The sequence below is a fragment of the Anser anser genome (genome assembly GCF_964211835.1).
Source record: "Anser anser genome assembly, chromosome: 4".
Classification (NCBI taxonomy): Eukaryota; Metazoa; Chordata; class Aves; order Anseriformes; family Anatidae; genus Anser; species Anser anser.
The window spans coordinates 3685526-4235065 of NC_139724.1; the positions used below are offsets into that span (position 1 = coordinate 3685526).

The following is a 549540-nucleotide window of genomic DNA, read 5'->3' on the forward strand; positions in this document are numbered from 1 at the left end:
GCTAGGGACTGTCCATCTGTCATTAAAGTGTTAATTTTGTTCATTAACACAGAAAATATTCACCATTTCCCACTTCAGAGGAGATGGGCTGTACCATCCTTTTAATAGAACTCTGCTGGAAATCAAACACAATTTTTATTCAGGGGAATGATTACTGTGTCTTGTTTAATTCTTGCCTAACAAATGTCAGCACTAATGTATTACAGATTATTCAGTCAATTTGATGGTTCCAGGTGAAAGAAAGAAACACAAATCTCTTCTTTTAGTGTAAAAAGGGTCAGCTGGATGACTTCCACTGCAGGAGCCGAGATGAGGCTTGACATGAATCAATCAAGCAGGCTCAATTTTACAGTTATAGTGCCTAATGCCTAAACATGAGCGTATGGGTGGAAATTAGCACCCGATTATGAGCATACATGATCTTCCCTTGGAAGACAATAATATTGGCATTAAGCTTCTCAAGAGGGAAGATGCTGCTGGTTTTTAATATGTCTTAAATTATGTCAGGAAAAACACTGGAACATCACACAAAAGCCACAGTCAGTGTATATTGCTATCTCATAGAGCTGGAGATCTTTACAACAATATTGACACAGGAGCAGGCAAGCAAATGTCAGCCAATATAACATATGAAATACTTAACGTAACCAATTTTCAGCTGTCAATCAGCAGGGAATAATGACTGATGCAAGGAATCAATACACCACAATTGAATTCCAGCTCACAAACTTGTTTCGTTCTGTGCTATAAAAGACTGTCAAATGTCACACCCCAAGAGATGCAACAGGATTCCAAAGATTTATTTATTTCAAGCTCTGAAGTCTATTAGCAATAGTGCTCCTTGTGCTATTGGAAAAAGAGCTCTGATGACATTAAATTTTCAGAAATGACAACTCATTGCATCTGGAGCCAATTAATTATACCACTCTATATCATATTTCAGCAGTCCTCTATCGTTTTACTAATAAGTAATTGCACATAATTATATTTAAACAAATTATTGTGACTTTAAAGCTGTAAATATTTGATTGTAATCTATACAGTATTAGCTGAGTATTTTTAAACAAGTTGTTTTGTACTTTTGATAAAAATAATAATAAAAAAATCACTCCATCCTTAGCTCCATTTCATTCAGGTAGCTTAAATATATAAATTATTAAAGCTGAATGATTAAGATTTACTAGAGAAGTGTACAGAGTTGTGTATTACCCTGTATACTGCACTGGTTTTTGTTTTTTTGTATTTAATAAAGGCAATAGAAGAAAAAACATTCATTTTTGTACTCCACAGTGCTGTAGTCTGATGAAAGGCAAAGGAGATACCAGAGGGAAAGAATGAGAAGATGCAAAGGTGAAGACTGCAGAGTCATAATCTCCAAAGAGTATGTATTGTCTACATGGAAATGCATGTAATATACCCACCATTGGAACAGAAAAACAAAATCTAACCACAGGAGGCTGATCATAAAGTATTTAAAACACAACAGTGTACTTGTTTCCATAACGAAATCTAGTTTTGGTAATAGATAATTCATTCACTGATTCATTCTTGATTTCTGCCTATTGCGCCTTTCCATGTTTTCCTTCCTGCAATGCTGTCTTATGAAAGGAAAATCTGATGGCAGTAGCCTCATCCTCCCTGGTTAGTCCCATTGAAGCTAGTGAGGCTCTGTGCACGACTGGGCACCAGGCAGCAGCTGGGTGGTGGAATCTGGCCCACAGTAATTATAAGACTATTAAAATTAGCATATTTTCTTTACCTGAGGCTGAGAGTTAATTAAAATCTGACAGTAGAATGTATACAGAAGATAAACACTACTGCATTTTCTTTCCAGTACATGGATATATAGTAATTCATTTAAGACAGAGAAGCTCATGCTGTTGAATGTGCTTATTAAAAACAGCAAGGAAGGTCAGGGGCAGTGCTTGCTGTACCCTTCATTTGTTCTTCACTGAAAATGATATAACTGAACTGCAAAAGTTGAGATTGAAAAGCCGCTAGCGTGTTGTCTAATTTCAGCCACAGAAGCTGCTGTGCACTCCGTGACTTTATGAGGGAATAAGATTACAGGTCACAAGAGCTTCTTTATTTCCCACCTGTAGCTTCTAACAACATTTTATTAAGGATTTTCCCATCTTCTCTCTCTGACCTACAGGGGACAAAATTCTAACAGCTGTTGCAGGACCCGTACCGAAGCGGCATTAACACAGATTAGCAGTTCTGAAAAGTAGTATTGTTTTATCAGGACTATATTTATGACTGCTAACTAATATTTTTACAGCGCTTGTAAGATAAACACAGCATATCGTTATGTAAACATGAAAAAAAGCATTTAACACAGTTAAACACAATGCATCATGCTTGTTTTGTCTAAAATCACACTAAGCTGCTCTTTGAAGCTTTAGTACACATTTACAAACCAAACACTTATGTAGCCCATGTGTTTATATACATATTGCTGTTGTCTGTATTGCATATGGAGATTATCAATCCCTTATTAATCAAGTAGAGTCTATGTGCATTATTAATATACCCAAGTAGAGGTAGAGCTCTGCCAAATATTAAGTCAAATTAAGACATGCCCAGTGTTCAGCCTTTCCCTTAGCACACCCGTGGAGTTTTGTTTCCACAAGGACTACAAGTTTAGGACCTTGTTAATTTATTACAGAAACAACAGTAATCATCTTTAAACAATCTTTATAACCTAGATTTCTTTTTATGTAAGATCTCATTTATTCACATAGATGTACTGGAGAAAGAGAGAAAGAAAAGGAAGGAAAGAAGATAGAGAAGGAGAAAAAAAAATTCTGTACTATAATGTTACAAATTTTTAAAGTGATTGTCCACTAACTATCCAACAGGAGCCTATCTTCCTATCTTCTACAGACAAAGTAGATGTCAAGTGTATCTACAGTTAAGCTTTGTAGTGAGCTCTCTATGTGCATTCATGGTGGAAAATCCACACAACTTTCTAAAAGTTTGAATTAGTTGTCATGAAGGCTGGGATAGATTCTCTTCTGTCATCATCCTAAGCACAGCTGCTAGGTTAATCAAGTTGTATTATAATTGCACTAGAGAATAGGAAACTCAAAACAATGACAAACAGAATATTATAAGGAATAAGACCAAGATGCCACATATGCCTTGCAATGTTCAACTGGCCTATTTGCCCTCCCCAGAGAGCCATGTTAGCTGACAGGAAAATTAAATGTTAGTTGTCGCATTACTGAGCCTGATAAAGCGCTGGGAGGGGAAGGTTGGTGTGTAGTGCATGGGCAAACAGGATTGCAGGTCTGCTGCATGCTGTGGTGAGAGTTTTTAGGATGCCACAATAATCACAGCTGAGTTCAGATTTTCAGGTCTTATTTGGGTTCCTGAGTAGACCAGACAGGTTTCAAAAAGTTTGACACCTAGCGTAGCGTGGCATTTCAAATATCCACCCATAAATAAATGCCATATGATAGGAGCTGCTCAGTACTTCTGGCAATCTGGCGGTGCGTGTCATTGTGCTGGGTCTTTCTGTAGCCTGAGGGATACAGACAGATGTGACCAATAACCAAACCACAATAAAATAAAGCAATTACACATTACTTTAAAATGTGTGATGAGAAACGATTCGTCCTTAGACACCAATTCAGCTCATTACTCTCTATGCTGCCCCAGAACAGACACCAAGCTTTTGAAAGGCATTTCTTAACAAGAGCATTTGGATGCTGGCAGGCATCACAGCCAGTTGTGCTCGCTCCTTTGGATGGGCTCCCCACATCTGTCAGTCGTCAGACTGCCACTGATAGACTGTCTGGGCTGGACACGCCTTTTACTTACAGTTGCTCGGTCCATCACCTGTAGTTTTGATCTTTAATCCCCCTGAAAATAAATTCAGGACCGAATTCTTCATTACAGGACATTGGCAAAAGCAGAAAAAGCTGTGTTTTGTGGTCCTAATACTCGTCCTGGCTTTCCTCCCAAATTCCCATCATTATTTTGAACCTTTTATCTGTTTAAATAAAGGCCCCTAATTTCTGCTGTAGAGTGGAAATAGGATTCCTTTGACATGACTACTGGGAACTTTTTCAGCATTTTCCCCTAGATCGTTCTGGAAGCACCATGGAAGTGATTACAGCCTTTTTCCATCTGTCAGCTCAAGGGGCTGGCATCATCAGAAAAACTGCAATAACCTCCTTCCCCCAGCCACAGGTGGGAAGAGGGCCATAACACGAGCATAACTAGGGAGGAATGGGAGGTGGGAGGGAGCTCTTCATCTGCCTTTAAGCAGAACAAGCAAAAGGTGGACCAGAACGGTTTCTCCCCAAATATTTATAAAACTCAGGCTTGGGCTATGACTGTTGGTGAAAGCTCAGGCTGGCCCTGGAACAGCTCCTGGAGCTGGAGGTACCTGTGGGAGCCTGGAGCAGTCTCTGGCCTGGTGCATGAACCTGCTGGGCAAACACCAGCATGGGTCTCCCAGGCTATTCAGGCTAGCTCTCAGCACTTGCCTTTTGGGGTTTTGTCATCATCAGTGTTGCTGCTTTCGTAATATTTTGATGGGACACAAAGTATTCCCTTTGCCACTAAAGCTGGTCCTGCTGCTTTAAGTATGATTTATGGGTACCGTAGAAATGCACATTAATATATTATTATCCTGAAAATTCAGATCCGTTTTCAAAGAGATGAAAATATACCACTTCTACAAGAAATCCTTGTTGCCACACCTCTCTTCACTCTGAAGTCCTTAAATCACTTGAAATACGTTGAAGAGTTAGAAAAGTCTCTTGCAAAACATGGGCAAACTGCTTGTGCTGCTGTATAATAATCTGTAGTGCCTGCTTTTGCATTAAGATGTTTTGACTACGTAAAGTAACATAACACCAGTCGAGGTGTCAGTCCAGATTTTTAGACTAATAAACATCATTGATTTTGTGGGATGCGTCAAATTCTTATTGCTATTCATTTCATATAGCAATAAGTATTGCTGGCTGTACATATGGAATGGAGAGGATGGAAGAAATGCAAGAAATATGAACAGGATTTTGGCTTCTTAAGTGCATTTAGTTAAAAAGACACTTGGTTTATATTTTTTCTAATGAAAAATTATGCATCTATGGCTAGAAATTAAGGCTGCTGTACTATGTTCTCATGCTAAAAAATTCCCAACACAACAGCAACAAGTTATGTGAGGTCAGCACGCTAGCACAGATACTTATATTTGTAAAATAGTAATTATTTTTGTGGCTTTGGGTCCAAGTTTGAAGATTACCTTGGGCCTAATTTCATGTTCTTTACACAAAGATACCTCTCAATGAAGTCATTGTATAAACAGTGTGACATTAAGCCAGTAGGCTATCATGCAACTAGTTAGCAATTCTTCTACGTGTTTCCAGTACAGACAGATGTTTTTAAAGTACATCTGAATAAAAACAACAACCAGGGATTCACAGGCAAGAGCATGCAAATAAAGAGCATTTTCCTCAGAACTGCTGAAGGGCTTGCTTCTGTGGTCTTCACTATTTCTTTTTTCTTTGTGTCAGAGGTTTCTCTAGCAGTATACTTTAGTGGAAAGAAAACTGTAACAGTAGTTAAAAATAAAAATTACCTGCAAGAAGTTGCATGTTTGTAGCTTTTAGTAGCAGAAGCCACACAATAATAGTTCCAGAGGTATTACCAAAGAACTGCACCATCAATGACAAACAAAGGTCACTTAGTGACAAAATATAATCACATTAAAAAAATCAATTAGTGCAACCAATCCTTCACCGGAGCTTTAGATGTTATAGTCATAAACAATTTGTAAGCCAAGTCATTTATTTTAAACATTCTGAAGATAATCCCAATGGTCTTCCTGTTGTATATTTTGCTTTAGCGGTTTTTGTATAGGTTTTACATCCTTAAAGGATCACGAGCTTGTTAAAAAGGCAAATCTATTCTATAATGTGTAATACCCAGTAAAACATCTTAATCTATAACACTGCATGGAAACCATTTCATTCTTCTGGATGACTACAGCTCCCAATATAGGTGGACAGCAAATAATCACCTCCTTTACAGGAACTGAATTAACCAATGAGGAATTCTCTGAGCTACAGTCCCTTTGTGGAACATTTTCTTTTTGCATAATATGAGAAAACACGCAGTATTCCAAACATGCTCATCCTTTAATTACATAAATAGAAAACAAGTACTTTAACTCCCATAGAGAAAGAATCATCCAAATAATTACACAATGTACTGTGTGCAAACCCACCATGTTATATTTTGGCACCCATGCCAAAAAGGTGACGTAACAATGTCACTCATTTTCCTACCCTGGTTTAGCAATTTACAGGCTTATGTTGTCAGTTAATTCCTGGCTTCATTCATGGTCTTAAACTACCTGTGAAAATCACTTGAGGAGCTCAGGTGAAACATTAGCGTTTTCCATTGGGCTTAGAAGATGCAGCTTTAAAAAACATAGTTTATGCTCTTTCCACCTCACTTTTCTTAATAACATGTTCCAAAAATGTATATACTGATAACTGTATTTTGTAATGGTGGTGGTACAATAATATGTCCAGATTTATTCCATGGGATCTAAACACTGATGCTGGGGAAAGAGCAATGATTGACCATCTTCAGCTAGGCAGTGCTGGGAGATGGGACCCCAGGACTAAAGGAACGAAAAACAGAGGAAATTTTCCTTGCCAGACCTGCCTATTCCCAATGATCCCTCCCAGCTCTCTTTCATCCAGACCATGCCAGTAGAGGCCATTTGTCTTTCACTGCCGTTCTTAGTGGCTGAGGAAACAAAGCCAAGACAAAGGCAGTAGTAGCTTATTGCTGGCTTATTCCATCTTATGGTGGGAATAATTCATTTTTTGGCTGAGCGGAAAGATTCTGCAAACAGTAAAGCTCCACATACATGAATCCTGACCTGTGGCATAAACCCCTTACATTCCTCAAGCCATCCTCCAGCGTTAAAGAGTAAGTAAATAAGGCATTTACTGTTCTGTCCACCAGCATAATTTTTTACAACAGCACATGCCCTTTTTCATGAAGCCAAAGACACATGCACTTACTCCATTTTACAGACACAATAAACAGTAAAGTAGATTCCATTAAACAGTATCAAGAGCTGAAGATCACTTTCCATTTTATTAGTGTCAAATACTAAACTTACCTAAGCAGAAAATATCTAACTCTACAGAGAATCAGAACTTACTTGACACAATGAAGTAAGTACCTTTGCACGCTGCTTGGTTTGAGATATGAGGCTGTGTTCAGGACAGCATTGAGATCATGGCATGGAGTTTTTCCGGGCAAACATTTCTCTTGCTAAAGCCTTTGAAAGAAAACCTAAGAAAAAATATTAAATGATATTAAACAGTGGGCTTATTTCACTGTGAATAAATACTACTGTCATGATCCTCCCTAAGTCTTATCTTGTTATTGATAGGGAAAAAAACAAACAAACAAAATAACAAAAAAAAAAATAATGATTGAATGGTCATTATTATGAGAGTGATGAAGTTCCTTTTTTTTTTTTTTTCCTTTTCTTTTCTTCCAGTAGACAGGAAAAAGTCATTGGAAACTTGTGAAATTACACTGTATGTGACTCAGATAAAGAGAAGGACTTTTCAAGGTTTGGTTAACCCAGCACCTTGAAAAACTATCTCTGATGATCCTATTGCACATCGAGCAAAAAAAAGCAAAGCTACTCTCCAGCTGCTATCATCATCCCCTACTCTCACTCTTCCCATACCAGCTTCACTCTCCACTGGCAGAGATTGGGTGAAACTAGTTGAAAGAGAGTATCAGAGAAGGCTGACAAATTCTCATACATATAACAAGCTTCTTTTCTTCTGTCTCATTCTCATCTATAAAATGGTTGTTTTTATATGTTGTCCCTGGCACTGTGTAAAGGACCTCCACGCTAGTAATGAGGTCATGAAGTCTATGATATTAGGCTTTTAATTAAATAAAGAATTCCAGCTTTTTCCCTTCTTAAAATAAATCCATTAGATTGAAAAACAAATAAACAAACAACTCTGTCTTCTTTAGTTGCTTTCAGAAACATCTGACATGTAACCTGTGACCTTCATCTAAGCTTTCAAGGCTCTGTCTAAAGTTTTCACCTCTGATTCACTTACAGGTGTATTCTGTTCACTGAGACAGTTAATTGTATTTTTTTCTTACTGCTCGGACTGCTTTTAGATACGTTTATATTAAATATAAAGTATTCTTTAATACATGTTAAAAGCAGTCTCCATCTATCAAAAAAGGAATCACAATTTTCATGGCATTCCATAATACAGATCAGTCAAGCAAAGATAATAAAATACCAAATAGTTTTCTGATAATTGGCATTGATTGGGTATTTAATTATCTAACTTAAGAACAGAAGGTTCTTAGGTTTTTGTTTCTTAATTTTAAAACAATTCACTTCAAAGATATGAAAAATATTTTTCTTGGATCAGATATTGTATTTATTTGCTTTCAGCTTATTATTTAGAGTCTAAGCCTCAGAACCCTGTCAGATTTCTCTTATCTAATATAGGTATTTTACATATTTGTTCATACACCATGCGTTGACTCATAGCCACTAAATAAACATTTTTTGTTTCCTTTTTGGATCAAGACTTCTGGGCAATTTTACCTTTCCATTTTTATCCCATTTTCATTACATGCTAAACATTCAAAAGCAAGGTTTCTGCACCTAATCATTGTCTAAAGACTATCTACTCAGATCTTTAAAAACCAGTATGGACCTAACACCAACTGTGGTACATCATCTCTCTGATAACCTGCTTCGAGGTTACCACAAAATCTACAGCTCTCTCTGCAAGTTACCCATATAATATATTATTGTACAAGAATATCTACTTTTCCCCCCACCCCATTTAAACAGTAGAAACAGTAGGAAAGCTCTCTGAAAATCATCGTTTTAAAGGCTTATTTATTAATATTATTATTTTTTTTTTCAGGTGTAGAAGCAGCATATCTGGGCAGTGACTTGTGCTTTTTGAGCATCTTGCTGCTGCATTGTGGTGGGACTGCGCCTGCAGGCACCCAGCGGCACGGACCACTGAAAGCCACGTGGTTGTTATTATGGGGGAGACAAAATGCCAAGACCTGGCTTGGCAAAGCTCCTTGAAAGGCATGATGATTTGATTTTAAAGCACTTTACCGAGATTTAAACTTTGATAGCGTTCAAAGTTGAATACAACGTATCAGTGTTTTATAGGTATGTTAATGTTTTTATATGTGCAAACATTTATACTGAGAGACAGAGAAAAGCACGGGATACTGTAGTAACGTAAGAGAGAACAGACACAGGTATGTGTGGTAGCCTGGCTTTGCTCCTATGAGTTTTGCAATTTATTCATATAGTAGGAAATGAAGCTTTTCTACATCAGTTCTTACTATTACAAAAAGAGAAAAAATAAAAGGAAAAGGAAAAAGCAAATATAGAAATATTCAGCTGGAAAGCACAGTACGTAAGAAAAACATAGCTTCATAGGAGTTTTAGTCCATGTACCAAAAATTTACCTTAGCTGTATAGAGCAAAAACTTGGCAATTTGTACTAATTACATAAGAGGACTCATAATAAAGAGTATGCAAAAATACCTAAAGAGCAAGTTTTCTGTCTTCCTCAACATAATTAGTGGCTTTCCCCGAAATATACATTGGTAGCTGTCTGGCATTAAAAGAATATTCGCGGGTAACAAGGTGCAAGAGAACAGTGCGTTCCCTGTGGAAAAGGATGTACAGTGTAACACTAATGGCAGTTGCTGTTACCTGAAACAGTCATTTCACAGTTTTTTTCTTCATCTCTGTTGGAATCATGTGGCATTTACCTACACCAGGAGCTCCCCCCTGCCCCACTGTTTCCAGAAATAGCTATCGTAATAACAAGACATTTCTGTTTTAACCGGTTTTCCTTCCCCAGCTGTTTCCCCAAGGCTGAGGAGATAATATTATCAACCAGTATGTCATGACTGGTTTTTAATTTGCACAAACGTACAGGCAGGTAACAGGCAGGCTGCCAGGAGGACTGTACATCCAATCCCATCAGCAGTGTGAAAACACTCGGATTTAAACAGGGAAAAGCAAAAGGGTCTTGAACACCAGCACATTGCCAGAAGAACCTCCAAATTGGGAGCAGCTCAAAGCCATGTCCGTGTCTGAGAAGGCAGGTATAGCGGTGACTATGTTTTTATGTATATTTATTTACTTGTTCACATGGCACCGTGGCAGAATTTTGGATATTTTTTTTTTTAATTCAAGAATTGCAGCATGTGGAGGATGTCTGACAGAGCCGTGCCTATATATTCCGCTCACACCAGGGAGGAAGTACATGCAGACGAATTTAGTTTAGAACATTGCTGTGCCAAATCAATTTGTTTGAATAGCGAATCATGTTAAGATACTATTAGAAGGCATATATTTCAATATAGATACTTATAAAGTATTTTGTAAGGCTTTTTGTTTTAAGCCTCAAGCCTGGAAGCTTTCTACCTCTAAAAGTGCTTTCTCTTTCTTTTCCTTGATGGTCTTCAATAGTGTATTCTTAATAAAAATGTGAATGCTTCAAAAATAACTTAATAAAATCAAATTGCAAGGTTAAAATAATACTTTAAAACATTAAATAAGTTCTAGGCTTTTGACCCTCCCAAGCAAATAAACCTGTGTTATAATTGCAGATTAAAAATGAGGAAATGATTAGCTGAAGATGAGAAACATCCAAACTGTTAGCTTACTTGAGAAACATTTTTTACAAGGCTTATTCCCTTCACTTGACCGTATATCTTACTGTTATTTTTGAAGTTTACTGTGAAGGAAGTTTATTTACTCTGTTGTCTTTGAAGCAAATAATTTTCACAGGGGCTGCAGACTTTTAACAACAACAAAAAAACATTTTCATTTTACTTGTTCTGGAATATGCTTTTACAGGAATATGCTACGAGTCTTTATGCAGCAACGCAATGTCTCTGAGCAGCTGACGTCTGATTTAGTGCTTAGAAGCACAGAAGATAGGAAGGACAAACATCCACTGATTTCTAGAAATCCAACGAAGTCAGAGGATATTGATCATATGGGATGGACAATTCTCTTTTCTCTGAAGCTGAGCATCACGTACCTGTGTTCATTCTCCAGCTCTGGGCTACTTCCTACTGGACGTTTTGTTTGTTTGTTTGTTTATTTATTAATCTGAATCCCCAGAATAACAACTGTATTAATTAATTGGCCTTTATGCAGATGGAGCTCAGGGAGGAAACTGCCCCAGCCTGTGCCTTTCCCGAGGTTTGTACTTCCACATCATGCTGGCAGTGGAAAGGGGTGCCCGATGCTGCTCTTTTGCCTTTACATTAGGTGATGAATAAGATCCCTAAAATGAACTTAGCCAGTTATTTCCTAGCAAGTAGATTATGGCTTGAGTAAATTAGAAGTTGTGTGCCAAAATTTCTAAACAGGAGAAAAATGAAAAAAAAAAAAAAAAAGAAGGTGGTTGAACATTCAAAAGAGTACTTGGTACAACAAATAAATGTCCATTTTCAGACCCGTTTTAGAGACTTGGCACTGAATACCTGGCCTCTAGCACAAACTCTGCGGTGAATATTCCCAACAAGAGGCTGAGAAGGGTGAAAAATTTCAGCTTGTGAAATTCATATAATTAATTAATTTTTGCCTTCATAGTATTTTTTAGTTTTCCTCTTTGAAATCATTTCACATCAGCATTTCACAGGACCTGGAACACTTCTTTTCTACTCTGCCTCACTTTTTGGAAAGCATTCCTCTCCTTCCTTTTGCCTTCATATTGTGTTATTTCTGACCTCTTGCTCATCTTTTATTACTCTCCCGTTCCTAGCTCTATTATTCAAGCTGATATTGCAGCTGTGATTTCTATTTTTTCTTTGCCCTTTTTGGCTTTGCCAGGCATTTCATTAGCAGACTCATGGGGAACATTTATACTGTCTCTCTGCCATGACAGAGTTCAGTGGGATTTACTAAAACTGATTCCTTGGCTATATCTGCTTCCAGTTACTATTAGAAATCTCTTTCCACTGAAGCGCATCGAGCAGATCAGATTCAGACCCACTGAAGGCACGCACAAGCACAGCGAGGCACAAGAAGCCGTCACTGGAGGTCCAGCTTCTCAGACCACATCTCAGCTTGGCCCACAGCATGGCTGTAAAATTCTCCTAAAAAAAAAGTGCATTTTCAGTCTAAACTCAGTTCCTGAAAGCCAAAATTACGGGAGCAAATTCATGTCTTCTACAGAATAATGGGGGATATCAGAGCTCAGATGTTATGATCAAGCAGTGGAGGGCTACAATCAGTTGAAATAACTCATGGACCTGATTTTATTTAGAGCTTCTTGGGCCAATGTATTTTTCCACAAGAAAACTAACTTGCTGGTAGAAAGACATGGCAACTACAGCACTGGTGCATTCATCTCTTTTTTGCCCTGTGCCACAGAAGTTCCTACTTCAGCCCTCCCCTCCCGCAGTTCCCTGGCTCCCATGTACCTTCATAACTTTCCTTTTGCTTTTTTTTCCTCTTCCTTCTTCCCCACCCCCTCTGTTGCCTTTTAAGCTTACTGAAAATAATGAACTCCTGTGGCCTTCAACCTCTCTAATGTCTCTGCTTATTTCTGTAAGTTAGTTTTGGCTGTTAGGCTATGTTATAATGTTCCAGCACAGATATTCTTTCTGTGATGACAGTAAATAAGATACACACAGACTTTTCTGTTTATTTTTTCAGCTGTTCATTTATAGTAAATTTTAATAAAAACTGTGAAACAATTTTGTTCTGTGGGGGAGGCTTGACACAAAAGGAGAACAATAATGTGCCAAAAATGCATTGTTATGATCTTTCAGATGGGTACTGTCACTAGGAGGGGTCTGCACTTCAGTCAGTATGAACATGATAAAGTATGAACAGTACAGCTGCAAACTCCCTTTGGATAATGCTGCAAAACATATGGAAAACGTTTCCTGACTTATGAAAAATAATATTGGGGCAGAATATAGTAAAGGGACTGGGTCAAAAGGGTGCATAAAGCGTTAGCACAAACCTTAAGTGCAATCTTGTAGCCATAAATTCCCTACTAATGAAATGTATATGTAATTCTTACAGCCCCTCCGTGTTTGAAAAATCTATAGTGTTAATAAAGTGACATGGTTAGAAATCTATACGGGACCTTATTTATTCATTATTTATTTCAGGAGATGGCCCTGAATCTAAACATTCCCGTTGGGAAAGTTTGGATTGTGATTTAGGTTCAAATCCTTACTTTTTCTCGCTGGGACCCATTCCTGATCCTGTTTGGTTTGCACGCTAGCATGCCACCTCGTTTCATCTGCCTTGCACAAGGCTGGGCCAGCAGACAGCCCCAAACCCCACAGCCAAAGCAGTCCAGGAGGGGTCCCAGGCGTCCCCACCAGCTCCTCCAAAGGACTAACCCCTTTTAACAACTATGATTGAGTGTCTCTTACGTGGGGTAGCATCCATGAGCAGCAGGATGTAAGTGCTACTCTGTACTCTAAATTGACTCTGTCACCTTTCTGTGGTTTTTACTTGTTTTATAATCGCTCACTTGATCCTACCAAAAATAAACTAGCACGATCAATGGAAAAGGTAGACCATGGGAGCAATGAATATCCACATGATTAAGGGTTTTCAGGCTTAGGTCCTAAATAACCATAATTGCCACTCTATTATCTACAGTTAGAGAACAGAGAAAGGTGAGGAAAGAAGTTGTTACTGGGAATTTATGATAAAAAGACTTTCCTCACACAGAAGCAACTATACCCACCTTTTCAGATCGCAATTACTAAATTCCAATAATTGAATTAAAGCAAGAAAATGTTGCAGGGTAAACTGCAGAAACAAAGAATACTTTTCATCTTAAATTTCCACATAATAAAAATTCATCAGAAAGGTCAATTTTTGCCCAAAGTCCTCAGTTTCCAATATGAATGTTGGACCTGGAGGGGATTCTCCAAAGAGACATTGAAATGTCCAGACTTCTACTTGGAATTACCCTCTTCTAGCAGCAAAGAGACAGAAGAATATATGTCAGCAAGGCTAAATTTTTGTCTTAGACCTGTGGCAGGATGCTGTTAGGCTCCTGATCTGCAGGTAAGAGATGATGTGGGACGGTGTGTTAAGTAGCTGACGTGCAGCAGAAATGTAATTGAGGCTGGAGTGGCCATTTTCAGGTGCTTACATCTCTGTTACTGATGGTCACCTTCTTCTTAGTCACGCTCCCGTTTCTCAAATTTGTCATAACTGCCCTGTAGCAGTGTGAAAAACAGCTATAGCAAAGTAAGATATGGAGTTTGGGTATTACCCTCTCGGTCTTTTCTTTGGAGGTGGTGAGTGGCAAAAGTAAACAAAATGTGTTTTCCCTTAAAAGAAAACAAAAATGTTTGCAATTTTCATAATTCAGTTTTCCCTCTTTACAGCCTTATTAACATAAATATAGCCCCTAAAAAAGAGTATTTGCTGAAGGTGAAAAAGTAAAGCCACTGTTGATTTTAAGATAAATGATTAGCAAAGTCAACTGAACCTCCAGCAAGGCTCACAATAAGAGGATGATGAACTGAAGTCAAGTGAGAAAATTCACCTGAAGCAGAGTAAGGAACATGACTCTGCTTATTTAGTTGCCTATTAGGCTGATTGGTACCTTGTCTTTTTATTAGGTGAGCCTCACATGAATTTCTGATTTCACACACCCTGAGGCAGTAACCAGAAGCACCTACCCAGCTGTGCCTTCTGAGCAGAGAGCTCAGCTGACACAGCTACGAAACAGAAAGTGTCACCCAGCCCAAGGGTGCCAGGGCCCTGCAGCTTCCTCTAATGTGCTCACTACTCGATAGCAACTGAGTGACCAGCTAGCTGAATGCTTCACAAGCTCTTGACAGGAAGAAAAAAAAAAAAAAAAAAGAAGAAAAATGTTTGGTAAAAGAGGCAGTAATCCAAAATTTTGTAATCAAATTGATATAATGTGCCAAGGCCATTCAAAATAATTCCTTACTGCTAGAAGAAAGGGAGAAAAAAAGGTAAATTAGGTAATATTTTCATTAATATTTATGCATGATCCTCAAAGAGAAGAATATAGTAGCAAAACCCATCAGAAAATCATGTAGTTTTTGCAAGTGACTAGTGACATAAACACACCCTGTGACACACTAAGGACTATCGACCATCACAACAGGAAAGGGTCCCTTGAGTACCAACTGGTGAAGAAATGAAGCAGTGTGTTTGCAGGGAATATGGTCACTCTTATCCACCCAACAGCTGTTTGCCTGTTTTCAACACTGACGGCACACGTGCTGGATGTAATGACAGCCTGCTCTGTGATACCTGTGCTCCAGAATATTTGGAGAAGGACCAGCTGCTCACTACGGCACCCAAGTCCTTTGGAGTCAGCTCACTTCTGTTACAAATCTGACTCTCTCTGGAAGTTATTTGATCTGATTAGCACGCAGGTGCAGGGAGGCCACGACAACAATTGTTTAGCCATTACTCGGAAACTTTAGGAATCCTGGAAAATTTTCCAGAAGAAAACAGGTATGTAAAGATACTAGTAGGAAAAAGAAAGTGCCTTTGTTTCAGCAGAGAAACAAGTGGAGAAGATAATCTTTGTCATTTAAGTGTGGGTTTATAAACATTTTACAGTTAAAATACATATATTTAACAAAGAAAGATGCTCAAATTCTGTGCAATATTGACACGATAACTAAATATGGATTCATATCTCTACAGGTAGCCAACACCATAGACCTGCGTGAATATGAGGTAAGGGAGAAGAGAGATGTTGCACGGATGCAGCCTTTGCCATCTCCATCAGCCAACATTAAAATCTGAACACAACTAGAAAGCCAACGTAAGAGCAGTATCTATTCACTAATGGTTTTCTATATACTACTGTCCAGACTTGCAGAAACAAGGAATAGTGGGCATGCTGTGATGTTGGCATGCTCTCTGCAAGACCTGTTGAGCCCATTCTGGGGAAAAAGAGAGGGACAATCTGTTGGCCTGTAACACATCGCCTCACTCTTCTTTTTTTTTTTTCCTTCTCTGAGTTCGTTCCAGTCATGTATTTCCCCAGATGGTGATTTCATGAGTAGCATGGAATATATTAATTAGCTCCTTGTGGTCTGGATTTCAATTAAGGGGATGCAGAAAACCAGGGGCAGCAGCTGCTAGAAGTCAAGCTCCTTTTCCTTAATACGAAAAGAGCAGCCTGGCTCTTACTGGACCACTAGAGCTGTCTCCTACAGTTACAGCACACTCAGAGAGCACCGGAGTTCAAAAGCATTCTGGAGGGTCCTGGTGTTAGGGTGAGGATATTTGAGTCCTTGACTCCAGTCCTTATCCTTTTACAGGACCAAGGATTTCAAATGTAAGCTTCAAATAGCAAGTAAAAATAGCAACTAAAAGCATTCTTTAGGTATTTCATGTTGTCCTTGTTCTTTGTCTGTTACACACCTGCCATGGAAAATGTTGGATATGAAAAGTGCAGCAAGTTTTGACAAATGATTTCTTGTTTAATTAGAGGGATGTATGGTTGACATACAATACAAGACAGAAGTCAACAGATTGCTCGTGGGACATCCTCAGAGTGCCTAGAATGGGGACGAGCTCGTAACCCTGTTTTCCTTGTTCTTGTCTGACAGTTCTCAAACTAATGATCTCAGAAAAATAGTTAAATTTCAAATACAGATGCATGTTTCTCTTTCACAAAGGCATGCCTATCCTCACTGTGCTGAATCCCAACGTATTTCTTTTCTATTTCAAAAAAAAAAATACCAACAAACCAAGGCTTAGGACAAATGTCAGTATTAAAGCTTTATAGTAGAGGCTGGATGAATTTCCTTTCCACAGCAAAATGTTATTATAATTGACATGTAACTTATACCTGCATTTGCAGAGCAGAGTCCAGTCCCACTCTTTTTGTACATATATACATTATACATATATACACATTATATCTATATATATAACATGATTTTCTGGTCCATACACTGTTCAAAAAGCAATATGGGGAGGGATGCTGGTCTCTTAGCGCTTCTGCATTATGATCTACTGACCCTGAAAATAGGGTCAGAAGGAGGTCTCACTGCTAACTGGAAAACTAATCAATATAATTCTACCAAAGGGCTGGTACACACCAAGTAATATAGTCCCCTCCCCCTCCCCAAAAGTCTGTGCCTCATTGCAGGGACTATAATCATCACATTTTGATACTCAGGAAAAGAAAAAAAATATCAACCAAATAAAAAGCTTTGTGCTTTGTGAGGCTCAGGATTTCACCAAGCCATATCACGGTTCTCAGATGTTAATTTTGAGCAGTCTGATTGGTTATGTTTTACAGCTTGGGCTTTCATTCCTTAGTAAGAAATTTAGAATTTTGCCTTTGTTTTCTTCTACAGTTAAAACCAATGATGAAAAAGTGTTTTTCTTCCTCTTCCCCCCCTACCCCCAACCCCAATATTACAGTTACACAATGAGAAAAATAAGCTAGTCTGATGCTATGCTAAGAGTCTTACTCACAGTGATTGTGCGTAGCCCCATGCAGCCTGGAGGAATGCCATCATGGACCAGGGCTGCATTTGATTCTGATCAGGTACTTTTACTGAGAAAGAGAGCAAGACAAAGGGTAAAAGGTCACTGGTGACTAATTTTCTGAAAACCAGCAGCTTGTGTAAGTAATAGAACATTTATTGTATTTCTCTGTCATCCCAGCAATGAGCTAGAAAATCCATAAGAATTCCCAGCACTGGCCTTTATTAAAGTATAGCCCTGGATTAGTTTAATGTCCAATTTAAAGTCACTGCTTGCACCTACTTTGCTTACTTTTCTTAAAGAGAGCCATTTTCCCCCAGTTACTTCCCAATTTAGGTTGCCAAGAATATCTTTTCCCTTAATACAAACTAGGGTTTCATTTATTTTACACACACATATATATATATAAATGTTGAGAAAAGAGCACTTGAGTGCTGCATTCTTACATTAGAGAGTTATTTTCTCCATGCTGAAATATTAAAGCATAATCAGAGCTGGGCAAATACAGCAAAATCCAAGAACAGCTTTTCAGAAAGCAACAGCGCAGGAGTCACAAACTCCCTTTACAATGTTTGCACCCCTTCCTCTTGCTCTGGGTAAACATTCATGTGGTTTCAAAATATTATTTCTCTGAAAGGATGTTCATAGCGCTTAACTCTGTTGTGGACAAGGCAGAAACCATCAAACAAAGGAGTTCCTGAGGCCCATACCCAAGCCACAGGTCTAAGGCTAATTAGTTTGAAAAGAAGCTAAAAATGTCCCTTCTCCAACAGGAAGCCCACAAGAGCTTGTGACTATTATGTTCGTTGTCCATAATGGTTTGAGTGGAGACCCTGAGTGGCTTGGTAGCGCTGGAGATGGCAATCAGTGCTTTCAGTCAATACAGCTGACAGCTGTAAACACTGTTATTGGACCTTCGGTGAGATCCTTGATACACGTTAACCCCACAAAATGTAATTACCCTCTAGACTAGACTAGAACAGCAGAATATAAGCACTGTTTTGTGTTGAGTCAGATCTCCCTTCCAGAGGATTTCATTAAGGAAATTGTCTTTTGCTGGCTCGCATTTCACTACACCCACACCTAGATTAGCTTTCTGGTGGCAATAGTGCAGCTTTGCATCACGTGAATCAAACGTACCCTTCCAGCATGCCTCCATATGAATTATGTCTGAGCAGAAGTTGCTTTATCTGTACCGGCCACCTTCAGGAAGTCCTTCAGAAACAAGCCCACAGTTCTCTTCTGTCTGCAACACTGGCTGCTCTTTGAGCAATTCTGAGCTTCTTGGCAAAAGCCATAGCACTGGGGAAAGCTTCCACCAGCCAAAATGCACTCACTGCAAGTTTGGAAATGCCTTTCCTCTCACTAGCATGTCTGCAAGGCCAGCTTTGAGAGCACAGTCTTTGCGTAGTACTCAGAGTGGCAGTCTCCTCCACATGTGTCGGCTTGCTCTTTTCTCTGCAGATGGCTGGAGGACCTTCTCTTCATGAGAACAGTGTAGATGGTAAGAGCTCTTGGGAGAGAGGCTCTGCCATGGCTCTTGGTCTTCCACATGAGACATTTCCAGCCTCTCCCCTTCAGTCACATCCCTCACGTTTTTCATCCTGACAGGTGTTATCAGAATGGTCAGCACTGGAGAAGACACATTATTCTTCACTATGCCTGCCGTCAATTTTGATTTGTCCTTGTGCTCAGGAATCTTGCAAGGAAGGGGAAGACAAGAGTCTAAGTGGGTACCACTGGCTCTACAGGAGATGTGTTCTGTTTTAGGTGTCAACAGCTTTCTTCCTTCATTGGCAAGTATTGCTTTTTGGTCTTTGGTGCTGTAGACCTTCATTGCAGGGTTCTTGCACCTGATTTCACTTCTTACTTGTACCTGAATTGCCAGGGACCATGGGGAATATTCTAATGGAAATAAAACAAACAAACAAACAAAACAAGCAAACAAACAAACGAATAGAGAGAGAGAGGGAGGGAGGCAGGGAGAGAGGAAGAAATAGAACAAAATTATCTTCAGAGAATTTAAATTTGAGGTCTAAATTCCCTGTTATGTCCAACTCATGCTTATGACATCACAACCAGGAATCGTGGCAGGAAAATACAAGTGTTTAATACAGAAGTTTTCATGCATGGCCAAAGTTAACGAGACAGGATTTGTATTTTATACTTACTACCTACAGCTAATGTAAACTTTCGAACACGTCTGAAAGCGTATGTTGTAATTCACAGATTCTGGATTTAAAGAATTATATATATATATATTTATTTTTTTCAGGCAGCACAACTGTGAAATAGTATTTAAAGAAATTGTTCATGCTTGCATACAAGCCAGTTACTTGATGGATGTATCACACACTTTAAATCAACATGGATGATACTATTAAAATTTAAGTCACAACTCTTTAGCTCCTGCTTTTCCAGTTTAGTTATTTATAGGAGAAGAAAAAATATATCTGGTTGAATCTTGTAGTTAGAGCTAAAAAAAGCACAAGAAGAGGTATAATACACAGATAGGCAGATGACTGTTTCAGTGTAGTCTATATATCAGTGACAACGATTCTGTGCCTGAGAGTGGATTTCAGGTGGAAAAAAGATGCAGAAATAGTGGAGGTTTGTAAGGTAAAGTAAGCCATACTTTTTCAGAAGTGCTGAACATCAATAGTTCTAATTCACATCAAAATATAAGATCAACACCTTTATAAGAAAAAATAAAATAAAATAAAACCTGTTCACCAGTTTTTGAATGTTGAGACTTTTAATGTTAAATCATATTAGCTATCTAAAATTAGGTCTTAATTAACTTTGGAAAATTGTGGCCAAGTTCTCTGTAGGTAGGACTGAATAGTGTTTTTCATATCCCTGCATGAAAATCTTTTTGATTTTCAGCAGAGAAAATCCTATCAGAGAACACACTGTAAAAGAGACAACTTGCTCTCCAAACACCGACAGAAGCCAATCATTTGTTTGGGACAAAACTCAGGGAAACTGAACTTGCCAATGCAGTGATTTCAGAAGAGAGGAAATTCCTAACAAAACAAAACAAAAGAAAACAAAACTAAGCTTTCAGGTCTGTGTTTGATACTGTATATGAATAACAAAATGCAATTGCTTTGCGTTTAATTATGATTATGATATCTCCCAGGCCAAGAGACAGCAAAGTGCAGTAGTTACTTCCCTATCCTGCTCCTTCAAATCTCCCTTGTGCACAGCACTACTATCCAAGGAGTGGGCAAGGCTGAGAATGTGTCCAGGTACTAAATGGAAGTAAAATTTACTGAGACAGGAACCCCAGGAGACTTTGCCAGTTGGTTGCAATTATCAAGGTTCAAAACCCAAGCTAAAGGAAGTAAGATGGTACGGAACTGACCAGGAGGCAGCGATAAAGTAATATGGGTTTGAAAGGAGACAGAAACCTAAGTAGAAATGGGAGTATTCAAGTACTGGATATAATCTGGGGCATATTAAGTGGAAGAAATAAATCAAGCAATAGCTTTGAGCACATGGTATAGAGCTGTGTTTTCTTTTATAATTTGTGAAATGATAGCAATTTTTGACAGAGTTTTTAAGAATCAGTTGGACACAGGCTGGAGACAAAGAGGTAAATCTGCAAACCCACACCACTGACAATCTGGAAAACCTGACAGAATTACTCTTACAACAGCATAAGGCCTGGGTTTAAGCAGCTTCAGGCCAATACAGTGCGTCCAGAGATTACAAAAGCATTAAGTATGACTGTTCCAGTAAAATGTTAGCTACAAGAAAACAGTACTTTTTCATGGAAAATGCATTGGTGAAAAATGACAAGCAATGTTAAAAATAATAATGATGAAAATAATGTAAACAACACGATCATGTTTTAAACGTGACAGAGTTTGAAAGGTGTATGGAATAGCAGTTAAGTATATATGAAATCATAGGGAAAAGAAAAAAAAGGAAAAATGTAATTAGAGCTAACATGAGAACACATCCTTTAAGTGTAATAAATGAAAAGCCTATTGCTCCAGTCATGGAGCCTATTCTTTGTGTTTATGCCTCCAGCCATGCAAAGCAGCTTGGAGTAGAGAGATCTTAAACAATAAAACTGAAATCCTAAACTCACTGAACAAAATTTCCAGTGATGTCTTGGGGCAGGGGGAGAGAGGAAAAAAAGGTACATTTTTTTTTTTTTCCTGAGGGAAGGGGAAAGTGTCAAAATCTTTATTATCATGTAAAAACAATTCTGAATTAAATTATTGGTCAAAGCCGGTAGAAAGAACAGTCAATAACCCAACTATTGGGTCATATGTACAGATGGTTTTAGCCCCAACTTCCCTCTATAGTGGTGATCATCTTTGTATACATATTTATTTGACCAGAAAAAAAATAGGCTGACTATATAATCTAGAGACTTTTGCCATTTATTTGGAATGGAACAAAGGCAGAAACTTGGTCCCAGATCCCATAAAACCCACAGATCTCCAGCTAGCACTCTAGCCACTAAATTATTGATTTTACTGAATTAACCTGCACATATTGAATTAACCTTACACACATATTCATTCTCTCTCTGAAACCTCTGACATCATACTCATAAACAGGATATTTTTTAAAGTTCTCAGTTTTCTTCTAAGAAAAAAAAATCTAGTCATTTTGCTTCTCAACACCATAAAAAGTTGTAAATAAAAGTACAAACACTACAAGAATAGACACGAGTTAATAAGCATGGATTTTTTCCCAGGTATTTTAGAAGCAAGAGGTCACCAAGAAGATCATGAGGCCCCTTATGGCTGATGACAAGACTAATTTGTTGACAGAAGATTTAGCATTACTTAAGAATTATATGAATTCTTTTTATCAAAGGGAAGAATGGCTGATAGATACCAGAAACAGATTTATTTCCCTAAGGAGGAAGAAGAAATACTGAAGGAAATCAATATCAGGTCAGAACAGGTGATTGAGAAATTTGAATGTTCTATTTGCAGGGGGGAAAAAAGTTTCATATGGCTTTTTGGTTGTTTTTTTTTTTTCCTCAAAAAGACTACCGTTGTGCTCTTAGCACTCTTACAATTTGAAAAATGGAAAATCAAAGGTAGAGAAATTCTGAAAGATTCAAATGAATTATTTTACATCAGAAACATCTCCAAATAAGTGATATTTCAAAATGTTTTGTTAAGGCATAATGAAGAGGAGATTATATTTTTCATTTCTATTTTTTTTTTTTATTCACTTCTTCCTGATCTAAAGAAAACAAACCAGGATTTGAAGGTGGGAAAACTTCACAGCAAGGAAGTTCTTGGGCTTCTTCTGGATCTACCAAGAACCAGACTTTATCAGCTCAGGGAGAAGCAGACACAGTCCTTGCTAACAAGCAAGCTGGAGGCAGTGGGAGTCTTGTCCTCAGAGCTGATTAGTATATCTTGATGTTCATTTGGAAATCAAGCTCCTACATCATTCTCATAAGCATTTTCTTGCTCGAGTTCCTTCCCCTTCCCTCCAACAATCTCCCTCAAAGTAATCACAGGATTTGTGTACGCAGAGCCGAGAGGAGGCTGACATTATTGCAGAAAACAGAAAAGGAGAAAAATAAGCTCCTTCTTATATAAACTTCTGAAGCAACCAGAAAGGTTAGGAGTACTAGTCTTCAGCAAAAGTAGAGCATGATTGATAGTGTCTGGTTACAGCTTGACTGTTCTGCTCGAAACAGAGCCATACTTTCCAAAACCACCACTGTTTTACATGCCCCTTTGCATGAGTATTCAGAACAAGGTAACTTCTTCACAAGTTTTGAGCGCTCCCCATCTGACTTCTCAGAGCTCACTGCTGCTGAAACCTAAGACATGGCCATCGGGAACTGAGACCTTTAAAAACAAATACCTGGTTTTGGCATAGCTTTCACACAGAAGCTGTCCTTAGAGCATACTTTAGGAAACATCCACAGACTTCAGTAAAGAGGCAGCATTTAGGCTGTCCCTGGGCAGCAGACGAGCCTCTTGTGACAGTGTTACTCCAGTTACCTGGTCTGAGGGCTCAGCTGGAGCATGACGTGGCTCTCTTCCTTCCAGCCTATTCGCCTGGTTTTCTTCCCATGGAAAGGGGGGAGGGAAACGCCACACTTTCCGTCAGAGCCTTGTCCAAACAGGGAGCTGGAGGCTGGTCAAGGGGCACATCTGGAACAGGGTGGCCCTTGGAGGTCCCAGGGTACAGCCAGACTGTGTCAAAGAGGAAATGTCAAAGCACATCAATCAGACAAAGTGCAGTTTTGTTTCCCCCCCACATGCTGCTTTGTAGATTTATAACTTCACAAACAATCCTAATAAAAACAGGAATTATTTCCACAGTAAATTGCTCCTCAGCATGAATAAGACAACTGGAATCAGGCTAAGTTACCTAATACCAGATGATGTTTCTTCCAGCATTTGGGAAAAACTTAAGATGAAATACATAAGCTTCAAGTATGACTATAATAATCTATAATTATAATGAGCTGTTGGAGAAAGATGGAGAGTATCAAAGTGAATTTCTTCAAGTGTTTCAAATAAATTTGGTTATATTGAGCAACAAGACCTACTCTGCGATCAAGAAAATGAGTTAAGGAGTAAAAATTGTAGTACATTATAGAAATAACAGTTCACTGAGAAATTAATGCATAGTCTTTAAACGCACATTTTGCCATTTGAAATTTTTTCAGACACCAGAAGATATGATGCAGACTTCAATAAATCTACACTGAGGTTACAAAATACTACTGACATTTTCACTTCAAGTTCCAAAGAGCTTAAATGCAGAGAGGTGCATCAAGCCTACTGCATCAGAAATACTCCCGAGCCAAAGCCTGGGGTGTTAAAAGGCATCTGTGCTTCTTAGGCTGCAGGGGAACAAGTCTCAGGGCAGCCACTCTCTCACTGCAACACAAATGTTTTTTCCAAGCTGGGAAGATTATTCAAGGCCCCAGACAAGGCCTCACAGCCATTTCACCAGGCCTACTTATCTCATAAAAATATATATATCGAGTACCTATATCAAATATTGCTCTTTAAAAGGAAACCTTCCTCTGACTCCAACTGTTCCTATTGATTTGAAATTACGTTTCTCTATATTTTTCATGTAGTAACTAAATGACAGTCACACAAATCCTAAGTACTGCCTTTCACGTCACACGACTTCTTAGTTAAACAACAATCACTGCTGTGAGATTCTCCTTAGTTCATGATTCGTCTGTTCTCCATGGCAAGTTGACATCTTACTGAATAAGAATATAAATAATTTTAGTCCTCAGCTGTTTTGACCAAAGAGTTTTATGAAGAAGGTTATGAGAAAATGATCAGCACTCACTCATTCTTATCTGGTTTGGGCATTCTTATCTGGTTCAGGGTCTCTTCAAATTCAGTAGTGGTCAAAATGCAATTTCTCTAGCTTTCCTTAAAAATTAAAAGAAAAAAATAAAAAAGGAAAAATTAAAAAAAAAAATCTTAACTGAGGAAATTCTGTCTGTGAAATAAAATGTCAAACATATAAGAGCACCTGAAGATTTAAGGGTAGCCTAAATGAGAGTGTCAGAGTAGAGCAGGTGCTGCAATCCCTGCTGGGTCTGCTGTAATTCCCTATTTTGCATTAAGTTACCTCTGCACAAGGGGACACCTTACCCCAGGAGTGCTTTCTGCTATACCCAAAGAAAGTCTGCAAGCCCAAGGAATGAAAAAGAAGGCCTCTCTTCTCATCTTTTGGAAGCCTCTAGTACTTTGTTAGGTTCCTTCCCATAAAGTCTCACACTGACTGAAAGTACCTAGTCATTGCAGATGATCCCAGGATGAAAGGGGAAGGATGCTTCTCCTTTTCTAATCCATGCAAGACTACAAATAACCTGGCTCTTGGATGTGGTAATGAACATAGATGATCTTGCTGATTTGTACTGGGAGGACGCATCGCCTATGCTAGTAAACACCAAAATGAGGCAAGAGTGCCAAGATTTGAAAATGGTTTAAAGTCTATTCTCTGTCTGCTTTATTTAAGAACAACGTAGCTTAAGGCTTGTGTTAATGTTACTCCATTATAACCCCATCTTGTATTTTTGCTCCCCTCCAATTTCCTTGAACAGTATTAATGGCTAAGAGGCACTTCACATCATTTAGTCCCAATTTTGATGCTAACAAAGAAGATCATGTTGGCTGAAACTGGAATTTCATGAATCATTAGCAATGTCAATTTTTCTAACTAGGAAGCCATTAACAACACTAGAATCTGTATTTTTTTTTCTCACTGTCAACAATGCTTGTAGGTTGTATCCTTTTAGGTCTCAGCTCTAAGTTTCAGCCAGCACTAAAGTGTTACTAAGCATCTAGGACGTTATGACTGGGTCATGCCTCACTCTTAGTCATCCCTTAGACGGTTTGCTAAGGGCTGTTCTGTCCTTAATATAACAAACATTTCAATGTTGCAGTAATTCCTATCACATAATGGCCTTAATGCTATAACCCCAACATCTCATCTCGCGTGACACCTCCACATTTGGCTTTCACAGGCAGTAGCAGTAGCTCCCTGAAGATAAGGTCCCTGAAGATAATTAGGAACCAGTGCTGATATACCATCATGAAATGAACGTGAGGAGGGCTCTGAGAGGGCTGCCAACAACAGGAGGGTACCTGTGTCCCTTTCTCTTTAAGATGCGTGACTGTCACTGCATTTACTGTTTCTCACTACTAATATTCAGCCTATAGCTAGGTGTGTGCATATATATATATACACACCACAGATGCTTAAGCACAAGAACGGTATCTATTTAGTTAACTTACCAGGACTATAACTCATTTCTGGTTTTGCTTCTGGAGTTTTGTTTCAAACCTGATTTTTAGTCTGGATGAATAAAAAACTTTGTTTTCCCTTACAGCTAGGCTGAGCTGGCCCCGTACCTCCATGGGAGTCCACAAGCAAGGAGTGCAGACACCCCTGACAACACTTTCCAGCAGGACAACTTTAGAGAGTCCAGATGCTGGAGAGTGTTTCCCAAAGACCTGTAAGGGCCCAGCTGGAGGTTTAAAGGACTGCCAACTGCTGAGCCCTGTGGAGGAGTTCCCCTCAACAGGAATGAAATTTCCCCTCAAGGAACAGAGGGCTGAAAGAAGTTTCACACAAACACAGCAGTTCCTTGTAAGCTGCTCCAATCTAATAATGTCATCTTTCACCTTCAATATGTTGCCCACTCAGTTGTCCGAAGTGATAAGTAGATGAGTGGGGCTGTGGATAAAATATTCACACACAGTTTTCTCCACTTTCTGACACCACCAGAAAACACACGGGATCGCTTTTGTTGGCTAATTCCTTTTGGCGACACTCACTCCTTCAAAGCGCCCCTCAGCCACTAAAGTCATATACAGTTACGTTCTGCGGTAGGAGAGCTTTCTGGTTTTTAATGTCCCATACTATCCTTTGGGAAATCACGGTAAAGTAGGTGCTTAACCAGGTACGTGTCTCATAACAGCCTGCAGAAAATATAGCTCTAAATTCACACCTTAGCACGCACTGCCATGCTTGGACTACCCCCCAAAAGAGGCTCCGTTACAATAGGGAAGCTGGCAGGCTTTTAGGATGATCGTGGGTCTTTTTTGTTCCACTGCCTCAGATTCCTTTTCTATAGGATAAAGATAACACTGCTATCCCACTCTGTATGACCTTTTGAGAGTCATAGTGGGCGAGGGGGGAAGCAGATTTTCATAGAGAAGTGAGTCTCTATGAAATAAGTGCACTGCTGGAGAACGAGGGGGAAGGAGTGGGGATTGTTACGCCTCCTTCCACTTCTTCCTGCTGCCAACTGAAACAGAAACAGCGGGAGGGGGAAAGTTAATGCTGAGAAAGAGTTTGCACACACTCTGTTTTGGAAAGCATCCATCCCTTTCCTCTTCAGCTTCAAGCCCCCTGGGCCAACCTTTCCCTGGCTAGGTTTAAACAAAGCGACCCTTGAAAACCCAGGGTGAAGTCCTGGCATGGGTTATGCTGCCTTCACCCAGGAGGCACCAGCAGTCAAGTGTTTTCTGTGAAGTTTTGTCGTACGAGGCTAGCTCCTGTGAAATGAAAGCAAACACCTGCTCTTCATATGCCTCACATCAAACATTGACTCCTCAGCCCCTCTGTCACCTAAGAACAGATGAATCCAAACACTCTGTTTCTTACACACAAATAAAGTGATGGTGTAAAATGGGAGATGCAAAAAGTCCTGTAAAGACTCCAGACCTGCCTTGCCCTTACTACATTGTTTAGGAGATGGAGCTCAGATTGCCTGCTAATTTCCTTTTTGACTGGAGGTATTTTTCACAGCATAGAAAACTGTGAAGCACTCTGAAGGGCTGTTTTATTTAATCTTTCTTAATGTTAATGCTCTGTTTACATTTTGTTGGTGGTGGGGATTTTTTGTTGTATGTGCTCAGGCTAGAACATCTCTGCTGAACACATACTTCCCTCTAGGCTAACAGATATCAGTAAGAGCACTTCTGCTATCTATTCCTGGGAGTTGGCAGGAGAAATTTATTAATGGGAGCACCTTATTCTATGAAAGATAGGAGTGCTGGAGAAACTGCCAGTCCTGAATCCCACCAGCACATTCAGTGGAGAGAGGGGAGCATGCAAACAGCAGCTGACTCATTTTGCTGGCTGGCACAAGTGGCATGCCCTGCAACTCGCCTTCTGCTTGTTCTTGCCATGGTTGTGCATGTCACACCCACCTCTGCTCCCCAGCAGCTCCCTCTGCAGTGTTTTGACTGCTCTTAGTAACCCATAAGATAGGGATGGGGGAAAAAATTAAAGGCAGTGCAAGTGGCAGGCAACTGGGATGGAGAGTCCAATCACCTTCTGGAGGTAAGAAGGTCACCATGAAATATATCATAACCCTGGATATCTTATGAATTTGGTTCAGTCCCTGAGGTACGGGAGGATTCATGGGGTTCTCTTTTGAAGGAAATGTTTATCCCTGATTATAATGCATGAATTACTTTATGGGTCCAAAACCCTCAAGGGTGCCTCTTACAGTCATATAATGTTCCCATTGGCTTCTCAGATTCACAATAGCTGATGGATGTGTAAAATCCCAAGCAGGAAGAAACTCCCTGGTGAATCCAAATGTGATAATGCTGCAAAGCAAAAATTATCTCTGCTAATGTTGCCATTAACTTATACTCAAAATATTCCCCTGAAGACATATCTTTTTTTTTTTTTTCCTTACTGGCTCCCATATGTTTGTGGAGGTTACGCCTACTTTTAACTAATTCAGGCCTGCTTTGATAACTCTCCTCACATGAACACGGACGAAGTGAGGTGCCATGCTTTCTGGAAAACTGAAACACATCAATGGGTTCTTAATCCAAAGGCCCTGAAAAAGAAAAAAAAAAACAAAACCACAAATGGTCTGTGGGTTGCATACAAGGGAATTGCCTAGTGTAAATTTTGGTGTTTGTTTCAACAAAAATATTTGACATCTAAATGGGTATTTATGCAGAATTACACTTTGAATAAATTAGTCTGAAATAATGAAAACACTATTCCACTACTTCGGTCAGCAAAGCATAAGTGGCATAGCTGAACTTCTGCTATTAGAATAGAGACAGCTGTTTCTTGTTGGTCACTTCGTGGCTGGTCAGGTTCAGTGAGAAAAATAAATGCTAATGTGTGAGCTGCTAAAGACATAAGCCTATAAAGCTCTTTCCTCGATTATCAAAGGAAGAAATTCTTGACTCAGAGAGTGGTGAGGCACTGGAACAGGTTGCCCAGAGAAGCTGTGGATGCCCCATCCCTGGAGGTGTTCAAGACCAGGTTGGATGGGGCTTTGGGCAACCAGCTCTAGTGGGAGGTGTCCCTGCACATGGCAGGGGCTTGGGACTAGCTAATAATCAAATTCCCTTCCAACCCAAAGCGTTCTATGATTCTATGGTTATTACAAAAACCAAGAATGCACACAGAAATCTCAGAAGAAAAACATGAAACTCAAACCACTTTGAAATGCATCACTTTAGTGGGGTAGTCCTTGATAAAGAGGGGTCTTTCAAAAGGATGTTTTGAAAGCAGCTCTTGGATAGCTGTTGCTCGAGCCTGTCAGTCGCGTAGCCCAGTCCTCCCCATCACACATCCTTCTGGTCCGGTGCACTGGTGACGCAGACAGTGGCAGCGCTGTGAACTCCTGACCACAGGAACAAAGCCGATCACTTGGGGACTCTTCATGCTCTGTTTGCACAGCATGGAACCTATTTCACACCACCTCTCTTATTCAGGTTTGCAGGGAGGTTTCCCTCCCCAGGGCCTGAGTAGCACTACTGTGACACTGGCTTCAATAAGTAACTTTTTATTGTGTCTAATCATGTGCAAATGTGTTAAAATTGGTAGTTTTTAGCAAACAGTTATGGAACATATTACCGTGAGGCATTTGTTCATGGCGTGACAATGATTGGCCCCATGCCACTTAAATGTTTTATTTAATAATGTGGGAATTTCAGTATGTTTTCCTTTCATTATTTTTAACTTGAAAACAGAAACAGAAAGCCCCTTCTTTAAAGTTAGAACTTTACCGCCTAGAGTCTGTCAAAAGCAATATAAGCATCTGGATTTTAAAAAGGGAGCTTTTGCAGGATGTTAATTTAATATACTGGCATATTTCATGCATACTTTTTATATTTTGTATGCTTGAAGCTATCTCTGTAGTGACCACCCAGGAACAACAGACTTTTCAAAATTCAAAACTTACGAATAAAAGATGATGTTCGTGTAACGTTGGGAATTTCAGGTAGTGTGTGTCAAACTTGGAAACCAAATGCTTCACATAACATTTCAGCTGTTCTCTGCGATCCTTTTATATTAGCTACCAGGTGAAATAAAAGGGTTTACGTTACAAACAATCTAAACTTTAGCTCCCAGAGGATTACACATCCAAAACAATTCCAGTTTTAATAAGGTATACTATGAATAGAAATATTCTCAGTCTTATATTAGTATGAATTTTGGAAGGTAATACATCTCAAGCTCACACTTTTTTGGTTAAGATGCAACATTAAGACATTGCAATGTACATCATGTGAGAGGAATTAAGGACCAAGTGGGTCCATGGGTCACTGTTCTAAATTGGGAGTTCCATTAGAATAAGTTAAAAAAAAAATAAAAATATTTCTGCAGTTTCATGAAAAACTTCTGCTGAGATCTTTTCCAGCAGCGTCTCTACTGGGTCTGTTTATGGTTTTGAAGAAAGAGCTCATCACTTATTGTAAATGCTGTGTGTACCAATTGCTGGTTTGCTTAAGCATTTCAGGAAAAAACTCATTTCTTTAGAAACATAGTCTAAAAATACAATGCATCCTACATGAAACAGTTTTGTTTGTGCAAGTGGTTTGCTCATACATTTCTGTAAATCAAGTTTGGAAGCAGAAAGGAATAAGTGAAGAAAAAAAAAAAAGAAAATTGACATGTTTGTTTTTCAGTTGGACCATTTAATTTCAGAACTCAAACAATTTTTCACATTTTGCCTGTCTACAGCTATTCTGTGGGCTTCCTTTGGGTTACTCTGTTGAAGTTCCAATTTTATATAATCGGGATGACAAATGCATCCCATCATTCTCCTACTGATCTCTACAAGAGACAGTTAGAGAGAAAAATGTGAACATATTGACAAACAAATACTTTTAAGTACAACTGCCCTGAGTTTTAAAGTGAATTTGAGTGATGAATACCATACACTAGACAACCCCAAAATCCAAATTACAAGATTAAATGAGGAGAAGAAGAAATAGATATTTAGTAAGTATGGAGCTAGAGTGAGCTCCAGAGTTACATTTCCTACTTCAGCATTGGCAATGACTTTTTGTAAATCGTCTTTTGGATGCTACTGTAATGGCCTTACTATTGCCTATAGTTGTCTAAGCATTTAGCATCTCTTGTTTATTAAATTGCATTTTTTTTTTTAATCCCACCATCATCCTATCCATTCTCCTCAAAAAAAAAAAAAAAAAAAAGACAGCTGAAATGCAAATACTGAAAAAACTCTTTGAAGAGTGAAGGGAAATACACAATTTATGAGGAAACAATTGAACAATTGGACCTGCTGCCTATGCTACAGGTTTACAAGCCCTTTTACCTGACAACTAGAAAATATGCCAGCTCCACCACAATGGTTTCTGAATTGAAATAAAATCTTCTTTAAGGATCTTTTACTTTCAGCCATGGAAGCTTTAGCTGGAGTATTTGGAGTATTTAACTAGAAGTATTTGGGAAGTTGGAGAATCAGGAAATGGAAGGGTTACTTGATTTTTACTTTTTTTTTTTGTTTCATGTTTTAAACCCAATTTGAACTCAGGCAGCGAGATTCATCCCACTTGAAATAACACAGTTGAAATAATTGTGCTTACTCAGAGCCGCTACGGGTGCTGACGGCCACAATTCAAACTACCTAATGACTGCGGTGGGCAGATTACCAGAGGGAGGACCACTCACTGTTTGTGCCAGAGTGACTCCTTGACCCTTTGTGGAGCACCTGAACGGCCCTGGATATTTTCTGCTCAATCAGCCAGTAAAGAGGACAAACGGAATTGTCTTAAATTAATTATAATCACCATCAGTACGTTAAAGGACCTGATCAAATTAGAGAAAGAAAAAATCTGCACTTATTTCACCTTTCTAAAGACTTGATTGTGGGACCCTAGAGAAAATTATGTAACGTGTAGATTGTTTTAAAGAAAAAACACAATTATGTTATAAAATAAATATTGGCAGCAGACCACTAAACTAGATGCATCCAAACTCCCTCTCAGCAAAGGCTACATTAACAAGCTGCCAGGAGCCTGACAGCTGCATCTGATTTTCATAAAATGGAGCAGACTGCTTCAGCTGCACCCAGTAGCAAGGTGAGGCCTGCGGTGCACCCTTGCGAGAGGGTAACCATGCCATGCAGGACAAGGTGGAGCAACTCACACTGTGTCCTGCAGTCAGCCAGGCCCCTCTTGCACAGGGCAGCACGCAGGCATTTTCCTCTTCCCATCCCACTAATATTTGGGAGTGAGGCTGTGACAAAAATTGGAGTACTTAGATGTTTTCCTAACCCATCCGTACTCAATGGATAAAATAGAACAGGATGGAAAGCAGTTATTGACCATTGCCAGCACTTTTTATGCTCTCAGAATAGGAACAGCTTCCCTAGACGCTAATAGGTCTGGCAGGTATCAGTTTCAAAAGTCCACACAACTCAGGCGTGTAAGAGGGCAAAAGTTTAGGCAAGCGGAACCACAGTGCACATCTTTCAGGGGATTTATTTTTCATCCAAGTCTACAAAATATTATTTATGATTCCACAACCGCCACCAGTTGCTGATGATGTCACACTTGGCGTTTTGCATCTTTTCTGCCACCTCAATTTCAACTCCAAGGAATCCTACACTGCAGCGAAAGGCAGGAAAATGTCAAAAAGCATGTGCTATAACTTATCACGCCCCAAACACGCTGAGAACACAGACACTATGTAATGCCTGATAGAGTGCTTTCACATCAGGATATCAACAGCTTTTCCTTTGTCAGTAGTGCTAAATGAATTGGAAGATTGCTGCGCCACAGCTTCTCAGTCAGAAGAGCTGTCAGCAGCTTTGCAATGGCCATCTGGGGAAAACAAACGTTTGGCCCAAAGCAAGATGACGTAACAGGCAAGGAGCACTGGCAGGGACATGGTGGATTATATTAAAACCTCTCTTATTTGTTAGCTAGCTGCAGATGACAACATTGGAGTGCACAATAAAATGCTTTTATGATGCTCTCTAAATCCCTTGGGTTCACCACACTTGTGTACATCTTGAGCTCATCTATTGGCCAGGAATGAAACAGAAGTCAGTTATATTTCAGTCAAGATTATAATTGTTATTTATGGATAACTCAAATAATAGCTGCTGCATAGTGCAGAAGTCTGTGAACTATGTGGCTTTGTTGGTTTTTGTTGTTGATTTAAATTTTTTTTTTTTTTTGGCATGCACCTTTTCAAGTCATTTTCCTTGTATATTTGTTTGGTGAGAGATCATAAAGGCTTTCCTTACTGCACTGTGGAAAACAAATGCTGTAAGTTGATATGCAATATGTATTACTTTTGTTCTACATAAAACAGAGAAAATCCCAGAGAAAAATCTCAAGAAATTAAATTATTGACAAATGGCAAAGTTCAAATTTCTACTAACCCAGTTTTATGAAGAACAGAAATTCTCATACTTGACAAGATCAGTCACATTAATAGGAAATTAGTCTTACAGTATTTGATATTCAATAATTTCTACAAAGTGATAATCAGTTCATGACTATTCAACAGACATACAAAGGTGATTCAGTTGCACATCTTTTGCTTACGCTATTGTGTCTTAGCCGACCCACAGTTACAGACTGGGTGAGATTTGGATCCCAAGTGGTACCTAAAGCAGAATGACTGTGTTTACTTCTGTGAAGTTTCTCCTGATTTACATCAAGGTTAATGGAGACCAGAAGCTGGGAGAAAAAAAGAAAAAAAAAAAAAAAAGAAAAAAAAAGAAAAAAAAAAGAGGGGGAATTTCTTTCTGGCCAAATCTACGGCACAATGACAAAAATTATTAATCAGAATGCATTCAACCAACAGAACAAAGTGACCTGCATCCGTGTCTGAAAGGACACTAACATAACACTGAGAAGGTTGGGTAGCTGTAGCCCAGCCAGAGCCCTTACAAATTCAAAAACCACTCCATCGAGGTGCAAAAGGGAAAGGATGCAAAACCATGATCCTACTTGTATCTTCACTGTTTAGAGAACTCAAGAATAAACAAGCAATACAGAGTATTTACCACATTCGATGTTAGCTCACTCTCTGGGATGCAACAGTCTGTGCAGAAGAACCTCAGCTAATAGACTTTCATCCTAGCAGTTTACAATACATGTGCCACTTTAGTAATAAAATTGTGGAAGTTGAAATGTAGCCAGAGAGGAGAGGTGCAGAAATCCAACGTGGGATTTATTTAGAAAAGGATGTTTGCCATTGGAGTCTGCATTAGCAATCAAGCTTATATTCACTCAGAAAAAGAGGAAAGTATCTTGAATGGATTTCAGAGGATCACCTCTGTCAACCATGACTTCAGTAGAGACCCAGATTTAATTTACAGTTTTCTCAATGGAAAGGTGACGGTATGACGGTCTGGAAATTAAATTTCAATGATTAAAGGCATTATTTATTACACATGAGCTTGCTCCTGAGCAATTACTAAATATATTTTTTTCTCTGTAAATTCAGCACGACTTGCTGAAAAATCATCTGGAAAAAAAAAATCACAAACCAAATTTGCATGGCTTTATTTGCGTGTTTGTTTGCTTCCAGTTACCATAGTTTTCAAACATAGCCTTTGCACGGCACACTGTAAGGAACAGAAAAATCCAACTAGTAAATAGGAGTAGTAAATTCACCAAATATGTCTATGCACACACTACCTAAAAATAAAATACAAATCAAAGCAAGTTGCCAAAAAGGCAATTCTGAACACAGGCTTCCAATGGAAACCCTAATTCTAAGAGATTATGTATCAGGACTATCAGGAGAAGATCATGCACTTCTGTGTAAATTCCTGAAATCAAAAATGTGTTGTTTTTTGTTTTGCTTTGCTTTTGCTGTCCATAAGGGTAATGGAAAATAAAGGTTAGTTGCGACACCACAGGACAGAGATACCACATGTAGTTGAAACAGCCAAGGTCTCAGAGACAAACTGAAATATAAATTGTCTTCTGCTTGCAGAGTAGGCAAACAGCAATAGGCAGAAATCTGTTCCTACCCCAATCTCAGATTAGCTTGCATAAAATAAGAAAGAACCAAACAAAATCAAACACAAACACTATGTGCTGTTTCTCAAACAAGAAAAAGATTTCATTGCGAAAATGACACTGTTCTTTATAGAATTTGTTAAATACTGAAAAGATCATCTAAAGCTACGCAGAAATATAATTTCAGCTGTTTTCTATTCAAAGATTAATCAGAAAAAAACAGAAACTTTGCCTCTTACATGAAAACTTTAGGCAGTACTTGATAAATGGACTTACAGGTTCCCATTTGAATGTTCAAATTGTAAGTAATAGCTATAAAAAGAGAGGGTATCTCCGTGTTTATAGGAGTTGCTGAATAAAGGGGAGAAGAAGTGGGAGCTTCTTGGCATACTGTTTCACAACTTTCTTAAAACTGCATATGGTAAATGAAAGAAAAGATTAAAAAGATGGTTGAAAACTCAAAGATTTTTTTAAATTAGTATTTTGTGATTGCTCATATGTCACTTAAAATGCAGCATTTTCCCTTCAATTTCAGAGAAGGCAGAAGAGTTTAATGCTCTGGTGTGGGACCCGGGTGAGAAGGGATCTGCTACAGATTCAAAACTGTGACCTTAAACTCCTCATTCCTTTCTCTCCCTTTATGTGCCCATTCTTCTCCCTTTGCTTGCAATGTCCTGACCATTTATGGTACTTTGTTCATTCATTTAACAGCTGTCAGTTTGCCTGCATTCCTTCTCTCCCGTCATCGGAATGGTTTGAGGTTCTCTTCCTAATCACACCTAATTGGCTGTTTAAAATGCATAATCCTCTTTAGAAGATTACTGTAGCAGAGGCTTTCAGAAAACGCCTGCTCTTGTGTTATCTCAGGTCTTTGGGGTAAACAGTTGTGGCTTTCCACATGATCCCTCTGCCGCATCATTAGAGACATTTGGAGGAATGCACAAACAGCTTCCAGAAGCGTTCTATAGCGTTGAGTTTCCTCACACAAACAAACAAAAAAGACTGAAGGGAGGCATATAGGTTTGGGCTGATGCTTTGGAGTGGGTGATGTAGTATAACAACAGCCTAGGTTAATTAACAGGCGTTTTTACTTAATGAACTATATTCTAGGCAGCTCACTAAATGAGCAGGTTAAAAAAATTAAGAAATTATTTAAAAATAATAAAATCTATATTTACAAGAAACTACTCATCTACAATCAGCAGCTTTTTCATATGTAAAGGCTGAGAGAGATGATACTACAATCTGTTGAAGTCCTTAATCAATCATAAGGAACAGAAAAGGTGAGAAGAAAAGAGAGAAAGAGAATTACAGAAGCATTAAGATTCCTAACCTGCTAAAGATCCAACAGCCACTGTTGGAAAAGGCGTATTTTCAATAATAACCACATTTATTATGCATTGCTAGTAAAACCCTGACAGGTTTATCAAGTCATTATACAGAAACCTTACCACCAGTGCGTGCTCACATACCAAAAGCCCACAATCTAAAATTACATGTTTGGGCATTCATTGGATAAGGATATTTCAGAGGAGAAGATAGGTGGGAAAAAAAAAAAAGAGAGAGAGAGAGTTGAGATAAAAAGAAAGAATCTCCTAATAACATGAGAGGAGTCAGGCATATCTGCAATTCTTGCCAATTACATTTTTTCAACCGTCATTATCTCAATGTTACCCTGTAAGCCCCCTGAAAATACCTTGGAAAAAAGGATACCTCAGAATCCACTGGTCTTATGAAGCTATGAGTTTTAATTGTCTAAACCAACACCCTCTGTGCTTTCTCTCTTTACAAAAAGACTTGAAATATTCAGGGCAGAAACAGGACGGTAGAATGGAACACAGCATCTTTAAGCACAGATAAGTTAAAAAAATACACAAAAATACTGAAAGTTTTTGAACAGACTTCCAAGGAGCTGGATGCTCCAATAGACCAGAAACAATCTGGGTGAAAAGTGAGGCTGTTTTTTGGAGGAAAGGTTATGATGGTACTTAAGAGTGAAATTTGGTTTACCCAAGAATAAGTGCCAATAAATACCTTAAGATGGAGAATTGACCATAGGCCTCAGCAATCACAGTGGAGATGTGTGAAATTTATCGTAGGCCTCCCTGTTATTTACCTCACCAGAAGAAGTACAGTGCTAAAAAGCAAGAACAAACAAACAAACAAACAGAACCCACCAATTCTTCAGGCTGTCAAACAAACTGAAGTGGGATATGAGGGCACCGAGATCTCGTTTGGCATTACAACGGAGTCCACACTGTAGATACAGCAGTCCTGATTCACAACTTACACACCCCATTTTACGTCACCAAGTCAGCAGAGTCTTGGGAAGACTAGCTTTCACCTTTCAATGCTCATTTATTTTATTTACCCCAGAAGAACAGAGGACAAAGGCAAAGCAAATTAGGGCTCATGCAGAGTTATTAATAAGGTGTGGATGAACGCCATTTCCAGGTCTCAAAATTCAACCTAGATAGGTCTGTAATTAATTTCCTTGATGAATTTGCCCAAAGCCTTCCTTAGCATTGTGCTCACTGTCAGCAACCTCCCCTGCAGCTACAAGTTAGAAATCACACAGGTACATTCTAAAAATGAAATCCTAATGGAGAACTTGAAGAAACAGGACCAAAGCAGTGCCAATCATGGATCTCCTGGGGAGTTTCTAAGCAATATTAAGAGCAGGGAACTTTCTTTTTTAATGCTGGTTCTGTTACAAGTTAAGAAAGTTGTAGCACAGTCCAAAATGGACATGGCATCATCTTTAATCTTTACATTACCAAAGATTAGAACATCTAAAAAATATCAAATGGCCAGACTTGTTCAGAGACCTCAGAAGTAAAGCGAGGATATCTGAAACTTTAATATTTACGCAGAGGCATTTGAGCAGTAAAAGCAACAGAGCTGGATGTGATCAGAGCAGATTGAAGACAAAATAAGGCTGAACACACAGCACAATCTCAGGGCATTGGGTAAGGTCTTTCTCTCAAATGCCAGGCTTTTTCAAATAAGCAGCAGTTGAAAACCTGAGATAACAGGCTTGTCATTCAAAAACTTCTAACTGTTTTACATTTCAAGAAAAGTTGGAATTTTCAGTAAAGCATGTTTGTTTTTTCTAGCATTAGAATTAATCGATAGATTAATAAAATGCCCTTAAAGTATTCTCCTGAAGAAATCTGGAAGCTTGGAAAAAAGTGGAAAAAAATTAAATAGTTCAGTGGGTTTTTTTGTTTGTTTGTTTTGTTTTGTTTTAATACAAAACACTTACTGCATTGCTGCATGCTAGGACAGAGGTTTTCAACTGCATTGACCAGGGAAAAATGATCCACAAAAAGGGATAAGACATTGAGCATTGATAGATGGTCACAATAACTCTAATAAACCAGCTGTTAGCATTACCAAAGTTTACATGTCAATTTATGATGCTGTGAGGTTTCAGTATAATATTGCTTAGTAATTATTAGTTAGAGTAATTATGTATTCAGTTACTTACAGAGGTCCATGGTGTTTAGGAGCCATTCAGAGTTCATTTGCAAGTTCCTATTTTGAAAACTCTTTGAATATTGCACATACTTCTCGCAACCTAAAATCTAGAGAACAAAAAAGATGTAAGCAATATTTACAGTACAAAACATTGTCAGGTATTCTAGAACAAATAAGATAAAGCCAAACTATCTAAAACCAAATTATCTAAATGTCAGAGCTGCCACCCACTTACTGAAGAGGAATCAGTTTCAGTCAGAGCCATGACCCTGGCACAGCTCTATTTCAGGAGCGTTTCTGTGGCATCTGGAGGGAGCAGTGCAGTACTGGGTAGACCGTGCCAGTCATCCTTTTCTTGGACTTTCCATGGACTCTCTCCATCCTGACATCCCAATATGTGGGGAAAAAAAATCATATGCTCTTATTGATGAAGCTGTGTTTATGCAAACAGATCAAAGCTCTGTGCTTGCAGGGTCTGCACGGATGCAGTGGGGTCAACACTACTGCAGTGGATCTTAACCATTGCTCATGATTGGATCCTAACCATAAACCCCTCAGCACAACAGTAACACCATTACAGTAACGTTGTCTGTTGTGTGTTTTCCTTCTGAGTACTCTAGATCTTACATACAACCTGGTCACCCAGGACACAGGATATTTTAATTTTGCCATTAATAAAACCTTAAACCTCAATTGCTCAGATGCCAGTGTTGTTAAAAGAAATGTAAATATGAACTGTGAAAGTTTTAACATCCCGAAAACCACAAGATACTCACACTCCCAGAAACCACAAGATACACACATGAATTTTGATGGAACTGCATCTGGTTCCAGAGTGGAGGCCCTTCCCTTAGTTAAACAAGGCATGAATTAATAAGATTAACATGGTGCTACAGTAGTATACCCTTGTATAGCACTTGTGGATACTATAGAGCACATGTTGCTCTCCAGTCCTCTGCACGTTAATTCCAGATCACAGCTTAATTAGCCTGTGTGTAATGTATTTGAGGTATCTCTATTTGTGATTTGATTGCTTTTGTGTTGGAGCTTTAATACAAGAACCTTTTCCTGCATCTTTGATCTGGGCAGGGGAAGACCATGGAGATGTTAACAAAGGTACTGCAGCCTTTGGAAATTCTTGTCCAGTGATGGGATTAAATGAGAGGCAGCAAGTATATTTTATATTAAACTACCATCACTCCAAAACACTCTCTGAGGAGTCTCTGACAATTTGGTTTGCGTTGCCTATGAATAGATACTGATCTATAATGATTTAGCTACTTCTTTTCCAACATGTAAGCCCATATTGTTTCCAAAACAAATGTACATTTTTGGACCACAGCTCAAAAGTGGCTTATTACTCTCCCATGAAAATTAGACCTTGGATATTACACATAGAGATGAAGCTTTAAAATGTTTTACAGAGAATATTTTCAGGAAGCAGTCCTGTGAGGTCCTCTGAAGCAGTTATGAAAGACTCACAAACGTTAAAATAGTGTTTGATTGGTGTCCCTTCCTTAATTTCTATCTTTTACCTTGAATAGAAACATGTTCTCCTGACTTTGCAGTAATTAGGAATAAAATATTAAATTATTCAAATTACTATTAATTAGATTTAAAAATCAAAGTTGCTTATAGTCACAAAATATGAATTTATCACTCAAACATATATGGAATACTGAAGCTTGTGCCAATTTTTTCTAATATTCTGAGTAATTGCTTACTAATTTAAAGTCATCTCTAAATCGTACGTATTAAGCGGAGTCAAAAATACATGGTAGCATGAAAACAAAAATCTAAAGAGTTTGAGGGCATGAGATCAAAAAGAGAAGTATATCCAAATAATTATCCAACACCAAAAACGGATCCAATGAATAAAAGTACTAAGGGTTTGAAGCAATTTGGCTAACACACGCAAATCACTTTCTACATTAATTACACACTCAGAACTAATTGCACACCTGATTCTAAAATAAACCTTGCAGCTTAAAACATTAAGCAGAGGGTTAAGACACTGATGTTCAGGGCAATCAGATACAATTAATGTGTTCATTGTATTTTAGCAACGGTTGTTTCAAACATCAACATCGGCTTGGTCTAGAGCAATCCAAGAGGCAGACTCAGCCTACTCATCATGGAGACACACTCTGATAATCCTACAATTTGCATAGACAGCATACTGACAGGGTAGCAGGGGTAAAAAGAAACAGAACAGTTAATCAATGTGATTTGTGCATACCTCGGTTTCATTTCAATTTTTTAACACAAATTTTTCGTGTAGTCCCCACTACTTTTCTGAATTTCCATGGCCTCTAGTGGGAATTCTTTCTCAGGCTACATTGCTCTTTACACAGCCTGCGTCTTGAAAATGTCTGAAAAAAAAAAAAAACCACAAACCACAACACAATAACAAAACAAAACAAAAAAGCCACCTAGAATTCTGAAGATGCCTTGTCCCTTCTTATGATAACAAATTGCATCTGAGCATACACTCTAAATCACATATCTTCAAATATAAACCTTATCTTTGCTTCACTGTTTTCAGATTCTTATGCACCATTTTTGTTCAAAGTTGTGCCACCTGTTTCCAATAGTGAAATACCTTCTTAGTCAATTGCTATCAATTAACCTTCAGCAGCCACACACTGCAATACAAAAGGACTATGAATGTAGATCAGATTGCAGTCCATCACAGGAAGGGAATTAGATGCATACATAATCAAAGTCCATTACAACATATACTGTGTGTAAATTACTGCAGCAGGTCAGCATCAGTGTTTTCACTATATCTGAAAACCCTGGGTGCATACTAATATTTGTTGGAGCTTCCCACATGAGGAAGGGATCTGGCAGTAATTAGTAGTCTGATTAAGACCTATGTTACTATAATTTCAGTGCATTTTTTTCTCCTGTCTTTCTTCCACATGTCATGTCAGACACATACATTTCTTGTCTGAAAGAGAAATATTCTCCCCCCCGCCCTCAAACATAGAAAACAAAAACAAACCACAAAAGGCAACCTATTGGCTTCTTGTCCACGTTAATGAAAATTATTTACATTAACATAAAGAATTGCAAATTTGAGATTACAGGAGTTATTTCTCTATAGAAACTTTACATTTGCAGTAATTTTATACAATTTTATATTGTGCTGTAATAATTCCTAGGTTTTTCACTAATTCCCATTCTTTTGGTATTCAGAGGTCACATTTTCTTTCTGTTACTCGGTCTGGCAGATCAACAAATATTACTAAATTTGTGGTCCTAATTCCAGTTCTGTGATGAACCTCCAGCAGCAGTGGTGTCACAGCTGACAATTAAAAACATAACAACTTACTGTTGAGAACTGGCAAGTGACACTCGCAGCACTACAACATTCCTTCATTTCTAAAATGTTACCTTGGCTCTTAAGCTGTGTGATCCCTGCTAACACCAGTGCACATTGGGAAGCTGAACTCAGATATAGGGACTGCAAGCTCTTAGAGATCATAGCCCTTTTAATAGACAACAGCTTGAATGGAGTGCAGGAATAAGCGACAGCAAAAATGTCATTAACTGTTCCCAGTAGTCACTTTTTTTGAGATACAGCTTCACCCCAATATTCTGTTTCTCTTTGGTACTTTGTGATAAAATAACATGGAGGAGAAAAATCAGCTTTTCTCTCCAGCTGCAGATTTTTATGCGTACTATCACTTTTTCTTAGAGCACAAATGTTCTGTTTTGTTCTGAACACTCCCTGTGTTTCCCCATCTATTTGTAGTGTTAGCTAGTCTAAAGAAAACTGGAAATCAAACGTGGTCGTCTAAGGAGTCACTTGAAAGTAATATAGGCTTCCTGCTTTAAGTCACTTGCTTTTTAAAGGCTATCATGGAAGCCAGGCAAAAATAATAATAATAATAATAAAAAAAAAAACAACACTGAAACGAATGTAGGATTGGGAAGACAGACTGGCAGGAAACAGTCAGTCTAACTTTCATCCTAGCTAAGCAAAAGAACTCCCTACTTCTTGAGAAAATGCTATCTCTTAAGGATCAGTTTCATTTTTATCAAGACACTTGTATTTCTGAAGACAAGCAAAACCGCAATTAGAGGAAGAGGCCTGACACATGAATATCATTTGTATGGTTAAGCGTAGGTAATATAGCCCTCTGTATTTAACCCTAGTCCTGTCTGCCTTTCTGGTATAAAGGAAATGAAACTCTGAATCTTTGGTAAAATATCCACAAACTTCATTAAGCTGTAGCACTGTTTAATTGATAGTGGAGTTCTACATTGCGTGATTCTCTGCTCTCTCTTCCAATGTATTGGAAGCAATCCAATGAATGCTGAAGAAATGCAATGATGACGGAAGACTGAATTTTGGCTTGTAATTTCTAAACCACACAATATATAACAAAAATGTATTTTCTACACTTTCTATTGGTTTGTGGCTTTCTTCTTTCCCCCAGTGCAAACATATGAAAACCCCAGATCTGACATCCTCTGCTTCTTGATCCCATTCTTTATTCTGGGCAGTTCCTCTTCCCTCCCATTTTTCCACACCACCACCAACCCAGCCTCTCACAGTCTCTCCTCCCAAACCCATTTCACTCTGACAACCCTTCCCTGGCTCTGGAGCTTTCCATTAGTGGCTGAATGGAGGCTGGCACCTGAAAACTTCCTGCTGATTGATCCCTGAGTGGGTGGTTCGAGCCCATTTACAAGTTCTGCTGTCTTGGGGCACTATCCTGTTCAAGAGGTGCCCCTGTCCCCAGATGAATCCCTTCAAAACTGCTGCACAGTTGCGTAACTGGAAGCAGAAATGTGGGTTTGGTGTACCTCAAGCCTGTTACTGGCACTGTTCAATGGGGGCAGTTCCCATTCCCCAGACAATGTCTGTGTGATACATCACAGTGCACACCAATAACCAGAACAGCAATGTCCTTGTTGCTGCCACTGCTAAAGTCAAAGAAAAAATTCTCATCTGTTTTGGGGGTGCAGGTTCAAGGCTGGCAATCCGGTGTCTACTCCACTTTGCCAGCTGCCTGAACTGCCAGACTTGTGTTCCCAATTTATGTCATTTTAAATGTAATAATAGCTAGGTACTCACTTTGCCACTTTGTTGAAAAATATCCATGGTAGGCCTACATATATCAGTGACTACTACAGAAGAATTTGACATTTGAGGAAAAAAAACAATTCAGATATCAGGAAGTATTATATATGCAAGGTACACTCAACTAGGCTTCAGCCTGAAAAAAAAAAAAAAAAAAGGCAGAAAATAACATTTCTTCCCAACTCCCAGCATCATCTTCACACACGAGTACTTTGGTGTTTACTTCTCAAAGGCACAGATGCCAACAGAACTTATACAGGAGCCTGAACAATAATCCTGCTAAGAGCTCTGAAGAGAAATCTCACAGATCATGCAACACTCTAGCTTTATGCTCAGCTGGACAGAAATATATAATAACTTTATTCCAACATTAAAACCTCTAACTTTGGACATAACCCTTTTTGTAACCTGTCCCCAAGAAATTATCTCACTACTACCTGGCTCAAAACATTCATTTCTCTACTACCCATAATTATTTCAATGTGCTCCCTTTTTGCCCTTTTATTTCCACTAAGACAGCTATAATTATGAAGCCGTTTTTTGTCTTAGACATCCTTGCATCACTAAGAGCAGTAGACCTCCACCAGGCTATGTTGTTAATCTTCCCCATAATGACAGAACTTGTAATATTCTGGAATCAAATCCATTTTACAGCTTGTTTTACAGCTCCAGGGTTAGTTGTAACAGTGACAGCTCCTGTGAGATGAGATTAATACATCTTTTACAAAACATGTACAGCATTTGTGCTGATAAGGTTTCCTGGTAGTTTTAATATCCTCCTCTACTATTTTTTTGATAGCTACAGTATTCTACATAGTGACACAAAAAATATCAATTTTCATACCGGTGCCTAAAAAGACTTCTTTCCTGCACTCTTTTTTTCTTGTCGTTGTCATCTTTTTTTAAACAACTCAGAGACTTAAAAAGTCATTATGAAGGTTTCAATTTTAATTCTTCTTAAATCTGATCTACAAGAAGAGATGCCTCTTATAGATTTCCTGACAGCTTAATGACCTGGACTTTTAAAAATGTTTTTTCTTTATTAGCTATGCTGGAAAGGAAACCAACATCAGCACTCTTTCTAAGGGAGGAATGAAAAAAAAAAAACCAACCAAAAAAAACCACCACACACAAATGGGGATTGGACATAAGGAATTTTGTAAGTCTGAATTTAATATGCTTGTTTTCAGTGGCAGGCAGCTTTAGGAACCAATTATACATTACTTAAGTACATTGAAATTGCCGCTGTGACTTACATTTATGGGGTGTGAGATGAATAAAAGACCAGCCTGGATTTTGAGCAGACGGGTTCTAGGCAGTGGCTCTGAATCTCTTTGAACTTTGGGGAAATTAGATCTGGGCTGACACTTGTGGCTTTAGTTCATCTCCATAGGGTTTCACAAAAACCAGAATATCAAACCCAGTTTCCTTGGAAATTGGAATTGTTCCGATCTACCTCTGAATTTCACGGAGGCAATGAGTAAGATTCAACACATGGTTTGATAAAGCCCATTGAAGGATTTGAAAATTAAGAAACACCATCCCAAATGTAAATAAATAAATAAACAAAAATTATGGTTATAAGGGCAAGAAAGTCTGTGATTTTTACAGGGCAGAGTTTATGCAAACTTTACACACAGGTGTGAGAAAGTTCGTTTTAGATATGATGTACTTTCTTTTAACTTAAATCCTTCTCTAAGATTTGTGTGTGTGTATCCTAACAAGAATTAATGAGACCCAGACACTATTAGCTTCACTGAAACTTTCCATAGCTGTTGTATTTGAAAACATCAGTGTTAATGCACTGATGCAAACAATCTTTTTCACTCTGTTTCTAGTATTCCCTTAATCAGCATAATATCATCGGACTGGCTATTATTCATCCAGACGAAATCCTATTGATTTCACTGGGGTAGGATTAGACTTTGAACATTTACAGATGCTGGATTATACTCCTGGCAGCTTCTTATGGATCTCTCCCATCCTCCTCTGGTTTCCACCCTCCACAGAGCTTTCCTTAGTAGACCCATGTCCTCTGTAAGGGCTTCACCCAGAAGTCTTTACCTTAACCATTAGAGCCCAGAGGTCCTTTGAGATGAGTCAGGCCAAAAGACAGTCAAAGGTTGTTCTAACATCTATTACTGGAAAGTGTGCCCTGTTTTGCTGAAGAGTCAGTTATCTGTCAGTTACGTAATTAAATCAACCTATGTTGCATCTCATTAAATCAGATATGAAGCAAAGATATGTTTGTTGTTGCTATTGTTTAAAAGATGAAGATTGTCCTGGTCTTGAAAACACCTGAGTAGCTTCCATGCATGACATTTATCCTAGAGCTACTTGAGATAAGACTTCCAAAACGTTACACATATTTTGACTCATTGTCTTTAACAAGAGCTGAGTGGCTGAATCCTTATGAACTGATTATAAATTTGAGATCATGGGAAATGCAAGTCTAAAATCCATGAAAACTTAGTATTGCATGATTGTTTAATTATTTTCAATTAATGTAATTGTTAATGAAAATGTTTAATTGTTCTATTAGCACTTACTTACCAAGGCACTTACTTACCAAAGCAGAAGCAGAAAAGGTAATCCCTCAAAGGAGTCATAGACAATTGTACAGATTGCACAGATTGTACACATGCAGCAAAAGCAGTTCACAGCAGCAGTCAAAACTGTTCAACCATCAGCAAATTTGACAGATGACTGCCAAGATGGAAACTGATATGGAGATGGAACTCTTACAAAATTCAGAATTTTCATGAACTTCACAGGATCCAACTCAGAGGACCCTCAAGATTTCACTTTAACAAAATATCTGAAGCTTCACTGAACATAATTAGTATTTTAAATTTCCTGGGTATCCTTTATTTAAAATGTTTTGGGTTTCCTGTGAATTCAGGCTCCACCAGATGTAAAACATAGTAAAGAAACAAATATCAAGAAACTGGGAATACCTTTGGAGGAATGTATAAGAAGCAGTGTGGCCAGCAGGTCTAGGGAAGTGATTGTCCCCCTGTACTCGGCTCTGGTGAGGCCGCACCTCGAGTACTGTGTTCAGTTTCGGGCCCCTTGCTACAAGAAGGACGTCGAGGTGCTCGAGAAAGTCCAGAGAAGGGCGACGAGGCTGGTGAGGGGTCTGGAGAACAAGTCTTACGAGGAGCGGCTGAGGGAGCTGGGCTTGTTCAGCCTGGAGAAGAGGAGGCTCAGGGGAGACCTTATCGCTCTCTACAGTTACCTTAAAGGAGGCTGTAAAGAGGTGGGGGTTGGTCTGTTCTCCCATGTGCCTGGTGACAGGACGAGGGGGAATGGGCTAAAGTTGTGCCAGGGGAGGTTTAGGTTGGATATTAGGAAGAACTTCTTTACTGAAAGGGTTGTTAGGCATTGGAATGGGCTGCCCAGGGAAGTGGTTGAGTCACCATCCCTGGAGGTCTTTAAGAGACGTTTAGATGTTGAACTTAGTGATATGGTTTAGCGGAGGACTTGTCAGTATTAGGTAAGAGGTTGGACTGGGTGATCTTGGAGGTCTCTTCCAACCTAGACGATTCTGTGATTCTGCAGAAGGAAGGCAATACTCTATAGTTTTTCATGCAAAAATATGAGGAGAAAGAGTATTGAAAGACAGATCTACACTATTCTTTCCTCTTCATTAAAAAAAAAAAATAAAAAATGGGGGGGCTGGGGGGGCATCCAGAAGTCTCTCCTGCATGACAGTTACTTCTGGCAGTTTCTGATTATAGGCTAAAAAGCCCCAGGTGACCGATAAGGACTGAAAATGGAAAACACAGATACAGCAGGTAATTAAAAATGGCAACCTGGGCTTGTTTGCTCACTCGCTTGTTGTGGGTATCTGTTTTTAAACTTTTTCACTACTTTGGTTGTAAAAATGCGTATTATAAAGCTAGGAAATCTGCCTGAGTGGCTGACAGGGTCCAACTAGTCAAAGAGGTCTCCACTTTCTCCTAGGCTCCTCGAATGAATTACTAATGAAAACCTGCTACAAGAGGAAACGTTTCAGGAAGCAAACATAAACCAAAACAGGGATGTGGTAGACACCACATCTCCAGTACCAGCAGGGAAGAGAAGCCCCTGGTTCTAAGCCCCTAAGCCCCCCATCTCCCTTCCACGCTGCTTCAGGGGCCCTGCAAAAATTCCCCCACACTCAGCAGATTGTAACGTTGTTATCTAGCCTTCAAGGATTAATTCAGACTAATTTAGCTCCCACTGTTCTCAGAGGGGCTCACGGTTATTCCTGACATGCTGTCCTAATTCCATGAAACAATATTTACCTCACCCGTGCCTTGGAGCTCCTCTGTGGTTCCGGAGACGTCACAGCAGTGGGTTGGAATTCCCTGGTGCTGTGCCAGATTGTTGGCTTTCCACAAGAGAATATCAGACAGACACTCAGCACTGCCTCATCCAACAGAAGAGGCAGAAATGGCACTTTTGGAGGCTTTTCTCTTCTCTTACAGGAATCCTCAATCTACAGGCATATTAAGAGAGTTGTAAATACATGGAATAATAATCTGGCATTTCTGTGGGTTATTCAAGTCTTGCTAGTATTACAATAGACTGGAGCAATTTCCTTTGTTATCTGATGGTGATTACTGCAAATGCCATATAAAACAGTGCTCAGGCAGGTCACTCGGATCATCACTTGTTTCCACGATGGACTTCAGCCATCTGTAGCCCTATCCAGTATAATGTTTTGCAATAGGCTCCACAGCAAGTAAAATCTACCAGTCCATGGCAAATCTGTGGAGACTTGCATCTAGGAGAAACACAGCACTTTGGTGAACTTTTAACAGGAATGTCTAGGACAAATACAAGGCCACCTGCAGCAGGTTACCAAGCACAAAGCTTTCCATTTGAAACGGGCAGTCTTCAAGCATGCCCAATGCATGAGGTCAAGGGATTTTCCTGGGATCTGTGTTTTGAGGAGCAAGGCACGAGGATCTTGGACTAAATGCAGAAAAGTAATGGGATGTATTGTATGGAACCATTGGGGGCAGGTGTTGTGCTGAGAGTCTCCTGCAGTGGATGTGGTGCCTCTCCAAGCCTGGCAGAGGCATGGACTAGGATGCCATTCGAGGGCAGGGTATCAACTGCAGGGACTGGAAAAACACTGTGCTGTATAAATGCCCCCTAATCTCTGGTACAACTCAGACTGATTTTTTTTTGTTAGTTTTAATAATAAAAATAGATAACTTTTGAAATTGGAGGGCTCTGGATCCCACTGGTGTTGGGGGTAGACACCAGAATTTGGAGTCTCCTGAAAGATGATTACAAAAATCACAGGCCAAATCTCTCTCTCCCAGAATGAATCAGACTGATATGAGTAAAACATTTTAATCTTGCCTTTCCCGTTTTGCTTGTAAGCAGTGGACCCTGCTTTTAACCTTGTTGACCAAATAAGCAGCTGCCCATTTACAGTGTTGTTCACTGAGCCTCAGAGAAGGGTTAAATCTGTACAAAATCCATCAGCAACTCCTCTCAGCTCCTTTCCAAAATGTGTTTCACTTCTGTATATTTCTAGCCATACTTAAATCAAACAGCTCTTTACCTCTATTAAAAGACAAATTCAGTGAGAATCCCAGCTCAGTTTTAAGACCAGAGTTTTAGACAGATTCACATCAGACATTTAAATGAGTTTAATTCAACTTAAAATACATGTAATTTGGCCATCATATTTCTTCCCTGTTTACCTCATGCTTATATGATGCCAAGAAAAAATTACAAGACATAGGCAAACTCTAATGATGACCTCAGCCTGTGGTCTCTGCTAGTACAAAATCTCTTGCAAGCTATTACTTACTCTGTTTAGCATGCACAAGAGTTTCTTGTGTACCACTGGTAAGTCATTACATTATTTCCAACCTTATATGACTTGGGTTTCTAAACGCAAGTGCCTTAGCTAACTTTGCAGCTATCTCCGTCTATCCTCAGAGTAATCTGCAGATTAAGAGTGAAATGAAAAATCAGAAAACAAACTGTCCCTCATTTGCTAAAAAGGAAGCTAAGATTGTAACTGCTAAGATTGTAACTTTTAATTAGGCAAGAAATAAATACATGAGAGTTGAGCAGACTATAAAACTGTAATTACCTTTTAAAATTACTGCTAACAAGCAAATTAGCCACAGCGCAGAATAGCAGCAGATCAATAACAACAGTAAAACTAGAAGGATTTTGCTGATCGCATATTGTCTGTGGATGCAAACTGTAAAAGAGGTCCCCGCAGGCCACACAACAATAACCTACAGAAGAATGAGACACAAAGGGTATCGAGCTCAAAGATGCTTCAATTTCCCTAGGTGGTGAGCACTCGTCCCATCAAACCACCTATTAGTCACAAACTCATACAACTAAGAACTCTCAGGCCTCTTGAGGTCTCCTGTCATCTTGAAAGAGTTAATACCGATGAGAGGCACTAGTTCCTCTTGAAGCAAGTTCAGTTTATTGTTTTTCAATGGCTCCAGCAATTTATGATGGTGATGCTGCCAACACATATAAATAAGTTTGTACATCTGCTCTTCAGCAAAGGTCTGGAGGCTCACGGCAAGTTAACTCAGAGAATTAAAACAATAAAAGGGCAGAAACATTTAAAAATCATGATGTTTTGCTATAGAAAAACAACAACAAAATAATCTTTTCTTTATCTACTTCAAGTGTTTTTGGCTAACTTATTGCAAAGGTGCGTCTAAGAATGATTTGTATGGTTGTATTTTTAATAAAAAATAATTATAACTCAGCTGCATCAACTTTGCTTCAGCACCCTGTTTTAGTTCTTTCTGAAAACTCTGGAAATCACGGCTCTGTTTTGTGAAAATGTTCATTTTTCATTACTAGTAAGGTTTGTATTAGAGAAGTGAACGAGATGATTTTTAGATACTTGGCAATAGGATTTCCTTCTTTTTCTTTTACTCACTATAAGCTTTACCCTAAATAATGCAAATAGGGAAATAATCTCACTGAAAATACCTGCTTAGACACCCAACGCAGTTGATCAACTTTCAAGAACGGTATTTGTATGTGTATGAATGTGTATATTTAGGCATTATACAAATCATAAAGTTTATTTTAAAATAAGTAGATATAACACAAAATACCCTCTGTCTACAGATTTACTTATCAGCAAAGTAATAAATAGAATTAGGAAATCTTTCAGGTAGGATATTAGCAGCAATTAACAGTGCATTAGTCATATGGTTTACCGTCAGAAATGGCACGTACAACACCATCACTTCAGGGGTGAAAGTGTGGTACATGGCAATGCTTTACAGTCTGACTACATACAGCCAATGTGTCTGTGAGGTTGAAAGGAAGAAATAAGGTAGTTCACAGTGACAAATAAATGCCAGTTTTACTATTCTAATTATTCCTTTACAGTCATCCTGCTTATTATTATGATATTAATTAGTCAGAGCACGTTTTAAATGGCTGTTCTATTAGCTGTCTTTCCTTGTACAATTCACCACAACAGAAATCAAACAGCCCAATCAGCATTGAAAAAAATACTACCTCCTTTTAATTACCTTAATTGAGTTTTATGCTATATTCCTGAACAACAGAAACACCAAATGCTTTCAGGTTCTCCAGATACATTAAAAGAAAGATGATTCACTGTAAATATCTTATAGGCAACTCAGCACTGCCATATTCAAACCTACATATTAAATGAGAAGCCTGTAAAGAAAACAACAGTGCATGGTTATATATTTAAAGATACTATTTTTCTAAAGACACACAAGAGAACCCTAATTCTGGCATTTGTTGTATTTAAAGCACTCGTCTTTTTAAGCTAAACAGAGCATACATATATTTGCATGCTTTCTGTGCTTGATAACCACCGAGGAAGCACAGTATGGTATGGTATCTGCAGTCAGGAAAGAGTATGTGATTTTTAGAAGAGAGATACCCTGTAGAAAGCTGCTCACCCTGGCATGGCAAGAAATGGCTTCAGGCAACTGATCTCCTCCTTCTCTCTGAATCAGGCCAATGCCCTGAGCAGAGCTGATGTGGACAAGAGAGAGCTGTTTCTGATGGGACTAGCGCTGACCCCCCGCTGCCAGTCAGGCTGGTGGTGGAGCAGCATCCCCAGCATCTCCCCATGGGCTGCAGGACAGCCCATAAAGCATGGTCAGGCATCCCAAAGCTTATTTAAGTCAACCACGAGGGGAGGGGTGGGTGAACTAGAAAAGCACAAATGTCCTGTGGGTACAAAATAAATACTGACTAGGTCTCAGTCAGTGGGGCAAATAATAATTGTGAATCAAAGGCTGGTATTGCCTCCACTGTACTATTCAAGGTATGCTTCATTTCATTTTTAATATAAATATCTGTGTTACACTGTGTGCCTGTGGTTTCATATTCCCAAGAGTGAGAGTGGGGAAAAAATACCTGTAAAGGTGACTACAGGGCTTAAATTTTAAGTCCCTAAAGCCTGGGAGCTTTAGGTATGGGCTTGAGCCATATGTTTTATTTATTTTAGGAAGGGTCCCCCAGACATATTATTGAACCAGCCTTGGTTACTGTTATTGATATCTGACATAAGGTTATACTTAATCACTAACATTTAGTACCATTGCTAGGAGGAATCTGAAAAATCCAGTCTGACCAGCCAATCTACCATTACGGGAAATCCTTTCCAGACCCCAACAGGCAACTGCATAAATAAAGCATACAGCAAAATATCAAACCAATGAATAAGCTGTCATATAAACAAGATAGTAAAAACCACACTAGCATGTAAAGCAGGAGAAGAGAGACCTATGCCATCAGAATGACACATACGAACCAGGACAGCAAAGGCACTTTCTTGCAAGGGATCAGGCAGCAGTGGGGAAGGCAGAACAGCTGAACTGGAGGCTCTGCCTCGTGCTGGAAGCAGCAAACTGTACCTCACAGCAAAGGAGCAAATAAGTCTGTAGTGTCTGACTTAGAAGTATGCTGGAAGAACAGTCAACCCCACTTTATTTCCTATAAAAGTTTGGTGGAGGGAGGTTTTGCCTGTTTCTGTGCTGGATTCCTGGATGACCCATTCAGCAAGCAGGGTTTTGTCTTTATAAAATTAACCTGAGTACAGGTTACAAAAGCTGGCAGACAGGCAGACATTTCCATGGATTTGAACTACTGAAACTACCCCTACCGGTGCAGTGAGGGAGATTCTAGAGAAAACCCTCATCCTTCCTAGTCAGCTGAAGATTACATTTTAATATTTAAATTCAGGAGAGACAACTGAATGTAAAGAGGAACAGAACTATAAAGAGGAACAGAAGTGTTCAGGGAAGGGGCAAGTTCAGCAAGTACTGCAACTCTCCTCTACCTGTGAAAATTAAGCTCTGCTTTTGATATACTGGCCTCACACTCTTGATTTCTAAGAAGTTAAGGAATTTTTTATTGGTGGACTACAACTGATCCTCATCTTAGGTCAGAAATTAAAAGAGAATGACCTGACATAATTAAGTCACTAAGAGTCAAGAAGCAGAGTTTGCACCAGTGAAAGACTCAGCTCAGTAAACTGAGCTCAGCCCTGTATGTTCTCACTCCCACCACGCTGGTTCCAGATTAGCCATTTTCCAATATCTGCATTAAATACCATTTATTCCTCTTCCAGCTTCAGTGTTGCTGAATCTGCATTCCACGCTGAGGCTCAAAAGACATTATATCTATTTTAGCCTGAGAATCTGACAGAAGTAGAAATCATGCAGACAATGTACACCACAATTACATTAAAAAAAATAAAAATTAAGAGACTAGCAACAGATGTTTTAATCACAGTGTTGTATATACTAACTTCCCCTTCTCCCACAAGCTAACTCTGTAATTACTATGTATTTGCATGGTGGACTCATATCTTGGATATATGGCTGTAATGTCAGTTTTGTGTTTTTTTTTTTTTCATTAGTTTTGCTCTGTTTTTATTTTTAAAGTTTTCACAGAATCCACAGTGTCTAAAAAAAAAAAAAAAAGCCACCACTGAAATATTTTCTTAGAAATTAGTGAGCTAATCTGTCAATAGAAAGTTATTGTGTGTCACTGAGTGTGGTAGAAATAAGACCATCTACAACATTTGTGATATTGCTCATGTGTACTCTACTCTTGCTCAAAAAGGCATCTGGCTAATTCTTTTTAAGAATAAATTTTGCAGGAAGGGTATTTTATTTTTCTTCTCACACAGAAACAAATTTGGTACGGGAATCAAAATAACTTGCTTGACCTGTTGTGACTGAACAGTGATTAGTAACTGAAACCCTACACTTCACTTGTTTCAGCTGAAAACTGAATGCAAAAAGGGAAGAAATCTGCTATCCCATTTGATTGCACATCTCCTGGCTGATTATCTCCTACTATATGCCCAGGAGGAGACAGTGGCAAGAGAGGCGTGGCATTGTATGTGGCCAGCGAAAGAAGGTTGTCTCTTTGTAGTTCAGTCATCAAGTGTTATATCCTTCTTTCACTAATCATCTCTAATCCAAACTCCCAAATGCCCATCTGATTAGCAACTGATTGTTAGGAGCCAAAATGAGCTCCAAAATTACCTTCAGAGCATTTCATTTTCATCCTTATATCCTGTAAAATTTCTAGACTCAGTTCAAGACTAGGATGTGGATAGACCGTGAAAATTGTTTGATGAACTGAGATGTTGATGAGTCAGTTACAGAGAAGTTCACTGAGGAACAGAGAGGGTGTACAGAAAGGAAATGGAAAGGGAAAGGTGTGGAGAGAATGCCAAATAGTATGAAAATAATAACCCCTTGTGGCATTTAATTATTTTGTTTTGGTATTATTTTTTTCTACTCCAACACTGGGAGAAAATAAGGACGACAGTACTTTATCTACCCTTGTCAGGATCAGTTCCTATATCTTATGGTAGACTAAAATTACTTACCTCTATTTTACAATCCCAGCTGTTATCCATAAAATATTACAATCTCAGAAGTAAGTTGAAAACACCGTAGATATGACTATGTGTTTGATTTAAACCTGTTAGCACAGGATACCGCAGTAGGGACCTCAGACAGCCATAGAGTAGACAGCCTATGATTCTCTCATATTCCTGTTAGATGTAGAAATACTTATCTTCATACTTTCTGCCATGCTGCCCATACAGCTGTCCATAAATATCTGTGAAATTACTTCTTCAGCCTCCTTCCAACCCATCTTTAAAACTCTCCTTGGAGGTGTGTTCTACCACTGCACAGAGCACTGTTACTTCTTCCCTGTGCTCCCCGCTACATCTGCACCCACCTGCTCTTTCTTTTCAGGTACTTGGCTATTGAAAATGGTTGACTGCAGGTTCTTGTCTTTTGTTCACAACTGGTAGAGCAAGCAATCAAGGCCAGGATCCTGGCCCATGCCTAGTCTCTGATTCATGATGTTAGTAAAAATAATCAATGATAACAAAAAGAAACAATAATAACAACAATGACAATAAGAGAACTTAAGGATGCCTTAGACATTTAATACTAAACACACTTCATTGCAGTTGTCAGCATAAAAAAGTACTAAAAATGGCAAGGAAGTGTGTGTGTGTGGGGGGAATAGGAGGAAACAAAAAAAACAAGTGAAATAAAAATCATGTCTTAAGGTGATATTTTATATTTTCTTTCTACACTAATCCAGGTCACAAAACAAAACCACAAGCCAAACAAACAAGCAAGAGCTAAAAGCAAGGAAGAAAATAAACAGTCATAGGAAATGAGTGAGAAACATGCTGATGACACAGAGCTTGTCAGACAGAAATAATAATACAAAGCCAGGAAATTGTTGTCCGCTAGCGACGACTTTGGCCCACAGTCATGCGTAGCACTGCTTAACCCACCTACCAATTTAGTTTGGATAGCTAACTGTAATTTATGCTATAGTAATAGCTTTTATATTTATATTTACTCATTTTTTTTTAAATATGAATTCCACTTGCAAAGCTTAAGGAAAACATCTTTCTGAAATCACTTATCTATGGGGATGCTGACTTGGTGCAGAACTAGCTCACTTTTATTGCTTTTCACCTCTTCATCTCTGACATCAGTGGGAAATAACCATCTGTGTAACTACCCAAATATATCTGTGAGAAAAAGTCTATGCCAGAAAATAATATTACAATACTGCCCAACATCCCCTTAAGCAAGGAAGTTGAGTGACGCAAATGTCTCTCTTTCCCTCCTCTGTGCACACACAAGAGGGTTGGAGACAGATGAGCACCTGGCTTTGAATGTCTGTCTTGCACCAAGCTACCTCGGCTTTATTGGGACCTTTGTCTCTGGTGTTTACCTTGGAGTTTGCAGGGTCTCTTGTACCTGCCTCTTGGAGCAGATGTTAAGAGATTTCTCTTAGTATCTCTTTAAGTCCTGTGGAACTTGTATTCCATTCTGAATGTGTGAATTTTGGAGCTCTGGGGAGTGTTCTTCCGTTGAGTTTTATGCATTCTTGGCTATTATGAAAAGAAAAAAGAAAAAAAAAAAAAAACAAAAGAGGAAAAGATGAAAATTAAAAAGAAAATCAGACTCAACAGCAGATTTTGGGAATAACATATTGCCTTTAGATTTAAAACTGGAATGTTTCACAGTACTGTTAATATGACAAACAAAATCAAACCCAAACAATTCAAAGGACATTAATAGTTGATGTACAAACACATTTAAGAAACAGCAGGAATTTGGGACTAAATAAAAACAGAAATAAGGAGAGACAGCTGGGAGAGAACAAGAAGGCTTGAAAGTTTGTGCCAACAAATGATAAAATATAGTTTTAACAAGTCTACTTTCTTTATTCTCTATTCAAATAAAGTATTTTGCTACTGTCAGTAACATCCATGCACTAACGCTAAAAATACACTGGCTGTGTGATCTTTAGCTTTTTATTCAGCACTGCTTGTGTGAAATATATATAAAAATAATCCAGTGTGTTGTGCTTAAACTTAAGTTTCTTTTTATAAAGTGTAAGACTCTGACCCGTATCTTTTCCGCTAATGAGTAGATACTTTGGTCGATACCACAAAGGTATTTCAAAGCACACATTCATTTATCAATGGGAAAATTTAGGCAAATAAAAGCATGCCCAGTAAATAAGGATTAACAGGATCACGTCCTAATTTTTATCTATCATATTTAAACTGTTTTAGAACTAAAGCCTGAGGAAAATGGGGTACATGTACATAAGAATTCAACAGGCTCTGGAAAGCACAAAACAGAAACGTAAGAAGGTCAGAACAGTAAATTCAGAGCCTGTTTATAAGCCCTGTGTTCAGTATTCATGTGTTTTACAACTGCCAACCCTTTTTCAGCCTTCTCTTACTACATAATACACTTTAAAAGAAAAGACATAACAACAGATTGACACAACTGTACGCGTACAGGTACACATGTATGCATTTATATACAAATAGTGGAATATTTCCATACAGCATGAAGAAATTGATATAATTTCATTGAAATCACCAGCCATAGATGGAACTTTAATATATCTTTGGTAGGTAAAACTGAAAAGGTTCAGAAAGAACGTTTCACATTTTAAACATCATCTTTTTTTCTGGCCATAGACAATGATGACAGTCTTACTTTACTTAGAGGACCTCTCTGTTGAGGAAAGTGTATTTCTTTCTTTAGATCTCTGCATGACTACATTTTTGGAGCTGAAGTTGAAATCAATGAGTTGCTCTGCCTAAAAATGATGGCTTTTGCATTACATACTACAGAGGGGTCCAAGATACACACATGAAGCTGCACCTAAAGGACCCACCACCACCACTAGTCCAGAACAAACCCATGGTTTTATCTCCATGAATTATATCCCTCTTCTGTTGCACTTACCGATAGTTCAGATCTCTGTAGAAAACCATTCCTCTTTTGCAGTCACAGAATCACAGAGAGAAATCTTTTCCTGGTCCAGATATGCACATTTGTAAGTTTTTAGTGCAAGTACTGTGAATCTTGGGAGCTTTGGCTGGAACACTAGAAAAGGTAACATTGTACTAGTGAAAAAAACATCTCTCCATGAGCCAAAGGCTGAAGCAGAATGCTTTATGAAGCCCAGCTGGCAAACGAACAAGTGGAGATGTATCTTACACTGGGCTGTCAAGGCAGTAATGAGGAGAACATTCCAATGGTTAATTATATCATATCGAAGCTGTATTACAAATGGCATTTTAGAAGCATGGAAGGAAGGAAAAACAATCAGTATTGGTGCAAGACAGTAAACAGCACCAGAAATCACATGTATTTCATGAAAAATTGGGTCTATTATTAGCACAGGATTTTTTTTATATATACTTGAGCTCTAAATCAGCACTGGCAGCTGAAAACGAGCAATATCAACCTAAGTTTTGTCCCAGCTAGTAAACAAGACCAGTACAGATCAAAACAACTTTCTTATGTTGGGAATGCATGCTGCTCATCAAAAAGCACAGTGATGAGCAGCTACAGGGAGACAGCCCTACGTTAATCAATCATCAATCAGTCTTAGAAAGTGCTTATTCTGCTGTTATACAAGGATCTTCATTACTCCATGTGCACTGTTCTCAAGAGAGAAGAGATAAAGCTTTTTTCCAATGAATAAAGCAATAGTTTCCATGCAGTAAAACACATTTAATTCTAGGAAAAAAAAAAAAAAAGGAGAGAAAAAAAAGGAGAAAAATAACAAACAACTTAGATTGAGGCAGTGGTATTCATGAAGAATCTCTATATTTCTCTTTCCTGCTTCTTTAAAAAAATGCAAAATTATAGCTTCACCAGATTAGGAAAGGGGAAAGGGTATTTTAATCAGCAGAGAAATTCTGTTGAAGAGTTTAGAACTTAATATTCTCTTTCAAAATGAGAGGGAGTATTACATTTGTCCAAATTTTGACAGTGGAAAGAGATACAATGAAATGTGTGCCCTTTCAGAGTAAGCAGAGGGCTATTTTAAGCTCCATGAGGAAAATATTTAAGTATATTAAAAAGCTGATAATAATATTAGTTTAAGCTAAAGGTTAAGTATAGAAACAAAATGTGTATAACTCCTCAGTATAAATGCAAAATCGGAGTGCAAAAAATGGCTTAAATCTGCCGATGAGTTTTTTGTATTACAATTCATAACTTTTGAGATCTTCAGATCGTAATATTAAATCCCCTGGAAAAGAGGGGTGGAGAGAGAAAAATCATTTCTGCTGTTTATTTTTGAAGCATAGGCATTTTCTTCCCCCTAACTGAGCCTACAACCACCCTGGCACCTATTCTGCACCACTAAATAACAACTGGATGCTCATGCTTGGAAAGATGGGTGAGGGAAGCAATTTAAAATTTATTTTCATAGTGGAAAATAGGTTTTGCCAAAATAGTTTCAGTTTATGAAAGGACAGAACAGCTGTATTTGGTTTATAATAAATCTTTCACAAATCAGTAAAAGCAAATAGACAGCACAACTGTAACCCATAAAAGTGGAAAATATTAAACAACAGACAGTGAAGTTGTTAAACTTTCCCACAGATGCTGTTGGTAAAAAGCCTCTGCAGAATACATACATGAAATGTGCATGAAAAGCAAACCTGAAGGCAGGGGGCATTGGAATGAGACAGAAATACTTATTAGAGCAATATCCTATTAAGGTGGCTATTCTGGGTACGGAGGAAGGTGTCTCCAGCAGTTTCCTACTCCCATTACTGAATGTTAGTGCAGAATAATTACTTGCTTGCCAAAAATATCAGGACATTGACCCTGCAGACTTATTGAATTCATACTGCTTGCCTCCAGGCCATGTCGGGGGTTATTCAATTTTGCCTGAGGAGGACAATCTATTATGAGAGATGAGTCAAGAAGGCATCTTCCCTGATTGCCCACCAAAACCATTATCGCGGCGTAGAGGGGCCATGAGCAGCAAGTGGGCAAACGAGGCAGGGCTGATCCCATTTACCAGGGGACCAGACACAATTTGCATCACGAGCAGCAGCATGGCTCGGGGCAATCAGCCGGGGACAGGGCCGCTGGCTGCGCACGCCCCGGCGTTCACAGCACGAGAGCCGCGCTGCTAATTGCTTCTGCTTGGCCTGGCACGGAGGAGGCTGATTGGCTTGATCTGCAGCTGGATGCATGTTCTTACACCGACAAAACCCCTCAAGTTATCCCCAAAGAGGAAAGGAAATGTTTAAGGTGCAACACATTCCTACACTCTGACACTGCCTCTTGTTATGGCGTAATTGTTTGATGTCGACACTGTTCAGCCACTTAATGAGACAGAGTCAACCCACAGCTCCATCTAAAGAAAACAGACTAACAAAACCAGCAAAAATGTTTCCATGGAGTTAGACATGCAAGCAAACAAACAATAACATAACCCCACAGGATTCATCATTTTAAAAATATATATAAATATATTTTAATATTATATATATAATATTAATATATATATATATATATATATATATATATATATATATATATGCGCCACAAACTTGCCCCAGAACCTGCCAATATCAATGGGAACCTTTCCAGTGGCCTTCAACCACTTTAAACTAGGCCCCCTAGAATTAAGGTCCTATTCTCACAAGCTGTAAACAGGTTCTTCACCTTTGAAAAGAGCAGTGCTGTAGTACGTACCTGAATACAGTTGCTTAATTTACGGAACTAATTGGACATGTAAAATAAATCAATGTTTTCCAGTTCTCAGAGGATATGCCATTCCCAACATTGCTCAATGCTAGTGAAATTGATCTAAGACCTGACTCAAAGCAAAATGAAGCCACTGGAAAGGCTATGTGTCTCATTTAAATGTGTTGGGTATTTTTATTTCAAACACTTTAAAAACTGCTTGTTAGAAAACAGAAACTTAGTGTAGGAATTTATGTGAAAACATAGGTATGAACACAGAAAAATGCAACTGTTTACTCAATTCTGTTACTAGAAAAATGGAGAATCCACCTCCTGGCATTTTATTTTTTTTATTTTTTTTTTCCCCCAACATTTTGGGTAGTCTGGAAATTTGAAATTGTGACTGAAAGCTGTTATCTTAATAAAATCACTTTACAATTCCAATCCTAACATCCAAGAAATATTTTTACCTAGATTTGAAATTTAGTTGAAGCCTACATCCACTAAACTAACAATATGAGAATTAGATAATAACTTGAACACAACAACAACACCCCACCACACTTTACATTCTTTTGTTGCCTATGTTAAAATAAATTGTCTTGTTTAAAAAGAGAATTTGAGAAAACAGGAAATTGTATTATTCATGGATCACCAAAAACAAGAGTGAGGCAAGCCGTACATAAACTTAGTCCAATGTATTCTGCCATGATTACTGTCGCTAGTCTCTGAGGACTGTTTGATGGGCAAAGTGAAACCACCTCTTGAAACCACAGCCAGGATTACTGTGAGGGCAAACAAAGGAAGATGAAGACATTGTGCCAGTCTTGTTTGCAGTGAGTAATAGAAGCCCATGTTTAAGGGTTTGACTTAATATCCCTGGGCATATTAAGCTTGACAAAGTCAGTACTTTCCTCACAAAAACTCAATCACATAATTGACTGCTGTCCTTAAAACAAAAATCAAACTGCTCATCATACCAACTTTTTCCATTCACTTACTCCCTTCGTGAAGCAGAACAGCAACCATCAGGTTGTTGCAGAAGGATTCAGATCTTCCCTCCATTCAGGGTCATCTGCACCAGCCCCACTTTGGTATCTCCATTTGGGATATCTAAGATATCTAGAATGATGCCAGGTGGTTCAGTTCAGGCACTTGATCACATCATACAAGACTATTATATGGAACTGTTACAGAACTATTATAAAACACTAAGCAATCACTGAAAATCATTCAAACCTTTCTCTGAAGAAACATTCTTATTTTTCTCCTTGGCTTTTCTGGAGTGAGTATTGTAACATCAGATGGATGACTTCAAATCACTGGGACAACTTTTGCCTGAAGTGAACCAAGGGGCCTCTGGCCAAGATCCTCCATGATGCATTTTTTCCTGTGTTCCAGAGCACAACGTATCCCATACACTGAATGAGTAAAAGTTCTTAAGAAAAATATTACAATAACGAGATAACAAAAATAATAACATTTTGCATTCTCAGTTGGTGTTTATTCAGTTGAAAGTTAAATCCCAATTACATGCATGAAAGAACTATATTAAGGAAGACTCCATTTTAATATTTACTAACTTCTTAGTGCCTGACTTGGCAGCCATCACAGCATTTTTTCAGCCATAGGGGTTTTTGAAGGCTTTGCTGTCTTTGAGCAGGATCGGCTAAAGATCTGGATGGATTTCCTTTGTTTTACTTTCAAGACAACTAATGAAGGAAATTGCTCTGTGGAACCTCATTCAAAGGCTTTCTCAGCCACACTGAGCGTCAGGATACCTTGCCCACACCAAGAAGAAATATCCAGGTAAGGGAAGGCATAGGCTGCATCTTTTTCCCTAAGTCATGTGGAGAAAGAGAAGCAAACAGCTAGCCAATGCATTTTGTAAATGAATATTTCTTGTAGGTAGGAGAAAGCAGCACAGAAAAACTAACTTTCCTGACTCCCTGCTCTTCTTTGTTCAGCTTCTTTTGGTCTGCTGGGAGGGCAGGATGTCACACTTCAAGAGAGTTATGGTGCCAAATGGTTCTGCATTTGCCAACATAAAGATTACCTTCCTAGTACATTTAGCACAATCTGCTAGCGTTAAATACTAAACCCCAAGTATTTTGTGTAGTCTCTACACAAATACTGTATATCACCCTGTCCAGAGAGACCACACCAATTCATATCTCAAGATCATATTGGCATCCCTGTGATCTTTACAGATACCTGAAGGTTATTGTCCAGATGTAATACATTTTTAATGATACATTTTCCATTGCAAGGCTGCCCCACCCTAGACAGAAATCAAAATGCTTTAGAAAAATCTGGTTTTAGCTCCAGTAGAAAATATGACTACCAGCCTTACAAAGCTCTTCTAAAGAAAGACATTTAATGCAGTCTTTCTTGAAAAGGTGGTAACAGATAGGTAACACAGGGGAAGCACAACATTTCTGTGACCACTGTGGCTTCACCGTAGATGTAAGTATTTCTCAGGTGATATCCACAGTCCAGCACAGTGATATCCACAGATCTGCACAAACTGCAGAAAAGAAAAATTACAGGATAATCACATATGTTCCAGAAGGCTGTGTACCAGCAATATATAGCTGCTTATGGCCAGAAATGCAAAGCTTTAATGAATCAAGAAAAAGCGTTCAATCTTGTTCAAAGCTTGTTCAATCACTGACATGGGTATTTTAGAATGCACCTGACAGATTTCTTTTCCATTCCTGGCATTTTTTGCTACTTCTTTCCTACCAGGTTAATAGCCTTATTAATATCCCCAACACTGAATGTCCCAAAACTAGTATTTTGAAGTATTTCCATTTTGAGAGAGTCAGATTAATCAGAAATGCCAGGACAGAGAATAGAGCCATATTGCTTAACTCTACCCTTTACTCACACAATTCTCTTACAGAGTCATCATCAGTTTAGCATGACAAAAGGCAGGAAGATTTGGCAGAGGTGATGAAGCTGAGCTTCTGCTTGAACCACAGACACCCAGTCCTCTACATTCTGCCATGACAGAAAAGTGCTTTTTTAGCATTTTACATAAGATAAAGTTACTCCTTTGAGGAGACTGGCCCTTCATTTTCAAAAGCAACCTTACTCCTACCTCTGGAAGTGCCTGGGAGTCAATCAGCACCTCATCTGGAAGGATTGACTTGAAACATTGATTCTTGAGGTGCTGGATTAAGTTAGCAGGAGTTAGGCAGATTGATCCCATTTGTAGATTTGCACTCAACTTTTATGCTATAGAAACCATTTTCACATTTTTCAACTCCTTTACTGGCTAGCTTTTTAGAGAGAAAATGATTTTACCTGTGGTCACTTTAGGCTTGGAGACAGAAGAGTGTATCTGTGACCATTTTGAGGAGCTCATCAACTGAAAAAAGTAAAATTCAACAATTCAATTAACTCATTAATTGTGTCTAACACTTTGTTTTTATTTTTGGCTTAATGATAAATAAGGATTTTGTTTAAACATATTTTGGAAACAGTTTCAAGCTCTTGAAACCATTAACATAATTTACCATGTAAATTGTTATTTAGACACTTTGGTGCAAGAAAGTTGCTTATCTAACACAGTGCAACAAGTCCAAAAGGGCTATTAATTTATGTGATATAAATAATTAGCATTACTTACTCTTTAAAGAATGGTAAACCTGTATAAAGAAAGCTTTTCTCCCAAACTCCAAGTTATATAGAGATCTTTACATACCAATCCATAATAGCAAGTTACCAGGTAACTTAAATGGGTCCAGTAAGTAAAAAGTGCCTGGGAGAAATGATAGGCCAACAAAACATCCTTCTTCAATATTTTTCTGCTATAAAGAATTTGACTAAAATAGAAGAGAGGTTTGCTTCCCAGGAATCCCTGAATGGCAGTGCAATGCTTGAAAGCTACCATCAGACATACATTCAAACAAAGCATAAACATTTTAAACCTGCCTGTGTAGCGAAAATGGTCCTCTGGCGCCATGAAAGTTACTTCTGGTCATGGACCATAATTCTGAGCTCAGCAGTGTTTGCATATATATCTCCATCTGGGACAGCAGCAGTAAAAGCATGAAGGTCTCTGGTTTCCGTATGACATTTTCTGGCATGGATGGATTTTGCTCTGCATTGGAGGATTAGGATTAGAGTGCAGACGTAATAAAGTTTCATGGCTTCTTTCCCAACCTGGGCTCTTCTTATTAGAATCACATGGGGACATAAACTGATTGTAAAAATAGTAAGTCTATTATTATTTATGTTATATTTATTATTCGTACACGGGATATGTTGTGAGAACAATAAATTCTAAGCATGTATCAACAAAGTGATATTAATAAATCAATCACCCATACTAAGTTTACCGTACATGAGAATTGCTTAAGCAAACAACAGACTTAAAAAAATAGCTTTAGATTGGCTTCCTCTATTCATACAGTACATCAAAACCTGGCATATAAGATGAAGACATTTCTACAATAGTGCTGTCAAGGTAGGTATGCATAAAAGGCAGAGGCACACACAGCAAGAAAAGATGGCCATCAAACCGACAGTTGATGAGAATCCTGATGAGAATTAAATCTGGGGAGGTGAAAGAGTGAAGCAAAGACCACGGCTTAAAACATCAGGAAGAATATTACCTTCTGGGTTAAGACACAGCTTGAGTGAGAGGACCTTGAGGTAAGCTGGATGGAGTGAGTAAACCTGACTGATAGATGGGAGTGTGTCTTGCCTGTAGCAACTGAAATAGGAGGTAGTGGCAAGAGAAAACATAAACTGTTGTGATTTTGGAACCAGAGCTGATGACAAAATATTTAAGAGGAAACGGCAAGAGGAAACTGCCCAAGATCTTAGCCTGAGAAGAAGAAAACAGATCTGGTGCAATGATGCAGAGGTGTTAGCTTGTTTAAATCAAGTTGTCACTCAAAAGACAGAAATAAAGACAAGAATAAGGTCTTCTGGGATCTGGGAGGTGCAAATATGCACTGACTGCAACCACAAGTACTAAAACAGAAAAATTGACTCAGCAGCCCTGATTCAAAACAGGATAACTGACATCAGTACCACAAGGAGCAAGCCTTTGGAGCACTTTTCCTCACTTTAACTGGCTTCTGTGATGGTGATTTCCCTCTGCTCTTCTGCAATGTTGTTTTCTCCCAGAACTTTTCTCTGTGTTCTTGCAGCACCACCGAAACACATAAAATAAGACTATCTAGCCAAATCATATCACATAACTAGATGTCCAGCCTCTGTTCCCTAAGGAGGTATTAATTTCAGGCACATGGCACAACAGGTTAACACAGGTTCACCTCTGTGTTTTCTGATCAGCAGGTCTCAGGGGTCCATCCTATGCCACAGGTCCTGCATCGTCCCCAGCCCAGCCCCGGGAGCCCAGAGCAGAGCAAAGCTCCTCCCAGCACTACCTTTGATGGAGCAGCTGCAACAGCCAGACTTGGCTCCTAATTCACCCTCTTCTCTTTCAAGCTCAGGATCGGTGCATCCCTAAGAGTAGGAAATCGGGGAAGGGAGTAGGAAACCTGCGTAGATGAGCAAGGAGCTCATCGACAAGATCAAAAGGAAGAGGAAGGTCTATGTAATGTGGAAAAAAGGCCTGTCCTTTTGGGAGGAGTATAGAAGTGTTGCCAGGGCCTGCAGGGACGCGACGAGGAAGGCTAAAGCCCACCTAGAGATGAGGCTTGCAAAAGAGATAAAGGATAATAAGAAGGGTTTTTTTAAAGTATGTAAACAGTAAAAGGAAGAGTAGGGATAATGTGGGTCCCTTGCTGAACAAGGCGGGTGTCCTGGTAACGGGAGACGCCGAGAAGGCGGAGATACTGAATGCTTTCTTTGCTTCAGTCTTTGCTTCAAGGACTCCCCCCCGGGAATCCTCGACCCTGGAGGGGGGGAGAAAGGGTCTTTGAAATGGAGGACTCCCCCCTGTTTGATGAGAGAGTGGTTTGGGAGTGTCTGAGTGGGCTCAACGCACACAAATCCATGGGCCCCAACAAGATGCATCCATGTGTGCTAAGGGAGTTGGCAGAGGTGATCGCCGAACCGCTCTCTATCATCTTTGAAAGGTCCTGGAGAACAGGAGAGGTGCCTGAAGACTGAAGGATAGCCAGTGTCACTCCGGTCTTCAAGAAGGGCAAGAAGGAAGATCCGGGAAACTACAGGCCAGTCAGTCTCACTTCTGTCCCTGGAAAAGTGTTGAAACAGCTTGTTCTGGATGCCATCTCCAAGCAACTTGAAAAAAGGAATGTTATGAGGAGTAGTCAGCATGGATTCACCAAGGGGAAGTCATGCTCGACCAACCTCATTGCCTTCTATGATGGCATCACCAGCTGGGTAGATGGGGGGGAGAGCAGTGGATGTCATCTACCTTTACTTTAGCAAGGCTTTCGATACTGTCTCCCATGACATCCTGCTAGCAAAGCTGAGAAAGTGTGGGATAGAGGAGTGGACAGTAAGATGGGTTGAGAACTGGCTGACTGGCCGAGCTCAGAGGGTGGTGATCGGCAGCGCAGAGTCCGGCTGGAGACCTGTGACTAGTGGTGTTCCCCAGGGGTCGGGGCTGGGTCCGGTCTTGTTCAACATCTTCATCGATGACCTTGATGAGGGAATAGTATCTGCCATCAGCAAGTACACCGATGATGCAAAGCTGGGAGGAGTGGCTGACATGCCAGAAGGCTGTGCTGCCATTCAGTGAGACCTGGACCGGCAGGAGAGATGGGCAGGAGGAAACCAAATGAGGTTTAATAAGAGCAAGTGTAGAGTCCTGCACCTGGGAAGGAACAACCGCATGTATCAGTACAGGCTGGGGGACGACCTGCTGGAGAGGAGCTTTGAGGAGAAGGACCTGGGGGTCCTGGTGAATGACAGGTTGACCATGAGCCAGCAGTGTGCCCTGGTGGCCAAGATGGCCAAAGGAATCCTGGCGTACATAAAAAGGAGTGTGGCCAGCAGGTCAAGGGAGGTGATCCTCCCCCTCTACTCTGCCCTGGTCAGGCCTCACCTGGAGTACTGTGTCCAGTTCTGGGCTCCCCAGTACAAAAAAGACAGGGAGCTCCTGGAAAGAGTCCAGCAGAGGGCCACAAAGATGTTACGGGGCCTGGAGCATCTTCCCTATGAAGAAAGGCTGAGAGACCTGGGTCTGTTCAGCCTGGAGAAAAGAAGACTGAGAGGGGATCTTATCAATGTGTATAAATACCTGAGGTGTGGGAGACAGAGGGATTTGGCCAACCTCCTTTCAGTGGTTTGTGGGGAAAGGACAAGGGGTAATGGCCACAAAATTGAGCACAGGAAGTTCCACACCAACATGCGAAAGAACTTCTTCACGCTGAGGGTGACGGAGCACTGGAACAGGCTGCCCAGGGAGGTTGTGGAGTCTCCTTCTCTGGAGATATTCAAGGCCCGTCTGAACGCCTACCTGGGTAGGCCTAAGGAACCTGCTTTGGCAGGGGGGTTGGACCCGATGATCTTTTGAGGTCCCTTCCAACCCTTACAATTCTGTGATTCTGTGATTCTTCCAGGGCCTAAAACTCTTTCCAGTCCATAATTTCAAGCTTTCAAACTTTTGCTACCATACAGATACTTCTGGACACTTGTCAAGTCTTTCTATGAGTTTGCATGGAGTCGAATTACTCTAAAGCATCACTTGATGTGCTGTTTCTCTCACTTTTGTCAAAAAGCTGTACAAATCCTCACCTCACCTTTGGAATCATCCTTCCATTCAGGATGACCACTCCTCAAAGGACCTAGAAAGAACAAAAAAAAAAAAAATAATTCCATATTGTGATTTGGCAGCTATTTTATGCTTTAATACGGGAACACTGGCACCACTTCTTCCGTAGTGCTTGCATAATGTTCATGTAAGCATATGTGTGAGAAAGCTGGTGTATAAAACATTAGGTTAACATTTGGCATCTGAAACAGTGTTGCAGAAATTAATAGCTCTAGCTAGCAGATAACACTCATATTGACCACTGACCTATTGAACTGTTGTATTTAGAAAGATCATTTAAAGGAAAATCTCACAGGCTATTGAATTTGAAGCTGTTCCAGCTACTCTTCAAGTTTTTTTTTTTCTCTCTTTCTCTCCCCTGCAGTGGAATTCTCCAAGGCAAATGGAGTAAAATATTTTGCTGGAGGGGATACTTTACTTTCAAGATTTATTCCTTTGCACCACAAATATATCAAGGAAAAAAAAAATCAAAGAATACAAAAAAAATGTTGAAAGAATTGGAAAGTTTATTTTCAATCTCGGTATGAGAGTTTGACAGTCAAGCAGGGATTGTTTGTTTTATTGTGTGAGGGGGGTTAATTTTTATGTTAGGCAGCTACGATCAAACTGAAATAACTCACATCTTATTTTCACATTAGTTGTTTCTCCTTTGATGCCATGTCAAGGGAAGAGACTGTCTTTCCTACTTATCTCAGACATCTGCTACAGAGGAATTGTCTGTTAATTATCTTGACAGATACAACCTGCGAGCTTGTTTTGATGAATTGTGATCTATACGATGTAAAATATATCAAAGCATTATGTACACAAGCCTATTTAGCATGCTAGCAGCATGTATTTAGACATGCCAGGTCTCTGCGTTTCTCCTACCAATAGCTTGTATGTTGATCTAATGCTTCCCTTCTGATATGGAATATGATGGACAGACCACTACACGCACACCCTATTACCACCTGCCTTTCACCGAGGGTAGAAATATGTATTAGACTATTTAATAATAGCTGTACTATCCAAACCTGAGGGAATATTTTGCTGGTCATTTCCCCTCATGCATTCTCCCTCCTTTATTCTTTTCTTACAGCATTGCACGTGACTTTTCTTGCCCTTATCAAATGTTGATACTGAAAACAAACAAACATGCGTTATCATTAAAGAGTTTCTCACCAGGAAGTAAAAGAAAGATGTGCTCCTACAAGATTTGCTTACATATTCTGCAGATTGTAGATAGTATAGCTTTACATTTATTGAAATTGTCTTTTCCCCTGGGTTCTAAGAAAATGTGCCTAAAGCTATTATCGCATCTATCGACTCTGTGGGATTTAACGGACGTGGCTTCTGCTCCCAAGTGGTTGGAAAATGACCTCTATGAAGCAAAGTTCAAGCAGAGTGAAAGCTCTGAGACTGAGATTAGAGACCTGTCAGTTGCCTGGTAGGATAAAAGTGTAAAATTATATGTGACGCTCAGTTCAGTCACATCAAACAGCTCAGAAATGTTTACTGAATGAACTACACAGTCGCTAATTACACTTTCCCCTTAAGTATTCACATTATCATGGGCAACAAATACCCAGAGAATATGGAAAGGGAAAGCTTCTAATAAGTATGCAACAATTACAGCAGGCATGGTTTTGCACCTTAATTTTCTTACCGTGATTATTTATAGCAAAGAGGCAAATTTGGCCTGTCATCGCATACAGTATCTCCTTATCTCTGTTTCAGGCCTTCTGAGAAAAACATTTGATAAATTTCAAATCAAAACAGCAACAGGAGCATATCTGCTTACACAAAAATAAACACAGCCTTCCTCACAACATGGTACAAAACATTTCCTTAACCTAGTGACCTTTAGTGACCAAGCTGGTCAGTCTGGCCAGGTATATTATATTTAATGATTACAGCAGCAGTTAAAAACCTGGTGAATCAAAGTGTGTTGAAATTGCTCTTCGACTGTTTTTCTAGAGGAAGGAACTAAACCTGGTATACCTTGGATATGTTACAAATCTCCTTTCTCTTTATACGCAGTAATTCCAAATTTTGTAATGTAATACAGACGACTGACAATGAAAAGTCCATAGGCATGGACCATACTTTATAACTACTGCTCACAAAAACCTCTGGCCATCGACATGATCCTGAGAGCAAAAGCAAGATGCAGGGCCCCAGGGCCTCATCTTCTGAGCTGACCTTTGTGGGCCATTGGGTGCAAAGAGATATTTCAAGCAAGAAGGGAAGAAAAGGCCAGGGGAGGCTCTGCTGCTGGTGCCCATGCACTAGAAAATGTTCTCCACTCCATCTGCTTCCAAGCTCACTTACCCTAGGCTGAAGGACCAAGATCATTAATAAACCCACAGAGAGAGAAAGCTGGGATGATCCACTTCTGCAGGCATATTGGCAACAAGGCACTGAAGCATGCAGTGATATGAAGAAACTGCTCAGCCTGCTGCACACTGCAGGTGGAAAATTTCTGGCTCCATTTTTTTTTTTTCAGTTTGTCTTCTTGGTTTGTTTGTTTTTTTCTTTATTTCTTTGAAAATTCATTTTACATGATGGGAATCTTATTTTTTTCCCCCTCAGCGTTTTCTTGGGGTTGTGCTATGGTTATGAAATGAAGAATCAATTTGTTTGATGGGATAACTAGAACAGGTAAAAGCTGGTACGTTATAAAACGCACAGTGACACTAAACTGTTGACCCACTCTGGAAGAAACCATTGCTTTGTCATTTAAATATTTCTACTGTCAACTCAAGTACAGTTTAGATAAACTATTTTACATTATCAAGTGTAGTTAATGAATTATTTCAGTTATCATTGAACAAACATAGCTTTATCCGTCTCTTTTAAGTGTACCTTTGAATCCTTTATTCTTGCAATTTTTATTCTTGCAATTTTTCTCGGATAAAAATTAGCTTTTTCTTGATCTTTGTTAATTCCAAATTCTGTAACATCATAAAAAGCCTAATCAACAAAGACAGAATCTTAATCTTCTACAATATATTCAATAAACTGCTAGTAAAAAAAAAAAATATTTTTTTTGTCTCCACTTTTACATGATCTCTAAAACATGCGCTTAATTAAAATTGATCTCTCTTACTTGAAATCTTTACAGAGTGACTTAGAGAAACATGGCCTCAAACACAGTTATTTTAATTTACATTAGCAGAAGATCTAAACAATAACATGTAATTACTGTTACATGGTGTCATTTACACTTAATGATACTGTCTCAAGAATTTTAATCATGACAAAGCACACAGTGTTTCCAGTTGAGTTTTATAGACTAATTGATTAAAACCTCAAAAATATATAAACAATTGTACCTGGCACTGTGATCAGTAAACAGAGCAGATTAGTTGAAATTTTAACTTTTTTTTTTTTTTCCTCTCATTACAAATATTCTGGAGCTAGGGGAGTCTGGTGCCTGAGGTCTGGGGTCTGATTCACAGTTATAGGTCACAAAGGGCAAATCCCACAGTATTTTTTCTTGCTAGCTGAATTAGCCAGACTGGGAAATCTGGAGAATTAATCCAAGATGGCAGTGGTGGGGGCATCTGTGTGAAATTCTGCTGTTTATGGCTGCACATTTTAAGGCTCCATAACCATCCTTGAGAAACCTAGTTAACACATGAAAAAAAGAAAAAAGAATCTTTCCTTTTTATTTCCACCTGTGTTTGACTAAACAGGCAGTAGCCTCATGGATTTGCTACCTTTCCTAATCTCTTCTGAAATGCCCAATTATGTTTGGCCAATTACCAAACTACTTTATTTATTTGTCTGTTTCATTGTTACAGGTGTTCATTCTGCCAGGAAAACCCAGAAATGGGTGCCAGAGAAACTAAAGCTGTACTGCAGCCAAAGCAGGTTAAGATTGCAAGGCCATGTTCCAAGCCATCCAAGTAGCTCAGAGAAGTTTGCTTCTGTGGAAAAATAATTGTAAATACACAGAAATAAAAGGAGTACCTGTTCCACAGTGCTTTGCCAGGAGAGAAAATCCAACAGTTCTATGTTTATCTAAATTTTTACCTCTGTTGTTTCAGGTAGTTTGAAAGCAGACACCTCAAAGACAGACTGAAAGCAGAATTGCAGCTCAGGTGACTTCACAGAAATCCCCAGGAGCAGAGACAAATCCATGCTCTTGAGTGGTTGATGTATCAAAAATACCTCGTCTCCCTCACGTGTGATCTGTTAATGGTGGAATTTTAATACTAAACCTGATCAAATTTTAGATGACGAGTGGGAACAGGATAGGAAGGAAAACTGGTTTACTAAAACAGCTTGGAAATAATGATGAAATAAAACACGTGTTTAAAATGATGCATATATTCCATGGCCAAAAACCAATGTGGAAAGAAGCCTTTTTAGAGGAGAAGTAGATTGTCTTCAGACTTTGCCATTCATGGATAATTTGCAGACTTACCTCTGCTCAGAGTTTATTTACGCAGTCCCAAATCTCTTCACAACTCTCCTATTATTGGCTGCAAAGGAAAAAGAAAAAAAAAAGCACAACATACTCTGTAATTTGGAAATTAATAGCCAGATCTTCCCCTCTCACATTCCTTTTTTTCTTTCTTCCCAGTATTCAGAGGCAACAAAGAGCAATAGCTCTTCAGAGCAATAGCAACAAAGCACAGCTTGTCACACTCCTGCAAAATCACAGAGTGATGGCAAGTGCCAGAGATACTGAAGGAGCTCAGCAGTAGAGGATGCCTGAGTGGGTGTTGACAGAAATACTTGTTAAGTGCAAATTTTCTGTGCTAGGGGTGTTAATGTATCAGATAACATGACCTAAGGTAGATAGTCTTGAACTGGGTCCCAAAAAATGAGGCTGAGCTTTTCTTTCTGGAAAACTCTTCCTATTGGACTTTCATAACTCCTGTCCCTTGCAACAACAGTTGCAAGAAAGACATTTTCAATAAAAAAAAAAAAAGGAAAAGAAAAAGAAAAAAAAAGTGGAAGGTCAATTTAAAAGGCAGAAAGTGCTTTCAGATGTTTTAAACTTTTGTTTCATTTTTTTTTCCATAGAAATGATTTTCAAAAAATAAAGACTTGAAGGATATGCCCTGCGCTTGACTTCCTGTGGGCTAGGAATGGGATAAATCATGTCTTTGCCTTGTAAAAGGTGATCTTTCCTCCCTCGCAGTGGTATCGGCATCTGCAGGTCTATATCCATAGGGAACAATTAATTTTTTCCCAAACAAGTTTGTTCATTAGAGTATCTGACTACCACTTTATTTATTTCCAATAGATGCTGCCCTCTTTTTGCAGCAGATGTTGAAACCGAAAATAAGTTCTTGAAAATATGCTGTTACGGTTTGGGAATGTCAGGCTGGAACCAGTAAGAAACCCAGGCTCTCCCTCTGGTACTAAGGGGCAAGTTTTAACTAGCTAATTGACAGCCTGGAGAAGGATGTATAACAAATATTTCCTTTGTATAAAACGTGAATTACACACTGACAACAAAAACAAGTAAAAGCCCATTCCCTCCACAGATGCTCAACTCTTAACTCTCCCCTTCTGCTAGCACCATGTCCCCTCACCTGTATTGCTCTTCTGGCCCAGCCAGGGACTCAACACCCAAAGAAAATATCAATTGGCAATGCCTTCTACTCTCTCTCTCTCTCACTTTTCTCTTCAAGAAATCACTTCTGACATTATTTCTCCACTATAAAAATCCTTTACGAAATATTTTCCTTCAAAATTCAGCTTTAGTAATTCCTGCCCTTTCACTGCTCCCACACCTGATACCTCTGGATGGCCAGGTGGATTGCCTGTACCATTAGGAGAGCAGGCACAGCAACCTCGCAGCTTCCCTCATCACGATGATGTTGAGCCAGTCCTCCAGGCAATTTAACAGCTTTCCCCGCGACAATAAACCACTTTATAGCACTCTTGCTCGATTCAAATTGACCTGCAGGGCACATTTCAGTAGCGGCTTAATTCACTTTCTCCCTTCCCTTGAGCTGAAAACAGTAGGGCATTAGCTGCTGTATAATGTGACGTCTATGTCTTTTCTCTCCTATTATCTAGAGTAAGTAAATCATAAAAACAGCAGTATAGTTGTGTGTTGATTTAAATGAAGAAATATGGTTCAATGTTAAAATAATTCCTTTAATTTATATATAGCAAAGCTTCATGCAACGTATTATTTCAATGACATCCCAAATCTAGATGTGCAAGCTTGAGAAATTATTTGATTAACTTCTGTATTGTAAAACATCTTTTCATGGCAAGTACTTAAGCCTGTAAGAGCTGCCAAGTTCAAGCCACTGTGGCTCATGCTATAAGTCTTTCTGCAGCCCTTTGGGCCACTCTGTAACAAAAGCTACCATTTTGCTGTCACTGTCACTTCACACATTCAGTCTCTAAAGCTCTGTTTGTTGTTTCATTCTGTTCTATGTCTCCCCTAGGAACTTCTTCATTTTAATATAAATAGAGAGCTTCATCATGCAGTGCCAAAGACTGTGGAAGGTACAACTCTCAATATTACCAAAGATGATGCATACAGATGGATTTGGCAGCAGGTTGCAAACAAAAGGTCTTCCTGAAAAGGGACAAACTTCCGAACCCAAACATATGGAAAGGAAGAGCATGGAATTATTAAAGGAAAGGGGAAATGAACACCTCCCTCTGCTAACCATTGGTTCAATCATTATTCACAAACTTCTCAGACAGCAAATAATTATGGCCTTTTACCATACATCACAAATATATCATAAAGTATGCATTTATTTTAAGTTTATTTTTAATAGGATTTTTCTTTTAACATTTTGAAACTAATTGTCTTTCTAATGATTTTTTTTTTTTTTTTAATCCGGTAATATTTCTAAGTAAAAAGTTTGTATTTGTTTTAGAAAAATGTGTTTCAGAAAAATGTTCTTTTTGGTTATTTTAATTGTTTCTAATGTTGTTTAAAACTTTGTATACTTTTAAATTTCCCCTTTTTATTCCTGACTATTTATACGATAATAGGATACATGATATAATAATATTAAATCAGGAGGAATAGGATAGGTCAGTATAATGGGATCAAGGATGCCCAGGCAGAAACATGAACCCTGATGTATTAGCTGTTAAGGAAACACAAGAGATAAAAATGTTTTCTAACATGTTTATAGCAAATAACAAGTAAGTAGTAGTTGTAGCTGTAGTAATAATAATAATGTGTCACAACCACTGCTTATAACTCCATAACACAGTAGCTGTGGTATCTTACATTCTGGTTACCTAATACTTAGTACCAGGATAACTTTTTTATATTTTTAGAAGAAAGTGACTCCTGTTTTTATGGTAATCAACAAAAGTGACACTTGACATGTTTCAGAAGAGATGAATAAAACCAGGGGTTATTTTAATTCTGCAGTTTTACGTCTCACATGCTGGTGTCTAATCCCAGGACCACTCACAGGCTGGATCTTATTCCATTTAGCAAGTGGTAACACAAAGGGATCAAATAAAATTCCGGTCTTGTACTTCCAGTAGTTTCTAATGGTGTATTCACATTTAAATCATCTTCTTGTCCATAACCCTTTGGCTTTCACCTCTTACTTGGACAATATAACTGCATCTATCAGATCCATATGGAAATGTTTGGAGGACCGTAACAGCTAATGCTTGCATATTTAATGTGGTCGTGCCACTTTGAAAGCTTACTGCATGACAGTTCTTAACATTTCTCTTTCCTTGTGTGCCCTCTGCAGTGAATAAACAGGTTGCTACATATGTTTACCACACTTTTCAAGTACTACGTGTGCACAAACATCCCAAGCCATTTGGAAATTGCTAATATCCAGTTACAAATTCACAAGTGGCAAATATGCAACCATGAAATTCAGTAGTTATAAAGCAGAACATTTGTACATTGTAAATTCCTGTACATTTCTTAGGTTGCATGATGGGGAGCAGCAGGTGACTTTATCCAGTTTTATGTGCACTTTTACCTTTCTCAAAAACCCCTCCTGCTCCCTTCCCTCCTACCAATGCTGCTGAAGTATGCTGCTTTACTCATTCACTTTAATGCTAAAACCCATCAAGCTGAAAAAATCATTTCAGAAAATTCAATAGGACCAAAGCCGATGCAGACTTTCATCTGGGTAGGTATATTTGTATGGTTATGTATGTGTTCACGTACGCAGATGAGAGTGAGCACAGACAGAAGATGGGAGTCACGTTACAGCTTTTAATGGGCGTATGGCTCTTACCCTTTCTGCCATCCAAGAAAATCACACACAAAGATCAGACCAGAGGCAGGCCTCCTGAACCTCAAAGCAGTACACCATCAGCCACAAAGACTTCTTACCCAGGGACCTTCCACCTGACGGACATGTCTGCAACATGGGCATTTCTGCTGCCACACTGTGTGGCTGGTGGTAAACATTGTGTGGAAATCTGTGGAATAAAACAAGCAAAAAATAAATGTATTTATTTTTGAAAGTCATGGAAGTGCCCCTAAATGCGTATAAGGGCTTTTACTATAGAAGTAACTTAATTGGTATATTAACCCTAAGTTCTCTTTCAAGTTCTCTTTGCTGTAGCTGCAAATTCCAGCTTTTTTTTTTTTTTTTTTTAACAAATAAGTAAATTAAATGTTAGAGGAGAGTTATTATAGGAGTGCATATTGGGTGAATGTATAGTCTTGCAAAATACACAAGCACAAAAAGGAAGAATGAGGCTACTCTCTAATGCATTTTTATACATTTCTAACATAGTGATCTGCTCCCAAATTACATTTAAAAGCTGTGTAATTTATATGCTAATTGCCTCTCAAATACATATCTTAGAAAATACTTGTTTGATACCTGTAAGACACCCTTTCCCAGGGCCTATAAGACATACAACTATTTGATGATTATTCTCAAATACATAGTATGCTACTTCATAAGTAGCCCAGTGCATGTTCAGCCACTCCACTCATGCAGTAAGGTACTATTGGTGAATAGAGGGATAGAGTCTACCTCATAATTATAAAAGACAGCCGTACAGTAAGACATAACTGAGGGTTGGTATTTAATCATCTTATACTATAATTGATTCCTCCTGATGAGGCAGAGCAGTGGAAACAAGCGTATTTACTCATAAGGCAAAGAATAGTGGAAAACTCTAGATAATGGTGGTCAAATTCTGCCTTCACACAAAGCATTGCAAATTAATTGGTGGCAGAACTTACTTCAGGAGTCTGTGAAAAGTCCTTTCTTATGAGGTTTTTGGCATATAAATAATATGCGGTACTTCAGTGCAAGAATAGTCGTGCAACTCATATCTTCACTCTATGTTTGGAGGTTTTCACCTCACCTGTGTCAAAACATCATAATCTTACAGCTGCTAATTGCAGCAGAGTGGCGCCCTGAGTTATTTTTGTGGTCAGCAAGAGATGGCATGTGACATTACATGTTATAGTAACTCTCAATGAGGCCTTTCTGTCATAAAGATTTTAATGCAGAAAGAAGAGGGGGTGGAATCTCCCAGCACCACTTTAATCTGTAAGCACAATTTTCTTAATCATTATGGTAAATTAAGATGATTTGATTATTTATCAGATTTATTACTTTAACACTAATGCACAGTGCTGTGAACACATTAACTTGCTAATCTTTTTTATGGCAGTTTGTCAAGATAAAGATTACGTTAGCTCAGATCCAAATATACTTGGGTTTTGCCCAAGCAGAAACTGCACGATCGATTGCACGAATTTAACGCGATGAGTCATTACCATCATATTAAAACCTACCTTTTTGTTTACATATTAGGTGATATCCTGAAACATATATTTAGTAACTGTCTTATTGCCATTGGCAAGAATTTTGCTGAGTAAGAACCTTGTAGGGACTCCAGATTTTGGCTTGCTCCACCTTTAAAACTTCTACAAACCAGATGTGTTCTGAGAATACAAACAACTGAATTTTTTAGAAGAGCATTTTCTAATCTCTATCAGTTTTTAACAGCCTACGAATAGGCACATGCTCTTTCAGCCGAGAATGTGTATCAGGTTTCCTGGAAATCACCCCACTAGGGCACGACTATAGCTCCAATATAAGCAGTGAAGCACTTAAAAAGGGGCTAATTAGCTATTTGCTGTACTTGACAGATAAAAGATGTATGCAAGCACAGAGAAAAGACTGCAAATATAGATATCCCTGATTATGTTATTGTCCAACATTTTAATTAATTTCTTAGGCCACCCTTGTGTAATGTAAAAAGGTTTTAAAAGTTATGATAGTAACAAGGCTGTGGTGTTTAACTAATCACCATCACTGCAGGGTGCTGGAAATTTTAGAGCACGTTTTATATGCTCAGTTCATTGGAGAATTACTTTTACTTCTACTGGCCTTAATTTTTCCTTTATTTGCAGAATGGCAATGAGAAAGGTGTGATTTGATTCAGCTAGAGTACTGCCCAGAAGCCACGGCGGATGTCATTTTGGCATGTAACTCATCCTCAGAGGAGACAGACTGGCTGGTAACTACAAATAGGGGCAGATAATAAAACCCTTAGGCTCCGTCTGCAACTCATTCGCTGGGTGAGGAAGTAATGCAGCTTCTCCAAGACTCATTTTAGCTACCTATAAAATTGGGGAATCGTACCTATCTGTGGCCTGTGAGTGCTGTGTGACTTTACTCCTTGCTACCCTCCCAGTTCTCTGAAAGCCTCAGATGAAATTTCCTAACATATTTTGCCCCTAATTTTAGCCATAGCAAAGTTGCGTATAACACAAGGCCAACCAAATAAATAAGTTAACCAAACCTTATGAAACAAAACCATTTTGGACGAGGATTGTGATTCCAGCAGAAAATGAAGGGTTCTTGCTAGCTTACTCATATGGTTTCACAGATTCACAATGACGTGCAGTCACCTCAGCTATAAATCATGTTGGCTTGTTTCTATCCATGTTTTGGAAAGGAAGGATTTGGCCCACATCACCTCAAAATAATGAGGTATTTAGTTAAGCAGACAGCTACCAACACAGTAAATAGCAGGACAAAAACCAGCAGTGTTTTAAGCTTTGTTAACAGCGAGGGGCCAGGTACATTAAAGTAGCAGACAATTTGTTTGATAAGCAATTGATATCTGACAGGCCAGTGACAGCCTTGCTGTCAGGAGATCACTGTTCCAGTCTCAGTATGTGACTTTAAAAACTTCACTAGGGGAAAAATTACAGTCAGGCAAGCGGCAGCAAGGCATAGCCTAAGGCGCTATCTGCCAATAACTAAGTCCTAGGGAAAACTGATTTGTGGCTTCTGATCACATGAACCTATAGCCTTCACTATTGACTAATTGTGGTTCATCTGGATGTAGATCTATCTTGGCTAACAAGAAAGCACTAGAGGTCTTCATTTAGCCATCGAGCTAAGTCTCTGGAGACATGTGTGCAGCTGTCTTTACCTTCTTACCAATCAACACATCAAAAGCTGCAGAATATATTTCCACTTTCAGAAATGCAAACTGCAAGTGAGATAAAGTTGCCAAAGTAGACTTGAAAAAGAGTGAATGATTATACTCTACTCCAAATACGAAAGATAAATCATTTATGACCGTGCAGAACTTTGCTATATATATAAATTTAGAACAGATACAAAGGAGTCAATTTATCTGCCGGACAGCCATATCATTTTAATGTAACTATAAAAGATTAAAACAATTTTAAGTGGTTGTTTTTTTTTTTTTTTTTTCCCCCTGCAAAAATCAAACAGGAGAGAGCAACAGCAGACCAGGTGAACGCATATTCTCTTGCACAAAATAACTATTGAATGATGTCAGTTTGATTTATTTCTGTGAGGATGGTATAGTTAAAAATAATATACTTGGTGCCCTGGAAATCAGCTGTCAATTACTATGTAAAGCATCACACCTAGTCCAAACAACAAGCTAAAATTGAGTAAACAAACAAAACAAATAAATAAATAAAATTTAAACACTATTAAAAAGTTATTTGAAGCTAAAGCTACAGAAGAGATGGAGTCAGCAAATTTGACTTAAATCGCTTTCTTGTCTTCTGCTCAGTTTAGCAATTCATTCAAAGAAAGGTAGTACTGGCAAGATACAGAACATCCCCAGTGAAGGAGTGGAGCTCCCTCATACTCCATCAATTCTATCAGAGTTTAAAAGTCCACAGCAATTTTAGGACTCAATTGTACTTCGACTTAAAGTCCAGATTTAGGTCACATTGGAACTAATAAGCAAACAATTTGCTTCAGTCCCAAATGAATAAGAATTTTGCGATGTCCATCAATCAAGGCAGGATCAGCCAGAGCTGGATCTGACTCACAACCTCATAGTATGAGGCATACCAAAACCACCACTGCCTTTTCTTGTTTGTACTGTTTCAGTAAGTCAGGAGAAAAGTTTTTCTTGCAAGACTTCTGTTTTCATCCAGTCCAGATGAACGTACAGGGAGACTCACAGCCCTTGCAGGATTTCAGTATCTCTGCACATCAGCTTGGATGCAGAGGGGAAATGGCAAGTGTTTTTGCCATTTAACATTTTGCTTTGTTAAAACGGGTTTGCAGCCTGGCACAGAAGAGCAAATTGAGCATGTAAAATGAAAAGCAATGTAAAGATTCCCTTAGAATGTCAATTCTGAAGCTAACTTTGTGCATTTTTACTTACATTAATGGACACCTGTTTCTGGATTGCCTATCTTGACCAAGATCAAAGAAACTAGAACTAGCTGAGCAGTCTGGGACTAAAAATATTAGCAGCAGAGAGAGAGAGAGAGAATTTAGATTTAAAGCCTGTTCTTCAGGGCAGACTGTTCTGTGCAAGTAAAGCAGAACAAGCTTGCAGGAGTGTTTTCAAAGTTTTTAGGGTTTAACAGAATAAATTTCTGCATCTGTCAAAGAGTACCTATTACTGCTTATTATTACTACTGATTTTGATCTATCACGAGATGCTTTTTTTTTTTTTAAAGTAATATAAATATCTCACGTATATCTCACATTTCTTTTTGTTGGACTTCCAGTGTGAAACTTTTGCCCAACAGACTTATGATAAATGACAAAAGGTTCTTACAGGCAGGACAAGTAGTTCAGCCTGTTCCCAAAGCTGCCACATCCTTCTGGTTACAAGACCCTCTTTTCACGTCGCTTATAGTGTTGCAAAATTAACTCCCAAAGATAACATTTTCCACACTGACATAGTTACTCTGGAAAGTATCTCAAGATCTTTCCTTTTGCCTTTGAAATACAGGAATGGCTCTGTACTCAAAGCAGGGATTGCTTGTTATTACTTTTTCAGAAAATGCTTTCGGTTGGCCAAATTGTAAAACATAGAGAGGGGAAAAAAATAACAAAAATCACACCTCAGTACAGGCTCGGTAAAAATAGCTTCCACTTCTAAGAGTTTTTACTAAGTGAAATCTCTGAAGATTTCACCTTACTGAACTCACCCCGACCTCCACAAAGGACAGGATGGATGCAAATCCAGCACAAGGGTGACTTGGAAGCATTTCTCTTGTTTTCTCTCCCATGTCTACTCCTCTCCAGGGCAGCTGCCAGGTCCAGTAGCTAAGAGCAGGGCATGGCCAGCACTTCCTATGCAGGTGGGGAGAAGCCACTCGAGCTGAAAGCCGATGTGATGGAAAGCTATGAGGAGGGAAACGTGGGGGTGGTGAAAATACATCCAGTGGGCATGCAAGTGGAGAGAAGAGAGGAAAGCTGATGAAGATTTCATAAAGAATGGGTTAGAGGAAGGGATGGATGAGTGCTAATAAGAAATTTGGAGCAAAATGTTTCATATTAGGAAACACTAGTTTATCAAGGCAGTCATTTTTTTTTTCTGCAGAAATGACATTTTTCCTATTATGTTTTATTCAGGAAAATGTTCTCACCTCCTGAATGGAAATTTTGGAAGAAGAAAAAGGCCAGAGGGAGAGCAGGGAAGGAGAAGAGAAAATTTATCCCAGAATAGCTCAGTGCTTCAGATGTTTGTCTAAGCTCCCTGAGACTCCACTCAAGAGCCTAATTCAGACTTGGACCTGAACCTCAGCCTTCCACTTTCCACAGAAATATCCTGACAGCCAGTGCACTGGTTACTTCAAGGAGACACTTTTTTCAAATGCTTCTACACAACAAGCTTCATTATAGGTAAATTACTAAAGCTTTAAAATTCATCGTTCTTTAATTAGAAAATGCCAATATACAAAATCCCTTCCTTAGCCCAATTCCTGCACCCCACATCCCGCACTGCCTTATCGTTCAGCTTTTAATACCGCATACATGCCTTGTTTTCTCAGGTCTCCCTCTCCCCATTCAGTGTGCAGGACAGAGCTGCTCTTGGGGATGGATCCAAGCTGCAAAGGCGAGAGCTGTAGTACCCTTACTTCACCCATCACCGAAGTTTTCAAGTATGCAGAAAAGGAAGCTGGCAATCACAGATGATAAGATGTGATCTTGTCTAGTCATCAGAGTGGTTCAGCACCTCACTAAAGAATTAAGATTCTTCTGAAATACACATCTCTGACAGAAAATGTTTCACAGGAGGTCACTACCTGAGCACCTGACCGCAGACCGAAGGTGCCGATCAGCAGAATGCACCGCACCTAGGTATGCTTTGGATGTTTTCAGTACGTACCACATTCTGAAGAAAAACAGTAAAAACAAGTTCTGGATGAGGAGGTATAGGACTCCTTTGACCCCAAACTGTCAAGCCTTAAGAAGAGGTTGTTTCCGTAAGCAGCAGCAGCAGCTGATGAGGGAACTGTTTGCTTACAAAGAAGAACACACAAAACAAGGAGACAAGTTATTGTGCTTTCTGATCTTTAGCCTTCTCAAGTTTCTTGGTACATGTATTGCAGACTGCATAGCTGCTCTGCGAACAAATTGCCTTTCTTCACATTTGGAATTTGAACTCACTTCTGAAACTACCTAAGCATAGAAACCAGGCTTTTGAAACAGAGTCTGTGGAAAGTGTTTTTCCTCCTACCTTTGCAGCAGTTTAAGAATTAGTTGGGTAATATGACACCTTTTCTACTCCCAAGAGTTGTAAATTTTTAAATTTCTAGGATAGTAATTTTCATAACAATGACAAATACATGCATATAATATGAACCAAAATAATTATTTTTAGATCTATTTACAGAACTTCAAAACTCAGAACGTAAAACCTATATAAGGAACATATAGAAATATATTAAGTACACTAAAATGTAAAGCCCAGCTAATTTCACCTTTTTAGAAGGAGATGCCACAATCTTGGTAAAGCTTTAGATTTCATCAAGGGAGTCTTAAGAAACAGAAAATGCAGCTGCAGGCTGACATATACAGATGTCAGCCCTTGGGAGAATACATGTGGCAAGGACTGGTGAGCTTCTAAAAATGGGATGCGGCTCTCTAGCTCCAGTGGGTCAGATCTCCTCCACCTTTTCCCAAAGAGTCTTTCAGATGCTGAAATGACCTGAAAATCACCTCAACCAAGGATACAGCAGCCACACACCTCATCAGTGGACACAAGTTACGAGGGACAGATGAGTACAGACGTTGCTAGAAATGGGAGCTTGGCATTCTGTCCCATTTCTCCTGAGCGTGTGTAGGAAGCCACATCAGCAAGACCTTCAGGACTTTCCCTTTTTACATTTTGAAGATGATTCAGGATCAGGCTTTGGTATCAGGCCCCACTGTTGCAACAACTAGGGCACACAAGGGGTTTTGAATTCAGCTGTATGCTCCCAATAACTCCTCCCCTCTCTTTTCTTTTGCTAACCCAAGAGCACAGCTGAACAACTCCTCCCAGAGGTATTACCTTATCTTTTTTTCCATTAATAAGGTGACTCCAACACTTTCAACACAGCAGACTAACCAAAACACAAGAATGATTACTCTAATATGTGCCATGATAGGTAAAACCTGGAGGTGTTACCTCATGTATTGTTCTAGAAAATGAGTGATCCCTACCAACAGTAACCCCAAACCGAAGCCCATTAGCAGGGATTGCCCTGAAGCTCTGTGGTAGGTCACTTCCCTCGCACCTGTGTGATCAGAGGAGCCAGAGGCCACTGGATCACCTTTCTCCATCTGCATCACACACTGCCACTGTTTCTCAGTCAGACGCAAGAAATCCAGAGCCTCGAGAAGAAAAAAAAAAAAAAAGTCCAATGCACAAATACTGCGTATTCGACCACTACTAATAACACTGTTCAGAATGCTCTACTGATTTAATGAGAACCACTGCTAAACGCTGCAATCAAAGAGATTAATTCACAGATCGGTACAAGTGTCCTCAAAATCAAACTCAGTATGTGTATGTCACCTACCTCATTCTTATGTGCTTTGCTCCTTTTTCCTTAACTGTGTTTACCAAGAAACATTTCGTTCCCCTGCAGGAACAGCTTTCCAATTATTTTCTGCCTCACAGATTAAGTACTATATAATAACAAAAAAGACACCACCTTGTTTGGTGAAGGAGACCTGTCTTACACTTTGCTAACATTATAGCCAGATTTCACGGTCATGGGAAAACAAAACACCCCAAATGGAGCGGTTATTAATTCAATAAATCCAGCTGCTCTCAGTGCTCTGGGCAAAAGGCAAAGTTAAAAGCAGCTGCTCATTGACGACATGTGCGACCTGACCAGGGGAAGGTAGCTGTTTTAGCACATCATCCACCACTTTGAAGGCTGACTGCACTCAATTTCTTAGACAATCTACACACCATTTTCAGTTCTGTACCTCCATAATTTATCACAACAATACCTCAAGCATACAGATGGGGGGGAGGGAAATGAAAGCAATTTACAGTATCAAGATGAAAGAAGCTGGTCGGCTCGAGAAGACCTACTATGTAAATCATATCCACAACTTGAAGGAATGTCGCCATAATATTCTGGAATTAATTTTTCCAGCATTCCTATATAGGTCACACAAAGGTAAATGTAGTTTCTTCCTCCCCCTACCACCATATCTGGAGTTGTTTATCAATATGTTAAAGAGGAAATTGATTCTACCTCCCCTTTTCTACATGGACAATAAGAACCTTATGTACAAAATCTTCTTATAAAATAACAACAATCAGGAAAGAATTAATGTTAAATCTATCTATGCATCTTCTCTTCCGATTTTGTAGGCACATTCTTAAAAACTTACTCTTCATAATACTCAAGATTAAGAAAGGAAAATAATCTTTTCTCACCGGTGGGCAAGATCAGACAGTATATCCCACTCAGACATATCTCACCAATCACAGCTAACTTTAAAAACAATAAAAAATGCAAGCAAAAATTATGTGTGGTCTTCATAAACATTTCTAATAAATTTAATATGGGATTTTTAAATTATTATTGTTAAGTTGACTTTAAACACAGACCTTTATTTTCAGGCAGCTTCCTAAATCATAATTGGTGAACACATCTGATTAATCAAAAGTGCATTCTCCAAAATGAAAATGCTAGTTTCACTTGAGGGGACTTTTTGCAGACAACTTTGTACCGATGGTTACCTGATTTCTTTTGCACACAAATGTATTTGTCCTGGGTGCAGCAGGTGCACCTTTTATCCCAAGGAGAACCAAAAGCCCATGTGCAAATCTGTTTACACAGTTTCCCCTCTTTTCTCAATTATCAGTATTATATTTATCTAAGAAATCTCTGAATTTAACTACATTTATTGTGCTCTTCTCAGCACTTCAACTACAATATGCTTCTCAGTTTCTCTTTCTCCCAGGATTTACTTTTAAAGGTACAAGCATGTTAACAGATTCAAACAGCTGCTGTGGAAAAAAATCATCACAAATGTGTTTCCTTCTTCCTCCTCAATTGTGGATTTAAATCTCAAAATACACTGGGCTGAGTTGCAAGAAGCAGTTGCAGTTACAGGATTAACTCCAGACACCTCCTGCTCTAACAGGCTCGATGTTGGGGCTTATACCAGTGGAAAGGTGATACAAGAGATATTCATCTCTTGCATTGCACATTGGTGGGTCCTGACATTTTGGGTCAAGCAAATTTTAATGAATTGGAAAACTATTTGAAGTTATATTTAGCTATTTCCAAATATATTCCATGTTTTTCTCTCCTTCCAAGGAATACATTTTTAGATTCAAGGCAGCCAGTTTAAAAGACAGGAGCCTTCTAAAAAAAGCCCACAAACTAAGACTGTGTTTCAGCAGAATATGTAGTACATTCCTAATATGTGGTTTCACACAGGAAAGGTAACCTATTCCCATAAAAAGGGAACAGGGATTTACATATTAATTCTTGAACACATAATCTCCATACCTCCAACCGTGCTTCAACTCAAATTGTTAGATAACCTTCCGCTTGCACAACAGTCATATGCCCACTGCATAGCTAAACGGTGTTTCTACTGCCATCTTTCATTTAGGCACATGTGTGGACCCCAACACTCCCTATCAAGCGTGTTTCAGACACAGGCTATTCAAGTTAACATTACCATTACCTCATCATTCATTTGGCAAAGACATATTTCTTAAAACTGTACTTGTAATATGATGACTCCTTGCTGAAATCACCTACTCCCTGTCTGACCCCACCCTAACACAAAAACTGACTTACGGTTACAATTTTATTTTTCTCTTCTAGTTTTGCCATGACACTTGGAGTCTTCAGCTCGTTTTCCCAGGGCAGATCCCCTCTGCGGGACCCCGAGAATCCTGCCAACACTTAACTTCTAGTCATCAGGCTACAAGTAATAATGCCGTTGTATTTTGGGGACTGATCATCGTATCCAGTTTCACGGAGGCTCCACTGAGATTCGCAGTGAGTGAACAGCCGGATTTAAGGTTCACAAAGTCACAAACAAACATTTGCCACCTTGTCTGGCTAAAGGATGGTGGCCAGAGTGTTCAGGTTGAACAGGGAGTGTTTTACAGTTCTTGTCTGAACACTAAGCTGTGCTCAGAAAACATTTCTGGCCTTCTGAAAATCCCAGCCGTTCTAGTGTGGTCCTTTGGTCATTCAAACCATGTAAATTTAAAGGGTTTTAATAGAACTTATGTTAAAAAGCAATTAATAACAACTTACAATACTGAAACATAATATGGTATCTACCATGTGTATTTAGCTCCCAATGCTAAGTAATAAATGTCTGCTTGTAGAGTAAGTAGTCCTGCACTAACAAGTGTCTGAAGTCAACAGCTTTGTTCACAGAAAATTGGACTAATTGATATGAATAAGGATGAAATAAGTTTTTGTTTTCTCTCACTATCCTGTATATTTTGATATTCTCTGTCTTGATATGGAAAGAACAGCAGAAAAAGTCTTTGTTGCTAGGAAACTTCTCCAGTTCTCAATGAAATTCACAGCAGAGATGTATGTGCATAACTTGTATTACAATTATAGTTTTATAGTTAAATGATCGTGCTGTGAATGTTGTATTCCTGGTGTCTTAGAATAGTTGTCAAACCTTAATGGAGGGAGAACAACAAGGAACAGAAGAATAAAAAAAAAAAGAAAAATCATTTGAGCACCCTATGTACTTGCTATAAGAGGAAAAACTCCATTTGCAGTAGATTTTGTAATCAAAAAAGTTTTCCATGTATGTTCAGAGCAGAGAGCTTCTGCTCAGACAATTTTATAAAATTTGAAATCAGTGCTCCACCTCTATCATCTGGAATCCAGTTGTAGGACAATTGCAGCTCATTATCGCAGGAACTTTTTTTTTTTTTTTAATTTCCCTAATTACTGTACTTCTTACAAGTATATTCAAAGGGCTGAAAGTCAGCATTGCTTTTATTCCTCTGTTTTATCATCTACTGGGTTACAAGGGGAAGGAAGCCCTGACACTCATGCACTCTTTCGCTTTTAAGGGATATATCCTTCTAGGGATGAGCAAAGAAAAATAAACATGGCCACATTCAATAGCATACGTGGCACTAACATAAAAAAAAAATATCTGCTTTTTCTACAGGGGACTGAATGTTGTGTGGGATCCTGAGCAGATACATATTGGTGTATATATTTGTACTATATAATTACTGATAAACAGCTTCCACTAGCTCAAAACAGCTGATGTGGGCAGTATCATAGCAAATGACAGGGTTTGAATCCTTTATTACCATCGGTTTAAACTTGGTGTCTGTGTGAGTGTTAAAAATAATTTCCAAGTGGTTAAATTATGTTTAATCTGATATATTGAATGTCCCTGAAGACTTATTCTATAATAGCTTGCTTTAGACTGATACACTAACTCCTTCCCCCCCACACCATTTTTCCTTTTCTTTTAAATAACAAATTTCTTTAAAAAAATAAAATAGAGCGTGCGTGAGATGGAAAGCTTATATTTCAGGGAAGAGTGGAGCAAGGGGCCAAGGGAGGCCACATAATTGGGTGCGATGTGTCAGCTTCTCTCACGACTGTAGGGACCATTCTGTCATCACTTCCGCAGCGCGAAAGCGAGAGGACTGCACAAATCCCCACGTCTCCTGCGACTTAACCAAACACTGTGGTCGCCTCTTAGAGAAAAGTCAGTCAAGAGGTGCGCAGGTGGTTTATACATTAACAAAGGAAGCAAGAAAGGGGGGGATGCTAGAGCAAGGCAGAGAATGAGATAGTGTGACATGAAAAGAAGAGGGGCTTGCCAAAACCAGCATATTCATATCACTTTTGCCAAGCAAATTGCAATAAAAAAAATGAAAAGAAAAAAAAAAATGAAAAGAAAAAAAAAAAGAAAAAAGAAAACACCACAATCTAAAGCTACGCTAGCCAAAACTAGATAGCTTACTTTTCAGCTTTGTGCTACTCTGTAAACACAGCTCTTCCATTGTTTCTCTAGTCATTTTCTCTCCCCTAAAGGGAAAACAGAAAAAACTAACAATGCATCACACTTCACCTATGTTCTGAGCAATTTCTGAGCAGGCAGATAAACACAGCCAGTAGTTAAGAGACATTGCAGCTGTACTCCTTTCTCCCTAAACCTTCCTAACAGCGGTCTTGTTAGTCCCAATAGACAGGATTCATCCCCCCACCTTAGGGAGTAGAAACACAGACCTTCAGGTTGGAGATGGTCATCTCTTTATATTCAAGGGAATGAAATAGGCAGATCTACAGGATGGCTCATTTGACAAATTTTAGGTATGTCTTAAAAGAAAAAATGCACCCTATAAATGCCATTTTCTTTCCATTGATTACAAAAGAGTATAGACTCATAATTCAGATGCTGACATGCATACAGGGTGTATATAGGCTAGCTTTATGACTGGGGCATCTTGCATGAGAGAATGAAGCATCAACATTCAAAGAAACAAATAAAGAGACCCCTAAATTCCTTCATTTCTGTTTGAACAAATTCACATTTAAACCATGCCCAGTTTTAGAAAAGGAAAGGATCATATACTGTACTTTTGTCTTGCCATACTCCTCCATTGCACTTCAGCCACATTTAGTTCAATTGGAGTCCTCTGTAAGTCATAGTCATGATCCTTCTTTCTGGCTCTGCAGCCCTACAGATCTGAGAAATGAAATATCATAAAATTAAATTAAATTTCACTACATCCTCCTGGAACTCAAATATATATGTATTCTCATTATATCCCACTATACATGTTGTTTATTCATCTTTGGAAACTGTCCCACATCAGAAGGAATGCTATTAATCAATACAATCCAAACATTCTCTATTTCAGGCAAACAAGATGCATTTCAACCTGTATCAAATTGTGGACCAGAAATCTTTGTCTTCCAGTTTCCCATGTACCTAGACAACTTCTGAATTTACATCCCAGATTTTGAAAGTGAACTGGACCCATGATAAATGTAAGAGTTTATTCTTGGGTGTGAACAGGTCAGTAAAACAAATCTCTCCCAGGTTACACTTCACTGCTTTGTTTTACCAGTGAACTTGGTCCTGCACAAGTTCACCCATGCAGTACAAACCGTTCCAGAGCCCGCGAACCTGAAGCAAGAATGCTGCTTCTAGCGCCTAATACTGCCATAATTTACATACACACATACTGAAAATCCCCGAGGTTTCCAGAAAAGAGAAAAATTGTGATGTATTATCATCTTTGTGCTGACTAACTTGTGATACAAATTTATAATCTGTGGACTGACACTATTTATCACAGGGATCTAGGAACAGGATTTCAGGGCACCATCTGCTTCTCTGAGTCCTGTCCCTTGCACACAGAGGAAACTGCACAATAAAAGAGCCCAGAAGGATTTACAGATTATGAGGTCTATGCATAAGTAACCTGTAATGAACCAAGACTTACAGTTTAAACAAACAAACAAGCAAACAAAAAAAAAACACCAATAACTATAACGAGCCATAGAAACAAAATAGAAATACATCATTAGTATTTCAGGTCTTTGAAATAACAGGAAATGTGTTGAAAGGAACAGCAGAGCATGTGTACAGAGTGGATCATATCTCAGACCTGCTTCAATGCAGAGTAGTCTCCATTGTTTGAGAACCTTTCATGTTAGGGCTGGAAAAAAGCGTACCCAAGAGGTTACCTGAAAAGCAGATTCCTAATAAATTTACCATGTGTAAATAATTTCAGATGCTATTAGAAAAGACATGAAATGGCACTTCAAGCTCAGGATTAAAGCTACACTGAATGCCCCAAGTTGAAGCAAGAAGATTAATTTGGTTTACAATCCTTAATTTGTGTGTGTGTGTGTTTTTATTATTAGGATGGGAATCAGGGATGCAAAACACTACACTTGCAGCAATAATCCTTTGATCAGAACCAAGAAATATGAGAAAACTTACAAGAAAGCTTGTTCTCATGAGAGGAACTCCATCTTTGCTCGAGCAAACAGCATCCAGATACCAAAGCTAAATAGCAGGTACATTAGAAATACCATAATGAGCACAGCCTTTGTATCTTGCAGTATTTGAAAGGCTTGCATTTGAAGAGCATGCAAAAACAGAAACAGATTTTCTTTCTACTCTCTCTGTATTATATATTAGATTATTATTGCCATACGTGAGACCTGTGGAATTTGGGAAAGAGCTTTCTTTATGGGCATGACAACGCATAGGATGAGCTCCAGAAATACTATGCCGTAGGGTACATGTTCTGGGACAGGTGTCCCAACCAAAGAAAATTTTGTATTTGACTTTGCTAGCCTGAAATGTACATTAATCACCTGACGGGGTCACTGCCAAGATCATACGATTTATTAGTTCAAACATCTAACATTTATTAGTTCAAACATTTCACATACAACTGAGCAGAAAATTATTAGCTTGATATTATATACATGACTATAAGTGTCCTATTTGGTTTGTAAGTCTGCAGTCACAATGGGATCAAGTATAAAAAAAAAAATCACAGCAATAATACCTTAAAACACTCTACGTATGGGAGAATTTCTATTTTGTGGGAAACAGTCTCAGATGTAAAGAACGCAATCAAATCCTTTGTTTTAAATGGTATAATTACTGATTTCACTGCAAATTTATTCTAAGTGAAATTCTCTTAGAACCAGAAGCATGTATCTGCTTAGCAATTTTCTACAACAACAACAAAAATTGTACAAAATAGTGATTTCTTTTTATTTGTATATTTATCAGGACAGAAGTCTGCTTGGCTCCCCTTCATTCATGGTCCTCTTATGCTTAAAAACAAAGCCCACTATGTGAAGGCACTTTGAGGTTATGCAAAACAAGTAATTCAGAAACAACAACAAAAAGGAGAACTAGGCAATGTTTTCAATCAAAAGTACAGAACATGGCTGTTTGCATTTCTTTTGATTAAGTTTCTATTTTCTATTTTATATACATAAATATATATATATATATAATAGTTTCTGTGCCACTACTATTTAGAACAGAAATTTTGTCTTAAGTACCAGTACTTTTAAATGCTTATATGCCATTTAAAAAATATATTTACGTACTTATCTACCAATGTTTATGTTGTTACTCCTCTTGTTTAGACTAGGGATTTCCAGATTCCACAGAGCTAATGCGGGAAGTATTAAAAAAAATAAAAAAAATGCTGGAATAACTACTTTTTTGATAGACATACCACTTGAAAAACTTGAGTAATGAGAATTTACTGATTGCTGTTGTGAGGTTGAGGGCAGGTAACATAGGAGTGACAAAACAGAGAGTTATATAAATATCGCTTCTAGTTTCCTAACCAAAACTATTAAATAACAAATAAAAGAAGTACTGATGATGGAAAGCTTCAGGAAAAACCCATCCCTACTCAATATCCTTAAAGAGACAAGAATTTCCAATTCTGAGGAACCAAATTCCAATTTATTTTATTATTCTCACTGAAGCAGTGGCCAAATAAAATGACAGCCAAGCTGGCTTACTGCCCTCAACTCAAACCAAATGTAAGGTCTGATCTCCCAGCTTAGAAGCCGGCCATAGCTGCACAAAGACCTGGGGCAGTAAAGCTCTGTCTGAGCAAGATGAGCACAAAGTGCAAATGCAAAGCTGAATGCAGGTTGACTAACCTTTTTAATTAAATGTGTTTGTGTGCTCAGAGCAGAAATAGAAATCTCTGGGCAAGGTAAACTCGATGGAAATACTGCAATTAAAATACATTTGTATGTGTGTGTGGTCCTGGCCAACACATTTAAGGTAATCTCTTGCAGAATAAGATGTAAGGCCATGTGACTGAATTTTTTTTTTTTTTTTTTGAAATAGGAAAACAAACCCATCTTTCACAATGGAGGGGACTAGCCAGATTCCCATGGAAATCTGCAGTTCAACTGCCTCATAAATGATACTGAAAAGGAATAAATTTTCAGATAATAAAGAGGGTTGACACCATAAAATTCAGTCAGGAAAATCAAAAATAAATCTAATTTGATTGCAGAATGATCTCATGACGATGTGAATGGGGGAGGAAGGGGGAAGAAAAATGAATTTTAATGTTAATAAATATGGAGCAAAATACAGAAAGAAAAGGTAATTATATAATGATGGACACTAAAGTGCTCTCAGGAAAGCACTTGTGAACACTGCGGACACGAATCTCAATGTGTAGGAAAAGGGAAAATAACAAATGAAACGTTCAGAATTGTTATGTACAAAAAAAGAGGACAAACAAAAAAATAATATTATGCCAGTGTAAGTCATTGGTGTAGCAGCCATTACTTGAATACTCGATGCTGTTTTGACTTCCACAAGAATACAACAAAGCTTCGAAAGACACAAATTTTGCTCAGGATAACCAGTGATGAACAGAGATGCACAAGCCTTCTGTAGGTAGAGAAGTTAATTAGACTGGGACCCTTCAACCTAGAAAAAGAGGCAGGTGAGAGAGAATTTGTTTCCTGCATATGTTCTCAAGTCAAAGTTTCCACTATGTCTCACAACAGAAGAACTAGGTAATATCAAATTAAATCGTTAGGCAGCCAATTTAAAATAAGCACTTTACCAGGAATTCCATTTTTTTCCTCCCAGATGATTCATAATTAAATTCATTGATTAAAGTAACTCATTGCTACATATGCAATTAGGCAAATTTACGGAAAAGAGGTCTACTAAGGTCAGTGAAACACAACAGTACAGTAAAACCTATAAAAAGAGAACCCTAAACTGAGGTAATTTAACGATGGAAAATATTTTCTACTGGACATTTCCTCATACACTTTCTCTAATCTAGCAGACTTCATCAGAAATAGCCTAATGGACAAATGGACTGACCTCTGGTGTCATTCAACAGTCATTCTTAAGTTTCTACCCTAAAGATTATTCTTGGAAGAAGAACCAGATACTAGAAAACATTTACTGAAAAAAATATTTATCTTTGCTAGAAAAAAATGCACTTTTTGAACTTCTACCTCTCAGCCTTGACTAGAGCAGAGAGAGCGGGAAGAGAAAATCCACTGCAAATTGTACCATACTTCTACTTGTGCTCTGTGACTCAACACACTTTTGAGCTTTCAAGGGCATGAATAGTAGCTCTTACTTTATAAAAATCATTTGAAATCCCTTTGAAGTATCATTTTGTTTACAATATTTCAGTTGTTTAATGCTAGTAAGAAAACTTGCGTTAAGTTCAATGCAAGTTGTGTGAATGTTCAATTCACTCTGAACTAGTCTTAAAAACAAATAAAATTCCTTTTTCTCTGAAACTGAAAATCTTTGTTGGGTTACAAGAATAGATTAGCTGTGACTAATCTATACTGGTTTCATGGTTGTCCTTAGGTACCTAGATCTTTCTTAATTGTCCATGGTCAGTGAATTACTATGCTGTCTGAGAACAAGACAAATTCTAGCATTTATTTATGTATTATTTAAAAATACTCCATAAAAATCTGAAACACTAACATAGCTGGTTGTTGAGTGTTGAGCAAGCAAGTAGGTAAGATTTAAACTCATTACCACAATTGTTTTATTCTTGAGCTACCTTTAAAGTACACTAATGGAAGTTACAGAAGATCATAATTTTAGCTTAAGAACCCACTAATCCTGGAAAATTAGAGAAATCAGCCAAAGCTTTTTCCATTGACGTATGGCTTCCAGACCTCAGAGAGGCTGAACATGGAAGCAATCTGTTCGCCCCATAGCAATAGTTAGCCTGATTCATCAGAAACTCTTTTCCTATTCCCTGAGCTTCCTGGGAACTTTGCCACTCAAAGAGACTGACAGGGTTTGGTCATCATTCAACACTGAAGCTACTTTAAAGTGATAAATGTCACATTTTTACCAGTTACTTTAGTTCCACTTTGAATAAAATCCCCTCTGTCCTGTGACTATTTGCAATTTGATGTTTAAATTATTTCATTACCTCTCTTTTCAGAGTTATAGTTACTGTATCTCTTTTTCTAAAAACAAACGAGACCAGCCAAACAAACAAACAAAAATTTATTTATAAGCAATTACATGCTAATTAAAGAACTCGAAGCTATTGATAGTGGCATAAAGTTGACTGTGGTCTTTGACAGCACAAATAGTCTCATAAGATTTTTTCTTTTTTGACAACACTTAATACTCTACTATTTCTTTATTTCATTGACCTTTTGATTTTCTAAAGCTTTTACAGTTTTTACTACTCTCACTGTTTTCTCTTTTACAGGGGGCACCACTGTGGTTTAATTTCCTCATATATTAGCTAACGTCATCTTACATTCAAGGGCTGAGACAGTCAACTGTCTACCAGTCTACCCCTGTAAAAGGCAGAAGGGGCCAAGAGAATACAACTCCAAGCTCTGTAGCTTCATTTTCATCCTAACTCTTCCTTCTCTGTAAGGAAAGCTGCACCCCCACTTCTCTCCAAAGGATGCCTCTGCAGTTTCAAGACTGAAAAGACATTTTGTTTTATTATCTTTCCATGTTAATATTTTCAGACTCAGGATGTGCATGAGCAATTCTACTCTTTTATTCTTGTAGTCTTCTTATTCTAAGGAATCCTTTTTGTTTTCTGTAATGGAATATAAGAGTCACTACTTCACATCAGAGCAGTGGTCCCTTCAGTATTCATCACAGAAAGCCTTTGATGAAAGGTGTGGGAAACTCTGTGCTACGCCCTTATAATGAACTATCAAGCAGGGGAGTTTCTTCCTCACCTACATTAATTACAGGCTGACATATTCTGAGGCTTGAAGACTTAAATCCCTGCCCTAAAATCTTCTCTTACGTAAGTCTGGAAATTTTTACTAGTGCTATACATTTCCATAAAACATTATTTTAAAGGCAGAGACTCTAGAACGCAGGAGAACATAGCACACCAATCTACAGTATATAATGTGGCATTAGAAATAACGTAACACTTCTGTGATGCCCTAAATGATTACTTCTTACATTAGGAACAAGATTTGTTAATGTTATTCCTCTTGCAGAATTTACTTCTAACACATCAACAAACGTAAACATTACCTAAAGCCCCTTTCAAGTGTAAGTAATGCAATTCTGACAGTAGTTAAAAAAGAAGGTACTGAGTTAAGCGTAAAAAGCTTTAAAAACCAGGAATAAGTCTTACTGAGATATACTTTATTAAAAACACAGAAATGAACTTTAAAGAATTTTAATTATTCACAGAGAAGATTCTAGCTCAAGTGTGTATTAACGCACTTCTCCGTTATTAGCTTTTGCATTCCATTAATTACTTTCTTAACTATTTCCTCACCTTAGCTATGCATCAAGGAAGGCTGTTTCCAGTCTTCTAGTGAGGATGAAGTAATTCTGCACAAATATATCTCTGCAGAATAAATGCATGTAATTTATTACAAAAAAAAAAAGAATAGGAGGGAAAAAATGCCTTTACCTTATTTTCCATTTGGCCTGAAACAACGATACAGAATGGACCACACAATTAAATTATCTGCTGAGACCAAACATTTCCTGTACAATTTTTCAAGAAATGACCTGTCTTTCACCCTCTTCTCTTCCTCTTTCAGCAGTGTTATTCCTAATAAGTAGCCATTGGCATTCAAGAGTCTATATTTATGAAGTTCCTATGCATACTGTCATCTGAGCTGTCACTACAATGTCCATACCTATTAACAGGGAAAAGCCTGAAGTGTCCAGTACCTCCTGCATGTATCTGCTTGTAGTACGTGCAAATACATGCATATGCTTTTTTTTTTTTAATGCTGCTTTTCCTGCATTCTAGGTGAATTTGTTTTGATTTGGTCTCGGTTGCTTACAATGGTTTTCTGAAAACTGTGTCACCTCACCAAAAACCTCAGCTGCAATCATTGTGCTTATACAGATATTTATTTTTATATATTCTTAAGTGTAAGACATGTAAATATATACATGCAAACATAGGTAAAAATAATTACATAATGTATTATATATATTTTATAACTAATACCTATATAAAATAATGGTATAAACTAAAACAGAGAACATAAATATTCTCTTTTATATTTTCAATTGGCTTTTTTTTCTTCATTGTGTACCCATACAATTGTATAGTAAAACTGTCTGTAGACACGCTGAACATTTCTGAGGGGGAACACAACGAAATATGTTTAGCAGCACAGAGAAGTAATCATCGAGCAAATCACTCCATGTAGCAGTTACCATCTATTTTCCATGAAGCACACGGCAAAGCATGTTAATGTAAAGCACAGATACTGCATGGCAGTGTAGTATTACAGCGTGCAGCAAGAGCCCAGCAGCCTGCCCTTGAGCCGCAGCAGCCTGAAATCGTGCACAAGTGCTTACAGCTGCAGTGACATGGTGCTAAGCATGTTTTAAGACTAGTCCCAGTCGAGCGGCATCTTATCCAACCAGAAACAATCCCACAATCCAGCTCTTTTTAAGTGATCATCTTTGTATCATAACAGATTAAGGTTGCAGCTACTTTGGATTATGGTTAATCTAACCTTTATCCATTCACATCTTCACCTGAAACTTGCAAGGACCAAGAGTCAATTGCCAGGGCATAATTCACAATGACACTGATCTTTCCTTCCTCACTCTAATTATGTGGATTAAGAATAACACTTTTGAGTAATTATTTTCACATTGGATAAACATTAAGCTTTCCTGGATTTATCTGAGCTTTTTCTTAACATGAAATAGATCCAAGCAGGCTTATAAGAACATAACTGACAGCGGTGACAGCTTAATCAAAGAAACCCTAAACAACTAAAACAATAGGAAATGTTTGTTTCGCACTATTTTGAATAATCGAGAACCAGAAACTTGATAACCCAGTGAAAAATTATTTACTCAAAGACTGCAGAAAAAGCCATAGCCAGGCAGATAAATTACAGTGACTTGTACTGTCTTAATAAAGATGCCAAATTTCCTCTGACGCAATATCAGATCAGAAGTGAATGGGAGTTTACCAGTTGTAGAAAACGTACAAACACATGAAGCTGCTGATTCACAGGATTGGTATAACAGAGAAGAGAAAAACAAACTGTATTACCAGCTTGCTAAAATTGTAGTTAAAATGAATCAGACACCATCTGTATCACTTCTGATGACTATTTCTGAAGAAACTGCACTGTCCATCACAGGCTACACAGGCTCCCCAAAATTGCTATCACAAGCAGGCTAGAAAAATCTTCCAACCTTGTCTTTGAAAATACCTAGATCATATACAATTACACACTAAAATCACATCACAGAACCCAATTACACTTTGGCTTTGCAGATCCACAGATAACCTCTTAAAGAGCAAACTCCCTTACTGTGTCGACCCCTGACCTTGAGCTCTTTTTCCAATCTTCAGCAGCACCACATGTTTCTTTCCCAGAGTGAGCCAGGACTTGGAGCCACACGGTTTTGAAGGGGTAGCAAGTGCTCCAGCTATCATAACTTTAAGGTTAAGGGAGCACGCTGCTAATATCTCATTTGCAAACTTTAATGCATTCCTTATACTACTATTTAATTTAGTTTGAACATTATTTATGAAGGAGTTTTCAGTAAGTATTTTTTCATTTGTTGGAGGCTTTTAATAATTTATAAGTAATAATTTTATTTGGCTCCTAAAAGGATTTAAAATGTTATGCATCAATTGAATACTTTAACTGGCACTGGAAGTCAAATCACAAACAAAGAAGTGTATTTACATCTTAATTTTAGGAATTATTTTAGAAATTGATCAAATAAGGAGCACAGAAGATTTTGTTTAATAACTTTACTTCCCCAAGGCTCCACAATAGCAATCACACCACTGGGACTTTCTCTTACACTTAGCAATAATAAATAGTAAAACCAGGCTTTCATACTGGTTTATGGTTTCTGTGATTTCTTCATCATGTCAGGAGGAGAACAGGAGCTACAGCAGAATATTATTAGCTGGGTCCCAAAAAACAGACAACAAAATACCACAGTTCTGGGCACTTCTGTAGCTGGGGCAAAGTAATAAAGATGATAGCAGGAATAACATAATTAATTCCCTGCGCATGTGTACAAATATGCAAACCCTTCTTTACTTGGAACTATTTTCTGTGTGTATACACGGTTACCTCAATGAGATGTGAGCAGAACTCATGCACTGGTGAGTACTGACACGTAATCACCTGCAAGTTACTGACAACTTACCTTGATGACAGGCAAAGAGTTGTGCACTTCACATAACTTACTGCTCCCAGCTACACATATATATTGTGACCATCTATGTTTCTCTGATATTCTAAGCCCTCGTAATCAAAAACATTGACATGCTTCTCAGGTGTTCAATACGCCTTCTGCTCGCTGAGCATAACTCACCTGAAAAACTGTTCTTCCTTACTATCGTGACTTCTCATGAAATGATTTCCCCAGGCAACATTTCCTACTACACTAACTTAAGAAAATGATGGAGGAATTGTGTAAGTTGGCCAACTTCTTTTCTTTCCAAAAAGACACAGTCTATTGCTTACTGACTGACAGATAATCATGAAAGGCCATTTGGCACTCGAGAGCTGTACTGCCTTAAATTTTTATTTTATTTTATTATTTTTTTTGTGCTTGAAATCAGGGCCTCTCTAAAGGGTTCACTCAGCTACTTTTACTGGATACCAAAAACCGTCTCCTTGTGTTTAAAGGGTACATCTTAAGGGAGCAGAAGGGACCCTAAGACTTGTAAATGATCCAAGAACTAAGAAATTCAACTACCTCCTGGTGCAATTGTGGTACTACTTTCTAAACTACTGTGTGCAAAATCTTTGCAACTGAAAACACTAATGTTAAACTACAAACCCGTCACAGAATGGCTGAGGTTGGAAGGGACCCTCTGGGGGTGGTCTTATCCAAATAAGCAGACATGCTATACATAATTTGTGGGTGGATTGACCAATGTTTTTACCTGGAAAACATCCTGATTAAGACTATTTTTATTTTATTTTATTTTATTATTTAAGACCTATTTCAAAGTAGTCCAAATCCTAGGAATCTAAGGCATCTAGCAACTGGGATTAACTTTTATCCAGCTCCTAGATCTTTACTTTAAGCAACACCTCAACCATCTTGTATGAACGCTGTTTTTTGGAAAAAAACAAAAACAAAAAACAAAAAACAGTCAACTTTGCAAAGTTTTGCTTTCATAACTTTTTTCTTCTAACCAGCCTTGCTACATTATTAGGTAGATATGCTCCTCATCCTTTTCCTGATATTACAATAAAATCATCCAGAAGAATTCCCTCACTAAAAGGAAGACAAAAAGGAAAACTAGGCAAGTACTCTAAAAATGAGATAGGGATAATGCAAAGTAGATACAATTGACTGCACAGATGGAGGATACTTGTTTAAACTGGTGACTTTTGGTTGTTGACCAATTGCAGAAAATCCAAAGAGAAGAGAAAGAGAAAGGAATTATTGTCAGCATTAAAATAAATAAATAAATAAATAAATAAATCCAGGGGAAACTAAAAGAGAGGTGGATTATCAGTTTTCAAAATTTTGAAGAGAATATTATACTTTGAGACTTTGTACCTAGCTCTTCACATATCCAACTATAATAGATTAGATACTGGATGCAAGGATAAGGAAAGAATGTAGAAGACCACACTGAAAAGTCTCCCTCACTTTTTTTTCCTTATTTATTTATTTTTTTGACTAGGTATATCCCCATAAATTGTGTCTGCCTTTTGCACAGAACATTTTAAATTATATTTTTTACTGGTTTGCTAATATTTTGACTGAGGCAGCTGCTAATCAAAACACCTTTCCTGCTTTTGTTTCCATGCCATATTCCCTACTCTGCTTTCTATCTCGAAATGTTTCCATTGTAGACCAATGTCTTTTGCTTCATACAGAGAAAAGAATTTCTAATGAAGATAAGGTGCTTCATATAAATTTTGTTACAGACACCTGTGTGCAAGTTTGGCCAAACAATACCACGTGTCTAATTCAAATTTATTCATTCAGACATCTTGCAGCGGAAAACTGAGTCAAGACTGAGTTTTTACTAAACAAAAGAAGCTGTGGAATTGTTTGCTTTTCTTGATGATTTGTCCACAATTTATCCAAAAAAATAAACCATTCAGTTTCATGAACAGTAAAACTGTTCACGATCAATAGCACATTTATTGAGGGAACATTGCTAGTTTTTTGTTGCGCTTATAGAAATGTCTGTACTTTATGTAGGAAAAATTATTTTCTCTTGCCCCTTCTTTCACATAGATTTTCCACAGGAAAAAATAAAGAATTCTCTGATCCATTCCTACTAACACAGATATTACAAAATTCAATCACGGGAGTTACGTTGGCATACACCAACATCTCATTTCTTTCATGTAAGTAGAAAGTAATATATCATGTCTCTAAAAAAACACATAACCTTGGATGAAAAGAAATAAAAGAAAGCCTTCAAAGAACATTGCTGGAGACTGTTTCTTGAAGATAGACACAATGTGGCAGCTTAAAGTCTCAGGTACTAGAAATAATACTTTCAGCTACAGAAAATGATGTAGCACTATTCTCAGAGAGGTAAGAAAACATTTGATTATAAGCAGCAGCAATCAGTGCTGTTTATGAAAGAACAATGCAAATCCTAGTCCCAATCTGCAGACAAATTCTGGAAAAGTTTCACTATATTTCCAACATTTTCATAAAAGCTATCCAATTCTTTTTTTTATTTAGGCAAAACTAAACCATTCTTGACACTCAGGGAGGACAAATAACAAGACACAAGAAAGTTTGCTGTATTTTTTTTTTTTTGGTTTGAAGAATGGTATCATTGTGACACATCCCACCCTGATACAATATTGGCTTTGTAAATATAAATAAATAATCATCCCTATAAGGTATCATCATTATTTTTATAACACTTACATTTAGTAGAAATATGTGCCCTTTGGGGCTGGGCATAGTCAAGACATACATTCCGTGTAGCTCATAATTTCCAAATAGATGCAAGCAATGGGAAGTGGATTAGGAGGAACCAGGATGGAAGAAAGCTTCACATCAGAGTGGCAGCAAAAGCAATAAAGGGAACCAAAACCAAACCTGTACAGACCGTGGTTACATTTGAGTCTTTGGTATGGGCTCTGTCGTATTTCCGAAAAGCACTGAACTTCCTTATCCCTGATCAGAACTGACACCAGAAATACTTTTGATCAAAGCTACTGGCTTTACTACATTAACATATATGGGCAAGCAGGATAACATTCTTTTTCAATTAAAATACCATACACAGCAACTATATGAGGGATAAATTCAACTTGTATTTAGAACTGACAGTTGCTTATTCTTTCACATCATCAGCAAGTCACCCACAGGTGCAGAGAGCTCTGACTTTCCAGCCAAGAAGATTTCAGATGCTAGATTTAAAATGACATATGATAATCCAGAAATGAAAATTAAGTGTCATTTATTCCTTCATATAAAAAGAAACACCTATTGCTAAAGGGAAGACAGCTTCGCTGGAGGGATTTTTTTTGTTTCATTTTGTTTCAAACCTGCTATTCAACTGCTATTTCACTTAGTAACATGAGTGACACTCAGCAAGTCTGTAAATGTAAGGTTCCCTTTCAAATCTAACCCAACATCCCTGAAGTTTAATATATGCTATAAAACAGGCTGACTTCAGAAACATTTTGTTTCTTATACTCATTTTATCTTCCAAAAGCATTTTGCAAAACATTTCATGCTGATCTTTCCAACCTTTCTGCTTTAGGTTTATTATACCAACATGACCCAGTCTCTCTCAGACTTTACCTCAGGAAGTTGTAAAACCATGATCTTGTTTCAGTTATTAGGAATTCCAAATTGAAAATTAATCATCTCAGACTTTTAAGAAGTTGCAGCTATCATGAAAATAAATTTGAAATCAACCTTTTTTCATGTCCACCTGCCATCTTTATAAAAGTCAAAACCATATGTGCTTCCTCTTTGAAGTCCAGTTTTGCCCCCTAACGATAGCCCTCACATTCCACAATATTGTTCTGTTAGCTCAAACTTTCCTTCAGCCAACAAGTGAAAAAAAAGAAAAAAGTCAACAGCAGCATGACGAATGCTTGTGCAGATGTCTGATGCTGATGTAACAAATGGTTATATTATATGAAGTTACAAGTACAGAACAATGTCAACAAGTTGCAATGATAAAACAGCCCATGAAATATTCCAATATATGTTCAACATTCAGGGCAATTTCTGGTTTGAATTACTGATCAATTTTTTAGTGGGTTGAAATGCTTCTTATTACAGAGGAGCCATTGTTTATGCTTTTTTTTTTTCAAAAAAAAAAACTTATATCACAGCCTTCACATTGGCAATTCTGATTAATAGGCTCTCATTCCCCTATTTTTTTTACAAGGCTTTGCATTTTATTAGGAAAATGAAATGTACCACTTTAAGAACTGAAGCTTTGAGTTGTGCAGTATGAAGTTGTCACTGCTACAACCTTTGAGGTAAGCCACCTTGCAGGTTTTTGAAAAGCATCAGAAACGCACAGGTACACTGCTCTGCTATCCACTATTTGTGAAATACAAAACATGCAGAGCTGGGTCACATATAATAAGGCGATTTTGGTCTCAGCAAAATCTTTAAACCAATTATAGTTTTCCTATTTTCCTGTAATAAAAATTGAAGTTTCTTGATTTTTATGTTTAATGTATAAAGCAGATGGGCAAGAAAATCAAATCACTAGTTGCTTTCATTTGTCATTCACAGCCTGCCAAACTGAGCACAGAAACCTAGCATTCCTGTATTCTTCATTACAATCTAGTCATTCAAACCTGCAAATGAGGGAGGAGAGGAAAAGTAAAATAAATAAATAAATAAATAAATAAATAAATAAAAATAAAAAGAGTTGAATGAAATAGAAGCACAATGGGTTGACCCTGTAGGTGGAGCCTGTTCCTTTTATGTTTTACTCTAATGGTAGGGTAGACAGGCTGGATGAATTTGAAGGGCAGATGACCAGAATGGCAGAACAAGAAAACAGTGGAGAGATTCATTTCAAGCAAATGAAAGCAGTGTTCAGATGTTCTAGAATAATGTATGGCTTTTTTTTTTTTTTTTAAAACAGTTCATCCAGCTTTTCTATTAAATCAAAATAAAAAGAATTTTAAAAAATGTATTGGATAAGAGGAAAGTGCCTAATGGCTTTTCAATGTTAATTCTGATTTCCTTGGAATTCCAAACAATCATTTTATAGATAAAAGAAGGCTCCACTCTCTTCTAAGGAAAGTTAAGAAGAGAATTATTACATCTTCACAGACAGTACTTATTGTAGTCAGTCTGAAAATCACCAAGGATGGAGGTGCAATTTTGACAATATTCTCCTTCAGAGCAGCCTTTTCACCTGCATGTACAGGTCTCTGTGTCCACTGTACTCATACAAAGGTCTATTTGCTCTCTCACTGACATTTATTTTAAAAAAACAATAATTTAAAAAAAAAAAAATCTCTATTTTGCACCTCTTTGATTCTGCACTTGTTTTCCAAAAGGGAACAAGCAGATGGCTGGTGTGTGTCAGAGGCTGGCTCTGTCCAGTGTTTAGTCACATCACAAGCATCAGGGCCAGTAAACAAGATGAATACATGTGCCACATGGACTTTCAAGAAGGACGATTTGATAAGCCCAATTGCACACTTAAGGCAGGTAGATCAATCTTCCGTTTAGTAAATGCTGCAGAAGGGCAAGCCCACCATGTGTGTATGCCTGGTCAGAGAGTCTGGGTTGCCCCACAACAGGACTGAGTTGGATTTTAGCTTGGGAAAATGAAATCTACACTCTGAGGGAAGAAATCAAGCTACAGGTTGAATCGGATCTTCAAAGATACTAAGCCACCAGCTGAGCATCTAAATTAGGGCCCTACTTTCTAGGGTGTCCAAAGCTCTTCAGTCCTATTTCTGAGACACCGATGGTCGGCTTTGAAAGGAGACCAGCACACATCTTCAAAAGCAAAATGAGCTCTGATGTACATCTGATTTCCCAAATTACTGAGTCCTGCTTGGCCCAGGCTGGAGACATCATCTCCAGAAACCATATCCAAAGCATCTCTCTATCAGTGGGGCATTACCAGCAACACTTTTGGAAATACTTTTCTCTGATCTTGTGTTACCCTCCAGACAGCCTGCAGACCAATCCTGCAAGATTTTCCAATGCGATTTCACTCTCTTCCAGGTTAAATTTTAGCCAGAAAGGTCTTACTGAGAAGATGATCGCATCCAACCCTCAGAAAAAATGTAAAGAAGTAAAAGGGATAATATCTGCAAGAGTGGGTGGTTTCTGGGCCTAGAGTATGCCTACCATGAGAGAGGAAGTGACAATGTAAGAGATCTGTATGTCTCTTATGGAGAAAATTGTTAAGCCCCGTAAGCTAAGGCAAATATTCTGCAGTCACAGTGGTATATTAACTTTACATAGAGACCTATTATATGACAAGAAAACATCTTCTTGAATAACTTCACTTGCTGCCAACTCCTCCCTACCAGTCAGACTCAAGGCTACCTTGCCATGTATCACACAGGGCAAGTTTTAAAAAATAAGAGGGATGAAAAAAAGTTTAGGTATCATCAGTGACTGTGAACAATGATGTTATGTATTTAAAAAATAAAAAAGACACTATTTTTAAGATTTAAATATCTCCTGTGACCCTTAATAGAGATATTTTTTTTTTGGAATTTATTGTTTGAGTATCAATTTTATCTCATAATAGGGGGCAGGAGGAAAGCAGACAAAAAAATTCATCTCCAAAGCTCAAAAAAAAATGTAGGCAAAGCAAACACCTGGTTTGTCCAAGTAGAACAGAAATGGAAATAGCTGTTGACCACCTGCACTCACCTCAGAGAGTGATTTATCCTGTTCTTCAGGTAGGGACTCTAAAAATTCTCATTGAGGGTACAAACCTGCTCCCAAGCTTCACATGTGAAGATTAGTCTACTTAGCTCAATTCATAATAACATGCTTTTCTCAGTCACCTTTTATTTGTCCATTACAACTAGCCCAAACCAGTATCTACTGCTTTAGATTAAAATACAAGGTATTAGTCAAACAAAATTCCAACTAGAATTAAGCGATTATTGACCAATCTGTGACAACTTTTACATAATCCCTTTCATTACTATGTTTTGTGGAAAACATGCAAAACGTGAAACAAACATGCAAAAAACATGACAAACATTAAACAAACATGGAAAAAAAAAGAAAAAAAGGACCCAAACAGGTAAACAAACATGTCTCTATTATGCCAACTCTCCAGGCCAACACATTGCAATAAAAATAGATACAGCCTGCATGGGAGATGGTTGGGGTGTGAGGTAATTCACGTGTATGTTTGACTTTGATGTGGGACAACAGTCTCATGATAGCACCAGTAATGTCACACACAAGGGCTTCGGCTCGTTTATTTAAGGGTTTCATTAGGCCTCAAAATGGCAGTCTTACTTATGGGGAGATCACTTACTTATGCAATGTAGCTGGTGGGGGAGGGAAGACAAAGTGACGTCTTGTGGAGGGAAACTAGTATGGGAAACACCAATTTTAACAAGGGGCATTACCTGCTGGAGCATTCCACCAAAGATGCAGGGCATTCATCATCATGTAGCGCCTTTAACCCGAGATGAGTCCTCTCGCTACAACTTAAACAGAGGAAGGAAACAAAACCATGAACAACAAAAACAACTAAATAAAACCCCACTAGACCCCGAGCAATATTCAAGGCTGTTCTCCAGTTTGTGTAATATGGGTCAGGATAGATGATCATAATGGTCTTCTATGACACTAAAAATAAGTGAGGTATACGTGAGCTATAGGTCCAATGATGACAAAACACTAAAACCACCATATTAGTATCTCGCCATTTGTCACCATCCAGTAAGAATCTGAGAGTTAAATATTTCTAAAAATTACTGCACAGCAGGTTTGCAAATAAGATATGCAGAGATACATTTATAACTTCTCTTTCTCCCACTAGTACCAATTTTCCCTCTTACTTAGAACCTCCTGTCCTTTTTTTCCTTCCTGAGACCTAGACCCAAACATTCAGCAATTTTATTCTCAGGGGGCACTTTGCAAAAACTACCCAGGGGAGAAAAAATAAAAAGTAAAACAAAACACCTTCTCCACAAATTATTTTCTTGAGATCCCTTTTCTTGCATAGGAGCTGGAAGGCGGAATTTTAGGGGAATGAGGCAAGATCTACATGCAAGAAAGACATCAGAATCTCATATTAAAAGCATGCTTTAAGAAATGAAGATCTATTTTAAAACCAAAACACAAAAGGAATTGTTTACTTTTCCAAGGGAGCTTGTTAATTTCAATTACACATTCATTAATATTAATAAATGTCTGTACACCATGATAAGTAAATGCAGTGTTTTATAGACGGTACTATAAAATATTCTACATCCGCAAAAGCTTATTATTCCAGGATCAAAACCCGCATCAAGATCCAAGTAATCGAGTACTTACATAATCATGTATTAGACAAAACAATTAAACCCCAATAGAAACAGGAAGATAAGAAATATGACAACAATCTTTAACATGAAAAGGATCCTTGGGAGACAGGAAAGTTCGCTGAAAAAGGTGTGCTGAAAACTCTGTTTCTTAGGAATCATTCAAAATAGCTTTCAACATGACATTCACCCCAATGAAAAATCAATAATCCAACATAATGTGCTCTTTACATGAGGGGAAAAAAAGGCATGCTACAAAAGTTTGCAAGTGCTCAGAAGAAAAAAAAAATAAGGAAAGAAAAAAAAAAATCAGTGGTAACTTCAGACACTGTGAAAGGCAGTTCTGGAAGAGACAGATGAGTCGTCAAAGATGCTGAAGAAACACACGCTAATTACATGGCTCTCACCACCACATGTGATATCACTCACCCAGACCAGCACAAGTTCTCCAAAACAAAAAATCAGCACATTTTCCAAGGGGCTTCAAGAAAAGTTAGTAAATCCAGCTTCTGCCTTTTTTGATGATTTATGTTAATACACTGCAGTCATTTTTTACCGTCTACAGTCCATGGAACAATTGAAATCTAAATGAACATTTCCCATAGAATATCCAGCATATCAGAATGGCAACAAATTAATTTCACAAGATGTTTCAGATTTAATGGAGACCTTTGCTTTCATTAGAAAGCCCAGTTTTCATATCCTGAGCTGGAACCCTTATTCACGGTCATATGCAGAACATGCTGACAGTAAGGCACTTTGATATGATGACATGGGTACACTCCTTAGGAATAGTTTGCTGACATCCAAAATTTTGTGCAAGAGCTCAGTTCTTTGTTTGACTTTATATTATTTCCTTTGTGTTAAGGTGAGAGCCAACTTTAAATTTTAAATTGCCCTGCTTTAAATGCCTGATGAATTACATGAGTTTTATATATACATTACATATGTTTATTGCCTAACTACTGTAAAATCATTTTACCTTATAATCTAATACAATTACAGGCTGGAAATCTGCCACATATGGCTCGTTGTGCATTTCTCAAGCCTAGTCCCAGACAGCATTTTTCCCCAAAGGCGCACAAATGGTATGTGAGCCTCCGTGAGGACAATCCTGGAAGAGAAGTGTGCAAGAACCCTTTCCAGGAGCTAAAAGAAACAGGAAGAGTGATGCATTTCAGATGCATGCATTGCACATGTAATAGAGGAAAAAAAGATGCTTTGCCACTGCCACCTTTGTCTAGTGAGAAACATAAAGTAAATTAAATGCAGCTGGATCCACTCATTGCTGTCAATTGACTTGGTTCCCTGCCCAGCTCCCTTAATACGTTGCCAATGCAAGGGTTTGTTTGGGAGCTGCAACTGTAAATCACACAGCAAAGCTGCTTCCTCTCTTCTCGCAGGCACCTGTGTAGGAAATGTGCCAAGGGGCAGAATTAGGCATGCTATCAGGACTGTAGGCAATACAGCAACCCCAGGAGCAGCCTGGGATGGGCTGCCGTAATTTAAAGCAGCCAGGGGCTTTTTTGACCTGTGCAGCAGCTGAGAATCCAGAGGATGCAAAGATGGCACAAGTTTTCTAGAGGCAGACCCAGGAGACCCCAGCACAGGCAGCTGCTGGAGGCCCCAACTGCGCACGGCAGGAGCCTTTGAACAGCAGCAGCAGGGCTGGGGTCAAGGTACAGACGTGCCGGTGAACAGCCCAGAACAGACTGAGCTGCCCTTCTGAAAGTCATGGGGAGATCTGTGGAGTCACCACACCTGCCTTCAGGGTCCAGCCTGGGTGCATCACTCCCTCACAAGCACCCGGGGCTTGTTTCTAGCCTGGTCCTTCTGGCCACACATGATAGATGACTCCAGTCCTTCTGATGCCCCAGTGAGGATTAAATGCAACAGAGACCAACATTTCTTTTTCCTTTTTTTTTTTTTTTTTTTTTTAAACTGAGCTCTGGTAGTTTTGCCTGATCCTTCCCCAGGGAATCCCATTTTAAGAAACACTGCTCTAGATAACAATTTAGCTGGTTTAAATAATGCCATTTATAATGCAGGCGGATGGCCTGTTCATCATACGTAGTAATGCATCACATCCATTACACTAAATCCACAGTGATTTCAGCCTCAGGATGAACGTGCAACGTTCATTTGTCTCCTACCTCATTGGCAGTATAATAAATGCAGAATATCTGTCACACTATCTCAAAACGTCTGTTTTATCTGTGAAGTTTGACAAAGCACATGTTACAAATGACTACTCATAATGAGTTATATACACATCTATTGTATATACTGTTATAGAAATATAGTGTGTAGCTGGGAACTGACAGACAGTATTCAGCCATCACAATATTACAAGAGAGAAAGAGAGTGCTGGAGTCAAGACCCCTCTTATTCCTCCTCCTCCCCAACAGCTACTATCATCCTTGCTACTTACAGACTGTGACGAATAGGTTTGGACACTTTGTTCAAGAAAAAAAAAAAAAAAAAGCCAAACCTATATCAGGAAAGGCACAGCGATACACAGGAATTAGGAGGAAGCTGGAAATGAGAATCCACCAAATTCAACCAACAAAGAAGAGTAAATCACAGATTTGTATTAGCAGGCACCTTCTGCCTCCCTGTATCCATCCATGAAATGGAGATGCTCTCAAAGGGCATGATGGGGGGTTATTAATGTCTGCCTGTGATGTCCCACCATCAGGGTGCTTTTCTAGCATGAAGATGGTCATTGAAGCTGTTAGACTAACCACGCCTGGCAGTCCACCATGTCCTAGTAAATTCTGCTTCCACTTATTTACATTTGACCGTAAGTACCCTTTCTGGAAAAAGTACCAGTTACTGAGAGGAGACCAGTCTGATTTAAGACATCTGTACCTTACCTTAGTTCCACCTCCCCAACGTCAATGTTCAGTTAAAACACAGCAAATATGAAATGTGACTTTAAAGACTAGACAAGATGAACCAGATGATTATTTGTTTTTAAGGTTCACAGCTTGGTATCCAGCACAATGAAATGAACAGGGATAACTCCCTGCGTTAGTGACACATACCTGGAAAAATAAACAAGCGCCCATTTACTGTACAGATTCCTGCCTCCTAAAGATTTCCAAGGGGTGCTAGCAAACCAAAATCAAAATTCTCCAGATTGGATCTTTGGATATGGCAGATGAATGTCTGTGTCTTTGGCTCCAGGTGCAATATCAGAACCAATTGCATACATAAATGTTGAATAATAAAATAATTCTCAATTCAGATTTCTATGGAATCATCATTAATAGATCTGTGCAAATGAAAAGGTAGTGAATATTTACATAATTTCTTCCAAATAACTTGTAACGTGGGAAAAAAACACACACAGAGAAAAAAAAAAAAAAAGGTACTCTGGTACATTCTAATCATTTATGGACTTAATAACCATAGTATATTTTTCATCTTAATCTTACTTTTCCTCTCTGACTGTTCAGCACCAGTTTACAATCAACTTCAGAGACCAATATTACTGCTGTCCGCGTGAATACCTGCCTACAAATCTTGCATTTTATCTCAGGTTAGTCCATTGAAGGAGTTGACCTTTCTTTGCTTCTTAAGTCTAACAAAAATCACTGCTCAAGGTGATGTGGTTGTACAAACATATTTAGCTGAGATTTGAGCTGTCACTGGGACAGCATAAAGCCTCATCCTGTATAACACACAGAACTTATGACATAAATGTGGCCTCAGGGATTTTGTTCATGATTCAACAAATTGCTTTTCAGTATAGAAGAAAACGTAAACAGGTATTATAGTTTTGGAGGGGCTGTTTTGGCATTTCCTTTCTGCTTCTTTCCATGCGGTCACACCTAAATATGTTGAACACAAGCCTGAGTCCAACAAAACCGACTTGTAAACCTGCTGGAGAAACTATAAACAATACTGTTGTCTTTAGAAAGCCTTTGGAGAAAAACAGAGAAAGGAGTTTACATCTGACACACGGAATAAGACCAACAAGGTATTCTGGAGATTCTTCTTTCCCTCTTTTATAGTCCACTAATATCTTGGTTTTAGTTTTTAATCCAGTATCACGCCTAAACTGTTTCTTCAATACCTCCGAAAGGCTTTGAGAAAAGTAAAAAACTTATCTTCACACATTTGTACACCTTTCAGCAAACTTGTAAGCTGAATGGTATTGCACGTTGTGCTTTCTCTTTGGAGTGTGGACTTTTTGTGTCCTTTGGGTAAGTCACTACTCCTACAGAAAGTAAACATGAAATGTAGGTTACAGAGGGTTAATTTATCAGACAGACTAGAGCAACTGTCTTCTTCCAAAACATGTGAAATAAGAACTCTAAACTGCTCCTAGCAATTTCTTTAAAGAATTTAGTATGGATACATACTAAGTATTACTTGCATAGTACTGACAATTGTCATTATACAAACCAGTCTATAAAATGGTAACAAAGAGAGACTAAAGGATGTAAATGAATCTGTTACTGAGCCCCACATTCTGGTTATGTAAAAATGTTAGCAAGTAAAAACCAAACCAAAATGACAACAAAACACAACCAAACAACAACAACCAACAACCCCAAGTATGTAGCTTCTTGATATTTTATTGATCAAACATACCTTGGAAATAAAAAGTTAGGTCAAAACAGCTAAAGAGCATTGCCTAGTCCACTTGTTTCATTATCTCCCTAAAGATGTTCTGCTCTGCCTCAGCCAAGGAAATCATTTTAGCATATGTGTCTGCCTGTCCCCAGTGAGGGAAGCACTTAGGTATGTGCTGAAATTAAGCATTTCATGAACTACCACGTCAGTGAGGTTTAACTGTGTGATTATAGTTTGACAAATGTTTCAGTGCTCTCCTGAGCTAGGACTTGACTGTTAGAAACATATAACATGAAAACGGATTATTGGTACTTATATTAAAAGAACCGTGGCATCTACGCTTCAAAAGTGATAGTTAAAAAAAAAAAAAAAAAAAAAAGGAGAGAAGAAAACAGTAAGTAGTGTTTGCAAAATGGAGCACATGGCCCTGTTGTGAAAGGCTCTCTGCTGCTCAATTTATTGAAAATGCTGGCAAAGTGACTTGACAGAAAACTCTAAGAACATAGAAGAAAACACCTGAATGTATAGGTCTCTCCAGCTGATAATACACAATGGAAAAGTTAAAGCCTGAAAGCAGTTGCTAATCAGAGCCTGAAAATAATAAGACCCATCATTTAAGTAAGAGTATTTGCCCAATGGAGCAACATAGCTAGAACTGTGGCAACATACCGTCTAAATCTTTGGCAAAAGCACAACAAGACAACTAGCTGATCACGTCCTCTTTTGGTTTAAATATGTAACAACAACAACAAATCTTTTTGATTCCTAGCAACTGCAGGAACAAGTTTAAGATTTTGCTGCAAGCACTGAACAGTTACCAGAAAAAGTGATAACTATTTGGATATCAATTGGTATAATTCCAGCAACTGAGTTATGTTGAAATAATTCAATACAATCAACGTGTTCAAAATCAGCATAGTTCTCCTTTTGAAAAGAGGAATCAAACTTTTTTCCTTTTATTGGCTAAACAGAAATACAACTACTAGTTTAGTTGTATCCCTGAAGATATGCTGGAATTTAAAATATTGAAAGAATATCATTCTTATTATTTTTACAGCAGCACAGCATCACACATACAAGTTCTGATTTCCACTTTGGGATGGAGCTATATGAGAAGTGAAGCTTTATTCAACACAGGGATGTCAAAAATCAGGCATGGTATAAATCAAACATGATTTCTGCAGCTCCTTTTGAAAAAAATAAGCTTTAATATGAAATGTGAAAAAGATTTTCTTTTGAGCTGTCACTCTTGTCTTTATTTAACCATTTGTGGTCTTGTCTTGTGTTTTTCAATGTATTCATATTGCACAGAGAGACTTGGTGAGAGAGCCCTAATGCAAATGCTAATGCAAACCCTGCAAATTCCTCTGGTAGCAGCCAATCATGGAGTAGCTTAATAGATAAAACACCCACTCCACATTTCAAGACAGGGCTAAACTGTATACTTATGATGCAACTCATTCTGTAGACCCAAGAACAGGCATGGAAGTGAGCACAACTTGGGCTATGGTGAATGAAGGTATGTCCACAAATAACTCCCAGCAACAACAAACATCTGCAGGGCTTTTTGCATTCCTGATTTTTATGAATGCTGCACATTCTAACAGAGACCCATTCAGACCTGTTTTCAGCATACCTGACAAAGCAGTTTAGAATCTGAAAGGGTATGTTAAAGTTACAATCATATAAACGTATTCATTCCTGCTGTTAAGCAAATGCAAAATGTGTGCCAAATCCACCATCTGATGTGCAAACAAAATAGAAAAAGAACAAAGAAGAAATATAATTATTTAAAGGTCGCTGCCTCTAGGCTATATTTCATGTTTTAAAGTCAGCTTATGAAATTATTGCATATGTTGCTGACCTCATGAAATAGATTTGAAGACTTCATAGGCCCTACTTAAAGGAGAGCTCACAAACAGATTGTGAAGGAAAGATGAGATGACTCTATTATGTTCTTATTCATAAATCCCCTGTAGTTCATATGCTCGCAGGATGGGTGTGTGAGGTAGCCTGTGCTAGTAAGATTTGGCATCCTTCTTTCAAACATCCCACAGACCATCGATTCAGGATTGCATAGGATGTCCTACAGATTTTCTGTCATACTGCCTTTCTGTAGGGGAGAGAGAAAGGCTTAGGGTTTTGCTCAGCTAGAACTAAGCTGTTATTTTGTTCAGTTACTCTAGATGATTTTTTTTCCTCCCCAGCAACAGGAAAGACTGGTTGGCAACTATTCAGCCTGTTAGCTGAAGCCAAAACATTAGCAGCAATTCAACTGTTTTTATTCCATAGTTCTCCTCACTGGCTGACATGGGAAAGAAGCACCAGCAGATGAAAACCAACGGATGACGGCCGTATGACATCACTGTTGGATCAATCTCAAGAGCAAGGTTTTACAGCGTGACGAAGCAAACATCGCCAGATAAACATCTGACCACTAGGAATTCTTAATAGTCATTGTTAAGCCAGCAGGGAAGGATCAGAAATTAAATAATAAAATGAAGAAGCGGCTGCAAACAAAAACAAGAAAACAAAACGAGAAAAGTACCAACGTTGATAGATATCAGCGATCCATATTTACTGGGAAGTCTAATGAAATGAAAAACTTACAGAATGGGATACTGACTAATACCAATTCTCACACAGATCTAGGGACTTGCAGTTGATAAATCAGAGGAGTGCTTCTTTTCTGGAAGGAAAGCATGTCGCCGAGCTGCATTCATATCAGCATCCAGTTTTGAATATAGAGGCATATGTATCGAAAACCCCAATCCCCAGTACCATCCCATCTTTGATTAAGCTACAAACAGAGATCTAGATTCAAAGACCTGTATTTTTAGAAGAGAGAAAGGGAAATAAAGCAGTTTGTTTTGGTGAAGAAGTGAGGGATTTAAAAAGAGACCCTGGTCTAAGTATCTGAAGAGTAAAGCAGTAACAGTTTCATAACAGCATGGAAAATTCTGATGGAATACTTGACAATTGTAAGAACAAACTATCCAAAGGTAGAGTTTTGAGGAATTATGTGCTTTTGGTGATTTTTCAGGCCGGGCTAAACACCCATCTGTTACGGAGTGCTTAGGGATAATGGAGTTAATTCTGCCATAATCCCAGGAAATGGACTACAAAATCTGTCAGGCACCTTTCACACTGATTGCTTCTATGAAATACTTCACACATTATTTACATGACAGGAAAAAAAATATCATGGGAGCCCTCAGTATTCCAAATGGGAAGTAACAAGTGCAGCCCACAGATAATATTGGTTCTTGCTCATCAAGACTGAGCAGCCTGTTTTATTGTCCCCATGTGACATTTCTTTGGGTGGAAAAAGGGACAATTACAAGTGGATTAGGAAAGCAAGCGAATTGAATGAAGTACTATAAGTAGCACTCAGAAGGCAGGCCAATAATTTTGGCATCAATATAGAGCATGTAACATTAAGCAGCAAATGACCAAGCATTCTCTGCAGTCAGACTTTGATGTTGGAAGGTGGGTGGGCCCCCAAGCCATCTCATGTTGCCTCATTGCATTTCCTTTAGAGCATTCCTCATCCATAGCACATCCTATTCCCTGAACCAAGGGCTACTTCCACAGCCAGCCTTCACTGGGTTCTGCTCAGTGAGCTTTTGACATCCTCTCTCCTAATTTTAGCTCTCCCCCTCCCCCCACCAAAATGTTTTTGGTCATTTTATGTTATTTGAAGGATGGGCCCATGCTGCCAGGTGGATATTCCCCAAGTCTCACCACTCTACTCAAATGGTCTCTTATCAGGGTGTCTCTGAGCAGTGAGAGCTCATAACTCATTTGAATGGGAAACAGTTGGGGGCTCGCCACACTTCATCCTACGAGACTGTTGACACTGTTAGCAGCTGCTAGTGTCGCTCTCGTTTTTACCAACTGGGAGCATATCAAAATGTTACACGCACATTCAGTGGTGTAGTCTCTCCTCTTTCAGTTTAATGGGAATTAATGACACACATCAAGGGGAAAAGACACGCCACAGTTGCTAAGTATTTCATACGTTCATTTTCTAAACTTCCTTTCTATGGGAAAAAAAATATTCAAGTTAAGGCTTTCCAGGAAAAATAATGTTCTCTCAAAGACAGTTAATACCAGCAATAGCATCATTTAACTATGCAAAACTTTATTCCACAGAGGGGCAATTAAAATCACCACACCACACTTTTAATTCAGAAGAAACTCAAAACCTTCAAGCAATTTCGTGGTGATCTAGACAAAATGAGATCGGCAAGCTCCATCTAATTCCCAACAGACAATTGTCTGCATTGCAAAACTATGAAAACTTTGTTGGCAGACTCATCTGGGAGGCCAAGAGTGGAGTAGCCCTGGACTCTAGATGCATGATTTTACACAAAGGGAGAAAGATGGAAATGCCAGTGCATTATTTTCTGTAAGACACAGCTTCTTGTCCTGAAAAGGAAGTGAGAGCTTATGTGTTAGTTTAAACACACATTTTTATGATCCACTCACATAAGCACATGTCATTTGACAGTAAAAGTACATGGGACATCACCTACTGAAGATGTACTTCGCTTCATATTAAGTGCTATCAGCCACAATTTATGTCTTGATTGCAGTTTTTGTTCCAAATTTTGAAAGTAAAAATACAACTTTTCCCTTCTCAAATCTTGAGTACTAATGAGAAGTCAGGACAAGCAAGTTATACCAGTTTTCATTATTCCAGTGTTTACACTTAGCTACATGCTAGTGTCTGTGAAAATGGTTTCATCAATGGATCACCCAGGCTCTGAGGTGACTCTCAGGTCTGGAGTACTTAGATACTGTGATTTCAGATGCCACCACTGGCAGCTGTCATCCACCTCTAAGCTTAGCAGCAGCAGGAATATCTTGTGCAAGAACTTCAGCTAGTATAACTCACAGCCCAACATATTTCCTTAAACCACCTTCATCGCTCAGTCAATGCATCTGTGCCCCAGACTTGCCCACCTGCCTGTGAGTCTCAGCAGCTGAAGAGCTGGAGTGCATTTACTTTTGCTGCTCCTGTGGAGGAGGCAATAGCCTTCAGCTCAGAAGTGGACAGGCAACTGCTGTGACAGCAGCCCAATATGCTATAGTGTAGCTACCTCTACTGCATCATCCTGGCCACGTGCTGTAACCAGTCAGACAGGTAGTGTCCCAAAAACAACTCTTCCCAAAATCTAGCACAACTAACAAATTCTCTATGGGGACAGAACCAATAGCGAATGTAACTCTAAACCATGAGCACTCTCTAAAAATTTGACCTAAATAAAATAACTTACCATGCGGAAGAAAGGAAGAAAGGAAGAAAGGAAGAAAGGAAGAAAGGAAGAAAGGAAGAAAGGAAGAAAGGAAGAAAGGAAGAAAGGAAGAAAGGAAGAAAGGAAGAAAGGAAGAAAGGAAGAAAGGAAGAAAGGAAGAAAGAGGTTATTTGGGAAAGATCTTCCACTCCTCAGACTACAGTTGGTCAGAAGTCAGAATGTATTTCCATGAAAATTTTAATTTGGGGAGAAATTGGTTCAAATGCTTATATAGGAATAAGAAATGCTTTTAAAAATATATAGTTACGATTAAAAATGTTTCACTGTTTTCCCATTCTTCTGCATTTTGTTTTTCAATGAGCCACCATTATTCATAACGGAAGAAAGAGGTGTCACCACTGTGGGACATTACAGAGGCACTAACAGGCAGTCCAGATGGTGGTGTTAACAGGTACGAGGAATATGAATTGTAGCTCATACAGCATACTATAGCCATGTATCCTGATTTGAGATATTTCTCATTTTATTCTTTAGTCTGAATCAATCTCATCAACACACACACAAACAAAACCACTGGCTTCAGTAGAAACCCGAAACTTGAATAAAGCTCCAAAATGTTCAAGCATGTCACGTCATGGAAGACATGACAAGGGGGATGACAGTCTACCAGTCCTGCCCCTGATTGAATGCTGAAGCTGTCTGTTTTCTTGGATATTCATTTTAAAGAGAAGAAAAAAAGCACAAAAATGACACTGCAAGCAAAGTGTTTTCTTTAAAAGGCTGAGATGCCTAGAATTCACAGAATCTACAGGAAAACTGGAAATACTCAGGCTGAAGGACAATTCGGGGAAACTACTCTGTTTAAAATGTTCCAAATGACTTATTTAAACAATCTTGACTGTTTTTCCCTCATGTGCCTCAACAGATTATGCAAATTCTCAGCAACTCTAAAAAAAAAGAGCTGTATTCACCAAGAAAACATCCCAACCAAGTTAAAACAAGAGCTTTGCAGTATTTCAGCCACATCTCAACCAAGTTAAAACAAGAGCTTTGCAGTATTTCAGCCTTATCATAATTGAAGTGTAGGCTTTGCAACAAATGCCGAGAAGGAGCTGCAGTGCCCTGCCTGGAAGTTCTTTTAGAGGAGAGATGAACAAATTAGAGGGAATACCTTAGCTTAAGGGAATCAGAATCACAGAATAACAGAATCATCTAGGTTGGAAGAGACCTCCAAGATCACCTAGTCCAACCTCTGACCTAACACTAACAAGTCCTTCACTAAACCATATCACTAAGCTCAACATCTTAACGTCTCTTAAAGACCTCCAGGGATGGTGACTCAACCACTTCCCTGGGCAGCCCACTCCAATGCCTAACAACCCTTTCAGGAAAGAAGTTCTTCCTAACATCCAACCTAAACCTCCCCGGCACAACTTTAGCCCATTCCCCCTTGTCCTGTCACCAGGCACATGGGAGAACAGACCAACCCCCACCTCGCTACAGCCTCCTTTAAGGTACCTGTAGAGAGCGATAAGGTCGCCCCTGAGCCTCCTCTTCTCCAGGCTGAACAACCCCAGCTCCCTCAGCCGCTCCTCATAAGACTTGTTCTCCAGACCCCTCACCAGCCTCGTCACCCTTCTCGGGACTCTCTTGAGCACCTCGACGTCCTTCTTGTAGCAAGGGGCCCAAAACTGAACACGGTACTTGAGGTGCGGCCTCACCAGAGCCGAGTACAGGGGGACAATCACTTCCCTAGCCCTGCTGGCCACACTGCTTCTTATACAAGCCAGGATGCTGTTGGCCTTCTTGGCCACCTGAGCACACTGCTGGCTCATATTCAGCCGACTATCAACCAATACTGCCAGGTACTTCTCTGCCAGGCAGATTTCCAGCCACTCATCTCCCAGCCTGTGGCTCTGCTTAGGGTTGTTGCGCCCCAGGTGCAGGACCCGGCACTTGGCCTTGTTGAACTTCATACAGTTGACCTCAGCCCATCGCTCCAGCCTATCCAGATCCTCCTGCAGAGCCTTCCTACCCTCAAGCAGATCAACACACGCACCTAACTTGGTGTCATCTGCAAACTTACTGAGGGTGCACTCAATCCCCTCATCCAGATCACCAATAAAGATATTAAAGAGGACTGGCCCCAGTACTGAGCCCTGGGGAACTCCACTACTGACCGGCCTCCAACTGGATTTGACTCCATTCACCACGACCCTTTGGGCCCGGCTATCCAGCCAGTTTCTAACCCAATGAAGCATATGCCAGTCCAAGCCACGAGCAGCCAGTTTCTTGAGGAGAATGCTGTGGGGAACTGTGTCAAAAGCCTTACTGAAATCAAGGTAGACCACATCCACAGCCTTTCCCTCATCCACCAAGCGTGTCACTTTGTCATAGAAGGAGATCAGGTTCATCAAGCAGGACCTGCCTTTCATAAACCCATGCTGACTGGGCCTGATCGCCTGCTTGCCCTGCAAGTGCCGCGTGATAACACTCAAGATAATCTGCTCCATGAGCTTCCCTGGCACTGATGTCAAACTAACAGGCCTATAGTTCCCCAGGTCTACCCTCCGGCCCTTCTTGTAGATGGGCATCACGTTTGCTAGCCGCCAGTCGACTGGGACCTCCCCTGATAGCCAGGACTGCCGATAAATGATGGAAAGCGGCTCGGCCAGCTCCTCCTCCAGTTCTCTCAGTACCCTTGGGTGGATCCCATCCGGCCCCATCGACTTGCGCACATCCAAGTGCTGTAGCAGGTCACCAACCATTTCCTCGTGGATAGTGAGGGCCACATCCTGCTCCCCATCCCCTTCCACCAGCTCAGGGTACTGGGTATCCAGAGAACAACTGGTTTTGCTGCTAAAGACTGAGGCAAAGAAGGCATTAAGCACCTCAGCCTTTTCCTCACCTCTTGCAACAGAGTTTCCCCCCGCATCCAGTAAAGGATGGAGATTCTCCTTAGTCCTCCTTTTTGTGTTGATGTATTTGTAAAAACATTTTTTGTTATCTTTAACAACAGTAGCCAGATTGAGCTCCAGATGAGCTTTGGCCTTTCTAATTTTGTCCCTGCACAGCCTTGCAACATCCTTGTAGTCCTCCTCAGTAGCCCCCCCTCTTTTCCAAAGATTATAAACCCTCCTTTTTCTCCTAAGCTCTAGCCACAACTCTCTGTTCAGCCAGGCCAGTCTTCTTCCGTGCCAGCTTGTCTTTGGGCACATGGGGACAGACCGCTCCTGAGCCATTAAGATCTCCTTCTTGAAGAGTGCCCAGCCTTCCTGGACTCCTTTGCCCTTCAGAACCACCTCCCAAGGGACTCTGCCAACCAGTGTCCTGAACAGCTCAAAGTCAGCCCTCCGGAAGTCCAAGACAGCGGTTTTACTGGTCCCCCTCCTGACTTCGCCAAGAATAGGGAACTCTGCCATTTCATGGTCACTCTGCCGAAGACAGCTCCCGACCACCACATCTCCCACCAGTCTGTCACTGTTTGTGAACAGAAGGTCTAGCGGGGCACCTCCCCTGGTAGGCTCACTAACCAGCTGCGTCAGGAAGCTATCTTCCACGCTCTCCAGAAACCTCCTAGACTGCTTTCTCTGGGCTGTGTTGTGCTTCCAGGATATGTCTGGGAAGTTGAAGCCCCCCACGAGGACAAGCGCTGACGATTTCGCAACTTCTGCCAGCTGCCTGTAGAATTCCTCATCCGTCTCCTCATCCTGATTTGGCAGTCTATAACAGACCCCCACCTGGATGCTTGCCTTGTTGGCCTTCCCACTGATCCTAACCCACAGGGACTCAACCTTATCATTCCCAGCCTCAAGTTCCACAACATCAAAACACTCTCTAATATAGGGAGCCACACCACCACCCCTTCTGTGCTGCCTGTCCCTTCTGAAGAGCCTATAGCCAGACATTGCAGCACTCCAGTCATGAGAGTGGTCCCACCACGTTTCCGTGATGGCAACCAAGTCATAGCCTGCCTGCTGCACGATGGCTTCCAGCTCCTCTTGTTTGTTACCCATGCTGAGTGCATTAGTGTAGATGCACTTCTGTTGGGCCATTGCCTTCTCCCACTGCCTTGCCATTGTTCCCCCTGGCACACCTACTACACTTATTTCAGTCCCGTCCCCCTTCTTACCCAGTTTAAAGCCCTCTCAATAAGCCCTGCCAGCTCCTGGGCTAGGATCCGTTTTCCCCTTAGAGATAGGTGGGACCCATCTGCAGCCATCAGGCCGGGTGCTGAGTAAAGTACCCCATGGTCAAAATTAGATTTACCAGTTGCTGTCCTAGTAAAGACAACCTAATCCACCCCAAAATAAGCACGCAACTGCATGAATATCGTTCACAAAGGCTCAAGCCACACTTAACAGGAAACATCCATTTCTTCACTACTTTTCATGGACACACAACTTACTGCTGTCATTTGGCTCCATAGCAGTTGCAAGAGGAAGATGAAGCATACCTTGACGAATACCTACACTAGCCCAACAGACCTTGGTTCAATCACAAAGTAGCATCTCTCAAATACTTTTCTTTTTACTCACTACAATATACTGCAACTCAGTTTCTGCACTGCGTCTGTGTGTCTTCATACTGCTCTAACAAAAACCATTTTAAACCAAAGAGAACATCTTTCTGCCATGCTCAGTCCAGAAAAAGAGGAGTTAGCAATTGCTCTACTTTTGGTTAGCTACACCCCTAGTACACTATTTTTTCTAGAGAACAGAGTGCTACAGCATGGCAAGAAATACAAGCCAGGAGCTCTCCCCTCCTATCGTGACCTTAAGCTTGTTTCCACAGCACCCCTTGCTGCATGTCCCCACCACTCGCTGTGAATGCTGTGGTTTCCCATCAGGTCTGGCTAAGTGGAGTGCTTCCCAGGAAGAAGGCACAAAATCAATAAGGCAATTAGTGACCACCTAAATTAATTAGCACGGTTTACTTACAGGAGAAAGGCAAGCCTTAAACAATTAGCAGCAAGTTTATTTTTAATAATAAAAAAAAACTTCTGAAAACACCTTCTGAGTGACAGTGTTTGTTTACTGACAGCCGTCCAGGTATTACATTTTTCCACCCTCTCCTAACTCATTTCAGATGTTGGGAAATGCAACTGGTCACTCAAAACAGAACGCCCTTGGTTCAAACAAGGGAACCAATTCTCACAGTAGCAATGGTTTAGTTCTGGGATCTTTTGCACTGCTTGTGAACTTCAGGTAATTGTGAATTTTAGGTAATGATTACACCTGAAGTGCTGCTGAGAGTTGTGAATTCTCAGCTCCTGAACAACTGCAGACTATTAACCCTTCTGTTCAGCTCCCTGACTAGAATATGAGAAAAGTATTGCCCAGCCCGTAGCAAGTGCCTTGTCAGTGCATGACAAGACTGCAAGCATTTTGTTAAGTTCTGTTGTTAGCTTGGTACTATTGGAAAAAACTCTTCTTCACGGAATAGGAAGCAGAGACAAATACAAACTGCATCTACCTTACAGATGTGACTGTATATGCACATGTACACAGTCCTGATCACCTGTCCTTGTACTCAGGGTGGGTGAGGACAGGAGAACTGATCAGGTATCATTAAAACCATTCTGTCTCATCTCTGCCTTACCATATAAGTGCATAAAATCTATCAGGTGGTCATGTTAAAGGAAATAAAATAATAATAATAATAATAATAATAATAAAGACCTAAAGATACTTAGACTTCAGTTTTAAAGCACTTTCTAAAAGTGACAGAACTAATATACAAATTTCTCAACCCAGAAATAAAGAAATAAACACCTTATTGCTAGTATGCTTTTATGGGAAATTTAAAGCCTTAATTTTCCTATCCCTAACATGACTGTTTTGACTAATTTTGATGAGATGGAACTTTTTTCCTTTCTTGGCTTTTCATCATGGGAGATATTTTGAAGCATATTTATTTTTGCTTTCAGATAAATTAATAACTATACTGTTGGATAAATAGGAATTTTCATAAATTATTTTGAATTTACAACTTTGAAATTATAAATCAAGTATTTCATAAGGAAGGATTAATAGCCATTTATTTCATAACATTCATTGGAATTTAAGGTTATTAAATTAGTTAAAAGAGGTTTCCCTATCTTACTTTAAGAAAATTTAGTTATAACCAAAAGTTTAATTTTTAAAAGTTTTAAATATCAAATATATGGTACCTGCAATACAACATTTCATATTCAGTCTATTTTTTCATAGATCTTCCTAGAAGATCCACATGCTAAATGAGCATACAAAAAGACATGGAAAATTAGTTTTTAAATATTTTAAATGAAGAAGTATTTTATACAAAAGAACTATAAAGCATTGACCACAGGTCTTAGTATACATTAACTTTGTATTGTAAGGAATGATTTGAAAATGACTTGATTTTCCCTGTTGAGATCAAAATGAGCTACAGACTGAAGCTCTTAAACGTTTGTGAAATCCAGCATAGCACAGAAACTCCTACTTTCTTTCTGAATCGGAGTTGTAAAAAAAAAAAGGGTATAACAGGATCTAAAATTTGGGTATGTGTATGGGTACTGCCAGACCTCCAGCAAATCCTTCTAACCTGAAATTCCTAATTGGAAGAAAGATTTCTACCCTTCCTCCCCCCCGCCATGACATGTCAAATCCTCTTTATAGGACAAATACAGCATCATCATTGTCAACATAAACTGACTTGGAGCTTGGAAACATGCACAGATAGTATAAACATTCAACTGGATTCCTGGGGGCTGAGGCCCAAGCCTTATTCATCACTCTTTCACAGGCCCTATCCACCATGCTTGAAGAACTACAGCCTCAGTTTCTCCAGCTACCCAATGGAAAGAATTACACTTCCCTTTAGAGATGAATGCCATGGTGATAAATATAATAAAAATGCTTATCTAAAATAGAAATGGCTCCATAAGGATTAAAAATAAAATAAAATAAAATAAAATAAAATAAAATAAAATAAAGTTTTTTGGCTTCCTTAGACTTGAACTAGGATGGGAATTTCTCATGGTCTGACCTTACAGCTGACACTGGAGCATCCTGTATCCTATTAGACCCTGTAGGCTCTGAGGTGCATCAGGGAGAAAACAGTCCTCTTCTCTTCTGGGGGAAAAGCATCAAAGGCTGACATGGCAAGGGTCAAGCTCTGCCAGAGACAGGGTAGGCTCTACCACACTATTCCAGCCAGGGATAACTAGGAAATCCAGGCTTCTTTCCATAAAACTGGTGGTATTAAAGGCCAACAAAGGGCTGGGGTACAAGTGGTAGAAAAATAATTTAAAAAATTATGTCTGATAATGTTCTCCTCCATTAGTTGTCCTGATTGTCCTTCAGAGGTCTGGCTGCAAGAATTTTTCTAGTTGATCAATGAACTTGATCAAGAAGGGCCAAAATTAAGGTTTGTTTTTGACCCACTGACTTTAAGTTGTGATTCTTTACACTAGATTTATTTTTGGCCAAGCAGCTTCACAGGATTCCAGTTCTTATCTATTGTTCTCATTCAGTCTTACATTGAGCTCAGTATATCAGTGATCACCAGTGTTTCCTGTAGATTTCTATCGCCAACATTTATTTCACTAATGCTCTTGGTCTAATATCCTGACTTTCTTTTGTAAAAGGGAACAAAAGACAAGAAGATCTTAGAAGAAGGCCACGTATATCCCAGGATTATAATTACTCCATTTGCAATATTAAACAGATTCCAGACCCAAGAGATCATGGATATTTGCCACATCTGCGTGGATACATCAGAACTAGCATTACACCAATCCTAGTCTGTAGTCATGCAAAAACAGAGCTCAGCATCGGTTCACTGCGTGACGTCTCATGCAGTTTTGTGGACATACTGGAAAATTACCTTACTTATACACAGGAATTCACTGTCATCACCTCAAAATGGAAGTATAAGAACAACAGTAGTGTTTTCTAACCTCAAACATTTAAAACCATTTAAAAGGACCACCACCACCCATACCAGCAAGTTTGTCTTTGAAATCTAAGGGATTTTAAAGGAATGTATGTTCTTATTGAGTTACTTGATTTAATTTGCAAGTTTGGAGCTGGCCTCAGTGAAATTGATAGGCAAAACACTTTTTGAAGAAGCTGTTCTAAAAGAGGGAGAAAACCATAATATTAGGAGAGTTCAGGTTTGGCCTGCTGTTTCTGAAGTCCATATGAGTTTTACCACTAAATGACAACAATATTAGACAAGCAGAGCCTTTTCTAAAATCCCATTGGCAAAGGAGGAATTCAGTAGCTTGTGCACATAAAGTCAGTGTGCACAAGTTTCAGAATTCATATATTAATAGTAATAATTGATAATGGTATTTTTCAGTGTTTTTTTTCTGCATGATAACTATAAATATAACAATATCTATAAATATTTCACTAGAGAGTATAGGAGCTATTAACATTTTTTTCAGTGTGGTATTTGAGTAAGCCTTAGAAAGCCCCCAAAAGAGCATAATTCCAGTGCTTAGCACTGCCAGAGCAATGCAGCAGAACCCTTAATCAGGGCTCTTAGTCAGATTGAAATATATCCCGATTAAGCGACCATCCCATTTAAGCAAAGTTTTCCCGAACCGTCACTTAATGTAAACCAAATGTCCTCTGCAACTCCTTCCTTCTACTGAAGCATTTTGACCCTTAGCCACCATATTAACACCTCTAATTGTAACTGACAGGGCAATTTCCTGGTTGCCATTGTGTGAGACAAGCAGCGAACACTAGCCACAAGAAATTTATGACCTTTGACTGTCATATTAACACTTTTAATTGTAACTGACAGGGCAGTTAGGCCAAAAAGTGTCCTGGTAAAGCAGTTCAGGCAGTTCTGAATGCCCCGCTAAAGCAAAGGAAGGAGCATCCAGTCATTAAGGTTTGGGACTGATACAGAGAACAAAGGGGCTGTACCTGAGTTTGGACAGTCATCAAAGTCCTTGTAACCATCATAATATTTTGCCTCAGTTTGCCATCACATTCTCTGGCTAAAAACTGAACAATTTTTACTGAATGTGTGGAATTTAGTTTTAACCTTTGAAAAAATTTCCCAAAACATTTGACAGGAAAATATTTTCAGAATTCTCCCCCCATTACATGATTTTTTTATTTTTTTTTTTATTTTTTTTGCTTTGCTTAAACAAAGAAAATGATCTAGTCTTAGGAAATATGCAAAGTTAATGTACCTCCAGACAATGGCAGCTGAAGCATTCTATAACATGAGACTAAATAAGCAAAAGGTTATCTCAACTGGAAGAGAGGGAAGTGCTGTGGGTGACTCATATGGTTGCTTTTGGTAAGCTGGCCTGTGGAGAGTGAAACATCGTACTCACCAGCAGTTGAGCAGGTCTGATATTCAGCAGCATGTAAAGGCACAAATTAGGTGGTAGAATGATTCCCCCTTACTTATATTTTACTCCTATATGGAGTAATCACTCATCATTAAATTTGAGAATTTGGTCATATTTGTTTAATTCAGCCTATGGATGGGTCATATTCAGCTACGGCAAAGCTATTAGATAGCTTCCTTATTACAATCTGTCCATCTTTTTTGCAGTACTGCAAAAGCACTACAGCACTACTGTTAACCTGAAATCCAAACAAAACCTGTAAACATATTCTAGAGGATATTTTCACTTTTATATATTTCAGTTAACGTATGTTCATCAAATTACCTAATTTACTTAATTTCCAAGCATTTTTTTCTTTTTCCCAATAAAGCAACTCAACTCAAGCAAAGTCGAATAGTCAGGGTGTTATCAAATGCAGAAAGTCAGCAAAGCAAGCAGTTGAAGGAGATTCCAGACCAAGACTGCACCTCTGTGAATACTTTTGGCAGGAAAGCTAGTCCACCCTCTACCTGCATATTCTTGTCCACAGGGCAGCCCTATAAAAGCACCTGTCAGCTCAGCTAAGAAGGAAATTACACATTATAGACAATATAATACTTTGCAGACACCAGAATAGGAAGATCCTTCTATTCTTACTTTCCACTACTGTTCCTCCTCCAGATTTGGCCTGACCCTTTCCATGTGCCAGCAGGAGAATTTCGCTGCTGACCTAATTCAGGTCGATACCCCCTGCATTAAAACACACGTTTTTTGGTGCGGTTACTTTTCCGCCAGTTTAGTGAGCTGAATCAGCTCAAGTTCCCCTGGGGGGGGGGGGCGGGGGCTGCATGGCCATGAAAGGCTAGACAGGAGAAGAAGGAATACAAGCTCTCCTTTTTGGAGAGACTGCATCAGATTTAGAGGTAGCCAAGCTCAAAGAATAATGGGCGACTTCACCCTGAAAGGCCGTTACAGAGAGAGTACTGCCAAGATCAAACATATTTAAAACTGTGTCACACCAGTTAGGGTGCATTTAACTGTTATTGTAACAAAAAGATTTTATATATTATCTTAACATTGACCTGAACGTCATTAAATATTTTTATTATCGTTTTTAAAGTAACAAAGGGGCTTGTGTCTTATTTTTAGAAATGCTAGAATCTTTAGAATCTTATTTTTAGATTATCATAAATAATCTTCACGGCAGTTTGCAATCCTTCAGTGACTTTCTAATGGACCTTCAGTGCCCTTGAACATTTTTACATGCCTAGGAGTGATCATAAACAACAAGAGGACTTGTGTTCTTCTTTCAAAATCTCTCGACATAAACAGAGACACAGACTGTCCCCTGCAGACACTCAACTCAGTGCTGCTTGCTAAGCATCAGTTCATAGTTTAAGATACACTTTATATTTAAAAACAATTTAGACTATATAACTTCAGGTAACACAACTGAATGAGGGAAATGAACTTGTAATAACATAACACCTCAACAGGGAAAAAGATACTTTGTAAGGCTTCTTCTTGAGACTGTAGTAGTTTTCACTGTGCAATGAACTCTCTTCATTTAAGGAGAATGTTGGCTCAAAAGCCATGAGCTCAGCCTAGCTATAAGCAGCAGCAGTCTGCATTGATGCAGCTTCTAAACAGTGGCTAAAATTGAGGAAAACAAGAAATGTTTGCCTCCTCCAACTTATACACCAATAAAGCCAGAGATCTCAGCCATGTAGCATGAAAATCAGTGACAAACTATGCAGAGAAGGCCAAAACTTATTATCATTATTAAAATAAAAATCAGAAAAGAATTTGAGGGAGAGTAACTGCAAATATTCACCTGCTACTGAAGCTCCTATTGTTGATAATAGTTGCTAAAAAATATTTATCGCTAAGTGTAGTTTGCCTCTACCTACCTTGCCTTGGATGGTTTCATCTGACTTCTTGATCTAGATACCAGTTTCTAAATAGTTATATAAGGAAAATAAATAAATAGAAATCTCCCACTCTGTGTTTCCATCAGTTTTACATCAGACTACTAAATTAGAAAAAGTCAGAAAGAGTCATAAAGCAAGTTAAGATGAAAATACTATAAGCAAATTAAAATGGAAAGTACTGTTCCTCACCTTCCCCTATCCTCATTTAATGGCCAAACCCTTCTGCTTTGCTGCTTGTATTTAGAGAGTTATATCTGTAATCAGACTCCTAATTTGCTGATTATGAGTGTGCGATAGTAATTTAATTAAGAATAGTGCCTTTGAAAAAAATGGCCTTCTTAGGAACCTAAACCTGGTTTAAGTCTCTAACATTGGGCAAATCTTCTTTCTGTCTATGCATTATTGCTTGAGAGAACATAAACAAACTATTTTAAACAACTGTTTGACAAGGACACACTCTATATTGCTACCTGCTTAATCAGCCTCTATGAAGATCCTAAGCTGTTTCAGATGAGAATAGACATTTGATCAGATGCATGAAGGTTATTTTAAGTAAGCACGCAGCTATCTTGTCTGGTCTTTCAACAGCTAGATACTTCTACAAAGATCCATGGGAATAGGGGGAATTCTACTTTAGTAGACTTTGCAAGGGTCCTGGAGGACTTGCTAAGAATGCTAAATAAACAAGGTCTCTCATTCCACCCAGCCACAAAGAGCTAACAAGCCCCCACGCCCCCCTTCCCCATCCTCCGGCAGGCTATACCTCCCACCAGCAGCCCACACTCATCAATACACAGGAGCCCCAGATATCACACACCAGACCCTGCTGTGATGAGCAAACACCAATCAACAGCCCCATTAGCCTCCAGAGGATGGTATAGTTTGTTTACAGTAAATACTAGAGCACTGCCAGCTGAGGGCTGCACAGGAAATGCTGAGAAGTCTTTTTGCCCTTCTGTTGCAGGCCTATTTGGAAGTTCGGGGTTTGCTTGGAGGGGAGCCCTGGCTGTTGTCTTCTTAAAAAAAAAAAAAAAAGCCTAAGAAAATTGTGTTTTTTATTTAAAAAAGTACTACTATTTGGAATTTCATGTTAGCCTTCAATCAAAATTCCTACATTTTCAAAAACAAATAATTTACAGTGCATGATATATAGTATTTTACATGGGATTATCAGGGTAGAGTCCAAGCTTTCATTAACTCGCCGTTACCCAGTTTTAGTCAGGTGCTCAGTATTGCTCTCCAGCTGACCAACAGTTTGATACAACATGTACTAAATGTGCTGGAACCAGCAAGTTCTGTTTCCAGAACTGAAAGACAAAGGAAGGAATATTGGAGAATGCTACAGCTTATAGAAAAGGGCAAGATGTTGGGTGAGGTTTAGTGAGAAGAAGGTTTGGAATCCACCCTGTGTTTTGTTATCAGCTTACTCACACAACAGAGGGACTGCTCCTCTCCAAGACACCAAGGGGGAAAGACTCCTTCCTCTACAGACACTTTGCATAAAGCCTACTGACTCTGCTCTGTTTGGAGACTGGATTCGCTTCTGACCCTTTGTTAACAAAGACAATATAATTTATTATTCATACATATCTGTAGTCGAAAGACGTGCACAGCAAGTAGCTGATCTCATTCTTTGCTCAAGCAACACATGACTCAGACATTGCTCTGAATGTTGCTCTTTCCTTTGGAAGCCAGGATTGAATCGACGAGAAAGTCTTGGTAGCCTGGCAGAAATTAACTTGAGCTTGAACTTGTTGGGAGAATTCAGTTTCTTATCATGAGGCGCTGAGGTGAGCTGTAAAATGGTAGTTGAAGGTTGACCACTAAAGCCATCACAAGAGTGACTAACAACATGGGAAAAGGCAAAGCAAAACAATTATTTAGAGAAATGGAACCAAAACTGGATGTTTTGGTAGTCGAAGGAAGGAAGGAAGGAAGGAAGGAAGGATACTCTGTGCAAAATATCCATCACGTCATATTTGTCTTACTAATCTTTATAACATGCCTCAATGAAGTTCCTATGCAGGACATGCATCATTTTCTTCTGAAACCCTTAAAAGCTCTGAATCAGCTGCCAGGCATGATTGTAACATTTCAGATAAGCCCCTCTCATCGTCTCAAAAGAATGCCTCATTTCCAAAAGAGAGGAGAAAAGGTCTGTTATTATAGCTAACCAAACAACAAATTGTATGTCAGCAACTACGTGACCACAGCATTCAAATGTCAGAAAATAACTGAGCAGGAGCACACGGATTTCAAAACTAATTTTCAAGATGTTTCCACACTGTGGTATATATTTATATCGATAGCCCCCAGCCACTGAACTCTTTTCCAAGTAACTTTTATAATGCATTCAAAATCCTGTGGGGGGGTGGGTGGGTGGGGGCGGTGGTTACACCAGCAGAAGTGTTTTGAAGACACAGTGATTCAATGATAAATGGACAAATGTTACATGGCAAAATGTTTATAGAAACTGGATTGAAAGAGCTTCTCAGTGGTTACACCTCTTCATCCACCCTTCCATTAACTTAATTAAGCTAACCCATAGGCTTACAAGCCTGGGGGACTTAGAGAACTTGATCTGAAAGGAAAAATAAAGGGTTTAATCACCAGGCCAGGTTTTCCAAGTTGTCATGGCTCTAGTGTTTATACGTTGCACACTTACATAAACCCAAACTTCCATTACTTGCCTGAGAGTCTCAGATCAATATTATAGATAAAGGTAAAGCTTAAGGTAAACGATTACCCTATAAGATGATGGGAATTGTAATTTTAGTGAACATCAAACACATTAGGATACAGTAAGCTTGCACAGACATAATAAATTCATCAGCTATTTCTGTTGATTGATTTGTATTCCAGTTTAATTAGCCATGAAAGAGTCAATTTTTTTCCGAAACCTCCCTCCCCCCTTTTTTGTTACAGATCACTGCCACAAAGGATAATCCCCAGCTGTCAAGTTAAGGAAATTTAAAAGGTAGGTTCTAAAAAAATCGTTACCAGTCATGAATTAATTTTCATATAGACCAGTTATACTTATTTTCCAATGACTTTGGTTGGAAAATCACTTCTGAAAAAAAAATCTGATGTCCTAAACTACCATTCTAAAATTGGCTTTCAAATACATTGCAGAGTCACTCGAAACAGTGGAGAAAATGACCTGTAGAAAGGCAGAGGTGCTGTGGAGAGGCACAAAACCTATAATCTTGCTGTTGCTTAACTTTCAGCAAACAACTTACAGTAATATAAACGAGCGCTGTAGATCCATACAGAATAAGAAAGGACAAAAAAAAAATGTCATAAAGAGGGTACTTTGTTCCCAAATAAAGGTAAATAAATTAACCAGCACCACTTGGAAAAATCACAGAGAGTATCCCTGCTTGTGTTAACTCATCACTACAAAAGAAGAAGCAGGGAACAATAGTGAGGTCCAGCTGTTGTTTTTCTTGAAGACATCCCAGCTCCCCATGCAGAGAAGCTACACTTGAGATGAGCTGGCTGAGACAAATGTTCTGTCTACACTTTAAATGGCAGCTGGTTATTAAATGACTCCCAATAGGATGAACACTTGCTATTGACAATAAGGTAATATAAGGACCATGCAGAGCAATCAGGATGGGAATGTGAATGAAAAATCTTTAATCTGAAATTACAGCTGTCAGGGTTATATTATAAAACATGAAAGTTGCATCTGCACTTAGAATTAATGTGTCCCAAAAGCCAAGTTTCTCATAAAGTGCATCTAGCAGATACATCTTTTATAAATAGACTACTGGTCTTCCATAAATCAAACCGAACTGTAGCCTATACTAAGGAATTAAAACGGTCATCTCTACTGGGGTTGGTATTTGTTGAACAGTATTTGGGAAAAATGAACATTGATTTACAAAGTCCAACAGATGCGGGTGGTAGTATTACTTTCTAACGATATTCACTGACTTCAGTGTGTCACACAAATGACTTCACTTCTTTTACTAGAAGCCTCAATGTGTAAAAGTGTCTTTTTTTTCAAGATAAGAAAGCATTTTCCAAAGAGCCACTATTTCACAATCTGAGTTAACAGACTGTTGAACCAACAAATATATTTGTTGAAATAACCTTTATTTCCATGTAGTTCAGATATGAGGGCTAAGCCTCTTTAGGCCTAGTAAGATGGAACCAGTTGAAGATCAGACATCTGGCAAAATTAGTTACCTACTCTATTTCATGGCCCCATGGCTCGTGCAGATCATTTCAGTTCATTTCCCATGAAAGGGCAGAGCTGCTTCTGTAAGCTGAATCTTTGCATACATTTTGTGACAGCTCATGTTTGGAGATACTTACGTGTTGATAACTTAAATAAGCCAATATTAGAATGCCAAATTGCCACTTAGAAATTCTTTAATGATTTGTGAGGGAAAAAAAAAAAGAAAAAGGAAAAAAAACTCCTCTCATAATAGTCCAGTGTGTACAGTAACAGGTGATGGAAATTAGCAGGGATGATTATCAGCTCGCAAAAGCCTTAAAACCAATAAACATAATGATGCACTGCATGAAAAAGATGCATGCCCACAGCTACAGCCTTCATACAAAGACAAATCAGATGAAATCTGAAGTGAAACTGGATAAAAAATATGGGCCACAAAGCAGAATCACAGTACCTCTATTCTCTCACTCCAAATTTGGTTTGGGGCAAGTTTGGTGGAGAATGAGAGATCAGAAGTTTCCTAGTCCTTCGGTTCTCACTAACTCTGTTCTCTGCATTCTTAAAGAAGCTCAGGGGATCAAATCTAAACATTTGACTCAATTTACACCTAAAAGCCAATTTTTCACCATCTAAGTTCCTCTTGCCTTCTTCTGTCCTACTCAAAGTGTTGTCAGGATGCAAGAACTAAATAGCCTACAATGAATCCATGTCTTCCCCTGGAATTGCTAATGCCGGCGAGTATGTATTAGCACATCGTTGTTAAACAGACTTTTGGGTAATTCAACTAAAATAATAGAATGTATTTCAGTGATATTAAATTACAGATCAAAGATCGAAATGAAGGTCAGCTGTATGAAGCTGTATGATCAAAATATGAGCAGCTCCATGAAGGGATTAGATCAAAGAAATGAATTAAGTCTGCATATACAATTCTTTGTACTAAGGGTATACTAAAGTACATAGTTAGTACTTTAGTACTTATACTAAAGTATACATTATTTCTCCTCGGTAAGAATTCACCGGATATTTTCAGATTCACTGATGGACATTTAGAACATAATTACAGAAATCAGTTACCTGAGTGCCAACCAAGATATTCACTATTTCTATGAAACTATTATTATTATTAATAATAATAATAATAATAATAATAGTTCTGTAAGCCTGAAGTTGATTAAATGATTCCTGGTTCCTGGAGATTGGGGGGCATGGGAAGAAAGCATCGCTAATTAAAAGTTACTCAACCCTCTCCTGCAACGTGGTTAGTGACAGTAGGCATATAATTCAACATATCAGTCTGACATTAACTCTGATTCCAAAAAAGAGCTTCCCTCCCCATCTTACTGCATTCAGAAAGTTATTTTTTGTTTTCTGATATTACCCAGATATCCCAAACCTTTGGGAAATGGTTAACAAAATTCTGAAAAATAACTTTGAAGAAACAGGCAACAAAATGCTCCAGAAATACATATTTGGAAGTTAATTTTGTTCTTACACTTTCAATAGCTACAGTTTTTCTCTTAACATTCCAAATTATTTTATAGTGTCTCTCAGCTTTGTTAAACTTATCACATTTCACCCTTGAAGTGTCTCAGGCCAGGGTGTTGAGTTCTCTCTAGGTACCAGCTGAAAAGGATATTAGCATCTGTGCTGCAGGCACATATAATCATTTTCATTTGTCAAACATTTCTCTGATAACTCTCCCTGAGAGTTATCAAATACAAGAGTAACTCAGCCTAGAATAATGTGCAACAACATCTGTGAATCTATCTTTTAAGGAAGAAATTATACGCGATAAAGAAGTTAAGTTGCCTTAAAAACATGAGGAAAGTATTTCAGGCTTACGGAAGAGACCAATGAAGAAAGAGCAATAACAATATTTTTCAAGGGTTCCAACTAAACAAAAGGAGGTAGTAAGTTATCAGAATCAGCAAATTAACACTCTCCTCCTAAAAAAAAAAAAAATCCATTTACTTTCATTGTTTAGTCAGTCTGCTATGAAAATTGGTTGAGGAAACCAACAAAGATACTAATTCATTATCAAATATATGGGTATGAATTTACTCAAGGACAGGCAGCCCTGAGCATCCTTCTTATTTACAGAATTAAAACAAAACAAAACAAAAGTCCACAAAATTGAAGATAAAAAGCAGAGAAGGCACACATGCATTCAGTTTTGCTACCTGGCCCATTTATTTGTCTTATCTATCTGGGAGGTCTTGTCTTTTAAAGATTTAAAGCTCTTCAGAGAGGAGGCCATCATTAGCTTATGTGTTTGCTCAGTGTCTAGCATAGGAGAGTAACACTAGCTGACAGCTCTAGGCCACAAATACAATTAGGATTTAAATAAAGAGTCAGTTCGTGTTTGTAACAAGCCTCGTGTGAAAGGGCATTGCCGTTGTGATGCCCCTGTAACACAGGAGAGCAAAGACAGAGTCTTTCATACTCTTGGAATAGCTTTAGGAATGATTTACAATAGCAAAGAAAAAGAATTGCAACAGAAAAAGCCCTAAGACAGGTAAAACAGCTTTTTTCACCCAGCTAGTTTCCCTGGTTCACAAATACTGCTGTATTGTCAGCATTGTCAGAAGTCCATGAATAAGTATTCAAATAAAAAAAAAAAATGGTAGCAACGCTTTCTTGCATGGAGCATCAGCTCTGCCTGAAAATTAAAAAACTTATACATATATTTAATAAAATAGATAAATAAAAATAATAACAAAAGAAATGATCAAAACCTCTAGGGTATAGCCTTATGTAGCTCCATTAAAGCAGAATGAGTATCTCAGATTATGGCATCCAGGCTTGCATCGCATACAGCCTTTCTGATATACATTGCAAATGCCTCTTTGGACCATTAGGTCATGTTTTCTAGGCTTCATGTTGTCATTCCTTTTAGATGATGATAAATCTTTGTTCTACCAACATTTTAAGCACTGGATTTGTCTTCCAAGACCTTTGAAGCACAAAAAGAAAGGCATGTATCTGTAATTTGTAAATCTCTCGACAGTAGGATATGTAATGGAGCACTTCCCACCAGGAGAAGTGGTCCCACACGTATTTAAGATGTCAGACAAACCTTACTAAGTACCAGCGATACTTGAATATTCTCTATTCCACTTGAAGCAAAACTGCAGACAATTTGTTTGCTCTCTGTAACAAATGCCACTGCACAGTTGAAATATCAAAGTGCTCTTTGTATCTGAGGCATAGCTTCTTTGGACACCATGTTTCCCACTCAAACAAGTGGCCACATTTTTTTCTTATTAGGAAAATGAGGGCCAGAAGTCCCACAGTGGGAAATGTGCCAGACAAATAAATTACACAGCAAGCGCAAACAAGCTCAACCTAAAGGCTGGGTGTTATCTATTAGTAGTTTCAGCCATTCTCTGACTTGCGGAAGGGAAAAGCAGCAGGAAATGCCCCAGAGATGAGCATGGCATCATACCCCTCATTGAATGAGAAATCCAAATGGTTTCTAAAAAGGAATTAGTTTGGTGAAATAAAAATCCATGTTAACTGAGAGGCATGTCCTCAAAACGAGATGTGGCTCTGAAACAGATTGCATGGATATGACAGAATAGACTTTGCCATGATAAGTTTGGACTTTGAAGATGAGCCTGCAGCCAGAGAAAACATTATTCCCTGCCTTATTCACGTTTCACCCAGAAAAATAAGTCTGCCTTTAAGTAATATTGCACAATTCTGGCAAGAAGAACTTCCTAAAATAACAGATTTTCAGCTTTAGAGCTTTTATTATTCTTCAAGGCGAACTTATCTGAAACAACGTTTGCAACATTTCCTTAGTCTTAGACTAAGTCAAAAGCTAAAACTTTCAGCACACCTGGCACATCTGCAGCTCTTGAGTCCAACCACTTGCTCCCAGCACTTTCTGTTTCTTCCTTGACCGCAGTGCAACCAGAAATATAGGCTGCAGCTGGCTCCGGTTCTTAAGCCACGCGAAGGCATTACCCCATGTCTGCCAGCTCCGTGGCTCCTCAGCCTCTCTGGAGAACCCCAGCCAGATGTTTTTTTGTTGTTGTTGTTGTTGTTTTCTTCTTTGTTTAAAATCCAATTCCTAGGGTGTTTGGTAAGGGGCTCCCTGGCTCTAAGTACTGTTGTGAAAAAAAAAGCAAAGCAGTTGTTGCTCTCGCAGGCAACGAGGCTATGAGTAGTGGCAGCCCAGCAGATAGGCTTTAGGGGGGAAGCGGGGCTCCATCTTCCCCCTTTCTTCTCTCCTGCTATTCAAGAATCATGTATATGGAAGTACAGGGAGGGCTGCCAGGGCAGGGTGGGAGAGGGAAGATGCTACCAAACTTTTACTTCAAATATTTCAAAAATGACCTGTCTGAGAAAAGGGTTCCCTCTTGGGTAGATGTTTATAAATAGAGTTGTGCAGCTCTGGCACACTAACCGTATTTTCCACACTGGCATATATTTCATTTGAAAAGTAATTGTTCTAGATATCTTTTTCCAAGCAAAGTATGCCAAAAATCTTAAATACATTCAATGTCATCCCACTGTGAACCAAGTTAATCCTGTGAAGTTATTGTTATTGTTTCAATTATATGAAACAAACTACTGTATGAGACTGAATTACCAAGAAAATCAATTACAATCTAATCAATACAATCAAGTTTGTATTACAATTCATACTTTAAATCACAAAACGTTCTTGCATAAGCTTATTTTCTAAAAAGGGTTGACATGGCATTTTGTCTTGTATTCAAAAGCTATCTTTTCCTATTAATTTGCTTTGAACAAACAACCAAAAGATGAAGAAAATCAAAAGGAAGTTCTTCTTCATGCTTCTCCCACACATCTTCAGCTGTGTGCGCAAGCAGTTAAAACATGCAAATGCAGTTTGGAGGAGATTCGACATCTCTATTATAGATGAAAGGTAAACAAAAGCAGATGAAGGATTAGTGCAATTCCAAATTTAAGATATTGCTCTCAGTGACTTATAATAAAGTGGTGTTGCATACGGTGGCATGTTTTAGATGACATTTCAATTGTACAAGCAATTTGCATTCTATCTGACATTAAATAACGTTCTCATTATTATGAATTCTGGCAGCATCCCCGTCTCCACAGCATAAAGATATGAACTACGAGGCACATCTTAATGAAGGGAGTAAGTTTTCCTGTCAATCTGAAATGCGAGACAAGGCTGTACCTGGGCTAAACCTCCGGTAACATTATTGTGAGTTGCCCACTTCTGACATAGTACAAATCTTCAGCTAAAGCATTCTCCTTATTAAATAAAGATCTATAACTGAACACATGTATCTGTAATATCACTACAATCCAAAGAAAATTAAAAGACAGATTATGTCCAGGATATTACATGCACCACCACAGAGCACTGCGAGAATCTGGTATGATCCTGTTGCTAAGATACCTGGCTAATGCCACGGAAACAAGCCCTCCGTACTAATCTAGCACAATCCATGCATGCTTCCACATATTTTGGCAGGGGAAAGTAGGAGTCCACTGACAATGGCTTGGGATATTGCTAGCCACCGCTCCTGAATTCATACATTTTTTATCTCTGGCTGGTAAGCTTCAGCAATCTTAGCGAAATAAGAAATGTAACACTCCGTTAATGGCATTTGGGTGCTTTATGCCATTTAAAACAAGTAAGATTACTTTTTATCCTCCTGCATAGTCAATAAAAGTTGCTTAAAAAGGTAATTATTTAAGTGCTTTTGGTTGCAAAATTGTGGTGCTCCCAAAAATGACTGCCCTTAATCTTTGTGATTTATACTGTAATATGCACGTAAATGACTAACTGCATTTGCTGTCTCCATCACTGTCTTCAAGGAGAATGTAATGTAGCAGTTTTCTTGGGTGCATACTGAACAAGCAATCGGAAGAATAAAGCGGAATTATTTTAACACAAATAACTCACAAGCCTGCACTATTTAAAACTGCTTTGTGGCTCTAAGCCTGCCAGTAGCTCTTTGCCCAATAGACTAAAAAGACTGAGGCAACAGAAAAAAATTACAGAAAAAAAAAAAGTGAGAAAAAGGAAAAGCTAAGAACAGTTAGACTGCAAACTTATGGCCAGACAATGTAAATGTTACACCTATCATTTTTAAATATAAAAGACTTCTGTCTTCACCGATGAAAAATCATGCTAATAAAATGTTCCTACTGTAAATCCACCAAGAATAAAAAAAGAGAATGTAAATGCACTCCCCATCTTTTTTGCAATGCGATCTCTCCTAAGCATCAGTGACAGTAGCTCTGTTGAGCTCAAGTTATGATAACAATAACTTTTGCAGATGCTCGTAGCTGTCAAATATTATTCACTAAAATGTCAGAAGATGTGATAAAAAGTAAAAACAGAAGAATTTCTCTGCAGTAATCAGCTGAAGTCAGGAAGGCAGAGGTCACGCATTAATCTCCAACTATAAAACAGTGAGTTGTAGAGGAATAATGGAAATATTATATTAAAGCAGGCAAGCAATTGTGCATGTGTGCGCATGCCTACATGTACATGAATAAGTGAAAGAAAGACACATGTATTTCCACACTACATTTGCTTCCAATTCATTCACGTCGCAGATCCAATGTATTTTTTTGTAAAAGGAATATATGCATCACAGATAAGAGCACCTAGAATCTGTGTTATTTTTATTCTTTTAATTGTTTTCCACTCCATGAACTCCCAAGGTCATTTTCTGAGACTTCTCTGGCAAGGGGCCTCACGAACACCCAGCACCATTTGGGGTTATGAAGACTGCTTGCTATGCTGTACTCTTTATTGTTGTTGGATCAAACATTACTGCCACTGACATAGGCCATATAAGATGCAAAAATCAACATATGGACAAGCTTCTGTTCCTTGATTCAGAATGTTTTATATCTTTTGAAGTCCTCTGGGACTTTGCTGTAGTAAAACTATTTCTGAATAACTACCTTAGGGCAGCATACAAGGGTAACTGTATTATAAAACAGGAGATTGTTCATGACAAAGAAGAAATAAATCAATAACAGGTGCAAGTATCTCACAAACTGTTACTTCAACATAAATTGTCCCTGTAAGAAGGACAGAAAAATGTTTTTACAAACCTTTTACTTTTTTTCAATTCTCACTGGAATCCAAGTCAGAAGAGAAAATGGCTGTTTGCTTAGAATAAAGTGTCTGAGCTATCTATGCGAACCTGACTGTAATGGCAAAGGATGGTGCAGATCAATATCCATCTTCTTCATTCCTGAAGTAATAACTTTCAATAGGAAAATCTATTTACTTTTACTTACCTTTATTTTATTTCATTTTGCGTTAAAGAAGTCCATTCCAGAGGGAGGGTTTAGATTGCAAACAGCAGTTAACAAACTGATGATTTAACTAAGGACTATAGGCCAGTCGGCATGTTACCATTCCCTGTAGCCACCGGGTAGGGTTAAGAAGAAACACATCTACTTGGAAAATGTATTTATTATATAAACAATGAGTACTACAAGCCATTTAGCGCATACAACCTCCCTACGTATAGCGCATATTGGAAAGGTCAATCAGAACCAAAGGGTAATTAGTCTAATCCTTACGTACCAAGTGCCCAGAGCCAGCCTGGGCTTCCCCAGCAGCCGCCAGCGCTCCCAGAGCCGCTGTGCCCCCAGCCGTGGGCACCCACACGGCCATGTCCTGGGGGCTGCTGGCCGCCAACACCGGCTTGTGGCATTGCATGAGGGCATCCATGGCCAGTGTGAGGCTGTTTTTTTCCCCTCAAAATATGGAGGTGGATCCCAGAAACTTCTCAGGCCTGCATACTTTCGAAAAAGACAAGTAACGCGAGTGAAACAGGAGGAGAGGGGGAGAAAAACAAAGCAAACTTGAATATTTTCCACTGGCATGTACCCACTTTCAACAACTGTGCACTCGCAAGATAAATCATGTGTTTGATAGGACCATTAAGGTTATATTGTTCGTATCAATAAAAACAGTGTATGCATTTACTTTTCTCCGTGCCTTCCAACTGACTTTCAGAAGTAAAATGAAACTTTATGGCAGCACTCAAGCATCGCCTGATATTTTCTATTAGGGTTTTTTTATTTTAATTATGCACTAAAACCGCGTATCAGACAGCATAATATCTTTGCAATAAGTACTATTTTCAAGTTGTATTATGTAGAGCACAGTGAAAGGCTTCCTCATTTTGAATTCAGGGGAGAAGCTGAAGCTCATTAGAAATTAAAAATATTAAAAGTACGTTTGTGCTTTCTGCAGTTGCTGATTTTTCCTCCCTGCTGCTACAGTCACCTAAAACAAAATTAAAGCAAGACTTCAATTTACCCCGTTCTTAATATTTACAAGCAACCATCTGGCTTTCCATAATACACATTTTTGCGACTGTGCTAGCAACACCATCCCTCACTATTCACAGCGATGTCAATATTGAAGTCCAAATAAAAGAGACTACAAGAGAGAATAGAAAGACAACACTTTATTCGCACTGCGAATTTTATTAATAATAATTGCTAATTAATCTTAACTGAAGCAGCAGTGCAAAACCCCATGTCTGATTTCCAGGTTCTTACATAAATCTCAAAGCACTCAGAGTGTGTATTTGTAACTAAGAAAGAGATCACCAGCATTAAAGCCCTGCTTATATCAACTGCAAGATGGGAAATAAATTAGATACTCTACTCTTTTTAGAATCTGAGGGGAAACATATACTAATATAGATGTAACCTGATAAGACAATTAATTGCAAAGTAAAATTTGGAGAATACTAAGGATAAGCAAGATTTCATTGTCTTTAATGTCTGCATATTTATTGGAAAGCAGATTGTGTGAGCGTGTGTGATAAATAAATGAAGTCTTAACTGTACAATTTTCTATGTGGGTTATACACACAGGGTCTTCATTTCCACATTTTTATTTTCCCTGTTATCAGGATAACAGGAAAAAAAAAAATACAACCACATGCTGAAGTATTACTGCATATATCGCTGGAACACAAAAGACAACTATTGAAGCTAAACAGAAGCTCCAATAAATCTGAAGAAAAGCCATTGACAATTTTATAAAAAATAAAAAATAGTTTCAGTTGTTAAAAGGCACCCAGGGATTAGAAAAAATGTTCAGGGTCTTAAAGGTTTTAGAAGGTTGGTGTTTTTGGGTTTTGAAGACAGTAATTTTTATTCATTGCTTTTTACCCGCAACAAATTTTGTTATGAAATTTCATCCACCATTTTATTTCTCTTAATATTGAGCTGAAACTCAAAGTAATTGAAACAAGGGAACGGCATCAAGAATTAATTAGGTTATTGCAGGAAAATCACAATATGTAATCAATGTTTCTGAGCTTAAGTAGACCAGGTAAAGGATTAATGCTACTGCACAGAAGGAACTGCGTTACTGTAAGACACAGATGAAATACCTACTAGGGTAAGTAGTAAGTTAGAGGCTTTAGACATAATTATGCTATATATAATTTAAAGCTCAACTTCAAAGCAAGTAAGTGCTATTAATTATCCCCTACCCAACACAGCTCTTAAAACGTCAAATTAAAAAAGACTATTGGTAATTGTATAAGTTATGGCAAACTAGCTCCCTCCAGCAGTGACAGGAGACAGCAGGAAAAAAGCAAGCAAGATCTACCTTTCCTCCCTGATATTTACAGCTACTTGTTCTTCATGCAGATCAAGAAAGCAATAACATTTGCACTGAATTTCCTCAGCTCTCTTTCTGGGACTGATCCTGCACGTAATCCCTTGTGCGAACGGCAGCTGCCAGACCAGGCTTTTATTTGGGAGCTCACCGAACGCCGCTGACCTGGTTCCTCGCTGCCGCGGCACGTGCGCGGGCGGCAGGGCACACGGGAAGGAGGGGCACCCACCTCCACCACCAGCACCCACGGAAGGGATTTATCGCACTCTTGTGCCTCAGTTTCTTAACCTCCCAGCTCGGTTTCTCCTTCTGCAGGTGGGTGAGCAAGAGAGACAGCAGGAAAGGCACCCTTCGGGCTCACTGCACCTCCCTGGTATTGCCGTTGGAAAATGACACTGTGGGTTTTTTGCTCAACCCTCCCAGTGCCCTGTGTAAAGGGTCAAGTATTATAGGCAAATATAAAAACATGGATTAAAGTGCACGTGAAAATTTACTTCTGTGAATATTTGCCTAAATTGGAAATACTTGCGTATAGTTATCTTTCAAATGATAGAGGAAAGGAAAGTAAAAAGCCTGAAATTGTGCTTTTAACTTGTGTGCTGCTTTCTCTGAGGCCTGCACTCATATTTGAATGGCATACAATGTGAAGAGGTTTAGAGGGTCTCTCAAGCCTTGACTGTACATGTGTTTATACATCTAAAACCAGCGTGGAGTTTGTAACCTCAAGTTGTGGGGAAAAACATTGTCATGACAGAGGAAATTATGGGCTGGGCGGGGAAGATGGGGCGTATTTCAGGCAGGTATTGCACAATCTTCATCCTGGCTCTTAGCCATTGCTCACTCATAACCTCCATAATTCACCAAAATTATATATCAAACGCACGTAATGAACATTGGGTTATTTTGAGTTGAGTTGCAGACTTAATAGATGGTTGTCATCGTGCCAGATTACTGGTATGGAGTAATTACATTAAAGAGCTAGCAGATCCTTATCCGAGAATGAATCTTTTAAGACAAGGTTTCTGAGCAAAGCTGGGATGTACACAGTAACTTACAGATATCCTCCCAGTTCAGATCAATTGGGCCTTTCATGCATTACTATTCCAGGAGGTACTTCTTCAAGAATACTGTCCTGGGAAATAAGATGATTTGATGTAACTTTTGTTTGATTTCAGGGGGAGCCCCATACCTAAATATCTTCAAGAATCTGGCCCTTAGGCACTTCTGAAATTGAGAATTATACGTTTCAGTGTTGGATTAATGCCTAAATACCTTTAAAAGTGTGGGCTTTGGAAAATCCCTTTGGGTGCCTATCAGCACCTGTAGGCATCTGGATACCTTTAAAAATGGCCCCAAATGCTGCTTTAATAGCTCATCCACTGCGAGAGGAGCTGACACCCCTTTTCTTTCTTCCACATTCCCACAGGTGACTTCTTTCCACCTCAATGGCTGCTGCAGGTGTTTGGACCGAGCACAGGGATAAACCCTCTCGCATACGCAGTTGGATGGGAGGCTGCTTCCAAGGCATGTGGAAATGGCAAAGCAGCAATTCTCAGACATCACAGGCTGCACAGCCAAATGGGCACGGGGCAGCACACAGGTTATTAATCCCTGGCTTTTAATAACAGCAGGCACGGAAAAGTGGAGGAGAAAAAAAGCTCGGAAAATCAGAGCTCTTCCCTAGGGTTCCCTTTGCCATGGCACAGCTCCGGGTGCTGACCTTACAAGGAAAGGTGCCTATATGGCATGGCTCCACCAAAAGGCAGTGTTCAAGCATTACCCACACCAACCCTTAAAGCATCTTACTGCAGCACTCATGAATCCTTGCTTACAGTTCCCAGCACTTCAATTCAACACCCCTCCAAAAGGAAAACCAGGGGTACGAAGTCACAGAGGCAGTCCACACAAACAGGGCAGGCCACTGCCTTTCTTGTATCATCTCCATTTATGATGTGCTTCCCAATAATGCAGAGTCAAACCACCCATGACTGAAGCTTCAACCACTGCTAAACATGAATATTCATGACCAGTTTCTAGCCCACCGCTTCAGCTTTGATAAATGTTTCCGATGCAGATGTTGACAGCTAGCAAAGAAAAGTATTTTCCCCACATGTGGGGATTTTAATTACCCTGCCAGGTCATAGAAACTGCCAAACAACCACAACTATCCCCTGATCTCAGACCTAGCACACCTGAGGTCAGAGGCTGGACATATTTGCACATTAGTTCAGTTTAGGTACATTTTCAAAATCCCCAATCGTTGTTCCAATGCAAAACCCTTTGACTTCCTAATGCTGCTTTCTGCATATGTTACATGCTTCAACGTTACATCTGCTAAAAATTTTGGGAGAACAAGTTCAGCAAGTGATGAAGAGAAAGTGAACAGTACAGGAGCTGTTACTTTACCCTTGCCTTCTCACATAAAGGAGCCCAGAACATGTTGTCAGACACAGCACTTCATTCGAAGGGGTTTCACACATGCATTTTTAATCAGGATTATATTTCACGCACATCTATCATTGCTCACAAGTGCAGAGGGCTAGTCCCCCTTGAAAACATATCAGCTCTCTGTGTTTGCTGTCAACTATTTTTTTTCTTTGTACAAATCCACTGTTTGGTGACCCACAAGACTATGTTTGATGTATTAAAAAAAAAAAAAAGCTTAGGATCAACATTGAAAATGGCTGTGCAACTACCTTAATAAAGCACCTTTTCTGAGATTATTGCCACGCAAATAGTCTTAGGAACTGACCTTAAATTATCCACTAAAATAAAAATATGAGGGGTTATTCCACCTGCAATCGTGTCAGAACTAACATTCTTACATTGTCTGGAAGCTACAAGATTTTACTGAGCCTGCCAATTTTGTACTGTACATCTTTTATTCACTCCCATGATTATTCCCTACGTGGAACAGACAGGATGCAAAAGGCTTGCTCTCTGGTACTAGGAAACACAGAAGGAATCCCCAGGTCCCTAATGACCGTGAACCCAAATCCAGACGGGAGCAAATACATAAACATATGCAAATGCATAAACCCTTCCTGCTCTGTTTACGATAGTGAAAATTTACCTGAATCTTTCAAGCAAAGATGCTTCTCCACAACAGAGTTCCCTAAATTTCAAGTAGTTCAACCAGGACCTGAAGAATAGCAAATTATTGTAATAATTGCATTTGGGGTTTTCCAGAGCTGGTTCATTGTATGGAAACAAAACAAAACAAAACAAACAAAAACAAAAAGGAAACACAACCTCTGCCATTCTCTGTTAATAGCCCAAAACAATAAATGTCCACTACTGAAAACTGAAGCACATTCAAACTTCTTTTGCGGATTAGTGTATTTATTCCTACTTCTAAATCTTCACAGATAATCTCTGCTTTGAAAGTGTAAAAAAAAAAAAAAAAATTACAGGCAAAGCTGACAATGCAAAATTAAAATAAAAGCTACTGCACTTGCTGTTGCTTACTGTCCCTTCTGCAGGGGGAAAAGGTTAAAACAATAATCTCAAATTTCTTATGAAAAAGGAATACAGTAAGCATAAAATTGATGGAGTTCTACAGAAATTAAGTGGGATTTTGTAGAAATTAGTCCCCAAAAAGTAGCATTTACTGTGTAATCATATACTTTCTATAGACTCCCCACCTCACACTATCATATGGCACACAGCAAGGAGATATATATATATATATATATTTCAAATATATATATATATACACATATTATTTTTTTTCCTAAAAGATGATCCCCAAATCCCATAGAATATAGTAACTTTTCTAAGAAATCTCGTCCGGGAAGTTACCATTATTTTACCATCTGAAATTAAACTATTGAGATTTTCAACATTTCGGTTGACACTTTTCCTTTTTGTTTTTTCCTTCTTTATTCTAGTGTTTCTCCTTTCACCAAGATAGCCTTTTAAGCAAGAGAGCCTCTTTAATTTCTTGAATAGCTTCCTTTGTTCATTTGCTTTCATTCTTACTGAAGAATCACAACAACTTCCTGTAAAAGATGCTTTAAGCATTAAAATACTGCACTACTAGGGCCTAGCATATTTTGGATTAATAAAACATCTATCTTAAAATAGATGCAACCTAGAGAGGATGTCATGAAAGCGTTTCAACAAAAACATCACTTCACCATATAAAAATGCGCTGCAGCAAAGCCCTTTTAAGAAACTCCCTCGGCTGGGAACTACTGTATATCGACATATGCCCTGAAAAATACATACCAGCACCAATTGCACAGGGGCATTGTTCACACGAAGTAACTATATCTATATGTTGTCAAGCAACTGGTCATAAAAGCACTGAATAAAAAGGCATTTGAAATATGAGATGACTGAAAATACCACAGCTGATTTTTTTATATTCTCTGACGGTTAAGAACAAAAAGACTTTCAGACAAAGAATTTAGACTCTCTACCATGGTGTTTGACTTCCAAAATGTAATGTAAAATATTGCCAAATGTCTGACAGAACAAAAAATGTACTGTAAAATGAATGCCTTTTAACAGTGTAAAGACAGTGCTTCTGGAGTGAACCTCTTGTTCTGGGGGAGTACAGGATTTTTAATTACACTGTACCTTATCATCAACTTAATCACAACATCCTTATGAAACTCTCTGGAATGGTATACTGCTGGCAGGAGGAAGCAGTAATAATATTTTTCCAGCATTATCTCAGTGCTTCTAATAGAGAAATAAGTACCTTCAAAACGGGAGCGTTTTATGTGTATTGAACGCTACAGAAAGGCAGGTCTGTCTGAGTACTTGCACTTGTAACACCTAGATTAAAATCTCTTCAAGGCTTCTTTAAATTCTACTGTTATATTTCACATCATTACTCCTAAGTGCCTCTCCAAACTTTCCTTTTCAACGATTTTAAAACTGTGTTTAGAAAACTCTGGCCTGGACTGCTCTCCCAGGAGGACGAAGCCCAGGAAGGTAAGGTTCTCACCCTCTCATTGAGCAGTAGCAACTTAAGTTATTAAGGCAGACACGCAAATCCTCTGCCATGGATAATGGTCAGGTGGAACCCTTGAAGCTCCAGGGGCATGGGAAGCCCCCAGAAGAGGGCTGTTGCCTGTGCCTCAAGCACCTTGGCCAGGACAAGTCCCATGGTTGCAAGCAAAAGCTCAAGCAAGGACAGAGTGGGATGGGAGAAAAGAGCCTGTGCTTCTGTTTCAGAAAGGGTGGTGGGAAGAAGATTGAAAATTCACAACATTTACCCAGGTACTCTAGCCCTGGGAGGAGGAAATTGCCTCCGTTGATCTTCAGTGCTCAGCGACACAGTTGCTAATGGGTTTCAAATTTAAGGCAAAGGGCATAAATTTGGCTGGCAGTTCTGCCCAGGAAAGTTATGGCCAAAAGGTAACGCAAAGCAGAATATTTTTTCATCAGAAATATAACTTCTCTCCAAACCCTAACAGTCTTTTCCACTGGCCTGTTCAAACAGGAACTCAAAATATATTAGGGGCAGGGGAGGGAGGAAGAATAGTTTTACTCTCACTGAACCACACTCTCCAGAGACTGAGCAAAGGGCGTCACAGCATTTGGCACAGGTTGTATGTAGGACTTCAACCTGCCACAGGTCAACTGCCACACAAAAGCCTGGCTCGGGTGTTTAGATTTAGGTATTTGCTGTTTCAAGCTCTCATTATCACTTTCCTTACTCCTCAAGTCATTGTACTAACAGCTAGTCTGTTGACCAGCAAGCAGCACTGGATTGGATAATAAACATTTAAAGATTTTTTTTAATTGGAAAAAAAAAAAAAAGGCAGGTTACCTAATTTCTCAAATCTGCTCAAAGACTTGTTGAGGGGTATGAAGTCAAGAGAAGAATGGAAGATCTATCAACAAGATAGACAACAACAGATCAAAGACATATTGCTACCAGAAGTGACAGACGTGCAAAATACAAAAGGAGCTTATTCCAACCTAGTGTTTAAAAATGAATATTGTTAAATAATAGTAACAATTTTTCATATTTCACATGTAGTTGCTGTGTCCTGAATAGTAAGAAAAAAACAGATTCTGGAAATAATAAGCAGGAAGGAAACTTTTCAGCACTGTAATGAAATAATCAGGAAATACAACAGAAACTCACTGAGGAGCAAAGAACTTCCTCCAGCAAGAACTTGGTGAAGTTCAAGGTGTGCAGGGAAAAGGGGCGCTCAGCAGGAACAGGAAGAGCCACCGTGGATCAAGGAGAATGGAGAATACGGTAAATGAAGAGGATAACGTGACACTGAAAGGACACTGCAGCAGCAGTTAACCTGAATGAGTGGCTTGTGAGGTGAACAACGTGAGGTAGGGGCGCCATCAACATAAATGGTGGTCACTTCAGGTTGCATGCAATAGCCTGGGGCAAACATCAACTCATTTAGATTTCTTCAGTCACCACTAGGCGAACTGGATATGGGTTTGGAAAGGCTTCCTTACAAGACGGTCTGATTTGATTTGATCGTGATCAGAAATACCAAGAAAGTGTGAGCAACACATTAGGTTGTCTAATGACGATCAATGGACAAGAGATAGGGATATAGGGGTTAGCATCTTTCTTATTCCCCTCCCCTAGATTCCTTTTGACCCCATTTCTCACAACTCTGAGTTTAAAGTAATGATGGAGTGGTTTGTCAGTGTAGAAAACACTGAATCCAAATGTCTGTTGAGACTGGAAGAAAGCTTTATCCTGATGAGGAAAATGAAAATTCTGATATGGATAAAATGTGGAGCCAGGTTTTCCTAGAAAGCATATGAATCTTGTTTCCTTGGTCCTCTAAGCTTCAGCTCAAGTCCTCTCCTTCTATACAATGCTGTCTCTTGTATTTGAGCAGGGATGTTCTCTAAGAAGAAAAGAGGTGAAAATATCCAGCAGTCCTGGGTGAACTGATAAAAGCAAAGAAATGACTGGCAAAATTTCTGCAGCATTTTTGTTGTTGTTGTTGTTGCATGATCAGTCCAGAACCATATCTCCTCACCCGCACAAAAGAACAAGAGTGTTTCAGAAAAAAAAATAAAAAAATAAAAAAAATAAAAAATCAACAGCCTCTATGTCAGCCACTTTCATTTCTCAGTCTGACTAGTCTCTTGAGAAGAACGGCACAACTTGTTAAAAATGCTGCATTTTTTCATCACAGTTGTACTGATGCTCTTGAGAGACCATGAGATCTGTGCCTGGAGTTTGTAGATCTCCAGGGGTGAAATGCTAATCTCCACTGATAATAATACATGGGAACTGACAGGATAGGAAGACAAAGGGAAACAAGAAGAATCACATATCATATATATTATTAAAAATAATATGTTCTTAGGCCAAGAAAAATCAAAAGGCAGGGCTAAATATAAAACTCTATCTACAATCCTGAACAAGAGACATTAAGATTTTAAAAACTCAGCACTTACCACAATTCTTACTGAGGAAACAGAAGCTCGAGCTGTGTAGTAGTTTAGAAAATAAGGATGTGATGATGTGATTAAAAACTATTATACATATGAATAAGCAATTTAAAGTTCCTGCACAGAGTCATTAGCTCAGTTCTGAAGTGATTCAGTCTGTCAGCCTACTCTACCTTTTGCTATAGAATTTCTTACAGCATTTTTTGAGAGGGAAAAGGAAGAGATAAATAGAACTCCTCTATACTCAACTAGTTGTCATACACAAGTTTAACACTGCACGTCGTCTAGCGTCAACGAGATATTACTCTGCTCTACTCATATCTCTATTATGTGAATTTCCACCTCCTCTACTGGGAGCACAGTACCACCTTTGAGCTCTTCTTGCTCTCGCAGATGGATGAACACAGACACACCCCTAGTACAACCACCTCAGTACATTCCCACCTCGCCTAAATTTCTACTAGCCCAGTGCTACTTTAAAAATCAATCGTTCTTTCTTACTGGTAAATATAATAACTTAAAAAAAATCATATTGAGGAAATATGTACAGATATCAAACAGAAATTTTATAGGAAGGATAAATATGCAGTTGAATTCATCTTTACAATGGAAATGACTGTACTATTGTTTGAGATGAAATCCTGACCCTGTTGAAGCTTACATGTGGGTTGCCATTGGTTTCATGATTATATGGAATTCCTCCCGTGTACAGCTTTTTTCTGCACTTATAGAAGAATGAAATACGATCCTGTAATATGAAGAACTAATTACAGTTAAGACAGCGTACCACGATGCTCAGCCATAAACATATTACTCATGGACACATCTCAACAGGTTTGGTGGATGAGTTTTGAGAAGAAATGCCAACACAGCAAGTGATTACCAGAACACTTCTGAATTTTCACTGTAAAAACAGGGGTAGCTTCTTTCATTAGAGCAGATAATGAGCAGATTTCATGATATCCATTTAATCAGGAATAGCAGAAGAATATTTGTAACACTGCTTGTCATAACTGTACCATACTGTTTTCACAGAAATATATATATATATATATAGTATTCTAGCTGGCATTCAGTGTACTAGTTGCACCTAGAAGTAGGCATCATTCATGCTTAAGTTTACTTCTAGACACTCACAAGTTTCTTTGCTTTGACTTTGAATCTCCTGATAACTCATAGTAAATAGTTGTCAGGTAGAGAACAGGGAGTATGGATCATGTGTGAAAGGGAAATCCATTGGGGAGTGTTGAATAGACAATCCATAACAAGCTCTGGATACCTCCTAAAATGATCAGAGACCAAGAGGATGATAGAGCAAAGTGTTATTGTATACAAGTTCTGTTCTTGCTCTTTGCTCGATACATGCATAGGGCTATCACCAGAGATGGACCATAGGTACATATTCTCATTTTTGAGGCACTATGGTCTTTCTTGTAACCTACTGCTACTGGACAGAGGACTCCTCTTGGTCTGACTCCTTTGGTGAGGAGTTAGACCCTCACCATCACCATGTTCATTATAGTCTCAAATTGAGGTTGCTTATTACCATCTCTGTCTCTTCACTGGTCTGAAAAATCATTTATATCAGCACTTAAATTGTTTTTTTTTTTTTTCCCTCCCAATTCTCTCAAGACTCCCAAAACAATTAAATGACTGATTACACCAGCGATTACCAATTTTAAGAAGAAAAGCCACCGATATGAAACACATTAGTTTCAAACTTCATGTTTAATATGTACAATTATATATATATGGATGGATTTCCGCATTTGGATCTTAACATTGAGGAAGCAGAGAAATAAAAAGGAGCAAAGATCTGAAAGTACTATGAGGTGTCCCATTACAACAAACATTCGCAAAACCTACAAAATTCAAGAAAATAATAACTAGATGCCTTTTGTTATTCTGAAGCTTTCTCTCTCAGCATTGTAATGCAAAAAGGATTAAAAAAATCCAATATTTGAAGACACTTTGAGCTGCAAGGAGCATAATGATTTAATAGTTGTAAATTTTTAAAATCCTTCCAGAAGATAAATGGAGGTAAGAAGCAACTTTCAATGGCCATGTAAGAAGGTCTGAACTCACAAAGTAAGACCATGGAGACACCCCTCGTGTCAGTACACTGCTACACTGCAGCTTCTGATGTTCAGATAACTCCTTTCAGTGCATCTTGGTTTGCTCATACCATTGCACCTACTGGTAAGTTCTGTAAGATGCAATATACCACATTCAGTGCCAAGATAACAACGGTAATAAAACTAGCCTTGTCTCAAAATATATCAGTAAATCAACCATTGCTGCATAAAGAAATGTGGATCAAGCTGATTTGTATCAAATCATTAACACATGGCTAACAGAATTTTTTCTGTCATAACCCTCCTTACACCAAAAAGGTACTTTCATAATTTCCATAATTTTAATAAGGGAAAAATATTAAACAGCTAGCCCCTGGGATCATCTATTAGCTTTCCTTCAATTTCTTTGCTTCCTTCTACCTATACAGCAAATCCCTATTTTTGGCATGCTTTTTATTTAAAAGTACCACATTTCTAATCCAGATGCTACGACTTGCATGGTTTACTCAGAGATTTAAGAAACAAATTTCAAAGTCTGAGCCAAAAAAAGAAACAAAAGAGGAGTAAGATCTCTTCACTACAAGAATGGAAACATGCAGCCTGTCAACACTATTAAGTGCCACAGCTAGAAACATACACCTTGCTGAGTCCCTCTCTCCCACTTCATAGAGCAGTAACGACTGACCTCAAAGAAACCGCATCAGAGATTTGGGGTTTAAAGACTTGGTTTTTGTAGCTGTACAAAGATGATCTACAAACTGACATTCAATTCATTTTGCAGAGTGTTACTATTTGTTAATTGCCAAATTAATCTTTTAATAAATTCAGCGCTCTTCAGATTTCTGGTCAGAAAAAAAGAAAACAAAAAAACATTTCCCAGTTCCCAGTATTGTACCTCAGATATTTGTCTTGGATAAATACCAAATTCCCTGATACTTAATAGAGAGAAGAAAAGACGTGGGAAACCAGAATTTCATATTTCTGAGCCAACATAACCCAAATTTACAAAAGAAATATCTGAGTGCCCTACAGACCCTTGCACCAAATGATGGGGAGTCAACAAGGCTGCCATTTGCAACTCTGAAATATTTTGATCATCTTTACATTTGAGGTTCCCATGCTTTCATTTTCTACTGATACACATGTGAGTTTCTCAACGCAAGCTATGAAGAATTTGTTCCACATCATAGGACTTGAGAAGACCATCCTATGATGCCTCTGACACTGACCACCATAAGAATAAGAAAGGGAAGAGGGAAAATAGAAGCAATACTGAGTCATTCTTTCTCTGTTTTACTCTTCCACATTCAGGCAATCCATAGCTTGTTGCTCTTTGAGTCCAAGAATAAATTGTGGCTCTTTCACTTCATCCAAGTCTCTCTCCCATCAGAATTCATAACATAGGTAGCAACAGCCACCTAACGTTACTGTGTGCTTAGTACGTAGAAAACCTCTCCCTCTAGATGCATTTCTTCACCACAATGCACAAATGAATAAGCATTCCAGTAAGAAGCCCACGTAGTTTCTCTACCAGTTGCACTGTGGTACCCTCCGCACTGAAGGCCAAGTTCTGTCTGCTTGCACACAGACAGATGTGTTTCTGTTACCATCCTGACTTGACAAAAAATGCACAGGGGTTTTTTGTTATTGTTTTTTTTTCATATATATTTATTTTTATTACACTAAGCCTCAAAAAGTTTTCACTTTGTTGCTAACAAACGCCTATTTTAATCAAGCTCCAGATAAGGCAGCCCACAAATGCATTTATTATTAAAACAAACTTCTTTAAAAATTCAAATCTTAGCTTATTAAAAAATATAATAAAGACTTTTATGTAGTTTAGTATGCAAGAGTTAGATTGCTTGACCTCTCTTTTAATGACTTAATTAGCTGTACTAAAGCCCAGCTGGGCCTCTGCTGACAACATAGCTAGATATTTCAATCAGGCAGTGTTATGGAGAATAAGTAATAAATGCTACCTTGTCGCCATACAGTCCCAAACCAGAGTGCATGCTGGTAATGCTAAATTTGATCAGTATGCCTCATATTTCAATTAGTCGTGGTCTGAATCACTAAAACTGTGTAATGTGTATGAATTCCTGATATCAGATACAGAGCTACAGGCTCCCACAGTTAGAACCCATTGAGTTTACTTTTATTAGCAGCCAATTAATGGCCAAAATCTGCATTGCTTTTAAAATTTATAACCTCTCTTCCAGCTGCATCCATGGCTCCTAGTATACTGTATACAATCAGATCCATATCACTGTCGCAAGTCAAACAGCTGCAAACTGTATTCTGTCTGCAGAGCTGAAAAATCCTTCTATACAGAAGCTTTTTTTTTAACCTCTTAGAAGTCCTTTTCAAAGCCCAGCAGCACTAGTCACTTTGCGACAATGAGCAATTTAATACAGAAAGAAAGAAATCTACACCAAGGTAACCTCTTGGGATGTGCTAGGTTTTCAAACGAATGAAACCCTATCACTTTGGCACAGCACAAGGGGAAGCAAAGCCACTTCTCCTGACCAAGGCTAAGAAAATATAAACATATAAAACCTGACCCTCATTGAAAATTAACCCATTGAAGTCTAGAGAGTCATTAAAAGATCCCGCCACTATGAAGACTAATATTTTAAACCAACTTTCACAAATTAGTAACACTGGAAATTGTAATCTGGAGTCCTGCGATCCTCACGAGATTACTGCGGAGAACAGGGCTCACGCCAGTTTCCCTCCCAAATGGTTTAATGAATACTTCAAGATTTCTAGACATTATTTTTAGGAACAAGTCTCTATTTCTGTTACATGATATGGCAGGAAATTTTGATGCGATCACATTCAGACATAAAGCATAGTAGCTTTATGTACTGGTAATGTCATGTCATAAAGCTGTATGATAAAGGCATATTTGACATCTGAAATTATGCTATTATTTTTTAAAAGTAATTTACCATATGTAAAAATGTGCAGGCCTAGAACAGTTTTGGACATCTGATCTTCCAGTGTTATCTGAGACAAACAGTGAGCGTTTCTGTTCTTTCCCCTCTCTCTAAGTCACTAACTTAAAAAAAGAGGGAAGAGGAGGAGGAAAATAATAAATTAAAAAAAAGGGGGGGGGGGGAGAAAAAGACTGCATTTAAAATTCAGTGATATGGAACAACAGACAAAAGTATTCACCTGGTTAAATGCCTTGGTTTTATACACGTGAGTGTGAAAAAGCACTTCTCCAACAGTAACACATGGCAATAAAAATGTTGTGCTTGGATAATACAAACTGCTGTCATGGCTATTTAAAAGACAATAAAATCCTATTTTACAAAATTCAACCACTAATAACCAGCATTCTTTCTAACTGCTTAAATACTGCAGTAAGACTCCTAATGCCACTGTGAAATCATAAGCTAGTACTTCAAAGGTGTTCTGTCTGTTACAAATTTAATCTTCACTGGTATGTCACAACTCATTTCATCCCAGAAGCTTTGAGATGCAGCATAGCGGCATTTTTGTTGTCCTAGGCAACCTGAACCAAACTGTTAAATACCTGTCTGATGCCCCCAAAATGATCGCAACAGTATTGCTTACAGGATTTACAATAATGGCTATCTTGAAAAAATGAATTTTTTTCTGTTCCACTTAGTTAAGGAAAAAAAAATCTTTCATTTTTCTCAGTGAAGATGAAATATGTTGGAAGTGTTTTATGCTTTTAATAAGATTTAAAAAAATGAAAACATTTCTTATGGAATACAGTAATCAAGCAGTAGGATATTTGTTCTGCAGCTCACTGGGCTCCTGCTGAGGCTATGAGAGAGGGGCAGAATGCATACCACAATCAAATGCATGATATAGGAGTAAGAAGGGGCAAGACTACACCTGGACATAATGTGGGATTGTTCTCCCTACGTTATATATATTATTGCACACAAGCACACGTGTGATAAACCCCCAGACAGACAACTTCTTTTTTTCCCCTAAGAATTTGTAACTCATATTTTAGGATTATTCCTTTGAAATTATCGTAACAAAAGAGAGTAACAAAAACACAGCAATAATTTCAAACAGAATTTTATGTGATTTGCTTAATTGTCTCCCCCGTATGCTCATGTTAACCTATTTTTGTCCAGACCTTCAGAAATCTGTGGAAAGACATGAAATAAGCTGTTTTACTTAAAATACGACATACCTACATCTCCCAAAATACACGGATCCCCTTATCACGTTGTCCATTCACATAAGGAGGGATCTCCCTAGGAGAGACGGGTTTTACTTTGAAATGAACTGTTTACTTCAAGCCTTAAAGATAGGTGCTGCCAGCTAAACTAGAAATGGATGATTCTCAAAAGGGGATAAAAAAAAAAAAAGGCACAAAAAAATGCATGGAAGCACAGGACTCTACCAAGTTTAGGTAAGATAAATATGTGTTTGAGACTACTTATCTGTAACCAACAGGGATCCCTTTGACTTTTGAATTTTTACACACATTTCAGATAACATCAGGGAGGAAAAAAAGAAATCCAGCACTCAAGAACATCAAGTGGATTTGTGACTCTCTCTGGAGGACTCTGGGCCCTTACAAACATATGAATGGATTATGCTGATTTTATACATATTTAATCATTGTAATCTGCATGTTTTGATATATAATCTGCAACCCATATTACAAATTGAAGAATTTTACCCACTTTCTAACAGCCGTATGTTATACACAACAAAATATTTCATTTAGTAAATAAGTTAATTCAATAAAATGGAAGTGAAAAAAATGACTTAATATTTTACAATTACTTTCAAGATTCAGAATTCTGTATACAAAATAAATAAATAAATAAATAAAAAGAAAGAAAATAAAAGAAAATTGATTTTATGGATACATACTTATAAATGTAAAATGGCAGTGTTGATTTGCTTGCACTTTTACTGTCGTTGCTTGAAGTATTATATACGTATTTTTAATTTAAAAATACATTGATCTGTTTCTGTATCTAGACCTTTGAAATACATTTCATTACACAGTTGATAAGACTTAGTTTGTTTAAAGGTTTGGACTCCACTAATTCTCCAGAAGACTGCTACATGTATAAGGAATAAGTAATTGTTGTTTTTCTACTCATGTAGCTTCTGAAAAGCCCATTACAGGTTGCACAATTAGAACAATACATACAGCAGCTACCAAAAAAACAAAACAAACAAACAAACAAAAAAAAACTGAAGAGATTGAAATAAAGGACCATGCATAAGTATAAATACAGGTAAAAAGGAGCAGCGTGAGCCAAAAGACACAAACGTGAAATCAAAACACAGATGTGCATAAAGATATTTTTGAAAACCTAAAAGCAGAGTGTCAGATACGCTCTGCTGCCTTACAGTACAAAGTGATTTGAGTGGGTGTGAGGAATCCCCACACGCTTTCTTCTAGGCAAGGCCAGAAACTTTTATAACCATTGTATCAGAAGATGGTTTCGACAACTAAAAATGAAGGAGAAAGGAATGCCCACAAAATTATTATTATTAATATAATATATATATATATAATTATTATTAAGTTTAGTTAAGAGTTAAGTATAACCTGAAGGCCAGTATGTGGCATACACATTCATTAGGGATGTCCATGTGCGACTCACTCCTGGCTTGACTTTGCTGTGCCATTCATGAATTATGCAGTCCTCTCTAACTCAGAAATGAGAGTGAATTATGCTGCCCACTATCACATATTATCTCTCTGGATACACACACTTTAACACTCACATTTAAGTATGTTTGTATTCTGTTGTGACCACCCTGAACATAAACCCACTCCAGGATTTTTGTTCTTATGTGTATCATACGTATACACACAAGTGAGCTTACATGTATGTAAGCGAATAAATCACATGCGCAGATGCTTGTAAATAAAATACCAAGACAAAAATAATGGAATAGGGAATTTCCCTGAAGATTTCTAAATCTGGAAAAACAGTCCAGTTCAACCGCTATCCATAAAAAGGTAACAGCAAATTTCTTAATACACTTCTCGGTCAGCTTTGCGACCATTAAACCTTTTTTCCTTACCAGCAAAATTAAAACTGTACTGGCACTTTTTCTGGGTCCTTCTGCATTTTTAACAGCACCTAGTCTTTCCCAGTGCAGCCCTAGCACCAGCACTGAGCATTTTATTATGGATGTTGTTATATCTGCTCTTACTGGGCTGATTCTATTATCATTTTACAAGTGACTTTTTAATTACTGTTACATCTAAGATGAGATTTGGAATTTAAAAACATGCCCACATGGGGTTAGGTCAGTCTTTGATTATTAAAACCTTAAGGTTCCTAGTCTACAAGGGTCAGATGGGACCACGGTGATCCTCTGAGGACGGCAAGGCTGCAACCCGCAGTTGTCGCTCAGACCGAGATCCCACGGAGTCAGGATACAACCCTCCCCGGGCTGTCGGGCGAGGCCCCAAATTCAGGGAAGAAACTTGAAAGAGGAAATTTCTCCATCTGCATATTTTCTGATGTGCCTTGTCCATTAAAATGCAATTCTAGTATGCATTGTGGATAATTACTTTTTATTTGCCATACAATAGGGATTGCTGGTGTTTAAATTATCCCTAGAATGTACAGAATTGTGCTTTTTGAAGTAATCCTCTGTAATAAAACAGAACGCATTTTGTCAGATAGCTGGATTCTTAGCTGTGCTGTAATAAAGGTGCTTAAAAATGTAGCCTCAGGCAACTGAAGCAGGGTTTCACTTCTTGAGGAAAACCAAAGTAAAATAAAAATTTTCCCACACTGCACAATCTAGTCATTAATTTTACTGGAGGCAGCCAGACATGCATGCCAATGTTTTCACTGAGTAAATGTGTGTTTTACCCATTATGTTCTCTGCAACTGAAGATAACTCCTACCAAATATTTGATTTTTTTTTAATTTCAGGTTTCTATATCTGAATGAAATATAGTATCGTTTCATACCTCTTCAGTGAATTATGATGAAGGTAGCATACAGTGGTAAATATTTCCTTCATTTTGACAGACATGCAGAGAGATAAATTCACATTATACTTTTTACCATTTATACTTAAGAAAACAGAAAAAGCTTCTTACAGTAGTAAGAAATACAGATTTTTATTATTTTTATTTTTTTAAATAAAAGATGTGCTTTATATTCTAGAAAGTAAAATACAAACCATGTTCCAAATCCTGCCTCTTCCCTCTAAGGAGTAATTATCATAATATATGTGTGTGTTTTAAATGACCAACTGACAAATAATAAAGCACCAACAAAAAAAGCACAGTTTATGCAAACACTTTCTAAAATGTATACATAAACACACAGATCTAAAAGTCTTCTAGCCTCCGTTACACTTAGACATTTGTTATTAAACAGGAATTTCTCTGCAGACGTCTTGCTTGGTATATGCTCTCTGACACACAAAGCCCTCGGATAGAAAAAAACCAGAAACAAGCAGAAAATCTAACTCCACAGAAACAGCCAAAGTAGGAATTAATTTAGCAACAAAGTGAAAAGATTTGATTACTCTCCGGAATGCTATACATGAAACTCTCTCAGCTGAGGTCAAGAAAAATATCAGTTTAACAGCTGTAAACATACAGCATAGATGCAATATGTGTATCCCTGATGTATACATATTTTATACATGTAGGAAATATTTTTATGGAAATAGCACAAGCACCAAATATCTAATATTTGAGAATACTTTCAAACGCAACATCCCATTATTACGCAGCACTTTCACTTACATCATAAATGAGGTGTGACCAGCAGAAGGCAGTGTTACAATAAATATATATGCTACTGCTCATTTACAAGCCAGTTTGATATTGAGATTTAGAGTTTTCCTAACTTTTCACAATACAACTACTGTTTTCCCTAGGCACTTCACACCAAAAACATCTTCTCAAAGTAAATAAGCTTACAGAAGTACTTAAAATACTCCAGAAACCCTTTCTTTTGTACTACATCGCTTTTACTTCAAAAGTTATCCTCTTTAACTTCCAATACATTGCATTTTCAGCTTTTTAAGTTCATCAGAGAATTGTGTTCACACTTACCATTTCGACACAGCATTTTGCTGAGCTGTGTCCTTGCACACTGTTGAGAAGATGGGCATTGCCTCCACAGCAGTTTAGCTTACATAATTCAGTCAAAAAAAAAAAAAAAAAAGAAAACTTCTAACATCATTTCTTATTAACCTTTAGTGGTTTGCTCATCATTTGGTTGAACAGTGTCTGGTATACTCTTAGTGGAACCACTGTAGGTATAACGGAACATACCTTTAATTAAATCTCCATCAAACGTTTAAGTAACAATGTCATTTAGCACGTTAGTATACAAAATCTGTTAGATACCTCTCCAAGTTTACAAAATCCATATTAAAGGAACTAGAATTGCAAAAAAAAAAAAAAAAAAATGTTACAGCATATGTTTGGATTTTTGTATTTCAAAGTCCTGACTACTTTATCTGAATTACAGATTTAGAGCTTTGTTATGTGTGATAGTTATGATAATATGATCACTAAAGGCACAGAGACAGGGAGACTCAAATCCCTTTGAAAATCCCTTTCTCCATTTCCTACAGCTGCTGCTGGAGTTTAATATCTGATAGAATGATGAAAAAGAACAGGCCGAACTCCAGTTTTAATAAAAATTTTAACAGGTCTACATATAGTTATGAAAAATGTTATTTGCAATGCCAATCTTTAATAAAATTTTCTTAAACCAAAGAAAATTCCCTGTGGGGAATCTGTTATGAATGTGTTTTTTCATATGTACTATTTAAGGCTGTTTAAAGGTTATGAAAGTGGCTGGTAAAATAAGTTCTATCACAGCACAACAAAATCGTATGTGCGGTCTCACTTTTGCATTTAATCACATAGGTAAGCAAGTCCTTCGATTTTTCATGTTTCTTCCAAAACAAATATTTTCAGTCTGCATTAAAACTTTTCTCTAAGTTAACGGTAGTAACTCTTAGCACGTGGATTAGCAGCGAAAAGAGGTCAGCTTGCCTCGAATTTACTGTACTGCTGAGTACACGTTGATTTTGAATCCTGTTTGCAGCCAGAATTGTCACAACTCACATGCTTCATAAGGTAATGCTCTCCGCCACAGTCAGCCGGTGGCATGCTTTAACAGTATTTAAATATTTAAATAAGTACATTTAGAGAAAGCCAGAGTTAAAATAGCTGCAGATCATCACTTCCAAGCTTTGTGACCTGGGTGATTGCTATGTGTCTTAAGTGCAAGCATTCTAGCTCTGCTAAACCCTTGTTTCTCACCATAATTCTACAGAATAGGAGTTCTAATTTGGCATTTATGCCTCTGCTTCAAAGGACAATTTTTGCAGACAACGTGTACTGGATACAAAATTAAAAAGAGACATTCACTCTTCCAAATATATTAAACACTATCAACTAATTATATTGCAATCCCTTTAAATCTGAGTCCTACCGCCATCACTGATGCACATCTTTAAGACCACTGTGTAACTGCCTATATTTACTCTACCAACTTCCTTTCCCTAACTCTTTTATCTCCCACCCATACCATGGGTCTCATTTGCATCTCCGTGATCATCTTAGAATATAATATTAAAGCATGATGTGTGTACAGCAGTGACTCTTTAAACAGATGGCAATTTCTGCAGAATTATGTCTTTTACAAACACATCACAAACGACTACAGAAATGTCCATCCTCCGTAAAGTGAAGATCACTTATTTTTAGCTCTGAATTAATTGATGGAAGAAGATGAGGGGCGGTGGGGGTGGAAATCACCAAAACATGCCGAAGTTCAGTCTCCCCCACCTCAAAAACCTCTAACTACAGAAATTCATTCACAGAAGCTGCTCTATGTCCATCTGTCTACAGGAGCACGTGTTTCTGTATAGATTGATGTAAAATGACCAGAACCAACTTTGAACTTTTTGGAATATTTTAAAGCTTTATCTGCTTCATGTAATCAACAAAAACCCAGAACGTCCAAGTTACGGGGATAGTCACAAATTCCACCATTATGACTAGCAAATTCAAAGAATAAACATTATTTAATTATAGCAATGAAAGTTATTTAAAATAATCATCATTTTTCTTTTACATACTATTAAACTCTTTATTTTAAGGTTCTGGTGAGGTTCATATTTCCTGTGACCTTAAGCAGGGGATTTGGAAAATTTTGGAGGAATCAAGGTAACAAGAATGTATAAAAGAATAATTTATTGCTGTGACCATTTTGTCCTCTGACTTCTGTTTTGGGATTATAGTGGATTATCTCTGTCTAAAACCTATTTTTCATAACCCTCTGGAAATTAATTGACAAGTTCACAAACAGGAAAGCAAAATTAAGAGATCTAATCAATATTTAAATTCAAATCTTTATGCTATTATACCTTTGAACACAAATTTTGTAAAGAATTAGTCACCTCCTCAAACAGAAAGCCTCCAGATGAACTTTAAACTAGCATTAGAAAAGATTTCAAAAGAACATCTGAAATAACCATTTTGAAACAAAAATATTTTATTAAAATCAAGCAATGTAAGACAGCGCTCAGTACCTACATGAGTTACATTTGGCAATGCTTTATATTTGATTTCACTTGTATTAAAAAAATAATAATAATCTGATTTTTTTTTTTTAAGAAAACTGTACTTTTCAAAGAGAAAAAAAGATCTAAAAGTATTTACGCATTTTATGCCCAAACTACTTTACTAGGAAGAAATCAGACAAATTTATATCAAATTAGATAAGCTCTAAACCACCAAGTTTATAAAAAAAAATTCTTATTGGAAATAATTTTTCAGATTAAAATAAAAAGAATACCTGATCAAGCCTTTCAATCAAATCCTGTTTATTCATATTTCATTTGTAGGAATTCACATTAAAGACTTTCATATATAAGAATCAATTAAACACTGTTGGAAATAAAGCCTTTTGTTCTGGAAAACATACGGGATGTTCCCTTTTTAAAATCACTTAGCAAGAAAAAGAAAAAAAAAAGCTGTTATTATTAGTAATTTATTTCACCTTTTAGTCTTCAAAAAAAATACTAGCCAGCCCAAGTGGTTTTGTTCTCAAAATTGTTTTGGTCTATTTTTGAATTTTAGTCAGTATTTCACTGCATTAAAATCCACCAACAAAAAAAAGTGGAATCTTGTGATCAAGCTTCTAAATGCGCACATAATCTCCATCATATTAAAATGTGTTTTCTGGATCTTATATTGAGATTATTTCAAAGGAATAAAGATGATGTATTGGATAATTTAAAGAGACGTTTCACATAAGATTTAGTGTCCAATTTTTTAGTCAATTATCTCAGTTTTTGCCCTCTCCCCCCCCCCCCTTTTTAAAAAAAAAAAAAGCTTGGATTTATTTTGGGTTTGTACAAGACCCACTTTTTGATCAGCCATTTATTTTCCTGATGATGTATTAAAATACTGTTTTCTGAATTGATTCGTCTACACATGACAAAAAAAAAAAAGCCATTTATTCCTATTTCTTTGTAGGAGTTTATTAGCATAATTTTTCCTCACCCTTTTTCTGGGGATTAATAACTTTAGGATCTTATGGAGAGCTTTGGTAACAACCTGGTAATCCACAATTGTCCCTCTTATTACTAGGAAAATGGAATTACAAATGCAAAAATTACTTCCTAATTCTTGTTCCCAAATTGCATGTATTAAAAAGTTTCCATAGCAACTACAAAGCATAATACTAGTCCCCAACTTACTCTCCAGTGATAGCCCCCCAAAACCTCTGTGACATTGAAACTTTCATTTTTATTTACTTTAGCACAATTTTCTTAAATAATAGGATTCACTTCTCAGACGCTGATATTTCAAAAGTTCAGGTTTCGCTGTGAACAAAAGCCTAACTTGCATCCACAGACACCACGTTGTCCACTTTGTGGACTACAAATAAACGACAAACTAAGCAGAACATCTTTCAAAAGGTGATGAAAAAATAAAAATTAGGATGCTCCTATGGAATTGTCCTTTTTGCTTCTAAAGGGGACTAAGAATCCTGGTCATTACCTCTACCCAGCTATGAAGATGACTTTTCATGACATCAGGCTATCTATAACTAAAATCAACTACACTGCTCAGTTTTAAAAAATTATTTTTTTTCCATTCGTAACTCAAAAAAGATCACCTGCTTTTATTGCCGCCTTTGTTATCCATCTTACATACTAAAGAACATAGAGAGAAATATTGCCTTTTCTTGCTTTTGCTTATCTTTAAGATCTCTGAAACATAAAATGTTGATTACATCTAATGAAAAGATCAACACTACCCAGCATATGACCACTTAGAAATAAAATGTGAGGGGATTTCACCCAAATGTAGCAAAAGACAGGGAACAAAAAGAGGTGGGGTATAACAATGCCATTGTGTCACTTTTGATCCAGTGACATGTTTTTTAACATTTACAGATTTCAATTGCATACATTTCTGAAAATCTAAACCAAAATTAAGACATCCATTTTTTCTAGACGGGTCTGATCCACCTTTCACTGCAGTCACTGGAAATATTTTCAGCAACTTTGGAGATTTTTGATCACGTCTGTGTTACTCATTCAGTCTGCAAACTCGTTAGCTTATTTTTTGTATGGTGTAACAACTCTGTTACTGCATTTGTGATTCAATACGTGGAACAAAACCATAAGTTTAAACAGTCAAATATCTGTAGCAACAGCTCTGCAAACTTATAAATGAAACACTAACTTTACCCACATAAGCAATCCCATAACGTTTTGTTCGTTTTCTTGGGTTTGCTTGCATGAGTAAAGTGACTTGTTCATTTAAACAGTTGCAGGACTGGGCGCTAGAAATGTGTAGTTTACTTCATGTAGCTACATATATATGTGGCAATTTCACAGGTCATTGCAGTATATATAATTTTGCAATGGGCTATAGAATTTACGGTCCCTTTGAAAACTAAACCCGTGATCTTGTGAGCACTTACTCGTGCCCGTAACTGCGCTCATGTGAGTACTACTGGTCTGTTCTCAAGAATAAAGTTACCGAAACACATAAGTGTTTGCAGGTTCAGGACCTGAAGCTGTTAACACCGCGCAAGCCCTGTACAAGTGCTGTGTTAAGGCACCGTCCTGAAAACACTTACTCCTGAGCGTATAACAACTGTACTCATTTCTGGGACTAACCCATTTGAAATCAAGAGGGGTAAGTGTGAAACTCACTACTGAATATTTAAACGACTGTACTGAAGTGCTTCTCCTCATCTGTTCAGACAGCGAGAGTAGAAGAAAGCTAGCATACGAAAAACTTGGTCTCTTGCGTTTCCTCAGATGACGGAAACCAGTCTGAAAGCACAGATCACCCCGAACAAGTGATCTAGCTTTGTTCTAGCTCTACCAAACAAACAAAAAAAAAAGTGGACAAACTATTGCATAAGCAACCTCGTCCTGACGTTGCTGGAAAAAAATAATCCTGCAACCGACGCCGTCCTGCCAAGGACACTACCTTCCAAGCCCCTCGTAAAATTTCTAAGCGCGACCAATTTCTTGGGGATTATTGATCAACAGAAACATTTCTACAGAAAACTTTTACAGAAGTATCATGTGAAAACCCAAGATTCGGATGGGCAAGCCACATTCAAACTGTATTTAGAAGAGGGTAATGAAAACCCATGACTTCTATGCTTTTCCGCTCCCACCACTGTAACTCCCCAAGGAGCCCACAGGGCTCCTTGCTGCGTGCGCAGCACCCTGGGCAGCCAGACCCCTCCCTATCACTGGGCTCAGCGCCTCTCCCCAATTCCCCCGGGGCTCAGCACCTACGGCTCCTCCGCTCCCACAAGTGGCAAACTCCATCTGACGACGCCATCTAGGACCGTCCAGTCATACGCGCCGCTGGACTCGGAGGAATACCTCTTCTGTTTTACACCCTTTACCGAGGCAGACATTTTTGTTTATTTGCACTGTTTGGTTCTCATTGTGGGTTTTATCTTGGCTCAGAGATCAAATGCAAGCCTGCAGAGCTAGTAAGTGCAGACTAGAATTGAAACAAGATGCCTGCGCAACGCTCACCCATGACACAATCCACCTTACTAAATATTTCAGTTGAGATATGTATTAATAAACTGAAAACAAAAGTACTTCTATGTTGTTTTATAGTATCTAATTTTGCAACTTTTCATTTCATTACATTTCTGAGCATATAGAAGGTTTAAACACGTCCATAGTAGCAGCACTGCATCCACAATGATAGGTGCCAGATACCCGCAACACTCAAACCCTGAAGTCAACATTACTGCCCACTCAAAGTCCTTAAACTCAGACTTGTGCAGTCTTTCGGTTTTGAAAACTGAACTTCAAAATATTTTAAAAACATCTATCCACATACACACACATACACACACATACTCTTAATGCACCCTAATTTTTTTTTTATTTTCTTTTTCCAATTCCAAAATAAGTATTCTGCCTTTAAAGAAAAGTATAGCAACAATGATATTGGCATGTCATAAGTAAGGAAATTACTGCTCCAGTCCTAAGGAGATTTTCCTCTATAAGCAGCAGCAGAGCCTGAAGTTCATCAAAAGTGCATCAGTGTAAATCTAAACAGAACAATCCTGACGACATTTTTGCACTTCATGTAGATGCATTTCATATTCTCCATCAAGTTATTTTATCCTCTGTGGTAGTTTGGACTGCTAAATAGCACAACACTGGTTCTCTTTTTCAAGTAGCTTATGGATCCTATGCATGTTACCAGCATTTAAACAAAAATTACTATGTTAAAACAGGACCTAAAAAAAGCTCTGAATCTTCAAAGAACTAAGATATGAAAGAGGATTTGGGTGCTTATGCAGTCTCATGATTGTGTCATCATTTTTTTTTTTTTTGATTATAGATATACTTTATTTGTATAAACTACATTTAACTGGTATGGGTGCTATGGATGATACTTTGGAAAGATGCATATAACTTGTGCTTTATCTGTCAAAAGATTTCTTTCCTTCATTTGTCACTGAGTAAAACAGAAACATGTTCAGTAACACAGGAGGTTATTAAAGAATAATTCCTTTTAAAGGTGCCGAAGTATTCTCAGCAGTACACCACGTACACAAAAATATGGCACTCGGCCCTGGTCTTTCTTCCAAGTACTGAACACTAGAAGACCATCTCTTGCAGGTTTAAGTTAAGAGGTTTAATTAATATGGTCTACTGTACCTTGAAAAAGAAAATTTCTAAAAGCTGTCTTTATTAAAAAGGTATGTTTTGATGTGTTTAATCTCACACACTGAACACTGACAATTTTGGTATACACTTCAGCTTCTTCACACACAAAGTACCTTAGCACCAGGATGTGGAGTAGTTCTTTGTTTGCTTTAAAGTACCAAGTACCACTATCCTCTTTTTTTTTTTTTTTTTCCCCTCTGAAGCTGCTACAATATATTAAGAGTTCAGACCATTAAAATAACAACATCTATATGACAGTTCTGAAAGCTTGGAGGAGAAGCTTGGTCCTCTGAAGCTGCCCCAGGGCCCACCACTGCACTGGTGACATCCCAGGCTCCAAGCTGTGCTGCCCGGAGTTCCCTCTGGCTGCCACGCTAAGTTGCTTGAGTGGCAAGCAGCTGAGAATGATACATCGGTATTATTAACCAACTGCTATGCTGTAAAGTATAAGCTACTGTAAAGTAGCAAGGACCGAAATCACTAACAAAAGGTGATTTGCATGTGAAGAAGGATTTGCATGTGGAGCAGCAGATTTTTCCTTAACTGTAACAGTCAAAAACCCACATGCTTCCCCTCCATAAACTTTGCATTCTAGGACCTTCAAAATAACACCATCACTGCTGGAGGTGGTGTTAGAATAGAAACCATAATTGAAACTACTTTTTTCCCCTCAAGTGCTAAAATCTTAAATCAAAACGTCTACCTGTGCGGCACATGTTGAACTCTAATGTCTATTTGAGACACCTTTAGCTGAGAACAGAATATACTATCTTTTCCATAGTGTTTGTGTATGCAGCTGAAGAAGAAAGTTTCCCATGAACAACACCCTGAGGGAGAGCTTCATTAAGATACATAAAAGTGATTTGTTTTCTTATTTTGTTTTAGTTTTTAATAGGGTGGGGTGGGAGGGAGGAAATCAAATCACTAAAACAGGAATCTCAATTCCTTAAAGCATTTTCTCCCCTCAAATATTTCTTTTCACATCAAACTTTTTTTTTTTTTTTAATCCTGCTTCTTTCTTCTTTTCTGAAATCAGCTGTTTTTTTGTTGCCAGGTCAAAACATTTCTGTTCAAAGCTCAGTTGTGGGTCTTCAGGAAGATTGTGTCTGAACAGCAGCTTATTCCACTTCATTCCATAGAGGGAGGATCCCACACTTCGCAGACTATGAGTCACTGCCATTGCAGCTGTGACACTCAGACCAGATTTCTTTTACTGTATAGACAAAAACATTGCTTCTTCGGACCATGCGCGAGTCTTTACTTATTGGTATGATCTAAGTATTTCCAGTACATCCCATCTGCTGCTCACTCAGGAACTGGAAGAGAGGGCCCTCTCTCAGACACAGTCCCCCTTCCCTCTCTTCCTGTACTTCCCTTCCCACTATTTACACTGACATAGGGGGAATTTCTGCCAGATAAAATGGTCCTGACGTGGTGGTTGCTTTCAAGATGCATCTTCCTTCCTCTGAGATCAGCAACCACATTGAACATTTTGGGTCCATCTTTAAACTCTTCAGCCTTTACTAGCATCAATCCCTGAACAAAAACAAAGTTAAAAAAAAAAACACACACACAAAAAACCACAGTTTATTTATCATCAAAATCACAACACAAACAAAAGGGAAAACAGGAGGACATAAGTATCTTCATAGTACTGACCACATCTTCCTGACCAAGACTGCCCTGCATGCTGTTTAGAGCCACAACTCATAAAACACCAAAACTTCATTCAACTTTCTGAGGACGGACCAATTAATTCTCAAAAAGCATGACACATAAATTGGCTGATGGATGCACAAACATACAAATTCTTGAAATCAGTGGGACACCTCAGCCTGTCCCCAAATAACTGCCCATTAGGCCTTAATATTGGATGTTTTTTGTTGCTGTTGTTTTGTTTCTGTGTTTTCCAGACAAGGTTTCAGATGATCGTGGAGGCTGCGAAGGGCCACTTACTGCCGTAGCCATGGCTGACATAGCTACTATTCCTAGCTCCACAAAGAGGAACCTAGGTGTCTTTTTTTTTTTTTTAATATAATTTGCCATTTTCCAAAATACTTTTTCAACTAGCTAGACTCTTGCTTTAGACTAGAGATAGTCTTTGAAAGAGAGACCGACAATTCACATAATAACATAGACGCCTCTAAAAGAAAAAAGAGAAGATAATACTAATACGTGGTAACATGAAATCAGATTAGCTATATTGGTGCCTCATCTCTCAGATGAAAGAAAAACCCTGAAGCCATAAACAACACAATAGATAAAAATCATCCCACCCCTTATTCCTATTTTGTTCCATAAAATCTTTTGGACTTTTTCAGGGAAACATGCGTCAAAAATCAATTCAATACATAAGCAATCAGAAAAGTTACAGTACAATTTAATGCTTATTCTAAAAGACAACTAAATTGCAATGTAAATTAATATAAATCAAATTGTAAAATGAATTAAAATATACTAACTAGAATTAAAAGACTAAGGTACAGCCAAGTAATTTAACAGTTTCTTCTGGTGCAAACCTATTCCCTGAATTTCTAAAATATTATTTAAATTAATCATAAAAAATAATTGTAATAACAGTCCTACTATTCCATTCATCTATTTCACTTTCTATAAACTTCAAGTTCTTTTTTTTAGTGCAGAATGAACAAGAAAAATATCCTTAACTACATTCCATTATGTATCACATCACAGTAACGTTAGGTCTTGAAATTCTCATTTCAGAAGACTAAGACTGAGCTGAGAGAGACTCATGAGCTATAGAAATTGCTCGCTATACGACAGAGTCAGATTTCTTGCACTGACGTTGGAATCAGCCTCTGCTCAAAGCCTATGCACCAATGTAAATCACACCAAAATCCTACTCTGGACTTCACAAGATGTACAGCCCTTTTCTAGACCTCGCAAATCACAGGAATAACCCACAGGTCTGAAGGGTCAGCACAAGATTACCCATGTTCTTTAAATCCTGCATTATGGCAGCTGGAGCTGAAGGGCACAGGCAAAGTTGCCATGCAGGGGACTTGCCGAGAGCACAAAAAAGAGCCTGGCCGCAGCCCCGCTGTTGATGCTGCAAGAAGGAAAGGCAAGACAAGGGGACACGTGTACGCAGATCCCCTGCCCTGCTACTGCAGAGAGAAGAGGCAGCCAGCAGACAAAAAAAATGTGTCTGCGTTTGGCTGGGAGGGAGAGGAAGATGGAGGAAGGCGCACGGAAGACATTTAACTTTCTCAGTAGTTAATTCCAGTTATTCTATAACTCTGCATGCTCCGACTTATTTAATTTGATGGCTCCCTATGAAACCCAGTTATATCAACAAGAACCTAACTAGTTTCAGTGTCCTTTAGTCACACAGGTTCTGATACAGTGTTATTTTTAACTTTGGGAATCCCAAAAACAAATTGCATATTTCTTTTCAATGAAGTTTCCTACAAAATTGAACATTTTCTATACATTTGCTGTGATAATGCAACCACTTTTTCTGTGTAATACTAAATGACCTTATTTTAATATTTTGAAATAAAAATAGCTGAAATGCTACAGAGACTACATGTACCAAAGGTGGAGCTGATATTGTGAGAGAGCAGCTTAGATTTTTATCACTCAAAACTGAAAGGAATCAGCATCTTACCACGACCCCAGCCATAACTAGTTGGCCATTTGGCTTAGCTTAGCCCCATAAATGGCCTGGTAAAGTTATAAAAGCACCCCATATATAAATTAAAGAGACTGTCAAAAGGTATGTTTTCAAACGAAAAGGCTTAACATGAGCCTTCTGAATCGGTATTTAACTGCATAAAATAAAAGTGTGTAGAGTTCCATGTATTTGCAGAAGTGCTGAGCATTACTGATCCCTTTCAGTGGGAGTCAAAGGAGTTCAGCACCTTTGGAAAAAACAGGATGCTCTTTATTAGGTCTGGGAAGTGAATTTAAGACCCCAAGATTTAAAATCATGCAAAAGCACTTTTCATAATACATGCTTACAAACAGCACTGGCAGGGAGACCAAGGAAGACCCTAGTAGAATCATAGATCATTTTAGATAAACGAAATGCAATACAGTTTTCAACATGTAAGCTGGAATCTTTGTTTATCTACAGCCACAACAAAATCTCATTTAACAATTACATATTCTTATATTGCATGCTTATTCATGTTTTTACATTGCCTTTTTTTTTTTTTTAACGTGGACAAAAAAAGCCTAAAACTTTGACCATAATTACAAATAGCCTGAAAATCACGTTCCTGTATTCTAATCTTTTTTCTTTAAGTCACACAATGTATCTTTGCAGAGCTAAGCGACGTATAAAGCTAGAGATTAATGCCGTTACATTTGGAAATGCATGCTGTTGTAATAAAACAAAGGCACGGATTCTTCCCTCCAAGCTAACTTGAATAGTTTTCGCTCTATTTAGAGGAGCATGTTGCTTTTAATTGCACAGAGAGCATGCCTGACTTGTAGTTTATATCCAAGCAGCACAATTTCACTTGACCTTCAAAAGATAATATCAGAATTAATTTCTAATAATGTTGGGTATTCATCTCTAAGCTAGAGTGAGGTGAAAATATTTCTTCTCTGAGTTAGAATTTTATTCATTTTTAGATTACTCATCATGAAAAGAAAACTGATAAGCTTGACTGTTTTCTTTTTCTTCCTTAATCTCTCCTTCTCCAGTCTCCTTTTTTCTTTGTTCTTTGTCTATCTTTTTCATATTCTCCCTTCCAACTGCAGGGAAAGGCTGTCTCTAGTCAAATATTTTCAGCATTATTACATATCATGTACATACCACTTTATTTACAACATTTTTATGAACTCTTCTTTTCCAAATTGAAGAAAAGAAGAAAAGAAGAAGAAAAATAAGAAGAAAATTTTCTAGCTTCTAAGAAAAAGTATGGAATAATCATCTGCATGACAGAATAAGTACGCGGGTTCCGAAACAACAGACTAACCATATTAAAACTACATCCTTTGAATTGTTGCTCTTTTGCCTTTGTTCTCTACTTCGATGCCAGTATTTTTTCTCCGGCATACATACTGTAAAAACAGACCATTTTGAAAAGGTCTGACCTTAATAAAAACACTTCCATGCTCTTTGTCATGTTTTTCTTAGTGGAATCTTAAGTAAATAAAAAGTTATATATATATATATATATTTTTTTTTTATAAGTAGTGCAATCAACTTTGCCTGGGTATGCAGAGACGTTTGTCACCGTGATTTGTTTTTTTCTTTTTTTTCCCCCCCAATTACTTTGTGATATTCTAGTAAGATTTTTTTTTTTTTTTTAAGGAATAAATTAACCAATTCACGTAAAATAAAAATGGCAACTGCAATTCTCTCTAATAAAATTATTTTTAAATCAAATCCTCAATGAATAAAAAGCCAGTTATTTGTGCAAGCATTAAAATTGAACGTATTTACAAGTACACAGCATTTCTTAATCAACGAAAAGAAAATATTAATTGCAATCTCCTCTAACGCCAAAATCAGCCTCTCTTTTACCTTCACTTACCTACTTATTATAAATGCCCAAGACGTGCCGGCGGTAGAAAGAATAGCCCAACAAATAAAATATATGAATAAAAAGCTGCTTCTAATTTTAAAAGACGCTAAATAATATTGAAGAGTAGCACAGAGGTGCCAAGCAATTAGTAATTGCAGTCATAGGAAAGACTATTCTCAAAGTCAAAATACAATCTTGGAAGAGCAAAAAGACAACAACAGCTTGCGTTCACAATCAAACTCATTAAGTTTCTTCCTTTGTAATTTCTAGGAGATAGACACAAAAATGTCTTAAGCATTGAACAAAGTAAATACCATATGATTTAAATAAGGAGCATATCTCAAATCATATCTTTTAATAAACATTTATTATGTGCTCAGAACGAGTGTTTATATATAAACTTTGATGTATATTTTCTCTATATCTCTGCATCGGCACATGAAAATTAACTGTTGACTTTGAGAACAACACAAGAATTTTATTGACATGAATTACATTATTCTGTACACTGCAAAAGCTTAAGTTACAACTAGCTTTCATAACAAAAACGGGTCTTTTAAAGCTGCAACTGAAAAAAAAAAGTATATTTTTTCTGAGTAATTATAGCCAAACATTTTGTAAAACAAAACAAGAAACCCTATGTTTATAAGGTCATTAGATGTGTGTGGTGGCACGTTCGCCATAAATTCACTAGATTTCCTAAACAAGACACAGTATTTCAGTCCTTCCATAAGCATATAGCACCTAGCTCCTTAGGAGCTAACTTGCTTCACATCTTTTCTTTATCATTGATTTGGACTACTGGAGGCCCAAACACACCTAATAAACTAATTTGTACGTGACCAATTTTTATGATGTTATAGTCAGAACAATTGTTTTATAATCACTCTACAAGAAATAGAATTGTAAAGTGAAGCGTGCCATTTTCAGAACCAGTATAGGAGTCTGAATTATTTTTTAATGCTCCAGTTATGCTCAATAAACATTTTGGAAGTTCTTTGAATTTCTATTCAGAATTCTTGCTGAGGATTTTAAAGGGTTGTACTTTGTCTTTTTTAATGTAAATGTCATCAAAAGCGAGTAGGAAAGGAAATTGAGGTTCCACTGCCAAGCTTCGATGGACTTCACAACTTCGAAATCACATCCAATAGATTAAAATTCTGAGCCTCCAACTGCTACAAGGCTCACCCACTCTGTGGGCTCCACAAATCTTGTTCTATCTTCTTATCCTTGACCTCCAGCCTCACTAGTAACATATTACTGCTCCTTAGCTTGCAAAACCATTCCTTATTCTATGTTTTTGACTTGACTCATCTGTAGCTGCTACCTCCAAGCATTTCTTCCTGCACGTTACTGGACCAGGCAATACTCACAATGCGCATAATTCTAGGGAAAGCTTATGCATCTGTTCTGCCATAGGTGCTTTGGTATAACTCTTTAGACATTAATGGAACCACTGAAATTCCAGAAAAATTGTTTTGCAGCATTTTGACCTTTTTGGACACATTTTGATTTTCAGAAAAAAAAAAAATAAATAGCTTTTATTTCTCTGCTTTGTCTGGTGTACGACACACGAGCTATACTTCTCACTTTAAGGATAGAAGTCCTTAAACACTCTGCTTCATTCACTGCAGGTCAAAGTCACCCATTGAAATTTTAGTATTCAGTTAAAAATAGGCACTTATTTCAAGTGAGCATTTTCCATTCAGTTTGATAGAATTCCCAAGGCCTCCAAAGCTTTACTTGCTTTGTTTTCTTCTTATTACAAGCGAATCTGCTACTGAGTAAATGTACAGTATGCTATACGGACTCAACATACCAGGTGGTCAGCTTTTCGGATTCTTCACACCACATCTCCAGCATGTAGTTCTGCATCACAAGAGATATGATTGGTCTTTCTCACATTTTGAGAGATCAGAGAAGACAGTAAAAAAAAAAAAAAAAAAAACACTATTTTGAGAGTATCTGTAGCCTTCTTTTTCAGGCAACTAATGATTTATCCTCCGTATAAATGCATTATTATTATTATTATTATGTACATGTTATACCATACAAAATAAAAACACTAATAAAATTCGAGAAGAGAATATTTCAACGAATGTTTACTTAAGTCAGCCACATTGTATTTTGTGCAAAAGAAAGTTCAAGGCAGATTTCCATAAAATTTCATGCAAACAGTTCCATAATTTAATTCAAACCTATTTCATGCCAGAGATATTTTACTTCTCCATGAAAATTGGTGGCATGGCTGTTTACTGTGAGGGAATGTACAATAACAGATTTTTTTTTTGCATCTTTATCATTATAGAAAGAAGTACCAGCATAGAAGTAACAAGATATCTAACTTTCAGCTGTCTTTCCCCTTTATTCAGTGAAAATAAATGCTGAAACAAGTAATCTGCGTGTACACATACAGGCACACTTTACCAGCTAGACTAAGTAGTAGGAAGCAGTGCAAGAAGAGGGAAAGAGCTGCAGCGTTGCAGTTTCATGCACAGCTGAGCTGAGATACTGACATGTTGCCCCTTGTTTTCATCTTTTCTCCCAAACCCTCGGTTTCACACCCTTCTTTGCAGTGAGCGTGGTGCTGAAGCCAGGAACCAGTTCAACTCAGCAGTCAAGCAGAAAACACTCTGACTAGTTTTGGGCGGGTTCTTTTTCTACAAGGTTGGTGATTTCAAGTCACTTGAGCAAGGTGTGAGGTTAAACAAAAAGGAAAACAAACAAAAAAAAGAGCACATGGCGTCAGGGAGAGATGGGAAGAAACTGACAGGGAACCAAGACCTTTCAAAAATAAGCAAGAAGTTCAGCTCTTTCACCCTGCGATACTGAGCTGAGCCTTGAAGCTACCTGATACCATAATAAAAGAAGGTATTAGAGGAAAGAGTAGCAGACTGTGGCTGGAGACTTCAGACGCCAAACTTCTCCCACAATAGCTATGGCCATTTGTGTTGGTGGATGAGGACCAGCTGTGATGTTCACAAGGTTGGGAGCAATGAAGGTTCCTCTCCATCAGTCTCCAAAACCAAAATCTTTCCCAAGATGCTCAACTCCCTGTAGGCTTGCAGGGTTGTCAACATGCAACCAAACACACAGAGACACCCCTAGCTCTGGTCTGACAACCTGAATGTCAGAACTGCTGGAGGACCTAAGAATTGCAGGAAAAAGTAGACGGAAACTGCCAGCTCAACTGAGATAAGGCCCTGGCTCAGCAGAAATGGTGATGCAGCTGTGTCTTGGGGCACAGAGTACCCAAGGGACACACAGATGCTCCTGGGAGAATGAAGAAGGGACCGGAGCATCCCCGTAGACCACAGTGCCTCCTTTGAGGGATCCCCACTGTCACGGCCCGCTGTCATTAGTGAGCAATTATATCCTAAGGCTGGCTGCTTCTCAGAATTGAGCCCTCTGTCGGAAGAGATTTTGTTACACGAGACTCATGACTTTTTGGCTCATTGCCACGACCAAGTCCCTCCTCAGGCTGTCTTTGGTACTAGTCAGTTGCTACAGCTCAGAGAAAGACACTGCATGTTTTAAACGTCTTTCAGAAATATCGCTATTGAATTTTCCTGAGTTCAAGCTACTAAACGAATAGAGATTACATACCTTTATATTAATAAAATATAAGGTTTTTGCTTGCTATAATTACTTTTTACTACAAAGGGGAGGAAGAGTTCTACAACAGTTTTTCCTGCATATAAATAGTACAAAAAATAATTATCATATAATAATAAGTACAAGAAATAACGACTGCCTTCCCAAATCTGTCAATTCCTACAAATATGAGAATTTCTGAGATTGGATTATTTAAAGGCAAGCATAACTAGATCCAAAATTAATTAATACTTCTTTGCTAAAAGATGTCAGATATTATTCCAGAGTCCTGAGGGGAAACTCCTAGATTTTCATTCATTTTTACAAGTATACTTAATAACTGTTACTGTAATAACTGTTATTGTGTTAGTATACTTGTTTATGTTGTACAAGGGCAAACAGGACTAAATTACAGCAGCCTATTTCTGAGCTACTGAGTGCCATCAATATAAATGAGAGATGATTACGCACAACTAATCAATGATTAACTCCAGCTATCCTCATGTATTCTCAAAGGCAGGATGAAAAATCTCTGTAAGAAATAGCTGTGGTAGCGCATCAGCCTGTGCCACGTTTTCTATGCCACGCTAGGGATGCGAGCACGGACTTTGGCAGGCAGACCTGAATTGCTCAGTGTGCACACTCTATCTATTTTTGCCTGGTGAGGGCAGGGTGCCCAGCCTGCAGGACGCGGGTCGTGTCGTCTCTGGAGTGCTTCCTGAGGCAGGACTTGTCCCAGCGGACGAGCCTGCCGTTCTTATTAAAAATAACTGCCAACACCAGACTCCCAGTCTTCTTACAGTGATTCAGAGTCTTATTTCCTCAGTGCTTCCCTTCTCAAAACTCCTACAGCACTGTATCATGCATAACATCTGTACGAGTGAGGCCAGATCCTCCAAGTCTTACCAATCCTGAACAGGGTGGCCACAAGGTTTCTAAGACGCACAAGAGAGATGCTCTCTTTCTGACTGTACGTCCCTAAAGATTACGCAGAATCAATAAAATCTACTTAAGCAAAGCTGTGTGACTCTTAAAAGTACTGGTTCAGGACAGAATAGCAGAAGGGTGCATAATTTGTCGCCTAACCTCAGCAACAGGCAGCAGCTGCTGAGGTCCTCTTGGAAGGCTCTGAGCAACTGACATTGCAAGGCATGCTCTTTTACAAGACATTACCTGATTTATATTAGACAGCTTCTGTAAAGACTGCTTTATATTAGATGACTTCAAAACAACTGCCTTAACTGTAATAAAGACAGTGCAAAGAGAATGAGCATTTTCCCTTTAACTCCGGTTAAGTGCTCACCCAACTTCTCCCTCCTTTAAGGGAAAGTAAAGAGAATGCAGCTCTGGATGGCATGGGAGCTTCGCCCCAGCCTCTTGTCTCCCTCAACGGGTATGCGATAGTCACAGGACTCATGATATCTCCAGAGTAAACGGGAACTTCCAGAAACTGGGCACAGCTATAAATACATCCAGCACACCTGAGGACAAGGAAATCAGTCTCCAGAAAGCTAATAAGAATTGGCATGCTACAGTAGCGTGAGGCTAATGACTATTATCAAAATTGATATACATGATCATTTGGGATTTAAACAGGATTCTGAAGTGAAGAAAATATCTCACTAAGTCAATGATCTGTGTAAACAGATAAAGTAAAATTAAAAAAAAAAAAGTAAAATTTAACATTGCTGAAAGCATTTTTCAAAAGCAAGAACGTCAGTTTGTCCAGTTAAGGAAAAGCATGTGAACTCCTATAAATACAGGCACCGACAATGAAATGCAACAGCTAGAGCAAGCCTCACAACTCTCGTTGCTGGATGTCCTTTTTTAATTCAAATTAAAGCAACAAAATCTTAAAGGTAAAAATATTTTGTTTGTCCAGTTCATCTGCATGTATGATGGACACTTTATTAAAATATTTCTTGGTAAGTTGCTACTTTGCTTCAAATTTTAAGCTTTTGTTCAGATCATGTGCTTAATTTGGAAAGAAATGCAAAGTGTCAGCGATGCTTCATAATAAGAACTGAGCGCAAAAATAACAAGTCAAGCTCATTATTAAATTACTACTCAATAACCATTATCAAGCATTTTCATCCTTGTGCACAAAAACCCCAGACACTGGCTGGGCACTGCTGCACTAGGAGGTGGGACTGTGTAGGAATACCAAAGCTGTAAACACACACATTTGCAGTTTTACAACAAGAATACAGCAGTTTCACACCCTAAGCATAAGCACTAATGACAACTGCATTTGACAGTCCTCCTTCCAAACTGCTGATGCCATAACTTCCTTAGCTGAAAACACATCTCTAAAGATGAATCACTAATGTAATTATTTGTGCCTTGCTAGCCTTTTTTGAACCTGATAGATAGGTTGGTTGCCATTTACAATTCCATATAATTGTTTGACAAAAGGAATCCCAGATGAAAGCCAGGAAAGAATTATGCCCATTAGTACAAAGTAGCAGCAAAGCCTAAATTTAAGTATAGCTCCTCGTTCAAAATCTACCATTACCCTGACTCCTCCTTTATCTTGAGTGCCTCCTTGACACTCCAGTCTCACCCAGAGTATATATCCTTGCAGCAGATAACTTTTATTATAAGACTCAAAGCAGTATTACTCTGTTGCCAAATCATATCAATTTCAGAACTGATCAATTTTCCCTGGAAAACAATTACTCAAAGAATAGGCTACCACTTCCACTGCCAGCTTGGTATCAAAACACTCAGTTCAACGGGAGCTATTATCTTCAGCAGTAGCACAAAGTAAATTTTATGCCAAAGTACTCATTAAAAGTAGGTTGTATTGAATTGGCAGGAAAAACATTCACAGAGAGCATTTTATTCAATAAAGAATATCACTGACATTCTTTCCCTCAGTGTGACAACATGCAAGAATTTATTTGGAATCAGCTGTAATTAACATATATTTATTCTTCGTTTTTCACTCTCATTTTAGTCTGTCACCTGTTGAGAAACATTTGCTGTTTGCCCTTCACATATGGTACTATTTCTGCTTTCTGTCTAGACGAACAGTTCTATAGTTGTGAAAGCTGCTTGTAGTCATTAAAAACCCTCAAAACTATACATATCCAAAATTATCAACTTATCATAGGAAAACATTCTACAAAAGAGCCATGTGACATCCATTGCTGTTCATGAATATCCTTGTGAATATGCCTGTTTTTATTTTAGAGTCTTTACAGTAAACAAATTTTAAAAGTTTAACAGTGTGATGTTTATAACTAAAAAAAAAGAAAAAAATAGGGGAGCAGAAAAATGACTGGGAATGGTGTATTTTTGGTGCATTTAACCACTTCTGATATGCTGTTGTTTCATGTATTCCTCCCCCAGTATGATTTGATTTTATTTATATATTTATATATATATATATATATATTTAACCTTAGGGCTTTTTACCTTAGATATCTGTCACATTCAATGCAGCTACAATTCAACTAAAAGGCATTGCAAAAAAAAAAAAAAAAGGAAAAAAGGTTATTAGCTAATAAAAAGTAAATAGTAGAAATCAAACTTTTAAATGAATAATTCATACTAAACTAACATCATCTAGGAAAAATGGTTTGTTTAGTAAACTAAGCCAAGGAAGCAACTGAAAAAAAAAAAACTAAAGGCCAAAATTTTTGGCAAATATCTGCTGAGAGCGGCTTCTTAAAACAGCCACACAGGTTACGTAAAAGTTGTGAATATTGCCAAAAGGAGCAAATTAGGTTTGAGTAAGAAGGGGTACAGTTGTTATTCCCCACCCACTCCCCTGCCTTTTTAATCTGCCAGAAGAGTTCTTAACACTCTAAATTGTCTACAATTAAACATAACATAAAAACGGATTTTGTTACTGTTTTGTGGAAAGAAGCTGAAATTCCCAGAGAGGCTGTAAGTTTTCAGCAGCCTCGTTTGAGAGCAGAGAAACAGTCATAACCATTTCTCTGACAGGTTGGCCGAGAGCTGCCAAGCACCCGAAAGGAAAAGCATTTTGTTTATGTCAGACCCTATCCAGCACATGGAAATACAGCTGTGGAGCTGGTTCTTCTGGTCCTCAAGTTTCACGTGCTTGCAGACAAAAATAGCCAATTTAAACTCGCGGAGCTGCTACCGTGACACACGGCAGCTTAATGAAGCAGTTACAGCAAATTTCATGACGTGTGGAGGAGGAGGGAGAAAAAAATAATAACAAAAAAATGCACTAAAACGAAACAAGAGAAAGACAGCAAGCCTCGCCATGAGCCAGAGGAGAAAAGACAAGCCAGGTGCTCGCAAGCCTCCTGAAAACCTTTTTCCCTTTACTTGATAAAAATGCAGACTTGGATCTGCAGTCCAAAATCAATCCAGCTTTTCAGTACAACACTAAGAATATATAATAAATATATATATTTGGTTAAGTATGCTCTTTGGAGAAAGGGCCGGCTGTACCCCTGCCCATCCCCTTCATGTGAGGGCTGCTCCACCTTGGTGATTTAATATTTACCACAGAAACAATGTAATCACACATCCCACGTTTGAAGGGTGGTGGATAGCTTATGGGGACACAATTTTGACAGTGGTGACAGTGACAAAAGTGGAGGTGGAAAAGCCCAAGGAGAGGGCCTGCACGGCCTGACCTGGCTGGGCAGCTGCAATGCCACTACCACCACCCCTGTGGCCCAGAGAATCAAACACCCCCCAAAAGGGGGGGCAGTAACCCCATTGTGTTTCTTTGACCCGTTTGACGCAGAAACATAACAAGACAGGCAGTGAGGAGCATTTCACCACCCTGAAAGCCTAATTGTAGCCTGCAGGGCAGCCATCTTGTCTCAGCCTGCCATTACTTCAGGCCTAGCATGGCATCAGGGGACAGGAGCCACCTGAGAGCTGGGCGCCTCACTGCCAAGCACTACAAGGGCCTGCAAGCCCAAATAGAGCAAATCAGGCATAAAGAGCTCATAAATAGAGCAATAATTAATAAACATAACGTAAAACCTTAGGACAGGGGAATAATAATAACCACTAAAGCAGGATAGCCCTATCACAGCCTGTCAGGGCACTGCCAGTAGCAAATATGAGAATTCGTAGGCATAATTCATGGATAAGCATAGTTGCATGCAAACAGTTTGGAGAACTATTTTTAAAGAAGATCCAACAAACCCTTTATCCAGTGTTCCAGCCCACAGGCCATCACTTCCAGTATTTATTTTTTTAAACTAAGAATAGCTTTTTTGATCTACCAGGGCCATTTGTTCCATATCCTTGGTTTTTCACTCCCACCAACCCAGCCTGGGACAGCGGCAAGAAAACCACTGTAATGCTGCTGCCTTCTCTAGCAGTGCCTGGAAGCTGTTTTACTCCTGCTTACCACTGCTCCAATAACTCACCAAGACCTGAGCGTCCACAATAACGGAACAAGACAGATCAAGGCTGACCCTCGCTCCGTCCCCTCACACTGTGAGGCTGCTAGATCAAGTGCAAAGCTCCTCCACATACTGCAAAGGGCAGGCAACTTCCAGAGCAATTGTTACTATTGCTGGTGTAATTTCTTATAGTCAGATTTGGACAAGGGATTAAGATAAAAACACCTTATAAAAGTGTTTGTTACCCTCCTATTTTCCAAGGGAGTCAGCTGAATGATGAACTGGGAAGCACAGTGTATGTGGTCCTCGGCCTTCTGGCCCTCAGGATGAAGCATGTCGTATTGAGGGACTGACTTCCAGCACGCATCCCTGCCCAGCAGTTGCCACAGGAATTCACACACATCTGAGACCCATCAGAAAAAAAAATTCTCTCCGAGTTTATAAACCCTAATAATCTCTGAACCAATTTAATATCTTTAGTAGTAGGCTTTCCTGTATTGCTTTTACCTTTCGGAGGTCAGATTTTAGTTCTTAGGAGGTCAGAACTGTTCCACACATGAAGCTGCCGTCAGTCACAATTTCATCATTTTATTTCAATTCTAGATTTACTCCCCTGGCTTTTACTAGCAGACAGATGAGGCTGTGAGTATGATGTGCCACAGCTTCCATCGTACGGGCTCAGTACCTATACATCAGGATGTCATCGCCCTCGGCACTGCTACATACGTCTCCTATTTGCAGGCCTCGTGGGTGGCAAGAGGATCTTTTTGCTGAAGGTTTCATCCCACATAGAATATTCATCTCTCTGCCGGTGTCCAGAGCGCGATCTAGTAACTACTTTCTTTATCCAGTAACATTTGGCACAGAGTACAGAGATTTTTTTTCTTTAACTAAGCTGGATAATATTTAGTCAAGCATAGGTATTTAGTTGCGGCTCTCTCTAGCACTTCATTTTAATTGCTCAGACCTACGCGAATGTAAGATGTCTTCCCCATGGCTAGGAGGACAGGCACAGAACTTTGTAGCACTGCCACTCAAGCAATGCTACTGTCTCGTTGTATCCTCCACAGCCGCAGTTATTTTGGAGTTACTTTCCATGAGAGATGCTTTATAGACTGAATCATTTTTCTCTATTTCCAAGCACAGGATATCTGGAAGCATCCCAGGCTTTCAAAAAAAACATCTCTGTTTTCTTTCAGAAGTTTCAGTAGCAAAGCTATAATGCATTGTATACTTTGAATATGGTTTCATTTAATTTATGAGGCTACTGTACAAAGCAGTTGCTGCAGATTTAATGACTTTTCTGTGTTATTACCTAAAATCTCCAGCTATGTAAACCTTTCTTTAGCATTCTGGATGCCATTTACTTATCTTCAAGGCATTATTTTGTTCATGCCACTGTATCATGTCAACTGAGTTGTTGTCTTGCCATCTTCTTCTCTTACATAAAGCTAAGAAAGTCCTACTTGGGGATTCCCTGCCAACAAGGTTAGTTTTTGATTATGATTTTTTTTTTTTTTTTTTGCTGTTATAGCTCAAGCGGTAAAGAACAACTTACTTTTGCTTTTCCACATTGCCTTAATGCTTTACGGCTGCAAAATCTTTCTCTCTGGGCAACTTGATTTCTTATGTCCTGGTACATCTTCCCCCTTTATTTTTGGTATAATTTTCTTTCTAAGCTTTTCAGGAGTCACATGAAAAGTTTTCCACTGAGGCTGATCTCATTCCATTCTTCATTTATACAAGGCGGTTCATTAACTTTGCACATTTTAACAGCACTTAGTAAAGTTAACATATGCTTTCTTAGCACTTAGTAAAGTTAACATACACTTTCTCCTTACAAAGCCTTCTCCTTTGAGATCTTGAATCTTTTATTACTTTTTTTTTTTCCCACCCCTGAAGTTCCTCAAATTAATTCCTCATTTAAAGATTATCATGCAGGTCTGCTAAAACTGCACAAGAACAATCTTCTGAACTGTTCCTGCCATTTCTTGATGAGACTTGTCTTTCCACAGCCAGTCTCCTTGATCTCTGACTTTATACATCCTCAAAAGTTGACTAACATTCACCTCATATTCGGGAAAAAGGGATAAAACTGACCCTCAGTTCATCTTCACCCTTGCAAACACTCCTCAAGAAGAGAATTCAATGCATGCTATCCCTCCCATTTGTAGCCCCTCTACCCCCTACAGCCCCAGGACATACGAAAAACTTGGATGGAAAAGCCATCAGTCTCCTCTCAGGACCAGAGATTGAGGGGCATAGAAGAGACTGATTCACAATGGAACTAAAAATTCCTGTGACCACTCTGTCCCTTGTAAGGTCATTTACAGGCTTAGTTTCTTAGTGTGAAACTAACTGTAAGTTTTCTCAAATTTCATCACACTTGTCACAAGTGGCAGCTGATCCCTGGCCACCTCTGGCACCCAAAGTTTACCGTTAATCAACTTTTTGCCTTCACAATTCACTCAACTTTGAAACCCGCTGAGAGACTACGGTACCAATACGGCAATCCAAAATCCTGTATCATAACACCCAGACGTGTGGAGTGCAGCTCCTAATGGGCAAGCTGCTCAGTTTGATGTTCACTGAGGGTGGGTGTCTCTTTTCATTATTTAACTCCAAGTTAGAGCCACTCACAGCTGTCCATTAGCAACTGATACCACGTATGCACCAGACAGAAGATGTCTATTGTTAGTCACTTTTCAACAGAAAGCAAGAACAGCACACTGCCTTAGAGGGCTGGGGGAGTTTTATGAGCTTTGCATTTCTGCATGTGCTCCCTTGATTTCACTCTCTGATCTTTTGAACGAGCACAATGTGTAGAAAACTTGAATGGCCAAAACAGACACTGTGTGTAATTTTTGTGGTCTCTCCAGCTGTCCCTCCATCCTTCACAGCAGTGAAACTAGGGAAAGTGGCAAAACACCACAGCGCAGAAAGAAGTCCGTACAGTTGGTGGTACACATCATACATGTATAACAGAACGACAACTTATAAATGAAAAAACTTTAGTGCTTTGTAAAGCTCTAGGAACATATTGACAGCCACATGGGGGAAGTGAACACACACACAGTGAGCAATTACTGAGTTGCGCTCTGTCTGGGAAAGCAAGGATATTTTATACTAAATCCTAAGATGTGAAATAAACAATTTTTTTTTTTTTGCAGTTGCTATTGCTGGGTTTGGGAAAGAGTGCCACTAGGTTTCTTCCTTTTTTTTATCGCATTTGAAGCACAACACCTCTTAGCTTGAGGAGGCAGATCCTCAGGGAATAAGAGTAGGTGATTAGATTTACGAAACTCTTCAGTTTACAAAAAAAAATAAATCCCATGGCAGAACTGCATTCCAAATCTCTTATACCACAAGTACATTGCAAGTGAAGAAACCACCATTCTTCACTAACTGTGAGTCTCCAAAACAACTGATTTCCTAAGCAAACAAAGGTAAAATTAAGTCTCTACATTCCCAAATGATAAAAAATAAAATAAAAAATAAAAAAAAAAATCAGAATCTTTTATGGGATGCCTGGTTTGATGTGACCATTCAATATTGCTGTGAGTTTCTTACTGTTAGACCCGAAGAGCTCTATTTCACCTGACCAAGTTCTTGGAGGCTAAGCTGAGCATTCTTGGGACGGAATGAATGTGACAGTGACCCCGGTCCATTTGCACAACGTGCAGCGTTTTTGCGTTGGTTGAAAATATTTTTTCAAGATTTCTTTCCAACAAAAGTTACGTGTTCCACACCTTCCTCCCCCCAAGAAAGAATAGTCTCTCTAAACTGTAGTAATTTACTAGACTTGGCAATGCAAGTAGGAAAGCATCTTGAACCACAATGAGACTAGGTGTTATAAATATTTTCTGCTCATCTCTGCTTCATACATTAGCTTTTCTCTGAAAAGCTCTTCACTCAACACGAAAGCATGTGCACCATCAGCAAGTTCAATGCCTCAGAGAAAAAAATGCATTAAAGTAGTTTGAAATAATTGATTTTATATTCCACTACTATGTGTTTCCAGAATGTGATAGATCTTAAAGTACTTAAGGCAAGTTTGCCATTGGCACGGTAGCCCATGAGACTGCTTGTTGGTTCCCCCACGCAAGAAAGAGCTACATGTCCTGCTCCAGAACCCAGAAAGCTCCAGAGATGCTCCTCCAAGCTCTTTTCAAGGTTACATCAAACAAATCCACAGGACGGCTGGCTACAGGGCCCTGCATTCCCCACCCCGATCCCTGCATGCTTCTCCACCCATCACTACATCATCTCCCCACCCCAGGCAGCAGCAAGTCCTCCCAGCCTTGTCTGCTCACACACCCGCTTTTGAAGAGACCAACTCTGAGCACAGATTTTGTTGTCACTGGATTCTCTGGCTATCAAAGAGAAATAGCTTGCACTCATCAAAATAATTAAACAGGCCATAAGGACTGAGCATTTTAAATATCTGTGTCATCTGGTCAAGGCAAGCCTTTCATTTTTTTGTTTGTTTTTTTTTTCTTCAAAGCAGAGAAAATAGTTCTCCCCTTAGCTTCATATTTTAAAATTTCACTATTTCTTTCTACACTTAGAGCAAATCAACAGTGTACACAAGTGTCCCATTGCACTCTTTTATTCTGTTTCTAAAGTCTGGCAAACTTTACACAGACACAGCAGCCTGCTAACCGCTGCAGGATTGGGCCAAGGCCTGCAAATTTCTGTCACAGCAAGCCTGCAGACGATGCTGTAAATCTAGAATTAAGCCTTCAGGATCACAGCAGAACAGATATTCCAAAAGAAAAAAAGAAAACTAAAATAATCTGCAATGAACTCAGGCTAGTATCTTGTTGACATTTACAGGCTACAGTACAGTATTTCTTGAGCCTCCTACACGGGATTTTAACTCAGGAGAGCATTTTTGCTCTACCTGCCATGGTCACAAGCATCTCAGCAAATGCATCGCCATTGGTTTTATCAGATGCAGCATTAACACAGTCACCATTATGACTGAAAGGGATAAAGAGAAGTGATATTTGAGAGGAAATTAAACCAATGCGTTTTACTACAGTAAGACCAAGTGGTGCCACATCAGATTCCCCTGGTTGACAGCTGACTTCAGAGGAGCATTCCCTTGACCATCCTTGGAAACAAAGAACGTGGACCCCTAGGAAAAGTTGGATTTTTGTACACTTTTCCCCATGCCTACTCATGTTCTACCCCTGCCCAAGGGGTACCTCACTTTGCACCAGCCAAGTGCACAGCGTGAAGACCCTGAAAGCACCGGCAAGGGATGATGAAGGCATGCAGCCCGTGGCTTCCCCTCAGCAGAAACAAGCACAGGCACAGCTCCACAGCCCCCAGCCCATACTTAGGGTTCCTCAATCCAGGTCACGGTGCTTGCTGTCGGGCTCACCTTTAACACCCCTCTAGGGCAACTTATCTCAACATCAAGTTTTTCCACACTGAGGCTGTGTCCCTGGAAAGCAAGTCAGCACAGAGAAGCACACCTTCATAGTCCCGTGCAGGTGACACAATCCTTTTTGAGAGCTTTGGGGCAAGGTTCAAGTCCTCCCCCAGAGCTCTCAAACAGGCAGAACACTTCCCTGGCCTATTTCGTTTTATGGTCAGTGGTTTTCTGAAGGAAATGAAAGGCTCTTGCATTGGCTGCAAAGCCGTGCTGTGTGTGCATGCACAGATACATAAACACCTGTGGTAGCTGGAGGATTTTAAAGGTGATTTTCTCATGCTTTTACATGATATACACTTAAATCTGAGTGCTGAGCTTAGATTCACACTAACACATATATATGTCACTTGTAGACCTTTTTTTTTTTTCCTAAATAAATTATGAGTAAAAGAGTAAAGACTTTCCAGTAAGTAATAAAGAGAACACTTTTTCACTTATGCAGGTGCAACTTGCTTCTGTGTAGCACGATACCACGGAGCTGAAGTAAATGCATGAAGTTTCACTTCAACAAAGTCTTCAAACGGTTTTTGGTCATTACTTAAAATTACTACTGAAAGGTAACTTGGCATCTCCACTAAGTTAAAGAACAAAAATGGGGGGAAAAAATGCTTTTGAAAAATCTTTTATTTCCTCAACACAAAGGAAAAGTACATTTGTTTTTTAAACAAGTAACACTTCAATATTTAAATGGATGCCATTTTCAATAATATAGCAACTTGCAGAAGCTTCCAGGCCTGGCAGTTATTTGGACAGCTGTCAATCAAAACATCTCACAGCTACCCTACCGTTTCAGCCATCAGCTAACCCACACTTTCCCAGGGACGTCTTAGCATGGCATCTTTGTTCTGTTTTCAGATAAACAGATCCAATTTCTCAACAAACAGACTGCTACAGTCCTTTTGATAACAATGTAATAATTCAAAACAAATGATTCTAGGCTTTGATGATAGCACTTTTATGGGTCATGAAGAAATCCTCCCACCAACATCTGTTTGATTTTATCTACTTGAACTTTATCCTCCAGTTGAAGATTTATAAGCTGAAATCATCCCAGCCTATTAAAGTCAGACTAATGTTAAAGCACTAACACAGAGAATGAAAGTGCATTTCACAGTCATCTACCTTTTGAAATCCTGCCGTGAGGAAAAGATATCAAAAGTTTGGGAGATGTATGTTTAAATATGCTGGAAGTCTGCATTCTGCACAAAGCTCTGGATGACTGAGAGATTAAGGCATCTAACTGTTGCCTTACAGTGGGGGCAAGTTATTTACAGAACCAGTATTTAGAAAGACAACATGAAAAATACAGATGTTGTTTACATTTAAAGACTGTTTTCTTAGCAAAAACCACTATGGGTGATGGAAATTCACTCCAGATTTGTCTCCCCCTCCTCTCTCTTAATTTCTGCATACACTGTAAATAAAAAGCATGACAGCGGAGTTATTAGAGTCACTTGTTACTTATTAACTAGATGGCAAAAATTTAGTCAGGATGCTTGAAAATAAAGTAAAAAAAAAAAAAAAAAGGAAGGTCTGATCAAACACGCCCAGGGAAAGAATATCACATACTTGCTACCTGAAAACACTTTTCTATGAAAGGCAGCACAAAGAGAAAGCATTCGGCAGTGGCGCAGTTGCAGAACATTTGAAAGAAAAACAAATGACTGACTCTGCAAGTGCTGACACTTCTATGAACTGCTGCAATTTAGCAGTTGTTTGCTGGAATATTCCTCTGGAATAAACCGGCTTAGTGTACTCCAGAGGAGACTTTTTTTCTCTAAACCTAAAAATACAGAGGCAATTAAAATATGTATTATATCATCATAAACGCACACTAAAACTTTGCACTGTTAACAAGAATATTTATCTCAGATATTTGCAAAAGGAAAAAGCTATACTACCTCGTGTAACAGCACTTGGAAGAGAAATATGAACAAGTTAGTGTGCAGAGGTGTATGCCTCAAGAAGATGAATATTTAAGGTCTTTACATATTTACACACCCCTACACAACTGTCAGACGCTCTTTGTATGAAACAACTCAAGCTACTTTACGCACGCTAAAACTATTTTACTACAGTAGGGAGAGATGACCCTGGAGATTAGGCGATGCCCTTATCACTGCTAATGTATACAGTACAACTGGAAATCGCGCTAGCGCAATCTGCATAAACTGCTTGGGAAGATCCCTTCTCCACTGGTCAGAAGCAGCAAAGCGCATTGAAATGGCATTTCTTGCAAAGTCCAGAAAAATCTGGTTACGTGACCTGGAGAAGCTGCAACACCAGGTTTAGAGAGCCGGTGGCATGGTTAGAAGAGGAAAGACGAAGGTGGGGTAGCACTGAACGGCTTCCTCGGAAGAAGCCCTGCACTGCTGGTGTGGCCCAGGTGGAGGAGACTTTCACCTGGCGCTCACTGAGCTCTCTGCAATGGGATTTGTTTTCTCAAACACCTCCTGGCCCGGCCCCTTTCTCTTCCCCCAGTACCAAGAGGGGCAGGAAAGCTGCTATGTGCAGCAGGAAAACACACACCGCATCTTCCCCCCCACAACACCTCTGCAGTAAGCAGTGGAAAGGCGAGGGTCTGACCGCTGCAGGGATTTCTCCAGGCAGTTTGTTCGCAAACCGGGCGAGATTTCCTCTCTGAACGGGCAGCAATCAGAGTTTTGCTTTGGGGATTTTTTTGGGGGTGGGGGGATGAGGGAGGTGGAGGAGTTGTTCTTTTTCCAGCAGAAGAAACAGCTCAGACAGGCACGCCTAAAGCTCAGTGGCAACATAAAGAGCGTAACATGAAGGAGAGGGAGTCCGAAAATCCTGCATACCTTCCCTTTGACTGTCTGTTGTATGACATTTACCAGATGAGTATATGTAAAGTACTCTGTAATTAAGTTCATCTGATCATAATAACTTTAAGAAAACTTCAAAAACCTATGTCAAAACTCAGAAGCCAGAATAATTTGTATTTATTCTAAGTAGATGAGCATGTTGTTCCAGCATAAAGTACACTTTTGTTCAGTACAAATCAAACCAAATGATTTGGTGGGGTCATGCAACTGCATTCAGAGGGGACCCACGCTCTGCTGTGCTGGCTGTGCCCATGCACCAGGGTGCCCGCCTTCAGGCACAGCCCGCCTGCACCCGCTCCTGCAGCATCAGCCCAACAAGAGGGAAACTCGTAGAAGTTTAAACCCCTCCAATACGTAATTACAGGTGAAAACGCCAAATAGAAGACTTGAGCTTGGGCTTTTTGTAGCTCGCGTCTGACACAGGAACCAAATTCTGCAAATATGTCAATCCCACAACTATACTGGGTCATATGCATACACAAGGCTGCTAAATAGAAAGCCGTTCCCTCCTCGTATTCAGCGTGGAAGAAAAATAAGTTTATCAGAGGGAATAAATTTAGACACCAGTGTCTCTCAGCAGCGCATCCAAAAATAACAAACTGTAAAAGCTGTACACTAATCTCAGCAGAGAGAGAACTAAAATTAAAAAAAAAAAAGAAAAGCATCCATCAACACATGTGCAGGGTATAAATACCTCCTTTTGAAATCCCTAAATTAAATTGTGCATGTGTGCATTTCCCTCTTTTTTGTTTGTTTGTTTTAAGCCTTTATAATCAGGGATTTAATATTAAATACCAAAGTTTCAAAAAAGCCCTGAGATGAAGTCCAATAGAGAACAGCTAAACCCTGCACAGAAAGCAAGATTCATTGTGTTTAGCCATGGAGCCCAAACAAAACACTCAAGGAAAAAGCAGTTCTAAACATCTCCATTTTCTCCCTTTGCTCAAAAGATTTTTCTGGACAAATACATAGTGCTGCCTACAAAGCATCTTAGCTGCCTTATGCTGTGAGTTTTCAGTGAACAGGAGAGTGAAGGACAGGCAGGCACACGGCTTGCAGCCAGGACAGCGGGCACACATGTGCTGCAGCACAGCCAAGCCAGCGCTGCTCTCCAGAGATGCTGCCTCTCCCCAGGCTGCTCGACACGCCACCACCACCTCGTGCCTCAGCATCCCAGATCCCCAAAACAGGAACAGTCCTGCTTTCCCACCTCAGAGCACCCCAAGACACGCAGATGAGTTTTTCTTTATGAAAGGGAAGATGCTGTTTGCATATAGTGTGGAAGATGCATAAACGCATTATTTAGGTATTATTGGAAATACGGCATGACCCAAGAAGCACGGTTTGCCAGTAAGCATAAAAATACCATTAAGATGTTCGGATTGTCATATCCCAAACCTGAAACTGAATCTATCATCAGCTGTGCTAGCAATATGTTTTCTGCCAAGTTGCTATGGGTAACAGAAATGCATGATGACAGCAATAAATAACTTTAATGACTGCTGATAATATCATGAAAAGAGCTCTGTAATACACTGACATCATTTAAAGGTTTACTAGCCATTATTAAGTGTTGTATCATGCCTCAGCTTGTCAGATAATCATAGCAAATCGCTTGTGCATACATATATTTTTATCCATTACTGTGTATATGTAAAACTAAACATTACAAACTACATGCTACACAGTTTATTCAAGTTATTTTTACCTAAGCAAATTTGAAATAGTATTCCCAATTACTTACACACCAGTAGAAGTACGTTTGGTACCTGCACAAACCAAATACCTTTTTGAACAAAAGCGGTCCCTCTGCTGCGCCTAGCGATGGTGGGATCTAGCACCACGCACACAGCCTGTTCCTCTCACGTACGCATTATTTTGGAGGTTTTGTTTCTTTCTACTTGGCCTTCCTGGAAGTCTGCGGCATCACCACCCCTACAAATAAGCCTTGCTGGGAGCTGTTCAGCTATCAGCACAGGTGCCACAGTTATCTCAGCGATATTAATCTCTCCAGTTTTGCCTCTTGCTTGAAGAAGCCCAACCCCTGAAGCATGCCTTCATGCTCTGCAACACGCCAAGAATGGGATGACACATTTTCACAAATACCTGCAGTTAGAAAAGTTTCATAATGAAGTTTCCTTCAAATGAAATCATTCAGAGGTTGGCTGACCTTGCTATTACCTTTTACGTTAAAAAATACCAAATGCTTTACATTGTACCTTGACATGTTATCATAAAGGGTTTGGGGGATGAGAAGACAAGTACTACCACAGAAGCAAAGACTAAGATTGCATGGCTAAGGCAACATAGCCCTTAAATACAAACATTACATTGTTTTCATTGATGTTTTCTTTTTCTTAAGGAGTAAAATACCTTTGCATTTTTTGCATCAATTGTGTTAGAGCATCTGTTACATAGGAGAAAGATCACTATTTGTATACATGACATTTTCATGATCCCCTTCAAGTCAAACATATTCTTAAGAGGTAAAAATAAGAGTTCGCAATTTAAAACAGAATCTGAAAGTCACCAGCACTACAAATACGACAAAATACCTTTAAATAAGTGTCATTTAGCAATACATTATCAACACACAAGGACTTTGGAAGATGACATTAAGACTTGTGGACACACAACATCGGCATTTACATCTTCCTTGAAAGTTCCTCAGAAATGTTGATGTGCACATCAACATGGTCACGCCAAGGTGGGTTATGCAGCATCAAATATGGCTGCCTATCAAAGAGTTACAGATATTTTTCTTTCTTCCCCTTAAGCAACTGTTCCATGTGGGTTACATATCGTACAGCATTTAGATACAAGTAAGGGGGTTATTTTTTTTTGGCAACTTCCAGTTCTGAAGTGACACTATGATCAAGATTTATGTCACAAGCATGCTTCAAGCTCTGATTATTAATTGCATTTAGTCAGAGACAAGATTTTTCACCTGCACAAACTCAGGAAGAAAATATAATGCAGGTAATAACCATTCATAAGCATAACCAGAATGTTATGCTGCATTCACTTACACTCTTATTTTTTAAAGCCTTTTCAGTGTCCCACAGAAACACCATACAGAAGTTTTAACAAAGGCATGGGAATAGACTTTTTTTTCTACATTATACTGCATGCAAGTGGCTATTAAAAATAAAATACACCAGAAAGACCAAAATGTCTCCCTAACAAATCCCAAAGACAGCATAGTGTACAGCAGGATGGTCAGTGGTCCTAAGGAAAATTAAAAGCAAAAAGGAAAAAAAGATAAAAGTAAAAAAATCATTATGGCTAATTATATCACCTCAATAACTATAAAAAGGACCTAAGCCTCCACACTCTTTCTGATAAAGCTTCTAGTACATAACGACAGGATTTACAGCTACCAAGGTTATGAGGTGGCGGGAGTCAGATCCATTTCTGCACCTCCTCTCAAGGGCCATGTAATGTGGAAGAAGTAAAGCCTGTGGGCCCTCGTTTGGCACTTCTCAGTCTAAGGAACTCCAACTGAACCAAATGAAAACCGAGTTCATTGACAAGCAGCATCCCTGCTAGGAAGTCTGAGTGAGGCTGGCCTCGTAAGGCTTATTTTGCAGCAGTGAGATTTTCTGTTCCCTCAGAATAAAGTGTTTGTGGAGTCATAAGATGCCTCCAATTCTCAAACCAGAGCCCGTAAGCTCCTAAGTGCCACCTCTGCCCCCCCCAGTTTCAAAGGACTTTGCATCTGTGTGAGCAGCAGCGTGCAGAAATTGGTTAGCGTTGGCAAACAGCATGACAACTGCAACACAAACCCAAGAGGGGAAAATAAACAACCCTTCAGTCATCCCAATTATTGGAGCCATGTGGGCATTTAACATGCTGTGGGTTCCTTGGGCCTGGGAGAACATAAATTAGTGCAATAAGTGATACAATTAATGAATTTCAGCAGTCAGATATAAACACAAATAACATATCCAGGAATAAATCAGGCCGTCGTTAACAAAAAAACCCTGTTGCTTCGGACTACCCTGGGTTCCCAGACTCTCCTTAAATCCACTCACAAGACAAAATTACTTTCCAGACAGAAATTGTAAACACAGAGGGATGAAGTTTCCTCTCAGACTCCTCTTTTTTTTTTCAATGCACCTGTTTCCCAGGCCTACCTTGCACCTCTCCCCATGGATCTCATGTTCCCAGGACCATAGGGAATCATTTTCTCCCCAACTGGCTTCACTCAAAGTCTTCCAAGTCTAGATTCAGCAAGGAAAGGATTTGGCTATCTGAACATCTGACCCTGGTCATCTGCAATTTAAGACATCTCACCTCCCTTCAAAAGACTGAATATAGTTTTTCCAAAATCTATCGCAATAGTTTAGGATGAGTGCATGCAGCAGTCTGTGCTGTACAACCCATGCCAAGCAATTCCATCGGGAGTGCAAGAAGTTCCATGTTTAACAACACAAAGAAAAAAAAAATCCCCTAAATAATGCATAAATCATATCATTTTGAAAACCATCATCTACAGCTTCATTATCTAAAACAATGCATTTTAAGACCAGTTACCTCCCATACAAATATCTGTCCTGCAGATAGAAAAAAAACTTGCTCAGTTTAACAGTAAACTGTTCAGCACAGTTTATGAAAAGTGAAAAAAAATACCAAAGTAACAAAATCAGATTATTATTGCTATTTTAAAATCATTGTGAGCATGAACAGACAAATGTAAGGCAGAAATCCATTTTGAAAAAGTGAATGAATTCAAGACACCACTTTGGAAATGGATTACTCTCCTGCCAATTTTATGTCAAAGTCATAATATTTTGGGTAAGAGCCCAAAATATTAGGAAAGCGACTTATCAAAGCATGGACTTTAACCATCTGGTTTCCTTTGTTTGAAAACTTAGAGCATTGGTAAAAACAGGATTGTGAATGATCAGCATGGATTTCACACTGTTTTAAGACAACCGGACATAGTTAGAAGAATCAGAGTCCATTTGTGCTCAGCTTTGAAACAATTTCCCTAATATTACAGCACTTTCCTTTCCAGTGTTTTAGGAAATAAGAGAACTGGGTAAACCCAAGCAAAAAGGTGACTGTAAAAAAAGCCTCAGATGCTGCAGTGGAGAAAACATGCATGTTTTTCAAATACTCACATCAGCCCATTGCAGAAAATCCTGCTCCCTAGCCTTCCTGGAAAGTCAATCAATAAGGAGACCAGAAAGCGATACACCCGTAAAACATCAAAACACTAAAATCTATCACAAAGCAATCCAAATAAAACGGTCTGAAGTTTTGCATCTGCTCAAATCACAATCCCCATGAGGCGCCTCTGTGGATGCAAGGGCAGAAAATGGCAGCTCTTTGCCATTTCCTTCCATGCCCTCACTCCTGTGGGACCTATGAGCCAGTGGCCACCACCTTCTGGACCAAACATGGGCTGGGGACGCCAAGTGGCCATGGGAGCCACTTGGTTTCTCACTCAGAGCTGGAAAGGGTGAGGTGTGGGAGGGCCCCACACAAGCACTTTTCTCCCCCATTTTGGGTAGCTTTGTGCAGAAGGAGCCATTTCAGAGCACGAGGAGGTGAACCACCACCGTGCGGGCTCCCCACCACGCGGGAGGGAAGCTGCTGGATCCTAAGAAGCACTCAGGAGGCTTTCTCAGGGCAATGGCCAGCAAGGTTACCTGAGGATGGCACGTACACAAGCTTTCTAATGCACTGGTACAGATTCCAGGCCTAAATATAGGTGCGGGCCGTTGCCAGCCCAGTTCGGTAACCTGAACCCCGAAGGGCAGCTCTGAAGGCCGGCACCCTTCCCGCTGCTCACTGGCACGAGCGCAGCAGCTGCTGGTACAGGCCCTGTTGCTGGGGTCTGCCAGCCCGGCACCCTCCTGACAGCTGGTGACGCTCTGACAACACCTTCTGACAGCCCCCAGGCAGGGCAGGTGGAGCAGGAGCGGCCTTGCCTGGTGGCTTGTCCCCTTGGGGACACCTCTGAGCTGGCACATGGCAGAGCGACCTTCAGGCTGCTTAAACCCCTCAACCCACTCCTCCACCAGGCTGAGGCACAATCAGAAGCCCCTCATCCACGTCACCCTGGACACAACAGTCTTACTCAGGTCTCCATACCTCAAAAACTGCTCCGAAACTTGCTATAGAAACAGAAAATTTTGGGAGAGTCTCAGTGATATCTGGCTTCTTTTACTGTGAGTCAGGGGACCGAAATCTGATGAAGAATTAAAGCTGTGGAGGACCAACAAAATAATGCACAGCAAAGTTTTCTCTGTCAGGTTCAGGGAGATATTTCCCAAAGCATGAATATGTCCCACTTATTCTGGAAATGTTTTGCTAGGTGGGGGTGAAGTGTTGGCCATCACTAGGCCTTCTCTCCCCACCTTCTCTGCAGAGAGCCTGCATTTTTCATAGCAAAAGCTCATACTTGTGACGTAGATAAAATAATCAAGCTAGGAGTAAAAAATAGGAAATTATCCTGGGGGTAGGAGGGGTGGGGACACAGATGATTAAATGTAATGAGTATACAAGAGGAATAAAAAAAAAAAGGAGAGAGAGGGGAACCCAAAGGGTGAGAGCACTGTGGAAGGGAACCAAGCAGCTTCCAGATACTCACATGCAGAGACTCGCAAAGAGTACTGAAGGCAACTCTGATCTTTATTAAGTTGACAGGACTTCAAGTTGGCCAAGCTTTTGAACCCCCACATAAGACTGTGTAAGAGGCTGATGAAAACCAAGCCAAGTTCTTCCAGATTCATCACATGCAACTCCACATACTTGATTTTCCCGATTCTTGACGTTTTGGGTGATGGCTGTCGGGTCCACTCCCAGCAGTTCTCCCAGTTCTGTTGGGGAACATCCCCCCCTTATCCCATGGTTTCCTCTGATACTCCCCGCCATCAGCTGGCTTCCCCCACTATCAAAGGCTTCTCCCACGCACCAAAGCAAAATATAAAACCTACCATCCTCCAAAATACAGCCGAGGGACTCTTGGGCGTTACCGATCTTTAGAGCTTCACTGAAGTACTACACAAAACTGAGGTAAAGATGTATCATCTTTCCTCTGTCTTCAACAGTTCTCTTTCCCAGCCACTCACATGGCTTTGTTACCTCAGTCCTAGGGAACAACAGCTATGGCTGTCTTAAATTGTATTGGGTTTGATAAGAAACAGAGGGAACAACAAAACTGCTGGCCAATAGTAACATTCAAGTATTTCAGCACCACAGACTTGGTTATCAGTATCAAAGTTACATATTTACAACTATAAAAATGTGTTAAAACGCTTCACCAAATTAATAAGTCTATATTTGTTCATTTTCTATAGCCATAAAAAACGCAGCTAAAAGAGATAAGAAAGGTAAGAAAAATAACATGGGGGACTGAATGTACCTATGCATTTCATCATTTAACAAGAGAAAGAAGCCTTTATACCACAGGTCTCAATATTTTTGATGAATCAATTCCAGTAGCATCTTAGGAAGGATACCAGACAAACACATTATTCTGCATAGGTGAATTGCTTCTCTGCACATTTTCCTTAAGATTCTGGAGCTCTTGGATTAGGTTTTGTAAATCAGTTAGCTTCCTAGCCAGAGATTAAGGTAAATTCTGCTAAGGACTAAAAGTTGACTTAGAGCATTAAGAAGGATTAATGTTTAGCTGTGGTGAAGCTGAAGTACTAGGTTAGCATGTTTACGCAGTGCTGAAGATCACAATTAATCCAAAATTAGTATAAAAGATCAACAGCAACAGCTCTTGCATGCCAGTTTGGCTTAGTCCTGAAATCAAGACTTACTTTGGGGGCAATCTGTGTGCAAAGTTGCTGTGCATCTGCCCTAATAGGTTTAAAGCTTTCAGGGGAATCCATGCATTTTAAATGTTTAGCTTCTTTGCCCTCTGCTTTGAGAAAATAAATGTAGAAGTCAGTACTCGAGACACTTCTGCTTCTTATCTGTGTCACAGATCTGTCGGAATAGATTGGTGCTAGCAATGAACAAAAGCAAATACAATTTCCTGTCTTACAAAGAAAAGGTGCTTAAAATATGTACTTTCCTTCATCATCAGGGATTAATAAAAATAACAGGGATCTTCAGGCAGAAAATATTCATGCTGTATAACAATAAAGATAGCAAAAGCATACATTTATGTCCAGGTATATTCATATGTCTATAGGCACAGGCATATACAGTAGTAAAAAATTATATCCTTAGCTCTATAATTCTACAGCTATAGAAAGTGTTTCTGTAGTGATATATTTAAAGAGACAGGCAGTTGATTTTACACGGCATAACTGAGTTGTTCTTGACAAAAACATTTAACAGCGTAGGTCAGGAGAGCTAGGTGGGTTTTTTTCTCCTGCTTCCGTACTTCAAAGACAGTTTAAATGATGATTCCTAGCTCCATGCCCTTACAGGCCTGCCCCACATACCACCACCACTTCAGGGCCGTCCAGTGATGAATGCCATGGAACATCACCAAAGGCAATGTGCCTCAAGAGGTGGACTGGGTTTTGAGGTACCATTCACGGACCTGGTGGTCCTACAGTTGCAGAGCTAGCCTGGCCAGCTGCAGGGCATTCATGGCCCTTAAATGAGAACGCAGGTGCCAAATTAAGACGCTTAACTAATCTGCAAGCTGTGAAATTAAATAGATGAAAGTTAAACAAGCCCTTCTCTATGAGCTGGATTATAAGAGCCTTGAGTTTTTCTTGGGAAGGGTGGCTGCAGGGGGTTGGCATATTTTTGTAGAGGTTTTTGTTTATTTATAATTTTGGGGCAGAGCCTTTTCACCTTTACATGTCTTCCCTTAAAGCGCTGTATTACTTTAGTTACATTACTACAGACAATACTAATTCCAGTGCTCATTGCTGAACTTGGTTACTAATGACCAATCTTTTCAGCTGTACTTCCATGATAAAGGAAGGACAGAAAAACCTAATTCTGAGCGTGTTTCAAAACTTTAAAATACACCGAAGCCAAAAGAAAGGTCAGAGCGGTGCAGTGTTTTATTGGGAAAGACACCCCACACACATCCCAGCAACACAGAAGCTGCTGATGTCAAGCCGAGTTGAGAAATTTAAGTCTAGTTGCTGCACATTTCACAGCTGCAACAAACATTCTTGATGGGGTGTGCCCAGCACTGAAGGCTATTTGCAGAACTGTTTGGTAAGCAATTTTTTAATTTTTTTTTTTTAAATAAAGTCACAAGGTCCTAGACTTACAACACAATTCATTGCTCCCAGTGGCAAGAGCATACTGAGAGATGATAACATCTGTGCCTATGCTTAGCTAACCGCATTCAAGCTGTGAAGGTGATGACATTTGTGAAACCAGATTAATTTTTTTTTCTTTAATCCCATTCTTTATTTTAGAAACACACACACGAACAATTTCAGCTCCAAGTCTTAAAGGAAATTCTAAGCTGATGCTATTGGGCTCTTGCAAGAAACTTAAAAATGCCCTTCCTGGGGCCTGCCTCCAAGAGACACACAGGGCTTCCTGTTTATGCAACTATTCATGCCCACAAGCTAAGTTTAAAAATAAAATAAATAAAATAAAATGGTATGTGAGCATAACCCAGGCGGCTTGCTCACTAAAAATCAAATCAGAGCAGCTCACTATGGGGTTGTGTTGGATTCTTCTCTTTGATTCTGAGATTTTCATTACTAAAGAGAGGTACTCATCCTCTACATTTGGGAAGTTGCTGACCAGCACTCTAACTCAGGCCTTCTCTAGCTTTCCTCTTTTGTACCCATGGAGAGGTTCTTCCTGCTGATTTTCATTCAGTGACCCTGTTCTTTTGCCTTGCATGGAGGAGAAAAACTTCCGAAATAACAGACGCACAAGCTAAGCCTCAACGTTGTTCAGTTAGTTCTGCAAGTGTTGCGGAAGAGCTTCAGAATTTGTTTTTTGTACCAGGAAAGCTCAGCTAAGGTACAACATCGGGTCCTCAAAGAGGCCTTGCTTTACTGCACGGTGACCGAGGCAAGCAGAGGTCAGGATGCTTGCCTAAGGTGGCACAGAGCTTAACAGGGTTTAGAGCACATGGCATCCACCTGGATCATAAGCCTTTATGCTACCTTCAACCCTACATGATGACCTTTGTTTATGGTATCCTCTGTTTCAGTAGCTTTGTATTTCCTGAGCAAAGGTAAGTCACTCTGACAGGCCTGCAAAGCCTTGCAAAGCTCTTATAAACAGACACCACAAGCAAAATAAGTCTGGTGTACTAGTAAAGCAATGCTCTCTTCGCCAAAGCTGCTTTGTTAGACAAAAGGAGGCACATGTGTGCACGTTCATCAGCTCTGCAGGGTGCTGAGGCCTCCAAGCAATTAGCTCAGACCTTTGGCACCTGCTGGACCAACACACCTGATATGAGGTGGCCCCACGTACATGTTAACTAGCTTATGTCTTGGAAGAGCACATTTTCCTTGTTAATAAAAGACAGCCTCATGTGGCAGCACGGGGTCTTTATTTCAATATTTTTTTCACTTGTTTAGCTGTAGCAGAGTTACATATCCCGATTAAAGGAGAACTACTGTTTTGTGGTTGATCAAGTAAGCACGCTTTCCTCCAGTTCAAAGCCACAAGGGCAGAACGCACAGTGGAACACGCCAGCTCAAAAGGAAAGGGTTACTAACCCCTGCTTTCAAGTATGAATGATTGATATGCAAATATAGTTTATGGTAATGCTCATGAATGCCTGCTCTTCTGGCAGCTTGGTGCTCCCGCATACATTATGCTCACAGATCAGGGCTCTGTAAGTATGTTTCGGGGGCACATGTGCACATTCAGAGGCACAGTTTGCTATGGAAGCCTTCCAGAAAGCCAATCGCTGCTTTGCCCCATTAAATTAAACATATATTTAAAACTCCTCGGAATCAACAGAAGCAAATAGTATATCAAATGTCTTCGGTCCTATGCAGCAAGGGTACTGCCAAACCCCAAACATTCAGGGTAAATCATGGGCAGAAACCTCAGATCATGAAAGAAACCTTTAAAGGAAGCACAAGGTAGGAGCAAAACTCTTTTACAGCACCTTTTGTAAGCCTAGTTTTGAGAAGTTTCATTAAGTCACATGTTAAAACTTTTTTTTTCTAAACAGCTAAGCTCTCGCACATGCCTTTTTACACAATGAAAACTGTGAGTCAGCTCTTGTCACTTGCCTCCAAGAGCTAGGCTTTTGCTGAGAAAACACACAAAGCGGCTCAAGTTTTTGATAAGATCGTGAACTAGCAGCAGAGAAGTCATACGAGACACCACCAACACAACACCCCTCTGAAGACTGCAATAAACCCTTCTCTCCAACTAGTCAAAACATGTTAAGAAACTCCAGCTCTCCCAACAAGCAAGCATAAAACCCTATCCTTAATTTCCCCCGCATTTACCTCCTCCGGTAAGTGCCCCGCAACCCAGCAGAGCCAACGGGGCTGTTTCCCATTAGGCAACCATGTGCCGCAGCTTTCCCACACATGCATCCATGGGTATGGCTTTTCACTGGCATTTCTGTGCACCCAATTGCAGCAACAACAGCAGGAAAAATAAATAAATCAAGCTACGAAAGCTTAAAACCAGTACCTGCAAGCTCGAAGACAGCACTAGCAATAGAGCGGTCCCTGGAGGAAGAGCTCAGCACCCTGATCTCCATGGCACAGCTGCAGACCTGGCCCAAATGCCCAGATTTAAAGAGACAGAGGAATGAAACTACAACCCTTTTATCGAGGTTGAGGTAGAAGAAACCACTCTTTTTCTTTCCTTTTTTTCCTTTTTTTTTTTTTCTTTTTAATGGACTATCTTTAAATAGAACACGGCCATAAAGTATCACTTTTGTGTACTTTGGTCTCTCCAGAGCCAACTGCAAGACAACAAGAAGTAGCAAATCACAAGTATATATCACAAGTCCTAATGACTTGAACATGTGTTTGGAGCAAATGTAAATATTCCAGTCTGAATGAGCAAAGCTCTTAAGCATGGGCTTAATTTTATCTCTCCTCAATAAATCATTTTTAAGCATATACCTAAATATAAGCCCTCGTTTTACTCCCATTAATACTAATAGGACTTAAACATGTGCTTAAAATTAAACATATACTTATGTGCTTTGCTGAACCTGGCCAGGAGACACCGTGATTATGTGAGTGGTAAAGTCCTGAAGACAGATTACTTGCTGGACCCTGTACACGTTGTGCATGGCTCACGGCGAGTCAAGCAAAATCAGAGGACCTGAGCCACTGGGGTGAATGGGCCCATGGCAGAAGGTGACTATATTTTGTACTTTTTCCACCACAACAAAGATGTTTACAGATGCCATGCAGTGAGATTACACAAAACCACACTGGATTTACCAAAGCCAGGCTAGCAGGTGTTTCTGCAACCACCTCTAGCTGAGGCCGATGCACGTGGGGAAGCTTGCTGCTTAGCTGCAGCAGCTGAACGGGCGGCTCCCATCCAGAGGGGAGGTGGGGGAAAGATCTTGCTTCAGCTTTGTTTCTCACTGCCCAACTCTATTTTAATGGGCAACAAATTAAAACGATTTTCCCCAGGCTGAGTCTGTTTTGCCCACGATGCTAACTGGTGACCTCCCTGTCTTTATTTTGATCCACGGTCTTTATTTTGATCCACGAGCTTTTCCACCTCATTTTCTGCCCCTGCCCTGTTGAGGAGACAGAATGAGAGCGGCTGGGTGGGCATCTGGCAGCCAGCCAAGCTCAGCCCACCACGGATCCCAAAGTTTCCAGCCCATTTTGGTCAGAATCATCTTTTCTTTCTTTAGGCGAGATGAAAGAGGTAATTCATGCATATACATATATACATACACCTAGATATATACAGACATAGCCTATACAGAGTCCATATTGCATAGGTCAACGAGTATGATAAGATGCCTTCTACTCTGCCCATTGTTACAGCTTTCAGGATTATAAAATGATTTTTGTAAAAGAAAATGCTCCCTCATTTTACCAACTGTTTATTTTATTTGCAAAACGTAGATTGTTAAAGACCTCCAAAGACAAAACTGGGAAACAAAAACACATAAAAAAAAAAAAGTACAATTACTATTTATATGTTAACCTCAGACCCTCTAACCCACAAGGGTTATTATTTTTCAGCTAATTTTAGAAGATGCTTATGTCGCAGATGGGCACAGGTATTTCTGACACCATGTTATGCTGTGCTGAAAGGGGTAACTGTGACTACAGGGGGTACACGTGCACATCCAGCACAATCCTCCTGCAGTGCATCTATGTTAACACAGAGATATAGGATTATGAAATTACCCAAATGAAGTGCTTTTTCAGAAGACCAATTTGGCAACCCTAGCTGTAGGACTGGGGATGTGAAATCAAAGGATTTAGTATTTTCTGAATGCAAATTTTGAGTCCTATGGACTCACTTGTGCAAGTTGTTCCATGTCTGTTGGTCCCAGCACCCCATTCAGCCTCACAGTTGGAAGCAGTGAAAGATATCTTAGAAAATATCCGCTTGTAGGTATAAATCTCTACATCTCTTACTAATTTTTCTCTGACCATCAGGGAGCACGAGAACAGGAATAAGAGCTACCAAGCCATTCTCCTGTGCTCTGCAGCACAAAGCTCATGCACTGCTGCAGTGGCTGGTGGGTTCCCTGAGCACAGCACAGTGGGCACATGTGACCACTCATCCCACACCTGTTATTTAACAGTTTCATCTCAAATTTATATGACTATTCCATGGTGAACATTCTGCATGTACATTTTTGCAGAGCACATTCCATATTTCTGTATTCATGTGTTTACATGCACACCATAATAAGATTAGGCAGTCAGTGTTTTTTTTTAAAAAAAAAGTCTTGAAAATCCTGCAGCAAAAATAAAAGTAGGACAGTATGAATTTTTGTTACCAACCTCTTGCTGGCAGACAAATTACACACAATTACATCACTGCTTCTTTATGTGGTTGATTTAATTACAACATTGGGCTCTTCAGAAGGCCCATTCTTTCCTACTGAAGTACAATATAAAATATTTTTACAGAATCATCCAGGTTGGAAGAGACATCCAAGATCACCTAGCCCAACCTCTGACCTAACACTACCAAGTCCTCCACTAAACCATATCACTAAGCTCTAAATCTAAATGTCCTTTAAAGACCTCCAGGGATGGTGACTCAACCACTTCCCTGGGCAGCCTATTCCAATGCCTAACAACCCTTTCAGTAAAGAATTTCTCCCTAATATCCAACCTAAACCTCCCCTGGCACAACTTTAGCCCATTCCCCCTTGTCCTGTCACCAGGCACGTGGGAGAATAGACCAATACCTAGAAACCACCCATGCCTAGAAACAGGTAATACAATTCCTTCGCTGCCTTGCTATAAACCATAGACAACTCAGACCAAGGGCAGAAGGAGGTGGGCACTGGATGCTGTTCAGTGTGGGGGATCTCGGATTGAAGAAACCGCATGTCCAGATGAAGGGCCCACAAAATCCCCAAACTGGCCTCACTGCCACGGTCATCCTTGCCTGCAGGCCACAGGTCCGTCGCACTTTCCCAGCTGCCCCAGAGTGGAAGAGTATCTAAATGGAAGTGCTAACAAAAAAATAACCTTCAGCTTCCCTGGGGCTAGCTTACTTCCCATTGCAGTGTTGGTCAATCCTTTTTGCAAATGCAGATCCTCAAAACCATCAAGAGGCCGAGCAACAGAGGCTGCGTGTGGCAAAAATAAATAAATAAATAATCCTGCCTATGCTGACCTGAAAGGTATTTGGCACCTGTGAGCAGGGGAAATGTTTTCAACCTTGTCCCTTCCCCAAACCTGTACTTCTAAGTTCCCTTCACAGGATAAGCACCTCTGTTGAATCCATGGGTCCCAGACTCCAGCCTGCCTTCAAAGTTCTGCAGAACAAACAGCATGCCAACAAAAGACCTAGCACTTCTCAAAACAATCTAGAAAAATTGTTTCTCCAGCCTAAAAAGTGCTTCTGCATTTTTTTTTTTGAGTACATGGTTTGTCTCAATATATTTCCTGCTGAATAACCTGCGTTTTTGCCAGCAATTTAAAATGTGTAAAATGCTTGGCTTTCCTGTTGACATAACTCACAGGCTGACTAACGCAGGGGAAAACGGCCTAATTCCACAAGTTATTTGGCATTGGAAACTTGCATTGATTTTTGACACACGCAAAGTTTTTCCTAGTGCGGGCAAAGATTCAATCTGCTATTGTGCGATCAATCTCTTCTTATATGTTTACCTCAGCACGTCGGCATTCTCATTTCAGTTGCCAAAATGCAAATTTGCTAAAAATCTTCCCCACGTTATTGACTATTTAACTATGTTTACCAGTGAGAGTCTTCCAGGATAGGGGAAGCCAACAGGTCTCAAGTTAGGACTGTAAAAATGAGATCATACCACACATTAATTTACTGCATACGGCTGCTTTGCAAAGTCTGCCATGAAGCATTTTGGGGGATTTCAGTGCCAAATAATCTCTGTAAGGTTGTATTGCTCTTTTTATCAAGTCTGCTTTCACCATATATTTGCTCAAGTTTACAAATAAAATAACTTTAAGAAGAGGTTCTTTCTAAAGCTGCTTCAGCCCTGGATTGTAAGAATTGTCCTTCTTCATCATGGTGAAAACAGGTTGTGCAATGAGGAGAAATAGGTCAGAGGGGGCTGCCAGAGAAAAGCCGTCATCAGTAATGGCACATATCTGAAAAAAAAGGCTGTGCATAAATCAAAGGTGCCCTAGGGTAGCTTGAAGTCTTCTGGAATGAATCACTTGCGTCTTCTCTCATACCACAATTAGCAATGCAGAGAGAAAAGCTTCCCCTGGAACTCTGAAGTGTGTAGTATTGTATAAAGTACTGGTTACAGAAAATAAAGGATTCTCTGGAGAAATCCGTACAGTTACGTACTCTCCGGAGTAGTATGTGACCATAGTAACCTAATGAAACAGAAAAATTATATTAACTCAAAGCTTGTATTAAATGCCAAACTGAGGTGAATGTATGGATGTGAGGAGATGCATAAAAACACCTGTGCACGCTTTGGCTATGAGGTGGTTTAGTGCTTAAATCTGAAGGCAACAAGAGTGATGAGAAAAAAGCCTTGTCCAGAATTGTGAGTCCGAATTTTTGGGGTTCTTTGCAGATCAGAAACGAAATCTCTTACCCAATAACTCAACATTTCAGGAAAGACCAGTTAAGTGAAAGCTTCTCTGTGCTAGTCTTTCTCTCTCTTCTAAGAAAAGAATGGTTTAATTCTGAAAGACAGACATCAGTGAGAATTGTATATAAATCTGCGTCATGTTCATTTCTTTCATATATAAGGACAAATTGTGTGAAGAAAGGAAAAGAAAATGAAAAGAAAGGAGGAAGCAGGAAGGAAGAAGGGGGGGAGGTGAGGGGAGGGGAGGGGAAAAGCAAAGAAGAAAAAAGAAAAAGAAAAGAAAAAAGGAAGGGAAGGGAAAGGGAAAGGGAAAGGGAAAGGGAAAGGGAAAGGGAAAGGGAAAGGGAAAGGGAAAGGAAGAAAAAAGAAAAGAAGGGAAAAGAAGGGAAAGGAAAGGGAAAGGGAAAGGGAAGGGAAGGGAAGGGGGAAAGGAAAAGGCTTATCCTCATATCTCCTCACTTCAGGGAAAATTTTTAAAAACTTCTTGTTAAAAAACACTTCTCAAAAACAAAAGGGGAGGGGAGTGAAGAGCTTTTTTTTCCATTCTTAAAATATTTCTATTTGAAAACAATAAAAATATTGTTTTAATACAAGTAGATTATATTAAAGTAGTTGTTCTGGTAAATAGAAAAATCTTTTCAGCAGGATAATTAAATATTGGTTGGGTTGCGTTTTAGTAGGTGATTTGATTATTAGTAGGTCTTGAAATTCTTACAGGGAAACAAACCTGCAAGTGGGTACACAGAAACTTACCCTTTCATTACGTATTTAATATAGGAAATTTCAGGAAGATTTTTCTCAGTAGCATTTCAATAAACCTATGTTTTCTTACAGCAGATTGTCACATGTGCATCCTGTTCATCTGTCAGTGCATTCATTTGAAAACAATTTTTTAAGGAAACAGTTTTTAGACAGTAGAATTGAAAAATTGGTTGCAGTCTTTAGCAAATAATGCATTAAAATTCCTTCAATTATGTCCTTATCAGCTTAAAAAGAATGAAAGAGAAGTGGTACTAAAACAAGGAGACATTGTGTTGTGAATGAAGGCTGGTAAACTGATTCCCTTTCAGACAAAGCTGAAAAACATCGCTTTAGTTGTGGCGAGCAGCACAACAGAACCTGCTCTAATCACATACAGATGATGGGAATTTGTCTAATGTTTTATGGTGAATCGTTGATGAGGCCTGCAGAAGGAAAATTTGTAGAAATAAAATCACCTTGACAGTAAAGCACCAGGGTCAAAAAGCAAAGTAAAGCCAGTGTTCTTAGCTTTAATAAAAACAGTATGATCTGTCATCAACACAGCATTTTTACACTCTTGGACAATGCACTCTGGGAGCTCCTGCTGGGTTTCATTTGATTTTCACCAAAACCAACAAAGGACAGCTTATGCCTGGTAATTCATTATGACAGCAGAGAAGTTATAAAAATACACATGTTTAGATCCATGTAAATAAACAGCCCACACTGCAATTTTCAACACAAAAACTGTTAGCCAGGCTACGTAAAACACACTAATAAACTAAAAAGTAGTTCTGGACACCCCCCCCCCCCCTTTTTTTTTTCCAACTGTGAATCTGAAAGCACAGATTTTTTTAATTTATTATTGTAGTTTCTTGTAGTTAATCTGCCTTCTGTACTACAAGGGTGTTCAAGGCACATTTTGGGGAAGAAGCTTGGCAAAGTGTAAAGAGGTATTGTTAAATACCTGAAGGGACCGTACATACATTGCATCACTGTCTAAATACTGACTGTGCAAGATTATAAGGCAAAGCAAACAGCAGAATAATTGAAAACATCTATGAACTAGGTAATCACCAAAGTAGGGTGATAGCCAAAAGGATAGACAATTCACTCTTCAGTGCCTGATTTTAAACTGGGGTTAGTCCAGTAAGAAAGAAAAACATATAGGAAAAAAAGAGGGAGGACAAAGTAAAAAGGAGAATAGAAAAATAAAGAGAACATTTGAATTGTGAGCTTCAGGAGCAACAGGGAAGTTTCAGAGAAATTAACCCTAATGTCCAACAGCCATTCTGGGATATCTTAAAATATGTAATTTAACTGTTTATATTTTGACAGCTGCAGTCATTGACAACATTATGAAAAGATATGATGTAAAGCTCATTCTACAAGGATATTGCACAGAAAAAACATGTAAGTACCTGCATGCATTCCTGTACTACTCATGTTGTTTCCAAATCAGTACTGATATATACATCCTACTACACACATAAACCATGGAGGGGGAGACTGGCATAAAGCACTTGCAGAAGTACGACCTGTGACCAGCTGATCTCTGCCAGCAGAAATCCTTGTAGACACAACACTACTGACAGCGTGCGATGCTATCAGAGCATCTGGTTCAGCTGGTGGTTGGGATACAGAGCAATACAGAGCATCTCTTTGCCTCGGTGAAATGTAGGTTGTGTGGGTGGTAGAGCACGTGTACACACGCGTACATTGAGACTTGACAATGGTTGGATTTCAGAAGCAACGAATGATTCCTTCTGTCCTGATTTTCGTGTTGCCATCCATTCACGCATTCCCCTAAGTCAGATAACTTTGGAAGATTCCTGTGCTCAGCTATCCGTAGGCTGAGGCACCTGGATGTTGGTCACCACTGAAATGCTGTATGACTGCTGTAATAACTCCCCAGTGTATAATTTCCATAATTTCTGCTTTATTTCTCTATATAACCTTACTGAGAGATTGAGAAGAATCACTGCTACATTTTCACAAATGGAGAAAAGGGCTCCGAGCAGCCAGCCACTGTGCAAGGAGACGCCATGCACAGGGAGGGAGGGATGGGGTTGCCCCTGCAGTTTGGGCAGAGACTACTGAGTGCACTGAGCATCCCTGCTCGGCTGAAGCTCTGGAGATTTTCCTAATCCCACCCAGGCACAGCCCACACTGCTCACCTTGTTCACAAGCAAGTTCCTGTTCAGATAGGTGCAAAGGCTTGGGAAATTTAAGGTCGCCATCCGTGTTGCCAGAGGGTTATCTCAGCAGGCAGGGGCTGCAGAGGTGTGATGCTTGACTCAATTTCTCAGACTCCCAGTCCCACTTGAGACATTGCAGTCCTTTTCTCGTAAGTCATTTCAGTGCCTACATCACTTAGGTTCATCACTTAAAAGTCTGTGATGGTGCAAAGAGCTGAAACAATTTCCTGCATCCCAGCTGGCACCTTACCTGCCCTTCCCGTCATGAAGGGCCATGTGCAGCAGCTACATATTGGCACAGATTCTTACTCATATTTTTCAAATTCATTCTCTATTATGAAAAAAAAAAATAAAAGTAATACAGACAGGATAAATAAGATTTAGTTTTACTGGGGAAAAAATAAATAACAAATCTCTAAAGAGGGGATAGGGTGAATAGTGAAAAGATGCAAAACCATTATACAAATTGTACTTGTCTCCCAAGAAATTCCTCCTCGTCAGGTTTTGGGTGCACTACTTCCATGGGAAATTCCTCTCTCCTCTCATGCATTTGGAAAAACACAACTGACGGTGTGTTTTGTTTTGTTTTTCCTCCAAAATGCACTGATGACAGACGAGTGTGATTTCCACTAGAAGCACCCAGTGCAACAGTCCTGATTCAGCCACTTGTCACTTGCTCTGTCTTTTTGTTCTCTGCCTTCTGCCCACTGAGCAAAGCTTTTTTACCTGGCCCATATTTCTGTCTGAGCTTCCCTGGTTTCTGGAAATTCAATTTACGTCTGCATACATGCTTATTTCTAAACACCTGAGTGGTGTCTGAAGCATCACAGCTTTCAAAAATGGCAACAAGTGGAAGTCAAAACTCTACATTTTCTGGCACGCTACCCACTTCTGTAAGTATCCATCCCCCACCAACAAGGAAACACACAGTTTTTACCAAACACCAGGGGCACAGGAGGTAGAGAAGGCAGGAACCTCGAATGCAGGCTGGAGCAGCCCAATCCCTTACAATTTCACATTTTCTTAGCCGATCTCAGTCATATGCTTACCACAAAGCTGTACCAAACTCAAAGACAACTGCACAAAAGACAGAGTAGATGCTGTTTTTCCTCCTCTTAGACCTCATCCTTGAAAGGCTGGCTTTAACGGGCCTTCTGCCTACATAACAGCAGCAGAAATGGGCCCTTGTGGAACAAGAAAACAACAGCTCGGCTCATTTCAGACCTGAGATGTTTTATGGAACTGGCAAAAATTTCATGTGCAAGGGTAGCCCTAGGAACTAAAATAACACTTAGTAATAGCCAGGCCCAATGGAAATCAATGGGAGCTTTGCCATTGACTTAAACAGAGCCAGGATCTCACTCACTACATATATATGTAGGAGCAAAAGATGAGGGAAAAGATCTTAAATAAATCATCTCCCAAATAGGAATGATTGCTTTTCTTTCAGTCCTTCTGGAAGGAAAAATGATTATGCTTTTTAGCTGTCAGAACAAAACGCCAGGGTAATTCATAAGGTATTACATTAACACATATAAAACAAAATGAAAAACAGCTCTGGAGAATGACCTTTCACTCCAGCAAAAGCTGCAGCAAGTGTATTGCAGGCCAAATTAATACCCATTCTACTAGGCAAATAAATTCAAAACAGCAAATTCATTCGGGCAGACTCTCCTCAGTGAGTTGGGACACAACACTTTCAGCTCAAGGAAGACTCAAAGCAGAAACTCAAAATACCAATATACTACACATTGACAATTTTAAATCATCTTTAAAAAAAAAAAAAAAAAGGATTTTACAAATGTATCCTGTATCACTGCATGATGGCCTGTAATTCTGGAATCAAGTCCAGGATTTTACTGTCAGCACCCTGGGCCTTGGCCTTGTATTATCTTCAGGCAGCAGCCCTAGAAATCCAACTTGCACACATGCACTTGTACACATGTAGCTCAAAAAAGAGGTCTTTAACTCAGAGAAGAGGTATGATAAATGGAAAGAAAATTATAATAAATATGCTTCATTAAAAGGAAAAAAAAAAACCAGTCAAATCCAGTGAGAATTAAAACAGAATTCCCCAAAATCTTAAGAGTAAAATAAACCGGGCTTATGTAAAAATGCAATGAGGGAGATTTTTCGTTCCTAACTGAGCAAATGGTGCAGAAAATATCATGAGTTTAAGTACAGTATACTGCATAATGCCATATAAACAGAGGAAGTATATTTACTATAGAGGAGACAGTCTGCTATAGCTCTTCAAAAGCAGATATTTAAAGTTTACTTTCACATGGGTTTTCACTTTTTGACCTGCTCTTGACCTGGGTAATACTTGCAGACCAGTGAGTCTAAGAAGGCCTGGGATCTATTAAAAGAGTAGTAGCTTGACTTTTACTGACTATCACGCTGATGCTTTAAAGTAAATGTTATGGTTTGTCACAGGAACCAATTTGGTTACCGTTTGTTCTTCCTGCCCCTGCCTGCTGATATTTTTTCAAGTGTTTTTCATTCTTTAAATTCTATAAAGAAATCTGCATGCTGTTATTTTAAACTTCTGTATCTTTCTTTCGAGTAGTTCATATTTAAACACCGGGCTGCACACCCAAAGTTTGACCCAAGAGCCACTTGGTAGGACTCAAACCCAAAGTACACTACCATTATCACCTTCTTTTCTGGCCATTCGGTTATTATAGTGAGGGATCCCATTTACCTGATTTCTAAAGGCTGTGCTTTTTCTATCCCAAAATTAATCAAAAGGGAAGCAGTACCCCACATGCAAGTACTTTGGAGAGGGTAAATAGCTTCATCACCTGTTTAAATTTACACTTCAAATATTATTGGCTTGTTTTTGTTAACACGATTATTCCCTATCAATACTTTGCAAGATTTATATAATATTTAGTCAGAAACTTTGACAGGGGCCAGATCCATCCCCTAATTTTACAGGGGAGAATTTTTATGCCTACCTTTAATTTGTTGTCTTACTAATAGTTCTGTTTCATGCAACATGACAAAAAATATAATAATTTCCCCTTAAAATCACAAGATCTTAAAATCTCAGGTCCCTAGTTAGCAACATGCATGAGAGGTCCTGCATTTTGGGGGTGGGATAGGCATATGGGAAAACAGAGGAATGAATCGTCTCTCCCCAGACATCAGCAGATACTTGACATAAATGCAGGAGGGGCTGAAGCTCTCATGGGGCTGAGCCCTATCCTTTCCTGCAAAGCATTAGTTTCAAAGGCGTAGGAGTTGTGTAAATCCTCTGACTTGTTTTTTTTTTTTCCAATGTCTCATTTTTATTTGCCTCAAAACAAAAGGGTTGTGTACCAGCCATGACTTATGTCCCAAAATGATATCAACTGTGTAAGTTTATGTTCACAAAACTAATCACCTGCGTTCTCCCAGCTCGATGCAGAAGGGGATGGAGCGCAGCTGGGAAGCTGTCTCTCCTGCTACAGCAGCTTTATTGGCTTGAATCTTCCATGAATTATGTCTGATATTATATAAAGGGGATTTTCTGTGGACTGTTCTCCAATATTGCGGAGTCTGTCAAACAAAAGAAATCTCTAGGTTTTTGAAGTTTTCTATATTGCACCTTTAAACAGCAAGAAATCCCAACTTGAGAGAGTTTGTCTGAGGCAGAGCCACTGAATAACTAGCAGGGTTGAAAAATTCAGTTAAAGAAACATGAGCAACTCCGATGGTGATGAAAATATCCAGTTACAGCCTCAAGACGCTTCAAGAATGAGATGGGGCAAAAACAAACACAAAGGAGTTACTCTGCTAAGCAAAAAGATGCAAACATTTCTCATTTCTCCTAACCATTTTTTCTTGCTTATACAGCTTCTGAAACAATCATCCTCATGGCCAAAATTGTTAAGACCTTGCCTGCATTTCTAAGGTATAAGCTGAAGACTATTCCTTTGCCTTTTTTTTTTTTTTCAATTTGTTCTTAATAGATTAGAGCTACAGAAAACAAATAAACAAACAAAACAAAACAAAAAACACACACAAAAAAAAGAATATGGGCAAATTTCAAATCTGCAAAGTCTTTTGACATTAAATGTTTTTGGAGGTACTACCAGTTTTAAAGGCTTTATTTTGAGTAATGACAGTCACAAGGCTACGAGACCTAAATGCAATTTGGGTGAGTAATTTAAGCAGACTTTTCCCATGTCAGTTCTCTCATCATTATTAACAGTGAGAAGTACCTTCACCATCACAAAGCAACACCATGTAGATCCATACTTACAAAGCATCTGTAAAAGTTACTGCCACTGTACAGTGTCATGAAAAACTTACTGAACTTGCAGATGGGCTAAGATGCATCCTGCTACATAAATCAGCTCGATTTGGTTTTGTTAAAGTAAAACACATAATTGGATTGTGGCTAACTGAGGTAAGGACTGTGATTCTTCAAAGAAATCCATCCAGTCCCACTGTGTCTCTTCTGCAACATAAGAAGATGTCACTGCCTTTGGTAACTGATTTAAGTATGATTAAGGAGGCTACACTTCTGCAAAGAACTTCCTATTGCACAAAATGAGTCTATTACCTGTGCAAGTGGAAGGGGTCAGGTACTGTAGACAATATAAAACCACACTAGATTTGGTAGTAAAATGTAAAAGTAAATTATTATTATTAGTAGTAGTAGTAATAATAATAACAACTCAGTGCTTCCCATTAAAGAATAAATAACATCTGTAATATCTACATCTTCTATTTAACTTAATAGCTTACCATTGCAAATGGTTGATTCAAGTTGTTGGTTTAAAAAAAAAAAAAGTGTTCAAAGAACAAACATTTCCTTAGATTTAAAATATATATATATCCATTGTTTACCTTTTAATTTTTTTAAAGAAAAAAAAATAAATTAAAAGAAAAATCATTTGCCAGAATTTTCATTTTCCAGACTAAAGAATCATTGCTATTCCACTGTTAAATGTATAGCTAGAAAACAAACCAAAAGCTGCTGCCATTCATAGCTCTTACAGGCTGCTGTAATCACCAAAGTAAAGCTACCTTGAACCTGATGAAAAACCATTTACATGAACAATGGCCTCCAAGATTTTAGAAACTTAATTGGCAAGTAGAGGTTAAAAAGATCTACATAAGGGATTAAAGGGATAAGAGAGTAAAAAAGTATAGGTATCATTCATAAATAAAATAGGTATAAAATTGTTTTACTGATGTTTACTCCATTCCCATATATTTCCCATTGTAATGGTGATTGCGCATGTAAAAAGATCAATGAGAAATAAATGGAGTCTCAGTGAACTACCAGCACGTCCATTGGTTTCTGGGATTTACTCAGACACCAAGATTCAAATTCAAGGCTTAAAAACATTAAAAGTGTGATCAGTTTGTTAACAAGAGCTCAGATGGGATTTTGTAGTAGTGAAGACAGAATACCAGAAAGACAGAATTTCATTTCCAATAAATCAACATGCTAACTGGAAAAGGGGGTGCATTTGTACAGCTGGAGCAGAGAAGATGGGGGGAAAAAGCTACAACATTTAATTCATTTAAATTATTTTGTCAACAAGAGCAAATGGGTCTTTTTCCTAATGAAATGAGAGAGTGCTGGAGAGGGCAGGATGGGCTAATGCCATCTCAGCCAGTATATTTAAAACTGGAAATTAACACAGTCACAGCATTTGGTTTTGAATCCAAATGTATATTCCAGTTTTTGAGATTTCAGAGGTGTTAACCTCTGGGGTTTTGAGTTCAGGCTACTGTAATGTTAGAGATCATACAGACCCAGTAATGACTTGCTCTTGTACTACAACAAAGTCAGCCAGTGCAGAAAAATAATCCCAAACTAAAGGCAGGTTGGAAACCTGAAGACTCTGACTACATTTCACTGCTGCTTTCCATCTTGTTCTGGAATTAGAAGTAGAAAAAAAAAAAAAAAAAAAAAGCCAGATCCCCAAAATATTTGCAGCTGGGACTTAAAGCAGAGTTCTTTTCTTTTTAGATTCTTGTGATCTAACAAGAAACCTTTTATCGCAGAATGGGCAGGTCGTCTCCGTGGATCAGAATCCTCCTTCCCTGGCTCTTTGAAAAGCAATGAGAAGTTTGCCACTTACTTCAGCACAGACAAACTTCAGTCCAAAGCTCTGATGTGGGAAACGCACGTAGGCTCTTTGGTATCAGGTTATAGACTGCATGGCACGACTGAGAAATGCCGAAGTATCAACAACAAAAACCTTTCATTCACAAGAGCATAGGGAAACTTTTAGAACGGCAAAAATGCTTAGCTCACATTTCCTTGTCTGCTCCTCAAGTCAGAGCAGCCCCCAGTTCTCCTAATTTCTGGCTACACATTTTTACCAGATTTCAAACTCCAGAAAAAAAAAAATAAAAGAAGAAAAAAAAGAAAAGTCCCAAGGTATGAGGTTCACTGAAATGTTTCTCAGCATACAAAACTGCATTATCTGAGACCTCTGTATGAAGACCTTCAGAGAAGGTGAAGCGTCACAGGGGGCACTACAGCAAAGCTGCCTGGTAGCCAGCTGGGAAACTACAAGTCACCTCACTTGGTGTGGATGCATGGGGAAGAATGACGAGCAGGAAATTAAAGCAAAAGAACCACACACCACCATTTAAAATGAACCCAGAAAAGGGGAAATTTAAAGGATTTGAAAATACAATGGGTTTCCTGGATCAAAGCGTTGCAAAGGGGATAGAGAATCTTTAACCTTTAGGTAGCCAGTTCAAAACCCAGCTGAGGTCAGGAGGGATGAAAGGTTATCATCCTCTAATGGCTTTCACAAACTTAATTAAAGTCTCCATCAAACTCCTTATGTCCAAGTGCATAACCCTAACTTCCACTGGAGACAATAGCAAAACTCACACTGACTCAGAACGCAGCCAGCCTTACACACCAGTATCCATAAATAGGCATCACGTCAATGGCCGGAGATAAGGTTATTTAGAAAAAAAGTGCTGAACACACTCCAGATGTAAAGTGATTTTGGATCTAGACATGCATTTCACAATCTTAGCAGCAACAAAATGAGCAGTCTTGCTAAGAGGATGAAGAAAAAAACAAGCAAGAAGCCAGTAAGACCCAAACTACTTTAACGCACAGTCAGGCTGTCCACAGGAGAATGAGCACCACTGGGAGGACAAGAGGAAAAAAACTGGGATTGCTGGGAATAAGGCTGTACTGAATCTCTGGGGGGTGAGCACTTTTTCCTCTTTCACAAACAACCCAGGTCTTGATCTATGGTGTCACAGGCGCAAGCAAAAACACTTGTCATATCAACATAGTTTTCTGTTTTAAATCGTGTTACAGTCTGCAAATGCAAATCTAAGGAGGAAATGCCATGTCTGTGTGTTGATTCAGCAAGAAATGGAGGCAGAACATTGAGCCTTGGGTTAAGCCATAACTCTGAGAAAGAGATTTGCGTTCACTTATACATTCTTGATGCAAACACACAAAATTTGTAATATATATTACAAGTCCACATCTCATTTGGCTGACAAAGTCTTTGCATCTAAACTTACGAGGCAGTACAGGCTGCATTATGCCAAAGGGTTTTGACGAACAGATTTCTGTACCTTCCCATGACCCCACAATTACTGTTCAGGTTTTCTCTGACCGTAATGAAATTCATGAGCTAAACTTGGAGCAGGTGAAAACTAAGAGGAAGAACCAACGCATATGAGATGTACTCAAGAGAAAGCTGAGGAAGCTGGGTACCACCAAGACCTCTTGGACCCTTCTTGAAAAATTGCATCTTTCAGTCTTTCACCCTATTTGCATTTGCTGCTGGAGCTGCTTGAAACCCTTCTCAAGGCAGTGCCACATCAAACAGGAGTGGGTAGAACAAGAACCAGGTTAAGAATCAAAAACCCACCTCTTTAAAAGTGTGAGTTTTCAGCCTTTCACCTAGCTAAAGGTTCTCCTGAGATTTGTAGGAAACTACATCTCTTTTCACCTCTTGTTGCCCAGTGTTGTTAAATGACAAGTGACTTCAAAACTTCTGTAACTGACACAAATTGAAGCAAAGAGGTTCCCAGAGAATCACATGAGTTAGGACAAGCACACAGATCTGTTACATTTCCTCAATAATTTTGGGTAGTGTGAGCATCTTCCTGAATAAACACTTAAGTGTTCAAGATAAAACTGAGTCCTTTACTGGCTTACGATCAGGATTTATGCCTTACAAGAAGTCTGAATGCTTTGGGATTTGCCCCAGGCTGGAAAGAAAACACATCTAAAATTGGTTTCCAGCAACTGAAAATTTCAAAAACAAAACAGACAAAAAAAAAAAAACCAATGCTGATTGAGTGCCTCTTTCAATAAAATCAAATCCATTTTTTTCCCTCCATTTTCATTTTAAAATCTGAGGTTATAGCACCAAAATGATGAAATTAAAAAGCTGAGCTTTCCATTATAATAACCATGGTTACGTATTTGCCTGGTTGATGGTTTTTCCCAGAAAAATTCTAGGAGGATGAGAGAATGAGCACATATTTTTTGTTGGAAAATAACTCTTCATTAAACAGCATGCATTGATGGAAAAACATTCCACCAAACAACTGCACCAATCTACCCTTAACCAGCTGTTCTTTCACAAACAGAAAAAAAAAAAAGACTGAGACCATTTTTTTTGCTAGAAACCTTGAAAATATGAAAATGTAAACTAAAATAACTGTTCAAATATTTATTGATGTTAGAAACCAAAGTATGTGTTGTCATTTATATGCTGAACTGTTTACAGTACTTGTCTTTCCTGAGCATCTGAAGACCTCTTGAGAAACCAATGGGGAAAAACCAGAAAACAGGACTTCATTCCCAGCATTCCTTTAAGTTTGCTGGAGGAGATAACCCAGACTTATTTGTGCAAAATCTCACTAATTTTCAATAGTTTCCTATGGAAACAACAGCTCACAGTGACATGAGACATCTGATGTGAGATCTGCATCGTACTACGGGCTTTGGAAATGGCCACGGTAGCTGGAGCCCTTTTGGGTTGAATTCTCTCAAGATTTACGGCATCTGCAGAACCTCTATGTAGCTTGGGATGCCCATGCAGCCCGGTGACGAATACTGCAGCAGTCAATGGATGGAACAAGAACCAGAAATTCCTCAGATAAGACCCTAACATTTCTCTATCTGGAGAACTGCTGAAGCTTCCTGCCGCCGTCTCCCCACCCGTTAAATGCAGAGGATAATACCAATTGCTCCAAAGGCACCAAACACTTAAATCAATGGCAGAAAGAAAAACAAAAAAAAAAAGGAAAAAAAAAAGGAAAAGGAAGTGCTGTAGAGACAGAGAGGTCTACACCTTTTCCCACGTGAAGGAAACCTGAATGGGCACTGCAGTACCTCTTCCCAGATAAGTCTCTCTTCTGCTGTCTTTCTGACCAGTCTCAGTCAGATCATTTATCAAACTAATTTCTTTAAAGACAAGCATTCTTAGGCAATCTGTTCCCTCTCCGTATTTCCCATTACAGTCATTGAAAGTAATGTGTGCAGATGAAAATGATAACAGGCTCGAGCGCCTCCAGAATAGTCCTTTTTAAACAAACACTAAAAACTCCAACAGCAAACGTGGCTGAGCCTGGTCCAATCTGACAATACTCGGAGTAATGACATGTAATAGAAATATTAGCATCAAGCAAATGATCCCAGGCCATTGTTTACGCAGAAAGTTTCAGGGATGATTAAACACTCAGCTTGAGGTCCAGAAACCCACTCAACAATTGCACCCATGGAGCCGACTGACGACACATATCGCCACCATCGCCAAGTCCTGCGAATAGTCCTCATGTTCTCTCTTTCTGCTCTGGACAGACAAAAATTAATTTGACACCAGCAAGTGTGAATAACTGCTGAACTTACCCAAGATGCAGTTTATGTCAATCTGCCTGCAGATAAATAGAGACATTCTTATGCAGAACTTCAGAAGATGTACGTAATTTATTCAGGAAAAAAAATAGCCAGCTTTCAGCAAGAAACTACCCTAGCTCACAGCCTGTGAGCATCGTTGTGGAAGGGAGTGGACACAATGCTTGCCAGCACGCCCAGCAGCCAGCTGGCTTGTCCTCAGGTGCTGCAGACCATCACTTCATCATTGTGGACACCCCACTCCTCAACAGGACTGCCAGAGCCGCCTGTCCCCTGGAGACTGACATCACCCTGCCTCACGGAGGGACCATGTCTCCATCACACAGCAAATCCAGCAACCCCCCTGGTCCCACCGCTCCCCGAGTACAGGATGGAGCAATCAAGGGCTTGTAGAGTTCGAGGCAGATTATAAAAGTACAGGAAGACACAAAGTTTCCCTCTGCTTTGCCTGTGATAAAAGATGCTTTTTTTTGTGGCTTTTTACTCCTCACAAACAAGGAAACAGTCAAGTGCTGAAGTCTTTGAAGAAGATAATAACCAGGCATGTTGACCGACCTTCTCTGCTGTAGGGCTTGCTTACAGACATGGTTAAGACAAGACAGACCTAAAACTACCTTAATGTGCTCCTCCATTACAACCCTGCTGTGCTCAGAAATACAATATGCAGAGGGACAGTAAGCGTCATGGCACTCTGAAGAGGAAAATATTCAAGTACTATATTAATCACTACAAGCAGATAAAAGATTACATTCCCTCAAAATATAAAGCACTTAACAAGATATATAAATTTAAACCAAAAATTTATCTGAAGGGACAAAAGAACATATGTTTTTTTACTTCATTCCAAAACTATCCAAATATTTTTTCAAAATGAAATAATTTAACACAGTTTTAAAAAGTATGTTCCATTAATTTATTGATTTTTACTCATGAATTTGGGAAATTGTTACCTCTCATCCCAATTCTGCACTAGCCTACATTATGTTACGTTCCTGTATACTTTGTAATGCACTGCAATGACAGGATCAGGCCTTCCATAGTATTTTAAGCTTCCACTCAATATCCAGTGGTATCAGTGAAAGAACTTCCACTGACTTCAATGACCAGTGAGATAGTATGGGGTATCAACATGTACGAATATATAGGTAAGATAAGCATTTTAAAATCTTGCACATTGCTAGAAAGACTTACTTGTCCTCAGAGGAAATAAATAATGTGCTGTAGAGTTATCAGTACTGTTCTATAATGATGGTAATTAAATAGCTTGATTAAAGTTTAACTGGGCAAAAAAAATCAGTGGTCATTCTTCAAAGAGGAATTGCAGAGGTTTCTAGAAGTTCATACTTAAGCTAAAATATTAACCTGATTATAAAATAATAATAATAATAATAAAAAACAATTTTCTGATGTGTTCTAGGTGTTATTCCCTATGTTGCATACATTTGAGTGCACTTCTGTTTCTATGTGAATGCCATTTTTCTTGGCTATTCCCCTTTTCAATTATGAATTTTATGCCCCCATTCAGAAGGACATAGAATCACAGAATCATTTAGGTTGGAAAAGACCTCTCAGATCATCACGTCCAACCGTTAACCGCCCAACTGCTGTGGGTACTCTCTTCTATCCCCGTGACTGGTAAATCCCCTTTCGTGATACTTTTCAGACGCCAAACGACTCAGTCATCGTGGTATATTTATATCAGCTTTGATGATGTGATCAAGTTGCTGACAGCTTGCTTGTGTTAAATAGACCTCGGTTGCAGACCTGGCTCAGCTCAGAGTCCACTGATGTTGATTCTGTTCTCCTCCAAACCTCCAAGAAAACTGCAGGTCCCTTTGAAATATCAGCAAACCCTCAGTGAGAAGGACGTGTCGATGTCACCTAATTTATATTCACTTTCTTCATCACACACACGTTTCAGTGCCTTTTTCCTGCTGTGCTAGTAAGTTCTACCTGGAAAGTTCAATCCGCAAGGCAGCTGCCAGTCTTTTTCATGTCCATCATTTTATTCCACCTATTTCACCCTCTGTGATGTGCAGATCCGTTCATAGACCCAGAGCAGGATTTTCCTTCTTTGTTAGTTGCCTATAAAGCAACTAGCACAATTAAATCCTACTGCTTTTTTGGGTGTTTGCAACCTCACAATAGTCATTATAAACACTCGAGACACAATTCTGAAATACATTCCCTTAGATTTTTTCACACAGGACTAGATGTGTCACAGGGGCATTCTGAAATATTTATAAGTTATTACAAAGAGATAAAAAAAGAAAAAAGCTGAAACCATCCTGAATGTTCCCATGCATGTTTGAATCTACTCAAAATTCTTAAGATTCTCCCAGAAAACAGTGTTCTACCAATGCAGGGTCATGGTCTTTGGCCTCTACATTGCCCCAAGCACATTTACCATTATTATAAGACCTGTCATTCATCTCTTTAGATCTCTGGCAGAGAAAAAAAAAAATGTTTAGCTATTTTATCTATTTAGACAATATCTTGATGCAGAAACAAGCACTCCCAAGCCCCTGTGTGTCAGCCACAGAACATCTGTGCTTTTGTGCTGGTGATTTTGTGACACTTAATACATAAAGAAAAACTTCTTCCAACTTTTGCAGTAAAGATGTTTTAAAGGCATTGTAACAAATGCAGTAAATGCAACATCTTAAATGTCCCTGGTGCAAGAGGAAATCTGTGTACAGTATGTAATGAGATGATATATCCATCCTACAAATGATTTCTCAGTATTCCCAGTTTTCAACAGAAGCTGAAGTTGCACCATAAAATTATTGTGGGTAGGAATGAGGTAGGAACTGTTTCAGTTTTATGTGTATGGTATTTAGTACTCTAAGGCAATTCTCTCTCTTTTTTTTTTTTTTTTTTGATCTTTTAAGCACTCATGTAATACAAATAACTGATAAGTTGACAAAGAGTACAAATAAATTACAAGTCATGTCCAAGGCCAGACTCTCATTCTCTGGATGTACAGGAATTAGTTTGGCCACTCAGCTGGATGCTCCATTTCCTTAGTGAAGACAAAGTATTGCAGGGGAGTCCAGTGCTCCAACTTTAAGGCTATGCTGCATGTGTTGAAAGTACTGTACGTGTGAGAGAGACAGAATGAAGGATAATTATACTGTACAGGAAACGTAGCTATGTTCTCAAAGTAAATTGAATTACTTTAGACTCAAAGTCCATGCATAAGTCTTAGTATTCACATAGATTGTTTTAAGTATAACAAACTGTGCGTGAAAGTCTGTAAGGGAGCCTCTGAATTCAAAGGCATTAGCCTCTTATTTCTCTTAGACTTTTAGTCCTGAGACCATAAGCCTGCCACGAGCTTTAACAACTGAATCACGAACCCGTGAATTGTTCCATGGATCAGTGAAAGCCAAAGGAGTAACTCATTTCCTGAAGGATGGGGTGAAGGAGACACAGAAAGTATGGACAGCCCCTTTGTGTCCTCCACTTTATCAACACCAAGACAGCTCTGCTCATACTTCAAGATCACAAGGTAGGAAAACAACCAACACCTTCAACCTTCCCTTTCTGAACCCGCTTGTTCCTGGCTCCAGCTTACACAGAGCAGCAAAGAAAGAGGCAGTTATACAATGGCTAGGAGAGATTGCCTTCATTTGTGCTCTTACTCTCTCAGGTAGGAGAGGCTGAACCAGTCTCTGGGATTTAGTCATGGGTTGACAGGAGATTGCACGTAGTGGCTCGGGGAGCATCTCAATACCCCAAATCCACCTGTAGACCTTCCACCAGCTTCTCCCCACAACCACCCTCAGAGCAGCAGAAACCACGCTTGATGGTTCTGCAGCTGGTTGACCAAACGAAACCACGTCTGCCAAGCAAGTCCACATGCTCACACTCTTCAGCTCAGTAAGCTGGTGTTTCTGCAACAGAAATATGAAGAGGGAGAGCACATCTATGTTATTGTTTGAAGGCTTGAGAGGACAAGGAGCCAGCAACTACAGAACTACTGGACCTTATGAAATGATGGGAAAGAAAAGTATGTTGTTGTAGCTCTATCAGGGAAAATAGGATTCAGGTGCAATTTAAAAAGACAATGCAAGATGGATCACCCAAAGAAAATTTTAGAGTACTAAAGGATTAAACCAGATGATGCAATCTTTATCAGAAGTTGAAATGTGAGGTGGAAATCAGACAAGCTTGGGAACAGCAACAAATCTACAACAGAAAATTAACACATCACAGGATCAGTGAAAAAATGTGAGAAATAAAAAGAAGCAAAACCTGAAATTTAAAAGCAAAGGAGTTTTAAAAGAAAAGAAGATACAGCTAAAACACTTTTCCAACCTATTACTCTGCCATTTTCTCAGTAATTGTAAATTATGTGAGTTAGACTGTGACACTTCAGGGCATACGCACGACTAATTTTCATCCCACACATTCTTCCTAAGCAAATTACTCATTTCATCTGAAAAGACTTTATAAGGGCATCTCTTTTGTTGACCTGATCTACCAGTGTAATTTTTAAAGGATGTGTGCGTATCACCATCTGTGCACTGATCCGGAATAACGGGAAGGAGGGACTGGCTCAGCTCACCTCCCGTGAGCGAGCAGAGCCACATTAACGCGGCCAGGAGCAGGAGCACATGCCACTGCATCTCAGCTAAACTCTTATGCAATAGCTGGGGTGATGCAAGATCAGGCTCAAAGCGGGAGCTGGGCTTCCTATTCCCCGTCCTGAGAGACGCAGAGCATTGCAGAGGTATCTGGTGAATCTCCGGGGATAAGGTTCAAGCCTTGTCACTACAAATCACCCTCCGCCAAGCAATTTGTGCGGCAGCTTATAACAGCAGTTAAACAAAGGAGTCATGGGGCCATCCTCCGGACTGAGGGCAAGGCAGTTGCTACTGGGGAGAGGAGACTGGGAGATAAAAGCAAAGCAAACATGCCAAAGTTAATAGGGCAGAAAAGCCTCAACCTCCCTCCGATGCCGGCTGCGTGGCAGGAAAGGACGGCGCACGGGCTATGAGCGGGTGCATACGTGAGGGCATCGGCACGAAGCAGTCACGCTGACATCCGTCAGCTTTTTTCAGCGCTCGCCCCAACAGGTGGGCTTTTCAGCCACCCTCTGCAGGCAGGATGCTTGCAGCGGTGCCCTCGGACTCGGTGCAGGAGCGGCTTTTTACAGACTCACTGGAGCAACTGCAAATTGATTTACACGGGGAAAGCTATATTTATAGCAGAAATGGAAAGTATTTCTCGCAGGTCGGATTGCTGTCTGCTATCGTGATGTAGCAGATGCCGCATTATGCAAGAAGAGATTTTTGTCTTAAGGGCTCTAAAACGAAATTGTAGAAGCTACTAAAAATCATGGAAAGAATTAAAAATGTGATGTTTTGGAGAGCATTAGCCTGTTGCTCCTGAGATATTCCCTAATTGCTCTGGGCATTTTCCAGAGCACTGAATACCGTTTCGGAGCACTTGAGACAGGTTTTCCAAAACTCACTAACTCAGAACCAAGTGATGATTCCAAAAAAAAAAAAAAAAAAAAGAGAGAGAGAGAGAGAGAGGATGTGCCTGAAGGGCTTTTGCTGCATAAGTAAAAGCACTCAAACTTTATCTGCCACTCCAGCACTCCAGGTGCACTGCCTGGTTGCTCTCTTCATCCTCTAAAAAGATGTGTCTCATTCCTGGCAAACAGGGCTCTTCCAGAAAGTTTCATAGTACACCCCATGATTCACCAGAATACTTGAATAGAGCCAAATGTCCACATACTTCGAATAGCGTTTTGTAAAATATACGAAGATTAGGTCAACTTAATCGGACCCACATTAATAAAGACTATGACCTACAACAAACCAACCCAAATGAATCCTGGAAAGTACCCAGCATCTAGGGGGACTGTACCGTGCAGGCTGTGTCAGGTACCTGACAGGATTGAAAACTCTCTCAGTGATGCCCCTGCTGCTTTGACAATATGTGTCAATATGCACAACCATATAACACTCCCTATACCACTCATATAGATCTATACGGACACACAGGAACCCAGCAAGTACTGAATGAGCCTCCAGGCACTGCAGAGCTCTTGGCTTCCCCCCACCCTCATTTTTGTGAGGGTACTGCAGGTGGCACAGCAAGTAGACCAAGCAGAGGAGAGAGACATCGATGTGGTGGACTGACCCATACGAACTCCTGAAGACACTCCATAAATATGCATTTTCTGCCTCTGGGTAGGTGTTGCTCCTCTATGCTCCCCCCAAAAGCAGGGATATATGCTTTCTGTGATCACTGGGTATGGGGTTAGAGGAGAAGCAGCTCAAAGCCTGGGAGGGAGCAGGGATTTCCCACACGCACGCTTGATCTCATGGGATTTTCTTCTGTGTGGAAAGCAGAGATCGCTTAGAGCCTGATGGAGCAAAATAAGCTTGGGGCTTAAAGGTTTCACATTGTGGACAGGTTCTGAATGAAATCTGGAGGTTGTCTACCTGAGCAACAGATATATGCTATTAAGGATATTTTAAACTAAATAGGGGACTGACAGAGTGAGGGGGATAACAGTGGAGTAGCTGAGCATCTCTCCCACCTTTCAGCTGAATACAAACAGCTGAAACTGGGGGAGCTGCCAAAAAAAAAAAAAGAAAAGAAAAGGTGAAGTAGCCTTCTGTCCTTGCCAGGAGAGCTTAGCATGTTCAAGTACAGCAACCTCTGTCATCGTGGTGCAGTTAAGGTTGCTCATTTTTTCCAGGAAAAGGGAAATTTCTGGGTACGTTTCCTACAGCTTTGCAAGAAGCTGAGTCAGGGATATAATTCCAAAGTCATTAATAAGAAACATCAGGAATTTTGACATTCCTGCAGATACCTTGAGCCAATAAATTGAACAATTGCAACAAGAATTCCTCTTTTCCATTGTTCTTTAAATAATGGTTTAAAAATGAAATGTCAGTACAAAAAATCTACACTTTTTTCCAGATTTTGCCTTAAATTTTTCACTCCCTTAATATCATAATGTGTTTCCTATTATCATTTTGATTACTTTCTACTTATATGTAAAAATTATAAGGCGCATAAATATTGCACATTACCTTGGATGAACTGTAATATAGGCGAGATCCTGAAACACAGGAGAAAATATTTCAAAACCATCAAAAAAAAATTTCTATTGAATTTTGCCACAAGTTCTGATATTTACATTTCAGCATCTGCTTTCAAACAGACAATATACTCCCAAGTATTTATTGCAGTACCATAGTGATGCAAAAACTGATTTTTCAAAAGTCAAGCCAAAAAGATCACAAACTTAGCAAGAAAATGCGTTTTTACACATTGTGCATTTGCTGTTATGTTTTGCCACAAACCTTGCATGTTCTGATAAAAATAGTCAATGAAATAGTAAAGCCAGTTGTTTAAATCATGCAGTAAAATTAGAATAGATATTTAAAATGAGCAAAACCTGAATACATTAAGTTCTAAGCTAAAGTAACCCTTTCCCTCAGCAAATACTGTCTACAAATGTGTTATATTACACAGATATTTTTGAGACTCTTTTTAGTTACAAACTGTTCTAGTGTTTTTGGTTTTTTGGGTTTTGGTTTTCTTTTGGTGTGTGTGCATCCTTTTTTGTTTGTTTTGTTCCTTTGATTTTGGATTAATTTGTTTGGTTTTGAGTACAGAAATTCTTTTGATCAATACTTACAATTTCATACCCGACTTGCAGGAGCAAAACCATCACTCAGCGCTGCTCCAAACTCCAGCCTGAATTATGTCAAAACCAGAAGCATTACCCAAAAACCATAATTGAACTTCATTGTTCCAGGGACAGGTTCTGTACCACTCTAGGAAACCCAGGGGACCACCAAAGCTATGACAACTCCCTTCTCAACAAGCAGTGTTCTTGTCAATTATTTATGTTCGTACCCCTGTGACACAGAGATAAAATCTATAATATTCGTCAACAGGATTCCACTTGTGATATTCAGCATTTGGAAAATTTTACATTGATCCTGTAAACACATGGCAAAAGCAATCAAACATGAGCACATCTAGTTATTTTCAAATGCAGCTCCACCTTTGACTAATTTTCTTGGCGATAAAGTGTTGCTGGGGCCTTTTTGGTAGCAGCACAGAGCTGCAAAAGGCTGCTACGTGTCACATGGAAAAAGAAAAATTCAGAAACAGAAAATAATTGAGTATATGCATAAAATCCTAAGGGCCAATCTGAGTATGTGGATACACGGTTAACAGGGATTGTTCCTGATGTTTCAAGCAAGGCAGGAAGGTACACTTTAACCCCCCAGTACTGGGTCTTCTCTTCAGGTAAACAGCTCTACGAGAGACTTTGAGGCAAACTCCAGCTTCCGTCCTCTACAGCTGAAGATATTAATTTTAACAGAACTAAAAAATCAGCCCCCCATGTATGAAGCGTTGCTTGCAATGTTGCACTTCAGAAGGGTCTTGCAGGATTAAAAAAAAAAAAAAATCCTTCATAGAACAAACAAACATGCCCAATTCTTTTTCTGCACTGAAACATAAAGTTTTCATCCTAATTTAATTAACGTGTTACCTTGGGGCAACACAGCAGTTCAGAAAAAGGTAGAAGGAAATTAAAAGGGCAACAGAGCAATCTTACCAAATATTTCTCCAAAGGAAAAACATTAAGAGACTCTGACAAAAGTTTATCCTCTAAGGAGAGATAAAAGAATTCACTCAAGCTGGCTAAATATTTTTTTATTTCATATGATAACCAAAAATGAGGCAAAAGCTAAAGACACTCAGACGTTTTACCACATGGAGAATGGTTTATGGCAAAGCTAAAACAGAAATCTATGGCTGCATTTTTTATTTATTTTTTCTCTGTGGAGGCTCGCTGTGGAAGAGAGGAGATCTACTTGCATCGGGGTGCACATGAGCTGTATTTAATGTCAGGCCTAACTTCAGAGCTTTGCTTTGCATTTCATGGCACAGCACTACCTGCACCCTGGTTTCTGGGCAGCCTCACACGCGTAGTCCCGGACTTTGAGTCCCCAGGCGTGGAAGTGCCCTGACCTAGGGGTGAGCCTGAGGCCATCACAAGGAGATGAAATATAGATGTGGGCAGCTTCTCGCAGCCCATCAGTAGCATTAATCTGTTTGTCTGCCTGTTTATCCTCGCTTGGGTTGAACAACATCAAGACCAAGCAAACGTGGACATGCTGTCGTTATTCAGTCTAGCCTCAATTGCTGCTGCCCCGCTCCCGCTGCACCTAAATCTCAGCTATCTGGTGTTAACTATATACAGCAGCATGGGCTGTATGGAAAAGCAGATGTACACGCTGCCACCTTTTGGTGATAACCAACTGGGTGGTTACACGTTCCCCAGGCTCAGAGATGTCGCACCTGTCTCCCAAAGTGGGTCTGGCACATGGAGAAATACCCTTCAGCTCTTGGCAAGCCCTGGAGGTAGGCAGAGCTTGCCCTCTAGAAAAGGCTTTAAAGATACATATATATTTAAATTAGGGTTCTTCTAAAGCCATCTGGCTGTGGAAGGAGCTGCTGCAGTGCTTTAGACTTTTTCCGAAGAACGACTGCAGCACAAGTCCACCCCAACAGCTTGTTTCGAGGTCTTGGCATGGACAGCAAGTAGGCCCTTTACTCACCAGCCCTCTGCTCATTAGTAGTGGCTTTTACAAATAGCCTCCTTGTGTCATCTTCCACAAGGTATCACAAGAGGAAAGAGCAGAGATGCCCCGTAGGTAGCAGAAAGCTGTTGGGAGGAGCGCTCTCCCTGCTGGGAAGTAGAAGGATGCCTGCCATCCTCACCCACCTCCACCACACGTGCCCTCGTGGCCTCACAGATTAATTTGACCCCAGCTGAGCGGGTCCCTTGAGCAGGGATCACACATTTCCCTCTGTTCCCTGATCGCTAATGCTTGGTCTCTCTTTCCAAGCTCACCTGGCTGAAGGCTTTGAACCGAATTACATTGGTAAGCTGTGATGGACTTTGTCACTGCTACCTGGACTATCCAGCGACCACCTCATTGAACAAGAAGCTGCGTTACTGCCAGCCTTCAAAAAGTTCAGGAACTGGGGAACAGGTAGGGATTTGCATTTCGATCTCTCCACCCTGTAAGGATGATGTACGGGTGACAACAGATTTGTACTTCAAGGAGTAACCATATGGAGGACCAAGATCCTGATTACTTCTGGAAGCACACAGTCATACTTTTTGTGCGACTGAATAAGAAACATGAATGTTCCCATAGATCAAACTAAATATGGCCCATGGGCAACCAAAACTAATGTCATACAGGGAGAATTAACACTTATTAGACTCATCTCTCTCACAATGCAACTTCTCCTCTCTCGAGAGCTTTACATTTGGTCTACAGCTAAAAGTTTCAATTATTTTTAAGTGAAAAAAGATACATTAGCACAACAGATTTTTAACTCCACTTTAAAAAATAGATTTTCACAGGTTTAACTACAATTTCTCAATCATCTGTAATTTTACGTTTTTGAGACATCACATTTCTTTATGATACTGGTGAATGAATTATACTGAAAGCGTATTTAGCACTAATGCTTCAAATAAAGCTGAGGTTATTTGTAAGCAGGTACATCTAGGAGTTAACATTCTTAGTTATACTGGGCAGGTTTTATTTCACTCAAATGACGAAATAGGTTTAAATGTGTATTTTGTTAAAATATTAGAGATACACAGTGACATTCTGAATGTGGAGTCTTAAAACAAACGCCACACACGCAACCTTGTCCAGATTATTTGTTATATTTTACAGGTATTGCATGTGAAAATCCATGAAGTGTTGCCACAAAGTACATACACCTTTCAAAACCAATCCGTGCTTCTCTGGCACTCAGTTGGTGTCTGCTGAAGGAAACTAGATGGTAGTAGTTTTAAGCAGTAAAAGCCTCCATCACTCCTCAGCCCCTATATCCATGCTTTTTTCATCCTTTACACTCCTAGACTACGTGTGGGATAGTTTACGGTTATCTAAGAACAAGAACCAGCATACCTAAAAACTGGTATCTGTATTGCATCTGAAAGTATGCTGGGGCAAAAACGAGCATTGGCTCCCTGAAAACTGCCTTAGCCCATGGATTACAAGCATCATTTAACTCATAAAAAGGCATTTTCAATGCTCTCTAACAAGAAAAATAATGACAATAACAACAAAACAGCCCATTTCGGAACTCTCAGGAGCAGGTGGAGCCAGGGCAGTGAAAGGAGAGCAAAGCTTCCTCCACTGCATACTGCCACCAGCAGGGAAGACGCAAGGGACTGGACGCCTGCACCAGGCAGCTTTACCACCCACTGGGCTGGGAACAGAGCGGGCTCCCCTCTGGCAGCAGCAGGCACCAGCCCAACCTGCAACACCAGCCCAGTTATACTTGGACAGAGGTTCCTGACGTTCACCTGGTACAAAGAGGGGTGAACTTTGCTCCCACTCCGATCGTTTTTCCCCCCTTGGTGCATCTTACCTGCCTGTCCGCATTAGCGCGTTAGGTCACAGAGACCACCAAGCCACCTCTCGCCCTGCATCCATCTTGTCAAATATTGGTCCAAATCCCACCGGTTATAAAGGTTACCTCATGAGGCTGTGACCACAGCATGATAAACTGATTCCTGAAAGGCAGGGCCTCTGGAAGAGAGAAGCCAGGACTCTTTCCCAGGCAGCGAGCTGGGCAGCAGGTTTACCATGCCAGGCGGATCGTTTTCATACATATTTAACAGGTATGACCCCTGCTGCAATAAGCTGATACAGATATTGTCCAATATCCTCTCAAAAACAGGGCGGCTACTGTAACATCCCATTAACTTAGCTGTTTTTGTAACTTCTTCCCTTGGAAAACACTGACCTGAATGTAAACATACTGTGCTTTAGCATGAAAGAGTTGCATCTCATAAAAGAGTAGCTGACTTTATAAACCTACTCAAAGCCTTTTACTGAAGAGGGAATTCTTGGTTTCTGTGAAATTGATAGGTTTAATGAATATATTCCTGTCATAATATGACATCTCATTCTTTTCCATCATAAATACTTGTCAGGTTTATGATTTTTCACTCATTGGCCGGGAATTGTGTTGCACAAGCTCAGATTGTGGGTGCTCATACCAAGTTTAATTTCACTCACAAGTAGAGTTGACAAAAGATCACAGCCACTAAGCCCTGGAATTACCCTAGATATTGCCCTCTGTGCTCTGCAAATGAAATCCTACAGAAGACCCTTTGGAAGAGGAGAACACGATGGTTAACACTCAGAAATCCATTTTGCACAGGGCAGCGTCGGTACACAGAGCCTCGCTGAATGACAGGCAGCTCTGCCGGCTCCTGGGTGACCAAAGTCAGATGCTCAGTGCCGCGCTCTCGCTGTCCGCCTGTCTCAGGCTGTTCCTCTCCCGCTCTCTCTCGCTCCTCTCTCATGCCCTTGATTGACTACCAGGTCAGATAAGAAATTAAGACCAGTGAAATCAGAACCAGACCGCACCTGTCCCCGGCGCAGCCAGGAGAGAACTGAAATTAAGCGCTTACGAAACTGCTGTGATTGTAACCTTCAAAACACCCGGCTCCCCCAGCTGTCTGCTTTCTCACACCAGGGCACTACAATGGGGAGCCAGGGAGGAGGGCTCAGCAAGCTATTTCTAACGAAATGCTGTCACTTTGGGAAAGGCTAAAGCAGTCCACAGCGCAATGATCTGTTTTTAGCAACAAAGCTTCTGAAAATAGACATGACTCTACTATTCAGTTCATCAGATTACGACGCGGTAATAGAGGGATCGCTTTACTTCTATTTAATTGGATGCTGTAAAGGGACAGGATACTGCTATTATGAACAGGGGACTACTTAGCTATGCCAACAATTGTCATGGCAAGCGTTTATTCTAGCAGAACATGTTTTTCTCGTAGCTGAATCCTTAGCTTGAAGTATTCTTTATGAATTACATGAGTTGCGCTGCAGGTCCTGATCCTAAAGGCACGCATGTGTAGACTGAAATATAATCACTATATAAGCACGCATTTTCCATACCCTCAACGCTGCACTCCTCCTTTTATTAGCAGTGCATTTCAGGAGCAGCCTGATTTAACTGATGCAGACGTAGCACTAACAAGACAACTGCCCTGGCTGAGGAGCAGGTAACCCCCAACCCTACCAATTACTGGCCAAAGAGACCCCAGCATCAGAAAAAGCAGCAGGGCTGCTCCAAGGAAAACACAACCCGGCAATGACAATGGTTTAGCCCAGAGACACACAGGAGATCACCATCTCACTGCACCCTGCGACAGGAAGCCGGGCTCCCAGCCCCATGGCAGAGGTGGGAGAGCTGGGGCACGCCAGGCTGGGCAAGCGAGGAGGCAAACCTCCTGCTCACAGCCCTGCTTGTGTACACCAGCCCAGGACCCCAGCCTCCACCCACCGGCCCTCCAGAGCAGACCATGTAAATCACTCTGCAAAGCCAACAGAAATATGCATTTATCAATGAAAGAAAGCAAATTGTGGATTAAGGGGTTAAAAACAGGAGCACCTGGAAGAAGCTTAGTGTCCCCCAGAATCCAAATACCTGGAAATACAAATGCAATTCAAGAAAGTGGAAGAGGTACTTGCAGAAGTTAACTTCATGTGAGCAGATGCAGCTGAAAACAGCACTTTTGTGTTTCAAAGAAGTATGAAAGCACCAGGTGTTTGCAGGGCAGAGAGAAGCGTTCAGTGTCACGGAAGACAAATTATCCCAGCACAATGATGCCACATAATGACACACAGCAAATAGATGTTGCAGGGATTTTCCTTACGGTGGACAAAATAAATGGGTTGTTTAAAATACAAGGAAAATAAAAAGAAAATCTCAGAAAGATAGGCATTGCTGATGCAGAAGTGCATCTTTGAAATTGTTTACAAATAGCCTTCCCTGCTGAAAAATACATCTCCCTGCAGATGCCTCTCCTGTGAGCACCATAAATTAATATTCTCTTTGTGAGTGATATTCACACATAAAGAGATATTCTCTTTCTCTCTTTATAATTACTGACTGTTGCCTTCTTATAGTTGCCACAGGCTTCACTCAAAGTCCACCTCATATTGAAAATCTGAGATCAAGACAGTTTGATCCTTCGCTGGTCACAATTTGCTTCTCCTTGATAAAGTTTAAGAGCCTGACTTGAATCCTACTGATCTACCGTTTGTAGGGGCGGGCTCTCTGTAAGCGTGTAAATTCAGAGAGTGCTTGAGCAAATCTCCCTTTAATTATTAATTAGTTCACAAAGGAAGAAGAACCAACATATTCACAGGGCACAGAGTTGCACCATGCAAGTATTTTGCATTACGTAGCATGCTCAGGAAAGACGGCTGAGACGTCTTCAGGTTGGGACCCCTCAGTTTTAGCTGCAGGTTCACAGCTCTTGCAGTGAGCTCAAGGCTGATAAGTTAGATCCCTGGGCTCCACTCAGTGCTAGCAGAATCTCAAAAGCAAACATACGTGTGTGTATATATATATATATACACATATATATATAATTTGAGTTCTACCTGTTTAGCATCAGGTAGCCATGGATGGAGTGGCAAACACAACAGGGAATACCCTGGGCTGAGGTGTCTTATTAAGGTAGCTCAGGATGTAAAAAACAAATTTTTTAATTTTTTTTTTTGCAGTATAAGTACACTCATTCTTTTGAAAAACAGGCAGGGATCACTCCTTTCTTTGAAAGGACCTTGTACAAGCCAAGGTAGTAGCAATCCCTTTTGTAAAACCTTCATAATACAAGCACTAGCATAGAAGAAAAAAAAAAAGTACTTAAAAAAAGGGAAATAAAATTTGTCTTCCACACTGTACTCTGAATTGCTCAAATTCAAATTTCCTTCATAAATCCAAATATTTGCAGCTTCAAAATGAAATGAAGTTATGAAACACTCTTGCCAGTTGGAGAGAAATACTGTCAGATGTGCAACAAATGCTACACTTCAAAGCAAGAAAGAGATGCGCGCTAGTTTGGTCTGAAAGACAGCAAAATGAATAGAAGTGGAATTTCATTAGGTAGTGGTCTGTTTATGGTTTGTCTGGTTTACAACCACAGCATAACCCCTTTGCTTATTAAGTTGTCAAAGGAACACAGATTAGCACTTAGATTAACAAGGAAAACATATACTACCTTTCTAAAAGAATTACCCATTTCAATTAATCACTGAAGTGTGAATGAAGTCACAGGGCATCTGCAAGGAGTTTTCACATACTCTTTTTTGGCTGCACACACAGTTACACGCATTAAGATACACGTTTCAAGATCACCACTGATCTGAGTAAAACAAAACAAACAAACAAACAAAAAACCCTAACATTATGTCGGCATGCAAATAAAATACAAAGTAATTCCTGAGTTTCAACAGAGAACAACAGGGAGTCAGCAACAGAGCAGCAAGTGAAAACCTCCATGGATCTGGCTCATGTGTTTAGTGCTGCTGGCAAAGCTTTTTAGTGGAAATTAAGAGAGGTGTATATATAGGTAATTTCACATCAAATTTGTTTGTGCTTATTGCAATGGTTATGATGCTCTCTATCGATCCTTCATTAGCCTAGCCTCTCTGTTATACCGCTGTATCGATATAGATTACATAGCTGAACACTTCTGTTACAAAGCTGTAGTCAAGGAGAAAGGACAAGACACTGATGCCTCAACCCCAGCCCCAACACAAAAACTTCCTCTTAGGTTGGGATTGAGCAAGTTCTTGCATCTCAGAGCCAAATCAGGACAACACCTCAGTAAACCACAGAGGTTAGCTAGTCTCAAGGGTTGTAAGGCACTCTGTAAATACAAGCTAATTTTAAACAAATTTGTGGCTACTTAGGACTTCACTAATACGTTCTGGGAGCCTCCTGTCACAGCATATGTCCCTGGCACCTAAACTAGAGGCAGCACCCAGTTGTTAACTGCATGCACCCCTGCCACAAGACCGAGCGCTTCATATCCCAACCAACAGAGAACATGGTGCATGCAAGCACTGATGCAGCGGCCTGGTCACCATCCCTGGGAAAAGACCTGAAGGAAGAACCTACAGAACAAAGGATCTTAGTTGTATTTTATGTTTATTTTTAGTTCAGAGTAATAATGAGAAGGAGAGTGTGTTAGGTACAATTTTCATCTTAGTAGGAGCTCCAGACCATACACTCCATGTTGGACTCTGTCCCCATCCAAGTGCAAGGAGACTTTAGGGAAAACTAGGCAGTGTCAGTGATTTATTTTGCACCAAGATTTCAGACAAAACAGCAGCAGCAGAGAAAGGTTAATGAACACATGCAAGACTGTATAAAAGTTTTGTCCGTGGACAACAGAAATCAAATGCACATAAGTTATAATTACATGCACTACGAGATCGGTTGTTATTTCAACGTTCATCAACAATGGAATAACGCTTAGCCACGAAGGAAAATACAAGCATACAGACAATCTAATACTCTGAGACTTGTCCACAGTTTTGGAATACATTGCAGATTCTCTGCTATTTTAAAACACATGGATTTTCAAACAGAAGACTACATAGTTGTTTATGGGTAATACATGACTACATCCAGAAAAGTAGTTTCCATTTTACGAGGCAATGGCATACAGCAATATCTGCAAAGGAGCTCAGTTTGAATAAGGTAATTTAATGTAGTCATTTGTAATAACCCGAGTAAAATACAAGCCAAAATTAAAATACAGACCAAAAAGTTTTAACAGGCGACCAGCTGTGTGTGCCTTGCTCTTTATCCCCCTGGCTACTTCTAGTGGACAAGACCAAAGATGCTCTCACATCTTTGTGGGACCTGCAGCTGAAACCAGCTCCGTACTAGTTTATTCTCTAGCTTCACCAAGCATAAGCCATAATCCTAAAATTCATGTGGAAAAATATTCCTTATTACTCTGGTTGTGTACAGAACTGCATGTTTCTTTGAATCTGTCAAGCAATTTTTAAACATCTCCATAACCTGAGTGTCATACTTTTAACCATGAGATCTGGTTTGAATTTGAAATAAGGAAAGGTGGGGGGAGGGAACAGGACAGGAGGGATAGATAAATCCTGTGTTTTTCTTTATATTTTACAAATTTTATTACTTCAGTCAAAAAATGTGACTGAAGCAATAAAATGTTACTGTTGCTCAGTGTAATGGTATGTGTTTGAAATACAACCCATTTGCTCTTCATTCACTTCATCAGAGTTTTTGGCAACCGCTAACGGCTTTGAGTATGTGTGTAGAATATTCTTTATGCTATCATATTCGTATTATTTCTCCACTTGCCATTTCTTAATGAGCTATTTTTAACGGTTGCCCACTTATCAATTTTCTATTTACGGCTATGTGCCTTCCTCTGTCTAAAAACATTTAATGAGATTTGTTTATGAAACCTGTTTGCAATGCTTTGAATGCTGGCAGCCACTACAAGAGGGAGATCAGGGACCATAGGTACAGCTCTTCTTCCAAACCCCCACCTGACTACAGGCTAGGAGTCACTGCCAACTCGCATGAAATATGGTCAACGATGCAATCCCAGCAATTATGCAGATGACAGGACACAGCTTGAGTTTATATCATGACATTGCTTCATTGACCCTCTCTCCAACCTTAGGGACACCACCTCCAGGAATCATGGAAAGCAATGGCAACCCTGAAGAGTAAATATACTCTAAGTTCAGTTGGATATTTGGGGAGCTCCAAAAGGCAATGTGGCAAGCTGATACTCAGCTGCCTTGTTTATCCCTTGTTCTGGCTCCCAGTGTTTATCTAGCTGTTTATGGACACCTAAAAGCTCCAAAAGCTGTTTTCTTTGGCTGTGAACTCCAGTCTATAAAATACTGCTCAGTAAGGGGATCGTATTTGTGTCCTTTAATACCTAGCCAGGTGCTCTTCACAGTTGGCAGCGGAGACTTCACTGATATCTTTGACTGCATTTTATGTCTTTTCCTTTACCATTACAATGTGGACTGCTGTTCAGCTATTGCTTTCTCTAAATTGTGCATGATTTTGGATTGTGGTAAAAGTAATTCAAAGACGATTTCCCCCGAGCAGTATGCCATACTTGCTACAGGAAAAGAAATAAAAAAGGGGGGAGTACAGCAATTCCCACGTAATTAAAATGAGCTGGGGATTTTTTTTTCCCTAATTTCCTAGTTACCTAAAGGCTGAGAATTATGTTTTGTCATAGCTTGAAAAACTCCATTTCTGAAACCAGAAGAACAAGATCAGTACAGAAAACACTGCAGAATGGTCCTACAAAAATACATTTGGTCAGAACACTCTGTATTGCATTGCAATCTTTCTGGCACATTTTGATTCCAAGTGCATTATTACAGTAGAAGACCAGCTGCTGATTTTACTATATCTTCAGTAGAAGAATGGCAATAAGACCAAGACACAACAATTTCCAGAGAGGGACAGAGAGGGATACATCTCAGCCATAAAGTTTAGTGAAGAATAGGGATTTTCATTCTGACCAGTTTCAGTCATTTTTAGCATTAATTTTCCTGCCCAGTTCTGTGCTGATTAGTTTGTTTTTTGGGAAGTTTTTCCTCCGTCTTATGAAACGGCACATTTTATTAGATCACATTAAAGTGAATGAGTTATGGATATTTTATTGTGTGCTTCTTGCTGCTTCATAGGAACAGCTCGGTGGATATCTGTGATATGTGACAGCTGTCAAGACCGGCCACATTCCTGGAATGCAGCACAGAATGCCATCCACAGCACAAGGATCATCTCTTCACACAGCCAGGAAGGGTACACAGACCTTGGCTCTGTTCAGACACGAGAGCTTACCGAGGACCTGACACAACAGGTTATCTATTCGCCAGAGTCACCTAGGAAAACTCGCATACTGTGACAAGGTCTCAGGAGGTCACTCATCCTGTTTTAGAGAAGCATAACACGACACTGGTGCCTTGGAACCACTGTAAAGGAATTTTAAATAATTTCTAACAGCATTGGAAGTAAGCATTGAATAGGCTTTTCCAAGAATTACCTGTTTGCCTGCAAAGTTTGACATAAAACAAACGTAGAGGTGGTAAACAATTATTGACCAAAAAAATTATTATTGACCAAATTAATTATTATTTAATTAATGACCACTGATTATTGACCAAAAAAAAAGTAAAATCACCAGAGCAGTGTCTCAGGCCAAACACTGAGATGATATAAGCTCTCTGTTGTCTACATGAGGCACATCGGAAAAGTATAAATTTCTATTTACCTTCCAGTACCTCAGCAACATGCAATTTTTATTCCCCTGAAGCAAAATATCTCATCTTTCTTAACTAGCACAGGGTTCACAAGGCACATCTTGTAGCACTAACATCTCTGATGTGGCCCATTTACGTAAATGACAACTTACATTCAAGCCACTATTCACCCCTTGCAGAAAATGTGGGATTAACAGACTTCCCCAAGTTCTTCACAATAGTACTCTTTCACATAAAAGTACCTGTTCCACAAGCAGGTCAGAACTGATGAAAATACTATTTTATAAGGAATATTATAATTTTCTGATCATCTCATTAAAATTAAATGTTTTTCTGTATTCCACGAGCACCGAGCTGAACATGGATCACTAAAAACAGTGCTCTGAGGGAAGTTCACGTTATGTAAGAGAAGACAAGAAAATTCTGCTTGTTTGCAGCTACATGGGGGTAGATAAAAGTGTCAAAATAGGTAATTTCCCTGACACGTATATATGCGCACTATCCCTGATTGACCTTGGCAACATTTCAAAGGGAAGCTTTCAAGGATTAACTGTTCAATCAATCAGATTTCATGACATACACCAACTGGTTCCACAAATGAACTTGCAATCCAATTGCAGAAATAACAATTAAAAAGTTTTAATCTGTTGTTAGCTCTTGCACCAAAATGCACACGGAGAAGTTGCAGGCTTTGGCAGAGACAATCCCCGGGTTTTAGAAACTCCTTACCAGATGCTGTCTGCAGCAACAGTAGACTGTGAACAGCTCACATAGGTGTTTGGAGATACGTTCGTATGTGAGGGCACCCTTCTGTGCCCTTCTCTGAGAGTGCTGAACCGCAGCAAAAGGCAGTTCACCCCTTTTGCGGCCAGAGGACAGGATCCTTCCCCAGGTCCCCTTGGCAGGCACAGTTCTTCCCAGCACTCCCATCGAGACCCAGAAGGCTGCATACATGCAAAACATGGAGGTAAGAAGGAAGAGGCAGCCTGAATAGATATCTTGCGCATGGAACGGGGTCTGCCTCATTCCTAGAAGAGCAGAATTGTACCTACGAGCCCACATCAAGGCTGGAGGTTGCAGCTGTAGGCACAGTCATACTGAAAAGACAGTCTTTCCCCCAAAGGGCTTGAAACCAAAAGATAGAAGCAGACAGGTACAGAGAAGCCAAGAAACAATGCCCCCAAACCAGCTCCCAAATGACAACAGCTATCAGACAGATGGAAATACAAGATAAAGAACATGATCTTTTATCAACCCTTCTTTTAGCAAGTAACAATTTTAACAAGAGGAGGGGAAAAATCAACTATCAATTCAGCTCTGCATTACTGCCTCGGTAAGAACAGAGCCTGTCATGACTCAACAAGGTGTGCTTTATTTTACACATTATAGTGATGCAACAGATTTCAGGCATGTTAGCTGACATCAGGGTAATCAAATACGTAAGTGCTTTGTTGAGTGAAGGCCAAAACCCACATACTTCATTGCAAAACATTTGAGTGAGATCAGGACAAGCAATGACAGTCTTCTCATGCTCAGAGAATCCACACAGAGTCTCACTGAACCCAGTTACCCACCAGTAACATCCATTTGGTATCTCACATCTTCAGCTATTTCTAAGGCTCTTCCTATAAAACTAACTAACAAAGAGTATAGCGTATTGCAGGGATGGAGAGAGAGGTTTGGAGCTAAAAACTGGTAAGAGTAAGACTGAGATGCTCTGGCCCCAGACTGTTCTTCCTGTAAAATCTGGCCTTCCAGGTCATGGCCAAACTCAAAGTATGAGCCTGGAAAAATCTTCCTACATTTCTACATTCCTGCTTTAGTCATACCAGAATATGGAATATCTACTTCATATATATATATATACATACACGCACACATCAAATATACGTTTTACATATATATAATGCATCAAATACCTTTGTAATAAGTAATATGTAATTTATCTGATTTATTTTTCTTTAAAATATCAATAATCTTCATTTTAACACTTTGTATCGAATATCCTGATGAAAACAGATTAGCCAAAACTTGATACCTCTGTTTGGTTTGATTTCCATTCTACTAGGGCTGCAGCCGTAGCCAGCAAGTTCTGGGTAGAAAACTATTTGACCTGAGCAGCAAGCAATCATTCACAGTCCTTAACTCGGCCTGGATGACAGGTGTGAAGTCACCTTGGCCTACAAAATGACAAGTTTAGTTTAACAGCTTTGCCCCCCTACTTGTAAGAAAAGTCCTAAGGACCCTCCTACAACCTCTACAGCTACAACTTCCCCCAGTTTTCTGTGGAGCTCTCTGAGCAGAAAAAATCTGAACAACAAAACATCCTCTCCTCTGTAGCACTGACAATGAAATTAGAAGCAAATTCAAAGCTCAGGAATGAAAAGAAACCTTTCACACTACATTACCCGTATATTTTTATGTCTGTGGTTGATACATTAATATCAATTAAAGGCACTGCAAACCCAAAAGGAAGAGACACTGAGCTACACCATTTTACTAAATAAGGAGTACTTAAGCTAAAGGTTTGAAGCGTGAGTTTGTGTTTTTAACAGATAGAATTGAAGAATCATGGAAGAGATTAAGCTGGAAGGTGTCTCTGGAGGTCATTTGGTCAAGCCCCTGCTCCAACCATGCCCAACTAAGAGAGGAACCGTGAAAAGGAAATTCAAATATGCATTGATTCTTGAACCCTTTGATATCCACAATTAAACGAGAAGTTTACCTCTTTCTCACAGCGTATATCTACTAACACTTTCTTATCTGAGCAATTGTTTCGTTCATGCTTTACCATCTCTTTGAAGGTGTTAAACAGTCAAACAGCAACGATGCAGCCTTTGCCCCGCACTGCTTACAGTCTGGACTTAGCTAAAACTTAGGTGAAGTAGTTGAAAAGCTCTGAAGCAGACTTCACGTCTTTTTAGAAGGAGAGCAAATAAGACAGCCAGAATCAGGGTTCAAATATACATATACACACAAGGAATAAAGCATTTTTCCTCACCTCAATATATTTTCCAGCTAAATGTCTTCCAATAAAAACAGTGACCTATTTTTGAGTGATTTGCTCAAAAACTGTTCGACTTAACTGTATTTAAAAAATTAATGGGATAAGTTTATTCCTCTTGTAATTTTCCTTAGTTTCCAGTCTCTACAGCCCAGACACTCAGGGAGAGGGAGAAAAGGAAAAAAGATGGGGAAGAAATCAAGAATATTTGAAGTATACTCTTTGGCAAAAGCTCTAGATCAAACTGATAAGCCTGCAGACTGCTGTGCATTCTCCATCAGTCTTTAAAAAGCGAAACAACCATATCATACTTCCAAAAATAATATTCAGAAAATAAGACTCAAGATAACAACCCGATTTTATAAGAGTCCCAATAGTATAGTCAGAACAGAAAACCACTGCCTTGTATTCCTGCTGTGCTTTTCGTGTCACCTTACCAGGCCTAAAGCCTCCGTTACTGGAGACTAAAGATTTTGAAATTCTCGTTATTACACAAGACAAAATAGCATTTCTTGACATGGCAGAGTAGCTACCCTTAGCTCTCCACTAGTGCAAAGAGCACCACAGTGGTACAAGCTGTAGTTCAGCTGAGAAATCCCCCGACTAGGATAAGCAATCTTTTTCTCTAGGAACACAGATGCTTTTTCCTGCGGCCCTCCTTTGCCTTCCCTCGTACACCCTCTAATGTATACAGCTAACCTGATTCACCTCGTCAACACTCAAACGCTGCAAAAGCAATCATTTTGCTCAGTTGTTACTAGTTTTTTTCTTTACATGCATGAAGAAAATGAGACACAAAAAAGTGAAGATTAGTCAAATACATGTGCTATGGGTAAGGAAGGAATACGCTTACCTTCTGACCCCCGTCTCACCTGAAACTTCCTTCTAAGAGGTTTTCACTCTGAACTTCTTTTGGAAAGAGGATAACTAGAGAATGTTAAAGTGTAGTAGTTCCAAATAGAAAGGAAAAGAGGAAAAGGACATGTGCCTAAGACACCAGCCCAGCCAGAGCTTGAGGGAAAGCCTAAAAGGTCTGTGCCTCAGCAGTCCTGTGGTTTCGAGCAAGAGCTACCCTTGCAAGGCGTATCTGCTCTGGTTCTGCCAAGGCCCGTGCACACTGCTCCATTGCTCCACTTACTCTGGTGGAAGAGTAGGGCATCTGGAGATTTTAGCAGAGCAGGTGGAAAACATAGGTGTCAAAATTATACCCATTGATGCTGGAGCTTTCCTTAGTTCGCTTTATTAACAAAAATCTTACATTTTAAACAAAAAAATATCATTAAATTTGCAAAGTCAAGGATTCAAAGATGCATGAAAAGACCATAGTTTAGGCTTTCAGTGCAAATTAAATTAGTCTCATAAGACACAGGCTCATCTCTTTCCTAAGCTGCGGTCTTTCATTACTTTATTATCTACTTCACCTCTCTTCTCCCCCCCAAGTAAGACCAAATGCTGCTCACCAGTTCTCAAATGGAAAAGCATAGAAACTCTAAAGGTTTTCTTTTCCAGAAAAGCAAGATACAAGACATTTTCCCTTTGTAACGTGGACAAAACAATGTCATTTTCTGTCAGCTCGTTCAGAGAAGTGACTGATTTAAGTTTGGCTGAAATTCTCCCCTGCCACCAGCTCTCCCAGACAAAGATACCTGTCTGGAAAATCTCAGCCTAAACTATTTAAGCTTTGGCAGAGTTAACAGACAGTTAAAAACATGACCTTCTGGCTGAAAGCGTCAAGCAACCTTAAGCATAGGTAGCATTAGCAGCCCTGTCCGTCACACAAACAGAAGAATGAGATCCTAATAATCTGAACTTTCCACAAAGCAGGAAGGGGATCCATTAACAGAGTGAGGAATACATTTAATGCCTCTTCCAGCCAATGCAATGGCATCCTTCAGTAACAGAATTAATATTTGCACATTTCCCTGCAATAGTTCTGCCAAAGGAACTTGGCCCTGGCCTTCCAAAACTTGTCATACCTTCAATTACGCTAGCCCAGCTCTGGGAAACATAAAATATTCCCTTCCTTGATGAATGCTCAAGGAATTCCCTTCTATCCTCCAGAACTACAAATCTCAATCCTAGCAACAAAGAATTATCCAGAAGCTTGTCCTTACTTTAGTGCTATTCAATTAAGACAGCTATAACATTATCAACCTTAACAGTTTAATTTTTAAGAGAGAGCACTGCTACTTTGAAAGGATTACAGCAACACAAATGGTAGGAAGTATGAATCTAGCGTTCACTGATCATCAAGCAGCATACGAACATAAGTTTATGTCAAGTAATGCCACGGAGATAAACCATGCCTTTCGTCTCCCACTCTCTGGTTGCAAAAGAGGTCCAAACCAGCTGCAATAGGCTGCCAGGTATTTGCTCCCCTGGCCAGGGCACCCTGAGAGCTGCTCCACGCTGCTACAGCAGGGGGGAATGACCACAAAGCTGGTGGGCTGGCGACAGGAACAGCTCATTTAGTGCTGTTCTCCCACGTCCTCAGACTGGAAAGTGGCTAAGTTAATTCAGCAGTGAACAGAGGTGAGTATTTTTTAACATAAAGCTCATCAGTGTGCCCTGCTGGTATTTCCCAGGCTGTGAGGCACACCTCCCCATCCTGCTCAGAAATTTGCATCTTTTATAGTCATCCCCCAATTCAACGTTGTGACAATAAAAATAAAGAAGCAGGCTGAACTGGCTTGGGGACGGGTTTACAGCCAAAACTTCCTTTCAAACCACCTCTCACCTTCTTGTGCTCCCTCCCCTCCCACCAGGATGGTTCAAGTTCACAGCCCGGGCGATCTCCTCAGCTGCCTCATTGCCTGCCTTGGGATGCCAGCCGTGAAATCGCCCCCTGCCAGCATCAACACAGCCCAGCAGCCTCCGAGCTGCTTCATGTAACCACTCCCAGGCGGCCACAAGGTCATTTGGTTGAAGAGGGAAATGTTTGGTTTGCGTTAGCTAAAATTAGTCGGCGGGTGTAAGGTATTCTTATACTTTACTGTTAGAAGCTTGAGAGTAGCTGGATGTTCTACATGGAAAATTATTAATGACAAGGAAATATCTTCCTTTGAAAAACACCGTGTCCTCCACGTGGTCCAGTGCTCACAGTCATCCTACACAGAGTAGGGTTATAAACACAGCAGGAAGAAAGGTTCTGCTTTTTTATTACATGTGTGTGCATATATATGTGTGTGTGTGTGTATATATACATATACACACACTTTTTAATGCAGGTTTTGTAATGATGGCCCAAATAAATGCTAAGCAGGAACAGAGCTCTGTTTACAATCATTGATGATCAACAGCTAATATATTATGCATTTAACTTTTTCTGTCACAGAAAAAGAACATTCGACTTTTTTCTTTCCTAAAGCTTACTCTATTATTTCTGCTTCCTTTAAGAATGCAGTTATATAAGAAACTGTATGTGGAAGTGAGGGAAGTACATGCACTGACCATAATAAGAGAAATAAGTAGCCAGCACTTATTTTTCTTTGTGGTGTAGTGTCACATTTTACCATCTGCAGCCAGCTTATGATGAGGGTTTGCATAGCATAATGTGCTGCCTCCCAGCCCACGCAGAGCGTTTGGGCTCTGCATGGGGGCAGTTGCATGGGAGAGCTGCTCTCTAGGCATGCACGCTCACAAATCCCAGAGCTGGTTCAGGCAGCAGCAGATTTTCTCCCATTGGCCCCTGGATGGAAAGCCTTTGCCTGCAACACATGCCAGTGGGGCTCACAAAAAATCAGGGCTGCTGTCCCTACATTGAGATAATTGCATGTTGATATAAGCACACTTTTCACAGAGCTACAACCTTCTTGTCTTAAAAATATATTATTACAACAATGAAGTAATTCTGCACAGGACAATCTGGTATTTGGGACTAGCTGTACTAAACCTTTGAGAGCTGAAGAGCCACTTCATTATGAGTACAAGTGATGAAAAAAGCAGCTTGACAGACTGGTACTGGCACTCTGGTACAGTAGTACACTATTTTTTGACACAAATTAAAGTGTTATCTAATAATACAAAAACAGAAATTAATGGTTTGCTATTTCTATCCATTCCCCCCTTTGCTTCAGAGACTGATTCATTAAATGCAGCTTCAAAAACAAGCAGATATATGCCTGACTTTTCTCCAATTCACCAAAAAACACAGAGCTGGAAAAAAAAGTCAAATCAATGTTTCCCATTTTCCAATCCATTTCAAGACTCTACATGGTCTAAACCATGTCATAAATATCTCAATTAGCAAAAACTGTGGGGGTAAAGCTGCATCCCTCAGTCTTTTGGCATGAACAGACTATACTGTAACTCTAAGTAGCGGTTACTGCACCGTTAGCGTGATGCTAGAATTACATCAATAGCGCCACTGCAAGAAAAATCAAGCCCTGACACACCAGTTTGCCCTCATCAGCCAAGTTGCCTGCCTGGGCTCTCTATTAGCTGCACTCTCAGCCCCAAAAAATACAGACACTTGCAGTGCAGTCTTCCTTACAGAGTCTACCCAGAATTTGGCAAGATTTGGAGAGTCTTAAATGGTTAACTCCACATCTGCTTCCATATGTTGGCATTTATTTAATTCTAATTGAAAAAATGAAAAGCTGTAAACTGGATGACAAACATGGACATCAACTATTAATGTTCCTCTTCATTTGCCACGCAAAGGAAGAATTCCAGATTACTACTTTATTTTTAGATATTGCTTGCTCATAAGCAGCCTTGTATCTTCCTTTTGGGTTTTGGACTTGAAAAAGTCACACTAGGTATAACATTTTAATGTCATTTTAAAGGTACCGATCTTTACATTCTGCCAGCAGATGTGCAAAAATAGTATTTATTATTATTTTTAGAAAGAAGAAATATGTTAAGATCTTTCTCTTTGTCACAGATAAGTTACTCCTTAGGAAAAAAAAAATAAAACAGATGATAACTACAAAAGGGGAATGGAGCAATGATAGAGAAGAAGTGCTGATGTGCAGCTGCTGCTCTCATCGTCTTTGAGGCTTCTGGAGGGAGCTATAATGGACAGGCAACTTGACATATGCTCTTAAATGCCACCCGGCAGAAACATGAACCAGTGGGTTCTTGTTTTACACATGTGGGGAGGTGAACTTGCCTTTGGAAGTTTGGCAAGACTGATGTTAAAAATATTGCATGTGCTGGGGAAAATGAACGGCAACAGCACAGATTTCTCAAGAATAAACAACAGGATGAGTGATCACTAACCTTCCTTTTCCACTCTGAAGGTGTCCATTAAGGGTCCAAAATTAACCAAATCACTGGGAAGTATAGCGGAAATCCACATCTGGGTGCTGAAGTCAAACCAAAGAGAGCAAAGTCACATTTTTTTTCAGTAGAACTAGTAATCAACCAGTGGCACAGTTATCTCCTGGCATCTCTCCACACAGACTAGATACCTTTTCAGGTTGCCTGCTCTAGTTTAAAAATAAAAGTTATGGAGTTCAACATATACACAGTGAAAGGGTAAAATATAATGGCCTATAGCAGCCTATAATTCAAGGAACCTTATTTAAATCATCTCTTAGCCTCAGTCTGTGAATGCTCTCATCAAGTTCAAAGAGTAGAATAAGAAAAAAAATTAAGGACAGCTGCTCCTCTACAAAACTATAACAGTGCAATTTATTTCTCTTTTTACTTAAGCAACTTCACCTACAGAACATAAATAGTCTGGTCCATAGCACCTAGCCATAAACCTAACTCCTTGGGGCATAGCAGCAAGAAACTCTACTAAAACTGAGAAGTAGCATCCACCCCAGAGGGAACCCAGGTTATCAGTCTTCTCTTTTAGAAATTTATTATTTATGGCCTAGTCTTATTATAGCAACATTCTGCAGATTTTTTTCTGTGTCAGAGCATTTAATAAATGCTGTATATTCTCAAGCTATAGGTGCATGGTATCAATAAACTATGCAGTGAATGTAACCTTTGTCTTCTAACCCATGTTTGCAAATGACTTTCTAACATTTCACTGAACAGGTGAGAAACACAAACTGACACGCAAATAATGCGGCAATTGGACACTCCAGTCTAGATTTTAAGACTTCAACAGGGGCTCAAACATATGAAAGAAGCTATTGTAGCCAGTTAAAGTAATCCATTGAAGATAACTAACATTTTAAAACACATCATCTGAGAATACTTCTCATTTCAGCTGTGGGCAGGTTTTGGTCCAGAAGCAGGATTTTACACTTTCAAAGCAAATACAATGAGCTAACAGAACAAATAATAAAATGCATCTAATTGAATCCCTCCCTGCTGAAACCAAATAAAGTCTTCTTAATCATGCCAATATCTGTGATCCTATCCCACTTTGGTGACTATTGAGTCTAGCCTCCTTTTGTTAAAAAACAGAAGCTAGCCACACACGGCTCATCACAATATAAAAAAAATATAGAATATAATCTCAAAGCAAACACTCTGCTACAGTATCTGTGCAAAGCAAAATAACACCGAGGTGCCACGGCCTCCTCTCAAAATATGCATGAAATTGCCACTGACATCTGCTGGGACTCAGCACGCAGCAAAATAGCAGGATGTGGCCTCATGAAGCAAACTGCTTCGGAGTGCTTCATAAACAACGTACCAGACCAGGGCAGAGCCCTACACCTCTTGCTCATACAGAACACACACAGGTCAGCGGGAGAGCTTCATCTGGAAAAGCAGTCAGAGTTTTATGCTATTAAAAGTTAGATTAAAACAAAGACAGATGTAGACTTTCATTTATTTTGATTCATTTTAATCATTTAGGTTTTAATTCGTTAATATGAAAAGTGCTTTCCTTAAACAAAATATGTTAAATGTTACAGCATTGGGCTATGGCCCCTTTTCCTTGTATTTTGCACTTATTACAGGCTGAGTAATATGAACCTAACCATATCCTTTCCTTTAAAGCTAAAAAAAAAAAAAAATCTGGATATTCTCTCTATCAGCAAATAAAGATAAGAGCAGCATGCTGAAAATGCCAATTTTACTGCATATTTCAGGATGCGATAATACACTTTTCATAGTAAATTCTCTTTTCTGTATCCAGAAATCAATAATTTAACTTTGTTTTGCTCTTTTCTTGCAAAATGCTGGAATTTATAGAAAACATTAATTACAAAGCTATCTCTGACTATTACTGCAAATTTAGCATGTCTCATGGAGCATAGAAGTTGTAATTACGGCTTAGTGGAAAATGAGTAAGTAGCTAACTATTTGTGGTGGGAGAGCTTTCAGGAAAAATAAACTTATGCAAGTCCACATGAAAATGCTGAAAACAAATTGAAGAATGTGAAACAAGAGCATTTCTACCTAAGCAAAGGTTCATAATCAGCCAAGAATTCCACTTGAAGGGCTGGAGCCTACAGTGATTGAATACATGACATTTACAAATAAAAGCAGCTGGCTGTGAGGAGTCTCTTAAAACTAATCAATTTTCCAATACGTTTTATTATGGTTGTCAAAAATCCAATGCCGCAGGTTAGTAGCATGCAGCTATCAAAAACCCACCATGGTGGCTGCATAATCTTTGCTTATTTGAAAGTCTGACAGTTTGCCTTGATTAAAATAAGAATACTTCATTAAGAGTATTAAGCATTGCTTTATGAGTTATGTAAAGTTTATGATTTTTCATTTATGCTTCAGAATCTTAACCACATTGTCTCACTTATGCATAATCCATCAACCCAGGTGACAAATAGTCTTCTATATTTGCACACTAGGAATATACAAGGAGCATACTGTATTAGCAGCTGAAACTACAAACGTCACTGTCAATCAAACCAGCTGGCATAGGACCATATTTCTTGTCACCAAGAGGCTTAAAGCAAAGAATCTGTGCCTAATTCTCTTAAACCTTACAGGTCAAAAGGTTTTAAAATTATTTTTGACACCATTTCTTTGCTTTGTCAACAGGCCTGAGTACTTTTTAACATGTAAAGGATATCAAAAAGCTGCTCATCAGAACAGTCTGGCATTAACAATTTATGGGTTTAAAGTCCAGAGTGTGCAGCAATTCCACTGGCATAACAGCACGCCTTTCTGTAATGAAAGGATGGAGATGCGGCTGGAGGGCCATAACTTTTATTAACGCAAAACCTCCGAACCTCCAGGCAGCCAGCCCTCGCTTCGCCAAAGCCTCCTCACAGCGCAGAGCAGCAGTGCAGTGCTGACACCCTGCAGGTTCTGCCACGCAGCCACCTCCCTCCCTGCTTTTTTCCTCTTTCAGTGCCCCACTTCACTTCCCCACAAACCCCAAGCACGCACAGCACATCCCTGAGCTTGCAGCAGTCTCACCCATTTCATTTCTTGAACTACTCTGCACACAGATGACACCCACCGTTGAAAAACTGGGGCTTTTTCAGGCTTTGGGGAGCCCAGCTGTTTTAACCTCTCTCGGTGAAGGTGCTGCTTCGCAGCAGAACCCCAGCTGAAACTTTGGCCCTGTCCTGATGGGCCAGCAGGAGGAAACGCAGTTCCTTCCCAGCAGAGTTCACAGCCCAGAAATTCTGAAAATACTGAATGACTGAAAAGCAATCCCCCTGTGCATACTGCTGGCCGCAGCTCTCAGGGACCGTCGCCAGCATCTCCCGCTCTCCGCATTCAGGATACAGTCCCTGTGCCCTGGCAAGGAGCGCAGGAGCCACTCCACGTGATGGGCAGTACAGCACTTCTCACAGAGCCAGGAGCTCGGGCTGGCATGACTGGGATCCACCACCTCGAAATCCCTACACAAATCCCATCCCCATTTGCCCGGTAGAGTGAGCCTGGTGAAGACACCCAGGAGAGCAGAAAGCTTTCTGGCTAGAGAAAAGCAAGAGAACAGACTGGGGTGACAGACTCCACAAGCAATGAGAAGCTTACAGGGTGAAGAGGAGTAAGGTGAGATTTGAACGACAATAGGGATGAGCTTGAACGTGGTGAGGGGAATATAGTTTTGAAGAAGAAGGAAAAGAGATGGTGGAATAATGACGCGGGTAGAAAGGACAAGATACAAAACAGTGGAAGGGAAGGACTGAGGGCACAGAATAAGACAAAAAGAAGCAGACCATGTTTACACTGAAGCGATCATCAGGAGGAGAGCCCAGTACCTGGACACTGCCTTCAGATGCCAGAATAAAGAGGAGCACTGCAGGAAACCCGCAAAGTTTGGTGTAGGGATGTCCATTTGCCTTGCACCCAGGTACGTCCCAGGACTTGTTATCAAGGTTCCCCCTTTCTGTTTCAGGGTACAGGGATTTGACGTCCTGTAGCGAATGGTGTTACAAAACTAAGAACACTAAATGCAAGTTTGCTTCTTGCGCAGGAACAGAGCTGATGGCCTGGTGCCACTGAAATCAGTGGCTCCAAATGCTCTAAGAGAGGTGGTGGTGGGAGTGGTGCTCTTGTCTCCACACCTCTGCGCTGCTGCAGAGCTACCCTTACCAAAGATGACTTTCTTCCCCCACCTCTAAAAGAACAGGCACCATTTACACAGATTTGACCCCAGACTTTCCCCGATGTTAAACCTCAAAACAATAAATGATAGAAGTAGTAATAATAATCAGCCTGGAAGACCCCAGACTTGCTGGAGCAGGTACCTCCACGTCCTTCTCCACCCTTAAAAGAGTTAATTCTCTTGTCTGCCAAACTACTTAGCTCAGACACTGGAGCAGAGGGAAGAGGAGGAGGGAGGAGGAGAAAAAAACAGGGAGGGTAGCCAAGATGACAACTTCGTGCAACCCCCGGAAGTGCTCTGGGGCTGAATTTTGGCCTGCGGCCCAACGCTAGCAAGTACCACTAGCTTCAACTCTATTAGATGAAATATTATCATAAGGTTATATCCATTTTCCTCCCTGCTCTGTATGTGTGCACTGAGTCTGGTTTTTATTTTGGTTAAGGGCAAGGACACTGCATTCAACAACCCAAACCGAACCTCCTGATTAAAACTGTATTTCATTACAACATATGCGCAGGGACATAAATATCTAAATAAACATGGGTTTGATAAAAATTGTCATGAACCAAATCAAAAGGGAGACAATAAGCTGCAGAGAACTGCACACAAAGATCATGGCTCAGTCTTCCTTAACTTTACCCTTCCCTAGCTTTAACAAGAAGCTCAAGCCTTGGGTCCGCAGAAAAATTACTCGCCACTGTTAGACCTCCCTTCCTTTGCCCTGCCATTTTGCTATGTCAGCTTGCTGCATTGAAATTCGAAAAGCAGCACAGCCACGAGCTTCTCGCATCTCCCTGTAAACTAAGAGATGGACACGAATCTCACCCCTGGTTCTGACTTTTGTAAAGGTTGCAACCAGTCTGTCAGGATGGGGTAAGTGATAGATAACAGCCCATCTTAAGGAATGGGGAGAGGGAATAAAGCACATCTTCCATAGTGGGACGCAGGAGAGATGAAAGGCAGAGATACAGGATTCCCATCAAAAAGAGAGGTGAAAAAGTTATAAGTGTCTTTGGAACAGAGACTGCAAAATTCATGAAAAGCAGCAGAAACAGAGACTCCTAGTGAGAACAGAAACAGTCCAGGAGAAGAAAGACAGCAGTCCTATGATGAACCCATTCCAACTTCAACAAAAGGAAGTACAGGAATTTCTATTATTACTGGATGAAAAAAAAAAATCTGATGTTTACAAGGTAACAAAAACACCACTCTTGGTGGTGGATTATGAAGTGCAACTCATACTTTCTGAACACTGTCAAGTTTTTCTTCTTCTCCCCTCTAACATTTTTTTTTTTTACCATCTTTCTATTCCTATCCCTGGTTTAATTAAATCCTTTTTTACTACAACATTAAAATTCAAGTTGGTAAAAACACCTCTCCCTTTCACTGAAATTGCAAAGGTCTTTTCAGCCCTTACTTCTCTCTTTTCCACCTTTAACAACTCCACTGAGTTCTAGTGTGCTCCTTTCATCCTTATTAGGTGACATTTCAGATTGTTCTGCTTTAATGTAATGCAAGTGTACACTTTTCTGCTGATTTATAGCTGAACATATATATATTGCTTACAATAGTACAGTTTTATATGCAACATAGAGCTGCTTATGGTCCCTCTGATCTCTCTAGAGATCTAGGGTACTTTTTCCACGTTGAAGGAAAGGATAACACATCAGTAAAAGGACAGTTAAGAAACAACTGAGAATTACTTTCCTGTATGCACGTACAAAAGAGCTGTCAGGGTTTAAAGTTAACAGAAAATCCAAGGAATTCTCTAGAAACTGGGAAACATTACTGGTCATGTGGTGCCTACTTTGGGTTTAGAGATTTATGAGGGTCTCCCCCCACCCCCTGTTGTGAATGCAACCAAATACATGTCACTCCTAGATGCTGACTGTACCTGGTGCCTTCCAGGTTTTCCCTACAAAGGTTTCTCTTGGTAGGGAGCTCTGACTGCTTTCAACTCTCTTTCAGCTAGAACAGTTGTAGTGTAAGGTACAGAATTCTTTGGAAATATTTCCCTTTCTTACAAAAGGTACCGAGAAGTCTCACGTACAAGAAAAACAAGTTACAAATAGGCAACATCAGGTTTCAGTAATAATCCCTTTTCCATTGTCTAACTAAATCTGTCTAAATCTCAGGCCTTTTGCTTGTCTGTGTTTTAGATGCTTCAAATACAGAGCACACAGAAGAAACTCCCAAACACGGAAGATCTGAAGGTGGTAGGCAATGCAGCAAGGCTGTCGGACTTGTTAAAACAGATTCAACATTGATTCAGTGTATACTTTGAGGGGGGCCCAGGAACAGGCTTTTATCCAAACCTACTGAATTCTGGTTCGATCTGACGTTTAGGCTGAGGTTTGGACATGTTCTTATTTTTTTGGGAGTGATTCATCCAAAACTTTAAGTTATTCAGGAAAAAATGTGGGATTAAATTAATCCTGGATGTTAGTATTTAAAAAGGAAAAACCATGTTTAATATGATCTGAACAGCAGTAGAAACCTGAAGCCACAGAAAAGCGATACATATATGGGAACAATAGCACAAGTTATTAAGATCAGTGCGTCTTGAATACCAAAACGCATCCAGAAACAGCATTCAGGAGAGGCATCCTGCATTGGACAGAACTGGCTAGGAAAGTAAATCTGATAAACCTTGCCAGCACTAGGACAGAGTCGGAGCGAGAGGTGCTTCGCCAGGCGTGTACCAAATTACCCCCACAAACCCAGCTGGGTACTCCAGAACAGCTGCTTCTGGTTGCACACGCAGTGCAGGCAGGCGAGGAGGCCCTGGTCCCATTTACTCCTCTACTCACATCCCCCAGCAACCCACACAGCAAAAATAAAAAGCTGCTGCACTTTCTTGCCAAGATCCTAAACTGCGGGATTTGAATCTAGGAGGAAGGGAAGGATGAGAGGCAAAGCAAAGCCTGCAGCTGGTTTGGGTCTCGAGTGGGAAAAAACGGAGAACCTGTAAACTATTCTATTCTTCAAGAGAAGATGGGCTCAGAAGCTTGAAAAGAGATTTCTGATTGCACTGGAAAGATTAAAATGATGATAACAAAATAAGTTTCAGAAATGGAAAATGGTCTGGAAAAGGAGTCTCCATATCTGCATATCTAATCTGCTTTTCTTCAGCTGTCTAACCAAATGGCAATTCTGCACTGTAGGTTCCTATTAGCAAAATCACAAGGAAGGATTGGGTGCCAAAACATTTATTTCCACAGCAAAAGGCACATTAAGTGTTGAAAAAATCATCAGTTTTGTTGATGTTTACATTGTGAATAGTTAAGCTGTGGTAAAGTCTTAAGCGATCATTTTTGTTATGAAAAGCAATGACAGAACATTTGTATTTTGAAAGCATCTGAGTTTATCAGATTATGATTTTTAGCATACTTGTGGTCTTTCCCTAGAGCATATTGTTTGTGTGTGCATGTGCAGCTCAAGTGTTCCTATCCAGTTAGCCAAAGCATGCGTGGAAGGAGTTACTTTTATTTTCTAACAGGGGCTATCCCTCTGTACGCCCTATGCCTGGTGCTCCTCTCCCCAGCTGAGCCCCACGAGCCACAGTCCCCACAGGATCCCTGCTCTTGCCCCAGACCAACAACAGGTAGGGCAGCCTTGAAACCCAACTCAGAAGTTCAAAACCATTCAGAACTACTCAGGTTTACCTTCCCTTCCTGCCAAGCCCTCCCTGGCAGTTTGCACCCGCATCGATTCGCTCCAGCTTCTGTTGCTTCAGTGATGTGTAGTCTTAGGGAAAAATAAGAGAAACCTTATCTGACTATACTAGTGCTTACAGAAAGTTTTTAAGGATCCAACAAGTCAACACAGCATAACAAGCCATGCGCTGAAGATCTTGAAGCAGTCCCGAGGACAAAGGGGCCATCATCTTTTCCTCCATACATCACCACCTTATCTGTCCCTTCAACAAGCTGCCTGAAATGAGGGATTGACACGGCCAGGCTGAAAATCCTGGTCCCATATGAGACGAAGGAGGTCACCGTCCTATTGCCTCTAAGTGTGTGCTGAGGGGGGACGGAGGCCGCAGTCTGCCACCCGACAGGATGCACCAGCATCTCAGGGCAGGCTGAGAAGTGCACGTGCCCCAGTGCAACTTTCCCCCATTCCTCTTTCCTCTCAAAGAAATATACACCACTGCACTGTAGGACTTTTACCCAGAAAGACTCCAAAGCTCTGCAGGCTGACAACGTACAGGGACAAAGCCCAGCTGCTGCACAGACATCTTGCAAAGGAATGCACTTCCATGAACATTTCTGCACACACCTAGGGTGTCTTAAACACAGAGGGGTATAACCAAAACAGACCCCTTCCTCCAACCTGTCAAGCTGCACACATTCAATGTGCAACTCTCAGATCCGATTCCTTCTCCAGGCTTCCCTCCTCCTGGCCCCAAATCCTACATGTTTCCAGCTGAGTGCCTTAACTGCTTTCTTCCTCACTGCACAAACCTGTGTGTCAGCAGGAACTGCCTGGCATATAGAGCACCCGGTACTTTGGGTGACCAAGTGGGAGAGAGGCGGCACCACCTTCTAGCAGGAACCCACAGTCACAAGGGCCTGGTAGAAGGCAAGTCACCCAGTTACGGTTAAGGTCCAGTGTACCTCCCTGTGCACTGCCCCTTGCCAACCACACATCCCCATCACCATGCATCCATCCAACTAGGAGCTCACAAGGAGCGAGGAGGCATCCACATCTCTGGAGGAACGCAGCTCCATAGTCGTGGCACTCCAGGAAGGAGAGGACTGTGCTCCCAACCCTGCTCCAACACCCATTTATGCCCTCCCATGAAATGAAAGTGACACACCGCACAGGTTTTGTACTGGTTTAGATGGTGATTTTACAGACTTATACCCAAATGAAACAGATAAGAAGACAACTTATGCATTTCCCTTCTTGTATAGGAATAAATAATTGTAATAACAGGTCCATTTCTATAGCCCAGCTAGACAAAAGCTGCATCACTTTATGGATATGGTTAAAAAAAATGAACTTCTTTACTTGGACAAGCATGGCTGTAGATGAAATTCCTCTGAAGTGAATTTACCGTCAGCATAAAATGCAGGTCAGCCAGTGGAGGAACCAGCCCCAAAGATCTGAATAGTTACCCTACATGATCAAGAAAAGGAATCCATGTTCCCATCTTTGCAATGCACATTCAAACACACCATTAGCCAAATGCTGCCCAGAGGCCATTTCTCTGCCGTGCATTTTCAATGGGCGCGGTGGGAGCACGCAGGTCTCCCCACCTGTCCCCTTGTCCCAGGAGTAAGGCAGAGCTGGCACATTCCTGCTTTCAGGCCTTTGTGCTCTAAGGCGGCTCTGCAAAACGGTCCCTGACTATTTACTTGTGAAATTTAGCTCCATTCTCTTTAGACACTTATGTTAGGACTGCTACCAAGAGTTCTCCAGGTGAGTAGTTTTAAGTACTACAAAACAACAAGCAGCAGCTACTTCAAAACTCTAATTCTGCCACCCTTAGACATTTAGGCAGCTGATAACCTGCATCACCTCTTGTGCGGCATACCATCATCCCAACACTCAGAGCCAGACGAACAGAACCAAGTCAAACAGGGATGCATCCCAAAGCCTGTGCATTGGGCGCATCTTCTCTTCTCTGAGATAATCTTAGTGGATAATAATTTTAAAATACACATACAAATAACAGTCTTAAGGGCTAGAGCATGAAAAATGAATTTGCAGGTGTTTACACATGTAAAGCTGTGCACACACAAAGGAGACTGTGACGAGACCCCTTTGCAAATCAGATCTTTATGGAATTTCAGTAGAGAAGTAGGAAGGGGCAGGTTTACTTCCCCTGACCTCGTGCAAAGAGACGGGGTGAGGGAGTGGTTTTTTTTCTTTTTTTTTTTTCCTCTCTTTTGTGTGTGCATACAGATACTTAGTGCTGGCATCCAGAGACTGAATTGAAGTTAAATTTATATAATTTCCAAAATCCTTCAATATGTCAGTAGCAGCGCGGACCACATGAAGTGCCAAAACACAGCTGTCCCACTACGGATTACTTTCCTCTCTTTGGTTGAGAAATCAAAAGGTTACTTTTCCCCTTTGTAACTCAGCCAATGTTGGGTTGTGTTCACCCCCAAAAATCAAACAACTGCTTTCTTCCAACTTAACTGATTTTGACTTTTCCCCCCCTTGATTTAAAATATTGGAATGAAAATATAATTTCCAAATGTACTCTGGTTTGACCTAAGTTTCATTTGGCCTGTTGTATCCCTCACATGCAGACATCTGATATTCTGAATTTGCAGTGAATTTACAAATTACCTGCTCATAGAGAACCACTCAATTTTTAATAGAGAGATTTATAAAAATTCCATATTTCTTAAAATTCCCCCTATTTGTAAAATCAAAGGGTACAAAGACAAAGCTGCTGAGTAAGAGATTACAGTAGGGAAAGCACCTTCCACAGGGTTGGAATTTGAAGCATTTGAGTATGTTTCATACCAGAAGCAGCTAGAAGCACCACAGAAAAAAAGTTACAGAGTGGTGTACACAGCAGATTGTTACAACAGCTATTTTTCCTTATATAAATTCAAAACCGAGAGGTTTATACAAATTTGTTGGCACCTGGCAAATTCAAAATTATCCAATAAACATTACCATGCACTATATCATTACATCAAGAAATTATACTCTGCAGGAAATAAGAGAGAAACCTGGGCAATACTAAACTGGAATAGAATAGCAAAATATATATAGGTGGATATGTGGATATACAGCTAAAACTGGCAACTAATTTCGGAAAGTTACTAAATCACATCCTACAAGGTTCAAGCCAAATTCTGGCTTAACAATAAAAAAAAAAAAAGGAGAACTTGATGAAACAATATTCCACAGACTGTTTCTTGGTTCTTACCAAAAGAGGCAGTCGACTATCCTAAACTGGAACAAAAACCAAATTATTAACAAGTGATTGAGAGAGGGGAAAAAAAAAGAAAAAACAGGGATGACAGAAGAAAATTTTGACTTTTTGCAAAACACAAGTCATAATCCTGTCAAGTCTTTGTTTACCTTGCATCTCTCTACTAATGTCATTCTTTCATTTCGTCTCATCACCTGGAAAAGACTCCATTATGGAATGACACCATAAAGAAAACTTAAGGACTATGAAGCAGCTGAAGAGGAAAAAACAAGCCCTAATCCTTACAAAGAAACCCTTACCACTCACCTGCAATGGTGTGAACAACACGGCTGGTGAAGCTTAAGATTTGGTAACAGGTCTTCACATCATAATCCTGTTGAAAAAGATTATATGAATGGAGAATTCCACTTCTTATGGATCATCTCAGTTGGACACTAGCTGAACACTGAGCTTGGAAGGCACATAAGCAAGGAAATTGCATTAGCAATCCGTGGAGAAAGAAAAGGGCGGAGGAAGAATTAGGCAAAGCACAGCCCTAAATCACTGAGGTTTACATAATCAGATCTTCAAAATGGCCAACCTTGAAAATGAGAAGACTGTAAGATAACCTAATGGAAAGGAAAGAAACAGAAATTGTAACAGAAAATTAGCAGTTCCAAAGATATAATTAGTTAAGCGGGTTTAATTGATTAGGAGAAAAATGGACAACTACTTCGCCAGTTCAGAAAGGGTTGACCGATTTAGAGAGGAAGAATGGGAAAAAAGGTAGGTTTCTTCTGGCTTAAACCAAAAGTTTAAAGACTGAGTACTGAAAAAAGATCTGGGATCCAGACTATTTTTAAAATATGTTGCAAATTTGAAATGGTGCAGGGAGGAGCCTCAAAAACCTTCTGAAGGCTGGAGAAAATGCTCAGTAGACTTTAAAAGCTCAATCTGTTTGGTTTACTAAAGCAGAATATACTAGTATCCTCACTGAAATAAAATATACTAGATCCTAGAGGACTTGTTTTTGAATGAACAGCAAAAGTTATAAGTAGTATCTTGCAAGTAAAGACCGGCAAATGCATTTTTTTTTCCACAGAGAAGTTGATTAACCATTGTAGCAACTACAAGAAATGGAAAATTTTTCATTTCAAATTAATGTTTTGTGTTCAAAACAGTCCCAACTGTTTTGGGAAGCTATGTTTTGACTAAAAATAAGGAATGGGGATTGATACCTCTGTATTGAGAGTGATACTACACAAAGTTTTCTCTCTTAGCACAACACAGGCCATTCAACCCAGTCATATCATAATCTCTCCTGACTATTAATTCTGTGCATTTTGTGCCTGCAGCTCTGGTTGCATGTCCTGTAAGACCCCAAAACTGAGCTTCAAAGCAGTGCTACTTACGCCTGAAACTAAGCCATATTTACTAACCTTTTGTTCCCCTTTCTCACTATTGGCAGATTAAATATTACCACTTTGCACTGTCCACTCAAATATTACTTCACTTTTTGTATACAGCTCCCTATTACATGATTGGTGCTACCACATGTTTCACACCATCTCTCTCCGGTAATAATGATGATGTTAGCAGAGTTGTACCGTCCTCCACCTACTCTCTGCTTCTATGTAGTTCAAACAAAAATTTGGAACGTTTCTAGGAACCTAACATTGCTCCAGCTTTTGAAGTTACAGCACACAGAAGCATAAGACCCAGACTTCACTAGGTCTTCTTAAACACAATGCTGAATCGTGATCAAGTATACCTGAACTGCCCTGTTTAAACCACTTTTAAGACCTACTAATAGATGGGTCCCACAGTCTGCAAGGCAGCCTGGTAAAGACCAGAATTAATCTGTATCTTGGGGGCTAGATCACCAGCTGGTGAGAACAAGCACTATTCAGTGGGCTGAAGGAGTCACCAAGCTACAGGACAAGGTCTGGCACGCAGGTGATTAAGATGCCTGCCATCCAAGTAGCTCCAGTCCCAGAAGACAATAGCTGTAACTCTTGGTAGCAATTCTGTCACACATGCATTCCCCCACCAAGGAAACAATCAGAACCATACAGAATAAAAATCTCAAGCGCAACTCTACCTGCGTCTTTCAAGGCTGATTTTTGCATGGGTTAGCACCGAATACCAGGCACTGTATAGTAAAACATGTTGTTCGCTGAATGACCTCAGCATTTCCAGTTTCACACTGTCATTTTTCTCTCTAAAATAGACAAGTTCTACTATTGTATTTCATGGGATGCATCATTTCTGTTCCCCTGACAGATGCTCCATAGCACCTGGGAGAAGGCCAGCTATTGTCACCTAAGTTCATTCATTAGACTTCAGTGGAAAGGTCACACCATTCAATGGAAAGCTATCCCTCATGAGTTAGTTTTGCAGCTCACAGAAAGGGTTATCCCAAGACCCATGCCACTGTGTTGCATACTGTTTGTGTTTTCCTTGCATCTCCTAACCCTGTCATCGTTCACACAAGATGTTTTCAGCTGGTTTAATTTGTGCCCCCACGATGAATTAGAATCTGAATGCTCTTGCTCCTAATTACACTGTCAGCACCAGGAGCCAAGGAAATATGGATTTAGGTGCTCAGATTTATGCCACAGCTGAAAGAAGCAAAACCAAGCGAATTGAATGAAACACCTTTGGAAAACGAGTAGCAAGCTATGGAAAGCACAACCAGAGCCCCTAATCTACAGAACTGCAGCAGAACACCAAAGTCTATGACATATGTCAATAAGGATATACAAGCGTCCTTCACAGGATTTACAATGTATATATTAAAAAGCTAGAAGGATTTAGCAAAATTGCTGTACTGACAACCTTAAAGCTAACTGCATATGTTTTGACATCATATATGGTGTGGCAGGATACCACCACAAAGAGGTGCATTCCAGAAGACTCATGCCAGTGTTTTGAATAAGATATGATTTATATTTAGTTTTGTTGTGTATTTTTACTAGGGGATAAATAACAAAATAAAACATGTCACATTTTGTTTATTCTTTTTTGGCCTTCCCAGCCAAGCATGCTCTCAGTCTGCAAACATTTAACATTTTCAGCATCAGTGCTTTACCGCAGAAGACATCTGAATGTTATCCTCTTCCCTTTACTCTAATAAATTATATAACTCAAAGGTTGATCAAAGCACTCTCTCAACTTGAGCAAAGTAATGAAAGAAAACTTTAAATTAAAATCACTTAAATTTCCTCAGTATTGAAAATGTGGGTATGCATGGGGTTTGGGTTTTTCTTGCTGATTTTTATTTATTCTTATTTTATTTTTAAACAGGCATGATCAAGTTTTCTTTAAAGTTACAATTAACTCCTAGCTGGGAAAGGGCGCAAGCCATATGGAATTAAATTTCTCTTTGGAAATCATATGTTTGCATTCCTCCTATATAATGATTTTTACCACACCAGAAACTTCCTAATTAATTGCAACCTACTTCACTATACTGAAACAGATGCATATAAGTATTTCTCTAGTCATTATAATCATTCCTCACTAGGCGTGTGGGTACAAATTAAAGGAGGGCACTAGAAGCCTCGAGCACCTACAGACTAAACTGCATTCACCATCTCCTGCAGAATAACTGCAGTTTTCCCAGCTAAATGAAGGACAGAAGCAAGATTAAAAAATAAAAAATCTGCTCAGAGGGAAGTCAATGCTTAGACAGGCCTCTTTGAACATCCCACCTAAAGCAATCGACGTATTACAGAAAACGGTTCAAAGGGATGAAATGTAAAATATGACCATGGAAGAAAGACTTGAAAAAAGTCACCCTTACTATGTTGTGCTTCAGAAACAAGGGGATTTTATCAGAACCTGAGCATTTGGGAAAATCTGCCAAGTGATCGAGCTTGGTTTTAAGTAGAAAAAGGCTGGCAGGATCACAGGAGAGCTTATATTATTGGAGAACTTAAAAGTGAGAAAAAGTTAAAGCAGAAAAACCCAATGAAAACAAAATACTAGAGAATGAAACATGCCCAGGAGAGGCACATGTGGCCTAATGCCAATCATCAGCAGCTTGAAAGATGGTACTTATTAAGGAGAGAATTTCATACTCAAGAGACTGTTTTGGAGTAAGCTGTGGAATCAGGTAAAGGGGAGCTCAGATGATCGGTATCGCCACTGGAAGACACAATAGGTTTGCTAACAAAGCCCCCTGAAAATATTAAAAAATAAAGAACTAGGAAATAACAATACTCTCCTTGTCTAACTCTACCTTAGCATCTATTTTCCTATCTAGAATTCATCAGCTGTAAAGCAGTCTGCAGCCCCAGTAGGACTTTCTCAGGCATTGGAGGTTGAAGGTCTGCAGAATAAATATCTGGAATTCTGAAGCCAAACGACCACGACTTTCACTACATAAAGGTAGCAACCTTAATGGTATTGCATAAACTAAAAGTGAAGCATGACTTGCAAGATCAGAGCTTTTAATGCAGTGCAACCCCAAAAGGAAAGAAACCTCCTGTTACACAGCCTACGGCACTTTTGAAAGGAGCATTATTAGGTTAGGAAAATTCAGTCAGTGTGATTGGTATGAATATCTGATTTTTAGATCTCTTAAGGCACTGGATCAGGATTTGGGAAACCTGCATTCAATTTCTGTCTCTGCCAGAGACTTCCTGTGTGACCTTGGGAACATCACTCCATTTTTTGGGTCTCATATGCATAACGCAGATGATATTTCCCTGCTCTGCCATATATACGCCAGCTGTAAATTCATACCACAGCTGCTGCAGCACCTTGCACCAGGTTGTCTCAGGCTCAGTGGAAGACGAACACAAATACTAACTCTTGCCAAGTCTTTTGCTTCAGTGAGTGCGTACAATAACGGTCACTTCCACGGGCATGCTTAAAGAAAGAGTGCCTATCCTGCTTTAACAGGCAATCGTTTCAGAACAACTCTAACCTTTCTAAACCTCTTCATTGCTTCAGAAAGGCAATGTCTCTCCTACAGTGATTTAATAACTTCCAGGGAAATGTATCTCCAATGATTTTGTGCATTTTAAAGGGGCAAAGCTGCAGACAACCAAGAGAGAGGCCTCCTTTTCTGACACCAAAACAGCTTCACCACACAACTTTTTTTTAATTCCCTCCCCAAAACTATTTCTGTTTCAATATATGCAGTGGTTGGCTGGGAGCAGAAGTCATCCTTGCTTTAAATGGACACAATATCTGCTCTCTAGAACTAAAACTTAAATTGATAGTAAATTCGTATAAAGGCGAACAGCCATTTTTTCAGTTGAGTATCTTGCCTCAGCTAGTCTTCTGTTCAGCTCCCTCTTCACAGAGTACGTTCAGAACTCAAGGGCTACTCCAGTGCTTTGGGATTCACAGTTGACACAACTCCTCCTCACGCTGCAACAGACTCTCACTTTCAACCACTGACACATCCCATTCCCCACCATCCGTGTCAGGGGCTGCATGAGCTTAACAGCAGTGTCTTTAAAAAAAAAAAAATACAACCACACCATGTTTAAGAACATCCAACTGTTCCACATCTGCACTATGCTCAGCCAGACCGAAAATGTGTTCTGAGTAAGTGATGGAAACAGGTCAGTGTAAATACTTGGCAACAACAACAGACATGGCAGTGTCCCGCTTCTTATTTCAAAAGCTAGTACACAGCCTCTGTAATGGAAAGAAATCTCCGAGGACAAGGTGATTTGCTCCAGATCGCCATTCAGGCTGCCTGTTTTGATGTTCAACCCTAGAAATCTATTATGTAAACACACCTCCCCAGAGCTAGGATTTATATTTCTTCATTTGATGATCAGAAAGGTCAAATATATTTAATTTCTTCAAGTGACATTAGATCTAATGGCCTATCATTAGTATTTTGAGCTGCTGTCACTGAAGCCAGGCATTTTAACAGCACAGTCACTTCTCTCCTCCCCATCCCTTTCCTTCCTTTAGGATGCTCCCAAAAAATTACAGCAAGCAAAATTATCAGTGTAATCATCTTTGACTTGTACTTGGAGGGAACCTAGCTTATTTTTCACACATAAAAGCTACTCAGCTTGTTTGAACACTAAGGACAAAGAGAGCAAAACCAGATAGAGGTATTTTGCTCTTGGAAGCAGCCCTTAAAAATGTATAACTTCATGGTAGTAGGGGGATATGGTTTCAATTCTAACCTGGATCAGACTCTAAATATTCTGACACAGATCAAGCAGAATTGCCAAAACATATTCTTCCCTTTCAAAACATTCCATCGGCTCTGGCCTCATTAAACAGTTTAAACGCTATTTCATTTTAAAAAATTAAAAATACAATGTTAAAAGTAGGTTACATTGAAACAGCAAAAAGATATGAAACAGTATTACAGCTCCACCTTAATTATTCTTCTATCGTATCTCAAAGTGCACAAAAGTGTTAGCTGTCAGTTTAAATTAAAATTAGGTGTTAATGCAAATGATTGACTGTTAAATTTACCAGGTTAATTTCTAACGGTTATTCTGGAATTACTAGAATTGTTTTCTCCTCAAACTTTCAGCCCCTTTCGTGGCAGGCTAAGACAGCTTGCTGTACACACCACTAGGAGAAACCCTTCAAAGAGGGCCCACAGCTGGTCCTCCTTTAGAGTGGGATTGGACCAGTTGACTGTTAGAGATCTCTTTCAGCTTAAATTATCCTATGACATGCTTAAACACCTTTTTCCACATTTTTTTTCAAATTAATTTCCCAAGCATTTTCTTGCTTGCATCAACAAATACATTAGATTATATCAGCCACATCTTCTACTGTCCACGCTAGCTGCTCAGTCACATTTTCATTAACACTACGGTACCAATCAGAATCACCAAATTTCTTCCACTGTGAAAACTTCTGTATCTGGTCACTAAAGCAAGCAATCCAAATGTTCTAGTTTAAATACAAATATATATATACACCACACATTCATGTTTTCTTTTCTGTCCACATCTTTATACATTTTTCAGACTTACTGGTTTCTCGTTTGCCTTTCTGCAGTGCAAAGAAAGAAAAGCACTTCAGTGAGATCAACAATACTATGAACCCATAATATTTCTTATCACCTGCTTTCTTCTCTTGTATGACAGGATATTCAGCACGGTCGTGACCTGAGTATCTTTGTATTCCTTAGTTCTCAGGAAAAAATCCTGATATCACTGGTGTTTGCCATTAGCCCCAATGGGAATTGCAATGATTTAGACCAAAGGATGTAGTTAAAGAGGCACAGACAAACAGAAACCAAAAGAATCTACTTCCTGGTGGCAGATTTGCCTATTCACACATCTGTGGTTAAGTTGTTCCTGTAACTCTACTGACTCATAGCTCTGTTTGGTGACATCCATTACACAATGCTCTGAAGAAACCATGCTACTATAGAATTAGAGAGAAGGTCCTTTTACAGACTATGACTATTTTTCAGAAGATCAGGGTGGAACAATTAATCAGCAAGTAATCACCTTTTCACCATGGAGTCCTACAAGATATTATGCACATTATGTTGGTAAACAGTCTAAACACAATAAATAGCAAAATTCCTATGCATACCTACTTCAATACAAGGTTTATGTTCATTATTATAATTCAGAAAGACCCTGGAGCACTTGCAGAACAGCCCCCCAAAATACCATCTGAACAGCGATAGCATGAGCTAAATTAAGAAATTATTAGGAATTTACTAGTAAACAAATAGAAGACCATGGTATAAACTCAAGGTACACTTGTGGAGAAAGCAGGAAGGGTACACCACAGGAAAAATTATTTCATATTTACACTGTTTCTTAAAATTCTACTTATTTACGGCTCAACAAACTCAGAAACATTGTAAGGTCCCAAGTGTATCTTTCGTCTGGATCACAAAGCCCATTCTTAGGCTTACCTTAATGACTGAAGAATTTAACTGCCACAGAAATGAAATGTTTCTCTGACTTATTTTAGCCAGATCTCTTCATGCCACTTTTTGCAAATTGCAGCGACAACCTTGACAAGCAGCAGAGAATTTATTGTGTTTCCTTGAAGTGCTTCTAGTCCAACACATCAGCTGGACCATAGGTACTTCATACTAGGCCAGTCACATATTGAGAGAGCTCAGAAATGTGCACGTAGAAAATAAACAGAATAAAAGTAGTCACAGGAGAAAAAAAAAAAAGAGGAAAAAAAAACAAGAAGAAGCCTATTATACCAACTTAAAAGTCACTAGAGTAGCCTAGGCCAGCAGTACCAATTCATCTAGTTAAATGACACCAAGATATGCCGTTCATACCCCTAATGAGGATTAGTTTGCTGATGGCATTCTAAAGATAGCATTGTTAAATAAGCCAAATATACCCCAGGAATCAAGCTCAATATATAATGCCAATCTATGCCCATCAATTAGGATGACACATAGGCAGCTAAAAATATACAAATCCATAACAACCACTGGTCCTCTGAATCCAGTCCAGCTCTCTAAACCTACAAGCTACAGATACAAGCTGACACCAGCGGGCTGCGAAGTCCAACAGTATTTGTGGTCAGCCGTTCTCAGTCAGCAGTCTGCCTGGAGCACAATACTCTTACGTTATCTACACCTCGGTAGGTGAGATATTTATCTGCTGTATAGCTGTAGATGGCAGATGTATTATTTGGTTTTTAAGAGGATGCTTTCACGTAGTTTAAAATTCATAGCTCTCAAGCAATTAGAAATATCAACTTTCTAAAGCAGCCTTTACAAGAGAAGAAAGCTCTGGGAAAGTACCTTGGTAAGCCAGTCCTGTGGGGCTAAATCTCCAGGTTCTGGAAACAAGTATGTGATTAAATGCCCTTTCGCCCTCAGAAAGAGAGGTTTCTTCTTGCTAGCAAAGAGACAGAAGAGACTGAATACGTTTTCATTCCACACAAGTTAACTTACATTCTACTCTACTTTTTATTGAATAAAACATAATTGGTAAGGCTGCTTATTAACCGAGGTTTGCTCAATAGCGATCACTGGAAAGAACTTCTATGGAGAAGAGCTTAGTGTGCCTACACCAGCTTGCACAAGGGACGTGAACCGACATGGACCACTTTGGAGCTGAGATTCTTTCATTTGGAAAGCTAAAATTTCAGTTGCCTCAAGCCAGCTGGAAAATGCAGCTGCAGAATAGTTTCATCAGTAGAATTTATTTTTAAGAGAAGTTATTTTGAAGGCTAACAATAAGTTACAGAGCTGGTTTTAAATGCCTGCAAATTGACTGGACTGCAATGGAGAGAAATTTCAGGTTGGAAGAATTCAGGAATTTTCCTCAGTGTGGTGACCTGAGGCATCATGCATAGCAAAATAACTGTTTTTAAGGACTTCTAGAGTTGCTGTGAGAAACCCAGAAAGCAACAAAAACCTTGACTTCAGTAGGAGCTGACCTAGTGCCCAGTAAATGAGCTGAGATGACTCTTAACAGGGGTTGCAAAGGTAGGATGCCATTTTGCACTTGTTATAAGGCAGAGTGTGTTTGAGCAGGGTGGTAGGACCAGGTGACCTCCAGAGGTCCCTTCCAGGCTTAACCATTCAATACAATTCTGCAGGTAGTTATGCAGTTTGTAGGACTGTGTAATATTATTGAGCCTGAAAAAAGTTGAGATTCAAGTTCATACCATAAGGCTCATGAAACTGCACATTAAAGAAGATATGGTCGAAAACCAGAAATTAAATGCTTTCCCAGTGTTTGCTGCAAATGTGTATCGGATTTAAAGCCAGCAATCCACTCCTGGTTCTTAGTGGTATATAACATTGCCGTGAACTGCGGAGTAGCTATCATGCTATGCAGCCTGGCTGCTTTCCAGTCCTGGGTGAAGCAATCCCCACAGCATTTGCATGGAAGAAATGATGGGTTCCTTTGATGTGAAGGACTGTGAGCAAGTAAAAGGTGGGTTTGGGTTTTTCTGGCATTGATATGAATTCTTGGGTGATGCCTCTCTCTCACAACTGTGGAAGGAGAAAAAAAAAAAAGAGATATGCCAGGTGTCCCAGAAACTCTATCAAAATGTTTAAGTATTCTCTCTGAAGTCCCATGCAGAAAACCTCCAGTCTTCACATCATATGTTATGCTGTCCCAGAATTTTTTTCCCCCCTGTATACTCAGGCATTGTCAGCTGCAAGTATGCTGTGAAAAAGACAGTGCCTTTGATACAACGCAAGTGTTTTTTATTGAAATGCATTTGTTGGTTTAACTTTACAGCTTTAGACAGTTTCTGCAAATCATTTTTGATAATTACTTAAATGTTATTTCATATGAAAGTCATTACTACTAAAATCTGCAGTATCCCACCAGCAAGAAAAAAAAAAAGGAACAGGCAAGTTGCAAGCACAGCTCATCTATTGTTTCTGACTCAAGCCAGGCTGAGAATGCCAGAGACTGTTGGCATTTTGAAACGTCTGGAGACTCCTGCAGTTTTCTAGAATTACATGGTACGGCTCTCGGCGTTCCACATGCATTGCAGCTGATTTACTGAAAAAATTAAAGATGCATTTCTAAAAATTTGTGTAGTATGCTCCATGCCTGATTGAAAACAGGAAATCCATACACTGATGGCTGCTCAGGCAGGCAGTGAGCCACATGGTCGCAGTAGATGTAGAACAGGTATAAATTTTGCACCATAAACAACATAGCAGAGAGGTGATGCCTGAGGTGCTCAAACGTTTTTGGCCTCACAAGGTCCACCACTACTCTGAATTTTGCTCTTTTGTAAGAAAGGCTGCTAGTGCTAGAGATTTACTGGAGGAGAGAAATGGCACATCTGCTTTATGAGCAAGTCTACCTTGAAACAGGATTCCGAAAAATAATCCAGTAAATCCTTACCCTGACTGGGAGGCATTCCTGTCCTACCAGTACCTCCAGTTACCCTGTGTACCTGGCTGCGAACTACACTGGAAAACCCACTGAGACAGTTCTGAAGAGGCATCTCTGCAGTGTTACATATGGAGTTAAGTTGGGGGGAAAACACCCAGGTTTATAGCATCTGCACAAGTCCCTCTATATTTATTGAAGGGGTGCCAGGCAAGCCAGCAGCAGGGACCTCCACACTCTTCTGTGCTGAAGTCAGCCATGCCTGGACCCTGGCACCAGTAGAACTGTATGACAGCTTGAAAACTCAGGCAAGAGCAAGTTAAGCATGCTTTCAGCCTCCTCACCCTGCAGCTTCAACTTCACAACTTGAGGTTTTCTGTCCTCCCAGGCTTTTGTGGTTTTTATTTTTGCCCTACTTCCATTTGTTTCCAAGCTCTGTCACAAAGTAGTTGCACTTCACCTGCACAAACAGGAGGGAGAAGAACAAGCATGAGTTTGGTGGGAGCTTGCTCCATTAAGTGTTGTGGTCCTCCATTTTCCCTTAGAAACCCAACAGTCCCAGATTAATGTAGTCTTTAAAGGAAGATGTAGGATTTCATCATCTTTAAGGGACTTTTCTAATCTGTATAGATAGATCCTCAATCAGATTGAAAAAAAAAAACAACCAGACTGTCACTAGAAAGTGAACTAGAATTAACCCAAAATAGTAGAAAAACCTTCCAAGGAAAGATGTTTCTCCCAGTTTTGAGACAGTTATTTTATAAACAGAAAAAAATATTTTAGATCCTAAGACTTCCCCAGAAGTTCAATGTGAATCCAGAGAAAAAAAATATTGTCTGAGAATGAACCACTGCTTCAGTAAAAAGAAGTCTTCAGGTAAAGCAGAAGATTCTTGAGGTATAAAAATAAAACCTTTAAAAGCAGATCAGGTTTTGTCTTTCAATGACAACTAAGCAAGAATGAATTTTCACTTCTGGTAGAGTTTTTTTTTTTTCCCATTGTTTGTGTGTGTTTTTTTTTCTTCTGTAATTGTAAATGTTACAAATACTAAAGCCTTATATGAACACATAGGTTTCAAAGATAATAGGCAAGAACCAAAACTTGAGAAAAATACGCTGTGACCAAAAAAAACACCTATCTCTTCATAAGATCTGCACAGAAACACTGGTTATTCAGATGCCATAACGACTTGAATTGTCACCAAAGTTAGTGCCAAGACACTGTTCTGGCTTTAAAAAGGTAATTGACTTAACCTGTGCTGAAACTAAGTTTTGCTACTGACAAATTATGAATGGGATGTCCAAACATGGCTTGTCTCAGCTAATCTGGTTCTAAACCAACTTTAAACTTAAGCAGGGCAGGTTTCATGTTTAGACAGAACATACACATTTCTGGGATAGCTTAAACATTCTCCAGTAAGTAGTATTTTAGTATTTATGTTTCCATATTCTATAATATTGAAAGTCTCCTGAAAAACATTAGGGCTGTTAAGATCCTGTCAAGTGTTAGGATTATCTTTGCACTTCCTTGTTCATGTAAGAAAAGACAAAAAAAGCATTGGTATTCTTTTTCCTCCATATTTACTATACACTTACACTAGCCTTATACCAGTTCTCCAAAAGTTTTCCAGCACATTTGTTAATATTCAACCACAAAGGAAATTCCAGTGCAGAAAAAAATGACTATATATAAATGCATTTCTGAAGCAAGCAAACAGAAAAGTCACAATAAAACTAGGTGCTCAGAATTCAAAATTCTTCCACAGTTTTGACACCTGATCTGAGTATAAGGAATTTAATCTAGTTTTTCTTTTTTGATTTGTTTCTATAATACAGTTTGAAGACAAAAAATAAAAAGAAACACTCAGAGCTGAAAACATGTATTTTTCCTTGATGCTGCTAGCACCAAGGAAGTGTTTTATTAAATAAAAGTTATTCTTAACCATCCACAAAGTTCCATGATCTTCTCCTTCAAATCCATTTGTAAAGCTCTCTTCTGTCACAATGGTCATGAAAGAAAAATAATCTTTGAGGCCAATGGATGTGCAACGTCTACATCTGCATCTACTGTTGTCATTTGTCAGAGATTTTAATTGCAACCATTAAGACCTGTAGCACCTTTCCCCCACCCCAAGTCCATGGAGAACCTTGTGGAACAGTGACTTAGGCTTCATACGCATCATCATTCAGATGAAGAGTACATTTAACCAATGACACCGAAACCAACAGGAAAGGATGTTAAAGTGGGGAAAATACAATGGGGTAGGGACAGAAATTGACCAGATGCTTTCATAAGAGGCTGCAAATGTTCCATGAATTTGTGCATGAGTGCTGTAAGTGCCATTTCAGTGCTGTCTTTGGAGAGATTTGTCCTAGTAAGCCTGCATTTTTATGGTACCAAGACATACCCTGGTCTTGAAATTAATAAATTCAGGACAGTTTAATACTTAATGCAGTGTATTCCATTTAATTAGTGGATAAAGAATGTGCTTTTTAATTATGTACAGAGACAGACTTGATTTAACAAAAAATAAAGTGTAATCCAGAAACTGGAAGTAGTAGGTGACTAATAACATTTACCCTTTCAATAATCATGGTCAAGTTCTCTTTGTGTAGAGCTCTAGGATAAACTCAAGAGATGATTACTCTAATTAAGGAATTTATAGATATTTCTTTAGAGACAAGCTATTTGGCAGAGAATTGTAGTCTCTTGAATAAACTCCCTCCCATCTCTGAACTTGCTCTCTTATGCTCATTAGATTCCCAACCAGCATACTCACGTTGTCGATGCTGATGCCAGTCAAGGACCTATCTGAGCCAAATGGCTCTTGCAAACAGACATTTTTCCGGCTATCTGACTTCCCCCATCACAAAGGGACGCTTCCAGTCTCAGGGGAGGAGGCAGGCTCCAACAAGCTCCAACCCACCAAATACTTGCTTAACCATTACACAGCCAGCCACTCCATGAGACAGTTATAGGCCCAACTATACCTACGTCCACCCAAATTGCATTGAGAACACCAGAGAAATCCCCCATTTAGACACATGTAACTGAACTCAGACTGTGGTGTCCTCAGGGGAGGTTCCACCCACACCACCCAAGTTATTAGGGGTTTATATGACACCAATGGGTATCTTAGACACAAAAGCAGATTATCCCCTACTAGGAAAGATGGGTTAAAGGCAGCACACAAGCCTGAAGTTTGGAAGATCTTCCTTCTGATATATTACATCTCAGATTTCAGCTGGGAATAAGAGCATCTCTTATAAGACTGAAGGAGTTGGATATATCTCCAGATATAGTGCATTTATCAATGCCTTAACCAAAGCGGTAGCAAAATATCTTTTAGCTTTAACGTAGTGTTCAAGTCCAAAATAACTCAGGCTCACAATTAAACCAAAAATATCTACAGAAGTCAACCAAATCAGTGGTGAGTTTTTCCTGAGTCAATTATTTGGGCTGCCCAACAAGTACCTCAAGAAGTATGATTTTTTTACAAGATAGGCATGGGAGAGGTACTGATTGTTTGGTACACACAAAATTACCAGTGGCCAAAGTTGTTAGACAATCCTCAGTCACAAAAGGTGGAGATATGCCATTGGTCCCCGCATTTAATTTTTTTTATTTTTTTTGGACTGTGAAGCCATCTCATTTGTAATACACTTGAGGACTTGAACAGGAGGAAAGGGGACATTCAATTAAATTAGAAAAAGAATTTACACTGAGTTTATCACACTTCATGCAGTAGGCTCTGAAATTCATTGCTATAAGTAAAGAAAATCGCTAGTATCCAAAGGCAGATCAAATCTAGACACAGATAAGAATATTTAGAGTTATAGTCACTAACCTAAGAAGACTGCTGGAAAGGATAAAACCTCCTGCTTCAGTTTTAGCTCAATTTCTCATTAGAAGGGATTAGAATGAAATTTTCATAGAAGCCTCTAATTCCTATGGGGTCTACCATCCTCATCTCAAGCATCTGGTATGGTCATCAGAGAAACGGAAGTACATTAGACAGACCACAAGCACAATCCAATATGGCAATTACTACACGGGCTTTTCTGCTTGATAAAAAGTTAAACAGCCCATCTGATGCTGCTGTCCAAACGGAATACTGGAACAAAGCACCAAATAAACATTTGTGTATGTACAAAAGAAGGACTGGATATGCTCACTAACAGCAAAAATTAATATCCGATTCAGAAAGAGATGCAAGATTACCTACCCAGACCACAGTCTATCCCACTGATCCCTTTGGGAGGGTTTTTTTTTTTATTATTTTGTTTTGAGGATTTCCTATTTGAAATATTTCTTTAGGTTGTGGTGAAAGCAAGCATCATCACTGGACTATACAGTCAAGTTAGGAAAAGGCAGAGTTCACAGTTTATTTTTTTAGATTAATGTGAGCATTTCAGTATGATTTTGCTGCTTGGTGAAAGAAGGTAAAGGAACAAGCAAATTATTTTATTTTTTTTTAAATACAATTTATTTTCTTCACAAAGCAGGCAATACGGAAAGTGTCTCAGAACCAAATGAAAGGGATAACAAGGAATATTTTAATATTAAAGTTACAGAAAATATACTTGAAGTTCTCCTTTAGCAAAGGTTGGGGAGGAGAGGGGAAATACTGTTATTGTTAACTCCTTCCTCCAGAAGGAATCTCTTTCTAGTAATACATTAAAGAAGTGACAAATGATAGTCCAATGACCTCTAACAACTTCCTCCTCTACCTAGCAGCACAACTGTGTAGGGATTACTTAAACATGACAATAGATTATAATTTAGCAAAAATATTATAGAGGCCAAATACATCATTCTTGGAATTGAGGTTTAAACTTATGCTCAGGTGAAGAAAAAAAATTTCTTAGGGTTGGTCCAGGATATTTAGCTTTCTTAAAAGCTGAGCACTAAATACCCCAGTCATGGTAGACCTACAATGTAAGTGATGGAGCTGTTCTCAAGCACTTTGATAGGTGAAATTCACACCATATATTAACCAGTGCTTAGCACAGCAGTGGTGATAAACCGGTTTTACAAACCAAATCTAAAAGAACAGCTTCTAATGGTGTATCCATGGCATTTTATTCTTGCCACTGTATTTAGTGGAGATTGAAAGGAAATTACACCAGAAAAAAAGTGATGTAAAATCTTACACCTTTCCACGAGGCAACTCATAAGAAAAACTTTCTAGCTCCTTTTTGCTTAGAATGTGCTAAATCATGAAAAAGTAGTGGTAGAAGGAATGATAAGATGACTGTTCTTCAAGCAGAAGAAATGCACACTTGTGTAAACTGTACAGCTCGGCATCAACAACATGAAGCCTCACTTGCTTTTGGTGCATGTGGAACAGGGGGAGTCACGCAAGAAAACACATTTGTAAAGATGCTTAGTAATTCAACCAAGAAGCAGCAAACAGAGAAAAGAGTGACAGTCTTTCACAATGTCTTCTGTCCTATAATCAGAGCCTAGAGTATGGGCACACTTCCCCACGTATGGAAATTCAGAAATTAGCGTGTGATGTTAACTTCTTTCATTTCAGTGGTTGTTAACTCTGATGTTAACAAAAACACTAACAAATTACATTTATAGTTTCACCGCTAAGCGAAATAAATACAAAGTTGAGGACAATCTAGGGCTATGGAAAACTACTTGACTTTTATTTCAGCCACAGGAACCTCTCAGCTAAACTATGCTTTCTGGCTAACTGTTGTGTTGTTGGGGAAAGCCTGTAGCATATTTAGCTCTATATAAAACTGAAAACATGCACAGAGACACTGGATATTTGCTTATTCTTCCCCACAACACATTCGTTTATGCATCTGTCTGAAGCACCCTTGGAAAAAAGAAATGTCTGGACAAGTTAGAAAGAAATTCCTACACTTCAGAAAGTATTCAGCACTGGGAAGCAAAGAAGAGGAGCCAGGAGAAACTAAAGATGGATAGGCTTTAGGAAGATACAGTGGAGCTGGAAGGGATATGATTAGTTCCATTTCTTGAAGAAAGGATTCAGCTTTCTAACACATGGGGAGAAGTAGTTTATGCGGTGGGGAGGGGTAGGAGTCGAAATCAGAGCTTTTGTCAGTCAGTAGACTGATTCTTGCTCTAAGGCTACCTTTTATGTGCATATTCTATGGTATTCACCTAAAAGTTTAATGTAACATCATCTTTACAAACCTAAAATGTAATTTAGTTTTTTTATCTAGGATGATCCATGAGAAAGAAATTGATAGCTAACACCATTATTTTTGATACCCATGAAATACTTCAACTGAGCAAAGTGAAAAGGGAGATTTCCTACCTACTAAGCTGACAGAGCTCTCACTGAGAAATGTGAAATTATGCAAATGTAGACTTTAAGAGCAACAGAGGAACTTTCTTCTATTATGCACACACAAGTAGGAACAGAAGGTCACACAGTGGTTAGCTAAGCTTCACTGCAAATACAGCCTATTTAGGAACCACACAATGGTGTATAAAGACTTGACATAAGTTAGCAGCAGCTACAGCAATGATGTAAATTTGACTCTTCTGAGATGACTGCGAATTCTTAGCTGATTTAAACAGAAATAAGTTGCTCTTCTCCCTGGACGCAGATGAGATAGGAAATACCAGTGCACCTTGGACAAATAGTGTTCTCTTCTAAAAGGAGATTGACTATTTATTTCCTCAGGTCGAAAAGAATGAATAAATATGGAACACCTCAATTAAGGTAACTTTCTCCATACTTAGTTATACCCATGGCTTTTAACTTTTTGTTTTTTTAAATAAAGTCACATGTCTTTCTGTGATGAGCAGCACATGCGTAAGAAAAACACTTCAGTGTGCATGAGCCTGAAGCTGCATTTACTCACAAGCCAAGTTAGAAGACAGTGAAATTCCACTAATTCTAGTTACTAATCTGAGAAACTGGAACAAAAAAAAAAGTTTACATTGCTTTGAGATTAGGACCCGTAGTTCAAAGCTCGTGAGAAATAGGATCGCCATTTCTGTGCTTTCAGATTTCAGAAGCATAGGTTTACATTTTAATATTTATTAATAAGACAGGCCACAAAAGGATTTGCATCAGAAGAGAACCATTAGGCAACTAAAAATGTATCAATAGGTGTTAATTTCTAGATGAATTATCTAATAAATTCAAAGTTAACATTAACATGGTATGCCAGTTTGACGTCCGGCCTAGATGTATTTTAGATAGCTTGGGCTAGTTCCCGCATTTTGCGAAACATTTTTTACATCGTTTTTTCCACTGTTAGTTACAAGGCTTTACTCCTCACAGGGTAGATGTCTGGAATCACAGCATTTTTAAAGGATTCACAGAACTTTGTATTCTTATAATTGCAGATTTCATTGCATCTAATGATGCAAACAGATCATCTCTTTAAATACTCAGAGATCACTGGTTTTCATTACTTTCAAACACAGTCAAGTGCTGGTAGCACACTGACCTTTACAAGTGACTTGAAATCACATAGTAGTAATTTAAATACAGTAAAACTAAGACACTTCATTTGCAAAAAATCCTGGTCTTCATACTGAAGAGTAAAAATAACATGACATCTAACGGAAAGAGGCTGCCCTTAAAGCAGCACTATACCTCACACTACAGCACATTGCAGGACTTGTTCATTCAAGTGATCAGGTATGAACATAAAAGTGTTGAAGTCAAATGCGCAAAATAAGAAGCTGATCAGCTCAAAGCTTTTGAAAATCTAGTCAGAGTTTTAGCTCCGTTTAAAAAAAAGCTAAAACCATCTCTGCTAAGCAGATAACTCTGGTTACCAATCTGAAGACAAAACAGTTGCTTATGTTCTCATTTTAACCATAAGCTTTAAAACTTTTTCAGAAAACAACGAAAAAATTAAAAAGTCTCCAAATCACATGATATAGTAACTTTTCATACTTCCACAAAAGATAGTGGCTTCTAAGGCACGGCTCTCTCTCTTCTTTGCACCACAGCAATAACAGATAGCTTTTAGTATACAGTATTAGCACATGCTAGATGGACAGGAGAACCAATGGGAAATTCATTTGCATCACTGGGTCATCATACCCCTCATCTTAATCATTTTGCAACAGAACATATGCATTAGCTATTTTTGGGTAAAATGTTATTAAATCTGTGATTGAGCTTTGAGAGAATTTAATTTCTGTCCTAGTTCAAAGGGGATTAAGCACTTCAAATATCTTACATTCTTCCACTAAAAACATATAATGCTACGTTATAAATAACAATTTTAAGCAACCAGAGTATTTCTCAGCCTTGTGACTTCACTCTGGTAATTCCATTGCCCATCACAAATATTTCCAAAAGCTTCCCATTTAGACTGAGTGTAAGCATTATAATTACAATAAACCTATTATTCTAAAATTAACAGCAGGTAAATAGGATGCAGAAATAGTAAGGAGATCAGAAGCCTTTAAGTCTTACTGCTACAATAACCCTGTAACCTGCCCATAGGTATGGTGATTTTCTTGCCTCTGAGTAATCTCCTCACCTACACCAGCATTTTGCAACATCACGTGTCCTATGGGCTTTGCCTGTTAACCTGAAGTAATCTATGGTTAGCTAACACATAGCAGTCTTCCCTTATCCCCTTAGAAGGGCTGGATTTTATTAAAACACTATTTTCTAATAAAAGGTAAAATTACTTGAGCTAGTTTCCCACTGGGCAGTACATTACCTATAAAGAAAGTGATTTAGCACAGGAAATACACAGGCAGCTCCCCCCCACCATCCACACATACAATGAGCAGCTTACTGCCAAAATGACACTTCTGTGCATTCACCAAACAGGTTACGTTTGTTTTGATTTTGCCCAACTGCAATTACGTCTCCTGTCTTCAGTGAAACTTTATCTGTTCTATCCAAATCTGGATTTCCCTTGTGGTTACACCAGCACCTGAGCTTTAATGAAAGCTTTTACTAAAGCTAGGACTAACTTTTACGTTGACCACCGCACTCAAAAGTTACAAGACCAAATCCCTGAAAATCCACCCAAGCAGCCTATCTTCTATTTCATTGTCTGAAGAACTGACTTTTCAACTGTCATACACAAAGGGGACTCTGGAATAGGTTGAAAAATGGGTGCCCTTGCCACTTGAAAACCAACACCCCAGTTCCAGCTTTACTGACAACATTACATGTCTACAGCTTTTTATTATAGAGGATGGACTGCAGCTTCTGACTTCCAGCACAGAAACAAACATGCTTTAATCATTCTTCACAGATGCTTCCTTAACCTCTTCTCTATGTTCTCCAAGGAAAGAGACTGTATGGGCTCCCAACAGGATATTCCAGTTTCATAACTTTTCCATCAAAATAAGTCACACAAAATGTACTCCATATCCATCCTCCTAGCGTTCAAGCCCATTGCTACTAGCCCTACTCACCAGGAAGGCCATTATTTTGCTTTTAAAATAAGTTTGAATATTATTTTTTCACCCTTATTACTCTCTTCCTCAGGTTCAAGAACCCAGTCCACTCAGTCATTTCTCATGGATCATCTTCCTAAGCATCTAATGACTCCCAGTGCTTTCCTTTGGTCTCCCTTCGACTAGTCTAATTCTTTCTTGAGAGGCAATGCTTGAAACTATGGCATTCCAGATGAAGTCTTACAGTGACGAGAAAAATCTAAAGTCCGCCCTGTAACAGCCATGTTCAAATTTTGGCAATATCACAATGCAGTCGTATCGTGTTTCTCTTGTGACTCACTTTAAACATTGGATCTTTCTCTGCAGAACCTCTGCTTACCCTGCTGTTTCTCATCCATACTTGTATAGGCAATTACCACCAAATAAGCACTCGACTCCCTTGAATTCATCCTATACTTTTTAGTTTATTCCTCATTTACAAGGACGCTTAGAATTCTAATCCCACCCTCAAACAAAATTGCAGCTCTTCCCATCTTCGGTTCATTGTAGATTTTAAAAATAAAGAGTCAAGTCATCAAGGAAATCTTCAAACAGAAGCAAGCTCCAAACAGACCCCTGAGAAAGTCTGTTTGATACAGCTTCCCACTGAGGCCACAAATCACTGGTAACTATTCTGTGGTACCATTGCCCAACTGATTTTGTACCTACCTTACAATAGCTTCACCTAGCTCACATGTCTTGAATTCATTACAAAAGTGTTGTGCAAGACTTTTAAAAGCCTTTCTGAAGCCAGGATACAGGAGGATTTATTGCTTTGCCTCCATCCACAGATACATTGCCCCGCCATGGAAGGGGGTTGCATTAAACGTGATTTGTTCCTGAGATATTTCTGGCTGCTATTCATCCATTATTTCCTAGATACTTCCAAACTGCACATTAATTTGTTCCAAAATTTTGCAAGAGACTACAGTCAGTCTGACTAGTCCACAAGGTCCCTTGCTTCTCTCCTTTTGCCAATCTTCTCTATTTCAAGTGAGAAGTGAGCATTGCCCCTTTTCAGTGTCTCAAACCACCCTCAACAAATTTGAGAGATACTTACTAAGAATTGAATAAATCACTTCATGGTCAAAGACAAGGCCAGATTACATGAAAAAAATCCAAATCTTACTTTCCTATTCACACATAAGCATTGCCCCTTTTCACAGTGATTTTAAATCACTGTTAAATGCAGATGCAGTTAACTGCATTATAAAATATTAACTGCACTGGGTAGCAGCATGCAATTGACCCATTCAGTGATGATGGATACAAAACGGTTAAAAACTTTTGCCTTCTCAGCATCCATCCTCAGAGGCACAGACCAACATGGTGTATTACACCGCAGAATTTTACCCTCCTGAACCACAGGCAGAACAGTACATCTCAACCAGTAAAATGGAGGAAGAAATCCTTCAAGCTTTCAGACCAGATTGATCACTCGTGAGACACAGCTAACTCGGATAAATGTCCAAACTCAAGGTTGCTTTCTGAATTGATGCTCCTGAGGTTTGTTCATACCAATCATTAGTCACTACCATTTATTAGCTTGCAGATAAACTGAAATAGATCCTGGGAAAGAGAGAAAAACATTCTCCCAGGACCTTGGTTATTAATTTTATTTATTAACAAAACTCGAGCTAAGGCAAAATTAATAACTTTCCGCATCTGTAGCAGAAACTTGGAGGAAAGAAAGGAGACTATAATGCTGTGTGAAAGCAGGTCTCTCCCATTTGTACACCTCTGAAGAGGTCACCTATCACAGGCCTCACAAATTCGGGACCATAAAGATCAGTGAGCATTAAACACCGGTACGCAGGAACAAGGCACGCACCGGGTTATTTGGGAGGCATACCAAAGGACTGCGCCAGCACAGCCCTTCGAAGTGACCCCTGCCACACTGATTCTCGGACCCTAAGCAAACAGGCATGCACGAACAGACACTGAATTTCTCATGTCTGACAGATGGGAAATTTGGAGCTGACTAAACACATGCCCAACCCCATATTCTTAACACAGATAGCACTTTATTGACCCCTGGCTGATGGAAATGCCAGAAGAGTATCATCTGAATGTGACCCCTTAATGTAGTCCATGTGTGAAAACCTTAAGAAACAGTTCCCTTTCCAGTGGAGACCAGGAAATGAATGAAAAACATCCACTGAAGTCAAGGGATTTACATTGGCATAAATCTGACACACAGAAAAATTAGGGATCCAAACTCTGTCCTCCAAACTGAGGCCAAAGGCATCCCAGGCAAAGAGCTTCTCCATTAGTTTCCATACACAGCCACATCGATCCATTTGGAAATGGAATATGGCACTGGCTATTTTTTTGCAACATTAAGAAATAAAATATTGCCCTGAAATAGGAAAAAATCCTTAAAATACACTTTTTTTTTGCATGCCTAAACACCTTTCCAAGTTAATTAAATTTTCCAAAAGAGCCTAGGGGCATAAGGTACTGAAATTGTATTGAAATTCAATGAGAGACTGGCCACTGTGTCTTATTCCAAAAATCCTACTGTAAACTAATTAACTGTAAAGAATAGATCTTCAGAAACATGTAATTTACTAAAGAGATATCCCCAATACGTATGATCTTTGCCAAAAGGAGTTCGTATTTGCTTCAGCGCAAGTACATCTATACACCGATATTTATAGATTACAGAGCTGTGATTCGTTATCAAATAAAGTCCATTTTCCGCACACCCAGTTGAGTTAAAGAATATTAAAATGAATTCTAACTTCCTCATTGGTTATGGAAGAGCATCCTCTTATTGACATCTTTATTTAAGAAAAATGCTTTGAGAAATGTGTTTGGCAAATAAAATTGCTCTTACAGATCTCGTTGCTTCAGAAACATGACTTCTCTGAGGAAACACTAGATCTTGTAACAGAAATATCTTTAAATCTTTTAGATAGCCAGTCCACAGGGAAAGGTTTAAGAAAGGATCAAAGCTTGTCCTTTCAGCTTGAATTATTCCATTACAGCTGAATGTGACATAATTACAAAAGATGTTGGATGTGGAATCTCATCAGGATTATCTGACACTCATCTTTGTTGAAAAAGTCTCCCCAGCTGTTGCTCTGATAGCACAAATGTGACAGGAGTGCAGAGCACAAAAGTAGCTGCGAGTGACCGCTGCTTTGGGGCTGGTTTAGCTTCCCGGGGCCACATTGCAACATTTCAGCCACCACAAACATCGGGACTGTTTAGGACTGACTTGCAGGTGAGAGGGAAGACCAAGCATGCTACTGAATTTGAGTAAGAAATTATTTCAGAACAAACAGTAAACGAGTAACTATGTTATTTAGCTGATGCACACAAACAATTCATCCATTCTTATACGAAAGTCAACGTAATTCAGTGCCTACATTTTTTCTTTACCCACAAACAACACAAAAATCCTGCTATGTTGACTAAGTTTGTTTTCATTGACGCAAGAATACAGCATAGCCTATAACATTTAAGATAAAGCACTCTCTTTACATTTCTGTAGACCTACTTGATGCCTTCTAAACCAGTATATGCAAGCTCAAATGTCAAAGAGCAGTTTTTTGTATAGTGCCACTATATTTGTGTGTGTGTATTTTTCTTTCCTTTTTTTCTAATTCTGTGAAGGGAGCTCAATTGTAAACTATAACATCAAACATAAAATCTTGAATAATTACCCATTCCAGAGGATTTGGTAGCTGTAAAAATACTTTTCTTTCCTTCCTTGTCATGGATTACATTTCCTTCATACATTATTAATGAAGTTAAACTACTAGTAACATGCCAAATGTGCTGCATAGGAGATTTGTGCCTAATCCAGCACAAAACAGGCCCAGTCACATAATGATAGAAAAAAAGAACAAATGTCAACAGTTTCACACTGGGACTAGATTAAGCAGACCATACTTACTGATTTCTTACACAGGGATTATCTCACTTTTAGTGCTACGAGAAGACAGGCCACACTTCTGTGTTATTAACACAGAACTGCACCTTAAAAAAAAAAGTCCCAGGATCTGCTCCCAGACAGACACACACACAGGCTGCTGTTTATTAAACATAGCAGTCAAACTCTCCTTTAGATGACAGACAAAAAAAGGATACCAACAGTAACATATATCAAAAAAAAATGCCCTCTTACTGCTTTAGATCTCAATCCAACTTTGAAAGGAATTTGTGGATAACCCTTAAGAGGATATTACTTACAGCTAGACTCCAGCTGAATCCCAATTAAATTAAAATAACTGGTGTCTATAAGGCTTACCCCACTACCATGGAAAACTTCTTCTTTGGCTTAGGACCCAAATCACAACAGCTAACAAGTGTTAGCCTGATAACTTAAGTGCTCACTGAAGCCAACAAGACTATACGCACTCCTCAGCACTCACAGGACCAGGCATTTGGCACAAAACTACCCGTCAACTAAGGAGTAGAAGTTTCCAAACAGACTAGAATTTGCCTTTTTATGTTTGTTTTAATCTCCCATCAGCCATATTCTCTAAACACCCCCTCGGCACATACAGATGTTTGAGAGAGGGTGCTTAAAGGCATGGTTTTGTGAGCTGGATAATACAGCTTTAAGATGCTTACTAATGCATCAGGAACACTGAAGCCATGACACAGCCAGTAAAAACTCACTTTGTCATCTCAGATTTGTTAAAAATGTTCAAGGAGTAGCTGTCCCAGCAGACGAGGCGAGATCAGGTGTCATCTGTCTACACCACCCTTCGCTTCGTGCCGGATCAGGTATCATCCCGCTCCCGCAGCTGGCACCAGGCTGGTAGCAGCAGCACACCATGTGCTGCGCCTGGCTCCCAGCAGCACAGCCGAGCGCTCGCGCTGATCCAAACCTAATTAGCATTAGCAGAGATCTGGTGGCACACAGATCTGGCAGGACACACCGTAGGATCACAGAGTAAATTCGCAGACCCAAGTTGCTTTTTCCACAGGTAAACAGGCTGTGAGCGGTCCTGCCTCTCAGCTTCAGCCCTGTGCAGTCACAGCTACCTGGCCTCTGCAAGTTACCATCACCTTCCTGGTGTCAATTCACCTGCTTGCGAGGCTGGACTCCACACCAGACCTTTGAAGGGACTCTGGTTTTAAAGGACAAAATGGTAAAAGCATGCACGGACTTATATTTGTCAACTTGGATCTCTTCAGAGATCTGTCCAGGAACCTACAAATGGCACAATGACCATGCAAGGGCAAATCATTTGTAATGAAGGGATGTCCTGAGCCAGTTCTTCTTTCACCAGCAGAGATCCATCCCACAATCAACCTGCCATCCACTGAACGGATGTCCCACAAGACATGGGGACACAAGATGCTTTAGAATAGATGGAGCAAATAATTAAAGTCAAATGAAAACTTAATTCAGCATACTGTACGTTCATTCCTAGTGCTCTTTCCCTCTAGCGGAGGAAAGTGAACAAGAAGGAACTGTAAGGTTAACTTGTGGCAAGGCTCTGAAACGTTAATAAATCCAAATAACGATATAGTCACTTGCACATAAAAATTAATTTGCTTACTAAGAGCCTGTGCTTATACTCCCTTACCGAGAGCATGAATCATTGTGGTCAGGGAAAACAGGCCTTTTAGCTTCTTAGGGTCTTGTACAAAACCCACGTATAAAACACACTGCATCCACCAGGCAACCTTCCTGCCATTTCTTTTGCACACTCTGCCCATGGCAGGAACTGAATGGGGAACAGCTGAAGGGAGAAGAGGAAGAAAATAACCCGAGCATGCACTTGGGAGAGGTGAGTGGGGTGCACCAAGCTCTCCACGAGGAAATAATCCACAGGCTGCTAGAAGGTGCAGCAGACACCACCTCCAGGGAGCCCCTCCACTCCACGCCAGGCATAACGTTTCTTGTTCATATTGCATGCTCCAGACTGCCTCACTCTGTGGAGCAGCTCTGTTGGAGCTTTCTGCAAATACCCCGTGAAATGCAGTTTCTCACTGCAGAAGGGGGCCCATGAAGAAAGTGCTAGTCAGCATCAAATTCTTTCCACAGCCTATGGACATTTATTAATCCAGCCCTTTTCCTCCCTGTGTCTAGGGCCTCAGATTTCTCTAAGCAACATTTGGACCCCACAGGCAGCAAGAAATGGTGTTTTTGAAGAGGCTGAACAGGAAGGTTAGGAAACATCACGGTATAAATATTCTGTTTTGCAAATCTCACTGAGCTACGTGACTCCATTGCATTGTCTGAAGATGGCACTGAAAAAAATAAAATTTAAGTTCAAGTTCATGCAACTTTTCTGTTACGCTTGCAGTTACAGAAATATTGATTTTTGATTTCACGAAATGTGTTAAGTATGAAGTGTCTGGCTTCAAAGCAACATAAAGCCATGAAGTGCATGCTCAGCTTCGGTAAAGTCTAGTTTATAATTGCAGCCTATGCTTTACCCAGTTTCAAAGTAGTTACCATGTCAGAAAAGTCGTTACATTTCATTCAGTAAAAAGAGCACATCCCAAATGAGGTGTCTTTAAAGAAAAGAAACAGGACAACTTGCACTGACATTTACCCTTTGTACTATGCAAAGCTCTCCTGATTCATCACCTGTTCATCTTCTGCAGCCACGTCACTGGCCAACATCTGTTTGCATCTTAAATCATAGCCTTACTGTGAACTCACTCCAGGTTTTTGTTCCCCTGGTAAAAGTCCCATTACTATGTTGTCTACTGGGAGGAGCACTAGGAACTATTGGAGAAATAGTATAAAAATACAGTAACTTTTTTTTAATTACTATATTTCTAGTTACAGTTAACTTTTAACAAATAAAGAGATATACTATGTTGGTTTTTTGTTGTTGTTTTTCTTTTAAAGTACTTCAGGTCAGAAAGATCTGAGAGCAGTAAAGGATTTTAACTCAGAAAAAGACAGTTTCCAGTATTAGTTGATTCTGGAGGGAACTAGCTGAAGTTCAGGACAGTGGCCCTTTTCATACCTTATTTTTCTGATCCCTTGCTTTCCTCCCTCCACATACCTGGTCCTGGTCCAGGCATTGCACAGCCACCTTGTAAGCAAACATCCATCAGTCATCAATAGAGTGCCAATTATCAGCCATAGCAAAGTTAGAAAACTGTAAGTGAAACAAGTTTCAGCAGCTAACGTGGAAAACAAACCAGATGGCCAGTGACTGGAAAATACTGGCCAAGTGAGCTAATAGATGTAGTGAACAAGAATATTTTCTGAGCTTTGTAGGCTTATAGAGTTTCACCATCATTCAGGATCTGAGCCTTTAATCAGCAATATTGGCATGTGCAAATCACACATGAGGTTTTTGACAACTTTTTAAATGTATATATTGATGCAAAAAGATTTCCCTGAGAAGTATAATCGGGAATGCATGCTGCTGAACCAGGGTACTTTTCAGCCTGTATGGGGTCTCAGAGGATACAGCTTGGACATTCACGTTCCAAAGCTACAATGCCTTGACACAAGTTTTCCTGAAGAATTCCCTTACTGTGCCACATACTCATACCATTCTCCATTTAGCTAGTTCCAGGAGAAAGTGAAGGCACTGTCTTGTTTTTCCTAGTTCCCTCTTTTCTCCCCAAGAGGAGAACAGAGCCAATCCCCACACTTTCCCATATGCAACAAGCAAGACTGCCTATACCCGCTTCTGCGGGAAGACCCCCCAAAAAAGGGAAAAATGTATTTCCCTGGAGGAAGGCTAACACCCCTAAGCGATAGGCAGAAAGTCCCACGAGTCTTTCAGGAGAACACAGCTTTCACTTGTGCTCCAGGTAACATTTCCATACGGCAAAAGCCATCAGATTGCAGGCTTACAATAAAAGGAAGTCTATTTGTTGAGCGCTGTTTTATGTTATACATGGTTCAATAAATTAAGCCCGTGAACATTTTACAAGTGAGATGTTAGTATTCTGTAAGAGATATTTCTCCATTAGAAAATCCTGATACTTAAAATGGATTCAGAGGGACTAATAAGTTGGTCCAGTAGGTGTTAATCAATAATATAAATGAATAACCAATGAAAGACTGTCACTAGTATGCCAAAGGGGAAATCATCCAAGGATGAAATCAGTGCAATAATACAAGTGCATTGTATCCTTCAACAAATACATGTAAAGCATGCTGGATAGACATCAATTCCCAGTACAAAAGCCTGTGCTCTTTACACAGCTCATAACAACTAATTTCATAAGGTATTTTTCAAGGGGGTAGTTTCATTTTCCTAATTGTAAGCACTGAAACTGAATTCAGAGATGCACATACACTTGTATGTGCACACCAGAATTTTGCTTAAATGTTGTAGGGTATTTTTTTTCCTTCTTATTCTCACAGACAGGTTTTTGCCAGAGCTCAGAACCCTAGAGGAAAATCCCTGGAGATTTACATGAAAAAAAGCTGGCATTCCCTCTTATTTGCCTATTGAACAGACGCACAATGACAGATTGTCAGGATGGGCAAAGCCTATCCTGTTTTAACATCTGAAACATCTGTTCAAGATCCTCAGACAGTCTCCACGCATTTACAAAGCCCTGACTTCAGTCAGGTTAATAATATTCATTTTAACTCTCCACAGCTTGCTGATTTTTGCCACTCAAAATTCCGGCTCTGGCATAAGCTACTGGTCTCCCAAGTTCACAGCCCTCTGGCTGCCCACATTAGGGCTCATAGAAAAAAAAACAAACAGAACACCCAGGACAAATTTCTTTTATCTTTGAAATTAAACCAGGCCCCAAGCTATATATGAAATGCATGAAGCTTTTGGAATTACTCTCTTTGATGAAGGAGGGGACAAATAAACCAACACACTAGAGGATTACTTGTTTCCTTTGTATTAGTGCTTCTTTCCCCCATCACCAAAAACCCTTTGGCTCATTTCACCAGCCATGTCTCCACATTCTCCCATCTGATGGTGCTGAAGGAGTTGCTGCTACAGCACTGGAGGGAGGGAATTTCTCTCAAGATTTGAAGATAATGTGGCAGTATTGCCAAAGACAGGTCAACAATGCTTAAGATGGCCAGAAGAATCGTTGTTCATATCAGTGTAAATTCAGATCTCAGATGAGGCTCCCAGGGAAGCTTTGCCTCTCTGGTTCTTCACTCAGTAACTGTTACCAAGTCTCTGCATTAGGGATCTGATGGCTTCTCTGTCTTATGACGACACATTCCTTTTTACAGCTTATAGTCTATCCTACCTATCTCAATACAAAGAGTATCTACAATCAGGAACCAAAACATAACATACAAAATGAAAGAAAACAGCCAATTCTGTATGTGCCTGAACTAGGTGTATGAGGTAGTGGATATGAACTCTCCCCACCTCCATTTACCCTTATTCCCACTCATCCCCATCATATCTCAAGCTATATAGCAAGAGCCCTGCTGTAGAGAAGTTGGCCCCTAAGTCTAAGCTGTATATGTTTTTTGTGCCTCCTCACAGGAGGAAGGCTCAAGCAGCAGGAGGAGTTTTCCATTGTATTCACATTTGCTTTCCTTTATCATTGGGCTGACCCCAGGCACAATGGCTCACACCTTGCTTCGAATGGACTCAGAGCTGTTCTGGCAGCCAGGAGTTCCCAGCACATTGAAACATCGCAGCCTGCTCACTTTTGCTCAGGAAGGGGTGCTCATCACACTGAACAGGAAGGCAGAAGCCTTATCAGGCAGCAGAAGTGCCATTCTGGTGACCTTCTGTCAACAGAGGAGTCTTCCAGTCATGGGTTAAGCCAATATTACAGCTACTTCGCACTGCAAGGTAACTAAGCTGCAGACCTGTCAGCCCATCTTTCCTGCAGTCTTGCAAAAGGCTCCATCCACAAAAAAAAAAAATAGGAGGCCTTTGATGAGCAGTACAAACAGAGTATGTTTTGTCAGTAACGCCATGTAAATCTAGCAACAGATATGATATGTTGACACAGATGTAATAATGTGCAGCAGGAGCACAAGTGTGCCTATCCCTCCCACAGGTATCCAGCGAGCTTTTCATAGCCAGATCTACAGCCACTGGACACATATGGCAGGTGCAGGAGGTTTAAAGATCGCTCCTGCATCCCTGCTGCTGCACAGAGATTTGCTGGCTTTATTTCAGGCATTTGCCAGACTCTGCAAGCCTTTCTAGACTTGGAATTGATAGCAGTTGAATTGCAAGCAGGAAGATGCTCAGTAGAGTTGATGTTAAGGGAACTATCAGCACTTTATGTTTTTAAAATTCTGTTCTTTCCTACCTCTGGATTCAAGAAAAAAATTAGGGCTTGCATTTTTGCCAACAGTGACTACTGTGCCCTCTAAACAAAGCATACTATAGCAATAGCCATGTACTTGTGGGACGCAAAGTGGCAGATAATTCTTCAAGCCAATAAAAGACATTCAAATAATATAAAATACATCTTTCAGCATGCATATTCTCCTCCAATGCAACTGAAGTTAAATTTATTATTAGCAATCTACAGAGAACTTCCCCTACCCCCATTTAAATGTGATAGTTATAGTTCCATATCAACTGCTATGTTAATTTTACAAAGTTTGTGACAATACAATAATGAATGCTCCGTGCATTAAAGAGAAAAGAAATGTATTAAAAGACATAAATGACTTATTTCCCTTGGATTAATACCTAAATAAACAGGTAAATATCTGTTCACGCACCTTGTATTTACTGGAGGTTTCTTAATTTGTAAAAAAGAAAAAAAACTTCTACATTGAATACCTCAAAAATATAGTTTCAACCTATTCTTGAACAAAGATGTAAAACACATACAAGGTTTATTTTCTTTAGACATTAGATTAAGATTTTAGGTCATGTTAACATTAGAGGTACAAATTCATATTTGAATTAGACTGATATTCTTAGCTACTCATCCATCATCATAAAACAAAACCCATTAGTAACTTTTTTAACATCAATTATACAAGTTCAGCTCAAAATTCCTATTTCAACTGGAAAAAGCATGCACAGCCTTACTTCAACTTCGTTTTTGCAAATCTTTCCATCTAGCTCCCCTTCAATCCAAATTATTTTCCTCAACCACATACAGTATCTTGAAAAATCTGCGGTAGTAAATTTGATTAGTGTCAATTCTGGCATTCCTCAAAACCTCTAGGACTTCAGAGACTTGTGCTTACCCAGAAATGTTTTCAGCTGTTGATAGAAAATGTATCATAACATTACGGTTTGCAGAATGATTTCCTGCACTTATTTAGACATGCCTAAAAAAGTGACAAGAAATCATCAGTTTGTATCATTCAGGAAATGAAACAATTCGCAGTTAGAATAAAGCAGTCTCCTGAGCACCTCCAAGACAGCTGGTCTCTAGCATCCCTATTACTCATTATTTGAAACTACAGGAGATAAATAACAGACTGTGAACTGAAGTGTCTGCACGATTCAACCCAAATCTTCTTTTGGATCCCCTTCTAAATAGGATTTACAGCATATTTTTTTTTATGGAAAGTTAGTTAGGTATAGCATTACCACCACCTCCTGCTTACTTTTTCACTAATTAACATGCTTCCATAAAGTTGATAAATGAATCACATACCTACACTATCCAAGATTTGCTCCATACTTCCTGTACTTAAATCTATATACCTCTCTGAACAGACTATTTGTCTGAAGTGACCGTCTGTACACAGGTTCTTCAAAATACACATATCTAATTGCATCTTGATGTCACCACTATCATGTTTACAAGCCCGTAATTTTTTGCACACTTTTTCAGATTTCAGCTTCACCTGATCTAGAGTTTCCTGCAGATAATTCTAATCTCACGAGGAGGAAAAAAAAGCAGGTGTGAAAAGAAAAGCATCTGTGAAACCAGCAAAAGAGTCACATGAGGTATCTGCATCCAAAGCCTATTAGGCTGGGAAAGTCATCACGGATAAGAAACTCTACAGATTTGAACACCAAGATATCCATCTCAACCTTGTTTACTTAAACCACTTTCCATGGGAATGGGTTGAAACTGTCCTTTGCCAGGAGAACCTGGACATCTTCTGAACCACCAAGATTTTACCCAAGGGCTTCATAAAAGGCAGTTTTCTGATCAGGGTGAGAATGTGGAGATGTCAGTGGCATTTGACAAAAAGGGATAGAAGAGGGGAAGAGCTTAAAGAAAAGACATTTTCTTACCTGGCCCAAGCAAGTGATTTTAGGTTGAAATGGTAATTATTTATGGAAGAGTTGGAAGGTTTACAAGATAAACACTTTTTAAGTGTGTATGTAAAAAATGCAAACAACATGTATAACACTTAGCCTTCAAGTAAGGATGTTTAGTTTTCTGCATGAACAACTTGATCCAGTAAGTCTTACAAGACCTGTAACATTTTTATTGATAAGGCAGACTAGTGAGGGAGCCCTTAGATGCTGTTTTGTTTATACCCAATGTAAAGAAACAGCTATACAACCTATTAAGGATCACTGATTTCCTCCCTTCCTCCTACTCCTCAGCTTGCCTCCCACAGACAGGTAGATAACTCCTTCAGCCACTGCACACTTGTTTTGCTGGTAGAAGCGGTGATCTACATTTGCTCCCTAATTTGGTAAATGATTAATCACCAACAAGAACGATGGTAATGCCTGACTCTTCAGTGGATTATGTTATCGCTACGATACTTTACACTGGTGAATTCATGTGTGGTTCAGCTCACGCTTCACTTAAATATTTGACTAATGAGAGCTTTCCTTTGGATATTTCGTTGCTATAACAGCAGCCTGTCCAAATAACGGGAGATCTGTGACCAATATTCAACAGCACAATGATCTGAATAACTTAATCTTAGCAACTAATTATTATTGTTTGTTGTGTTTTGTTTTTTTTTTAAAAAAACGACCTAGAACACCCTAACTACTAGCAGTTACTTCCAGAGCAGCAACTAGATGAAAATAAGGCGAATTAAAGTGAAAGGTTAACTTGCACTGAGACCCTTACAGGATCACCCATATTACCTCTCCTCCACCACATGAACACACATACTCTTGAACTTTTCAAAGAAAACTAAGGTACACATAATGGCACTTGGTAATTAAGTCCATATAGTAAAGACATCCATCCAAAAATAAATTCCAAACATCCCAGGACAGCCAGCAATCTTTGGGCCTATATTTGGCATATCATCCTTGGCAATTACACTCCCTGAGGATGCAGTCCAGTGAGATGCTACTCAACTGAGTCAATCACAATATTCAACTCGTGCTCAGGGTCCTGTGTCAGAATATGTGATCTCCATTCACCATCACTTACAGACTGGAAGAGAGCATTTCACCATCTTCTCTGCCAAATATGTTGTTCCCATTACTGAGGAAACAGATTTTTACTCAGGAATTGCAGACATAGCACTCCTTGAAGACAAGTTGGGAGTAAAACTTCTTTTAAAAAAAACTGCCCTATACAGGAGAACTTTGGTCACTGGAAGACATCCATACAATATAAAACCAATGCCTAAAAGCCAGCATGACATTCTGACAGTGATGTCTTGCTGTTCCTTATGTCAAGGGAGTGCACATCTCAACAGCTGGCTGGTGCAGGAATTGGACACACATCCTTTCACTGGAACACAACCTCCTTACGGACCCTGCCTTCATTCCAGCTTGTCAGGAGAATTTCTTCCACTGCACCCAAACATGCTGCAAGTATTTTCCTGTTTTGTGGGAGCAGGACTCTCCATTTATTTCCTCTCAATGTACAAGATGTAGCCCCAGTGAATCTTCCTCACACACATACAGTATTTGTAGATAGAAATGCTATTTAAGGTAATTGATTAAATAATAAGCAAGGTAAGTTATGAGAGCCTCAGCTACTAGAAGCAGTGTTTGTTTGTTGTTGTTGTTTTAAATTACCTGTGGGACACTTTCCACCTAAATACATAGAATCAAGATTCCACATAGATTTTTTCCATAAATTTAACTTGAGTTATAGTTTATGACAACTCTATTATGAGAGTGAAAAAGCACTTAGTAATAGCATCGTTGAATATTGGAATGTAAATCTCTGAGCTCCTTATCTTATGAAATAAGTCTTTTTGTGTGCATAAAATACAGTTCAATGTTAAGTATTTTCTAGAAAATGGGGGACAAATCCCAGCATAATCTTTAGACAAAGTTATTTCAGATGCCTAATGCCTGTAAAATTATAGCTGTGCCTGGTCCTAAACTTGAGGGTCTTTCAACGTCCCTATTTTAAAACCAGTTTTTCCAGGGGCTTACAACTCAACCATAGAAATTAGATTCAGGGTGAATCTTGGTGTATGAATGCTCAGCCTGGAACATACTTCTGAGATGTGCCCACAGACACGGAGTTTATTTTTGTCTGGGAATAGGACCAGCATCTCTTTAAAAGATGCTATTTGCATTCAAAAGAATTCACACTGGCACCATTCACATATATGGGATGGATTTCGAGAGCACAGCAGACAAGCTACATTTCCAGCTACCTGCCCTAGAAGTCTGCACTGGGCAACTGAAGAACAAAAACCCTCGCTTTGTACAGTAATGGTCATGTGAATTCAAATAATACTGCACCATATTTCAAAAAAATAAAAGTGAGAACTTTCAGGAGAAAAACTAAAGCCTCTTCCCAAAAGAGATTTTTCCTAATCAACAATATAATTTTAAGGTTCAAATAAGAACCATTTAGACACCGTACTAAGTTCTCTGAATTACTATTTTTAAACCCAATAAGGAGACAAATAAGAAGGCAGGCCACCCTGACAAGGCCTTCCTGCTGGCCTTGGGCAAAGGAATAAGGTAAATTGAGAAGCCAAATCTGATCCTAAGAGCTCTCTTCATCAACATGAGACTCTGGCAAGAGCAAAGGGACAGGCTGGCTGGTTATTTTAGCCAAGTGCACGTGTGCTACTGCCTGCAGCTCACAGCTGCTGAATTAGGCAGTGGGAGCAAACAGACACACGGGCAGGCATCTTTAAGTAGAAAAGGATACAAGCAGCAACGTTTGGATTCAGATTTCAAATGTACCACCATCCAGTGGCACTCTGATCCAGCACCAAGGCGGTAGGCACGGCTCTGCTTTCCGGGCATTCAGCCTCAGCTACAAATTCAAACAAACAAGGGAGGAATGGCGTACCCGCTCCACAGTATGGCACCCTAAGGGACTGCCAGTGAGACTGGGGTTAGGGCTGCTCACTCCGTGAGTCTGAGGGAGAAGAGGGGCAGTTGTAGTTGAAGAGCACCCGAGTGCCCAAACCCAGCCACCCTCATTTCTGCGCTTTCACTGAGTCTTTTAAGTACAATGACAAGCTACCTGCCAGGCATTAGCTCCATAGCATAACCAAGAAACATCTAACCCTGTTTTCCCCACTCCTGTGCAGAGTTTGCAACATAACTAGAGGAAAAAGTGCAAGCAAATGTGGGGAGGGGTGGAAAAAAAAAGAAATATCAGGGATAATAATTATAAATACCCACATGTAATCTGACTATAGGAACTACTCAAGTAACTCAATCCTATTAAAATCAGCAGGAGACAGAGGGAGGGCTCAGCTCAACTGGTTGGTGCTGTTTAGGTTTTGCCAGTTTTGAATGCCCTTTGCAAACATCCATTTTTCCTTTCCTGGCAGCAGCCCACTTCTATTACATTTGTGGGTTCTACTGAAGAGGAGAAAGGGTCTGCCAAGAAGACCCTGACCTCTGCTGCATGCTAAACAACTCCAGCCAAGTTATCTCCTTCCATTGTTTTTGGAGCTGTCCTCTAGGCAACAGCTTCCCCCAGGACTGCCCACACGCTTCTGCACCAGGCAGTCTGTTACGATGCCAGCCTTCCTCCCCTCTGTCTCCGCTGGGAGGCTTCAGTGCCCTGGGATGTGCTGGGGACATCGCCAGGTGGCTCCTGTCCTACCCTTCAGTTGTGGCTAGCAAAGGTATGTTCATAAAAAATATGGACTCTTTACTATTCACACGTGGCACTAGATCTCTATCTTGTTGAGCTATGTATCAGTGGGCAGACATCCACCCACTAAGGAGCTCCCAGGAACTGGAACGCTTTCACAGCAGGAGAAACAAGAACCGCTATTTCAAATGGCATTTCCAAACGCTGCTGTTTAGGGCAGGATGCAAATCCAAGTCAAAAGAGCTGCTGAACTGCCTAAAACCAAACCACAAAAATTGGATTTTATTTTAATTTTTAAGGATAAAAATCAAAATGTTTCTCTTATACTTAAGAACCACTTAAAACCTAATGAGTAGCCCAAACTCCGTTTCTTTCAGTAGGTAGCTGTGTAAGTTCTCCTTTCCCTCCACATCTCCCCAGTACATTTCAAACTCTTATGCTCTATCAGTTAACATAAATAATGCCACGGTGGCTAGGTCTCTAGTAACACATCTTAATTTTCTCATTAGTGAGATAACTTGACATACGTCTTACTAATGACAAGTTTAAGATACCATCTGATATTTTATACACTTGAATTCATTAATTTACACGAAAAAGCCTATACTACTGCAGAATAAAAGTATCCTGTAGCAAACCTGTGTGCCTAAAGGATCTGTTGTGCATTGGTCAAGCATGAAGAAAGGCTTACATGCCTAAAAGCTTGTCTATTTTCTACCCCTCCCCAAGTCAGCTGTCTGACCGCTGGGAAAGTTACATTTCCTTGGGAGAGACAACATGCTCCTGCTTCTGTATTTTGGAAGCTACAGTGAGTTTGCATCCATTACATGTCAAACTGATAACACAAAGATTTCACAAGTGTCTTTCGGTCTAATAAATTTAAAAAATACAGCACTACAGAATATTCAGTATGATAGGTAACAATATTCAATCCAATCCAGCCCTTGTCTGGAGCAGGGACCTACATGAGGCTCCACACTCATCCTGCACCACAGTGCCTAACAGCACCCTCCCCAGAGGGTTAGAGAAGAATTGTGACCTTGATCTTTCATGAGAAGAGGACAGAGTTATGTTTTAGAAGTGCGGACAGGAGAGCCAAGAAACAGAAGATGAGTGGGGATTGTCTCTCCGGTAGGGCCTCACGTAATGCTTCCCCTTGCACAGTCTGTGACGAGGGGTCCCACTGGCACACATGCAAAATAAAAGCGGCTTGGTGAAAGCCTTCCCGAATCAGACCTACCAAATTCCAAACAAAGTCAAGAACGCGAGCAAACATTAACAATTAACTCCAGGGCACAGTCACCTGGAAAGCCGATAGTCTTTATATAGCTTTTCTCCACATGACTCCTACAGGAGTTTCACCCACAGAACCAGGGTTTATGCCCTGGATGTGTTGCTGTGCTGAACTGCTGGCTAGGGCAAGGATATAAACAAGTCTAACAGGCAGCTCCTTGCTGCTTTATATTTCCCTTCAACAGTTGATTTTTTGAAAGTGTAAGACATTTTTCTATTCAAGGAAGAACCTTTCTATTGCAAAAGCAAACTATCTGTAGATCTCTACATCTCTACATTTCTTAGAACATCCTCTACACCTTCCTTACTGACATCAACTAACCAATACTCAATTTACAGGTTTTTTAGGCAAACATGAATACTGTGCTTCCCAGGCTTTGCACAGGAGCAGTCGAATGAAGCTCAGGAACACACTGAATCTATTGAGCCTTTACCTCTTCTCATCCTCACTGACGGAGGTAGCGTTGTGATGGGCCACGCTCAAAGAGCATAGAACCTGCCCAGAGATGTACCTTCTGCGTGATCAAATATAGATGTACTTATAAGAGCAGCATCCTGAAAATACAAGGGAATGAGATCAAAGAAAACTGAGGAAGAACTGAAAGAACAGGGTTGGCAGAACGCAGACAGAAGAGCGCAGGGTCAAAAAAGAATTACGTTAGCAACAAACTGAGGACATCTGGTGCCTTGGATCCCTCAGAAAAATCAGCACATCACCTTTGTGTTGAAGAACAGACTTATACCTATATACCAAGGTCAGTCTATGAGGGGCCTACTAAAGAGACTGACAGGAAACAGAGGATAGGGAATACAAAAAGTCAGGTATTGAGGGCTTACCCCACTTTGAGCAGCAAAATGACTTTTAATAAGTGTGAATGGTTTCAAAGCAACAACAAGGTAAAGAGGACATCCATCTGTGGTAGGGGGCTCCAAACCACTTGTCTTTAGGTGCCAAATCATGCAAGTCCAAAGGAAGAAGCAGCCTTAAAAATCATCATGGACAATGATACTTCAACACAGAGCATATCTGCTGGCCTTACTGATGGCTAAGAATGTCATGGTGTTCTCTGTGACAAGAAGCACAGAGAAGTACACATCTCAAGATTCTCTAGTCTTCAATTCTGTATTTTGCAAATTACAGAACAGAAAGCATGTACTGGCCTTATTTTAAATATTTATTTATTGTCTCCATGAAAGCTAGGTTTACCATTACAATTTAGGCGGGTTTTCTTTGTGTTCTCCCCTCCAAGGGTGCCAGTTATTTTCTGGTCAAAACTGCTCTATCCAAAGCGTTGAGAATCCTAACAAGTTGTTTGCCTTTGTAAATACACCCTGTGAACACGTGCATATTTCTGTTTTGTACCTGCTGCCAAACCTGATAATCATACAGCTTACATCCCAGGACATGCTCAAACCAGAAGCGGATAGTGGGACTTTATATAATATTCAGATAGTATACAATAAAGCCAAGTTCTCAGTTTCACATGCAAGTCCACAGGAGATTTTCAGATCAAATGTGTTTTAAAGTATCTGTTTATACTCTAAAGAAATCTTAAATAATGTTTACTTAACACTTACCATAGGGAAAATTAGATAAAGATGCATGCTTACTGGGATACTATAAGAGCAACTATTCAGTAGAGAGATTTTTAATACAGTTAAGTATTGTACACACTGCTGTGAAATGTTAAGGTGCATGCATACAGCTCTATAAAACAATGCCAAAAAAACATTCAGAAGGAAATGCACAGGTAACAAGAGGTTAAACTGCACAGTTTGGACAAGTTCCATTTTAAATTGCAGTAAATTCTGATGAGAACAAATCAAAATTCAAAATCAAAACTATTTTTTCAAATAAAGCCCCAGTAATTTGCTTTTATTTTTTCCTCCCCTCTTAATTCCCCTAGTATTCTTGGCTGCAAAAACACTCTCACGGCCAAAAGACAGACTGCAAACCAGAAAAGCAAATTATAAATATGCCTGTGTGGATACCAAATTAAAGGAACTGCACTCTTTTGATGTGAATTACCTAGAGTAGCATGCATCCTCATTTTATGTTCGGCCTGAATGCCTCCAATAGCCTACATTGGAACTCTTTTTTTTTTTTCTTCTTTCAGGGATCTTAACACGTTTTAAGCAGATGTATCATCAAATGTATTACATGCCAATCTGTTTATCATTAAAATGAAAAATCAATATGCCTGATTCGAGCGTAAACAGGAGTTGAATGTTCAAGCTGTCATTGAAGATGACATATAATTATAGAATATGATTTGTACTTGGCAAATCATTATTTCCTGAAAAGGGCAACAGACAGTAGCAACAAACTTTTCACAGCAACTCAGTGCAGTGCCACTTATAGCCAGGGAATTAGTTTTATGTATGCAAAAAGATACCTATGCAGCCAAAAGGAGCAATAAGCAAACAATCACTGTTAAATTTAATCATTATGTATGTTTAGCTGATGAGAGAACATGTAGCTTTATGTTACTGGGCTGAGTCCAGATTTTTATTTAAAACAGAAGTACTGAAAATAAGAACTTCAAAAAAAATACTAGAGGGTTTCTGTTCTGGACCATTAATTTTTCAGTCAAATCAAACTATCATTTAATTGAATCCTGATGCTAGAACTTGGATTCTACATGAAAAACTTGAAACTAAAGCACATAGAATAATTTGTTATGTTGAGCTATTCATCCCAATATGTCAAGAAAACAAAAAAAGACAAACTCGCAATAAAGTTAGCCTACTTTTTGTGATGACACAGAGCTAATAACAAAAGGAAACAAACCTTTGTCCTGGCCAAGAAACCAAGCCATTAACTACCATTTCCTTCTAGCTGATAATTATTTTTAAAAACACATGCTTGCAAAATGAAAGAGAATACTCCGTGAGAACACAACATCTCTCGATACTCATAAGATTTGCCTGAAAAGCCAAGGACTTTCAGAGGCAACTAGGAATTTTAGGCATCTTCTCTGAGCCAGTACAAAATGTTTGGCTTTCACGAGTAGCAAAGAACGATCTCCGAATGAGGAAAACTATCTTTAAAACTGCATCACATCAATTATTCAGATACTATGGGGAGGGGGAGAGGGGTCATTTCACTTCTCTTATAGGTATCAAGTTGTGAGTGTGGCAGGGAATTCTGCTTCAGAAAAGAAAACGGGAATCCTCCTCTGATTTTGAATCATGACTTACACAAGCCTCCAAACCTGGCATTTGGGGGTCTTCAATTAATATTTTTCTCCACTTTGCATCTCATCATCCTATTCTCCCACTCTGCTAGCTCACTAGAGTGAACAGCATCTGCAGAATGAAGGAGGAAAGTCGCTCCATTTTTTCTGGAAGCAATCATTCAACTAACCAGCTGTGGACTTTTTCAAGCAGACAAGAACATGCTGGAAGTATATGGCAACCTTCAGCTGTGGGATCTGAAAGTGTGTCCTGGTTCTGCACAACAATTGACAGCTTCTATCAGCACATGAGTCAAAGAAGCTCTGTCTTGGTGCACCAGAAATGATCCAGGACTTCAAACAACAGTGATAAGAGCACGCTCACTTAATAAATATTAACAGAAACCTAGAAGTCCCCATCAAATCTTCTTAATGTTGGTCAAACACACTAGGGCAAAAGGAAAGTGGGTGTGGAAGTAGGGTGGGAGGAGATCAGTGTTCTATGATCTTGCATTTTTGCCTCCAAGTCACATTCTTCTCTGATTACAGAGTTCAGTTTCTATTAAAAAAATAAAAATAAAAATCTATTTTACAGATAGAAGAAAGCATTAGCTTCCAGAATTGCAGAGTAAAAGTAGTACTGTTATCCCAGTCATCTGAGTAGGAAGAGTAAATTTTATAGTTGTGCCCTCCCACCACATCTTTATTTTATTGACACTAGTAGGAGCAACAACCACTTAGCACAGCTGCAGATTGTATTGGAATTTTGACTCTAGACATATTCTTATTGCTACATGTAATTCCTTCCCATCAGGTCAGGCTGTATGCTGAACTGAAGGGTGCATTTTAATATTACAGGTGCTTTTAACAAACACCCAACAAAGATGCAGCAGCCTCCAGATACCCAATTGATATTTTAGCTTGCACATCAAACAAAATGATTTTCAAACTGTGGGTTGAGTTAGCAGTTTATCAGTTCCTTATATTCAAGAAGAACATGCAGACGTTTTAATCTCAAGAAAATATTTGCAAAATACTTAGGAGTATTATACAATAGATTCAATTCTAATAAACATAACAGCTCAATGATTTAAAATGCTAAGCTTTGCTAAAAATCTTTTTAAAATGCTAGCCTGACAACATAAGCTTAAAATTCCCTAATACACTAAAAATTCAGATTTATTTTGCTTAAAAAAAAAACCAAAAAACATCACATTACTTCTAAAACTAGGCCTGTCTAACCTTTAGAAAGAGAACAGAAAGGAGCTCAACATATTTAAGACAAGGATATAACAAGAAGAGAGAAAGTAGATGAGTTGTTTCCAGTTACTTGCTGTTATAAGAATACTGTACAAGTCACTTACAAATTCATTTACATCTACTCAAAGTATTAACATTGTTAGATGAGAAATGCTACAGTCTGAATGAACTCAGTTTAGTATCAGAGGCCTTAATAACACAGGCAGAATGGAGATACGAAAAAGTATATTTTCCTTCCTTTCTTGTAACAATAACAGAAAATATCAGGTAAAACAGAGGGCCATTGTACTAAAGAGCAGAAATAAAAACGTTCTAAAAACCCCTGGTGTCACTTTCCCTTGAAAACTTTATGCCACCTAGAGAGCTAGTGAAATAACATAAAAGCGTAAACTTGGTGTCTCAGTTATACACAGAAGTTGCCAAACCTAGTGGTAAGGAAGGTCTTGAGACCACAGAGAAGCAGTATTTTTAAGCACAGTAGAAATAGACTTAGCTAAGAACAGCCTACAGGTTTTACCTACTATGTCTTCCATAGGTAAAATCCTGTTGGCAATAGGCTAACCCAGCCTACTCCATGTACACGCAGTGCATCCTAGTTCCCCTTTTGTCACATTAGCTATCCAGAAGGCACAGCATCACACCAGCAAAAACATTCTAGTCCCCCCTAGTTTGCACAATGCAGCTATTAGGAGACATGAACTACCTTGCCCATCCACACAAAGATGTCAACTTTGAGAGGGAGGCAGGGGGAGACATCAGCACTACTGATTTATAATATCTACAGCATAACTTCTTCAACAGAGTTACCTAATTTTAAAGTTCTCTTCCGGTTATAAACTCAAAACCTTGTTCTGCTTGTTATTAGGATGTGCAAGGAAGTAAACTTTACCTCAAGGGGAAAAGAAGAAACTTCCAGCAAACATCAAATCCCTCAGGAGTATCAGATCTTCCAGGTAAATATATATACACCCTTACCTATGCATGCTCTCACTAGCCTTTAGGATATGAAAGAGAAGGAAAAAGCAGAGAATGCTAATCACTTAAAAAAAAAAAAAACTGAAATATATATTTTAAGGGTAGAACACAGCCTGTTTAAGCCCTGAACTTCTCAAAATGAAGAAATCCTCATCCCCCAACAAAAATAGTCCTCTCAGAGATGGTATTTAAAGATCCAACACCTGACTTGGTCAGCAGGTGTTAGGAGTTACAGAAATGGTGCTGTTGATTACTGATGGGTGTATTTTCCTCTACTACTTACAGTTCCCTTAAACTACCTGTTGCAAGACCATTCTTTTTGGTTGCCTGTAAAAATGCTAAATTTTAAGCAAGAAGACAACATGTTTGTGTACTAAAAGAGCATTCTAAGAGGAAAAAAAGTCAACCTTTGATAAGCCTGATGTTTATCAGAAGAAGACAAAGGGCAAAGTATTTTTCCCATACTGAAAAATTATACATAAATAAAAATGTGTCAAATCTTGAGAAGTTTCAGCATATCAACATTTTTTAAATAAGACCTAGCATTTGGGGGGAGGTCTGGTTCTGCACGGGGGTAAGTTTTCCATAGGAAAATACATCAGGCTAAATTCTAATCCTCATAGAAACTATGTGTAAACATTCCCCAAATGGGAAGCTGGAGTAGATGTGTGAGACCCAGAGTCTGGAGAGCTGGTGTGGGAGAGAGAGACCAGAGAGACAAGGAAAGAGGCTCATAAAGCCAGTCCTCTGGCAGGACACTGGGACAGGAAGATCATAATCAACTCTGTAGTTCATCCTTCTCAGTCAAGCACAAAAAACTTTAGGAATGCTTAAATGACCTAAATACGCCTTCCTTTTATATCTTCGTATCATCTGCAAATACAGGATTACTTACTGTTTGTACCATAGCTCAGCAGGCATGACAAGCAGTCCCGAAGTGGAACGCTTTGTGTTTCATTGTGCTTCAGGAGATTAGGAAAAATGCACAGACAGGTTTCCTAAAGAAACAGCCTGACATTTGATACAGACTGGGCAGGTACTGCCTCCGCTGCACGTAAGCTGACATTGCTGGGCCTTTTTGGGTACTGGGAAGAGCCAGAGTTTGGCAGACAGCGATGCTGCTGCGTATCACACCCATTTCTCTGCTCACTGCCACTCTTTCATCCTGCCCAGTCGCTACTGAGCTGCCTACCTGCTTGTTCCCAGGAAAACTTCTGCCATGGCAGCAGCTGCAGTTCCTGCTTTAGTATCTGGAAATCTTTTTTCCTTTCACCCCCTTGTCTATGAAGTGCCAAGAAGGAGCCCAGCTGTTCAGCATTTCATTGCTGATTTCTTTGGGAAGGCCTGGAGAAGCCACAAGTGGGCTGCCTTCCTTCTTCATGGGAGAAGAGAAGCCTTTTTAACTGAAAAAAAAATTAAATTGAATAAAATTAAAAAAAAAAAAATGAAATGCAACTTGAGACTTTTTTTTTTTTGCTCTCTCACCCTGTATGAACTGAAGAATCACAGAATCTTGACACTCACCGTATCTTGAGCCTCTCTCTGCCCTCTTGCAGGTCTCAGAGCAGCAGAGGGAGTGCCTCACTGCCTCTGCCTGTTACTCATCGCATGGCTTTACATAAGGAGAAGCCTATATTTCAGGCTTCCCATCTCTTTGCAGAGACAGTGCAGTCTGCTACTGAGCGTACTCAGAAGAGATCTTATCGTGCCTTTTAAAAGGATTTTTCCCCCAAACCAAGCAAAGTGGGAGTGGCCAGTGTCATCTATATTCATGCCATGTTTTATAGCTCAAACATCAGACTGCTCCTGCTGTAACTCCGTTTGTAAAGAGTGTTTGGGGGGAATGAAAACAAAGCAAAAAAAAAAAAAGTTATTTTTTTCACTGCTTGTAGATCAAAAGGCTTACATGCTGTACTTTTACCACAAAGCAAATGTTTGTGCTATGTAAACTCCCAACAACTGAGATTATAATGAAAGCACTAACAGACATTTTTATTGACCTACAGCTCACTTATAATCACAGGTATGTTCAGTAGCTTTTAAAATCCAAGAGGACAGAAATAACTTCCTGGCTGTTCTTACTACGCAATGTTTTCTGAGCCTCCCTGCTTTAATTTGGGCTTTCATTTCATGGCGAGGTGGTTGCCACAAAGTATTCATTGCCCCTGTGTTCCCAGTGCTCTGAGGCAAAAAGGAAAATAAATTAAAGTCAAATGGGCTGTGTGAAAATGTTTGGTCACAGAAATCAGGAGGGGAAACAATAACCAGAATCAGCTATAGCTGCCCAGGAGCAGGCAGAGACAGAGAAATCAGCTGCAGAAAGATCTCCTTATGACCCCTGCAATTTTTGTCTGCCAAATTTAAAAGGCCTCTTTCTTTTCTCCCCAAAGGGTACATGGGGAATATGGTCATTTAAGGAGCGCAGCGCTAAGCACAGGAAGGCAGCGTGACTCTTATCCCCAGAAATGGTGGCATGAGTAAACCCAGTCCAGGACGGGAAAAGCCTGCAAAATAAGGCCAGTAGACAGCAGACGGAAAAAGTGAGATACGCCCGTGTGGAAAGAGTTCAGTCGTGAGATCGATGGCTGCAGTTACTGCGAGCGACTCCATAAACACACATTCCTCGATAATCCACGGAGCATAGTTAGTTACGGTTGGCGGATCGGGGATGGCCTGGCTGAGTGGAGAAGTGTTTTACATGGCAGGCTGTCCTCACAAGGCTGCACCGATACCGCCAGTGAATGCAGCAGGAAAGGAGCGGGCTACACGCTGTAATGGACCTCACGTGTGCTCAGGAGGGCAGGGTAATGCCGGCAGCACCAGCGGGCACCTCGCTGTCCTGGGAGACATGGCTCCTGAAGGGAGAGAAACCTGCTCAGGGGTTCTCCTCTTCCCCTTCCTTGTCTACTCGAGTGGTTTGGACACACCAAATGTTTGGGTCATGGGGTTTTATTGTTGTTGTTTGGTTTGTGTTTCTCCATGCTTGCCAAAAAGGAGCACTAAGAACCCTTTATCTGTCCTCTTCAAGTCAATGTCTTTCTGCCTGGGGGAAACGAAGACACTCCTATAGTCTACCTATAAACTTGTCTTTCAGTTTATGGTTTGGGCGTTTTTCTGGTGTTTTTTTTTTGTTGTTTTTTTCTTTTTTTAACCAGGATATCTTTCCAACTTTACCCTGCATTTTATTATACCTACATTCTGTTTCCAAACACATTTTGATAAGCTGTCCAAACATGCCTAAAAGTATGGCTTTATGTGATTGCCACTATGTCATCAGGAGCCATTTTATCTAACCTACCATGTTAAGCTAACCATAAATTTGAATAACAGATCACATCATAAATTCCATCAGAACAAATATTTTTCTAAAAGCATTTAACATTTTCTCTGATGGGGGAATGCCAGAACTGCTTCATATAAAAGTAGTAAAAGGGGAAGAAAAAAAAATGAAGCAGTGTTGAACTGGTGAAGAAAATTTACCACTACGTTTCCAAGCGAAACACTTTTTAAAAGCGCTGTCTAATAAGGAGCCAGCTCTTTGACACGCTACGTTACAGTGAGTAAGCGGGCTTGGCCGAGCTCCCAGACAGAGAACAACCCTCTGGATGCCACCGCATTTGCCCTTACACGAGCGATTTCCCCAATCACCGCTTAATATTTTAACCTTTTCGGGGCACTTTGGGGAAGGCCGAGACACTAGGCCAGGCCAGTGCTGGGTGCTGCTCTTCTCTCTCACACCCAGCAGGAAACAGTGTTCGGTGACAGCACGCCTGCACCCGTTTCCCCGTGAGGAGCCACAGCGGTGGCGGTGGCAGCGAGGTGCTGGCGGTGGCACCGTGGTGGCGGCAGAATTGCCGGGCAGCTGCCCGTGAGGCGGCCATGAGCCGGCCCAGGCCTGTCATGGCGCGTTCCAGACGGGCAGTGGGACCTGGCCATTGTGCTTCAAAATCTTTTGCTCTGATACTCCAGAATTTCTCAAATGCGCACAGCACCCCTTTCCAAACATTTTTTACAAAGAAAAGATCGCAGCCATGGGGCGGGAGGCGTACTCTGGGGCCTCCGTGGTGGATGGGGAGTACATGCTCCTGAGAGACTGTGGCCATATTGTGACAGGGACAGCCCTGAGGGTCTGTGGTGATCCACACCAGGCAGGGACACCCCAAAGAGACTGTGTCTGGGGGGCGATCCACACATTGTCTTGCCCCACCACAGCCACAAAATGGCTTTCAAGGAAGCCCGGTGCCATTTCCCTCATGGACGTGCCATCTTGACAGTGCAGGTGGCCGCATCCATGCCATACCGCCTATCACCTTCCAGCGCAGGGAGTGTTTTGGCAGAAAAGGGTGTGCAGCCTGAAATGTCAGCTTTCTCCCTCCGTGGCTGGTGGGAGGTGAAGCAGGGGAAGGGAACATGACCACAGACAGAGAAGACCCTCAATACTTTATAGTGTGTGGCATGAGCTGCAGTTGGAGCACTACTGCAGTGATCTCAGTGACCAGGCTAAGTTCGAGGTGGGTGTTTTATAAGGACAGTTTCTAATTCTGCTAAGGGGAAAAAAAAAAAAAAATCTTAACTCTCTTAGCAAATCAACTCATTTTTGAGAATTTTATTTTGATGTTATTTGCTTGGGCTTGTCTGACTCTTTAAGTGAGAAATTGTGTGTGTGGGGAGAAGAGATCTGTGGTGAGAGATGGAAGATTTCTGACATATTCTTCAGCCCTAAGTCGTTTTACACAAAAACCATGGACTAGTGGCAACTTGAAGGTGTTGGAAAGTAGAAAGAAGAGAAAATTATTTGCTGTGAGGGACAACATGAAATCGGGTGGGTACTTACTGTGCACATCAACCTTTTTGGCCACAGCAACATACGGTTCAGCAGACACCAAAGACCACAAACAGACTGGACACAGATCATCACATTGGATGAACACAAAACTGTATGAGAGGAGAGTGAGGCGTGATACATATATACCTCATCTTCTTCAATATGCTTCTTCATAGTTACTTCACACCCAACAAACAAAATAAAAGTAAGAAGAAATACTCTCTTTTGTAACAAAATAATATTTGGATGATTTGGGATCATCATTTTCCCTCTTCTCCTTCAGAAACATTTACAGGCCGCAGCCAGGTACCACACACGAACACTTTAGGCTGAACATTTTACAGCTTGAGGGATGGAATGGCACCAAAAAAAAACAAGCGAAGTACAGGAGAAGCGGTTGTGTGACAAGCACGACAGAGGCTCCCTGAAGAGGGTGAGCACAAATACTGCGAGCACTCACAGCATGAGGAATGAGTCCCTGCACGCCGTGGCAGACAGAAGGTGTGACATCTGCATGCTTTCCGGACAAGAGCAAGAGAGAGGCCGGTGAGCTGGGACGCTCCAACAGCAGCAGCACTGTTGCGCTATACCTGTTTTTTGAAAAATGTGACATCCCCTTCAGCCTACACCTGCAGCGCATAGCAGAAGGTCTAATTTTACCAAGTATGGACGAAAATGAATTTAGCAACTACAGAGAGATCCCAGGTTTCTGTAAGCTTTGGAAGAGATGTTCAAAGCAGCATAGAAAGCCATGTCAAAAAAACTCTAAGTGGCACCCCTTCTAGGGTTTCTCTGCTAAGCTCCCAAATCCCCCAAATTTGGATCCAGCTCCTATAAAATAACAAGGAGTAGTTTCATTCATTCCCTGGGCTACAACATGACACTATTGACAAGGAAGTCCAGTGACAGTATTGCAGAGTCAGACATTTAGAGAGCAGACAAACATGTTAAGTATACTGCGCTGGACACGGGATATGAGCAAGCTATGGGCTGAAAAGTCCTGTCACAAATGACTGAAGCCATACAATGAGGCTTGAAAACTAGTGCTAGGCCGCCTAATCCTTATTGATAAGTGTTGCCACCGTACAAACCAGACTTTGAGGAGCTGAGGCTCAACAGAGAGTGTAAGGCTTGGGTCTAACCAGACAATTCTGGTTGCCATAGCTCAGCAGCTGACCCACTGGAGACACACACCGACGGGTGGCACACGCTGACAACAGGGAAGTTGGCAGCCCTGCTCTGAGGGGAGACATGAACTGGTTGGACTGGCATTTGCTGAGAAAGGACAGTGCCGCCACAAAAATAACGAGCGTAGCCAAAACACTAAACAAAAGCCTGCTGAGCATTCACAGCCCGGGTCTGGATGCTGCTGTGGGGTGGACAGAATGAGAGAGGCCAAGGTAGGTGCTAATCCCATCCCACAGCTTCTTTACACTGAAACAAAAAGCAAACACATATGAAACAGAGAAGGGAAAAAAAAAAAAAAAAGGAGGGAGGGAGGGAGGGAGGGGGAAGATGCCCAGAAAGGATGGTTTGCATTGTCCTGGAGAAACAGCAGCCAGAGCAGGAAGGAATGTGCCTGTGTGTGCACACCATGTGGGACAAAGGCAGCGTATTTGTCTCCAGCCCTGCTGAAGAGCCCTGCTGACATCTGTCAGCACTGTATGTCTGCGTACAAGCAACACTGAGCACGATGCTCGTTCTAGTGCTGTCGGTAACAGGTTTTTCGTGTCGATCCCCTCATCCCAGTCGTCCTTTTGGCTCCCCTCCTCAAGCCCTGTACATCCAGTTTCAGTGATACCCCCTGCAGACAAGTGGCAGGCTCGCGTGTGACACGCACCCCGGGTCCTGATCTCTCTCCCTTTTTAGTCCTCACCCCACTGCATCCGACCTGTCTCCTTGCCTCCTGCAGCCCGGGGGGACGGGTGCTCCCCCCCCCCCCCCGCACCCCTGGGACCCCGCACCCTTGGGAGCCCGGCTCGGGGCTGCGGGGGAAGGGGGCGACGGATGCAAGGCTGCGATGGCAGCGGTGGCAGCGGGAGGCAAGAGGAGTTTCTGAATGGTTAAAAAAAGTTCTCGGTGAGCAAACTGTGCTGCTGTCAAAGATTCTCCCCCCGCACACACACCACCCCCCTTCTTCTTCCCTCCCCCCGCTCCGTTTTTATTTTTAAGGCAGTTGATGCGGTAATTAAGAATTTGGTGAGAGCCCGGTCAGGTCACCTCGTTTCTCAGATCAGAGCCCCATCAGAAATTCTTTCAAGTGTCCTTCTGCGTCGCCAAAGATGACAACAGCAAATCAATAAGCGCTTGAAATGAAAGGGGCTGCCGGCTAGCCCCCGAGGCTACAGATTTTCGCACCGCCGCTCTTTTCTATTTTTTTTTTTTCTTCTTCCCTGAACTTCTCTCGCCTTCGCACTGCCTCTCGCCGAGGAGCTGCCTTTTCTTGCTGGTCTCATGCCGGAGGTAAGCTCTCTGCTCGCAGATCTGTCGCCGTGCGGTTGCCACCCGGGGACACCGGCACCGGGCTGGCCCCGGAGAGCAGGGGCGCCGAGCAGCCCTGCGGTGCCGGCGCTGCCTCTTCTTCCCTCTCCTTCGGGAAAAAAAAAAAAATATATATATATATATTTAAAATATATATATATATATAATAACGGGAGAGGGGTGAGGGATCGAAGCGAGGACAAACAAACACAGGACTCGCGGTGCGGAGCTTGGGGTGCTGCGTGTTAACGGGGATCGCCCCGCTCCGGTTCGCACCCCGTCCTCGCTCCCGATGCGCCCCGGTTTAAGCAGCCTGCTAACGATCGACAGCCAAACCCGGGACCTTTTAATTAGGAGACTCATTAGGGACTCAATACGGACGTTTACATGTTCCTTTAGCTCAAGTGGTTAAGCGCTAATTTCGAAACGATTATAAAATCCGCGAGGCACGGTCTTTTTAATTTATATGCAAATCGGTGGGTCCGCACGAAACGCTTAATTTTTTAACAATTATCGTAGCGGGGCGTCGGGATCAGCCGTCCGGACGAGCGGGTCGGAAAACCAGATCTGGGCAGGGAGAAAATATTCGGGCAGCCCGACAGATCAATAGTGCCTGAGCGTGTTAAACACGGCGAGCTGTAGGTATTTACATGCTCCTTTGCTGTCAGATAAGGAGCTCGGAGGGGTGGGAGGGGAGGCTGAGGGGGGCAGAGGGAAAGGACTGCTTGCGAGGGCTGCGACCACGATCCGGGAATGAAGAAAGTAACTGGAGGGGAACTGCCCCGGCACGCACTTCCCAGGATAACTCCCTTGTCCTCCGCTCCCTCGGCCGCTGGAAGATGCCGAGGGATGCCTGAAACGCAGCGCCCCGGCCGGGCAGCGCCTGCCTGCTTTTGGTGGGTGGCCCGTTTCTTTCCCCCCCCCTCCTTTTTTTTTTTTTTAATTTCTTTATTTTATTCCCTTCCCTTTCCCCCGTCGCCGGGCAAAACCCCTCGGCGGCTGCCCACCGGGCGGGCCGGGCAGGACGGAGGGAGGCCGGGGAAGGAGGGAGGCCGGAGTGGGTGCCAGCCCCTCGGGGGTGTCGGGGCTGGGGGGGCCGGGCTCTAAATACCGACACCGCGGCCTCCGCTCGGCCGGCCGACTGCGACCACATTTATCGCTTCGACAGAAGGGGGGAGGAAAATGGAAATCCTGGTATTAAGTCGGCTCCTCGGTTTCCAGCCACCCTGGACCCCCTCTTCCACGGCAGCATGGCTAATGTATTCCCCGCTGACTCCGGGCATTAATTAGTTGTTTAATAGGAGTATGACTAAAAATGTAAAAGGAGGATTAGGAGCGTGGAACGTATGTCCAGCTCCTTCCACACGCTCTCGGAGGCGATGAAAATCCACCCACCCCCCCCCCCCGGCCGATGTTTTCTCCGGGAGCCATTTGCATTTCCCACCAGCTGCTCACTTCGGCTCCGCGGGCGCGCAGCGAGGGGGAGCCTCCGAGGGGGCTGCGCACCCGCGCAAGTCGTTGCCAGTTCCCGGGAACAGCCCGGCAGGAGCCGGCAATGCCGCCCGCTCCCTCGCCTTCTGCAGAAAGCGCCGGGAAAATGGATTTGGCTCGGCAGAGCCGCCCCAAGGACAGAAACGCGGGCAGCCAAGGACACGCTTAATTCATTTATTTCCCCCCCCCCCAACTGAAAACTCCCGTTTCACGTTTGCGCGGCCGGCGAGGGGAGCCCAAAGCCTCCGCTCCTCCTGGCGTGTAAAATCCCTCTGCCCTTCCCGGAGGGAGCCGGCGGCGAGGCTCGGCCTCCCGGAGCCCCCTCGGGCAGCCGCCACATCTCCTGCCCCTGCCCCTGCCCAGCGGCAGCTCCGAGCCACCCCCGGCCGGGAGGGGCTCAAACGGATCAGGTGCAGCCTCTGAACTGGGAAAGCTCCTGATTTCTTTTTTTTTCTTTTTTTTCCTTTTTTTTCTTTTTTTTTCCTTTTTTTTCTTTTTTTCCTTTTTTTTCGTTTTTTTTTCCCTTTTTTCTTTTTTTTTCCTTTTTCCCACCCCTTTTTTTTTCCTTTTTTATCCTTTATTTCTCCTTTTTTTTTTTTTTTTTCCCTCGGTGGTCCCTCTGGAAACAAAACCCGCTGAAGGCGCTGCGGGAGAAGCGATCGCTTCGCTCGGCTCCCAGCGAACAACCCCGACTTCGTTAGGTTGGGAGGCGTCGAAAGCGGCACGGAAACGAAATCGGCTTGCTCCCCGGCGCAAAGTCGGTGTCGTTTTGGGGGGGAAGAGGGGCAGAGAAGCAGCCGTGCTATTTTCTCGCTGGCGTCTGCAAACGAGGCGCGGCGAAAGGCGCGGAGCAGCGGCGGGATTGCGGCTCCGCGCTGAGCGAGCGTGTACGGGCGGCACCCCGGGGGGGGGGGGGGGTAAAAATAACATAAAATAGAAAAAGTAAGAAATATTAAAAGAAAAAGGGGGGAGGTGTGGGGCACCTCGAGACCTCGTCCTCGCACACCTGGAGCCAGGACAGCGCCGGCCGGGGGAGGCTTTGCCCGCAGTGATTTGTGCCCCCAGGCGAGGGGGGGGGGGGGGGGGGGGGGGCGCGGGGATCCCCGGGGCCGTCCTCGCTCACCTCGCGTCTCTTCTGCCTACCGAGCCCTGCTCCTGCCGCTGCTCCGCCGCCTCCTCGCCTTCCTCCTCCTCCTCCTCCTCCTCCTCCTCCTCCTCCTCCTGCCGCTCCTGCCCCCTTCACCCTGCGCGCCCCGCGCAGCGCCGCGCAGCCGGGCCTCGCCGCGGGGGAGGCTGGCGGCCTCGGGGGAGGCTCCCTGACGTCAGGCCGGGGGCGGGGCGGGGGCCGGGGCCGGGGGGAGGCCGGGGAGGGAGGCCGGGAAGAGGCAGGGAGGCGGCGGAGGCTCCGCGGCCCCGCAGCCCAGCGCAGGAGCCCGGCGCGGCCCCGCCGCCCCCCCCCCCGGCAGCAGCGGCAGCAGCGGAGCGAGGCCGGCCCGGTGAGTTAAAGGGGGATAAGGGGGGGGGGGGGCAGAGGGGACGGCTGCTCGTCCCCGGAGGCTGCCCGGGCTCGGGGGGGTAGCAGCCGGCCCGCTGGAGCCTAATTTTGGCTTTTTACCCCGCTCCGTCGTGGCGCTTTACTCCGGCGAGGAGGGCGCGGGGACGGGTCCCCGCCGTGCCACGGCCTCCTCCGGTGGGGCGGGCAGCGGGGAGCCGGCCCCGCCGCGCGGAGCCCCAAACGGCGGCCCTGGGAGGGCTCACGGGGGGGGGGGGCCTGGGCCCGGTATCGCCCCCGGGGAGCGGCGGGGCCCGGCTGCGGAGCGGAGAGGGCCCGCACGGAGCCGAACCGCCCGGGCAAAGCCCTGCGCCGAAATCACCGGCCTCGTTATTTCGGGCGCCGCTGAGATATTAGCCGGGGGTGCTCGGCTAGTTTGTGTATTTATTGATCTGTTTTCCTCGAAAGAATTGCCATAGGTACGAAAAAGGAGGGGGGAGAAAAAAAAGCAGAAAAGAAAAAAGGAAAGAAATCTCGTGCGGCACCACTTTATTGTTCGCGTCCTGCAGTTTTTATAGTGGCGGGGCTGCGAGCAGGTTGTTCCTGAGCGGAGCCGGCCCAGCAAGAAGGGAAAGGGGGAAAGGAAGGGGAACGGGAATGGGAAAGGAATGGAAAATGAATGGGAAAGGGAAAGGAAAAGAAATGGGAAAGGAATGGAAAAAGAAAGGGAACGGGAAAGGAATGGAAAAGGAATGGGAAAGGGAAAGGAACTGAAAAAAGGAAAGGAAAATGGATAGGAATGGGAAAGGAAAAGGAATGGGAAAGGAAAAGGAATAGGAACGGGAAGGGAAAGGAAAATGAATAGGAATGGGAAAGGAAAAGATAAAGGAAAGGAAAAGGAATATGAAAGGAAAAGGAAAGGGAAAGAAAAGCTCGCCCGGTGTGTGCGCTCGCTGGGGCTGCCAGTGTGGGGCTGCCGAAACATCGAATTGTGAGCGGGGAGCGCACGAAGAAATGGAAATGGAAAGGCAAGCGGCGAGCGGAGCCGCTTTTAATTGAGGCGCCGGGCAGGAGACAATAGGAAAATGTTTCTCGCTCTTCCCGGCCCCGCTCTGCGCTGCGCTTTCCAAATTTAAAAAAAAAAAAAAAATCAAATATAGGGGGCCTGGAGGTGAGGCCGGAGCGGGCGGTGGCAGTGGGGCCGGGCAGGGCTGTGCCCTGCGGGGGGGACCGGGGAGCTTTGCAGGGCTCGGAGGGGACCGGGGAGTTTTGTAGGGCGGCGGGGAGCCGGGGCCGTCCCGGAGCAGGGGCGGGCGGCGCTTTTCTCGCCGCCGTCCCAAATAAATCGGGCGCGGCTCCTTCGCTAGGCCCGGCTGCTGGGGGAGCCGAGCTGCTCCCAGGCCGCGGGTAGAAACGCTGTGTCATATCGGGGCTCACGGGACTCCCCGTTTTCCGCCCCTTTTCTTGCTTTTTTTCGTTGCTTATTATTTTTCCCCGTCCCCCTCTCGCCCGTGCGCAGCCCGGGGCCGCTCGCATGGCCGGGCAGCAGCGCGCCCGCTTCACCCGTCGGCAAGGAGGCGAAGAAGGAGGCTCGCCGAAATGATGGTGCCATGCAAATTTCCCCCGAAATTACCATAAGTAAACACTTGAAGCCTGGGCTAATAAAATCCCATCTGTGTTACTTCATATCGAGTTAGTAGGGAGCTGCGATAATGAATTTTGTAATATCTCCCGAACAGACATCTCAATCAGGCGCTAATCCCGTGATTTTACTACCCAGCCTCGCCGGCCGGGGCAGGCGCGGAGCCTCCGCGGTCGCGCATCTCCCTCCGGGCAGAGAGCCCCGCCGGTACCCTCGCCAGGGCCAGGGCTCCCCGGGCTGGGGGGCTGGCGACCCTCCTCCTCCTCCCCAAAAAAAACAGGGGCGGAGGGAGGGAGGGAGGCCGAGGCTGCTTCCCAGCGGGGAGAGGCCGCTCGGGAGATGCGCAGGTCGCGCTGCGAGGCATCTCCTGGGCAGCTGGGCTTCTTTATTACTGCTGCTACTACTATAATTATTGTAGTTTTCGTTGTTACAATTATTATTGTTGTTATTATCGTTGTTACTATTATTGCTATCATTACTATTGCTATCATTACTATTGCTATTATTATAGTTGCTTATGTATATGCATTTTTCTTCACGGAGAGTGAGGAAACCACAGTTTTACCAACCCAGCGCCCTTCGTCTCTTGCAGATACCGGGTGATGGAGTCCAACTGCCGTAAGCTTGTCTCGGCCTGCGTCCAGCTAGGTAAGGCACACCATTGTCACCGCGGACCCCGGCCCGGCCGGTGCGCAGCGGGGCGCGCAGCGCGGCAGGGATGCTCCACCGCTCGTCGCCGCGCATCGGCCGCCGCTTGACGGCCTGTCCCCCGTGTCGCCCCTGTCCCTAGGGGTGCAGCCGGCCGCCCCCCGGTGCCGGTGGTCGATCGGCGGCCCCTCCGCGTCCCTCCGCGGGCCGGGAGGCTCCGCTGCGCTGCGCGCCCTCCTGCGCGGCACCACGGCGCCCTCTGCTGCCCGCACCGCGCTGCGCGCCGAGGTGCGCGGCTCCGCGCAAGGGGGGCGATGGGAGGCTGCGGCCGCAGCTCCCCAAAAAGCGCAGTCAGCGCTCCCCCCCGCGCACGGACGGTTTGGGGGTTTTGGCCCTTCCTTTCGGGCCCCCCCTCCCCAGCCCCGGAGGTCGGCACCCCCCTGGTGCAGGCACCTCCCGAGCCCCTTTTTGGGGAGCCGGGTGGGCGAGCCCGAGGGGCGGTAAAGCAAAACAGCAAAGCAAACACATTACAAAGAAGAAAACAAGCGCTCTGTATTCCGAGAGACTGTTTAATCCAAGATAAACGTAATTTTGTTTAAATAAAATATATTAACCTGAATTAATAATACGGGAAACTAGACTGAATTAATAATGTACGTATTCCTGGTCTCGTGGTTAAACACTTCCTCGTAAGAACACTGCATTAACCCTGTTTGGCCAAACAGCTCGCTGTTGCTCGAACAACAGGCAGGCGTTTGGGGAATAGCCACGTCCCATCCCGGTCCCACCCTCCCGCCAGGACCTGGGGCGCGGTTTGGGAGCCGCTCCGCAAGCCCCGGGAAGGAGAAGAAATGAGGCTAGAGGAAGGTTAGCGAGCGAAATCCGGGGTAATTCCAAACGCGGAGGCATTAGGAGCTAATAATTTTTAATCCCGGAAACATACGTGATATTAAATCGGGCGCAAATAGGCTTTACCGGGCCCTGGCAGTTCTTCCCTCCGCCCGTAATAAGTGTTAAATAATGTGGAAAGGAAGGGTGACATCGCTTTATATATGGTTTGGAAATAAGAAAGGCCTTTTTACCCTCCCCTGACTTCTCCTCCCGCTGAACAGGTGGTCTTAATCAAAGCCCTTAGCGCGATCTAATGGGAAAGTGGGGACCTTTCTGATATAATAAATTTATGAGCCCTTCCACGCCAGCTTTATTCGGCTAAGTATTTATAAAAGTAATAGCCACATATGCTCCCTGACATGGTAACTTTTACTTCCCCTGCCGAGAAACAAATGGTTATTTTCTTAACCATCAATTATGAAGCCGGATTATTGTCGTACACGTAAAATTTCCTGCCTCGTTACCGTATCAGGCAGACTGCTTTTCTACCCGTCGGGCTGGAGGGGAAATCTCTATCTAAACACCTTTAATGCCATTCATTAAGAGAGAAGTCTGGAGTAACGTCGGGCTGCCTGGCCCCTAAAACCTCCCCATGTGCGGGTGCAGATCTGGAGCCGCCTGGGCACAACCAAAATCGCGATTTTTTTCCTCCGATTCCGAGAGGGTTCGGCCGCGTTTTGTTGGTTATTTTGTTTGGTCGGGATTTTTTTTTTTCGCCTCTTTGCTTCGCTTTGCATTTAATTACGGAGCGCCCGTTGATTCCGCTGTGCCAGGACTTCGGCTTTACATCGGAAAAGGAAAAAGTCTCGTCCGTCTGTCGGCCCGATATAGGGGCAGGGCAAGAGGGCAGGGATTTGGGGGGGGGGTCCCTCTTCTGCCAGCGAACCTTTTGGGAAATTGCCGCTGCGGGGAGGTGATTGCGCAAAATAGGCGCACAAGGCGGGGAGCCGCTCGCTGGCGCTATCGCTGAGAACGGGGGAAATGGGAGATTTGGGGCAAAGCAGCGCTTCTGCGGGAGAGAAACGGGGTGGGAGCTCCCCGGGGTGCGGCGAGGCTGCGGGAGAAGCGGCCCCGGGGCCGTCCGTGAATGGGGGGCACCCGAAATGCGGCGGGATGGAAATAACCCTGCGGCGAGGGGGTCGCCAAAAATCGGCTTCTGGGTGCCCGGCCCCGCGCGGTTACGCTTCGGGAAGCACCCGGCGGGCGGGCTGGTTTCTGGGGGGGTTTATCCCGCCAACTTTTAGGTGGGGAAGGGGGGACGCTGAAATTACGGCCGCGTGCGCCGAGTTGTGCGGGTGGAAGCCGAATTCGTTAGGTGCCCGAGCTCTGCTGGAGGAATCCCTGCCTGAAATCGATAACGCGGGGACTGCTGAAGCAGCAGCCTCCCGAGATAAAGCGCTGAAATTACATACCGCCTTGTAGCGCCAGCCGGCATCGCGAATTGATTGTTTCAACCCTTTTAACAAAACAAAATCGTTCCTCGGGCTCAGTAGGCACTAACTTAGCATCGTCTTGAAAAATAAAAAAAAAATAAAATTTAGATAAAATTTAAAAAACGGAGCTGATTCAGCCAGACCTCCGGAGGGAAGGTGCCCGGTGTCCTGGCGCAGCGGGGACCCGGTGGGCGCCCGGCTTGGCCAACATAGAAATGCAAAATAGAAGTTATTCGATGCGCTTCCGACGTGTAATTTCTTTTTTATTATTATTATTTTTTTTCTCTCTCTCCCCGCCGGCGTCTGAGGCTAATATATGCAGCAGTTGTTAGCCTCACTCCAGGGAAAACTAAATGTATAACGAAAGCTTATTCGTGAGTAGGAATATACTAATGGAACAATCTGATGTCTTCTTAATCCTATGTAAAAAGCTCTGTAGTCTTCCTAATATTGACTGAATGGGTAATTAATGGCTCTTCATCTCGGAGAATACCCGGTAATCCGAGCTAGGCGAAAGACAACAAGCCAAAGGTAAAAGACAACAGGACTAGCTGGAGACTCCACAGAAGAACCGATTTATCCATTTAGGAGAGTATTACGCCTCGAAACAATGATCCCATAAGTAGATAAAGGAAAAGTGGGAAAATAAATACCTGCGGGCGGCTCTCTCCCCCCCCACACCCCCCCCCATCCCCCGGCACGGCGGCAGGGCTGGCACCGGCGGCGGGAGCTCGGGAAAACCCTCGGGAAAAACAGGATAAAGTAGGATAGGGTAGGGTAGAATAGGAGAAAGTAGGGTAGGGTAGGGTAGGGTAGGGTAGGGTAGGGTAGGATAAAGTAGGGTAGGATAAAGTAGGGTAGGATAAAGTAGGGTAGGGTAGGGTAGGGTAGGATAAAGTAGGGTAGGATAGGATAGGATAGAATAGAATAGAATAGAATAGAATAGAATAGAATAGAATAGAATAGAATAGAATAGAATAGAATAGAATAGAATAGAATAGAATAGAATAGAATAGAATAGAATAGAATAGAATAGAAGCGAGCGTGACCCGGTTGGTACGCAGGTGAGCCGAGCCCAGCAAGAGAAAAAAAAAAAAACAATTGAAAAAAAATAGAAAAAAGACTTCTGACGTTTTAATTGAAACCTTTACCGCTAATACATTGCTTGGGCGACTACAATTAGGTTGTTTTTCGGTTGGCTGACAGCTTTTAAAATGTGATTTCACTCGGGAAATAAAAGCTTCATGTGAGCTTATAGGTGGGTATTTTTGGATTTCCGTGATTTATGGTCACCATGACAACTACCGCTGCCGGGTGGCTCCCCTCCTGCCCGGGGTGGAGGAGTTTCACCCTTCTCCCAAAGGGGAGGCCGGGGCCCCGTGTTACTCTTCCCAAAGTAAAGCTATACGAATACAAGGGAAAAAAATAGAAATCGGGCTCCTTCGAAAGCTGCCGGGGGGCTGCGCTCCTTCATGTGAGTACCCCCCAAAAAAAAAAGAAAGGAAAGGGAGGGGGGCACCGGGTCCCCCATCCCTGCCTCCCCCCCTGCCCGGGGGGATGCCCGCGGCCCCCACACGGTAGGGAAGGGCCTGGTGGGGGGGTCTCTGGGTGCAGGAGCACGGCGGGAGCGGGAGGCTGAGGAGAAACGGGGATCCGGTTGGTAAACAACTGGTGCGGAGCGGAGCCGGATTCATATTGACTTAGTTATAGGTCATCTGCTGCCGGTGCAAAGGGAGGAAATATTTACTTTACACATATACTTTATGATCTTGGGGGAATTAGAGGAAATTCAATAAGAAAACGGCTAGAATCATTTTAAACCCCCTATTTAAAAGACTTAAGCAAATTAGAGTCTTATCAGATTAAAATCCACTACAAATGTAAGAGCATTGTCTCCGTCGAAACGCTGTGGGGTCTGAGGGAAGAGATTCTTTGCCAAATCTCAGGGATAAAAACACGTCATTTAAACACCAGATAATGAGCAGAATGTAAATTAATTTAACCTTCTTTACTAACAGCCCCCGCGAAAGTAATACGGCTAATTCGGCGATAAGTAAGAAGGGAAGGGGAGGATGCGGATCTCCCGGGGACGTCGGCGACCGGGAGGGGACCTCGGAGGGGGGGAAAGGGGAAAAACAGCGGGTGCAAGTGCGGTGATGGGGATGGGAATGGGCGCAGGGATGGCGATGGGGACAGGGATGGGGATGGGGACGGGGCTGGGGCTGCGCTGCCCACCCGGGGGCGCCCACCCCCGCGCCCCCCTCCCGGCCACCTCGTCCAGCGCCTCTCCCTCCTCGCCCCGCATCCCCCGCCAGGGCGCACACGGGGTCCGGGCTCCGGGGGCCGGCAGCCCCCCGAGGGGCTCGGGGCTCGGCGCGGGGATGCCCGGGGGGGCTCCGGCTCCCCCCGGCGGGGCGCGGGCGAGGCGGGGCGCGGGGCGGGGCGCGGAGCGGGGCGGGCGCGGAGCCCCGCGGAGGGGCGGAGAGGGGCGGGCGCGGGTGACGTGCCGAGCGGGGAAGGCCGCCGCCGGTTTAAGATGTCAGGCCAAGAGGGAAGCGGCTGAGCTGATGCGGTGCGGGGCTGGGGGCGGCGCGGCGCGGGTCCCCGCCGAGCGCCCCGCCGAGCGCCGCCGAGCCCCCGCGGCGGGACGGGGGCCGCCGGCCGGGGAGCAGCGGGGGCGCCCTGACGGCTCTCGACGGAGCGGAGCCCCCCGATAGCTTGCCACCGTGTCCCCCTCCCCCCCCCCCACTCCTCCCCGTCCCCGCCACCGGGGGCTCCCGGCCGCGCCCGGCCGCCCCGCCGCTAGCCCCCCGAGCGGCCACGGGTGCCCCCTTGCCCCCCGACACCCCCCGGCGCACGCACGCCTCCTCCTGTCATCCCCCAATCCGGCGTCCTGTCGCCGATGAGCTGCATGAAGGACCCGTTAAGCCTGGAGCGCCTGGGAGCCGGGACTAAGCTGTGCTCCTCCTCACCTTCCTCCTCCTCCTCCTCCTCCTCTTCGTCGTCCTGCCACCACCACCACCAGCCCGCGCTGGCCATGGCGACGGCGCTGGCGCCGGGGCAGGCTCGCTCCTCCCTGGAGTCCGCCAAGCACCGGCTGGAGGTGCACACCATCTCCGACACCTCCAGCCCCGAGGCCGCAGGTAAGAGGGGGCGAGCGGCCGCGATCCGCGACGTCGCCCCCCTGCCCGGGAGCCCTTCGCAGAGCCCCGGTTCCGAGCCCCGGCGTGTGGGGTGGCGGCGGGGACACGTAGAGGGTGGGCGAGTGGTTTGGGTGCAGGGGGAGAGAGCGGTATGCGTACAGACGGGCGAGTGGCGTCCACGGAGAGGGCGAGTACTGTGGATACAGACGGGCGAGTAATTTGGATACAAATCGTCGAGAAGTGTGGATGCAGGCAGGCGAGTAATTGGGGCACAAATGGGAGAATAACGTGGATGCCGACGGGCGTAATGTGGATACAGGCGGGCGAGTAATTTCGATACAAATGGGCGAGTAATGTGGATACAGAGGGACGAGTGATTTGGATATAAATGGGCGAGTAGTGCGGATGCAGAGGGCGAGTAATTTGGATACAGAAAGCGAGTAATGCGGATGCAAACGGGCAAGTAATTTCTACACAGAGGGCAAATAATTTGGATAAAGACGTGTGAGTAGTGCGGATGAAGAGGCGAATAATTTGGATATAGACGGGCGACTAGTGTCCATGTAGAGGACGAGTAGTGTGGATACAGACGGGCGAGTAGTGCGGACGCAGAGGCGAATAAATTGGATTCGGACGGGCTCGTAGGGTGGGTGCGGGGGCGAGTAGTGCGAATACAAACGGGCGAGTAATGTGGGTGTTGGGGGCGAGTAATTTGGATTCAGACGGGCGAGTAGTGCGGATGTGGGGGCGAGGGATTTGGACACAGACGGGCGAGTGATTTGGACACAGACGGGCGAGCGGTGCGGACGCGGGGGCGAGCAATCCGGCCGCGGACAGGCGAACACCGCGGGCTCAGGCGGGCGAGCGACCGGGGCCGGGGGGCGAGCAAGGCACCGAGCGACGGGGCGGCCCCGGCGGCTGCTGGCGCCCCGCGGGGAGCCCACCCATGGGTGCCGGCGGCGGAGGCCCGCCGGCGGAGGCCGTCCCCGCGGGTTAATCATTACCCAGCCTCTCTCGAGGCGAGGCTTCGGGGGCCGAGGTGAACTCGGTTTTGGTCCCGTCGTTTGTTTTTCTACACCCCCCCCCCCCCCTTCTCCTCCTCCTCGCCCTTGCAGAGAAAGAGAAGAGCCAGCAGAGCAAAAGCGAGGATGCGGGGCCCGAGGACCCCTCCAAGAAGAAGAGGCAGCGGCGGCAGCGGACTCACTTCACCAGCCAGCAGCTGCAGGAGCTGGAGGCCACCTTCCAGCGGAATCGCTACCCGGACATGTCCACCCGGGAGGAGATCGCCGTCTGGACCAACCTCACCGAGGCCAGGGTTAGGGTGAGTCCCCGGCTCCGGCCGGCGGGGGTCGGGGGGGCGAAGGGGAGGGGGCCGGGAGGTTTGCAGCTGCTTTCGATTTCGGGTCGTACGCCAGCCTCAGAGCCTTTGCACAAAAGCAGCGCGGAGCGGGACGTTTCTGTCAAGGCGAGACAGACTGGGATCTTTCTCTCTCTCCCTGGACTCCGGCTCGCTGAACGTTTCGCCCTCGCCGAGCGCCGCGTCCTGCTCCTTTTGATCGAAACCCTAATGAAAACATTAGCCAAGAAAGCGACTTGGAACAGGCTGCAACCTGCGCCGCCTCTAATGAGAAAAAGATGTAAAATACACAAGGGCTTTCGCTTCACTCGGAGGCGCTCCCGACGTGCCCTTCCTTGCGTTTGCTCCCGCGGTTGGTTTCACAATTCGACGAGCGCCTCGCCGCCCTTTCCCCCCTCCGAGATTTATGGGACCCAGCGCCGCGCTACGCAGATCCCCAGGCCAGATCCTGCCCGCGTGCAAACGCTGCGGGGAAGAGGAAAAAAAAATACATTAAAATAATATATATATATTTTTAAAAGGGTCGAACCCCCAGATTTTCGGAAATCCCACCTCAATCCTTCTCTCCGCTTGGAGCAGGGCTGCAGGACAGGCGCCGGGGGCTGTCGGCTCCGGGCAGCCCCGGCCCGCCTGGGGAACCCCCCCCCCGGCCAGGGGGGGCTCGTGTAAACACCCGGGGGGGCTCCAATACACACAGCGAGGCTGCTGCCGGCGGCTGCCCGACGGATCAGACACCCAGATGTGGATTGGGAAAGGGCACGTTTCCCCCATTGTCTGCGGGGAGGGTCCCTTAGATCTTCCTTAGCACGTTGTTAAAAGGCGATTTTCTTCTTCTCCTTTTTTTTTCTTTTTTTTTTTCCTTCTTTTTTTCCCCCTTTTTGCCAAAGAGCAGTCGAACAAGTTTGTTTAGAAGTGGTTTTCGGCTCTGGAAGCTTTCGCTCAGGAGGAACTTGTAGCTTTAACAAACTGAAGCAACGATTTATTAGTTGCTGGCTTCCCTCTCCCTCCCCGTAATAGGAAACATTGCCTTAAAATTCCGCCGCTTTCCAGGCGTTTTGCCCTCGCTTTTGCACTTTTTGTGTTTCCCCTGGACGACTGCAGTTTGGAATAAGCCAAGGAGGGAGGAAAAAAAAAAGAGAGAGAGAGAAACGAACAAAAAGCTAAGGAGCAGAGAAGGACGCGGCGCGGAGCGGGGGGCCCGGCCGTGCCCGGCGGCCCCGGGTGCGGGGATGCTCGGGGCCGGGGCGGCGATGCCGGGCTCCATGGAGGAGGAGGAGGAGGAGGAGGAGGAGGAGGAGGAGGAGAAGCCCACGGCCACCTGCGTGTCTGTAGGGCACGGAGACGCGGGGACGCGGCCCGGGCTGTGCTGGTTGGTGACGGTTCCCCACTAACCCGCGTCTCGCAACTCCCTTCCCTCTCCCCCCGTTTCCAAAGGTTTGGTTCAAGAACCGCCGAGCCAAATGGAGAAAGAGAGAAAGGAACCAGCAAGCCGAGCTGTGCAAAAACGGCTTCGGCCCCCAGTTTAACGGCCTGATGCAGCCCTACGACGACATGTACCCCGGCTACTCCTACAACAACTGGGCGGCCAAGGGCCTGACCTCCGCCTCCCTCTCCACCAAAAGCTTTCCCTTCTTCAACTCCATGAATGTCAACCCTCTGTCTTCTCAGAGCATGTTCTCCCCTCCAAACTCCATCTCCTCCATGAGTATGTCTTCAAGCATGGTACCCTCGGCGGTCACCGGGGTCCCCGGCTCCAGCCTCAACAGCCTGAATAACTTGAACAACTTGAGCAACCCCTCCCTGAATTCTGCCGTGCCGACGCCAGCCTGTCCTTATGCTCCTCCGACACCTCCGTACGTTTATAGGGACACATGTAACTCGAGCTTGGCGAGTCTGAGACTTAAAGCCAAGCAGCACTCCAGTTTTGGCTACGCCAGCGTGCAGAACCCCGCTTCCAACCTGAGTGCGTGCCAGTACGCCGTGGACAGACCCGTGTGAGAGGCAGCAGCACGAAACACTGCATGGGAATCCCTCCCCAAACCCCCCAGAGACTGAGAAACGCGCTAGAAAGTGATGGGCACTGGAGAGCGGGAGAAAGGAGGAGAAAACAGAGAGGAAAAAAAAAAAAAAAAAGAGGGAAAAAGGAGGGGGGGGAGAAAAAAAAATAAAAAAAAAAGGAAACCACTGAAATAAGATAGTTCCTTTGTTTTCAAAGGACCTCCTACAGATTCTGAGATCTTTCGCTAAGAGTATTTCAGCAGTTACAAGGACATATATATATATATATGGACAAATGTTTGACTGGATATGATATGACATTTTAATGTTACTATAAGCTTGTTATTTTTTAAGTTTAGCATTGTTAACATAAAAATGACTGAAAGGATGTATATATATCGAAATGTCAAATTAATTTTATAAAAGCAGTTGTTAGTAATATCACAACAGTGTTTTTAAAAGGTTAGGCTTTAAAATAAAGCATGTTACACAGAAGCGATTAGGATTTTTTCGCTTGCGAGCAAGGGAATGTATATACTAAATGCGGCACTGTATGTTTCTAACATATAATTATTAAAAAAAAACAAACAAACAAAAAAAAAACATTGTGTGAATATCAGTTTTAGAATAGTACCTCTGGTGGATGCAATGATGTTTCTGATATTGCAATGTAAAACATGCCCTGTGTATAACATTTCGTACAATATTCTTGTTTTCCTTTTCAGCGAACATGACAAATGTGTTTTATTTCATGGGAGTAAAAATATACAGCATACGCTTTTGTCTGGATTTTTTTCTTTCTGAGGGGCGCAGCGGTGACTCGTCTGCAGGGACCGACCGGTCGCTGCCGCGGGATCTCGTTCCCCGAAACTGATTTAGGGGCACCGCTTTAGGTTGTAGGAACAAATGCCAGCGTTTTTCGCGTGGAAAAAAAAAAAATGTATATATAAAACTCACGCTGAAGTCGCATACGAGAAGCGCTGCCTCCTGCGTGCGCCGGGCGGCCGGGCTGCCACTGCTCCCCTGCGCAGCCCCGAGAAAATGGATTATTTGACATCGCCGGCCTCGAGGATTGCCAGCCCCGAAGTTGCTGTATCTCGAGCATAAATTTCTCCCTCTGTGAAGGAAGCTTTTATTACATTAAAGGAGAGGGAGGAGGGGAAGGGGGGGGGCGGAGGGGGGGGGAAGAAAGAAAAGAAAAAGCAAAGCCGGTTTGCAAACAAACCGCTCCCGTGCGAAATAATCTGTCCCCTCGGCCGCCCCCTGCGATCACCTTCTCCCCGAAGCGGGGAGATCCTTCATGTAATATTACATTTCTGCTTCCAAATCCCCTCGCAGACATTAAGAGAAACAAAGAGCAGCCCAAATAACCGCAGCCCCGCCGAGCGCGGGGGGTGAGAGGTTAGCCCCGAGTTTCCTGCGGCTCGGCGCTGCAGCGTGTAGTTGAAGGGAAAGGTCGTGCTCTCGCGTGTTTTGTTTTAAATAATAGTGACCCATTAATTCTAAACCTGCTTGTTCGTGAAATTATACAGGATTATAGTTCGCCAGCTCCGGACAATGAAGGCAAATCAAGATGAATTGCCGCTCGGCCCTCCCATCGGCTCGCAGCCGGGCGGCCAGGAGGGGCCGGCGGGGGCGGGGGGCGGCCGCAGGGACACCACCACCGCCACCACCACCGCCACCACCACCGGCAGCGACACCGACACCGACACCGGCAGCGACACCGGCAGCGACAGCACGGGGCGAGGTGCGCGGGGGGCGGCCGGGAGCGAAGCCCCCGCGGCCTCCCGGGGGCCGTCGGGGTGCACGGGGGCGGATGGGGTGCGGGGAGCGGGGTGCGGGCCGCGGGACTTCCCCGTCCCCCGTCCCCTGTCCCCCGTCCCTCCCCGCGGAGCTGGTTTCGCCCCCGAGGCCGGGGGGACCCGGAGGAAGGGGCGGCGGGAGGGGGGTGCCCGCCGTGGGGGGGGGGGCAGGATGGACTGGGAGAGGAGCAGAGAGGGGGAGAGGGGAGAAAAAAGAGGGGAGAGGAAAAGGGGGAGAGGTCAGGCCCGGCGGCTGCCCACAGAGAAACCTCCCCCCAACCCGAAAGCGGAGTCCCCAGCCTCCTCTCTTCTCCTTTTCCCTTCTATTTATTTATTTATTATTTCCTACTTTTTTTTTTTTTTTTCCCCGGCCCCCCGCCTCTCTCCGTGCTCTTTTCCCGTGTGCGAGCTGCGGGGTCGGGGTGCCGGTGGAGCCTGCAGCCCCCGTGCTCGGGGCGGGGGGGAAATTTGGGGTGTCCCCCCCCCTTCCGAGGCCGCCTCTCCCTGCCTCGCCGCCTCCCCGGCGAACGCCGCTCCCGTCGGTTTTCCTGCGCCGTTTCAACACCTCGCCAGGGTGAGTGCCGGGGGCTTGCGAAAATGTCCCCCTCCTCCTCCTCCTCTTCCTCCTCCTCTTCCTCCTGCCGGGGCCGGGGACGAAACCGGGGGCCGGAGACAGGCGGGTGCCCTCCTGCAGCCCCCCCCGAGCCGGGGGTGTCGGCACCCTGCCTTCTCCCCGCCGCTCTTCTCCGTGCCATCGGCTATTTATAATCCTCCCCTCGCTCCATAAAATGCCTGTATATATATTTAGAAGACGTGCGTGCGCGGAGGAAGAATATACATATCTAATATATATATATACACACACGCACACGTTTGGAATAAAATCTGTACCGTTTCCGGACCAAAAATATATTGGATCAGAGTTTTCCACTCTACTGTGTAATGGCTCAAACGATGAAAAATCAACGTGACCGCTCAGAGAGGACATAAATCACTCCGAGTGTAATCTGAATTTCTCTTTCTCCCCCTAGCTGAAGCCTTGAGGGTCATCATTTTTCTGCGCCACTTGACCAAAGATATAATGTTTTGATTAGGTCGTAAATCAAAATCTTGGGTTGTGCGGTGGTTTTTTTTTTTTTTTTCATTCTTTCTTGCTTGGCCTTTTTTTTTTTTTTTTTTTTTTTCGGGGGCTTTCCTCCTTATCAGCGGTGGCAGTGTGAACCTGGAACAATGGAGGCCGTACAGAGGAGGTTGGGGGGGGGGGGGGGGGGTGGAAAACACAACGAAATGGGGACTCTGCACAAGGCCCGCTGCGGGAAGCGAGGGGCGGGGGGCTCAAACAACGTCCCCCAACCCCCCCAGACCCCCAGACCCCCCCCCCGCCCCTCCGGGAAGGCCGCTCCCGGCCGCCCGCTGCGCCGTCTGCCCCCAATCCACATCCCGGCGCGCAACCCCCGCGCAGCCTCCGCCGCAAAGCCGGGGGGCTGCGGGGCTGCGGGGCGCCGAGCCCGCTGCTCTCTTTTGTTTTCGGCCGCCTCCCCGGCGCACTTTGAACCCTGGCGGTGTGCAGGGAGCAGCCCCGCTCCTGTCCCGCCGCCGTTCCCCCGGTGCCCGCTGCCTCCCTCCTTCCCCCTCTGCCCTCTCCGCCTTATTTTCCTGCCGCCCCTGTGTTTTCCCAAATCCCTCCCGCTCTTGCCCTACCTGCGCTTTTTTTTTTCCTGCCTACGAAATAAAAGAGTTTTTACCCCTCTCGCTATTGGCGCAGCAGCATTTTTGGAGGGAAGCGACCTCCCCGGGGAAACGGAGGAACGGAGGACGCGCACCGGAGCCCGGGGCAGGGCTCGGGGACCCGTCCCGCGGGATGCGCGGCTGCGGGGCTGGGGTCCGAGCAGCCCCCCGAGGGGTGGGGATGGGGCCAGCTTGGGAGCGAAGCCCACCTTCGCCTTGCTCAACGCCCGCCGTGGGACGCGTGTTTTGCGGGGGGACGTCTGAAATCTGCGCGCCCGGCCGAGCGGGTCGGTGAGCACGACCCACGGCCCACGAAGGATTTCCATCTCCGATTAGCTCCGTCCAACGCCGGGCTAATCGGCTGCGAAATGTTCGTTTTCTATCTGCGAGCCCGGATTGGAATTAACTGCTCCGGACGGCCGCGTCTTCTCCTCGAGGAAGAAAATAGAGGGGAGTAGATAAAGATCCTCCCCAAATAAAGGCAAAGCCTTTATTCTTAGCGCTTTTATTTCTGAAGGTCTCCGAGGTCGGGTTCGGGGAGCCCGGCCGGGCACAGCCGTGGGGGCAGCGCGGGGGATGCTCCGCGGCCAAGGCACCGGGACGGGGGCAGGGACGGGGCCAGGGGACAGGGACGGGGGAAAAAATTAAAGGAACAAAATAAAAGCCCCAAAGCAAAGCCCCCAGCAGCCCGCCCGCCCTTCTCCGCCCGGGGTCCAGAGGGATGCTCGGTGGGCGCACCCCGACTGGGACACGCACCGGGCTCCCCTAAAACCCTCCCTGTCTGCTTCCACGAGCTCTCGGCGAGGTTTTTCCCCTTCTCTCAGCCCTGCTCCCAGTCGGCCCGAGGTGAACATCCACCGGCCGGAGCGGCCCCGCACGCTGCGGGGAGGAACGGGTCATCTCCCGACTTCCAGTAAAACGTCCCGTAAAGTCCACCTATAAATCTTGGTATGCGCTTCGCGTCCTGCCCTTGCGACGGGGTATTTGCCCCCCCCCCCATCCCCCCGCTCCCACCCTCCCCCTAAATCCCTCCTGCGGTCTTAACCCCGGCCCCGCACGGCCCGGGTGGGGCGTGGGGAGGGGGGAGAGCCGCCCCCCGGTCCGGCACGGCACGGCACGGCACGGCCCCGCGGGGCTGCCCCCTCGCCCCCCTCGGCCCGATTGGGTGCATGTGGGTCACGAAAGAGATGCCCCTATATAGCAGCAGGACCCTATATGGCTCGGTCGGGCTCCCCGGTGCAAATTCGTTAGGTGTTTTTCTCTGGGTTAAAAGGAAAAAAAGAAAGAGGAAAAAAAAAAAAAAGATAAAAAGAAAAAAAAAAGATAAAAAGAAAAAAAAAGATAAAAAGAAAAAAAAAAGATAAAAAGAAAAAAAAAGATAAAAAGAAAAAAAAAGATAAAAAGAAAAAAAAAAAGATAAAAAAGGATGAAAAGAAAAAAAAAGGAAAAAAATAAATTAAAAAAAAAAGAAAAAAGGAAAAAAGAAGAAAGAAAGAGAAAAAAGATTTATTTCTTTTTTTTTTTAATCTGGAGTTGCACAGCCTCGGTAGTCAAAATCGATGAGCACGCAGCGATCGATGCCGCCAGCAGCCCAAGGCCGTGACCGAGGTTTAGGCAAGTGGGGAGGGAGCCGCTGGGCAAGGCCCCGGCCTGCTGGGTGTGCGTGTGGAGCAGTGGCAGCGCCCGGGGAAACATGAGGGTGGAGCCGGGCTCGTCACTTGATGTGTATATTTAGTGCGCTGGTAGTCCCACGGGCTCGCAGGGGACTACTTCCATGCTTAAAGTTATTCGCATGCTTGAATGATTTGCTGGATTGTGGCCATATGTAAAGCAATAAATATAAGTGGCTACTTCTGTGCAAATAGAGATCCAGAGGTCTCGCAAGTAATTTTCCAGCAGATCCAGACCCTGTACTGTACAGATAAAAGCCAACACAACTCTTTTCTTTCATTCCATTAAAAAAAAAAATAAAATAAAATAAAAACCAACACACGCACCCCAATTAAGATCACCGGGACAATGCAAGCATAAAGGAGCATGAAGCCTTTCCCTTATGCAAACCCTCACAGAGCACTTCTGAGGCTGCATTACGGGGAGAGGAGCAGTGATCTGCAAGTCCCGCACCCCGGCTTTAGTTCCAAACCCGTTCCCAGTCTTGCCAGCCACAAAATCCCACACCAGCCTTGCTGGACGCAGGGCCCGAAGAGCTAGGCGATAACTTGGGTGGCATGTCGGTGTGAGAGGGGGCCCGGCCGCCGTGGTGCTCCTTTGAAGTCCGCAGAGTCTGAACTGGCAGCACCACGGGGTGGGAGAGGAGTTCCCAGGCAAGCAGGGACTCTCCCTCCGAGGTCTGGGGCAGCCGGATTCCCGGCGTGACTCCGGGGAAGGCCAAGCATGCTTCCAACCCCTTGGTGGGGATGGGAAGACCCAAGGAGACAGAGGTGGCTCTTCTGCCGTTTCTCCTCTATCTGCAGAGCCCAAATCTCTGGCAATTCACTTTTTTTTTTTTTTTTTTTCCTAGTGCAAAGTAAAACAGAGTTTGATTAAAATAATAATATCCAGCTTTTGGCAATGCTTCCTATAAATTCATGGCTTTAGCCTGGACTGTCTCATGGCCAGACTGTAAATTTTTGCATTTTAACTCGCTGTGACAAATCTCTAGCCCCAGTCATTGTTATTTCCTTCAGCTTTCACATCCTGCTGGCAAAAACCTCCAACTCTGGTATTCTTCCCCCAAAACAGAAATTCCTACCACAAGGGCTGTTACCCTGAGAACATTTTTTAATAAACATATTTGGAAAATGAAAACAAGACACACAAAATCTACGAACACGGCTAGCATCAAATGAAGCCTTGGAAGCAGTTTCAAGTAGTGTTACAAATAGGAAATAGCTTTCCAGAGATAAAACTGCGCCACGTGTTTTGTTAACGCCAGCATTCGGCCAAGCTTTGCTCTCCCGGCTTATGAGGATGTTGAGGGACACCTTTGTCCTGTCTGAGGGGGCTTGTGACTGCTGGCTGAGCCACGAGGGCAGGGGCTCAAGCGGTGCGGGGGCGGCTGGTCACGTCCCTGCCAAAACCCGGTGGCGTGATGCCGTCGGGGTGACAGCCGTCCCCACGCATTGACAGCCATGGCCTCGCGGCCAAAGCGAGGGAAACAGAGAGGGGCACCTGGGGTGTCGTGTGAGGCTTCAGCCCCTGACAGAGAGTGGACAAAATGGCTCCCGCTGGCAGCAGTGGGTGTCGTGTTTTTTTTTTTCTGTTTTTTTTTTTTTTTTTTCCAGCAAAAAGGGATATTAATTACCCTGAGAAGCAGCCTCATGGCTGACTTAGTGACAGTCGCAGGCTCTCAGCGTCTTACAGGGTGTTTCCTTTTAATTGTCTAGGGCACAGGGAACGTTGCATTTTTCTGTCTTCGTAACAAAAAGGCTTCAGGAGCCGGAGCGCAGCTCTAACAGCTCTCCCTGTGACAATAGGAGGCTTAATTCTTGCGACGGCCAGACACTGCCATTGGAGACGGCCCAAATCCCCTCCGGTGGAGCTGGGAATTCTGGGGACATAAATAACACGGCTCCGGGACCCCGGCGAGCAGTGTTTACACGGCCGCCTCACAGGCCCGCCACGCTCAGCGCCCTGCCTTCCTCCCCGCTCGCTCGGGAGAAGGGGCCGCGACGGGCTCGTGGGTCTGACGGGGCTCGGCAGGAGCAGGCCGAGCATGGCTGCAGGCTGAGGAAGAGCTGAGCTTGGCCTGGGCTGCAAGCAGGCTGTGTTATGAAGCGCCCTCCTGTCGCTTTTCTCTTCTGGTGGGACAAATAAAGGCAAAGGAGGAGCAAGAAGAAAGGGTGAAGCAGCTTGGGAAGAGGTAAAGAGGTCTTGTTTCTGGTTCCTCTGAGGCTTCTGGCACAGAGGTTGTCACCTTTGTTGAATACATCACCGCAGAGGCCAGTGCGTGGTCATATTAAGAAAGGCCTATACGCTGTCCAGATCAGCTCGGCACGCTGTGCTACAGGAGAGATAATTACGAATCTCATTCTTTGTTGATAGCACCCAATCCGTCGTGTTTTACTGATTATTTTTTAATGACAGCCTTCACATTTCTTCAAAAAATATGGTCAAAATAAGCTTGTGGGGGGAAAATGGGGTAACTAAGTTGGTGACCCTAATGCAGTCTCTGTAACGGTGATGACGAGTCTCATCATTTGATTATTGTTACTCTGTATGGCACCCAAGTAATTTCACAGCAAAATTAAGATTATACAAACATGAAAGTGGAGTGTGTGAGGAGATGTGGGCAGAATGCCCACCACGAATATCCAGACCATTGCAAGACCTTTATGAGGAGAATTGCAGAGCCCAGTGCAGGCCCTAAAATGAAAACCCAAGGTTCAGCCCCACCACAGTTTGTGTTAGAGGGATTTGTGGGGCCCTTCCCTCTGTGAAGAACCTGCCCAGGGGGCCGTCCTTGGTGTGGTGCGGTCTCCAGCAGGGCAAAGAAAAGCCTGGCTCTGCCCGTCAGGAGACGCCCGGCTTGAGGCTGCCAACACGGGCCGTAGCCAAACCGGCAGGAAGGATAAAATCACGGAAAGCAGTCACTGATATCCTGGAGAGGAATTCAAGGCTGCTTCTGAAACTCCTCCGCGCTTAACGCTACTCTGACAGTACTTAACTCCTCAGGGCATTAGCTACAGGGTCCTGGCTGGGTGGCCCCTGGCTTTAACGTGCTCTCCTGCAGCCCAGCTCCCTCACCACTGCTGGGGGAGGCTGCAGGACCCCAAAGGGCGCTTCATGCTTTAGGCTGTGTTTAGACACTCCTGCAGGAGTGGCAAGTGTACTGATCTATCTTTCTGGGACCTCTCTTTTCCTCAAAAGTGAATTCTTCTGCCCCAATTCCCTCTGAGGACAAGCAGCGCGACCCCAGGCTTGGGTCCCTTATGCAGCGAGGACATCTGCCAGCTGCTGGGCCTGATGCTTGCAAGTGTGGGGTGACCTCATATCCTCAGCATGAAGAGAGGGTCAGGTGGGCGCACCACATCTCCTGGACCCTCCTACATGCAGACTGCTGGCCTCTCCTTCGCAGCAGCAACTCCTAAAGCTCATCCCAGCAGACTGGGTGTCCCAGTGGCTGTGCATCTGCTGAATCAGCCAAACGCCAGACGCCAAGGCTGGTGCCTGCTTCAGGCACCAGGACGAGGTGAAGCCAGAGAGGTGTGTTTAAGGTGATGGATATGGGTTGCTTCCAGACCGGCACCCGGAAAGCACAGTGTGATTCATATGGTGTGCAAGCCTGGTTCAGATGTAGTCCATCGTGTACCACTTTTGCCTGCTCTCACCTGAACTGGAATAACAATTGTTTTCCACATGGTGTGAAGATAAAAGTGTGTGAGTGGTTGTGAAATGCTCGGCTGACTTGGTGAGGAAGAGCATTTCGCTATATGGACATTGCATCCGTAATTTCTACCTAGCAATGGGTACTTACTGGGCATAATGCAGGCATTCGTTTTAGTTAATATTTTTTTACTGGCATACGTAAGATTAGCACTTTCAACTCCAGGCTTTTACACAGGTAAGAGCATAATCTTCATAAAAGGCTCTACAGACAAAGTGATTTGTTGGCCCGTCAGCTTGAAATAACCTACCTGCACTAAGCACCACAAAAGGTTTCGATCAAAAAGGTAAGCATAGCTGCAGGAGCAGCTGACTCAGAACGAAGCAGCCACCTCACTACAGCATCATTAAGGAAAGACTTTAATAGGCTGGGACAGATTTATAATAATTAATACAACTCGCTCATTATCTGAGACAAGGCATCTACAGCACACAGCATGTCTCTGCATGAAATTTTAGACTTATTTGCACAAGTGTGGGCTGATTACATTACATGTAAGTAGCAGGGTGAAGCAGGACATTTGGTCCAAATGCGCGTAAATAGAGTACCTAATAGTTTAAAGAAAGCCACGTCGCGGGTGATTTATGCCTCCCTACTTTGTCAAAATCACATAGACCAAGTTAGACACTTTCTTTTCATCTCCCCGGGGAAAAGAGCGCAGCGTTTCAGAGACTCGTCTCCAGAAAAAGTGCCACAGTGGTGGAGATGCCAACTTGTCATTTTCCCAGTGGGTGGTCTGCTGTGAAATCCCCAAAAGGCGAAGGATCTCGAGCTAGCCAGGGCCTCCCTTAAGCTGAGGCGTTTAAGAGATTTTTATGTGTAATTTAAGATGTTTGCTGAGAAATAGAGACTCTGATTTAACTATTTGCAGCTTATGATTTTTCCATTAGAAAATCTTAAGGAACCATCAGCACATTCCATATTTGACTGACCACAAAATCACAATTTTTTCCCTCAAATCTATTGCCCCACAGCAGCGTCCTTTGTTCTTCCCCTCTCTCATTTGGTCTGCACTCATTTGGAAATTGCTGGAGAGGACACTCGGCCGCTGTTACTCACACTGAGCAGTATGAGTCCCTGAAAAGATCTCCACTAGCTTCTTCTGGGACAAATCGTGAGGCAAGGGCTTCATCTGCGAGGCTGGCCGGGCTGGCTTCCCTGCTTAGCATTTCGTACAGCCCCAGAACACGCTCTGAGCTTTCACCCTGCCCTCTCCACGCAGGCAGCCCTCTTCTACACCGCGGGAGCTCAAACCGGAGGGAAGGCGAGCGGCTCTCCTGTGCCGCATGCGCCATCCCTGCACGTAACCTTCCCCTATGTGCCAGAGATCCCGGAGCTGCATGGCAATAGACAAATGCAACCGCATCTCCTCATCTCCCTTATTTGTGCGCTGTATTTTCGTAGGAAAAATGTTGTTTGTTGCAGTGCAGCGGGGTGGTCCTGTTTAAGCAGCGCAGAGAACCTGGAGCCGGTTTCCCCTCCTGCTCCCCCCAGTAAGCTCTTTGCAAGGAAGTAGATGTGTGAAGGAGCAGCAGACAAGACAGAGACCGGAGCCAGATGTTCCTCCGAGAGCTGCCTCCCGACTGGGATAGAAACCCAGCTGTTCGCTGACTCAGGGGGATCACAGGCAGAAAGCTCTGGGATTTGCCGTGTGCGCGCGCCAGAGGAAGGCACAGCCCCAGCTTTCCTACCCTGACTCTTCCCAGCTTGCAGATGGAGGGAGGAGGCGTGTGCTTGGCTGGGAAAAGGATGCTGCTGGGACGTGAGCCTCAGCTCCCCGCAGCATGCTGGTGAGGTAGGTGGGCACATATCTCCCAGGACTCGGTTAAGAAATCCTGGTCTGGGCAGTGTGCTGCTGCCTGAAATAGTCTGGCAATTTGTCTAATTTAGAGGAAAAATGCCGAGGAAACTGCTCTGCTATAGATATGCCGTAGGCTGACAGCTTGTGCCTGGCTAGTAAAATGTATTAGATATTTCTGGGCATATTTACAAACATCTCCTAGTTAGGATAATAAGCCACTTGGCCAAAGTCAACATTAGCTTCAGCACACTATCCCCTCGACCAAAGCATACCTTCCATCCAAAAATTATGGTTCAGCCCCCAAAAGCCTCCTTGTTCCAACTTGCATTTAATACCATCGATCTAGGCTGAATACAGAGTTTTCCTGCAGCACTGGTCCATCGGTGGCAGTCCCTGACCAAGGAGACTGTTTGCTGGCATGGAGACATCTACCAACAATGTGCCGTGAGAAATGAAGAAAAGCCTGACCTCGGTCTGGTTTTCTCTTTGTACTTTTCCCAACATCCAGGAACAGGTGCCATACGTACAAATGCTCCACTAAATGAACATCTGAGGCTTTTGAGCATAGATCCTGGAGACAAGCACCATTGCCCAGAGGGCGTGCAGGGCAAATCTCTGTAGCCTGCACCTCTTCTAATTCATGGTGTATTTCACTACTTCACCACTCCTCTGCTGCTCGGGATGGGTGTGCAGGCTGAAGGCGCAGGGCTACGCCTGCAGCACCCTCTGTGGCCTTGCTCTCAGTGGGCAGCAGGGCTGTGTCATGAGGCAAAGCTGGCCTGTCCCTCCTTGGAGCTGGTCGCCACTGGTGGTCCCCGAGCCCTGGGGCCACACGCAGCCCCGGTGTGGGATGGTGAGGGCAGGAGCCTGAGGTCCATTGCCAGCGTCAGAGGAAAGTCTTGGCGGCTCCCCGGGCACACTTTCACTCACGGCCAGGATTAGGAGCACCTCTCGTCCTGCTTGATAAAGCCCAGCATGGGAGCGGATTCGACCTGCTCCTGGGAGGAGTGCAGCTCAGCAGCCACAGCATGGCCTGCCCTGCTCTGTGCTGCCCACAAAAACCTCGCTGGAAAGCGGCAGCGTCGGTGATGCTGCCTCACAGCTCCAGCTCCTGGATAGGGAGAGCATCAGGGCTGAAATACTGGAGAAGGGGGCTTTACTGCTCCTCTGACCACCATGGAGATCCCTCTGAAAAAATAACTGATTAGAATTTTATACTAATGCTTCTAATTGGTAGCACAATGTGCTAGTTTTGCAATGCAATAACCCCAAGGAAGACGGCTTCACATGCAGCTGAGCACTGCTAGCGAAGGCAAGGTGAGAAATTCCCTGCTCGGAAGGGCTGCCATTTAAATAGATAAGGCAAATTGTAGGAGGAGAAGCAGAGCTAGAGAAAAGTGAAAAGACTTGCTCAAGGTCACATGGCAGATCAGTGGCAGATCAACAAAGCTGTCTGGTTCTCTGACCTGCCAGTCTGCTGTCCCACAAGATCCTTGGAATAAAGGCTCTAATAGCTCCGGCTGTCCTTGTGCCCACGGTGAGGCTGTGCAAACAATATATCACAGCATCACCTCTGGCATCCCAGAAATGAGGATTCCATATTTTATATGCTCATAGTAGGAGTCCCTAAGGTGGCTAATTTGAAAGCGGAATGGTTTGTTAGATTAGTCATTTGTTTTTAAAAATTAACTTTTGGAAAGCGTAGATATCCCGAAGTCTATTTTTTAACATGGTGAGACGAACACGCTGGTGACCATAATCGTGGCGAAAATATAGGATAAGGAGCTCCCCCCCCCCACCCCCCATGTGCTATTTTAAGTTGGCATGTGTTTACAGAGATAACATTTGATGTCATAGTTGCCACATTTGACAGAGAAAAGCCTGAGAGAACCATTAACTATAGGACGAGTCAGCAATCTAAGGCATCTTTGTCCTTTGCTAAATGATTAGCTCAAAGCAATGCTTCTTCTGAAGTTTCCACCCCAAGAAAATCCTGCAAACAAACACTCTAATAGCTATTATAAAATAAAGAATCGTTTATACATAACTGAATTTTACAACTAGGCAAAATCAACCCATCTTTATTACCCACAGGAAAAAATATTTATTTTCCCTTCATTTCTAAATGCGTTATAGTGATGTTAACCACAGATTTGAAGGCATCAGAGAATGAGAGAATAGAAACTAGGGACAAACAGGAGTCACGGTGCCAGATTACTTTTTCTGCTCTACCACGTTGTTGTTTTGTAGCCCTGAGCAAGTCACTTAACCTTCTGCCTCAATGCATCCATGAATGAAGAAGGCAGTGATGATTTCTAGTTCACATAACGATGCTTCTTCTGCCAGAGCCCCCATTCCTTGAACCTCCTCAGGACAGGATTCAGGAAAAAGAGATCTGCTTGTGAAGATCTGGGGAGAAGCTTTTTCTCAATGAATCCACGTAATCCCCAAGGAGCTCAGCAAATCCTAAGGGATCATATAATTCAGTGGATGAGACATAGCTGTCAGAGTTGCACAGGAACCATGTTCCTGGCGGGCTGCTGGCCACAGCTCCCCCAAAGCCCCTTGAAGGGAAGGGCGATGCTGGTCCACCCAGTCCATGGGTCTTCTCTCAGATGCCTCCAAGGACCAGAGGAGCCAATGATATTTTCGCCTGCAGCTCAGTTGGTTTCTCGACTGGAAAACTCCCTCGCCATAGCTGAGAGAAGGGGAGGACGAGAACGGGACAGGGACAGCTTAATTTGTCTCTGCAGGGGAGGGGAAGGCAGCACGCAGATGGTCCTCTGAGCAAAGGGATCTGAGTAGCTGGGGGAAGATCCCACCCTGAAGCATGCTTAACTGCTAACGGGTTAAGAAGAGCAAGATTATTTTTAACTCACTACTTGTGAAACATTTTTCCTTTTCCTTGAAGAAGTGCTTTGGCAAAAGGTGTGGCACAGATGCCTGTAATAGTAAACGCGGTTACTGGGAAACATTGCACTACATCGCATCCATAAGAATGTAGAGTTTCCTTTTGTAAAAGACTATTTTAGGCACTCAACATTTTTCCATGCTTTCCTTCCTACTAAAAACATCCCTGAAGGGTGTCTATCTTACGGTTGGTGATTTATTTATCTTTTGGTTAAAGATTCAGCAGAAATGGCTCAGCCATTATTTCCAGGGGTAACGAAATGAATCTGTCATTCGGCCCATTTTCTAAAGGGAGGAAAACACCTCCGTCCCACTGCAGAGCGCTAGCTTGCGTGTGCTCAGGAGCAGGGATGTGAATTTGCTGACAGGGTTACTCTGGTGTCAGGAACGTGCCCTTTGCTTTCCTAAATAATATCAGCCAAAACCGTGATATTCTGGTTTGGACGTAGTTTGGAGAGCCTTGTTAGAGCCGGGCAGCTCAATTCTCTGAAGGTTACACGTGCCGTAGCCCCCGCCAGCTCTCATCAGGCTACGGCTGTTGTAGGAAACACACATCGATGCGTTACAGAGCCAAAACGCTGCAGCACATCCCAGAGGGTTCCCCGTGATGATGGCGAGCTGGGGGCTGCTGCTTGCTTCACTTTCTGGAACTAGCCAGTAATCCTTCAAGCAGCCCCCGAGGCTGCACTTTTGAACCCCAGCTCTCCAGTCCAGGCTTGGAAGATCTTGAGGAGGGTTTGTGGCCAAGCGGCTGCTGCGATCGCCACTCTTGTGCTCGTGGGAGTGCAGCAGGGAGGCAGATCTCAGTGGGCATCTGGAGAGACACAGTCAAGGGACATGTAATGCTGCACTTGCCAAGAGAATTAAGATACCCAGGCCAGGCTGAAATTGAGGGCTGAGCGCTTTCTCCACAGACGGGACAGAGAGCTTGAGATGGATGGCCATGCCCAGCTGGGGACCATGGGAGACAGCGCAGGCAAGGGCACCATGGCATTAAGAGGAACCGCAATGATTTGCATCCCCTCTGGAGTTTGTAAGCACTAGCAGAGGGCAATCAGCGCGGGTAGGGCAGGTGAGAGCACTGCTTGTAGTTAGAGGACATCCTCATTGGCATGGAAAAGAGCATGCCAGGGAAAGCAGCTCAGCCGAGTGGCTTGCTGCACAGCTGAGGAGCCTCAAGCCATGTCTTTGCTCAGGGACTGTATCGACTGGTGTGAGGCCTTTGGTACCCAGGACTGTCCCTACGTGCTCAGGTCTGAGAGTGGTTTAGACTTCCACAGCACAAGTATGGGTCCCAGTCACGTCCCCAGCCCACGTCAGGACAGGCTACCAGTTTTTGGAATCCGGTTTTTGGAGTCAGCTATCCAGCTCCTGAAGCAATGAAGCAGAAGGCTGTCAGAAGTGGTGGCTCTAAGGGAACACCACGTTTTTCTGCAAAATCCTTTCTTGAAACCCTGTTGAATCCAATGGAAGTAATTGCTAGATGTGTGGCTGGTAAATAATATCAGCAGGATTTGTACCATGTAGCAGTGAGTACCCCAAGAATGGGGTGTCACCTCCAAGCTATCCCAGTTTTGTGGAAACTTCTTGACTTTAGCCTCTCTGTGCTCATTTCACCAAGTTAAAAACAAAGACAATACTTTTCCTTTCTTTTCTTCACCAGGAAAGTTTTATTCACCCTCTACCCTCAGGAAAATAGAGTCAGGAACAAAAGAAAAAAAAAAAAAGAAAACAGAATTAGATTTTTTTTCTTAAAAACTCTGAACATTTTCAAAACCAAACATTTTTCATAAAAAAGCTCACATCTGTTATTTATAAAATTCAATTTTTATGTGATTTTTTTTCTTTCTTTCTTTTTTCTTTTTTTTTTACTGGCTCCCATTCAGATACCAACAAAACAAATCAGACACAAGTATTACATGTTGTACCAGTAAGTGCTGGAGTCCCTGGAAGAATATAGCAGCGATTACTTTTTTTCGCTAAAGACTTGGCAAGGGAGGTGTGCTTGGAGGAGGGATAGAAGGAAGAGAGGTAGCTTGAGAACAAAGACAAGCGTGATTAATAGAGTACAACCCTCTTTATCTTCTTTGTTCCAGATACCAAAAATATTCAGGTGAGTAAGGAAAAAGGCAAGTCAGCGTTACATCTCTGATGAGAGCCGGAGTCAAATGAAGCAGACTCCCAGATAAACCCATTTTCTTTTTCAAACAAATATATTCAAGAAGGCACAAGCTCGTCAGCTTGGGCACTAGGCTTATTTTTAAACATTTATCTAGTCAGCATGCCAAGCTCCTAGATATGCTCACCAGCAAAACTCTTAAGCCGGGTGCGTTATAGCTGCAGGCTGCCTCTCTTGTCTTTCTTGGGAAACCCACCATTTCGGCCCCAGCTCCACACAGAAGCTGCTTCGCTCCGACCGCTCGGGCGTAAGGACACCGGCACAAACTTCCCCTCTCCCCCATGTCGTGTCTGCCATTATACCAGCATAAAGACCCCATACCGGTATTATTATTCCTTGCCAGGAAAAGGAATGAATTGCAAGCACCTTCCTGCCACTGTAAGTGAATTGATACCAGGAGCTGTAGATGCAGTTAAAAGACCCCCCAGTGCTTCCCCCCCGAAGTCTCCCACGCAACCGACACAGTTACACTTGTACAAAATCTACCTGTAGAGCCGGCTTTCATGGGCCGGGAGCCTTTACCCTTCTTTAATCCACTTAGATTACCAGCGGTGCACTGCTAATTCGCATGGCAAAGGGCAAAGGGCTTTCTGCAAAGCACAACTTTTTCTTGTAGCAGAAATAGATGAACCCACTTTCCTCTAAAGAATTGATTACTTGATGCCTTTGTTGGTTTTGTAGAGCACTCTGGCTGTGTGAATTAGGTGTAATTTGGTGAATGTGAAAACTCCCTTCTCTCCCCGCAACCATGCGTGGGGATGGCAAGAATTTGTGTTTAAGTTCAGAACTGTAAAAAATACAATAAGCTGTATTTTTTTTTAGATGTAACTTTTCCGTTTCTACATGCAATAACACACATTTTAAACTAACAGAAATACAGAGCCTTCTGAAGTTTTACGAAAATGTCTGTCATGCTAAGAATCTCAGTCTCTGTTGAAATGGCAACACACATTAATGAGAAACATTAGATTATGAATAAAATCATAAATTTGTTATGTTCAGGGCTAACTTTGTCCTGTAAACATTGCCGCTAGTCCAAACAAACCTTGGTCCAAATAGAAGTTGCTTATGAAATAGACAAGAAAATGTTATGGATTTATTACATATTAAATATTCTTGTACTTTACATATAGAACTTGATTTTTTAGGCACTCTGGATTTTCATTAATAGAAATCAAGCAAATAAGAGTCCAAGCTGTTGCTGTTGCTTGAGTTGAGCTATGCTGCTAAAGACATTTTTACATGTGACATGCTCTCCTACGCACTACCAACCATTTGGTCACATCAGTACTGTTTGACCACGTGCAATGAAGGCACTGCAACTAAGAGAATGGAAATATATATACTGTGATTGGTGTCACCAGAAATGACGGAAAGCTAGAGGGGGGTAACACACGAAGGCAATTTGTGCCCATCTTTATTTAAACTTTTTAAACTTCCCTTGGTATTCAGATTTTTCTTTCTGGAAATTTTCTCAGAACAGTGGGAGATCCCTGAGCAATTAATTGAAGCTGCTAATATTTTTAAATTTCTAACACTGAACTCAGTTGGCGGCATTATTCATGTAGTTAAAGTTAAGCTTGTGCTGCAGTACCTTGCTGAAAGAACCAAATAGATTTTTTCCCTGCTCACTCAGCAAAGGAGTTACGTCAGTGTTAACAAAAAGGCTTTCTGTATGAACCGATTATTAGTCACGTTCTCTTGGTCTGTCAGATTTACTTCCTCCTTGCCTGACACCACATCTACTAAATCTCCATTCACCTGTAGAGTAAGGCAAGTAGAAAAAAACAGGACTTTTTTTTTTTTGTGTGTGTGTGTGTGTGTGAAGTATTACCAGAAAATCTCAGTCTGGACTCAAAAAAAAATGGTGGATTAGTAGAGATTAAGACTACAAAAAGTTATTTTCTCGCACTATTCAATCACATTCGGGGGCAGCCCTAATTCTGCATTTCCTTGTGTTTGCTATTCTTTTAAAAGCTTCCAGTGAAAACGGAGATTCGATTCTCTTGACAGCAAAATGTCCGTGACTGTAAAAGAAAGGCTATTTTTCTAGGCTGTGATGGAGATAAACATTGCAAGGCCCTTCTTTTCCTCTTCCCTTCCTCAGGCTCTGTTTCAGCTCCTTACGCTGTGATAAATGGCACTTAGATCCAGGATCCTGCTGTATCGCAAGCGCGGCTTCCTTAAGTATAACATCATGCTCTCTGTACCAGCATGCTGCTAGCGCCTAGTGTGGAGCGCATACTTCCATCCAGCCTGTGGACGGCCTCCTGAAATGCAGCGAGGCTGTGGTTGTAGTCTGTCCTCTGCATAAGGCAGATCTGAAGAATAAACATTGATTCCTATTCGGGTAAAGCACAGAGCCTCCATCATCACCAAACATAACTGCAATGCTGATACTTTCTGCTAATAGTGATAACTTTGGTCTAATGCCGTATTGTACACAACATAGGGGGGTAGCTATGTTAATGCGCCCACTCACATGTGGACCTTTTCAACTCCAGCCCTTCAAATTTTATCACACGGCTGCTGCTCCACAGAGAGAAGGCTCCTCTTCAGCTGACTGAATGGCAGGTTTATGGCTTTTAAAGGCTGTGTCCAAAACCCGCTGAAGCAAACACATTCAGAAATTCTGTATTCAGTGACTCTTTGCTCAGTACATGAAACAAAGAGCTAGCTTCTGCACTCCCCCAGATGCACAAAGTTTTTAATTCTGGAGATGCAGAGAGACCACATCCCCACATTTTGTCCTGACACAGAGGCAAGACGTAGCCAAGGCAGACAGCAAGACCCGGGAGCTAAGAGGTACTTGGGGTCAGGCTGCATAAACACGGTCAGTATTAAATCTGTATTATTTGCTTACGCCTCAGTGCCTCGGGTCTCTGAGAACCTTACTGTGCTAGGCACCATACAAGTCCAGAACAAACTTACCCAGATATAGACTTTGAATAAGGCAAGCATTGAATCGTGACAGATTTAGAACATGTCCGCTAAAGACATCATTAAAAATATTTTAAAATCCTGGTTTTTGGAGCAATACCACCCCCACTCCCTTCAGAGGGGAGACCTTGTCAGGCACTAAATAAATGTTTACAGAAAAGTGTTTATGACTCAACATTAAATAATGATTTAAGGTGGAAATGTTGACAGAGCCTGAGTGCTAGCGATACATCTAAAAATCTCGATGCATCTGGGAATTTATTTCCTTTTACAGCCTATGATAAAAAAGAGAATATCTCTATGCATGTTTTGAAGTAAAGGCACAAAACTTCACAGCAAGTGCCAACCAAAATGACCTGCAATCCCTGAAAACAGGGATCTCTACTGGAAACAGGGACAAAAACTCTACTGTAGATGTTTCAGCAGGAAAAACAAAACAAAAAAAACCCATCTCTGTATGTTGCATAAATACCTTTTTTCATTCATAACTCATTGTTTCAGGAACCAGGACCGTTAACTAGAACTGGCTTTTCATTTCTCCATTCCCCTTGTTTGTCATTTTATCTTAAAACGTCTATTTGCTTCAGAAAAGCCTTCTTAATTTTGACCCACTGGTGGCCCAGCTAAGCACTGAGCTAATATTGACTAATATTTCAAAATAAATTGCTCCCTCTAGTGAGACCGCCGTAGTACTGATGCCTGGCAGATGTGGGGGGCGGCCTGGGTGAGTTTCTACGTGCTGCTCCAGCAAGCCCTCAGCCCCTCGCCGGCTTGGTTCTTGCTCCAGACAAGCTTACGAGGAGCCTTCCCTGAGCAAGGAGTGCTCAATAAGGCCTTCTGCATTTAAGATAAAATTATTTACAAAGGCTTATGCCTCCTACGCTGTTAAAACCTTCCCTAAAAGAGCAGGCCAATTAACCAGCAGACCTATGGAGAACCACACGGGCTCGCCGAATGCTAAAGTTTTTGCTGTGGATGAGTTTCATACAAACAACACTGCCATCACCCTCTCCTTCTCTTTTTTCAGCTCTGGGCTGTTTAGAAAAAGAAAATCCAGTTAAAAGTAGACCTGGCTCCAAATATGAGCTGAGTTCTTCAGGACACCTCCCTACACCCAGTGGCTTTCAAAGTAAAAAATATTAACTTTGCAGAGTCCTCAAAAGACCCCTGAAGCAAAAAGACATTAAAAGGAAACGGAGTTAGCTCTCCTTTCGGCACCTGTCAAGATGGCGCCACCAGATGAGGCCTGCTGCCATGAGTGGAAAGGCCAAAATTCTGCCATGCTCCCAGGGAGGGGCTTTTTCTTTAAAAGAGTAAAAATCGAACTCTGTGCAGCACAACTGTAATAAAGCAAGGATTTGGAAAAGGCCACCGGCCCTCCCAGGACCACATCGGGGAAAGGCCGCCTGGTGGGAGAGGTAGGCCTGTGGGATATGAGAGGGCGGACACGTTAAGAGTGTTGGCAGCCTCGTGCTTCGTGCTTGCTTTTCTGTCAGGGCAAACTCGACACCCCTCCTTTAGGATGAGTTGTTCAGCACAACTCATCTCCAAAATCCCTCCTTGAGCAGAGTGAGGGGCCCTTCTCCTTCAGCGCCCCGAGGCACCATGGCGAGGCCCTGCCAGCTGCCTGGCGCTGCTGGGAATGGGTGAATGATGGCTGGGGGCTCTGCCCCCGCTGGGTCCTGGTCTCCCAGCCTCTCTCTTGCTCTTCACCCTCCCCTTTATGACAGCACAGAAGTCTCACAGTTGCCAGGGCTGCAAACGTGGTGGTGAACATGGGTCCCTTTTCTGACAGCAAAGCTCAGCTCACCTGAACGGCTCTTCAGAGGTCAAAGCAGACTCATACTTGTGGGAGAACAGCCATGGACAGTGATGGTTGAGCTGTTCTTCTGTAAATGACATAATGACTTAAAGGCAGGTGGTAAGGTTTGTTAAATAAATATTTCTTAACTTCTTTTCAGCGAGGAATGAAAGAACATATCAATCTTAAAAGCAATGGATTAAAAAAGACAAACACAAACCTGTTTTGGAAATACTGAGCTCAGACTGAAAGCGCTTTGTTGCAGGCTACTGTCAGCCGGGTGGCGTGGTCCTGGACAGATGTCCTCTGGGGGAGGATGCGGCTCCTCAGCCCAGGCTCTGCCACGCCAGAGGCTGTTCCTGAAGGCAGCACGGCTCCTGCTGCAGCCCCACCACGTTTTCCTGAGTACAGTGGGTTATCCAGTCAGATCATCGGCAGGTGCTTTTTTTTCCAGAGCTCCTTGAAACACGCACGTGTGTATGTTCGTAAAGAAAGTCAAGCTTGCGAGGAGATGTAATATCTTTTTAAGGAATCAGGTGGTATAAGTGGAAGGAGCTAACAAATACCTGGCACAGAATGGTCTGAGTTTATGTGCGTTTCTGATCGCTGCAAATGACACGTGCCTGATTTTGCTAAAAAACTTTCTTCGGCTGCAAACAACTCCTTGAGGTAAAAACCATCACTCTCAAGCTCAATTTGCTTGCTGAGCCCAGGCGTGCAAGCCAGTTCTTTACAACTGTCTGAGGTTCTGAGTGTTTGGCTTCCTGGTCCTTTATAGTAGTGCCCAGCATTTTTTGAAACATAACTTGCATTTCCAACAGTTTCTAAGGACTTGAATGGCTAAACAAAATTTTCAAAAGCAACATAGAACCTTATCTTATAGGGGTTTTACTTTTTGTTGTTTATTTGTTTGACTTGCATGATTACAAATTTTAGCTTAATGATTGTCATTTATTCTCGGTTAAGTAGTCTTACGTGGTGTTACTTAGACGTGCCTGCATACCTGACTGGTGTTATTCCTAAGATCCTTAAGACAACTTTGTTTTCTTAAGATGTATTTCAAACAGTTAAGCACGCTGTGTTAAAGCCGGTATAATTAAATGCAATGACTGCTAACCGTCACTAGAGGATGCTCTTAATACACTGCGGAGAAATAAAAATAGGAAAATCTTTTCACTGCATGTTCTCGTCTTCGACAAAGGAGTATGGTTTTTGTTGTCGTTGTTGTTGTTTTTCTTTTACGAGGCGGAAAAAAGTTCATTTCTATCTCCATGATGCTTCTGCATGAATATCCTATTTATTTCCATCCTTTTAACCATAAACTCATTCTAGCTATTACAACCCCGTGAGATTAGAAAATGCACAGACAAACCACATTTCCCAGATCACCATATTCATTTTTTCTGGTGCACACAGAAAATAGATTATAATTTTCGAGTTGTCTGTTAAGATGTATTTGAGCAATAGCTCCTAATTATAGTAGTAAACGTTTTAATATTTTACCTTTACTTTACTTTTTACTACATTTACTTTTTACTTTGCTACAAGTTTATGTTTTACTTTGATATATGTTTGGGGGGGCAATACCTTTCCCATAGCAAAAACTTAATGCTGTTATTTCTCTAACATGTTTTCTGATGCTTACTCTTTTCTGTCCTAATCTTCCCCATCTGATTTGTCTTTGATAGGTTGCATTCATCTCCTATGTAAGGAACTACCTCTAAAACAATTTTTAAAATATTTCAAGAACTCTTCAATAACTTGTGCAGAGCTGTTAACGTCAAAAATAGGCATGTTTAAACAAACAACACCCAGGATAGGACGTGTGTCACCAGGACATGTCTGTCAAACTACTTTGTCAACTTAAATGCCTCTCTGGTCCCAAGTCCTGCACATTGTTTCCGTGTTCACTTGGACAGCCCAGAAGGTACTCCAGAAATGTTTTGTTTTTATTTTTTTCCCGAGTGAAATCACCCATCCATCAGATCAGAATAAGCAGATTGTTTTGGACTGATGTTGTGTTCTCCAGCCTTTCAAAATGCACAGATGACCAAACGTTTCTCTCCTTGCTCTCTTGTCTTTTAATCATGCCTCCACAGATGTGGCCGTGGGTAGCAGTCTGTCCAGCGTGTGGAGCAATTGGAGCAGGAGGCACCAGCTCTGCTCTGGAAGCCGCATTGGCTTGTTAGCATAGCGTGCTCACATGAACAACGTCCTTCATCCTAGCCCTGACTTTTCTGGCCAGGCTGCTCCGATGCCAACTACGACATGCTGTTTGGCTGCCTAACTGATTTCCCTCTCCTGCAATCTGATCTTTGCCACGGCTGACCTTCTCCTAGGTTGTGTTGTTCCAATGCAAATTGTATGTTGTTGGCTCTGCTGGCTGTTCCGTGTTTGTAATAAAGCAGTGACTGACAGTGTTCATGAAAACCTGCCCCTGCTTGCATCAGCCTTTCTCAAATTGCGCAATTGTGTGCTTCTGTTTTGTGGCTAGGGCGATACCTGAGGGTGTAGTTTGCTCTGGTTCACCTCCCAGTTTGTGTTGGTTCACTTTCCTGCCTGGAGCTTGTCTTTCCTCCCTTGCAGTCTGGCCGGGAAGCTCGGCAGCCCGCGTGTGAAGCCAGCAGTCGTGTTATTTTGGGGCACTCGCTAGGGGAGCACATTTTTGTTTGTTTGTTTTTCTCCTGAACTAGGGAGGAGAGGAGCGAGCCTGTGTGGCTTGAATGGAGCTTTGTTTTGGGCAGGGGAAATGAAAAGCTGAAATCTTGCCTAGCCTGACACAGAACTGTGCCCTTCCACAGGGCTCAGCCTTTTGGTTTGGGGTCCTTGAAGTGGTAAAGTACAAGAAGGGCTGCCTTTACCAGAGCGCCAGAGCAGAGGAACGCCCCTTACGTGCAGCGGTCGGAGACCTTGTGCGGGAGGTGGAAGACTTGGTGAATTATTGTTTCTGCTGGAGAGAATTTCAAACCGCATGCCTTCCCTTTCGGGCTGTTGCTCAAACCGCTGTACTCTACAACTCTGATCCTATGCGTTTGTATTTGCTTAGGGCCTGTTAATGCAGGTCTGAGCTTATTAGCAGTCTCTGTTGAGGACATCCATCTGTACTTAAAGTAATAATAAAATACAGCAGTCTGGCATTCCTGTGTTTTCAGATACTCATGTGAAGGACCAAACTAGAAAGCTACTCATTTGCTTTTAGTCCTGACTATTATTTAAGTACCACGTGGGAATTTGAACGACCAGGCCTGGTATATTGTCACGTGGAAGAATTTTTTTGCATTTCTGTGGAGGAGATGGAACCGAGCCTTGATCTGCTTGCTTTCTTTGTAAGTGCTCCAGCCTAAGAAAAAGGGAGCTGATGACTTTTCATCAGTGATTTTGTAGCTTCAGGTCCGCAGTGTTTTCTCCATCTGAACTTGCTTAACGAACCTGGGTGGGCCATAATTTCAGTTTGCTGAAAGAGAGCATTTGCTAAAATAAATGAATCAAATCTGTTTTTGGCTGCCCACCAGACACCTGCAAAATCTGCCTCCTAGACTGCCACAGCAACTATTTTGGCTCATAAGAACTTGATCTGCGGCATTAACAACTTCTTGCCATAATGTCCTGCAACTTTTTCTCTGGCTATAGCTACAGTGACTATCCTCTGGAGAGTGTCCTGCAGTTGTTTTGTTTCAGGCTCCCTCTTTGCAAAAGACATGAAAATACCCTGAAGTTGCAGACCTGCTACAGGTGTGAGATCTGTAGCTCTGTGGCATGCGGTTCCTGGCTGGACTGGCTTCTTCACCAAGCTGTTTGAATGAATTTGACAGCAGACAATGCAGAATGGGAAAGCTGCTGTGGCAGGACCTCGTGATATGCAACTGGCTTTGCACTCCCTGGAAGAAAATATATCTGTGACTAGACTCTAGTTCACTGCAAGTTGTTTAAAAAAATTCAGAAGTGCTGGAAAGGATATTTAGAGGTCACCTGGCCATTTCATCCATCTCCAAAGAAAAGTTAGCATTGATAATTTAAGCTAAAGCAAAGGTTGTACAGTGGATATCGCACATACAACTCCACCATCTACTTAAAATTAAGGTTTAATTCTTATTAAAAATAAGAATCTTGTATCCCCAGCCTCCCTTTCATAGAGTTAGACTCCAGTGCTCTCTCATGCCTAGATCTCTTCCTTTCCCTGTCTGCCTGCTTCTTGAGACCACCTGTACACATTGCTTCAGCGTCATTAAACCACCAGCAAACAGACAGAAATCCCTGGACATCAGTGTGTGAAGAACCGAGGGTTGATATTGAAAAGATTTCCGTATGTGAGAGATTACTGAAACAGCTAGTGAGTGCTACTTAAGAGCAAGGTCTCTCAGATACTGTGCCATGGTCGTGTTTCTCAGGATTTGTTCTTCACTCACAGCTCTTTAGAATATACTCTGTGAAGCCAGAACCTCTCAGATTTATCTGAACCTAATACAATTCAGGTGCTTTGATAAATAGATTTTTTTTTTTTCCAGAATGTACCTTGGAAATGCTCAGACACCTGGGCAGCCGTATGAGTCACTGTGGTACCTGTGAGCTGGAGAACACCTTAGTCTCATCTGGCTGTATGTTCCTGTACCAGTTTTCCACATACAGGCATACATTTAGGTGCTGTAAATGTGGGTGTGAAGTTGGAATACCTCCAGGTCAACTGCCTAAACACTAGGGAAAGCAAACACAGCCTTGTTTGACTAACTTTCATAATTGGATATGTATAACAACACAAGATGAAGTCTTAACCTGACAGCATAGTATTGCTGCTGATAGCAATGGGATGAGGCCCCGTGCTTCTGATCCCACTTGGCTGGGCTCTCCCGTGCCCTCTACAAGCTACTTTTCACCGTGAGCCCCCCAGACTGCTGGAAGATGCCATTACCCAACATGATGGTAGCTAGGAGATGGCACTGGTCATTGCAGGATGATGGGAGGGCTACTTCCTAATCCTGTCCCGTTTCAACAGAGAGACATACCGTAGGTGTATGGTGGGTTTTATGTATGCATACTGTGTAGTGATCTTAACTGCTGTTTTAGAAACTGACTCAGCTGGGGAGTTGTAAACCCCTTGGCATTTGCATTGGTGCTATTCATTTTTTGTGTTCTTCTGTGCAATAATGTGATGTTTTCAGTCCTTTCTTTACCTGAATCATCAAGATAAAGCATTTTCGTGTACCTATCAAATTTACAGCCTCCCGGGGCACACAGGCTCAGGCTCTATAGGACACACAGCTGTGGCTGATATGAAAAAGATTTGTAGGGCTGGTGTAAGGCAACACTACAACAGTCACAAATGGCCCCTCTTTAAGTCCACCACACTGCACTTTGGTTACTCAAAGCGTTTCTTTACCTCTCTGCGTGCAATAGCCTTTGCTCCGGTACAACAGCAGCAGCAGAGCCTCCAAAGCTGTGCGGGTCTGAGGGGCCAGCCAGTTCTGCACTCCCTCACTTGGCTTTATCAGTGGAAATTCCTTCCTCGCTGATCGAATGACCAAGGCAAAATTATCTCTTTTTAAAACAGTTCACATTTCTTTGGATTCAGTTTCAAATTGGCATTCTTAAGCTTATCACAGACCATTTGTAAATGCACTAGTTCCTGACCGAAAGATTTAGCATGTACCAGATTTGTTATCCGTCTAGGACAAACAGTCTGAAAGAGGCACATGCCATACAGTACATTCTCCATGAACTGTTTAGGGTAGCAAGAGCACTGCATAATCTAGAGAACATTATTTAAAATTGACAGAACCTTTATCGTGCTATAAAAGCAGCCTTCTTCTGGGGCTTTTCGGTTTACTTCCACGTTCACCCACCTACTTAAGATCAATGCAGACATCCAACAAACCTTTCTGTAACATCAGAAGTACCCAAGCACTGGCCAAATGTCTCTCTGATCAAATACCACTCAGGCACAAAAGCTGCACGTGGTCCTCCTGTCTTCCTGAGTGGGGCAGGACTGCAATGACAGGAGGCAATTTCTTGGTTCACTACTTTAAATCCCTTTCTCTCCTCCATGCACGCAGGGTCATGCGCCCAGTTCTTGCTCAGGCTTGTGCTTGGCTTCCTGCTCTCTCTTTGCCTTAGTGGTATTTTTCTGTTGTCTCTCTCTGATTGACCTTTTTGGTTTTTTTCCACGACAGCAGTGCACGGTACTACCGATATGTGCCTTGTCTTGAATAGTGCTGTGTCTGTGGGTTTGGGATGAAGGCTGATTTTGTTAGAGCTTTCGAGCACCGCAGCAAATCTTCGTGCCTTCTTGTGCTTTCCCTGATGAAAGCCTACCACTGTAGCTAACAAGGTAGACAAGTTTGAGCCCACTCCACGGTAGCAGCACCTACGTATTACAAAGGTTAGAAATCTCTCAAACTAACTGCTTAATCTTAGCCCATTCACACATTTCTTCCTACAGCAAATTGAGACAGAAGCATAGGAACAGTTAAAGAATCAGTTCTTTCTGCCAGATTTCAGTGCCTTCTCTTAAAGGGAAGACTGCTGAGCTAGCTCCTTGAGCATCTTTGTGTCAGTTCTGCATCGTTCCACATGGTGGTCAGCAGGAGTTAAATACCTGTCACTAAAACAAACAGCACCTGCAGCCCAAGCGAAATTCTGTGCGCTGACCGTACGTACTACTGCCCAGTCACAGCACTACAGCGTGCTGACAGCATTACAGCGTGGGGTGGCCAAACCAGTCTGTGACCTTGACACCAAGAGAGGTGTTACTCGTTTTCTGGGCTTCCAATTCACTCCCTGAAAATGGAGAATGATGGAGGCGAACCCATACATCTCCTCCCGAGCAGGCAGCTGAACAAGGCCGGTCCCATGGCCTGATCTGCTGGTGGTTTTGCTTCACTCTCGCTGTCCTCTGTGTATCAATCTGAAAATAAGAAAACCTGGCAGAAATTGCTTGGCCCTTTGCTGCCTCTTGGCCTTAAAGAGAAGCTGGTGCCTATAGCCAGTTGTTACCACTGTTAGTCAGCATCCTGTCATGTTTTGTTTGTGGGAGGCAAATGGCTGCTGACATTTTCCTTTGACAGGACAGCTGACTTGGTCACCAGATCAGTCTGGGCTTGTTGCAGCTATTTGGGTATCTAGGGAGAGGCCCAAAACTGTACCAGCCCTGAATCTCCTGGGGGAGTAGGGTAAAGTGTTTGTTTCCACCTGTGACTATATGGGCTTCTCTGGAGCCCCCTGTGCTGAACAGAAGCCCAAAGGCAGGCAGAGCTTGTACCCCAGCATTTCTGTACATCAGAGACACCTCTTCAGCATCTCCAGCTTTTCCTTTGAATAGCATTGCAGGCTAAAGGGAAGAGAAGTGCTTTTCCGTGCTTCTGTCATCCCATCTCACTGCAGTTTCCAGACAGCTGTGCCTCACCTCTCCCAGATCTACCTACGGGGAGATGCTTTGTGGCCCTGCTCCTGGGGCATTCACACAGGGACCAGCTCCAGCTGCTTCCCTTCTGCTGCTCCTTTCCACCCAGGAGACCAGGGAGAAGGCAGTGAGGATGGGGCCGATGCTCACGTCTGCTGCCTGTACAGTGTCAAGACGCAGCTCAGAGGCAGGCAGAGTGGCCCCAGTGCCTTCCCCAGCATCGCAGTGGCAGAGGGACTGGAAACAGAGAGTTGTTTCTTTGCTGCCTGTGCTTCTGCTGTCTACTGATTTGCAGTCCTCTGCCTGACTTTGCCATTTTTTTAATTCCTCGGAAGAGGGAGTAGATGTTTTCCCCTTAAAAGTCACTGAAGCTATATGTACCCCATATGAAATGGCTGCTTTTCTATATGCCATGCAGTTTTCCCACTTTATTAGAAAGAGACTGAGACTTTCAGGTAGATTTTCTAAATTTTATTTTTCCTTAAGAAAGGAGACAGCAAGTACCATCTGTCTTTGTCTGCAGTAAAGGCTGCCACAAGTTCTTTTGACAAGATTTAGAAATAAGACAAAAATAACTAAGACAACCCCTTCCCCAAGCTACAGAATCCCAACTAATAACATTGAAAAAGTAGCTGATAATATTGATCCCTTGTGTACCAGTAGTTAAACTTCAAAAATCAATGGAGATGGAAGCTTAACCGGCCTTTCTGTAGGTTAAGAATGCAAAGCTAAATCCCAAATGTAGATTTTGTAAATGAATATAAATATAGGGGGCGATTTTCAGGCAAAGTTTAAATCACTGCATAATTCCCTTTTCTCCAGAACAAAGCTCCCACAAGGTGCACATGGAAAGGAATCCCTGAGTGTCGTAGGTGTATTTCTGTATCAACCATGAAGTAGTTTTTCAGAGTGGTATATGGAAGGCCTGAGAGCCGCTTGATAAGCAAGGACCCCAATTCTGCCATCATTTCTGCCTTGAGTAACTTGAAATATTTGTCCTGTTTATTCAGGCAAATGAATCTCTCAAAATACAAAGCTATTCATGTGCACAAGCGCTGGCAGGATCCAGGATCAGCGGCTACACAAACATTGCTCTGGCAGTGGTCTCCTGAGTGGTTGCAGAAAAAATATTAGACCTTGGTCCCCTAAAGTACCTAGGTGAGAAATCCGCATTGCTAAATATCTCCGAGGATCTGCACGCCCAGAATGAAGGCCTGGTATTTTTAACTAAGACTTTAAGGGCCTTTCCATGACTCTAGCCATGCTCGTATCTCCTCCTTGTTATCTTTCAGCCACTGAATGTTAGTCTTCACCTGCTCGATTGACTGACTCCTGGGTGATTCTCCTGCCCCAGCATTAGGATATTTCTCAAAGAAATTTTCCATCTGGAAAAGAGAGAGAGAAAGAATTGGCATGAAGCAGATAACGCCGTCATTGGCAAGTAGGATTTTATGGGGACCAGATCAAGTGCAGTTGGGGGTGAGAGTGATATTTAAGCTCAAGCTAGTAGCACTGGTAAAGCTTTACAATAATTCATACTGCTCTAGATACTTAGGGAATAAAAAGTCCAGTTTTCTGACCAGTAGCTTTTAAAACGTGATGGCTTAGAACCAAGAGAAGTGCTGGCACCATACCTGCCAAAGCTGGAGTTCAGTGTTAAAGGTTTGGCTGATGGTTACTATTCGGCCAAGGTTTCTGTCATTTATAGTGAATCTAGGGAAAAAAAATATAATAATAATAATAATAATGTTTGATGCAAAGCTGTTCAAAATAAAAGACAGAAGTAATTATCTGAAGCTTAAACTTCTAACAGCTCTATAATAAAACAGATGCACCCATATTTCAGCATTTTTGGAAACACGTGAAAAATGGTACTCCTAGAGAATATCTATACTGTTCTCAAATAAGTCTAGTAATGGAATGATTTCTTCTGGGGGATTATTATTATTTTAATTTATGGTTTATTGTCTCACATTGGAAATCGGGCGTTTCAAGATATTTTGGTCCTCCCAGGTCTATCTCCTGCTGTGGAATGAACTGCTTAGCAATACAAACACTGCCTGGTTCGCAGCTCTAGGCTAGCAGGTGGGTTCTGTTTCTGTGCCCTCACCCAGCATTTAGATAGGGGAAGGAAGGAGAGGGAAGTCACTCCAACAGGGAGGAGCAAAACTAAGAGGTTTGTTGTTACTTCCACTGCTCGTCTGTACCTCCTGCTGCTTGCTGTTACCACCAGAAGGGTTTTAATTCTAAAATTACTGCTCTGTACACTGTCTTCTCATTATGAAATCAAGAGAAGGAAAACTCTACATCAGAGTGGAGACATGACTGACTACTGCAGAGCATTTCCATGCAAAAAGAAGAGATTTCTACATGTTTAGTGGAACTTTCTATACTTTTTCATCACCATTTATCGGTAATGGTCATTTAGGGAAAGAATGGTTTTTGAGTTAGCAGCCAAGTACTTTTTCACAGAAGGTGGCTGTAATTGTGTTGGTTATGCTTTTGGTTTTCATTATGAAAAGAAGCTGAGCATAAGAACTGGTTGCTTTTACAGAAATGAAAGGAAACTCACAAACTTTACCTTTCCAGAGAAAAGAAGAAGACAGTGATTATGGCTGTACAGTGACAACAGAGAAAGGCCTGTAGACCTAAACTACTCCATGAGATCATTAACGTACCTGTCAACTAAGTATTGCCAGTTAAGCCGAATCCAGTCCCAGGCCATTGTTTTCCCATAGGTGTTATAGGAGATGTATCTCAGGACTGTGAACACATCTTGGCTTTTGATGAAGTTGGTGTCGTAAACGTATTTCAGATACCTAAAGGAAATCCCGTAAGAATCAGTGCCTTTCATGGTTGTTACCAGGGAAAGCAAATAATAAGTTAATACTTTCAATGCAGACTTCACTGATGTCAAAGAGAAATAATGCAGTGCTAATGCCTATGTTTCTCAAGCATTTGCCACCACAATTTACAGTCATTTCCAAGCAGGAATATTATTTTTGTCGAAAGCATTTTAATGGTGAAGTACACCAATCTAAAACATAACTACCCGTTGAAAACTGTATTAAGAGATCATAGAGTATTGAAAGTAACCTGGACAGTTGAGCATCTGTTTAGAAAAGAAGTAGGGTTCATGCCGCTAAGTTACTTGAAAATAGCCCAAATTTTTTTTATTTTTTTATTTTTTTATTTGTGAATACAGTTTTGATGGCTACAGAGGGGGGATCCCTCAGCATGCACGTGTGCAGGGCAATGAGGAGCATGGTCATGGCTTCTCAGCAGCAGAGCCTTTGGCTGTCATGTGTTGGGATTATGTTTTGTCTCTTTTTTTCCTATATGCAGGTGCCAGAAACAATTTATCAAACCGTTTGCTCTTTTTCCCTCCCTTGGTATTTTAATAACAAATTAAGAGGCAAATTTTCCCTGCTTTAGGAGGGATTCTTTATTTTTTGCAAATTTAGGTTGATCTAGATAATTAATTAATGCCTTCATCATGTCAGTGATTACTTACTGAATGGCTTTAGGTTATGGCTCTTGTGGCCACAAGAATTTATGAATACAGCTGCCTCCTACCACTATTTTAATTACTCCAACTCTTCTATTTACTCTTCCTGAACCTCCTGTACTTCCTTGTTTCATCTTGTCTAAACCTGGGTCTCATTCACGCAGAGACTGCTCCTTTTTATGATATTTAGACAGAGCTCCAGCAAAGTGGTGTATGGTCCCAGTGAAGATGTTTGCCTGTGGCTCTGCTCTGTGGTACAACTGCACACAAAGGTATCCGATAAGCTTAAAGGAATTGGTGTGGCCATGCAGAGTCACAGCCAGGGGAGGTGCTCGCCCAGTCTGACGGCTGCACCAGCCTGGCACAGCAATCAGGTTCCCCATCAGTGCATCGGTACCCTTTGATTTTGAGTCCCTTTCCTGGTCTGGGATGAACAGTGCTCTGTAAGTCTTGCTTCCCTTTCCTGATTATAGAAGCAATGTAGAAGAATATTTTTCTCCTGCTGCCTAACTATTAGGCAGCTAAAATTACACAGGATGAAGGCACTGCTGGAAAAGCTGAAGGCTGTTGATCACATGCAGAAACAACTACATGTTCAACATCTTTCCACTAAAGGAGCAAGGCTTTTTTTCTACTATGGCACAATCTCGGAGGGGGGTGTTAGATAACTGTGCTTTAAAATGTGTTGCATTCCTCATGCTGTAATCTGACAAAATGACAGCACAGGAGAGAGGAGAGGTGAATGAGCAAACGGTGAATAGTTGCGTCTCAAGGGAAAGAATAATCTTTGTGTATGTAAATCACCTGTCCAAAAGGCTGATGTTATTCACTGACGCCAGGCCATACAGCAGTTTTTCTTTTTCTTGTGCTAATGAAGTTTCCTGGTACATCTTGAACATGTAATTCCACGATGACTCATTGCCGGAGTTCTGCATCCCATAGCGATATACCAGGAGTCGGAGATTTACAGCAATGCTAGCATAAAGAAAAAAGCACTTTAATATTCTTCCCCCTTTCCTGCTTGAGATCTGTGACCACGTCACAGGCAGTGTTATTCACCAGCCACAAAAATCATGAGCTCTCACGTTGTTCCTTGTAGCCATTGCTCAAATTGTTGAGAAGCACTGCCCAGAGACTCTGGGTCATTCATGCTGCACGCAAAGTCGAGAACAGATGCACGAAGAAGCCTTTAAAAGAAAGAGAAGGGAAGAGAGAGAGAAATATTCCTTCTGCTTAGCATTCTTTGAAACCACCAATAATATCATAAAAGAAAGAAAGAAAGAAAGATTTTTCAACCTGTCCAAATGGCCTCCAGAATCACTCCAGCCCAGTTTATTCACAATGGGTTTTACCAGATGGCGAAAATATTCCTGAAGTAGAAACAGGGTTTGGTTATTTGTATAGATTTCATTAAAGAACAGCGTATTTATCTTTATAGGTTATTCTCATTTATTTTCCAAGAACTAGCATCTCTTAAACAAAAAGTAATACAAACACACACACACAATCTTTCCAGATCGCCACAGCATGCTCACACACTCTTGCTTGTAGGACTGAAGGGCAAAGTCAGTCAGAACGGCAGAGTCTGCTTCTCTCGAGCTTTGCCCATGCTCCAAAATGAAAACCAAGGTATAGCAAAGGCACACTGCCATAACATTTTTTCCAGGGGTAATCCTGAATTCAGGACATAGTTATTTTAGTGACCATTGAATCATGTTCAGCTTCAGGTCAACTATCAAACCTTCTGACTGACAAGTTGAGATGTAGCCGTTCTTCACGTTGAGGACAAGTGTCAGAGATCTTGTTGCCCAATACATCCTTATTTAGTGGATGCCGAGCAGCCTTCAGAAACAAATGACTGTATTGTGGCTTATGGTGATGGATTATACGAATAATTAGGCATAATTTCTTTCCTCCAAGTACATAGACTTGAATTGATCCAGGTAATTCAGAGATTGGTACTAAGCAGCTTTCAGCACTTTTTTGAGTACAGTAACAAAAAGTAAATCCTGATAGCTCAGCAACACTGAAAATCACTTGAACTTCAATATTATTGCCATTACAGATACTGAACTGTCAGATCCAGTAGTGCCATGTAGGAATGTATTTTTGCTTCATCACCTGAAACAGGGGATAGAGATCTGTATCGTCTTCAAGCATATCTGCGATGTAAGTTACAGATGATATAACTCTATGCCAAGGTAAATAGTCTGCTTCATTTGTTAAGTATTTTGTGAGCTCCAGAGGAACAGAGTAACTCACAAGTCCAGCTCTGAGGAAGGAGAAAACATAACTTCTGTTATTTTAATGAATTTGGAGAACTCACTTCTTTAAAGATACTAGAAGGCTACTCACTTTAGAAGGTCCGAAATAATAAATTTTGACGGGGGAAACAGTCTGGTATGTAATGTGGGACGCATTTTCCAAAGAGATCACTGAGGACCACTGTTGGCCAATGCCTAACTGCAGGAGCTCTCACTGTAATGAGAAGCTGCCCATGTTGTGCAGCAGCCCAGCGCACCCACAAGTGGGCAGCCCTCAACCGAGTGTATTAAATCGTGTCCCACAACAGAAATGGCTGGTTCTGGAGACATGCTGAAAAGGTGAAGAGCTTCAGACTTACGGGCTATTACAGAGTTCACCTAAAGTTCATCTGCGTCAGCATGGCTGGGAGCAAGAGCTAGAAGTATCTAAGCAAGTTTCTAAACAAGGTAGCTGAGGTGGGAACTTCCTAATGTCCACGCTGTGCCTTGAAGGCATACCTCTGATTTTCTGGACACCTGGCTTCTTCTGGAGTGCTTTTATCATTGCTTCCTACATGGCAAAAGCACCCCTTTCTAAGAACTCCTCCTTTTTCTTCCACTGAGCAGAGAGGGAGCATTTCTCTTGACTATGTTAGTACTGCAGGTTACCAATGCATACTTGTATTTGTTCTTTTGAAAGGACAATATAAGTAAAAAAAAAAAAAAAAAAGTAAAAAATTCAGAATTTTTCTTTCAATCACCTGAGTTAATTCTAAGAGGCAATGGAAAGTGAAAAACCTGTGTTGAAGTCTCTGCAGGGAATTAGTTTACCTTGCTAAAGAAAAGGCATCATCCAAAATCCCCGCACGGTCAGCAGCTGATAAATTCTGTATGAAAAGAGGAAGAGGGTGATCAAGAATGTATAGATTATTTCCAGATACAAACTGTCTCTACAGACTTCTGTAAGACACCAAACAGACAAGTTAATGTTATGACACTCACTCCGTGGCCGTTGAGCAGAAGCCTGCTTAACTCGGTCCAGGTTTGATTATCATAATTCACACGATAAAATCCGATGTGGTCTGGATTCACGTTCACAAAAGAATCGGGAGATGATGTTATTGTAATTCCTGCAAAACAAACCAACAGTGATCAGTTTGTGCATCTGATACGACATAGAACTTAGTGGAGATGTCTTGGCTCCAAAAGTAGTATTTGGTTTTAATGAACATCAAAATAAGATCCAGACCTCAATTATAATTATTATATTTATGATTATTGTTATTATAAATGGCTGTGAGGAACAATGAGTTATTATAGACATTAATGGATACCAGCACTTGTGTTAGAATAGGGAATTGTGGTAATTACTTGAGGCTGGCTAGTTTTTAAATTTAAGATGGAGACCTCTGTGATTAGGCTGAAGATTGACATTGAAAAGCTTTATCAGTGCATTGCTAGTAAAAGAGTAGGGGAAGTTTACCTGCAGAATCTGATGTGTTGTACAAAGTATAATTCGTTGAATTCCCCAGTCCCCATTTCACTGGTATATTCCATTTGTAACTGAAATTATTTAAAGAGAAAGAGAATCAAATGACATTTGAAATCAAATGCTAAAAATAAAATTCCAGTGTATGCTTCTAATGGGCTTAATGTGTACACCGTGTTTTATGAAGCCAACTGTGTATTTATGCATGTATAAATATACCAAATACCCCTCGTAAACCCCCCCAGCTTTTTTTTTTTGATTATGTGTCTAACGTATGACAGCTGCACGATCTGCCAGATTCTCTCTCTCTCTTTCTTTCTTTCTTTTTTTTTTTTTAATCAATGGAACTGCTAGGGCAGTTCAGAATACATCATTCTTCATCTCTTGGTAACAGTGCTGGAGAGAGTAATTACCTGTAATCAGAGAGAGATTGTGTGGATGAATTTCTGGTGTACTCTGTTGTGTAGCTAATTATCATAACTCTGGAACACGCAGCTTTAAGTAGTATCTTTATGTCATATCAGATAATAATCTAGCAGGGCACACACCAATTAATTTAGTAAAAGACGATTATATGTGGATGGTTCATGTCAGTGTTAATATGGCTAGGGCTTTCTGCAGACACCAGATAACCTTTATAACGCTCACTTGAAACAAGTGTTTAAGTGTTATTAAACCCTTTCTACAGATGGGAAAACTGAAAGAGCTTAAGCAACCACTGCCGTACAGCCAGTAAGACCTCTTGCCATTTCCACCCTCTTCTCCTTCTCTGAGACAACCATAATTCCTTGACTGTAAAGCACCGAGGGCCAAGTGTGACCTTACCTCTTGCTCCTCAATTCCACAAATACCCCCAGTGGCCAAGTGCAGGCTTCTCAGCCTGGGCTATGCCCTGTGTCCAAGCTGAGTGAGGACAGCCCAACGCTTAGACATTTGGGCTGTAAGCACAGCCCGGCCAAGAGTATGACTGGACAGTCAGAGAAGTAGGAGAGCAGAGCAAGCCACGGGCACACCTGCACTGCCACCTACACAGGGCTGCTAAAATTAATAAGCTATTTTTTTCCATGTTAGAACATTACAGTCCATCCCAAGGAGATATTTATTCCATCTGAAGTGCCCTGCTGACAAGTGCTCCAGGAAAACGTGAGCCTTCTTTACAGCCCTGGATTAAGTGAATGGTCATTAACTTCTAGGAAATACCAAAATGAGGGTTATGGCATCTCCTGCTGCCTCCAGGAAGAAACATCAGCTATTGTTTTGTATCTTCTAAACAAAAACATTTTAACAGATTTATACACTTTGAGTTTTTACTAGTACTCTTATGGAGCTTACTGCTGTGGAATTTTGAAAGGTTATTGTTTGGCCAGAAGCCTCAGTATTGTGTTTCCTCGGGAGAAAGCCCATAAAAGACATTTAAAAGAAAAAAAAAGAAAAAGAAAAAAAAAAAAGGCTTGGAAATGCATTTAGTAGTGGGAATTTTATTTAGTTTTCTTTGCATGTTCTTGAGATTACATGCATAAATACTTTTCCTGAGCATCTGATACAATAGCTATGTCCTCTTAACTGTGCACATTGAGGACGTGTTCCTGACATGCTATGCTGCAGCCACATATTTGCCCAGCAGCACTATTGTAAGAGCACAAGCTTTCAAACTACTATTTCTTTTGAGTGCCAGCATGCAGCAGAGGACTCTTTCAAGCCAAACAAACTTGAAACAAGCAGGCAGCTTATGATACCATCCCTGCAGGGTTCAGAGAATAAAGCATATACAAGACTTGGACTCTTCACTGCTTAAATCAAAACACTGCATCCAGATGTGAAGTGGGCCAGCCTCATCTGGATCTGGTAGGATCTCTTTAAAACCTTTCTCACTCTCATCTCCAAGGGTTGAAGGAGGAGGTAATGACTTTCAATGGACTTTTAGGCAAGGTAGTAAGTCTGTCCCAGGATAGATAATATCAGCATAATGATATGTATTATTACTGCATTTCATTTCTAAGTCATTTATAAAAACTGCACATTGAGAATCAAATTTCCCTATTGCTTTAGAAATGGCAGGCGCAGTGCACAGCTCAGGTTCTTGACGGGTTAAGGTAGGAACCATGCTGGGATTTCTTCTCAAAAAATAACAAATGACAAGGTACTGTAAGTCTTGAAGTCAGGCAAAAGTCAGATTCCTGAGTCTGCTATCTCAGAGCATAGTGCAATAAGTCGAGATTTTTAACACAAAGAGGTAATTTTTGCTTGAATAGTCTGTAACATCAGTCTTCATCTGGCACAGGGGTGGAGTTTGCAGCTAGTGGTGCTTCAAAACCAGCAAACTTTTCTGCTTGTGTTGGGAGAAGTACAACATCGCAAATGCTTGGTTAATAATCTCATCCCAACTCTTTTGATACCTATCCAAAACTGCCAGTGCCATGGGTCTTCCCATTGCTCAAGTGTTTTCTTTTAAAGCAGAAACACAGTTGTTTCTTTGCTTTCTCATTGTTATTGCTCTTTGTATTAAAATAACTAGTAAAAGCTAGTGGGAAATGCATTTGGGTTAACTTGCTTCCTGTTCATACATGCAATTTTTACTGGTTTAGTTGTATGGGGCTAGTTGAAGGAATGAGCAAGACTTTCCTAATATGGGGTAATTTGAATCTTTTCCACTGGAGCATTAGCAAAGTTGCATTGCCTCAAAATTGAGGCTGGCTAAGAATATACACAATGGCAGCTTGGAACAGTAACTCAGCTGGTTAATGCTATGGTGTAGCAGAGTCATTTTTCCATGCTGTTCCACCACCCCACAGGCAGGGTTCGTCTCCCCTTAAGCTGGTCATCTGGTAATTAACAAATATGCTTCTGTTCAGTATCCCAGCTGTCTTGAAGAGGGTAGATGTATATCTACAGATGGTTGTCTGGACACATTAAGTCTGAGAAGGCTATTTATGACTGTTGTTTATATGGTTAAAATTAAACAATACCACCGCGAGCTAAACAGGAGGAAAAGAAAAAAACAGCTCTTGATGAGGTTTCATATCATTTATACATGACCAGCTATTTCACAGTAATTCATGTTTTTAAGAGATGTAGAGAAGACCCTGTACTGTGATATATTGTACATCCTCTGCAATACAGGAAAAGGAATAAGCTTTCATGGTCTAAGATACCTGGATCATAGTATCTGGTTTCTGGGCAAAGACAATTTTGTGCCATTTTTCTTTGTTCTGGCAGACAGTAATTTGTAGTTGTTCAGCAGGTGTCTTGCAGTCATCTGAGCTGTCCATGCATGGGACTGAGATCTTGTGAGAGACCCTGTCCAGTTTCACTCCGCTGTGTTTGAGAATGAAGCCCTGAGAAAAGGTCTGATGTCGTGCTAAATTTGAAATATTTGCATCAAAAATCCTGTTAGTTTCTTTTAAAAACAAGCTCTGAGAGTAAGCTTACCAATAATGGGTATTAAACTGCCTACTTTCACATCAGTAAGAGAGGGTGCGTACCTCTACAGTATTTCTACCTGGTTTGGACAGACATTTACAGTAGGCTCTTACCCAAGATCAGAGGGAGGAGAAGAAGCATCTGCACTGGGATCCAAGAGAAAACGTTTCTGGCTGAATACTGAATTACTTCCCATCTCCAGTACAGGGTAGCCCATCTGCCTAGTCCATGTGTCCATGACTTCGGTCACAGGTTTATTACTGGCCTGTGAATGGTGGGAGAAGGTTGCAGTGAAAAAACAAACTCAGGCCAAAGAGGAAAAACAACAACAGCAACAAAACAATCTCTGAAAGAAGGAATGATCTAGAAACTTGAACACAGCCAGAGGAAATGAGAAGTACATGGAAAGGAGACTAGCTAGTAACGCAGACAAGAAATACTGAGTGTCTTTTGAGGCCCCTTGCACACTCTTAGTCTCTCATTTTTCTTCTGAGGAAGGAACAGAAGAGGACAGAAAGGATATAAAGAGCCTTTTCTTCAAAGCCAGCAGTTACCTTGCAGCATTTTGAGTGTGAAGGAGGAGACATTATTATCACTAACAGCTACACTAATATCAAATTTGATCCCTTCTGTGGAGCACAAACTTCTACACTAGAGACAGGAGCTGGAGAAGGCTGCCACTGAGATAGATGGAAAGGAAAAGTCCAGACCAAAAAAAAAATAAATAAATAAAAAAAATGGAAAGAGCAGAAAGTGATGGCACGGAGAATGACCCAGATGGGACTCAGAAGCTGGAGGTGGAGACAAGCACCAAAACTTCTTGGTAATGGATACTATTGAGAGCTTTCAAACTGATGACTCTTGTTAGAGATGAAGGAGAATAAGGGGTGTAAGTGTGTGGTGAATGTGGATTGTTTTCACCCATCAAATGAGTTTGGACTGGAGGGGAGATGCTACAGAAGCAGTCGATTTGTTAACAAGGCCTCCTTTCTTTTTTCTTACTCCACTCCTCACACTCTTCTGCCAAAACTGAAGAAATAATATATACTCGCTAGAAATGAGTTGCGTTGGAATACACTGGGATGCTGCCTAGCTTATGATCTCTCATTGACAGAAGAGCTACAGAATACAAAAAGGTTGGGAAATTGAAATCAGCAGGGTGAGATCTGAAGCTTGTATTAGTGAGGGTTTGATTGCCGCAAAACATACCGTTTCCAGAGCTTCCCAAAAATGCTGTGTCTTGGCATTCTGGAAATGGTGGTTCTTCAAATATGCCTAGAGAGAGGTAGAAGACTGTGAAAATACTATCAGCTCTTTTTCTTCTCCTGTGAAAACAATACACACATTCAAATAGGATCAGTTGTACAGAATATCTGTGGGGGTAGTGCGTTGAACCTGGAGGGACTTTGAGTTACAGATACACTGGTGTATTTCTCTGTCTTTACTGGCAACATTCACCACACAGGGTTCCTGTAGGATATGCTACAAATATATTGGGCTGTTCTAAAAATAAATAAATAAATAAATAAAAATCTGTTGTCTTAATTTCTTAAGTACCGGAGACAGCCAGTTGCTTTAAGCAATCCTTGTAGCTTTGCGTATGCTGAAAACATGGAGAAGTTCCTCAGAGAAATACTGAAAAGGTCATTCCGTTGAATAAAAAGTATTTCCTAGTGATAATGTTGTAGGTGGGAAAGTATTGAAATGTTTTAAATCACTCATGATATGGTATGATTGGTTTTTATACACACAGACAGACATAAATACATCAATTTCTCAGGAGACAACTTCAATTCTTATGAACTATTGTTTTAAATACATCCACCTCAAAGAGAAAACCAGCAAAGACCAAAGTGTCATCACGGAAGATAAAGTTGCTCACTGAAGAGATATTTCTGGCTCTGTGCATAAAGCTCCCCAGCACATCCACCCTGTGTTACCGTGGGAGGTTAAATGGATCCATATTCGTCTGATAAAGCTCCTTTGCCTTCCAATGTATCCTGTAACGCTACAAGCCAGCAAGTTCCAGTGTGACTCACTAGTATGAAATATATTTGTACTTGAAGAGTTCTTCGTGTTTTATTTGAATGGACACCAGTGTATTTATTCTGTTGCAAATTTCTGTCTAACGAAAGAGGCTGTTAGGAGGAGGCAGCTATTTCAGGTTTCGCGATCTGTGGACTCGGAGTGGTAGCAGGACAGGCTGGCCACCTCTAAGCTGTGATTATAATGTCCATTACGAGGAATAACAGTATTTGGGTAAGCGTCTGCCCATCCTAAACACTGTTCCTGTCCTTAGCCTTACCTGCCTGTCGTTAAGTGTGCATTCCTACCCTGTTAACTGGATTCTGGTGAGGTTTAGTCAGCAGATGGTGCTGTTTGTCTCACTGTTAGCCACAGCTACCTGCTTTTGTGTTCTTGAAAGCTCCGAGTAAAGAGGAAGTATTTGACTTTTGTGGACAAGGTGGCTGCATTTTCCCATACTGTAGAACTGTCCTGACTGAATATATGAAAGGAAAAAATACAAGGAAAATACAACTTTCCTGTAGTGGCCAAAAAAGTGCTTTCTAGAAGGGGAGAAGCTAAGAGCAAATTTGATAAACCTGCACTGTAACTTTTCAGGGGAATTCAGAGGAAGAGTCTCCCTGCGTATTGGGCTTGGGTGGATTGGGAGGCTATGGCCATATGAAACTGCAAAGCCATGCTTTACAGATGAGTGAGGGGATCCTTGCTGACAGCAGGGCAAACAGCGGGGTTGAGGAAATTTCTCTACTATCGGCTGTCATGAATTTAGGACCTCACTGATGGGCTGTCAAATCTTCCTGCAGTTCACATTCCCGTTCTGTGGGAGTGTGGAGCATCCCCTTGGCATTGTCCGCTCAGTACTGAAATGAGTTAAATATTTCTGCTACTGACAGAGAGTCTCTGGTATTGACTTTTTGCACAACGGCTTTGTTGTTGCCACCTGAGGAAGGGCTGCCTTTCTGGTGTGTTTTGGTGCCACTCGTACCTGACACCCTTTCTGGAAGAGGTCCGGCGTAATCCAGTCTTGAAGCATCCTGAGAATCGATGCACCCTGAGGACAAAGGGAAAGGGAAGAAGGTCATTCCACGCTGCTCTAACGCTGTATTCCCATTCACCTAAAAAACAACGTGTGAACGAATGGTTTATAACGCCAAAGCAGAAACCATCCATCTGACTAAAGAAGTGGTTTTTCTAACCCCTTCCCGGCACTGCATGCCTGCCTGCCCAGACCTGGAGATTAATTCTGCATGTGAGGGCTGGTCTTTTGTGGAGATCAGATGCCCACCCCTGAGCCTTGCAGCTGGGGGTAACTGTCCCACTCCTCTGCCACTTTGTACAAGCAGGGCTCCCTGTTTCACTCGCAACAGAACAGGAGAGAGGGCATCTGGGGAACCAGCCCCATCCAGCCCGAGCAAGGAAGAGAGCTCTGCAGAGTGCCCAGCAGGTAGGGAACTCCTAAAATGCTGCAAGTCTGGGGCACCACTTGTTGGGGATGCCAGCTCCAGATTCAGAATGAGCTTTGCTTAGGACCAGTGTAAGAGCTTTTGTCTCTGAAACAGGGTAGAATTGGGATCAGAGAAGTGACTTATTTGGGTCGAGGAAATAAATCAATTACGACCTTGAAAGAAGAAAGAAACAAAGGGAATACAGGAGGGTGAAACAAACAAACATGTGGGACAAAGAACAGTATAGGCACAAAATGAGGAAAAACAGAATCAATGCAAACCAATTCTAAAATGCAAAATATGATCTTAAGATCAGTATGTTTTCATTTTCCCGACTAAATCAAAGGGCAGCTGAAAGCCTAATGCTATGAATGGTTTAAAAATCCAGTTGTCCCATGAAAAAAAGAATGTTATCTGAGTTCTTAGTAAATCCTGTCTCCTCCATTTGTGTGTCTGAGAATAAAAACTTGGCTGCACGAGTAGCAGGATAGTAACTGAACAGATAAGCTTCAGACTGCTTTCCAAACTATTGTTGCAGAGTCAAGCTGGTCAGCAGATGACTTTTCTGATACAGTAATTTAATGTGTTTGCCATGAAATATGTTCAAGAAATGATTGAGTAGAACTTAGAACAGATATCCATTAGTGGTTATCAAACAGCTGCTAATGATTAATAGTGATCATAAGGCCACATTTATGCATTGTGATATCTCAGTTCCTCAGCTTTATCTTTCAGCCACTTCTTATCTGATACCACCTCTCATAGACCATCCCCTCTCATTTATATTAAAAATAAGAGTAGAACTGTGCACTTTTGCAAGCATTTAGGGGCAGCAGAGATTTCCTTTTTGCAGTATACAGTTAATTCCTGCATCTTAATACAACTGGTTTTCAGTCTCTTTGACCACTGTGCGTCCTCTGAAGTTAGTGACTGAGTGCTTTTGAGAAAAACTCATGCTAACAAAATCACTAGTTATAGGAACCCCGGTGTTTTCATAACTTTCCTTTCTTTCAAATATTTGGGAAGGTTCAAGAGAGCAACCTTGATTTGAATAGCTGACCTCATCTCATTGTGATGTCTTTACTTATTACCGAGATGTATTAAGTGCCAAGTATATGACAAGACAGTATGTGGTAGAAATGTGCAGCTTTTAAGCTTAACCTTCTCTAGTTCCAAAAATGCAGAACTCCTAAGAGCAAATTTCTATCAGAACTGCTAAATAGCTGTTTTCCAAAAAGGTAATCAATGCTTGAACTCCAAGGACAAAAAAATCTCATTGCTATTTTAACACAATCTTTCAAATTAAGGGAGATGGTTAAACTGGAAAGGTGAAGTGCAATTTCTTTTAAAGTGTGGATTATGTATATTAATTGTGTATTCACCAGCTCTACTCTAGTACAGCTTTCCTACATTCCTAGTAGGAACGTTTCCTAGTATGTTCATAGTGCTATTGTGATCGTGCAGCAGTCAGAAGTTCACTTACAGAATACACTGCAAGGGCTCCACAGATCCTTCGGCATGTCATTAGGGTTTTAGGAGTGTATAAGCCCTGTAATTGCTCTGGTAAAACTAACAGAGAGCATTCCAAATTATACTTTGTTTGTTTATTGATGAATATTATCATGAGAAGATTGTTTTTATAAGAAAAATGCTAAAGAGAAGCCAAAATAGAACCAAAAAGAAACAAGTTAATTTTGTCACGCATTTATATATAAATACCAACAGTAATTTGAGCTAAATCTATGCGAAGACTTTCTCATTCAAGCCAAATTATATCCCACGCCAAATTATATCCCAAGCAGTCTATTCCCAAACAATGCATGAGTCCTCAAGTGTTTTGCTAAAAAAAATAAAAAATAAAAATTCATGTAGCAATTATCTAGGCATAAAGAGATGAATTAATGCTAGGGTATTTTTTTTTTCTCCATTTTGTTTTCAGATCATGCAAAAGTGTGCCACTTGCTTAGCTCACCACTAAAATACGTTTTGGTCCAGAACATTTGATTTAGCTCTGTATGTTTCTTGACTTTTGTTAGCTTGATTTAAGAACATCAGTGTTACACAAAGCAGGTTTTCACATGGTTTATGATTTGACTGTGAGGCATTTATGATGCAATAAATACTGATTGTATTGTTGGACAGAGGATTTAACAATTGAAAACAGAAAACTGATGGAAATGGATGGATCAAGACTAGCTAATAAAAGTAATACTTATGGCTACGGATTTTAGCTGAAGCACAGCGAAAGCTAAAGTCAATGAAATGCATACTTCTTGTTTAGCTGATAATGGGAACTTAGAGGAAAGGAACAAACAGGATTTAATAATGGTGGATTTTGCATGTTCTGTGGAAAGTTTCTGTAACATCAGATAGGAACCACTGTCAGCCATACAAGAAGCTGCTAACACAAACACGGTGTATCAGGGTCGTATGCAACACGGTATGGGAGATAGCTCATTGACGAGAGAGTGAACAGAGCCCCAGGACTGGTGTAAGGACCAAGAAGTTGGATGGCACAGGCATCCTGGAGTCTCACTGGGCAGGCAGACCTGGGGGATTCTCCCAGTTGGTTCCAGCTGGCTCTAGAGAGACCCCTTAGAGGCATAGGTCCCCCCCACCACTGAGAGGGACAGCCTCAGGATGATCATAATGCATGTCAAAGACCTAACAGGGGTGCCCTCTACCACCTCTTGGGCTACAGACTTAGCCCAAGTCAGATGTGAGCTCCACAACTGGCAGCGAAACGTGAAGCTAACATCTCCCAGTTTAGGGGCAATGCCACTAGAGGCTGGTGTTGCCCATCTTTGCTAAGGCTTCTAGGGGGCCGGAGATCCTGTGAGCAACGTGAGACAAAAAGTTGCTTTCCTATTCTCACTGCTTGATTTCCTGCCTGGCTTCCTAAAAATAGAAGTTACGGTGCCCCAAAGGTGCAATGGAGAAGTGAGAGAGAGGACACCTGGCCATCTGCCCTTGCATCAGGTTATGTGGCTTGACAGAATTGGGCTGCATCAACACATGAGGTGATGGGAGAGGAGTGTGCTTAGTATCTGGCTTAGGATAATTTTAAACCCAACAACTCTCGTAGCAGACACTGCTGACACTGCCATTTCCCTGCTCCTCCGTGAGCAGGTTTGCCTGGAACATGGTGGCCGACCAGGACTCTGGCTGCATCGCTCCTCTAACCGTCACTTTTGGCTGAATTATCACAGACAACAGCAGGGAATGTCCTAGAAGCAAGCTCTGTGCAGACACAGCTCACACCGGCTTAGGAACTACTATTACGAGCTCCCCTGACTTCTGCCACCTCTCCCAAGCCTCCACTTTCTGTGCAGCCCAAGTCACCGCAGGGGGACGTCCTACCTTGCTGTAGGAAATCCCATCAAACACAGAGGTGATTTCAGCTGGAGATGACACGTTGACCACAATTGGGTGGGAAGAAAGCAAAGAGTCATCCGTCATTACAGGAAGCACGTCATCAATTAAAACCTGGTCAAGCTGAGAAGGAGAAGGTGTTAGAATAAAAACAAAGGCAGGACTGTACACCTAACTTCACAAAATCAGTAGCTTGAGCTGCAGCTTCTCTAGAGGGAGGCGGTTGGAAATGGAATGAAATTTCACCTCCTTTGAAGAAGACTTGCAAATTCGTGCTTTACCTCTGAGAGGGGAGGGATACACTTTTTCCTTAACTACGATAAATCACCTTTTGTAAGTCGTATTTTCCCATACGTATCATACCACACACACACAAAAACAAAACAAAACAAAAAAAACACTCAGTAGGCACAAAAGGAGGCTGTATTACCAATTTCAGCAGTGTGACAATATCTCAAAGCATTATGGGCTCCTCTTGCAAAAATGGAGCGGGGGAAAGTAAGGAGGGAAGAAGGGAAGAAGGAAGCAGGCTTCTCCATCCTACAGGTGATTATCATTTTTTTTTAAATATGAAGTAACCTTTGGTCAAAATCCCCTTACTTCTTAATCAGTGTTGGTGGGAAAAAAAAAAAAAGACAATTTCTATTTAGTTTTCCTCTTCTAATGCTCGATAGGATGAAAATAGTGAAATGGTGCAAGGTCTTAAATGAACATGGTATCTGCATTTAACAGCTTTTAAATTCTAGGCTCAGTAATGAAATTTTTGCTTACATAGGCAGCACAACAGATCTCCTACTTCAAGTGCAAAAGAAGTGATCCAGGAATGATTTCATCCCAAGTCTCACATAACGCATTGAGAAGAGCGATTTGTGGGAGGCAGGGGAAGCGCAGGGTAGGCGCTGCCTGCTCCAGATGTCTCTCGGCTTGTCAGTGGGCTCAGCCTGTGCAACACCTACCCCGCTTCCTTCCAGGGGCATATGTTACGTATTTTTTAGTAGCCAGAAAATCATTAGTCCTGGACAGCTGGGGGAAATATGAATGCTAAGTGCCATCACATCTGTTTGGGAAGGGAGGAAGGAGAGAGCAAGAAACCTCCCTTTACTCACACGCTGCTATCATTCCTCAGAGCATAATGCATATTGAAGGCTGCCCTCTTTGCAACTCTGCAAAGCGAATGGAGTTGTTCTTGCTGCATAGTACCACAGGACATCCCCTGCCACTACCTATTTTTGCATTGTGCAGATTACACATGCTCTTGAGCTGGAGCACTGGAAATGACATTTAAAACGCTGGCAGCAGATAGGGGGGAGCTGATTTTCTCCTTGACAAACAGCCCAACCTGTGGGACAGGCTGGGGTTCCCAACCCGCACCAGGTTGAGTAATGATCCTAAGGCAGGCCCTGTGAAGAGAGACTACGGTCCAGCTACCTAATTAAGGGCATTCTCCATCTTCTAGGGCTGGACTTTGAACAACCTTTTAAAAACTGCTAACACTGCCCAGAGTCCACTTACGTATTATTTGCAATAACAAGAACCAAACACTTCACACACTTGTTAAAAAGGATGACTCTTCCCTGCAGACAAAAACTTTTCAAAGTTTACTTTGATTAGTTTCAAACCACAACGCAGGGAGGTGGAAAAGCTTAAGCCAACATTTTCTTTAGATTGCATTGCACTACATTTTAAAAATATAAATATATTTTAAATCCTCATCATCCCTGTCTAATTTTTACACCCTTTCAAAATGCTCCCCCCAGCCCCACCAACCCTCCACAAGACAGAAGTAATTACCATTTTCCAATCTGGTTCTGCAGCATTGACTCCCAGGAACTCAAAGTAACTGGCAAATCCTTCATTTAACCACAGGTCGTCCCACCAGTCCATGGTCACAATATTTCCAAACCACTGTAATTTATCAACATTGAAAGATGTAGTGTTAGCCAAATGGTAAAAGTATATCTCTGTATCTCACATCTCCACGTAGTACATTCATTTGTTTACATTTCTTCCTGTTACCAGATGAAAATTATCCTAATGCTGGGGTTTAAATAGGAACTCAGGCCTTGCCTGATGTTAAAACATCACTTTTATTATCAAATTACATATTACTGGGGAAATTGCTAATGATTCATGTGCCACTGAAAATATTTTTAGTTTCTTCCTCTTGATTTGCTGATTTGTGCTTGTACAGATATGTTTTCAGACAGCCTCCACAGTGTATAGCTGTCCTTATTTGCTTGCCCAAAAGAGACATCTGCACATGCAAATGAGTTCCTTTAAGACATTTTCGACAGATTTTCATAAGCTGGCTCACCGTCTGGACCCAAGCATCTAATTTCCTGAGAAAAATTCAAAGGCAGTATTTCTGGTACTTTAGAGCTCTAACAGGGAACAGTTTTAGCATGGTATTTTGCAATCAAAGTGTGAGCACACGTAGAAGATCCTGAGTCGTGATTAATAAGAGTATTTTCCTGATTAAATAATTGATACTAAACATTTAAAGAACTTTGAAAATGAGTCGTGTCCTAAAACATACCTGGTGAACGAGCTCGTGAGCTATCACGGCTGCTACTCGCTGTTTGTTGGAACTGGCAGACTCGTTGGGATCATAAAGTAGGTTTGTTTCTCTGTATGTGATCAGCCCCCAGTTCTCCATAGCACCTGTCCCAAAATCTGGAATAGCTATTTTATCTACATTGAAAGAAAGAGAATGTGGTTACCACTGTACCCCTTAAGCCACTTAAATCACCCTCTTTTCTGCTTATTCATGGCTGGTTTTGCTTGCCGTATGTGGTTCAGGCTTACTGCTGTGGACTGCAGCCTATAACATGTGTTTAAGAAGCAGGGGACTGGCCTACAGCTGCTCATAGCAAGTGCCCAAGCTCTGCTGGGATTAGTAGAGCTACAACCGGTTGCACTATCTGAGGATCTGTCCTGAGAGACGATGCTGTGCCACCTCCTGGGAGCGTGCATATCACACAGAACTTAATTTTGGCTCCCAAAATTAATAGTATTGTCTGGGGATGTGCTCTAGGCAGTAAACCACCTGAAACTATCTGTAGCATAATGAGGCATGTCATTGTTTGTCACACTGTCGCATTAAAAATATTTATTGACCTGTTAACCGAAGTAAATCCCCCATGCAGTGAACAACATCTGCTTCTATTCCCGGCAATTTGTGGGGGTCACTCCTTCATGGTCAGTAATCAATACAGGTTTAAATGAGAACTGTGGACTAAATTGGACTGGCATTTTCTTCTGCAAATAATGACCACAGCCTTTCTGTGTGAGTTAGTGAAAAAGTACAGATGGATTTAAAACTGAATAGAACAAACAACCCTTACCCCACCCTAACAGAAGACAGGAATTAATCATTTTAATTTAAACAACTTGATTATAGAATCTGAGCTGGTAGTCTGGCCAGGGCTCCACTGAGAGTCAAAATGAGGATCACAATGGGAATGACAATGCCAGAAGCCATAACTCAATGTGAAACATATCTAAATATTTTGCAGAAATACACTTGATTCATCAGGTTTGATCTAGGTGACTTCTAATACTGAGGGAACAACATAGTAAGTCAGGAATTGTGATCCAACAAATAGATATTCTCAGAAAAACAATATACAAGCTACAAGAGCATCTGCCCTCTTATACTGCTGACCTGGGGTTGCCAGTCCACCCTGCAGTGCAGACAGACCCCTGATGTGGCAAAATCATCAGGCATTTATGGAAATGAAAGCTTGGGTATGAAGCACAGTTAAGATATAGTCCCAGTTATTAATTGGAACCGGTGCGCAAAAGGACAACATCTAGTTTCCCTAAAACTCAGGTACTGTTGACACGCAAATAGATATTTCCAGTAAACTCAACTGATGTTTTGAAAGGAGGTAGAAATCTGTTGCTAAAGTAATACAGGTTAGACTGTTAGATATATTTGTTTGTAGTTGTTTTGTTGTTGTTGTTTTTTTTTCCTTGATCCTTGTAAGTTTATCAACATGACTGCATTACCTCTTGAGGTCATAGGAGGAGGCATTTCCAACACATTTTCACAACTCTGATTACATTCCCTACTTTACCAGTTCAAGCTGCACAAATCAGATCCAGAGACCAGATAGCCCAAATTAAAGGATGCCCAAATGCACTACTTTTCTTTTATATATATATATATGTATATATTTATATATGTAGCTTATATATATATGTAGCTTATTTTGTAACCACGGGCAAAATTTAATCCTATACCCAAGCTCTGTGTCTTTATTCAGCCCAGCAGTAGTAACTACAAATTATACACTGGACCACATTCATCTTTCTAAGAAATGGTCACACACCCACTTTGCACTAAGCTTAGTAAATAGTATGACATACTCTCTGGCAATTTGCATCTTCACTTATCTCATTGCTGACTTTTGTCCAGAAGTTCCCATGGAAATGGTACTTGTTTTTCTCAAGCTTCATCTGGCTCTGTTTTAGCTCATAATGTTCCTTTGCTGATGTCACCAATGATTCCCCTGATTTTCCACAAAACTCTCTAAAATATCCATGCCAAGAGCAGTTCTTCAGTTCATTTCTGAGAACTGCTAATGGAACTGTTGCTGAGACCAATGCTTCCATCATGACACTTAAGAACATCTCAAACTACATTGGTACAATTTTAAAGCATCCTGATATAATATCAGCAGGTAAAAACCAAACACTTTCATACTCTGTTTACCAACAAAATACAGGAACTTGTAGGAGAAACATAACCACGACAGTAAATTAACAAAATGAAAAACTAATAATCACCTAGTTTTGGAAGAGAATAGCTCAAATTAAAGTACTCTTCAAAGAAGTCGAATACAATTTTTGTTACATTTGCTGCATATTCTGCCGTGTTTAATTGCAGTGGCTGGGCATAAACTCTCAGCTGTAAAATAGAGAGAGACAATTAGAGCAATCTTCAGTTAAGAGAAACTAGGAGGTGGCAAGCATTGAAAAGTCATTCAACATACATACCTATAACACTGCAGATTTTCTCTAAGAGACTGGCCTAAGCAATGACTTCTGTTACCTGACCTATTTATTCAAAAAGGTTTTTCAAACGTCATGCATAGAAGAAACCAAGTCAACATAATATGTGCATGCTTCCTACACCATGCCTGAACTTCAAAACTGGCAAGACCCATGCCCTGAAGCTCACAGTGGCCATCTCCCAACACCAAAGCTTGGAGCAAGGCCTGAGTGCCTACCAGCCACCCTTCTCCCAAGGTCTGGCTTTCTCGAGAAAGAAACGCTGCACAAGCACAAGTGAAAGGAATCCGCTTGTTCTGAGCAGCTCATTGATTTAGACTGATCTCAACAGATCAATTTCAGGAGGCACGTTTGGCATCCCTGTGCACGATGGCTGACCATTTCTGTGCTCTTCTTGTGTATCTGAGCTTGCATTTTTTGATGAAGGCAAAAAACATTGTCTTGAGTGCTGACCCTTCCACCCCAAAGGTTTGGTGTATGAGCTATTACTGCTCAAGCCCAGGAGGACTAGAGTCTGTATGGCACTCATAATCATGACGAAGAGGCCTACAGCTTGAGAAAGCCTTTTCAGATGTTATCTCCACATTGGGAAGACCAGGCTTTCCTTCAGAACTCATGGAGCTTTTGGGGGGGGGGGGTCTTTTCCTCAATCTCTTTGTCCCAAAATTTCCAGGTCTCTTTCCCCAGACCTGAACTGTAGTGCTGCACTTGCAGGAGCTGTAGGCTGTCCCCTTCCCTGTCCCCCAATATTTCCAGCGTGGAAAGTGAGAGATCTTCATGTGGAGTGAAATTGCTGGCTTTGGGGTAACCGATCCATCTTTTTGCGTTGTTGGCGCCTCGTTGTTGGCATGGCTTGTTTACTCCTCAGTCCCGTCTCATAGCCAGGCATTTAGGGTCCAAACTTAGCAAGGGAGCTGGTCTACTCTAGGAGCCTCTTTTGAGCCTAACACATTTATTTCAATACCATGAAATTACACTTCCTCCAACAAGGGAGGAGGATGGGAGAGTGGTCAGAAATAAAGATGGAATGAAAAAAGCAAAACCAAAAAAGCTTATGAAATTCAATTGGGAATCCATCCCAGCCAGGGGATTTCCCTCAGGGTCAGTTTGCAATTACAATCCGTAATTTCCACTTCAGTAAGCTCTTTACCCAATTTAGCAATCTTTGGTCCCCTAGCTGATCCATATTAATGGGTTCCAAAACCTTTAGCGTGCACTAGAACCGACTTTGAGTTTCATTTGTGTAATCTCCTCTGTGATTTTCCAAAGCAGACATTTGGTACCTGACAGGTAATCAGCTCAGGAGTGTTGTTTCCAGCTGTGGGCACATTTTCCACCGTTGATTCCATCAAGGTCTTTGTCAGGGTAATGATTTTCAGAGCTAATGGCAGAGTTTTTAAATAGTGGATCGTATCACGTGAGTTGCATGCTGTTGCTGTTGTTTATGCAAGCAATATATGGATTACACGGATAATTTCTGTTGGGTGCATGATTTATTACTAACGATTTATATAGCAAACTATAGAATGTTTTTCTCAACAATCAGCAACTCAATATCTCATGGCTTGGCAACACTTCAAAGTTTTTTGCATGGAAGTGTTTAGTTAGGAGAAGGACTTTCTTACTATCTGATTAAAAACTCTAAAGATGACCTGCTTTTACTGGTAAAAAGATCGTTTTTAGTGATGTTTATGTGGCTCCCTTAATTTAAAACAATCTTATACATTTACTTTATATCGCTAAAATATGTCCATACTAAAAGAAAGGGAGCAGTTATGGTTTACTTCACTAAAAAAAAAAAAAAAAAAGAAAAAAAAAAGTCTTCTAGTGCAGGCAAGTCCTCAGACATTGTTTAGTGAATATCATTAGTAACATATATAATAACCAAAGCCTCAACTAGAAGGAGTTTCTTCAGGCAACCTTTATACTGACACAAATACCCCCACTTCTACACACACACGAACACACACACACACACGTACATGCACACACTTTAATTATCACGTTTCAGTGAACACTCCCTTCTCTTTAGAAAAGCTACAACTGCTCAATAACATTTTGTGCTTTATGACTTTGCTTGAGTCAAAAAATAAACAAGTATTGGCCTTATGGCCGTATTCTGGAGTGTGGTGTGGATGAGCAGATAATAAGCTAATTTTTATATCTAGAAAATGAAGTTTTCTGCCTTCTTCAACATTCAGGTCTTCATCATTTTTTTTCTTTTCTTTTTTTCTACAACACTATGTTCTATAAAGCTCTCTTTTGTTTCTTTTCTCAGGTAACAAGTGATAGGATGTGAGGAAATGGTCTGCAGTTGCAGCGGGGGGGGGGGTTAGATTGGATATTAGAAAGAATTTCTTCACAGAGAAGTTGGTCAAGCATTAAAATGGGCTGCTCAGGGAATTGGTGGATTCCCCATCCCTGGAGATGTGGACGTGGCACTAAGTGACATGGCTTAGCGATGGGACTTGGTAGGTCTGGTTGATGGTTGGACTTGATGATCTTGAGGGTCTTTTCCAACCTAAATGATTCTATGATTCTAGAGCTGCACAAATTCAGTTTTTTTAAATAACTAAACTCTAGAGAATACCTGTTGAGGCCAAAGAACCACTCTTGTTCTTGACAATGAGTGGAGCAGCCAAGCCAAACAGCATCTTGTTAACAAAAATGCGTGGCTGAGTGGCCTAAAACATCCTCCTGTTTTGCAGATTACTCAGCCAAACAGCGGGGATCTCAGAATATTGCATCACTATGTCAAGCCAGGCTCCATTTCCTTGGCTAAGTGCAATTTAGCCTCAGTTGTTTGTCAAGAAGTAAGACAAGCGTACAGCACGATGCTAGCAAATGCGTTGAGGAGGGAGGCCTCGGCACAGCGCTCTGTCAGGAAGACTTTGCTAAGAGCAGGATCAGCACTTCGGAACTTTATACAAGGCAGCTTTTCACACCGACGGACAGCCTGAATGTGCCATGCTTTTTCAGGTAGGGAAAGGAAGGGGAAGCAGCAAGGGCACGCAGTTGTGGCATCACCCTCTCTCTCGGATGAAAGGCAATGTAAACCAATAAATAATCAAGAGTGGGTTCAGCATCCCAGACTAGTTGTAGGCTAAATGAGGAGCTTAGGCTGAGGTACAAATTCTCTTCATGCTTTCGGCTGTTCAGTAGAATATCTTACCTGCTTATGCCTGTTCAGCTGCACCGTCAGGAGATTTTAATTGAATCCAAGCCAGAACTGGATTGGAACAGTTGTGTCTGTTGCATCTAAACCAAGGAGCTACTGTGATTTTATGGATTCAGATTCAAACATAATCCATCAGAGCACCTGCCAAATACCCAGGCCCTGTCACTTCTGTATGGTTTAGTAAAGTATTTGTACGGTGGCAAATTACCTTTAGCCACTGTTGCAAGATAAAGAATATTATAGCCAACATGCAATTGTACATAGCATTGTAGTCCTATGTCTCCAGGACTGTAAATAGGAAAGACATCAAATGTAATACAGATTCATGCTTTTTAACCCCCCCAAAAATGTAAAGTATTTGTATCCAGGGCCTGTGAATCTCTTGTACCCTTGGATTTGGACATTCCCTCAGGCTCTGGGCTTTAAGTCAAAGATGAGGTTAGAGCAACAGTGCTCCTTCCTCACCCATGTGCCTGTATGGGTGATGCCAGCTGGGATCTCACTGAGATGGGAGACAGGGAAAAACTGCAGAATACTCCATGTACACAAGGTCAGAGGGAGCACAGTGAACACCTAATCTGATCTGCTGCCTAAAATACATTATGGGAAAGGGAAAACTCTTGTTTGTATTATAAAAAGAGCTGATTCATTAAAAAAAATGCAAATCACTGCACATCTGTCATCTGAACCATGTTCATGCTGCAACAGGACTTACGGGTATTCCTCTAGCAGACTGCCTCTCTACAAACTTGAACTGGTGCACTGCAAAGCATACCAAGTAAGTGCTCATGGGAACTGACTTCTCAAAAGTTGTCCGATTCCAGCCATCTTCCACCTGTACAGTTTGCTGTAGAAATGGAAAAATAATTAATTTGATTTTGAAATTACAAACACATGCAAAATTGAGTATAACGTTCTCATGAAGGCTAAAACTAGCCAGGAATGATACATCACCTCTCCAGATTCACCCCTTCTGGCATCCCACTGCTGATGGCATGAGAACAGACAAAATACATAAAATGAAACTTTGTTTTTCTGCACTAAATAAGTTTACCTGGTTCTAATTTTGCATCAAGGATTTGAAACCATTCACGTGCACGGGAATTTTGCCAATAGTTTTCCAGTGTACTTTAATACATTTTGTTCTTGAAATAGTTGTATAAAATAACATCACTCTGGACAGATCAAAGAGACTGGATTCTGTCCTCTTAAATATGTGCATCACGCAGGAGTCAGGGGGTGCAGTGATGTTAGTTAGGGTAAAGACCAAATTAATAAATCTATCCTGAACTTGCTCAGACACAAATTAGCACTGCTAATTGGTGGGCTGTTTAAATGTACAAAAGGCTTAGTGATCATAGTTTTTATTTTGTTAAATCAATTTAAAACCATTCCTGGTTTTCTCAAGTGAACTGTATGACCAAATCTACAACCTTTTCTATGAAATTTATACTCTGAAAATTTGTTTCTGCTATGCATTATCTGCCACCTGTCTAATAAATTTTTGTGCTTCTATCTGGATGACTAAAATAGGAGAAAAGCACGCCGTATATAAAAGACACTAACTTTCTTCTAGAGATACAATACTTCATGAGATTCATTTGTTATAAGTACAATGTAAATAAAGCATACATGTTACTGGTGATATGAATTCATGAGCTAAAAAATCCTTTTCACAGATATATTCACAATCTACTTTTTTGTTATTTGACTCTAATTTGGTATCTTTTGGTCTTTCAACAAAGTCAGAATCTCAGTGAAAAAAAAAAAAAAGGCTTTAAAAAAATTCACTCCAGTGAAAAATGCAAATGAAATGTACAAGATCCTGGTTTTGCTGAACTGATTTTGCCACATGGACTCTAAAACTTCCCACCACCAAAACTACTACAGAATGTGTAACACACAACGCGCATTACATTTACAAACTACTTTAACTTCCATCCATTGAAATGATTCCCCAAAGATCCTTCACTACTAAGAACAGAGCAACCAACCTTGTGACCACACCAGATGAAAAAGGGTTCTGCTGTCATCTGTTAGTCAAACCCAGGATAATCTGTATCCCTCCCTGTACTTGGGTTTTAGCAAATTAATTAACAAGCAGTAGCTAGCTCTTCGAAAGCTTATTTTTTATGTCCATTTTAGAGACAAAATACACACCTAGAGATGTAAAGCAAATCTCAAACCCCACTAAATCTTGATAACAGCTAGTTTCCCCCCCCCCCCCCCACCATCCATACCCTCACTTATCTGAGATCTATGTGTAAAGGTACCACAAACACTCTTGTTTCATGTGTTGTTCATCAAAGTACCTGCTGCTCTTCTAGGTATCATAAACATATTTTTTTTAATAACAATAGTTCAGAGCTTTAAATTTGCAAAGGGTCTGGGAGGCAGCTGTATCACAGCAATAATAGTTCTCTCAGCCACATTTCTGATGCATAGTTAAAGTTTGGGGACTCTTTAAATAAAACAGTACACAGCAAAGCAGATCTTTCTTTGTTTTCTGGGTGGGGAGTGATCAGGAAGATGCAAATGTCAACAGCCTGGAGGCTGGAAGCTTTTTTTTTTTTTAAACTTGGCACTTTATCTCCCACTTTAGAACGTAGTCATTAGAAATTAAACATTGGATGACACATTCAGTTAAACTATTCATTAGAAACTCTCAGCTGAAAGCCATTCAATCTTCTTCCAGAGTGCCCAGAGGTAGATAATTGGTGCCATTGAATTTCATCCCAAACTTGGAATTTGACCTAGCAGGTCCAGAAATAGATTATTTAGAAAATTAAAGCCATAGTGGACTGAAAAGTGTCCACACTCATGATCTGACAGATGGGATTTTAGATTCTGTGTTATTATACACGATAGTCTTAGACTATTTCTTGCTAGCAGGATCCTTTGCTGTTAGGTTGTGATCAGCAGGCTCTTGCACTGGAACATAATGCAGTTTTAGTGATTATTATGAGACTCCTGATCCGGGAAGCAGCTGTCTTTCAGAGCATTTCTTCTCAGAGTCCACCTGGTTTGACTGAAGAGCCTGCTGTTACCTATTTATGGTTAGTAGTGGATGCTCATACAGCATATCTGAAGAGAGGGTCAGCTAGCTGAAGACAGAAGACACATTTCATTTCTGATTTGGATTTGGCTCTGCATTGCTATCTTGTGTACTGACTGGTCACTGGGAGTCCTAACCAAACAACCAGTCAGATTTCATGGAATATTTATTAACCATTAGCTTTACAGCGTCTGGGTGGTAGAGACTGAGAATGCACAAGGACCTTGTGTCCAGTGGCTTTACAGAACCATCCCTCTTAGGCAGTAGAGTTGGGAAATACATACCTGTACTGGCATGTTGGCAAGTGCTTCATACGTGTTTTGATGGATGATAGATACATTGTAAGTTGCCTTTTTGTTGGGTTCATCAAAGCAAGGAAATGATTTCCGTGCATCTGTTGGCTCGTGGTCAGTAGCTGCAATGCTCCTTAAATAAACAACAGATTGGCAGGTTGTTCTAAACCTTCACCGCATACCTTTCAAATCTTATCTGCACTTTCTAAGCATAAGTATTTAGCAACTTTACAAACTAAAATCAAGTACAAATATTTTGTGTACTCGTCCATTCATAAAAGTAGGTGACATCAGAAATGCAGAAATCATAGAGGCATGTGGAGCATATGTACCTCAAACTCTGTCGTCAGCTTCCTCTAGGGTTCAGAGCAAAAACTAAAGACAATTAATTATCAAGAAATATTTTAGGAGCCAGGTAACAAGATACAAATGACCCATCCTGGATGGTAAACTTTTGCTTGCCTTCCTTATGAGTATTCCCATTGATTTCTGTGCCTAAAATAAACTGCTGTTGGTATCATCTATAAAAGGAAATATAGGTTCTGATATAGAGCTATTTACTTAAGTAATTCCATGTGTTGTTTACCATCTAGAGTTCATCTTGGGATTGGAGTCTTAAGCATCTCCAAGAAGACACCTTGGAATTCTCTGAGTGCCCCTGAAAATTCACCCTACCTATGTGTTTCTTTCTCTGCAGTGACCACATACACTTTTCTGCTGGTGCCGTTACACTCCTCTGACTCCAATAAAGAAAGTGTTTGAGAAAACATGGGAAGTCCAGGTAAACATCCTAGCACAAAACTGATGCTATGTTAGCTCTCTCAAGGGGGGTTAGCAAGCCATCTCACTTAAACAAGAACAACCAGAAGAACTAGAGAATAAGGGGTCACAGAAGAAATTAAGATGAAGGTTGTGAAAGTTCCTATTGTGTGCTTGCTTCTCACAGTGACATTGGGCTCCCCCATTAATGAACCATTCAGTGGCAGAACATATTCTTCAGTGATTAATGGTGAAAGAGATCACAGATGCTTCTTCAATTAATCTGGAATGTTGAGCATTTTTTGACAGCACTTCTACAGCTGCTCCAACTATATTAAGGTAGTTTTTCTTTCCAAAATGTAATTAAAAGTGTACACCGTAAATTACAGATCTGCAGCAATCCTACAAGCTCACTTGACAACCAATTTTTCAGTGTTTCTGTTGCCCTTGGCTTTTCTTTGTGATGGTTAAATACTAAACTGGTCATTAGGAACTTGTAGCAGCAAGGTTCATTTACAAGCCTGATGAGGTAATATGTCTGGGTTCTCACCATTCATGTTCATTGGAATAGTAACTCTGTAGTTCATGAGCAGAAAGCATAACGAACCCTCACCTTAACATAACTTCAGGCTCAATAGAGTTTCATTTGCTCGGTAAATTGTTTGATGTAACTCTCTACTTTTGGTTGGATTTCAAAGCTATTTCACAATGAAGTTAACTTCAAGTCCCCAGGGCAATGCTTCACATATATTGCTTAAAAATTTGGCTGTATATTTTGACACATTTATATCTTGTTCCTAAAGACGGATAACACTATGATAGCTCTTCTGATTTATAAGCTGATTATCTATCCTCATCTATTTGTGGAGGCAGACAGACAGCAGCAGTGCAAAACCACAGCACTACCTCTCCAATAGGGTAGATGATCAGTACTCCAGGCTATGGCATGCAAGTAGCACTAGAAACATGAGATGTTGTAACTTTCTCCCAAACTGTGTAACGTAGTTTTTAGATAAGATTTTCTTCGCTGCTTGATGGATTCCACACTTCTACTTGCTGTTGATGTCCAGACCTTTAAATGTGAACTTGAGGTGACAGCTGTAAATATCCTAGTAATAGGGAGTGAAGACCTGGCTGAGACTGCATCCAGCTGTTGTTTCCAAAATAAAACAGGTCTGCATTTAGAACTATGATTAATTTCCATTTTTTTCCCACCCCAAACACAGGGTTTTACTGCAAAAGAGCTCCCCTTGAGCTGAGTAATGCTTTTTTTTTTGTACCTAGTGTTTCCTTAAATTCATATCCATTGCTTCTTCTGAGAAATTCTGCTCTTGAGATGCAAGAGCGCTATTTCCTTGTAACAACAACAACAACCGTGCCTTTATCTAATCAATAAAATCCTAAATGAAACTCTTCTTATCTGTTAGAGATGTGCCCAACTGAGTATCTTTTACAAGCCTTTTGTTCTCCTATGGAGGACGGAGAGAATTCCTATAAAAGGGAAACCATACATTGTCACAAATAGTAATTCAAAATCAAAATCAGGTGTCTTGACATGTTTGTTTTATCTGTAATACCAAGGTGAAAATAAAGGAAGGTATTAGCACATTCCTTTTCAGGAACCAGTGAGTTAAAAGAATCAATAATACCAGGCAGAGACTCTTATTGTGCTCCCTTCCTCAATATTTGAAAATAACACAGTTGTGATATATTTTTACTCACTGCATCATGTAAAGTAGGGGAGGACCGTTATTCCCCTTTCGTCAATGAAGAAATGAAATGCACAGAGACAGTGGAATAGCCTTACAAAAGGACTCCAGTGCTTACCGTTGGATTCAGGCACTCTCAGGAGGATCCAGGCAGGTCTGTTTAAAATCTGCATTCTCAAAATTTCTACTTTCCTGCTCCCTACCTGCATGCTCACATCAATTTAAATAGTTGTGTTCCCAAGGTATCTCAAGATCCATTTCTGGGCAAGTCCAAAAGTACTTTAAAAAAATGGGGATTGTGCAATCCATCTGAACAGGATTCACAAATGAGATGTTCTCCCTAAGCCTCCCAAGGTTCCTGGACTTGCAGGCATGTTCCGCCCATGTCTCCATGTTTTCCACAAAATGTAGTGGGAGATTCGCATCTAAGCAACAGCAGAACCTGGACTTCTGCCCGCTTTGTAAACAAAAGTCGTTATAGCTATGCTTTGGCAAACCTTTGCCCTCACAGATAGACAGCTGGGGAGAAGCTCGGTCTGGAAACTGAATTTTCAGTGTCCTTTATTTTCTCAAAAGGTCCCACTGCTTCTAATACTGCCCAGAAAGGATGGGGGAGTTGGTTAATTACAAATTGGCTCTCATTTTCACCTCAGCCCTCTTCTGTCTAGCATCTGCTGCTATTAGTAGACTTTCTTGACTTTCTCTATTACCTGATACAATCTGTATTTACTTCCAGTATAACAAAGAATGAACTATTTGGGTTGAAATATTGCAAGGGTGATAATCTGCCTCAGGCAAAGGTAAAGCAAAAAGCTAATTTCAGTCAGCATCGTTTTTGAGTAGAAAGCCAGGGGAAAAATGCACTTTTAATAAGTAAGAAAACCTTTCCCTCACCACCTTTCCTTAACCCCTTCTACCACCTACCCTCATGCCAAGTAGCAGTATCTTGAAATTTGGCTAGTAGTTGCTTACATTTCAGAGCTTTACTTATCACTATCACATACATCATCTCTTGCACCTCAATGGACTATCTACACAAACTTAACCCTATCAGAAATCACCATTCACTCAGACTTATTAGAGCCCTTCTCAAGCCTAAGAAACAAATTCACACACTCAAGTTCCCTTCGGTACTGAGCATTTGCAGACTGCTAGCTAGGATCAGCCTTGCAATACAGTATCTCCTAGCATCCAAACCAAGGAGTAGGAACTCTCTTGAACTCTTGCTCACTTCATACTTTCTTCAGCTTATGAAGTTCTCCTTTCTTCCTGCCCGCAGATGCTTGGTCCTTGTCTTTCTACACTGTCTGGATCTGAAGGATAAGCACTCACCTCTCCTGCTCTGTGACCCAGGAGACCTGTGCTCTGGTTCTGCTGTTCCGGTGTTGGGACAGACCAGGGGCAATTCATTCAATATCTAGGTTTCCTTCACCATTAAAATTTCCATTAAAATGGAAATAACACACCCCAATTTATAAAGATGCAAAAAGGTTACACTTTGAAACTCCCATGGGGTCGTCAGATGCTCAAAGTATGAAACCAAAACGCCTTCCAAGTCAGAGCAATACTGAGTGGTACTAGACGGAGGAACAAGAGGGAAGGAGCTGGCAGGAGTTCAAGTTATTCCCTCCATGGCTTCTTCACAGACCCAATAACCATGTTTACACATAAAAATGAGTGCTTGCTTTTTTCTCTGCTTCCTGAATTTTCTGCTGCTGGTGCCTGTCACTGCTACTACTCCTGGCACTGCCTGCCAGCGGCTGAATGAAGCTGATGCAACTCTCACTCATGACACTGTTGTCCCAGGAAGGCAAAAAAAGTGCCATGAAAACAGACCAATGTTTGGCTTTGTGTTCCTGAAACAAGACCCTAGGAGAGTCTAGCCAAGTTTATCTTCTAGTTTTAAAGGCTGGCCTAAGTCACTTTAGAAATGTAGATACTGTAAAATGGATGGTATTGTGCCCTTTCCATGCATTAAGTGAGAAATTTTGCCCTTGAGCATTGAGAAATGGCTTTTTCAGGCTTTCCCCTTGAAGTGTTGCAAAACTGGGAAGTGAAGTGGGTTAAACGCACCACAAGAAGCTTATATCAATAACTACTGATATGTTAAAAAAGAAGAGCTGGAGCAGAGAAACTTCAAGTCAAAGATAACCTTCATAGTTCGGATCTCCCTAACTCATAATTTAAACCAGCTACAGAAGGGACAGAGTTTGGATATTCCTCAGGCTTGCAACATCAAGGAGGCACAATGTCAGGAAAAGTATCACAAGAGCATTTCACACCAAAACTATTACTCTGGGGAGTGACCAGTGCATTGTGAGAGCTGTATGTTATTTATTGGACTATGGAGCTAAAAAACAGGCCTCAGTCCCTCTACCTCTCTGAGGGAGCCTTTTGTAATGCTCAAGGGTAACCTGGGACCAGTAGAGTTTGGAAAAGCTTTTCAAATTTTCAAAATAATAACAGAAGCCCCCAGCTCTCCAGCGCACTCTTGTCAACAGCCAAAAGATTTTGAATACAACATCTTCCTTAGGGGAATGACAAAATTAAAGAACAGCCCAGAAATGTCAGCAAGTTGGTGAGAGACAAGACTGAGAAGCTGACACAGGAATAGAGCAGGTCTCAGCAAGTAGGAATAGAGAAGAACATTTAATAAATAAAAGAAAATTTCCTTTACTTAGTCTGTCCGTTCTCAGTGTAGGTGGTCCTATAAAAGCCAACCAGGGAACCATTCAGCCAGCCTTGAAACTTCAGGGTGAGTATATAAGGGTCATTCTCATCAGTGACAGGGAGCTCCGCTTCTGCCTTCATCACTATGTACTCTTGTGGTGTGTACTCAAAGCAGTCAGTCACAGCAATCTGCTGTCCTGAGGATTTCTTGAGCGTGGGCCTTTCTGTAATCTTGGTCTCTCGCAGATGGAGCCACAGGTGGGTGGTAGATTTTTCCAAAGCGATATAAATACTGACTGTCCCTGTGTAAATGTCTGCCTCCATCTCAGGCTTCACTTCCAGGTCATAGTGGAAAGGCTTCACGTAAGTGGGTAGTCTGAAATGTCTCCACTCGCCAGTATCATCATTTTTAGGAGGACAGGAACCTGCATCCGCTGTGGGAGGAGAGGTTGTTGGCTGATCTGACTGATTTGGCTTATCTGTTTCCGCTGAAGACTGCTGCGATTTAGGTCTGGTCAGTCCCACACCAAGCCCCACAGCAAGACCTACAATGGCCACAACGCCACAGATAATAGCCACATGCTTTGTCTTCATGCAGTACTTCTTGGGCTTCTTATCCTCGAGATCCATGTCCTCCATCTCAGCTCCCGGGTCTGTTCTCAGAGCAAAACATTAACCATATAAAGCTTATTAGTCAATTCAGCACTTGCTTTCGGTAAACTCAGCAGACTTGGTTTGTACGTTAATTGTGTAGCTATAGCTGTTCTCTCTCTGTCTCCCCCACCTCGCTTTCCGCAAGGCACTCAATTAATTAAAGATAACATGCATTTAGAGGAAACATGAATGATCAAAAGGAGTGCAGCTGGGCAGGGAGACCGAGGGAACCGACACAGAGGAACATTGTTCCCACTGCACTCCCCTTATAAGCAGCACAACCCCACCCCCAGCCCCTCCTGCTCCGGCCTGAGTTAAATATAAAACAGTGCTATGTTAATCAGCAGTTAGGAGATGATCAGATGCCAAAGCTCTGTCAGCAGCTTTCAGAAGGAGTTTGCAGATAGAGGTGTAACTGCTCCAAAACCTCAACCTTTGCCACTGCCTCTTCCTTTTTTTACCTTGCTGTGTCTTGTTTGGGTTTTTGAGGTTGCAGGGTTTTTTTTCCCTCTTACTAGCAAGGATTTCCTTGAACTTCCACCCTATAGTTTGTGAAATGACATCTCTAAAGTCTCAAAAATCCAGCAAAATCACATACATCTTTCAAGGACTTTTCAACTGTTTCCCCTCTTTTCTAGGCTCATTTACCTCTGCTGTGTAATTCGAGGCAGTTGCAGGCAGAAGAATGTACAGCGGAATGATAAATCTTCATCGCTGACTTCAAACTTTAAAACATGTCCAATTCTTTTTGTCTCATAGGGCCAATTTTCCAGGAGACTGCTCATGACCGTGCATGCACAGGCAGCCTGGGATGTGGCTGCCTTGTTGGTCAGTGCAATTGCAGAGCTGCCCGTGAACCCTCGCTGGGAGGGACACTTCTAAATACGCAGTTGGATGATTTATGTACTAAAAATCTAACTCAGCATTTACTGCATGTCATCGCAATGTGGCGCTTCATTGAAACAAATTAATTGAACAGAGCCCAGTTCTGCCTGGAAAACCTTATTATAAGTAATGCCTTGCTAAGCTTGCAAGCAAGGTGTTGCTAATGTAACACCAAACTGAGTCTTGACCTTGTTTGACATAGAACTAAAGGAAAACAATAGAATAGAAACCTCAGTCTTCAGCTCTCTTAACCCTTTTCCTCCACTTACAGAGCCCATTTCAGTAGGTTTTAAATCAGGCACATCAGTTTGGCTTCGTGCCTCCTGTTTTAGTTTATAATGAGATAGATTAACTTTGCTCTTCACATCAGTTACAATTCTCTGACTACTGAGCCTCTTTTTTTTTTTTTTTTTTTTTTTTTTCTTTTAGGATAGATAAAGTTTTACCTGGACAGGGAGATTCAAGACTTAGAATTAGTGAACACATGCTCCCAGTGAGACACACTGTCTCAGGGAAGGAGCCTTTCCAGAATAGATTTCATCCAGTCTATTCAGTCTTTTTAGAAATGAATCTGCTCCCAAGCTTTGTAAGTCTCCCTTTGAAATATTTGCCAGCCACCACCAGGAACTTCAGCCACCCAATCCACATCAGCACTCTTATAGCACACTACTATTTATATTGCTTCTTCTTTTAAGGGCAAAGTTTTCCATCAGGAATTGAGAAAAGAAAAGGTCTTTTTTTTTTTTTTTCCAGAGCATCAAGTTAACTCTTACTCAGATACTTTCAAAAGTGAAAAAAAAAAAAAAAGGAAAAGGAAAAAAAATAAAAAAATTCAAGCAGAAAGCTAAAAATCTGTTTCATATTATGTCTGGTTTTATTGTTTCCCATTTCCCTCTCGTGATCAAAACTAGATATGACATGGGAAACCAGTGCCCTTTAACGGATTGGGTAAGAATTTAACTTCCAGCAACAGAGCCAGCATTGAAGATCATAGTCTTAACATTTAAAACCATTTCTGCTTTTCTTTTGTTCTGATTGAAGACGACATGAAAACAGAGTGAGAATAGATTTTAAATAAGACATCTTAAGCCAAAGCAGGCCATAAGTGATGAGATAGTAAATGTGTCTTGATTTCAAGCATGCTTTTTACATCAATACGATTTTCCTCCTCCATAGCCAAGAGGTTTTCTGCTAAATGTTAAGTCTATAGGTTGCAGAACAGGTTATTTATTCTAATTATGAAGAGACTTACAGATTTCTTCCCTGCTAACAATTACCACCCTCAGGGAAGAGCTACAAAACATATCTGGATGAGCTGGTCCTAAGTAGCAAAAATATATGTGTGTCTTATCCAAAGCCTTAAAAACAACAGTAGCAGTAAAATCCATTACAAACTAATGAGGAGTGACAAATGTATTAGCTCAACAAATAGCAGAGATTATTAGTGTCTTTTTGCTAGTCAAGAGCAGTAGTGCAGTTATACATGAGTTATCAGCATTGATATTCTCTTAATAAACACTGAAATTGAAGCCTAGCTACAGCCAAAAATAGGTATCTGTGTTTCTGATAGAGGTAGTTAAGAGCAGGCTTATTCCTCCCATATCAGAAATATGCTGATTTCCTAGCTGGCACCAACGGGGCAGGGACAGAGAAGGAAGCAGCAAGCAGCTGTGCTAAGATGCTGCCTAGCTGCCAAGGCAGCCGGGGAGCAATAACCTCATATACTTATCCAGGGATGGAACAGAGCTGGAGCTATCAATTCCACAGAAGCAATAAATGAGTGCAGAGCACGCCAGGGCTGTGCGAGTGCACTTGCCGCATGGTTGTCCCTGTGCAGAAAGGGGCAGGGAACAGGACCTGCCTCCCCAGAGGGGAGGTTGTGCAGACCGCTACCATGATCCCTCATCACAAAGCTACAGATATTTTGTCTCTGCTCTTCCCACTAGTCTAAGATGATGAATATGGAAAGAAAGCTCACCCCAAGGTACTTCTGCATATACCACAAGCACAACTGTTTTGAAGCTGGCAAGTGCTGGCCAGGCTCGGAGGGCTTTAAATTGTTTTAGTTTCATTCTAGAAAACTGGAAAAGGATTACAACAATCTTGTCAGTCACCTGGACAACGCTAATAGCTGCTATCATTCGTTTGGTGTTGATTTTTAATTGAAGCGATTTCACCTGAAGTTAGGATTTAGTTCTCAGTCTGAACTGGAGTTACCACACCAGTTCAGCCCTGCCCCTTTGGCTACCTATAAAAGAGGTGGGTATAAAGTCACCCTGCTCTGTCTTGACGTTGCTGGTGGGGACACGCACGTGACCGTAGGAACAACATCCAAAGGTCTTTTCAGACAACTACCAAGAATGTAAATGCATCCTAATTTCTATCCCCCAAATGGTCAGCCTTTAATTTCCAAGATCATTTCCAATTTTAAGTTCAGAAAACGGAATAAGGTTTCCGCAAGTGACAGCCAAGAGCAGCGCTAGCGCAGGCCTGCTTCAGGCTTTTAGCGAGAAGTGACACAGTCCCAGGAAATCCTTAATTGAAGCTGACAATGTGCAAAGAGCTGCTCTGGAAAGTGTCAGAGACATGGAAATAAACAAAGTATATTAAAAAATAATAATAAAAATCAAACTCCATGGCAAATCACAACAAAAGAAACTCCCCCGAGCCAAGTCCATCCTTGGAATAACATGAAATACTTGCTGGACCCATGCCAAGGATGTCTTGGCTCCCTGTGCCCAGGGACATTAAGGCAACATGAGGGCAACAGATTCAAAGGACCTCTAATTTCCTGCCTGTTCCTCAGCTGCCCCTGCTATGAAATTATGGGATGCTGTAATAAATGGAGCCCCTCTGCCCCTCCATCAGGAGCTATTTGGCTCTCTTTCCATTAAACTGACACTCCTCATTAAAACTGTGACTTCAGGAAAAAAGAAAAAAAAAAGGCATGAAGCAATCTGCTGCAGTGACTGCTTTCTGGCAGAGCTGCTCTTGTAAACTTCTCCCCCGTGGCTCCCTACCCCCAGAAAAATGTTCAGGACATGGATTTGAGAGATGCGAAACTGATTGTTGTGTTCCACCAGGTCACAAAGGAATTGTGCAAGAAATAATTCCCCCGTGCTGTATTTTCTTATGTCTGTAATGACTGATTACGTCTTCGTCTTCAGCTTTGCATACCCTGTAGCTTTCATGAATTCCCTAGAAGGTTCTCAAGTCTGGCTTATGCTGGTCCTTGTTCCGCTCACAGTCTGTTCTATGAGTTTTTAATCTATAAACCAGCTCAGCCTGGATTTGCGCTTTGTGGAAATACAAATGTTTCAAGCTGGTTTGAGAGGGACAGTTGGACTTTCTTCAATCCTTGCTGTTTCCCCCCAGTAAAATCTTTGAAAGCTAGCCTCAGCTGTGCCAGATTAGTGGCTGGGGGGGCTCAGGAGGACTGTGTTATCTCCTGCTGCAGGCTGACGAGCTCTCTATATAACACTTGCAGTCCCACCATCTGTTTTGGTGGCTTTCTCCAGTATGCTGATGTTGGCTGTTTTATCACTTGAGACAAGGCTGAAGGGCTTTATCTCAAAGCCTCTTCACAAGGGGGAGCTATGAGTTACCCTCACAAGGGTTTTTTTTTTTTTTTATTTTTCTTTCTTATTTCTATCTTCTGGATACAGATTCTGTGTATTGAAATGTGAATGTCATCTCTTACATTCCTTGTGTTAACAAGGTAAGTGAGACTATTCATTTGTTTTGCTCTATAGTATTGTTTAATCTTCTACTGCCTTGCTTGGATCCCTTCGTGCAAGTCATTAGTCTCTAATCCAAAACCATAATAGTTCTGGGGATCCTGGTGAATATTGTTGGTATTTAACAACCCTATTATGCTTTATTATTGTTACTCCTTGGTACTATGGTTCTTGTTAGCGCTGGTCATTAAAGGAGTTACAGGTTATGGCAATGCACTTCAAAGGTTAGCTTCTGATATGGAGTTTCCTTCTTGTCTTTAAAAACCTGCCTGAGGTGACTTCTGCTGTATCAACAAAACACAGTTAAACTTATACAGGTTTTCTTTCAAGCTTACTCAAGAGAGCATCTCTTTGCTATGTTATACCTTCTATTTAACAACTTCCTAAGTAAAAGTGAGAAAAGCAACCAGCTTTTACAATGCAGTCTCTAGGATGTACTGTGACACCACCAGGCCCACAGGAAAACCAGAAATGTTCAGAGGGAAATTCCCTGAGGAGCTTGTGGAGGCATATTATCCTTGTACTGAGAGACTTGCGTTCTTTTCTCTTTGTGAATGACGGTGACACCTTAGACTTTCTCTCCGCTTGCAATTCAGGGCAATCATTTTAATCTATTTCACGAGAGTTGCAGTTCTCTGAGGTGCCACCTCTGCCCTTGAGCGTTGCTGTGTCACTCGGTGCTCAGCTATATTGATCTGCTTCTGTAGCTAACAGCAGGGCATGAGGAAAAAAGCATTTTTTATGGAGGAGAGGTATAACATCCTCTTCCCACCTTGCCTGTCTGCAGCCTGGAACTGTTGACCTTCAGGGCAGGCTCATTTGTGCTGCTCCCCTCTTCTAGAAGCAGAGCAAGAGCTTGGAGGCCAAATAAATAAGGAAGTATTAGCCAGGCCTGTAATGATGTCTGCTCAGCATGCAGTGATAGTACTAAACCCAGGTAACATACTAGCTTCACTGAGCAGGTGATGGAGATTACTGTGGAAAATGTGTTATCAGCTGATGGCATGTTTTAACTTACAGTAAATTATAGGCTCTTGTTTTACTGAAAAATAGAAGCATAGTGGAAACAAAAGAAAGCATTAAACTAACTGGAGACAGAGTGGAAGGATCAATCATCCTTCTAATCACTAGGGGAGATTAAAACACTTCTTTCTCTTACAGCTGTGTGCACGGGGAGCAATTCTCTAACAGTCAACAGCAGAGTGCTTGAAAATCTGCAAAAAGAGTAATAAGATATCATATGTAAAAATAATGGAAGGCTTACCTTAAGATAACTTGCCTATCTGGAATATAATAACAAGGAGACTCATACAGTTTTCAAAGGTAACAAGTTTCTCTCGGATTAGAGAACCTTTCAAGTTAATCTTGTATCTCACTTGAGGTATCTGTAACGAGGGGTTACGCGCTGTTTCTGGCATGTTTCTGCAAAACAGTGGACTGAGGAGATCTTTGATTTGTTCTGCTGATAAATTCATGCCTTCCTTTGCTGAAGATGCACCAGAAGTCATGACAAGTCACAGAAAACTTGCTCATACGATTTCTGGCACAAAAGGAGTCCTGTGAGTGAAACCAAGTTAACGTAAGAGGAAACAACTGTCCAACTTTCTTTATTTAGTTGGAGATATCTCGGGAGTTTGCCAGTGTATATTTAGATTACTTGCAAACCTGTTACATCTGCATTTGCCCTTGGTTTCATTTTCTTGGCCAGGATGATGAAGCTGATAAAACAAAGCAATTGTGGTGTCATAAACTTTCTAATTTGTCTATAATATTTAAAAAAATAATCCTTTTCCCCCTTTGTAAACAGGATTGTAGCTATATTAATGTATTTGAAACTGAATGGAGATTGGAGGATGAAAGTAATCAATTACAGATCTGGCTTCCTTTCCTTCCTCCCCTTTAAGTGATTTTATTTTCCTGTGAAATGGAAATAGAACAAGCTATGTCTTTGGGACTTCAGCCATGTTTACTCTGTTTTGCCCTGTGCAGAATCTTTCTCTCAATAAATAGTTTAATTTTCGTCAGTCCTTATCTCCGTGCTTCTGCAATGGTTAAGTAGAACAGGAGATAGGGATCATCACCTTAGGTCACATGGATGGGGTATCAGAATATCCTAAAATGATGAGGTATGTGATGGGGAACCAGCATAAAGCATGATGTTAAAGTTTTTTTTTTGCAGTGGCTGTAAGGACAGATAGAGGGCAGGTGTGTTAGAAGCATTTTTCACTGAAAGGCTTAAATCTCTACAGTTCTGGAGTTTTTTTCTGCATTTAGCTGGGATACCTAACAGATCATCTCCCTCATTTAATTCTGGATAACCACTTAAACTTTGCAGAAACTTTGCATTCACACTGGTAATCAAGAAGTATCCTCGGTTTCTAACTGATGGAAACAGTCGTGCTATGTTGTTTTGGGGTTCGGGGGTAGCACTAAGGACTGTGCTACTAGAAAAATCTTTTGCTGACAAAATTGGTAGTAATGACGAAATCATTTTTTCTCTTCTGAGACTAAGAAAGGTTTGGGAGTCTCTAGTTTCCTGTAGCAATAAAAACATCATCTGGAGGCCTAGACACTACTTAGAAGGAAAAAGAGTGGCAAAGTAATATCTTTTAATCTGAGGTAAATACAGCAAGGACATCTTTTGCTTAGTAATGGACCCTGACAGGGTTTTTGCTTTGCTTAGGACAGCCAGTTCTGGTGGTTAATCCTACCACTATCCCAAAGTAGCATTGTGAACAGCATCCTACAATGTTCTACTATGTTTTTCCAAGGGGATTTGGAATATATTCTGCTTGAATTTAAATGAGCTAAGAAGTGTGCATTTTTTTTTTCCCCTGTCAGGAAGCACACTTTTTCACCCCTTTACATCCCTAGCATGGGGTAATCTGAATAATCTGTTAATTGACTGAATAATCTGCAAGTACAATTTTATGGGCCAACAGTTAAGTCCTCACATATAAATTGATTTATTATGAGCAGCAGCAACTAAAGTAGTGAGTTTCTACACAAGAATGAGGGCATCTTTATTCTTCAGGCATACAACATCTTTGAGCTTGTGTGCAGCAGTACAGCTTGCCAAGAGCATAAAGGAACAGACCAGCAAAATTTAGCACTTGATAAAGATTGCACTGATAAAAACCAGCAAAAGCAGTGAAACCCAGGAACTTCTTATCCTACAGATTATCAAAACAAAATTAATCTTATAAAACTAGCTAAGGAGTTGCATACTTTTTGGCTCCATCGGGTGCTGGATATGGAGGCTTAGACTAGGAAATGATCAAATAGTGTATTGGTCTATCTGGATCCAATTCAGGGTTTTAATCCCAACATCCAGGTCCTTCTCCACTGATAATCTAAATTAAAATGAGTTTATATTGCATGTAACAATTCACCTAAAATTGCATGATTAATGCCTCTCCTTTCCCTGGAGGAGTTCAAGTACTGGTGCATATTGTTACAGGACGAGATATTGTTGTACAGCCAGGTATTTCCTGCAAGGCTTTCCTTTCTCACTTTAATTCACTCTTTTCCTTTCCCTCAAACCTCAGTGATAGATTCTGGCAGGAATTTTCCCTTTTTTTTAGAAGTAACTTCCTTTCCTAGAAATTCTGGCAATAGAAGACACAAATATCCACTCTTGTTTATTGGTATAAAAGTTAACTTGTCAATCTATGTCCTAATGTCTTTTAGGAACTCGTAGTACTACTTCTGTTTGCTGTTTTCAGCCTATTTCTGGAGTCAGTATTTCCATTCTCTGTGGAGAGCCAAGAAGCAGAACAAAAGTTCAGGTCTATGTTAATTACCAAGTCTGAGGGAAGAAAGGTTTAGATACAGGATGTTTGCTTCTTCCCCACAGAAATTTTCTCTATTTATATACTTGCGTTCAAGAGCAACCTAATGGTTTTAGAATGGAGACTTGGTCCTTGCCCGGAAAGTACATCTGGTGTTAAATATGGCCCCAAAAAAGTAGGGCACTAATGAATGAAAAGGGAGAATGCAATGAAGTGATAGGATGACTATATTGGTGTAGCTGTACAGGTAGGTAGATACGTGCTATTTGTCTTGATTACTCGTAATCAACACAATTCATATAATATGAGAATAGGCTCATTCTGTTGACTGGCATCTCATAAAGCCATAAGCCTTTAAGTGAAGCTTTTTAAAAAAAAAAAATAATTCCATTATTTTGTATATATCTATCTCTTCATCTGAGAAGAGCACTTATTAAACTCTCACACAAAGCAATCTCCAGCTAAATTACCAACACTCATTTATGGTGCAATCAACAACATTCTTCAAATTTGCTGCATTGGTCTCAAGGTTTAAAAAAAAAAAAGACAAGCTGTTTGGCATAATTCTACAGTGATCATACTCTATTTCTCCAAGAAAACAAATTTGTTTCTGAAGCATATGCTTAGGGTAATAATGTAAGGTTTGATCTATTTAATTCCATCTTGCATCTTAAAGCTCCATCTCCATTTTAGAATGGAAATGTCATTTTTTTGAGGAGGATACACTACTACAGTGATTCACAACAACAAAAAAAAGATCTCAGACAAATCACTTAAGTTTATATAAAAATTGTGCATGAAGATGACTGAAAGGGCATCTCGGCACAAGTTGATCTCAGTCTGCTCACTACAGCTGGGGGGTCAGTAAATATTTTCCAGGAGCTATGGTGCCTTCTTCCATCTTGTTTGTCTAATTGTCTATAATCCTGGATTGCTGATATTCTGAGGCTACTTTACCTAGATTGCTATATGGAACACTTTAACAGTGGTATTTTAAAAATAACAGGTAAAAACAATGTTCTCGAGAGCAACAGAAGATACTTGTGTTTTACTAAGTTGGGGGCTGGCTTTCCCGAGGTGTATTTTCCTATAATGTGTAACTGCACACTTAGTGCTGGAGAGAACACAGAGTTCACAGCCTTGCTTTCAGGCGGACTCGCTGCAGTTTAACATGCTGCACAAGCTGTTCCCTATTGTTCTGTGGCAATATTTTGGCATGCGTTCAGCTGAGACTCCCAGATTCACACGAAGCATTTAAACAAGTGGCCCAGTTTCCGAAGTGCTTGATTGCAAATTTAAGCACCTAATTTAACTGTCTTCAGGGAAAATATATATATATTTGATGAAAACCAGTGCAGAACTTTTTTTTAAAAAAAAAAGCACCTTCACTACCTGCTTTCCAAGGTTATCCTGAAAGCTTCTGTGTGGCACATGCTACAGCTCTAGGCTCCTGGAACCCTACCAAAAAGTATTATGTTCCTGACCGTACCTTGACTTGCAGGGAAAAATGCAGCATTCTTTTAGTAAAGAGATGAGTTCTGGTTATGCTCCACCTGATCACTTGGCTTATTGCTACGGCTGCGCTGGACTGAGTGTCTGTGCTTGTGTTGTGCCAGCCCTTTCTTGCAGTGTAGCAGGAGTCAGGACTTTGTCTCCTGCAATACACCAAAAGAGCACTGCGGAGGGGAAAGCTGTTACGTTGCTTCAGGTGATGCACGTGAACAGCAGTAGTGTCTTGGCAAATTCTTTCTGTGGCCTGTTAGTGCTTCATAACTAATGACTGCAAGTGCAGTGCTCAGAGGAAGGATCCTGATACCTGGCTCTGTCATCCCACCAGGAAACAGAAGTCAGCCCTAATCTACTTGATGCCAGAACCCTGCAGCCTCACCAGGGGCAGACCTCCAGGTGTTTTGGGGACCAGGGTGATTCTCCTGTGTCCAGCCCTGTATCGCAGCTCCTCTGAGCAGCCAGATGGGTTGCAGCCCCAACAGCCTGCTGGCTGGTTCCTTTCAAACAGCCCATCATTTCTGCTGCATCCAATGCATCTCTGCAGTGCGAAATAAAGCTTCCCAAAGTCTTTGTGCTCTTCTTTCAGGCTTGATAAAGACCCCACCTGCCAATTCCTTTACCTGTGGAAAATTCTAAAAAAATCAGTGTCTTGCGTGTTTTCTAGACCACACCGTCAGCTTTGGGAGTGTCAGAAATCACTGTAACAAGGGAAAGAAAGTGCTTTTAGGCAGCAAATCACTGAAGCTGCCTTCCCCCTGCAAACATGATGAACTGGTCTCTTAAATACAGTTCCAAATCCCTTGATCTGATGGGATTTACTGGCCTTACCCAGAAAGCAGGGGGTGTGAAGCCAGGCAATGACCAGGGAGCAGAGGAAACTGCCTCAACTGCTCTGTATTAAGCAGGCTGGGGGGAGAGTGGGCAAAGGAGGTGGTGGCAAAAGGAACTTGCTTTCTAAAGTGCAGCCTGATGACAGATTTCTGCATAGCTGCTGTCAAGGGTGGATATGTTATAAAACAAACAAACAAAAAAAAACTTCCCTGAATGGACAGTTAATGAGGCAACCCAGTAGTTTTTGCTTGGTTTATTTTTGGCATCCCTGTGACTCAATGACAGATGTGTAACACTTCAGATTCACTTCCCTCATGCTAACATTACACCTGTGATCCCTTGTGTCCGTCCCCTATCAGCACAAGAGCAGCTAGGGCCAGGCCTGTGTTTGTGTTGCTTCCCCGAAGCTGTGCGATTAATTCTGTACTTCAGAGAATTGAGCTTCAAAAGCCTTGAGCTAAGTGACGAGGAGGCAGGGGAAGTGTGGAGCTGAGGGATTTTTTGTAACAGATTATGATTTACTTTCCTGTTCCAGCAAGTGGAAACCCACACTGCTTCCCTGTGCTGTCTGTCTCAGAAAGGTACGTGCGCTATTCTCATGAGGACAAGCTTCCATTGTCTTACTCTGGGGCAACTTCACTGCTTATAAATAGGAACAGATGCTTCACTTGGAGCAATGAAGAACAGGTGTGGAGAACGAAATTATTTCCTCCTGCTTTAGTATTGTTTCCCTTCCTTCACACTAGCTTCTCTGTGAAGATAATCCACTTCCCTGCTGCCCAGCCACTCAGGCTGGAGTGGTGGCTGTGGGGTGTGCTCCCTCCCATGTAAGCTGCCCCGGAACACCTGGATTTAACACTCCTGTTCTCCCCAGTGCCCAGCGGTACAAAACAGATGACTTTTTGCAGCTGTAAGAAGGTGGCAGTGAGGGAACCTGAGTCAGTACGCTTGATTATGCAAAAGGTGTCAAGGCACAGTCCGGTTTCCTTATGTTGGTAGATTTGCGCTACTTTCAGTGTAGATAGCTGCAGCTGCTGGCTCTGAGAGCAGCTGTGGCTTAGCTGGAAAGTGGGTGTTCATTTTCAGAGGGATTCCTGGGCTTCGGTACTGCAGTTCGTCGTCTAGTTAGAGGCTGCTTGTTTACTCAGTGTTCACCAGTACATTTTGAAATGATATAGAAATGGTCCTGCTGCGTTCTGTGTTAATGGACTTTATTCCTTCATGGGGAGCGGCTGTAATGGTCATGAGATCACACAAATAGTATTAGTGTTCTCACATACAGAAAGTGGGGAAGGTATAAATGACTGGTATGAATGTTTGTTACCAGAGGAAGACTTCAAGTTAACTTGAATTAAATAACTGCAAAATTGTAGGGACAAGACACTAAGTTGAACAATGCTATTTTATTTGGGAGATTACCCTGTTACATGACTGTTACTGTCTGTGCTTTGTGCGTACCCTTTGATCGCTTTTCTTAAACAAAACCAGAAGGCTAAAAGGACAGGCACTTAGAGCATATATGACAACCCTGTACTGCTGTAAACAGCAGGATGTTCTTCTGTCATCCTGTTCTGAAGTTAAATGCTTAATATTTCTAATACTGAAGGCGTCCTCAGTCCTCCTGATTCTGAAATGGCCTTTTGTGAAGTGAACTGTGCTATTTCTTTTTACACCACAACTGTTCTTAAAGCCAGACTCCAGTGTTTCATTACTACGTAACTTCAACTGTGCTCTTGCTTGTGCCTGATAACTTAGTTATTTCTCTGGAATTAAAAAGGAACCTACTCCATTAAAGTAAAGGTGCTGACATGCACAGGACTCGTTTGCAAGACAATACACAGGCACCCAACAGCTTAGCTTTTTAGATCTTCCAAATCAATTCTGGTACCATCCTAGAAGTGCTGTGCTTTCTAAAATGGCTGAGGTCTCAGTTCATACTTTGCTGACACTATTGCTGTTGCAGTCAGCTTTCCGAAGCTGTGGGAGGTACACTTCAATTACTTTCTTACCTGATCTGAAGTCACTCTCCTCAGCTCCACTATGCTATGACTGCCTTTGAATCCTGGTCAATAATACGCCTGTGTAGTACTTCTTGTCAAGGTCTTCATTGTGTCTGTCTTGGTATTTTCCAGCATGCAATCTTATCTCTTTTAAGAGCTATGGGAGGGAGCAATTTTTGCAGAAGTGCTTGGAAGCCTTTTTCTGTGTCCGTAGAAAATACTATCTTTACTGGTAGTTCCAGCGTGGCATATCAGAAAATGACAGAAATCATCATCTTTAGGGAAGAATAAGGAGGAAAAGCCTGCAGGCTTTTTGTATTAGGCTACACAGAAGGTAGTACAGCTTAGCTTGCCTTGCCATGAGATGCTGGGCTGCAGACAAGCAAAACATGCTGGCACTCTGGGTTAGCAAATGAGAAGTCTTGCAAGTAAGTAGATGACATTTTTAATGGGGATGGGAGGGTGTCAAATCAAGATTCATGTTCATGTTGACCAACTGATATGATAGTGAATGAGAGCTTAATCTAAGTGAGGAGAAGGAAACTGCTGTGAGCAAAGGCAGTGTGCATTTTTGAGAGCAACATGAGACCTCTTGGCTTGCACTGCTTCCAAGAAATAGTGAAGTTACTTGACATACTATTTTCTCTAAAGCTATGCTAGTGATGATTAGTACAGTGTTCACTTTTTGCATTGAAGCTTCTAGAATATGAAGAGAAGAAATAACTTTACTGATGTTGGTGGTTATTAGAAATGTTCATGGCTTGGGAGATCTGAATACTGTAATCTCTTAAAAGTCAAACTCAATGCTTCCATAAAATTATTTTCTTATTACTATGTCTGGGTACAAGACTAATGATACAAGATATCAGTTTCAATGCCCAGAAAGTTCCTTGATTAGTATTTAACTTCTGTCTATTTTGCTCATTGCCTAACTTCTGTCGTGAAGTATACAACTGTTCAATTAATACCAAAACACAGGCATCAAGATTCTTTGAGCCACTTGTAAAATTGGTACAAAGATGTGCCTTTCAAATGAATGCTTCTTTCCACAGCATGAGGCATCTTCATGAGATGTCACACCCATTGTTGGCGGCCTGCAGCTCACTGCATGAACGCTTCTGCTGAGACAAGACATTCTTATGTGAGGTACTTAAAATCAAACCAGCGTCGTCTCCAAGTTAAGTAAGGTTAGCTGAAGAAAAACAATAAAATGTTTTATTGTTCAATAAAACTACATATTAGAGCATAGCCTTGGAGTTTGATTGCAGGTAAGCTTGTAGAAAACATTTCTTCAGCCTGGAGGCATCTTTGATTTGAGATTGAGATCCTCCCGGCCTACTCCATCTCCAGTAGAAAGCTTGCAAAATTTTGGCCACCAAAGTTATCCTGTTTCAGAACTGGCACTACTCAAACCTTAATTATTTAATTTGCTTCAGTTTTGGACTCTAGAGTAGACTGCTTTTGATGTGAAGGGATAAGCTGTCTTTGCTCAAAAGGAAGTGAAGCCACAGACATCCTGGGAATAGGACCAAAACCTTAGCATCCCTTGGAGGAATGTCTTCCTCCTTACAAGTGAGATTCCCGATGGAGCACCAGGGTGCCACAGGGGCCAGCTGTTCTCTAAGGGATGGGGAGCAAGGAGATGAGGCAGCTGGCAGGGCAGGGGCCTTGGCCACCCCACAGAACCTGAGCAAGGCAAGCCCTGGGGTGGTAAGGGGTCAGGTGAGAGCCCTGTCACCATGCGCATCCTTGGTGATAAGGCAGGGTGAAGGTCTAGCTGGGAAGCCAGTCCACAGTGGTAGGGTCCATGGCTGGGCTCAGGCTGTGACAAGATCTGGAAGGGAGTAAAGGCCTGGTCAATGCCATTAAGGCCTGTTGGTGCACCTGGGGCCTTGCGGGTGCAAAAATTACTTTTCTGTCTTGGAAAGCTTTGAAATGGTTGATGTGTGTCTATGCTGGAGGATGGGGGATGTTCTCAGGGTTTCTAACAGTGAGACCTAACAACACAATGACTGAGGAATTGTTTGATGAGAAATTGAAAGGGAAGCTTTGCCACAGTGCTGACTTCCATGACCAGCAGTAATGACTTCAGAACAAGACAGCAAACAATGCAGTTGCTTGTTTAGCAGTGAATAGGAAAGTGCTTAGCAAGAGACAGCTGTAAGAAACTCATTTTACCTTTAGCTGGGTAGCAACTGCCAAGTTCCGAATTACAGATGGGAAAGGCACTGGAGATAAGAAAAAGCAAGCTTAGTGAAACGCATGATGTCCAAATGACTAACTACTGTACACTTTCAAATAGTTATCACGGTAATTTCTGCATGGCTATAGTGTATGTGAAACAGCATTGCAAAAGGATTCAGCTCCATAAGGACACAGTGAACCAAGAGTCTAGCAGTCTCTCTGGTGATAATTAGTTGTGGGTTGGACTATGCAGTGCTGTACTGAGCTTGCATTGGGACACTCCCGCCAGCTCTGTGACCTGGTGGGTAGTCATCTACCTACTACAGTCCTGTTTCAAATGAACTCTCTTGATTATCCCCCGTGTAGTACAATGAGAGATGTGTCAGAGCTGGAATAAGAATTTGGGATTCCTAATATGTAGCCTTGTGATCTCTGAAGATCTAGTGTGCTTTTTGCTTCAGTATTGCAGAATAAGTAGAAAGCGCTGGGTCCAATGGCTGAGAAGTTAGAGCTATTAGTGGAGCTGAAAGACTGCATGGATGCCCAGTGTAATTTCTGTAGGCTGCAGAAGTAGCTAGACTGACTGGAAGAATAGCTGCTTGCAGGGTATGCCTTGTCAGGGAACTGTGGAAGTTGCAAGGGTATGAAAGTACATGGAAGACAGGCACCAGAGAACTTCTGCGGGTGCACCAGATGAATGGTGACTTAAGACATCTGTTCTGGCTGAGAAAAAGCTTTGTAAGTGTTAAGACTTCAGGGCCATGGGAAGAAAATGTGAATGGGTGCAGTAGGACTGTGTATGTGTGAAGTTCCACGTGTATAACACTTTATGGGGGCATCCATATGACCTGCACTGCACTAGCAGCATGGCCTGGAGAGGTTATGGTTCAGCTCTGTTACCTGCAGGAAGCAGGGACTGCACAGGCTGTAGAGAGGAGAGTACTTCTGTAGGAGGCAGGACTTCTGACCTCCAAATGCAGGGGCTGCAGGAGGAGGAAATGGAAACCAGGTGGCTTACATGTTCCGAAGTATGCTCTTTGACCTCTGCTGCCTGCCTAAGAGGTGAACTGGGTGCTTTGTTTCCACCTTACATGTGGGACTAGTTCTTCCTAGAATTCAGTGCTGGGGCTCATTCTCCTGCCATTGGAGTAGAAGCAGCAAGGGAAGGACATCGTACTCTGCAACCTTGCTTGCTCACGTGGCAGCTGGGAATAGCTTGGCCTTTGATATCTGTATGCTATGTAACAGACACAAAGGAGAAACATAACTAGAGCTTACAGTGAGTGTGAACACAAGGCAAAAGCTGACCCATCAAAAGAGTTTGAATGTTATATTGTTGGCTAGCTCTTCCAAAGGAGCCTAATTGCTCGCATTGCTCTTCCCCACCACACCCTTAGAAATAATGCAATATTTTATTTCCAAGGACAGTGTACTTCCTTGACTTCTTGTATTCTTCAGGTTTGTCACTTTGTTTTATTACTCCTGTCACTATAATTTCTCTTGTTCCTGTTCTCGACTACAAAGTTCCAAGGAGTGTTTTGGGTTATACTCAATCGGTGCAGCCAAATCCTTATGCAGCCCCTTCTGTTAAAGTTATTGGTGCTCATTCTCACCACTTTCCAGCTTTTAACTATTCCTTGTCAGGATTACTTTTATTAGCTAAAGCTAATAAAGCTTTCCAGCAAGCATGGTTTCACTCAATCCACAACCAATGTTTTTGTTTCAGTATCTGTACTTTCCCTACTGAAAGGGCAGAGGCACTGGAAGAGAAATGCTGATGCTTTGGCTTGGTTTCAGGGCTCCTGAGCAGAAAGTCTTAACAGTGGGATTCTGCTGTATTGGTGAGAACAGGTTTTGGTATTCTGGAAGTGGGATTCCTGTCATCTATTCCTGGAGACAAAGTGCTTTTCTTACAGTGTAGACAGAAGTGCTCAGCTTCTACCTGTTCCTACATCTTGTTCTGACCTTGAACGTGTTTACTTATATTTATCTTATTGCAAGATTTTAATGATTTAATGATCTTCCTTGAGAGTAATGTAATTCTTCTAAAGCACAGCAGCACTGCAAAATAGATAGATGCATTATATACTATAAAATCTACCAATGCTAATTACTTCTGTCCAAAAGGCAGCTGAGGAAACAGCACACGAGTATTTTTGTCTCATGACTGCAGTAAAGACTGGTCAGATTGTGTCACAGTTACGTCACTTGAGATACCAAGGCTGTAGAAGACACAAGCAGTAAGTCTGAAGTTGCTGCTGAAGTGCAGAACTGTCAAGGAGAACAAAAGCTAACATATATACTAGATTCTTAAAAGAAGAGGTGCAGGTTCTTCACTGAAACTGATCTTATTTAATCAATGGGACCCCCATCCACCTACAGGTTGTTGAAAGCAATAGAAATGTCAGTTTCCTCTCTGGAAGGAAAAGCTCTTGCATCTTGGTGCACCAAGTTTGCTCCAAGGTGCCTGAAGACACGTTTATAAGTTACTGAGTTCTAAATAGGTGTTATGCTGACAGAAATTTCATGGCTGCTATCTTAGTCTCCACAGATATTGAGGTGAAGAATGTTATAGCACCACTGTACTTGGCACACCTATATTAAAACAACTCTTATCTATAGCCAATAAATGTCAATATCTTCATGACCTCCAGATTTAGACTATTGACCCTACACACCTTAACATTTAATTAAATCAATTTACTGTTGAACTTATGAGAAGTCCAAGTGACTGGGAAGATCAGACAGGGAAAGCATTATCCATTCTTGAACCTGAAGCGATAGGTGAACCCACAAAATGTCTCTGTTACAAGCTGCTCAGTTGCAGACCTCCTTTGAGCTTGGACAAATTGTAGAACATAACCTTTCAGGATTTCAACAATGTCTAATGTTTATGTGGAAATCTGTCAGACTACCATACACTGAGAAACTGGGCAGACACCTCTAGGTGTTAATATAAGTAATGCGATGTTTTGCTGTGTTGTAGACAGGTTACTTAAATAGCAGTAATCAGCCTAATCTGGCAGGCTATCACTTGATAATGCATTTTCTATACTGTCTTTTGATAGCAAGTAAGTGCAGTTACTGCATTACATATGCAAGCTTGTTTGAGCAAGGAAAATGCCACGTATTCTACAGTTGTGAACAAGATCTTTTATGTACATAAAAATAATTATTTTTAACTGCTTTGCTAACTTATTGCCAGGTTCTCCCTCTGCTGTACACTTGACAGGAATGTCTCCATAACTGTTATCTGTGCTCAGCTGCCTTGCAATTGTGCTGGGATACTGCAATTGTACATTCTCCCTTGGGAGAACTATTGCAACAGTGCTTCCTGGTCCATATCTAAGGCAAAATTAGCTTTACATAACCCTAATTGTTCAGATATTTGATTTTAAGATAGGATGTACCCTGGGTAGATATCTGGGTATTTACAATACGTGTTTTTACATATTCTTCAAAATGTGAGTTTTTGATCATAAAACCGCAGTGTCTTTCTGTTCTCATTTCCAAAGTGCCATATTGTCCCAGCTTGCAAAGACGACTGGCAGGAAATTTTCCCTTCCCGTTCAGTTTTCAGCTTTCCTTTGGCTGGAGGAGGACATAACAGGAATAGGATAATACAGTTTCTTGTACTACAGCCAGAAATTTGTGTTGGGGCAGATGAGAGCTGGGTACCATTTGCTTGTGGGGCTTGGGCAGCCTTCTAGCTGGAGGGTATTGCTGTCCAAAGGGGAGGAAGCTGTCTGAGTAGAGGTGAATGCCAGAGTGGTAGACAAACTGTGTTCTCCCTACTAAAAAAAAAAATAGGGATACAAGAGATTTGAGCACCCCATTGCCCTGGTCTGTGTTGTACGTTCCTCTTGAATGCTGCCTTCTCTCCTGTGCTGTTACTAGCTGAGGGGCATGATATTAACTTTGAATCCAAATTTAAGGGTAGCAAGAAAGTATTCCAGAGGCAGAGGCTTGAATTTGTACAGGTGTTACCATGCTAAAGCTCTAACGCTTATTTTTATGTACTTTGGGCCTCTTACAGCACAGTAGCTAGAGATATCTGGAGGACGCAGGAAGACATCCTACATGGTGCAAAGAAAGATATATACTTACTGTCAAGTCAGCTTTTCTGTACTGTCTAAGTTAGGTAATATTCATATAGTACAAACTTCTACTGGAATCTACTGGAAAACTATATTAAATTGTCTCATACTTGATTGCATCCTTTAAATCTAGACTACATTTTTTTAATGTTTAATTTAGAGTATGTCCTGCTCCTTCTTAGATATTTTTGAATTAAAGGTCAGTATTATTGCTAATGCAGGTTAGCCTTATAAAACTGAAAGGTAGCCATACTGTCTTACATGAAAGACAGTTCAGGAAGAGCTTCTGCAGCTGTGACACCAAGAAATATAGAGGGAATGGTAGGCTTAGATGAAAAATTAGACTTTTTAATCTGCTCTGTAATTTGCTGCTGGCAACAATTGGATGGGAGATAATTATTAACAAGACTAATGCAGTAAAGATTATAACTACTTGGATTTTTTCACTCTTTCCCTATCATGACAACCTTTAACCAACTTTTCTTGTTGAAGACCAGTTCAGTTAATAGGAAAGGTCCAGGAAGTATTCCAAGGCACGGTCCTGTTTCTTTTGTCAGTCCACTTCCTTCCTTATAACAAATTTTTCCAGCCTAAGGCAGAGCTCACATAAGCGTCATTCACACCACTCATGGTGTACAGTCACTTCCATGCAGCGATGGCCTGGCACAGGGACAAGGCCTCTTATTGTCGATAGTGATCTAAAATGCTGGAAACCTGATCATAGTGGCATGACAGGGTCAGAGAACAAATTACAAGTAAACATTCTTGTTTGTGTTTCCAGGGCCCTCAGTGAAAAATGTTCTCTGTATCTTCAGAGGGGTTATTAGCAGCTGCTCAGTTTCCACATCTTCAGTAGGTATCCCAGAGCTAATGAAATCCTGGTGGATCCACTGAAACAAGAAGTGCTGTAACTTTGCTAGGAAAGAGGATGGTCGTCTAAGCACTGACGATCCAACAACTGGTGCTTTGTCACTGATTTTTTTTTCCCAAGAAGGCCAAAAATTCAATGACAACAATCACATTGGCTTTGAGAGAGTCAAGAAACCTTTGTTCTGACAGGTGTGTATACCAAATATTCAAGCGGCTTCAGCTGGGGAAGTCTTTTGTGTCTGAAACTTATGTTCCTCCTAAAAAGGAGAATTTTAGCACCATGTTCAAAAATAGCTCTTCCTTGTGTCACTAGTCATAAGTTCAGGCACAAGGTAAGGAGTTCTCTTCTTGTCATGCATGTGGAAAGAGGTACTGAGAAGCAAGATCTTAAGTTGCCTTGCCTTCTCATCATGGGTCTGAAGCAGAAAAGGGTCTGGACAACAAGTTTTCATCTTTAAAGAGTTTTAAAGTCTCTCTAAATTCAGATCTAAATTCAGATGAAGGGATTTTTCTAAGCACGTTCTTTTTACTTGTTTCATCACCACCTATGATTCCACTATGCTTTACCTTGGTGATAAATTTTCCTTCTATCTCTTAACCTCTGACCCTTAAAAACAGGTTTTGTTAGTCTTATGAGGTTTTTAAGATTCAAAGGTTTGAGTAGTTATCAAAACACTCCATCCTTGCAACAAACTCTATAAGCAGGCCCTTTTTAATATGACCTTAATCAGGAAACTTCAGAGAGTATAGTATTAATCACAGGCCAGCTAATGTTGGTGTGTTTCTAAGGAGCTCTCAGCCTTCAGGCTGGGACAGGATGTGTAATTCTTCCTATTCTCACTAATAATGGTGACCCAGTTAGGTTATTTGAGAAGGGGGTTTGTTGCTACCTCAGTAGTATCTACTTAGGGTAGTAGATATGGTGGTCTGATTTCTTGATGTGACAGAATATTTTACTACTTGGAAATAGGACTTCATCAAAACAAAAAATGGGAGTAGACCAGAAGCTTTTTATTGTTGAAATGCCAGGAATCCTTCGTTCTGCCAAGGGGCCTGACAGGTTCTTGTGTATCCCCTGTAATTGTTAGCTGAAGCTGGTTTGACACTGGGTTCCCTGACAGCGCAGAGGCAGAAGTGGTTAATGCTGTGTCCACTACTAATCTACACCTGATGCTCATGTATTAAATGAGCATCTGAAAGGTCTGTTATTGTAATAATAGAAGCACTATTTCTAACACTCAGTGTGTGGAGTTCGTCACCTTCTCTTGTGAACTGGTCTTCAGGCTCCCATGAAGACAGCAAGCCTCGTTAATCTGCAGCCACACAAAAGAGATGAGAATTTTCCTAAAATGGTCCAGAAAACACAAGATGCTGTTGTCACAGATAATGTTTTCCTTCAGACTGACAGCAAGCATGGCCTCAGGTAACCCAGTCTGGTGTACAGTGGTGGTGACACTGACATTTTCTGACAGTCTGTAGGGCAACATATAGCTATGGGAGCGCTTGTGGATGCAGCCAGCTTCCTGGAGGCAGATTAATAAGAGTGATTAGCAATAATTCTTGTGGCCACAATTAAGAAGGAAGGCACTGAGGTTTTTCCTTACTGCTCTTGCAGAACAGAACTGTCAGATATTTTATGGTCAGTACGCTTCTAATTGTACGTATCTTGCTATAATTATAACATAAATATTCCCACATGAATATTTAGGAAACGGCTTTCCTGTGGTATTGTACGGCATTTACATAATTATCACTGCAATTCTTGGCAGATTCAAACTGTCGAGTGTATTTACATTGCAGTGGAAAAGTATTTACTGATCCATACAAATGTTACATTTGCATCTGTAACAAAATACATACCTCGTCAGTTTGCTAATGAGCAAAATTATACATCTGGTTAAAGGAACTTTATCAGAGGCAGAGTTGGCATTTCCCATTTACCATTACTATATGGATACACTTCTTTCCCCCCTGGAATTTCAGTCAACTGTGAGAACATGTTATCGAGGAAATAAAGTGGTGCCAGAATTTATATGAAGTATTAAACTCCAGGCTTCTGAGCTGTTGACTTATAATAGTCACTGCCTCATTTGGCTGGCCAACTAACAAGCACAGCACTAATATTGGATTCAGAACTAGGGGAACAAAATCAATGGAACGTTGTCCTGGCCTTTAAAGGACTGAACATTTGGGGCCTCAGTACCAGTGGGGAGGTGCCGAGTGCCTGACAGTTTGGTACCAGAGCACTCAGCTCACTGTTGCAACTACTAAATCCCTGACTGATGGAACTGGGTGCAAACCTGCAAGCAGGCTGTGCAAAGCCCCTCAGGTCCAGTTACTGAATGAACCAGCACTGCTCCGAAGCTGGCTTTGAGGGACTGTAACCTCAAACCTGGCAAATATGGTAGAGCACGAGTCCAGCTAGGTTTGGTATGTCTGGTTTGGAGCTGGCTGTGCTAGCTCTCAGCTCGTTGCGTGCAGAGCAATTCAGCGTCTTTGCCCTGTGTTTGTGTTAAGTGAATGCAAGAGGAATCCAAAGGACTTGGCTCCCTATCAGCCTAAACAGGGGACTTCTGGCTGCAACTCAGCGTTGTTCTGCTAGGTGCAGAAGAAAAATGATGCACTCTAGGACTGTTCATGCTAATTCCTCTGCTTTCTTTTACAATGCAGAAGTGTAAAGTGTTTGAATATTAGGGGGTCAGGTTCCAGCTACCATGGGGCTGCAATAGAAAAGACAAATGCTTTAAGATACATCAGGTTCTTTGTCTTTGGACATTTCCAGGTGTGTGTGTGTGAAATTCTGGACTTGTCCCTTGAATTAGAAAAGCTACAGGTTTACTTGTCATACAACTGAACTTGACATTCCTGTTAGCAGGAGCTGGGCTGCTACTGCATCAATATCTGTGAGACCTGAAATAAAACCAGCACTGCATCCACCTGAACCGATGACCCTGCTTAGTCCCAGACTTCTTGCTTTACTGATTGTCTTAAGACATTTATATGATGATTCTAGTTGGATAGGTCAAAGATAGTTATCAAAATGTCTTGTCCTACTGATATGGGAAGTGTGACAGAAATCGGGTACGAATGCTTCTTTGACATTAAGCTGCCTGAGGAAAAACATACTTTAGATCTAGGGTTTTACTTTATACCACTGTCTGCAGTAGACTGAGGTGTTTGATCATTTCAGTTTCACTCTCTACAATTTAAAACAATGCTTGTAAGTATTTTTCCACATTCCTAACACTGGTCTTCAAACTAACAACAAACTTAAAATGTCCAAGAATTGAATAACTGAAGAATGCTCTTCTATTAGAGAAGGATGAAGCTGCTTCTTGACCCCAAACTCTCAAGTTCCTTCTGTGGCTCTTCCCTTTAATAAATGCAGTTGCTTTATTCAAGCCATTAAAAGCCTGAATGAATAATTAGAGCTTTTCTACACAGGAATTAATTATGTTTATCTTTTTTAATCTATGGAGAATCGCAGAATTTTCTTCCTGTCTTGGGTAACCAGGCTTTTAAATACTCTTGATACTTGCACACTACTCCACTATGTATGTGTATATATATATATTTACTTTTAAATTGTGTCCATGCAATTGTGTATAATAGGAATTGTCTCTGAAACATTTCTCTGGGGTTAATACTTTTCATCTGTGGGCATATTCACGTGAGGAGCCTATTTTATTGATGTTTTAAAACAAAAGTTCTTCCTTCAGAACTCTTTTTTTAATACAGGTGCTATTTATGTCTGTATTTGCCAGTGGCCTTAGGTTTATGTAATTTGGATGTGTGTTTAAGTTAGATTGACCTAACCTTTATGATCTTGATCTGAGTTTATGAAATTTTAAGGGGGACTCAGTGTTTTGGTTTGTCCTCTGAAACCCTGTGGTTAAGTCTCCTCTGCGTTTCCTCCCCTTTTTATAAAAATGTCATATTTCACTTATCTGTTTAACAAATGGGAACACATCTTTGGCGTTTCAGGTGTTTTTTCTTTTACATCAGTGTCTTGGGGCTTTGGGGAAGGCCTTTTCTAAAATCTGCCCCACACGATTTTGTGCTGAGCACGTTCTGTAGACTCTCTGGCTCACAGGCTACAGGGCCACTGAGGTAGAGTATCCACATATACAACTTTTCTGATTGGCATATGAAGCTAGAGATGAAGTGTAACGATGAGCTCTGCACAGCAGGCTGTCTGCAAAGGTTGACAATTGTCTTTGGTATTTGGGTGGGAGGCTGAGCGTGACCTGAGGACAGATGAGATGTGGCAGGGCACAGACATAGGTGCACACAGTAAGTTTGTCAAAAACATGTAGCTGTTGCTGTCTGAAACCTTTGAAGTAAACCTCTTCTGATTTGGTTGTGCTTGATTTATATTATAGCAGTCTAAGGACACGGAAGAAGAATTTCAGGTGTTCAGGGCTTTTCTTATGATCCTGAACTACAATCCTACAGTGATATGCTATTGAAGAAATTTTAGGAGTCAAAATCCTTGACTTTCTTTTACTTAGTTTTTCTTTTGGTTCATGTTCAGGGTTGATATTAATTCCACCCAGTGTCTAGACCCCAAAACAGTAGATATGGGATGAAGCTAAATTTTAAGAGGAGGAAAGTAGAAAGTAATTTCAGAAAACCCATGTTCGAGAATTAAATTGCTCACCCGTGTTCTGGGAAATGAAGTTATGCTAAGGTTACAGAGCGAGGTTTGGCTTAATTGACTGTGTTCTAATTTTCCCTCACCCTTTGGTTGTAGAAATCTGACTCAGTTTGGATGCTTACAACATCAAGCCAGGCATGGTCTGCAGTATGAGAGCAGTGAAAGCTTGCTAACGGAGCCATGTGGTGTGCAGAACTGTGTGTATATTGTTTTTGTCCCTCTTAACCAGAGTTACAAACAACCAGGCTGCGTGCAGTTCTTTTTAGGAAATATGGTTGAACATCCTTAGGTGGATGTTTTTTCCTTTCCCATTAGTTGTTTGAACGACACATTTGAAGAATTGAATGGCATCGAAGTATAGGTAAGGTCTATACTGAAAAACATATAAGCTTCTAAGTTCAATTATCCTTTTCCTCCTTTCTGAAGTAACTTATTTTTTTCCGGATAAGTTCATATTTTTTCAAGAAGGGCTAATTGTAGAAAACCAAGAGCTCAAGCTTAGATTACTAATACACTATTATGCTTGAGATGCTGTTGTACTAATAAATTATTTCTAAGTATTTTGACAAAAATATTTAGAAATAGAAATACTATGTTGCAGTCATAATAAATGAACGTAAATCTGGAGATGTGCAATCTTCTGAGTTTTCAAGTTAATGTCGTATGCATGTGCATGTAACACTTTTTGTTAGTGTTCAGAGGGATTCTAACTCTAACTTGTGGTACAAAATAGCAAACTTCTACAAAAATTTGTCAGGGAGCAGCCTATACAAGTGTCTCAAGCATCCTGAAGTAGTTCAAATTTGTTTACAAAATCCCTAACTACAGAAAATGCAAGAACAAAATGATCTGAAAGTAGCAAGTAATGACTTTGAGCTTAAGTCCAATGATTATTATGCCTCTGTCAATGAATGAAATGCATATAATCTTCTGAAAGTGGAGCAATTAAATCTTACATCATGGAGCACGTTCAGTTACCATTGTCAATTAATTCCACAGCATCTTTCTCACTGCTGCTTAATTTCATGAAGGCAGTTATTTAAGTTTCCTAGCTTCTCAGCTGTTCAAAGTACTCAATGGAAACAGCAGACATAGTTATTTCTTCATTTTATTGCAATAAGCCGGCCATGTACCCCAAAGACAAGCAGGTTCAATCACCTTTTCAACAGGATGAAAAAACTTTCCCACTTGTTGGAGCACGTGGGAGTACAGCAGTATACTAGCACGAGAACAAATCCCGTATTGTCAGTGTGTGCTGCAGGAGTGCAGTGCATGGCCACTCTGCTGCCTGGAAGGAAAGCAATTAATGCCTTCATAATCTCACACTTCTTACTGCTTTTATTTTTTACAGCAGCCAAAATTATGACTGGGATGTTATTGTGATGAAATCATGCAGGCATAATATGGCTATGCAGTAATACGATATTTACAAGGTAATTCAGGCCCTGCTGATGAATTACTAATTTAAAATGTCAGCAGGAATGCACCCCTGCTGTGAGGTGGGGGCCACCTCTTGCATATGTTGCTGCATTAAATTTAGTTTTCTCCTCTCCCTGCCTCCCTCTAAAATGGCAGGATGCCTTTGAATTCCCCTCAAATAGGCATTGCGATGAAGACTTGGAGGTGAACGTTGCTGGGTTTTGTTTCTTGAGGCCTGGAGAGCACTGGAGCACCAGCCATCCTTCCTTCAAATGCAGCCAGTAGCTTTAAAGTGCTGCCCAAGGTGACGCTGCTGGACCTCAGCACTGGGGACTGCGCCAAGTGGGACATGCTGAACTACTGTCACCCTGGCCCTTCTGCCAGCTCCTGAGCCTCCAGGCATTGTGGTGGGCTGGGAATGGCAGGTCTTCTGCCCTCTCTCCCCTCGCTGACTGCTCGTCCTCTCTTGCTTCCTATGCACACAGCACCTGGAGCCTTCCACAGCCTGAACTTCTGCTTCTCCATGGCAAAGCCCATGGCACAGGCAGCCTCACAGCTGCTGCTTAAGAAAAGCAGCTGCTTGGTGCAGTGTGAGCCCTGCTATGGCAGTGTGGATGTGCACCAAGTGCAAGAGATCCCACAAAGTGGGACCAAGACTGGGAAAGGCGCACATGCGTTTATACAAAGGCTACAACTTACCCTAATGCAGTCCGAAACTGACTCTGTGCTGTCATCGCTTTGGGTTATTCAAGAGTGTTCTCCACATGTGGATATTTCTATGTTCTTGTCAGGGCTGTGAAAATCTGGATGTCCTTCTCAGCTACTACAATCCCAGCTACTGAGATGTGCTTGCTGCTAAACGCTTCCTCACAGGCAGCGAAGCTAGCTTTGTCCGAACTTGCTCTCTGGAGATGTCAAATTCTTCCAGAGTGCATTTGTCAAATCCGTTACAGACTCTGCATTACATGTGCAGGCGTATGTGTGCTTCTGTCCTGACATGGACTGACTTTGACCTGCAAGTGGCAGTATATGGCTTAAAATGCTTCTCTTCCTTGGCGCTCTCTCCTCTGGCTCAATGACATCCGGAGGCGAGGATAATCGGAGCTCTGACTGCATCCTACTTGCTACCAGAGTCAGTCTCAGATAATCTTCTTGTCTGAACGGTGTCATACAGCTTCCTATTATTCCTAATACTGCTCAAGCGTAGGAAAAGACTTTGAATTGCTTTCTTTTCTCAAGTTGTTTTAAAGCTGATTTACATAGCAGTCAGACTTCTTTCTGCATCTTTTGAAGACTTTCATTTACCTGTGTGAACTTAGCTATGCAGTACTACTTCAAACTGCTATAATGCCTGGGTCTCACCATAAATAGGCATTGACAAATAAGTACATTCAGGCGACAAAAAACTTAATTTGCACATGTGATATCCTTTGCAAAGCTGATGTTAACTTTTTTTGTTAGGAGAATAAATTTTTTGCAACACCTTTAACACATTTCTAATGCTTCCCAAGTCCCTCTGCTGACCCATCTTGACTGTGACATGATTTAATGATTTAAGGTGTTGGTGTCACTGCCTTCTCCAGCTCCCAAGGTTGCTTATTCCCCATGGGGGCAGCCCCATCTTCAGGCAGGACAAATAGATGACTGCCCAAATTGCCAGAAGGGATAAATACTTGTACGGTGGATTCTGCCAAAGATTTCTTATCTTGTGTGCCAATGATTTCTTATCTTGTGCCAGTGATGTGGTTCAAGTTCACCTGTGCAAAGGTCAAGAACAGAAGATTGGCTTTCTCAGCTTCCTCAGCCTGGTTTGTTTATATGTTGGTTCTCACCGAAGCTTGAAAAATAGCCAGTGACCCCCTACAAACTTGTGTTTTGCAGATGGAGTGAGGAGGTGTAGGTTACACATCCTGGCTCTTGTTCTGCTGTCTCACCATGAGTCCCCCTAGGACTGAACGGCAATCATAAGCAGTGCTCTTTTGTTTCCCATCCTCCCTCTGTTTTACCGTGTAAAGGTGCCATGCTTCAGCCTTGTCAGCTGCAAGCCTGGTGCTTTTTCACAGTCTTTAAAAATAAATCTTAAAAGAAACTCTTCTGTTCTGTTTGGCTATAAAGGACACAAAGTTTCATATATAGCACATCATGCATAAAAATAATTGCTGCAACTGCAGTGTACAAGTACTTATTGTTCTGAGGTAAAATCAAGAAGTGTCACAAGTGAAAAATATTGCTCTGGGAACAGAAGTCCTTGCTTTAAGGAGTAGAGGAAAACAGCTATATCAGTGGAAAGCCAGAACACAGAGGGTTTTATATATGTCAGCCTTTTTATGGTACTCATCAGAATCCCTTCAGTACCTCATAAATATGAATTAATTTATGCTCATAACTCTTCTGTGAGGTATGGAAATATCCTTCTCTTCTGTTCAGAGAAGGAAAATGGGCCAAGGAAGGATCAAATGATTTGCCCAATGTTACAAAGATGACCTGTAGTAGAGCAGAATATAAATGCAGATTTCAGGAGGCCCAGGCCACTTTTGGCCTCAAAACAGTCTTTGTTTTCATGATGGTTGTTGGTATCTGTCATGCAGGGAGGGGGAAGGCCCCACTTTCAGGAGGATACAGGCAGGTTTTGAATGAACCATGGTGACGAAGATGAATTGCTACATCTGGAATCTCCGAGATTTGGAGGTGTTTGTATGCTAGCAATGCCTCAGTGGGGTAACTTCAGATTCAGCTGTGTTCGCAAGGTAACAAGATTTTGAAAAGTAAATTACAATATTCCATAAATAATAGGAATTACAAATGAAGAAGGAAATCACAAGCTTAGGGTTTTTTTAGGCTTTTCAAATGTACATCTGAACTTCAAAGCGTTTGAGAATGCTCTATTTTTAGCACTGTGGGTCTTCATCTCCCGTCAGTTTTATGGTCCTCTATTTTGGAGATGATGTAAAATGCATTCTTCACTCAATTTGCTGACGGCTCCATTCCTGTGCTGGTCCTGCCTAAACCTTCATGCTCTGAGCACAGCAAGGATGACCCCGAAGTGTTGAGATTTGCAGGATTACTAATGATTTGCAGAATTACTAATGTTTCTGGTTTAACTTTCTCCAGGCACACCAAATGTTTTCAAGTGAGGGAAGACCTACCTTGTGCTGGGTAGAAAGCAGCTGATGACAGACAGTCTTGAGTTATCAATGCACCGTCAGTGCTCTGAGGGCAATTAGACACAGCTCTGGGGACAGGGAAGATGTTTTGGAAGGTGCCTTGTGCCACCTGCAAAGCCAGTGGTACAGCCCTGAACTTTTACAGTAAGCAACCGGCCAGTATCAGGGTGCTAGCACAGCCTGGAAGAAGCTCAGTGTGCATCCAGTTGTGTGATGATTAAATACAGTGTATCTCAGTATATCCCCTTGGAAATAGCTTTAAAACGAGACCCTGTGCTTGCTGGCCTGTTTCCTGAGCATTTCTTTCACTTTGAACTTTTTCTACCCCTTCTCTATCACAATGTTAAATCCTGTTCCTTTGCCCAGTTTCCTAACTGGAAAGTGGGTCTTGAGACCCTGTGTAGGGCTTCTGAGCTGGTTGCTTTCACCTCAGCCCCACCTCTTTGGTGTCCTAATCTGGAACGTAATGATTTAGTTTTAAGACTTCTGGGATGTACGCCCCTGTAAGGAGGAAGCCCTCAGGGTGATATCGCCGTGGAAATTAAGTTGCTGGAAAGGTGGGGGAGAACATATGTATGTGTTACAGTGACCGGTGATGTCTGCGAGCAAGGGGGCGAATGTCATACCTGCAGAGTTGGTGTCACCATAACAAAACACTTCCTCCCGTAGGCCCTGTCCCCCACGGGGAGGTGCTGCGGGAATTCACCCCTCCAGCCCGTTGCAGGGCTCACGAGCGGTCCCTGTACAGCTGCACCCAGCGGTGCTGCCCGAGCACGGCTGAAACAAGCCTCAGCTGCTACATGCTTCCTTCTCTGACCCTTTCTCCCAGGCATGTGTGCTATGTCACATCACACAACGCCCCGTTTGATGCTCCCTGCATAAAAGCTTTTGCTTTCTGTCACCCAGAGTGATGATAGCCTACAGGTACTTCTCGCGTGTGTCTGTGTGTGGCGAGAGGCTGAGAGATTAGGAAATCTAACAGAGCTGCCTGTTGTCCCGCAGTAACACGGAGCAAAGCCGTGCGGTGTCTGCTTGTTTCTGCACCCAGCCTACTGTTATCTGTCAGTCCAGGAGGCAGAAGGTACATTTTTAAAGTACTTTTTTCCACTGAAACCTGACAATCCAGGCTCCTGCTTGAAGATGGGGTTGCTGTGCTCAGCACCCAAGCAGAAACCTGTTTGGAAAACACGAGGCATGGGGGCATCTGGCTGATTTCTTGCGGCACCAATTACTCGGAACTCATAATAATTATGTAAGGAGCGGGGTAGTTCTAATCCCACTGTGCCTTGGCTTTTTTCTCTGACCATCTGCGAACAGAAGTGTCTCTGCCCTTGGCACCAAGCGAGGGAGGATTTATCAGGCGGTGGAGAATACACAAAATGGCCCAAGAATGGGGAGAAGGGAATAAAGGCTCTCTGCTGTCGGCATCTGTGGGGGGGGCGGGAGGAGAAATCCACCTTCTCCCAGGGCAAGAAGATTGTGGGCACAATGAGCTGTCGGCTTTCCCTTTCTAGAGCGTGACCAGCCTGGAGGAATAAACTCTTAAGGAGTCTTAATGACATCTAAAGTTGCAAGGGCAAAGTGGAAACGGAAGAAGAAAAATTAGGTGGAGAGAAAGAGGAAAATGTGTTCAAACAATGTGGAGCTTAGCAGACATCTACATGATGGAAAGAGGAAATTAATGAAAGATATGCAAACAAAATAAATGAGGAAGAAAAGGCTCATGATAGGCCTGTAAAGAAGCGTGAAACCAGAAAATCAGTGCCTCCCTTAAATGTTTTTGGAAGCTTTCTTGTCTTAATTCAGTTCCATATGCTTTGTGCTGATCCCATCTTTAGAGCTGATGGCTTATGCCTTTCTACCAAGCGTTTTTTCTCAGCTGTGCTAACAAGTTTTTTTTTTAAGGCAGGAATGCAGTGCTGTGTTTAACACAGAAAATGGAAAGGCCTGCTTTAAAGACTCCAGATCTTCTTGAGACTCCTGCCTTTGAAAAGCCGTTTGTTCCAAGATACAGACTATCGAAGGACAATAAACTAAGGCCAACTGTTTGCTGTTTGTGGCAGGTTTTATAGCCACGAGTAGATATCGGCCTATTTGCTGAGAAGCAAGAACTGTTGCTCAGGCTCTTTTTCAGCAAAAATGGGCTTCCTTACAGTTTGTGCCACAGCGCTGCCCTGCAAAAGGCATAAATAAAAACTGGGCAGTAACAGATACGCTCTACGTGCTTTTTTAAAAAGTCTTAAATTCTGCTTTAAAGCTCTTCTGAGCATCCCGTGTGTATATCCAAATACAGAGGAAGCATTTGAAACGCAGCAGACTGAAGTGCCTTACCACTGACGCTAAATTTACAGTCAAGGAAGATACAAGCATGCTGTGTATGTATGTCTGCTGTCAATTTGGCATCTGCTGACGTATTTTTCTGACTTCTTTCTTCTTTTGAGCTCCGAACCATCGCTCCCCCACATTGCAAGTGACAACTTAAACACCGAGGATCCTGTCTGTGCTCCTAAATAAGCACAGGCCCTGTTTCCATTTCCCTACCGCTGCTAAATTCAGTGGGATACATTTCAGAAGAGGATAGCTCTCCCAGCTGCAGCCTGCAACCTGACTCCACGAAAAGCTCTGCTATCGAACCTGAGCATGCCTAAACTGGTACCTCTGACTGTTTAAATGCAGGGTAGGATTTTTGACTGGATGGATAAAAGTTTTTAAAGAAGCAGGTGGAAACATGACAAAGTAGGAAAATTGTTTAACAATTTTCTTTCAGGGTTTAGGGTCAAATCCTCCTACCCTTGCTTCTGCTGAGCAACACCAATTAGCTTCCCTGGTGTTCCCCTAGCAGTGTATGAGGAGAAAGTGAGGATGTAAAAGTCACGCTGCTACATCGTTTTGCACTAAGAGGTGCTGCTTCAGCACGAACAACGACAGCAAGTTGTAAAATCTTGTGTCTCTTCTGATGCTGGGAACCCTGAGATGACACAGCATCAGGCCAACCTGTGCCTAGGGCCCAGCATGCTGCGTGGACTTCCCAGTTGGGATGAGGTTTGCCTGCGCTCTGTGCTTCAGAGTTTTTACAGGACTTTCTTAGAAGTAACACATGCAGCTTCCTTTGAAGGTAGAGCCAATGATGTGCTGGTGGCATCATGACCGGTGCCATCTTCAGGCTTTTCCCTTGTCCTTAACTGATTGTATTTAAGTGTAAGGGACATGTGCAGGACATCACAAATCTGAAGTCCAAGCAATACATCCTCAGATCTACTGTTAACACAAATCGCAATCCCCTCAATGTACCATAGGCTGGTTAGGACAGCTATATATGTTCAGCAGTCCTAAGCAGATGCAAGACATGCCCAGGGGGAAGTCATATCCAATTCTGGACAAAATTTGTAAGTGGCTTAGCTTTTGTGGAGTCTTCTGGGTAAAGAGCTGCAATTGCAAGAGGAGTATTTTCCCATCCTTCACTCTAGCTGTGTGTTGGTGAGAAGTCCCATTTGGCCAAAAATATGAAATGCAAAACATCCTGTTGGTCTCTTTTTTTCTCTCCCACTGCTGTGCAAGCACCCATCATAAGGCTAAAATCTGGGCTGCGCCGAGGCAGGTGGTAAAATGCCTATTGACTTTAACAGAGTCTGGGTTATACTTCAAAAATAAACTGCACAGCTATGCAATAAACGAATTCAATGTCCCAGATGCAAACTTGTAAACTGGTTTAAATTTGCATTACTCTGCATTTATAGCAATACTATGGGAGTACAAATTATTCCAGTGTTTCCTATATATTGTTGATAAACAGACGCCAAACTAAATCCACCTAAACCCCAGAACTAGGTGCACGCAATTCAATTATCAATTGTGTGCAAAATGTGTAAGCTGCCAGAAGTAGCTTCAACCAAATGTGTGCCCAGAGGCTCAGTAATGGATACAGTGTTTTGATTCCTAGTTTGGTTCTGCAGCACTGCCTATGCTTTCCTTACGCGTACATCCTTGACTTACATTCCTGCATAATTGTAGGCTCATTTCTTTGTTCCTAAAATACTTAGGAGGGAAAGTAAAGGGAAAAGTAAAATCATTGTCTAATTTTGTATGAGCAGAAGGTTTTTTGGCATAGATCTACAGTGAAACAGGCATTATTGACAGCTTTGTCAAATTTCCCATATGGACAGTTTATCCTGATTTCCAGGCAGTTACAAATAATGGGAATGAAAGATCTCTGCAGCTTGTCTGACAAGGCTGAAACAAGAAACATGTATATGGCTTACTTTGGAGAGCTTATAATTTATGGGGCCATTGTCTTGCTTTCCCAAGGAACTGACAGGTTTTCTTTCACCGCAAACCAGCTCAGGCTGATTTGGGACCACCACAAAGTGACTTTCATGAATGAGCACATGGTGCAGCCCAAGGAAAGCTTGCAATGTCAGGGAGGATGGAGCAAAGCTTTATGTTCAGAATGTGTTCAACACAGTCTTTCACCTGGTTTTGCTGTCCTACAGTCTCATTTTCAATGCACAGTAAAAGCGGCTCTAAGGAAAGGGAAGCTTGCCAGCTCGACTAGACATCTTTTATATGGTGAAGATGGCTGTGGCAGTGAAAATCTGTTTATTAAAATCTCTGAGTGTGTGTAATTATAGAGTACTGTGTGATGAATAAAGATGAAGTTGGGCACAAAGTAAATGGTCTTTTAGAGACTTTGCGTCTGCAGTAACTGTTAGATTCCTGGAAAGCTTCCTGGCTCACATGGATAATATATGAACAAAATGGACTTCCATTGATGACAAAAAAAATGGCAAAATTACACATGACCGAATCCAATGAACATATTCACCAGAGTGATTATTACTATTACTTTTGTGTGATGAGGTATGCATCATGTATTTTTTGTTTGCACTTCTCTGCTAGTGAACTCAATAGGGGCAGGAACAAGAATCTGCTGATAACTGATCTGTGTTGTAATTGTGTTGGGTCTGGTTTATGTCTAATGATAAGATTCCTGTGTTTATGTAATTCAGACACCTGAAAAGAAAAATGGGAGTTTGGAGCTGCAAGAACTGAGATTTGCACAAGAAGGGAGTTTCACTTTCTGCTGATTCATAGAAAATAATAGGGATGAGGGTTGAGAGGTTATCTAGTCCATCCTCCTAAATCAGTGTGAGCCCAATGTGTTTTGCCCAGCTGCTGTGGATTTGGGAGCAAATGAAGAGCATTTGCATACTCAGAGGCCGCTAACATGGCCCTTCTTCAGTGCTCTCCTTTCAGGCTGCTGCAGTGGTCTCTTCTACACCGGCCCTCTTAAGTTTTCCTTCTTCCTCTATAATGTTTATTTAGGGAGAAAAAGGTCTAAAAATACCTTCTGTCCCTGGAAAAAAAAAAATCCACTGTTGATGTTTTCACTGAAAACTGATGCAAAATCTTAGATTTCTGCATCTTTAGTCAGTAAGTTTACACCTGGATATTGGACCGGTGTGTTTATGGAATGTCACAACTCAGTGCCCTTGCTAGTTGTCTTTAAGATTAGCTGTTTTTTGCTACAATAACTGGGTGTGTTTTTTTGTTTTTTTGTTTTTAATCTTCATTTGACAAACAAGTTCTCAGTGAAGCTCAAGCTCATGCCTCACTAGTGTAAGAATAGAATAGTTCAGTTGGAAGGGACCTTCAGAGATCATCTAGTCCAAATGCAAAATGCAAGGGTACCTTGCAAGCTTTAGACCATGTTAGAAAGGCCCACCTCCCAATGATATCAGTATGATGTGTTTGCTGATTGTCAGGAACGTTCTCTCTGGAAGAAAAGCTCTGAAGTAGTAATGTTTGCTGCTTAATTTTAGAGAGATGTTTGAAGCATGTAGGTCAGGTGTAGACGAATAAGATGAGACGTTCTCTTGCATTTCTCTCTGACTAGACACATTTTGTCTATTGTTTTTTCTGAAAGAAATTTTGCAAATCAAGCAACTGTAAAAAACTTAATCTTATTTTCCAGGTAGCTGTATCCCTTCTAGACCTATTACAATTGGGCTGAATCAATTGAGTTGCTGTAATTAATAGTCTGAAATTACCCCATGTTCATGATACTGCTCATTTCTTTGCTTCACCTCTCAACTGGCCTCGTATTGGAGATATCTATCTTGTCTGTGTAGGTATGACACCATCAGAAGCAGTTGTTCACCAACACAAAATATGATTTATTTTGAACTGGAACTCCTAGAAAATTCTATGAAAACTAAAAACAGCTCTAGTAAATAACAGTAATATTTCCTTTTATACCTGTAGTCAAGGTCTCCTCTTACTCCTTACAAACCTCCTCTTGGAGCTCTTCTTCCAGTGGCCTTTGATCTCACAACCACTAGCAACCATTTTTGATCATGCTTTCTGTCCACTGAAAATGGAGTACTCTTCATTGACACAGAAGGATGTGGTACAACCATTTTGGGGCTGCCCTGCTCTTATGTCTCCTCATTGTGAAGCTTAACTTTTCTCAGTGGCACCTCTTAAGGCTTAGCCAGGATTCTCTGCTGGCAATAAAAGCCCTGGCTTCTGCTAGGCTTCTTTCTGAAACCACTTCAATTGTCACAAAAAAAAATCTCATTCAGATATCTGAAAGCCTTCTTGTCAGATTGCTAAAAGGCAAACAGTTATGTGGATCTCCAGAGCTCAACCACTGGTTGTTGCTCATCCACCCGACTATCTTGATGAGCTGTGCCTAACTGATGTCTGCAGATAGAACTAGTGACCTCTGTAGCGCATGTGAAAAAAACGATCTTTTCTTCTTCCTCAGAAGTACAAGTAGCTTAGAGATGTAAACGTTATTTTAAAAGTCATTAAAAATATTGGGAATTAACCGACCTGTTTTTTCATTTAAAAAATAATGTTCTTTAAAAAAAAAAAGTTGGAGCAAATCTATCAGTCTCATGCTCCTGTTGTGGAACATTACACCATTACACTGTAGCATCTTATCACTTTCCACATCAACAGCAACCACCAAGTGTGTAATCCTTAATGGATATGAGGAACTTCTCCCTTTCAGAGTCTGAAATTTGCTCGCAAGGAACTGGAATTAAATTCTCATCCACTAAGTGTTCTGTCTGTTAAAATAATTCGGTTTTCATCTAGCCTTAAGATTAACTTCTCAAGTGTATCATCTTCAGGAGAGATAAGGCTTTGATGTCAAAGCAGTAAGTGATGAATCTCTCTTGCAAAGCTAATGTGCATTTCCAGAACTCTTTGGGTTTTCCTTAATTTTTAACAACATGTTTAATGTGTGCCCTTTTATTTCTCTTCCCTAAAATTTTGTATGTCTTTGCTGGTGTTAATTTCTTTCTTGTCTTTTCTTCACTTTTTGCTTCTTTGAGGAAATCAATTCTCAAATTTTTAATTAATTCTCCTAGCACTGTCATCATAATTGGCATGACCTTTGCGGTTTTACAGTTTGGGCTGATCTAATTGGCCAAGTGACACCCTCCTCATGTTTACTGAATTCCTCTCCTGACTGTAAAACCCCATTTGTTTTGTCTGGATGACAGAGTTCTCTCAGCTGCAGTCTTTGAAATTGTTTCAGAAGACCTTTTTCTTTCTTATCACTCTCCTCTTTCTTTCAAAATAAATTGTATTAATTAGTTTTTAAATCAGAAGTTTAAGGATCTCTGTGTAGTCTCATTCTTATCTTTAAGTTCTTTACACTGAGGCTGTCCTCAATTAGGTTGTGATAGCTATTTATATCACTCCTGAATGTTCATCTCCAATTATGAATCTGTACAAAAGGCCAAGTCTGAATTTACATGGAACATACTTCAGCAGCTCTCATAATATAAATGACTGAAACATGATTAAAGAAACTAAAAGAGACCTGTGAAGGCAATTTAAGGTTCAGCTGAAGTCATTTAAGTTACTGAGGCTCTATTAAAATGGCAAAATCAGAATTTGATGGCAGAGTGGGGATTTTATCTTAAATTTGGAATCGTTAACTATTGGTCTGTAGATATCTTTTCTGTAATACTGAAAAAGAAATAAAAGCAGATCTCAACATCATTGCACCTAGTTAACAAAAATGGTTTGGTTCATACATGCAATTGTAAATTTTACAGTTTGGCTTGGGAATGGATTTTCTCCAGTTACCTAAGCTGGAAAAATCCTGTCTGTCTTTTTTCTCCCAGCTAAGTACCCATAAACCTCAGGTGACCTTCACATGGTCAGTGTTTTTGTCATAAAACATTTATTTTTAGTTGAAAATCTTGTTCGTAAATGTGGTGTAAATGAATGGCATGATATATCTGATGTAATAACTCTCTAGATAAAAGGTAGATTCAATCAATAGATGGAACACGTGAAACCAAGGTAAATATGTAAATGGAATGGAGGATAGTAAACCGATCCTTGGATTTCACTCTTGTATAACGTATTTATATGGTATCTTTTCTTTGGATTCTATAAATAGCGTGCATTTATGTGTTGGTGTGACACCCAAGGACGACGTACAAAGCAGCGCTTCCTCCCTTCCATAAATGAACTGAAGATGGTTGATAGGTGTTCAAACCCTGTCATTGCTCTATGTGCTTAACCCACAGCTGCCCTTCCCTTGTCGATTTGTTTAATGGTGTGGAATAAATACGTTTTCTTCAGTCAGATCCCGTGATGGATGTTGTTTTCAGGATTCCTATAGGAATCTGGAAATACCTACTGCACTGAGGGCTACGGAGAATTTTAAGCCAAAACCTGCTAATTTCTGGACCCTGATTTCTCCTGGGCACAGTTTAGGATCTGATGCTCAGCTATGTCAAATATGGGGGACCAGTGAAATACCTGTGGACATAATGTGCAGCAGTACCTGACTGCAAGCTCAGAGTTGTAATTTTGGCTATAACATCAAAATTGTGCTTCACTCTTCGTTCAGCATTTTCTGATTTCTTTCCCTTTTTGAGAGCCGCGTGTGTGTGTTTCCTTGATTAGGCACAGGGTGAGGAAATGGATCTAACTGAAGTTGTAGTAACTGGGTATCCCCAACCTACATGGCTGCATTCCCATGCCTTGTGTCAGTGGGATTATGCCCGTGACAAATTGAATGCGAGTTTAACAAACATAGCCCTACTATAGAGATGTCCTGCGTAAAGCTGAAAATCTCTTCCCCTAGTTCGTTAAACCACCTCCATGCTGACGAGTAGTTCAACGACAGTTTTTTCCATTTGTAAATGTTAGCTTCTTGCTTTAAAATTTCTCATCTCTAATACATCTAAACTGTAGGTCTAGTCTGCAGCCCGGAGGGAATTGTACAATAAAACCCTTTAAACACTGCAGTGCCTTCCCTCTAAGTGCTAGCGTTCTGGAGTGCTTCTCTTGTGCGGGCTTCTGCAAAGACTGGGATGTTTTCTCCAGCACTTTTCCGTAGGTCACAGAATCTCTCCACTGCTCTCCTGCTGAACAAGACCATGCCAGGGTCTGGGATCAAAGAGGAGCAGCCCAGGATCTTTACATTTACAGTCAGGATTGCAATTGAGCTTAATGCCCACCTTGCTGTGACTGATGTCCTGTCAGCAGTTAAATGTAGCTTTCCTCCTGGCTTGTATAAACACTTAGTAAGGAAGGCATCCCAAAAGGAGACGCACTAGCAAAAGGTTTGAGGAATCCTGCTTTGGAGTTTGTACAGAAAACGAGACTGAGTTTCCTGAAAACGGGTCAAGTGCTCAGTATAAACTTGAAATCTCCAAATAGACTCATACAGATGAAGAATCTGATGTTGACTGTGAATTTATTGAAGTGGGTTAAAAATAAATCCGCAGGATCTGTCTGAAATATCCTGACTGCAAATGCCTATTCTGAAGGCACTACTCGTATATTTTCCCTTTCCCTGTGAAGATCTACACTTGTTTTGATTTACTACGATTGGAGCAGCAGACTAGACCAGCACACTCTGAGTTCTCTTGCAAGCTTTTTGGGACTTCTCATTCTTTCACTAGTTTACAAGTCAAGCAGGAAGCTTTCGTTAATAGTCATTATCAGTCTACCCTCCACCCTTTGTTTTCCCTGCCATCAAACAGCACAGAGCTGAGGGAAAGAAATTAAGTGCAGGCCATAATTGTGTCTCTCTTTCCATTACCTTTCAATTATCTTTCAAGTCTTTAGCATGAAAAGGAAAAGAGGGTTGTGAGACTGAGGGGAACTGGGAAGAGTTGTCCCCTTTCGCTTGGTGAAAGCAAGAGAAGCAGGTGAAATGTAACATGCATCCAGCACACCATTAGCAATTCCCATTTAGCAGCATCCTTGAGCTTGGAAGCCACTGTTTTCATTTTGTACTTACACCTGCAGTTGATTCACAACTCCTATCGAGTACCGCCTTGAAAAATAAATCCTTTTCTATTCCTCTAGTGGTGCATTTGATTTCTTTTCCTTTCTTTGGGCTGAGTTTATTTAAAGCTTTCTGAGCATTGAATCTCTAGTATGTGAGTAGCCTCGGGCAGTCCAATCTATCAGGAAGAGCGAGCACCTCCAGATAATTTATTGTGTTTCTCAGATGGCATATATGCAAAAGCAGGCTGTGAAAAATATCACTGCATAAAGAGATCATATAATTGTGTTTATCATAAAGAGGGCAGCGTGCTATGTACTCTTAATTGCCACTTCCACTGTGGTATCTTGGCACGCAGATCTCTTTCTTTTCAGCAGTACTACTTGTTTGCTAGAACAGAACCTCCCAGGCAGGTAAATGGTGGTGTCACCACCACAGCAACCTCGCAGGCATTTTGTAGGTGCAGGGTTGGGGCAGGATTTCAAGCTACTGCATTTAGCCACTTGTGTTTCCTGTGCTGTGAATAGCTGTGTTGCTGGAAATGGCTAATACACAGTGAGTGTATTTGTCCGTAGTGCCTTTTTGCATGAAGCTCTCTTCAGATTTTTGGGGGTCTGCCTCTGTGTGGCTCAATGCAAACCAGAACACCAGGATTTGCAAAGTGCGTTACAGCTGAAAGCTGCGTGTAGGTGTTAAGTATTAGTAGTTCTGCATTTTCTGTAGTATCGGCATAGCGCGATCACTCCTCTGGCTCTCGTCATTTATCTGAAGCAGGCAAAAAAAAAAAAAAAAGCAATATCTAAGAAAAGTAAGCTGAGAGCAAACCGTGCCACATGGGAGCCAATTTCAAACCATTTTCCTTTAGAAATAACTGCAGCAAAATTCTTCTTTCTGTATTTGCCTGAAACAGGAGGTGAGGCTGCACGGTGCTGAGCTTTCTGCTCTTTCACATCCAACTCCCTATTGGAAAAATAACGCAAGCGTTTGGTGCAGTGGGATGAGCTCGAGCAATGCCCCTTAACAGAAGAAAGCCACTCTTTCCTAACAGCAACCGAGTTTCAGCTCACTTAGAGCTTCAAGGAACTCCTGGGAGCATCGATCCTGTGTTGTCTTCCCTCCCTGGACGTTGCCTTCACAGAGAGGTTTGGCTCTCTTTACCTACTTATTTCCTTTGGGGCACCTCGTGCAACATACTGGGAGGACACCAGAAACAAAATATTTAATTAACTCATCTCCCTGAGACTGTTGAGGAGGTAAAGATTCTCTGAGTGGCGTTTTGCTGAATGAGATCAGTCAGAAGCAGGCACATGTCCGCACCAAGGTAGCCAGGGCAACCCGTGCCATGTCCTTGTGTACAATATTGGTGACCTCCTCTCTCTCTCGGTTGCCACCAAGGCTCGGATCAGCTATGACCTCAGGAATCCCCCTAAACCTCTCTAAGTGGGATCCAAGTTAGCCAAACCCAAGAAGTCGCCGTTCAGGGTAAGAGCTGCCCATCCTGTACCTCCTGTCTGCAATTGCTTCTCCTGGTAAGGAGCACTCCTCCGGCTTCTTTCTTCAGGGTGCCTCATTGCAGGACTGCATCCTGTCCACGTCCCAAAAGGGCTCACTGAGGACAAGTGGCCTCTCAGAGTGGAGACCTTCCTGGTGACTTTGAACCTGCAGCTGAATCCACAGGGGCCGCTGTCCTCTGTTACAACTGAATAAATGAAGCTACTAAACCTTAAGGTTTGTTTTGTGAGTGATGAGAAATGGGGGTGCATTTTTGGCTGCTGCCACAGCTGTTGTCCTTATTCAGTTGTTGACTCTTCCCTACAACTTACTTGAGATTTGCTCTTTATAATTTTTTTTTTTTTTGGCACCACTGAATGTGAAAGCCTGAGATTTATTTTTCGTTTTGTGTTTGGTTTGGTTGTTGTTGCTGTTGTTTTGTTTTCTTTTAACTTGATAGTAGGTAGAGAAGGACTATTTTACCATTTGGTCATCTTAAACCAATTTCTTAAAGTTTCTCACTTTTAAAGCATGCCTTTTTAAAATTAAAAAATAATAATAATTCATTCCACTCGCTCTTGAATCTTAATTTATTCAGCTGGGATTAGATCTCATTAAAGTACTCCAAAGATATTGACTGTGCTTTTGTCCATAAAGAATAGTTCCCCTTCTCTTAAAATATAATCACGTAGTGCTTATTTGCAAAAGGAACTTAAATTGCACACTGGGTGGATTCTTCTGGACTAACAGAGAAAGATTTTGGATTTCTGCAGGTGAAATAACACTGCACCCAAGTATATATTTTAGTCTGAGAACACAAGCTGAGTAAGAATAATAGGTATTTTTTCCACAGATAATGGGAATTCAAATTTAATAAAATAAAACCAAGAAAGAATTGCTAACTGCAATACGCAACATTAAATTATGAACGCGTCCGATAAGGACACATAATATTCTGGAGCATCCTTGCAATTTGCAGCTATCTAAACAGTCATTTCGTTATGAAGAGGGCTAAGCAAGGTAAAGAGAGGTGACACAGGAGCAAAAAGCTTAAGGAGAAGAGAGTAAAGGTGAAAAGAGTGAGGAGAGGAAAGTGAGTTTGGCAGCAGCAAGACTGAGGCAGAGGGAAAGAGGCCTTGACCGATTCAGCAGCTCAAAAAACCCATGCTCAAGCTGTGAAAAGCAGCCTGGTGTTGGCATCAGCAGCACACTTCAAAGACAGAGGGCAGAAAACAGAGAAGCTGTGGTGGCTCATCCCTTGCCAAGGCCAGGCTGAGGGGCTGCCCTTCCACTCACTCTAACGCTGGTTCTCTTAAGTCTCACCAGGCTAATGCAGATTTTTATTTTTTATTTTCTTGAAGCTTACGGTGAAAATAGGTCATTCCAGGAAGCACCTATTTGTCTCACGAGCTGAAAAATTATTTTTGGATCCCAAAACTCTCAGAGTTTTCAAAGAGCGGCTGGGAGACAAACTGCAGTACGTGATCAGCTTTGACGTTGTCAGAGCTTTCTTCTTTATCAACATCTTTGCAAACCTTATTTACAAAGGAGTAGTAAAAGTTAATGTTCGATGCGTGGCTTGAATTTCAGTGCTGTCAGAGTGCTCCTTTTTTTTAGCAGGCTTGCAGCTACGTCTCAAGCACGAGCATCAAAGATTCCAGGCAAGTGCCAGAAAGCAGATAATCAAAACACTTATCAGGGTCTTCCGTGGGCTCTGCGGGGGCAGGCACAGCTCCTCCTCCCCTCTCGAGCCAGCGAGATCCTTCTCCCTCCCACCCCCTGTCCTGTCTGCTTTGGGGCAGTGGCTGTCCCTTATCGTGTCCGTCTGGTGTCCTGTGCTGTGGGACTGCTGGAGGGCTAAGGGTGATACTGCTAACTGCGGGCATCTGGAGCTTTGGAGGGAGTCAGGGCAAGTGAGCAAACTTCAGATATATAGCACTTTCATTTAGATGCATTATCACCTCTTATCTCTAAGCTATATTTAATCTAAAGGCCTCTCTGCCTTATCTGCTGCCAAATAAAAAAGGAGTCCAGATATTCTGGCAAGGTTTATAGACGGGATGTAGAATAAAATCCAAATAAATACAGGCAGAAAAGGCTAGAGACAGCATATTGCTAGCCCCTTTTTGATTAAGTTGTTTTACTGGAGAAAACGGTTTATTTTAGGTCATTCCATCTTTTCTCTGCCTGTTGGGGGGCAGAGCTGCAGGCAGGCAGTGCTACTCATAAATGCCATGCTCCTCCTTCCACTAAATTAGCCGAAAGGCAGTGTTTCTGTCAGGCAAGTTCAACAGAAGAACGTTAGTAATTTAGATGGTATCGAAACATCCAGCACGATTGCAGGACCCTTATCACTGACTTCTTGGCTCACTCGCATAAATCTGTAGGCTTTGTTCTGCTCCTGCATACCATGCCCGTGACTGCCCCACGTCTTCACTGCCTGCTGCTACTGCTCGGTACAAGCAGCAGAGCAGTGCCCTTTTGGTCAGAACTGGATTTCCGAATAGAAAACCATCCCTCCAGAAGATTCAGCCATCTGAAAGGGCCATGAGTACGTCCCTTAGTAGTCACGAGATGCTGCTGGGAAGAAATGCAATCCCCACAACTTAAATACTCAAAGCCCAATGTTGGTCACCAGGGAGGGCAGCAGGTCTCTGTTAGCAGAAATTCAAGCAAGATAGGGAGAAACAACACTAAATTTTTTCCATACTTTCTCATTGTTGGTTTTTTTTTTAATAGGTCTCCATAGATTTGATATAGCGTAGATGCTGGAATCACCCATGCCTTTAGCCCGTCCTGTAAACCTGCCCAAGGAAACAGAGCAGAGCAGATGTAACTCTTCATACATCTCGCACTTGGTTGCCTGATAGTAAATAGAGTTTGCCACCTATTGTTATCTGATTACATAAAGCGAGGTTGGTAGTACTGCTAGGCACTGATTTAAGGCTGAGATATTCAAGGTCACTGATCTACCCCTTACTTACACAGCCTGTCAAGTGCTGAGGCATATTTATGGGGAAGTGGGGGAGGAAGTTTGTGCTTTTCCAGTGACTCTCTCAGACTGTCGGTCAAGGAGCTTTGAACACAAAAATAGTTTGATTTTATTTTTAATCTCATTCATTTCTGCTACTCCAGAAATGTTTGTTTCTCAGATAAGCTTTTGAAACAAGCAGTCAGACGGAGGGGGGGGACCTGAGGGGTTTGCAGTGGTTTGAGGACACGGACCTTGCAGGCTCCCTTCGTTCACGCTGATCAAACACTGGTTCAAACTTCTGTTGTACTTTGTAGCTTTTTATTTTTTTTATTGAAATGAGACCTGAAAGTTGCTTTGCCAAACATCTTCATGTCCTGGGAAGAGCAAATGCACCTCTTTCCTAATCCTGGATAAAATGTTATGATAAGCGTTTCTGGAGGGTTTTTGTTGTTATTTTCAAGAAGAAAAAGATTGATAGGCAATTTCTAAATGGAAAAAGCTTGCTGAGTCAGACAAGTCCTGAAGCCAAGTTCTGTAATGGAAGTAGGAGATACAATAATTTCCAAAGTATTACTGTTTTATTCCATAATTGACAGCCCCATGCACATTGGCGAGACTTACCTCTCCCACTGGGACTATATAGTAAGAGTTAGGGGCTGGTTCTGTCAGGACAGGGGAGGAGGAGTTAGGGCAGCAAAATGCCGTTGTATACTTGAAGCAAGATGTAAACATCCAACTGACCTAAAGCAAAGAAGGTACCTTCTTATCTTGCAAAGCACGTTCACTCTGGGAAAAGAAACAAAGCATCACTGATTTAATTTTAACTAAAAATATTTAACTAATAGTTAATTTCACTCCACTTAAAACATTGCAGAAGGCATTGGAATAAAATTGCATTTACCTGTACCTAGTACACAGTGATCTAATACAATATCCTTCGGCTTCATACAGTATCCAGCTGTATACTGGGATTAATTTCACCGTGCAACGTGGGAAGAGAAAAGTGGGTAACAATTCCGGCAATGCATTTTCTCTTTCGTTATTTGGTCTTTTCCATATATTTTTTCTTCAGTTGCTCCCCTGTTCTGTCTTAAACACACACAAGCAAGTATTGGGATCAGCTCCAAAATGCCTCTCTGTAGTTAGCGCTAATTTCGTGAGCCAGCCATCATTGATTTGGGAGCATCCGGCTATAATCAGCACCAGCGCTCCTGGGCACAGTTATGTGCACCGTCCTGCTAGAGCAGCTAATTCAGCTCTGGCACCAGTTCTGACTTTGTTATATTCAGCTGTGGGCTGTGACTGTGAAAAACCCCTTATTTCTGAGCACAAGTTTTAGCAGAGCGTCTATCCTGCGACGTTCATTTTACATCTTTTTTCTGGCGATGGGAGTGGAACTGGGCCAACAACAACAGAACTCAGCTTTTTGTTGAAGAAGTTGCCGTAAGTGGAGGAGTAAAGTGCTGGGCATACAAACTTCTAAATAAGTAATGAAATGTGCTTGTATGACATGGTCCCGACAGCAGGTAAGGAGAGAATGGGGTCTCCTGCAACATGTTTGAGGCACAGGCAGAGCTCCGTGACTCGGCTTCCTCGCTGCGCTGGAAAGGCAGGACAAGTCCTGGGTAGATGCAGAGTATTATTCTCCCTATGTGCCTCGACAGCTCCAAAGGGAAATTCAGCTTGTTGTACATGCAAGCTTCTGCCCAGGTGACAGTGCTCCCTCCTACCTACGCAGACAGAAGATGTCAGCGTTACGTTGTGTAACTGGCACCGTGTTTTTCCCATAGAGCTACTGCCAAGGCAAAGTTGTTACTCATCTGTAGAGTAAAACTGTAACTCAGGGGTCTTCATCCCCTTAGACTGCTTAAGGCTTCTTGCTGAAAATGAAGTATGCAGTCTGTATGGGCATGGGCATATGACTGCTGGTGATACCAAGTGTCCAGAGGCAAGCACCAGGCAGGCTTTTAGTTGGTAGCTGCCCCCAGTTGCCATTAACAAGCAGATGAAAGGACCAGCTGGAGTCTTACCAGTGCTCAAAAACCAAAGGCAGCCACACAGTGACATTTCCATGAGCCGCCCTGTTTCCAGCAAAATGATTTTTCATGTTGGTTCCGCCGTGCAGACTTCCAGCAAGGTGCCTCAGCCCAGCCTGCACAATGGAAAGAAGAGGTCTTGCAGTAGGGATTGATGCTGAGATGATCACTGACCACGAGCAGAAAAGTTGATTGCCATACAGTCATATGAGAGAGAGCAATCTAATTCAGGAATTAATTCTTGGTTAGGCATCCCGCTTACTTACAACTCTGAAGTGGCTCTACACTGAAATATGCAGTAGTTCAAAAGTAGCCAGCCCCTGTCTCATCCGATCCAAATTCTCCTAGTGTAGGATGTCTCTTTTTTCCAGACTGAAAGTTGAACAGCAGCCTGATTTCTTTGTAAGTTACTCAGGAGTCTCAAAATTTCTCTGACAGTTTAGCACGATTTGTAAATGGTTGTGCTGCATGTGAATGGCAGTTTGTAACAGGAAAAAAAATGCGTGGACAGTGGGATGGTTTGGAATTCGAGCAGACAGGTTACGGCAGTTCTATTTATTTTAAAAAGGGATTTTCTCCTTTTCATTTGGAAAGCCCCCTCTCTTCACCTAGCACCACGTATGCCAAGGCCAGCCTAGGAGTGAATCCCAGCCCCTTCCTGTTCTGCTCGCAGCCCTCATGACTGCAAGCAGTACTTTGGCCTCTGCTAAGGACAGGTTTTTAAAGCACTACAATGGATCATTTTGGGAAATGGCCAGCAGAAGTTCCCGTGCGTGCGTGCAGGGGCTCGGAGCAGATGTCACCAGTCTGGGAATGCTGCTGGCGTCCACCCGAGCGCTGCGTGGGGAGCAGGCTTCTGCTCTGTCCTTTTGCAAGCCTCGGAGCAGGGGCTGAAGGAGCTGCGCTGCAGTGCTGTGCCCTCCCAGGCTGCCTCTCCCTGCACGCACGCAGCACCACTTGCATAACCAACGCACAAGTGACCACCAGATGGCCTTCACGGAAGCAAGGAGATAAGGTCAAGGGTTTTCTTTCCAATTCGTGGGTAGACACTGCTTCCAGTCCTGTATAATCAGATTCCCTGCGCACCAGCTGACTTCCTAAAGCATAATACAATTGACGAGTAGAAAATTGTCTATGTTATTATCCTCAGAGCACTCCAAAGGTAAGCAGCAGTCCCTGGTATTCTCATGGTACAGAGGCAGGACAGGGACGTGAATTGTGAGGCAGAGACGCTCGCCGTTCACGCTGCTCTGCAGGGCAGTGGTGTCCCCAGCTGGATCAGGTGGGCTTCGTTAGCCACAGAGCAGATAACGACCCAGCCACGATGTGCTGCAGAGCGTGTCTGAAGAAGCTGGACGAGTTATGGAGCGGTGGCTTCAAGCTGGGATTGACGCTGCAGCAATAAAACCGCTGCAACGGGAGCTAAGCTAAAGGGTTTCTACCTGAGGAGTGTCTGCACTCCTTGCTGAGGCAGCGGTGCCTGCCCGAGTGGAGCAGTGATAAAAACCCAGCTCATCTGTCTTGTCAGGAGCTAACCATCGAGCTGTGCAACAGCCGGCACTGGCGGTGTTAAATCCGGCCCTTCCTGTGCCATCCCCTCAGGTCTGCAGAGTCTCGGCTTCTTCTCTGCTCCCACCTCACCTTCACTCTGCTGCAGCCCAGGGCCATCGGTCTGTGTGCCCAGGAACGATCCTTGTCTGTCTTCTTCCTCAATGCCAACGGGTTGGCAGCTACCTTAAAACCGTCAGAGAACCACAGCAAAGGGCAGACTTGGAAACACGCAAGTAAATTCAGTCCATTTGTCGACTTCAATTAGATGGCAGAAATAGTCCTCAGCTCCTCTTCCAGGTTCAGGGAAAAGCCAGACCGAAATACCAATGGATTTTTCCTTTCACCTACAACAGAGACTTGGGAAATGCTCCTGTAAGCCTATAAGCATGGGCCATACCTTTCATTGAAGTAGATCACCACCGGTTTCCTGCCTTTGCCAGAAACACGCCACGTTGCACACTGCGCAGATGAGTAGCAGCACTTCTGAGCACACACGTGCACGTAAAACCACCACATCACAACAATGCTTGCTGATTACTGCGCCGTGCACACGCTCCTGTGCCTTTCAGTCCTCCGTTTCCAGCCTCTACAGACTGCGATAATGCTGTTTGCTGAATTAAACGCTGCTTTACCCAATCCCTTAATACATTTTAGAAAATGAATAACAAAAGCATTAAGTGCTTAGTTCAGAATTAGTCGGCATTTGTGATAGCTGTGGAAACTGCTCCCGGTTCAGGAGGATGAAAGCACCAAGCCATGGGGACCAGCTGAAGCAGAGCTCTTCTCCTGGCTGGGGGAAGTTCACTGATCCACACGAGGGAGCAGTTTTAGCTTCCCAGCAGCAGGTTTAGGTTAAAGCATTAGACCCTATACCTTTGAGCAGCGGTGTTTTCTGCAAGCACAAAGCCTACAGGTCAAGCTCTAGCAAGGCAGTCGTGGGATGTGGCCCCATTGAATATTTCCCCCCAAAGAAAGTGGGGGCAGAGGGCTACGGGGGAGCAGCCAGTGGTCCCTGCAGAGCCTGGAAGAGAAATGGGGGAGGAAATGTGGGCATCCCACACCCAGAAAACCACCATCACAGCAAAGGAAAGGTGCTTCAGGAGACAAGGTGTTTCTACGATATTTCCTGCTACATGGGTTGAGAATTCAAACTCAGATCTTGACTATTAAGTGAATAAAGGTGGGGCTCCTAACAGGGACTTCGGGATCAGCTGGATTCAGAGGTCAGATCTGCTTAATTCTGGGCCATCACTGATTGCTGCCTCATAGGGTGCAATAAGGATCTGGGTCAATAAAGCCTAGAACAGGGTCTTTAATTAAATGTTGCATTTTGCTAGGGAGCAGGTCAAAGCATTGTAGGTATTTGTACTCTTTTTCAGTTCAACCTAGAGCCCCGTTTTGGCACAAAACCAATATTGTCGTCCCAAGACGGGGCCAGTCTCTCAGATATTGGTTACAAGAGGACATCCCTCATTCAGTTCTTTGGCCAGCCAGCAAATTGCACTTTCGGTGTCTGACCTAGCCACAGCTCTCCCTCGTTTCTTTTCCCTCTCCCAGCCAAGTTTCAATTAGTGCATCATGGGCAGAGACCCAGGGTGGAAAACACAGGGGGACTGCTGGATGCAGTGGTCCTTGGGAGCCAGCACAGAAAGAACTGAGGAGAAGATGAGGAGGTTTTGCAGCTCGTGTTCACACAGGTGCACAGAAGCCTGTTCCTGCTTGCAGTAGCTGCAGTTGTTCCTGCTAACAAATCTCAGCTGAAACGGCCTGATTTTACAATTGACAAAGGCTGCTTGTGCAGTGTCTGATGGTTGAAATAGACCTAGTTTGGATAATTTTTTCTTCATTTTAGTGCACTATATATTTTGTGAAGGCATCCCCTGTAAATCTCCATTTTGTAAGACTGTTTTAAAACACGCTTAAGCTCCATGAAAAAAAAAATCTGTTTTAATTACATGATCAATTTCTTCCTTTAGTATGCCTTTTTTTTGCATGCTGCAGACCTCTCTTTCTACCCCATTATCTTCATGGGAGGGTAAAGAGTAGCACTATTACTGCTCCAGGATTAGGGTTCTATAAATAAAGCATATAGTGAGAATTACCACGTCTAAATAGGATTAGCATTATTTTTCCACTGATTTTTTAGGTGGATTATTTTTGTATAACTTATTCTCACCCATAGAAGCAAAACAGCTTCAAGCTTCTCACCCTCTTCTCGCCTTCCCCTGCCTGCTGAACGTTGTCTTGACGCAGAAGTCCCTGGATAAGGCCAGAGGCCAGGTCATACATGAAATGGGATCTGGGTCTTTATTTATTTATTTATTTATTTAATCGCTGGCCAGGCCATCAGCAGAGGGAACAGGCTACTTGCCTTGTACCCAGCTCTGCGGATGGATGTTTTACGTAGTGTGGCTGGAATCCTTCACTCATTTAAAATCCAGGCTGGTGGGAATCCATTTGGGATGCTCCAAAGAGGAACCTCCCCTGGAGACAAGGACCACAACCAGGTCCTGTCTCACCACCCAAGAGGAGCAGCCCCTTGGAGCGGGTGTCTCTGCCTTTCACACTGCAGGTCACTTCCCCAGGAAGGAGGCATGGGGGCTCTCTGCTTTGTGAAAGGCCCAAACCGAAGGGGATTTTGGAAGATGCCTGTCCCGTCCCTGTGGAGGACACCTGTGTGAGCCGCACTTGCCAGTATGCAGGCAAGTGTAATGCTAGTTTGCTTGTTCTGAGGGGATTAGTCCCAAAAGAGGATTGCAGATGCAGTGGGGATACTGCTGCTTCCAGGGGCAGGTGGCAGCTGGGGAAATCTTGAGGGCACCTGCCTGAAACGTACGGTACCACAGGTTCATTAGTGCCACTGTGTCCCCTGGCAGATGCGAGACATTTCGGAGAAAAGCTTTGTTAAACATTTCTGTTAAAGTGAGAGAAAGAAACTGCTCGGCTTTCTGAGGACCCAGGAGTTTTAAATGAGCTGGTTGAAGAGCTGGGTATTTCTAAGATGGATTTTAAATAGCTCTTTAGACAAAGGAGGAATCTCTGGAGCCGTGCCAATACTTACAAACAGAAGATGGTATGCCCCAGATGCTTTCAACTGCTATGTCTCATTCTGACATTAATTCTGGGTAAAATATTTTCAATGAGATACAATAAAACAAATGGAGGGGGGAATTAATGGATTTATAATTATTACTTATTACTATTTATTAAACAGCTTCAGTGGGTGCTCTCACATTTGAAACAGATTGCTAGAGAGACTATCAGCTGGGGTATCGCTGAGGATATGTTGTGCTTAGACAGCCGGTAAGGATTTGACTACATCTTACACGATGTTGTGAATAAAAGATAAGAATGCTACAAAAATCCCCCTAGCACACGTTAAAAATAAGATAGCTAACAGCTCTTCAGTCGTGGCCATGGAGCAGGTAGCTGTGAGCAAGGGTCTGTGTCTCCAGCGTAGTTGGCTGGTGTCTGCTTCATGGCCACGTGCACGTGGGCTATAGATGTATGTCTATAACGGTATGTATTATTACGGATATAACGCCACCAATATGATTGGGATGGCAGCAGGGTTGGGCTTAAAAGTCATAAGGAGCAATGTGGTTCTCCGGATAAAGTAAGAATAAGCTAAACAATATAGTCATGAGCTGAAGTTTATTACACGCGTATATAATCTGGGCGCAATTTAGACAAAAACCGTGAGGGGAGGAAATCTTCCTGCTCCCCAGGCAGTGGTGTCTCTGTGAAGGACTGGAAGCAACAGTGGGTAATCTGAGCTTGTCCTTGACAGGGCAGTCTGTAATGCAGCCCTTGGAGGTACAAACACCGGTAGCTCCAGCAGCGATGGCGTGAGGATATTGTCTGTGTGCCTGGCACTGGAGAGAGCATTAGTGGGAAACTGCGTCCGCTTCTCTCACCCACCATTCAAAAAGGATATTGGCAAGCTGAAACAGGTTCAGAGAAGAGCTATGAGGACGATTAGAAAGCTGGAAAATAATTATTACGGGCAGAAAATCCTGAATCCAAGAGCTAGTATCTATCTCATCAAATGAAAGCTAAAGGGTGAGTTATGGGCAGTTCATAAGAGCCTACTGGGGAGGAAAGCTTTGGTAATGGTTCCGTACTGCAGTCTTGAAGCCAGAAAAATGGGAGTAGAAATAAGACAGAATTTAACAGTGAAGTTAAAGTTTATGGCAGCAATTTGTAAAACAGTTTTATTTTTGTCGTTGTTTTGTTTTTCTTATAGCCACACTTAAATGAGAATTAAGATGGGGAAGTGCTGCCCAGCGGTCATCCCTGCTGGCCTCAGGAGCTACGCATCTCAGAAAACTACCAGCAAAACAATACGTGAGTTAAAATTGCATGATCATTCGCACGCTGATAAATACAGGCATTGGGTCAGGGCCTTACATAAAATCAGTTCTTTCCCCTGCTTTGAAAGTTGAGGAAATTGTTCTACGCTTCTCGCGTGTGTATAGAAAATAGGCACCTTTCCAGCACGCTTCCTGCTTTGTGGGATATAAGAAGGTTCGGGTGTCTGAGAACAACATGAAACAGGAGGTGGAAAGGGTTGGTTGGGCAAATAACATGGGTAAGGACTGGGGCAACAGAAGTAGCAGAGAAGCTGAGTAACTTCCTGCTACCCAGAGAGGTCTGAGAGAAGTGAAGATTTTCACAAATATGCAAAAGTGAAACGAATCCTAAAAGGAAAACAAATGAGGGAGGGATTTGTGTTAAACATCTTTTTACACAGGTGTCCTCATTCATGAGAGAGTAAGGGAAACTGCAGATGATCTGAATGTATAAGAAGCTGCCATGGAGGCGATAGAAAAGAAGAGACAAAAAGGCTGTAGAGGATACAACATGCACATAGAATAACTGTGAGATTTGCAGAGAAAATATGTAAATTACCTCACTGAGGCAGAGGGAAAGATGGAAATAATCCAAAGGAAGGGAGAACTCTACAGAGCAGTTAGGCTGCGAGATAAGAAATGTGCAAAGATGGGAGCACAGAGCAAGTGACGTGAGCCTGTGGTGTGATATAGAGGTTTTAATACTGGCAATAGCTAGGGATTTCAGGTGTAGAAACACAAGCTGAGGGGCTAGGCTCTACCTCTAGGAGGTCGGCTGCACAATCCCAGGCACAGCATCTGCTTTTCTCTTCTGCTTTCCTGGGTACAGAGATACTTCTAGCACGTCATCAGCCCTGCGAGCTGAAATAGCAGCAATACACGGCACTCTTGGAGAGACTGAAATGAGTCTCATAGGGCTACTCTCACCCAGACGTGGGTCAAAAGACATTTGGATCAGAATTTAGCTGGGGTATTCTGGTATTTCACTGGCTTTATCTGAGCTGACCTTTGAAGTGATTGTATGAAAACCGATGAGGATTTGTCTGAGACATGTTGCTAGAAGTTTGGGGCTGAAACTGGGGGAAAATGAGCCCAAAAGTGATCTGGAAACCTGGGTGTTGCTTGGCTGCCAGACAGGGGATTCCTCTAGAAAACTTCTAGTGATATTTGTACCAGCCTTGATGAAGCACCAGTAAAATGTGCAACAAAGGAAATCTTTCAGATGCAGGGAGATGGATTGGATGACCTACTAGGCTTTTTCCATCTTTAACTTGTGATGACTTTATGAAAGCACTTTGCCAGCTCCTCACTAACTACTGTGTACTTAGCTCTGATCAGTCCTGTCAGATTGCTGTTTGGGAGGTTAGATTTAGCTATAAATTCCTGTCTGAGTCTCTCTGAAATCCAAAAATAGAATAGTTGAGAATGTATGAGCTGAGTTATGGATCAAATGTGTCACTGCAGGAACCAAGGACAAAATGTGTGACATTAAACTGATGTCAAAGAAAAAGCCTCTACTTGACTATTTCTCTGCTCGTGGAGTACATTTTTTCAAGCACAGAGCTCTGTCAAGACATTAGCTAATTAATCCTCACAGGATGTCAGTAGATCATTATTTACACCTCCATTTTCAGACAGAAGAAGCAAGTTTAGAGAATTCTTCCATGTTAAAACTGGAACGAGGAGCACGAACATCTTGCCTGTTGCCCCATGCTGAAGTCTCCAGTCCATACTGCCACCTAATGCCTGTCTAATATATGTGAGGAAGTGCAGCAGGTGCTTTGTTAGGAAAATGAATGAAGTAGATATCTTCTAACTATTCGCAGTGTTTACTAGTTTAAAAATATATGATATATAGAATGAAAAAGAAATTAAAAAAAAAAAAAAGAAAGAAAAAGAACAAGAACAGGTGATATAAGTCTGATTGTATTTGCATGGGAGGAATTTCTCCTGTTGTGTTTGTAAGAGGTTGCAGCCAGCCTTCCCGTGCTGGTCTGGTGCAGATGTGCCCCCGAGCAGCTCCGTGCACAGCCCAGGCTCTTCCCTGCCTTTCTGAACATCGCTGATGTACCACCCTGATACCTGCTGGCTGGGGCTGGCAAGGGTTTCCTCATCACTCAAGGGGCTGCGTGACTGATGTTCCCCACCACGGCCAAGGTAAGCATCAGGGCATGAGCTCCTCCTTTCTGCCAGAGGGGGAAACAAGGCCAGCCTGTGAATCTCGAGTCATTTTGGAGACCTCAGGAGCCCAGGCACCTCAAGCCATCACTTGTGATTACAACAGCTGCTTTGCCTGACGTGCTGATAAGGCCACAGACTTGTCACGGGACCGCAATGTTGAAATGCTGCTCCTTCCGTAGCAGTAGCTTCTATCGCATCATCAGTCACAATTTCATCAGTTTTCAAATCTGCCACACACAGTTACGGTCTCTATTATTCACAGATTCAGCTGTAGCACAGCAAAAATGAGAGCTACGCAGGCCCCCATATTGCCTCTAAATTGCGTGCAGCTGCTGAAGCAGCCGGATGCATCCACACTGGTGCTAGACCAGCAGCAGATAGCTCACAGCCACCAACTGGACATCTGCAAGACACCAGTGTCCTCGAAATAAAGAGATGTGACATACTTGTTGCACTGAGTTACCATTAGAGTTCACTCTCGTTACACACCTACGCTCTGCAATAGCTAAGGAAGCATGCTTGTAACTACAGTATGCAATTAGGGGGTGCCCAGAGGCAGTAAAAAGCAATCACACCTCTTTTTTCTCAAGTTCTGTAGCGGCTAGAATATTCCATTAACAGTAATATTTGCATGTTCTTGTTACTCACTCAGCAATTTCCCCGTGACTATTAGATTTTATTAGTATTAGTTTAATAAATCCTGGTAGTTTGTTGTCCAGGGAGCGCGAGCAGCTTTGCCACTGAAAGAAAATAACAAGGAAAAATAAATCACTTCGTCATCTTGTTACCATTGCTATGGAGGTGAAATTCTATTTTCCTCTGGTTGATTAACCTTTAATGGTGGAAAAATCAAGACTATACAAGCAGTGTATGTTTTTAAATACAATATACTGAATGTAGGGCTTTGCTGACAAGCAGGGAAGCCTTTCATAATGAAAGCCAAGCTTTTACCATCGGAGAGTATTTCTGATTGCCTTTCTGGCCATCATTCATAAATCTCTCCCTAATGTAATTAGGAATTCATCCAAAATCAGAAATCTATGCAGAGAAATGCAATCCTATGCCGTTGAGGATTTGGAGATTTCGCAGTTTGGTTTTGCCCTAATTCTCGAGGAAAGCCAAACCACTCTGAGTCCCCGCTGTTGGCACTGAAGATATCCTTACCCTTGACTAACGTAGGCTGCATAGCAGGTTCTGCTCGAGCCTTCAGCCGTGGAAGTCCCCAGAATTTTTGCCCACCTGTCAGGGATGTGTATGCCAGGCAGACTAGTTTCCCTGGCATCTTTTTTCCCCAGAGAAGAGAGCTGCCAAGTGACTGGGAAGTGGGGCAGGCAGCAAACCTGCCTGAGAGATCTTTTTTTCCTCCTTCCTAAATTTCGCTGGCACTGACACACATTTGCAAAGCATTTCATGTTCAGTTAATTCAGCATTGTGTAGTGAAAAAAAAGGATTTTGTCTGCTCTGCCCTCCCCCCACCGGTTTTAATCTTACCAGAAAACAGCTGCAATTACTGATTATGAACTTTCATTAGAAAATGTCAAAGAAAAATTCGAAGCCTAATTTTTTAAAGGTAATGACTGCAAACTTTCCCACTGGAATGTTCTTACACCAAGAAATTAGGTTATTTCCCTGTTTCAGTGTTGTTTGAAATAGGCCAAATCCAGTTCTGGAGGAAGTAACTGTATTGCAGGAGAACTCAGGCTTGTGATTGCCAGTCGTGTTTTTCCAGGACAGCTTTGTATGATGACGATGACAATAATAATTAACAATAATAACAATAACAATAACAATAATAAAATCTTAACTCTGGAAGGCAGTCCCATTATATTACCTTATATTACTATTTCTTAGTAATATAAGTACTATTTCTTAGTAATATAAGAGCACCTAAGAAAAAATAGCCCCTACCTCTGAAAACACAGAACAAAGCAAAACTACAGCCCCCTCCAAAAAAAAGGGCAGAGAGAGGGCAGGAAGGGAGATGGAAGTTCTGGCTTAGGATGATGTGTAAAGCCAGGTGACTGCTCAAGGCCAGTAGCCGTGTCCAGATTGTCTGTATCCCGTGTCAGGCTTTGTTGGCAGGATGTCGCTCTAGGGGTAGTAAGCACACCGCAGAGGTAGGGAAGAGTGGTTTAAAATCCTTTACCCTGACCCTCACTACCACACCGAAATGGAAATGAGCACAGGCACCACTGTCTTCTCCTTATCTGTTGCCTTCAGCCTTGTCCCCGCTGCCACCTGAGTTTGAGATGTCCCTGCTGATTGCCAGCACCCAGCCGTGCCTCGGAGAGCCGCGCTGATGGAGACGGCGTGCTGCTCTTCTGCTGCCGCCTTTCCGAGTGCGCTCCCAACGAGCCAATTAAAGCAGACAAGATGGGTACCAAAGGGAAAAATTAATATTATTCTTCAGCCGCCACTTCGTTAAGGAACCCCAGCGCCTGTCTTCTGTCAGAACCACTGTGAGGTTTTTGCAAATGTGGCAGTGCGTAAATTGTGTCTGCGCGACTGCAGCTACCTTTGCTCCCGGAGCGGCACAGAGCATGCTGCTAGCTCGCTTGGTAAGTGTAACACAGGCATAAGTGAGGGTCACAATAAATTCAGAGATGCTGAAATTAGAGCACGGACTTTTTACAATCTTAATGGTGCTGCCATCCTCCACACTTTCTTGGCTGACATCCTCCTTTGCCAATTATTCCCATTCAGTTGTTCACTGCTAGACCCGAGGCAGGCTGAATTCACGAAGAAGCAAAATGCTGTCTTTGCCGAAGAGCACAGACCCGATTTCTTGCTTGCATAGTCAGGTAGCTACAGGAGTCGCTAATACGTTGCGACTTCACTATGCTAAAAGTCACAGATATATCCCTCAGGAGAATATCCTTTACCTATAAGACAGTTTACTTATGTGTCCAGGATCAGTTAGCATGAGGGTTACGTGCTGGGCTTGATCATTTTATCACCAGATTTATGTTGATGCTGTATTTGTATAAAGGGGTTACTACGCTTTTTTGCTTTGTTTCTAAAAAACAGTCCGTAGTAGTGTGATTTATGGAAATGGCAACATTGGTGTGTAGCCCCTTCCTCTCCCCACTGAGCAGAAGGTGGGGCAGAAGGTATTTGGGGCTGTGATTTCTACCAAGGCCTGTAATTGTTTCTGTTTTTTGCTTATGGGTAGATTAGAAAGAACATGTACTTCTACACCTGACAAAAGAAACTGAGATCAAATGATTGATCTCCTTTATAGTGACATTGCTGCAACTACGTTACCTAGGAATGCAAAGGTAGTAGACACTGAAAATGGATCAGAACTTTTCCCAGGATGCCTTAATGAAATTGGGAACAAAATAGGCACAGAAAATAGGCACAAAAATAACCACACTGATTGTCCCTTGCAAAGCCACTCACAACGATCAGAGCACAGTGCAAAGCGCAGGAGAAGGGAGGGCTCGTGACAGCGACAAGCTGATGAGCCTCGATCACATCAGAGAAGTTTCTTGGGATGTCCAGGTCATTTTAGAGGAAAGCAACAGGGAAAATATTTCCATTATAGGTCATTGGTTTAAAGGTATATAATCCCAAACACCGGTGACCAAAACATATCACTGCCTGTGACACACTACCAAAAACCGGCAAGAGCTGGCAGCCCAGCTCTGATGATGAGATGAACGCCCAGATCCCAGACATCCGTGACTGGACTTCATTGCAGCGTCAAGCAAACATTTGTAATTGGAAACTGAACTGAACTAGAGGCCAGTACGATGGCGCACGTTACCTTCGCTACTTCTTTTCTGGAGATAGAGGAGAGGCCTTCGGTCCTGAAGTCAGAAGTTCTCGAGGACACCTCACCACCTTGTTGAACGGGAACTGCGGGTGCAATAGGAGTGGAAGGAAGAAGTCCATTTCATTTGCAAGAGTGCAAGAAATCTGGCTGTTAAGAATAACACGCACAGACTTTTACAAAACGAGTAAAAACACGCTTTCTGTTCCAAAATTCAAAAGCCAGTCTGGGTTTTGTCTGAAGTGCTGAAATTCAGGATATACTGACCAATTCCATCAGGGTCCAACTATGAATGAAATGGAAAATGCACTTGCTTCCATCCGCATTTAATGGAATTTGGGTGCCCATTAAAGCTATTCCTTGCTTAAGCTCCTGTGTTCAGTGGAGAACAAGGTGGTTCCTCCCACAAGCTGGCACCTCCACCAGCAACACCCTGCTGTGGAAATTTGGCTTTCTGCTCTTCAGGCAGAGACAAGGAAGCTGCCTGTGGCAGAGCTGCACGGGAGGGCGCTGTATTGCTCAGCTAGTCACGTAAGGTGCTGGGATCATTGCTGGCGTGCTCCAGTGCACACCTCACAAATTGCAGCTGTGCCTGCACACAGGTTTAATTAGGTGCGTACAGGACAGCGCAAATATCTCAGCGCTGGCTCTGCCAGTACCTATTCCCAGCACTCTGACGTGGAGAGAAAGAGTAAGAGGGTTCATTTTCATAAATGGGAGCAGATGAGCCAGAAAGGCCAGCAACAGCTAAAGCTGGTCAGTGCTTCCCATGTTAATATCTGCAGTGCAGCTTGAATGCTTCAAGGTAGTAGCAGGGACCGGAGCCACGCACAGGTGGTAGGGAAGACAGGAGAGGGGAGCCGGCAATGGCACAGGGAGCCCAGGACAGGCACTGGGAGCAGAGCCAGGGAATGGCTGGGTGGCCCAGAGGAGAACAGCTGGGGGCTTCCTCCCCTGTCAAAAGGCTGGCAGGGTGACTGAGTTTTCAGTTCAGGGGCAAATCAGGAAATAAAGATTGAAATGGGCTTGTAGCTGATCTACAACAGCCTTTTGTTCCTTTCTTATTTTTTCTTTTTTTTTTTCTATTAAAAAATGAAAAAAAGAAAAAAAGAAAGAAAAAGAAAACACTTTTCAAAATGAAAACGCAAACCTTTATGTTTCAAAGGTGCTGAGATGAAATGTTGGATTTCCCTAAAATATGTTAATGGGGGCAGACGGGAGCATGGGATCCAACCTAATAACTGAATTCAGCTGGACGCATGTGGCTCAGACTGTCTCGGACTGAATGCTCTATTACATTTAGCTGCATTTGCTAACAAAATTTCATCCAGGCTTGCTCTTTTTTTTTTGTTTAATAATTGAAGTTTATGGTACAAGTGTGCTCATAATGTAGTCTAGATAGGTCCCACATATTTTTGCCTGCCTTTAATGCTACTTCTATAATTCCATAAATTTGCATGCCTTTTATTTTTTATTCCTTACTACTGAAAAAAAAAAAAAAAAGATTTCTGATCTGAAATAATTTTTGCTTTTTAAGAAAACAAGTTATGAAAATGACAAATTGCATGTTTGAAGACTTGATTTTGGTAAAGACAGATGGCTTTTAAAAATGTTAGTACTGGCCTTGGTCAAATTAGACAAGTCAAAATCACCTGGGCCTTTGGTACCAGAAGATCACTGAAATACTCTACCTAAGGAGTAGAAGTGTGCTTATAATCTATAAAGCAGGATTTGACCTTGAAGTATCTTCTGCAGGTAAGGTCCTTATGCCGCTTCTGTTTACGTAGTATTTGAATAAAAGAGATATCAACCAACAGATGACGGCTTCAGCTCCCTAACATCTGATTCAGGTCACCATTTGCCAGCCAGGTTCTGGAAACGTGAGGAGAGTAAAGTAACAGGTGCTGGATCAAGGTGGTGATTATTATGGCCAGCAGGAGGACACAGGCTAAAGATATGCTATGAAAGTCAGAAACCTCCATTTCTGTAATCATTGTGTACTTTTATTCAGTCTTCCCTGCAGCTTGAGCTACTGCACAGGTTTTTGTAGAGAGGGTTTGTCCTGCTAGAAAAACAGGGTGATGACCTTCCAGGCTGAAATTGCAGGTGAATGCCTTCTGAAAATCAGTAGCAAAACTGTCATTAGTTTCAGCTGTCAAAAATGAAAGGCATGTCTATGGTAAATTCTGATTTATGTACGTAAATACATCACTGAATTCATCTCTGGAACTCCTCTATCTCAGTGTTATAAACAGGTTACAATATACAAAATATTATTTTATCGCACACTACACTGTATTTAACAAAATACCTTGGAAATGCATTATATTAAAGATAAGTGTTGTTTACCTTTAATAAGGTGTATCATAAAGTAAGATGCATGTTTGTGTATCACACAGGTATAGAAAAGAAATTGATCTCTTCCCTTAAGTATTTCTGTACATCAATGCTGACATAGCTGAATGAATATAGTTGTTTAAACAGTCTCCCAGGAATAATTCCACTTTTCCTTTGGTCTCCTCTCTCTCCTCTCTTCATGGATCTTTAGTAGTTGCTGCTGTTGCTGGTCTTTGCTTTCAAACCCTGAGCATAGGTTCCTCTGTGAAGAAGACACAGGTGAGGAGTTTTGCCATAGATTTCACAAAGGGGTTGATTTCATTCCAGATCTTCTTTCTGGCCACCGCAACACAAGAGTGAGGGTTGGACGACAAAGCCTGGGGGCTTCTGTGGAAATTCAGGTCTTTACTGTAAATGCACTTAGGTAGAGTGTTTCACAGGATATTTCCAAAGGTCCACCCGGGCGATACAAGCCACAAGTAGTCTCACAGCCAGTTGGACCACTTTGCCTGAAACTGAGAACGATGAAGATCTCCTCTGAGCAGCGCTGATCCCAGCAAGTGCATTAAACCTTTGAGGTTTAATGCAGCCCTTGTCAAAGCCAGGCATTAATGTCACTGGAGTTACACCAAGAATGTATTTAGCCCAATGTACTCACAAAAATTTGTGGTGCAGAAGTACAAAATGCCAAGCGTGTTTGAAAGGTTCTGGGGCATGTGTGTGCAGATGGGTGGAAAGATGTGATTTCTTTCTGCTCTGTTTGGTATTTGTTGTGTTGGTTTTGTTGTTATTGTTTGTTTTTAATCTGGAGTAATAATTTAATCTAGAGTGTGTAGTTCTGTTTGTCATCTTCATTTCCTACCTATTCCAATATCAAGGCTTGCTAGTTTGGAGTGAATTGAAAGTTGACAGGTGTCAGATCAACAAATCAGGAAATGGAATGAAACGGGAAGGGAAGGGAAGGGATCCTAGAATACAGTCACTGTCTGAGAACTGAAGAACAAATAAGGAAAATATATTTCTGTTTCCTATTTTTCTGAGTGAATCTTATCAACTGGGACCTACGTAAGCTGTGGGACTGATAAGCTTCCAAGTCTGTTTATCTAGGCAGCATCCACAGCATAGACACGTGTAGCACCAGCTTCAGGGCTCCAGAGGGGACACTTTAGACTGCCCATAGAAAGTTGGTCTGGAAGCTTTCACTTATGCTAGGATGCTATTAATGCTATTAACATGGGAGGATTTTCCAGTATCAGCCTGCAATCAGATCAAAATCTGTCCCATCGCTGTGCATGGACCCTATACATTGTGAGTGTGCATGAGTATTAACTGCTATGGAGCAGCTTTTCTGTAATGAGAAGTCTCCTCTCGGAAATGCTAAACTGTTCTGAGATAAATTCAAGGTGATCCACACCCCTTCTTGTGGGAGCAGAAGCTATCCCCAGTTGCACATTATGTGCGTCAATAAAGGCAACTCAGAGAGAGAAAGCCAGTAACACGTTTTATTATTCATTTTGGTCCCTAGGAGGTCTTTGCAAAACTATCTAATGAAAACGTGACTTGGCATGCTTGCACTGGATGTGAATTTGAAATCCTTCCTTAGAGCCCTTCCCAACATTGCTGTCAGCAGAGGAAAAGACTTTCGGGGGGTCCCAACAGAGGGGCTCAGCTGGAGGAAAATGCCCATCTCCGCCGCCCTCCACACAGCTGAAGCGCTTGCACCAAAGTAAAAGCCAACCCTGGTGACTCCGGCCCTTAACCTGAATCTGTCTCTCACGAGCAAACTGGCTTCGTGAAGGACATCTCTTGGCCTACCGCCCTGCTCCCGGCCCGCCATTTTCTACGGCTGGGCCTAGGCCTGCTTTGGTGCCTGGCCCTTCCTCTGCTCCCTCCTCAGCTCCGCGGGCTCCAGCAGGGGGCACAGCCACCCAGCTCAGCGGCTGGGGCTGCCTGGTTCCCAACCCACCTCAGGGATTTCTGTTTTTCACTGAGAAAAATTAAAAACATCAGTTTTGACCTCGGTGGCTCGGCCACACCCCCCACCCCCCCCCCAGCTCCCAGAGGGGCACACGGGCTCTGCCCCTTTCTCCTCCATCAGTCCCTGTGGCACCTCAGAGGGGCTCAAGCAGAAGGGGACACCTTTTGAAACGGTGTGTGCAGGGACATTGGCACACAACCTTCGTACAGGCACAGATCGGGAGACATGCCCTCCTCACTCAGGGAGCCATTCCTCCTGCAGTGCCTCCCAACGCTCACTTTAATGGTCGGCCCCCCCCAGCAGGGCTCTGCCTCTGCAGCATGATTAAAAGCCTTGAGTTTTCTCTGTGTGTCTCAGTAGATAATCACGGTAAGCACAACACTGACATTATGCAACATGGTAGTAATTAACACCTTGCTGCAGTGCCTTGGCATCTAGATCTTTCTTCACTGATGACCGCAATCACAGACAAGCATATAGACTATTAACAATACGTGTATGACACTTTGTAATTTTGTGGACAATGCATGTAGCAGATCGGCAACATTATAGTTATGCTTTGTACCTCCATACCAAAAGGAAACATAACAATTGCCTTTGGAGGCTTTCCAAACTTTTAAAACTCGATAATGAAATTAGTCTCACTATATCTGTTGGTAGTTTTGGTTTTCAGAGAAAAACTGAAGCAGAGAAATACCAGAAGTGTCCTGGAAACTTTACCATCAACCCATTTAGAGTCAATGAATGCAAATCTTCATTTCTCAGTTTTGTGGAATAATCATATATTGTACTTGTACTTGTCTGAAGTCTGACTGAAGTCCAACAAATATTCTGATGATTTCAGTAATTAAGAACTCTGACCTTTGGAGCTTAGGCCATGGTCTTCTAGGTACAAAATTCATGCTCGTGAAGCAAGTGATAAAGTCATTTTCCTTTCTGTGTGGTGTTGGTTTGAACAGGTGAGGTGCTCAGATAAGAAATGTGTGTATTCGCCATCCTTTCCTCAGGGAGCTAGTGAAGAACCCTGGGCAGACATTGAAAGACTCTTCCTTTCTCAGCTCCTCTTGGTGATCAGTGGTCATGCCTGACCTCTGCATGTTCAAACCTTCCTTTGACAATCATGATGATTATCAGACTGATAATCTGATAATTGTGATCATGCTGGCAAACTCTTCTCTCATTTTTGTATTGTCCTGGAAAGGGGAGAAGGAAATGACTGGAAAAATGAGTACAGGGTCAAAGACAGTGATATATTTCTATGCATTTCTGTAGGAAGGTAGTTCTTATCCCTGGAAAGATTTTTTCCCACTGTCTACAACTAGATAGGTGGGGAAAAAAACTAGATTGCTGAGGAAACAAAAACAACAAAAAATAAATAGATAAAAACAGCAGTTGCACATTTTATCATCCTTTCTTCATATTCAATAGTATTTAAACAGTTGTATTCACATCCCACCTTATGCCCGTAGGACAATTTATGGCTTAATCCATAATACTAGAACTCTGAAAACCCTGCTTTCCAAATCAGGATCACTTGCAACAGGGCCCTCTCTCACACTGAGTGCAGGTCAATCAAGCCAAGCAAAGCCAATCTTACCTCCTAGTTGGAATAGTTGCCCCAGGGCTAATCTGTTTCAAGCACCCTGCTCTTACTAGTGGGAAGTTGTTTCTGCTGTAAATTTATGCTACTGCAGACTTATCCTTGGGCAACACCAGGCCGATGCAATTCACTTCACAAGCTGTTTACTTAATTTTTTTAGGTGACTTATCCCCTTTAATGAGCTGAATCAGCTCATGGAGGGACCAGGGGAGTGTCAGAGGTGGGGGAGCAGGGCCGGTGCGTGACCAACAGGAGAGCAGGCAGCAGAAACTCCCCTTCTGTGGCAACAAGGCTGGCTCAGCCCTTCCACCCAGGCAGTCTTCTCCTGCTGGTGTGGCAATCCATCGGGGTGCAGAGAGCAGGATGACCTGTTATTTCGGAACACTCCCCAGGTAGCATTCATCCTTCACATGACCGGCAGCCTCCAGAAGAGTCATTCCTGTGGCACCTCTGGTGGAACGCGAACCACTTTTGGTAGGCAGGCATTGCTCTCGTACCCAAACGTAGAGGTCTGCTTCCAGAGGTCGGTGGGCTAGGGCAGCCAGCACACCCCTGGGGCTGGCAGAATGCAAGACTCAGAGGAACAGCTGCAGGAGGCCGGGTGGGATGCTGGAGGACATCTCAAAGGGTGCTATGAGACACCCATGTCTCTGAAAGTGCCTTAAGCCCAAAGTGACTGATATGACAGCTCTGACACAGCACAGCTCCATCTACACTGATAAAACTGCCTGGGAGATCGGGTAGTACCGCGCTGGAGTAGAAGTGGCAGCGCCCACCCACAGACTTCCCTGTGCCTCTGTAATAGTAACAATAGAGTGAATGTGCAACTGGGTACAAACGCTTCCTCTTGACCCCAATGACTTCCCACAAAAATTCTGGCAGTTATCATCTTAATTTGCTCTTATTTCTTCATGTCTAATGCTAACACAGACCTTTTTATTTTTCTTTTTTTCCAATGCCAACAAAAAGTACTTCTGAGGCCAAAAAATACCTGTATGGTTCAGAAGATGTTCAAAGATATATTTAAAAATTAAAGGCAGACCTTTGAAATGAGATTCTCTGTGCAACTACTTTTCTATACAACTACTTTTCTCCGTGACTTTTCTTTCCTGTACTCTAAAGAGCACATAACTCTAAATTGCAAAGTAAAGTTCTTTTATAGACTATTTTTGCACAGATTCCAGATGGCACAGAGCAAGTGACTTTGCTATGTAAAGCTAAAGATTTTAAAGGAGGTGACTATAAAGATATACTCAGCTTTCGTACCCCCTTCATCACTGACTGTAGGATTAGGCTAACCGATGAAGCAGAAGAACAAGAGAAAAGCTTAGCAATCACTTCTCTTTCAGTTTTGGAGCAGCAGCCTAGCCATCTTTTTTTTCTTTTTTTTTTACTTTTTTTTTTTGGGGGGGGGAGGGGTCACTAAAATGGAATATAATCAATATTTGTACTGTTAAACATTACATTGTTATATAGAAGTGCGAGACCTTCTTTTTCCCCCTTTCAAATCAGTGAGCCTTTGTGCATACCTGTATGCTCTCATCAGCCCCATCAGAGAGATTATGCAGCATAACTGATGGCTGAGTCCTGTCCTTCGTTGTAATGGTCTCTGCATGGGATTTGTGTAGCACATACGTATTTGATTTAATAACAAGTAAGTAATAGTAATATTAACCATAACAGTTAAGTAGTAATTACCAGGAATTAATCCTGTTATTGCTTTCCTGCTGAGGGATTCCAGGTGATGGCTCTCATCTTTTAATGGACAGCAAGTGGGCTGAGCACTATTTCCAGATGCCATTACTGCCTCCGTTGCCTCAGACAGCAAGCACTGCAACGCATTCTGGCCCTGTCGAGGTCAGCAGGACTTTCTGGGACCACTGCGAGATACAGCACAAAAACCCATAGCAGAATCAAGTTCTCTATGTACTACAAGCTGTGATAGTTGGGATAGAGCCTGTGAGCAGTTTGGCAATACCACTGTTGCGTATTATTTTTTTTTTTTTATGGAAGGGAGTGTAGAGAGCTGATTTATTCAGGAGAGATAGCAATATCAGTTATGCTGGCTCTGGAAGCAGATAAACCTGTACAGAGCAGAAGTAGGTGAAGAGTCCAAGCCTGCTCGATGAAACCTTCCTAATCACTGTTGGCAGACAAGCTCTGTGCTAGAGACTGAAACCGTGCAGAGAAAAACCCAACCACAAGATTTTCAGGATGCCCTGCATTTTGATATGCAGCCTCTCCATCCAAGCACCAGGCAGCCTTTTTTGATCTCTTTCGAAAATTGTGCAAGACGCAATAAAAAAGCTTTCAAGAAGTTTAGAGTGTGAGAAAGTAGGGGAAGTTAAGGCTGAGGTACACACACTCGTCGGTGCCTTTGTATCTCTCCTCACTCGTCACCCAAAATATGCACATGCCTACCCATAAATACACACATACAATAACAGCACCGATCACTTGAAGCAGTCCCTTCTGCTTCTGTGACTTTATTGTACTGCTGTGTAAGAATGAATTAGTCTTTAGAGCATGGTTGCACAGACCCCACTATTTCAACCACCCTCCCCATTTTTAACCTAATAAAATTAAAAAGTAATATGTAGGAATGTCAAGCAAACACGTGTATTGCCATCCAGCACCAAGCACCATAAAACCTGATTCCTCTTCCAACCTTTTCTGTAGACTCAGCATGCAGACTTAGGTGGTCCAGCACAGGTATTTAGCTACAGGCTTCTGTGCTCACGTCCTTTTTGTCTTTCACTGCTCTATCTCGCCTCCTTCCCTTAAAAAATAGATCATTTTTGTTGACCTCTTAGCAAGGAAGAGGAATTTATTTTCTCTAAAATCTACTGGTAGCATCAAACCCAGGAGTCCAGAGAGGAAAGTAAGCTTTTGGTGGTGTTCTCTCCCTGGCTTTTAGAGATGAAACACTACAGATATATTTCCAGAAAATGTAGACAAAAAAAAAAAATCATGCCTTTTGCCTATGAATGAATACCATCTGGGGCATCCTCAGAACTGCTACTAGTGTATGGAAAGATGGGAAATACAAATTTTGTGATTTAAATGGAAATGGCTGTAATGTGGGAGGTCTTGCCATGGGACTGCATTTTATGCACAAGACTTTGCACGCTTTGTAACCACAAAAGGTTTTCCACTTCTTGCCACAGAACCGTGGCCCGTAGCTTAAGCACGAATTGAAAAATGCTTCTGCTGCTTGTGACTGAAGAAAATACTGAGGGTGGGGACTGAGAAGGTGAACCGTGTGAAGACGCTGCTATAATTGCCCTGCTTGTAACCACAGAGAGATGCTATCTGGCCAAGCCAAGCCATTGCCGTGGCCATCAGGAGGGGCAGATTTCTGTCTGAGCCACCCAAGAGAGCTGCACCCTGGAGTTGCTGCCTGGCCCTTAAGCTGCAGTTTACCCGTCTGTCTTCATTTCTCTTGTAACTGGCACGAGCTGCATTAATATTAAAAATATTGCAGGTGAGATTAGAGCTTGGTGGTTTCAGAGCAGTCAGGTGGTTTTTAAGTATGTGATCAAGCTGTTGTCTTTGACGACTGTAGTACAACAGAACAGGAGTATGTTGGGACATGGGTTATTTTATAGATCTGAAGGATGACGCAATAATTCTGCTTTAAATTCCTTTACGACATTTTAATTCTGGTTGGGGCTAACTAATGATTTATTACGAGCTGATGCGGCCCAAGTGCAGCAGTTTATTCACGGGATTTGCTCAGCCTCACCACAGCCTCCATCCAAGCAACTTTCCAGCTGTCAGTGGCTGAGTCCAGGCGTAATGCAGTGGCACAACACTAACCCGATTTGCAGGCCTGCTTTGAGAGAGAGACTTGGGCTGACGATAAACAGCCCTTGGCCATTCTTTTGTTTATTCCCTGGCACTTGATGAAAGCTTTCATTTTGTTTCGTAGGACCGGTCAGGACCGGCTAGTAGTCCTAGGGAGGCCTCCCTTCTTCGTTCTTGATACCAGCTGCCATTACCTTCATCCAAGAGCACCACTGATTTTTTTTCTAGATTATGGGGTACGCAGGAACCCCCAGTTTTCCATGGCTTCCATTATTTGCACGTTGTTTTGCTTTCAAGTGGAAAGGAATTAAATCCTTTAATTGATGCAGCTGGAAAAAAGCTTTAAACGCACAGGCCTCCTTCAAGTTTTTGTTTGTTTTAGTAATTGATGCTATGCTTAAATCACGATGCCATCTCTCATTGCCACTTACTATACCTTATGTTGACTTGTCAGCAATATAGCACCTCATTTCCCAGCAGCTGCTAAGAGTTTAGTCCAGACTTAGCTATACATCGGTACGGCAAACTATTCAAAATTGCTCCTTACAGCAATAGAAGCCTAATGGTTTCTGTAATAATTTAACACTATGACAGGGAGGAAAAAGTATTTGCTTAGTAATGGGAATGATGATGGTAAGGTGCCCAACCTGATTAGACAGTTCTTTGTAAATCCTGAATGATTCAGGATTATTCAACCAACTTGCATTATTCAACCAAAGGGTCTTGGGCAAAATGGAAATGGCATTAATGTCTATCCGGTATAAAACGCAGCATTTAGCTGCTACGCATTTTGTACAGCCTTAGGAGACACACTGAATGAGGGGAATAAAAAGTCATTCTTGAAAACTGGCCATTTACTAAATGAGACAAGGAACCCATAGAAAAAAAATACAAGTATGTACATGAATGTGTGCAGAAGGACTGACTAAGGTTGTGTGTTGTCTGTCTTTTGAACGTTTCATTTTGAAACTTTATATTCTCTCCACATCCCTTCTCATGCAAGGTATTTACAAGTTTCACTTCTAGGTACTGCTTTCATGTGAGAAGTAATTAAATTACTTTAAAAAATGGTACGTAAAAGTTATATTTCCCTAAAATAGACTATATATTTTTGTTTACTGTTTTCAAATACAGCTGATATAAGCAACTAGAAGCAGGGCTTACAAACTCCTCAAGGCCATGGAGGTTTTTATACCTTCTTCCAGTATCCGTGAATATTTGTAAATGCTGGTGAGCTGAAGTGTTAACTTCCAGATAGCCATGTGGTAGGAGGATCTCTCAGGTAGCCCATACGGGACTGGGACAGCAAGGGAAGAAGGACTCACTGCAGATTGCTTGACCTAAGTAGAAGTCCTGTGAGCTATGGCAAACCTGGAGAAATCCCTGCTGTGCTTTTGAGACTCTTCTGAATCTCAGTGGAGTTTGGCATTTTGTGGCTCTGTTTCCTGAAATGGCAGCAGCTGATTTTCCAGCACTGCTGGGACTTGAATGTCAGTGCTCCCGAACAAGCCCCAAACACCACACGGATCCTCTGCCAAGCCTGGACAGCAGCTGGTGTCCTGGAGATGCTCCTTCCAGGCAGAAATTGCAGGCGCATTACAGCCTTCAGCTTAGCTCTGTTACATCTTGCCAGCTCTTACATGGACTTTGGGAAACCTTTGGCAAGGGAGAAGGTCTTACTCAAAGCTTCTGGCTAATCTTACACTTTGGGGTTGCTGAAGTCCTTCGATGCACTCTGGGAACTTTGCATACAGGGTACTTCTGTTCTGAACAACTGTTTTCTTGGGGGAGAAACCCCAAACCATCAACTTCAACCCAACAGATACTCATGTAATAATCAGATGGGATAAGCCATTAAGCCACTCAAGTTTCTAAAGCAAAATATTTTGGACTTGCAAAAAGGGGATGTTGATATTTTTTCTCTCAAATTAAAATTTCTGGTAACTCCAGAAATTCAGTCCTGTTTAATCACTTTTTCAGAATAAGCCTTTCTGCTGTAAATGTGGAAATATATTTTCCTTGTAAACAACTAAAAGGACCTGTATGGGTGTTTATTTTGGGCAAAAAGTAGAAGCGTGGCAGTGCTGCTGTCTCACAAAGTAAACAAAACAAACAAACAAAAACAAAACAAAACAAAACAAAAAAACTAATAAATACGCTTGACTCAAGAATTATTGGACAAGGTTTTGTAAGAAATCAGGAGGGTTTATTACATCCTTTGGATCTATTCATCAAGACTGCCTGCCTAATTATAAAATGTGAGTTTAAGCTTGCTAAAAGAAAGGTATGGATTTGCTGTAACAACTCTATTTTTAGACAAAAGAAACATATTTTGCTGCTCATAGGAATAAGTTTACATAATACCCAAATATTCTCTCAAAGCTGGGGTCCAGATTTGCTTGTTTAAGAGTCACTCCATCTAAGGAACCTGAAGGTGCACAAGTCCATGGGGCCTGATGAGATGAATCCGTGGGTCCTGAGGGAACTGGCAGGTGAAGTTGCTAAGACACTGTCCATCATATTTAAGAAGCTGTGGCAGTCTGGTGAAGTTCCCACTGACTGGAAGAGGGGGAAGCACAACCCCTATTTTTAAACAGGGAAAAAAAAGGAAGACCTGGGGAGCTACAGGCCAGTCAGTCTCACCTCTGTGCCTGGCAAGATGATGGAGCAGATCCTCCTGGAAACTATGCTAAGGCACATGGAAAACAAAGAGGTGATTGGTGATAGCCAGCATGGCTTCACAAAGGGCAGATCAGGCCTGACAAATCTGGGGGCCTTCTACAACAGGGTTACAGCACTGGTGGATAGGGGAAGTGAAACTGACATCAGCTACCTGGACTTGCACAAAGTCCAGGTATTGTGCACTGTCCTGCACAATATCCTTGTCTCTAAATTGAAGGCACATGGTTTTGATGGATGGACCTCTTGGTGGGTAAGGAATCGGCTGGATGGTTACACTCAAATTTTTTGCGGTTAACGGCTCAATGTCCAAGTGGAGACTGGTGATGAGTGGTGTTCCTCAGAGGTTGGTTTTGGGACTGGTGCTGTTTAACATCTTTGTTGGTGACACGGGCAGTGGGATCAAGTGTACCCTCAACAAGTTGGCCGATGACACCAAGCTGTATGGTGAAGTCAACACGCTGGAGGGAAGGGATGCCAGCCAGAGGGAACTGGGCAGGCTTGAGAGGTGGGCCTGTGCAAACCTCACGAGGTTCAACAAGGCCAACGGCGAGGTCCTGCATCTGGGCTGGAGCAATCCCAAGCACAAGTACAGGCTGAGCATGGTTTGAGAGCAGCTCTGAGAAAGACTTGGGGGTGTTGCTTGACAAGAAGCTCAACAACGTGTGCTTGCAGCCCAGAAGGCCTGGTCTGATGTAAGGTGCTCCTGCCCAAGGCAGGGGGTTGCAACTAGGTGATCCTTAAGGTCCCCTCCAACCCAAAGCCTTCTGTGATTCCATGATTCCATGATTCTTGACGAAAGAGCATTAACGTACACCAGCATTTGTTGTATCGCAAATGAACTTCTCCACATATCTCTAGTAAAAATATTATTCAGACGCATGAGTAATATCACCTGCAGCCTTTCGTGCTGCCCGCCCTTGGAATAAGCACAGGCACACACTGTGATGAGGGCACTGCCACCCCACTGTTCAGCTGGAGGTGGCATTTCTCCTCCACCATGATGGCAAGGAGCAGTCCCATGTCTCAGAGCCCGAGCATTGCAGCTGTAGGAGCGCTTCACCCTGTGCTTCCAAACATCCACAAAATGTTGTCCATGGCTGCCCTGGAGATGTCTCTCTCCTTCTTCCCTCCCTGTCCACCGAAGCTGCCTGCTGGTGGACATCTGGAAGACCAACGTGGTCCTTTAGGGGCAGGTCGTTTGGAGCAGGAGTGCAAACGAATGCAGCTTTACCCAAACCCTGCTCCAACAGCCAGTTCGGTGGCTGTGGAAAGCTGATGTGAAGCTGTCCTGAAAACTCCTCCAGCTCTCTGAGCTTCCCTTCTCTGTCTGGAAAACAAGAATTCCCCCTTGGTCGCGTCTATACAGACAGTAATCTCTTTGAGGACAGGACTGCTGGACCTTGGTTCGTTGAGGGCCTCTGGGTGCAGTAGTAATAAATAATAATTTAACACCGCCTTGCTGTTTCAGTATGAGCTGTGTGTTTTGTTTAAAACCCAAGTCAGATGATGTGATAAACACAGTCCACATTAGGAAAGAAGAGTTCTAATTGTCAGGGGAAAAAAAAAATGTCAAAAAACATGACTGACAAGCATGGTAGTCAAGATGCAACCATCTTGAACATCAAACTGGCTAGCCGTTGATATCCCACAACTTGAGGGCTCCAACTCATTTTTTGTCTCAGTGCTTGGGCGATGTCACGCACCTCCATGTCAATGAGAAGTGAAGTCTACGAGACTCAAGAGTGTGCTGGGCTGTGCCGGCTCTGCGCATTTATGGCTGGCTTTCTGGGCACAAAGGCTGCAATCCTTCTGCCTTCAGACTGCAAGCCCAGTGGGGTCCCAGTGGGGACCGCTATTTTAGCCCAGCTCTTACAGTAAAACATGCCCAGGGTGCTGGAGGAGCTCAGCTGGAGACACCAGCATGTGGCAGATGAGGCAGGAAAGACAAAATTAAGGACACGTTGTGTGCCCTATGAGGAAAATTAAGGACACATAAACACATTGCGTGCCCTACGAGGAGCTGAGTGGGAGATGGCTCTGCGCTTAGGGTCTCCCTGAGGCGAGGGTCCACGCTCCACAGGCCCCATTGACCTGACGGCATCCAAAAGCAGGGCTGGGGGCCCGCAGGACGTCGCCCACCCCAGGGGCAACCCCTTCCCTTGCAGAGCAGGTGCATGATGAACGGAGACGCGAGAAGGGCAGGGGGCTGGATTTTATTTTGGGGAGCTTTATTATTATTTTGGGGGTTGGGGGGGGGGGCGCATGTGCTGCTTAACCTCATCCCGTGCTTTTTGATTTCAGGGTGTGTGTGGGGGGGGGGGTGAGGGGGTGTCTCGCCGTCTCCCCGGCTCTTTGGGCCGGGGGTTCGGCGGGGTGCCGGCGGCGGGGGGGCGGGCGTCCCGGGCGGTGTCTGTGGTGGCGGCGGGCGGGCACTAAGACCGCGCCGCCCCCGGGCGCTGCGCGGCGGCTGCAGAAGAGGAGGAGACCGGCGGGCCCGGGCGGAGAGGCGCGGAGCCGTGCCGAGCCGAGCCGTGCCGAGCCGTGCCATGCCAAAGCCGGGGTACCGCTGAGGCGGGGCGGGCCAGGCCAGAGGCGGGGGCTCCCCGGCGGGGGCCCGGCTCCCGAGGAGGAGGCAGGAGGAGGCAGCATTTCGGCGCGGGGAGCGGCTGCGCAGCCACCGGGCCAATGAACATGTCCGTGTTGACTTTGCAGGAATACGAATTCGAGAAGCAGTTCAACGAGCATGAGGCCATCCAGTGGATGCAGGAGAACTGGTGAGTGGCGAGCGGGCGCGCCGCGCGGCCCCGAGGCGCCGTGCGCGGCCCCGCGGCCGCCGCTAACCTGCCCCGACCCTGCCGGGCACGCGGTGGCGGTGTGCCGGCCTCCCCCTGCCTCCTCATCCTCACCCTCACCCTCATCCTTATCCCCCTCTTCATCCCCTCTCCCCCTCCTCTTCATCCCCTCTCCCCCTCCTCTTCATCCCCTCTCCCCCTCCTCTTCATCCCCTCTCCCCCTCCTCTTCATCCCCTCTCCCCCTCCTCTTCATCCCCTCTCCTTCTCCACCTCCTCCTCCTCCTCTCCATCCCCTCTACCTCCTCCTCTCCGTCCCCTCTCCTCCTCTACCTCCTCCTCTCCATCCCCTCTCCTCCTCCTCTCCATCCCCTCTCCTCCTCCTCTCCATCCCCTCTCCTCCTCCTCTCCATCCCCTCTCCCCCCAGCCCCTCCTCAAACTTCATTTGCAGCCAGCCCCCATTAACTTTCCCTGCGTGGGGAGCCCCGGGGTGGCAGACGGACTGACGGACGCTTGCAGATGGACACAGCCCTGCCTCGCTGTCCTGCTGTCACCCCCCGCGCTGGGGACCTGGCACCCCACCGTGGGCACGGGCGGTGCCGGAGGGTCCCAGGAGGGGACTTGAGGGCATCCTGCCCTTATTTCGCTAGGGTGGTTTGGATTTTTTGAGGGTAGGCTAAAGGGAACGGCCACCAAAGTGCTCCATTGGCCCGTGGGTGAGCTCAGTAGGTGGCGAGGGGTACCCAGCCTCGCTGGTGTTTTGGGAGGAATGAGGGCACGTAGATGTGTATGGGTTGGGAGTGCTGGATGCTTCCCAGTTTGTCCGTGTTCCGGGAGAAAACTGGTGTCAGAATAGGGCAAACGGGTAAAAGAGGATGGAGAGGGCGATATCTGAGCGTGTGTATTAGCTGGGTAATAACCCAGGAGAGATGCAGTTTAGATTAAAGAACACGACTAGGAACCAGGACTCCCATGTTATCTTTGGGCTCTCCTGCACCTCATTATGTGACCTTGAGAAAATTACATAACCTCTCCTGGGCCTCAGTTTCCCCAGCTGGGAGAGACCATGGGGGTAATAATGCTGAAATGCCCTCCTGGGGCGCTTCGATGACTTAGGTAGTGTTTGCGGAGGGCCTGGAGGACGTCGAGCACTATATAAATGCTAAGCAGTGCTATTAAAGCCTCCCTCACTGTCTCATTTGCTGCAGAGGTTAGCCAGCTGGGACTCCAATAACGTGAGGCTCCCACTTTCCGGGTTCAGAGGAGGAGACCATCAGCTTTGCGCTTCTGCTGTACAGCTAAAGAGGCACGACGGTCTGTGCACACATGCTTTGCAGTCTAGTTTTGCCTTCTGTAAGGGAACCGGTGAATTAGTATGTTTCATTCACCTGAAAGTAAAGAAGAGCAACCTGCCTGTGGCCCAGGAAGGTTTCTGCAAGTGATGTGGTGCTGTGCCCATTGAGGTCTCTGTAATAGCGCTCTTTTCCTGAAAATGCAGGTGAAGCTTCTTCCGAGTTTCAAGTTAAATTGTGCGTTTTTATCTTAAGGAAACTTACTCGCTCAATGGAACAGGTCCTGTTCCAGCAGCTGATATTATAGGGGAAAACTAGCTGGTAACATGCAGTGGCTAAGGGCCTTGCAAGAAGGCTTTTCTGCATTGTTTCAGGATGACACTGTACGTTTGCCTGCACTGGCGTCGATGGCAGTCCTTGGCTTCTTGGCTTTGTAGGCATAACTTTAATGTATGCATCATTAACATAAGATGAGGTTCCTAAGTAGTAATTTATAGGGATAAACACAGCTGTTTGCTCTTTGGACTGGAAGATGGACTAGGTGATCTAGCTTCAAAGAATACTGTGCAAGATTTTGTACAGTAATAGTCATTTAAATTAGAATGCAATGCATCACCCTAACATGGAGGTAAACAAATTCTATAGGTGTGGCATTTGTTATTTTGCTTCTGTCGTAGAAAAATTTCTTGATATCTTACAAAGCCCCCAAAAAAAAAGGTCTGTAGCATGGTAGGGGTGACAAAGTGGCCCTAGGTGTTGAACGTGTCTTCTGAATTTTGAGGAGCATCTTCGGAGCCTGACTACATCACGTATGAAGACATAGCCCAGATTTAGGCAGGACATTAATCCCTTTATGTACCCTCTGGGTTCTGGGCTGCTTAAATACTCACAAGCCCTTTTAATTATATCTGAGTGAGCCAAGAGCTGGAAAAGCTTGAACGCGAAGCCCGGGGTTAGCAGCGTGCCCCTAGGTACCAGCAGGGTTGGTCTGGGTGGATTATGGTGCAAGGAATGAAATGGCTGCTTCTCATCGGCCAAAGCTGAACCTCCTTTGCCTCCATCCAGCCTGCTCCGATCTCCGTGGCTCCATGGGGCAAATGAACATCCTGCATACCAGATATGCCACCGATGGCTGGTACGTGAGCTTTCCTCAGCACGCCTTCGTGCCAGGGTTGGTTTCCTCACTCCGACGTCTTCCTCTGGAAATGTTCTCTCTGAAGCCTGCATGAATGTGGCCCCTCTGATGGCGGAGAGGTCTCGTAGCAGTAAATGAGGTCCTCCTTGCTTGGAATCGCATGTCCTCCTTCTACTTCATGGAGGCTCTCATCCTGCAGCGTGTATCGCGCAGGGACCTCTTTAGGGCTTGGGCCTAAATCAGCAGGCCGCCGTCCTGGCACTGAGGGAAAAGGGACAGCCCATGCCCCAGTGCTTCGAAGCAGATGGGTTTTGTGCCTCCCTCAGTGCTCACCTTGACATGTGCCTGTCCCTGGTGTGGAGGCAGGAGTTGCGGAGCGACGCCAGAGGCTGCAGGGGCGACCCCGCCGCCTGCTGCTCTCTCAGGGTAGGCACCACGGGTCGCTTCTCTTCCCCAAGCGAGTGGTGACCGCTTTTGAGGAGGCTAAAGATCTGACGGGTCCGTTTACTCCCATCGAGCTCCTTACACGTCACGTTGTGGGGAGTCTGTTTGCCTGCGTCTGCCTGCAGTGCCATCAGATAGATAGCTCTTAATGGAAGGTACAGCACCTCGCTGATCTTATCGCGCTCGCCTTGTGGGAGTTGTGATTTCAGTAAGATCAGGATTAAGTCAGGCGTTTATTAAAATAATTGCTTAAAACGAATTCTCAGATCAAACTCTCCCAGCACCTCCTCCCAAACTTCTTCAAAGAGGGATGAAGCAAATCATCTGCAGATGGATTTTTGTTTATTTTTCCTCATCGAACTACCGCACGAGGGGGAATGCAGCTCCAGCCCCCTCGCTTCTTGGGAATAAATAAATTATCATTTTTTGCAGGAAATTCACGGCTCCGGCGGGCGTACAGCGAGCGGGCTGGCAGCGCCGCGGTCCCAGCTCCCAGCTGCAGGCCGTGAGGTGGCAAAAAGCGGCCGGCGGCGACAGAAAGCGGGTGGCGGGAGCCGTGAGCGCCGGGGTCCCCCCGCGTCGCGCCGCAGAGCGCCGGGTCGGGGTATGGGCACCGGGTGACAGTTGTTCCTGTTATAATTGTCTGGCCAATAATAATTATCTTCAGATGTCTGCTGACGAGGGGCTCGCCAATGGGGAGGCAGGAGGCCTGTGCTGACTGCGCCGAGATTATCTGTCCGAGGTGACGTCACGCGAGGGCTTGCCGAAAATTGCAGAAACTTTTCCTCTGCTGCTGCTCTGCCGGCTGCGGCAGAGCCCCGGGGATGCTGTCCCGAGCGCTCGGGTGCCCTCGGGATGCCGGGTGCTCCCTTTCCCTTTTCTCTCCTCTTCCTTTAACCCTTGGCGGCCAGCAGCGTGCTCTCAGGTGGCAGCAGGAGCAGGATGAAAGCCCTGCTTGGCTGTTCCCCAAGGATGTCGTGGGGCTGAGCTACAAAAAGTGCCTGTTTTCGTTAATGAACCTTTGGGAAAGAGTGAAGCACTGTGAAAAGCCAGTAGTTGGGTTTTTTTTATTATTATTGTTATTTTTTAAAAGCACTGGCAACTCAAACAGGACTGTGAAATTAACTCTGTGAGTCTTAGATTAGTATAAATATTTGCGTGTTTAAAAAACCCCACACCCTAGTGCAGTAAGTTGTTTTTAACCTCTTGTTGTCTGAAACTTTCGTTTGGCAAGAGTCAGTGAGTGCCTCTGATTCTGGGAGAAATTCATGTGTTGTTGTAATTCTCTTTCCAGTCAAGACTGAAAATAGACGTGGAAGAGCAGAGGGTCAGCTAATTTGGATTTGAAGATGTGCTTGCCTTTCAATAATTCACGTAGGCACCGTCGTTCTGGACAGGTTTGTTTCCTAAATGCAGAACAAGCTTCTTTCATCCACTTAAGCTACTCTTGCCTCATGCAAAAATCAAGAATGAGAGGCTGTGCCTGTCTCTCTCTCCAGGCATACGTGTGTGGCAGCCAAAAACTGATGTAAATTACTTTCTTTTTTATTTTCCCTGAGTGCTTTCTAAATGCCAGGGGAGGATACAGAGGGATGCTGCAGTCACCCTGTCCTTCTCTTGTGTGCCACAGCGAGGACGCAAAGGGCAGATGATTAGCTGCTCCTGACCATGGAAGCTGTTTTACTTGAGCAAGTGCAGTCAGCTTGAGAACGCAGCCCACCTTTACGTTTATTGCAGTGCCCAAAGGGGCTTTTTGCTGTTCTTACGTGCAAACTGGCTATAAAGCTGACAGGCTGAAGGATTTCTAAGGGTCCTCCTTGCAGTACAGAGCAGCATGGGTGCCACAGGAATTAGAGAATACCTGCTTCTTCATGTTTCCTCCATCCCTTCCTGAGCAAAAGGCCAATGCACTGCAGTATCGCAGCACTCTGCCGCCCTGAAAGCACAAGGACGGAGCCAGTGGGGAGTAGCGGCACACGTCATTTCAGAGTTCAGATGATCCAGTGTTTTCTGTGTGTTTGCTTGGAGAGAGAGAAAAAAAAAAAAAAAGCAGAAGGGATGGCAGCACAAAAATGTCATCCTCAAGATAAATACGTTGGTGTCTTCTGGATTCGGTCTGCCACTGAAATGTAGGCGGTGGCCCTTCACTCGCTCACCCTGTCCCTAGAGTTTGAGCATGTCTCTCGTCATGTGGCTTCGTGAAATTTTAAGCCTCTGGGAGTGAAGACATCTCTTCTACTTTGTGTGTGAAACGCTGTGTGCTCGTGGGAATAACAAACTTGTAAGAATGGCCAGCATGAAGTAATTTAGGAGATTGTCATCATTTTCAAAAGTGAATATGAACATTTAGGAACACTTTCATTAAGGCAGAGATGTAGGATGCTGAATTACTTCGGCGTTTTTGAAAATGCAACTGGCATCCTCAACTAGGCACACGTTTTGGCAGCAGAGAGAGCAAGTGGTGTCAAGAGTCCCGGGAGTGAGGGTGCTTTTTGTGGGTGGGCAAAGGAGCAGCAGGAAGAAGCTGATCTCCCCTGGGACTGAGATGCAGAGTCCTCCCTATCTCCTCTAAATGTCTTAGCCCTGATGTAATGTGGAGAATCTCTCCCTGTGGAAGAGACTGTTTGCACCTTTATGGATATTTCTGTTGGCTTGCAGATACAGGCACGCTTGCGGAGACAGACAGACGGACCGACCAACCTTTGGCCAGACAGACAGAAGGAACCAGCCTTTGGCCTTTGCTGTTAAAGTCTGTGCAGAGTTGGAGGAGGAGGCACCCTGCACACTGGTGCGAGACTCTCCCAAGGCGTAGCTTCACAAGGATGGGCAAAGGCACAAGCTGATGTCAGCTTCCAAGGGTCCTTCTGTGCCCCAGGCATAGGCAGTGGGAGCACAAAGCCCTTGCTTAGCCCCGGTTGTCCTTCCACTTTGAGAAGACAGCAGTTCACGTGAATGCAGGTGACCTGCTGTTGGCAGTTCTGCTCTTATGTTGTATGTGCATGCCTTTGGGCTCTTCCCAGACATTGCAACAGCATCCCTTTCCTGACTTTCCTTTTCCAGTCACACGTTGGTCATGTGCTGCTGTTGTTTAGGTTGGTGTGTACTTTTCTGCTGTTAGTTTTTATGAGACAGAGACTACCTTGCAGCCTAGAAATCTTCAGAAAATGTCGTCTCTAACAGCAGTGAATAAAATGTACTTGGGGGCAGCTCCATACTTGCCTTTCCTAGCTGGCACAGTGAGGTTTAACTGTAGGCTGGTAAGAGAAGCACCTCAGGCAGGCTACAGTAATTCGTTAGATCCTGATCTTCCAATGAACTCTGTACTGGTAGACATTGCCTTCTAACGTCTGGGGCTCAGGTTAAGCAGGAGATTGCTGTGTGTAACTCATTGCATGGCTAGGGCTCTTGATTGCTCCATTTGCTGCTGCACCTCATATAACTGGCCTCCTCCCAGACTGAAGTGTTGAAAACACAGTCAGCTTCATGTCCAGGGCATCTGTTGCTCCTTAAAAACTAAAGCCTGGTCACGTGCCTGCTGGTCTCAGCGGCGTGAGGTCTGGCCAGTTACTGAACTCACAAATGGATGCTCTGCCTTTGGACTCTTCTCCACGGCAGCCTGTAGGAGTACCGGGGCTAAAGGGATGCTTTGCACCTGTTCGTGCTTTATGTCCGTACTTTCTGCCCCTTGCTCAAGTGTCTCCCAAGCCCTTCTCAGCTGACTTTGATCTGCTGACTCTGCGCAATAAGTACAGAGATTAAAAAGGGGCGGTGGAAGTTTTGTAAGGGAAGAAGCTGTAGTGCTTCTCTTTTTGTGAGGGTGTTAGCACCGGCAGGCTGGTTCCCCTGCTGCCTTAGGGGTGCGGGTAAGCGGGACAGACCGGCAGTGAACGCGGAGACCCCTCTGCTTCAGGCTTTGTTAATGTGCAGGAGGTGCAGAGCTGGGATTTCTCTTTTTGCTGCGGGGGTAAACTTTATGAGTGCGTATGGAAGTTTCTGCAGCTTTGAGAGTGATTTTGTATCACGGGGTCCGCTGGGGGCCCACAAGGCAAGATGACAGAAAACACTATTTTGAAAGCTGAATCAAGAGAGAGTTTAGATGCTTTTTTAATGGATTTTAGAAGAGGTTAAAATACATTATTATTTTAAAATGTAAATTGGCATTGGCTGAAATGTAAAATAAACTCTTTAATGACTCAGGCTATCAACATGCGAGCTATTAGAGCAACCACATTACCCATGTACTGCTACCCAATGCTTTTTTTTCTTGCAAACAGTTTTGTCAGCCCAATTGAGTCTTGTCTCGAGCCAGAGCAGAAAGATTTTGCGTTTATTCTGTACCGACGCAGTGCCTAGCGCACATCCCTGACCGAAGCCTCCCGGCACTGCTGGTGCTGCAAGTCCTGCTGTCCCCACTCCCGTACGTTCGTGTCACAGCATAGCATCCCCTGGGCTTGCCACGGGACGCCGGTGCAGGGACAGGCAGGTTAGTGGCATCCCAGCCAGCAGCAGGGTGGGTGGCGGCACGGGTGATCGCACCCAGGCTAATTCAAGGAAGAAAGTATCACTCCACTCGGGAGCTTGGCCAAAGTGGTAACGCGCATTGCTTTCTGATCCCAAGCAGCAGTGCCACATGACACTGCCTTTCCCTGTGCCTCTTGTAGTGTGCCCCATTGCAAATCTTCAATTTCAGCCCTTGTTGACTGTTGTGGGGGCAGCAATATTACCTTTTGATTGCCATAAGGCTTAGTTGTGGACCAGGAGCACGGTGAAAGGACTCCAAAAGCAGTCTGACGTCAATCTGGCCGCAGAGGTGGCCAAGGTGTTGCAGAGCAGACTGCCGTGAAGTGATGAAATGATGGGCAGATCTTGGACGTGCCAAGCAATCTTTGACCTTCTGTGGGGAGGGCTGCTGTTTGGAGTGGGGAGGAGGAGGAGATAACACAAGTCAGCAGTTTGCCTCACGCCAGGGATCTTGGGGCTTTGCAGAGGACATGCCGTGGTTTGTGCACAGAGCAGCACGCAGGGCAGTGAGGCATGGCATGCTCAGTGCATCTCTGAGGACACAGAGAAGCTGGCTTCAAACTGAGCATAGCTGTAGTCATCTTGCACAAGCCAGGCATCCCTTACCCAGGAACAGTGCTTCGGAAAGCGCCTCAGTCCCGTGGTTTCAGTGGAAGTCAGGCACTTCTGTCATCTCTTTGCTCTTTGTGCCTCAGCTCCTCAGCTGTAAAATGGGGAGCAATTCCTTTCTGGGGATGTTCAAAATTATTATTATTATTTTTTTTTTCATTCTTTTTTTTTTTTAACCATCTTACAAGGAGGTCCTGAGGTGGTAAGACCCATATGAGTAATTACATGACAAGAATTTAGAAACCATGACTGTTTTACGCTAATACTATGCAGCTTTACACTTGTCCTAGCACTGAAGAATGCTCCATTCTTGGCAGGGCTGTGGGGCAAAGTTTGTCTCCTTGATCATGGTAACCAAGGAGTAAGGAGAGCTGAGCTAATACCGGAGGGAAGGCAGTTTATTGTTACCGTGGGATTAAACTGCAAAAGTACAGACCACTCTTAATTGCAAATTTGTGGAAGGAATCGTCCTTCAGATAGTCCTATAAAACTTCAGACTATTCAACATCCTCTGATGGTAGCTTTTAAATAGAATTTTTAAAATTTGCTAGTAATTAGTTCCAGCCTATGAAACCTGCAAATGGAGTGAAAAATGAATTGACTATCATCCACGATCATGAGCTCCTCAAATTGAATGCGTTGATTATGATATCTGGTGGCCTCAGTTACCGCTGGACATGAAATCTGTAGTCAGTCCTGAGCATTATTAAGGACGAATATTTGCCCTGTGTGTATTGAGCCGTCGGTCAAATAAATACACCTAGAAAGAACAATCCTAGGGGTTTCCAATTAACATTTTAAGAGAAAGAAACAATGGGCCAAATTCATGTCAGTAAAAACACCAGGATGGTATTACTGAGGAGTCTGATCCTCTGGGTAATAAAAATGTCTGGTTTTCTTTTTTCTTTTTCTTTTTTTCTTTTTCATTTACAGCTGTTAAGAGGTACTTAGGATGGTAATAAAATCCCCTCGGTATAAACAAAAGCGGGATGCCAAAGTTGTTGCACTGTCCCATTCAGATAGCGGTTTTATTAACAAATCTTTACAAAGTCTGGCTTCTTTCTTCTGTAGCTTTCCTTTTAGCTTTAATTGGGAATTTTCCCTCTAGGTCTCCTGTTCCCTCGTGCATCTGCTGAATGCAGGACTTCTGTAAACATTAATGGGAGTTTTGTGGTTTTGAGCGTACGACATACCCAGGCAGCTGAAAGCCTTGGATTTTCTTCCTTTTTGCTCTCCCTGCAGGGGCTGGCTATCCACCTCTTTTTTCGCATCTTTGCAGGTCACAACCAAGAGAGGCGTTGTTGTTAGCTGAGAAATCTGTGGACACCTTAGGTTCGGATTCCTCGCTTTGTGTTTCTTCATTGCCCCTTGGATTGACAGCTGGTGATTTCACCGCGTTTCCTAGTTAGAAGCCGAAATCACACGGTCGTGTTAAGCGAACCACTGATTTGGGTACACAACATTGATTGTGGACCCCTGATGAAACAAGTTATTCAAGAGCCAGTTATTTTGTGAGAGCATTGCCCCGTTACATTTTTTCATGAGGTACAGCTGTTGTCCACCATCTAAAGCAGGATACTGACCCGGTTCAACCTTTTGTCTCTTGGTCACCTCTGTGCTTAAATACCCTTTTTTGACCTCATGCATGATAAAAAAAATACTATTTTTGGTACCACTCACGCCAGAACTGTCTGGGAGTGACATTCCCTTTTGCAATGGTTCTGTGTACACAAACCATCAGTTTGTTTTGTTAAATCATTATTTGTTGTTTCAGAGCTCTGTAAATACCGTGGAGTTAAATATATTATTTTTTTTTAATCTTGCTTGTGTTCGCAGTTGATGCCAATCATACTGCCTTTATGCTGCCATATTTCTAGGTATCTGATGCTAACTGAGATGCCCATTGTCCAAGGCACTGCCCAGGTTTGCTACCTTCTGATGGAGTTGCTTGGTCCTTGACTTCTGGAATAGATCAATACCAAAAGAAGAAGCCTGCTTGTTTGTGGCTTTGCTGAGCCTGCCTCATATTTCATTATGAAAGGCAGCTCTCTTTTACAAACCACATTCCAGCAACCAGCTGGAAAAGTCCTGAATAAAGTCTGTAGTAAAACTTCTGTTGGCTTCAGTGTAAGAGAGAGAGAGATCCTAAACTTGTGTGTGTTGGATAAATGTAATATAGCATCTGGTATGTAAAATTATCGTGACAATGTACATATGTTTAAATACTCATTACTGTAAGTGGAATAATTGGAAAAGATGCTAGAAGGACTTGAAGAGAAAAGAGTTTGTATCTACGTTTAGTAAAAATGCACACCAGGCTGGTAAAATGGGCAATCCAGGGAGAAATAGTAATTATAACAGCCAACATCATTTTATTGCACGGTGAACAAGCAGAGCTCTTCCCTGTGCCATCTGCAGTAGCGTGCCCTTGACCAAGAAAGAAAACAGACTAGGGTAAGAAAAACAGGATCTGTTAGCATCTCTCGTGTATTGACAGCGTAGCTGGGAGCACAGATTTCCATCTTAGGCTCTCCAAGAGCTTTTCTTGCCTTAGCAGTCCGCATGACTTCAGCCGTTGCGAAGCTGTGGAGCGTCTTCCCTGGTGAAATGCCGGTGGCTCCGGGGTGGACATGCAGGGTACACACGTTACTGAGGGTGGTCCTTGGCTTTATCGTGGTGAACTCTTGTCAGTAAGGTGAGCAGTTTTGAATTGCATCAGTTTAAGTGGCATATGCGATTGAGGGAGGCTCACGACAGACCTCAAATATCTTACCTACACTTTTCTTTTACAATTATGTTCCAGCCTTTTGGCTTGACAGGCCTTGTCTTGATGACCTTATTAGTCACAACCCGAATTTATTACAGGCAAATAGTAGGTCCGGTTCCATTAAACTAGTTCATCTGTTTAGAGGGGACGTGAATTTGGCTTCAGACTTCTTTAGCCCATTTGCCTTGCTTACATTTTCAAGGATGAGTCTTGGTGGAATTTCAGGTCGATCCTGCGCTGTTAAAATCGCGAGACTTGTTGTATTCATTGTGTTACTGTGGAGAGTTACCGTATTTTAGTATCCTTTTGCCCTTTACTAAGGTCTAGACTGTATCCTGCAGTCACATCCTAGGTGAGTTAGAGGCCTTAATGACAGACAGCTAGGTAACATCTCTAATGATAGGAGTGGTGTTTCGGCACCACTCCCGGTGCTGCTTTGAGGGCTGCTCAAAGCCATTGCAACTTGAAGTCTCACCAGGCGAGGTAGACCAGTTCCATCGACTTTCAGCTGATGTGTCTCTTCTTAGCTCCGAAGTCCTATGTGACGTTAAAGGAAAGCAAGGCTTTGATTTCCAGCACTTTGGAGAGCCCCCCGTGGCGCATACAGTAGGCCGAAGCACTTCATACAAACTTTAGTGTGTTTTCCTTGGCCGCTGGATCAAATTCTGCCCCTCGAATGTCAGCCAGCCTGTGAGGCAACAGTGACAGCCTCCCTGTCACGCATCTTGCGCAAGGAACTGGTGTCAAGGTGGGTTGCCTTGGCAGTGTTTGCTGGTGCTGGAGGAGCTTCCTGGGGCTCTACTCTTGCCCCACTAATCATGCCACGCAATCGTGGCTGCAATCAGGTGGCCCGGGCCACCTGACACGGCCTCTCCTGGGGCTGTGACTTACTGTGGAGCAGCGAAAAGGACTGATGGAGGCAGTAAACCATCCGACTGCTCCGGCTGGCTTTCCTGGAAGCCGCCATTACAGCCTTCACAAAAGAAGCCCCACAGAGAGCACGGTGTGGAGATGTCCTCTGGTGCTTAGTAGCATGGAAGCACGCATGTGGCTCACGCACCCAAAGTGTTGCACACACACAGTCTGGGTGGCCTCTGGGTGCCCACATTGGGACAAAAGCTCTAAGCTGTGAGTGAGGAGAACATCCTCTCTAGCTGGCTCTTGCAGTCTGCCATGATGATGCCCTGCGGCCTGCTCCCCAGACTGACCCACTCGGCCTGGTTCATTCGTGCAGGGGGGAAGGCACCCCCTCAGAGAGCTGCAGGCTCGGAAGGACCCTCACTGTTAGAATTGGCGTTTGGGATTCATTCAAGTCAGCGGGGGCTCACCTTGTTGTGTTGGCATTAGCTTTGAAGTCCCACGGGCTTCCTGCAGGACTAGGGATGAAGAGGAGGGACAGCGATGGGTATGGAGTAGGTGGAGATGCATGGAGGATCACTGGAAATCCACAAAGATTAAACTGCTGAGGGCTTGTTTCCTGGGGACGTGGGCTAGAGCTGGCTTGTGTGCAATCCTCCGTGCTCGAGTGCTCCTCTTCCAGAGTCAACCAACCCCTCTCCGTGTTGAACCACTTGGTGATTGCACAGGGACCCAGGTTGCCTCCGGCCATGCTCAGGAGTCACGGCCACAGGCTAGGCAAAGCCTTTGAGAGCAGAAAGGGGAAAGAGGTCAAAGTCTGGGTGTTGGCTCAGAGGAGGCATTTCAAAGCTTATGGATATGTGCTAAGCAGTTATTAAATAGTTCATGCCTTTATAAATATCGTTTACGAAAGCAAGTATCCTCTTCAGGGTATCAGAAAATACACAGATGTGAGTTAATTAGAGTCAAAGTGCCAGAAAACCACTATTTAGATTGGAAAAACTGGCGATAAGTTTGCCGGTGAGTACAAACCCAGTGACTTTTGCAAAACTTCCTGGCCTTGTCCCTCGCCATCTCTTCCCACTCGCTGCCTTCGGCAGCTGCAGCCAGCGAGCATGGTGCTGAGGAGGGGAGAGGGCCGGGCTGGGGGCCCGGGTGACTTCTTCTGCAGGGACACACAGAGGATGAGCCAGAGCACAGGCTCCTTTGTAAACAGGCTCAGCAGAGCGTTTTATGGCCCGCAAAGCCAAGGGGCTAATTCTGAAAACTGGCAGTCTTTGTGGTGACGAGCGACACAGCGGCACGGCCGTCGTCCTCTGCGTTACCCCATCTCCTCACTCGCCTTCCCGTCTCTGAACGCGGTGTAGATTTCTTTTTTTCCTAGACCATGGGAGGTGGTGGAAGAAATCTGCAGCAAAGCCTTCCCCGAAGCAGCAGGAAGATACACAGCAGAAGGGGCGACGTGTCGCTGGGATTATCGGGGCACTACGGTGCTGTGACTGCACGCACCGACTGTGTCTGCAGTGCCTTCAGAAGAGGCTCGCCTGCTGACTCACGCTTGCGCTGCCTTTTTCCCTCTTGTTCCCTGATGTGTTGATTTTTATCGCTGCTACCAGGGCTGCGCCCCAGACACTGTGTGATCAGGGTGTTTGTGTTTGCGTCTGACTGTGGTGGGAGGTACGAGCCTTTGGAGACGAATGTTAATATCGCTCACCCGCAAGCGAGTAACAGCGACAAAATGAAGGGGCTGAAGCCCCTGCGTCGGGGGGATGGCTGGGAAATTGTCCCCTGCTCTGATGCTGTCCCCATCTGAAAGCAATTCCAGACTGAGCAGTGCAGGAGCCGTCCCAGGGCATGGCTGAGGAGCACGATGGAGATGTGGGGATGGCAGGGCCCTGCTGTCCCGCTTCTGCCATCGCTGCGCAGGGAGTCAAAGGCTGGTAGGATGCTCCTAGAGGAGCTTCATCCGGCTCCTGGAGCCTTGTGCCCTCGCAGCCCTGCGTGTTTTCCTGCTTTGATCTTCCACACGGAGCCATCGAACAATGCCACTTCAAAGGGTGTCTGCTCTTGATGTGCAGTGCTCCAGTACCTCTCAAGGCACAGCTCATTTCCTGCATATCTGCCCAAATACCGTCAGTACCAGTCATAAGCAACACCCCTAAAATCTATGAGGATCCAGGTTAACATGCAAGGACAGTTACACCTGCAGGTTTTTTACCCTTTACAGCCCAGGCTCCTAAATCTTGTCTATGGGTATCACAGATGGTCATGTCCATCTTGTCTTCTCCATCTCTTCTGATCAGGTCACCGTTTTTTCTCATCCACCTGTAGGTTTTTAGTCCAACTTGTTTAAGGCCAGTTTGAAGCCCATCTCATTAAATTACTATCCCATAACTCTCTTTTATCTTTTTTTTGGTCAGATGATGTCCAGTGTTTTCCCAGCAATCCTCGTTCAAGGAATGACATTGCATGGCCAATTACCAGCAAGCTAATTAGCAGACAGCTTCTCCCCTCATGGCTCACAGAGTGTTACATGCCTGTTCGCAAGAGCTTGTACCGCACGGGGTCACCTTGCAGCAGCATTGCTGCAGATGAAGTGTGCTTTTCCCCCGTTTCCCTTTCCTGCTCATCAGCTGTGTGTCACACCAGGGGGGGACAGCCAGCACTCCCCAATGTCACCGAGCGTAATCCAGCGCTAGTGGTTCCTTTGAAACCCTCCCTGTGTTGCAGCAATGGTCTCTGCGCACCAGTTCTTCTTCCTACACCGTATTTATGTACTGTTAAACTGTATTTACGGTACTGCTTATTGCAGGTGTCAGCATTGCAGGTTTAGTCGCAGCGGGGATATTTGGCATTTGCAAATAGAAATTCACGATTTGGAAATCTTAGCGCTTTTCACTTGGGACTTTTGCAAGTGCTGGAGGGCGTTAAACTCGCAGCTGCTCTGGTGTTTTCTCCTGTTAAATGTTTCCTCATAGCAGAAGTGACTGGTGGCTTGTTGAACCAGGCGCTGAAAGCCCTCCAGGCATTTCGGTGGCAACACTAAGGACTTGAGACCAGCTTTACTCGGTTTGGGATTTACTTTTTGTCGCTGATTCTGAATGAGTATTGGGCCAAATATGTTTGCAAGCAATATCAGGAGGGTGTGTGCTTGTACTCCCTCTACTTTTACTTACTGGTTCTCAAAAGCAGTGCCTGGTACCATGGACCCGTGCAGCGATGACTAAATGATGACCAGAGCTGCAAGTTCTCCATCAGATTAGTCCATCTTTTCTATCCCAGCTTCCTCTGTGTTTCTGTCGTACTTGCTGGCAAAGAACATCTGGCACCACCTATTAGTAAATGATAAATTTGGATTCATTTTACCCAACCAAAGAGAAACCAGCCCCAAAACAGACAGTAGTATGAGAGCTTTAAAAAAGGTGCGTCGTCTTTATCAGCAGGTGCTATCACTACTCTGTAGAGATCTCCTCTAGTAAAATATTTCTTCGTTTCTCTCACCTAAGTTAAACAGTAAGCTTCGTCTTCATTGTGGCACTCTGTCCCAGGAAGGGGGATCTCTCCTCCACCCCAGACGTTTGGTTTAAGATACGTGGAAGTGATTGGTACCTCTCGAAGATGCTTGGGGCTATGGGCAGAGTCAGGGAAACATCCATATATTAGTTATATCTTAGGCCAGATTTTCCAGCTTTTTATTTTACAAGCATGTAGAGACATCTTAATGCATTTAGATGTTATTAAGTCTAAGCTGTTAAGTTAATTTTAATGACTTTAATAGACCTTTAGCATTCATGTTTAATCCAGTACTACTTACTGGCCTGCATGGTATGTTGATACTTTCTAAAGCTTCAGACTTGGCAGCTCTCTGAAAGAGTACTTGTATTTCCCAGCTACTTGGATGAATTTCTTTCTGCTGTCGTTAGCCAACGTAGGGTACAGCTCGGCATTTGGACTACAGTTTAAAACCGTATGCACAAGGCTTCCTGACGTTGTAGCTGTAAGCAGCATCGCTGGCTGACTTTGGGAAGGGTGCCTGGATGTGTCTGCCCGGCACAGACACTTAGTGGGCATACGAAGGCTGATGGGGAGAGAGAGGGAAACAGACTTGGGCTGGTTCAAATGAGGCGTAAAACAGCACGCCAGCCAAGGAAGCCTAAGAAGCTGTCCAGAAGACTGTACAGCCTCGTTCACTGAGATGAAACCGAGCTCTGGGTGATTCCAGCCCTCTTCGGGTTCCCAGGGAGAAACATCCCGCTGGTTACAGCACGACGGAGCAATTACCGGCCTCTGCTTTTCTCTGGTTTATTGGAACATCTTTTCTTTTGGCATTAACCTGCTACTCCAGCAGTTCAATTGTAAGTTCCAGAGTTTCTGGACTGCACTGGAATTTAATCTGCCCACTAGTAGTTGACAGTTTCCATCCCGATTTGCAGTGATTAAGAATGAATCTAGCTTGGATTTGGTGGTACTCCAGGATTCTGATATTTTGATCTTTTAAATCAGCTTTTAAACTGAATGCACATTACATATACATCTGCTTCAATTAAAAAAATAGAGTCAGTGTATCGACTTTAAAGTTAAAATTAGTAATGATTTCCCAGGTTATTGAGAATTACTGCTGTATCACTGCAGCTAAGCTTTCAGAGAGCATTTTCCATTTGATTGTTCATCTCTTTTGAGGGATACCTTTAGTGGTTGGTATTGGAAACATGTTCAGAAGAACCTTCTATGTGTGTATGTGTGGCTGCTACACTTCTGCTACCGTGTTTGAGTTAGCAAACCCAGCCCTGCCACACTTGGCTGAGCCAAAGCTTCCACGACTGGCATAGGACAAGTTTTTTTTCTGTACCAGAAACAGCCCTAAGAGCATGCTAACTTGAAAAGGCAAGAGATTCAAATCTATATCAAGGCTTGATTCTCTCACAAAGGTAATCCTCTTATGATTTTCCTAAATGTTTTGTCAGGCTTTTCTGTGTCTTGTTTTCTTAAAAGTACGTTGGCATTAAGTGCCTGCTGACCTTCCTTGGATTAGCTTTCATTGCCTAATAACTGGAGGTAATGTGTGGAAATCCTGGGGTTTACATATTTGACTGATTTATGAGTAAATACCTTCCAGTCTTTGTTCAAATCTTTGCTTGAGTCTAAAGAGGTGCTGATGTATTGCAGTCATGTTGCTGTTACTTGCGTCTGACAGATTTCTCCATTGACTCTTCCCCAAACACGACAAATACTTTTGCACCCAGTGGAAGCACCAGCTGAGGTATTTTCCTTCAAATCCTTACAGTTTTGTTTTTTTTTTGTGGAAGTTGCACTAAACCAGTTCTGCAAGTATTAACACAATTTGCTTTTTCTACTAGTCAACCATAATTCAGTACGCCTCCAGATTCCTCCTGGCAGTTTATTAGTTCATGATGGGCTGCAGCGTTTTCACTGGTTCAATTCAGCAGCTAAATTGTGTATGATGAAACCCATCTGACTGAATCTGAAGTACTCGGGACCTGCTGCCACTCTTGCATCCATATGATGTTCATTGCTTGCTCATCGCCTTTATCAGGTTATGATCTGTTCAGCTTAATACAGCTTTTGATGTTGAGCTTGTAAACAAAACCAAAAAACATTTCTGTAATGTGTCCAGTGCTTTGTGGAGAGAGGTGTCCAGTTGTACCATTCCATAACTGCCGTGTGAAACAGCTCGTCCCAGCGGGCATTTAAGCGTACTTAAACGGTAATCATATTTCTAACCCAAGCCAGGTAAATAACTACGTATTTGGACTCCTCACCAAAAGAGTGAGCTACATCTCACGTCCCAGCTTACCATGCATTTTAAAGTTCATAAAAGTTCATTTCACTGAATTCAGAGGTGGTTTCAAACCTGACAGGGTTATTTTTTCCGAGTGAAAGGTAGAACAACTACATTTTCTGCTCTTTTCTATGTAACTTAATTCTGTAACTTCTATAGCAATGCATTACGACAGTCATTTTTGATGTCGCTTGAGTAACCATACGAGATCTGATAAGAGGTTAATTTGGGAGAACTAAAACATTTCTTAAAGCTCTGCCATTGTAGCAATGTGGGCTGTATTGTACTAGCAAAGTTTTAAGCTTTTCACTTTCATGCTTTTCTGCAGGTAGATTTAAAAGTCAGGACCAGGTTCTAAGTCAAATAAGTAGGAAATGAAGCATAAAGTACAGACTTCCAGAAGCAAAAAGCACAAGACCATTTCAGGTTTTAATGAGATGTGAAATGCTCTCACCTTGCAGAAAAAGCTCTCCAAAGATCACAGTTGTCTTTAGGTTGTTCTGTGTACATAGTTGTACTGTCTCTACTACCAGTAGACAATACAATTACTCTTTGGTTATAAAATAATCATTTTACTGGAGACACCAGCACTTTCTGCCCTTATTTAGTGCTTCTCCTTTTTCATCCTCTACAGATGCGACCATGAAAGCTAACCATACAAGAGGTATAACAGAGCAAATATAGGTGCAATAGTCTTTCCCAAGGCGAAGGCTTTATTATAGACAGAATAAGGTGAAATCAGATAGCCAAGTCCCTGAGAGCATGGCAGCTTCAGCACATGGTGCGTGGGAACCTGGATGCTTTGCACAGGACTTTGCACAAGAATCGAGCGTAGAGGCAGACTTAGCTCTGTATTTAAACGGAAACCTTTTAGCAGGTGATAAAGTCATATGTCAGCATTTACACAAGCTATCCTTCAGCAACAACAAATTGTCATGCCCAGATTAGTGGGCCTGGAGTGCCCAATACAGAATTACAATAACGCTGTTCTTTGCTATCTATCAGTACAAGAGTGGTGGACAACTCCAGCTGTAAAGTCACGAGGACTCCGATCATCCTTTCCCAAAGCCTGCAGAACTGCAGAGAGATCAATCTGTTCTTCCCAGCGCTTCAGTGCCTGCCTAGGGAGAGAAAAAACACAGGTTTGTGATGTTTTTAGAGGCAGTTTCCATTTTCACAAGCGTCAAATTTTGTACTTGTTTTATAAGATCGTAATGAATGGATTGGCTAGCTCTGCAGTTTTTAATTGTTGTCAGAATGATTACATATTTCTTTACTGAAGTTAGTTCTATCCAGCATAGTTTAGGCAGATTAAATAGCTGAGAAACAAGCAGGAAGACTGGAGGATGAGTCCAGGGGGGAAAACAATCACCAAACCCACCTGGTCAACATCTCAAAAGCTGAGAAAATTAGCTCTATTGCAAGGGACTCGAGACTGCTATTTTCGGCAAGGCCAGGAAAAATTTACTGTTTTCTGTCTAGTCTTTTTGGATCTCTCTTCAAAAGTCTTCCCAAGTATAAAGACTGCTGACCTAAGTGTGCCTAATGGTCAGTATAGGAAGGGGTGCATATTGAAGCCTCTTCCTTCTAGTCAAGGACAGAGAGAATTTGGAAGAGGAGAGGACAGCCTTTGAAGCACGGCCTGAACTTCTCTTCGCAAAACATAATTAACCAGTGCAGTGCTTAGCTACCATGGTGCTCGCTGTGATTGGATCCCTTCAATGCTGGGTTTCGTGTAAACAGGAAACAATTAGAGAAGAAATGTGGTGCTGTACTTCCATTGCATTTCCTGTGCAAAACTGTGGGTTGAGCCGTTTGGGAATTTTCCCCTTAATTGCAGGCTTGGTTGTGTGAGGTGTGTTAATCACCTTTGCGTGGTGCCCCCACACACCTGCTTGGAACTGATTCAGGCAAGCCGCCTCACGTAATGAAAGGTGTTTCGGCACAGTTTGCCATCTAAAAATACTGAGGGCTGAATTCAGTCTCAGGTGGTGACGCAAGAGGAGTTGCAGAGAGATTGCACCGGTGGTGCCAGCCGCGGGAGGGAGGTGGGACACCGCAGGCTTGGCACCATCCTCCTTGCAGGCATCCCCAGAGCAGGATCTGCATGATTAGGGCTTGTGCAGGCTGTAGGTGGTTGCAGCGGGTGGTTGGGGATCCCCTGCTGCCCACCGCAGCCCTTTGGTGGCACAGGAAGTGGTGTGTGCGTTGCGCAGAGGAAGAGCTCCATGTGTCATCCTGCGAGCTCTGCAGGAGGAGCTGCTCTGCTCGCCTCGGGGCTCCTGTTCTCTGCGGCGCTGCAGTGGTAACGGCACAGCTCCAAATCAGGAGAAGAAAAGACCACCTGAGGCAGGCAAGTCTTTGAAACTTTAATAAGGGGCAGCGAAATGAAACCAGGACATCAAGACATCCATAAACCCTTGAAAGTGGAAGGAATTTGTGCATAATTAATAGCAGTAACCAAAGCAGAGCAGCAGCTGGGCATCAGTCTTGCTTGGCTTTCTTCTGGCAACTGCTTGGTATGTCCATTTTATTGACTGAGGAGTAGAGAGAGAAGAGGCAGTGTTAAATGCTATCAAACTCTTCTTGAGATGCCAACGGTAAGTATTTTCCCTGGTGAAGATCTCAGAATTGTATTGGACTTTAAGTTGGCCTCAGAGATGTGTTAGCTCAGAGAGGAGAATTTGTGACTGCATATACACAAGCCAGAAAACTTCTCTTTCCGTAAGTGTGTAGCGTTGATTCAAAGCGAAGGTTCTTGAAGTCCCTCTGTGCATCTGCAAATAAAAGCTGTAGGTTTTCTTAATATCTTCTGGATGAATAATCTCAATTATTCAACATACATAGCTGTGATGTATGGATGGATACATAAATGCAAACTTCTGAGTGACAGTTTAAATGGAGAAAAAATGAAATAACACAGTATAACACAGTAGGGGAAATACTGCCAAAGAGTGCTCTGGAAGCCACAGAAAGGGAAAGAACAAAAACTACCATATTCTAACTTAATTATCCATGTCTTTTTTTTTTTTTTTTTTTTCCTTTGGCTGGTGCTACGTGCACTTTTCTGCAAGATGATTCTTCTCAATATTACTGATGTACATGTGTGAAGATATAGTGGTAGGGCTTAGACATTCCCATGTGAAGTGCCACTGTGCTCCTGCCCTATAAATTTTAATTAAATAGCATTTTATGACCATCCAATATAGCTAATATATCCATAGCTATTTGAAAGGATGCCTTTCAAATCTATGTGCTCAGTGGAGAACTCATCTTTTATACATAGTTGTATTGGAGGGATGGTATTTAAATTACAGCCTGAAATAATTACAGGAAAGCAAATGATTACATTTATGCATCTAACATTTTAGAAGTTCAGTCTCTTACATATATTTGCTGAATAAATGTCACCTTGCCAGATCTTGCACAATCAGGTGATGTATTCACTTGCACAATCAAGAGAAATCCAAACATGCAAGAGTACGAAGGTAAAATTGGTTTTGTAATGATAAAGCCAAAGGCCTTTATTTTTGTGCAATTAAAATTTCACCTTGAAGTTGCATGGCAAGTTGTTTGCGCAGCATTTCCTTTGATTCGTCTTACCCTGAGAAGCACACACAAAAGATGTGGTAAACATGTGCTGAGCTGCAGGGTGCTTGAACTGTTCTGGGCCTTGCTTTTTCCTCCTGATGAGGCAGGACTTAAGGCCTTATACTGTGCTTTTAATTTTTGCCATCTTTTTTCTTCTTTGATATTGCTTCCCAAGGGCTAAGAACGTCTTCCTGTGAAATATTTTGGGTAGTCACCCACTTTGCAGTTTGTCATGTGTCACCGAGCTGGTGAGTGCTTTGGTCTTTGTTTTTTATAGCCAATAAAGAAGAAATCCCAGCTTTTCTTTATGTTTTTCATCTTAGGTGAAGTGCCCAGTAGAGAAAACGAGCAGGTCCAGCTTGCATTTATGGTCTCTGATTACACATAAAGGAGTTCTTGGAGGTCCTGTGGTTTCAAACAGCTTCTTGGGGGGATGATATTATTTTAGGCAGGTTTTTCCTTCCACAGAAAGGGAAGATTGGAGAAGTTGTAAAAGAGTCTGCAAAGGAACTGCTGAGGATGCCCTCTGAGGAAAAAAAATTAAGCATTTATCTGGTGATTTTATCCAAAATCAGCACGTCAGCAGCAGAAAGGAAAGAAAATACTGAGCAGTAAGAGCTCTTCTACCTTGAAAAGGCATGCTGAGCAAGGGCTGCTGCCTGAAGTAAAATACTGTGCGCAGCAATTGTGAGTAGTGATGAGTGTGGTTATGCATTGGAGCAAATTATTATGGGAATCGGTGCATTCCTGTTGCTGGATTTCTTCCTCTCAAGAGCAGATGTCTGCCTGGAAGATATGCCTTAGCCAAGCCTAACTTCTTGGTCTCAGCGTAGGAGTTACTGGATTAAATCTAAGGACTTGCGATGTTCAGAAAGTCAAATTAGATTGTGGTCCCCGCTGGCCCTTAGGCTGGTCTGAATTTGAACCCGAAGTAACCCAGTCCTAGTAAAATCCTGATGATTCCAATATAAACACACACCAGCCAGTTTAGTAGAGGTGTGGTATGGTGCGTAGTGAGAGCAGTGGAAAAAAATGGGGCGCCTTGGAAGATTTTGCCCTTTTCAGCAGTATTTCCTGTCAGCTCTTCTCAAGAGGGTCAAATCTTTACAAAAAGCATGTACTCTTACAAACGCCTACCTAGAAGCCTCTAACAGTGTGTTTCTGGATTTTTTTTTTGAATGAAACTAGGTTAAAAAAAATATAGTAATCTACCTGCCATGCACAGCTTTTCATTTCGTGTGTTATGGGTGCTGATGGTGGCACGCAGGGAGGTGAGGCTCATTGCCATGTAAGCAGCTGCTGGATTCCATCCCCATCTCTTCCTTTCCTCTAACTCGCCGTAGTTCATGGGAGCAGCTCAAGTGTTTGTTTAGTCTGATACCTGCACAGTTTTATTACTTGCTGTGAGTGAAGCGATGCTTGCAGGTACCATTGCCTTGCGGTTCCCATTGGATTGTCAGGCTCGTTCACTTCAACCTTTGCCTGAATGAATCAGCCAGAAGGTGAAGCTCTGAGAAGGAGAAACTGAAAAATCCTGTGGCCATGTGCTTTGGTTATGGGTGGCAAAGTGGGCAAAGCCGAAGAACGGCATGCTTTTGGTCAAATACTGCTCCTCAGGGCTGCCACCGGGCTGGGGGCATCATGTCTGAACGCTGCCTGCCGTTATGGGCGTGATGAATGGAGGTTGAGAAAATTGTTTTTTTCGTTTCCAATTAAATGCCCTTTCCTCCAAATAGTTCCCAATATCAACATATACACAGCGTGGAGGCATTAGAGCCTTGCCTCTTTCCCTTTTGCACAGTGCCGTAGACGTCGATAGTCCGGATAGTAAATTCCACGAGCTTATCTCTCCTAAATATGTCCGTTAATAAAAAGACGGTTGTTGGCCTCTTCTGGAGCAAACACAGGCAAGTTTATGGCAGGCAGGCGACAGCAGGCTGCCTCTCGTGTGCGAGACATTGCCAGGGTCCGGCTCAGCTCGGGCAGGCTCTGCTGGTGCTCAGACCCAGCCGCCAGCGACCTGATGCTCTCTGCGGGGACGCGGGGACGCAGTAGCAGACACATCCTATATAAACACCGGCGTGCTGATTGGCGAGCAGTCAAGCACAGCAGCCAGCGGGGATTTGAACACAGTGTCTGCTCTTCACAAAACAAATCGGAGGCGAAGAAAAAAAACACCCTGAATTATTGGATATTAAAAATAAAGCAGCCAACGCACAACCTTAGCACAACATTGATATGCTGCTTAAGATGAAGGCTGTCGCTCTCAACATGAGAGGTTTCTTATAATCTGATCCACTTTTATTTGATAAGTCTGACTTTGACTTTTTGAAAGACTAGGATTATTTTTTTTTAATAAGGAAAACCAGAATCGCTGTGTTAATTAGCAGATTGTTTTGGAAGCAGCCTGTTTATTTTAGTTTGTTGTAGGAGTGAAATGTGCAGTTAGGTCAGCAGAGACTAGCTAAGCCTTGTAAAGCTGCTTACGTTGTATTAGAGAACCTGTAAAGTAACGGGAGGCTCATTATTTCTTCTTCAAAGTTATTTCAGGAACGTCACCGTGAAGTGCAGAAGATCCCACTTTAGATGAAGCCCAAATACTAAAAATAAAGGAATTATCACCACAAACAGAAAAAAAAAAATCTGTCAATAGGAAAATAGTGCCATAGCTTGCTCTTTGAGGAAATTATAAATACCGAATAAAACGGCCCATTTCTGGAGAATCAAAGCATAGCATTCCAGCAGTGCTATTGAAGCAGCGCTTTTTCCTGTCGAGTCTCTGAATTAAGACAAATAAGAGTTTTGCTCCGCCGAGGTAATCCTTCTGATACCCTTGGCTGGTAATATCAATATGTGTGCAGGCTATTTGGATTAAGTATTAAAGCTGACAAACAAACCATTTGAATGCGGCTGTGCTTAAAAAACACAACACTGGCTGGCAGCGTGGCTTCCTGGCTATAAGGACTAGCCTGCCACCACGATGCAGTACCTAGTGGTGGGGTTTCTGGTTTGAGCCTTTAGTAGTATCGAGGGCTTTCCCAGAGCCAGCCAGTCCCAGGCTCAGCGCAACCAGGAGTTTATCCAAGGAGCACGGGCGTTATCCAAGGATAACGTGGGGAAAAGTGCAGTTGTGCACGTTGGTGTGGGGTGTGGAGGTTTCTTAATGAATTAGTGAGTTGTTTCTTTGGCTGTTACGTGTAAGGCTCACCCATTTGTAGGAAAGCTGGAAGTGGAAGGAAAATACTGCTTCTGAATGGACAAAAAGCTGGAGTTAAGGCTGCTGGATGTAATGTGAAGGTCTGCCTTTGAAAGGTGCATGGAGTGAGACGTTAACCCTACTGCTGTCTTAAGGTTTTGAAGGTGACTAGTGGTTATAATACCTCCCCAGTGGGTTCCTACAAAGATACACTTTATAAGAATCTGGTTGCAAAAGGTGTAGAGCAGCTCCACTCTAAAAACCAGACTCGCTACGGAGATGTTGGCATCTGAAGAATGCAGGCATGTACAGTCCCTGCCCCCTGTGAAACCTAAGATAATTCTGCTCAATAAATTCTTCTTGGCTCTTCGAGGTATTGTATATTGCTAAGGAAACCCCAATCACAGGCATACACGTATGCATTTGTAAATAAATGACAGTGCCCAGTTAGATCAGTGACTGATTTTTATCTAAGCTGTGACTCTCCTTCAAAGAAAAAAAAAATAGCTGTCTTATATAACGTGACTTTTTTGGGGAAAAAAAAGAAAGTGCAAAACTGAAACCTAAGTCTTGATCATTATTTTAAAAAATTCATGGAATACCAGCCCCTTACAAGCATTTCATTCATCTTCCATCTGCACACACAGGCATTCAAAGACTGTAGGCCATAACTACATTTGGAAGAGCGCTTCTGTCATAGTGTCAAATCCGTCCAGGCTTGAGGTGACATTCGGCAGTTTTCATTTCATTTTCTATGGCCGAGATGAATGGTGAGGATTTGTGAGATCTCTCGCCAGTGATCTCTTTTAGAAGATAATCCAGTCCTAGTAAAAGTGTATTCTTAGGAGCCTACAGACAGAAAGGGAAAGATAAGAGAAAGGTAAGCTAGGGAGCTGCATTTGGGTTCTAATCAGCAAAATGACAATATTCTTCATCTGCCCGAAAATCAGTGCTTCAGGGACTTGTTCAGGGTTCATTACGTGGCCACATTTTGAGTCAATATAGAGGCAGCCGTGAGCTGGCAGTGCAAGGGAATATGGTGCTGGAGGTATCATACTATTAGTGAGACACACAACCTGGGTTGAGACCATGTAGGGTCCTAAGAGAAGGGTTTCCAGCCTGGGTATAGTGCTAGAAGCTCTGTTTGTGTTATTATGTTGTGCGTACCCTACCTAAAGCTCCCCAGGAAAATGGAACCTGTCCCAGTTCTGTAAGTCCTTGAGCAAATCATTTTGCTGCGAGTCTGTGAGGAGGTAGTGGTCATTCGCAAGGCTTGCACCCATCTGCCGTCAGGGTGAATTTGTTCCTTTTGGGATGTGCTTATTTATGGGGTAGCTTGTATCACTACCCGAACAGAAAAGCATCATTTTTTGAAAGCCTGTGGATGCAGTATGTGCTGGCCACTACTGAACACCCCGTGTAACCTTTTGGTTTGCTTTACTGGTGACAGTGAACAATATACCAGGAGCTTAGGAATAACACATTTTGCCTCTTAACTGTTTGAACCTAATGAGTGACTGGCTAAAACTTAGAAACATCAAGCGTGATCTTTTATGAGTTTTACTGTTTATCCAGGAAGACCTTATAGCGGCCTTCCAGTGCCTACAGGGGCCTACAGGAAAGCTGGGGAGGGACTCTGTCATGGAGTGGAGTGACAGGATAAGGGCGAATGGCTTTAAACTAAAAGAACATGGATTTAGATTAGATCTCAGGAAGAAATTCTTGACTATGAGGGTGGTGAGGCACTGGAAGAGGTTGCCCAGAGAAGCTGTGGATGCCCCATCCCTGGAAGTGCTCAAGGCCAGGCCGGATGGGGCCTTGGGCAACTTGGTCTGGTGGGAGGTGTCCCTGCCCATGGCAGGGGAGTTCAAATTAAATAATCTTTAAGGTCCCTTCCAACCCAAACCATTCTGTGACTCTATGAGTTATTTTCCAGTTTTTCTTTAGGAGCATGCTAAAAGGAAACAGTCTGCAGCAGTGAGTCAGAGAGGCTAATTGTATCTTGCACAAAAAATCCACAAGCTTTTTCAGTTCAGATTATTTCTCTTCTGCCTTCGTTGAATTCATTGCTGGTGAAAGGTTCTGGGTAAACAGTCGTAAGGACTGAATTTTTTCTGACCACAGCTATATAAAAGTAGCACGCTACAGTGACCTTTCTCTGTTTTGCTTTTCTGCTGAGAGCAAATTGTAGGACTGTTCCTGGCTGAACATGGGCTTAATGCTACCAACTCGTCTCACGCAGATTATCAAATAGTCTTCAGGTAATAACGACCTTTGGTCACTGTGGACATGGGCCAGATCTGAACTAACAAGCTGTGGAGGCAATAGGATCTATATCCCATTACAAAACCTCTCTCTGGTCTTACTCATTAACATTTCAGTGGCAAAAGGTCAAATGAGTTATTTCATTAATAGTCATGAAACTAATTACATTGAAGTGCATCTGTCAGTAGTAAAGGCAACTGACTTCTGTGCTTCTGAATAAATTCAGTCTGCATTAGGAAATGTTATTCTGCCTCTAAATGAGAGAAATACATTGCAAATCATGAAGAGGTATTAAAAGGGAGAATGCAGATGTGTCCTAAATGTGATGTGCTTGATGCTGCAGTTCCCTAATGCAATCAATTAGTGAAATGAATAATCAGAAGTGGGTTTGAGTAGGGGAGGAGGGTCTTGGATGATACTTTGTGCCTTATCTCCTACCTCAGGCACTGGAAAGTCAGCAAGATAAAAAAGGCTGGGGGACAGGGTTGTCATTGACCTGGATAAAATCAAACTCAACCCAGCACCAGAACTAGTCCAGATATGTAGAAATGAGACATTGATATATTGCAGAGATCTGACCAGAGCCCAACAGGTGTTTATTCAAGTTGCTTCCATGGGGTTATGACACCTGATTATGTCTGAAGACATGGTTAGATTTTCTTTGCTCAAGATCACAGGAAGCTTACGATGGAGCAGCTCAAGTTTCCTGAGTGCTAATCCCACAGCCCAACGCTGCAGTGACTCCGGCTTGCTGAGAGCATGTGAACGTGTCCACCACATTACTCCCATACCCAGGATAGCACGTCAGATCAGGTCTGGTCCCAGTGCCACCGCAAGGACCGCTGTTTACTGTTGCTGTCATCATGTAATGCGAGGCCTCTTCCTTTTCCGTGTCTTCCTGAACCTGCACGCACCCCACGGGCAGCGGTGGAGGCACACGCAGGGAGGTGCCTGCTGCCTGTAAGAATGGAAAACAAAGTCATCTGCATTGCGTGGTCAGTTATGGTCCAAGACGTGTTCAGTGGGATCAGGGAGATGGCCTGTCCCTCCATGTGTGTGTGCAGGTAGTTGGGAGAGCAGCTCCATGTGAGGCCCAGGACTAAGTGGAGGGTGAAAGCGGTATGAAGACAATTCCAAGCCATTAAGCTGTTCCCTTGCACTTAGAGGCCGAGGTTTGGCTGAATTTACCTCGAAGAAACAGTTCTTAGCTAAGGATCATCAGAGGTCACTGTATTTATGATCCTAGACCCTGTGAGAAATTCTTTGCTTTACAGATCGAGTCAGTTATGTTTATCTGTTTCCTGGGGTAAGCAAGTAAAAGATGACAGAGAGAAGGGGGAAGAAGCCATAAATCAGCTTCTGCTAATTCTTGCCACTGGACAGCATTCTCCCACAGAAGGAACTCAAAAGCAAAGATGGGAATGTGGCCAGCTCTATGTTTGTATCACTGTCTCCTGTCTCTCCAAATGCACTGTCCTTTCTGCAGATAGGAAAAAAAAAACATTAAAGAGTGTGAGCAGTAACAAGGTTACACAGGTATTTAAGGTAGATGAACCAGTCTGTAAAGTAATTATGGCATGAAGTCAGCTGCATTTGCAAACAACCCACTGTTGTTAGGAAAAGTACTCCATATGAGTGTACAGTACGTGTGTATGAGTATGCAGTAAAAGTAACTGCTAGTTATGACTGTAAATCTGTCCGGATTTAAATGTCTTCATGTGTCTTATGATGCTGGCTTAGAGTTCTGCACAGGTGTGAGAAGTTAGGGGAAAAAGCAGATTTCCCCCTTGGCTTTGCTGTCTGCTGTTTTTGTGTTGTCAACAGGCTCTAGCCAAACACATTTTTGTTACAGACGTGTTGCAGGAGACTATGTCTCCCAGGTTTAAGAAGACTAGGCAGATGTTAAAAGTCTCATCGTGTATTTATTGTACATCTGGGCAACTCAACTGAGATACTTCAAGAGACCTACAGTGAAGTTAATGAGGTGGTACGTACGTATGTAACGTGCGTACTATATCCAATGAGCTGTTGTTGGAAACCAAAGGTGAAGCTCAGTCACCTTTGCTCCTAGTAAGCTCTGCGTCTTCAGACATCCTCCGGAGTCTTGTTGCAAGATAAACCTGTGCTAGACTAACTGTAATGAAGGAGTTGCTCAGTGCATATTCACAACACCGGCAACCTGGCACCGGTGCAAATATGGTCTTGTACCACTGCCAGTGAAACGCACTGTAACAGGTTCAGCTGGATCGGACAGGCCAAAAATGAATAGAAAGAGACAATTTGTTGTTGTTGTTGTTGTTGTTTGTTTTTCCTTAGTAGAGAGCACCTTGCTCTTGCTTCACTTGGAACGTTTCTTAGCAGCCTTGGGTCTCCTCAGCTCATCTGGAGCTGTAGGCAGGACTTGCGGACACCACCTGCGTGCAGGCAGTGGGAGTGATGCAGCATGATTTCCAGCGAGCAGGAAGGCAAGCAGCAGTCATACCCCTTCTTCCTCCCTGCTAATGACTGTCACGAGAATACAGTTTGTGAATGGCTTGCATTGACTCCAGGTTACCAAAGCCAGAATGTGGTCAGATGCGTAGTTCCCCTCTTGAGACACCTTTGTTTAACTGACCCTTGCAAAAAGGAGTTTTTAGATGAGGGACAACTTTTTCAAATGTTTCTTTTTCGCTTAATAAGCGATAGTAGATACAGTGAACACATCCACACAGGGAAGGGCAGTCTTGCCAGCCAAATCAGCAAAGAACAATATTGAACATATAAAGAGAGATTTCAAGGAACCTCAGGGAAGGGGAACAGACGTTTTCAGCTGATGTCTGCCCATGAAGAGGTCACAGAGAAAGAGAGATCACTGCAAGTTAATCCCTTAGGAAGGGTTGTTTAATCAAGGAGAGGTACTAGGAGAGGGACCTGGGGGAGCAGGAAATCAAGTCACATTGTTAAAGCTATCGAGTTTTGCTGTCTGAGTTAGGTGTGGCAAACGACAAAAGCAACATCCACCAGCTAACACGCAGCTTTTCCTGAAGTGCTCTGAACTGGAAGGGAATTTTCCATTAATGCCCCTGAGTGCTGGACCAGACCTGAGCACTTCTCTGGCAATGGGAGAAGGGTGTGAACTCCCAGCTCCTCTGCAGTTTCACCATGTATTTTGGCAGCCTTTGGCCTCCTCACTCTGTTATTTCCCACTTGGCCTATGCAGATAAAGAAGACAGGATACGCATTTGTTTGTTATTTGATAGGCAGCAGAGCTGCTTTGCCTGTAGCGTTTAGGTTTGGCTTGGAGCTGCCGAGCTGTATTTCCCAGCTGTAGAAATAGATCTTTATGCCCTGAGCAAGGGTTGTTCCCACTTTCCCCACCCAATAAGTTGCAGCAACCTATGCTACTGCAATTTTTTCTTGATGTATTTACTGCCGCAGATGGAGGACTCTGCAAAAGCACGGAGTGTGCTTTTTCTGTGTGTGAATTTATGGGAACGGATGACGGCTTGGCAGCCCCACTGCCCGGGCAGTGCAGGTTTCTCCTCAGCATCTCGGCGCTGACCTGGGCTGACCCGACCCAGAGTGACAGAGCAACACCGCTTGTTCCCCTCTGCTCCTCTTGATGGCCACTGTGGAGGTGGCCGAGGTTGCCATGTGCCATCAGGGCAGTGCTGTCCTCTGTGAGGTCCCTTGGGAAGCGAGATGCCCGAAGACTTGTCGGCATGGAGTGGTCAAAACTTGTGGTCGCCAAGACTTCCAGCCCAGCTCAGGCTGTTAAAGATGGATGTCTGTAATGTCCGTAATAGCCAGGCTGCCTTCTCGCTCCGCTCTGCACACACAGTGTAGGACCGAACCCTGAACTCTTTGCTCTGGCCATGTTCTGCGGCAGTGCATAACCGCTGATGCAAACCGAGACAAAAACCAAACACCTGCTCTAATTACAAATGGCATATTTGCTTGCAACGAGCTAGCAAATAGTTTATTATTTCGTTACCAGAAACACGGTGTTGTCAGCCAAATCAGTGCACTGATGCAGCAAAGCGCTTCAGTGAAAGAAAATAAAAGCCGAGGAATCCAGGCACGGGCACAGCTCAGGCAGGTTTCCCAAGCGAGACGTTTCAACACTGCATTTGTGCAACTAAGCTGATGGCGGAGCACCGAGCAAAGTCGCCCTTAGCTCGGGGCGGCGCGGGGAGGCTGCTCCTGGGCAAACCCCGGTGCTTCGCTGTGCCACCAAGGGACATGAACCAGCGGGGAGAGGGAGGCACAGCCCCACAGGAAGAACGTGCTGCTTTTATGAGTCGGACCCACAGGAACGTGGCTCTAACTTCATTTGTGTTTGGCTGTATTTATCTCTGTAGACCCCTGGCTGGTGGCAGGCCGAACTGAGTTTGGTGTCAGGCTCTTCTCTCAGGTGACAAGTGATAGGAGGAGAGGAAATTGTCTCAGGTTGCACCAGGAGAGGTTTAGAGCGGATATCGGGAAGAATTTCTTCGTGGAGAGGATGGTCACGCGCTGGAGCGGGCTGCCCAGGGAAATGGCGTACCCCGTCCCTGGAGGTGTTTAAGAGATGTGCGGACGTGGTGCTAGGGGACACGGTTTAGTGACGGGACTCAGTAGGTCAGGTTGATGGTTGGACTGGGTGATCTGGAGGCGCCTTTTCCAGCCTCGGTGGCTCTGTGGTGCTGTGATCTTGCTCAGCAAGTCCCAGCCCTGCAGCCTGGTGGGGGGTTTGCGTTGGCACAGCTCGCTCGGCAGTGAAGGAACTGCCAGAAGGCGAAGGAGAAGCATTTGCAAAGTAAAGCTGCTGGGTTTGTGTGCTTTGGGCCTGTGACAGGAGAGAGGTGAAACGTCACTACCATCCCATGCACCAGGGAGCCTTTCCTCTCCTGGTCTGCTCTCCCAGAGACCGTTTTCAGCACAGTCATCCTGGACGTGAGACTCGCTTGCAGGCCCAGGCCCTGGACCAGCAGCATTGGGTGAGTGACCTGCAGGGTCCCGCAGCCCCGCGGCTGGTCCATAACCTTTCTCACAAGCTTCCCAAGACCCATCTTTGATGCAGGCAAACACTTCAGCACTTAGAAAGCAGAGTCTCCGGGAGCTGGGGTGTCCCTGTGGCTGGGAATCGCCTTCCAGCCTACAGGCAGCCCTGGCTGGCGTCTGCGGGTTTGTGCTGGTGCCAGGGAATGCACGCTTTCCTCGCCTTCCTCACCTTCCCCTTGCACGGGAGCGAGCTCAACCTGCCAGGCTTTGCTAATAGACATGTTGCAGGGACGTGTTGCGAGAGCCTACCTAAGGCATCGAGGGATCCTTATTTATTTATTTATCTTTATTTAAAGCCTATGCAGTTCGTGCATGGTGAGGGTCGGGGTAGTCCTTCAGATCAGCCACCCGTTGTGTTTGTCGTGATAGCTTTGTCCCAGCCTGCGTGCTGGAGACTGTCTCGCTGCTGCTTTGTTAGTTTATCATTTAATATGAATGCAAAAATCCTCAATCATGTAAAACACTCGCTCGTTCCCCCTCTCCCTCCCAAATTAACCAAGGCTGAAAAATAACACCGTATTTAAGCAGAGGCAGCAAAGCCTTTTTCCAGTCTTAGAAATGGAAATGACTTGTGTAAGGCAGCTGTGGTATTTTTTTTTAATGCAGGGAAGCATGTTTCCTTTTCATTTGTTAATTGTAAAAGCAAATTCGCCAAGGAGAGCCTAGTTAAACAAGTCTGGCGTTGACTAGAGAGAAGAAAAGGTCCTGCCTTTGCTCTGTAGCTGGCTGACCTGACTCACAGCCACGCCACGGCGCGTGTGTTTCCTAGGGCTGTCTCCAACGCAGTCCCCTTGGGTTTGGGGAGCCCTGGACAGAGGAGAGTTTCCAGGAGAGTTCACGCTGCCCAAAATGGGCCAGCATGCAAGGATGAATTATGCCAGCATCTCTTGGGACATCAAGCCTGTATTCTGTCACCTTTCAGTTAGACATTCTCATTTTGGCTGCAGGACGTATGCCACCCCTAAAATGGTTTAAAGTGTCTCTGTATACCATGGTGGGAAAGAGAAGCAGCTGCCTGAGAATATTTTCTCCATTGGATAATTACGGTCACGAAATTCAGATAAGGCCCATCATTGCTGGCTGTTTATGTTATTAAGGTGGAAATTCCTTGGTCCCTGGGAGCTCCTGGCTCTCACTGACTGACACCTCCTGTCACCTGCAGATTTTAGCAGGGCTGACAGAAACGATTCTTGAGCCTTCTCAGAAGGGTTTAAGCCCACCGTGTGAGCTCCAAATTTAGCCAAATCATTTGAATATAGTTTTACTCAAAAAAACCAAAAAAACAAGTTTTCAGTCTTCCTTTGAATGCAAAGTTAGCATTGGTTGGTTGAATCTAGCTGGTTGAATCTACTACCTAGGGCCTGACTGTAGCATGCTTACCTATTTGGTTAGTGAATCGATTTTCTTTATTATTTAACAGGATCACTTGGTGCATTACTGGTCGTATTATTAGCAGTATTATTTGGTTGCTATCAGTACTATAGGTAGTGTTTAACAGGAGCGAGTGGGAAGACAAAGTGGGACTTATCCTTCCTGCCATCCAAGCAAACAAGAGCACTGTGGAGGAGTTAGCAGCGTGTCACAGTGCTATGGGGAGCGTGGCGTATACCGGCACACTGTTTAAATACACCTCCAAAGGAGAGGGAAACACCGGTTTAAGTAGTAAGAGCTGGTACGGCTGTGACTGGAGTCAAAGTCATCCAGTGCCTGGCTGGTGGCCACGTAACACCCTTGTTTTATGTAGGGCAAAAGCTACCAGGGTGGGGCGGGATTGGAAGTGGAGGCCGCAGCGTGCGCCTGGCACCCTTCAGAAGTGTGGAGGAGAAGCTCAGCCACCTGAACGTTTCGTGCTAAGAGGCCTTTCTCCTCCACACCTCCCTCTGCATGGCCAGCCACATCGGCGATGCCGGCTAGCGAGAAGCGGCTTTTGCATTTCCAGGGGTAGCTGCGAGGCGCAGGGACACCCATCTATGTTTGTCAGTCGTTGTTGATCCAGAAGCCAGGCAGATTAAAATAAATGGACAAAATAAAAACTGCGATGGGAAGGAAAGGTAGTCACTGTCACGGGCTCTTAGAGTGGGAATAAAACCTTTCCCCTTGGCGGTTTGCGTTTGAGACTGGCTGCCTTTCGGAAAACATGCTGTAGTGAAATCTTGGTGCAAACACAGAGTAATTGTGAAACTCTCTGCTCTGCATTTATACTGCTCTTAGACCTGTTAATCTCAAAGCAGGCTACAGGTGAAGGGAAAGAAATAGAAAGGAAAGCAGTAAGCATTAGCAAACTGCTCTAGGGTGTCAGGGAAGTGGAAAAACTTGTTGCATACACGTTGCTGCACATTTTTCTCTGGGCGCTTGTGGCAGGCGTGCAGTTGCATTGATCATTGCCACCCTCAGAGATAGCATTTGCCTTTCCCAAGGAGAGAAACTTGAAAAGCACGCTGCTGTTAATGTGTACGGAGCACACGTGCACAGAACCGGAGCGCCCGGCCTCTGGAGGCAAGAGGCACCGGTTTGCTGGTGCTCTTGTAAAAGCCATGTGAAAGAACAGGGTAAGGCTACGACGAGAACAAAAGGGCATTGTGCTATACCCTCTTTGGGACATAAACATTAATTTAGGAGTACCCTGGCTCTTTACTAGAACAGATTTCTTTTTTTCTTTTTTTTTTTTTTTAACCTCTTTAAAGACCGGCCATAAGTTAGCAAACCTGCCTCGGAGGGAAGTTTGAGAAAAACCCAACAGTTACAGAGGGAATCGGTGGTGCACTATCCGATTAGCAAAAGGGACTGCAAAAGGAATATGTTTGGAGATGTAAAACAAATTTTGGTTATGTGACCTTTGGGAAAACACAAAGGTCGGATCATTTATTTAATTTCCCTACCTTCTTGGGAGACCACTTTTTGCTTTAAAAAATCTGAAGTGCTACCACTGACATGCTAACAGGTTTTTGTATCATTTACAGTAACTGTTGTGGTTTTTTTTCGCCTTAATGACCATGGTCATTAAATTCTGACTGTTACGTTTAAATTGTTTAAAAACAGTTTTATTTCCTTCCTTTCGTTCATTTGTCCGTGTGCCCCGAGGAGCTGGATGTCAAATACTGCTCCATCCTGGCCAGGCCCGTTTTCCTTCTTAGAGTATCGTGTGTGCAGCCACTTCCATCCTAGCCCAGGTTCACATCCACGCGTTCTCTCCTTTGGGCACATCCCGTTTTAACAGGCCTTCTCTGACCAGGACGTGCGCCTCTTCGTGTGTACGTAACACTTTAACGTTACACTTGCTAATCCTCTAGCAACCTGGGTTCTTTATGCCGCGATGGAAAGTGAAATACTGCTAAGCAGTTTAGCATCCCGTCTAATTAGGTGAGGCGGTGACTAAGGGCAGGGAACAGCCTTGAGGGTGGAAGCAGAAGGAAAGACGCAAGCTCTTTGGCTGGGCAGAGCTGGCGGGTCCCGTCACCTCTAATGGGGTGCCTGCGCCAAGCGTGAAGTTTTAGGCAGGGGTGGAAAGCCAGAACAAGCCGTCATAACCATATTGCTGACAGGATATAGATAAGCCATATTAATACCGTGTACTTTGTACTGCCTTGTGCCGCTCCTGCTGCTTTATGCCTACCGTTGCAGGCTGGCTCAGGACTGCAAATAGGATGTTTGCAGTAAAAGCCCGGAAAACAGCCTGGCTATGGGATTAACTGAGGAAGGGGTGCTGGGGATCGCGTGGTGTTTGCCGTGCCCCTGCCCCATCGCCATTTCCACCACAGGTTTCGACAACGTCATCCTGACACTTGCATTTCATCTAAATTGGGTCCTGAGAGCTGTGACCATAATGAGAAAATTACTTCTTCTGGTTTTCCGTTGGCAGTATTTGTCAGGGTGTTTTACATTTACTTCTCAACTAAGCTTATCTGGGTTCAGACCAGCTTCCACCTTCCTTTATCTTTTCAACGGCCTGTTTTAAAGGTACTGATTTTACTGATCTCAAGTAGGCCGATTCTGGATTTAACGAGGAAGCTACAGGTCATGGCCAATGACATGTGAATGGTGATGGACTGAAAGTACTAGGAAATTTGTTAATGTATTACTCCGGGGACAGAAGCCTCCACTGGGAATAAAAAGCATGAAATTCTTACATAAGTAGCGGTGGAGTTTAGTTCATGAAAATGTCACTCAGTAATGATTACTTAGCCCTCTAACGCGTTCCCTGCTGGTGGATGGGTGGCACCAGTGGCAGCCCGTGGTGTCGTAAGGAGGCAGTGACGTGTAAACCTGCCTCGTGGCTACTCTGAACTTCTCCCTGTTGCAAGTTTTGAGCACTGCTGAAACACCCTTACGTTTTCTCCGACCTGCTACCCAGTTGGTAAAGAGGAGGAAAAACTATTAGGAAGCGTTCTGTGTTTTAGAGAGGTGGCTGAAAAGATTTTGGCAAGATTGCACCGTTTTTTCTGGTCTTTGCTAGTTTCCTGTCAGTCAAGAGTTAGGTCTGCACCTTCTCCATCGGTGTCCTTTGTCCTTCATCTCTCAGCAGCAGACGAAGGTCAGATATCCTGAGATTTTAGATACATCAAGCAGTCCTTGACATCATGCATCAAAAGGTACTGCAGGACAGCTCAGAGCAGGTAGATGTTCTCCAGGTGACCTGATTTTTCTTCACTGGTGGATAATGGAAAATATTCCTTCATTTCTTTCTCAGCCCAAAATGTACTTTTTTTGTGAGCTCCATTCTCTCCCACCCCCGCCATGGGTCAATAAATATTTACAAGGTTTGAAAGCAAGACACTTCACTCTGCAGCTCCATTGCTGGGATGTCACTGGTACCAATACCCCCTTTTAATCAGACCTAGGCCACAAAATGGCATCTCTGGCTTGCTCAGATCCCTCTCTCTGGGTCTAGGTCTTCAGATGGGGAGGAGTAGGCTGGAGAGTGTATATTCTATTTTTCTGTGCTTTTCAGGCATCCCCTCAGTTTGGCTTCCTCGAGGACAATTTAAATTTTGCCAGCACTGAAAGAGTTATGAAGTGATCCTGTCCAAAGGTGGTCATCGAGCCAGAGATATAAGGGCTTATTTGTACAGGACTCACGGCTGCCCTGTTTCTACAGTTACACGCTGCTCCAGAGGAGAATCTTGCGCGTCTCTTCTGGCTGGGAACCCTCTCAGGAAAATCAAAACGTTTTTTGTTTGTTTGTGTTGTGCAATCCACTGGCAGCTGTAGCAACATCATTTTGAGGTAGCGTTGCAGAAGGCTGGAAGGGAGCAACGTTTGCTGGAATGTCTTTTAGGACAGACAGACAAACAACACGCTGCTTGCTTGCAATCACTTCATTTTTCCTGTTTCATTTTGAACTACTTTTTCCTTTTTTTTTTTTCCCCCACTTCAGTATCTTTTGAGATCCAACAGTTACTATTTCCACAACTATTGCACTTGCAAAGGTAGCGAGACCTGACCCCACTGCGGTGCACAGGCATTCCTGCGGATGCAGGGGCAAAGGTAGTGTTAGTAAAGTATTCTTGCTGATGCGTTATTTCTAGTGTTGTGTTGGGTCCTGTTAAATAAATAAATATCTGCCCCCAGAGCGGTGACTCAAGCAGCAGTTGCCTATACAAATAACCCTCATGACTTGCTTAAGGGGTCTTCCTGCATCTGAAGGCCTTCCGTTGATGTACTACTTAAAGTATAAATGTATTAAATGTCATAGCCATTGATTCATTTGATCAGATAAAAAGATCAAATGAGTAAGGCGATACGGAAATCTTGTTATTTTCAGGCCGTGCCTCTATGACATACCTCCACGTGCATCATCCTTAACTGCTTCCAGGTGAGACCTGTGTACAGCGTGGCTTTAACTGGGAGAGATGTAGGTTAGTAGTCCCCGAGTTCACTTGTAGTTGAGTTTGTTTACTAGCTCCAGGTTTTTACTGTAGAGGCCAGAGTTAAAATTACATTGACGAAATTAGGAGTGAAAGTACTGTAGCTTTTCATCAGAGCTGCAGTGCCTGTGACCTGCATTGGTGTCCCTGCTCTCTGCCACCGCTTCAGCAATTGCCTGAAAGCCCCAGCAAATCCTGGAGAAACCCACGGTGGGCCCAACGAGACACTGTGCTGCTATTACCTCTGGTAACCACAGGTCTCTGCATTAATTTCCATTGCTGGGTAGTTTCTACTCCATGTCTGTGCTAGGTAAAAGCACACAGGTGACCACCATCACCCACCATCTCCACCAGGTGGTCCCCATTCAAAACACAGCATAGAAGTGGAGGAAATCTGGGACAGAGCCAGAGATGAAGCTGCTTTGCCTTCAGTGATAGCAAACTTTTCCAAACCCACAGTTTTGAAACTGTCTGGTGTCAAAACCCTCAGCTTGGGGGATTATTTTCTGAAGTGCTTTCCATTTGAGGCATAATTTTCTCTCATGACCATGCCGATACGGCAACGGGCACAGGACCCCAGTGGGAAGGCAGCTGTGGGAGAATAACAGCCCCTGCCCAGGCTTCGTTCCCCGACTCCCCTTCCTTTTGCCGCTGGCAGAGGGGGGTGCCTGGGGAGCTGCCCCAGCTGCAGGGGGAGCACAGCCCAGCAGGGCCCGTCACGAGGAGGCTGAAGGCCCGCGTGCTCCTTGAGAGGCAGGTTTTGGAGATCGGGGGGCCAGCTGATCATCACGCTGAGATGCGTCCCTGTTCACTCTCATAGCCCGATACGTCAAAGAGCATCATCGGTGAGTCACCTACCCGTGTGTCTGACTGTCATCCGTGCTGCTCTAAATATAAACGTCAAAGGATGTTTAGCTGTGGGAGTAAATCAGACCACCTTGGCGTGTTCCTATCGGACCGGTCTTCCTCTGCTACGTTTCCCACTTGCTCCGTTACGAGGGCTGGCATGGTCGATAGGAAGCGAGGGCAGAAGTGCAAATCAAGCCCAGGAGCACGGGTTGTGTTTCCATATACAGATCCGACACATCCACACGTTGCATCTCTTTGTGCTGTGCTGTCAGAGCTGAATTTAGGAAGAGGGAGAGAAAGGTTTGCTTTGACAGCGTTTCTGAAGTAGACACCCCGAGAGACTGCGAAGCGTTTTCGCACCCTTTTTTTGTACGTACAGAAGGTGTGATATTTAAACAAGCATCAGAGAGAAAGCAGCTTTGCCAAGGCTACCAGGCGCTGCTGGTGGACTGCAGATGTGGATGTGCTGTGTGATTTACACTGGTTTTGGCTGAAGCACTGCAATTAGGCTCTCAAGTTTGGAGTTTCAGTAGTAAACACGGTTGGCTGTAATTGTTTTTTGTTGAAAGCTGTGAGAAACGGGTAAGAAAAGCATCCTATCTGTCACCTTACAAAGCATCCTGCATTTTTCTTATCCTTTTTAGTAAAATCCATTATTTTACAAACGCAAATGAAATGCTGATGAAGAATGTCAAAAGAAAAACATCAGAAGCCTGAAATTGCCTGTTTCCTTGCCAGAAGCACTCTGCTCTGGCAACTGCAGTGTTGGTTTCTTTTTTTTTTTTTACCTGTTGTTCTCCCTTAACAGCCTATGATGCAGAAGTGGTAATGAATTTAAGAATGAGCTCTGCTGGTGCAAGGTATATATGTCTTGATAAAAAACGTTTCTAAAAACCTATAGAAGGTAAATAGAGGTGGATAACACTGCTTCACTTTACTGTGCCCCTGCTGAATGCTGTTATGGGGATAATCCTGTGTTATGTTTGTTATAGATCATTATGTTAAAAGATCAGCAAAGGTTGTCCTTTGAGTGTTCTTACAAGGTTTTTCCTTAACCATTAAGGAAAATGCTTTGGAAATATTGTATTTTATGGTATATACCTATGTCAGTTTACTCATGAGCGTCAGAGAACGCTACAATAATGACTCAGGCTGCTATTTTCAGGATAAATAAATGACAACAGTGCAGCTGGGCTGCATCCCCTCGTCAGAGGCACGGCAATATTCAGGGCTACCTCTCTTCGTGTCAGAGGTGCCAGGATGGCTCGTGCTGCTGTGCACAAGGCTCACCGCAAGGCCTCGGTCTGTCATTTTTGAATGCTGTGGTATTTTTAATACATACAGTATTTCACAAATCTTCTTCTTCTGCCTCCCTCTTCTCAATTAGGTTTCTTTTCCTTTTCTTCTTTCCTGTCTCCATTGCTCTTCTAATGAAGGATTTGAGCTTCTAAAAAGCACATCAGTGCACAAACCTCCGTCCGTCAGGATGCAATAAAACACAAAACCACTCTTCAGTGTTCACTGTAAAGGGAGAATCAGACATGGTGGCCTGTGGCCCCGATGATGACAATACTGCCTCTCCCTGCTGTGGGATTTTTGGAAGACGTGACCGAGGCTCTGTGCAGTGTGGGCAGCCCAAGTCCTCCGTCAGTGTGCCCCTGGGTGCAAGAAGGGTGCCTCACATTTTCAGCCTGTAGCTCCAAAATCTGCGTTCCCCTTTTTGCAGTGATCCCCAGACCGAGCAGAGCATCCTACAGCTTCTCTAGAAAATTCCCCTGCCTCCCTTTTGGGGGAACAAGCTGGCACCTTTAACTGCAAAACATGGAGTTGTATTCAGTATAGATAGTACTTAGTCCCCGAAGTCTGAAAATGTAGGAAGGTGGGAGACAACTGTGAGAAACAGAAATGCCAGGAAAATGTGGAGGATTTGGCAGCCTTGTCTTTATGTCTACCCTGCAGCACAGCGTTGACGACAAACACATGAATGTGCTAGCGTTGAAGCTACTGGATGCGAGTCTGCCACTGAGTTACTCTGGGGGATTTTTTTTTTTTCTTTGAAGTTTCAAGGTTTAGTTTTTTTGCTGGTGTTCTGCTCTGTTTAGTTTCTCTAAACTGTAGTAATGTAGTAACTGTAGATAGTAGTAATGACATGTTACAGTGCAGCCCACTCCCCGCGTGCAGCCAAACCTCGCGGCTGGCACCACCAGCACAGCGCTGTTTGCTGGGGGGATGCCTTTTGCCACCGCCGCAAACGGCGCTGAACTTGTTAGAAAGCTGGTAGAAGTGACCTCAAGTTTATCTGTTCTAGTTAAATGAGCTGTCGCTGTTGTAGCTGTGTAGCTGTTGACCTCATTCAACTGACTGAACGCCGGGAGTCTCCTCCTGTCCTGTAGCCCTTCAGTTTTGTCTTAGCAGCTGCGCAGTTCAGTATGAGCAAGTTTGGAGCGGTTCATCGCTACCCAACCTGGTTAGCAAACATTTACTCGCCTCCAGCCGCACCAAACTGCAGTTGTGCTATCAGATTAATGAATTCTTGAGAGTGTTTGTGTCTTTCTTTTGGGGATGCAGAAAGAACCAGCACCTCCTGGTGCAAAGCCATAGTCTGCTGATATTTGTGTATATAGTTAGAGCTTTTGTAGAGAAAAATGTGTTCCTAAATATATAGCCACCCAGTCAGGGCAGGCCACCTGCCTTAGAGCTGTGCATTAATGGTGTATTAAGTATTACTCAGTGTAATATAGTGATGTGTGGGAAGGAATCCCAGACTGAATCTATTTTTGACCTCTAATCTACAATGAGATCTACAATGAGTTACGGCACCAGAGTTCAAATGCTTGCTGATTATTGCTGAGCTGGGCTACTAGCAGGCAGTTTTAAAAATAAGGCTTGCAATTTTACCAGTATCACTGAAGTTCCTCTGCAGAGCCCTGCTTGATCTTTCAGCATATTCACTGGATTTCTTGAACTGACCATTGCAAGAGGGCAACTCCACTCAGCATCGTCGCAGCTCAATGGGGCTGTTGACCCCTCGCTGGTGGTGCTCCACTTCTCGTGGGTCTTTTCTTACTGGGTTGCGATGCTCAAGGTCTTTAAGTGTCTTCTTGGAGGAAACAATGGAAAAGAAAGTTGCCAGGTAGCACAAAATATGATATGACAATAGTGAATGAGCCACAAAAAAACAGTCAGTTGGTGCAGGTATTGACCGTGTTGTGTTTGTGGAGGTGTGTCTGGACAAAGGACCCGCGCGGGCTATGCTGTGTCTATAATCTTCACAGAAGAACAGTCTACACAAACTGGGACAGATGAGGAACCAAATTTGGCTCTCCTTTTCCAGGAGAACTACAGTTTTGCTTGCAGTAATACCTAGACCTACGTGCAGGCGTGTAGGTTGGTGCAGTAACAGGTGTTTCTACTGGGCTGCGGGAATGTCCTCAATAGTTTCCTTTCACAGAAATGCACGAGCACGCAGCAGTTATCTTCTGACTGTCTGGTACTAATGCAGCACTTGACAGGTGTTTTTTTTGTTTTTGTTTTGCAGGAAGAAATCATTCCTATTTTCAGCACTGTACGCTGCCTTTATATTTGGTGGTCGGCACCTAATGAACAAGCGAGCAAAATTTGAACTGCGGAAACCACTAGTGCTCTGGTCCATGAGCCTTGCCGTCTTCAGGTAGGCGTCTCTTCACACCCACGGCTTTTGACAGTAGTCCCTGAAAAAAGTTTTGGTTTCTTCAGATGCAACAGTAGTGCTAGTAAGGCAACGAGCTCACCCAGAAATGGACTTTTTTTAGTTCTGCTGTCCAGGGCTATGTCCTGATCCACTCCTGACCATTGAAATGGTCCTCCTTGGCTTGCTGGATCATACAGCATTAGAGAGGAGAGAAATCAATGATGTTGAAGAATAAAGTTTGGGAAAAAAAAAAGTGAGGACAGGAGAAAAAGCACATATCATTGCAGTAAATTTACCACACAAACTACAAATGGAAATAAACACATTAAGATGCTAGTCTTGTTCTCATGTGCTAGTTGGTATTAGGTTTATATGGTTGTATTTATGGAATATTTAGTCAAGACTCTGATCTCCGTTACAATGAGGTAAGCCTAGACCTCCCTGACTGAGATCAAAATCCGGCTTCTGGGTATTCCATCAGAAGCAAAGAGCTTATGAATATAGCAAAATGGTGGCTCAACAGGGAAAAGGCTGTGTTTTATCGCTGCACATCTCTCTAGTTCTGTGTTGCCCCTGTACCATCAGGTTCGATTCTTCTTAGTTCCTAAAGTCAGGAATAAAACCGACCAACCCAAATTCCACTTTATCTGCTTAATATGTTAATTTTTAACAAAACAGAACATCAACAAACAAATGAACAAATACTTTTAAAAATAACCTTTACAAACACACAAACTATTGATAAAATTTACAGTACACACAAGACCTGAAGATTATCATTCATTTCAATGCCTGTTGGGAGTGTAAGTTGTAGTTCACTCTACAGTATAGAAACCATTTGGAAACCATTATCAAACACTGATACCCAGATCATTTTCTAATACCTTTATAATAATTACTGACTATATTAGTTCACAGGTGCGTAATGCAGATTTGCTTACTGAGCAGCTGTGAATGTTGAATGAGTTTTTGCAGGAAGGGAACAGTTTGAGCTGAGAGTTGCTACAGAGCAAAATGAGGAATGGAGAAATTTGTTTCCTTTGCCTTGTTGTATTTATTTCCTTTCATGTCCAAAATTGTTCTGTCACACTGGCTCTTCCTAAAACTCGAACAAGGGGAAATAAAATGTATTTTAACTTGTCTCATTCAGCTAGGACATGCTACCAGTAGAATTTTAGACTATGTTGGCTTGATTTTAATAGTTCATAGATTCCTAAATATATATGTATATATATAATAGTGCTGACAAAACTTTGAGCATTCTGGATAACTTTGAGAGCAAGTTCTAATACTGAAAAAATGTATAATTTTTGTTTAGCGGCATTTGGTGCTGTGCTTCTGCCTTTGTGTCTAGTATAGTTTTGCTGTTAGTGTCCTGTACACAGTTGCCATCTTTCGCTGAATTTCAGCAAGTGTTGAATTGCTTCCCAGGTGGCATGTCATTTGTGTATCGCTTTGCAGAGTGATTTGTAGCCAGCTGGATTCCAAAGTATATATTCCAATTACGCTTTCCTGTTGAGCATAGCCACCAGAAAGCAGCTGACGTTTGCAAAGCAGTTGTAGTTTAATTCCCGATCTACAGGCAGGAAGCATGATTTCAGAACTGTCCTTTGCAGAGGGTCACTAGCATGATTTTTAAAACCACACTACTTTGGGGTGGCTCTGTGGCTGACGTGCTCGGTGTGGGGCTTTTAAGCAATTTCACTAATTAGTTACCTACCAAAGTCAAAGCAATGCGCTCATCAACAAACAGCAGCAATGTACACTACATTGTGAAAGTGCTGTGTAGGTGGACTGAAAACATTCAGACTGAATCAACACGTTCATTACTTGCAAACTGGAGTTTCCCATCAGAATCAAACGAAATATCCATCGCACGGCCTGCAGCAGCTGCTGAGGGAGTCTGGCTAAGATCTAAAACGTGGACATCATCTTTGTGAAGCTGCAAGCTGCCAGCATGAACCAACCACAGAAACCACCTTCTCCTGGCAGCACAGGCACCTGCACTGAGCTCTGCTTCTGAAGGTGAGAAGCGCTTACCAGGAGGGTGCAGCCTGGGAGAGATTCACCCCTGTGGGATTTGCTTCCTACATCAACTCAAGTCGTACTGCTCCAGGGATGTCCCTGAGCACTGCAGAGCTTTCACCCTTCCTTCTGCACATCAGAAAATGAGATGGCGGGGGTGGAAAGGAGATGGAGGAACCCTAAGTGTGAGACATTCAGACTACATGGAGCATTTAAGCTGCTGGATTTGCTTTTGGGGACCAGTGGATTATACGAATGGTGCAGCTGCACCTATAAAGTTGTGCTCTTCTGAGGGCATGGTGTTTACAGCAAGGCAGAGCATGAAACCTCCTTAGCTTCTGCAGTAACATGCAATCCCGTACAAAACCAACCCAAACACAAGACCCCTTCACATCTTAACTGGAAAAAAGAGGAAATGCACTTCCATTAAATTTTCAGAGAGAATTCAAAGAGAATTTTCATTAAAACCTGACATGGAAAGTTGCTATAAGAAGTGTTAATTGGAACATGTGTCTCCTGGCGTTTCACCATGGCTGTCCTTGCTAGGGCCAGCAGTCACTCCCAGCCTTACAGACTCTGGTAGCCAGCTCTACTAGACTTTGAATGCCATCAACTTCCCATGTAACTTAGGTGTTACTTTCCAAATAACCCTTTTTTTTTCTGGCTCCTCACATGACTAGGTCTTTCATTTACATATACTTAGTCTGAAAGACATTTCTGCTTCCTTTGAAGGTCCATTTGGATAGATTTATATGCTATTGTTCCACCTTCAGACTCACTATAGATCCAGGAAAATACTCCTCAGTTTTAAGTCTTCCCTGCTAGCTTTTGAAATTCTATGACATTTACAATACCTTTCAGAAATTGTAAGTATTGTGTCTGCCATGAATGGTTGTAATGAGGAAGAAAAACCTGCCTGGAGAGCCCTCAGTGTTCTATCTCAAGGTCAGAGTGAGTCTTTTTTTCAGAGTCCTTGTTTATCTCTCTTCTAACACTTTTACCATTTTACCTACTTCAGAAATCATCAGAAATAGTAACATTTAGCAGAGGCTGGAAAAATGTGTTCTGGACTTTAAAAAAAAGGGAAATTGCCTGCCAGGCAACGACCTGGCCCTCCTGCACAATGAATTCTGCCCGCCTTGCTTTTGCCAAGATCATTTAAATGTGGTAGCAGCTCTGGTAGGAAACTTGCCACGCCTGTACACAAACAAAACAACTACACCACCCTACCGAGCTTGCTGAGCATTCGGAGTGAGTTTTGTGTCAACACTGGCAGCCAGCAGGATTTGTGAGACAGAAAGGCAGCTTTATTTCCCTTTGGAAGCTATCAGCTAGTTTCGAACATTTTGTCTCTGGGATAGGGTTACTGCTGCTCCATGAATACCTCTGTAAAGGCAGCAACACTAAAGCTTGCTTTTCCCTTTGAAACCACTGTGAAAACACGATCTTTTAAGTCGTTTGTTGAGAAATTAGTTTGGGATATTTTGGGGGGTTGTTCTTTTTCCTGCTGGCAGGTTTGTTGAGCTGTTTCAGGCGCTGAAGATTCGTTGTGTGACATGACGTGGCTTTGTTTTTGTTTTTCCATTTTATACACGTTAATTAAGTGTTTGCACCCATCCTGTTGTGCACTGAGGTTCTGCTGGAGCAGCTCTGTGCTGTTCCATGGCAATGGGAGCCCCTTGTTAGGGAGCTGACACAAATGTTCCTTTCTCAGATTGGTAAGACCTCAAGCAAACTGTTGCTGATCCATCTACACATCAAAGTGACTGTCAGTTCTGTATTTCTGAATATTTCCAGCGGTTAAAAACCTGCAAAAACACAATGAATTTGAATTGCCAGTTCTATGTACGTGCCACTTTGAACATAAAGTTAGGGTCATTCATTGACACCAAAGAATTTCTTACTTAGAGCATATCAAAAGTGTCCTGCTGGCATCTCTAGGAATCAGCAGAGCTGCAACCAGGACTCTCGCAGGAGGATACAAAGTCATTAACTCATGTTTTCATTGCATCTCAGCTGGATTTGTGTAGCTCCTTTAATGGGCCTTAGAGCCTGTGTATGGGTAACATTGCCACCCAGGAGCTCACTCAGGGGAGCTCCTTCACACAAGGCAGCAGCATGGCACTGTTTTCACTCACTCTCCATCCTTAAAGGGCTGCCAACAGAAGAATCAGGGTCAGGGCACTAACTAATAATAGCAAAATGTTGTTTTCCCTAAGGAACATGATCACGTCGATAGAGGAGAGAAGGAAGCTAAAGCATCCAACGTGATGCTGCTGTATGTAGGGAGAAGCTAAACCTGACCATGACTGGTGCCGTGACAGGTGTGATTTGTCTTTGTCAAGCCTAAACCACACACTCATAATATTGTTATCATCATCTGAGATCATGCAGATTCCAGTCCAGCTTCAGCTGTACTTTGTAGCCACGGTGAAAATCAATTCACGTCAGCACAGGGTTTGCAGGTATCTTTCTTCTTGGGAAATACTTTGTCTCAGAGTAGTAGGAGTGGTATCAATGGCCACTAGCTGCTTGCCACAAAGCCTCAGAAGTGGAATATCTCAGCAGCAACATTTCTTGTATTCGAAAGAGAAAACCAGAAAGTCTCACTGGAAAAAGGTGACTCACTTTTCTTTCATGAGACTGCTGTAATGGGTTTGTTTCTGCAAGCACAGCAGCATTTTGTGGAACGGTGTGCACTTGTTCTGCAGAGAGCTCCCAACAACATAACCCAAAAGAAAAGAAAAGAAAAAGAAGACTGAACATAAGTTTATGAACAGGAGTCCAATTGCTTGGATTTGTGACTCTGAAATACATTCTAGTTATCATGCCTTATACATAAGAAAACTGATGAACGGTGATTCAAATTTATGTCCAGTCTCAAGGTCCGCCATTCACAGAGCCTCGCCATGGAGATTAAAACACAACTTAATTTCGTATGTTGCTGAGCAACCCCTCAAAATCTTAAAATATTCTGAAATTTTACATGGGTCCTGAAAGTACGTTCACAGAGAAAACGAACTAATGAAAGAGCAATATTTGCCAAATAGCATTAAGACTAATAAGTGGCATTTGAGGTGAATTATCTTCTCTCTCACACAGTTAAAAGCAAGAGAATGCCATATGAAGTATTCCCTATATTTGCAAAGCGCTGATGCATATTTTCAACAAGACGTGGTTCAGAACCCAAATTAATAAAGTGCTTAATATATACCTAACAATTTATTTCATTTGGGCCACGTTCACCGTTACAAGCTTGCCTGATTTTTTTATGCAACAGATATTGGATGCATCTTTTTAATTACCATTTTGGAGCAAAAGTTGAAAACTGGGTGAACAGCAGTTCAGAATGGTTGGAGAGAAACAAAAATCCCTTGGATGATACAGAACAGTTTAAGAAGAAAAAAATTTATTTTCTGTAAGCTAAACTGTAATCCCAGTAGGGAAATACAAACAGTGCTATTTAGGGTGAATTTATAAATTGCAAAGAAATGCTGGCTGGCATTAAAAATACAGCGTAGGGGTGATAAAAGCGTATGGACTAAGAGCAATAAAGTACTGTCAAGAAGACGTATGTCCAGTATGTACCTTATTTATTATAAGTAAGAAGAGCATCCCATGACAAATATCTTTATTCCCAGAATTGTGCTTGATGCCACGTGACAAAAAGATGCGCTCATCCTTTTCTGAAATCTCATCTTTTCGTTCGCTCTGCTGTTACAGCTGTGGCCTATGTTGTGTCTGTCAAAGTTACTTTGAATATAAAAAGTTTTTACTGTTTTTACCTTATCAGGCATGATTAAAAGTAAATCAGGGATTCACTGTGAGACCTGGCTGATGCTAGTTTAAAGGAGGTATGGATAGCATTGGCTAAACAATTCCTGTGGAAATCTCTTTTTTCAGTGCTAAGCTGGGCAGCCTTTCTTTAAAAAGTTCTCCTTTATTTTTTGTCTATTTGCTTTTTTGGGGATTTTTGTCGTCGTTGTTGCTGGAAAACGGAAGGCCTCAGCAAAGTAAATGCAGTGCATTGTTTGGAAACCAGCTTCTGCACTTGCTTGGCCCTATTCTGTCCGCTCTCTCAATCGGCGAGAGATCTGTCAGTCTGTTTGTCACCTTAAATGATATTTTTCCTGTGAAATCTTCCTGCTCCGGACCACAGGAGTGCCCTGCTCAAAGCACGGCCCCCTGGAAGCGGACTTCTCCTCTCAATTTTAAATTAAGGAGGGAACTGTACGAGGGAGAAAGGAGCCTCGGTGCCTGGCTTGTGTCCTCCCCGCTGCAGGTGGGGAAGAGGAGAAATCACCAGGGAACAGAAATCTCCGTGTGATGTCTTCTGAGTGAGTCCCCGACAGCTTATGCCTCTTGGATACAACGGGAATGAAGTGCTGAGAGGTGGGAACTCGCCCGGCCTAGCAAATCCAGCACTTCAGCCGTGGCTGGGTGCGTTAACAAACACAGGCAGAGCCGCACACGGATGTCAACCCGCAGTTTACCAAAGTCAGCACCATCCAACAAATTCAGCTGTTCCTCTAAGCAAATGTATTTACTGTTCAGCAGCTGCGGGCACCCGGAGATCTCAGCTTCTCTGGACGCTCACGGGAGCGCTGCTGCAGGGAGGACGGAGCGAATAAGGAAGACGAATGACTCCAGGCCTGCGACTGCCATTTAATTTATGGATCTGAGCAGCTCATTACAGCCATATTACAACTTTTAGCTTCTTTAAGCCTTCTTTATTCTGTCAAATGCTAGTCTTTATCTGTAACTTAGATTGAGTTTGATTTGTTATCTGCCTGTTTTACAGCTTTAGTGATTGCTAGCTCCATTGGTTGGCTTGATTCTCCGCTAAATCTTTTACTTTATTACATTTTGGCTTTATTTGCCCAGGATAATTTCAAACTCCTGAATACATACATTTCAATGCTATACATGATGGTTACTCTACCATCTTGATACATTTGATCCTGTAAGTATCTCTGAATTATCCTGCAGAAATAGATACGTCACTTTTTTTAGATTATCATTTAAATCACTGTAATATTACAGTTATTCTAGAATTTTCTTGAGATAATGTTTGATGCTGACAATAATTTTGGTAATGACACAGGAGCAAGTGCAAATGCCCCTGAAGCATTCATTAAGGATCGCTTAAGAGTTACACTGTGCCTATGAATCCTCATGGGCTGCTTTAGAAATCCTTAGATGGATTCCTTAATTCTTATGAGATTTTGCACCAAACACGGGGCTTAAGCTGAAAATTGATATATATTTTTTTATTTTTAGCAGTTTAGCCACAGTCCAAACTTGCTGAAATAAGTATCTAAGAACTAGGAAATGTTTCTTGACAGAAAATTACCTGCCCAAGTATACAGCCTTCACAGGATGCTGGGGCTCTTCAGCTCCAACAAGAGTCCAGTTATTATTTAGCGGTGGAAGAGTGAGTTATTGCTTGAGAAATGATAGGTTTCATCAAGAAATATTGTTCCTGCAAGTTCCTACCCCCTACGTGCCAGATGATCAGGGACTAGCGTCAGGTAACAGCACATGGAGGAGCACAAGAATGAATGGTGGGTAATTACTGTTGATTAGGTTGTAACCAACTCTTTGGAAGTCAGGTGAAATGCAGGGATGTGTGGGTAGAGCTGAAAAATTATTTTTCATTTGTTGCAAGAAAACAGTTACATGCTTTTCAGCAGTGTGTGGTTTCACTGGTGTCCCTGTGAGCAAATTTTGCTATTCTCTCATGGTTTTGGGGTGATGATTGAGTACCACTGCCCTTCAGGCTGACCACAGCTCCTTCTTTATCTCTTTAGCAAAGCCCAACGGGCCTTGCATAGCCGCTGGGTGCTCTGTGTAAGACTCTCCACCATTTTTTTAGTGTCAGCTGCTGTAAAGACCACTTGCAAGAGTCTGGTCCTGGCATTTGTTTTTCTGCTCTGCTTCCTTCCAGCAGCTCACAAAGTGTGGCTGCATAGTTTTCGTACTCTGCTCCTTGGGGTTGCCTGAATATAGCTAATCCCAGTCATAAAGAAGGCAGGTCCGGGGGATCAAACTGCATTTCCTGGAGGGGGAATTTGGGTTTGGTGAGGAGGGACTGGGAGACAGTAGCTGTGGCAGATTGATTTTTATCCACACATAAATAAGCCTGCTGAGTAGTAGTTGCAGCAATTGGCAGAGCTGTTGAGCTTGGCACTTTAGCAAGGGAGAATCAGATGGATTTTACTCTGCTGTGGTGTTAACGTGATTAAAATCTCCAGATGACAGTGTCCATTGATCTGGAGCCCTGCAGAGATGTCACTGTTTGGGATGCTTAGTGAGGTCCCTGGAGAGGGGAGGAAATTAGCCTTTTTTTTTTTTTTTTTTCCTTCCTAATTTTGTCAATAAAAAGGACAAAGAGATGGTTTTAGGAACCAGGTGAGATGTGACTAGGAAATGTGATGATGAGTGGGAACGGTTGAAGGGAGTGGCCCCACACAGAAGGATTTATTGCAGGGGAGAGAAAGAGACTGATGCAAGGAGCACAGTATCTGCCCTCACTTGAAACCATGGAGTGAGCTGTCACTTTAACATACCTCCAATTCCTCCATTCCCTCCCAGTAATTTATCACATGGGAAAGTGATAACCGCCCAGGCCTGTATGCATATGCTTATGGGTATATAAACTTGCACAGATGATATATTATTTCTTAGAGCCATGTAAAATATTTGCACAATTTTTAAATCAGTCTGAGCTGGCATGGCTTCAGGTTTTGGTCCCCACTGAAAACTCAAATGATTTGCATTGAAAAGCTTGCTGGAGAGACATCTGGATCAGATACAGTAGAAGGGTCTGAAATGCAAGGTTTGTGTGTTCAGTTCAGTGTTGGGGGGCAGAGATGGAAGTCTCTCAAATTTTGCTTTGGGATTTTGATAGGACCGAGCCCAAACCTCAAAGTATGCGTGAACTTATGCAAAGAAAATTCTTTTGCAAAAACCAGGGATAAAAACTGCAAAGATCAGCACAACTTCTGCTCACACACGTGGTACCGAGAGCTAGAGCACCCCATCATAATGCACTTTCAGTACGGCTGACCGCTAAGTTTTAGGGTAAGTGAGTGCCACGCTGAGACAAGCATATGTTATTCATCACCTCCTTTTCTTAATTTTTTTTTTAACAATACTGTGGATGGACCCCACCCTGAATGGGACTCCATCACCTTTAAGACGGGTGAGAGACTCTGTGGGTAAGCTGTGAGACCCATCTGTTCTCCATCCCAGTCAGGAGATGGGAGAGGCAGAGGAGCAGCAGGACAGTAGGACCTTAGAAGGAAGGTTTCATCAGTGGGACTTCGTGAGAGGACTATAGGTACCTTATAGCCTTTCAGATACGTGGACTAAAGGAAATGAGTTCTATGTTCTTCTTAAAGCATGAGACTAACACAAGTGTTCTTCAAAGGAAGGTTTCATAATCTTTGAAAACATGCTTTGTAGGATGTTCAGATGTCTTAGGAAAAAGGGACATCATGGGACCAAGGTGGTTTTTCCATTTTATTTTATTTTTTTTGTTCCTGCCAATTGCAAGAGAATAATTAATGGTCCCAAATGATTTTGTCAATAGGCTAGGCCTTGGAGAACACAGGTGCACAAGGGAGTTACTGTGCTCAAAATTATCTGCGGACAACAGAATAGTGGTAACCGAGCACAAGGACGTCTAAACACAGTTGCAAAGTAGTAAAGTATGGCAGCAGAAACCTCCTTTCTGATAGCGCAGTTTTACACTAAAATTTGGTTTTACACTAAAACCGCTATAGACAGAATAAGTGCATAAATTGTTACCATGGTTTATCAGCACCAGGGAGGAGTTGGTAACATTCTCATATCTGTGCCCAAAGTTAATTTAGTTAAAACAATATATGGCGAAATTATAGCTGGTGTATTTTTCTTCAGTGAAATGCAAACAACATAGATCAGAAACAAGTTCAACTTAGGTGCATGGTAACGTCATGATAGTTCTAAATCCCAAACGTACAAAAACCAAGCATTGCAGTCTTCTGCAAAATCCCAAGACTGACTTTAAAATAGAGAAATTTTCCTTTTACAGTGAGAGTTTCTCATCCATGCAGGTTGCTGCACCTGTGGTTGGCTCAATTATGTCTTCAGGCTTCTTCCTAGGCTTGGATAGAAGCATTTAGAAATGAGAGTCCCACAGTATCAGTTGCTGTTGCATGGGATTAAATATCTGCATTTTTGTAGTTTTATCAACTGAGGTCATTAGCAAAGGAAAACATGAATTTTTAAGAATGTCAGCAGTGATTTTTCCACCCCACTAGTGTGTTTTTTGTACCTGCCCCTGTCACAAAGAGTTGGGCATGGCTTGGGATCCACAGCAGGGGGGTGGTTTTAAATGCCTGATTTTCTTTTGGAGTTCACTGGTGCAAGTAAAGGAGTCAGCAAGGAGCATTAATACAAAACAATCACAATAATTAGAACAATGGCAGAAATTCCACAAGGGAAAAGAATCCCAATATTTTCTCCTACCACAGGGCAGGCTTCTGGGGCCTGGTCTTACATAAATTTGGGGGGCAAGACAGTGACAGAGAGATAGAAGTAGGGATGCTCTTAGAACTCATTCCATAGGCTCATGTTCTTTGCAGCTTGTGTCCAGCTGCATCAGATGAAATCCTCACTTGTATTTGTCTAGTATGCCAAGAGAAAACACAGGGAAAGCAGGAGTATGACTGAGTCTTTTGCAGACATGTATTGATTGCTCTTACCTGGTCTTCTGGGCAGGGCAGTGAGTAACATATCAGATGTGCAGGTGATGAAAATGCGAAGTTAAGAAGTGTGTGTCTAGAAACTGTATATCTTTTTTTTCTTTTTTTTTTCTATAAACCGTTTATCTTTAAAGATATAGGTATGCCTGAGGTAAATAAGACAGAGAGTAAGGGACTTGAAGGTTTAGAGAGTAACATTAAAAAGTGGAAAAAAAATCTATAGCAGGTCAGAAGACTTTCTCTGAAAACTGGAATGTTTAATGTTGATTTAATAATACTGTATTCACTGATACAAAGTGAGGTCACACCTCTCTCTGCTTTCATCAAATGGACCTCATGGACAAGGCACTGAACCACAACTTGTGATGTTGCACATCATTTCTTATCGTGGCTCAGGCAGAGAATTTTTTACAGGACATTTAAATTTCAGTCAGCCTTACCTCTTCAAAATGGGTCAATGCTTAGCCACCTTACAAGGCTGTTACAAGAGTAAACACCATTAAGGACTGTGAAATATTCACAATGCTAAGAGCCTTGGAGATGCCAACACAGGTAGAAGAAGCCTGGAGGAAGTTAGATCTGAACCTGAATTAGTTAAGAACAGCTTTGTCCATGATAGATCTTTACACGAGGACATCTGACGTAAAGCAATTGTTGGTCTAGATACTGTTGAGGCATTAGTAATTCTGGGATAGTCCAAACTGGTGGTGGTAAATCACTTGGCTGTTGAGAAGCAGACAAGACCAAAATTTTGGTACAGTAACAAGGAAGGTCTGTGCTGTGGAGAAAATGAAGATGACTTTTCATTACGAGCGGATTCAATGATGAGACAGGATCTTGTAGAAGATACCTAGAACAGTTCTGGGAGGTGAAACAGGGTTTGCAAGTGTTTGACAAGAACAGTCTCTGCAGGGTCAGGTCTCTCTTCATCACTAACCTTGGCATTGCTCAAAAGCAGTTCAGAAGTGTTGAAGGACAGCCTAATTATGTTAATTTTCTTTGCCATTTTTTCCAAAAATAAGTGTTGGACTAGGTCCATCAGCTGTAATTTGAACAAGTGTCTCTCTAGGATTTCAAGGTAACTGACTATTTAGAAGTCTTCTCTTTTAAATGCTTGTAAAATGATTCATTACATTAGAGTTAAGAGAGACCAAATATGTAGTCAGTATTATTATTTTTTGAACTTTTTTTATAATTTAGAAGAATACATTATCTCTGTGTATATCCTTCACTGACCAAGAGGCTGATTCATTTAACTGAAAACTGTAACCTTCAGTTCAACATACCTAGCAGAATATTTTTAATCACCAGGTGCAGACATACGAAGTTGTTTCTCCTAGTCAGTTATTAATGTATTGAAATAAATTGCAAAGATTTCATAGATGCTGTCCTTGTGCCATGTGGACCATTTAGGATGTTGGGTGCCAGATCCTTTTCTAGGCTTTTCTCTGAGATTAGAGAACATGTCCTATTGTGCTGACTTAGCCATGACTCTCACTAGCTCCTTGAGATCCAGATAAGATCCATTAATTCCACGCAGGCCACTGAACAGCAGCCAGAAGATCTCTCTCAGTCATTGCCCACGTTTCATTTGTAATTATCGATCGGTTTCTTACTGGATGGTTGCTCACTCTATTGTAAAAATACCAGGATTTTACAATCACAGATAGGCCTAAAGCAGCCTTATAGCATCTACACCTGTTTAAATACAAGAATACATTCCTGCAGTCATCCACTGAAGTTTAAGGGCAGTTAGTCAGGAAATGTATTTCTTGCTCAGCCTTTGCTTCCGTATTTCAGAAGGGTGGTATTTCTCAGCAGGTCTCACTGGTCTCCTCCCTGCATGGGAACGAGTGCCATTTCTGTCTGGCAGACTCTTGAAAGGTTATCGTCATGTTTTTAATTCTTCCCCCAGCCTTGAAACGGTCTGGCATGTTTACCCACAAAGGATTTGGGAACAATAGGCTTCAAATGGGCGCCCAGTCACCAGTGAAAACCAGTAGGTGCAGTCCCAGCCGTAATATCCTTTCCTTGTTTCGCACCACCCAGGTAACTGCTTTAACATGGAAATTCCCTTTTATTTTGGCTCAGCTTTAACAATAAATTACCCTCACTGCAGCCAGATGAAGAAAAAACATTTCATTTTTTTTTTATTTTTTTTTTTATTTTTTTTTTTTCACAGATTGAGGGCAGGCCCCTATAAACCTCCTGATTTAACTAGTAAAATTTTGTTTGAGGGTTTTCTGGTCTTTGACACAAAGACTAACAATTTCCCAGAACACTCTGCTCCTGCACGACCTGAAGCCAACATATAAAAACTAGCTAATATAAAAAAAATAACTCTGTGGCAGGCTTAGAAAAAAACTTTCCTTCTGCTGCTTTGCAAGACGCGTGGCCCCTTCAACATTTGCATCCTCATGAGGCACCTCAGTGTCTTTTGGGTCAGCCAAAGCTACTGTTCCTTTTCGCATGGCCAAAGCAGGTTTTCATGGGAAATCTCCCGCAAACAATTTAATCTCAGGCAACGTAAGCCTTTAGTTTTTAAGAAAGCTGTCACCCAGCCCTTTCCCTGCTGTGTCATCTGCTTGGTGGGTATCATTGATCGCCTGGTATGCTGGCACCATGTTTCATGAGACTACAGAAGGTGAGTGATTTGAAAGAATCTCACCCTTACCAAGTGGAGAGGAAAGCTCTATAAATACTCTCAACTATTAAAAAAAACATCCCGGTGATGCTGCAAAATTGCTTTCTCACAAACTTATTTTTAGGACCTAATCAAAGAGCACAAGAAGCAAACAGGGCTGAAAGATGTGAGCCCTTCCTCCACCTGGAGATGCAGCCACCTGGGCACATGCTGCTTGTTAATACCAGGGGGTCCTGAGGTTTTTGTCTGGTTCAGATTCAGGGGCAGCTGTCCAGCTGGGGAGTTAAGAATTCGTCTAATGAAGGTGGCTTCAGCTGTGTTTCATTTCAAGAAACTTAGTTCAGAAGGTTGCTTCTCTGGTAGGTGCTTTCTCTGTTTGTTTTATCCTGTATCTGTTTACATTTTATGTGTTTTCTGTTGCTCAGCTAAGCACAGAAAATATCTTTTGTTGTCTTGTACAGTAACTGACTCCTCTAGGTGTGTTTTCAGGCTGCCCTGGGCTGCCCACCTGAGGGGAGTCCGTGCACCCCATGCACGTCCTCCACACCACCAGCACTGCAGCGTGTTGCTGTTGTGTAAGGACGGCAGGTTTTCAGTCAGCGGGGCACAGAAAGGCCATTTGATTTTGTTAAGAGACCAGCTCCTTAGCAGCAGAAGGGGAACTCGATACGTCCAGCAAAGTACTCTTGCTGAACAGGACTGAAAGCTGAACGCAGCTTGTTATCACAAAGAAGGGTTAGAAAGCACCGCATTCTTCAGCGGGGCTGACCTTTGAACATCTCTTTTTAACACAGAATGCTTCCTCCGTAAATATTTTGCATGCTAAAACAAGAAAGAAAAAAAAAAGTGGCCTCCTTTTTTGTTCTCACTGTCACACGGTGCCAAAGAAGGGCTGGAACACCGGTGATGCCGGCGAGGAAGGCCTGCGCTGCTAGGCCTGGGTCTCCTCACTTCAGATGTCACAAGGGCCACATGCTCTCAGCCACCCCCCTGTGTGGGTAGGACATGGAGGTGACACCTGCAGGGACCCCGTGAGGCACCACAGGAGCAGGCAGACACAAATTCGGAGTTTGGCCTTCCCGCAGCAAGGCCTTGCACCTCTGGGTGCCAGGCCAGCACGGCCATGTGCAGCAGTGGGGACCAGGAGGGCCTTGCTTGGGAGTCCGTGTTGTAATTCCCTAATTTTGGGCAGCATGGCATGGTCTTGCTTGCCGTGGGCTCCCTGCTGCTCCCTGCTGGTGCCACATGATGGATTACAGCACAGGAGGGCACACTTTGGAAAACAAAAGACGACATTCCACTTTTGACACCAGGCTTTGCCTGAGTCTGCAGAGACAAGGCCGGTTCGCACAGAGCATTCGGTCAGCTTATTTGGGTTTTCTCAGACACAAACCTGAGCGAAAGGCTTCCACTGTGTGGTTATCACAGCACTAAAGTGCTTTCAGAAAATGATGTATTCTGTGCTGAACTTGAACTTGTCCATGGCTATGTGCTGAAAAATGCGGGCGTGGGCTTGTTTCTAGATGTGAAAGCAGAATATCAAAATGAGTAGGAAATCTGGGTAGGACATTACAGAACGCAATAATGCCATTGCTGTGGGATAAATGGAAGACTGCATTTCTTTAGCTTTCTTTGAATATTTTTTTTTTAAAGTTGCAGTCACATTCCCTGCTGATTGCTGCCGTGTTGATCCTGGGCAGGGGTGCCAGTAGCCAAGTGCAGGAATGTACCTGCATGAGGAGGAGCATGGCCAAGCCTGCCACAGTGACAGCCAGGTTTGGACAGAAGACTTGAACTACCTGCCGCCCTCTCAGGCTTTTGGAAAACACGTGCTTCACTCCCTTCTGACTTGGAGTAGTGGATAGCCTTCAGCTGCTAGTGCCTACTTTGTCCTCCTCTGCAACATCAGATAGCTCCTGACCCTCTGTTTCCCTCCTTCATAACTGCTGTCCTAACCCATATGTATGATGGGTTTTGAGGCCCTCATTTGAAACTGAGTTTGCGAGGAAAAAACTTTAGATTTTATCTTACTCACGGATATATTTTGATCACATTATAGACAGTAAAATATCAGTTGGGCGTTCATTAGTCTACCAGAGCAGCCACTGCCTGGAGGGAGGCGAATGTAGGACATTTTGAGTCTGAATAGATGAGAAAGCTGCATTAGCCAGTGCAGTTTGTTTCTGATCAGTCTCTCTAGTTGCAAAAGGCTGTAATTGTACAGTAATTCACTGCTACCTTATTTCTAAAATCCCTGCGGATGATTCGTGCGAGACAGACTGCTTTGGTAAGCAGTTCATTTCAATACCTCACAAAGGCTACAGCACAGAGCAGGGCGAGGACAAAATGAAGCAGAAGTGATTTACTGAGCAAGCCGTGTCATCACTCTGCTGCACATCATGTCTTTGCAAGATAGAAAGTTGTTGGTTGATCTTACCTTACAGAGCAAACAAGGTTAAGTGGCAGAGGCATAACAGGCAGCAATGTCTCTGCGTGTCCAAGGCATATTTGCAGACTTGTGTTCGATCTTTTTCTCTCTCCAGGGGCGTGTGCTTGTCGGCAAGTCGGTGTTTTGGTGTGCAGCACACCACATAAACAGCTATTTTCCCATGGCACGTATTTAGGTAGTTGAATCAGTTGCTTCCAGTATGCCACCCTTGTGAATTATGCTAAAACCTAACTTGTTCTTTACTGATAAAACTTTCAGACCAGATTGACTCACACCACGTAGAGAAGTAGCCAGAGCCACTTCTTCTGGAGTCATGGACCTAGAGGATGCCACCGTGCCATGAAATTACTCCTGCTGCAATTAGAAAAGTGTATGTGTGTGTGTGTGTGTGTGTGTGTGTGTACACTCCAAGGAGAGCTCTGCAGTTGTTGCTAAACAGAAAGACAGGAAGAGTTACATCCTTGCAGTCCCAAGGACAGCAGAGTGAAACTGTGCCAGCCCTACAAGGCGAATACTCTTCTGCTCGCATATCAGTCCAGATTAAGTCCACGGCCATCCACACTGAGTCACCTGCACTTAAGTCAATGTCTGCCTGTTGCTTGAACCAGTGCTCTTATCTGAGCATGTGCTCACGGCACAGAATTCTCTTTGGCTTTAAAACTTCAAAAATATATAGTATTTTAGAAGAGCAGTATAGTTTCTGTGCAAGCGAAGGCCCATTACTTGCAGCTATTTGATTTACTAATTTAAAATTTCCTATTTTTTTTCCCATTTTAATGTCAGCACTGAAGTATTTGCTAATGGGAGAACTAGGTTACCAGCTGTGTATCTTTAGCTATTCTGCCCAATCTTCCTCCACCCAGTTTTGCCACCACCCAAAATGCAAGAGCAAGCAGCAGCCTGCCCTGGCCAAGTTGAGGAGTTCACTGCCTCAGGAAGTGATCAGATCACATCTCCGTGAGGATCTCCTGTCTTCTTGGGAACGAGAAATGCAGCTCCTGGGAAAACACAACATGTGTGAAATGCTAAAGAGAAGACACAGAACAAGTTGCACCCAGTTTCAAAACTCCTACAGCAAGCTTGGGCACTCTGCACAGTGAGAAGGACTGATGCCAGAAAGACGTGAGAAAAGCATGCACAGACAGCATTTCTGGGAGGGAAAACCCCGCCGTGGAGAAGATGCACTACGGGCTGCGTAGATGCTCAGAATACTTCACTCTTTCTCTTCTCTGTGCAGGGCTGGATGAATCCAAAATCTGTATGTGAGAGACTGCAACTACTGTCTTGCCTAAGCATAACTAAGCATAATATATGCATAACTTTGGGCAGCGCTATTGGGAAACCCAGACTTACCTGAACTTCAGTAAACCTGTACCACAGCAGGATGTTTTTTTTTTAATTTACACATAGCAGAGGAGGACTTGGCTGGCAGGAGAGCCCACAAGCAAATACCACCATACAAACAGCAGCTAATAATAGTAGCTTCTTGGGAGAACTGAGCAATGTTGACTGTTGTCTGAATTTCTTGATGGCGCAGTCAGACCTGATGCAACAAAACGTGGTGCAGGAGCCAGGACATAACACTTGTCCCCATGCACAACATGGCTTTAGAGCCTCCTAGCGTGGTGCTCCACTCGCTTGCAGAGTACATGCAGTGGACAGGAGCAAGCAAAGGGCATTGCTTCTGCTACCAACAGTCAGGCTGGTTATATTAATAATGCAGATTTGGAAATCTAAATACTTTATGCAAATAAAATATTTGATCAATATATATTTGATCAATATATAAAATATTGATCAATAGTTTTTATGCTCAGCAGCTGTACTTGAACCATCTACTCTGACCGAGTAAGAATTGCCATAGACCACGACTCTGAGGCTGCCTTGATGATTTTAAAAACCATTTTTTAAAGAATACTGGCTTTACAAGACAAGGACAAGTGATAGAGAATCTGCAGCTTCAGATGAAGTGTTCCTTTTTTCACCTACTTTGCGTATTTGATAGCTTGCATTGTCCACACGTGTCAGCACACATCAGTGTCAGGTGGCTTGGTTGGCCTGCTGCCATGCGATACTCACAAAAGACACCGAGGCAGAGCAGGAACCAGAGAACTCGTGAGTAGGACAGGGCCACAGAGAAGTTAGAGGGGAGATAAGATGGAGCTGAGTAGAAGCAGAGGGACGTATGATATGGGCATAAAGATATACTCAGCCCCAGAGGAGCTTGGGCCTTTCTTTGCTCCATTTTTCTGAAAGTTTCTTGTTTCACCCAGTATTCATCATGATTTTTGAAGGCCAACCAAACCACAGTGTTAAATAATGGGCAAGCATGTTCTTGCTGTAGAACAGCAAGGCAATTACTTCTGCAAAGCACCTCACTGCTGAGACAGAAGCTCCTTACGTCAGCTGGATGTCTTTTGTTATCTGAACCTATCCCCTCTGTAATTGCACCAATTAGTATCACTGCAAATCTCATAATGTTCCTTATTTACAAAACACTGTTACCTTGCATCTGGCTTTGATGAGGTGAGAGTGAACCTGTGCTGTTTACAACCATTCAACCAGTCAGCTCCTCTGTTAGCCATGACCCCTTAAGAGATGAAGCCAGCACATGCACCAAAACGCTAGCCCTGACCACAGCACCCTACCGCAGTCTGTGCATCCTACCTGGGCTTTTCGCTGTTCCTGTGGATGTAATATGCACAAGGAGAGACAGGAGAAAACTCAGGAAATCAGAGGAGGGAGTTGGTCCTGGATGACAGCTGATGACAGCTCTTTATTAACTTGTTTCTTGTAGTCTTCCAGCCACCAGCATCAAAACTCTGCACGTTGTTTGCAGCTGAAGTAGGGGTCTCCGACTGTGCTGAAAACTGAAGGCTCGTTCCTGTAGTAATGAAATAAAAACCATTGATGTTACTGTTCCAGACTTTCAGCAGGAAATACTTTATTACTGCAATCAACTTTGCACGTATGAGTTCAGAATAACTTCCTAGAAGCTGGCAGAGTTACTCCAAGGCTGTTAAGCTTATTATTTTAGCACATTTATGACTTCTTTTTTCTCATAATGACTTGAAGTGATGGCATATAGATGTCAAGTATCTACTCAACTTTCTTCATTTTCTCTTTTTTTTTTTCAAGTATACTTGGTGCTGTTCGAACTGCTCCTTTCATGCTGTACATTTTGATGACCAAAGGCCTGAAGCAGTCAGTGTGTGACCAGAGTTTTTACATTGGACCTGTCAGCAAATTCTGGGCATATGCATTTGTGCTAAGCAAAGCACCCGAACTAGGTGAGTAACTTTCTCTCCCTTTTTCTCTCTCCACGCCTATTTAGAGCAGAACGAAGAGAGCATTCTCTAGATGCCATCAGGCTCAACGCTATTCTTTCTCCTCTGCCTCTTTCAGTCCTCCTGGAAAATAGCTGGGTCTTTCCCATTGTTTTGAAACTGCACTTTTTCAATTCATGTGGCAAAGTGTAAAGCCCCTCAGCTGGTTGCCCTAGCAATACAGGGCAGTCTCAGGTACTTACATATATAATCTAGGTTGCTCCAAGTCTCCACAGTGTGACTCATTTAGACAAACCTTCAAAGCTGAAATTACAGCTCAGCTTTCTGAGTTTTCTCCTAGCCTTTTTCAGCATACCTACGATGATGCTGGTTTCATGTAACAAAAACATGTAGGTCCACGTCCTCAAACGTGAAGTTCGCTAAGCTCCAGTGTATTTAAAGGACTGGGGTCTGCCTTGTCACCAACCTGTCAATTAATTCACGTAGCCCACCTGCCAGCAATGGATTTTATCTATCTGTAACAGCAACGGGACATCAGCCATTGATTCACAGCAGCAAGGCATCCTGTAAGTGGCAAAAGGCTTTCCCATTCCTCCTTAGAGCTCCGGCTGGTGCACATTTTCTTCATCTGCAAGTGGCCATGGCTCAAGGGTATTTGGCTTCCCTACAGAGTAAGAGCTGTGGGAAGAATGAAAACCAGGAAAAGCTAATAAGTCTCCATCAAGAAACCGTAGTTAAAGTTGTAGTTTGAATTCCAGAGACTTTTTTTCAAGTCTACAGCAGTTTGCCAGGAATTCACCACCACCCTTTTTATACCTGAGCCTGCCAGTCAAGCACGCTTCATATGCTTTGTGTTTTTGTGTTTGTCAGTAGCAGGAGACACAAGTCCAGTATTGCTCTGAGCTGGGCTCTCACGCTTTGCAAGTTCAGCCATGACCTCTGTAGGTCCAGGCTCAGCCCTGAGGGACTGGTCAACGTTATGGTCATGATGCGATTGATGAGAAAACATCACATCCCTTTTGCTCTCTATGAAACTTTTGTGAGGACATGTCCTGATCCCACAGCAAAGGATAAGTTGGCATTTCCCTCAGCATTACCAGGCCTGGCCGATTGCTTCTGAAACCATCAGTGATTACAGACAGATCTGAATAGCAGCAGCAGCAGCCACTCACCCCATGGATATTGAAGTGAGGGCTGGGCTAGAGCAGCTGTGTCAGCAAGCGGCTTCGAGTCAGATCCTACCTCCGTTCTGCAACATTCATCCTTAAATATACGTGTGGGCGTACAATTATGAACAGTAACGTGCTTCCTCCCTAAACATTGAAAGCTGTGACTGTCTCCAAATAGAAACCAGTTTCCCACAACATCTCTGGCTTTTCCAATGCCCATTCCAGTGTGATGTGGATTTTTATAGACTGCTGTTTCTCCAGCAGTTTATTTGGAATGATACTTACTATAGACTTGCCAAAGCCAACCTCATACCCTGTCTGCAGGTGTTCTTATCCCACAGCTTATTAGTGTAAGAAAGGATTGTTTTAATGGGAAGGAGGAAGGGGTGATTTAGCAGCCCTCCAGCTTTCCTTTCAGAGGACACCCTTACGAAACCTCAAAGGGCTGCAGAACTCACCGTGTTCAGGTGTACAGCAAAACTAAGTCTTTACCTTTCAGCAGAGAATTTGATTCAGCAAATTACAGCACGGCAATTCATCAGCATAAACACAGTGAGGGGACAGACACCGGTTGTTTTGCTGTGTCAGAACCCTTTGGTTTCCTGCTGCTTAAAGTACTGCAAAACCACTGAAATCGAGTTTGGTTGAAACTAGAAAATGTCAGCTAGAACTGCACGTCAACAATAAATTGATCATGTGATTACTTATTAAAATGTGAATCAACATCTTGCAGCTAATGAGATAAACAGAAGCATTATGGCTTACTGCAGACCTAGTGCAGACAGTGCAGTTTCAGTTCCAACCATCACTGTCATTCATAATTTGGATTTTCAGGGATACATATATGTAGAAATAAGGCCCCTGATTCAAAGCTTAGGGATCTTTTTGGAATCACTGTACAACAAACAAATAGCATACGTATATAGTGTATCTATTTGGGATGCTGAGTGCAATCACAAGAAGCAGAAGAAAGAAAAAGGCAGGAATCTGGAATAAAATCTACTTTTCTACAACAGTAACACAAATTTGCAGAAAAGGATATGCATTTCAACGTGAACAAATTACTTTCTAAAAGCATTTTTTCTGGCAATTACGTACCTTTCAATAATACAGGTTGAATATGCAATAGCTTTTTGCATAGTAACTCAAAAGACGCTGTTAAATTTAATTAGGATTGGTATGCAGGTAGGCACTTGAATGGCAGGACACTGCTGCTTCTACCTTGGGTTTTCTGCTCTCTGTTTTGCTCTTCTAGTCGCAGTGTGTGATGGACAGTCTGACAGCCTGAGGTGATGCACGTACATCCACCTGCGTCACTTCAGGCTTTCACAGACTGTGTTTACAGCAAAAGACCTGTGGAGTCTTCAGACAGGGGTTGTCCACACAACAAAATGGGGATACTCTGGTTTGGCATAAATCACAGAGAAATAAGACCCGAGTAGGCTGTCAAATTAGACAAGCTCTGAGGTCAATAGCTGAGGTGTTTTTTCGTGCTCCAGAAGTGTATACTCCAGAAAGAGCAATGGGAAGAGAGCCTTGCAGAATTCAGAAACTGTGGAACTGTTCAATGTGTTTCTCATTTCCTCCCCTCCCTTTTTCTTCTTCTGTTTTTTTTTTTTCTTTTCTTTTTTGTTACAGGAGATACAATATTCATTATTCTTAGGAAACAGAAGCTCATCTTCTTACACTGGTACCATCACATTACTGTGTTACTTTATTCTTGGTATTCCTACAAGGACATGGTGGCTGGCGGTGGCTGGTTTATGACCATGAACTATGGAGTGCACGCCGTTATGTACTCTTACTATGCCTTGCGGGCTGCTGGCTTCAGAGTCTCACGCAAGTTTGCCATGTTCATCACCTTGTCGCAGATCACCCAGATGCTGGTTGGTTGTGTAATCAATTACCTGGTCTTCTCCTGGATGCAGCATGGCCAGTGCCATTCCCACGTGCAGAACATCATCTGGTCCTCTCTCATGTACCTCAGCTACTTTGTGCTCTTCTGCCATTTTTTCTTCGAGGCCTATATCGGCAAAACGACAAAAGCAAGGAAGGTTGACTAGTGGTAGAAATGAGACAGAAGCCATAGCTCAGGGTCATCAAGAAAAACAAAATTATAAGAAAAGAAAATGGCACAAGGATACACATATATGTATGGTGCAGATCAAACATGGCAGCTTAGGGAAAGTTAGCTTGGTTTAACCCAGTAAGTTTATGATCCTACCATGGTGAGGACTCACTGAAATCTACTCTATCTCAAAGGACTGCTGATGAAAGACTTCTTCCTTCTTGTACCTGTCTGCTCTCGAAAAGAAAGGAGAAAAGGAGAAATAGAAAAAATAAAAAAAAAAAAAAAGGAAAGAAAAAGAAGAAAAGAGAAAAGGAATAATGTTGAGGGGGGAAAAGTACATAAAGTAAGCTTCCCCAGGATGGAAGAGAGACTTTTATTATGAAAATCGAGTTTCTAAATCCTTTCTAATAGTTTTTCAGTGTTAAACTTGAACAAAACAAAGCAGAGAGGTGACAAAAAAAATCTATCTACGATACCAGTAGGATTGCAAAATTAAAATCTTTTCCGTAAAAGGTTAATACCTTTAGCCAAAACAAAACCCAAAAGGATGTCACATACACCTGTGTAGAAGTGGTTGAACATCATCGTGGTTGTGAACGGAAGCGAAACGAGATTGATTTCTCCGCTCTGTACTGTGCCAGGGGAGCAGAGCTGGAAGGCAGTCACCTCGCTTGGGTGGCAGGAAGGAGCAGTACTCGTACAAGAGCTTGATGTGAAAAGATGCACTGTTGCAATACATATCTCAGCGAGTGCATTTTCCAAGTGCATTTTTCAGCTAAAGGCAAGGAATTTCTGCAGCAGGATAAGTCATAGAGGGTTAAATCAATCAATATTTGCTTAATTACCAGGGGCTAATAGCAGATGAATGTTCAGGAAGGAGGGGGAGGCGACTCCCCGACCATGATTTTTAAGAATTATCCGCTAATCTCAAATTAACCCGCAGCGACACGGAATCGAATGGGGGAAATGAGAAGCCAGCCTAGCTGGCGAGCAGCGAGCGACGTCTCTACCCGCTGATTTCAGAGCAGAGCCAGCAGTACGACGGATGCTCGCCGTGCGCTTTTGTGGATCTGGGAAGAGGCAAGGCGACCTGCCAGGCTGGGCAAAGATGTGCCAAGAGCCCTCCTCTGGTCATGTGGAGATATTACTACAAAAGATGCTCGGAATAGGTTTTTCTTGAGATTTGTATAGGAAATCGGTCTGAATGGAGTGATTTTGCTGCAACGGCTTAGCTCTAATGTCCAGAGGGAATCGTCCTTCACTAAACGTGTATCTCTCTCTCTGCAGAGTCTGTACTGTAACATCAGACTGACCACTTAAGGAGACCCTTTTCTTCTCTGAAGTCAGCTACAGAAATAAGGAGAAACGTATTTCACTCTGAACCTTAGAGAGCTAGTTGATAACAGCCATATTCTCTCAAAGACGAGTAGATTGCATTATCTGTGATATTCCAGTCCTTACGAAGCCAAATAAAATGTGTAAAAGTTCCTAGTATTTCAAAGACGCAAGTATGTAAACTTGATGTTAAATGTGTTAATGTAGTACTCTAAATTGTATCAGTTAGGTAGCTTAACTAAACAATTAGAAGAACTAGATCAACAAAATAGGGACTGCTGTTCTGCGTAGGATATACACACCTATAACTACACCCATATACACATTCTGTGAATTGTCAACAAGAAAAAAAGCCCAGTGGCAGAGAATCACGTTTCCTGGCTAATGCAAAAGATTGTCATTATCTTCCTTGCTTTAATTTGAGATTGTACAGTGCAAAGGGTTTTGTTTTTTTTTTTTTTAATTATGATTTTTAGCTTTAATTGTGCTGTCATTCATGAAACAGAGCTGCTTTAGTATCTTGTTAAGAGATGACAAGGGCTTTTGGTGTCTCATTATATACAAAAGAAAAACAAATAAAGTTACATTCCATGTTATGTGAATGGTCTTACAAATCAACAAGCCTCCATAGGCTGAAATCATAATTACGACAAGCAGAAAATAAGTTTACATTTGTGTTATTTAAGTTATTGATGTGCTGACGTTATTTTTATGGTACACAACAAATAGCAAAATGTGATATTCCGTAATGAAGCTATGATATTCATTAATAGGACTACTGTATACATGGAAATATTAGACAACGCCAATTAAATGTGTAAACCATTTTGTTTTACAGCTTGGGAGTAGATAATTATAATGCTGAATAAGCCTTTTTCCTCACGCTTAATTTTGCCCTGGCTAAGAAGCGGGTTATGAAGACTGAGTAACAGTGGGAAAAGGCAAAATTAGAGTCACCTACCTTTAGATGGGAAGTGTTGGTAGAGGCCCCATTGTGCCATGCACAGAGCTGCACACATCCCCTGGTAACTGGAGGCTTGCAGTTAACAGCTTAAAAAAACAATAAACTTTACAAGTACGAAGCAACTCGTAGCTAGGTAAAGAGCTGCAGCCAAAGTTGAGCAGGCAGAAAACAGGGTGGGTTGCTCATGAGTGCGCAAACAACCCACCATGTTTCATACACCCTTTTCCTTAATTGCATAAGAAACAAACAAACAAACAAAACAAACAAACAAAAACCAACCAAACAAAAAAAAACAAGCAGACAAAAAGCATTCTGTGCATACCTGATGGAAACGCTGGAGATGCCGACACTGACTTCAGTGGAGCAGGCATTTCACCCTCCGTTAGCCCATTCTCCAAAAGCCCTCATGGGTGCCTCTCTACTGTTTGTTCCTGACCTGCCCGCCTCCCTGCGAGCCTCCTGGGGGGCTTGGAGGTGTCCCCAGCCATGCCAAGGGCCCTGTCCCTTCTTTACTGCCTGGGCAGCGGCTCCAGTGCAGGGACCGGCCCACCAGGCCCCCTCCAGACGCAGTACAGATGTGCTCCAGATGTGCAGGGGAAGCTGGTGCTGAATTCAGTGGGAGTCCAAGGGGAGGACAAGTCTGCAGGCGAGCACACATATAGGGAAGGGGCAGCAAGATCAGACACGTAAGGGACAAATCAGGGTTCATCTCCCATCACACTAGAAATTGGGTGTCACGCCGCCATTTGCCTCAGGAGCTGGCATCCCAGCACCCACAGCTCTGTGCCCTTGCCGTCCCATACCATAGGGCTCTTCCTCCAGTGTTTTCCACTGGAGTCAGATGTAGCAACTGGCATTATGGAAGCTGAGGGAGACCAAAGCCAACACATACTGGTTTCCTTTTTTTTTTCCTAAAAAAGTGCATGCATGATATTTAGACATCACATCTAACCCACTCACATGTACTTGAACAGCACGGCAGCCAACCCTAAGGCAGTGACACCTCCATAATATTCCAGCTGTTCCAACCTAAACACAGCTAATTGGGTCCTCCTTACTTCCCATGGCTTGAGCCTTGGGGGGGGAGGTCACACTTTCACACCTTTCTGTCCCCTGGCAGGACTCTTTTTTTTTTTTTTTCCTATTGATTTTCAGAAAAGCTGCAGTTGTGTTGCATTCACACACACCTTGGGAAATGCAAACTTCACACGGCATACCAAACGTTATGGGGCCAGTGGCAAGGAGCACAAATGCTGGAAACGCTGTTAAGGGGTGCACTGCTGAAGTCAGGAAAGTTACACCGATGATAAGGTCAGTCTGCCAGGGCCAGGGTCTGTGTTTTGTGTTCTGACACACTAATCCAGTGCACTGAAATAAAAACAGTGCAGTTGGTACAGGTTTGTGCTTAGGCAGTTACGAGCAATATTTGGTTCTTCCTGAGCACTGCTTCTGTGCAGTGAACATTTAAAGGAAAATATTTTCAACTAGTTAGGGAAACAACGCGAAGTTGGGTAATTCGGAAGCCTCCTCAAGCTGTGCCCGTGATGAGAAGGAAAGCCCTCATGCTGACAAACCTTGACTCAGAGTCACAAGTGATGTGTGTCTGGGATCACTGATAACACGAGTGGCTGCTTCCCAAAGACATCTCTCACCAGACTTCACAGGAAACGAATAAAAGCATTTTACTCACCAGATAAGGGCATGAGCGTGCAGAAGGAATCACTCAGAAAAGCCCAGCAGAGTGGCAGGGATAAAGTCCGTTCCTTTGGGAGCGCAGGCTGCAGGAAAGCGCAGAGGAGAGCTGCTCGGTACCCTTGAGGAAGCTTTTCCAGGCTCGCCCCTGACACCGACCACTCCTCCTGCGGCGAGGCTGGGCTGAGTGGAGGCAGGGCTGTGCTGGGAGAAGGCTGGAGGCAGAGGGACCCTCCTGCGGCACGAGACCTTGCTCCTGACCTGAAAGCTGTGGCTGGTTCGGGGGAGCAGAGGCCTGAGCGCATGTTGGTTTTCTCTCCCTTAAGGAAAAGCTTGGGAGAATGGGTTAGTTGGGAATGACGACACCTCAGGGATCGGTATCAGGTTTTTGGGTATCAGGCAGTATAAGGCACCAATTACTGTGACCGTGAAACAGTAGCCTTGTAAGCACATGCCAGATATAACACATTAGTGCAATCGTATCTCCAGTATTTGCACGCTGTGCTGTGCTTCAGAACGAATAACAGAAGCATTTATATATAAATCATAATCGCAGATACGCTCTGAGTTACAAAAATGGCTTTGGTCAAGGAAGACAGCTCAGCAGATTGCAGACCATACCACGTTAGCTCAGGACCTGGCCGAATACCTCCTGAAAATGAGGTTGTTGGTGAGATGCCCAGTGTTTTCAGAGAGCTCTGCTTTGGCCCATCCCAGCCCAGTGGCAGGGGCGATGCCAGACCTAAATCCCCCTGAGTTTGGTTAATGGTGACACGAATCACTCGGGGCATCACTCAGACCCTGATGTCAGTCCTTAGTCATATTTTCCAGCCTCACATCCATGAGTCCTCTAAAAGAGAAGAATTACAACTCATTGTTGGTCTGTTTCCACGCTTTTACTTCAATACAGTTTCCATTCCATTTATTTTATTAAAAGCAAGCTAAAGGACAACTCCCTGTCCTGCTACCACAAATGCTCCACTGTGGTCAGTGCAGCCATACACGGGCACAGAAACCTTTTGCTTACAGGGGCAAGGGCAGGATCAGTGCCTTGTTGCAGGCTTTATTTTCTAGCAGAGCAACCACCACAGAGTAGAATACGATTTCTTAAATTAAACACAAATAGGATCAGCTCTGCACAAGAGCGCTACAGCTAAGGGGGACCAGGGGCCTCCCCAGTGCATCATAAAGCTTGATAAAATGCTGCATGAAGTGGGATTAGAGAGTATTTCCCAATGGGTAAAAAATAATATTCCCCTGAAACAGCAGCTTCCTGAGAAGTTTCACATCTGTCCGGCTCTGGAGAGCTTCAAACAGGCCTGTCTGCTGAAGAAACACAGCTTTGATTGACTTATCTGCTTTCTCAAAAGAGCCACTACGTGCTTTAGGCTTTAAGGAGCCTTAAAGCTCAAGCTAGATTTCTGTTCAGAAAAAAAAATAAAATAAAAAAAAAAATACATGTACAATAGCTAGGAGAGAATAGTATGAGAAATATCTTTATTTTACCATTTTCAAATGGCTATTTCACTACATAAAAGGAAGTTTTTATTTTTATTTTTTTTGGTATATTGATATTCCAAATAAAATTTTAACTTTTGGTTCAAAACAAAATACCTCTCTGTGTTTTATTAATCCGTAACACCCACTCAGATCTCCATGCTGCCATCAAGTCCAGCTGTTGAGGAAGAGGAGCCGTTCCCTGGCTATGGGACTACAACGTGGCTACTCTGCCTGTCGCTTCCCAGCAAACCTCTGCCCAGTTCATATTTTCACGTGCCAAGCAGAAGCATTATCTGCTTTTTCTTTGTGTTTGTGTGTGTGCGTGACTCTGTATGATCTGAGCGTAGCTCAGTCAGTGCTTGAATGTCCTGTTTATTTACACTTACACTTTGGAAATCCTAATCTCTGCATTTCCCGTAAGAAACAAAATCCGAGCCCTCACGTGTCCCTTACTGTGTGAGCATCACTTTTACCCAGGCATGTTACCAGACCCATCGCCGTTCCCGGCCCTCGTGGTCCCTTCCCGCTGCCCATGGATGTTCTCCCCGGCGCCTGGGAAGAGCAGATCCCTGCCGAAACGCCCCCATCCCCACCGCAGGCTCCTGAGCAAAGGCACTGCGAGCTGGAGGTGGAGGCAGGAGGGCAAAAGCATGGGGGGAGCCCATGATGGGCACACGTGGGGCTGCGAGATGAAGAAATCATTGCTTAAATCCTTCCTGCCACACAGCCTCAGCCACGGCACCCAGCACTGCCCGCACCTCCACCAAGCCAAGGGGCAGATGATGAAGAAAATTGCACTCGGGTTCCCTGTGTCCTACCTGGATAAAGCCATTTGGAGCCTCTGGTAAGAGCGAAGATGCAGAGCGTGGTGTTGCCTGTTCAGATCACGCTGTTATAATAATTCACCATTCACAGAGATACTGCATTTCCCTAAAAAAAAAAAAAAAAAGATGATGAAACACCAATGCTTTACTGCATGAGCTCCAGTGTCAAATGATACAGAAATTTAGCTGATTTAGCTGCACCTGTTAAAAACAAGCCATGTGGCTTCTTCTATATCTTACATCTAACTCATCTAGCCTTCAAAATGGTAGTGGGTAAAGGAAATAAAGGAAACTAATAGAAAATATTGATTTTGGAGTATGTCATATAGAGTAATTTATTACTGCTAAAAACGCTTTGAAGGTCCCAGATAAAGGATTTGCGGGGTGGGGGGCAGAAGTCGGTATTTTTCTCCTCTGGGATTTTACAAAAAGTACCGGGAATCCTAGGTTTGGTTCAGCCCTGTGTTTGGGGTGGCTGGGGAGATGTACAATGCTGTTGTACAATTGCTGTACAATGCAATTTACACCCTGATGGTGGCACAGAAACTGCTGAAGGCATTTAAACCCTTTCTCCCAAGTGCTCCTTAGACAGATAGCTAAATACAGCTTAACAAAGGTTTTGCTGTTCACCTCTTCTGCTGTCTCACTTGAGTTTTTCTTTCAACGTGGCTTTATCTACATAAGATAAACAGCACATGTTGGCTGATGAACATTCAGAGCATCTGTCTGTAAGATGCATAAGGTCACAGATTTTGGGGGGAGCACTGTTTACTTGGGATCACTTTTTCTATTTTGCAATCAAGGCCAGGTCTAGGGAGATAAAAGCACTTCAGGCCTGTTATCTCTTATGGGGATGAACGTAACCCTGTGCTGCGTCTGACTTGATCCCACAGCTCCTCCTGCCCACTGAGACTTAGGCTGGAAGGACTTAACATCGCTGAAGGCCCAGGTAAACATCCCCTCATTTACCCCGCATCTGGCAATGATGCAAGCTGGAGCCAGAGAGCGCAGGTGCAGGAGCTGTGCTGGTCCCAGCATCGTGCAGGCATAAGGAAAACCCATCCAGGAGGTGTGTGACACATCTGGTGGGGCAGGGCAGAAATCTGTGCAAGCTAAACTTTTGTAATTATGACTGTACTCACAGAACAAACTTCCAGAATGTCTGCTCCCGTTGCGGTATCTCTCTCTCCAAGTGGACACCTTCGAGCCGATATATTCTCTGCTTGATCTTGGGCTTGTCTGACTTAAATCAGGCAGAACCTGTTCCTTCAAGCAGAAGAAGAATACCTAAAATGAGAGGTGGCAGCGTGCCAGGATCATTGCAGTCAGCATATAATTGTGGTGGGATGTGTGGATTTGCATACAGAGGCTGGGAACACCTGCCCTGCTCCAAGTGCCCAGATCAGAGAGCAATCCCTGGCAGACAGAAAGTTACGGGTAACAGAGCTTTGAAGAGAAAATAACAATGACAACAACAAGAAAAAAGAAAAAAAAAATCCGACCCAAAGTCTCTGTCACACCCTGGAAAAACCAACCCATGCAGTGCCTCATGCAAGGTTTGGCACTAGCTAACTTTACTGTTCAGATTCTGTAGAGATCAATAAAACCTATCAAAAGTATGTGTGCATTTATGCACAGAAACACCAAAATATATTAATTACAAAGTTTCCAGGTGAATATTTGGTGTCCAAAAGTTTTTGGAGTTATTTTCCTAAAAGGTAGCACCTGAGTTTGCTCTTAAAGTCAGAAGGCTTTTAAGGGAACATATAACGGGCATTTAGAGTTACTGTTCACGGCTTGCAAGTATCTATTGCAGACTTTGAATTTTTGTTGCAAGCAGAGCTGTGAAATTGCAACCAAAGTATAAAGTAAGTTTACAAAACACGACTTTTTTCAGGATGCTACCTTCAAAAGGCCTTGTACAAGCCAGCATGCAGCATGCACTTGCCACTGCTCTGTGAATATGCTGAAAATAACTCAGCAGTGAAAAACCCACAGCCTGCAGCATGATGGGTGCTCACCAGACATGAACAACTTGCTTTTACGCAGGTGTCACTTACTTTTTGAATGAGTGAAACAATAACATCGGTTGAAAAGAAAAAGTCCAGACCATTGTTTTAAGTAAACTGCCCTTCAGCCCTACTGATAAGCTTAATGCTACAGGACGGCAGACTCTGCAGTTTTAAGAGCTGCACTGCACTTATGTAGACCTTCCTTTGCAAATACATCAATGAAATGAAAGTGCTCAGGATAACTAGCAAAGACTTAGCACGTGCAGAAGCCAACAGAGCCGAGAGTGTAGCATTGCAATGTATCAGACCAGCTCATTTCCCAAACTCTGGATGTAGGATATAAATAGCCCATCTTCGCGGTGAGATGTGTGTTAGTGCTTGTAGCTGGTCAGTTGTGATCCTGCTGTTAGCCACAGTATGTTTGTAGATAGATTTTAGGTTTTTTTTCCCCCCCTTCTGGTAACACTGGGCTGAAGTGCAGTTACTGATGAGCTCTCAACACCGATGGCCCCATTTACATCAGAACCAAACCCAGTTATCTCTGTCCTCACCATCTGTCTGAAGTAAACACATTGAAATTTTCAGACTTTCTTGGTTTTACCGAAATTGCCTACATAAGACAGCCACCTTCTGGGCAAGGCAGTGGTGGTAGTTTTATGGGCCTCCAGAGCTTGAAGTATGCATTTAACATTCATCTATTTAACATTTCCTGCAAAGTTCTGCTCAAATATCTGCTAGCTATCCCTTTAATTCATCATCTGTTACTCTTTTTGTTGGCATTCTCCATTTAGATGCAGAACAAGCCTTCACTTGTTCAAAACTGTACAGTGGTATTATTCACTGACTTCCATAACTCTTTACAAGGGCTTCGAGTGTGAAACTTCCAGTCCCGTTGCTGCTTGGCTGAGCTATTGCAAGTCGCACTCGCCTGTACCTATTCACGTCCGTGGCAGTACTCATAAATTGCACAAGAGCGGTACAAATAGTCTTCCTTGAATTCACGCAGACTGTTTACACTGTTAAGCAATGTATACCTTACAACGATTACAACTCTGTAGAGAGAGGAATAATTAAAATGATGAAGTCAACTTAAATTATAAAACTTTAAGGAGTAGCATTCATTAACGAGTGACTCATCAGTTCTTTCTTTAAGCATCTTCCTCAGTTGCAGCGTGAGTCAGATATTGTTACAGTTATTACCAACAAGGAAAACTTCTAAAGCCAGTACATAGAAAGACCCAAATGAAAATGTTTTGGTATTTTAACTAAAGCTGGTCTCTTCATCGGTCATGTAAATGGTTAAATGAGAGACAAACTGTTCCATATATATATATACATATATATATATATTTCACCAGCAGGGCCACTTTATGAATCCTAAACTTTGGAGTAACTACTACTTTAGCACTTCTTAAACTTGTTTTCAAAGCCACAAAATGCACATCTTGATGTCCTAATTAGAGGGTAGTACATAATTACTGGGCTTGTGTGATCTCATCCTCCAAGCACAATTCCTCTTCTAGCAAAGCTCCTGCTGCTCATTACCTCGCTCAGGTTTCACTTGAAGGCGGCTGTCCTCGCTCCATGTGGAGGTCACCCAGCAGACACTTACAAGAGATGCCTCGAAGAATCGCTCCTGGATGGTGGGAGACCGTGCTGGCATTGCCAGCCTCTGCTCTGCAGCACAAAATGGCCATGGATGCTCAGCCCACCTTCGGGCTTTTTGCTGACCTGCCTTTCTCGGTTGCTGCCAATCCTCCCAAAAAGGGGACGTGAGAGGTGAAGGCACTTGGGATGCTGCTGTCTGCACGTTTAGAAGGGGGAGAGGGCTCTGCGGTGTCCTGTGAGCCTACGTCTGGATTGCACCTGGCTGACCCGTGGATGCTGCTCCACACAAGCTCCCTCTCTCCAGACATGGAGCTTCACTGCATGAGGGATTATTTAGCTTCCTTCTGTCTGCTAGACCTGGAAACCACAAAAAAGATTTTTTTTTTCCCTAAAAACTTTCTGTAATCTGACATTTAAGGAAAAGAAAAAAAGATCACAGCTTTCATCCCAAATCGAGACCCCAAGTTACTGTGTTTTCAGCTTTCTGGGCTTGAACTTTAATGGAAGCTTTGCTTTGTTCTTGTGCTAACTCCTTTTCCCACTCCTCAGGCATCAGGATTTAAAGAAATCAATTTTTAATAAAGGATATTTGTTTATAAAAGAATGGAAAACAACCACCATTCCAAACCTGCCTAGGGTTTTGCTATCACAACTTGGAAGGCAAGAATGTCAGTGCTGCAGCCACGCTCTCCCAAGGTGGTTATTTTGGAGGAGCCAGGAGGGCTGGGGCTGCTACTGCAGGGGAAAAGAATATCTTGCCCAGGCCGTTCTGCAAGAATAGACCAAGAAAAGCAGGGCACAAACCTCTGAAGCAGGTATCAAAGGATTTGTAATTTGCCTGCCCTGCTGTCATTTCATATTCTGTCTCATCACGGTCGCAGAAGAGAGGGAACACCACTTCCTCGGGCTCTGGAAAGGGATTGCGCATGTTTGCATCTGCAGGAGCTTGCAAGTATGCAAAGGAGTGTTCGTGGAAGGTGAGCACTGATGGAAGGAAGCACGCAGATACTCAGTGGGGAGGAAGCAAAGGATTCCTCTTGTGTTCCTTTTCTTCCTTCCTTTCTGTCTGGGAGGAGATGAGGTGCTGAGATGCCTAAACAGTTTCTGCGAGGCCTAGCTTCTAAAACACAAAGACAATTTAAAAAAAAACAACTCTAAATTAAATGCTAAATATTTTTTTGGAGAAGCCATGGGAAAGAGACCTTTTCCTGCACAAGATTCTCAGTGATAAGTACTGGTTTTCCTTTCTGAGCCCAGAAATCAAAATAAACAACCCTTGCTGATGCAGGACATGTGACCCATGGGCTCACTGGAGACATTTAGCTTGTATTCTGAGATCAAATGGCACGATCAGATAACCCTAACTGAGGTTTTCTGGACAGAATTTGAAGGAGGAAAAAAAAAAAAGAAGCAAGTTTCCAGCAGGAGCACCATGTTGCAATGAACCTGCAGTGTGGAGGGCATGGATGAGGTGTAATTTGGAGCGTGTTTCCACAGGGCAGCGTGGTACGCTGCAGTCCCTGAGTTGAGTGCTCAACAAGGGAATGGGTAAAATGGGAGAGAAAATGCCTGGGAGAAAGAGGACAAAATACCTGGGAGAGTGCCTGGCTGCCAAAAGCTGCAGAGCTGCCAGAGGAAAAATACCTGCTTGACAACCCTTTCAGACACGCTAATAAGGGGAAAACCCTCCCAGACCCCCAGATTCCTGCTCTCTAGACAAGAGCTAAGAGCAGGTGGGAGCTAGGCAGTGACTGCAAATGAGGACGTAAGAGAGATACAGGTACAATCACTAGAAGAAAGTGAATGTCTCTGTGGCTTTCTTTAATCACCCAGGTATGTAGCCCTAAAGAGGAGGACAGCAGGCATTTTGAGAGGGAAGGAATGCTGGTTTTATCTTGCTGCGGAAGCTAAAATGGAAAAGCAATGGATGCCATACGGTGCAATGCTGCACTCCTTCCTTACGCTGCCTGCGGAGCAGCGTGGAGCAGGCGGCCGTGGGAAGAGCACCGTGCTTCAAGTACGCGCTATTGTAAGTAAAAACCTACGTGATGCTTCCCAACTACCCCTGGAGGTAAGTGTGAGGCGCATGGTGGTGCTGCAGCGCTGCTGCAGAAATGTGACCCAAACCCGAGCCAAACCACGAGGGGTCTGCCCAGTAGGGCTGTCCTGTGTAACGTGGTGAAATACCAAAGAAATCTCAGCAGCGGTTTGGGTGCTCTGTAGGACACGCACCTGAGAGCGGACAGCCTGCTGAAAGGAATGTGGGCCTTCGAAGTGAGAGCTGCCCCGTTGCCCTCTTGCAGGAGTGAGAGGAAAACTCCTGAGTTTGCTAACTGGGCTTCTAAGAAATTCTGCTGGAAAAAGTGTTAACTAAACCGATTTTCCTTGTCAAATCCTCACTCAGCAGGACAATGTTACCGGCACTAAACATGACAGATTCAGGGACAGGGAGCTGAGCAAACGCTGGCTGAGCACCGCCTGCCCCACGCCTTCCACCACCACTTTTCTGTTCCGACCTTTTCTTTAATTGCCTGCTTCCTGATGGATAGGTAAAATCATCACTCTGTGGGGCAGAGAGAGTTTGCAACGGAGCAGCTCCCTCAGTGGCTTGCTGGATCAGCTTTTCCTCTGTAGATGACCACAGCTGGAGTTCCTGCTCCCGTAGATGCACTGGGTGTGTAAAAGGGAAGGTCTGTAGCAGGAAAGAAAGCCTCTTCTGCTCACTTCCTCTTCAGCTGCTAGCCTGGAGGTCTGTCGGATCAATCAGTAACTCCTATTTTACCAAGCCTGACATGAATCAAGCGCAGCAGCGCTTCCCACGTCCCTAGGAAAGCCCTGCCTGCCGGCTGTGACACCTCAGCCCAGCTCCTGTCCTGTCTGCTCACACCCAGCGCTGCTTCTGGCAGGCGGAGCGGGCCGGCAGGAGTGCCAGAGAGTGCTCCTGAGCAGCTGGGCCTCACAGCAGGGCCCTGGCCGTGGCAAGCCCTCCTACAGCCTCCTGCCAGCACCTCTCCCTGTTAGAAAGTGCACAGGAGATACACTTGTACCAGCTCAGAGCCAACAGCACGGTGGAAACGTCCTTGGGTGGTATATGGGCACGTCAGGTTTAGGTCTCTCTGCAAGCCCTAACTAAGACTGTGCACCTTGAATGCACATCCGTGCTCCCGCCTGCTGTACCTTTACATCCTCGCTCCCTTCTCACTCCTCCCGTCCGTTGTCCCCGGCAAGCCGACCAGGAGGAGATCGGACGTATGGCAGGTGGGTCAACCCAGGGGTTGTTCTTCCACCTGATGCACAAACCAACACGTCAGGTCCCAAACGTCGCCCGTGCTTGTGGGTTAGTCCTCAACACCTACACAGTGCAAACAACAGTGAGCCAGCCTTGGGAGCTTCTCTGCCTTGGTAGCGTGATTTCCTGCCAGTTGTTCCCTGTGTTGTACACACGATTTGGAGGAGTCTGTAGGAGATCAGGAGGTGCTCACGTAAACTTGTAGATGACCAAGTCAGCACAACCTGCTAGCAGCATCAAAGCAACAGACCCAGTCCCTTACAGCTGGGGCCAGCTGCTAAGCCACGGCTGACAAAATTTTTGCTCATACTGCATAAATAACACAGGTCAGCCAGCGAGTCAGTGGGAACCGCACGTCCAATGCAAATTGGGAAAGATGACAGCACCCCCCTGAGAAGACTCAGAAAGGTACATGAGAGCAGAAAGACTCCTAGGCCAGTTTCTTCCCATCCCCTAGGGATTAAATGCCCAGAGACACTTTTCCTCTGAAAAGTTTTTAACATTCAAGCAAAACTCCTTGATATTTCATAGATTAACATTGCATACTGCTGTTAATAATGCCTTGTGAAACTCTGTCTTTGAAGAAACTACGCAGCAAGCCAGCAGCCCCAATGGGCAGAGCAGCCCTTAGGAAATGGGGCTAATCCTGAGGGATCCTGGTCCCTGGGATCAAGAAAGATGCGTGCAGACTGGAGTGAATGGGGGAGAGCTGTGCAAGGAGGCACCGGAGGCCTTGCCCAAAACTGGCCCTCGAGCGAGCATGAGTTTTCTTCCCTCCTCCTTCTGAAGCAGTGGGAAATTGCCAGCAGGGTTCCCAGGAGGTGTGTGTGGGGATTCTTTATTTATTTATTTATTTATGTAATAAAATAAAAACAAAAACAAATGTAAATGTGTTTGAGAAGGAGAAGCTCTTGGGAGAAATTAGTTTGCAGAAGTGCTATGGGACCTTGACTCTGTGAAATTGTGCTGTTTGCCAATCCTTTTGTACATCACTTGTCTATTCCAGGCTAATGAATTTGTAAGTTTTTCAGTTCTGCCAAAGAGAAAAATGAAACAAGCTGCTGCAATACCTGTGCTGTCTGTGAATGATCTATTTTCTTTTAATTTGAGTTACAGCACAGGAAGACAAAACTCCTGTCGCAAGACTTAGTTAAATTGATTCAGGAGTTAAGGTCACTGAGAAAATAAATGACTACGCTAACATAAAATGTGGTAAACAAGAACAAGAATTAATGTGACTGTAAGTGATCAATAAAAATAAAAATTAAAATTAAAAAAAAAAAGAAGAAGAAGAAGAAAGAGAGCAATTGCCCAGAAAAAGAGACTTACCCAGAGCTAATGCTGAGTCCTGGGACTGACCCAGTGGCTTCACTGAAAGTGATTCCTTTCTTTTTGCAGCATGTTTAAAACGATGATGTAAATGATATACGGAATTTTAGCAAGATTAAGTAGTTCTTTTCTTCTGAAGGAGGGAGCAATCCTGGATCCTTCCCTCCCAAGCAAGGACCAGTGCAAGTGTCTGCAGAGGGGCATGAATGGCATGCTTTGCTGTTACCCTTGTTGAATGCTATTTGGCAATATCTGAGGAGGCAGAACAAAGAAATATGCAGGTTGCAAACCAGTTCAAATGAAAGAGCATTTATAGCAAGGAAAAACAAGTAACTCAAACAACAATAAGTACAAAAATATTAGCACAATTAGGATGTTAAGCTGAGTCTGCCTAGAATACTTACAGTTGTATATGCAGCAGTATATAAAAATCATAGAAAATGAATGGTTTGCGAGCAGCAGGAGATTAAAACACACATTGCACAGGGGCATGCAAAGCCAGTGGGAGTCCCATCTGGATTTCAATAACTAGTGTCTCCCTGCCACAGAACCCATCTTAAATTAGCCATCATTTCCCACTCTGCTTCTAAAATGGCCTGTACGTAACCTTCAATCACGCTAGAAATATCTGAAAATAGATATTTTTGGTCATGATTCAGATCTACCTCTGCATGAAATAAAACAGCTTGGCTTTTATTTATTTATTTTATTATTTTTTTAAAAATTGGCTATTTTCTAAAGCCTGGTCATGACCAGGGGAGAGCTTGCCCACGGCTCTGCCCAGAGGCAGGCTGAGCAGAGGAGGAGCGAGGAATTGTTCTAGAGTGCGCACTTTAACATTTACAAGTCTGACACGTGTTTTTGGGACGTATAAATGAAACCTGGAAAGGCAACATGCTTACACAGTGGGACTGGCTGCAAGGAGTGGAGTTTGAGCAGTCAAAAGCATGGTCATAAGCTTCTCTTCATCACCAAGGCCCTGTTTGCACAAGTGACCTGATTTCATTTCATAGAGCTTTAATTTTCTATATGCAGACCACTAGTTTAAAAATCAAACCAGACATTTCAAAGTAATAAATAAAGCTTATTTTGTGTTACAGAGGGTCAGTTCCAGGTGTCTTGTAAATTCAATTCTAAAACCTTTTGAGGTTTTAGATTAATAATTCCTCCAAGATCGTATCCCTGGCGCTATCCTTCAGTGTGAGCATATTTTTTAGCACTTACTGAAACATCCTATGATTGGGAAGATGGAGAGGCAAAGGGGGAACGTTTTGTTATCAGACATAACAATTCTGCATCTGCTGCCTTGAGATGCCTCGTCCAGGCACAAACGAGAAATGCCAAAAGCCTCCTGCACCACAAATTTGATCTAATAAACCCATCACCGTGCTTACTTCCTAACTGCTGTAAGTGAATTCTGGTCAGACTGCTGTTTTCTGATGCCGGAGCACTCGCACCTGGGTGCCAGGAACCGCACGCGTGAGGCCGCTGCTCCTCTGTGTCAAAGCACCCTCTGCTGGACCAGCCGGACATGTGAGTGATTCACAAACCTACAGCATCATCCCTCCCTCCCCTGCCCCAAAATGGACAAGTAGGTGGAGGGGTTGCCTTCCTCCAGCTGCATCCTGGCTCCAAGGAAAGGTTCCCAATAGCCCCTTGTCCATGCAGGGGACCCACACCCCGTGCCAAAGCTGCCCCCAGGGGTGGCGCCGATCCAGGTGCTCCGTACCGCATCAGGACACGAGTTTATACAGCTCTTATCAATAAGCGGCTGCCTGCAGCAGGGTAGCTTCTAACGTGCAAGAAATGGAAGACCCGTGAGTGCCGGCTGGACAAAAATTGATGGCATTACCACCAGACTTCACAGTAAACCGAGTTACGCTGTAGTGTCAGTGTGAGCTTTCCTGTCAGGCACTTAACTAGGGTACAAAACCACGCACTGAGCATCCAGCCTGACCATAGCAGTCACTCACACAGCCTGTGTGAGAGCCTTCCTTATGGCCAGGGAGACGAGTCTCTTGTTTCAGAACTAACCAAACGGATTACCTTCACCGTGCAATGTTTTACAACACGTACTCAAAACGACGTTTTACACAAGCACGTAAGTGAGAAGCAGTAAAGCAGCCACTTGCTCTGACTCGATGGAGACCAAACACAACAGCAACTTAAATAAACACAGGGGCTACGGTTAGTTTGCAACAAATCTCTCCTAAATACGGCTTGCTGGAGCAGTGTGACGTCATCTCACAAAGACAGAAAGTACAGCACACCCAGTGAGCAACGCGACGAACTGGAGAGGAAGGGATCCAAGCTTTTTGAAAGCGAGAATAAAAAGTAGGTGAAACATACGCTTGAGGAGGAAGGAGCTCTGTCATTTTGTAAGGGTTTAAGTGAAAAGAACGTGAGGCAAAGGTACTCAAGGAAAGGCTTACACCTATAAATAGCTTTGCATACGGACTCATTAGCAGAGGAAGGAATTTAATTGACGTTTTTAGTGCAGGTAAAAATGGCAGGGAGGCATCAAGTTGTAATAGAGAGTGATCAGTGTAGAAGAGGTGGCACAGTTTCAGCAAAGAACATTATAGGGTTGGAGACTTAGAAAGAGATGAAGGAAGAAATCATACCCTAAAGGAAGGTAAGAGAAGGAGCAGTCTGTACAGCTGTTCAAACTATTTGCAGTGAACCATCACTCAGCAAACTTCCTTTTTCCTGGAAAGCAATGAAGATTAATAATGTCCCTTTCCTATGAAAAAGACATTGTAAATAAGTATAAAAATCTGAGCCCTGAATCGACTTATTTTCTGGGATGTGTGTTCCACATGGGCAAGAGCAGGTACTGTTTCTTGCTTTACTGCTGCAGATATCATCTCTCCCTGCCAGTCTGATTTCAGGATCCAGGTGGAAAACACACAAGTTAGTAAAATCTTCTTCGAAGTGTACTTTTAAAGCTCACTAACTTCGACAAAAACAAAACAACGACAAAAACTCACAAGCTTTGGTTATAGATGTTAGCTAACGTCCCATTTCCTGACTGCTGTCTTTAAATTCCTGGAAATGGAAAACTAATGAAAAATCAGGCAGAAGAGGCCTTGCCCAAAGCTTCCACCACAACTCAGCTCCCTGAACTCCAAAATGTTTGCTCAAGTCTGAAACCGTGCTGCTAACTTTATCCTTTTGTCTCCTCCTTCTTCCTGTGCACTCTGAAGATTTGGCTTTTTCACTCCCTCCAAGCAATTACCTGCTCAGACCAAGGCTGTGTCAAAGTGAACTCATTCTGGGCTGTTATCTCAATTCAGCCATGTGGAAATAACTTTTTTTTTCATTTTCTGAGCTTTCACCTACTTGAATTTTAAACCTCACAGTTATGGCTCTGTGTAATTTTCCATCAGTTTAAATTCAGTCTTCCATCCACACCTGGAGCTGGAACAACTCATTCTCAACGAGTAATGCATCCAGTGATGGATGCATCCAGTCTCTTTTAATTTGCAGGATATCTGAGACCAATTGCAATTTCCTCAAACGTATTTCTTGTTCTACCATTCCAGAAAGAATTATTTTGCTCTTTAAACTGTAGTTGTAAGCACCATCCTGCAAACATCCACACAAATGTTTAATTTACCAATTATTTCAAGAAGTACATGTATAATTATCTACCAAGTCTGTTTGTAAACAAATACTTATCTTCCAGACTGAGACTTACTCAGCTATGATGGATCATGCTTGTGACTGGTTCCAGCCGTTGGCTGGGAGAGCAAAAATAGTTATGTAGCAAATATATGTTTCTGTTTTGCTGAGTACTTTTGCGTCAGAGTTTGACTTTAACTCTTAACAAATATTTGTCCCTATAGAGTTTGTTACCAGAGAGCAGACAAACTAGCTGCCTGAACTCACTCAATTTTTAATTCATGGCATACATATTTTTGCAATACCCACTTTCAAGGACACGGCTGTACACCCTCAGCCAGCCACAAAGCCTCTCATTGATAGTGCTAAAGCCAAAATCTGTACGATTAAATTATGGTGTTTTTACCAACCTCCTTCAAAGAGAGTAGGAAGGCTTGTTAACAGGTTCATAAATCCAGGTGAAAAGATTAACCCAGCTGTCCTGACATATATGTTATTACTGAATATATATGCTATTGGAACATGGCAAATAGATCTGTGTTTACTGTTATGTGCTGATTGATGTCACTGTTTCCCAATATACTTGGGGATACGAGATCCCGAACACCTATCAGCATTATATTCCAATATATCTTTTATTCTACTGGCTCAGGTTAAACATCTCCTGGATTCCTGATAATATCAAGCATTGGGCAAAACTAACACATGAAGAAACCAGCTATCCATGCTAGCACTCTGCTAGACTTGCCTTTGCACTTATCTGAGGTGCCACTGCCCCTGGACATATGCTCGTTGCTCTCCTTTATTTAAATGCTACATTTTTTTTCCTTTAAATGTACTTACTTTTGAATAGAAGTCTGAAGAACAACTGGTATATCCTAATTTAACCTATGTAAAATGAAAACCACCTAGCATCTCTCCAACAGAGTTTAGAGTCCAATCTCCTGGTCTCTCTGCAAGAAACACACACTGAAGTCTTAAGAGACACCGAATACCTAGGCGAACTAAACAGCGAGCGTTAGACAGCTTTATCAGAGCTGCAGTTTGCTCCAGACTGCCCATGGGCAGATGATCCAGGTTCAGGCTCAGCAGGGTCCTGCTTTCTCACCAAAGCCTTTGGCCACCACTCAGGGCAGCGCCACACACAGCCCCAACTGCCACACCACCTCTTGTGGTTTATAGATGCCGTCGATACCTTCCAAAATCTCTTGACAAGGTTTTCAAAGGTGAGTGCATATAGCTCGTGGATAGGCCAGTTTATATAGTCTGTATTATCTGTTTTCACGTTACCCAAATTATTTCCTACTAGTTTGTAAGATTAAGAAATGACTGCGGCAAACACTTTTTATTTTTTTTTGAATATGAATAATCAAATTTTATTGTAAGAAAAATAACTTCTTTCTAAACTAAGCCCCCTAAATCCTCATTTCTTTTCTCAAGTCACATATTTCAGTGTGGAAATTAAATAAGCTCTTTCTCTCCTCACCTTTATATCTGTCACATTCAAACAATTGCTCTATTCCCTATTCCTCTTGTGCACATTTCAAGAAATTCTTTCACAATTGATAGTTTGGGGAGAGTATTTACTACTGGAGATGAAGAAGAACTTGTGCAGATCCTTACTTGGTTTTCACACCTTTCCAGTACCTTCTGGCACACTGGGAATTTTGTACGAAAACAAAACTAAAAAAAATTGCTGTAGATACCTCTTTTTCATAAAAAAAAAAAAAAAAATCAGCACAAATTCCCAAGCATATCAAAGCTGTTGCTACGCGCATTCTCAAAGATGCATCAAATTGCCAAATTCTCATAGTTCTTCCCAAAAAGTTTAATATGAGCTTTAGGAGAAACACTCTTTTTAAGTTACATGAATTAGTTCACAGATCTTTGTTTAATGACACTGTCTGGCAGCACTTCAGGCTGAGGTTTTTAATAGTACCTTATTATGCAGCTTCACAGAAGTCCATCACCTAGTTTTGCAACCTGAATTTGTGCATTTTGACTTGCTAGGTGTCAATAACAGACATGTTTATCACTTGCAAAAAATGTAGAAGAAAACAAGAGAGGAAACAGTTTGTAGCATAAAGCCATCAGTAAACTCACCTGAGAGGTCTCCACCTTTGTAGTGATCCTTCTGCTGCCTCTGAGCAGTCTTTCTGGCACTCAGGCTAAGCTTCAGATGCAAAAGTTGCAGTGGTAATCCAGAAACCAGAGACAGGACCTAGAAAAGAAATAGATACTTCCTCAGTAACAGTGATATAAAGATGTATTGCCTTCTGATGCACCACCTCACTGAAAGCCCCTGTTGGAAGAGAACCTGTGCCGTTGCCTTGCTGAACAGTCACTCACTGGCTGTGATCCTGACACGTCTCCAACATCAGACACACGCCCCAGCTCCCTCAGATACCCTTCAAGAAGAAGAAGAAAGGAAAAAAAAAAAAAAAAAAGGCTTGGAGAGCACACTCGTCTTCAGGACGTTGCCGCTGAACAAGTGCCTGACTACACACACGCTCTCTGGCTCACAGGGCCCAGAGTGGTTCAGCCCTGTTGATCCACACAGGGCCTGGGCTGGGGCTGCCACAGCTCCTCTCTCTCCTCTGCACTTTTTTCTGGCAACCAAAGGCTGCCAGCAGTGTGGATGTGTGCCTGTCTCGCTGAGAGATGGCAGCAAACTTGGCCAAGTCAAGCAGGAGGCCTCAGGGGGCTCCCAGTTTAGGCACCACTCCTGGTATCAGGAGTGACTTTTTGTCCACCGTGCCTGTTTGTGGAAGCTGCAGCCCAACCAGAAAGCAACGAAAACGCACCAGGAAATCTGCAGAGAAGCTAGATAACTAAAAGAGCTTGTCATCTGTATTTTAGGTGTGAGAGCACTGTGTACTGGGAGAGAGCAGGGTTAAAGCTGATGCGACCCAAGAGGGTGCTGCTGCCCCTCGCGGAATCAAATGCTGTCCATGCCGCCACGAAGGCGAGCACACTACGCAGGCCGGAGGCTGGCGTGGCAGGAGAACCAAACCTTGCCACGGGGGAGAGGAAAAGCGTGGGCGAGGTGCTGCATGCGGGGCCCGACTGCAGCTCCTTCCCTTCACCCACACGAGCTGGCCAGGGAGCCCGTGGGGCCCCACCGCCTAGAGGCTGCAGCCTTGTGTGAGGCCCAGGGAGAGGCGTCGGCGGCGCCGGGTGAGGCCTCCTCGCGGCAGCCTGCTGGCTCCTGTTGGGGGATACGCAACAGACCTAATGCATTAACTCCACAAAACAGCTCACTCTCTCTCTCTGCCTCAGGTGCCCTATTCATAAATACAAATAATGTTTCTCTCCAGCCAGGATTCATTAACATCAGTAAAGCACTTAAGGGTTCGGATGGAAGCGTTTTCTCTATAAATAAAAATATAGGCCAATAATATTGCACACTGAGCTACCATCCCTTTAAGAAATGTAACTGAAATACACTTAGGGAAGTAGAAAGGTTTCTGGGGGATCTATACACTTCTAGAAATTTCGAAAGGGCTTGGAGAGCAAAGGCTGAGAGCTGGCTCTGCTCCATTAATGTAAGCCCTGCTCCATTAATTTGGTCTCACTTTAATAAGGCAAGTTATCAGATATAATTTTTCCAAGACAGTGCTGGACATGTAACCCAAAATTTTCCTTTCTGAATGTTAACAATAACAGTCCCTTTTGCCAGAAGCTCTTTACAAATGCACACGAAAGAAAACAGCAACAGTAAATTGAAAAGGTCTGTTAGGCACCTCATAACATTAATTGGCATTTTATGGCTCTTTATATGTTCAAAGCAACATGCACAAATTACCCAATTAATCCAAGCTGCTAGGGTTTCTCCTGCCCCATCGCACCAGCCAGCTCTTTGCCTGCTGCATTACCAGGACCCCATGTGAGGAGAAGATGGGTGGCATGACCTTGCATTGGCCAGCTGCCTTCAGCCCTTGCGTGCTGGGCAAACCTGGACAGCAGCTTGCAGGAACTGCTAAATACCCTCACAGGGCCGATCGGGCCCTGGAGCAGGGAGAAGGCCATGGCACGGCATCACAAGCCCACACAACGTGGCCCCAGAGGGAGGACAAGGCCTTGTTTGAGCCTCAGACTCAGCAAGTAGGGAGGGATGGGGTTGTGATTCGTGCAGCATCCCCCCCACATCTTTATTCCCAGTTACAGGTGCAGAAGCTCTTCTCCAAGAGCTGAAAGAGCAGAGTGTCCACACAAGCTCCAAGCACTGTGGTGGACGACTCCCTGGTTGCCTCCGAACAGTTCTGTGCATCACTGAAGACCACCGAATTATCAGCGAAGCACGACTTGAAATCCAGGCCTCTGAGACCACACACAGCCTCCCCAAAGCTTTGCCACTCTTACCTATCCCTAAACATGAAGTTTCTTTTCCTAATGCAAAATACAATTATAAACAGGTTAAACCAAACAAAGCTCAAGTGTCCCCTCTTCTCCTCTGGGGAGAGGAGAAAGAGTGAGGTTTTCTCCCTTCTCTCAACAAACAGACCTGTTTGGGCAGCTAAATGGGTTAATGCAAGTGGCTGAACCACCGGGACTATCCACATGGGAAAAGTGAAGCAAAAGCTTTTAGCCTAAACCTCAGCAAAGGAGATTTGTCCTGTCAATGAAGACTTTGACTAATGTGCCCTATTATCTCTCCTCACACCCCCATTTCACTGCCGGCTGGGCCTCATTCTGAAGCATTATGCAAAATGTCAGTACACGTTATTGATCTCTGGATGACTCTCTGTGTTGAATACATTCAGAGCTACAAACAATTCTCTTTTTAAAGGTAGAAATTATTTAAATAACTGAAATGATAGCCCATTAAGATCAAATGCCCAATTACCTTTGATTTTAACCACCAATCAGGTTTTCATGTGGTATATATCAATCCACAATAAACTCATGTGTTTTAATGATAGCGATTAGCTAAGGTAGGAAGCACTTGTCTCAGATCTCTAAAGGTTCCTTCAATATGAGTCCTCAGATCTGTCTTTTGTGGGTGTCTCACATTAGATCGCTGCCCCATTGCACCCACATCTGCTTTAATCTCATGAGAGTCGGTGGTAGTGCAGAACTGTGGGGTATTGGGCGGGGAAGTAGTGTTTAGGATTTCTAATTAAACCTAAATAAACTTTAACTGTAGCGTAATCATTTAGGAATGTCTAGCAAAGACATTGAAATATCCTCAATCATAAACAACTCGGACTGCACTAAATTCAGGCCTTCAGATTAAAGCCTGACAGATTTCAGGGACATTTTGAGTTACAGCACCAGCTCAACCTGGGCTGCAGAGTAGATCCCAAACCCAGAGGTACTTTACTTGGAAGCAGCACCCCAAATGCCCCTCACGCACCATGCCAGAGGCGAGTCCCAACTCTCAAGCAGGTTCAGTGACATGGTGCCCAAGTTGCACAAGGACTGATAATTTCCCTCAGGCCCTCTCCAAAACTGATGACATCAGTTGAGTTGCACAAACTCCTCTGGAACAGGTAGACTGAAGAAGATGAACATGCACATGATCAAATCATTTTAACCTTTTCTTACACTTATTTAAGAATCAGTGCTTATGCAAACCAGTTTAACATCCCTACTGTGTCTTTCTCCCAAACCAGCAGGACAGAATTTAATATAAAATTTAAAAAAAGAAGCCTCATTTTCTCTAGCTTATGGCAGAGCTACATCATTGTACTCTTGTTCTGGTTCACCCTTTGCATTTATATTTTCTGACAGTGACATTTTCTGAAAGCACAAATGTAGTCTGGCTGCTTAAAAAGCAAAATTAAATACATGATTTTTTTTCTTTATCTCTCTTTTCCCCCTTCTGTCTTCCCAACAAACCAACCCAAAGCCCTCAACTCAAGCCTGCAGCACCATCCAAGAAACTTCTGGCAGTGCACTAAATTAAATGCCTACATAAACCTTTCCAAGGCTTGTGGTCTTCTATGCTCAGCATTGTATGGACTGCAGAAGCAGGTGAGAGCAAAGAATGGTGGCCGACACCATTCGATTTCAGCACAGTGCTCAGCCACTACCATGTGGAGGGCAGGACTGCCATTTCTGCCAGCTCGAGGTGAGCTGCCGAAGGCTCCCTGCTGAGGCAGGTGTGGTTGCTAGCAGGGCCTCACATGTAATACTAGAAAGTGCCTCGCTCAAAGCATTTTTTGCCTAGTGCTTTCCTTCAGGAGGTTTCTTGCTCCTCATCACTGTCGGGAGGTGCAATCCCAGCAGCTCAAAAGACTGTTTACCAGACACCATTGGGCAGTCTAGAGGGAAGTCATAAAAAATGTATTTTTGTAGCTCAAAAGCGGTTCTGTCCAACTAAAGCCTGACGGTGGATTTGCCTACTAAACCATGCAAGAGCTCTTAGTTACAGGCACACACGCAACGTGACTCCGTACTGACCTGGGATTTCCCTCCAACCTCTCCTTTGCAGTAGCCACAGACCTTGCAGAGCAGCAGGGAGGCAGGGGCCAGGCCAGCCGGTACCATCCTGGTGCAAAGGGTCTAAATCTGCCCAATCCAACAGGGTGCACCCACTGACAGAAGGTCTAAACCGACATGAGGACACTCAGCCTGTCTCCCTCTGCGCTTCAGTGATCTATAGACACATATTATACGTGGCTAATCCCTAATCATGCTTACAAGAGCTTCATACTCATTATTCAGTGAAATATAAAATATTTCTATTAAAACTTTTCTATCTGCAATTATCCCCCTGGGCACAACAGATAACAAGTCAGCAGGCACAGATTTAATTATCAGTTTTTACTGTAAGATGATGATGTTTATTGATATCGCTATCAGACAGACACTGAAATGAAGCAGATGTTAATCTGAGGTTAAGCTCCAGGAGGCGCCTAGCAGTCTGACCAAAGGGACTGATGTTCATCAGATAATAAAAGAGAGAGGCTCCCTCCCTCCCTCCCGAGGCCTGCACAGAGCTCACAGAAGTACCGATGTGCTTTGCAGATTCCTCCTCGCACCATTTCCAACCCATTCGACAAGCAGCATGCCCGCTAATGCAGAGCTTTCAGTCAGTCCTAGTAGACTGTTTAACCTAACATCCTATTTTGCTTACACAGGAACTTTAGGGTTGGTTTCGGTTTACTTTCCCCAGCACATCCTAAGAGACGATGATGAAGAACTAGAAAACACAAGTAAAGTAATGACACAGAGTTGCTCTCGTGCTGCTGTTGTGATCAGAAAGCCCGTCACCAGTGCCCTTTGTGTCTACATCTGCTTTAAATAAACCCACAGCAAGACAAGAGGCAAAATTCTGCTCTCCAATTCGAAAGGTACCATGTAAAGGGATGGGACCTTCACTGTGAAAGGAGAGGATGATGAAATAACAGCAGCTTTCTATCTTTCTCAGTCTGTTGTCACCTTCTAGTGTTGAGAGCAGTGATGTTACAGCGTATATACTATTAAAAATATGTGGACGGCTGATTCTCGCTGAAATATATTAACGCTTAACATTAGAACATTCAGCAGGACTAATGAGCTGGTGCAAATGGTCATTTAGTTTGGTAATTGTCATAGCTATTTCAGTGATACGATTTTTTCCCCACCAAGGACATGCCTGCCATCATCAGCGGAGGTCAAGTAAACAAAAAATGAAACGCTATTTTCTAGCTAGTTGCTAGTGCTGCATCCTGCAACAACACTGTACATTTTATTTTCATTATTACCACGTGTGGATAATTCTCCGTAACAGCTAGGGCATTTACCACATCGTCCAACATCAAAGAGCAGTTACATGGTGAAATTGGGACCAGAAGAGAAAGTTGCTGGACTGCATTGGTGCATGAAGTCCCTTAGGCCATGTCTGTTACAGTAAAAGTCAGAGAGTTTGCGAGCACATGAGGATGCCCTCCTTGAGGTCTGCTCTTACTACCACCTGCGACTTGACACTTCGTAGCAAGACCTTCAACAAGCTGACATCTGCGTATGTTTGAAATGATTTTAAAGGGTTGCTTTAACCCACTTCGAGGAGAGATTTTTTTTCCAATTAAAAAGAGAAAAAGAGAGCAAGACCAACCTTTGGAATTTCAACATGCGGATCATTTGCAAGAGAGCCACACTTAATCTCCATGCCTAGCTGAAGGGAATTTGTGGTTTCATTGCGGGCTCTTTTGGACTGTTTTTCATGTCAAAATTATTTATTTGCTATAATTTGTCTCTCTTCCAAGATTTACCGAAACAAAGGAAACATTTGAATGAGATTTGAGACAACTTCTTTCTCACCCGTCAGGAAGGTAATCCCCAACCTTCAGATAAATGCGGGCATGTGGTTTCCAATATTCTCACTCCATATGTCTTCGCAAACACCAAATAGATCTAATGTAGTAGGACTTTTTTTTTTTTTTCCCCATAGATTAAAAGCTTACAGTGATGGACCTTGCCCAGGATGATGCAGACTTTCATCCCCATAATGCCTTCGTTTTCACTCCCTGTAGAAGGGTGGACCTTCTGGCACAGAAACCAGGAGGCAGGTTGTAGGCACTAACCCGTTCCAGCACTCTCCACTTCAGCCATATCAGCTGTGAAGTGAGACAAAAGCATAACGCCCAGTTTAGGAATTGAGCTTTACAGGTGAAAACCTGCAGAACTGTGACTGCTGTAACTCTGAAATGAAGACACTTCATAGTGGTGGCCTGTTCTGAAGAAAATTGGTGTCGGATGGTTTGTGTCAGCTCTCGCCATCTCTTGCTTTTGTACCTCTGGGTCAGTTTTGAGTAGCTGTGCCAGAGATGGAGAGCTCAAATATATGATGATCTTAATTTTTATTTTTTTTTCTCCTTAAAATAGGCAGCTAGGGAGAGGAGTGAGGGAGCAAAAACAGTGTTGCTTTATGCGGAAGGTTGTAGCCTGTGCTCAGCTCTGCTACAAGACACCAGAGAGTCCACATGAGTAAACACTGTGCGTGTTAAATTTGCTGCCTACATGGCATCCCACTTACGGGCGTGAAACCTGCCTTCTCACACCTGTGTTCTTACCAGCTTTGGGGAAACATCAATGAAAGCAGAGGGAGCAAAAGGAGAGGTGGGCAGAAAAGGGGAAGGGGTAAGGGAGAAGGGGGTAAAAGTGCTTCATGTGGGATTTTCCCCTTGGAGAAGGACATGGAATGTTTCTTGGAAAGAACTGGACAGGATTTTCTTTGAAATCCCATTGACACACAGCGGCAGCATCCAGTCCATATGACACACTGTGGCATTTCTTTCTGCCTTAAATGGACAGAGGTGATACATAATGCAAAGCCATAAATGCGGACAGACTTTTGCAAGAATGTTTACATTCATTTTTCGTAGTCCTAAGAAATTGATCTGTAAAGATATCCCATAGGAGACTGCGTTTGGCCTTGAAATATTGTCCTGAGAGACCGTGTTTCTCTCCTCCATCTGACACGTTTTGCAGAGGGTATCAGCATATGGATTTGTGCCTCAGCTGTGTCATGAGCAAAGAATTGCTATTGTTTTAATATGCTATGCTGGGACATTTAAACATTGATATTGTCAGGTACTACTTTACAATTCCCATTAGATTTGTTGTAAAGCACACATTTATGAAATAAAATATTGCTGTATTCACCCATAAAACTCTGTGCTATAACAGTACCAAGCATCTGGTTTCGATCAGAAGTCAGGAAATTCACAGTTCGAGCTGGAACTCCATCCTTCCCTAAACCCATTGCACTTAATTCTGCAACTCACATGTGAGCAGGTTCTGCAGTCCTCATAAAGACAAAAACCTCATTGCCCTCAGCTGAAGGCTGTACACAACAGGCCTACAGGTTTGGAGTTAGGTGATGCTCTGGAGGCAATCCCACATTTTGAGGCTTCCTGCTGAAGCAGCTTGAGCACTGGTAATAATACAGAACAAGAAACAAAACAACACATCATTGCTAATAGTCTACAAAATGGTGTCAGTTTTGTAAAGCACATTTGTTTTGTAAAGCACCTTGATGTTCAAATGCAAGTTCTACCTGAAAATAGGTTAATACTTTTTAAGATTCAATTTAAATTATCTTACATTTCCTTTCTCTAAAACCACAGTAGAGACTTCTCTGGTAGAATGCAGGCAGGATTGAGCACCAAAATCATTTTTCTAGTGTAAATCTATTTTTAATAATTTCATTCATGAGTGAAGCAAAAATCCAGAGGGAGAAAAAATAAGTGAATGTAATGCATATAAAAATGGGG

The 549540-nt window shown here is 42.0% G+C and overlaps 4 protein-coding genes and 1 long non-coding RNA gene across 17 annotated transcripts; 3 read left to right on the forward strand and 2 right to left on the reverse strand.

Moving 5' to 3' along the window:
- Positions 1–47144: 47144 nt before the first annotated feature.
- On the reverse strand, positions 47145–304113 carry LOC310899068 (uncharacterized protein). Its single transcript, XM_083835016.1, has 19 exons — positions 301265–304113; positions 300933–301143; positions 257347–257413; positions 245924–246009; positions 106401–106481; positions 89436–89544; positions 76452–76540; positions 72573–72630; positions 72179–72337; positions 69807–71094; positions 69175–69279; positions 68127–68171; positions 64375–64543; positions 63745–63808; positions 61675–61856; positions 61437–61557; positions 57685–57825; positions 56147–56306; positions 47145–48359 (listed from the first exon to the last, which is right to left on the reverse strand). The coding sequence occupies exons 10-14, from the start codon at positions 69844–69846 to the stop codon at positions 63805–63807; spliced, it is 363 nt and encodes a 120-aa protein (XP_083691142.1). The 5' UTR covers positions 69847–71094; positions 72179–72337; positions 72573–72630; positions 76452–76540; positions 89436–89544; positions 106401–106481; positions 245924–246009; positions 257347–257413; positions 300933–301143; positions 301265–304113; the 3' UTR covers positions 47145–48359; positions 56147–56306; positions 57685–57825; positions 61437–61557; positions 61675–61856; positions 63745–63804.
- A 2792-nt stretch (positions 304114–306905) lies between these two features.
- PITX2 (paired like homeodomain 2) lies at positions 306906–321916 on the forward strand. 3 transcript variants are annotated; one of them, XM_083835015.1, is made up of 4 exons: positions 306906–307028; positions 312264–312319; positions 318902–319107; positions 320578–321916. In XM_083835015.1, the coding sequence occupies exons 2-4, from the start codon at positions 312274–312276 to the stop codon at positions 321139–321141; spliced, it is 816 nt and encodes a 271-aa protein (XP_083691141.1). In that variant the 5' UTR covers positions 306906–307028; positions 312264–312273; the 3' UTR covers positions 321142–321916. The 3 variants fall into 3 exon arrangements, with proteins under 3 accessions (XP_083691141.1, XP_083691140.1, XP_083691139.1); XM_083835014.1 differs by lacking the exon at positions 306906–307028 and adding an exon at positions 309877–310033; XM_083835013.1 differs by lacking the exons at positions 306906–307028; positions 312264–312319 and adding an exon at positions 317206–317786.
- A 27623-nt stretch (positions 321917–349539) lies between these two features.
- Positions 349540–388108, reverse strand: ENPEP (glutamyl aminopeptidase). Of its 3 annotated transcripts, none has more exons than XM_083835019.1 (21): positions 387980–388108; positions 383271–383916; positions 378117–378258; positions 375493–375624; positions 371375–371495; positions 369120–369274; positions 368375–368488; positions 366572–366706; positions 362752–362817; positions 360951–361016; positions 359855–360006; positions 356316–356395; positions 355835–355962; positions 355664–355719; positions 354711–354861; positions 353886–353959; positions 353675–353776; positions 353394–353564; positions 351760–351900; positions 350716–350794; positions 349540–350466 (listed from the first exon to the last, which is right to left on the reverse strand). In XM_083835019.1, the coding sequence occupies exons 2-21, from the start codon at positions 383900–383902 to the stop codon at positions 350317–350319; spliced, it is 2847 nt and encodes a 948-aa protein (XP_083691145.1). In that variant the 5' UTR covers positions 383903–383916; positions 387980–388108; the 3' UTR covers positions 349540–350316. The 3 variants fall into 3 exon arrangements, with proteins under 3 accessions (XP_083691145.1, XP_083691143.1, XP_083691144.1); XM_083835017.1 differs by lacking the exon at positions 387980–388108 and adding an exon at positions 386781–386958; XM_083835018.1 differs by lacking the exon at positions 387980–388108 and adding an exon at positions 384566–385221.
- Positions 388109–388292: 184 nt separating this feature from the next.
- LOC310899070 lies at positions 388293–440327 on the forward strand. 7 transcript variants are annotated; one of them, XR_014583962.1, is made up of 6 exons: positions 388293–388520; positions 389701–389862; positions 433953–434082; positions 435171–435442; positions 435627–435727; positions 440134–440327. It is a non-coding gene; the product is annotated as an uncharacterized lncRNA (long non-coding RNA). The 7 variants fall into 7 exon arrangements; XR_014583967.1 differs by lacking the exons at positions 433953–434082; positions 435171–435442; positions 435627–435727; positions 440134–440327 and adding exons at positions 409830–409911; positions 410054–412644; positions 414064–414142; positions 414967–417378 and having other exon boundaries at positions 388393–388520; XR_014583968.1 differs by lacking the exons at positions 433953–434082; positions 435171–435442; positions 435627–435727; positions 440134–440327 and adding exons at positions 409830–409911; positions 410054–412644; positions 414064–414142; positions 414971–417378 and having other exon boundaries at positions 388393–388520.
- Positions 440328–456553: 16226 nt separating this feature from the next.
- ELOVL6 (ELOVL fatty acid elongase 6) lies at positions 456554–526763 on the forward strand. 3 transcript variants are annotated; one of them, XM_083834554.1, is made up of 5 exons: positions 456554–456866; positions 475315–475451; positions 498635–498766; positions 517773–517924; positions 520729–526763. In XM_083834554.1, the coding sequence occupies exons 3-5, from the start codon at positions 498696–498698 to the stop codon at positions 521151–521153; spliced, it is 648 nt and encodes a 215-aa protein (XP_083690680.1). In that variant the 5' UTR covers positions 456554–456866; positions 475315–475451; positions 498635–498695; the 3' UTR covers positions 521154–526763. The 3 variants fall into 3 exon arrangements, with proteins under 3 accessions (XP_083690680.1, XP_083690679.1, XP_083690681.1); XM_083834553.1 differs by lacking the exon at positions 475315–475451 and having other exon boundaries at positions 456555–456866; XM_083834555.1 differs by lacking the exons at positions 456554–456866; positions 475315–475451 and adding an exon at positions 494666–495092.
- The last annotated feature ends 22777 nt before the right edge of the window (positions 526764–549540 follow it).

Coding starts and splice junctions, on each gene's coding strand:
- LOC310899068 (XM_083835016.1), bottom strand. CDS start 69,846: ATGACAGGCCAAATTTGCCTCTTTGCTATAAATAATCACG. Junction 69,280..69,806: donor CTTTGCTATAAATAATCACG/GTAAGAAAATTA, acceptor GTTTGTTTTCAG/TATCAACATTTGATAAGGGC. Junction 64,544..68,126: donor ATGGAAGGATGATTCCAAAG/GTGAGGTGAGGA, acceptor CCTCCAATGCAG/AGCAAAATCCATCCATGCCA.
- PITX2 (XM_083835013.1), top strand. CDS start 317,546: ATGAGCTGCATGAAGGACCCGTTAAGCCTGGAGCGCCTGGGAGCCGGG. Junction 317,787..318,901: donor CTCCAGCCCCGAGGCCGCAG/GTAAGAGGGGGC, acceptor TCGCCCTTGCAG/AGAAAGAGAAGAGCCAGCAG. Junction 319,108..320,577: donor TCACCGAGGCCAGGGTTAGG/GTGAGTCCCCGG, acceptor CCGTTTCCAAAG/GTTTGGTTCAAGAACCGCCG.
- ENPEP (XM_083835017.1), bottom strand. CDS start 386,943: ATGATAGCAGCTATTAGCGTTGTCCAGGTGACTGACAAGATTGTTGTA. Junction 353,565..353,674: donor CAATGGCTACAAGGAACAAC/GTGAGAGCTCAT, acceptor TCTTTATGCTAG/CATTGCTGTAAATCTCCGAC. Junction 350,795..351,759: donor TGGCAATACTTAGTTGACAG/GTACGTTAATGA, acceptor TTTTTTCCCTAG/ATTCACTATAAATGACAGAA.
- ELOVL6 (XM_083834553.1), top strand. CDS start 456,778: ATGAACATGTCCGTGTTGACTTTGCAGGAATACGAATTCGAGAAGCAG. Junction 456,867..498,634: donor CAGTGGATGCAGGAGAACTG/GTGAGTGGCGAG, acceptor TTTGTTTTGCAG/GAAGAAATCATTCCTATTTT. Junction 498,767..517,772: donor ATGAGCCTTGCCGTCTTCAG/GTAGGCGTCTCT, acceptor TTTTTTTTCAAG/TATACTTGGTGCTGTTCGAA.